Below are 571,484 nucleotides of genomic sequence, written 5' to 3' on the forward strand. Positions count from 1 at the left end.
AAATACATTTAATCTCAGTTTTTCACAATTCCTGACATTTAATCCTAGTAAAAATTCTCTGTCTTATGTCAGTTAGGATTACCGCTTTATTTTAAGAATGTGAAATGTCAGAATAATAGTAGAGAGAATGATTTATTTGTGCTTTTATTTCATTACATTCCCAGTGGGTCAGAAGTTTACATACACTCAATTAGTATTTGGTAGCATTGCTGTTAAATTGTTTAACTTGGGTCAAACTTTTCGGGAAGCCTTCCACAAGCTTCCCAAAATAGGTTGGGTGAATTTTGGCGCATTTCTCCTGACAGAGCTGGTATAACTGAGTCAGATTTGTAAGCCTCCTTGCTCGCACAGACTTTTTCAGTTCTGCCCACACATTTTCTATAGGATTGAGGTCAAAGCTTTGTGAAGGCCACTCCAATATCTTGACTTTGTTGTCCTTAAGCCATTTTGCCACAACTTTGGAAGTCTGCTTGGGGTCATTGTCCGTTTGGAAGACCCATTTGCGACCAAGCTTTAACTTCCTGACTGATGTCTTGAGATGTTGCTTCAATATATCCACATAATTTTCCTTTCTCATGATTCCATCTATTTTGTGAAATGCACCAGTCCCTCCTGCAGCAAAGCACCCCCACAACATGATGCTGCCACCCCCGTGCTTCACGGTTGGAATGGTGTTCTTCGGCTTGCAAGCCTCCCCCTTTTTCCTCCAAACATAATGATGGTCATTATGGCCAAACAGTTCTATTTTTGTTTCATCAGACCAGAGGACATTTTTCCAAAAAGTGCGATCTTTGTTCTCATGTGCAGTTGCAAACCGTAGTCTGGCTTTTTTATGGCGGTTTTGGAGCAGTGGCTTCTTCCTTGCTGAGCAGCCTTTCACGTATGTCGATATAGGACTCGTTTTACTGTGGATATACATACTTTTGTACCTGTTTCCTCCAGCATCTTCACAAGGTCCTTTGCTGTTGTTCTGGGATTCATTTGCACTTTTCGCACCAAAGTACGTTCATCTCTAGGAGACAGAACGCGTCTCCTTCCTGAGCGGTATGACGGCTGCGTGATCCCATGGTGTTTATACTTGCGTACTATTGTTTCTACAGATGAACGTGGTACCTTCAGGCGTTTGGAGATTGCTCCCAAGGATGAACCAGACTTGTGGAGGTCTACCATTTTTTTCTGAGGTCTTGGCTGATTTCTTTTGGTTTTCCCATGATGTCAAGCAAAGAGGCACTGAGTTTGAAGGTAGGCCTTGAAATACATCCTCAGGTACACCTCCAATTGACTCAAATGATGTCAATTAGCCTATCAGAAGCTTCTAAAGCCATGACATCATTTTCTGGAATTTTCCAAGCTGTTTAAAGGCACAGTCAACTTAGTGTATGTAAACTTCTGACCCACTGGAATTGTGATAGAGTGTATAAGTGAAATAATCTGTAAACAACTGTTGGAAAAATTACTTATGTCATGCACAAAGGAGATGTCCTAACTGACTTTCCAAAACTATAGTTTGTTAACAAGAATTTGTGGAGTGGTTGAAAAACGACTTTTAATGACTCCAACCTAAGTGTATGTAAACTACCGACTTCAACTGTAGGTATAATACAGGAAGGCACAATTTATCGTCCAATATTTACATGTGTTTTGGGGAAGGACACGAAGAGTGCAGATCTTTCAGGGATGCTCTTCAGCCACTTGCTGAGTGGTTAATTTTGACCAAACCAAATGAACCAGTGAAACTTATTGTAACAAACTCAGGTAGTAGGCAAGGTGATAAATCATATTCTGTGTGATGAAGCTTTTCGAGAGACAATTATTTTCCATTTGAAATAACTGCTATGGATATGATTGACATTTTTGGGGAGAGAATTGTGACAGCTACCATATTTCCTGCATAATTGGAATCAAAGATTACTCTTGAAATCATTAAATTAAAGATAGCCTAGTCTTTTTTCTAATTTGGGATTGTGTCATACTAAACATTAATTATGAATTGTTCATGTTGTGATGTTTTTCCCATTGTATGAAGCAATTAGAATCCTAATATGACAGCCCTTTGAGTGGATCTCAGGTAATCTGAGACCAATTGATTTATAAACTGCCACAATGGATGTAACTGCTGCAATGCACATGTTAGGGCCAGGAGACACATTATATTGTCCTGACTGGTTAATTATGCCTGACAGTTGCACATTTCAATGACAGTGACACAGTAATGCCAACCAATTTGGAAAGAACAACGGGTGCGTATGCAAAGCATATGAATCATGGATAGATATACACTACATGAAGTATGTGGACACCTGCTTGTCAAACATCTCATTCCAATATCATGGGCATTGATATGGAGTTGGTCACCCCTTGCTGCTATAACAGCCACCACTCTTCTGGGAAGGCTTTCCACTAGATGTCGGAACATTGTTGCCGGGACTTGCTTCCATTCAGACACTGATGTTGGGCTATTCGGCCTGGCTTGCAGTCGGAGTTCCAATTCATCCTAAAGGTGTTCGATGGGGTTGAGTTCAGGGCTCTGTGCAGGCCAGTCAAGTTCTTCCACACCAATCTAGACAAACCATTTCTGTATGGACTTCGCTTTGAGCATGAAGGCATTGTCATGCTGAAACAGGAAAGGGCCTTCCCCAAACACTTGCACAGAATAGTCTAGAACGTAATTGTATGCTGTAGCATTAAGATTTCCGATCACTGGAACTAAAGGTCCCTAACCATAAAAAACAGCCCCAGACCATTATTCCTTATCCACCGAACTTTACAGTTGGCACTATGCATTGGGGCAGGCAGCATTCTCCTGGCATCTGCCAAACCCATATTCGTCCATTGGACTGCCAGATGGTGAAGCCTGATTCATCACACCAGAGAACGTGTTTCCACTGCTTGTGTGCGGCTGCTCGGCCAGTTCTTGTGCTGACGTTGCTTCCAGAGGCAGTTTGGAACTCGGGAGTGAGTGTTGCAATGGAGAACAGACTATTTTTATGTGCTACGTGCTTCAGTACTCAGTGGTCCCATTCTGTGAGCTTGTGTGTCCTACCACCTTGCGGCTGAGCCGTTGTTTCTCCTAGATGTTTCCACTTCACAATAACAGCACTTTCAGTTGACCGGGGCAGCTCTAGCAGGGCAGAAATTGGACGAACTGACTTGTTGGAAAGGTGACATCCTATGATGGTGCCACGTTGAAAGTCACTGAGCTCTTCACTAAGGCCATTCTACTGCCAAATTTTGTCTATGGAGATTGCATGACCTGTGCTCGATTTTATACACCTATCAGCAACGGGTGTGGTTGAAATAGCCAAATCCACTAATTTGAATGAGTGTCCTCATACTTTTGCATATATAGTGTAGTTCTGTCCATATGTATGCCAGTGAGAAAAGGGAAATGTTCTGGGAAAATTGGCAATTTTATTAATTCAGAACATGCATCTTGAATTTCATTAAAAGATTAGGTTGAAACTAAATAAAATAAAATCACCACCAACATATGCATTGCACATTCAATAGACTCGGAAATGTGCAGGGCAGGTGCCACTGCTACCCTTTGGGTTAGATACTGGTTAATAACAGATTTATTACCAAGGTGTGACTTGGCTCCACAATACTTTTCACGGCTGCTCACTTGGATTACGGGTCTTGTAGTTTTTTGTTCAAAGTGAACTTGTTATTGTAAAGATGCGTTTTCAGAACCCATCCACTCGGACTACAACGCCAACAACCCCCCCTCGCGCGCGCCTGCGTAAACCAATCGAGGGAGCTGTTCGTATCATATAGTGCTGGTCTGTTTTCATTGATCGCTGCTCTTGTGTACTGTGTGAGGAGCGTTTTATAGAAGACACGATGGATGAAGAATTAAAATGCCCCGTTTGCGGCTCTCTTTTCAAGGATCCTATTCTTTTACCCTGCTCACACAATGTGTGTTTGGCGTGCGCCCGAAATATCATTGTACAGACCCCAGAAGGCGAAACACCTCCGCAAAGCCGTGCCTCCGGGAACTCGGACTACGATTATTTGGATATGGACAAAATGAGCATGTATAGTGAAACGGACAGCGGCTATGGATCATACACGCCGTGCCTCAAGTCTCCAAATGGGATACGGGTGTTTCCTCCGACTCTGGTGCACCGCCACTGCTCCATAACGTGTCCTCTCTGTCACCGTAGTGTCTCTCTGGATGAGCGGGGACTGAGGGGCTTCCCACGTAACCGGCTACTGGAGGCGATCGTGTCTCGTTATCAGCAGAGCCGCTCTGCCAACGTGAAATGTCAGCTGTGTGACCGCAACCCTGTCGATGCCACTGTGATGTGCGAACAGTGCGACGTGTTTTACTGCACACCATGCCAGCAGCGATGCCACCCTTCCCGTGGACCGCTGGCCAAACATCGATTACTGCCACCGACCCAATCGCCCGCGGCTGGAAGCCAGCAGATGCCCGCCGGCACCATACGCAAACAGGGAACGTGTGCAGACCATGACATGGAGAACTTTAGCATGTACTGCGTCAACTGCAAGACTCCACTGTGTATGAAGTGTCTTGAGGGTGGCAAGCACGGGAGTCATGATTTAAAACCTTTAGCTGCCATGTGGAAACAGCACAAGGTAAGGATGAAGGCGGTGGGGATGGCCTTGGCCAGCATCATAATAAGCTGCTCTGCAGCATCACATCATCACATGTCATCAAATCACTCCAACTGAGTGCATTGGGAGCCTTTACTTACAGTAATCAGGCAGCAACACTGTATGGCCTAATCACAGAGAAAGAATAAAAAGCAGCCCAGTAGCCTGACTCACCAGTGTCAGGTCACTGTTCTCCAGTTTCTATCCCAGATTGTTCCTGCCAACAGCTCTGGGTTTGCCATTTGAATTTGTGAATAGGTCACCGGCACTGTGTAACAGTGCCCCATGGTTTCCTCAGTGCCCACTACATGGTGAAGAGGAGTAGGAGGCATAGGATGCCTATAGGCAGACTGACACTATGATAGATAGTAGAGATGCACATTGAGCTATCACACCCAAATTCACCAATTAAATTGAAAGCCGAACTGGGTCACAAATCGTACATTTTGTGTGATTTGGAGAGTCCTGCGGTATTCTTCACATCAAACAGCGTGCCTCCTTCCCAGGCACTGACAAGGGTTGTTATGAGCACAGTTCCCCTTTATCACACTAGCCTACTGTCCCACAAATGGACCATGGAAATCACATACAGTAAGTGTGAAGCTGTGTTTATAAGTGACGAGCCCTATAAATACAAGATGCAGAAGTGCTTAGCTAATATATTTCCTGGAGTTGAGTGAGATCGAAACACTCCAGCATGCTGTCCATTTTGTGCTGTATTTTATGGCCAACAGTCTGTATTGACAAGAATGGGATGGTCAAGTGAGCTCTGCTCAGGTTGGAGGGAGTGTGTGTGGGTGTGTGTGTGTGTGTGTGTGTGTGTGTGTGTGTGTGTGTGTGTGTGTGTGTGTGTGTGTGTGTGTGTGTGTGTGTGTGAGAGAGAGAGAGGGGGAGAGGGAGAGGGAGAAAGAGAGGGAGGAAGAGATGGAGGGAGACATTAGGTGATGAAAAGGACATGAATGTATTGGCCTACTATTATGGCAAATTATCTCTGAGTCCTCTTGAAGCTACACTATCCCTCTTCACTGTAGATATTGGGTTGGGTCTACTCTGCATGCCTCCCCTTGAATGATTCCACTGCACCAGGCAGCTATCTATGCCACTGTCACTTGGATGGGATTTTGTTGTGACACTGGGGACTAATACAAACCTATTACTCACATTCCTTCCCATCCGCAGCTCCAGATCCACCCTCAAGCTCTGACATGCTTTCCTATCAACTGTCCTCTTCTAGGAGCTGACAGAAAACTCAGTTGAACAGATTCAACAAGCAGTCTGTTAGTTAGGGTAGGAGGGCTTGGAGATTGCAGTGTTGAAAGGAGACAGAGAGAGAGAGAGAGAACGGCTACTCCTCCGAGGATTGTTTTATGACCACAGATAGATTGTGTCTCAGAGGCAGTTGTCATCCTCCATGCTGCAGAGATCCTGATAATGGTACTGATAATGGAGACGCCTGTGTGGGCTGACCCACGTCCACTGGGAATGAGAGCCCCCATTCGTGTTTTGCTGGAACTTCAGTAGTCAATCTTATACTCCTCCTTGGGGGATGCTTTTACAAACATGATTTGAAAGTAAAGTCAAGTTGTGTTTATGTTATTTACAGTATGTCAAATGGAACAAACGGAAAACAAGGGACTGCCTTAGGGTATCAATGACATTTGTCTCCCCTTTAACAGTGACAGTGTGAGTGAGTGACAAAAATGCTTGCTGGGAATACATCATGAATATGTATTTACTAGCAGATAAGGGATTGGATGAAAAGTCACGGTAGTGAACTTTCCTATGGATGTCCTGTGGGCAGCCAAGCAGAAACACCCAGATTCAGTGTTTAGTATATTTAAAGCCCCCACACACGCACTACACACTGGTACCAAACTCTGCACATGCGTACACTAGGCCAGGGCATTGCTCACCAGGCTGCAGCAGGCATAAGCAATTGGGCCCTGCCAAGTCCAGTGAAGGGCAGCTCGCCGGCACGATGAAAAATCAAGTCGTCAAATGGAGTGTTACAACCGACTAGTACTGAGCAATTAACCGAAATGTCAGTGTTTAAAAAAAAAATGTTTTAACTTATTGACCGACATCAGAAAAGAGACATAAGATGATTGAGAGTGATAGAGAGCAGTCGCTTCGCGAGCTGCGGTATCGCTACCTGAAAATACATATGTGATTGATAGTTGGTATTCAGCAGTCATAAAAGTATGCCTTATTTACTTTGAATAACTACTAAAATAGTGACTTTATCAGACAGCACAGGCAGCAGCTCTATAGAGATGAGATGATGACTTGGAATGAAAACATAGTCACCAAATAAATCAAATGTAATATACACAACATCTGAAATATTTTATTAAAGTGAATAAATTATGTGATAAGCAGTAATGGGCAGTCTCTACCATCATGGGATTGGATTCATTGTTTTATTCCGTGTTGTTACAGCATTCAACCCACGTAATGCATAGTGCATTTAATGTAAAAAAAATTAGTATTGAATCCGAAATTGAAAAAACATTATTATTTTTTTTATTATAAAACCGAAACCGAACTGACCTCAAAAAGCACTAATCACTCAGCACTACAACTGACTCAGGTCCTTTAGTTTTGTCCTGAATTCCCAAATACCGCACATTATACATGACCACAAATAACCTTTTAGGAGATAAAAGAAACCATGGTTCCTCTCTTTTCAATTCCACATTTTGTTAAATGGGGTTGTTATCCTGTCATTAAGAGAAAGGATGACATATTGGGAAGGCCTACATTTCAACTACATCAACCTATTTATGGACCAATGTCATAGTCATGGATCGAATCTGATCAACGCATTTGTAGAGTCCTATTGGATAATGGTGGATGGGGCTACATTCCAGTGTGGTTATGTGGATAAGAATAGATACAGAAGTCTGTGGTTTTGACCATTGAAAGAGATTCACATAGGAGAGGATGCCCCCAGCTTGTGCAGTACAGTACAGTACAGTACAGTACAGGAAGGCGCTAGCCAAGTTAGAGCACAGAGTCTGGCCGGGTCAGCTGGCTGGCTGGCTAGCCTAGATTCAGATGGTACTGTAGCTAATGACAGGTTGTTCTGCTACCTCAGGCATACAGAGCCCCTCTCCCAGACCCTGCAACGGCATTGGCTCCAGAATGTAGGTTAAGTACAGCGCAGTATCTCCCATCCCATTGAATATCTGTGCTGTGCCATACTCTAGCTGCATAGTACCCAGTGCACTAGACTTGGTCCATGTTGTGTCGAATAAGCATTTGGTGATGGGGTAGCCAGGCATAAAGGATGAGTATACTGTATGTGTGCAACTACTGTAACCAAAGGCATAGGAACAGGAGAATCATTTGGAGCTATTTTTAGAGGCAAGAATGAGTGCTTGGACAAGACCTTTGTGTTGTGCGGTGTGCGCATACCTCAAGGGTTACCATGGATACATGGAGGCAAGTTACCAGACGGTTGCTGAAAATGAGGCCTAATGGATAACATGACTCTACCTTTTGAAATGTATGTAACGAGCTTCACAATATGTGATATCTCAAATAGATGTTATACATTGCGTTTATCAATGATTGTAACACTGTCACTTAGTATGAAAAAAGAAAGAGTGAATTATTCCTTGCAAATGTCATTTGTACTGGTTTTTAATATCATGAAATGTGTCCATATTCTGCATATTCATACACACAATATATTCATGTAGCAAATCCTATCAATATTTGATCAATTGTTAAGGCAATATTACTTTTACTACATTTTCGATTGAATCATCCTCTGGAGATTTTCCTAAACTGGTAAATATTGTGTGTGCTCTGATTTCATGCCTTATTTGGGTTGTTCCTAATTTGCCTGGCAGCATGTGCGCTCTCTCTGATGCTATGCTTCAAATGAAACAAGAGGCTTGGTGTAGCAGGGCTGTGCTGGCGGTGCTGTGCTGGTCTGTGTTGGGGCTGTGCTGGCCATGCTGGGCTGTGATGTCTATGTTGTAAAATATCAGTGGTGGAGTAGTGTGCCACACGGCCAGAGGATTTGTGTGAGGCTGAGCAGGGGAGGGAGATTGGTTCTGCTCTCATCCAGATGTGGAGCGCTAATGACACAGCTGCTGAGTGAGGGAGGAGAGGAACGGAGGAGATGGAGGAAAAAGAGGGGAAAGAGAAAGAGGTGGAGGCAGTGGGGCTTCCTGAATCTGACCCAGTCCTCCTGGCGTGTACCTGAGGACCTATTTGGAATCAAGGTCAACGCCGCAGATCAACACTGCAGCTATGTATTGTCTTACTCCGATCCCCAAACACTGGGTTAGAAATTGATAACACACCTTCTCCGCTACTTGAAACCCTCTGCTCTTGAATGTCACGCACATTACTGAAGTGTTCTCTCACTGATGCCATTACTGGGGCTCCTTCAGAGGAAGAATGCTGCTGACAGGAAAAATAATTCCTCTTCCTTTTTTTTCTGGAGGAAACACATTTACAATGAAGGGTACTTATTTAAAATGAGTCATTTAAATAGAGCCTCACCTTGCATCTTAGGACCCTTCCCACTGAGCACACACTGGTTGAATCAGCGCCGTTGTTCACGACATTTTAACGAAGTTACGCTGAACCAATGTGGAATAGACGTTGAATTGACGACTGTGCCCAGTGGGATACTACTCTAACAGGTTTCTCCTGCTATAACTGACCTGTCATCCTTAGTGACAGTGAAGGGGTTTGTAGGTCTACCGCTGGGGCTGTGTTCCACCACCACTAATGAGGTCACTGCCAGTTCTGAGTCACACGAGGGCAGCATCCCGATCCTAATTACACTCTGAAGTTTAATATTAGCTCATAAAGAATAACTACATCTTACAAGGGGGGCTCATGGCAAGACTGATAAAACCTTGACGATATGGGTCCCTTGATGATGTTTTCATGTTAAGCAGTAGCGTCCTTCTGGGCCATATCGAATCAAACTCTCACATTATACACTGTTAGGATAAACGAGCACAACCCAGTGAAAAGACATGAATTGGTGATATGCAGGAGGTGGTCAAGTGACAGGCTCCCACCAGCCCCCTCCCCCTAACCCCTGGAGGTCACCCTGACACAGTGTCACTGAGAGAAAAAGGGCTGAGCCGATAAACACTGGGCTGGCACTGCCCCCTTGTCTTGTCTGGAGCTGTGGCTGGGGCCCTGGTGGAAAGAAACCACACAGGGGAGCGGAATCACTCATCCCCTTGTTAGCGGCGCGGACAGACAGCTTGCTGGGCCAGATGGCACATTAATGAACCGTGGAGGGCTGGCTTGATTTGTGTCCCTCCTGAACCCGACGCACGCGGCCCACAGAGGCCCAGCCCCAGAGAAGCCCTGACTGAGACTGATAGAGAAGCCCAGAGGAATAGGGGCAGGTGGGAGGAGCGGGAGGGAGGTGGGAGGAGGGAGGTGGGAGGAGGGGGGTGTGGATCCGGGCCAGATTGATCACAGCAGGGTTGGTGTACACCATGATTACCCTTCACTCATGGTCCATGAGCCTCAGCTCAGAGCAGATCTGCGGAAAGGTTTGACCTCTAAACATGGTTTTGAGGCCCTCGTTTGAATTTGTAATCTCCTTGATTACTATGACCTCAGAGGTCGTTGCTGTGTGATTGGGTTTAAGTATGGGGTTAATTAGTTTAAATTACTGCCCATACTGTATATTTCTGGGACAATTGGCTTTAATCATAACATGTTAGAGAAGTGACATGGAGAGTGTTTTGATTCGTTTTGGATTAATACGTTTTTCATTCACAGTGTCAACTCTCCCAAGCTTTGAATGGTGTGTCGGATAAAGCCAAGGATGCCAAGGAATTCCTGATGCAGTTGAAGAACATGCTTCAGCAGATACAGGTAACATTCTCTTTTTGATTACGTGTCTTGTAGAGCAAATGAGAATATCAACATGTAGCGAAATATCAATTTAACCTGTATTCCCCATAGCCTACTTACCTGTGCCTGTCAGCTTTAGCAAATACTGAAAAGAAAGAGGAAGGAGGCTCCAGAATCATACAATGTCACTTTCTGGACTCTTTTTATTCTGCAACGAACACTGGCGCTACATCTAAAGCGCTTCTTATCGCCCGGTGGGAACAAAAGTATCTTTTTGTGACCACGCTAAGAGTTAAAGTAGGAAAGGGCTGCTGTCCACACGGACTGCCACCGCCTATCACAGCTTTTATACACTTACTGCACTGCCATGTCTTATCAGTCGCAGCAATGCTGTGTATTAAGACTCTTATTCTGGGGTTGAGGGGATTGTATTTGAGTAAAATCCCAGCTCTGCTCAGCTCAGTAGAGTTAGAGTCTCTAACCATTTTCCTCATCCTTGGACCGAGGTGCAGAGTGTAGCTAGAATAGAATTCACTATCTCATCTGCGCCTAGGTAGATTATTGATATGCAGTGGTGATGATGGAAGATTGAGCAGCAATCACTGTGGTGTTATCATATGTAATCCGCTAGTGTCCTTGCCCCGCCCCCTCCCTCCGTCCCCGTCCCCCCGTGCCCCGTCCCCCATCCCCTCTGTGCCTGGCCCTAGCACCCTGTACCTTCCTGTACCTCCTGTTCTTTTATTGAGCGATGTGTTGTGTTGTGTCCCTCGCAGGAGAACGGGGTGGAGTTCGAGGCCTGCTTGGTGGCTCAGTGTGACGCCCTGATTGAGGCTCTGACGAGGCAGAAAGCCAAGCTCCTCACCAAGGTCACCAAGGAGAGGGAGTACAAGCTCAAGGTGGGTCAGAAGGATGGACGCTGCGATGGCTGATGGATAACGACATCATGTTGACTGCCCCAGACACTTCTTCACAAGCTCAGATTGTATGTACACCGTTATCCTGGGGACAAGGTCATGTTGACCGTAACATACAGGTGGCAGGATTTAGATGGGCGGACAAACACAGCAGGACCATGGTTTATTGTTAACAATAATCACAGTACTCTCTCTGCATCAGATATGTTAACCATACTTTGCATACTTAACACAGATGATCAATAGATGCATATTATTCATATTACAACCCTAAGTAGTGATAGACTGCCTCTTTAACCTCAGCTGGCAGCTCTTTCATGACACAAAGGGCATCCAAGGTTGTGAACTTGTCTAGGCCCAGGTCGAGGTGCATCTGGACGCAGATGTCTGTCCTCTCCGCCTCCCTGTCCTCTCTTCTCCCCCTGAAGCCTCAGCTGAGGGCCTGGGTCTGAAGGCTGGCTGGTGTTAAGTTCTTAGTGAGTCACATGGATCCAAGCCCAGGCTCAATGTGCAGGCTGGGGGATTGGGGCTCCAGAGGACAGCTGTTGTGTTTAGCAGGGCTGAAGCTGAAGAGCAGCTAGGACTGTTGGAGCATCACACAGCAGAAAAAAAAGGTCTCTTCATTTCACTATGACGAAGGCTGTCAAACTGATGTGTCCTTTTCAGAAGATTACAGTGGGAAAATAAGAGCTTTATGGAGTTTAGTACACAACCATATGGTAACACCAGTAAAGAGCAATTGTCGTGACAGCATTCTGTATCAATAGCATCTTATCTCCCACAGTATGGTGGAGATAGATGGTTGGTGATTAACTTGGATTTATGACATTTTTTAGGATCACCATTAGCCAATGCCAATGGCGACAGCTAGTCATACCGGGGTCCGACGCAAAATAAAAATACATTACAGACAAAATCCAACTCACATACATTTAAGAACATGAACATGTAGTGTGTGTGTGTGTATCTATCAGTTACACATACATGTCAGTACATACACACAAACAGTAGGTCACATGGGGAAAGGCGTTGTGAGGTGTTGCTATATTTGTTTTTTTAAACCAGGTTTGCTGTTCACTAGCGCTATATGAGATGGAAGGGTGTTACATGCAATCACGGCTCTGTATAATACTGTACGTTTCCTTGAATTTCTTCAGGACCTGGGGACTGTGAAAAGACGTCTGGTGGCATGTCTGGTGGCATGTGTGTCAGTGCTGTGTGTAAATTGACTATGCAAATAATTTGGAATTTCCAACACATTATTGTTTCTTAGAAAAAAAGAAGCGGTGCAGACTGTCTTTCCTCAACTCTCAGCCAAGAGAGCCTGGATTGTTAGCTTTGTTTGATGAAGTCCTTTTTTTAGGAACAGTCGTGACGGTAATCTGTTGAGAATAACTACTTTATGTAATCTACAGGACAATGTTTTTTTTGTATCATGCAATCCCAACTGGAGGGCATTTGTTTCCCCCTGTTCAATAGTCTGGAGTGTTGTGTTTGTGTGCCGGTGAACGTCATTTTCTACTCTAATTCATTTCATCCGAGCCATTAATCTGTCAGCAGTATTTTTATCAGTGGTCTCTTTCGCCACACTACACATTCCCAGCGAGAGAGTCATTTTTGTGACTCGTGACAGTCTAGTCCAGGCATAATCCATAGACCGCTGGAGTGGCATTGTTTTAATGTTGCGTGATGTGAGGATTATATAGTAAATTCAATCTGAGTTCAAATCAAATCAAATCAAATGAATTTATATAGCCCTTCGTACATCAGCTGATATCTCAAAGTGCTGTACAGAAACCCAGCCTAAAACCCCAAACAGCAAGCAATGCATGTGAAAGAAGCACGGTGGCTAGGAAAAACTCCCTAGGAAAAACTCCCTAGAAAGGCCAAAAACCTAGGAAGAAACCTAGAGAGGAACCAGGCTATGAGGGGTGGCCAGTCCTCTTCTGGCTGTGCAGGGTGGATATTATAACAGAACATGGTCAAGATGTTAAAATGTTCATAAATGACCAGCATGGTCAAATAATAATAATCATAGTAGTTGTCGAGGGTGCAACAAGCACGTCCGGTGAACAGGTCAGGGTTCCATAGCCGCAGGCAGAACAGTTGAAACTGGAGCAGCAGCACGGCCAGGTGGACTGGGGACAGCAAGGAGTCATCATACCAGGTAGTCCTGAGGCATGGTCCTAGGGCTCAGGTCCTCCGAGAGAAAGACAGAAAGAGAGAATTAGAGAGAGCATATTTAAATTCACACAGGACACCGGATAAGACAAGAGAAATACTCCAGATATAACAGACTGACCCTAGCCCCCCGACACATAAACTACTGCAGCATAAATACTGGAGGCTGAGACAGGAGGGATCAGAAGACACTGTGGCCCCATCCGATGATACCCCCGGACAGGGCCAAACAGGCAGGATATAACCCCCCCCACTTTGCCAAAGCACAGCCCCCACACCACTAGAGGGATGTCTCCAACCACCAACTTACCGTCCTAAGACAAGGCCGAGTATAGCCCACAACGATCTCCGCCATGGCACAACCCAAGGGGTGCGCCAACCCAGACAGGAAGACCACGTCAGTGACTCAACCCACTCAAGTGACGCACCCCTCCCATGGACGGCATGGAAGAACACCAGTAAGCCAGTGACTCAGCCCCTGTAATAGGGTTAGAGGCAGAGAATCCCAGTGGAAAGAGGGGAACCGGCCAGGCACAGACAGCAAGGGCGGTTCGTTGCTCCAGCCTTTCCGTTCACCTTCACACTCCTGGGCCAGACTATACTTAATCATAGGACCTACTGAAGAGATAAGTCTTCAGTAAAGACTTAAAGGTTGAGACTGAGTCTGCGTCTCTCACATGGGTAGGCAGACCATTCCATAAAAATGGAGCTCTATAGGAGAAAGCCCTACCTCCAGCCGTTTGCTTAGAAATTCTAGGGACAATTAGGAGGCCTGCGTCTTGTGACCGTAGCGTACGTGTAGGTATGTACGGCAGGACCAAATCGGAAAGATAGGTAGGAGCAAGCCCATGTAATGCTTTGTAGGTTAGCAGTAAAACCTTGAAATCAGCCCTTGCCTTAACAGGAAGCCAGTGTAGGGAGGCTACCACTGGAGTAATATGATCACATTTTTTGGTTCTAGTCAGGATTCTAGCAGCCGTATTTAGCACTAACTGAAGTTTGTTTAGTGCTTTATCCGGGTAGCCGGAAAGTAGAGCATTGCAGTAGTCCAGCCTAGAAGTAACAAAAGCATGGATACATTTTTCTGCGTTATTTTTGGACAGAAAGTTTCAGATTTTTGCAATGTTACGTAGATGGAAAAAAGCTGTCCTTGAAACAGTCTTGATATGTTCTTCAAAAGAGAGATCAGGGTCCAGAGTAACGCCGAGGTCCTTCACAGTTTTATTTGAGACGACTGTACAACCATCCAGATTAATTGTCAGATTCAACAGAAGATCTCTTTGTTTCTTGGGACCTAGAACAAGCATCTCTGTTTTGTCCGAGTTTAAAAGTAGAAAGTTTGCAGCCATCCACTTCTTTATGTCTGAAACACAGGCTTCTAGCGAGGGCAATTTTGGGGCTTCACCATGTTTCATTGAAATGTACAGCTGTGTGTCGTCCGCATAGCAGTGAAATTTAACATTATGTTTTCGAATGACATCCCCAAGAGGTAAAATATATAGTGAAAACAATAGTGGTCCTAAAACGGAACCTTGAGGAACACCGAAATTTACAATTGATTTGTCAGAGGACAAACCATTCACAGAGACAAACTGATATCTTTCCGACAGATAAGATCTAAACCAGGCCAGAACTTGTCCATGTAGACCAATTTGGGTTTCCAATCTCTCCAAAAGAATGTGGTGATCGATGGTATCAAAAGCGGCACTAAGATCTAGGAGCACGAGGACAGATGCAGAGCCTCGGTCTGACGTCATTAAAAGGTCATTTACCACCTTCACCAGTGCAGTCTCAGTGCTATGATGGGGTCTAAAACCAGACTGAAGCGTTTCGTATACATTGTTTGTCTTCAGGAAGGCAGTGAGTTGCTGTGCAACAGCTTTTTCAAATTTTTTTGAGAGGAATGGAAGATTCGATATAGGCCGATAGTTTTTTATAATTTCTGGATCAAGATTCGGCTTTTTCAAGAGAGGCTTTATTACTGCCACTTTTAGTGAGCTTGGTACACATCCGGTGGATAGAGAGCCGTTTATTATGTTCAACATAGGAGGGCCAAGCACAGGAAGCAGCTCTTTCAGTAGTTTAGTTGGAATAGGGTCCAGTATGCAGCTTGAGGGTTTGGAGGCCATGATTATTTGTTGTTATATATCATTTGATTTACCTAGATGTATATTAATTATGATTTGATTGACATGACTGTTCCAGACTGTCCTCTGGTCTGTTTATATTTTGGGGTTATTTTATTCCGTCTACTATTCAGGAATGCTCATTCTATGCTTATTTCATTTGTAATATTTTTCATGGATTTATTTAAATAATGAAACCGGTTGACAGGTGAATCATTTATGAACATTTAATTCATGATAGGCTAATGGCCTGAATGTGTCAGTGGCTTAATCTAATTATTTCTTACATTAGTTTTGAATTCTAAGGCTTCATTTGATTAAATACCTTCCAATTAATCAACCTTTTCTGACCTTTCCATTTATAATCTTATAAACACAAATATCCATACTTTTTCACAAAATGCAAAGGTAAGTTAAAAACACATGAGCAAGTATAAGTGGTCTACCCAAACAAAGGCTCATAAAATGTTGACAGTCCACTGAATTTCAATTAGCTGTGAATGAATGGCTTTGACACCCGCCCAAATCCATTTTCCCCAGTGCTTTGTGTTTAGCCAGAAGGAAAAACGCGCGTGTGTGTGTGTGTGTGTGTGTGTGTGTGTGTGTGTGTACGTGTGCATGTGTGTGTGTCTGTATGTGTGTGTGAAATGCCTGCCCAGTGTAAATATTACATTAAAGGGTGCCCGTCTGTGTCCTCCTGGCTTCTTCTGTGTTCAGGTGGTGCGTGACCAGATCACACACTGCACTATGAAGCTGCGTCAGACCACGGGCATGATGGAGTATTGTCTGGAGGTGATCAAAGAGAATGACCCCAGTGGCTTCCTGCAGGTACAGTAGTGATGTATGGATGAATGGGGCTGGAGCTCTGCTCGTAGGCTGTATCATGTTTGAAGGTAAGGCCCAGGCAGGACGGCAGGCAGGCTCAGGGTCAGGCAGAGGTCGGTCATCCAGAGTAGTGGGGCAAAGGTACAGGAGGGCAGGCAGACTCAGGGTCAGGGCAGGCAGAAAGGACAAAACTGGGAAAACTGGAAAACAGGAATATAGACAAGGCAGGAGCAAGGGGAAAACCGCTGGTAGGTTAGAGGAACAAAACGGGCGACACCTGGAGGAGGGTGGAGACAATCACAAAGAGAGGTGAAACAGATTAGGGCGTCACAGGCTGTGGATGAGGCTAGCCTGCCTGCCTCTCACACAAATGAGACTTCCCTCACATTCCCCTCAGATGTCCTTGTTTCCTACTGCTAAAGGCTAAGGCCAACAACTATTTTTCCCAAACATTTTTCCTAAAACGGGTTGAAAACAAATCATTTAAAGATCATTAGAAAACTCTAGCCATAAAAATTCTTAACATCAAGACTTCTATATTTTACTATGCTAATAAATATTGATTCAGAGTGCATACGATAAGCTTGTAGCAAGATGTTGATTAAAATGTGTTGTTGGCTAAATGTGAATGAAGATATTGATACTTAATAGGCAATAAAAAGGTTAACCTGATAATGATTAACATTGGTACGTGACACCCTCATCGAGTTAAACGTTGATGTGTTATATTTAGTTCCTCTCACCATTAGCTGGAAGCCTTTGATTCTCCTCTTTTCTTTAAAAGAACGGTCTGAATAAGACGAAATAGAGATGAAAGACTCTCTTCTGTAAATTGGTGCTTCCCTCCCCCCTTGAAATGTTTATGATGTATTGATTGTACAGTTTCTTCTAACCCCTGAACAAAATCTGTGCTCTGTATCATAAAAGCTTATATAAATCCTTACAAAAGCTGGTAACCTACAGGGTTGGCTATTCCTTAATGCAGCACATTTCCAGCTGGCATTTTTCCAGAAGCACAAAGCCTCAGAGAAACCATAAAAGTCCATTAAAACCATGTTGCACTTTGTAATAGTATATTACACTGTAGCTGAATCTTTTAGTGGAGTTGTAGCTGGTTTGAAGCGGTTCTCCCCTACTGTGTGTCTCTATGTAGATCTCAGATGCGCTGATCAAACGTGTGACGTCGTCTCAGGACCAGTGGGTCAAAGGGGCTTTGGAGCCCAAGGTGGGCCCCGAGTTTGACCTGACCCTGAACACAGACCCCCTGCTGCAGACCATACTACAGCTGGACTTTGTCCAGAGCAAAGGTAACCAATATGTGTTCATTTCTAAGTCATATTCATATACTTGCTACTGTTTGCGTAGTGTGAGTCTATTCATACACATTTTCATACAGTATATTGTTACATTGTTAGATAGTCTTGCAGTGGACTCATCTTTCAAGTGTGTCTGTAATGTATTTTTTGTATGGCTGTTCAGCAGTTAAGTAGACGCACTTGTCTCTTGTGAAATGCATCACCTGTACTCATTCTGTGCTTTATAGCTTGTTGAAGTGGTAGAAATGCTTTAGCAAAACTGACCAAAAAGGTCTCCATGCTTCACACTCCAAATGCTTAGTTGATGTGAGCAAGTTCAATATTCTGAGTATCTGATTAAGACATACTATGTGTCCACAGCAATTTTTTCATGAGTCTATTTAAATATTGTGCTTGACTAAACCTGAGGAAGATTTGTAGTGTACAGTATACCCCCTGGCAATGTCCTAGAATACCAGGATATATTTTTCATATAAATACGATGTATTTCAATTCGCTCCAACACGTTTCCATATCTGTCTACTGAAGCAGACAAGATTTTCCCATACACAGTTACCAACTTAGTCTGTTCCAAATACAACGTCATATAAAACCAAATGAGATTTGAAACCATGGGAAATGTAACCAGCATTCCCCTGAGAAAGCACAGTAGTTGATCAGTTCCACTATGTTGCAAACTAAGTCGAGCACCACACATCAACCCATGTCCAATATCATGTTTCAGATATTCAGGAGACTCCATTATTGAAACAAATGCATGCATGTGGATTGAAAGAGACGGAGAGCGCAGGAGGTATTTCAGAGTTGCTATATGATCATCCAAATCCCCTTTTCCTCCTTGAGACCTGCCAGCCCACACCAGCCCACCACGTTAAGAGGATAGAGTGCTCTCCTCCCATGCATGTTTTACCGTACTCTTCCCTTACAATATTCTCACCTGCCTGACAACAACAACTATCAACCACAACCTATCCATGCAGAGATAGCTGTTAACTCCTCTGTGGTGTTCCTGCCATCCGTTTCTATTCAAGTGGAGTCTGCCACGGTGCCCCCGGCCCCTCTGCTACAGCTGGAGAAGTGCTGCACCCGCAACAACAGTGCCACCCTGGCCTGGAGGGTCACTGTGCCCCCTAGCAACCCCATCGAAGGCTACATCCTGGAGCTGGACGACGGCAACGGGGGTCAATACAGGGTCAGATAATCCTTCACTTCACACATTAGAGAACGTGTCATCATGTCCGACGCTCCATGTAGTCTGACACTAGGATGGAGCACTTCACGCTCGGGTGTTTTAGCAGTAGATTAAGTCAAAGAATGTAAACGTTTGATGCTCATTATGCAATGAAAGGTTTGCATGAGCTGTCTTTTATTTAGCCAGGCTCATTTCAATATGCGTAATACAGTTCCACTGTAATTGTATGTGCAGCAGGGTGTCCTACCCGTTTCCTATAGATTACAGTTGTCGCCTCTGCAACGTATTTTATTATTCATAGTGCACATGCTGCAGTCAGAGCTCTAACTAACGCCAGATGGTCCTGTGCTGTACTGTATGTCTCTGTGTCCCAGGAGGTGTATGTAGGGAAGGAGACCGTGTGCACTGTGGACGGCCTCCACTTCAACAGCTCCTACAACGCCAGAGTCAAGGCCTACAACTCCACCGGGGTGGGGCCCTATAGCAAGACTGTGGTGCTGAAGACATCTGATGGTGGGTGTTCTGTATTCTCTCACTTTGTGTTGACCTAACTGTAGACATGAAAGGGAAGGAAGAGAACCCCCCGCCCCACCCAACTGGGGACCGACAAAGCCTCGCCCTCCCATCAACGCTCTTGTTTGTGTCCTTAACTACGGAGTTCTAATCCACAGAAATGGTATCCCAGATCCCACTTTAATGGAAGGCGACTGGTGCAATCTGTCACTGTCCTGGCTGGGTGTGGTGGTACTAGTCAGCTCTGGGTCCCCAGAAACCTCCAGGTTTAGAGCAGTAAACACCATGCCAGAGCCAGAGCTGAAGGAGCTCCACTAAAGAAATGTCCAGTCCAGATATAGGGCTGACAGACAGTGGAAGTGGTCTCGCAGTTTAGCAAAGTATCACAGCGAGAGCATGCCAGACTGTGATTACTCTAGCCTGCCAGCTGTCAGCGCATTGCCGTGCTCTCCCCATCCATCCCTCCACTCCCCATCCTAGCCTTACACTCAATCAATGGCATCAACTGCCTATCCTCTCTCCCTCTCCTCCCTCTCCCTGTCCTCCCATTACTGGGATGGGGAGTGGAGGGATGGACAGGGAGCGGGAGAGAGGATAGGCTGTTGATGCCATTGATTGCGCTGACAGAGCAGCAGGACAAGGAGAGAGTTTAGACTGAGCAGAGAACAGGCGGCTCCAACTCTGCCTCTGCCAGCTGCAATAACAATGGATCTCTGCGTGTGGAGGCCTTAGTGAGTGCCTGTCGTGTGCCAGTTAACTGTTTATTCTAACATAGCAGTGCCTCTTTGAGGAATGGGGCTAATTAAGGCAATACACTGCAATGGTTTGATACAGCAGTGCCTTATGGGCAAGGAGCTACTGAATTAAAATTAATCCAGTGCTTGACTTTTAAATGAGAAGTAGAATTTTTCATTGTGGTGCTTTGTGAATATTTCATGTGCCATCTCACAGTATGCAGCCCAGCATGGGGTCCTAGCTGACTGTGCCATTCTATAATGGCATCATGTTTCATGCTTTCATGGGGCTCCATCCTCCAATGAGGTTCACTCAGACAGCCATGGCCTAGAGACCTGGAAATGCTCTTATCTTGCTCTGACTCCTCCTACTGCTCTACTTTGTCTCTCCTGCAGTGGCCTGGTTCACCTTCGACCCCACCTCGGCTCACAGGGACATCATATTGACCAATGAGAACCGGACAGTGAGCTGCAACAGCTACGATGATCGTGTGGTCCTGGGGACAGCCGCCTTCTCCAAGGGGGTCCATTACTGGGAGCTCAGGGTGGATCGCTATGACAACCACCCGGACCCTGCGTTCGGGGTGGCGAGGATCAATACGATGAAGGACATGATGCTGGGGAAGGATGATAAGGCCTGGGCCATGTACGTGGACAACAACCGCAGCTGGTTCATGCACAACAACTCCCACACCAACAGGTAGGTGACACATCTCTGGGGAGGAAGGCTGACTCCTGCTCCTCCACAGCTTCAGAGTTTAGAAATAGCCATCATGTGCTTTGTGTGTCATACTGTCAGGACTAAAACACGTATGCACTTACAATACTTGGCAGGCAGTATCAGACCTCAGGATAAGACCCAGTTGCAGACCGTTTGAAGTAACAAAAGTGTATTACAAAAACAGGGGGGGGCAGGCAAATGACAGGTCAAGGACAGGCAGAGGTCAGTAATCCAGAGCAGAGTCCGAAAGGTACAGAACGACAGGCAGGTTCAGGGCAGGCAGAATGGTCAAAACCAGGAAAACTAGAAAACAGGGACTAGAGCGAAAACAGGAGTACAGGAAAAACCGCTGGTAGGCTTGACGAGACAAGACGAACTGGCAACAGACAAACAGAGAACACAGGTATACATACACAGGGGATAATGGGGCAAATGGGCGACACCTGGAGGGGGGTGGAGACAAGCACAAAGACAGGTGAAACAGATCAGGGTGTGACAGGCAGTTAGTTGGAAATGGAAGAGATTATTCTCAGGGCAGTGCTCTTGTGTTTTGTGAATATCCGTTTTGATTAAATTTGACACAGGGTAACATAGAGTAATATTACACATAGATTCAAAGACAAAGAGGCCACAGGCTTAGCAACCTACAGTAGCCCCAGGGACATGAATATCCAGAGCAGAATCCTCCTTCCTCGTTAAACCAATAATACAGTAGTAGTTACTATTTTCAGTCGCTGATTAAAGAGTTTCCCTGTTTTTGTCTTTCATAGCACATCATCTTTTTGTTTCTCCAACCTCATTATTTATCTTCCTGCCAGCTGTTAAGTTGGAGCCTATCAACCAAAATGACTCACTCATTTCCCTCATTAAAGTGCCAACGATACATGTACTGTATGTCAGGTAATCATCAAAGGCTGATCGTGCCGCAATCCTGCTTGTTTGTTTCTTTAGCCTAGCGGATTTCTCTGGAACCCCCTGTTAGCTTTGTGACATAGCTGTTTGACTGGGGGCACACTTTCACACTTCCACCATTTTGTTGTTTGAGCTGCTCACTCTCAAAAACAAAAACACTGCTGGCTTTTGGGGTTTCCAATGAGTTGACTGGTTTGAGTGTAACTATTTACATACGGCTTTGCACTGCCAAAGTGTTTCAGATGTTTGGATATGGATGCATTTATTGACTTAGTGCCTAAGGTTGTTTTCTTTATCCTATTGGAAGGGAGAAAAGATATACACCCTGAAGGAGAAGCTTGGGAATGTTTTCATATATTTGTTAGACTACAAGTATTCCAAATATATTAGGGATTTACTGTACATCAATTCACACATAACCTACATACAAACACGAAAGATTTAGCAATTAGGTCAAATCTAATGTCTTGAATAGAGGAAACGATTATCCGCTCAAAGCCATTTGCTCCGAACTGTATTTGGACTTATTGGGATCCCTCTACCCATCTCAGATCCCAGACCACTCTCAAAGGGCCTGTGTGATCTGTTTTGATAGAGTACATTAAGCCTAGACTCTGTGTGTGTGTGTGTGCGTGTGTGTGTGTGTGTGTGTGTGTGTGTGTGTGTGTGTGTGTGTGTGTGTGTGTGTGTGTGTGTGTGTGTGTGTGTGTGTGTGTGTGTGTGTGTGTGTGTGTGTGTGTGTTCTGCAGGGCCGAGGGGGGCATCTCCAAGGGTGCCACTGTGGGCATCCTGCTGGACCTGAACAAGTACACTCTAACGTTCTTCATCAACAAAGAGCAGCATGGCCCCGTGGCCTTTGAGAACCTGGAGGGAGTCTTCATGCCTGCTGTCAGCATCAACAGAAATGTCCAGGTGAGCACTGATAGTCAGAGAGCTGATTAGATTTCAGAAAATCATTCAGATAGTTTTGTCTCGAAATTCAAGGATTATTTTATCAATGAAATGAATCTCCAGATTAAGGATATGCTAAACTGCATAGGCTGTACACACATATATATATATATTTCAATTGTTACTAACCAGCAAATATACATCATGCTGAGTTAATGAGCTCTGTGGTTCAAATCCTGGACCTCGAGTCAGCAGTTTAATCTGTCATGATCTCATTTGGAACTGTTTGTCCTTCGCAGGTCACCCTACTAACAGGAATGGAGGTGCCAAAGAATATTAAGCAGCAGTAGCCTCCCAAGGTGTCTAGGCACAGTCCCACCAATGTCAACATGGATTCCTCCTGCGCCCCCCCTTAGTACTACTGTATATCTTATGCTGTTCAATGCCTATGATCAAATATCACCCTTAGAGGGAATCTTATATACAAGGGACTTTTGTACATCAATTATATTGTTTTTTAAAATAATTTTCAAAGTCTTAATTTCATCTCAATCCTTACAATCAGATTCTGTGTTTACAGTCAAAATGCCACCGGGTGCTTTAATGAAGTGCATCTCTGGAACAAAATCCCATACTAGGGTAGAGTCATGAGATGCCCTACAGTACAATGTCTCTACTGTATTCATCTTCTTCTCTCAGGTTAGTTCATAGAGAGTTTGTATACTCCTATTTCTTTAGAGGAAACTGAACGTCAGCCTATCTAACTCATAAGTAGAGATTAATAGAGCTTTTCTCAGACATATTATTGGTGATATACTGTACTGTCTTTACAAAGCCTTGCCAGAGTTGGAGTAAATACAATTTCAATTCTGGTCAATTGAAAATTACGTGTTGGGGGTTTTATACCCTATAAATTCCATTTCATGAAATTGAAATGGATTTCACCCCAGCCTCGCTTTCAATAAGAGAGTAAAGGTGGTCAGATCAGTATAAAGGACAAATCAGTATAAGGGACAAATCAGAGGACAAACTGTATCTTATCAAACACAAAATTCTGTCGCTAGAGGACAAATCTTGGTTCGAAGTGAAGCCAAACCACTGTGACATTGAGATGTAACATTGCCATGTATATTTTGTCAAACTATCTACATACAGTAGATAGTATCTTCTTTCAAAGTATTTATTGTTTAATGCATTGACTTTTACTACACTATTGAAATATTTATTAAGAGGGTGTATGCTCATGTGATGTTTGAATGAACAGGTATTGTTAAAGGTATTTTAAATCAGTTAAAAGTATTGTATTGACAGACCACCAGAGGGTCAAGTTTGCATGATATGTAAGGAAACTGTAAATACGACTATCTCCCAAGCATGTATTCTAAGCTAACTAGTTTACTTAAAACTCTATCTGTATATAGTAAAACAATGCACAACAGTGCTATGCGGAAGCTTTTCAGACGACCTATTACAGTACAATAACAGTTTGCCCCCTAGAGTTTGAGTTAGCATTACACATTCATTTCACCACAGTATATCTTTTACCTTTATGTGACAAGTTAAATCATTTTATGGGGCTAAAGCATATTAACATGCCATGGCAGATGACAAAATGAATGAAGAGGGTTAAGCAGTGCATTTGTGATTTGTCAGAAGGAATCTTTATGGAATTGTAGATACTACGCAGGTTTATTATCCCACATTTACATTTGACCATGTCCTCATTATGTTTGAGTTCACGTACTGGTATATCATTAATCTGCATTAGATGGAGTTAGGAGTTTTGTATTATATTCTTTAATTATAATTTTGTGAACATCCTGATCTCTTTCTGCTAGTTAAAGTGTTGCTTCAAAGTAATGTGCCCTTAATCCAAAATGGTAATATGTTGTTGGATTAAGGATACCAAAGCTATTGCCATTAGAAGAAGATTCTGCTCAGAGTCTGTGTTGAAGCACTGTGGTACACTATTGGTGAAAATGATTTGTACTGCTCTTGTAATATTTTCTCTTTGTAAAAACACCAAATATAGTACTGGCATTTTTTAATAGTCTTTAAATCTAATATGGGGGTTATTTAGCTGTGTTAATGGTGTTTTCTGAACAGAACCATTGCCTTGTACATTAAACATGTTGATATGATGTAGAGCAGACTGTCTGATGGAACTAAAGTATGTCCAAAGCTAAAATGTGGAGGTGACCATTCCTGGGGTAAATAGAATGGATGGGAAATGTACATGAAATGTTGACAGCTGTTAGGCTGGACTGATAATTGGCTAGAGCCATTTTGTATAGAGAAAAGCCAATGCATCAGGTTCCAGCGTGTATTGAGTTATTAAATGTCTCCAAGTGAATGTTCTCAATTACAGAACCATCCCTTTTATGAAGACATTCGTATAAAACGGAATTAGTGCTTGTGACGGCAACTACAGTATAGGGAAGTGTGAGGTGTAACAGACCCCAAAGGCAAACAAAATGGGGTCCATGTAGCCTCTCAGCAATCACTATGGAAATGGCACAAAAAAACACTGCAGGTGCAGACCATAATATCAAAAGAACCTTAGTAGTAAATGCAGATAGTAGTTTATCCTCTCTAAGTGTTGTATATTAGTGTGTTTGGCATGGATTTCCCTTCCCCAACATGGTAGCCTGCTTCTGAATGTGAACCCCCAAAAAAGAACCAAAAAATTGTGCTAGAAAGTCACTACTGTCAGATTACGTTTGCATTTGAATCTTTTTATTTTTCCCATGTTTACTGTTCCCACCCTGACTATGGCATGTGGGGGGAGGAGATGTTGCAGTGTCTGTGGGGCATCTCTCTCTTCTAAAGGCAGGCACGCATCTCATGCCCTGTGGTGCCTGTTGCCCTCACTGCCACACTACCAGAGAACTAGGCCGGGTGCAACACCAAACCTCATGGGGAATGTCAACTGGTCCTTTAGGACACTGTGGCATCTATGTCCACAGTATGTGTCCACAAAAAGCTGTGCTTCTTTTTCTAGAATTCTGTTCATGTGTATGTATGTTCTTTAGTTCTCATCTCTCCTACAATGTAAACGTTTTGTACTTCTAAGTGGTTTGTATATGAAATGCGTTGTACTTGGCATTGTTTTCATATTATACAGTGTAAAAGAAAAGCAAAAAGCAATGTATTTTTTTTCCTTTTTTAAAATTAATAAATTAGTAACTGTGATGAAATATGAATGGGCTCGTCAGTATCTTTTTCTGTAGTCTTCCTGGGGTTATGTTGATTGAGGCTTGGACATCAATTGTCCAATCTGTATCTTCATGCAAAACTCCTAGAAATGCAGCAAAAATGCAACTCTTCATCACTGTTTTCATTTCTTCACATTGGAGGGTTTTATTTATCCAATCGATCAGAGCAAAACACCAGTCTCAACGTCAAAAGCGAAGAGGCGACTCTGGGATGGTGGCCTTCTAGGCAGAGTTGCAAAGAAAAAGCCATGCCGCAGACTGGCCAATAAAAAGAAAAGATTAAGATGGGCAAAAAACACAGACACTGGACAGAGGAACTCTGCCTAGAAGACCCTGCCTAGAAGGTCGCCTCTTCACTGTTGACGTTGAGACTGGTGTTTTGCGGATACTATTTAATGAAGCTGCCAGTTGAGGACTTGTGAGGCGTGTGTTTCTCAAACGAGACACTCTAATATACTTGTCCTCTTGCTCAGTTGTGCACCGGGGCCTCCCACTCCTCTTTCTATTCTGGTTAGAGACAGTTTACGCTGTTCTGTGAAGGGAGTAGTACACAGCGTTGTACGAGATCTTCAGTTTCTTGGAATTTCTCGCATGGAACACGGGGAGTTTGGTGGAGTCAGGTTTGGGACCTGAGCCAAATCCTAGTGCTTACCGTAGGGAGCGTGTGACCAGTCAGGTACCGTGTTATGCGGTGATGCGCACTGTATCTCCAGTGCGCATTCATAGCCCGGTGTGCACTGTGCCTGCGCCCTGCATTTGGCAGGCTAAAGTGAGCATTCAGCCAGGACGGGTTGTGCCGGCTCAGTGGTCCTGGTCTCCGGTGCGTCTCCTCGGTCCAGGATATCCTGCACCAGCTTTACGCACTGTGTCGCCAGTGCGCCTTCACAGCCCAGTGCGTCCTGTGCCAGCGCCCCGCACTTGCCGGGCTAAAGTGAGCATTCAGCCAGGACGGGTTGTGCCAGCTCTACGCTCCAGACCTCCAGTGCGCCTTCACGGTCCAGTATATCCTGCACCGGTTCTACGCACCAGGTCTCCAGTGCGCCTCCACAGCCCAGTACGTCCTGTGCCTGCTCCCCGCACTTTCCCTGAAGTGTGTATTTCCAGTCAGGTATGTCCTGTGCCTCCTCCTCGCACTCTCCCTGAAGTGCGTGTCCTCAGTCCAGTGTGTCCTGTGTCTGCTCCTCGCACTCGCCCTGAAGTGCGTGTCACCAGTCTGGTGCCACCTGTCCCGGCTCAACGCACTAGGCCTCCAGTGCGCCTGCCCAGTCCGGTGTGTCCTGTGCCTGCTCTCTGCACTTGCCCTGAGGTGCGTGTTACCAGTCTGGCGCCACCTGTGCCAGCCCCACGCATCAGGCCTCCAGTGCACCTTCCCGTTCCAGAGCTTCCGGCGACAGTTCCCAGTCCAGAGCTTCCGGCGACAGTTCACAGTCCGGAACCTCCTGAGACGGCCCACAGTCCGGAACCTCCTGAGATGGCCCATAGTCCGGAACCTCCTGAGACGGCCCACAGTCCGGAACCTCCTGAGACGGCCCACAGCCTGGAGCCTCCTGAGAGGGCCCACAGCCCGGAGCCTCCTGTGACGGTCTGCGGTCCAGAGTCTCCAGCGACGGTCTGCGGTCCAGAGCCTCCGGTGATGCTGGCGGGTTCGCAGGATGAGAGGGTTCTTCGTCCTGCACCAGAGCCGCCTCCTATGAGGCCACCAACATTAGACACCCCCCCTAACCCTCCCTTTTGGTTTCAGGTTTTGCAGCCGGAGTCCGCACCTTTGGGGGGAGGGGGGGGGGGGGGGGGGGGGTACTGTCACTTCCTGACCATAGAGAGCTTGTATTTTTCTATGGTAGAGTAGGTCAGGGCGTGACTGGGGGGTTTTGTCTAGTTTATTTATTTCTATGTTTGTTCTAGTTTCTTTTTTCTATGTTGGGTTTTTAGAATGATTCCCAATTAGAGGTCATCATTGTCTCTAATTGGGGATCATATTTAAGTTGTTGTTTTCCCACTAGTGTTTGTGGGAGATTATTTTGAGTTAGTGTATGTTGCACCTCTTCGTCACGGTTTGTTGTTTTTTTGTTTATTAGTTTATTGTATGTCTTGCATAGTTTCACAGATAAATAAAGATGTGGAACGATACACACGCTGCGCCTTGGTCTCATTCATACGATGGCCGTGACACCTATGTAGATATTCCATTAAAAATCATCCGTTTCCAGCTACAATAGTAATTTACAACCTTAACAATATCTATACTGTATTTCTGATCAATTTTATGTTCTTTTATTGGACAAAAAAATTGCTTTCCTTTCAAAAACAAGGACATTTCTAAGTGACCACAAACTTTTGAACGGTAGTGTGTGTGTATATATATATATATATATATATATATATTATTCATAGCAATTTAGAAATAGCCCAGCAACCCGTGACCAATACTTGTTCACCCAGGATATCTTTCTCAAAGTATCCCAATTTAACTGAAAAACTACGAACATGGCAACACTTTGCTACTGGACTGGCGAACACTGGACTGGCCAATGGTAGGCATTTTGTTAGTTCATCCATCATCCATCATTCCAGTGAAAGTGACCAATCGAAGGTTTCTAGACACCCATCCACAGTAAACCCACCCTCCATCAGCCTGAAATCCAAACCCAAAGGTGCCAAGACTTGAGAGAGCAATTTGATCAATTGAGAAAGTTGTATTTTTGATCTGTGACAATGAAGCGCTTAAGTTTAATGTGCGCTCTTGACTGACCTGTACACTCGCTGGACCCGTCTGCTCGCGTGCCCATTTTCTTCTCTCGATTGTGTTTGCTCGCAGAATGATGTTTCATCTTGCTCGCGCGCGCAATCTAGTGCTCGTTCAACTCTTGGATCGGATTTGAGAACATATTTAGCTGCCATTGTGTTTTTAACGTTACAGCAAAGGGAACCGATGCTAAAAAAGAGAGATAACTATGAAGACATTTTGGAAGAGAGGAGGAACTCCAGCGACTTGAAATATGCATTCGGGTGCTATTCACGGGTTCTTTACAAGGGACTCACTCCCTGCAATGCAAACATGCTCAAGAATATCGTCTATTCTGATCAGCTACGCTATGTGATTAATCAGGTAGGTAATTCATACCATTGGCCACATGTGCAAAGGTTGTCATGGTTGTTATAGGTTGTGAAGTGTTAAAATCTCAGTGTTTCTATTGAGCCTCACACCACAGTGACATCTCGACCCCTCTGATCCACAATTTTAGTCAACATGAGTAGATGACAAAATGTGTTGATCAAAGTGTGCAGGAATGTAACTTTGTATTGCTTTGCATGCAGGGTCATACTTGACCTTATCACTCAAGGGTTAATTCCATCCCTTCAGTGTTTAAACCAGTTTGACCACCAATGACTAATGTCTTGACAACTTTCTCTGAAACTGTCTTTGGGGTTAGGCAATGCATGTATTATCCATAACTCCTGTCTTCTGGTTGATGATCATGCCCAGGTGTCACAAGAGTCTGGCGAAGCCCATGACATCATCCAGGAAGAGCCCTGTGTCATTCTGGAGGAGATGGCCTACCGGCTCCAGATCAGCATCGTCCACTTCTTTGCCTTCACCCTCAGCAAGGTCTTCAAAACGCTCTTACAACATGTCTGTATTAATGCAACTATTCTAAGTCTGAGGTCTGTTATGAATGTAATGCAAAGTAGTACATTAAGGATTATGGGGCATGTGGGATATTAACTATTTTCCCTGTTAATAAAGTTAATTCATATCCACACATTCTTCATTTCTTCAGCTCCAACAGGCCATCCAGGAGCATCCTGTGGTGTTGCTCCCCAGTCACTGTAGTTACATGGACTTCCTGTTGATGTCCTACATTCTGTACACCTATGACCTTGCCCTGCCTGTCATCATAGCCGCGGGAAGTATGGGTGCTGAGGGTGCTGCAGCACCCCCTGAAAAATCTGAATAGAAAAGGAAATATATACAGTACCAGTCAAAAGCTTGGACATAACTACTCATTCAAGGGTTGTTCTTAATTTTTTATTATTTTCCACAGTGTAGAATAATAGTGAAGACATCAAAACTATGTAACCAAAAAAGTGTTACACAAATAAAATATACTTTTCATTATTCAAAGAAGCCATCCTTTACCTTGATGACAGCTTTGCACACTGTTGGCATTCTCTCAACCAGCTTCACCTGGAATGCTTTCCAACAGTCTTGAAGGAGTTCCTACATATGCTGAGCACTTGGTGGCTGCTTTTCATTCACTCCGCGGTCCAACTAATCTCAAACCATCTCAATTGGGTTGAGCTCAGGTGATTGTGGAGGCCAGGCCATATGATGCAGCACTCCATCACTCTCCTTCTTGGTCAAATAGCCCTTACACAGCCTGGAGGTGTGTTGGGTCATTGTCTTGTTGACAAAACAAATTATAGTCCCACTAAGCGCAAACCAGATGGGATGGCGTATCGCTGCAGAATGATGCGGTAGCCATGTTGGTTAAGTGTGCCTTGAATTCTAAATAAATCACTGACAGTGTCACCAGCAAAGCACCCCCACAACATCACACCTCCTCCATGCTTCACGGTGGGAACCACACATGCGGAGATCATCCTCTCACCTACTCTGCATCTCACAAAGACACGGCGGTTGGAACCAAATATCTAACATTTGGACTCATCAGACCAAAGGACAGATTTCCACCGGTCTAATGTCCATTGCTCATGTTTCTTGGCCTAAGCAAGTCTTTTCTTCTTATTGGTGACCTTTAGTAGTGGTTTCTATGCAGCAATTTGACTATGAAGGCCTGACTCACGCAGTCTCCTCTAAACAGTTGATGTTGAGATGTGTCTGTTCCTTGAACTCTGTGAAGCATTTATTTGGGCTGTAATCTAAGGTGCAGTTAACTCTAATGAACTTATCCTCTGCAGCAGAGGTAACTCTGTGTCATGTCGTGTGTGTAGGTGGCAGGGAAGTCAGGCGCAGGAGAATCAAACTTGGTATAAATGGAGTAGTTTAATAAAGTAAAACAAAAACTCCAAAACCAAAGTACATAATAAAATAAACGTGGGTACAAGAACCCGTCGCGCACCGATCCATAAACACGAGCATAACAACAAACAATCTCTGACAAGGACATGAGGGGAAACAGAGGGTTAAATACACAACATGTAATGAATGGGATTGGAACCAGGTGTGTAGGAAGACAAGACAAAACCAACGGAAAATTAAAAATGGATCAATGATGGCTAGAAGACCGGTGACGTCGCCGCCGAGCACCGCCCGAACAAGGAGGGGCATCGACTTCGGTAGAAGTCGTGACACTCTGGGTCTTCCTTTCCTGTGGTGGTCCACGTGAGAGCCAGTTTCATCATAGCGCTTGATGGTTTTTGCGACTGTACTTGAAGAAACGTTCAAAGTTCTTGAAGTGTTCCGTATTGACTGACCTTCATGTCTCAAAGTAATGATGGACTGTCGTTTCTCTTTGCGTATTTGAGCTGTTCTTAGTCTTTTACCAAATAGGGCTATCTTCTGAATACCACCACTACCATGTCACAACACAACTGATTGGCTCAAACACATTAAGAAGGAAAGAAATTCCACAAATTAACTTTTAACAAGGCACACCTGTTAATTTAAATGCATTTCAGGTGACTACCTCATGAATCTGATTGAGATAATGCCAAGAGTGTGCAAAGCTGTCATCAAGGCAAAGGGTGGTGTCACGTCCTGACCAGCAGATGGAGCTGGTGTAGTAGTTTGGGGGTCAGGACGTCGCAGTCTTGTGTGTGTCTTGTGACTCCTGATCAGGAACAGCTGGGAATCGTTGTTCCTGATTGGGAGTCATATATGTAGGAGTTGTTTGTCATTGGGGTTTGTGGGTGGTTGTTTTGCACTGCGTTTTTTTAATTTTTTTATTTTTTAAGCCTGCAAACTGTTGCTGCTGTCACGTTTATTGTTTCCTGTGGATGCTTTACTCCTTTTGTTGGGTAATTAAAAAATGAGTATTCACATACCTGCTGCGCCTTGGTTCATTTCAGAAGACAGCCGTTACAGGTGGCTACTTTGAAGAATCACAACTATAAAATATAAATATACAACTTTATTTGTTTAACACTTTTTTGGATACTACATGATCCCATATGTGTTATTTCATAGTTTTGATGTCTTCACTATTATTCTATAATGTGGAAAATAGTAAAAATAAAGAAACCCGTGAATGAGTAGGTCAAATCAAATGTATTTATATAGCCCTTCTTACATCAGCTGATATCTCAAAGTGCTGTACAGAAACCCAGCCTAAAACCCCAAACAGCAAGCAATGCAGGTGTAGAAGCACGGTGGCTAGGAAAAACTCCCTAGAAAGGCCGAAACCTAGAGAGGAACCAGGCTATGAGGGGTGGCCAGTCCTCTTCTGGCTGTGCCGGGTGGAGATTATAACAGCACATGGCCAATATGTTCATAAATGACCAGCATGGTCAAATAATAATCAGTAGTTGTCGAGGGTGCAACAAGTCAGCACCTCAAGAGTAAATGTCAGTTGGCTTTTCATAGCCGATCATTGAGAGAATCTCTACCGCTCCTGCTGTCTCTAGAGAGTTGAAAACAGCAGGTCTGGGACAGGTAGCACGTCCGGTGAACAGGTCAGGGTTCCATAGCCACAGGCAAAACAGTCTGAACTGGAGCAGCAGCACGGCCAGGTGGACTGGGGACAGCAAGGAGTCATCAAGCCAGGTAGTCCTGAGGCATGGTCCTCCGAGAGAGAGAAAGAGAGAGCATATTTAAAATCACACAGGACACCGGAAAAGACAAGAGAAATACTCCAGATGTGACAGACTGACACCAGCCCCCCGACACATAAACTACTGCAGCATAAATACTGGAGGCTGAGACAGGAGGGGTCAGGAGAAACTGTGGCCCCATACGATGAAACCGCCGGACAGGGCCAAACAGGTAGGATATAACCCCACCCACTTTGCCAAAGCACAGCCCCCACACCACTAGAGGGATACCTCCAACCAACTTATCATCCCGAGACAAGGCCGAGTATAGCCCACAAAGATCTCTGCCACGGCACAACCCAAGGGGGGGCGCCAACCCAGACAGGAAGACCACGTCAGTGACTCAACCCACTCAAGTGACGCACCCCTCCCAGGGACGGCATGGAAGAACACCAGTAAGCCAGTGACTCAGCCCCTGTAATAGGGTTAGAGGCAGAGAATTCCAGTGGAGAGAGGGGAACCGGCCAGGCAGAGACAGCAAGGGCGGTTCGTTGCTCCAGCCTTTCCGTTCACCTTCACACCCCTGGGCCAGACTACACTTAATCATAGGACCTACTGAAGAGATGAGTCTTCAGTAAAGACTTAAAGGTTGAGACTGAGTCTGCGTCTCTCACATGGGTAGGCAGACTATTCCATAAAAATGGATCTCTATAGGAGAAAGCCCCGCCTCCAGCTGTTTGCTTAGAAATTCTAGGGACAATTAGGAGGCCCGCGTCTTGTGACCGTAGCGTACATGTAGGTATGTACGGCAGGACCAAATCGGAAAGATAGGTAGGAGCAAGCCCATGTAATGCTTTGTAGGTTAGCAGTAAAACCTTGAAATCAGCCCTTGCCTTAACAGGAAGCCAGTGTAGGGAGGCTAGCACTGGAGTAATATGATCATATTTTATTTTTTATTTTATTTTATTTAATTTTAGTATTATTTTTTTCAAATTTTTTGGTTCTAGTCAGGATTCTAGCAGCCGTATTTAGCACTAACTGAAGTTTATTTAGTGCTTTATCCGGGTAGCCGGAAAGTAGAGCATTGCAGTAGTCCAACCTAGAAGTAACAAAGGCATGGATACATTTTTCTGCGTCATTTTTGGACAGAAAGTTTCTGATTTTTGCAATGTTACGTAGATGGAAAAAAGCTGTCCTTGAAACAGTCTTGATATGTTCTTCAAAAGAGAGATCAGGATCCAGAGTAACGCCGAGGTCCTTCACAGTTTTATTTGAGACGACTGTACAACCATCCAGATTAATTGTCAGATTCAACAGAAGATCTCGTTGTTTCTTGGGACCTAGAACAAGCATCTCTGTTTTGTCCGAGTTTAAAGGTAGAAAGGTGTGTCCACACTTTTGACTGTGACTGTATATTTTGTAAAAATATATATATTTCACAAAAGTAGTGCACTGAGCCTTTAATAGACCTGTATTAGCGGACCCATATCACGGACTATGTCGGACAAACCTTACACTCATAACTTTCGATAACTGATAACTCTCCACTAACACTTAAGTGTATTTTTCTCTCAGTTTTTGTAATTTTTTGTTGTTGAATTGAGACCCTGTTTAATTTGAGTTGGTTTGTCATGTTCTTCAGTAATCACTGGTCCTCCTAACTGAGTCCTATCCTGTTACAGACACATCCCTATAAAGCCCTTGGAGGAGACCCAGTAGTTTGTGAACGACACGGCCTACAGGATAGTGCGTCTGCAGGAGGACAACATGGTGCTGAAGCCCTGTGTCCTGATGGCCCTCTCCTCCTGCAGAACCTGGCCCTGTCCTATGGTGCCTTCCTGGACTGGCCTGGTAGGATCCACACCCAGCCAAAGGCAATACACATTGATCCCAGTGTAACTGTTCCTTTTAACGCTAACTCAATCTTAACTCCACATTTATTGTGCTTCTGCCTTTAACTCACCAGTTGACCTCTAATGATACAGTAATAGTAGTTGCTGTTGCTTAGTGTTTTGTCATTGATGTAGCCTCAGCACAACTTAACCTAAATATAAATGCAGCACATCTGGTGCCACTCCAGGCAACAAGTGAATGTCATACACATTGTTTTAGAATATAATCAAAGGCAATGTAATTATCTTTTTTTAAAAACTGCCCCATAAAAACCCAAGATATGTAATCAGAGGATTGATCGCAATATGGTCGTATTGGAATTTAGCCAGGGAATGAATCTTAATTTCCTTGCCGAATGTCACGATCGTCGTAAGAACATTCAGACCAAAGCGCAGCATGAAATCGGTTCAACATTTTATTTGAAGTGAACCGCACAAAAAACAAATAAAGAACAAACGAAACGTGACGTTCTGGAGTGCTCACAGGCAACTACACAAAAACAAAACAAGATCCCACAAAACACATTGGGGAAATGGCTGCCAAAATATGATCCCCAATCAGAGACGGCTGCCTCTGATTGGGAACCATACCAGGCCAACATAGAAATAAAACAACCTAGTCACACCTTGACCTAACCAACATAGAGAATAAAAGGCTCTCTATGGTCAGAGCGTGACACCAAAGTCTTTCTCAGACAAAAGTGTTTCATGAGTCTTCTGAATGTTCAGAATCTCAGTTCACTCATTGACTTTGATTGGACTCATATTATTTATTACACCCATTGCTCCTGATGCAATATGATGTTTGATATCCAGTTCCCTTTGATGTCAAAATATAGAATTAGCTCAGTGTGAACCTCTCGGTTTGCTAACCAGAGCAAGTGCTCTGGTGCTCTCATGGCCCTTCAAGGCCTCAGATGAGTCCCTTGTCATTGCTTTGGAGATGTCACCTGCCATCCTTAATGAGTCACTGGTGTTGTGACAGGATGTTGTGTCTGAAGGATCGTCTCAGTTAGACACCCTATGCGTGCCCGTCCAGACGGAGCTCACTGCTGGGCCTCATGTCACCTTGTTACTTTGTCTGACTCCCTTTTCTGTTGTCTATCTGTCTCTCGTTGTCTCTGTCTTTGTCTTTTCTCTCTCTCCTCCAGACCATGCTCCCACAACTAAGGTGGTGTTGTCCTGCCTGGCTCTTCATAGGAGCTTGGTGTGTCTCAGGGGGCCTGGATACTCTGGTGGTGGGGGAGCCCCAGGGCCCAGTGACCCCAGAGGAGGCTCTCTTTAACTGGGCCGTCAGCGTGCTCTCCTGTGCCTCCTACAGGAACCAGGTCTCCCACGTGTTCCTCCGGCCCACCATGCTGGCTGTGGCCATGCACACCGCAGCCTCCTTCAAGAAGGGTGAGTACCTGGCTGTTGCTCTCATTTTTAATAATACACAGGTTTTATATAGTGCTTTTCATGGACCCGAAGAAACTTACTAGAAATATTTTATTAGGGTTGAAATCAAATGTATAGTCCCAGTTTGTTTCCACTCAATATACCTGCTTTGATGTCGTCCCAATAGGGTGCATGGCTGAGGTTCTGAATGTGTGTTTTTCACACGGTCTCTTTCATCCTCTGTCCTGTGGACACTGTCCAGGAAATACTTAGATGCAGAGTGATGATTTTTGTTATTAATATATGGTGGCTGGAAGGCGTGCGTTACGATTCTGAACGGTCAGATAGCTAGCAACAATGATAAGAAGCTGCCATGTGGGGAATCATAGGTGTCTCGTTTCAGCTCATTCTATCTTGTTATTATTGACGCATGTCTTGTTTTGAGGTGATGACTGATGTCATGTCTATGCTAATTTGCTAGCTAGCTAACCAACAACTGTAACGATGTATTTGAGAGAAGACAAGTGCTCATTGCGCCAATGTAATTATCTTTTCAAGTATAGTTTACATGTTGTCAACAGCCTATGGAAATATCCCTGCAGGACTTTGAGGTGCCGGGTTACCTGCTGGTGAAGACTGGTGCTGTTCAGATGCTGCAGCAGGACATAGTGATGACAGACAGAGGTCAGCCCCTACTTACCTTCTTCAATGGCTTGCTGGAACCATTCCTTTAACTCTACCAGGTACGCCGGCCCTCTGTCTAGCACTAATGTAATGTTTCTATCTGAGCATGATACTTTGTAATAGCTTTATAACATTTTTCTTACATTTCACTCAAAGTGCTCAAGAGACTTGTAGTGACCTGATGATTGAGCAGTATTGTGGACATTGATAGAGGTAAGAAAAGCTTCAAATGCATTTCACAGTGGCAAACTGTCTTGCCTATATTGTGAAATATGAACTTGTTTCATGCTCAGTCTCCAGTAGAGGGAGCTCTATAACCAGAGCATTGTCATATTATAGTGTTACTACTGGGTGTCTACAAAGCAGCACTCCACTTACACATTCCTCTGGATAGTGCCACTCTGTGTTTTTCAGAGGCTGTGTGTGAGTTAACTGTGGTGTTGAATTCCTGTGTGTGTGTGTCCTCTGTAGGTGGTATGTCAGTACCTCTGTGAGGAGGCCAGTGAGGGCCTTACAGAGAAGCAGTACATCCCTGCTGTCCGCAGCTTCGCTGTATAACTCATCCAAGCAGGTACCTTCAATTCACTCTCTGAAAAGTTTTGAGTGTGGTCTGGGTTCAGTCAGCTGGACGACGACTCTAGTTTACAACAAACCTGAACGTTACTTTATTTGGATTGTCCTAAATTAATAGTTTGAAGATGTTCAGTAGATGTTCATCTGTCAACATCATTTTAACTTACTATCCATTAACCCTAGCCCTAACCCTGACCTTAGCTTTATGTCCACATCCTGGGTCAGCCCTAACCCTAATCCTAGCTTCATGTCTACACCCTAGCTGAACCCTTACCTTAGCCATAGCTATAACCCTTACCTTGGCTTCATGTCTACACTCTTGCTCTTGGTTTATATGACACAATGAAAACTGCCGTCTAGTGGCTAGCGAGGTAGAGAGTGGGGTGGGGAATAGGAGAAAGAGAGGGGATGAACGTGGAGTAAGGGAGAGGTAGAGGTTAGGATGGGGGACGGAGAGATGGTGGAGAGGAGGGTCAATGATGGGATGGGGGTACCTACTAAATGTATCAAATCATACTACATAGCTGAAATGCATTAGAAGTGTTGGCACAGTTTCTGTTAAGTTGGAACGTCATGGCAGTCTTGCCTGTAAGTGGTGGCACATTCCCTTTTAATGCATCTGACCAAGGCCTGCACAGTGTAAACAGTATAAACAGAGTTGTTTTTACCCAGTGTCCTCTTCAGGTTTGAGACTGAAGCTCAGTTGGTTCTCAACAGGCTGCTTGCCAGGTCACTAAGCTCTCTGTGTCCCCTGAGCTCTGAGAGATGAAGAGAGAGGGAGAGAGACAGACAAACTGACAGACAGACTGAGAGGGAAGAAAGAGAGAGAGAGAGACAGACAGAGTGAGAGAGAGAAGAAGAAATGCAGGGTTTTGAGTGAAACACGTGTAGCGTGACTAAATAATACCAGTAGTTGTCTTGCAAATAACTTAGGACCTTAACAGTGTCCTTTGGGGCACTCTTTTTAGAACATTGACATACTGCATTTTAAACAATATTAACACTGGATGGCGCTGAAGGGGATTGCCGACCGTTTTACGGGCTCCTGACTAATTGTGCTATTTAGTGTTTTTTTGCATTGATTTGATCGTATCCTGTACATAATGTTTCCAGCATCGTTTCCTATGACTTAAAAATACTTCTGTACATTAGAACAGCGAGTACTCACCTCGATCTGGACAACGATTTTTTCTTCACTGAGTCGGAAGCGAAGGACATACTGCTCTTCCTGGACCAGGCCGAAGTCCCCGTTATTTTTTAAAAGAGGGCTGCGAGCGGGATACCTGACGAGTGGATAACCCGCCTTTACCCTCCATTCTGCTGGCAAACGTGCAATCACTGGAGAATATACTGGATGAGCTCCATTTTAGACTATCGTATAAACAGGACATTCAAAACTGTAATATCCTATGTTTCACTGAATTGTGGCTGAACAAGAACATGGATACTATATAGTTAGCTGGGCTTTTCCGTGCATCGGCAAGACAGAATAACAGCCTCAGGGAAGGTGGGGTGTGTCTCTTTGTCAACAGCAGCTGGTGCGCAATCTCTAATATTAAGGAAGTCTCGAGGTTTTGCTCGCCTGAGATAGAGTATCTCATGATAAACTGTAGACCACACTATTTACCTAGAGAGTTTTCATCGATATGTTTGGTAGCTGTCTATTTACCACCACAAACCGATGCTGGCACTAAGACTGCACTCAACAAGCTGTATACGGCCATAAGCAAACAAGAAAATGCTCCTAGTGGCTGGGGATTTTAATACAGGAAAACTGAAATCTCTTTTATCTAATTTCTACAAGTGTGCAACTACAGGAAAAAAATCTCTAGTTCGCCTTTACATAGAGACTCATACAAAGCTTATAAGAAATCCTGCTAAACCCTCTGACTAACCATCTACCAGGCAAAGCATCAATACAGGACTAAGATCAAATCCGACTACACTGGCTCTGTTGCTCGTTGGATGTAGTAGGGCTTGCAAACTATCACTGATTACAAAGGGATATCCAGTTGCAAACTGCCCAGTGTCGCGAGACAACCAAACGTGTTAAATTCCTTCTATGTTCGCTTCAAGGCAAGTAACACTGCACCAGCTGTTCCGGACGATTGTGTGATCACGCTGTAGCTGATGTGGGTAAAACAGGTTAACATTCACAAGGCTGCAGGGCTAAATGGATTAACAGGACGCGTACTCAGAGCATGCGCTGACCAGCTGGCAAGTGTCTTCACTGACATTTTCAACCTCTCCCTGACCCAGTCATTAATACCTATATGTTTCAAGCAGACCACCAAAGTCCCTGTGCTCAAGAACACCAAGGTAACCTGCCTAAATGCATATCGTCCCATAGCACTCACACCTGTAGCCATGAAATACTTTCAAAGTCTGGTCATGGATCACATCAACACCATCAACCCAGAAATCCTGGACCACTCCTATTCACATACCGCCTCAACAGATCCACAGATGATGCAATCTTTGTTGCACTCCACAGTACCCTTTCCCACCTGGGCAATTGAACACCTACGTGAGAATGCTGTTCATTGACTACAGCTCAGCATTCAATACCATAGTGCCCTTCAAGCTCATCACTAAGCTAAGGACCCTGGGACTGAACACCTCGCTCTGCAATTGGATCCTGGACTTCCTGACGGGTCACCCCCAGGTGGCAAGGGTAGGCAACAACACATCTGCCATGCTGACCTCAACACGGAGGACCCTCAGGGGTGCGTGCTTAGTCCCTTCCTGTACATGCCATTGGTTGAGTGTAACTCTGTAACTAACATGCCATTGGTTGGGTGTAACTCTGTGACTAAACATGCCAATGGTTGGATGTAACTCTGTAACTTGACATGTCCTTGTAGTGAAGATGCGGTACATGTGATTGATGTCATGTTCTGAGTTGTTGGAGGTGGAACCTCTGTGAATTACAGTGTGTGTGTGTGTGTGTGTGTGTTTGTTTGTTTGTGTATAAGGCGTATGAGTAAGCTATGTTAGCTACCTGTCTAGGCTGGTCGGGAAGGCAGGGATGGCTGTTTTAAAGTCTGAACAATCTTTGTAGCTCCTAGGTCAAATTAGTTTTACTTTGTGAAAATCAGTTATTTTACTGCACTTGCTTACCTTTTTTCCCATATTGTTTCCTCCTTCACAGACTCTATGAAATGATGACCTCTGCCTAAGTATTTTGCCACATGATTCATTTTGTGTATGGTTCCCTAGGAAAAAGGGGTGGCTCAACTTACCCCACTCTCCCCTACTGACTGAATAAGTTGTTCTTTAACCTCTCTTGGGCAGGTGGGACGCTAGGTTCACACTATTCAACAGCCAGTGAAAAATCAGAGCGCCAAATTCAAATCAACAAAATGTCATAATTCAAAGTTCTCAAACATATGAATATTTTACACCATTTTAAATGTAATCCTTAATGTAGCCACAGTGTCCGATTTCAAAAAGGCTTTACGGGGAAAGCATAAAGTTAGATTATGTTACGATAGGTACAAGACAAGAAAAACCACACAGCCATTTTCCAAGCAGGAGAGGGGTCACAAATACCAGAAATTCAGCTAATATTAATGTCACGTCCTGACCAGTTAAGGGTTAAGGGTTATGTGTTGTTGTAGTTTGGTCAGGATGTGGCAGAGGGTATTTGTTTTATATGGTTAGGGGTGGTGGTGTAGGTAGTAGGTTGTTTTATTTATGCATTCCGGGGGTTTTGGGCACTGCTCTGTGTTTATTTATTTCTAGGTTTAGTTAGTTAGTTGTGGGTATAGGTTCTAGGTTTGTTGTTCTATGTATTGTTAATTGGGGTGGACTTCCAATTGAAGGCAGGTGTGTGGTGTTGCCTTTGATTGGGAGTCCTATATTAGTTGGGTGTGTTTGTGGGGAATTGTGTTTGCACTGCGTTTTTGTATGGCCTGCAAAACTGTTGCACTGTCGTTGTTTCTTGTTTTGTATAGTGTTCACATCATTGATTAATTCAATTCAAAGATGAACACGACCTCTGCTGCGTATTGGTCTACTTTGTCAGATGAGGACTTTTCTATTTCTTCTGAAGACGAAGACAGCTGTGACAATTAAGCACTAACCTTTGACGATCTTCATCAGATGACACTCCTAGGACTCAATGTTAGATAATACATGTATGTTTTGTTCGATAAAGTTCATATTTATATCCAAAAACAGCATTTTACATTGGCGCGTGATGTTCAGAAAATATTTTGCCTCCAATACTGCCAGTGAATCAGCACAACAATTTACAAAAATACTCATCATAAACGTTGATAAAATATTGAACTGTTATTCAAAGAATTTTAGATGAACCACTCCTTTATGCAACCGCTGTGACAGATTTCAAAAAAGCTTCACGGGGAAAGCGCACTTTGCAATAATCTTAGTACGTGCGCAGAAACATACACTAGGCAATACAGATACCCGCCATTTTAGATTCATCTAAAATCATAAATAGCATTATAAATATTCACTTACCTTTGATCTTCATCAGAAGGCACTTCCAGGAATCCCAGGTCCACAATAAATGTTGTTTTGTTCAATAAAGTCCATAATTTATGTCCAAATACCTCGTAGTTGTTTGCGCATTCAGTAAGCTACCCCAAATGTAGGAAGCGCGCCCACAATTTCACAACAAAAAGTAAAAAAAAAGTTATATTTACGTTCGTTGAAACATGTCAAACGTTGTATAGCATCAATCTTTAGGGCCTTTTTAACAGAACTTCAATAATATTCCAACCGGACGATTCCAATGTCTTGAAAAACGTTTTGGAACACAGCTACCTCATTACGTGAATGCGCGCCAATGAACTCATGTCCTTCCCTGAGTCACCAACTCCCCGGCCTTCTTGTTCGCTCTCTGTTCACTGCAAAAGCCTGAAACTAGGTTCTAAAGACTGTTGACATCTAGTGGAAGCCTTAGGAAGTGCAAAATGAACCCTAAGTCACTGTGTGTTGGATAGGCAATGACTTGAAAAGACTACAAGCTCCAGATTTCCCACTTCCTGGTTAGATTTTTCTCAGGTTTTTGCCTGCCGTATGAGTTCTGTTATACTCACAGACATCATTCAAACAGTTTTAGAAACTTCAGAGTGTTTTCTATCCAAATCTACTAATAATATGCATATTCTAGTTCCTGGGCCCGAGTACTAGGCCGTTTAATTTGGGTACGTTTTTCATCCGGCCGTGAAAATACTGCCCCCTACCCAATTAACAAGTTGTTCTTTAACTTCAGAGCTGATCAAGTCACTCTCAAAGTGAACAAGATGGCTGTGAACTCTTTAGAAGATACACTGGGTAAGAGTGGAATTATCAGTCATATCAATCAGAGTCAGATCAGTCTCCTGCTTATTACTGTAGTCGAAGAGATGTATAGAGATGGGTTGACAGGAAGTTAGATAAGATGATGGTATACAGTATTTCATGCTATTTGGGTCACATAGGCTTGTTAAGTGCTGTTTCATTTCAAATGGCTGCATATGTTTCTCCTCAGAAGACATTATGATAATACTGAGGGCTGGCCTGCTTATACTTTTTGTTACATAAATTTTTATGACCCACTTTGGATGATGTGGCACTGGCACATGCATGACAGCTAACCTATAGTGTGTTTCCATTACACAACACAAGTGTATGAGTCCTGATGGTATTTTTTTTTCTCTCTGTTCAGGAGAAAATGTCCCACTCAGAAAGCTGTCCATGCTCGACTGTAATTCATTCACTTCGTGGGCCAATGAAAACTCTGGAGAGTAAACTCTGCCTTCATTACCATAATGCCACATTTTCCAGGAGAGCAAAGCTTAGCCAACTACAAAGGCTGTTTGTCATCGTTTTTTAAAAGGGACTTCACAGGGCTACCATCTGGGACACTTTTCATACACACAAGCTCTTCGAATTTTGTATATGACAACGCTTGAATAATTTCTGGAGGTTGCCAACCAAATTGCCAACCAAAATGTTTGCCTGCACTACAGATGGTTATATCGGGCCGCTAATACAGGACTAGTAAAGGCCCAGTGCACTACTTTAGGGGGGAAAAATATATATTTGTTTTATTCAGATTTTTCAGGGGGTGCTGCAGAACCCTCAGAACCCCTACTCTCGTGGCTATGGGTGGTGTGGACCTCTCCCTTTCTCCTCCACTGGGATCATTGCCTTTGTATGTGTTTATCGGGGAAACCGTTGTTCCAAAAGTTGGTCGGATCATGTTGTTTATGGACCCAATTGAGGATACCAGCCTATTAAGATAAAGTAAACACTGGCTAGATAAGAAATTGTATTTACTATTTTATTATTTTAGAAAAACAGATTTGGAATAAGTGACACCCCCTCTTGTGATCAAAGCCAAAAGGTTTGTGATGATTTCATCAGATATGCTGAGGGGAAATATCCAAACATGTTCCATGAGAGCCATATGTTGTTTACATCTGTTTTATACACATAGGCAGCATTACATATCCAACTGCTATGGTTCTGTAGCATCATTGTTACATCATTGTTACTCTGATATATGACGACTATTGTGTAATACTCAATTACAATTTAGGACCTAAGATCACACAGGTAACCCGACCACTGAGGATTTGTCATATTCTCTACTGCCTGTTTCTAAACTGTTTTGATATGACTGTGTTTAAACTGCAGATTTGACAAAAACAGGAAGAATATTACCATGGTCTCTGTTACAAATATCTTTGTTACCAAGTCCAGCAGATGCATGGACTCCTGGTTTCCTGCCAAAGTATATATTTACATGTTACAGTGTGGTGCAATGTGTATGTGTGTTTTTGAAGTGGAATTAATGTTGTTCTAACATTAGTGACTGCTGTTGCTGTACAGTAACATTTAACTATATGATGCTGTTAAAAAAAACGTGATCAATGATGCCTTTTGAAGTAGATCTACAGGCCAAAAATGTCACATTTAAAAAATAAGATTAGAAATCTAATGTTAGATGGTCTGACAGTTCTGTGTAATTTTTTACAATTTATTTTTAATCCATTTTTTAAAATTGAACCTTTATTTAACTAGGCAAGTCAGTTAAGAACAAATTCTTATTTACAATGATGGCCTACCCCGGGCGACGCTGGGCCAAATGTGCACCTCCCTATGGGACTCCCAATCATGGCCGGTTGTGATACAGCCTGGAATCAAACCAGGGTGTCTGTAGTGACGCCTCAAGCACTGAGATGCAGTGCCTTAGACCACTGCACCAGTGTTGTGGTTATCTATAGGCAGAAATGTATTTATGACCTGCCCATAGATGGCAGGCTTGCTTCTCTTTCTATGAAATACTGTTGGCGATTTCCAGGGAAGTAATGTGGACGGACGTGTCATATCAGGGAAGTATTTTTCATCATATTGTTTTGTGGTCATGCCGCTGAGTAAGAAAATATGGTCAGCCAATCCCCCAGCTTCCATCCATTTCTCTCTGACAAACTGTTGGGTTCTCTAAAGTCACCACACTCCTCAAACACACTATTTTACCTTCTCAATCCAGCCCTCTGAGCTCTTTTAACAGCTACAGTATATCAGCACTTTATTTCTTTCTCATGACATACTTTATTTAAGGGCCTTGAACCAGATTAATGATGTTCAACTGGGGTGCTGCTGCTCTGTGTAGAACAGATTAGGCCAGGTGTGCTGTCCAGCTACATCTATGGTGTTTATTGTTTTAAACACCAATCTTTGCTTTTCCTATTAGGCCATTCTTCCGACCCACCTCTTAATTTGGTCTGTACTGGGTTTGTGGTAGTGTGCTCCTGGGAGTTGTGGCCTCATCATTAATGTGAGATATTCACTGAAACACTCCCCAGGGGTCGTTGCCTTGTAGTTAACCTTGGCCAGTCTCTGACTGATTTCATTCATTTCCTTGAGTACTTCCTGCATAAATATGAACACTGTAAGCCTTGGCAATTTTCATAGGTAACCTTGCACCGTAATATCCACCTGAGCATGTATGACAGTGATGTAATGCTTTGCGGTTGAGAAAAATAATAGATTCAACCTTTCTATGCTGTCTCACACCATGGTTGTAACAGCAGGGAGTAGCTTGAAGACTCAAAAGACTCAAATGTTGTTGCATGAAACAGTCAGTGAAAGCATTGCATTAGGAGAGAGTTGTTGATATGGCAGAGAGTAGGGGAAAACTGGGACCAGATATAGCCTCGGAAATGTAAAGTGTACCAGCCCAGCGGATAGTGGCATGGCACTGTTTGCTGTTGTACTCCCTTAGTTTAGCCTGTAGGTCTGTCAATAGCAGGCGTAATAACAAGACAGTAAATTGAATTCTCATCACAGGTAGACTAATTTCTGTCATATTTGTCCATTTTAGAAACCATTCACTCAATTGAGTCCACATTGAGTCTAAAACTGAGTCTCTAATGCACTCTGGTCAAAGAGTGATGATAGGCACAGAAGCCCAGTCTAGGAGTTTAATGATGAAACAGAGTATACATGTGGTCTGTATACAGAGGGAAACAGGATCAAATAAATAGAGAATTACTACAATGTAAATCCAATAAACAATATGACATTAATCAGTAATGTCAGCTATCTCTGTACACAATTTACAATAAGAGAAAAATAACACACCATAATTCCTTAAAAAAAACATTACATTACAGTTACACCAACTGGTAGGCTAATCACATAATTGTACAAAATGGTAAGAGAAGTGGTGAAGAAAGTTTCCCCTCTACACACTAATTTCTTGTATTTACATATAACAATAGCAACAGGAATATTATAAAAGTGAAGTAAGTATTTGTTCTGACTTACATTTGTTCAAAAACAAACACATATAATGAAAATCTCCACGAAAGCCAACCGAACTGAGAAAATTTCATTTTTATACTAACATGTGGTTGCCATGGTGAGTAATCCAATAATAATTGGTAGGTCACATGAAAGGAAACGTCAAAGAGTTTACCAGAATCTCTAAATGAAAATACTGGTAGATCAATAACGTGTCCTTGTGGATATAATTCAATTCAGAGGATTCTAAATTAAAATCTAAGGGGCTTTTATACAGAGTCATATCTCAAAATAGTCAGCATTTTCATCCAAATTCCTTGGAAGACTGTCCTACCTTATAAGGTCAGCAGGTGGCGCAGCAGTGCAGTTTTCTCTGCAACCCTGTCAATAACCCCATCACTGTCTAGGGCCAGGAGTATCTTTTTCTCTGTAGCCATCAACATGAACACCGGCCAAAGTGGTCTTGGGACATGGTGCTTCTCAGTCTGTTCTTTACAAACTTCAGAGTAGACAAACTCCTTTCACATGCCACTTGAGCGACAGACAGAGTGAGGAGGAATATTTAAGTGTGATATTTATTGTCCGATCTATGCTGCTGCATCTGTTCTCATTGGCCCTGTTGTACTCCACCCTGCCACAGGCACACCATCTTTGGGCTGACTGATTTGGGAACAAGAAGCATCTCCCTAGCAATCCCTATTGGCAGCAGCCAGCCTAGGCCTATGGAACATGTCTGGTCGGTCCGTTATCTTGTTGCGCTTGGCAGCATCTGCCTCCCGAGACCGTTGCCTTTCTCTCTTAATTTCTCCGCACCACCTTTTCTTTTCCTCTCCATTATGACAACACAAGGCTACTCAGAATAGTTCTTTGCAAAACATGCGGAAGCCTGAACGAATACAAAAATGTACTTTGCTTAGGCTATTGACCAATCCCGTTCTGCAAGTTCAATTATGGAGGGTTCACTCCTTCCCCCTTAAATATTGCAATATCAATATCGGTCCATCCAAGAGAGGCCGTTGTGTGTGTGTGTGCGTGTGTGTGTGTGTGGGAGAGAGAAAGAGAGAGAGAGAGTTTAAAAAAAGGCCAGTCGAGGAGCGCCGCCCACGCGGCTCAAACCGCCTACCGGGAATAGACCCGCTCTTCCCGACGGTCAGTCCACCCCTGGCAGAGAGCCACTCCAAGATATCTTCCAAGTGAGAATGTCCCACGTTGTTGAACACATTGTATTAAATTACACCAGGGAGTGTATCCATTAGCAGTAATTTCTTACACCGGCCTCTAATCCTCTCCCTTCTCAGAGCAGCGTGTCAGCTATGAGGGATTTCTGGAGATGCCAGTTTGACAGGAAAATAAATAATAATCCTCGGATGGCGACCGCAATGAAGTGAGCCCGGAGACGATTTAATAAAATTCAATACAATCTAATTTAAGTGGTGAGTTTGGTTAACTATTTAACTAACACCTCAATTAGTTATTTCCTTTCCAATACTGAGACATGAGGATCACAGAAGTCTGTTCAGCTCTGAAGGTACAATGAAGGTACAGAATGGGTAGAGATAATGTGAAATCTATTTATTGTAAAGGCACCTGCATTTTGCTCTTAAACTCATACCTCCCATTGTAATAAATACACTATATTCATTCTACCCTATGGAGTAATATGCTCCCAGTATAAGAAAAAAAATGTCATGAAACTATTTCCTGCTTTGGTTATTCAAGGGAAAATGCAGATTGCTGGGCACAATGGGGAGTTGTATATGTTAAGTGCATAAGCCACAGAGAACAAATTACATCTAATGATCTTTTGTATTCACTATGGCTCAGGAGGAGAGGAAGCCATTTCTTATACTGAAATTAGCTCATAGATTTTCATTTGGTGGGTATTGCTCAGATTGTTTCAGGGGTGCAACTTTCTGAAATAGCATTTTTGTCCCCCTCGGTTTTATCATTGGAATGTGATACAAAGCGAGGCAACAGGGGTGCTTTAGGACCATGCAGACGACTCCGATTAAAATATCCCCCCCCCCTCCCCCCTCCACTTCTAAAACCAAAGTTGCGCCTCTGGATTGTTTAATTATATACACATCCTCTCTCCTAGCCTGCCCAATGATTGTAGGCTACATGCAGCACATTCCTGGAGTTAACTTTTGCTAGATTTCCTCCTCCCACCTCCTGTATACCAGCGCTATATTTAATCAGTCTGTTGATGATGCATTGCCTAGCCGTACCCTCAGGCAACAGAACTGCATTTCTGGAAATGTAATTATGAAATTACAAAGCAGCAGGTTGATCAGCACAATTCAAATTAGTGGGTACACAGCATTAGGCTCGCTGGCTGTGGCCTTTCAATTAGCATGACGAAATGAGTTCCATTGGGTCTCAATGAGCCTTTTCATTAAGTGAATAGCAAACCTTAGTTAATTAAAATTAGTGGATAGGTAAACTTCCCCTCTCGTTTTATGAGTGCACTCAGCTGCCAAAATAGTTTTCATAATTACAATGACATTGATCCTCTTTTTTTCGGTCTCCAGAGGCGTGAGTATATGGGGAGGAGAATATCAGTCTGAAGTTGTGGAGTGATTATATATAAAATATGGAAATAAGCCTTCCCGAGCTGTACTGTCATAATGGTTTGCTCAACTTTCATTTGAAACATTCTAGGACAGGGGGGGTCAGTCATGCCAATGATCCTTTAGCTATTTGATTTAGATTTCTAAGACACTTTGAATAATAAAAAATAAAAAAATGAATTTGGCCTTGCTGCTATTAGCCCATACATACGCATTGAATAACATATTCACTACATGGAACAAAATACAATCTAAAATAGGTTTGTTCTTAAGTGTCTGTCCTATATCTGAGACATATTGTCGTTGATTCTAAGCAATGTTGTGCTGCTATTTATATTGACTTGGCCAAAGCTTTTGATACGGTAGACCTTTCCATTCTTGTGGGCCGGCTAAGGAGTATTGGTGTCTCTGAGGGGTCTTTGGCCTGGTTTACTAACTACCTATCTCAAAGAGTGCAATGTATAAGTCAGAACATCTGCTGTCTCAGCCATTGCCCGTCACCAAAGGAATACACTAGGCTTGATCCTAGGCCCCATGCTCTTCTCAATTTACATCAACAACATAGCTCAGGCAGTAGGAAGCTCTCTCATCCATTTATATGCAGATGATATAGTCTTATACTCAGCTGGCCCCTCCCCGGATTCTGGTTTAAACGCTCTACAACAAAGCTTTCTTAGTGTCCAACAAGCTTTCTCTGCCCTTAACCTTGTTCTGAACACCTCCAAATCAAAAGTCATGTGTTTTGGGAAGAAGAACACCCCTCTTCCCACCGGTGTGATTACTACCTCTGAGGGTTTAAATCTTGAGGTAGTCACCTCATACAAGTACTTTTATTTAACCTTTATTTAACTAGGCAAGTCAGTTAAAAAACAATTCTTATTTACAATGATGGCCTACCCCGGCCAAACTTTCCCCTAACCCGGACAACGCTGGGCCAATTTTGCAGCCCTATGGGACCCCGATCACAGCGGGTAGCGATACAGCCCAGGATCAAACCCGGGTCTGTAGTGATGCTTCTAGCACTGCGATGCAGTGCCTTAGACTCCTGTACCACTCAGGATCCCCTACTTGGGAGTATGGCTTGACGGTACACTGTCCTTCTCTCAGCAAATATCAAAGCTGCAGGCTAAGGTTAAATCTAGACTTGGTTTCCTCTATCGTAATCGCTCCTCTTTCACTCCAGCTGCCAAACTAACCCTGATTCAGATGACCATCCTACCCATGCTAGATTACGGAGACATCATTTATAGATCAGCAGGTAAGGGTGCTCTCGAGCGGCTAGATGTTCTTTACCATTTGGCCATCAGATTTGCCACCAATGCTCCTTATACAGTAGGACACATCACTGCACTCTATACTCCTCTGTAAACTGGTTATCTCTGTATACCCGTTGCAAGACCCACTGGTTGATTCTCATTTATAAAACCTTCTTAGGCCTCACTCCCCCCTATCTGAGATATCTACTGCAGCCCTCATCCTCCCCATACAACACCTGTTCTGCCAGTCACATTGTGTTAAGTGTCCCCAAAGCACACACATCCCTGGGTCGCTCCTCTTTTCATTTCGCTGAAGCTAGCGACTGGAACGAGCTGCAAAAAACACTCAAATTGGACAGTTTTATTTCCATCTCTTCATTCAAAGACTCAGTCATTACTGACAGTTGTGGCTGCTTCACCTGATGTATTGTTGTCTCTACCTTCTTACCTTTGTGCTGTTGTCTGCCCAATAATGTTTGTACCATGTTTTGTGCTGCTACCATGTTGTCCTGCTACCATGTTGTTGTCATGTGTTGTTTCTACCATGCTGCATTGGCATGTGTTGCTGCCATGCTATGTTGTTGTCATAGGTCTCTCTTTATGTAGTGTTGTGGTGTCTCTCTTGTTGTGATGTGTGTTTTGTCCTATATTTTTATTTATAATTCCAGCCCCCGTCCCCGCAGGAGGCCTTTTGCCTTTTGGTAGGCCGTCATTGTAAATTAGATTTTGTTCTTAACTGACTTTCCTAGTTAAATAAATGTGACATTAAAATAAATAAATAAGAAAGATAAGGAACCTTTTAGTTTTTTAAAAGTTTTTTTTACATGTATTTAACCCCTTTTTTTGGCCTCATAATGGACCTTAGGAATTCGCCACGAATTTCTGTGTATTCAAATTGCCATCGATAAAATGCAATTGTGTTCATTGTCCTAGTCTTATGCCTGCCCATACCATGACACCATCGCCACTATGGGGCACTCTGATCACAACGTCGACATCAGCAAACCGCTCGACCACACAATGCCATACATTTGGTCTGCGGTGGTCTGCTGTTAAGAGCGTTGGGCCAGTAAGTGATAAGGTGGCTGGTTCGAATCCCTGAGCGGACTAGGTGCGGAAGCTGGTTGGACGTATTGCCACAATCTCAAAAAATATGTTGGAGGTGGCTTATGGTAGAGAAATGAACATAAAATTCTCTGGCAACAGCTCTAGTGGACATTCCTGCAGTCAGCATGTCAATTGTACGCTCCCTCAAAACTTGAGACATCTGTGGCATTGTGTTGTGTGACAAAACTGCATATTTTAGAGTGGTCTTTTATTGTCCCCAGCACAAGGTGCACCTGTGTAAGGATCATGCTGTTAAATCAGCTTCTTGATATGCCAAGAAGCTATTTGTGTGTGTGGAACATTTCTGGGATCTTTCATTTCAGCCCATGAAACATGGGACCAACACTTTCCATTTTTTCAACTGGTACCAGGGGACCTTCAGACGAGTCTTGTGAGGCCTGTGGGTGTCCTAGAGAAAAACAACCAACATGAGTATGTTGCCCAAACTGTTCAGACGCTTTAAGTTGGCAGATTGGCTGTACAGAAGTTGGCAGATTGGCTGTACCGACTTCAGATGAGTCCCAAGACACTTGTCGGGGTTGTAGAGCACCATCGTGTTTGTGAGAGTCTCATCTTTCCATAGAGGGGTCATAATAGTTTGTTGGCCAACTGCTAAACTGCCTATGCATCTAGGTAGTTTAGCCTACTGAGACACCCGGCTCAAACAGAGAGGGTTGTTATGTTAGCTAGCTGGCTATGGCTATCCAACACTGGAACTCTTCCTAGTCAAGGTAAGCGTTTGGTTTTATTAATTTATTGCCCCCGGGGCCCACCGGTGTAAATGCTAAACTGCTTTCTGACTGTACACTGTACTGCGTGATTGTAGTGGGTTTTCTAACGTGTTAGTTCTAGTAGTTCTAGTTGACTATGACGTGACAACGATGTAGCTGTGTGTAGTGGTTAGGGAAAGGGAAAGGGGGATAACTAGTCTGTTGTACAACTGAATGCATTCAACTGAAATGTGTCTTCCGCATTTAACCCAACCACTCTGAATCCGAGAGGTGCGGAGGGCTGCCTTAATTGACGTCCATGTCCTCGGTGCCCGGGGAAGTTATTGGTCATGATATGAGGGTTTGGCTTGGAAAGTTTTTTTCGCCTGGTCGCAGACAGCTGATATGTTGTGCAATGAAGTCCAAAAGCGAAAGGAAAAGGTGAGAGGAGGAGAGCACGTAGATAGTTGCGAGAAGGAATTATATATACAATGAGTAAAGTGATCATGCTGTTCTTATGCGGCTGCTATGAAAGTTAACTGTTTTCGTGTGATCAGGGGTGTATTCATTCTTCCAATTCTGTTGAAAACGTTTCTTAAACGGAAGCAAGTGGAAGGAAACAGGGATAAACATACCTGAATTTGTCCAGTAGAAAGTCTATTTTGCAAATGTTGGACTAATGATTACACCCTAGATCAGCTAGATGCAGGCAAGAATGTGCAAGGCGGTATTGAATGTGTCACTGTCTGTCCACCTGTGCACCTACATTGTAAACTTGAATTCATATGCTAGGTTATAGCTTCAATGCCATACAACTCTCCTTCCGTGGCCTCCAACTGCTCTTAAATACAAGTAAAACTAAATGCATGCTATTCAACCGATCGCTGCCTGCACCTGCCCGTCCGTCCAGCGTCACTACTCTGGACGGATCTGACTTAGAATATGTGGACAACTACAAATACCTAGGTGTATTTGTAGACTCACATCAAACATCTCCAATCCAAAGTTAAATCTAGAATTGGCTATTTCGCAACAAAGCATCCTTCACTCATGCTGCCAAACATACCCTCGTAAAACTGACCATCCTCCCTATTCTCGACTTGGGCGATTTCATTTACAAAATAGCCTCCAATACCCTACTCAATAAACTGGATGCAGTCTATCACAGTGCCATCCGTTTTGTCACCAAAGCCCCATATACTACCCACCAGTGCGACCTGTACACTCTCGTTGGCTGGCCCTCGCTTCATACTCGTCGCCAAACCCACTGGCTCCAGGTCATCTACAAGACCCTGCTAGGTAAAGTCCCCCATTATCTCCGCTCACTGGTCACCATAGCAGCACCCACCTGTAGCACGCGCTCCAGCAGGTATATCTCTCTGGTCACCCCCAAAGCCAATTCCTCCTTTGGCCGTCTCTCCTTCCAGTTCTCTGCTGCCAATGACTGGAACGACCTACAAAAATCTCTGAAACTGGAAACACTTATCTCCCTCACTAGCTTTAAGCACCAGCTGTCAGAGCAGCTCACAGATCACTGCACCTGTACATAGCCCATCTATAATTTAGCCCATACAACTACCTCTTCCCCTACTGTATTTATTTATTTATTTTGCTCCTTTGCACCCCATTATTTCTATTTCTACTTTGCACTTTCTTCCACTACAAATCTACCATTCGTGTTTTACTTGCTATATTGTATTTACTTTGCCACCATGGCCTTTTTTGCCTTTACCTCCCTTATCTCACCTCATTTGCTCACATTGTATATAGACTTATTTTTCTACTGTATTATTGACTGTATGTTTGTTTTACTCCATGTGTAACTCTGTGTTGTTGTATGTGTCAAACTGCTTTGCTTTATCTTGGCCAGGTCGCAATTGTAAATGAGAACTTGTTCTCAACTTGCCTACCTGGTTAAATAAAGGCGAAATAAATAAATAGCAACCTCATGATGAGTACAGGGAAAATTAGAGTATCATGTAGTAGCCTAAACCTATCGATGCTACATTGAGCTGGGTGAATGGAATATGAATTACAGTCATCCAAAATGCTGTAATATAAATAAGGTCATGCTCATAAAATAATTATCATCCTCCCTCATCTTAAACGGCATCGACCGTCACTAATTGAGACGCATCCAATGCAAAAACCCCAGCTATCTCTTGCTTAAACTGATGGATCTTTGTGGGGATTTGTTATTATGCGCGGGCATGTAAATCAACTCTAGGGGGTTCAATTGGATCAGTTGAAGAAATTGTAATCAGTTTTAAATATGGTTCTGACAAGAGACATGATAGGTTGGGTGATGTTTGAATTGTTTGATTGAATAGGGTCTGCAGGATAGCATGTCTATCCTTGTTTGTACAGTTAGTACATACATCCACTAACAACCTCTGGCTGTTTTAATTGACTTTGTACTCCCCTTGCCAGAAAAAACACAGGTCCTATAGCCTCTCTATGTCAGCTCCAGTGACTACAGGCTAAACAGATGCCACAGTGATGCATTCTGGTAGTAGACTGGGGTAGATAGTGAAGTCTTCTCACTGCAGACAATTCACCTTCTACTATTCTCCCATTCCAACTTGACGTTGCATCCTGTATGCTGAGGAATATGAGTTTGTCATCATCAATGTTCAGATGGCCTGATGGGGAGTGACTCGCATGGACTCTATTCTTCCTCCCGGACAATGTCTGGGAATGTATGTGGGAGAGAGAGGAAGCCAGCTAAAAGTAGGTCCCTGATTGATATCGCTTTGTGCTCCCACTGGATATCTCCATCCGTAAATATGACTTCTTTTCAATCCAAAGAGACATTTACACACACATTTGAATATGAAGCTATATATGTTTGTTAAATTCAATGCTTGTTTTAGTGTAATGTAATTTATGATGCACACATTTTTCACAAGTAAATATTTTAATGTTATTCCACAAGGGTAGTAGTTTGATGAGAAAGGAGGCAGTTCATTTCGGTTCTTCTCTCTCCATAGCTCCATTCTTTATCAGCTTCATCTGAGGGAAACGTGGATAAAAATGACAAAAAAAATAATCATAAAAAAGGAATTGGAACAACCCAGAAATGATGAGTAAGGCAATTTTACAAGTAGTTTATTTGAACACCCCGGGCAAGCAACCCGATACATCACTCTTTCCTCCACGACTGATTTGCTGTTCTCATGGAAGGATGGGGCGCCCAGAAGATGAAGTGCTGCTCTGCAATGTGACAAAGAGTGCCTCGTGCACACACTTAGCAGACACTCTTATCCAGAGCGACTTACAGGCGCAACATCAACATATTTTTCACCTAGTCAGCTCAGGTATTCGAACCAGCAAACTACCTGCTGCCCACGCACAGACACATGCGCACAGGCTTGGCGCACACATGCAAGCACACATACACACAATATATTTTTTACTATCCTTGTGGGGACCTTATATTTATATCCATTAAAAATCCTATTCACACACATACACACATGCGCACACACACCCTCTTCCTCTACCTTTGAGAGTGTTCCCGTCACACACAGTGACAGGGTCTTTGCAGTTGCTAATGTGCGCCTGTGATCTGTGGGCTGGAACAAAACGAGCGCGCCGGCGCATCAGCAGACGTTGTCAAATGGGTTAATACTGGCACGGTTCAGGTCCCTCTTAAAGATGTCAGATCAAACCACCAGATTGTCTGTGGTGGATTTGAAGCGTGCACCCAGGAGAGCTTGGGAAATTGCATTTGCTGCTGCTACAAGATTCCGATAAGAGGAGATTTGTTCTAAGAATGCAATGACAGGGCAAGGTTATCTGAATGCTGCAGTGAAGCAGTGCGCTGTGTGCCTCACCTCCCCAAGAGGTCAGCCTCTGTCATCAGTGAAGTGAGGGGCAGCAGTAGAAAGACAGGCTGCTGAGGTGGTGTGGGGAGTACAGGGACACTACTGGAGGGGGCCGAGTCCCTGAGCTCAGTCTCATGTAGTAAAACCATGAGCAGATGGCTAGAGGGTCACAGCTGCACTCTCGATCCCTGTCCTCAAACTTCACGTAATGCTATTAATGCTATTATTGTATGACTCCAAGGCCAATAGGTTAATAACTTCATGGTTAATAGTACAGCATGAGCCTGTATGTATACTCAGTGTTCCAAGAAGTGGTATCTGCTGGCTTCTCTGTGTTGTCATATTTTTTTGCCTTGACAGTTCAATCCACTTGGTTCCATGAAGATGGGCATCTGTTACAGTTGTACTAGCTTATTTACAGTTACTACATTTTTATTGATTTATTTTATTTAACCTTTATTTAACTAGGAAAGTCAGTTAAGAACAAATTCTTATTTACAACGACGGCCTACACCGGCCAAACCCGGGCGAATTGTGCGCCGCCCTATGGGACTCCCAATCATGGCCAGTTGTGATACAGCTTGGATTCGAACCAGGGTGTCCTGTAGTGACACCTCTAGCACTGAGATGGAGTGCCTTAGACCGCTGCGCCACTCGAGAACCGAAGCGCATGTCACAAGAACACATTTGAATCAATCCATGAATATAAAGACGCTTGTAGGTGTTCATAAATGTTCAAGTTTGGAAGTTTGTCAGTATAAGAAGTTCTCCACTCTAGAAAATCTTTCCTAATCTGTACCCCTGACACAGAATGGAACTCAGAGTTTCACCCGACAGGGAATTCCTCAAAAGCAGCACGCAAACAAGATCATTGTCTCACTCCACTAAAGTTTTTGGCCTTGTTGAACGCTGTCGTCTGGTGGTGTGATGGTTCCCAGGTAATGGTGCTCCCAGGGGAGGGAAAAGCGACATCTGTCAGCGCTGTCAGCGCCCTCAGCTCAGAAGTGACAGTTAGAAAGGGTTGTGTCTGACAGTGTGTCCCTCCAACAGGGTGTGTCTCCTCACTGTTCATCCAGGTTAGACGAACCATGAAATATTAATCAAAGGAGGGTTGAGAGGTAGCTTACAGGAGATAGGGAAGACCGGGGTTGGTTGTCACACTTTTTACTCCCATGTGTATTTTCAGCACCAGTATATCTTCAGCACCAGTATATCTTAAAAGACCAAGGTCTTGGGTGAAATGGGAACCCTTTTAATCCTCATATCTTATTCCAACATGGAATTATAAACTGTCAAAAACATTCTGTCCACTTGTGACAACCAGCCCCATCGCAGAGCTGGATGTCACAGAGTGTGGGGTTGGTTGTGTGCTAGTAGCTTATTCCTTTTGTAACAGGAAATTAAGCAATATTGCACGCAGTCTTAGAAATAGCCTTTCTTTGATCGAATGATATTCCTAACAAAATTCTGCATTTTATGCCGTGAGAATAACATATGACATTTTGAGTAAATGTGTGTGTGCTTGCATGTGTTTGCAGATGCGTGTGTGGGTGAGTGACAGAAAAAGGCAACGAAGGGAGTTGATAGTGACAACCAACTCCACATTCCATGTGACAACCATCCCCAAGCACCATTACGACGCTCGTTACCACATGACCCAGGAACTCAGAAATAGGTTTGAAATGTAGCTCTCCCCTTCCTTTTTCAACAAACATAATTGTTCATGGATAACAATTCAAACATTTACAAAGAAAATACCAATATATAAAAATATTTATTTCACCTACAGTGCCTTCAGAAAGTATTGATACCCTTTGACTTATTCCACATTTCATTTACAACCTGAATTCAAAATGGATTAAGTATATTTTTTTATCACCCATTTACACACAATACCCCATAACGACAAAGTGAAAACATGTTTTCCGAACATTTAGCAAATTCATAAAAAATGAAATACAGAAATATCTAATTTACTACATAAGTATTCACACCCCCTGAGTCAATACTTTGTAGAAGCACCTTTGGCAGCAATCGGATTACAGCTTTGAGTCTTTCTGTGTATGTCTCTAAGACCTTTCCACACCTGGATTGTGCAACATTTGCCCATCGTTCTTTTTAAAATTCTTCAAGGTCTGTCAAATTGGTTGTTAATCATTACTTTAACTTGGCCATTCAGTAACATTCACTGTCTTCTTGATAAGCAACTCCGGTATAGATTTGGCCTTGTGTTTTAGGTTATTGTCTTCCTGAAAGGTGAACTTGTCTCCCAGTGTCTGGTGGAAAGCAGACTGAACCAGGTTTTATTCTAGAATTTTGCCTTCTTTTTTATCCTGAAAAACTCCCCAGTCCCTAACGATTACAAGCAAACCCATAACATGATGCAGCCACCACCATGCTTGAAAATATAGAGAGTGGTACTCAGTAATGTGTTGTATTGGATTTGCCCCAAACATAACACTTTGTATTCAGGACAAAAATGTAATTGCTTTGCCACATTTTATGCAGTATTATTTTAGTGCCTTACTTCTGAATTTATTTAGGATTGCCATAACAAAGGGGTTGAATACTTATTGACTCAAGACATTTCAGCTTTTCATTTTTTATTAATCCCCAAAAAATCTAAAAACATAATTCCACTTTGACATTATGGGGTTATTTAGGCCAGTTATGTAGGCCAGGGACAAAACACCTCAATTTAATCCATTTTAAATTCAGGCTGTAACACAACAACATTTGGAAAAAGTCAATGGTATTGAATACTTTCTGAAGGCACTGTATGAAAAATACATAAATTCCCCTCACCTCAATGTTTTGTGATGCTGACATGAATTGACCGGGTGGATGAGTTCTCTCAGAGAATTCACACATTCAATTTTTGTTGTTGTTGTATTTTACCCTCTTTTTCTCCGCAATTTCATGATATCCAGTTGCATGACCCGCCAAAAAACATGACCCGCCAAAACGTGCTTCTTAACACCCGGCCGCTTAGCCCGGATGCCAGTTGCACCAATGTGTCGGAGGAAACACTGTTTGTTTAACTGACCACGGAAGTCAGCCTGCAGGCGCCCGGCTCGCCACAAGGAGTCGCTAGAGCACGATGAGCCAAGTAAAGCCCCCCCAGCCAAACCCTCCCCTAATCTGGACAACGCTGGGCCAATTGTGCGCCACCCTATGGGACTCCCGGTCACGGCCGGTTGTGACACAGCCTGGGATCGAACCCGGGTCTGTAGTCTCTGAAGCTGAAAAAATCTCTGAAGCTGGGGACTCATATCTCCCTCAATAGCTTTAAGCACCAGCTGTCAGAGCAGCTCACAGATCACTGCACCTGTACATAGCCCATCTGTAAACAGCCCATCTATCTACCCCCCTCATCCCCATACTGTATTTATTTATTTATCTTGCTCCTTTGCACCCCAGTATCTCTACTTGCACATTCATCTTCTGCACATCTACAATTCCAGTGTTTAATTGCTATATTGTAATTACTTTGCCACCATGGCCTATTTATTGCCTTAACTTACCTCATTTGCACTCACTGTATATAGACTTTTTGTTTTCTTTTGTTCTACTGTATTTTTGACTGTATGTTTTGTTTATTCCATGTGTAACTCTGTGTTGCTGTATGTGTCGAATTGCTACGCTTTATCTTGGCCAGGTCGCAGTTGCAAATGAGAACTTGTTCTCAACTAGCCTACCTGGTTAAATAAAGGTGAAATAAAAATGTAAAAAAAAATAAAAGTAGTGACGCCTCAAGCACTGCCATGCAGTGCCTTAGACTGCTGCACCACTCGGGAGGCCCAAATTCACACACCATTTAGATTGGGAGTAATTAGCATTATGAAAACCAACCCTTGAGACAACCAAACCCAGTCTCCCCTACAGGGGAAGAAATACCTGGGCTTTACGGGTTGAGGGGTTGGTAAGAGTGATTAGCTGTTGGTGTGTGAATCACTGGTTGTCTGTATTTACAATGTTTGTTTTTTTTTGTACATTTTGTATTTATTAAGAGATATATTACAAATGGCTAGACTCCTCTGGGTGTCTTGAAGTTCATTCCGACAGTTGGCTGGGTGACCTGCAGTTTGGACAGACTGCCGAAGTCCAGTAGTTTGATCATCTCCTTGGTGTCAGTGTCCAGCTCTATGATTTCCTGGTCAAGAGCAGAAACCTCTGGGACGTAGTTGTCCCTCCTCTCCCTCTCCTCCTCCTGCAGCTTGATGGAGATGCCTCTGACGGGACCCCTCTGGATGCGCTTCATCAGATGGGTCACATACCCAGCGATCTTGTTACGCAGCTTCTTGCTGGGGATGATAGCGATCTCTTCACACACCCTCTTGTTGGTGTGGAAGTCATTTCCCAGCCGGGTGTAGTACTTCTCAATGATGACCCGGGCGGCTTTTTTCACCGTCTTGGTCCTGACTCGTCCCATGTTGAATCGGGCTGGTAGAAGAGCTGTATTTACAATGTTAACAGGTGGCGGTAGTTCAGGCTCATTTCAAAGGAGGTGTGTATCTTACTGCAGGTGATGGTACTATGTTTATTCTGCATGACTTCCCTTACATTGAAGGATGCCAGATGAGAGGCGAGGATAAACATCAGCTAATCGTTGGGGAAGCATGACTCACACTGAGAGTCATCCCTCTGGCTGCAATGATTTAGCAAAGAAATCTATACTCTCTAGGCCCACTAGACAGACGTCTTAATATGAATATCTATTGTTCTACACATGAGGAGCAGAATGAACACATTTGGTGCACACATGGTTCAGACATCTGCAGCCATGCAGTGAGCAGGTTGACTCGTATCGTTAATGTCAGGGTGTGTTTATTAGGATGAATCACTTCATGTGTCATTGCCATCAAGCTCCGCTCTATCCTGGCATGGCCCAGAGCCTCTCTATTAAACACTAGGATTAAAGGCCTCAGAAGTTCAATGCCTGCTGCTTAAATACTAATATAAATCTGTCTTGTTTGCATTGCAGGAGAAAGTAGCATTGTGCTAAATGTTTCACATCACTGATCCAGCTGCATACGCAATGCAGGTACTTTGATTTACTGCCTGGTAGAGTAAATTAAAACATTTCTCAAGGCCTCCCCACTCTGGCTTGTCCAATAAAAAGACCCATTGTCCAAGCAAGTCCTCCCCAAGCAAATCCTGCTTGGGAAGCAGATGAGCAACTTGTGGGGAAGAATATATACTATTCTACACAGAAGCCAAGGTGGTGGCTCATCCCTGGTATGAGAATATGCTCTGTCTAAGGCATGAAATGAGGCATGTAAGTCCCTGGACTTTGTAGTCAGAAGGAAAATACTACCTTTTTCCTTCAACTCCAGGATAACCAAGCAGAAATCCATTGATAGATGGAATCTTGTCATCCAACAAATCACCCACTTAATACACCTTGGGACCTATGTGAATACCAACAATTCCCTCAAGAGATCATAAGATAATACCTTTTTTAATTTAAACGTTTAATACTTTCACATGTATTGAATAACAGAAATACATACACTCAAGTGATTCATCTATAAAATAACCAGAACCTGCAAAGTGAATGAATCTGTTAAATCTGTTACAAGGAGTCCAGTATGTGTCTCTACACGGGAGGCTGTGTAGAGTTCAGGTAAAATGGATACTTCCCAGTTCAGGCTTTTGTGAGTGTGACCCTCCCCCCGTTATGTTACAGCCCCACTATTGCATGATTGATGGCATTAAATTGCATTTATCCAAGTTTTATCAGGATTTACAGGGCTCCCTTACCACAGGTTTCCACTCTCTCATTCCTCTGCAGGGCTGCGTCTGGTTACTGAAGATTGATGACCTGACCGGCACCGTGTGACAAAATCAACCGCACCCAACACACTGATGGACGAACATATGTACATTTTAAGTTTGTAATGGAAAATGCCAATCTTGGTCTTTGGGGCCAGGAAATTGTTTTTCTCATTATTGGGAAACGCCACTTCATTTCCCATATACAAGCCCTTGATTAATTTCAAAAGGAGACAGAAATGGGATACATCAAGTTTGTCAATTTTGTTTTTGTCTTTTCTGAGTGGTGAACAATTACGGTTTGAAAAAATGGTAGAGCTAAACTTTGACCTTTCAGTATGGAGAGGCTTGGTCCCATGTCGGCCCTGGCTAGTTAATTTAGTGAGGCTCTCGTTACAGAAACAGTCACAGCACCGTACTGACTTGGCCTCAATCAGGACAGGGAGGAGAGGAAAGGCGACGCGACATAGATAAATAATCAGAATTAGATACACCAACACCAGCCTGGCTGTCAAAAAGGGATAATCCAAACAAATTACTCTTAAATTGAATGTTGAGGCATAACAATGAACCCTCTCCAGTGGATGGCTGAGCCACATATACCCTGGGGCTTAATAGTATCAGATACAATCTTCACACAAATTTCTCTGTGATGACAACCTGATTCTTTCAATTTGAATACTGATTAATTTTCTGTTGCCTTCTCTCCTCAGTGGACGGCCGTAGACAAACAGTATGGTAGATATTCTATGTTTTGTTGCTTAGTGTATGATAAACCTCAAGGCCTGGTGTTGAATGTAAATAATCTAGAAGGAGTTGCTAATACTAAAGCTATTATAGCTGGAGGGTTGATTGGGAATATATATCTCATCACCTGAGAGATGGTGAATGGGTTGAAAAAACATTTAACACTGACATCAATGTTCCATAGTTAAACCCAATGGTCATGTCATTCCTACCCTGAAAGCAACACCTGTTAGCCAAGGAGTAATGGATTTTATTTATCTTACCTCTTGGTTATCGGCAGAGCTGTTCTTTTCTTTTTTCTGTATTAGTTTTGACACCATCATTGCATTTACTGAACCCATGTAGGCATACTTGAGATTCTGATAGCAACAGCTACAGCTACAGTGCCGTCAGAAAGTATTCTCACCCCATCACCTCTTCCACATTTTGCTGTGTGACAGACTACATCTAAAATGGATTAAATGTAGATTTTGTGTAACGGATCTACAAACAATACCCCATAATGTCAAAGTGGAGTTATTTTTTTAGAAATGTTTACAAATTAATACGAAATTGAGTCGATAAATATTCAATCCCTTTGTTAAGGCAAACCTAAATAACTTCAGGAGTAAACATTTGCTTAACAAGTCAGATAATAAGTTGCATGGACGAACTCTGTGTGCAATAATGCTATTTTGAATTACCTCATCTCTGTACCCAACACATACAATTATCTGTTAGGTCCCTCAGTCGAACAGTGAATTTCAAGGACAGATTCAACCACAAAGACCAATGGGGTTTTCTAATGCCTCGCAACGAAGGACACCTATTGGTAGATGGGTAAAAAAAGCAGGCATTGAATATCTCTTTGAGCATGGTGAAGTTATTAATTATACTTCGGATGGTGCATCAATACAACCAGCTACTACAAAGATACAGGCATCCTTCCTAACTCAGTTGACGGTGAGGAAGGAAACCGCTCAGGGGTTTCACCATGAGGCCAATTGTGATTTTAAACCAGTTAAATGGCTGTTATAGCAGAAAACTGAGGACGGATCAACAACATTGTAGTTACTCTACAATAATAACCTAAATGACAGAGTGAAAAGTAGGAAGCCTGTACTGAATAAAAATATTCCAAAACATGCATCCTGTTTCCAATAGGGCACTAAAGTAAAACTGCAAAAAATGTGGAGACACATCCACCTTTCAGCAGGACAATAACCTAAAACGCAAAGCCAGTTAGACACTGGAGTTACTTACCAAGTAGACATTGAATGTTCCTGAGTGGCCTAGTTACAGCTTTGACTTAAATCGGCTTGAAAATCTACTTCAAGACTTAAGAATGTCTGTCTAGCAATGATCAACAACCAACTTGAAAGAGCTTGAAGAATTAAAAAAAGAGTCATGTGCTAATACAAAACATGAGCTGGTGCACACCCAGAGAATATTATTTAGTGTAGAGGTGCTGACTAACGGCGCATAAACTGTAAACTATAAAAAACTATTTTTTGTAGATTGTTGACAAAAAAATGACAATCCTATCAATTTTAATCCCACTTTGTAACATAAAGAAAAAGTCAAGGGATGTGAATACTTTCTGAAGGCACTGTATATATCTACTGTATAGAAGTAATTACGTTTATAGCTACTGTATAGGAGCCTGAACTTGTCCTCATTTTATTAACTTTAATATTCACAGTAATCCTGGTTGACTGAATCACATGTTCATTTCAGGGAGGACTGTCCCAGTTGATCTAGGTTATCGTCAGTTAATCACAAAGACATAGTAAGCTCCTAGGTTAGAGTATACAGTACAAAGTATTCTGACCCCTTGACTTTTTCCACATTCTGATTACAGCGTTATTCTAAAATGGATTAAATTGTTTTTTCCCTCATAAATCTCCACACAATACCCCATAATGACAAAGCAAAAACAAGTTTTTAGACATTTTTGCAAATGTATACAAATTAAATTAACAACCCCACAGCATGATGCTGCCACCACCATGCTTCACCGTAGGGATGACGTCAGTTTTCCTCCAGATGTGAGGTTTGACATTCAGTACAAAAAATGCATGAAATAAAGGGGGGCCAGTACAAAAAATGCATGAAATGAAATGTATGCATTCACTACTGTAAGTCGCTCTGGATAAGAGCGTCTGTTAAGTGAGCGTCTGCTAAATGACTAAAATGTAAAAAATGTAAAATGTAATTCAGGCCAAAGAGTTCAATCTTGGTTTCATCAGACCAGAGAATCTTGTTTCTCATAGTCAGAGTCTTTAGGTGCCTTTTGGCAAACTCCAAGCGGGATGGCATGTGCCTTTCACTGTAGAGTGGGTTCCATCTGGCCGCTCTACCATTAAGGCCTGATTGGGGGAGTACTGCATAGATGGTTGTCCTTCTGGAAGGTTCTCCCATCTCCACAGAGGAACTCTGGAGCTCTGTCAGAGTGACCATCGGATTCTTGGTCACCTCCCTGACAAAGGCCCTTCTCCCCTGACTGCTCAGTTTGGCCGGGCGGCCAGCTCTAGGAAGAGTCTTGGTGGTTCCAAATGTCTTCCATTTAAGAATGATAGAGGCCACTGTGTTCTTGGGGACCTTCAATGTGCTGCAGAAATGTTTTGGTACCCCTCCCCAGATCTGTGCCTCAACACAATCCTGTCTCGGAGCTCTAAGGACAATTCTTTCTTTGGTTTTTGCTCTGACATGCACTGTCAACTGTGGGACCTTATATAGACAGGTGTGTGCCTTTCCAAATCATGTCCAATGAATTTAATTTACCACAGGTGGACTCCAATCAAGTTGTAGAAACATCTCAAGGATGATCAATGGAAACAAGATGCACCTGAGCTCAATTTCTAGTCTCATAGCAAAGGGTCTGAATACTTATGTAAATAAGGTATTTCTGTTTTGTAGTTTTAATACATTTGGAAACATTTCTAAAAACCTGTTTTCGCTTTGTCATTATGGGGTATTGTATGTAGATTGATGAGGAAAACCTAGGAGCTTACTATTTAATACATTTTAGAATAAGGCTGTAATGTAACAAAATGTGGAAAAAGTAAAGTGGTCTGAATACTTTCTGAATGCACCGTATGAGAAAGCAACATAATGCAGATGGGTATAAAGATATAATGGATTTGTCCAATGGATCTAACGTTTGGGCTAATAAATCCAGGTGTTTTGTGCATACACATGATATATGCAGTGTTTGACTGGAAATTGAACCATTAATTCATATATACAGTACCAGTCAAAAGTTTGGACAAACTTATTCCAGGGGTTTTCTTTATTTTTACTATTTTCTACATTGTAAAAATAATAGTGACGACATCAAAACTATGAAATAACACATATGGAATTATGTGTTAAACAAATCAAAACATGTTTTATATTTGAGATTCTTCAAAGTAACCACCCTTTGCCTTGATGACAGCTTTGCACACTCTTTGCATTCTCTCAACCAGCTTCATGAGGTAGTCACCTGGAATACATTTCAATTAACAGGTGTGCCTTGTTAAAAGTTAATTTGTGGAATTTTGTTCCTTCTTAATGAGTTTGGTATACAGAAGATAGCCCTATTTGGTAAAAGACCAAGTCCATGTTATGGCAAAAACAGCTCAAATAAGCAAAGAGAAGACATGAAGGTCAGTCAGTGCAGAACATTTCAAGAACTTTGAAAGTTTCTTCAAGTGCAGACGCAAAAACCATCAAGCGCTATGATGAAACTGGCTCTCATGAGGACCACCACAGGATAGGAAGACCCAGAGTTACCTCTGCTGCAGAGGATAGGTTCATTAGCGTTACCAGCCTCAGATTGCAGCCCAAATAAATGCTTCACAGAGTTCATGTAACAGACACATCTTAACATCAACAGTTCAGAGGAGACTGTGTGAATCAGGCCTTCATGGTCGAATTGCTGGAAAGAAACCACTACTAAAGGACACAAATAAGAAGAAAAGACTTGCTTGGGGCAAGAAACACGAGCAATGGACATTAGACCGTTTGAAATCTGTCGGTCTGATGAGTCAAAATTTTTGATTTTTGGCACTAACCGCTGTGTCTTTGTGAGACGCAGAGTAGGTGAACGGACTATCTCCGCATCTGTGGTTCCAACCATGAAACAAGGAGGAGGAGGTGTGATGGTGTGGGGTTGCTTTGATGGTGACACTGTCAGTGATTTATTTAGAATTCAAGGCACACTTAACCGGCATGGCTACCACATCATTCTGCAGCGATACGCCATCCCATCTGGTTTGAGCTTAGTGGGACTATCATTTGTTTTTCAACAAGACAATGACCCAAAACACACCTCCAGGCTGTGTAAGGGCTATTTGATCAAGAAAAAGAGTGATGGAGTGCTGCATCAGATAACCTGGCCTCCAATATCACCCAACCTCAACCCAATTGAGATGGTTTGGAATGATATGGACCGCGGAATGAAGGAAAAGTAGACAAGAAGTGGACAGTATATGTGGGTACTCTTCAAGACTGTTGGAAAAGCATTCCTCATGAAGCTGGTTGAGAAAATGCCAAGAGTGTGCAAAGCTGTCATCGAGGCAAAGGGTGGCTACTTTGAAGAATCTGAAATCTAAATATATTTTGATTAATTTAACACTTTTTTGGTTACTACATGAATCCATATGTGTTATTTCATAGTTTTGATGTCTTCACTATTATTGTACAATGTAGAAAATAGTAAAATAAAGAAAAACCCTTGAATGAGTCGGTGTGTCCAAACCTTTGACTGGCACTGTATATATCAGTGGCGATCAGTGCCGTTTAAGATTAGGCAGGATTAATTTTTTTTTTATGATCATGGCCTTATTTCGTATTCCATGTTCCATTCACCCAGCTCGATGTAACATCGATAGGTTTAGGCTACTACATGACACTCAAATTTTCCCTATACCCATCATGAGGTGGCGACAACCTAGCCTACGAATGAAAGTTTATAATGTAGGCGCATAGGTTGAGAGACAAATTGGAGTAATCAAGATGACAGACACATTCATTACCACCTTGCACACTCTTGCATGTATCTAGCTGATCTGAAGTGTAATCGTTAGTCCAAACAGTTGCCAACCAGAGTTTCTATTGGACAAATTCAGGTAGGTTTATCTCTGTTTCGTTCTGTTTGCTTCCGTTTAAGAAATATTTTTCAACAGAATCCAACAGAATACACCCCTGATCACCCGCAAACACAGTTCACTTTCCTAGCAGCCACATACAAACAGCATCATCACTTTGCTCGTTCTATAATTCCTTTGCGCCTCTACGCCGATCTCCTCTCACCTTTTCCCTACACTTGTGGACTTCAGTGCACAACACAACAACTGTCTGTGACTAGGCGAAAAAAAAACTTTTGAAGGCAAACCTTCATACCATAACCGCTAACCACTACACACAGCCTACATCATTGTCAATGTCACCATATCGACATGTTGACAGAACATATGCTGTTGGTGACAACCCTCCATGCATAGGAAAACCGGTGACTGGCTGCCACCAGTAGCAGTGCATGGGTAAAATCCCTGGGGAAGCCAAGCACCCCTTGCGACCGTGATATATAGGCCTAAAGGCCGAGACAATAAGAAAACAGTGGCAGAATAAATTTAACCACACCTTTGTTTTATCGCAAAACCGGATAGAAACCTCTGTCCAGCGAAGTCCACAAAACATATTGCAAGTTAATGTTTCCGCCATTTTTGGACCACTAAACAGCTATTGATTTAGTGCAAGGGGTGCGTACTGGCGGCAGAGAAGTCAGGCGCAGGAGAGCAAAACTGTGTTTCTAACGGCGCAGTTTAATAATAAAAAACACCGGAAAACAGAACAATCAATAAATGGGTACAAAACCCGACGCACACCAGACATAACGTGCACAAGCACTTACAATAAACAATTCCGGACAAGGACATGGGGGGAACAGAGGGTTAAATACACAACATGTAATGATGGAATTGAAACCAGGTGTGTGGGAAGACAAGACAAAACAAATGGAAAATGAAAGGTGGATCGGCGATGGCTAGAAGACCGGTGACGTCGACCGCTGAACGCCGCCCGAACAAGGAGAGGGACCGACTTCGGCGGAAGTCGTGACAGTACCCCCCCTTGACGCACGGCTCCAGCAGCGCGCCAACACCGGCCTCGGGGACGACCCGGAGGGCGAGGCGCAGGGCGATCCGGACGAAGACGGTGGAACTCCTGCAGCATTGAAGGGTCCAACACGTCCTCGACCGGAACCCAGCACATTTCCTCCGGACCGTACCCCTCCCACTCCAAGAGATACTGAAGGCCCCTCGCCCGACGCCTCGAATCCAGTATGGAGCGAACAGAGTACACCAGGGCCCCCTCGATGTCCAGAGGGGGCGGAGGAACCTCCCGCACCTCAGACTCCTGGAGCGGGCCAGCCACCACCGGCCTGAGGAGAGACACATGGAACGAGGGGTTAATACGGTAATCGGGGAGAAGCTGTAACCTATAACAAACCTCGTTCACTCTCCTCAGGACTTTAAATGGCCCCACAAACCGCGGACCCCGCTTCCGGCAGGGCAGGCAGAGGGGCAGGTTTCAGGTCGAGAGCCAGACCCGGTCCCCCGGTGCGAACACCGGGGCCTCACTGCGGTGGCTGTCTGCGTTCTCTTTTTGGCACAGCATGGCCCGCTGAAGGTGAACACGGACAGCTTCCTCTGTGCGCCTGAACCAGTCTACCGCAGGAGCCTCGGTCTGACTCTGATGCCAAGGCGCCAGAACCGGCTGGTACCCCAGTACGCACTGGAAGGGAGCGAGGTTAGTGGAGGAGTGGCGAAGCGAGTTCTGCGCTATCTCGGCCCAGGGCACGAACGCCGCCCACTCTCCTGGCCGGTCCTGGCAATAGGACTGCAGAAACCTGCCCACATCCTGGTTTACTCACTCCACCTGCCCATTACTCTCGGGTGAAACCCTGAAGTAAGGCTGCTCAAGACCCCCAGATGTTCCATGAACACCTTCCAGACCCTAGACGTGAACTGGGGACCTCGATCAGACACTATATCCTCAGGCACCCCGTAGTGCCGGAAGACGTGCGTAAACAAGGCCTCCGCAGTCAGTAGGGCCGTAGGGAGACCGGGCAGAGGAAGGAGACGACAGGACTTAGAGAACCGATCCACAAAGACCAGGATCGCGGTGTTACCCTGTGAGGGGGGAAGATCGGTAAGGAAATCCACCGACAGGTGCGACTAAGGCCGTTGTGGAATGGGTAAGGGGTGTAGCTTCCCTCTGGGCAGGTGCCTAGGAGCCTTACACTGGGCGCACACCGAGCAGGAGGAAACAAACCCTCACGTCCTTAGCCAAGCTAGGCCACCAGTACCTCCCGCTCAAACAGCGCACTGTCCGACCGATCCCAGGATGACCAGAGGAGGGTGACGTGTGGGCCCAATAGATCAACCGGTCACGAACAGCAGACGGGACGTACAGACGCCCAGCGGGACACTGGAGTAGAGCGGGCTCTGCACGTAACGCCTGCTCAATGTCCGTGTCCAGCTCCCACACTACCGGCGCCACCAGGCAGGAGGCGGGGAGTATGGGAGTGGGATCCATGGGCCGCTCCTCTGTGTCATACAGCCGGGACAATGTGTCTGCCTTCACGTTCTGGGAGCCTGGTCTGTAGGAAAGGGTGAACACAAAACGTGTGAAAAACATGGCCCACATTCCCTGGCGAGGGTTCAGTCTCCTCGCTGCCAAGATGTACTCCAGATTGCGATGGTCAGTCCAGATGAGAAAAGGGTGTTTAGCCCCCTCAAGCCAATGTCTCCACGCCTTCAATGCCTTGACGACAGCCAACAGCTCCCGGTCCCCCACATCATAGTTTTGCTCCGCCGGGCTGAGCTTCTTCGAGAAGAAGGCACAGGGGCGGAGCTTCGGTGGCGTACCCGAGCGCTGAGAGAGCACAGCTCCTATCCCAGCCTCGGATGTGTTCACCTCCATTATGAACGCCAAAGAGGGATCCGGATGGGCCAGCACGGGAGCCGAGGTAAACAGAGCCCTCAGGTGACTAAAAGCCCTGTCCACCTCAGCTGACCACTGCAAACGTACCGGGGCCCCCTTCAGCAGTGAGGTAATGGGAGCCGCTACCTGACCAAAACCCCAGATAAACCTCTGGTAGTAGTTGGCAAACCCTAAGAACCGCTGCACCTCTACCGTGGTGTCAGCCAATTACGCACGGCTGAAATGCGATCACTTTCCATCTCCACCCCTGAGGTGGGAATGCGATACCCTAGGAAGGAGACGGACTGCTGGAAGAACAGGCATTTCTCAGCCTTGACATACAGGTCATGCTCCAACAGGCGAGCAAGCACCCTGCGCCCAGGGACACATGCTCGGCGCGTGTAGCGGAGTATATCAGAATGTCTTCGATATACACCACTATACCCTGCCCGTTCAGGTCCCTGAAAATCTCATCTACAAAGGCTTGGAAGACTGATGGAGTATTCATCAACCCCAACCCGTACGGCATGACGAGGTACTCATAGTGCCCTGAGGTGGTACTGAAAGCCGTCTTCCACTCGTCTCCCTCCCGGATACGCTCCAGGTTGTAAGCGCTCCTAAGATGTAGTTTGGTGAAGAAGCGCATTGACTCAATCGCTGTGGCTATGAGCGGTAGAGGGTAACTATACCTCATAGTGATCTGGTTAATACCCCGATAGTCAGTACTCGGGCGCATACCTCCCTCCTTCTTCACAAAAAAGAAAACTCGAGGAGGCGGGTGAAGTGGAGGACCGAATGTACCCCTGACGCAGGGTTTCGGAGACATATGTTTCCATAGCCTCCGTCTCCAACTGTGAGAGGGGATACACGTGACTCCTGGGAAGTGCAGCATCTACCAAGAGATTTATCGCACAATCGCCCCGTCGATGAGGTGGTAATTGAGTCTCCTTCTTTTTGGAGAAGGCATGAGCCAAATCGGCATATTCCGGGGGAATGCGCATGGTGGAGACCTGGTCTGGACTTTCCACCGTAGTAGCACCAACGGAAACCCCTAAAGACCTCCCCGAGCACTCTTGCGACCAACCCGTGAGAGCCCTCTGTGGACAAGAAACAGTGGGGTCATGACAAGCTAACCAGGGTAGGCCTAGCACCACGGGAAATGCAGGAGAGTCAGTAAGGAAGAGACTAATTCTCTCCTCGTGACCCCCCTGCGTCACCATGCCCAGAGGAGCGGTGGCCTCCCTAATCAACCCTGACCCTAATGGTCGACTATCTAAGACGTGAACGGGGAAGGGCATAGCCATGGGAACAATGGGGATCCCTAACCTATGGGCGAACGATCTATCTATAAAATTCCCAGCCACGCCTGAATTGACGAGCGCCTTATGCGGGGAAAACTCAGGAATAGTGACATACACAAACATATGTGCAACAGAGGGCTCTGGGTGAGAATGGTGCCGGCTCACCTGGGGTGACGCCAGAGCGCCCTGCCTGCTGCCTCGATATCCAGAGGAACCAATCCGGCACCGACCGGCAGTGTGACCTCTGCGGCCACAGATGGTGCACGAGCTGAAACCCCCTCCGGTCTCCCTGCGCACCGCCCCTCCCAGCTCCATGGGTATCGGAGAGGGGGTGCGGGGGGATGTAACCACCAGACCCCGATCTGAACGTCCGTGGGTAGCCAGCAGGTTGTCCACCAGCTGGTCGAAGGTGAGGGTGGTGTCTCTGCAGGTCAACTCCCGACGGACGTCCTCGCGCAGACTGCAGCGATAATGGTCGATCAGCGCCCTGTCGTTCCATCCCGCGCTGGCAGCCTGGTTCCGAAACTCCAGGGCGAACTCCTGGGCGCTCCTCGTCCCCTGCCTAAGATGGAAGAGGCGTTCAACTCCTCAAACTGGTCCAACGCCGCTTCTCCCTCTCTCCACACGGCGTTGGCCCACTCCAGGCCTTTCCTGGTGAGGCACGAGATGAGGGCGGACACCCTCTCACGGCCCAAAGGAGCCGGGTGGACGGTTGCCAGGTATAAGTCCAGCTGTAACAGGAACCCCTGGCAGTTCGCAGCCGTCCCATCGTATTCCTGGGGAAGGGAGAGACGAATCCCACTGGGACCAGGAGAAGGAGGGGCGCGTAGTGACCCCAGTTGTGCTGGTGGAGGCACTGGGAGAACTCCCTGTCTCTCCCAGCGGTCCATTGTCTGGACAATGCGGTCTATGGCGGTGCCAAGATGGTGGAGCATTGCTGCGTGCTCCTGGACGCGCTGCTCCACCCCTGTACCCGGGGTACCTGCTCCTGCTGACTCCATCTCTTTGATCCGGAATTCTGTAAGGGGTGCGTACTGGCGGCAGAGAAGTCAGGCGCAGGAGAGCAAAACTGTGTTTCCAACGGCGCAGTTTAATAATAAAAACCACCGGAAAACAGAACAATCAATAAATGGTTACAAAACCCGACGCACACCAGACATAACGTGCACAAGCACTTACAATAAACAATTCCGGACAAGGACATGTGGGGAACAGAGGGTTAAATACACAACATGTAATGATGGAATTGAAACAGGTGTGTGGGAAGACAAGACAAAACAAATGGAAAATGAAAGGTGGATCGGCGATGGCTAGAAGGCCGGTGACATCGACCGCCGAACGCCGCCCGAACAAGGAGAGGGACCGACTTCGGCGGAAGTCGTGACATTTAGAACCACAGAGAGTAACCACAAGTCGCAAAGAAAACAGGAGCTGCCTCCACTATTCCAGCAACATTTCAACTTCAACATCATTAAATCACCTCTGCTTAATCTAATACAGTGACAACTAAAAGATAACAAACTATTTAGTCCAATCAACGTAAGCTAAATATGTGGCTGTCCACGGTTCTGATTTCTATGTGTGTGTGTGCACGCGTCCGAGCAAGTAGAAAAACATGACTCACCCTACTTGTAGAGAAACGGCAATGCTATACTCTCTTTCATGTTGACGAAAGTCTATCACTGTCATACAGTACACACTTTTATTTTTTGTTGTCCTAGGCTATCTGGCTAAAATGGTTGCTTGCTAGCCTAACTTCCATTCATGGTCAACGTTAGCTAGTTAACAATAGCCTTCTACATCTAGCTACATATTGAACTTCCATACTCTCAGGCCAGGGGCACAACAATGTATGAATTAATGGTTGGATCAGAATTGCTGTTATAATCATTGGCTAGTATGGAGAATTAAGTAAAACCGCAAGTCTAAATCCCCATCTCCATCCATGGCTAATTTAGGAAAGGGAGAATTTTAGCAAGCTGAGTAGCTAGCCACCAGAGGACAACAACACAACGATATGCAACAATTCAATTTTTTCTGTCAATGATGTATGTTCTCAATGGGATTTGACAGGAGTGACGGCAAAATCCAAGCTGGCTTCCCTTGACACTTTTTTTGTTGGTGCGCCAGGACCATTCAAAGTTGAGGTCACTCACTTCAGCTCAACACTGTTTGGCATATTTTTATACTTTTTTTTAATCAAGGGAGGCCAAATGCTTGCTGGCTTCCCTTACCTTCAATGCTACGGGCGGCAACAATGTAATACTCATTTGGACCAGACAGCATCAGATAGATGGCCAACACGTAGAGAAACAGAGGCCTGCTGTTTCACTCGCTCGGATGCTTTCTCCTGTGAAATACATTCAGCCTATTGCGAATTGAAGGAAAATTATAAAACACAGAGAGACGAAAGATAAATTATGTCGTTTTTTTCAATAATTTTTGGTCCATTTTTTGGGAAGTCTGGCTTCCCTTGGCATCCATGAATACACGCCACTGGCTGCCACTTGTGGGAAAAAGTTCTCATACAGTAAAAACAGAGGTCTGTCTAATTGTAATCTCCTCATTCATCATTCAAGTATGACTCAAACATGGCAGGACATCAGACAGAACCTACGATGAAACGAATACTTCTGGGCTTGTGTGGAGACCTGCGCTTGTTTAACAGTCAGTAAGGGTATCTCCCTGTTACACACACAACTCAGCAATTTAACAGACACTCTCCCCTGACATAAAGACTATATCTTACAATATTTTCTCATAAACCTGATAAAATGGCAGTATCTAGCTGGTAATAATAGCTCCTTCTGCCATCTGTCAACAACGAGACAAATAAACTGTGTGCAGACCCATAACAGGAAATCACAGGAGGTTGGTGGCACCTTAATTGGGGAGGACGGGCGAGTGGTAATAGCTGCAGCGGAATAAATGGAATGGTTTCAGATACATAAACATGGTTTCCATGTGTTTGATGCCATTCCACTAACTCCGTTCCAGCCATTATTATGAGCCGCCCTCCCCTCAGCAACCTCCACTGCAGGAAATTAATTTGAGAAAAAAAACATGTGTGTTTCAATTTTGCCACAGTCCTTTTCTTTCTCACCTCACCTCATTTTCTCCAGAAGGAGAACAGAGAGAGAGAAAGGGTTTGTGATTTTCGGTCCCTGAAGCATTATCCTACTGGGCAAAAACTGGTTGAATCACGTTGTTTCCACGCCATTTCAACCCCCGATATCTATGTGATGATGTTGAATCAATGTGGAAAACTGATTGTTAGTTTCACGTTGAATAGTTGTAAATCTGATGTAAATCAAAACTAGACGTTGAACTGCCATTAGTGCCCAGTGGGGTATTACTCCTAGGATATCAATAAGATAATTGGATATCACTAGGAGTTTGGTATAAAACAGAGTTATACTTTACATCATCGTTCCCGCCAATAAAAAACGTACCGATAAGCTAGTTAAAAAGCTAAGATTTAAAGTGGGCTTCTTTTAAAATAATAGCAGGAAGCAGATTGTACAGTCCCCTTTCCTGCCAGTTCTTGACTATGGTGACACAATTTACCGGAATGCAGCAGCCACTACTCTTAAACCTTAGGGTGCCGTCTACCATAGCGCCCTTTGCTTTATCACAGGGGACAGTTTTAATATTCCTCACTGCATCCTGTATCAAAATGTTGGCTGGTCCTCATTAAAGTCCCATAGATCACTTCACTATTCCCTTTTTGTTTACAAAGCTCTACTACATAATCTTCCGAATCACCTAACTTTGGGTTGGTTAACTCGAGGTTCCTCGGGTCTCCACCGAATTAGGCAAATCCACCTCACTGCTGGAAAAATGTGTTTTTCATAAATGTTGTGTTTTGTATTGATTGCTGTTTTGTTTGACATTGTTTTGGTTGTTGTATTGTTGTGATCAGGGCACCCTTGGGAATGAGACCATGATCTCAATGGATTTTTCTTGAATAAACAAAGAACAATAGCATGTACACTATTTACATCAAGAAGAATATTACTAGAGTCACAAGAACCTATATTCATTGAAACCCATGCTAACATCTTGATTCAAAATGCATACCTCATCCTGAACATCAAATGTTAGCTTGGCCTCAGAGCCATACAAAACATACTTTACGTGAAAAAAAAGAAACGTCCTCTCACTGTCAACTGTGTTTATTTTCAGCAAACTTAACATGTGTAAATATTTGTATGAACATATCAAGATTCAACAACAGACATAAACTGAACAAGTTCCACAGAAATGTGACTAACAGAAATGGAATAATGTGTCCCTGAACAAAGGGGGGGTCAAAATCAAAAGTAACAGTCAGTATCTGGTGTGGCCACCAGCTGCATTAAGTACTGCAGTGCATCTCCTCCTCATGGACTGCACCAGATTTTCCAGTTCTTGCTATGAGATGTTACCCCACTCTTCCACCAAGGCACCTGCAAGTTCCCAGACATTTCTGGGGGGAATGGCCCTAGCCCTCACCCAATAGGTCCCAGACGTGCTCAATGGGATTGAGATCCGGGCTCTTCTCTGGCCATGGCAGAACACTGACATTCCTGTCTTGCAGGAAATCACACACAGAACAAGCAGTATGGCTGGTGGCATTGTCATGCTGGAGGGTCATGTCAGGATGAGCCTGCAGGATGGGTACCACATGAGGGAGGAGGATGTCTTCCCTGTAACGCACAGCGTTGAGATTGCCTGCAATGACAACAAGCTTAGTCTGATGATGCTGTGACACACCGCCCCAGATCATGACGGACCCTCCACCTCCAAATTGATCCCGCTCCAGAGTACAGGCCTCGGAGTAACGCTCATTCCTTTGACGATAAACGTGAATCCGACCATCACCCCTGGTGAGACAAAACCGCGACTCGTCAGTAAAGAGCACTTTTTTCCAATCCTGTCTGGTCCAGCGACGGTGGGTTTGTGCCCATCAGTCAAGCCTCTCTCACGCAGATGAGAAGGGACCCTGGGCATCTTTCTTTTGGTGTTATCAGAGTCAGTAGAAAGTCCTCTAGTGTCCTAAGTTTCCATAACTGTGACCTTAATTGCCTACCGTCTGTAAGCTATTAGTGTCTTAACGACCGCTCCACAGGTGCATGTTCATTAATTGTTTATGGTTCATTGAACAAGCATGGGAAACAGTGTTTAAACCCTTTACAATGAAGATCTGTGAAGTTATTTGGATTTTTATGAATTATCTATGAAAGACAGGGTCATGAAAAAGGGACGTTTCTTTTTTTGCTGTGTTTATTTCTAAGCATTTCCAAGACATATGATACCTACTAATGGTCTAGTTACTTTAGACAGAAACTAAAGTTGTGTGGTTGGTCGGGGAAGATGGGTCGGCGTAATCCACAACCATCTATGTTCAAGTCGCTTCGGGGACAACTGTAGCATTTTTGCTAACCATTCCCACGATTCTCCTTTGTTGATAGAACACAAGCAACCTGGTTTCAGAGAAAGACGTATAGTACCATACTTGCTGCAAGACGTATGATAACATCCTCTAATTCGTATGATATTATACGACCGCTATTCCATTCATAATGTAATGTAACATATTATACTAAATACAAATGCAACAGTCCTGCTATAGTCAATAAATGAATATACATACTACGCAGTTTTAAATACCTTTCTTTGTTCATATTGTAAATGGTTCTTGTCACCCCCATTTTCATCTCACTTTACTTTGAGTCCAGTCACATGGAGGGAAGACCATGCCCTCTCTAATGTTATTGGACTGGATGATGTTTGCTAAGAGATGTACGACTGAGGAACATGATGCCAGAGCTGTACAGCATATAGAACAGAATGATAGGAACATCATAACACCAAACAGCCTGATATAAACCTAGTTGGAATCTTCAAGATATGAAGTTTTAATTCAACAGCCTCCCTCCCTCCCTCATCACTCATTCAGATCACAGGACGGCCCTCCTGTTTAATTTGCGGTCCAGAGAGCTCCTCTGTTGACCTTTTGCCTGGAACATTTTTTAATATGGCCCTGCACACTCTCTCTCCCTCAGCAGAAAGTGGGGGTAAACACAGGAGAGCTAATTACAGGACCACTCGGAGGACATCGGGCGCCGCCGAGCAGAAAATGTCCGAGGGCATCTCACGCACGCGTCTCCGACACAAGGCACAGGACTGGTGGCAGCCAGCTAGGGCCCCTGCAGTGAGGCAGCAAACGCATGAAACAGATCTACAGATCTACAGATGCAGAAAATTGGCAAGATAGTATGGGGTGAGAGATGGGAGCAGAGATTTTGCTGGAATTTAGGAAAAAAACAGTGGTCCCTGGAGTGAGTCTGGAATATTCTCCAGCACTTCGATTTCTGCAGAGCGATAAAAGTATGCACTCAGTGTCTGTGACTCAATTCCAATTCATAGGTTCAGGTAGAGCAACAGAGGCCTCTCATCCCACAGCATGAAAGGCAGACATAGGGCATACATGCTAATGCTGGAATGGCTGTCTTTTCCCATTACATTTGCAAGAAATCACTGCATTTCTTTTCATGATGTGAAGCCATGACTTGTCTATTTTATATGTAATTAATACTTTTGACCTTGGAATGCTTTTGATGTCTTTGACAGTTGAAAGTTGTCTACACTGCACGTAAGAAAAGGCTGTCCTGCTCCTCTACTCTCTACCTAACTTCCCCTCACAGTCCCTTCAGTTTCCTATAAGTCCCATTAGTTTGGCTGCTCAGCCCACCACCTTAGTTATCCCTCACCCATCATAGCCCTGCCATTCCAACCAATCAGATCGCTTGGAAATGAGCATCTGGACACTGAATCCGCCCAGTCAGGTCAGCGTTATCATCGTCTGAGGGAGAAGGCATGTTTCTGAGAACTTTTTTCATTGTCGACAGTAACACGAATGTCTGAATGTTGCATCGAAATAACCACAACAATAAGATTGCAAGTAATTCGGATTACCACAGTCATACAAACATCTTCAAATGGAAACAGTTGTGTGTGTTTGTGATGGACCTCAACATCATGTTCTAACTGGACAGCACTATAGTGGGCAGAACCAACCAATCAGTTATAAGTATATAGCAGGTGAGGGTATTCACAGCCGGCCGCTCAGACAACTGAGGGCATACCTGCCAACCATTTTTACATTGTCCTTCTAGCCAGATTTAGTGACCAACAATTTTTTACATGGTCATTCATTTCTACAGATTTAGCGACCAATAGTTTTTACATTGCATTTATAGCCTTAAGATATTTATATATATGTATGCGAGAAATTGCCAAGAAACTGAAGATCTCATACAACGCTGTGTACTACTCCCTTCACAGAACAGCACAAACTGGCTCTAACCAGAATAGAAAGAGGAGTGGGAGGCCCCGGTGCCCCAGTTTCTTGGCAATTTCTTGCATGGAATAGAATTAATTTCTCAGAACAAGAATAGACTGACGAGTTAAAGAAGAAAGTCCTTTGTTTCTGGCCATTTTGAGCCTGTAATCGAACCCACAAATGCTGATGCTCCAGATACTCAACTAGTCTAAATGCCAGTTTTATTGCTTCTTTAAATCAGTACAACAGTTTTAAGCTGTGCTAACATAATTGCAAAAGGGTTTTCTAATGATCAATTAGCCTTTTAAAATGATAAACTTGGATTAGCTAACACAATGTGCCATTGGAACACAGGAGTGATGGTTGCTGATAATGAGCCTCTGTACGCCTATGTAGATACTCCATAAAAAATCTGCCATTTCCAGCTACAATAGTCATTTACAACATTAACAATGTCTACGCTGTATTTCTGATCAATTTGGTGTTATTTTAAGACCAAAAAATGTGTTTTTCTTTCAAAAACAAGGACATTTCTAAGTGACCCCAAACTTTTGAACAATAGTGTATAGTTTTTTTAAACATTCAACTATAGGTTACTTTTGAACCACATGCTAAAATGACAAAGATGCCCTGAGCATTTCAAAGTTGACAATGGGAATTCAAAATAGATTGAGAATGTTGTTTTTTCATGCTCTTAATGGAAATTTCACAATGTCGTGGACTGTTCGTCTGAATACGTTCCTCAATGGTATCTGTGTGCTCTAACAAAATAAATGTCACATTACCATTGAAAGCACTGATTGGAAACACCAGTCTCACATGCGGTGTGCTTAGGACCATTAGTATCAGAGTGGAGAGGTAATTCTGTCGTCTTTTTTTCATTTACCACAATCACACCTCACTGAGAGGCAAAGAAATTGCAACGTGTAGATAATTTCACGACTCCCACCTCCTCCTTCTTGGTCCTGCACGCAACGCACCGCACACACACACGCACTCGCACACACGCACTCGCGCACACACACACACACACACACACACACACACGTTTCAGGTTGTTTGTTTATTTTTTGTATATGAGAATTCTATTTCCTTTCCAGATCTAATTTTCTCCAAGTTAGATCTGGGGGGAATAGCAGGAAGGCTGCCACAAAGCCCATGGTCAGTTGCTCAGTAATGAATACTTGTTTTCATTTCAGTGAGACGAAGCAAGGAGGAGGTAGGATACTGGCAGTCCTGACCTTAGCAGAATAGCTTAGCTCACCCAGTGAGCAAGGACTGCTACTGAGTAGTCTGTGGCAGTAGCAGGCCAGAGGGGACAATGGAAATGTATTCATCTGTGTGCTTTGTTTGTTGTACCCATCTTGTTGAGACTGAATCCTACATATTACACTTTAATCACAGAAAATCAGGATAGAGAATTCAATTGTTTTTTTACAGGAGTATATATTTTAATTTAAAACATAATTCTAGTATAGCTTCATGGTACTGTATTGATGCCCATGTTAATGAAATACATGAGACCAGAATCAACCTTTTTTTTCAAGTTTCCAGGGTTTTTCCTTTTTGACAATTAATGTATAATGAACAAAATGATAAACGCAACATGTAAATGCCAATTGCACACTCCCTCAAAACTTGTGGCATTGTGTTGTGTGACAAAACCGCACATTTTAGAGTGGCCTTTTATTGTCCCCCAGCACAAGGTGCACCTGTGTAATGATCATGCTGCTTAATCAGCTTCTTGATATGCCACACCTGTCAGGTGGATGGATTATCTTGGCAAAGGAGAAATGCTCACTAACAGGGAAGTTTACAAATTTGTCCACAAAAGTTGAGAAATAAGCTTTTTGTGCATGTGGAAAAATTGTGTGGGATCTGTTATTTCAACTCATTAAACATGGGACCAACACTTTACATTGCGTTTATATTTTTGTTCAGTGTAGATTGAATTGCTGTGTACATGATTTTCACTGAAAGTTGTGAGCCCCAGCAGGCAGGTTTGATTCAGTGTCCCAGGGAACAGCCAGCCAGAGGAGGGCTTTATTAAGCGATTGAGGGACCTGGAGATGGCAAATGGCAACTTCTCTCTGGAGAAGTAATTCTGTCCTATGAATCACCATTTTGGCATGTCAGACCTTGGCTACACCCAATTCACTCATATCAAGCTCCGACAGAGTATAAGGTGCATCGGAGGAGGGCATCCACATATCACCAGGAAGAATAGCTGACAAAACACTGCACCCTAGACTGAAATATCAGAGGAATAGACTTCAGACACAGCATCGCCTGTCAAAGCCTGGACTATCACCACATCAGCACTCTCTCAGTCATAATACCCTCCTGGTAAAGTGATTGCGTCTAGGATCTCTCTCAAGAGACATGGTGCTATCAAATCCTCAAAGTGATGATGCTCTCCACCCACCCACTGATGAGGAAAAAGTGCTTAAAGTAAAAATTATTTTCAGTCTCAGTCACAATCAATGTGAGGAGTGTCCGTCTTGGCTTCGGTGGATGATGGTGTTTCTCTGGGCTACGGACGGAGCCGGTCTGCTGCAGCCTACAACAGGGCTATAGCAGAGAGTAGAATTAGGCTGTTGGCCTCCCCATCCCTGATGTCCATTACAGAACAGCCATCCCTGCAGTCCCAATCTGACAAATGTAAAGAGACAGGCCATGATGAGTAATATTGTGGGACTCCAATAAGAAGAAATAGAGGTATAATGGCTTTTTATAACACAATTACAGCAGAGGAGCCATATCGCATCTCCCCTGCTACAGAATCAGCTCCAAACTTACCATAACTAATATCTGGGGAGGAAGAAGAAGTATTTGTGCTCTACTTGCAATCATAACTCAATTTGGGCTGTGTGGATTTCCATGGTCCTTCCCCCCTGTCACCACAGCAATTTGGTGAGCCCCTCAGTCTCCAGTGAGGGACAGAAAATGATCAATTTGACGCCATGGAAACTGTTGACGTTTCAGAAAACAAACAGTTTTATCAAAATGGAATTATAATTCAAGTTCCATGAATCTCAGCAGTTTTTCTAAATATTATTTATGCAGTTATTTGCCGTGTTGGTTCACAACCAGAGCACCATTTCAAAAAGGATGAATATTTACACTTTTTGAAATTATAATCAACATGCAAGCAGTGATGTAAAAAGTAGCCAATTTTCATATTTGGGTAAAAGTAAAGATACCTTCATAGAAAATGACTCAAGTAAAAGTGGGTCACGCAGTAAAACTGTACTTGAGTTAAAGTCTAAAAGTATTTGGTTTTAAATATACTTAAGTATCAAAAGTAAAAGTATAAATCATAAAAAATTCCTTATATTAAGCAAATCAGACGGCACCATTTTTTTATTCATTTTTTACTTACGGATAAGCCAGGGGAACGCTCCAACACTCAGACATAATTTACAAACGAAGCATGTGCTTAGTGAGTCCACCAGATCAGAGGCAATAGGGATGACCAGGGACGATCTCTTGATAAGTGTGTGAATTAGACAATGGTCCTGTCCTGCTTGCCATTCAACATGTAAATCAGTACTTTTGGGTGTCAGGGAAAATGTATTGGGTAAAAAAGGACATAATTTTCTTTAGGAATGTAGTGAAGTAAAAGTAAGTTTAAAAAAATATAAATGGTGAAGAAAAGTACAGATACCCCCAAAAATGACTTAAGTAGTACTTTGAAGTATTTTTACTTAAGTACTTTACAGCACTGCATAGAAGTAAAGATGAACAGTTTGGTGCAGCTAGACAAACAGGCCGCCAGCTAACCATATTGACATAAAGATACAATGAGCACCAAAAGTACTGTAACAGTGACCAATTTGTTGTTGTTTTGGCTCTGTACTCCAGCGCTTTGGATTTGATATGATACAATGACTATGAGGTTAAAGTGAGCACTATCAGCTTTAATGAGGGTATTTTCATCCATTCATCCAGCACACAATGACATCAAGCTTGTGATTCTACAAACTAGTTGGATGCATTTGCAGTTTGTTTTGGATGTGTTTCAATGTAGTGTCATTTTGAATTCACTTTAATTTGTGAATAAGAATAGAATATTTTATACTCCTAAATTAATGTGGACGCTACCATGGTTACGGATAATCCTGAATGAATCCGGAATAATGATGAGTAGGAAAGTTGGGGGTATGATATGTATTCCACACCTGCATTGCTTGCTGTTTGGGGTTTTAGGCTGTGTTTCTGTACAGCACTTTTGTGACATCAGCTGATGTAAGAAGGGCTCTATAAATACATTTGATTGGTTGATTGATATTCCTCTAAGACGTGCTAATCTGTTATTGTAATGGTGAGAGGTAGCGTCCAATCATGGTAGAGTCCACATTAATGTAGAAGTGTTTAGAAACAAAACCAAAAAACTAACTGCAAATGCATCCAACATGTTTGTAGAGTCACAAACTTGATGTAGTCATATCATGCTAGGAATATGGGACCAAATACGAAACGTTTGGCTACTTTAATAAACATAAGTGAATTTGTACCAATACTTTTGGTCCCATAAAATGGGGGGACTATGCACAAAGGGTGCTGTAATTTCTAAACGGTTTACCCGATATGGAGGAAAATACCCTCAAAACAAAGCTGTCAGTCTGCACTTTAACCCCATAATCATGGTATAATTTCAAATCCAAAGTGCTTGAGTACAGATACAAAACAATACCTTTGGAGCTCACTGTAGATAGAAATATTTATAGACAGATGGATTAACCATCAGCATTCTCTCCTCTCCACAGTGTAGCTGTAATAGGTGTCCAGAGTCATGACTGACCCGTGTCTGTCTGACACCAGTGCTGCAGGAACACAGACTCACATACCGTACTCCATAACGATGCCACGGCCTTTCCTCTCTCACCTCCTGGACTGTCTATGGATGTACGTGTGTGTGTGTGAGAGAGAGAGAGAGACAGAGTGTGAAACAGAGAGAGAAAAAGAGAAATGAGTGCGATATAAACAGAGAAAAAAGAGAGGGAGAGAGAAAAGGAATGAGAAATAGAGACCGAGAGAGAAAGAGAGAAAGACAGAGAGACAGAGAAAGACAGAGCACTTCCAGTTATTTTCCATTTACACCTATTCAATTAGTTTACTTTACTCTATGGCTGAGCCCCAGGGAGACACGCACAGACATATAACAATGGCCATGATGATGCAACACTCTCTGGAGAAATGGTCCACGGCTGAGCCATCCTCAACGTGAGCTTGGACCATCACAGAGAGAAAAGCTTTTGGTTCACACAATGAGTCTCCAGGCACAGACCTTGATAAAACCCCATCTGCGACGGTAATGGGGCTCTGGAGAGGGTTTCTCAGGGCCCATAAAGGAGACGTCACTGCATGCACACCTATGTGCCGAAACACATCTAGGGCTTAGACTGCCCGTTATGAGGCGAGGGAATGTCAGCTGCTGTCTGCTTGTCCTCTCATTTGATGTGTGGAGAATTGGGTCTTTATTTTTTATGTCTGGGTGCTCCGGTGTGGCATGCGCTGTGCAGATATGTCACAAAGGGCTTTGCTGCCATACCGCCCTGAGATGGGATGGCTTGATGTCTACAGTCATTGGCTTTTTTTCTCCTCTCCTGACAACTCCTCGGCTCCAAGCCTGGTGGTATTTGAAGCTCCCTGACCTCACACCCAGCCAAGCTGGAGATAACAGCTATACATCAACTTTGGGGAGACCAGCGAAGGGTAGCTAGGCCTCTGAAGATAGCAGACACCTGACAGGAAATGTCACGCTACTTTTACTCAACAAAGTAACACAAACAAATTGTAAACATGGGTCGTTCCACGAAAATAAGTGCATTTTTCTATTTTAGTAATTGTGCACCAATATAACATTTTTATAGACAGTTTATTCAATCAAATTTGAATATGAAAAAAGGTTTGCTAATGTCAACCCTGTGTCACTTCTAGGAAAATGAACTAACTTTTAACGCCAACATTTCTTCAAGTTTTACCATCATTGTAAAGGCCTAGTAATTTTGTTGCTTTGACAGTCATTTCTGAAGATTATTATGTATTCCATGTGATTCATTTACATCTGTCCCTCATTTTGAGGTCAACCCTGTTACGTGAACTGAGCTCTCATTTTAATACGGTGAAAGTATTCCCTTTTAAACAATTGCCACTCCCTGTTGTACACAACAAGCTTCCATTCCTCCGTCACAAGGGGATTTGTGGCTGATTAAAGAAGAAATCAACCCTGGTACAGTCAACTCTGTTACTATATTTGAAACTTAATAGGCAATTAACTTAACTTATTTTTTGTGTTTTTTTTTATTAAGTTGAACATGTGCTCTGTTTGATAGAATGTGAAACCTAAAAATAATTGACCAAGTTACACTTCTCAAAAGGCACCGAATTGGTGGAACGACCCACATGGTGTTCGACTGGCAGAAAGCGCTAAAACAAGAATAAGTGCAAACCTACTACTATTTCAATATTAAGGCAGTAGAATATGAATGTATAGCACTGAGTGTGTATGACACCAAGCCTGCACTAACGCCTAAATTAGAAGTATGCAGTCACATTTGTATTCATTGTGAATCAACTACTTTGCAGGGCGGACAAGTTCATTTCAGAGATATCAAATAAGAGTTTGGAATTGTAAATGCTGTTCTTGTATGTCGTCACATATACTAAACCATCTCGACTGGCACAGTAATGAATGAGAAAAGGGAATCTAATAAAAAGCAAGCTGCATGATAGTCGAACGTGCTAAATGTGTCAGAGCTAATTCAGGCCATTATAACCAATACACTCAGAATAGCCCCTCGACGACAGAACATTGACATTTTCATAGACACAGAAATAGATTCATGAACACAGACATTAGCCCTGCTCTTCCTCTAAAAAAACCAAATAAAGGCTGGCTCTCCATTTGGATCAATGTGGATCAATGGCAGTCTCATTCTGTGTCCTCATTCCTATTCCCCCAGGCACTACAGGCAGAATGACTGGTAGTATGTATCAGTATCCTTCCTACACCACCACCTCTTCTCTCCTCTCGTTCTTCATCTCTCCTGTGTTACCTCTGAACAGAGCAGACGCCTTCAAAAATACTATCAAATGTTCTTTCCCTCCCTTATGGGGGTGAGAGAGATCAATACATCTATTCTAAATCTATCCATTCGTATTCAGAATGGACTCGACTCGGTGTAAAATAGCCTTGTCTGGGTCCCACTTGAGAGAGAGGCACTCGTAGGAGACAGGTCCCTCAGAAGCTGTATTGAATAAGTTCTGGGGGAGCGTCGACATTATCATGCATCATCGTGAGAAGGCAAGCGAGAGATATCCCCTTGGCCAAACTGAAACAAAAACACTCTTGCCTGCCTGCCATTAGGCTCCTCATTAAATCATTGGTTGTTTATGTGCTGGGCAGAGCATGGTGTCGAGACCAAAGTGTAAAACCCATTACCTTCAGAAAGAAATCCCTGGTTGCAAAGGTAAGCTCATGTCAGTGTTATTCAAAATCAAGTTTACTTCATTACTGTTTTACTAAGTTGGGTTGGTAGGTTGGGTTGGTAGGTTGGGTTGGTTGGGTTGGTAGGTTGGGTTGGTAGGTTGGTAGGTTGGGTTGGTAGGTTGGGTTGGTAGGTTGGGTTGGTTGGGTTGGTAGGTTGGGTTGGTAGGTTGGTAGGTTGGGTTGGTAGGTTGGGTTGGTAGGTTGGGTTGGTTGGGTTGGTAGGTTGGTAGGTTGGGTTGGTAGGTTGGGTTGGTAGGTTGGGTTGGGTTGGTAGGTTGGTAGGTTGGGTTGGTAGGTTGGGTTGGTAGGTTGGGTTGGTTGGGTTGGTAGGTTGGTAGGTTGGGTTGGTAGGTTGGGTTGGGTTGGTAGGTTGGTAGGTTGGGTTGGTAGGTTGGGTTGGTAGGTTGGGTTGGTAGGTTGGGTTGGTAGGTTGGGTTGGTTGGGTTGGTTGGGTTGGTAGGTTGGGTTGGTAGGTTGGGTTGGGTTGGTTGGTAGGTTGGGTTGGTAGGTTGGGTTGGTAGGTTGGGTTGGGTTGGTTGGTAGGTTGGGTTGGTTGGTTGGGTTGGTAGGTTGGGTTGGTTCTCTGGAGGGACATGGCGAAAGATGCTTCAAACCTCGAACAGAAATCAAAGACGCCTGTCAGTAGCATCCCCACGCCTACCTCCGTGGCTAAGCACCATCTACCTAGTATCCAATGTCTACCTAGTAAATCCAGCAGCGGATGCAGAAACCCACACTCTGTTTATAGCTAGGCAGGGTCACAGTGAGTGGCATGTCTCCAGCATTTAGACTGACAACCTGGAGGAGAACAGCAAACAGATGTAGAGAATCAGGATGGTGTCCTGAGGTGGTCTTTGATGGGAAGAGTTGTTTGTTCAACTTTTGCATATTTAACATTTCACCAAGGCGGAAGAACATGGGAGTTATTCCTTCTAAACAGGTTGTATACCGCCATCATCGCTGAAACAGAGAAAATAAATACAATAGGCTGTATACATTTCAGCATATTTTATCAGATTAGCTTTTTTGGCAATTTAAAGCTCATAGGAGAACGAAGCAACCAAAAAAAAAAAAAAAAATCGAACAATTCCAAATTGAAAGCCCAATAAGCCCCAGAAATGAATAATGGAAAGCAACATATACAATGTTAGAGAAAAACTTTATAGATCTCATGGAGGACAAACACAATGCACTGTGTTCATTTTTGTTTAAGATCACACTGCCACAGAAAATATCTGAAACCAAACAGGAGTGCACATTGCAGGCTTTTGTGACCTGACTTCCTGGTTCCTCTGTCAGAGAAGGAATTGACAACGACAATCTGTCTGATGTTGAAGCGTGTGAAAAGTCACAATATTATTTTTTTTGACAACAACGACGACAACATCGACACAGTCCAACTCACTGACATGGAAGATGAATCATCTTCAATAGCCAAGATCATTACCTCTGGGTAACAGTCCTGGTGTTGCATATTTCATAATAAATTACTCTGTAGAGATTTCACATATGGTTCGGACAGTCTGACTGACTGAACAGGCTGGTCAAAAAAGGCAGTTCTTTTCACTTGCAGCTGGGAAGGAGATTTGGCCCAAACCCACACCACTCAAGTTTCTTCTGTGTGTATGAGTTTGTGTGTGTTGGGTTCACAGCCTCTCGATGTCCCTGTACTTCTTCCTCAGAATGGAGACCTGGTCCTTGAACAGCACAGGGTCCAGTCTCATCTGGGAGTGCAGCAGGGGCATGAACCCAAACCAGCTGCTGAACGAGTTCATACACGTCTGTCTCTGGGCAAAGTGGTCCGGGTCGGCCCACCGGGACGTCTTAGAACCCTGTGGACAGACACACAGACAGAGGAGGTACGTCAGTTCAGCACACCAACCCCACACAGGTCACGGTACGAACTGACTCTGCATCAGTTTAAAAGTAGAAGCATGTACTGTGTGGAGGATGGTACATTAGAGCTGTGTCGTCTGATGTAAACTGTTTCCCCTCCAAAGACGGCCTGGAAATACATAAAAAGGTTGCTGAATGGAGTGGAACCCAGGGCATTAGGAGAACAGCTCATATTTACTGTATACATACACACAAATAAAACTACATGTAAGAAAGGTTATATTTTGTTGCCTTTTAACTCCCATTCAACTGATAAAGTGCCGGCCAAAATCTCCATAAGTCTCCAGCAAACGTCCCCGTGTTTCTGATTAACTTTCCTGTGTGATCTTGAAGCAGGGCATCAAATGTTACAGCACCGATGACTGCAGTGGAAAAATATGCCTGGAAAGGGTCTGAAGATACTATGTGTTGAGAGAGATGGGAGAAAATCCACCACTGGTACGCTGCTGCCTACACAATTAAGACATTAATCACAGAGCCGATAGAGGCGAGTCATCGGGCTGCCCCGAGCTGGGCCATCAATCAGGCCTGACGTGGGCCGGCCCCGGCTCAGCCCGTGCACACCAACCGGACGGGGAATCACACAGGGAGACTGTTGGTGCGCTGCAGCCGCCTCCACCTCTCTCTGGAGGCTCCTGAGTGAACCGGTCTGGAATACTGCAGTCCCTCCTCTCTCATATCCCACCTCACAGCACGGATCACAGGCCAGTGTCTGGCTGCTCCTCTGGCTGCAATTTCAGGCTCCTTTCAGACTAGCAGGCACATTGAGATCAGTGGAGGCTCCTCAGAGGAAAAATGGGAGAACCATCCTACTCAGTGAATTTCATAAAAATAAAAGTAGTGAAACATAAAAATAATATATTAATGTCACCAAATAACTGATTAAAGCACACAGTTTTGCAATGGAGGTCTACAGTAGCCTCAACAGCACCCTCCAGGGTAGCACCATGGTGTAGCCACAGGACAGCTATTTTCAGTCCTCTGGGTACATTGACAATACAAAACCCAGGAGAAACACAGTAATTATGAATACTTCCAGAGGACGTTCTCCAACCTATCAGAGCTTTTGCAGTATGTACTGACAAGTTGTCCATCCAATCAAAGGATCATTCTTCTTAGTTTACCTTTCACTTACTTAGCTAATGCAGCTAATTTGTTCTACTCAACCTGACTCAAACAGAGAGGAATGCCATTTATGTTAGCTAACCGGCTAAGGTTATCCAACACCGCAACTCTTAAGTCAAGGTAAAAAAAATAATGTTTTCCAGAGTAACTGCTAAACTGCTTGCTGTACACTGTACTGCATGAATGTACACATGGATTGGATTGTGGGTTTACTAACGCGTTAGTTCTAGTTGATTGACTAGAATGTTAATATGGTGACAACGACGTAGGCTATGTAGCGGTTTGCGGTTATGGTATGAAGGTTTCGATGGAGAGGTTTTTTCGGCTGGTCAGAGACAGCTGTTCAGTTGTGCACTGAAGTCCAAGGTGGAAAAGGTGAGAGGAGGAAAGCGTGTAGATGGGAAAAGGAATTGTAAAACTAGCAAAGTGATGATACTGTAGGTGGCTGCTATGAAAATGAACTGTGTGCGGGTGATCACGGTTGTATTCATTCCACCTGGTTATGTTGCAAAACATTTCTTAAACGGAAAGAAATGGGGATGGACCTATCTGAATTTGTCCAATAGAAAGTCTTGTTTTAGTTGCAAAACAACTTTTTGGACTAATGATTACACCTCAGATCAACTACATGCAGGCAAGAGCGTGCAAGGCGGTATTAAATGTGTCAGTGTCTGACACCTTGATTACTCAAATTTGTCTCATGACCTGTGTGCACCTACGCCTTAAACTTTCAATTGTAGGCTCGGTTGTGGCTACCTCATGATGTGCATAGGGCAAATTCTAGCATCATGTCGTAGCCTAAACCTATCGATGTTACATTGAGCTGGATAAATGGAATATGAATGACAGTCTTCCAATCTGATGTAATCGAAATATTCCATGCTCATGGTACGATATCGGAAATCTTACTCCTGAATCTTAAATTGCACCGACCGCCAATGCTTGAGATTGTGCCCTGACCCAAGCACTGGATACCTGATATCTATTGAAATTGGCCGTTGGTTAATGATGTATGCTGGGTAAACACAGGGTTTCACGGATGGCATCTTCAACGAGCTAGGATTGTCAGGTCAAACGCGCATGCTCAGGCACACACACGTACGCACAAACGCATGCAAGCACACACTGTTACCACAAAGACCTACTGTACCTGCTGCATCATTGTCTCCTTGTACTGCTTCTTCTGGGTGACTTTGATTGGTGGGAGCTTAGTGACAGCAGACACCAGGAAGTTCATCAGGATATCCTCACAGTTGGCCATCTGGTCCACCATGGTGAGAAGGCTGGCTGGCAAGTAGTGAGTGTACAAGTAGTGATAATACCTAGAAACACAGAGAGAAAGAGGGATGGATACATTCATAAAAGGACACCACATTGATATACTGCATAGTGCAATATTGCAAATGGAAACAGCAGTGACTACACAGGAAATCAAATCTCCTTAATTCCATTCTCAGTGCCATTTCCCGAAGGTTCACCATTTCTCTGGATAATGTCCCTTGTTGTTTTCTATTCACTGAGAGTCACAGAATATGGATGGTAATCTGTCTGGTGGAGCCATCCGGCAGAATGAGGGGAGCCAGCCCAGAGAAGAGCCACCCTCCCTTGCGGCCTCATCCACCCGCCTGACGACACCCAGAGACGGATGTTTTAATTTCTCAGTGAGACACTTCGCCCCTCTCTTTCTGGCAGCCCTGATTGTACCATGTCTCATTTCCCGTCTGTTTATTATGTTGAGGGCCCTGGCTGTATGGCTGACAAAGGCAGGCGCATCATTTCCTGTACGTCTGTGCTAAGGGATGGGCGTCAGTCAGTCAGTCAGTCAGTCAGTGTGTGGCACTCTATTTAGATCCAGAGGCAGTCTGACTCATGCCTTATCTCTCCTCCTCCTTTTTGGTAGCTCCGCTGGGCTCTTGGCCTCTACAGCATCAGCTCAGCTATTACTGTCAGCCTCGTGAAGGTGAGGCGTCACAGCCAAGGTCTGCCGTCAGCACCATATGTCGGTCTCATCCGCGCAGGGAAGATGAGCACAAGGACTTTCCATGGAGACAAACTCTGTGGCTTTCTCTCTGCGAAGCTATTGATCTATGTGGTGTTGTAAGTTATCTTGTCAACGTTGTCATTTTCCAGATCTGAATATCACACTCTGCCTGATATCTTTGTTCATGTTAATATCTTTGGATGGGAAATGTACACTGAGCAAAAATATAAATGCAACATGTAAACATGTTCGTCCCATGTTTCACGAGCTGAAATAAAAAGATCCAAGAAATGTTCCACATGCACAAAAAGCTTATTTCTCTCTACTTTTGTGCACAAATGTGTTTACATCCCTGTTAGTGAGCATTTCTCCTTTGCCAAGATAATCCATCTACCTGACAGGTGTGGCATATTAAGAAGCTGATTAAACAGCATGATCATTACACAGGTACACCTTGTGCTGGGGACAATAAATGGCCAGCCTAAAATGTACAGTTTTGTAAACAACACAATGCCACAGATGTCTCACGTTTTCAGGGAGAGTGCAATTGGCATGCTGACTGCAGGAATGTCCCCCAGAGCTATGGCCAGAGAATTGAACGTCTATTTTTCTACCATAAATCACCTCCAACGTCGTTTTAGAAAATTTGGCAGTATGTCCAACCGGCCTCACAACCACAGACCACGACCCGCGGGATTGTCTGACTGATTTACTTTTATGAACTGTAACTCAGTCAAATCTTTGAAATTGTTGCATTTTGCGTTTATATTTTTCATCAGAATAGCCATCTAATTAATGACACAAATTTGTTAATTGCGCTCATCTGATAGGATTGTTTTTAACACTTGCTACTGGTGACAATATGGTAGAAACACTTGCCACTTGACTATTATCACAATGCCTCAGTAGACAGACCCTTGAGAGCCTTGAGAGCTGAATAATAGAGGCATTTTGAAACCACACAATAGATTACAACAATGACATGTTCTATGAGAGTAGTTTATCTGCAACTGCCCGATAAGACATGACTTCAAATCTCTCATGAGAGGAAAATACTTCTCAATTCAATTTGCTGCATGGCTTAATAGTTTGTATTCATTGTGTTGAGGCATTGCATTTACAATCAAATATTTTATGGAGAAAGGAAAGAAAAAAACTGACGTTATTTCCTTTTCTATTATGCTGCTTATATACAAAAACTGTCAGTGGTGTGAGGAATTCGGGTTAGTTTTGTAAATGGCACTTACTGTACTGAAAGAAGTAGACTACTCCAGCAGTCTCTTTTTCAGGACCCGGTCTTTCAAAGATAATTCGTAAAAATCCAAATAACTTCACAGATAACTTCTTCATTGCAAAGGGTAATAGATAATAACTTCTTCATTGCAAAGGGTTTAAACACTTTGTTCAATGAACCACAAACAATGAATGAACATGCACCTGTGGAACGGTCATTAAGACACTAACAGATTACAGACGGTAGGCAATTAAGGTCACAGTTATGAAAACTTAGGACACTAAAGAGGCCTTTCTACTGACAATGAAAAACACCAAAAGAAAGATGCCCAGTGTCCCTGCTCATCTGCGTGAACATGCCTTAGGCATGCTGCAAGGAGGAATGAGGACTGCAGATGTGGCCAGGGCAATAAATTGCAATGTCCGTACTGTGAGACGCCTAAGACGGCGCTACAGGGAGACAGGACGGACAGCTGATCGTCCTCGCAGTGGCAGACCACGTGTAACAACACCTGCACAGGATCGGTACATCCGAACATCACACCTGCGGGACAGGTACAGGATGGCAACAACAACTGCTCGAGTTACACCAGGAACGCACAATCCCTCCATCAGTGCTCAGACTGTCCGCAATAGGCTGAGAGAGGCTGGACTGAGGGCTTGTAGGCTGTTGTAAGGCAGGTCATCAGACATCTCCGGCAACAACGTCACCTATGGGCACAAACCCACCATCGCTGGACCAGACAGGACTGGCAAAAAGTGCTCTTCACTGACAAGTTGCAGTTTTGTCTCACCAGGGGTGATGGTTGGATTTGCGTTTATCGTAGAAGGAATGAGCATTACACCGAGGCCTGTACACTGGAGCGGGATCGATTTGGAGGTGGAGGGTCCGTCATGGTCTGGGGCAGTGTGTCACAGCAACATCGGACTGAGCTTGTTGTCATTGCAGGCAATCTCAACGCTGTGCATTACAGGGAAGACATCCTCCTCCCTCATTTGGTAACCTTCCTGCAGGCTCATCCTGACATGACCCTCCAGCATGACAATGCCACCAGCCATACTGCTCGTTCTGTGTGTGATTTCATGCAAGACAGGAATGTCAGTGTTCTGCCATGGCCAGCGAAGAGCCCGGATCTCAATCCCATTGAGCACGCCTGGGACCTGTTGGATCGGAGGGTGAGGGCTAGGGCCATTCCCCCCAGAAATGTCTGGGAACTTGCAGGTGCCTTGGTGGAAGAGTGGGGTAACATCTCATAGCAAGAACTGGCAAATCTGGTGCAGTCCATGAGGAAAAGATGCACTGCAGTACTTAATGCAGCTGGTGGCCACACCAGATACTGACTGTTACTTTTTGACCCACCTTTGTTCTGTGACACATTATTCCATTTCTGTTAGTCACATGTCTGTGGAACTTGTTCAGTTTATGTCTCAGTTGTTGAATCTTATGTTCATACAAATATTTACACGTTAAGTTTGCTGAAAATAAACGCAGTTGACAGTGAGAGGACGTTTCTTTATTTGCTGAGTTTATGAACCAGTGTGTGTCTGTGGCAACATGTGATGCTGGTACAGAACAATAAAAACCTGATCACACCCCTCCGTGGTAAGAGTAAGTTACAAGTGCAGGAGAGTTTCTGCTATACAGTGGGAGAATGTTAACAGGTCTCGATATGTATTAGGGATTTTTATAACCACCATGCGTGCCTGCCTGCCTGTATGTGCTCAAAGTAATTGGTATGTGTTACCGCATTCCCCTCCTTGAGCTATTATCATGGCCCCTACACCCCTCACAGATGTGCAGGGGTTCTGAATGTACAGTGCCTTCAGAAAGTAACATTTTGTTGTGTTACAGCCTTATTCGAAAATGTATCAAATAAAACAAAATCCTCAGCAATCTACACACATTACCCCATAATGACAAAGCGAAAAGTTTTTTTTTTAATTCAGATCCTTTGCCCCCGAGACTCGAAACTGAGCGCAGGTGCATTCTGTTTCCATTGATCATCATTGAGATGTTTCTACAACTTAATTGGACATGATTTGGAAAGGCACACACCTGTCTTTATAATGTCCAAGAAGACAGTGGCCTCTATCATTCATAAATGGAAGAAGTTTGGAACCACAACGACTCTTCTTAGAACTGGCCCCCGGGCCAAACTGAGGATTCGGGGGAGAAGGGCCTTGGTCATGGAGGTGACCAAGAACCCGATGGTCACTGACAGACCTCCAGAGTTCCTCTGTGGAGATGGGAGAACCTGCAGCACTCCACCAATCAGGCCTTTTTGGTAGTGGCCAGGAGGAAGCCACTCCTCAGTAAAAGGAACATGACAGCCCGCTGGGAGTTTGCCAAAAGGCACCTAAAGACTTTCAGACTACGAGAAACAAGATTTTCTGGTCTTGAAACCAAGTTTGAACTCTTTGGCTTGAATGCAAAGCATCACGTTTGGAGAAAACCTTGCACCATTCCTACGGTGAAGCATGGTGGTGGCAGCATCATGCTGTGGGGATGTTTTTCAGCGGCAGGGACTGGGAGACAAATCAGAATCGAGGAAAAGAGGAACAGAGCAAAGTCCAGAGAGATCCTTGATGAAAACCTGCTCCAGAGAGCACAGGACCTCAGACTGGGGCGAAAGTTCAACTTCCAACAGGACAATGATCCTAAGCACAGAGCAGAGACAACACAGGAGTGGCTTCGGGACAACTCTCTGAATGTCCTTGAGTAGCCTAGCCAGAGCCCGGACTTGAACCTGATCGAACATCTCTGAAGAGACCTGAATATAGCTGTGCAGCAACGCTCCCCATCCAACCTGACAGAGCATGAGATGATCAGCAGAGAAGAATGGGAAGAAAACTCCCCAAATACAGGTGTGCCAAGCTTGTAGCGTCATACCCAAGAAGACTTGAGGATGTAATCGCTGCCAAAGGTGCTTCAACAAAGTAAATGTGATATTTCAGTTTTTAATTTGTAATACATTTGCAAAAAAATCTAAAAACCTGTTTTTGCTTTGTCATTTTGGGGTATTGTGTGTAGATTGACAAGGAAAATAAAATGTCATCTGCCCCTGTGATAGAACCCAGCCCCTGTGAGCACCATGTTACTGTACCTGTGATAGAACGCAGCCCCTGTGAGCACCATGGAGTACTGGTTAGTCCACTTGGAGGTGTAGCCCCATCTTGATTTGCTGCTGTCCCAGTAATGGCTGCGTGCTGGGTAGCCCACGATCCTGTCTGGGAAACTGTGCCAGACGATGAAGGCAAAGTCAACCTGTGGTTCAGATGAAAAGACAACATCTTTCAAAATCGCTAATAGACAGATTTACTTCTGCATTAAATCAGCTATGTCAACTACAGTACAATGTAGCAAAAGAGTAGGTTTGAATTCCAAAGGTCTTCTTCTCAGGAACACCAAATGTCAAAAGACAGTCGCTCAAGTCCGGAGAATATGAAGAATACCACATAGTAGAATACACTCACTGACTTCTGTTGGCAGAGTGGCACCGAATTCATTTCCAAAACGCAAGAGAGTACAGAGCCCAAAAAACAGAAGGTCCCTTAAAACAATCACACACCTCTTAGCTGTGTCATGATGCATGTGTGCGCAATTATGAAGAAATGAGACCACAAACCTGGGAAAAAGGTTGAAAACATCTTTCTTAATGTAGCATTTGATTAATCGCCGAGTTAGCCATTACCTCAGTGCAGGATTTATGATACCATGCAAATAATTTTGCCTTTTGGAATTACGCCCTTATAATGCCCTGATTGTGCCTCGCATCCTTTGTGACAGACTGATTTGGCACATTCACAATGTGTCTTAGTTAATTATGGATTGGAAATAGGGACGGAGATTAATGACATACGCAGAGGGGAAATGCTATCCCTTGCAGAAAGGCTTTCCAAGGGCAATATACATTAATCCCATTTAATACATAAGATGGTTTCTGAATATGGGTTGCTAAGAGTCTACATCACAAATCTCTACCGGCATATAAATTACCTTTGGCATTTGATGTGATATGTTATTAAATAATAGAAAAGTACACTCTTAGAAAAGGGTTCCAAAAGGGTTCTACGGCTGTCCCCGTTGGAGTACCCTTTTTGGTTCCACATAGAACCACTTTGGGTTCCATGTCGAACCCTCTGTGGAAAGGGTCCTACCTGGAACAAAAAAAGGTTTCCTCAAAGGGTTCTCCTATGGGGACAGCTGAATAACCCTTAGGTTCTTGACAGCACCTTTTTTGTCTAAGAGTGTATAGTCATATAGGAAAGAAAGACATGCAGCATTTGGTTTCCAGCATATTCACTAGTATTGAGTTCTCATGATCGGAAGGAAAGTAAACTTGTGACATTAGATCTTGTTAAATGACCAAGATCATGTCGTTGTGTTCCATTCATTCATATCAACAGTTGATATATTCCACTGGATCCCTGGAGAACATTTGACAGGCTGACTGTTTTACTGTTATCTGTGCCCTGCTCCCCCATGGGCAGCCAGACAGTGTCATGATAGGAACATTCATATTCCACACCGTATCCTCTCTTAAAGCATAATCATGTGATTAATGAGTTGAAGCAATGCAATTATGAATTCTGTCCTGTCACTGTTCTATGTAGTTATTGTAATATGAAAAGTCCCATTAAAAATGCTCTACTCGCTCACATTTCAGTTATTTTCAATTAAGACGCTTTCAATGTTTAAAGGGCAATTACTGAGACAGATTATTAAGCAGAAGAGGGATTTGCATCTGACTGGTTCTTGGCTTTTCGACAGACATCTATAGGATTTGTCTTTTTTCTAAAATAACCTCATAAAACTTTTGTAACATCCGTTCTGTAATCTTACACCGCTATACAATTTAAATGGATCCTCTTGGAAGGTGAAGATTGACATCTCAAATAGATAAATGATATTTTGCAGGTCTCTTATACGCTGATAAGACTCACAATTCACTAAGGATTAGGTCTTTACTCACCGAAATCTTATGGGAGCTTCAAATTTGGATAGCTGCGGTCTGAAAGGTGTTTATTGGCAAAACCCTTCCCTTTCACCAGCATGAAACATCTTCATTAAAGCCTTGTTGGGGCTCGAGCCTCATGGTTGCAGATGGTCTCATTCTTAATGCAGGTATTGGATGGGGTGAAATAGACCAGAAAGAGAAACATTGCCTTCTGTGTCTGTCTGTCTGTCTGTCTGTCTGTCTGTCTGTCTGTCTGTCTGTCTGTCTGTCTGTCTGTCTGTCTGTCTGTCTGTCTGTCTGTCTGTCTGTCTGTCTGTCTGTCTGTCTGTCTGTCTGTCTGTCTGTCTGTCTGTCTGTCAGTCAGTCATGTGTCCAAAAGGTATGACGGAAATACATGTGGAACGTAATCATTACACCGACATGTTGGTCAGTTTAGAAATGTGACATTTCCCAAAGCAGAACCTTTTCTTAATTAGATTCACAGCAGAAATGTGTATTGATACGCACCGAAACAATACAACATGTGCTTAGAATGGAAAGCAGCAGGTGCAGGAAACTATTATCACTCAACCACCAAGACTCCAATTTGATGCAGAAAACAATGGATTTCCTAACGAGCTTGATTTAACAAGTTCAATATTTGGAACACAATAAAACACCGCAAATCCAACTTGTACATTGCGTCACACACAAACAACGTCGACATTTCCAAGGGCTCAGCCAAAAGAACTCTGCAAATGTTTGAAACTTTTGATTAAAAAAAAAAGAAAGAGAGAACATAATCTTCACACTGAGAGGCAACTGCTGCTTTGGTTCATTTAGTGATTTTTTTTTACAACTGCCAGCAAAATGAGCCACTCTCGCCCTTTTTCCCTTCCAAAGACGTGAAGCTTAATCAAACTGGGACTTCATGGTTTGACAGTCTAATGATCATCGCAGAGACTAGCATGCCGGAGAGGTAATAGGTTTCACAAACCTCCTGATTGCTTGAAACAACTTGGGCTTTCATTATTTTCTCATTCCAGGCCAGATGGTGAATACATGTTTTTTGAATTGGCACCATGGTCACCGAATTTGCATTTCACAGCATGGGAAGATCCTTTAGCTAACTGCATCCAGATAATGAAATCATCAGGAGAAAAATACCCTCGTTCAAGATGTTGCTAGTCAGTGACTCAATAACAGGAATCTTAAATACAGCAAATTTCCTTTAGAGGGGGCAATCAATCCGTCCCGACCCCGAGAGATGAATTAGTTATTACGCTATGCTTGAGAAATTAACTCCATTGCAGGGATTTCTCTCATGGACAAGATGTGTTGAAATGACCTCATCAATATTAACATGCAATATAAAATCAATAGGGCGAGAGAAACTTGGAGACAAGATACCAGACCATTTCACTGATACTGTTTCATGGAGAAACACAGGGGTGGAATTTAACAGATAAGGCAAGACAGGTTGTTGGCACCTTAATTGGGGAGGACGGGCTGGAACGGTATCAAATACATCAAACACATGGTTTCCATGTGTTTGAACCCATTCCATTTGCTCACTTCCAGACATTATTATAAGCCGTCCTCCCCTCAACAGCCTCCTATGAGGCAAGACATCCCCGTGGCTCAAAAGGCTGAGATGTATTAGTTAGAGAGGATGAATTACACTTTACCGTGAATGGCTAGTGTGATGGGGTGGGCATCCACCTGGACCACAGACTTGATCTACTAATATAACCTGTCACCACGTTTCACCTCCCTCTGTCTTGTTTCCTCTACAGTAGGTCATGATACCAGCGTTGACTTTCTCTGTAGAGTGCAGCCCAGGCCCCAGTGCCAGTCTGAACATTAGGCCAGAGCAGTTACTCTGAAAGAGCCAACTTTGAGTCTGAGATACTCCATTAGGCCATGTTCTAACGGAGTAATATTAATTCCTGATCAAATTATATGGGAACAAGCAATTAAATAGAGCTTTAGCGCTTTGCTGATTCTGCAATGTGCAAATATTATACAGAGCCTAATTGAATATCAGAAATGAGATTTAACAGGAACAAAATGCAGGCACAGAGACAGAGCATAGCAACAAGCAGAGCGAAACGCGCTCTGCATAACAACAGACTACAAACAAAACAAGGAGTTGCTTTGAAGATGAAGGAAGTCAGTTGGTGTACATCTCCACACCCCTGGGATAGGGACTACTTCCAAGAAACTGTCTGGAAGTTCTGTTACTTCTTCAGATGCTGCTCGATCTCACCAGTTGGTGTTGTTGTGGGTGTCAATGTCAGATAAGAGACAGGAAACACTGAAGCTGATCATACAATGTTAATTGTTGGCTAATTTTCACACACAGGCTTGGGACTCAAGCCCGCCTAGCTTTTTTCCCCCATTATCAAACGAAATCAGAGAATGTTTTTGGGTACTATAAAATTCTACTTGTAGACTCCCCTCACAGTTACCTTCCAGTTCTCACAATAAGAAGAGTGCATGGGTAAGATACTGCATAACATTGCTAGATGAGGATTGATTGAATCTGGTCTTTGGACGTTAAAGCCCCAGGCAGAATAGGGAGACAGAGGGGGAATAATAAGTCATCCTCCTACCTCATTGGTCGACAAGACGGAGTCCTCGTCCAGACTGAGGACAGCATCTGTGAGGATGACGTCATGGGGGGAAAAGCGACTGCTCATTGTCTGGGGGGGGGGGGGGGAAGAGGGAGAGATGTGGTCAATTGCTGCAGTCGCAAACTCCAAGAATCCATCCACTGGCTCGGATGTCAGCACCTCTGACTGTGTGGGGACCTATTCAATCACAAGTTGAAGTATTTCAGGTGCAGTATGTTTGAATGGGGTTGGCTAGAAATTGTTGGAGTGGAGTCACTTTTTCATGCTGGGTGAAAAGAAGAACAAACCGTTTAATCAATTCATCCTGACGCACCCAGAGAGTAACCTTAACCTTCTTCTCTGTTTGAAACATAATTGCATTTCTTTAGCTCTCCGTAACAGCTCATCCATAGAAGGCCAGTCTTTGCTATTTCGGGCCTCACATTCCACTCCTCTGTAGGCTACTTCTGGAAAGATTCTATTATTGAAGGACTATTCATTTTAAGGAGGAAATATTTCTCTGATTATTGGATGAAAAACCTTGTTCTGTCGAGTATGTGGGTGAAGGCCAATGAGACATTAAAAACACCACAATTGCCTGGCAGTATCTTCTGCCCCAAAAAACACTTCACAATAACACTTGTCCTACTAACAAATACAGTGCAATTACAGTGTAGGTACACAATGGAAAAATGTATTTGCAATTATATGACATACTATGAATAAAATGCCTCCACTATATATCCTGTTATTGACGCTGTTTCTATTTGAAACGACTGATGGCTGTTTCTCTCTCTGCGGCCAGCGTTATTGGTAGATTGCCTGCTGCAAAGTATGTCCTATAATATTAGGGAACACACACATCGCAGAAGTGAACTGTCAGCAGTGGCCTCCTGAGAGGGATCTCAGGGTAATCCTCTTCACTGTCTCTCTCTCTCTCTGGGAGGCTGCCAGCCAGAGTGTGTGGTGTGATGCATCTTCACTAAAACTCCCCCTGCCTGCCTGCCTGCCTGCCTGCAATGCTCTTGACACCAAGCTTAAGGGGTTAATACTGCCCTCTCTCTCCCTCCTGAACTTCACTGGCTGCTGCCTCATTCATCAAATCAGAAAGTTATTGATAGGAACCTGTTGACTTGGAGATTAGCCTCGCCTCGGGTCGGCTGCTCAAGAGCAAGTGGGCCTGGCCGCGCTTTCGACAGGGCCTCTCGTCATTATTTTGCAGCGGATGACTCGAGGTGCTGTGGACTCACATCACCGCGGCTTAATGGGCCCTTTCCAATGCAACATTATTTCCTATTCGCTTTAACTATCCCTGCCTGGTGTGTCATAGCAGGATAATAGTGACAGCGTATCGCTGGCATGGCCGCACATCACGGAGCCGAGCCTCCGGGCTCAGGAGAGCCCTTCATGGGGCCTTTTGAAAAATCATTTAGCAGCTGATTAAACGAGGAGCATTTGGTTACTTTAAGAGTCGTTTAGGAGTCGTGTGGTAAAAAGCTCTCGTAGGAACATATTGAGAGAGACAGAGTGGCAAAGTACAGGCTTTCAGTATAACTATTATACACTCAGTAATCAGCCATTTATCAGCTGTGGAGGGCCCTTGGGATGAATGACAGCAATCAGACCTGACTCTCAATGACAACGATACACAATCAAGTAACAAGACAACGTTCCTGAGAAAGAAGGGTGTGGAGGGGGGTTGCTTCTTCTGATAGGTAGCTACACTATATAGGTTAGCTCCTAAAAGGTTATACCTGTGCATAGAATCGTTTTGGTATTCATAAGAGTGCTCAGAAGAATCGCGAGTGAGGCTAGTTTTTCCTGAAGAGGCAGAGGAAGCCGTTGATCTTGTTCTCCGGGATTTGCCAACGTGATTCTTTATCTTATGTTTTCAGACTGTCATGTTAAATATGAATGATGTATATTTATCCTATCTGTCTTCTGTGCTTGGGGGCTTGATTGAATAAAACCAGTTTAATAAAATACTTGAGCTGCAGCGTTAACCCTCATGGGACTGCAAATCCATTTTACATGAGGAATGCATATTTCTATGCTAATTCTCCAACCACAGGTCTGCAGGATCACCGTGTTCTGTAGGAGCTATCGATCTGCAGACCAGGCTAATACGACGTGGATGCCCTAATCCATTACACTAAACACAGGCTTCACAGAGATGGCTGTAATACTGCTATTGACTCATAATTAGAGGATTTTTATTATTTAAGTGTATTTCTATAAACGAGGAAATAAGGGGACTCCAGCTTTAATAGCTCCACGTTCAGAGACTGAAAGTACTCTCGCAAAATCCTAATGAATCCATCGCTATTACGAGCTAATTAGATTCCCTCTGTGGAAAACAGGAACTCGGATATCCAAGGGCAAATATATATTTGGTCAAAATAGAAATTAATAGAAAATATCACAATGTGAAATGAGTATGCCTCTTTAGTTGAGAATCATTTCATCAATTGAACAGGGCCAAATTTGAAAAGATTCTACGTGACATGGATTCCTTTAATGTCAATAAGTTTACAGTTTGTCTATCAGCATGCCAGTAATACCGTATGGATTTCACGGCGTTTTTCAGAGTAAAGCCTGGAGGACACCTACTAAAGCATTCTCAAACAAAACTCCCTCAGTAATTAGAGGTCAAAATGATCAACATACTATTCACAACAGTGGCATTCATTTAGTTCTGCATTGACAATTACCATACTCAGTATAATGTACTTATTGCTCTAATTTCCCCATCCCCATGTTGTGATGATTACACACTGCTCTGGATGTCAGGCCAGCTGTTGTTGTTGTAATATCGCTCACCCCTCTGTTTCACCCACAGCTCTGCCTTCAGATCTCTATATAGTCTGGAACTCCGATTCCAATACACATCTTCAGGGACTGTTTGTCCTCCACTCTGCCCATCTCTCTCTCTCCCTCTCATCCCCCGTGTCTGTCCCTCTCCGCCTCCTCTGTCCTAGGGCCCACCGTCCTTCGTCCTTGCCCCAGGGCTGCTTTAACTGGTCCCACTGAGACAGAGGCACAGGGTTCTGAGCTCGCTCTCTCTCCTTAACTTTCCTCTCCTTAACTTTCCTCTCCTCTCCTTTCCTCTCCTCTCCTTTCCTCTCCTCTCCTTTCCTCTCCTCTCCTCTCCCCTTTCCTTTCCTTTCTCTCCTCTCCCCTTTCCTTTTCCCTTTCCTTTCCTCTCCTCTCCTTTCCTTTCTCCTCTCCTCTCCTTTCCCCTCTCCTTTCCCCTCTCCTCTCCTTTCCCCTCCCTCCTCATTTCCTCTCATTTCCTCTCCTTTCCTCTCCTCTCCCTCCCTCCTTTCCTCTCTCTCCTCACCTTTCCTCTCCTCGCTCTCCTCTCCCCTTTCCTTTCCTCTCCTCGCTCTCCTCTTTCCTTTCCCCTTTCCTTTCCTCTCTGCTCTCCTATCCTCTCTCTCTCCTCTCCTATCCTTTCCCCTCTCCTCTCATTTCCTCTCTCTCCTCTCATTTCCTCTCTCTCTCCATCTCCTCTCTTTCCCCATCTCCTCTCTCTCTCTCCATCTCCTCCCTCCTCTCCTCTCTCCTCTCCTTTCTCTCCTCTCCCCTTTCCTTTCCTTTCTCTCCTCTCCTCTCCCCTTTCCTTTCTCTCCTCTGCCCTTTCCTTTCCTCTCCTCTCCCCTTTCCTTTCCTTTCCTTTCTCCTCTCCTTTCCTTTCTCCTCTCCTCTCCTTTCCCCTCTCCTCTCCTTTCCCCTCTCCTCTCCTCTCCTTTCCCCTCCCTCCTCATTTCCTCTCATTTCCTCTCTCTCCTCTCCTCTCCTCTCTCTCCTTTCCTCTCTTTCCTCACCTTTCCTCTCCTCGCTCTCCTCTCCCCTTTCCTTTCCTTTCCTCTCCTCGCTCTCCTCTTTCCTTTCCTCTCCTTTCCTCTCCCCTTTCCTCTCTGCTCTCCTTTCCTCTCTGCTCTCCTATCCTCTCTCTCCTCTCCTATTCTTTCTCCTCTCCTATCCTTTCCCCTCTCATTTCCTCTCTCTCCTCTCATTTCCTCTCATCTCCTTTCCTCTCCTCTCCTTTCCTCTCTCTCCTTTCCTCTCTCTCCTCACCTTTCCTCTCCTCGCTCTCCTCGCTCTCCTCTTTCCTTTCCTCTCCCCTTTCCTTTCCTCTCTGCTCTCCTTTCCTCTCTGCTCTCCTATCCTCTCTCTCCTCTCCTATTCTTTCTCCTCTCCTATCCTTTCTCCTCTCCTATCCTTTCTCCTCTCCTATCCTTTCCCCTCTCATTTCCTCTCTCTCCTCTCATTTCCTCTCTCTCTCCCCATCTCCTCTCTCTCTCTCCCCATCTCCTCTCTCTCTCTCCCCATCTCCTCTCTCTCTCTCCCCCATCTCCTCTCTCTCTCTCCCCCATCTCCTCTCTCTCTCTCCCCTCCCATCTCCTCTCTCTCTCTCTCCATCTCCTCTCTCTCTCTCCCCATCTCCTCCCTCTCTCTCCCCATCTCCTCCCTCTCTCTCTCCCCATCTCCTCTCTCTCTCTCCCCATCTCCTCTCTCTCTCTCTCGCCATCTCCTCTCTCTCTCTCGCCATCTCCTCTCTCTCTCCCCCCATCTCCTCTCTCTCCCCCCCTCTCGTCTCTCTCTCCATCTCCTCTCTCTCCATCTCCTCTCTCTCCATCTCCTCTCTCTCCATCTCCTCTCTCTCCATCTCCTCTCTCTCTGGTCTGTGTCAATGGATTTTCCCCCTAGGCAGATATACAGTGATGTATCTCTGAGTCACCTGGTGAAGATGTGGCATCATTCTCATCTCCATTGACTCCTGCTACTTCAAGGCCAATCTTTAGAGGCTTTTCAATTATTTTCGTTATGGGTTAATCCGATTTGATGCCTGGTACACTCATAGTCAAATTTCGAAGCTCAGCAGAGAAAAGTATTTCAATGGCTCAAGTATCATTTCTGAGATTCATTTTTGTCATAGCCCATCTCTTTATAAAATGTACTTCAAGTGCTGTCATAGTGGGGTAAAGATACATTTAAAAAAAATAATAATCTGAGATTAAATATGCATCGCATTATTGTAAACTAAAATTTCATTATGTTTTATAAAAATCCCAAATAAACAATTTTGAAGTTATGGCTAAATATAAAGCCACAAATCAAGTGTCTTTGTCATCTGTTTTCTAGTGGCCCTTGGTCCTTAGTCTGACCAGTCTCTCTCACCCTGTGTATAGCCTGCCTGGGAGACTGTGTGTTCTGGCCTCCTCTGACCTCAATGCATTATGGATCATTAGCCACCCACCTCATGGGCCACGGGGGCCAGAGACACCACCATAGAGTACCGACCAGGGATAACCTCAACCTGACCCAGAAACCCTAACAGGTCCACAGAAACCCATCTCCTTCACCACTGCTGTTTACACAGGCTGTGATTGGAGTTTAAGGGGAAGTGTAGTGAGATAGTTCAGCTTATTTGTACCATGTAGGCATGCTTTTCTGCAATAGAAATAGATTTCCTCCACTTTCAGGATACTTAAAAAACAGACAAATTTGCATTCAAAGTGCAATCAAGTGCCATCATTCCTCAAACGTAACCTACAGCTTGATTTGATTGCATGGTTAGGTGATAAGGATATTGTGAATTTGTAAAATGTGAACATAAGAAATATTGATGAGTAATGAGAAGCCTAATGACGCAATTCAGTAAATTCTGAATTTTCCCTTCCGACATTTAACACAAATATAAATGAATGGACTGAATTGATTCTGAGGATCAAGTTTTAGTTGAAGAGAAACTGGCAGTGTTCAAAAGCATTGGACTCCAACGCAACGATTCAACGCTTTGCAGTAGATCTAACACTTGGAAGTTCCACCTAATTTCTTTATCTGTTCTTATTAACCACGTTCCCTTCTGATGAGACATCTTGTGATCCAGGCTGTATATGAATTTAGCAGGTGATGAAAATAGCTATCTGACGAGGATGGGGAGATGGAGAGGTGCTAATGAGACAGTGAGCCCTTCTTGAGGCGTCACATTGCAGGAGAGGAGCACACTCAGCCAGCCACCCACACACAGCTGTGGAGATGCTACTGTGGAGATCTCACGCACCCCCCCCCCCCCCCCCCCCCCCCAACACACACACACACACGTCAGTGAAGGGCTTAACTCCAAGCCGTCAGGCCCTGGGAGTGAGTGGCAGGTCTACAGAGAGTAAGGATTGTGATTTAATGTCAGCTGGATATAATGTGATCCATGGCACGGATGCGGGTCAACTTAATTAGCCTTCAAATTGAAACCCACTTGAAGGAAAAAGATGAGGGGACCTATTGTTAGACGTGTTACTTTCCTGAGGATAGAAACACGGAGGAAAAATCGATAATATAATAGGTTGGATTTAATTGAATGGTGCCGGTGACCTCTACTCACGGCTGATTAGCGTGTACTACGGAGCCGCAGTCTCTCCATTGAAATGAAAGAATGATGGAGAGGAGGAGAAAAAAAAAGATAAAAGAGAATGATAGATTACGACGGAGAGGAGAGGGCCTGTGGTTCATCAAGGCCCTTTCACAGCAGCCTGTGTTTTCCCTTGTCTATCACACAATGCATTCATGCAGTAGCATGAAAATGATTCCCCTGCTTTTCACACTACAGATGTAGGATCTTAATTTGAGCCAGTTTGCTACAGCAGAAGTTTTTTCCTGAATTACAGGAAATGTGAATTATTATGTGGATTATAAATAATGGACATTTTTCGTAAGGGAAAAATCAAGCCTGAAATTTCTAAATTGAAATTACAAACTTCAGAAGACTTTATAAACCTCAAATACACTACACGTTTAACATTTCCTGCATTGCAAGAAAGCTTTCTTGCGACATTGATCAAATTAAGATCCTACATCGGTAGCTTGCTAAAAATGAAAACAGTGCGAACACAATGGTGAGTACAGGACCGAAAACACAATAAATGGTTACTGCGTAATAACTCATGGGCCTGTAGTCCTCATGCTAAATAAATAGGTGACATGCATTTAGGAAAACACAGCCTAATTGTTTAAAGAGTATGCCGGCCTTGATGAGATGTAAACCATTAAGGACACACCAGATAATAAAAGCCTCTAGATACACAGCCGCCCTGACTAACATACAATTACTTTGTTCCATTGAACACGCCATACAAAGGCATTTTAATTTATTTTTGATACAATTACTTTCCTTTATTTCGCAGATTACATGAGGGACAAGAAAAGTTGCACAACAGCAGTACATGGAACACATCTGCCGTTGGCTATTACTCTGTCTCCAGGCAGCACTCTGATTCAGTGTGATGTGAACGTTTCAACACAGCAAAGCTTTTATTGTTTGGGGATAGAGCTGCAGAGAATTACTACTCTGGAACAGCTGTCTTGTTAGGCTAGAATACTCAGAGTGAGTAATTAGGGGCCCATAGCTGCCTTTTAGAAAAGCTGTTTATTGTTATAGTGGAAACACATTTTTCTCCATTGCTGTGTTTACTACATGGGAATAAACAGAATCAATTAAGGGAGCTGCCATAGGGTTTTAGGGTCCTGCTCCTGCCTCTATGGGGCAGAATGGAGAGGGCTGCAGTCAGCACTACTCGTGTGTTAGGACAAGAGCTGGGCTGCTGCTTGGGTATGAAACAACTGAGGAGGGTGTGCGTGTGTGTATTTGTGTGTGAGACGGAGACGCACACACAGAGAGAGAGAGAGAGAGAGAGAGAGCGAGCGAGAGAGATTTGACTGGAGAGAGAGAGAGAGATTTGACTGAAGAAAGAGAGAGATTTGACTAAAGAGAGAGAGAGAGAGAGAGAGAGAGAGAGAGAGAGAGAGAGAGAGAGAGAGAGAGATTTGACTGGAGAGAGAGAGATTTGACTGGAGAGAGAGATTTGACTAGAGAGAGAGAGAGAGAGATTTGACTGGAGAGAGAGAGAGAGATTTGACTGAAGAAAGAGAGAGATTTGACTGGAGAGAGAGAGAGATTTGACTGGAGAGAGAGAGAGAGAGAGATTTGACTGAAGAAAGAGAGAGATTTGACTAGAGAGAGAGAGAGAGAGAGAGAGAGAGAGAGAGAGAGAGAGAGAGAGAGAGAGAGAGATTTGACTGGAGAGAGAGAGATTTGACTGAAGAAAGAGAGATTTGACTAGAGAGAGAAAGAGAGAGATTTGACTGAAGAAAGAGAGAGATTTGACTGGAGAGAGAGAGAGATTTGACTGGAGAGAGAGAGAGAGATTTGACTGAAGAAAGAGAGAGATTTGACTAAAGAGAGAGAGAGGGAGAGAGAGAGAGAGAGAGAGAGAGAGAGAGAAAGAGCAAGAGAGCGAGCAAGAGATTTTGTGGAATTCTGTGGTACGCAGCAAGCATGACACTGCTGATTGGAATTCCACTTTGTCTTCAAGTAATATTTATTTTGTAAATGGAATGCTCCAAATAACACAATCTGAGTGATTATTTGGACTCAATGAACGGTTGGAAGAATCGTACTGTATACATTTTTTATGAAAATTGTTAGATTGAAACCAAATCAAATCAAACATTATTTGTGACATGCACCAAATACAACAAGCCCTTAACCAACAGTGCAGTTCAAGAAAGAGTTAAGAAAATGTTTACCAAATAAACTAAAAGTAAATAATAATAAAAAGTTATATACATGGGGTACCGATACCGAGTCAGTGTGCAGGGGTACAGGTTAGTCCAGGTCATTTGTACATGTAGGTAGGGGTGAAATGACTATGCATAGATAATAAACAGCGAGTATCAGCAGTGTACAAAACAAATGGATGGGGGGTGTCAATGGAAATAGTCCGGTGGCCATTTGATTAATTGTTCAGCAGTCTAATGGCTTGGGTGTAGAAGCTGTTAAGGAGCCTTATGGTCCTAGACTTGGCGCTCCGGTACCGCTTGCCGTGCGGTAGCAGAGAAAACAGTTTATGACTTGGGTGACTGGAGTCTGACAATTTTTGGAGCTTTCCTCTGACACCGGCTATTATATAGGTCCTGGATGGCAGGAAGCTTGGCCCCAGTGATGTACTGGGCCGTTCGCACTACCCTCTGTAGCGCCTTGCGGTCAGATGCCGAGCAGTTGCCAGTGATGCAACCGGTCAGGATGCTCTAGATGGTGCAGCAGTAGAACTTTGAGAGGATCTGGGGACCCATGCCAAATCTTTTCAGTCTCCTGATGGGGAATAGGTGTTGTCGTGCCCTCTTCACGACTGTCTTGGTGTGTTTGGACCATGATAGTTCGTTGGTGATGTGGACACCAAGGAACTTGAAACTCTCGACCCGCTCCACTACAGCCCGGTTGATGTTAATGGGGGCCTGTTCGGCCCGCCTTTTCCTGTAGTCCACGATCAGGGGACACATTGAGGGACAGGTTGTTGTCCTGGCACCACACTGCCAGGTCTCTGACCTCCTCCCTATAGGCTGTCTCATCGTTGTCGGTGATCAGGCCTATCACTGTTGTGTCGAAGCAAATTTAATGATGGTGTTTGAGTCTTGTTTGGCCACGCAGTCGTAGGTGAACAGGGAGTACAGGAGGGGACTAAGTACACACCCCGGAGGGGCCCCAGTGTTGCGGATCAGCGTGGCAGACGTGTTGTTGCCTACTCGTACCACCAGGGGGCGGCCTGTCAGGAAGTCCAGGATCCAGTTACAGAGGGAGGTGTTTAGATCCAGGGTCCTTTAGTGTGTTATAAAATGCTTGCATTCAGTAAGAGCATTTGTCCTCTTTGGAAGTATGATGTCTGGTGTACTTACTCCTATTGTTTTCAAAGCTCATAAGAACACCGCAAAGGTGTACCTTACTATAGCATTACTAAAACGATTCAGCTGAGGCTTGGCACAGTAATGGCCCTTTGTGTGTTTCAACTAGAGACCTCCTGGAACGCTCCTGGAAGCAGCCTCATGCTGTGTCATGGCTCAACAGTCAGGGTAAGCTTAGCTCAGATCCCAGGAGGCAGCCACACTCAGTCATGGCCAATTCCAAAAAGTAGAAATGAACGAAAAGCTTGAATGGATTTTATGAGGCATTTACGACTGCATTTTATCTCCCCTGACTTTAACGACCCCGCTCATTCCCGCTGAATGATCAAGACTCAATAAAACACATTAGAATCGATAGCGAAACATGTCGTCTCAACGCCGGCATAACTAGGAAAACTCGTACCTTTCTCTCTCCCTCAATGACAGTGATAGGCACGGTGGTGGAGGGCCACTTGCTCTTCGGAGGTAAAGGCTTGTCACAATTCCACAGCACAATGATCTGCGAATAAAACAAGAAAGTGGAATCTCAATTCAAAGAGCATTGACCCCACTGTACATGTAGCCATTGGTTTGTAGCAGCGGATACACAGCCGAGTTGAGTCGGTCTTTCCTTGCAAACTTTGATCATATCTAGTTCAATATAACACGCGGCGGCATGCCATGACTACAGTATAGTTGTAAAGCTTTATCCTACATCAACTGAATTCTGTTCTTTCATACATTAATTACAGTATAAAAAGCAATGGTCTCCATCCCTGCAGTTCCGCCTCAGCTCCCGGGTCTGCGCTCCATAGAATTAGCAATTAGATACTAATTTCATTTAATAGGCTCTCTATGCTGAGCTCTCACCTGTGCACAGAACTTCGATTTGGCAACTGCGATGATGAGCTTGACTACGGGCTGCAGCTGAGACTGGAGAGGAGTCACAGCCTGGATAACAGCAGTGAACTCCTGGGACGGGCTCTTCCCTGCAACCACACAGAGAGACACACACCTTAACACAAACCTTCAGAGACACACTTCAACACATTCACCTTTTGACCCACAGCTTCAGAATAGACTGAGACCGGACTCTCCAGTCCATCTACCTCCTCACGCCTAAATGGGCACCTAGTGCACTTACAGCATCCCAATCAATCTCTCTGACACGGGGCTGTGGGTCTCTCCGGCCTCTAGTGTACAGGCCTCCATTTATGGATCTACTCCTGTTAATGGGGGTGGAGGCTGTGTGGTCACACAAGGATGCCCCCTTGACGTGGGATGTGATAGCTTACTTGTGCTGACCGTTCGGATGTCTCTATTTTTGGAGCAGAACATTTGCCTGAATAGGAGGATTGCCCTTTGCAGACATTGTTGAATGAGCAAAGAAAGCTGTAGAACATATCTGTGAAAATCTTCAGAGGGATTCTGTACTGCATTAGGACCTTGTTCTCATCCTGTCATCGAAAGCCTTGATAAAGTGTTTAACTCTGGCAACGCTTGTGTAGAAGAAATGTTTCCTTCGGGAAACCCCACAGTCATTTCTGGTAGCCATTTTAAGTTCAAACAAACGTTCGAATCAAACATTAAACTGCAAATATACCAAGCAGAACAGGCTCAATAATATTTCAAATGACTTTCATTGAAAGAACTGTGATCAAAGTTGCTTGAAAAGTTTCCCAAACTGTTGTTAAGATGGGGGGAAAATATTTAACATTCCAACAAGGTATGCTCTTGCATTGATCCAATATTTATTGCCACTCCACTGGCTTAAATGCTCGATAATTATATAACACACCTTAAACAACTGCAGCAGAGTACGCTCTTACATTCACATTTGTGAAAAAGGAGCCTCATTTCGTGGTCCCATCTTATCTTGAGTGACTGCCCTTTGCAGGTTACCCTACTACTGTAAGCCTAGTGGAGGTGTGTGTCGCTGGATTGGTTATGCAGGTTACTGGCCTTTACGCTGGTTACTGGCCTTTACGCTGGTTACTGGCCTTTACGCTGGTTACTGGCCTTTACGCTGGTTACTGGCCTTTACGCTGGTTACTGGCCTTTACGCTGGTTACTGGCCTTAGCGAAGGAGCTCTAGAAATGTTAATCAGAAAGGTTCAACGTGGTATGGAACGTGCTCAGAAAGTAGACCCTAATATTGACAGAACGAAGTCAAACTGTACTATGGTAATGGGGGGGGGGGGGGGGGAAATCACACTCATCGCAATGGACCGGAACAATCATGCTCAGCAAACGAGGCAATTTTGAGGGTTTTCCGGACCATAAAAGAAAGCCAGGTTGGCTCAAATCAGACACAGACCTTGCAGACCCTGTGGCATAATTAACACTACCTCACAAGGAGCAGTGGTATGACTGCAGAGGAGAAAGCTGTTAGGGGTTTCTGAACCTCGCTGAGATCTAGCTGCTGTAGTCGTCGTCGTGGTAACCTTGAAAATAATTAGTAGTGCCGGGGAAGTGAGGAGGTGTGGTGACGTGGGCAAGTGTTACCGCCTTTTCACACAAAGTGGTGGTGGACATGTATGATGACTGTGTTGCTGACTGTTTATCTAACAGCAATAACTTGCAGTTTCTTCGAGCAGCTTCCTGGAACTAGTCCTTCTCCACGATGCCGACTTGGCACAATGCAATGAGAGAAGACTGTGTGGAACCGCATATGCAGCAGTCAGATTAATTCACATTGTTTTTGATGCACTGCCAATCTAATCCAAAGATTTAGACAAGATATATTTTCCCCCTCATGTGAAAGGCTATAATGAAGCTTCCGATTGAGATTGATTGACAGCTCATTAGTGTCACTGTTTGCTGGATAGCTTGCAGAGAAAAGAAAGATAGATTGACAACAATTCCTGCTAATAATAAAGAGTGCTTCAACATGGTCCTGCTGATCATTTTCACTCAAAATATTTGAGTTCAAACAAAATTCAGTTGAGACATTACATCTCATGAGTAAAAATTTGAACTCAAATGGCGATGAGAATTGGTTTTGATGACTGCGGATAACAAGCAGAGTTTCTACAGCGAACATTCAAACAGTTTTTTTGCAGTGAATGGGCCTATCTTTTCTCATCCACTGCTTTGGCATGTCTTCATACATTCCCAGTAGCTTTAAACACGGTTAAAAGAGAATTGTGAAGCAAACAGCCTGTGAAGTACATGATAGGAGGTGCCAAAGCATCTGGACTCTCTACTTAACAAGTTGGAAATCCAATTTGTGATTTTGAGGCGGTATACCCAGTCATCAAGACCCCCAGAGATGGAGCCCAACATCGCCTTCTTTTCTACTTCTCAGAGAAAATATATTCGGCACAGATGCTGTCCTAATAGCAAAATATTGTAACATCAACTTTAAATTCCACAGAGACAAATAAAAGCTTTAAAAACAGTACATTTACAGAATTTACATAGGCCTAAACCGCAGATGTGAACTTTTGAACTACGTAGAAAAGTTTTGAACCCCTTCGCCATTCAGAATTACGGAAAGAGAGACTAATAACGCCTGTGTATTACCGGCATTGACGACAAGATATTCCTCCAGAACTGGCAAAAACTTCATTTACCGCGGTAGCATAAAGCAAACTGCACATTCCTCCTGTCCTTAACACCTTAGAGAAAGACAAGCATCTATCTGAGTTATGGCTTCATCCCAGTTCTCCTCGCAGAACCGCGGCAGCAGCACAGTTCATAGTGCACAGCTCCAAGGCGCTCCATGCAGGAGGGAATGCACAAGACACTGACTGCTCTGCTACAGCCCTGTTCCATCTCAGTGATGCCTGGCTGACTGACTCTAGGAAGGACTTGACCCTCGCCCATTAATGGCACTGCAGATAGAATATGGGATACTATACACCAGTTCCCAAAGGTTAAATCCATTACACTTTCAGCTGTAAAGTGCATTGGTCGGTCCCCAAACATGAACTTCAGTTAATGTACAATGTGTCTATGGTTGGTTAGCATGAGCAACAATTTCATGGAATGTAGCATTTGGGGGAAATAGAAAACAGGATGGGGGAAGAGGTGACGAGCGCACATTGACGTTAGTGCCTCCGCAATGAACTGGCTGTGAATGAAGACCTAAAGGACCGAGCAAAGGTCTGATCCTTTTGTGATTGTGTTTCAACAGCTCCCATGCGTATAGAAGAGGAGTCTGTTATACAGACACATAATACCAGGTCATTAATAGGCTCCAACTCACCCAGTGAGGAGTAATAGAAGGGGAACACGGCAGCGTCGGTGGAGAACTGAGGCAGAACGTACAGTCCACCAGGCAACGAATTCCACATCAACTTGTTCCTGGATATGTGTGAATTTATTCTGTCTTGGATTAGCTACAGAAAAAGAAACAACACAGAGAGAAGGAGAGAGGAGAAGAGAGAGAGAGAGAGAGAGGATTAGTGTTTAGAAGCTGCTCGCTCTGCAGGAGGCTGGGTCTGATGGACGTGGCCATGTTGTCGAGCAGCGTCTCTGACGCAGAATACGCCTCATACCCTCAGCTGGGACTGACTCCCACTCACCCAGGTACAACTGTTACCCTGCATGTTGACTGTGGAGATTGGACCTGTATCTCCTCCCATGTCGCAATATATGATAAGTATGATGACTGTGCTGCTGACAGTTTATCTGACAGCAACAACTTGCACCGTTTCTTAGTCTGTAAGGAGTTATTTGCATGCAGTGGTCATGCTTTACATAAAGATCAGCCATGGGTCCCGATACTAGTTGTGTCAATGGAGACAAAATACAGCGTTAATCAAAGTCATTAACATTAACAGTTATTTCATATCAGCCATATTCTTTTGATTGCTCTTTCCAATGGACCCCTGACTCACTGCCTGTCCTGATATAGAAAGGCTACAGCTCCACTGCCAGAGACCATATGTCTCCTCTCCTGCCTCTCAGAGCCTGGTCCTTTCCAGGCTGCTTCCACCGTTTCTACTGTGGTTTCCTAATGAGGTTGTGAGATAGGCCTTAATAAGCACCCCCTGAGTTAAAGGAGGCGAGGGGTCGACCCCTCACTGCTGTTTACTCACTGCTAGGTGATGATCTTCATTTCTGTTGCTAAAGATACCTCCGTAGTACAAAGGCACCTTCTCTTCCAGTTGCTACAGTTTCCTCTGTCTGGTTTACACTTTCTCAAAATGTATCTGAAAACTCCATTGACAGATTCAGGTCTAATAAACCTGGCTGAGGGAAGAGTAACGTCTGGCTGTTTGTAATGCGGCCTCCTCGGGGTGATTTGCATAACAGTTTACAGTCCATGTGGCCGTCTAGTACCAGGAACACTGACATGACAGATGCCTTTTGATCTATATGGAGAGTTAGCTGGCACTTCCTGCAAGCCTCACAACAGCACTGTGTATGCCTGGGGATATTTAGGATGCCTCATTTCCCCCATTTTGTCAGTCGGCATGTAGCCCGAGCATTTAGAACTTCTGCACAATGGTAAATATGCATGGAGACGGGCCTAATTTTGTCCCTGTTGGATTTGGACTAGGCACCTGGTGGTGACGTTCGCCCGGCAACACATAAAACCAACACTCGGCCCTAATCCCAAACCCAATTCATCACAAAGTGCTGCTGTGGCTCCCTTTGAAGAACCATGACGGAATGCCTAAAATATACCCGACTCACTTCCTCTTTTCCCCCTCCTTCTGTCATTGTTTCCTTTGATATGAAGTGGTGAATTGTAGGTATAGTACAAGGAATGGAGTAAAGACAGAGACTGGGGAAATGAAACACTGACACCCTCCAGAAGAGAAGAATAAACAACAGGGACAAAGACATATAGGTGACAGGTTGGAGTGTCTGTTGAGTGAGTTCTAAATTAGGGCTTCCACCACTATTCTAACTTACAAGAGTAGTTTCTGAATGTGTAAGTGATACAGTCAATTGTGTAAGTAGGTTCATACACTGAGTGTACAAAACATTAGGTGCACCTTCCTAATATTGAGTTGCACCCCCTTTCCCCTCAGAACTGCCTCAAATCATCAGGGCATGGACTCCACAAGGTGTCGAACATGTTCCACAGGGATGTTGGCCCATGTTGACTCCAATGCTTCCCACAGTTGTGTCAAGTTGGCTGGATGTCATTTTGGTGGTGGACCATTCTTGACACAGACAGGAAACTGTTGAGCATGAAAAACCCAGCAGCGTTGCAGTTCTTGAGACACTCAAACCGGTGAACCTGGCACCTACTACCATACCGTTCAAAGGCACTTCAATCTTTTGTCTTGCCAATTCACCCTCTGAATGGCACACATACACAATCCATGTCTCAATTGTCTCAAGGCTTAAAAATCCTTCTTAACCTGTCTCCTCCCCTTCACCTACACTGATTGAAGTGGATTTAACAAGTGACATCAATAAGGGATCATAGCTTTCACCTGGATTCACCTGGTCACTGTATGTCATGGAAAGAACAGGTGTTCCTAATGTTTGGTACACTAAGTGTATAAAAATGAATTGAAAAAAATCAGACCAAAGTAAAACCGTTCTCCCCAGAAGAAAAAGACAAAAGCTAAACAGTTGAATGAGACAGAGGGGTGCACAGAGAGCCTATGAAAATGTTCAGATGTTACCCTGCTCTGAACTGTACCTCTCATACCTGCAGGCCAAAACACTTCACAGCTGGGCTTCCTCTCCACACATCTTACCATCAAACAAAAAATGGGATTTCAGATTTTTCTAGGGGAAACATGATCATTATTTAAACTTTGTTCTGAGGGGACACTATATTTGAGGGTGTGACAACAATAACTGGTAGCAGGATAACAGAAGGGGACGTTTTTTTAAGTAACCCCAGCTACCCGTCTACGTACTGTAGTCCCCAGACATTTAAGTTGCCAGAGGAAACTGTTACACTGCAGTCTCTTTTGATCATGGCAGGTTCTGACTAACTGTCTGTTCTGGGGAAGAGCCTGATGAAAGCCTTTTGTGTCGGTTTCCCCCCAGAGACTGAGACAGAAGAGAGAGTATAGTGAAAACACTCCTAAAGTAAGAGCCAGACTGTCAGGAGGAGTAAGAAAAAAAACAAACAGGGGAAATTAAGAACTTGGTTGGGGAACGCTGTTGTACAGTCACCATCAATTCATCCTGGCCACTTGTGCACATTATAGAAAAGGCTATCCGTTATCCTGGCTGCTGGCTGTCTGGCCTTGCAATCCTCCCAACCTGCTCCCACCCACTCCCAATTCACATCAACAGTTCTAGAAACGGGAGAGCTTACCTCTAACGTAGTTAATACTATTTTTGCTACCGAAGAAAAATAAGCATCCCAGAGGAACTGAGTCTGCTGCCTGAGCGCCAATATTTTGTCATGGTCCACAGATCTGGTAATTGAAGAAACCTGGGGAAAAAAGGACAGAGTAAAACATTTAATGAGTGTGAGGGAGTGGGGGAACATGGGTTATTCTCTGGACAGATGTGATTAGGTGAAATCCTCCTTCCCGAGGGAGGCCCATGGACACACTGACTCCTCCCCTGGGAGCCATAGCAACACTCTCTGTAGGATTCTAACCTCCCTTTAGTGGCTACTACTTGAGGGACCAATGACATCGTTAACGATGGTACTCAACGGTCAAATTACACTGTCATTTGTGTGTCAGAGGACTAATGGAATTTGCTGTCATATCGTTCCAATTGAGGACTATCCTCTCCAGTGGTATCTCCAAGCACAGGCCATACTGCTAGAGAGAAACAGAGGTGTTGGTATGTACTGGTAAACCAGCCTTGTGTGAGAGAGGGTGAGCCCCTCAGTTAGGGATCATGTCACTCCTGTGGCAAACACACAACGCTATCAAACCCTGCTAACTAACAGACAGCACTGCATCACTGTTCTGTCCTGTCACTTCTCATCTCTGAGTCTCCTCATCAATTATACAAACATCGAAACATACAATTGACAATGTGACACGTGGCAGGAGAGGGGGCAAGAGAGACAAATCAGCGTTGTCACAATGAACGTCACATTTCTTACCCCCAAATCACAAAGACAACCCCCCTCCACCTGAAGCCTGAAAACAATGTTTGTTTGAGCTGATGTTTGGCAGTGACAGTATTTCTAGTTTTAATACAGTCAGAGGCAGGATATAAATAACGGCAATCGAATCACACCCCCTCTCTCCATTAGTGTTTATGTGTCTCCACTGTGGGGGAATATGCTACTCCACATGTTGTGCTGAGTTGTTGCATGTCATTCTTCAACATAATTGAACGCAATGAGATTCCATTTTCACAGCAGGTGCAGCAACTTGATTGTCGTGTAAAACCAAAACAGTGGATTGACTTAAAAACTCTCCTTCACTCTCATTATGTCCCAACACACACCACACAGCCACAGCAGTATGGTGTGGGAGCCATTTACAAACTCTGGGTACAAAGACGGATGTACAGTGGGGTCCGGAATTACTTGGTTCCTTGTTAAAGATGAGTAAAAAACACTGTATAAAATAAAAAATTAAAATACTGAGCTATATTTTATGATCCAAAACATGGAAAGAATATATTATTTTATACTAATACAATTGCTCAGAGAAAGAGATTCTGTTTTAACAAGTAATTAAACAAATCTCAAAAAGCTAAGGGTCAAAATTATTGGATCCCTTGTTTTCGATAGTCCAGCACCCTCCCTTTGCGAGGATAACTACAATGAGCCTATTTCTAAAATGTTTTATGAGATTGGAGAACACATTGGGAGGGATCTTAGACCATTCCTACAGAATCTTTCCAGATCCTTGATATCCTTCGTCTGTGCTTATGGACTGTCCTCATCAATTCAAATTACAGGTTTTCAACAGGGTTCAAGACCAGAGACTAAGAGGGCCACTGCAAAATGTTGATTCTGTGGTAAATTAACCATTTCTTTGTGCTTGAGGTTATTGTCTTGCTGGAAGATCCAAGTTTCAGCCTCCTGGCAGAGTCAACCAGGTTTTTGGCTAAAATAAGTTCATGATGCCGTTGACCTTAACAAGGGCCTCAGGACCAGTGGAAGCAAAATAGCCCCAGAACATCAAAGATCCACCACCATATTTTACAGTAGGGATGAGGTATTTTCTGCACATGCACTGTTCTTTCAAAGGCGAAACCCACCATTGGTGTGCGTGGCCAAAGAGCTCTATTTTCATGTCATCTGATCACCTGGATTTTACTAAACGGCATTGGATTGGCACCGGTGCTATGGTGATCATGACATGAAAATAGAGTTCTTTAGCCACGCACAAGAACATAATGCAGAACACATCTCATTCCCATGATATCAAGTATCTGGAAAGATTATATACGGAGGAATGATCTAACATACCTCCAAATGTGTTCTCCAATCTCAAAACATTATAGAAAAAGGCTCAGTGTCGTTATCCTCGCAAGGAGAGGGTGCTGGAGTATGGGAAACACAGAATCCAATCATTTTGACCCCTAACTTTTAGAGATTTTTTGTATTACTTGTTAAACAAACTCTCTTGCTATGTATTAGTATAAAAGAATATAATTCTTCAATTATTTTGAGCATACAATATACTGTAGCTCAGTATTTGTTATATTTATTTTATATAGTATTTTTTGCCCATCTTTAGCACGTGATCCAATAATTCCGGACCCACTTTAAGTTATTATCTTGACAATAATAACCATGTTAATATCTCTGTTTGTACATAGGAGTTTATCTTACATGCATATAAAGAGCACAATGGCTTATCTTACTTACAATGAAGTAAGAAGATAATCGATACATGTAAACAATCTCAATAGCCATTTATTTGTAATTTTTGGAGTGTATAAAAGTTGCAGTGCCGTCACAAATGTTTCTGATTTGTTTTTAATCAAACACAGTTAGCTGGTTCTTTTCCATAAACAACTCATGCAAATCTTCATCATAAGCAAGTTGGGTTTTAATAGGAAATTAGATTTAAATGGAAAATACATTTTCTCAGAGAAAACCACTGACATTTACATGGAACAATCTAAACACAAAATGGAACTACAAATCAGAAGTGTTTTAACCCTTCTAACTTCGACAACGTTCCTCACCTTTTAGCATCCTTTTGTATCTAACTCCCACTCTGAATGCCTGAGGGCTCCATGGCTTTTCTTCTGACGCCAGTGTGAATGCAGTTCTACACAACTTGTAAGGAAATCATTTAATTACATGGAACAATTATTTGTGCTTTTAATGCACAAATACTGTCATGATTACTGTCATTGTGTTTTTTAATTTTCTTCTGAAGACAAAATGTCCCTAAGTGCCTCATATCCCGTCACAGCATATCATACACTACATGACCAAATGAATGTGGACACCTGCTCGTCGAACATCTCACTCCAAACTCATGGGCATTAATATGGAGTTGGTCCCCCCCCCCCTTGCTGCACTCTTCTAGATGTTGGAACCAGGGCCGTAATTATAATATATATTGGGGGGGGACACATCCCCCCAATATTCAAATATGCTCAAAATGTCCCACCCAATATACTGATATATAAAAATAAAAAAACAATTGCTATGCTATGACAGGCAACCACACACCGCCGCCCGAAATAATCATTAGCAAATGTAATCAAAATCATAACTAAACTTAACAAATTGCCATTATTATTACTAACAGTTCTAGTATTACAGGATAGGGCCTTCCCAACATCTGTTATATCTGTCCCAACATCTGTCCCAACATCTGTCCCAACTGTTGCCACAAAATTGGAAGCACAGAATCGTCTACAATATAATTGTATGCTCTAGCCCGAACCATGAAAAACAGCCCCAGACAATTCTTCCTCGTCCACCAAACTTAACAGTTGGCACTATGCATTGGGGAAGGTAGCATTCTGCTGGCATCCGCCAAACCCAGATTCATCCGCCGGACTGCCAGACTGGTGAAGCATGATTCATCACTCCAGAGAACGCGTTTCCACTTGTCCAATGGCGGTGAGCTTTACACCACTCCAGCTGACGCTTGGCATTGCGCATGGTGATTTTAGACTTGTGTGCGGCTGCTCGGCCATGGAAACCCATTTCATAAAGCTCCCATAAACGGTTCTTGTGCTGATGTTGCTTCCAGAGGCTGTTTGGAACTCAGTAGTGAGTGTTGCAACCAAGGACAGACAATTTTCACGCGGTCCCGTTCTGTGAGCTTGTGTGGCCTACCACTTCGTGGCTGAGCAGATGTTGCTCCTAGACGTTTCCACTTCACAATAACATCACGTACAGTTGACTGGGACAGCTCTAGCAGGGCAGAAATTTGACGAACTGGCTTGTTGGAAAGGTGGCGTCCTATGACGGTGCCACGTAGAAAGTCACTGAGCTCTTCAGTATGGCCATTCTACTGCCAATGTTTAGCTATGGAGATTGCATGGCTGTCAGTGGCGTGTATTCATGAATTCCAAGAGAAGCCAGGCTTCCCCAAAAAATAGAGAAATAAAAAAATGTAAATCTATCTTTCGTCTCTCTGTGTTTCATAATCTTCCTTCAATTAGGGCGGCGCACAATTGGCCCAGCATTGTCCGGGTTTGGCCGGGATAGACCGTCATTGTAAATAAGAATTTGTTTTTATCGGACTTACCTAGTTAAATAAAGGTAGACATTTTTGCAAGATAGCATTCGGGCTTTCGAAAAAAGCACCCCTCTGTCTCTCTACGTGTTGGCCATCTATCTGATACTGTCTGGTCCAAACGAGTATGACATTGTTGCCGCCCGTAGCATTGAAGGCAAGGAAAGCCAGCAAGCATCTGGCCTCCTTTGACAAAAACATTTTTGAAAATGTTTTGCCAATCAGCGTTGAGCTAAACTGTGAATGGTCCTGGCACACCCCCAAAAAAGTGCCAATGGAAGCCAGCTTGGATTTGGCGTCACTCCTATCAAATCCCATTGAGAGCATACACCATTGACAGAAAAACTAGAATTCGTTGTGCATCTCGTTGTGTTGTTGTCCTCTGATGGCTAGCTACTCAGCTAGCTAAAATTGTCCCTTTCCTAAATTAGCCATGGATGGAGATGGGGATTTGGACTTGTGGTTTTACTTAATTCTTTGTACTGGCCAATGATTATAACAGCAATTCTGATCCAACCATTAATTCATTAATTGTTGTGTCCCTGGCCTGAGAGAATGGAAGTTCAATATGTAGCTAGATGTAGAAGGTTAATGTTAACTAGCTAACATTGCCCATTAATGAAAGTTAGGCTAGCGAGCAAGCATTTTAGCCAGGTAGTCTAGGACAACCACAAATAAAAGTGTGTACTGTATGACAGAGTGATACCATCAACATGAAAGAGAGGAGGATGAGATTGGCGTTTCTCTACGAGTAGGGTGAGTCAACATGTTTTTCTACTTGCACGAACGCACACACACAAATTGATTGGACTAAATTGTTTTTGGTATCTTATAGGTATAGTTGAAATGTTGAAGTTGAAATGTTGCTGGAATAGTGGAGGCAGCTCCTGTTTTCTGTTTGACTTGCAGTAACTCTGTGGCTCTAAATCAATAGTTGTTCAGTGGTCTGAAAATGTCGGAAACATTCACTTGCTTGACCATACTGTAGGTCTGTTACATGCAATATGCTTTGTGGACTTCACTGGACAGGGGTTGCTATCCGGTTTTGTGATAAAACAAAGGTGTTGTTGAATTGATTCTGCTACGGTTTTCTTATTGTCTGGGCCTTTAGGCCTATATATCACGGTCGCAAGGCATATGAATTAACAGGTTATAGCGCAAACAAAGCAATAAATCACAACAAGTCGTAATACGGCTTTTTCTGGGGGGGTGGGGGGCTTCCCCAGTGATTTTACCCACGCTCCGCTACTGATGGCTGTGCGCTCGATTTTATACACCTGTCAGCAACGGGTGTGGCTGAAGCAGCCGAATCCACTGATTTGAAGAGGTGTCCACATACTTTTGTATATATAGTGTATCTGACAACAATTAGCATGCTTTTAGGACGGGGACTTTTAACGAGAGGGTGGAGAGGGAGAGAAAAAAACATTTGCTTCTCTGAATGTTTTTCATTCAACAGCGTATAGTCACAAATAATTACAGGACTTGCATTATAAAAAAATGTATGACTTTTAACAGGCTGCTTTTTCCATTGTGTGGTCTCAATAGTGCAATTGATTGTAAATCTAATTCAAATCCAATCTTTGTGTGAATCAGTAGTATGACAAATATGTGTCAAGTTTCTATAATGTGTCAGTGCAGCTCCTTTACGGCAACGGGCTAATTAATTGTGCTGATTTCATAAGTGGGGGTAGAGCTGACAAGAAGTGGAATGGCACCTTCAAGCTAAATCCTGTCATTATATCTCGGCACACATCCTTTCCTCATTCTCTTCACTTTCATGTCCACATGACATTTTGGCTGTCGTATTTCAAACCCGTCTCTTTTTCACCACATTAATAACCGGCAAGCTCAGAGTCATGAAAGGGCAGATAGGTAGCAGCTACTAATAAACGCAGTAATGAAATAATCTAAATATCATACACCTTGCATGACATAATTAATGGGAGAGTTTATTGATACAGGGACCTGGCTACGGGAGACAGGCAGGGGTGCGGTGGATTAATATGTGCAGGTACACTGGCATTTCATTACACCCCTCTGCAAACAAGCGCCTCTGAAACCGTGGGTGTGGCTGGCAAGATGAGGAATCACTTCCTCTAAGGACGGCTAGTCAATGAGGCTAACAAAGGTTAACTGTAGGAATGCCTGACTAATGCGGAGTGATACAAGAGAGTAGCTTGAGGTAACACAATTTCACAGTGCTGTGATAGGACAAAATGTTGACACCCCCCAAAAAAAGTTACTATAGCGCATTTGCAAAGAATTAGGAATATATTCACTTGGAGAGAGAGGTAAACATTATCCACCACAGTGGTCCTTACTAAAAGCACAAAGTGAGTTGTGAGGCCCTTGTGTTCTAGCCTAAGGGGCAGTATAAGAGCAGTGAAAAGAGAGAGAGATCAGCGTCATAGGGAGGAGGTCTCCATCAGTAGCTACCTGCAGTAGGAGCCTCTCGTCCCCGATGACAGCCGCTTTGCTCCAGTCGATGATCTCAGAGAAAGGCAGCTCCCAGCCGTTGCTCAGTATGACAGGTATACAGGCAGCCTGGGGGAAGAGGAGGTGGAGGACGGGGGGTAGCCCAGGCAGAGGAGGCACAGAAAGGGTCAGGGGTAATAGGATATACACAGACACCTTTATTATGGTTACCACTCTACACTTCTACTGGACTGTTAAGAAATAGGTGAGGTTATCCAAGAGCTAGTCTTACTTTACACACTCCTCTGGTATTTTGTGGGATTTCTCTCTGGGAAAGTGAAATATCAGATTCTTCTGCAGTCATGTCTACAAACAGGTTAATCTGAATGCCTTTCACGCAGAGTAAAAGGTGGACTATTAGTCACACAACGGTAGGGCGTACTGTATAAAGTTTCTTAGTTGAAGCCATTGGTTCTTATCAATAGTGCAGAGAATGAGTCACTAGCAACACAAACAAATACGCAAACAATTACACAATATTATTTTGAGTTTTGTTTTCTTTGTTTGTTGAACATACAACGTCAAGCCTGTTTTAATATTCAGAAATACATGTGGTTTTCCTCAAAGCAGCACCTTTATAATGAAATGGAAATGAGAAATAGTTTAATCTGTAAACTTCTTTACACAATTCAATTACAAGAAATACCATAGCAACACATAAACCAGTTAATCACTTAAAGCCAGGCTTTTACAGGGATCACATTCTCTACAGAGCTAAATTTACAAAGGATTCACTATTAACGGATGTTCAAAGGTGAGAAAAGCGAAGTGGCAACCATGTTTAGGGGGAATCAACTGGGTGCGCTAGCACTAATGGATAAATGAATATTGCCTACTTCATTAGAATCCTTTTTAATTTCCTATACAGTGGCACTGCATTAGTGGGATCTAATTTGGTGTGGGTTGTAGTCATCAACCATGCATGCAGACTTATAAAATAATAAAACCAAGGCTGCGTACTGAATTGTACAGAACCATGAATTTTCAACTAAGACTTGGATCTCCATCATTAAAAGTTGACACTCATTTGGGGCTTAAGGAGACTCTGAGAAATGCCAAGTCCATGATTGGAGGCCTGTCTGTCTGTTTAAATCCCTTTTACTCTTTAGTGATTTGCCTGGCCTGGCTCAGTGTCATGGCCTCGTCCATCCCCTCCCCTCCTTTCTCCTCTCCCCTCCCCCTTTCCTCTCTTATCCTCCTTCTCCTCCTCTTCTCTCCTGTGTTGTTGGAGGGAAACACGTTGTCTGCAGCCAAACCAATCTCTGTCTTTCCCTTCCACCATCTACATAACAGCCCTCCTTTGAGCCTCGCTGACAGATAGAGATGACAAATAGGAGAGAGCTCCCTCACACAATATGAAAGCTCAATCTGTGTCATGTCTAAAACCTGTTTGATGTTCCTGTTTCAAAGTGTCCCCTCTGAAATCTGGGTGCGGAATGCAACTGCCTCACACTTAAAAGGCAGCACAGAACGCACCATTTGGGGACCGCAATTCCGACTAGCTCTCAGTCGGCACTCTGTGAGATGATTATTTCCACATTTGAATTGTTACCTACAGTGTGTCTGCCTAACTGCTGCACTGACCCCTTGTAGAGAGTGGGGTAGAAATGACTAGGCGGTTTCCTTCATTCTTTACTTTTTACCCAGGCCTCAGTGTATCTGGATGTGATAACACTATACTTTCTTATTAGATTCCACATTGAGTATACAGTACACAATATTAAGGACACCTTCCTAATATTCCAAGTTGGCTGGATGTCCGTTGGGTGGTGGACCATTCTTGACACACAAGGGAAACTGTTGAGCATGAAAAACCCAGCAGTGTTGCAGTTCTTGATACAAACTGGTGCGCTTGGTATTTACTATCATACCCCGTTCACAGGCACTTACATATTTTGTCTTGCCCATTCACCATCTGAAAGGCACACTTACACAATCCATGTCTCAATTGTCTCAAGGCTTCAAAATCCTTATTTAACCTGTCTCCTCCCCTTCACCTACACTGATTGAAGTGGATTTAACAAGTGACATCAATAAGGGATCATAGCTTTCACCTGGATTCACCTGGCCAGTCTATGTCATGGAAAGAGCAGGTTTACCTCATGTTTTGTATACTCAGCGTATATAGACACATGCATATCCATAATGGGATGGTTCCAAGTCATAAACAATCCTAAAATACTTCTATAGAGGCTTCTGTCAGTCCAAATAAACATGCCGGAGATGAGAAGACCAGGTGTTAATGGAAGTGGGAGGTGTTGGAAGATATAAAAATAGGGCTACTCTTATCTACAGCACAGAAATCGTCTGCGGCTGTTTTTGAAAAGATGACAGGTTGTCAATACCAATAATCCAAGCATCAGGCCTGGCAGCCTGCAGGACCTGCACAACTCCCAGGCTCCAATCCCGGCAGCTGTGCCGATGACTAGCATCTGTTACCAAGGAAACCACTTGGAGCTTCGGAGGGACAGGGTTTTGACGGGGAAACGACAAACTACATACCTGGAGGGCCTCAAGAAAGCGAAAGGAACCCAGCCTGCGACCGCGGGGCACCAGGCAGAAGCTGGAGTTGTGGAGCAGCTCCTGGTAGTCAAACCTGGAGACAGACAGAAATAAACTTTGTCAGACTCATGGAGACATCACACGAGCTAAAATGTACTCCTTTGAGGTCCAAAGAACGAATATTTTCAAAAACCCTGTCAGTGAGTTTTGTGGAACAAGTACAGAGAAATTGTACAGCAGAAAGAGACAGATTAGTTTACAGTAAATGTATCCTTAGATGAAACGGATGCAAACAACAATTACAGCATTAAAAACGTTGGTGTGTCTCTTTGTTAACAGCTGCTGGTGCGCGATCTGTAATATTAAGGAAGTCTCGGGGTTCTGCTCGCCTGAGTTAGAATACCTCATGACAAGCTGTAGACTATACTACACTGCTCAAAAAATAAAGGGAACACTTAAACAACACAATGTAACTCCAAGTCAATCACACTTCTGTGAAATCAAACTGTCCACTTAGGAAGCAACACTGATTGACAATAAATTTCCCATGCTGTTGTGCAAATGGTATAGACAACAGGTGGAAATTATAGGCAATTAGCAAGACACCCCCAATAAAGGAGTGGTTCTGCAGGTGGGGACCACAGACCACTTCTCAGTTCCTATGCTTCCTGGCTGATGTTTTGGTCACTTTTGAATGCTGGCGGTGCTTTCACTCTAGTGGTCGCATGAGACGGAGTCTACAACCCACACAAGTGGCTCAGGTAGTGCAGCTCATCCAGGATGGCACATCAATGCGAGCTGTGGCAAGAAGGTTTGCTGTGTCTGTCAGCGTAGTGTCCAGAGCATGGAGGCGCTACCAGGAGACAGGCCAGTACATCAGGAGACATGGAGGAGGCCGTAGGAGGGCAACAACTCAGCAGCAGGACCGCTACCTCCGCCTTTGTGCAAGGAGGAGCAGGAGGAGCACTGCCAGAGCCCTGCAAAATGACCTCCAGCAGGCCACAAATGTGCATGTGTCTGCTCAGTCACAAACAGACGTCCACAGGTGGGTGTTGTGCTTACAGCCCAACACCGTGCAGGACGTTTGGTATTTGCCAGAGAACACCAAGATTGGCAAATTCGCCACTGGCGCCCTGTGCTCTTCACAGATGAAAGCAGGTTCACACTGAGCACATGTGACAGACGTGACAGAGTCTGGAGATGCCGTGGAGAACATTCTGCTGCCTGCAACATCCTCCAGCATGACCGGTTTGGCGGTGGGTCAGTCATGGTGTGGGGTGGCATTTCTTTGGGGGGCCGCACAGCCCTCCATGTGCTCGCCAGAGGTAGCCTGATTGCCAGAAGGTACCGAGAGGGGATCCTCAGACCCCTTGTGAGACCATATGCTGGTGTGGTTGGCCCTGGGTTCCTCCTAATGCAAGACAATGCTAGACCTCATGTGGTTGGAGTGTGTCAGCAGTTCCTGCAAGAGGAAGGCATTGATGCTATGGACTGGCCCGCCCGTTCCCCAGACCTGAATCCAATTGAGCACATCTGGGACATCATGTCTCGCTCCATCCACCAACGCCACGTTGCACCACAGACTGTCCAGGAGTTGGCGGATGCTTTAGTCCAGGTCTGGGAGGAGATCCCTCAGGAGACCATCCGCCACCTCATCAGGAGCATGCCCAGGCGTTGTAGGGAGGTCATACAGGCACGTGGAGGCCACACACACACTACTGAGCCTCATTTTGACTTGTTTTAAGGACATTACATCAAAGTTGGATCAGCCTGTAGTGTGGTTTTCCACTTTAATTTTGAGTGTGACTCCAAATCCAGACCTCCATGGGTTGATAAATTGGATTTCCATTGATTATTTTTGTGTGATTTTTTCGTCAGCACATTCATCTATGTAAAGAAAAAAGTATTTAATAAGATTATTTCATTCATTCAGATCTAGGATGTGTTATTTTAGTGTTCCCTTTATTTTTTTGAGCAGTGTATTTATCTGTATTTTTTGAAGCTGTTTTTTTACCACCACAAACCGATGCTGGCACTAAGACTGCACTCAATGAGCTGTATAGGCCCACAAGCAAACAAGAAAATGCTCATCCAGAGGTGGCGCTCCTAGTGGCTGGTGATTTTAATGCAGGGAAACTGAAATCTGTTTTACCTCATTTCTACTGGCATGTCACCTGTGCAACTAGAGGCGAAAAAATTCTAGATCACCTTTACTCCACACATACAAAGCTCTTCCTTGCCCTCCATTTGGCAGATCTGACCATAACGCTATCCTCCGGATTCCTGCTTACAACCAAAAACTCAAATACGGAAGTGGTCTGATGAAGCGGATGCTAAGCTACAGGACTATTTCGCTAGCGCAGACTGGAATTGTTCCGTGATTCATCCGATGACATCAAGGAGTTAAACACATCAGTCACCAGCTTCATAAATAAGTGCATCGACGACATCCCCCCCACAGTAACCATACGTACATATCCCAACCAGAAGAAATGGATTACAGGCAACAGCCACACTGAGCTAAATGCTTGAGCTGCCGTTTTCAAGGAGCGGGCCACTAATCCAGACGCTCAGCCGAGTCCAAGCTCTTCTCTGTACTGGCACACCCTAATGGTGGAACCATCTGGGGTGAGCTGTTGTAACTTCAAGGGATATGTTCTGTGTTGGACCGTGATGTTATGCTTTTCATAGACTCCTGATATGTCTGCACCCTAACACAAGGCCATTCTGTTCCGGAACGGTTGCTTGTATAAAATAACGGCTGTGTAAACAATGTGATTGTATTATCACCTCCCACTACATAAGGGACATGTAATCGTTCATGTAACCACACCATTCATGTAACCATTCACTCCGAGTTCTTTCCTCTGAAATCTGAGGTAGATCTCCCCTGCAGCTGATTGCTATTGATAATGCATCCACCCAGGTAAGTCTTGTTTGGGCACATATTTTTTACAGTTTATTTGTCAGAACACCATTATAGCGTTCTATAAGTCCAGACCTTTCCGGGTGAAGCAGTACATGTAAATTCCTCTTAACGTGCAGCATGTCACACAGTTCTTTCATTATCATCGATGTGAAATACGTGACTCGTTTCAGGAAACTAGGCGTATGTCGCACCTCACTAGTTCACAGGAGCGGCATTGGAATGTGAACATTTGTTTTTGATCAAAATGCGTTATTTGGCAGAAATTCTTTCTGGAACATGTGAGCTTTCATGTGCCTTAATAACAAACTTGTATTCCATCAATAAATATGAATAAAATTGTTAAATTACGAGACTAGTTGGTTTAGCCGTGGAAAAAGCCATGAACCTTCCCGCTAGCCATGATTGGCTGAGATAATGGATGGGCTGGACATGCCGGGAGATGAGTTTGGATTGGTCTGCCATGTAGCTTGCTTCTGTCTATAATGTGAGCTTTTCAGGATGTGTTGACAGTCCTTTCTACTGCGTCATTTTTTAAAGATATAACGTAAGCCCTCGAGAACTACAAAAGTTTTGAATTTAGCAGGAGCTATCGACAGATCAGTTGCAAAAGGTGATGGGCTACTTTCTGCACACGCCACGGTCATTGTGAACTGGAGTAACTTGACACAAAGCTGACCAAACAAAATGAAGTTAAATGGTTCAGGTCTGCCGTGAAGCGTTCATCCATGTATACTGGTAAGAGTCTAGCTACATTTTCAGATATACGTTTCTAATTTTGTCAGAATGTAGTTTTTATTGGAAGCTAAAGCATACTGTTAGTTAGCAAATGTTAGCTTGCTGGCTCGCTAGCTAATGTTACATGTATGATCTATTATTCGAATCATAAATTTGCATTTGCATTGCTAGTTATAGCCTTAAGGTTAGCTAGCTACCGTTGAACAAAGTTTGTTAGCATTAGCTACCTGCAGATTCATTCTACAGCTATGACAATGTTTGTATTGGCAGTAGTATGAGTTGGGATTATGACGGTTCATTGTTTAGCTAGATAGCTATGTCTAAACAAAAGATTCCACTTCGGCCGGATTGTTACATGACCCATCAAATTTGACAGGTGTGTCTGGGGGTGATTTTGGCCATCTATTGTATTTCATGAACATGTGTACATGTCTAGACAAAGTTTGTTAGCATTAGACAGGTGTGTCTGGGGGTGTTTTTCACATCTAGCTAAGTGACCCATCCACTTAGCTAGATGTGGCTTAGGGGTGGTTATAGCATTTCCTTCACATGACTCATCAATTTAGACAAGTGTCAGGTAAGCGTTATCTAATAATGATAAAAGATTTAAAGATTTTTATCTGGACACTTTCTGTTTTTGATATTGCTACTATGCAAGTAACCAAACTGCACTGTTTACACCTTCTGTATCCTGTGCATGTGACAAATAAACATGGCCTCATGTGAATCCTTAAAGAGATGGGTAGGGCTAATGCTTTAGATGATGTGAATGATGCTGAATGGGTGTAGACAAAGAAGAGCTCTCCAGTAGGTGTACCAAAACATTCAAGGGCCATTTTCTCAAAGGTTACAAGTTTATCAACTTTCAAAGCAGAATTACTTTCCCATTGTTCCACAACTTCAGTGTATGATTTACCATTTTCTAGCTCTGAGTCTCTACTTTTATCCAATGTAAAAAACACAATTTCAAATTTTGCTACATTATTCAGAATCGAGGCGGTCGGTCACCCTTAACGCCATCTAAACTTTGTGGTACATCGAATCATGGAACAATGTCTTGTAACAGGCACTTACCCCCAGTCTTTGCATCCTCATTTGATGTGGGGAAGGCTTCAACCCATTTGGAGTAACTGTCAACCATTACCAACATATCTTTTTTCATTTTACAGACAGGTGAACAAAATCAATTTGCATATTAAAGGGCCCCAGGGGACTGGTAGGCTTGACAAAGAGGTCGGTACTTGCTTCCCTGCGTTGTATTCTTGACAAATTAGACATTGGGCACAGATTTGGGTGTGTACCATTCTTTTCTACAATGATTTACCATTCTCCCTTCGGACACATGACTCACACCTTGATTCATGTGTCCCCTCCCCCCCCAAAAAACACTGCCGGTTAAATAAAAATAAAGAACACCAATTTTCGGGATGTCTCATGGTCTGACAAACACTGCTGTAGCTCGGCCACTTTCCACCGCAGATGCGGAAGGCCCACATAGGCGGATGCTGCGGATTGAGACACAGACCATGCAAAAAATGGGGATTTTTATAAATGATGTTCCTTATACTGAACAAAATATGTATAGTGTTGGTCCCATGTTTCATAAGCTGAAATAAAAGATCCCAGAAATGTTCTATGCGCACAAAAAGCTTTTTATTCCCACTTTTGTGCACACATTTGTTTACATCCCTGTTAGTGAGCATTTCTCCTTTGCCAAGATAATCCATCCACCTGACAGGTGTGGCATATCAAGAACCTGATTAAACAGCATGCTCATTACACAGGTGCACCTTGTGCTGGGGACAATACAAGGCCACTCTAAAATGCGCAGTTTTGTCACACAACACAATGCCAAAGATGTGTCACATTTTGAGGGAGTGTGCAATGGGCATGCTGGCTGCAGGAATGACCACCAGAGCTGTTGCCGGAGTATTCAATGTTCATTTCTCTACCATAAGCCACCTCCAACGTCGTTTTAAAGAATTTGACAGTACGTCCAACAGGCCTCTGCACCTAGTCAGCTCAGGGATTCAAACCAGTGACCTTTCGATTACTGGCCCAACACTCTTGCCCGCAGACCACGTGTATTGTGTCGTGTGGGCGAGCGGTTTGCTGATGTTAATGTTGTGAACACAGTGCCTGCCCCATGGTGGCGGTGGAGTTATGGTATGGGCAGGCATAAGCTATGGACAACGAACACAATTGCAAGTTTTGAAGGAGCGTGCAATTGGAAAGCTGACTTTAATGTTAATTTATTTTCCATAAACCGCCTCTAACTTTGTTTTAGAGCATTTGGCAGTATGTCCAACTGGCCTCAGAACCGTAGACCACGTGTAACCATGCCAGCCCAGGACCTCCACATCTGGCTGCTTCACCTGTGGGATCGTCTGAGACCAGCCAGCCAGACTGCTGATGAAACTGAAGAGTATTTCTGTCTGTAATAAAGCCCTTTTGTGAGGAAAAACTTTCTGATTGGCTGGGCCTGGCTTCCCAGTGGGTGGGCTTGGCTCCCAAGTGGGTGGGCCTATGCCCTCCCAGGCCCACCAATGGCTGCACCCCTGCCCAGTCATGTGAAATACATAGATTAGGGCCTAATTAATTCCAATTGACTGATTTACTTATATGGACTGTAACTCAGTAAAGTCGTTGAAAGTGTTGCACGTTACATTTATATTTTTGTTCAGTATAGATTGACACACGGGTGCATCAATAGACTTAAGGATTAAACAGGTTAACAGTCACAAGGCCGCAGAGCCAGACAGATTACCAGGATACGTACTCAGAGCATGCGCTGACCAGCTAGCAAGTGTCTTCACTGACATTTTCAACCTCTCCCTGTCCGAGTCTTTAATACCTACATGTTTCAAGCAGACCACCATAGTCCCTGTTCCCAAGCACGTCAAGGTAACCTGTCTAAATTACTATCTGTAGCCATGAAATGCTTTGAAAGACTGGTCATGGCTCACATCAACACCATCATCCCAGACACCCTGGACCCACTCCAATTTAAATACCACCCCAACAGATCCACAGATGACACAAACTCTATTGCACTCCACACTGCCCTCTACCACCTGGAAAAGATGAAAACCTGGCAGTGTGGCCTGGCAGTGTGATTCCAGGACAACAACCTCTCCCTCAACGTCAGCAAGACAAAGGAGCTGATCGTGGACTACAGGAAACGGAGGACCGAGTACGCCCCCCATTCCCATCGTTGGGGCTGGAGTGGAGCGGTTCGAGAGCTTCAAGTTCCTCTGTGTCCACATCACTAAGGATCTATCATGGTCCGGGCACAACAACGCCTCTTCTCCCTCAGGAGGCTGAAATAAATGTGGCAGTAGCCCTCAGATCCTCAACAAATTCTATAGCTGCACGTTGCGAGCATCTTGAGTGGCTGCATCACCACTTGGTATGTCAACTGCTTAGCATCAGACCGCAAGGCGCTAAAGGGTAATGCGTACGGCCCAGTACATCACCGGGGCCGAGCTCCCTGCCATCCAGGTGGTCACAGAGGAAGGCCCTAAAGACTCCAGCCACCAGAGTCATAGACTGTTCTCTCTGCTACCGCAGAAACCTGAACGACCCTGAACAGCTTCTAACCCCAAGCCATAAGACTGCTATATAGTTAGTCCAGGTAGCTATTTGGTTAACTATTTAACTATCTGCATTGACCCTTTCTGCACAAACTCTTTTGACTCATTACATACGCTGCTGCTACTGTTTATTATCTGTCACTTTATACCTAGTTATATGTACATATCTACCTCAATTACCTCGTACCCCAGCACATCAACTTGGTACTGGTACCCCATCTATATAGCCAAGTTATTGTTAATCATTGTGTATTTATTATTATGTTTTACCTTTTTATTATTTCTCTGTTTTCTCTCTCTGCATTGTTGGGAAGGGCCCATAATTAAGCATTTCACTGTTAGTCTACACCTGCTGTTTACGAAGGATGTGACGAATACAATTTGCTTTGAATAAGTCATTGTCTCGCTCAAAAACAAGACAATCACAAACAAAGCGATGTCTCAGTAGCTGGAACAGATATGGGAAATCGAGGAAAAGCATTCCGTAACCCACACATTCTGAGAAATTAGGCAAACTTCAAAACGCTTGTCAACTACACGTTTCAAGACTTATAATCACAACAATGAGACCGCACTATACACAAAGAAAGGTTTAGTCTAGAACGAGGTCCTCCACTCCACTCCGACCTACAGTATGATCAATGTTACACCACGAGCGTATTACAAAGGGAGACGTTCTGAGATTGATCTCCTTAAGCACTCCCAGTCTTTCCCAGTGAGCCAAGCCAGGGGATCGTCAGCCCATCTCTATAGCAGGCAGCACATCCCTTCTCCCCCACTTCCCACACTGCAGGCCAATAGAGAGAGAGAGAGAGGTAATTTATGCCCCTGCTCCCCACCACCGTCTCATCCCAAGGCCCATCCAATAATGATGAGGAGCAGCTGTTTTATCTGACACTAAATCACATGAAATAATAGGAGAGCTTTTAAGCTACATAAATCAATCCCAGAACACACCAGCCTGTCGCTACCTGTGAAGCCCTGCAATCTATAACCAATTCTGTCTATGATCCTCATAACCCATATTGTATGACAAATATCAGGCAGGGAATTCTTAAAAAGAGGCTAAGGATGATTCATGGCACTTCAACGGAAACATACATAAAACTTTCTTTGTCATTAAACAAGACAGGGATATTTTCAAGAGGGTTAATTCTCAACAGAGACCAGGCTGTCTCTGGAATCTGTGTTTCTGTGATCAACCGGCTAGCCTGGAATCATGACTGCGGTTGATCATTTCGTTAATGAGACGATAATTGCATATGTTTCATCCAGTGTTAGGCTACGCCACGATGTCATACATAAATATAGCAGTATTTTACAGTAGTGTATGTCTATGTTCTCCCTCTCACAGTGGGTTGTTAGAATCCCCATAGGGCTGTCTCTGTCTCCAGCCATCCTTCAACCACCCTGAGGAGAGCCCAGAGGTGCTGATTGAGCCCTGGCCCACAGAGACATCTGATTACAGCTTAATCTGTCTGGGGATCAACTGCTTCCACAGCCTCGGGCGGGACCAACCATCTGTATATGTGTGCTGAAAAGGTGATGCACGTGACAGTCATCCCTTTTTTTCTTGTTAAAAAAACAACTACTAGGTGTCATTGTATGACATCAGACTGGAGCACAAGGTCAACCACAGCAACCTATAGAAAATGGATACAGTAATGTGGCAAGAATGTTGAGGTTCAATCATAGAGAACACACAGCTTGTTATTCTGCCCTATTAGGATTCTGCTCAGACAGCTACATAACAACATCGTCGGTCTCAAAAGGCGGACTCCAGTCGATCACGGCATGTGATGTTTCAATTCCATGCCAGCCAGGTTAATCATAGATGAGCTAAAACACACATTTTCAAGAATACAAAAGCATATTTTTTACTAAATACAAAATATGCTCGGCCATTTTTTATTCACTCATCGTGGTAGCATGATTCAACATCCCATCCAACTCTGCCCACACACAGCCACTCAGTCAGACCATTGCTGGTGTGCATATTGCTGCCACTAGGGGGACTCATGCAATACCTTAGACACCTGTCAACAACTGAAAACTACAGCTACAGGTTGGGAGAGAGTTGATATGCATAGTGATAATCAGAAATGTCTGCATATTTCAAAAACAATGGCCGTACACTAACAAAACAGCTGTCAAACAAACGTCAAATTGTTCAGTCTTCAGGTTATATGCGTTAGAAATGGGCGTCGGAGGCTACTGTAGCAATCGAGGCAGGGAAAAAGGGAGAGGGGCTTGAACCCTGCTGGCTTGTACTGGCCCTTTAATTACCTGGCTAGTGCACACCTGTGACATAAAGGTCTGGACCTGTAGCCAGAGGCCATAATACGCTCACAGTAAGGCTACAGTTAATGGTTATTTTAGTCTGGAGGCCTGACTCGGTGCCCGCAGCTGCCTCTCATCAGATCGGATAGATACCGGACCTGATTATTGTGCGGATAGATATGAAGCTCCAGGCCAAGGCTCTCTTGCTGTGACTGACTAGCCTGGGTCCAGAGGGGAACTAACTGTCTGTCTAACAGCCCTGCTAGATCCCTGACCTACCGCTCAGGACTACAGCCATTACTGAGAGATTCAGCCAAAGGTTGTAGGTGTACTGAAGGCCTATGCCCTACGGATTGTATAGGAGCAGCAATATAGAATTTAATAACAGGTGGTACTGTTCTGTACAAGTGTACTGATTGTATTGTCTGTAACCTGCCTACTCCAAGAGCAGGCAAACAGTGAGCAGTGCATTCATTATCTTTACATTATCTTTCTAAAGGTCATTTGTTAATTGGTATCCTTCACAGCCAGTCACATCACATTGTGCAATACGCATATTCATCTATGAATCAATGTCCTCATTGCAAACCCTGCTGAATAGAGAGAGGCTACCTCCTAGCAACAGTTGCTGCATAAGAAATCAGAGGCAGTGATATTACTTTAATTTCATTATGGATTATATGGCAGAAATAAATGAGGGTTCACCCTTTACTGTAGTCAGAGCTCACATCATGACATGTGAAATACATCCAGAGGGGAATCAATAGGTCCTGTCAAGATGATAGCCCCGACAAATGTCAAAATCCAATTACACTGGGATGGCGGCACTAAAGAAAGAAATTAGTAGCAGACACTTCTAAAATACAAGCGTCACAATAAATTGAACATGTGTAGACATGCTTTGTATTTAAGTTGCACTGAATAATTATAAAACCAAACTTAAACAGTACCTAAGGTATTTTATTTTATTTTTCACCTTTATTTTGACAAGAAGTCTTGTAAGATGAGCCTTTTACAGATGAGCCTTGTAATTACAAAAATATAATCACAACTATACGCATCAATACACTATGAAAAGCAAAACAGAGATAAAAAACAAATCATAGAAAACAAAACACATTCTTCAATAAAAAATATCCTCAATCAGCTGTCTCAAAACCACTTCCAGAGTGGCGCAGCGGTCTAAGGCACTGCATCTCAGTGCTAGAGGCGTCAATACAGACCCTGGTTCGATTCCAGGCCGTGATTGGGAGTCCCATAGGGCGGCGCACAGCGTTGTCCGGGTTAGGGTTGGACGGGTAGGCCGTGATTGTAAATAAGAATTTGTTCTTAACTGACTTGCCTAATTAAATACAAAATGAATATAAATTGTCCTAGAGGTACCAAATCATCTAGTTTTAGAGATTATTCCTCAAGGTGCAATAAAACTAAAAGCAGATTTACCTAACTCAGTGGAGATCGACGGGATCTCCAGAGTTAGCCATCCCTGAGACCGAGTCTGGTAGCTCCTAAGTCTGTAGGTTAACAATGAAGTAAGGTGCGGCGGTAGTTTGTGCACGGGGGATTTATAAACAAAAAGAGTGCAATGCATCGATCTACGAGAAGTCAAAGAGGGACAGCCTACGTTCTGATACAGAGCGCAGTAATGCATACCGAACCTTTCGCCCGTAATAAAGCAGAGTGCACGATGATAAACTGCTTCCATGCAGTTGCAGAGCTGCATTCATATAGATGATATCGCCATAACCTATAAACGGTATGAATGCCGACTGAATGATATCTTTTCTGCTATTTAACTAAAGGCATGACTTATTCCTATAAAGGAAGCCCATTTTAATTCTTAACTCATCAACATGATTTTTGAAAGATATCTTTCGTCATATTGTGCAGTGTCCGGACTTCAGTTAGTTACCGCGTTCGGGCTCCCTCTGTGCGCGCATGTGAATATACGTGTGTATACGTGTGTGGCACCTGTTTGAGCAACTGCCCTACCGGGTAGCACCTCCACCCCACCCTTTCCCTCAGATAAAATTCCTCCCATCAGTTTCATTCATAAAAGCCCTAATCCCAGGGTGCATTTCATCACTCCATTCTGACTGGCCTCAGGCGTTTCAAGTCAATAACCAAATGGCTCTTAATTTCACAAAACGTCAACTAGAGAACAGCCGTCCAACAGTATACAGACATTCACCCTGAAATATAGTGCTGTGGTGTCATTTTGATATTTCAGATCAGGAGGGAGGAACATTCTGAACACATGCAAGCCAAAGCTACTGTATGTGATACTACAGTATAATGTTACATTATTATTTCATTAACAGAATGCTGAGGTCAAATATACAGTAGTGAAGCACTCAGCCCTCTTCATAGCAGTGTAGCATCTGTAAACACAACGATACGATCATTAAATATTTCTAGTCATTATGCCTTTTTTACTTTCTGAAGTACTTTCTGAATGAGCTAGTCTTTACTCAGTACCCATTTTCCCATTTCATATGACAAATCAGATACGGGCCTGAATTAAACACTAAGACAGAGAGAGAAAATGAGAAAAGAGCAAGGGATATCTTCTTCCTTTATTTGCTTTGACCCTCTCATCTTCTCCTCATTGTTCTCACTCTACTCATCTCTAATCCCGTTCAAAGCCCACATTTTCCAATCTAATTATTTCAGCATTATTTGAGGCCAACCACCTGCCTTTCATTCTGCTTCACGGAGGAATGAAGGAGTTGTCAGGTGAATAAATCTAAGCGATTACTGGGAGAGAAGACATGCAGAAGTAATGAAAAAAAAAAAAAAAAAAGTTGATCGGGAGCCACTGGAAATCCTTCCCCCGAATTGATGACGACCCACGACGGGCTGCTGTCACACAATGGCTCAGGCGTGGTCAATAGAATCTATTTTATCCATACATTACAAGACTGACCTATAGGGAGTTACTCTACCAGTCTCCACAGAGGATCATATACTCTCTGAAAATGCACTTTTTACACGGCGTATTTTCATCAAGAGGTTGAAACAAAAGGAGCTGAGCTACTGTATATGATACACACACTCATACTAACACCATAATACCAACATCATATCAATCTACAACAATGACTTGAAATGAAACAAATGCAACACAGCTAAATAATCTGCTGAAATAATTACAATCTTCATTGAATTATAGAAGACTGTAGACTACATAACTCAATGGATTGATGTTTAGATGGGTATGATAAAGAACATGGTTGATGCACTGAACAAGATTAAATTGTTCAACTGTTTTAAATACAGAAATACACTATACACACAAAAGTATGTGGACACCACTTCAAATTACTGGGTTCGGCTATTTCAGCCACACCCCTTGCCCGAAAGGTGTATAAAATCGGGACCGCCAAGTGCTGAAGTGTGTAAAAATCGTCTGTCCTCAGTTGCAACACTCACTACCGAGTTCCAAACTGCCTCTGGAAGCAACGTCAGAACAATAACTGTTCTTCGGGAGCTTCATGAAATGGGTTTCCATGGCCGAGCAGCCGCACACAAGCCTAAGGTCACCATGCACAATGTCAAGTGTCGGCTGGAGTGGTGTAAAGCTCGCCACCATTGGACTATGGAGCAGTGGAAATGCATTCTCTGGAGTGATGAATCACACCTCACCATCTGGCAGTCCGACAGATGAATTTGGGTTTGGCAGATGCCAGGAGAACGCGTCCTGCCCCAATGTACAGTCGTGGCCAAAAGTTTTGAGAATGACACAAATATTAATTTCCACAAAGTTTGCTGCTTCAGTGTCTTTAGATATTTTTGTCAGATGTTACTATGGAATACTGAAGTATAATTACAAGCATTTCATAAGTGTCAAAGGCCTTTATTGACAATTACATGAAGTTGATGCAAAGAGTCAATATTTGCAGTGTTGACCCTTCTTTTTCAAGACCTCTGCAATCCACCCTGGCATGCTGTCAATTAACTTCTGGGCCACATCCTGACTGATGGCAGCCCATTCTTGCATAATCAATGCTTGAAGTTTGTCAGAATTTGTGGGGTTTTGTTTGTCCACCCGCCTCTTGAGGATTGACCACAAGTTCTCAATGGGATTAAGGTCTGGGGAGTTTCCTGGCCATGGACCCAAAATATCAATGTTTTGATCCCCGTGCCACTTAGTTGTCACTTTTGCCTTATGGCAAGGTGCTCCATCATGCTGGAAAAGGCATTGTTCGTCACCAAACTGTTCCTGGATGGTTGGGAGAAGTTGATCTCAGAGGATGTGTTGGTACAATTCTTTATTCATGGCTGTGTTCTTAGGCAAAATTGTGAGTGAGCCCACTCCCTTGGCTGAGAAGCAACCCCACACATGAATGGTCTCAGGATGCTTTACTGTTGGCATGACACAGGACTGATGGTAGCGCTCACCATGTCTTCTCCGGACAAGCTTTTTTCCGGATGCCCCAAACAATCGGAAAGGGGATTCATCAGAGAAAATGACTTTACCCCAGTCCTCAGCAGTCCAATCCCTGTACCTTTTGCAGAATATCAGTCTGTCGCTGATGTTTTTCCGGGAAAAAAGTGGCTTCTTTGCTGCCCTTCTTGACACCAGGCCATCCTCCAAAAGTCTTCGCCTCACAGTGTGTGCAGATGCACTCACACCTGCCTGCTGCCATTCCTGAGCAAGCGCTGAACTGGTGGTACTCCGATCCCGCAGCTGAATCAACTTTAGGAGACGGTCCTGGCGCTTGCTGGACTTTCTTGGGCGCCCTGAAGCCTTCTTCACAACAATTGAACCGCTCTCCTTGAAGTTCTTGATGATCCGATAAATGGTTGATTTAGGTGCAATCTTACTGGCAGCAATATCCTTGCCTGTGAAGCCCTTTTTGTGCAAAGCAATGATGACGGCACGTGCTTCCTAGCAGGTAGCCATGGTTGACAGAGGAAGAACAATGATTCCAAGCACCACCCTCCTTTTGAAGCTTCCAGTCTGTTATTCGAAGTCAATCAGCATGTCAGAGTGATCTCCAGCCTTGTCCTCGTCAACACTCACACCTGTGTAACCGAGAGAATCACTGACATGATGTCAGCTGGTCCTTTTGTGGCAGGGCTGAAATGCAGTGGAAGTGTTTTTTGGGGGGATTCAGTTCATTTGCATGGCAAAGAGGGACTTTGCAATTAATTGCAATTCATCTGATCACTCTTCATAACATTCTGGAGTATATGAAAATTGCCATCATACAAACTGAGGCAGCAGACTTTGTGAAAATTAATATGTGTAATTTTCAAAACATTTGGCCACGACTGTATAGTGCCAACTGTAACGTTTGGTGGAGGAGAAACAATGGTCTGGGGCTGTTTTTCATGGTTCGGGCTTAACGCTACAGCATACAATGACATTCTAGACGATTCTGTGCTTCCAACTTTGTGGCAACAGTTTGGGGAAGGCCCTTTCCTGTTTCAGCAGGACAATGCCCCCTTGCGCAAAGCGAGGTCCATACAGAAATGGTTGGTCGAGATCGGTGTGGAAGAACTTGACTAGCCTGCACAGAGCCCTGATCTCAGCCCCATCGAACACCTTTGGGATGAATTGGAACGCCGACTGCGAGCCAGGCCTAATCGCCCAACATCAGTGCCCGACACTAATGCTCTTGTGGCTGAATGGAAGCAGGTCCCTCCAGCAACGTTCCAACATCTAGTGGAAAGCCTTCCCAGAAGAATGGAGACTGTTATAGCAGAAAAGGGGGGACCAACTCCATATGTTCAACAAGCAGGTGTCCACATACCTTTGGTCATGTAGTGTATGGACACTGAACGAAAATACAAACGCAACATGTAAAGTGTTGTTCCCATGTTTCATGAGCTGAAATAAAAGATCCCAGAAATATTCCATATGCACAAGAAGCTTGTGCACAAATTTGTTTACATCCCTGTTAGTTAACATTTTATGCTTTGTCAAGATAACCCATCCACCTGACAGGTGTGGCATGTCAAGAATCTGATTAAACGGCATGCTCTTTACACAGGTGTACCTTGTGCTGGGGACAATAAAAGGCCACTAAAATGTGCAGTTTTGTCCTCCCACCACACAATACCACAGATGTCTCACGTTTTGAAGGAACGTGCAATTTGCATGCTGACTGCAGGAATGTCCACCAGAGCTGTTGCCAGATAATTGAATGCTCATTTCTCTACCATAAGATGCCTCCAACGTTATTTGAGAGAATTTGGCAGTACGTCCAATCGGCCTCACGGGGGAGTGCAGAAGAGTATTTCTGTAATAAAGCCCTATTGTGCGGAAAAACTCATTCTGATTGGCTGGACCTGGCTCCCCAGTGGGCCGATGCCCTCCCCAGCCCACCCATGGCTGTGCCCCTGCCGAGTCATGTGAAAACCATAGATTAAGGCCTTTGAATTTATTTCAATTGACTGATTTCCTTATATGAACTGTAACTCGTCAAAGCTTTGAAATTGCAGTATCACTTACAATATTTCCCATTGTGAAAAGACAAGTAGCTGAAAAGGCTTCAGCAGGGATTCTCTTCGGTGCTTTTTGGAGAGGGACGCAAGTTATATTAAAATACTAGAGAACTGTTTGGCAGTCAAAGCACCAACACAAAATGTGCTAAACTAAAGCCCTGCAAGTGAGACACATTGCTCCTTATTCAGATGATTATACACCACACACATTCAAGAGAGCACTAAAATGTCACAGTGAAGGTCTACAGAGAATGACAAAAGGCACCAACTTTTGTGCTCGAGGCTCACAACCTTTTCTGATATACTTTCTTACAGTTGTTCAAAACAATAGGAAAAACCCCTCCAACCTGCTCAATGCTGTCACTGGGAAAGAATAATTACTATTCACTGAGATTGCTCCTGCCAACCAATGTATTATAGTACCAATTCACAGGACATTGGCCAAGACTTCTGGAAAATAGGTGACATTAATGTGTATTGTGGGTTGATGCCTCGCATTGTGAAACCGTTAGCCTGCCATTTTCGTTCGAGAAGAAAAATAAATAAATATGGACAGGTTGAGGCATAAAAGCTTTGAAAATACTTTAGAAATGGATGTTGATTCACAAATGTAACCATACTAAAGAAATGGGCATGTTGTATCCTTATAAATACACTGTATAATAGTACCAGACATATCCAATGTCTATACAATCAACTAATGAGTCATATACTCAACATAAATCAGCACAATATGACATAATGTGTATTGCTATGAACAGTAAATAAAACATAATTACCCTATCTATGTACGCTACTGAAAACAACAGAAGTGAAACGCTTTGAAAAGCACAGACAGAGACAAATAACCCTTTGTGTAATTGGGTTATGTCTATAGCGTAGTTCACCTTGATTACAGTGCACAACAACATTTACAGAAGACCTTGTGTGAGAAGAATAAACACATTCAAAATGAAAGGGGAAAATCTAGTCAGTTGTACAACTAAATGCCTCCCTCTGAAATGTGCCTTCCGCATTTAACCCAACCCCTCTGAAGCTTGAAATAGTCAAATGAAATAGTCAAAGAAAAACGGAAAATACTTTGGATTTTAATTAGACAAAAAGCAACCCACTTTTATTATCCACTAATTGGCCTATTATTTGGGTGATTATTTCGGTGAATCACAACAGCAACCTAATGAAACGGAATAAAGCCATGACAGAGAACATGTGGATGTATAATAATATGGACCAGACTTTCCCACAGCAAACTGTCCAGTTTTCCCTGCTGACATCCCAGTGTTATGGACCTATAGTGGGAAGCCCCGAGACACATCGCCTCTGAGGCTGCTGTTTCAACAACTCTCAAAGCAGTGTTTCCTTAACAGAAGAAAATAGCAGGTGATTGGGTGAAAATGAGACCACAGTTCTATTTCTCGTTCTCTTTGTGACGTGCGACATAAAGGGCAAATGTTAACAAACAAAAGCAGGGCGCGGGACAGATGCAACATCTGTGCGAGCGAAGCTATGAATTTTTTATAAGACATTAATCCATTCCTTGTATAAATCTATATAAATCAAATTACCAGACCACAACGCTGTCAGTTACTATAGTAATTAGATGGGGGTTCTCTTCCCAGGGCCAGGGTGACCTATAGGTAGCAAGCGTGAACGATCACAACGGATTTGTACCTGCGTATTATTTACTGCCGTGAAGGATGCCTCCTACTAGACTATCCACACTTTCCCCTGAAAGGGGTCAGATGAATTTGTTTCTAAATGGGAATCACTAGAAAAGACGTTTCACCAAGGCTGGGCTCAAGCATCTGTTATTTGTTAGATCAGCCTGGGCTCCCGAGTGACGCAGCGCTCTAAGGCACTGCATCTCAGTGCTAGAGGTGTCACTACAGACCCTGGTTTGATTCCAGGCTGTATCACAACCGGCCGTGATTGGGAGTCCCATAGGGGGGTGCACAATTGGCCCAGCGTCCTCCGGGTTAGGGTTTGGCCGGGGTAGGCTGTCATTGTAAATAAGAATTTGTTCTTAACTGACTTGTCTAGTTAAATAAAGGTGTAATAATAAAGTCTGCTCTGTTCCAGGCTGGGGACATAACAGTAGTAGGCCTGGTGGCACAGACTGTGGAAACCAGAGGAGCGCTTTCACATGAGCATTTTCTCTGGGTGCATCACTTCAAATCCACTTTGGTGCTGGAGCTGTGCCAAATATGGTTATGTAGTTAAAGGGATACTTCGGGATGCTAGCAGATACCCATAGACTTCCAGGCATTGCTCGAACACTAGTTAGCATTTGCTCACAAAACGACCTAGAACTTCCTTCATACTGGACACAGAGACATAAAATGGTAACTTCAAATTAATCTGACTCTGGGGAAGTAGATTAAGGGCCTCATCTCCCAAACCCCAACGTTTCCCTTTAAGCTTTGATCTGGTGACCTATGAGCTTTACTGTCAGCTGTTAGAGGGGTTACATACTCTTTATATATCACTGCACCATTAAGCAAATGAGAAACAATACTTAAATCTTGTGACTGACTCTTGTAGATTAGCTCTCTGTAATAGAGTGTTTGTTGGACCACAACAGACCCCTAGACACTGAGTGTTCAAAACATCAGGAACTCTTTCTCCATGACAGACTGACCAGGTGAATCCAGGTGAAAGCTATGATCCCTTATTGTTGTCACCTGGTAAAATCCACTTCAAATCAGTGTAGATGAAGGGGAGGAGACAAGTTAAAGGATGTTTAAGCCTTGAGACAATTGAGAGATTGTGTATGTGTGCCATTCAGAGGGTGAATGGGCAAGACCAAATATTGAAGTGCCTTTGAACAGGGTATGTTAGTAGGTGCCAGGTTCACCGGTTTGAGTGTGTCAAAAACTGCAATGCTGCTGTGTTTCTCTTGTGTATCAAGAATGGTCCACCACCCAAAGGACATCCAGCCAACTTGACAACTGTGTGAAGCATTGGAGTCAACATGGGTCAGCATCCCTGTGGAACGCTTTCGACACCTTGTTGAGTCCATGCCAAATGGACTCCACACTTGCCTAGTTAAATAAAGGTTAAATAAATAAAATAAATAATAAATGCCCCAATGAATTGAGGCTGTTCTGAGGTGCAACTCAATATTAGGAAGGCGTTCTTAATGTTTTCTACACTCAGTGTACAACAACATTGTGTCTGAGGTTAAAGAACTGGTAGTTAAATGATTTCAACAAGTTGAGCCTCTTCACCGTTCTATAATGTAAAAAAACAGTATGAGGGTCTGCGCTCAGGCTACAATTAAAGGTGGCCAGTGTGGAAGAGAAAAAGCATCTATAGAGTTCAATGTGCTCTCGCGCTCAGAGCATGAAAAGGAAAAAAATACAAGGAGGATGAGATGCTAAAATGTACTTAATTTAATCCATCCTCGAAAAAATACAAAAGGTAAAAAGTGAAGATTTTTTTTTTGTATGCTCCTTTTTTTGGGGGCACTTTCCACTTTCACCTATGCATTATTTCAAGCATGGATTAAATGAAGTATATTTTAGCATCTCGGCCTCCTTGGCCGCACTGAAACCTTTTTTTTTTATATATAATGAAAAGAACAGAGAGTGTTTGTGATACAACCATTTGAAGTCAGTGTTGACATTGATATTGAGAGAGAAAACTCTTCAGTCAGCATCAAAGCCCTAGGCATAACTGGCTTTGACAGGACTCTACTCATGTGATAGCAATTGCATTGCCTTTGTTATTGACACAACGGCAGTACTGTTCCAGACGATGAAAGGTAAAAAGTAGTCACTAGGAAGATGGCATAGATTGGGGTGGAAGGAGGGAGGGGAGGGAGGGAGAGTTTCCACGTTTGTAATTTTCTTAAAAGCTCCTGAGGAGAATATTGTCATTACAAGGTCATCAAGGTTCACAGTAGCAGCCTGTCAGCTCCCACAATGTCTGGTGCTAGGACTTCAGATGCCTGAGCAAAACAACACCTCAGCCAAAACAAGCCTAGTGTCTGCTTTCCAGCTGAGTTGAAACAGAAGTCTCTTCTTATTAATGCTTCATTTGCAGAGCCATCCACTGAATATTTATACCTGGGCTCAGCCCTGCTCTAAGAGCCATTGATTACCTATGGGTAGGTAGGCTCCACAACTGCTCTATTCAGACACTTTGCTAGCCCTTTACACTCGTACCCGCAGGGCCAGGCAGATTACCAGGATGCGGACTCAGCTGGCAAGTGTCATCACTGACATTTTCAACCTTTCCCTGACCCAGTCTGTAATACCTACATGTTTCAAGCAGACCACCACAGTCCCTGTGCCTAAGAATGCCAAGGTAACCTGTCTAAATGACTATCGCCCCATAGCACTCACATCTGTAGCCCTGAAATGCTTTGAAAGGCTGGTCATGGCTCACAACAACACCATCATCCCAGACACCCTGGACCCACTACAATTCGCACACCGCCCCAACAGATCCACAGATTAAGCAATCTACAGTATATTGCCCTTCACACTGCCCTTTCCCAACTGGACAAGAGGAACACCTATGCGAGAATGCTGTTCATTGACTACAGCTCAGCATTCAACACCATAGTGCCCTCCAAGCTCATCACTAAGCAAAGGACCCTGGGACTGAACACTTCCCTCTGCAACTGGATCCTGGACTTCCTGACGGGCCGCACCCAGGTGGTGAGGGTAGGAAACAACTCATCTGCCACGCTGACCCTCAACACGGGGGCCCATCAGGCAGTGGTGTAGTGGTGCCTGGAGATGTGCGTATATTCTAATTTGGCTAAAAAACATCCCAAACGGCCCTCCTGGCGAAGGAAACCCACTGGGCCCATTTTTTCAATAATGGGCCCGTATTTCAATGAAATTACGAATCAACGTGGAATAAACGTTGAATTGACATCTGTGCCCAGTGGGAAGTCCCAAAGTAAACCTTTTATGTTTTCCTATCGTTTTTCTTTTTCTTTCCGGTTTTCACTCAAAATCACTTTTTTTTTTGTGAAAAACGACAAATGTAATATTCTAAGTCCACAACAATGCTTAAACCACACCAGGAGATCCTTTTTGAGGTCTAGGAAAAATATATTTTTGGGAGGGTGTAGTTGTCAATTGAGCACATTGCAAGAGACGTTTGGCTAGCTTTGTTTCTGTACTGTAGTCTACAATGTAGGCCTACAGTGTACATGTGATGGCAGAACTTGCATAACCGATTGATAGAAATCATATGATATCATTCTGCCAAGAAGGCCTACTTTGCAGTCATAATTTAATTGGGAAGGTTATTTTGTGAAAGCCTTCAGAAATGTTTCATTCAGCACAATGACTGAACTGCGCATTGCAGAGATTCAACAAAGACTTCGGGACAAAACTTTTTCAATACCTGGTTTGCAGACCCATTGATGCCTTAGTTAGCATTTACTGGTAGATATAAGTTGAAACGTTTTTCTTCTCTAGTATATTCCGTTGAAACTAGGCTGTGTGTTCTACAGCTGCACCATTGAGAGCATCTTGACTAGCTGCATCACCGCTTGGTATGGTAACTGCTTGGCATCAGACCGCAAGGCACTACAGAGGGCAGTGCGTACAGCCCAGTACATCACTGGGGCTGAGCTTCCTGCCATCCAGGACCTCTAACCCAGGCGGTGTCAGAGGAAGGCCCTAAAAATTGTGAAAGACTCCAACCACCCAAGTCATAGACGCACCAAGCGGTACCGATGCACCAAGTCTAGAACCAACAGGACCCTGAACAGCTTCTAACCCCAAGCCATAAGACTGCTAAATAGTTAACCAAATAGCTACCTGGACTATCTGCATTGACCCTTTCTGCACAAACTCTTTTGACTCATTACATACGCTGCTGCTACTGTTTATTATCTGTACATATCTACGTCAATTACCTACTACCCCTGCCGGTACCCCATGTATATAGCCAAGTTATAATTACTCATTGTGTATTTATTTGTATTATTCCATGTTATACTTTTCTATTATTTCTCTATTTTCTTTCTCTCTGCATTGTCGGGACGGACCCGTAAGTAAGCATTTCACTGTTAGTCTACACCTGTTGTTTATGACGGATGTGACGAATACAATTGGATTGGATAATGCAGTCATGACTCCATTCTATGTGCATCAAAATAAACTGCTTCTCTGAATTGCATTGTGAAAGCCTAACACTGTAAGATCCTATTTAAAAGTGAATTGCATTGTGAAAGCCTAACACTGTAAGATCCTATTTAAAAGTGAATTGCATTGTGAAAGCCTAACACTGTAAGATCCTATTTAAAAGTGAATTGCATTGTGAAAGCCTAAACACTGTAAGATCCTATTTAAAAGTGAATTGCATTGTGAAAGCCTAACACTGTAAGATCCTATTTAAAAGTGGAGCTAGTAATGTTGGCAAAAGAACAAGCTTCCAAATTATGCCCACCTGACCCAGATTGCGATTTATAAATGGACCATTTTTGGATTGCATAAACAACAGTAATTGTGTAATTGCGGGGATGCAGTGCTGTGTTACAATCAGAACAACTACAAGTGTACTCGCTCTAGTTCCTCAACGACACTGCTACAGTAGGAGAGCTCAAATAAGCACCTTATAGTTGAAGACTACTCTTTGAGTCATAAAAGTACATTGAAATGACTTAGGAACTGTGCAAACTTTAGAGAGGTGTGTGGCCACATGGAAACACCAGTTAGACCTCTCACTCAAACCCTTGTCATTTTGTCTTATGTTGCACCTGCCCCCAATTTTCCAAGGATATTCTTAGTTAGTTACTGGATGGATGTATCCAGAGTGTTATCAACAAATGTGGCGAAAAGTACAGTAAAAGTCAAATGCACAGAAAATCAACAGTGTAATATTTGGATTCAGTCTTGTGTCAGGTGAACTTTTGTGTCCTCACCTTTAGTCTAATAATGGTCCCATCATCTCCAAACTGTTCCTTTTTAATTGCTACCATGGTTATGCATATGCTTAACATATTTCTTCTGTAAGAAACATTTTAAAGTAGCCCTATCTATATAGGCCAATTCCCACGATCGTAAAAGGGTTAAAATGGCTGGGATAAAAAGGAAATAAAACATTCATTCAAACTTGGGAGTGAAGTGTCTGGAAGAAGATAGGTAAATGGACTATCAGTATTGTTTTCCTTCTCCCAGGCAGCTGCAACAATGATTCAGGGGGAGAAAATGGATTTACACACCAAAACTATAAGTATGCTCAATTTCCACATGCATAATTCATCATATCAATTACTGGAATATGTAATAGTTGTAGTATAAATCGTTTTTTGCTAATAGAGCCAGACAAAAGAGTTGGATTCAGTGACAAATTGAAAGTTTAAGGTCAAGTGTAAGGTTGAGGAATAGGCTACACGCCACAGACAAATCTATATGTGGAAACATGGTTTCCGTGGAATCTTGAGTTGATAGAACACCAACATCACTGCTTCCAACACAATGATACACAAATGGGAACAATAAAGCAAAACCTTTGTCTTAGGGTGTTTGTGATGCCTGTCCAATAATGACAACAGCACAGATGAACCCCCTCCCTATGCCTAATCACTGCAAAATACGCAACAAAACCCCCCTCCCCACAAAAAACACACTAAAGCCTGATTCCAGGAAATCAAACTATAAAACACAACAGAACACACATCAGAGACAAAAAGCCAGACCAAATTGTTTTATTTTTCTTGGTGAAGGCTGTCTAAGCCCAGTCAACATAGCGTCACTGAGTCACAGCCTGCGATTAATATCAGATGTCGCCCAGATCCACCAAATGAGCCACAGGCTTCTGAAGTGAAGGAGTCTGGGAGATGCAGCCAGCCACACAGTAAACACATTATCAACTCAACTTTTCCGTTTTCATAGGAAACAGCCTTTTTTTCCCCTCCAAGGTGACTCTGACGCCACGGTAAGGCAACCTGCTCTTCCTGGGGGTGGCGGGGCTAGACGTGACTGAGCCACCACGGTAGGTCGCTGGCTCTAGTCTAAACCCCATCAGTGGCAGGCAGGTCTCGGCTGCCCCCTATTCCCCCAGGAGACCCTAGTCCCCATTCCACTGGCTAATCCATTACGGTCTGCTCGGATCACAGTCACCAGGGCAACGGGGGGGAAGAGCGCATGCTTCACATTTAGATAACTCGCACAGGATGATGATTGTCAATGATTGACAGGGCATGTAGCATCACGGTGTGAGATTGCCGGCCACATTGAATCAAAAGCGGGAAGGGGTGTGAGGGTTGTGTGACTGTTTGACATTGTGTGTGTGTGGTGGGTGTGGAGACAGGAGGTGGCGGGTGGACAAGGCTTCACACATTCTATTCACTGGAGGCCCAGACAGGCAGAAATGAACAGGTTTTGTGAAGATACCATGCCTGGTAAGGGGAGTTGATCGATATGAAGAGATGGTGTGGGGGAGATAAATGTTTGATCAGCTTGCCACCATCCAATCCCCCCCCAAGATGAAAAAAAGAAATAAAAAAATAAAGGCTTTCCCAGGCAGTCTGGTCCGGGTGTCAGAGTTCTGCCTGATCACTGGTGCATGTCTGATAATGAAACAGCGCCCTGGTTAGGCTCTGACTGGCAGAATTAAACTCTCAGAGCTGTTTAAGCCAAGACTTAGCTGCCTTCAGAGTAATCCGTGTAGACATGATATATGGGATCTTCATATCCATGACTGCGCTGGCGGTTGAAGTGGAGTTAAGGGATGTGTTTCATTGAGAGGCTGCCACGCTGACGGCTTAGCTCTGCAGCGGAGCACTGACATCACTGGGCACAGGATGGATCTGCCGTTGAGCTAATCCCAATCATCCATTCCCCACTGTACCTTCAGGTCGCCTTCAACACGGAAAACCTGGTCGGGTACATATGATAACAGGCTACAGAAGCACATCAGAAGAGTCTCCTTTACATGGCTAGCGCCGGGGTTAATGCACGCAACTCAACTAATCTAATATATTCGTAAGGTTAGCAAATTATGAACTCAACTGTTTTTATTTTAATACTGACAAGGAAAGACTTAAAACACAAAACAACACACAAGGACACTGGTGTGCTTAGAGAGAACCCTGTAGCTTGTATGCCATGTAGTCAGCATGAAGCACTCATCACCACCACCAGCTTTCACCCAGGACGAGAGACACACACACACACACACACACACACACACACACACACACACACACACACACACACACACACACACACACACACACACACACACACACACACACACACACACACACACACACACACACACACACAGAGAGCTGCTGTGGAGTGTTGACACTCCGTCTCTATGTGGCGACCTCGTATTCCAATGCAAAACAGGCATGCAGAGAATAGACTGGGTCTAATGGTTCAGGCCTGCCTGTGTCGGTACAGCAGAAGTAGTCATTACGGATAGAAAGATTACATTTGGCTTCAGTAACAGAATGTCCTAGATGTGCATCTCTGTTCTGCTCCACCTCATCCGTTTTCACCAGAGCTGTTATCAGTGTAGGCCTTTCCTCTCCCCCGCAAACTTCATCTTAAAACACAGGAAGTGCATCTAAACACGGACTGTGCTACACATACACTGAGTGTATAAAACATTAGGAACACCTTCCTAATATTGAGTTGCCCTCCCTTTTGCCCTCAGAACAGACTCAATTTGTCGGGGCATGGACTCTAAAAGGTGAAGAAAGTGTTCAATAGGGATGTTGGCCTATGTTGACTCCAATACTTCCCACCGTTGTGTCAAGTTGGCTGGATGTCCTTTGGGTGGTGGACCATTCGTGATACACAGGGGAAACTGTTGAGCATGAAAAACCAAGCAGCGTTGCAGTTCTTGACACACTCAAACTGACGCGCCTGGCACCGACTACCATATCCCGTTCAAAGGCACTACGATCTTTTGTCTTGCCCATTCACCCTCTGAATAGCACACCCACAATCCATGTCGCAATTGTATCAAGGGTTAAAAATCCTTCTTAACCTGTCTCCTCCCCTTCATCTACACTGATTGAAGTGGATTTAACAAGTGACATCAATAAGGGATCATAGCTTTCACCTGGCCAGTCTATGTCATGGAAAGAGCAGGTGTTCCTAATGTTTTGTGCACTCAGTGTACATGCAAATGTTTCTGATTTATGTGTTAGTGTTAGATCCTTCAGAGAGCATTTGTGTAGTAGAGGCAACTTCCACCCACCAAAACAGGCCCACGTCAGTAAACAAGGCAGCAATCACCACGTAGACATTCTCTCTGAATGAGGAGATAAATGGTTTTCTGTTGCTAACAAAGCAACCGTGACCTTTAGGGTCTTCAGCTCTGCCAGCAAATGGTGATAAATGCAGAAAAACAAATCCAAACCACAGCATGTGTACAATATCTGTGAAACAATCAGCAGGCAGACATTTGACATTTCCATTCAGAGCAGGTAAGCAATTATTGCATATGCTATCAGTACAATGGGGAACATTAGTGACATTATGTTTGAAACCTTCACATCAGCATTTTTGCTATTTTTTTTGTTATGGCATATTTAAAAGATGAACTACAGGCCAAACGCAGAGGGAATATCAGGACATGTAGGTTATTGAATGTTGATGAAATGCATACAGTTTTTTTCTCTCAAATTGATATGAACATCCACATTTTTTATTTTCCCTTTCAGTACATCAATGTTCCATGATAAATTACCAATTTTGGAGCCTCACTAAAAGGGAAAGAACAAAGCTTTAAAAGATAAAACGGAGTGGATACAAGTACAAAGAGAGACCATAAGAAAATGATTAACAATATTTTTGAGTGTTCTTAGTTCTGAGACTATGTTAGGTTCAATGCTCATACTAATGTAATTAAGAGTGTTTTCTGTCAGCTGAAAGCTTCATGGCACTTCAATAGTTTGAATTAATTATTCTTACAAAATCCTTTGAATAGCAGCACACACAAACAAACAAACACACACACACACACACACACACACACACACACACACGGTTCTCACAGCCCTGCACATGTACAGTAAAAGCTCCTTGTGATCTCCCCTGAAGAAATGCTTTAGAAACATCTTGACTCACATTGCTCTCAGCATTGCCCCTCCAACACAAACCCACAACAACCAACACATTACATACACCTGGCTGCCAGATCAAATAATGTACTCTCAGAAACAACGTCAAAGTGTTTCAGAGTTGATTTTTTCATGATACAACTTCTGCCCCTGAACAGAACATGCACGTGCCACACACACACACACACACACACACACACACACACACACACACACACACACACACACACACACACACACACACACACACACACACACACACACACACACACACACGCTAAGAGGAAAGGTCAAGGGCGCATGACCAGGGTTCATGAGAAGGCAATCACACAGCAGACATTGATACAGCTCAACTACGTCCCAGAAATGTTGCCATGGCATCAGGTGGCAGGGTGCAATGTTTTTTAATGGTCATATACACAACAATATATGCTTTTTAGTCTCTAACTAGGAAGATAATTGAAATATAGTTCAATTTTTGAGTATGTGGACTGTTTTATTTTCTTAAGCAGAGCTGTGTCAGAAGTGGTGCTGTTAGTCCTCTTGTTTGGGAGTCAGGCACTGCATGAGTCATCAGGCTATATAAGGCACTGCATGTCACAGAACCTGCCTGAGTCATCAGGCTATATAAGGCACTGCATGTCACAGAACCTGCATGAGTCATCAGGCTATATAAGGCACTGCATGTCACAGAACCTGCATGGGTCATCTGGCTATATAAGACACTGCATGTCACAGAACCTGCATGAGTCATCAGGCTAGGAAGTTATGCACTGCGTGGCACATAGCCTGCATGAGACCCCAGGCTAGGAAGTTAGGCACTGCGTGGCACAGACCCTGCCTGAGTCACCAGGCTATATAAGGCACTGCATGGCACAGACACTGCATGAGACACCAGGCTATCTATATAATGCACTGCATGGCACAGACCCTGCCTGAGTCACCAGGCTATATAAGGCACTGCATGGCACAGACACTGCATGAGACACCAGGCTATCTATATAAGGCACTGCATGGCACAGACACTGCATGAGTCACCAAGCTATGTCTCATTGGCATTACACTCTTATAAAAAAGGGTTCCAAAAGGGTCCTTTGGCTGTCCCCATAGGAGAACCCTTTTTTGTTCCGTGTAGAACTCTTTTGGTTCAATGTGGAACCCCCTGTGGAAAAGGTGCTACAATAAGGGTTCTTCAAAGGGTTCTCCTATGGGGACAGCCAAAGAACCCTGTTAGGTTCTAGATAGCACCTCTTTTTCTAGTAGTGTAGTGGGCCAGGGGTACCCAACTCTCTCTTTGATAGAACAATTGACTCGGTTATCGGGGCTCTCGAGTGGCGCAGTGGACCAAGGCACTGGATTTCAGTGCTAGAGGCGTCACTACAGACACCCTGGTTCGAATCCAGGCTGTATCACAACCGGCCGTGATTGAGGAGTCCCATAGGACTCAATTGGCTGTGATTGGGAGTCCCATAGCACACAATTGGCCCAGCCTCGTCCGGGTTTGGCCGGTGTAGGCCATCATTGTAAATAATAATTTGTTCTTAACTGACTTGCCTAGTTAAATAAAGGTTAAATAAAAATGTATAAAAGTTACAAATCGTAAACCACCTGATAGGAAATCATGCACACTTTCCACTGAGTGTACAAAACATTTCCACGACATATACTGACTAGGTGAAATCTATGATCTCTTACTGACGTCACTTGTTAAATCCACTTCAAACAGTGTAGATGAAGGGGAAGAGACCGGTTAAAGAAGGATTTTTAAGCTGGACTTCTGAACTTCTTTTTAACTTTGCAGGAACAGCTATTCAGTTAAGTCTGAGTATCAAAGGCTTTTAGACTGGCCTTTTGGGCTGAATAGCCTTCAATACACTCGCCATTATGGTTACCTGCCCCTGCAATTATAAAGCAGAGAAAATGTTTAGATCATTTGTGCAAGATCTTAAATAGTGCAGAACTGACTGTCCCCCTTATTTGGTTAACGAGCATAACATAACTCACATTAATGTACATTTCATGAGAGATAAAAACAGTTCCATTTTGTAGATGAATATCATCCTCAAAATACCTCTGAAGCGTGAGTGAAGGCCTTAATTTAACTAAGACATTGTCAAGGAAACGCTACGCCTTTGTGTTCTTTTGATATGTCCTTCTCAGATGCGTTGGCAGTAAATTATGTGAACGGAAACTAACATCACAAACGGATCATGAGTGGCACAATAAAATAATTCAATACATTGTAAGCGTGAGCTAAGACGGCAGCGCTTATGGAAGTTAAGAGAAAGAGAGAAAGAAAGAAAGAAAGAAAGAAAGAAAGAAAGAAAGAAAGAAAGAAAGAAAGAAAGAAAGAAAGAAAGAAAGAAAGAAAGAAAGAAAGAAAGAGAACGCGAGAGAGACCGAGAAGGCTAAATGAGTGGGCCTGGGAGACAGAGCTGTGAGAATAGAAATATTCTCAGATCTGCGCAGCACTGTACTGTACTGTACTGTACGTCTCCCACTGACTCGCCTTTAGCGAGACAGCTGCTTATGGGGAGCAAGGGATCCCTAAGGCCTTGTTTGCTGTTTGCACTAATTTCCTCCCATTTATCCCACACTAGGCATCCTCTCTGACTTCACACACTCTGCTTCCTCTGATACAGCCCTCTGGCAGCTCCCAGAAACCTCTGGGCAACCAGGAATACTGCTTGCCTCCTCCCTTCTCTCCGTGAACGGATATTTGGCCCCCTCTGGGTAGCTTTGTAAGACAGTACAGATTGAGTGTAAGCATAAACTTCTCACTGAGCCTAAAGAGAAAAAACAGAGCAGAAGTGTTGGATTAGGAAGTGCAGGCGACATCTCAAAGGAGTTGCCAGGACCCTCAGATGATTAGCTGCTGCTTATTGTCCTCTGTCCTCTGGCGGGCTAACCACAATATCCCCCCCTAGCTGGCCACATCACATCCTCCCATGCCTGCCCCCCCCTGCATGTGGGCACAGACAGAGCCCCCCGCTGAGAGACAGACCACCAGAGAATTCCCTCGCACAAAAAGGCGGATAGACATCCTCCCTGGCTCCCAGTGATTTGTCAGTGCTGCTGGCTGGCCCACATTATCCCCTGTCAGTAATGCCCCTGAACACACATTCCAACAGATGACAAGACAGCCTGCTGTTTGCAGCATGCCCATTCAAGCTGGTGTGGCCTTTTCCAAATCTCTGGGAGACAACATGTAATCAAGCATTGAATCCCTTGTATTTTCTACAGTAATGACACAAACTGCATGACAGACAGATGGACGCTGCCCTCAGATACTTCAACAAAGCCAATCCCCTTATTCTAATCCGATGAGATTTACATCCTATACAAGAGGTGCTACAATACCCTCAGGATCTGTCTCTCTATACACGTAGAAAATATGCATTTAAAGTACCTCAGGGACAGTTTCCAGGACAGTCTGGATGATATAAGCCAGTGGTAATTGTTTCAGTGGAATGAGATGTTCAGCTGATGAAAACAGAGAGACACATGTCTACCTTTGCAGAAGCTACCTACAGACCACAGGTCAAAGCATCCCAAGTACCAGGATGAGCAAATCCTGAATATAAGAACATGACTGCATATTTGTCACTTTGTCAAAAATCTCTGGAAGAAGCCTTGACGTTTAGCAACACATTTGTATGACAAAGATTGACCAAATAAGAAAACCCAACGCATAGCAATCATCACAAGACATTCAATGTATTCTTATGAAGAATAGAAAGATATTAAAGTGCCATGTCTGGGCTCATCACATCCTTATACTATGTATAGATAGTTGTCCAGACAGCCCCCAGAGGGAGGTAGACATGTAGCGATGCCCCAGTGGGAGACGGTATGATGTCCCAGCCAGGCCATTAACACCCTGCCTCCAGCTGCCCCAGCCCCTGTGGGTCCACGGAGGAGGAGGAAGAGTAATCAGCCAGGCCTGTGAGGTGTGAAGGGACCGCTGAGGGGCTTCACACAGCCGCCCCATAACCCCCCTGGGGTTCCCCTGTCCAGGCCCCTCATTCTGAATGGCTGGGCCCAGTGGGTGGTGTTGGATTGTAGGTGGCGGGCTTCCTCTCTTAGCTACCCTCCACATCAAGTCAGAGCAGAAACACCTTGATTCAAATAAAAAACCTTTTTGAGATAATATATATGTTTGAGTTATTTTAAGGCCCAGAAATGGAAAAACATGACATTTTTCTAACCTAGCGTCACGGCAACGAGAGCACACGGCTGGCTACTTTGTTTATACGACGCGCAATAAGGCAGCCTTGCCGAAATAACCCTCTCTATCTCCCCATGACAAACATGTACTGTGTGAGAGGGGGAGCACTTGGTTAAAAGGGAAAAAAAGTGAAAGAAAGAAGCGGGGGAGATGACGTTCTACAGGAGAACAGTGTGCAGTCAGCAGTCATCTCATTGTCTCAGCACATGGGTTTTTATCATGACTCCACAATACCTGCTAGACCTGAACCTACCAGAGAGAGAATCTTTAAATGGAATGCTCTGTCTGAAGTGCACGAACAGAACACTCCATGCTTAAATAAAAAAGGTGCATAAAAGCTCAATGGACCTCAGAGTATATCATTATGATTTCACCAGGCATAGTCAATGCTAAGTCCTAACATCATAGCGGAGACTATTCATTAAATGTGCCATTTACTTTTCGTTCAAGTGTTTTGAAAGAATTCATCCAATTGCACTGGCATTAGACAAGTTCACAAAGGGATATCAAAGTTGGGATTAAACTTCAAAGTTGACTTCAAGTCACCTGTCAATGTACCAGATCTGCTTGTTTTTAAAGATTGGCATGCAACCAAACTTTTAATGGTATTCCCTAAAGTCTCTAATATCCTGACACTTCTCCCCCCACCAACTACTGAAACACAGTCCTCCACGTGGTGACGCTCAAGTGGACGTGAGCGGGCTAAAAGCATTTTCAGGACAAACCCGGCCTTGTTTGACTGGGCAGTCACCTCAGACGGATCTTGATCCGGTCACAGTGAATATGCACGTTAGTGGGGATCGGGACAGAACACAGTAATGAGAAGGAGATGGGCTTGTTGTGCGAGCAGCCAGGGTTCACTCTCCGGTCAGGGTCTGCTCCTCCAGACCCCTGGCACATTAAATATGTCCCCCTAAATGGTGCTGGTTGTGAAAATGAATTCTTGGCATCTGGCGACTTTTTGAGACTGACGGATATGTACGGCGGGCCCATACTCAAGAGGTTACTTTCAGTGCAGGCTGCTGAAAATCAATAGGGCTGTGAATACGCACCACTTAACGCTTTCGTAGTCGCTGACGCTGTGCTATTCCTCCTAGCTCTCGTCGTAGAAACAGTGCATTAACAAGAGCACTGGGAAATCAAACACATAGTTTCCTTCCCTAATTATTACTGGTTTGGTATTTGGAGGTCTAACATCAGTTTACCCTTTTTTTAAACATTGCTATTGCCACATTTTCTGTCATTCGTCTCTCTCTCTTTCTCTCTCAGCCTCTCTCTCTCTCTCTCTATGCAACCTGGACTGAGAGGAAAATGTAATATATGTTACTAAAATCCTTGCCACTCCATTTAGTATGATATGTTACATTACCTTGGCCTACCAATGAAAAAGCGGTCTTACAATATATGAATTGTCGGACGTATAGTACATTACGATTTACAATTTGTATAAGTTACGAATTCCAATTTGCATGATATGTTACGAATTGCAATTAGTATGATATATCAGACTGTAAACTCTCCTTCACATTAAGCATCTCCAATCCAAAATGAAATCTAGAATCGGCTTCCTATTTCGCAACAAAGCATCCTTCACTCATGCTGCCAGACATACCCTCGTAAAACTGACCATCTTACCGATCCTCGACTTCGGTGATGTCATTTACAAAATAGCCTCCAACACGCTACTCAACAAATTGGATGCAGTCTATCACAGTGCCATCCGTTTTGTCACCAAAGCCCCATATACTACCCACCACTGCGACCTGTACGCTCTCGTTGGCTGGCCCTTGCTTCATACCCGTCGCCAAACCCACTGGCTCCAGGTCATCTACAAGTATTTGCTAGGTAAAGCCCCGCCTTATCTCAGCTCACTGGTCACCATAGCAGCACCCACCCGTAGCACGTGCTCCAGCAGGTATATCTCACTGGTCACCCCCAAAGCCAAAACCTCCTTTGGCCGCCTCTCCTTCCAGTTCTCTACTGCCAATGACTGGAATGAACTGCAAAAATCACTGAAGCTGGAGACTCATATCTCCCTCACTAGCTTTAACCTGTTGGGTCTAGGGGGCAGCATTTGCACGTCTGGATAAAAAAAATGTACCCGATTTAATCTGGTTACTAATCCTACCCAGTAACTAGAATATGCATATACTTATTATATATGGATAGAAAACACTCTAAAGTTTCCAAAACTGTTTGAATGGTGTCTGTGAGTATAACAGAACTCATTTGGCAGGCAAAACCCTGAGACATTTTCTGACAGGAAGTGGATACCTGATGTGTTGTATTGACTTTAAAGCTATCCCATTGAAAGACACAGGGGTTTAGGAATATTTTGGCACTTCCTATTGCTTCCACTAGATGTCACCAGCCTTTACAAAGTGTTTTGAGTCTTCTGGAGGGAGATCTGACCGAACAAGAGCCATGGAACGGTGATGTCCCATTAGACACCTGGCGCGCTACTTCATGTTGGGTACCCTCGTTCCAATACGTTATAAAAGGCTATGCATTCGTCCACCTTGAATATTATTCATGTTCTGGTTAAAAAAGGCCCTAATGATTTATGCTATACAACGTTTGACATGTTTGAACGAACGGAAATATATTTTTTCCCCTCGTTCATGACGAGAAGTCCGGCTGGCTTACATCATGTGCTAACGAGACGGAGATTTTTGGACATAAATGATGAGCTTTTTTGAACAAAACTACATTCGTTATGGACCTGTGATACCTGGAAGTGACATCTGATGAAGAGAATCAAAGGTAATGGATTATTTACATAGTATTTTCGATTTTAGATCTCCCCAACATGACGTCTAGTCTGTATCGCAACGCGTATTTTTCTGGGCACAGTGCTCAGATTATTGCAAAGTGTGATTTCCCAGTAAGGTTATTTTTAAATCTGGCAAGTTGATTGCGTTCAAAAGATGTAAATCTATAATTCTTTAAATGACAATATAATATTTTAACAATGTTTTCTAATTTTAATTATTTAATTTCTGACGCTGACTTGACTGCCGGTTATTGGAGGGAAACGATTTCCTCAACATCAATGCCATAGTAAAACGCTGTTTTTGTATATAAATATGAACTTGATAGAACTAAAAATGCATGCATTGTCTAACATAATGTCCTAGGAGTGTCATCTGATGGAGATTGTAAAAGGTTAGTGTATCATTTTAGCTGGTTTTATGGTTTTGGTGACCCTGTCTTTGACTTGACAAAACATTACACACAACTCTTGTAAATGTACTGTCCTAACATACTCTAAATTTATGCTTTCGCCGTAAAACCTTTTTGAAATCGTAAAACGTGGTTAGATTAAGGAGATGTTTATCTTTCAAATGGTGTAACATAGTTGTATTTTTGAAAAATTTGAATTTTGACATTTATTTGGATTCAAATTTGCCGCTCTTGAAATGCACCTGCTGTTGATGGAGTGCACCACAGGTGGCACGCTAGCGTCCCACCTAGCCCCAAGAGGTTAAGCACCAGCTGTCAGAGCAGCTCACAGATCACTGCACCTGTACATAGCCCATCCAACTACCTCATCCCCATACTGTATTTATTTATTTATTTATCTTGCTCCTTTGCACCCCAGTATCTCTACTTGCACATTCATCTTCTGCACATCAATCACTCCAGTGTTTAATTGGTATATTGTAATTACTTCGCCACCATGGCCTATTTATTGCCTTACCTCATCTGCACACACTGTATATAGACTTTTTCTACTGTATGTTTGTTTATTCCATGTGTAACTCTGTGTTGTTGTATGTGTCAAACTGCTTTGCTTTATCTTGGCCAGGTCGCAGTTGTAAATGAGAACTTGTTCTCAACTAGCCTACCTGGTTAAATAAAGGTGAAATAATATATATTTTTTAAATTACAAATTTGCAATATGTATGATATGTTACACATTTTTGCTAACATTTGCATGGATTTTAGTAACATATAATACACTTTGCTCTAAGACCAGGCTGCACTATAAGGACAGTGACCCATGAAAGCAGGCTGCGCTTGACTAAGGAGTCAACAATAGAGCATGAGCACATCTCTCTGGTGTTTATGGGAAAGGAGAGAGTCAAGAGAGAAAGGAAGAGAGAGAGGAGAGAGAGAGAAGAAGAGAGAGAGAAGAAGAGAGAGAAGGAGAGAGAAGAAGAGAGACTGTGTGGGAAGGTGTCGGAGGACATGCTGAGCGATGCCATATTTAGAATAGTTTCACCACACACACACACACACACACACACACACACACACACACACACACACACACACACACACACACACACACACACACACACACACACACACACACACACACACACACACACACACACACACACACACACACACACAGAGTGCCTGGTGGTGTTACTGGCTCCCTATTTACTGGTATGAGATAAAGATACAGGCATTGTCTTCCTTCCTCTCGCTCGCCACATCAAAACCCCAGAGAGAGCAGGTGCAATGCAGGGAACCTGAGATCTGACAGTGCTGTTCCTGCTGATAAATTATTGAATGGTACAACGGCAGCGCTTTTCAATGGAAAATCACAATACTCCTGGTCTAGGAGAAACCTGCCGCAGATGGAATTCCAGACAAGTCTCCAGATGAGTCAGATAATAAATGTTCCTATTTCTCCCCGGTGACAGTAGCTGACAGAGAGACTAGAGGCTATCAGTGTGCCGGGCCCAGGCGTGGCCATACTTTGGGCTTGCATTCCGTTTGCCTCCACCTACAGTAATGATCAGTGTTTGTTTATTCTGTATGGTGTTTAGCTCTAGTTTACATCCCTGTAAAATGGATATCTTCCATACAGGGTTCTAGCCCGATGCGCCCAGAACAGTATACCACCACTACAGAGTCACTATAAGTCAATACTTGTAAAAAAGAAAAAGAAAATCCATTCTTTAATGCTTTCCTTGTACCTATTTTTGTCCTGTATAACTGTGTGCTGTTCTTTGGGTGCTGAAATCTGTAGTTCTTAATGAAAACGTCTGTCAAAATGCACCCACTGTTTTCCAATGGAGTAGAAAGTCACGACTTCAAGCGTGCACTACCACTCTATAAATATCCATTATTTAATGCTTACTGTGTACCTGTGCTCGTACTGACTGTTATAGAGCTGACAGTTAGATTTGGAATCCATAGCTCTTCATAATACATTGCATTCTATGTGCCCCCTGCCCAAAAAACAAACCAAAGACGGGTGCAAAGGCGGGCTGCTTCTTCTCCGTTAACAAACAATGGCTCCCTGGGCAGAGGTCGGGTAAAACGCTACTTTTATCAAAACCGATGGATTTCAGCACCCAAGGAAAAGCTTGCAGTCACACAGGACAAACATAGGTACAAGGAAAGCCTTAGAAGAATGTCATTATCGACTGATAGCGATTCCATGTAGTCTGTGGTACACGCCGCCGACACCCATCGCAACTCAACTCCGTTGGATGGAGTTGAGTTGACTAAGCTATATGATGCTGGTCAACGTTTCATGCATTTCAATCAAATGATGTCAAAGGAGAAGAGTAGAGCTACTCACCTGTTTAAAGTAGGTCAATGAAGAGAACAGCAAAACAGCAGCAGGCCATGGAAAAGAGAGAGAGAGAGGTTACTTTATTAATACAGCTCTCATGACACATTTTCAATCTAATGGTGTACGGTACATGTTCCTTCAGTAGAGTATGTTCAGAATCGGCTCAGTTATCTGAATCCCAGTGGAGGCTGCTGAGGGGAGAACGCCTCATAATAATGGCTGGAACGGAGTCAATGGAATGACATCATGGACACCATGTGTTGGAGTATGTAATACCGTTCCAACTATTCCGCTCCAGCCATTACTACGAGCCCATCCTCCCCAATTAAGATGCCACCAACCTCTAGTGATTTTCTTTTTGATTCAGCACAAACAGTTTAACCCAAAGTGACCGAAGAGTGTAGGCATTTCCCTGTGATCCTGCATGTCATTGTAACACTAGCACATCAGGAAATATTGATGACATTCCCTCACCAACATCTGGTTTCCTCACTGGTTAGCCTGCTCGCTGGTGATTCTTGCAATTATACCCGGAATCATTACTCATTATCGATGAATGAAGGCAGGACGTGGAATCAACGTTTAGGATCCAACAGAAAATTTGGGTTTGGCTATCATCCGTTTCATATAGATTTTTCTGTTCAAATGGTTAATTGAAGTTGTTGGGATATATATATATATATATATATATATATATATATATATATATATATATATATATATATATATATATATGTTTTTGTCTGTGTTATTTTAATGGTAGTCCTTCGGCCATGTTTCATTGATGGGCTCAAGATGGAATTGGAGCTCTGATGGAAAAACTTCATTTTGAACAATTCAGAGGGCCAGAGTAACAGGCTGATCATCACCAATGTTAAAATCAGATTTCCAAAACCACTTTCTAAAAAAAAATCTCTGATATAATCTATCCACACACACGTCTTCGTCATTATTCCCATGATTCCCTTTCTGGATTATTGTTGTAATTCATCAGATTACTTTAAAATACCGTGATTTAAAATTAAATGGGATTATAATGACAGGGTGATAATCCAGAGGTACTGTAGATAGTAATTAGGCCCACCCAGAGAGCATACACTACAGTCATGGCCAAAAGTTTTGAGAATGACACAAATATACATTTTCACAAAGTATGCTGCCTCAGTTTGTATGATGGCAATTTGCATATACTCCAGAATGTTATGAAGAGTGATCAGATTAATTAACTGCAAAGTCCCTCTTTGCCATGCAAATGAACTGAATCCCCAAAAAACATTTCCACTGCATTTCAGCCCTGCCACAAAAGGACCAGCTGACATCATGTCAGTGATTCTCTTGTTAACACAGGTGTGAGTGTTGACGAGGACAAGGCTGGAGATCACTCTGTCATGCTGATTGAGTTCAAATAACAGACTGGAAGCTTCAAAAGGAGGGTGGTGCTTGGAATCATTGTTCTTCCTCTGTCAACCATGGTTACCTGCAAGGAAACACATGCCGTCATCATTGCTTTGCACAAAAAGGGCTTCACAGGCAAGGATATTGCTGCCAGTAAGATTGCACCTAAATCAACCATTTATCGGATCATCAAGAACTTCAAGAAGAGCGGTTCCATTGTTGTGAAGAAGGCTTCAGGGTGCCCAAGAAAGTCCAGCAAGTGCCAGGACCGTCTCCTAAAGTTGATTCAGCTGCGGGATCGGGGCACCACCAGTACAGAGCTTGCTCAGGAATGGCAGCAGGCAGGTGTGAGTGCATCTGCACGCACAGTGAGGCGAAGACTTTTGGAGGATGGCCTGGTGTCAAGAAAGGCAGCAAAAAAGCCACTTCTCTCCAGGAAAAACATCAGGGACAGACTGATATTCTGCAAAGGTACAGGGATTGGACTGCTGAGGACTGGGGTAAAGTCATTTTCTCTGATGAATCCCCTTTCCGATTGTTTGGGGCATCCGGAAAAAAGCTTGTCCGGAGAAGACAAGGTGAGTGCTACCATCAGTCCTGTATCATGCCAACACTAAAGCATCCTGAGACCATTCATGTGTGGGGCTGCTTCTCAGCCAAGGGAGTGGGCTCACTCACAATTGTTTCTAAGAACACAGCCATGAATAAAGAATGGCACCAACACATCCTCCGAGAGCAACTTCTCCAAACCATCCAGGAACAGTTTGGTGACGAACCATGCCTTTTCCAGCATGATGGAGCACCTTGCCATAAGGCAAAAGTGATAAATAAGTGGCTCGGGGAACAAAACATCGATATTTTGGGTCCATGGCCAGGAAACTCCCCAGACCTTAATTCCATTGAGGACTTGTGGTCAATCCTCAAGAGGCGGGTGGACAAACAAACCCCACAAATTCTGACAAACTCCAAGCATTGATTATGCAAAAATGGGCTGCCATCAGTCTGGATGTGGCCCAGAAGTTAATTGACAGCATGCCAGGGCGGATTGCAGAGGTCTTGAAAAAGAAGGGTCAACACTGCAAATATTGACTCTTTGCATCAACTTCATGTAATTGTCAATAAAAGCCTTTGACACTTATGAAATGCTTGTAATTATACTTCAGTATTCCATAGTAACATCTGACAAAAATATCTAAAGACACTGAAGCAGCATACTTTATGGAAATGAATATTTGTGTCATTCTCAAAACTTTTGGCCACGACTGTACACTACACCAGGGTGAGGAGGGTGAGGAGAGGACCACCACTTTGGCACAGTGTGCTCGGGCCAAGATTAATTGCTCTCCGTGTTAATTTTGAGCTCGCCCCCTACACAGCATGTCTCCATTGATTAAAATTAGCTTAATTTTGTGCTTTTCTTTGTTCATTTAGCTGGGTAATTGATGGGGATCGTTGGCTCGTTTTAGGATAGTGCTGGATACACACTGCCGGCCCAGCCACTCCTCGCATCTCTGGCTACTAAATCATTCTGTTTGCAAGTTGTCCCCCAGGGCACTTTAATGAGGGGAGGGCACCACACAGTAGCTCCTACTATGGTCCTCTCTTCTCCTCTCTCACTTCAACCATGTCTGACACCTGCCTGCCTGCGCTCCCTCATCCATCCATACTTACACAACTACATCTGCCACAGACTCTGACTCAAGTCCTTTTGCGGGCAACTTTTTTCTGTTCCCTTTTTTTATCTTTTAATGCCCTCTTTTCTTTTGAAATGGAATTCCATCTAAACTTTTTATTCACAAAAAATGCTCCTCATTGTGACATTTCGTAATGTATTTTTAGGGCTCGAGGTGTCAAATAAATAGCTACAATGCCTCACATTGGGTCTGCTGCTTGTTCCTTTTATTGTATTTACTCAAGCCCCAATCTATAAAGAAGTCACACAGAGATGAAAGCAAGCACCATGGACAAACTCTTAAAACACCACATGACCATTTCACCATGCTATTTCTTCATCGCAGGGATAGAGTGGAGTGCGTTCTAATGCCCAATAATAAAGCTGAAAATAATAAATTCTGAATTATTCAGACGTGTTCTAATAAATCTTATAGTTGCTGTAATGAATCAAAATTACACATTAATGGTGCCAATTAAGATGACAGTTACAGACGTATTGCATCAGATGGAAAGTACTGCAGGATTATTACATACGTAGATGTACAGGTCTGCTAAGAAGCAGTTTAAATGAGGAAGTCGATCTAGAGCACACAAGCAGTAATTGCCTTCCTATGTGCCCCGCAGTAATGGAGTCACTGGCCACTTCTCATTGAGCCACTTGAATGCATGTCCTGTGTTTGATGGTGTGACTGCTCGAATGACGCAGGACTATTTCAGGAGAGTGGCCCTCTGTGGGCTGGACCCACTTTAGACCCCAGGGGATCCAGTCTCCTGCAGGATGAAGACTAGTAGTCTGGTAGACCTCTAAACCAAAGAGCTGCTACTCTTAACGATTGAGTACCCATGTAGCACTTCCTATCCCTCTTTATTTGTAGATACCCCAACTTCTTTCCCTGGTCAATACCCTAATACACTCTGACCCATACAGGCATGGCCATATTGAATCAATACAGAACCCACCGGGCACAGACGTCAATTCCACATTGGCTCAACGTAATCTCATTGAAATGACGAGGAAACCACAGTAATTCAACCAGTGTGTGCCCAGCGGGAAGTCTTTCCTTTATTCCCATTCACTCTCCTTATGCTCTTGGCTGTTAACCTTTCCTATGGAGGGTTTGTATTGTGTACTGTAGAGTACAGTAAAAGTGCACAGCCCCTCTGAGGGCTAGCCTATCTTCCCTGTTCCTTTGTTACATCAGACAACTGGTCTGCAGCATTATTAATAAGCAAAGACTCTGGTTTAAATAATACAGCCAGGCCTGACAGTGTAGACACTGATTCACAATGAGTTCCCCCTTCCCCTACTAGATCTGTTATTCCTGATGGGTACATGACAAGCGACGCACAGGTGGCTACATTAAAAGATTAACTGCCTTCAGAATTAATAAACTCACAGAGTGAAGGCAGTCATGTCGCGTGTCTATTTTTACTTCTGTGTCATTACAGCTGTTTATTTGAAACTATCAGATTACTTCCACTGAGTAGAAGAAAAACAACATTAAACACGTTTCAGTAGAGAAATATGTGAGTGTGAAGAGTAATTGGCAATAAGCGTCGAAAATATTCAAGCGTCTGAGAATGTTCTTCAAATTGGGATCCTCTCACAACCATCACTTGGTAGGGATACTGCCTAGGATCAAACAGTCTCCTACAACATAATTTCCCAATTATATATATATATTTTTCCTCATCATATATATATATATTTTTTTATCTCTAGTCAATTCCCACAATGTCGCCCACCCTGAGGGGTTTCTCTCTGTTCCCCTCTCAATTCAACCTCTGGATCTGACACAAAACAACAACCACACAAGCCATTCGCAGATCTCACAGACACAGGTTCATACAGTCACCAGCAACATATGGAGATCATTTCAGTAACGCCAGTGTACCTGTAATCCAGATCACATTTCAGTAATGAAAACTTGGAAGGAAAGCAATGATTTCATCAAGAAACTTTTAGGGGGATGATTAAATTAATAATTTTAACAAATCAAATTGAGCTGTCGCCCCGGTGCCCAATCTGCCAAATCTGCATTGTTGGCAATCTCTCATGAGTAGCTTTCAATTTATGCAAATGTCAGCAGAATAAATCTGGCAGAGGCCCGTCAAGGCAGGATCAGATAGTCATAGATGTTTAGTGGCCTTTTCAGCGTTATAAAACACAGAGGCCTGCTCATTAGGATGCTGTCAGGGAAGCTGGCCCTGTGCGACAGAGGATGTGCTCAGGGGAAGTTGGAGCCACAGCATTAATCAGACATTCAACATGCCGCTGTTCTGCAGACGTATGGGCTGAGGAGACACACATCAACCAAGAACGAAGTGTCATCGCCTGGCCCTGTGCAACACAGCACACCGGCCATGACTGAAGGCTACGACGGGTTGAGCACTGCCAGGAAAATCTATTTTTCTTTCTTTGAACCTATTCTCTGTGCAACAAGGCACCTGCAAGGCATATGAGCATGCTATCTGGCTAGCTACTTGTTAGCATTCAGTAAGGTGGTCATGATGAGATGTCATTTGAGGAGACAGTACAGTACGGAGGTAGTGACAGAGATATGATACCTGCTATTTATGCTGCACTGCATGCTAATATAACATGACATGCATTTTTACATAGGTTGTGGAATGCTACTTCTTTCCAAGATGTCACTTATTAGAGAATATAAGGATAGATTCACTGGCCTCAAGCCCTACAGTATAAACTGTCCTATTCCCTGTCCTATTCCCCTTCTGTCCTCTACTCTGAACCCCCGTATCCACTATCTATTCTGAATGTTAAGAGCGTCAACATGCTGAAATGTTAAACATTCATTGAGTACAGAGTAGGGATTGGCATAGTATTCGATTACTTGAGTGAGTGTTAATTTTTGGAGAAAAACAATAGGACTATTTTAATAATGAAAAAGCTGTCTAAATTAAATTTGAATTATCCTTGTGACATTGTTACCTACAAGCATATACCATGACATGTGTAATTCTTAATTGAATAAAACAACAAACTTTTGAATGTTTTTATAATGGTGCTGGGCAGTACTTCATTGGTATACTATTTTCCCCACTTCAAAAAGCAATTACAGGAACCCACCTAAAAGAGTTTCCACAAGACCTGACACAGATCAATGCAAAACACTCACCAGACAACCTTTTGCATCAGAATCAATAACATTATGGTGAAATTCTCTTTCACTGTTGCTGTCAGTCAAAACCAGCAGAGAAAAGCAGCCTGTTCACTGTTTACCTCTGCTATGTGCATTTGCGTCATATTGATTGGTCAAGAGAGTCAAGAGCAATTGTTCCATTTCATTTTTTAACATTCTATCTGGATATTTAAATGATATTATTTAAATAGTAAAATCATTTCAAATGCCCCGTCCCTAGTTCAGAGAGTTTACTCGGGGATGGCAGAGTACCCAATGACTAGGCCGCGGAGATTTGGGCAGTAGCCACAGTAGCTAGCCTGGTATACCCTGAAGGGGTTAGAGTGGCTAGATAGTGTAAATGCTAGATAGTAGCGCCCCGGAGGTGCTGGGGATATGCTCCAGGGTACAAGCCTTTGATTTCACTGCCATCCCAGGGTGGCCTCTCAATACGAAACTGCTCGCTCAGATAGAAAAGGGACCCCTACAGTGGAGACGGGGCTGGAATCAGAGCTCTGCTTGTCAACATGGCCTTGATCTCCTACCCTGAGCCTCATCCACTGTGTCAGGTAAACACTGCACTGTACCACACAAAACAAAGCAGAAGCAAATGAGAAACACAAACTTGAGTTAACCGTTGGAGCCTGAGCTGTGTGTTTTCTGTGTTGAGTTGAGTGGCGGTAGCCTCAGATGTTTAGCCGCGGCTCTGTGTGTTGCTGGCAGGAGGACATCCACGTTAACTAAATCGGATATAAACATTTCAATATAGCAGGGAGTTGACGTGTTTATTTTTTCACTCAGTTATTTCAAATGAGCCACTGGTTGTGTTTTGTTTTCTCAGAGGATTCGCAGAAAAACTGCTGTGGAAAGCACTTTCAGACGATACTTTCAGTACACGGAATCAGCGCACTCCGTTCCGACACTTAATGGCCAAATTGCTATGAAGCAGTGACATAGACACTCATATCACTCAAAGCCTCTGTGGTCATCTCCAACTAAAGGAGCACACTTTGTCATAATCACATACTTCTTGTCATCACAGAACAGAAAACTGAATAATTTACTTGAAACTCTTCCGTACGTAGTACAAAACGATTATGGATAAATTGAAGACTCGCTTCTCTAAGAATGTTTAACCTACATTCAAGTTTTTTTTATATTGAGGAAACTGGGCTGTTTTTTTCTTTTCATGGTGCTCCGAGTGAGGGTTGACATTACCTAATGAGCAGAGTATTTTGTTCTTCCAACCATGTTGGATTAGACATGAATCTCTTTTTAAAACCGGTTGACTAGCAGAGATAACCATTGGGAGAGCGCAGCTCAGTGAGTGGGTTCTCAATTACTGCAGGGCCCATACGTCTGCCTGCCGCGGTTCAACGTAAGCGGTCTCGGAACGCACAATCCTGAGATACAGTGTTCGTCGAGGGAGGACGTCAAAATCTGTGTTTATTTGAGAGAATGCTACTGTGGAAAGAAGTGCTCGGTGCGTGACTGACTGTGTCTCTGTTAGAGGGCACGGCGCATGGAGGATCAATCTAGTTGGTCCATGGTGCTGCTGGCCCGATACAGGCTGATGACATGGCCAGTAGAGCAGAACCACCCAGACTAACACACAGGTGCTCACCAGATGAGACCCCACGTGACCAGCCAGCGCCCATTGTGTTGAGGTGCGACTAGCGTTAGCGCACAGTCCTGTCCAGAGCTCACAGAAACACAGCGGTTTTAGACTGGGAAATGGAGGGAGGGTATAACCTCTGTTGTTGACATGCGTCCCTGATTTGAGGAGAACAGGTTTGTTTATAGGCCTATGGAGATGTCGTCAAGCAGTCTGATACTTTGATTTGTTTAACACTTTTTGGGTTACTACATGATTCCATATCTGTTATTTGATCGTTTTGATGTCTTCACTATTATTCTACAAATGCAGAAAATAGTACAAATAAAAGAAAAACCCCAAAAGTTCAAACTTTTGACTGGTACTGTATATTTGTATGTAAGCCAAAAGTTAGTCTTTTTCCATGTCTGGAGCTAGCTTGAGATGCAGACAGGTTATTTGAGCGGCGGTGCTAATATTTTTTTGCCACATACCCAGAGGGTAGTATATTTGCAAACATCACGAGGAGCGTGGTATTTTACATCAACCCTCCAGGGGAGCCATCTCTGGTGCCAAAAATAACCCCCTTGAAGTTTAGGTCTGGTCCACTTTCTTCCCCTTCAAACTATTCGACATTGTAATATATTTCCAGCTCTGGAGTCAAAGTCTTTTGTGGATATGGGTGCAGCAGTTGCTTTGAGAAACTTCCCTTCCTTCAAGAAACTTCCCATCTTTCGAGAAACTTCCCATCCTTATTCTAAACACAGCACTTCATAGAGCAGTGGCAAATATTACAAATATTACAACAAGTTTCCCTGCTGAAGTAACTTGTCATGCAAGAAGCTCTCCTCTGTAACCAGAAGTGAGGTTACAATACTGTCTGCCTTTGTGAGAAACAACGGAAGACAATGCACAGCAGAGGCAATTAATGCTACTGAAAAAAAGCAAACCATTCAGTAAATGAAAGTGTAAAGCATTCTGCAGTGGCTTAACACAGCCCATTATAATGTGGCTTATACAGGACCATGCCCTATTCCATATGGCCCGATGCCGGGGAAACGGTTCACTAGGCGGGAATAAACAAAACAGCTCACAATAAGCCAGGGACTTGTGGCACAGTCAACTGTCACTCTCAATTGTGGAGTCACTCAGATGTCTCCTTATCCTCTCAGAAAAAGCAGGCCTCTTATTTCACACCGAGTGCTTCCCCTAATTACCACTGTAATGTGAACAATGCCAATTTACATAGCCAATCCTATCTGGAATAGCAGCCCCTCTATAGGCCTGGCACACTGGCATTCTCTGAGCAGCCCTCGGCGGCAGGCGTGGGGCTCAGGCGGACCCGCTGAGCCTCATCCTCCCCTTCCTTCCTCTTCCCCACTGTAATGATGCAGATAATAGGCTGCTTCACACTCCACTGTAGCAAAACTGAAATCCAAACACAGTTTATTTAAAAATCTAAAGCATATACCTCTGGGTTTTCCCTCCTCTCCTCTGAAGTTGACGATGTGGCATGGGTGTGCTGCTGCCTGAACAGTGAATTCTCAGCTAAACAGATGCCGGTTTGGAAATGCATTGCTTTTGAATCTGTCTGTCTGTCTGTGTGTATATATATATATATAATTTCTTTCACTTGATGATGTAGTTTGGAGGTTTGACTTTGATACGGTCCTTTCAGGCTGACTAAAGAAATAATTCTACCTGATCCAACAGAACAAAGAGACTCTGGGAAATTATACAGTTTAACATTGTCCTTTTGTTCAGTCTATATAAAGTGCAAAAGGATTCACTTCTTTTTGACTAATCCCCCATTTCAGAAAGTAAAAAAAAAAAAAAATAGCAAGGGAGTTTTAATTACATGCACGTTGGCCTTCCTTAAACACGCTAGGAAATAAGCTTAGGATTTCCAGGCGTGACTAATGACTGTTCTCTATGGTCATTATACTGATTCATATTGATGAGGCTGACGTATGATGTATTCTGATGGGTGGTCACAAGAAATCCTCTCACTCCGTACTGAACATCGGAACCAAAAGCACATAATGACTTCAGATGATAGATGGCGAGAGTCAACAGCGCTTCAAGTCACAGGACGATGCTAAGCGAGGTATGACTAGCTGCCGTCTGCTATATCAACATACGTACACATCTGTCTCCACCAGATTGTTATATGTTCGGCTCTGTAGAGGGGAATTTCTCCGTCTGATATATGTGAAGTCAGTCTCAGATGATGGAGGATCTCTGGGCTGGCCTGACTTCAGTTATCTTCTTCATGGTCTGTCAGGAAGCTGATGAGGGCGTCAGAGACAGTAGATCCCATTCCTCTTGACCAATCAGTGATCTGATCGAGCTAAACTCTGACTCAAACACAGATTCAGAAGAACATGACGTTAGCCTGTCATCTCGGCACGGCCCAGACAATTCCACCTTCCATATCATCCTTATAACACACTCAGAATATCCTGCACCTTCAGTTCCAACCCAGCCAGGAGAGCAGTGGCTTCAGTGACTGTAATTCAAATGAACGGTTGCCCATCATCATCATCATCATCATCATCACACAGTCTTCCACCACAACCAGGCTGTTGCTCACCCCTCTATCGTAGGAAGTGACGATATGATTAATTCTGCTGTTCATGCAAGTTCACACGTCTGATGTAATACAGCAAGAACCAGAGTCCTAGTTTGGGTTCCTAAACCATAGGGGAGCATGGAGGCCTGGCCCACAAGGTTAGGTTTGTTCTAGTGTGTGATCAAGTGAAGAACCGATCTCTCTGTCTAAAAGTGTCACCCGAGTTGGGATGTGAGAGCTTGTGTTTAAGCTGGTTCTAGAAGAACGGATGTCTTTTGACAAATGGTTATTTTAAACTCCAGAGAAATATGCATTTCTAAATAATCAGAACACTGTGGAAAACATCCAAAGAAAATTCAGGAGTGGAGTAATGAACCATTCTAAGGTGCAAGCTGTTAAAATACACACGTTTTTTTTACTCATAACACGTGCCATTTTGGATTCTGATGCTGGCACTACAGATACTCAAGACGACTCAGAGTATGACAAAAATATGTGTCGGGACTTGAGAATTAATATAGTGCAATTTCTGTTTTAAAAAGCAACTACAGAGCACATACAGTGCCTTCAGAAAGTACTCACACCCCTTGGCTTTTTCCACATTTTGTTGTGTTACAGCCTGAATTCAAAATGGATTAAATTGAGATTTTGTGTCACTGGCCTACACACAATACCACACGCAATATGTTGAAATGGAATTAATAAAACATTTACTCAACCCATTTGTTATGGCAAGCCTAAATAGGAATAACATTGTTATCAACAAGTCACATAATAAGCTGCATGAACTATGGGTGCAATAATAGTGTTTAACATGATTTTTGAATGACTACCTCATCTCTGTACCGCACACATGCAATTATCTGTAAGGTCCCTCAGTTGAGCAGTGAATTTCAAACACAGATTCAACCACAAAGATCAAGGAGGTTTTCTAATGCCTCGCAAAGAAGGGCACCTATTGGTAAAAAATAAAGCAGACTTTGAATAAACCTTTGAGCATGGTGATGTTATTAACTACACTTTGGATGGTGTATCAATACACCCAGCCACTATAAGGATACAGGTGTCCTTCCTAACTCAGTTGCTGGAGAGGAAGGAAATCGCTTAGGGATTTAACCATTAGGCCAACGGTGACTTTAAAACAGTTAAAGTTTAATGGCTTCGATAGGAGAAAACTGAAGATGGATCAACAACGTTGTAGTTACTCCACAACACTCACCTAAATGACAGAGTGAAAAGAAGAAAGCCTGTACAGAATACAACTATTCCAAAACATCCATCCTGTTTGCAATAAGGCACTAAAATAAAACTGCAAAAAAATGTGGCAAAGAAATGTACTTTATGTCCTGAATACAAGGCGTTATGTTAGGTGCAAATCCAACATCACTGAGTACCACTCTTCATATTTTCAAGCATGGTGGTGGCTGCATCATGTCATCGGCAAGGACTAGGATAAAAATAAACAGAATAGGGCTAAGCATAGGCCAAAAGCATAGGCCAAAGAGGAAAACCTGGTTCAGTCTGCTTTCCAACAGACACAGAGACAAATTCACCTTTCAGCAGGACAAGATCTTACAACAAATATATAACAAATATAGACTGTGTACAAAACATTAGGAGCACCTCCTCTTTCCATGACAGACTGACTAGGTGAATCCAGGTGAAAGCTATGATCCCTTACTGATGTCACCTGGTAAATCCACTTCAATCAGTGTAGATGAAGGGGAGGAGACAGGCTAAAGAATGTTGAAGCCTTGAGACAATTGAGACATGAATTGTGTATGTTTGCCATTCAGAGGGTGAATGAGCAAGACAAAAGATGAACAAGGTACCGTAGTGGGTGCCAGGCGCACTGGTTTGAGTGTGTCAAGAACTTCTACGCTGCTGGGATTTTCACCATCAACAGTTTTGTGTATCAAGAATGGTCCACCACCAAAAGGACATCCACCCAACTTGACACAACTGTGGGAAGTAAACCAAAAGCCCTGTGGAATGCTTTCGACACCTTTAAGAGTCCATGCCCCAACAAATTGAGGCTGTTCGGAGGGCAAAAGGGGGTGCAACTCAATATTAGGAAGGTGTTCTTAATGTTTTCTACATTCAATGTACACTAGAGTTGCTTACCAAGACGACATTGAATGTTCCTGAGTGGCCTAGTACAGTTTTGACTTAAATCGGCTTGAAAATCTATGGCAAGACTTGAAAATAATGGGCAAATATTGTCCAACCAGGTGTACAAAGCTCTTAGAGACTTAAATCAAATCAAAATCAACCATAATGGCGCTGCCAGATATGACAGCTCTGTTCCTAGCTCCTAGACTTACCCAGAAAGGTGATTTTCACATGTATTGACTCAGGGGTGTGAATACTTATGTCAATTTGAGATTTCATTTTCAAATAAATGTACAAAGACTTCAAAAACATGCTTTCCCTTAGTCATTATTGGGTATTGTATGTAGATGGGTGAGAGGAAAATAGATATTTCATTCTGAATTCAGGCTGTAATAAAATGTGGAATAAGTCAACACGTATACATACTTTCTGAAGGCACTGTACACGCATAACAGCAAATAAAGTGTACCTATTCAATTAGTTCACTAATGAAAATCCGACGGTAGCACCTTGAAATATGGCTCACAGTAGGTGCATGTTAATAAAGAAAGCATTTCATCCGATACAACAGGTCTAATTCACACACGGCGTCTGCTGGCGTGCTTCGGAGGCGGCGCCAATAATCGGCGTGTGTATTATCGGCGTGTGTATCACTGACTTGGTGTCTGTCGGCTGCTATCAGACACATCACTGACACCTCCCATCTCATCAGAAGGCACATCTGTTGTCTCTAGAAAAGAAATAGAGCCGGAACACTTGTGAGCTCCACCACGTACCTTCACAAACAAACAACCGCTTCAATCCGGCAAGGATCTTCGTCAGCTCATTTCGACCTTCAACCATCTGTCGTCTCTGCCATCTCTCCTCTATTAAATCGATGTGCTTTTTCATCCCTATAAAAGCAACTCCATTATCGCAATACATTATCCTCCTACAGGTCTCTTTGTCAGTGTCACTGATGATTTGGTTGCAACAAGTGTTACACACAATATTTGAAATAATTATTTCACAAAAAGTGAAATAAGGTATATTAGCGAACAGATCAGATGACTGATTTGGGATCAGGTCAATGGTACTGTTACCCAATAGTATTGCATGAAGGCACATGAATGACTATGATGCTGCAAGCCTGCAACAATTATGGACAGAGACATTTACTTGACTGCTAAAGTGGAAATGGAGGTCGACCAAAGGAACTTATTGTCCTCCATTCTCACCTTGTAGTTTTAGAGGCAAAATGTGCAGAAAGCTGATGCAATACCTGACAACCTGCTGTGGAGTATGTACAGAGAGTACAGTATACTGTGGATGATATGGCGCCTCATATCAAAGGCCTCAGAGAAGAAGAGACCTTCAGGGGCTATGGAGAAGATCTGATATCCCGCTCACTCCATGTCATTTACATCAAATGGGAAAATATTTCAGATTTAAATGGATAAAGCAAAAAATAATAATAATAATTAAATAAATAATAAAAATCGGCCTTGAAAGCTTGAGCTACACCACTAGCCGTCAGCAGCTAGACCCAACAGGAGTCGTTTTTAAAGCCTTTGATCAAGAACATACCAGCAATTTCCTCCTGAACATCAAATTGAATGGAGAGGTCAGATATTTAAGCCCGACGTGGTCTTCACTAGAATCCCTGGATTCTGCTTCACATCGTCCTCAAACGAGACCCCCAAACAAGACATAGTTATAATGCTACAGCTAGCAAACGGCTACACAAAGGGTAACACCATATTTCAATTCAGTACCATTGTGTCCCGCTGTACAGCCACTCACCTCAGGTACATCAATCCCCTGTTCCTACTCCACCAGGGATTAAGCTTTAGCTGGAGAAGCAGGCAAACAATTGCTTTCAAGGGGGGGGATTAGAATAGAGCTGAGTTTCAATGATTCATTATTCAATGACTGCCGTGCTTCATGAAACATGCTTTTTTTTTTTTTAAACACGGCACAGGCAAGGGGACTGCTACATTAATAATGAACACTTTGACTATAATGTTATAGGCTGCCAGGAGAGAGGTGCTCCATTCTTGTGTGAGATAAGCGGTTACTTAAAAGCATATTTTCTGAGAAGAAAAAAAAAAATATATATGCAAAAATGATGTGTTCATTCATTGTACTCTATTCCTTCAATTATTTCGGCTTTGACATGACACCTCTGGCTGTTTTAGAGTGCAAACATACTGTATTTATTATACACTGAGAGTACAAAACATTAGGAACACCTGTTCTTTCCATGACAGGTGAAAGCTATGATCCCTTATTGATGTCACTTGTTAAATCCACTTCAAATCAGTGTAGATGAAGGGGAGGAGACAGGTTAAAGAGGATTTTTAAGACTTGACACATGGATTGTGTATGTGTGCCATTCAGAGGGTGAATGGCACACAACTGTATTTTGTATTTATTATGGATCCCCATTAGCTGCTGCCAAGGGGGTCTGGCAAAATTAAGGCAGATGCGCTTTCGACACATTGTAGAGTCCCTGCGCCGACGAATTGAGGCTGTTCTGAAAGCAAAAGGGAGTGCAACTCAATATTAGGAAGGTGTTCCTTATGTTTTGTACACTCAGTGTATATACCTTTCATACTCAGACCAAAATCTCACTATTTTACCATGCTTGCTTTTTTTTTTGTACATCTGAAAGGGGTAGAGGTAAAAAAAAAAAAAACCTGGGTTTATTAAAACCCACCTTAAGACCTAGTCAAGATTCCTGCATTTTCACAGAGCTTGTAAACACTTCCATAAAAAAGGGGATACCTGCAAGAAAGTGGTAAATAAGGGGCTGTTTGAAAGGGGGTCCTATAAGCAGGGCCTTATATTATATTACAGACAATATACCACATCTTTCTGATATGGGTATATGAAAGGGATAACATAGAACAGCAGAGTTTATTCCATACCATTATCATCAGTGTGTTTTATTCACTGATCAACAGTAAAGTTGGTCATTTGCAGTATGTACAGTATGTCTAACGAATGAGAAAATCCCATACTGTGTAATATTTAAATACAAGGTAAACATTCTCAGATTATCATCTCTCTGTGGTGATGAAAACAGACCACAATATGGTCAGCAGGGTATTACAGCCCAGTTTAAAGCCTTGTTGCCAGGTTGGGCCCATATTGTCCCAGAGAGCTATGCTGAGTGTCCGATGGGGGATCAATTAGAGCAGTCTTTGGGTTGGAATTCTCCATGCTGGCTCTTTTTCACACTGACCACCTGTGAGGCACTTGAAGCTTGCATAATGCATACAGACTCCGGGATAGTGTCGTAGGAGACGTCGTGTAAACAGCCTGGGAGCTGTTTGGGATGCAGTCATCAGGGAGCCATGTTATCGCTGTGAAATGAACACACAACAGCCAAGGCACGCTCCTCAGAACAGACAAAACCAGGTTCTCAATAACCATGTTTCAATCCACAGTGTTTATGAGTTTTCATACCTTATATTTAAAAAAAAATCACGACAGCTGTGATGGAAACAGGAAGTTTCCGTATAATTGTATAACTAAGATAATTTGTTCGTTCGACACGGTGAGATCTTTTTCTGTCTGTAAAATGAATTATGCGAGAAATAACCATCATACCGAAGTAAACTTGGAGTCATGTGGTGATATGATGTGTGGTCCTCCGACTACGACTCTGGAAACCATGCAGTCTATTAGGCTACAGATGAAATGAATAATGCTGAACTTCACCCGTGGTGAAAGGGCACAGGTATCTCGATGCACCTTTAATAAATATTGAGGGTCATATTCTGGTGACACGGGGATCGATGCTTGAATGCCATTTGACAAATAAAAATAGTCTCGCTCTTATCCATGCATCAGTGAGCTGCTGGCTGGAGCGCGCGTTCCAAGACCAGAGTTGGCACACTTGCCATTTAACGCAACAGTTTTTGTGACAAAACTAGAGATGTTAGATTTCGATTTTTTTTCAGTACATGAAAGATTAAGCGAAAAAGTACATTTTGTTTGCACTATGTCATCACGCACTAACTTCGATGATGGGATAATGTGCATATTTTCTTTATGCGTATTTTAGAAGAGTCACATGTAAATCTGTCGCCAATTGGACAGAAACCCAGCTATAGATGGAGACTGATGGGGGGGGGGGAAAAGGAGTCAAAGTCCCTGTCTCAAATGATAGCCTTCCTCATTTCCTATAATGAAATACTTTTGGTCAGAGCCCTATAAGTACTGCATTATTAGCTATATAGGAACTAGGGTGTCATTTGGTTGCCTAGCTCTCTCGTGTGGCCTTGCTTTCTCCTGAGTTGGCTGTTCTGCAGCCTGAGTTTACTGAGCAAGCACATATGGGTTTACACCAGGATCCTTCTCAAGCACATAAACCTCCACCTTTGCCACTTGTTGGAGCCGTATGCTTGATGCAAGCAGAAGGGGCAAAGCACAAAGCCTTAAATCCAAACTCATTTGTCAGCACATCAGCCACTCTCCTGGATGAAAACTGACTTCAATAACGGACAGGGTCCTCCATTTTCCCTCAAAGTAAAAAACAATATAATAACATACACAATAAATAAAATATCTGTATAGAGAGACAATCTGGCCCTTTTCCAGGATTGTCAAGTTGAATGCATCTGAATGCACACACAGGATGAGACAACATTATTTCAATAACTGACATGAGCGTTTCATGCATTTATCTCAGAAATAAACAATTTGATGTATAGAACTAGAAAGACTAAAACAAGGAAGGTATAACATTCCTATACGTGTTCAAGGTCTCAGGTATGCACTGACATGTTCGAGACGAGTCCGAATAAAACTGCTGTGGACTCCACCACCACAGTGCTGCGAGACCTCAGAGAGCAGCGAGGGTACCTGTCCCTGACAGCCTGGGCAGACCTGACACGGAGGGGGGAGTCTGGAGCTTAAGGTCCTTACCTACATCCATCCCTCAGCACCTCTAGCTGCACTGGGCTATTCATGGCCCAGGGACCATTGTTATGAGAGTAGGTTAGAGGAGGTTCGATAAGGAGGAGCACAGTGCAGAGCGATGCAGCTAGACCAGCCACGACACACTGCCCATACTCATTTAGTCATAGCCGTCACTGGAACAGGGGCTCTGCCACTGACAGGAGATAAGACAGCGTGTAATCTTAGAAAATGGCATGGGTTTGTCCATCTTCCTTAAGTTTCTTTACTGAAAGGTTCAGTCGACCACTCTCACTTCCCATAAAAACGACAATCACGAGGGTCTAATCACTCCAATAGCTTAGTTTGATGCAGTTTGTGCAACATTTGTGATGAACTGACATGAGCATTACATCACAATGGGGTTTAAACTTGCTCTCTGAATGAACCAATGAACAAAACACTACATTAGTTTCCATAGCTACTGTAGTAGTGTATACTGCCATCCATTTCTCTAGCTGACTAAACTCCACGGTGAAGGAAACTTCTGATGAACTCCAATGGAGTGGAGCAGAAACACGGCTTTGTGGAATTCAGCTCCGACTACATCAATTCGCCCAGGGTCAATACAATTCTTCTTTTTTTTTTTTATGTAATTATGAAATTCTAACTATGTACCCATGTTTGTCCTCTGTAGTTACCTGCCTTTGTTTGCTGAAACCCATACTTCTTCAAAAATGTATCAAATACAACCACCAACAGTTTCCTTGTTGAGATTCAATTGGCACATGCGCATTTGCTCTGAGTTGCCATCTTAGAGCAACAGCAATGAGCAAACAGTCGGCGGTTGTATCTGACCAACGTTTACTGAGAAAGTTCCTCATAAACTTCCTTCACCATGGAGGGGTGTGGTATTGCCAATGAAACAAGAACACATACTCCAAACAACCTGCCAAGCACCCCACTTAATAGCACTACAGCTCCTGATTTCCACCGAACGGAATTCCTTTTCAACAGTTGACATTCAGAGAGGACCGGGCGGGCGGGCACACTACAAGCAGAGCCAAGATGCAGTCGCTCACTCCAAAACCCACAATGGCGAGGGCTGGAGGTGAAATGATTTCATCATTCAAAGTGGCAGGCTCTAATGACAAGAGATCCACTAATAAATCATTACAACGTGCAGCGGCCTATCTGAACAGTCCTGTGTTCGCCTGCCTGGGCCTCACCAGCACCAACACCCTTCTGTCCTGACCATTTGACAAAAACCTTTAACCTGCCTATTATGTTTCCAGGGAGTTTTACTCAGCGGCCCCCAACCAAACTACAGGAAGCATGAGAGTCTTTTCTGGGTCAGATTTGATGAGCACATCTGCTCGAAAAAGCAGACATTCATTAAAAAGACTAAGGTTAAAATCCCTGAACTTCGTCTCAAGTACTGTTTTTGCGGGGAGAAAGTCTACTCCAGTGAAATAAGGCAGACAAACGAAAGACAACACACAAACTGTAGTGCCTATGTGATATAAACCTCTTTGCCCACAGGTGGACCAAAACAGACTAAAAGCTCCAATGGCAGCTGCTTCCCTTTGTCATCTCTGAAAACGGATTTGTCATTAATCCTGATGTAGGGTGTGCAGAGGGACTCCCACTCCCATCTGCAATGAATACATCAGGTGCTGGTGCCACATGGAGCCCTGATATGCTGATTGGTATTCAGTGTAATGAAGCTGTTTTTGCTGTCAGAAGACATGTTTAATAAAAAGGCAGTGATTTCTAGCCGCTAGCCCCGCACCCAGCCACTAACCTTCTGCTGCCAAACGATGGGCTCTATGGACAACAGCTGGGTGTCAGCAGCTGGACAGGATTACTATATTTACATACCGAATTGGCCCCCGAGCCTCTTCTGTTCTGGGGCAACTGAATAAAGCATTGTATGTGGATGGGGATGGGAAGGCTACAATGGAAGCGTGTTTGTACATTTCCAAGAGAAAGAGAACGCATATGGCTCTGTTATTTAGGATTGCGTGACACCTCTTCCCATGGGGGACAGACAAAATGATGCCAAAGAGCGGCAACAATGCAAATAATGGAACATAATTTGCCAGACAATTTGTTGTCTGAAATTGCATTCTATTCTCCCATCATAAAGATGAGGAATGTACTTATGTAAACATAGAGGCTATTAAGCTAGGAACATAAAAATGCAAGCTACTATAAACCAAGACATTTCATTGGGTTACCCTCAACCTGACCAGTGTGCCCTTTCTTATACCCAACCCAATACAGAGGTCTAATGTGAGTAGTGGGAAAACAGACCGCTCGTCTATGAAGGACATTTGGAAAACGCAAAGTGCAACAGGATTATGTGAAAATGCGTCACATGGTCATTTCCCTCCATATTCCCCCACAGAAATGGACTGATTGTTTTGGTTCAAACTTTACTTGCTAAATATCCTATGATATTGCTAGTCCAATCAAACATTCTGCTTTATATATTGAGTGGGCACAACTCATAGAATTTACAGTACCTTCAGAAAGTATTCACACCAGTTAGGAAGGACGTACCTTTGTAGTGACTGGGTGTATTGATACACAATCCAAAGTGTAACTTCACCATGCTCAAAGTCATATAATGGTTTTTATTTTTACCCGTCTACCAATAGCTGCCCTTCTTTGTGAGGCATTGGAAAACCTTGCTGGTTTTTGAGGTTGGATCTGTATCTGAAATTCACTGCTCGACCTTAGGGACCTTACAGATAACTGCATGTGTGAGGTATATAGATGAGGTAGTCATAAAAAAAATCATGTTAAACACTATTATTGCACCCATAGTTCATGCAACTTACTGTGCGACTTGTTAAGTCAAGTTTTACTCCTGAACTTATTTAGGCTGGCCATAACAAATGGTTTTGAATACTCATTGACCCATTCCCATGCTAGTGATATGAGGAACAAGAAATCTTGAACATGGAAAAGTATTGCTCAAGTCCAACAAAGTGGAATACAACATTCTGGATAAAGAGCGGAATGACCCAATTTAATGTGTGCAACATCTAAAGGCCTGCGTTGCTATACTGAGAGGGTTGCCGTTCCTATAAGGACGTATTTGGGAAGTTTTGTGGCAGACGTATAATTATTCCTGAAAGAGACGGAAACAACTCCAGCATCGTTTCCAGAGTGGTTGTTGTGGAGGTGAGCAGTGTCGCAAAGGTGGCTCACCTTGTGGACGCTTTGTTTGGCTTGTGACATTAGGCTGCATTTTCTCCATATAATTGGACAACAAGAGCAAGCAAACAAAGGAGTTAAATGATCAGCGTTGGATCATTACTAATTTACACATTTGTTTCCCTACACCCTACCTTGTGTATTATACAACACAACATGCATGAAGTGAATATGGTTTTGGAGGGTTAACCACTTAAACATGGATCATTGACACTTAATGAAACGTTAAATCGCCATTCGTTCATTTCAATTGCAACCAATACCTCTCTCCTTCATTCTGTAAGGTTCAGGCATGGAATTGCCCTAAATACCTCATACATTTTCCATCGGCTATGGACATTTGGCTTTACTCTAAATGCTACATTCTCTTTTACCATCTACGGGATCAAGTGAGAAAATGAGTCCACATACACAATACTCGGCATACTAATGATAATGTGTATGGCCCAGACATATAGCTTCTTTACAAACGAGAGACTCAGAGTAACGCTAACCCTTGTACACATTCTGCATTACAACAGTGGGTTTGCATTGAGCCATACAGTAAAACACTGCTATCCCAACCTTCCGATCCTAGCACATTAATATTAAAATCACACCAAATAGTAGAGCAAGTACAATATCCAAAGGTCTATACTCTGGTGTCTATTAACATGATTTGGAACATTCTGGTCATCCGTTTTGTTATTGTGAGACCTTTAGATTTCAAGCTGAAAGGGGAAATTCTAGTCATGGCTGGAAGTTGAACCTCTTCGCTCTCGAAATCAATGAGGATGCGTGGTTTGTAAAAAGAGTGATGCATTTACTCAGACATAACCACTTATCTATTTCCATGCCTACCTACCTGACAGGCTCTCTCTCTCTCTCCATTAACAATGCAATACATCAGAAAACAGTCATTAAATTAATCACTACTAATCACAACCCTTAAAAAAGTATTTAATAGGTTTCTATTTTCCTGTTGTAACAAAGCAATGTCCACTACAGTAAGTACTATGATGACAGAAAGCACAATTTATTCCTGTCCTGTGTGTATAAATAAATATGCTTAAAATAACACATTGGTACCACTCAATTAAAGTCTAACCATAAAGCAACATGGGAATCCAATAGAAACTATTATTTCTTCCCGTCTCTGAGCCATCTAGAACTCTGAAATGGAAGCCAGTGGCTGGAACGTCAAGTCACATTTTCTACCCGGTGTGGAGCGGAAGGGAGGCAGAGGTGGGAGGAGGGAGGGGAGAGAGAGGGCCATGGGGCCTTTGGTAAACAGAATGCAGCCAGCGGAGCATGCCCCTTGAGAGAGAAAGCAAATACGTCCGAAAAAATGACATTTCATGGGGCCAGATTTAATTAATTCAAATCTAATCATTTATGGATTCAGGGGAAAGAGCAGTGCTGCACAGAAATAAAAACGAATAGCAGAAATGAATAGGAATACAAATGAATACAAACATAGAAAGGGGAAAGAAAAACAAGAAAACCATAGCTTACTGGAAATGATTGCGGTGATAAGGTACTTGACATGATATTAGCATTCATTATGTGTGTGTCGAAAGACCACATTATGTGTCGACTGTCGATACACGGCAGGTCCCAGATTGGCTGTCGAGAGGATCAGTGGGAGAGATGGAGAGCACAGGGGATAATAAATAGAACTATTGGCTCCAGTGAAGAGAGTTAGTTAACCACACTCTGTTTTCAACAGACAGACATCACATTCAGCTGTAGTGTGCATCTCTCCTCACATTGTTCCATCATATCTCCCTGTAACCCACTCAGTCTCCATCGGTAGAGGAGCAGGAGATGTATAGCCACAGGGGGCTTGATGTTAAATCAATCCTTCACCCACAACGTCTGGAGATCAGGCGATACACTTCTGATGCTGCTGTGTTGACGCCTTTGAAAAAGGAGCCTGAATCCACACCGGGAGTCTAATACTCATCACTCGGAATCCCCAGCCCATGACAAATGGATTGAGGCATATAATCAAAGAACCCTCTTCTTCCCCAGTAACTTTAAAACACAAATAATGACACAGTAATTACATCATGAACCAATTTTCCAGGGCAGTTCGCTGGACAAGTGAAGCTTGAAGGACACACTAAAGGTCTGTAAACTGTTGATAACAAATGATCTGTAAATGTCACTGGTAATTGGCCTAATGATGGAATGCCTTCTCTGGTTAAACTGGTCATCAATTGCCACTTCGAGAGAGACGGCAGAGAAAAACATTTTATCACTACGCCTACTATTACATAGAGAATATAGATTTGAGGGAGAAATCCTGCCGCGATTTAGGGTATGCAGTCGTTAAAGCTAATCAATAGACCTCATTTGAAAATAAACAATGATTCAATGACATTAACTTTGCTTATGAAAAACCTCAATGAAAGCACAGCTATGACGAAAAGGAAAAACGATCTAAAGTCATTAAAACCAACAGTAAATATACACCTCATTAACTGCAAAAAATACAGAATTTGTTTCATTTCAAAGGGGGAATCATTTTACAGGATCTATTTGTCCTAAGGCCTTTCTTTCCTCAGAGCAGTCATCTTGAAATGTGTTAACTTCAGGAGGCAGAGCAGAGGGACAAAACGGCGTTAACACAAATGAGGCACGGTGTTTCCCTTAAAAGCGTTCTCAGGTGGCTTCTGCATGACGTCAGCTGGTTGGAGGTGGAAGGAGTCTCCCTCCCCCCCTTCTCTCTCTAGCTACAGTCACGGGGCATGAGTAAGAGGATCTTCTCTGGCTGGGTGATGTGCGAGTAAATATTATCAGTAATTGATGCGAGGTTGGCTGGTTAAAGCAAGGGGGTGACAGGCCTTGACCGCTGGCTCTACAGGAGAGGGAGGGTACGATTTACAGTCGCTCTCCTCAGGGATTTATGACCTCCATGTAAATCAGCATTACCGATATGCTCACTGCGTCTGACATGAGCTGGCATGGGTGGACACTTTAGCTGTTATGAGGTACAGACACCGCATACTAATCCAGATGCCCTGTCCATCAGAGCTACTGTAAGAAAACCCTGGTTGTGGAGGACATACTGTAGGTCCAGCAGGGTTTTACAACCAAGCAACACACCTGACTCAACTCATCACCTCACCGACTTAGCCAATGACTGGTGTTGATGAATTAAAAGGTAAAATCAGCTTACCTGCTCGCCCAAGTTAAAAGGTAGTGTAGCAACTATTTCTCAATGCCAGAAATGTATATAATAGTAACTTAGAGTACTCCAAGAAAACATAAATGGTCTGCCGAGTGCGGGCTAAACTGAAATGCGACAGGTCGGCAATGGATTCGATCGCGGATCGGGTGGCATTTCGGAGAAGCCCCGGAGCCATGCTTTCTTTGGAGGGGTGGATTGTGGTCCACGGGAATGTTTATTTTTGGATCTTAGGATCAAAGTGATCACATTTGCTTCTTGTTGAAGAGGCAGCAGATATACAGTTGAAGTCGGAAGTTTACATACACCTTAGCCAAATACATTTCAACTCAGTTTTTCACAATTCCTGACATTTAATCCTAGTGAAAATTCCCTGTCTTAGGTCAGTTAGGATCACCACTTTATTTTAAGAATGTGAAATGTCAGAATAATAGTAAGAATGATTTCAGCTTTTATTTCTTTCATTACATTCCCAGTGGGTCAGAAGTTTACGTACACTCAATTAGTATTTGGTAGCATTGCCTTTAAATTGTTTAACTTGGGTCAAAGGTTTCGGGTAGCCTACCACAAGCTTCCCACAATAAGTTGGGTGAATTTTGGCCCATTCGTCCTGACAGAGCTGGTGTAACTGAGTCAGGTTTGTAGGCCTCCTTGCTCGCTCACGCTTTTTCAGTTCTGCCCACAAATGTTCTATACGATTGAGGTCAGGGCTTTGTGATGGACACTCCAATACCTTGACTTTGTTGTCCTTAAGCCATTTTGCCACAACATTGGAAGTATGCTTGGGGTCATTGTCCATTTGGAAGACCCATTTGCGACCAAGCTTTAACTTCCTGACTGATGTCTTGAGATGGTCCTTCAAAAAATCCACATAATTTTCCTTCTCATGATGCCAACAATTTTTTTGAAGTGCACCAGTCCCTCCTGTAGCAAAGCACCTCCACAATATGATGCTGCCACCCCTGTGCTTCACGGTTGGGATGGTGTTCTTCGGCTTGCAAGCCTCCCCCTTTTTCCTCCAAACATAACGATGATCATTATGGCCAAACAGTTCTATTTCTGTTTCATCAGACCAGAGGACATTTCTCCAAAAAGTACGATCTTTGCTCCCATGTGCAGTTGCAAACCGTAGTCTGGCTTTTTTTTTATAGCAGTTTTGGAGCAGTGGCGTCTTCCTTGCTGAGCGGCCTTTCAGGTTATGTCGATATAGGACTCGTTTTACTGTAGATATAGATACTTTTGTACCGGTTTCCTTTAGCATCTTCACAAGGTCCTTTGCTCTTGTTCTGGGATTGATGTGCACTTTTTGCACCAAAGTATGTTCATCTCTAGGAGACAGAACGTGTCTCGTTCCTGAGCGGTATGATGGCTGTGTGGCCCCATGGTGTTTATACTTGCGTACTATTGTTTGTACAGATGAATGTGGTACCTTCAGGCATTTGGAAATTGCTCCCAAGGATGAACCAGACTTGTGGAGGTCTACAATTTTTTCTGAGGTCTTGGCTGATTTCTTTTGATTTTCCCATGATGTCAAGCAAAGAGGCACTGAGTTTGAAGGTAGGCCTTGAAATACATCCACAGGTACACCTCCAATTGACTCAAATGATGTCAATTAGCCTATCAGAAGCTTCTAAAGCCATGACATCATTTTCTGTAATTTTCCAAGCTGTTTAAAGGCACAGTCAACTTAGTGTATGTAAACTTTTGACCCACTGGAATTGTGATACAGTGAATTATAAGTGAAATAATCTGTCTAAACAATTGTTGGAAAAGTTAATTGTGTCATGCACAAAGTAAATGTCCTAACTGACTTGCCAAAACTATAGTTTGTTAACAAGAAATTTGTGGAGTGGTTGAAAAACGAGTTTGAATGATTCCAACCTAAGTGTATGTAAACTTCCGACTTCAACTGTAGCTAGTTATAAACCTCTTCCTCCATTTCTGAATGAATTTGTGGCTATTTCTTTCTAGCTGGCAAAATAAATGAGTTAGATTTAGTTTGTGTACTGCCATATGTCGATAACATAGCTAAGTTGTCATTGGTATGGGATGGTAAATATTCTAAACCTAGCCAGTTAGACAGTGATAGCTGCAAGTTAAAACCGTGGAGAGAGGGAGGAGAGAATTCACTTTCTGTTTCATCTGCTGCTGGCTTGCTAATGTTCACTCAAATAAGTTTTTCCACATGCAATCACTGAAATTAGATTTTTATCCTATAAAAAGATTGTAATTGTGTCGATATGTTGTGAATATATGTTGAAAGAACATCTGTTTTCATATTAAAAAGTGAGGTGGCATTTAATGCGCACCAGCTTACCATGTACAGTAGGCTACAGGTTTTTCCAGCGTGTTTGGTGCTTTCCGGCGGTCTCCGTGGTTTTTATATGCAGGGAGCATAAATTGTACAATTGTATACTAACAGTTCATATACAGCACCAACAACAACAAAAACATATGTTGTCCATTATCTGCTACCTGGACTTTGAAGGTGAAAAAAGGTCAGACAAAACCTGAAGAACCTAGGTCAGTCCAGGACCAGGGTCGCCTGACTGATTTCCATTATATTCAGTAGCAGTCAAGCCTTTCAATCCCGAGTCATACAAACACAGCCTCCTACTGTGTATATTTACATGTATTTTATCTACGAAACACTATTAGGCGATCGTCTATATGAAAAGTGTTCAGCTGTGATTCTGTGGACGTGATGGTTACTTCACCAACCCCTGAGAGTAATTAAACGCATGGATGAGACATGCTTGATGCCCCTGTCGTCTTGGGCGTTTTAGGTAATGAATCTTGAAATCTCCTAGGAGAGTTATTCCACCATTTTGCGCATCACTTTCCATCCAAGCCTAAATTCTTTGTTTTGTTTCCTCTCCCACTAACATCTGGCATTCTCCACCACTCCCTCCCACTTTCTCTTTGCTTGTCCTTCAGTCCGAGCTGTTACGGAGGAGAGCAGGAGAGTGGAGGAGAGGAGAGAGAGGCAGATGCCGAAGGCTGAGATGAAAACTTCGTCTTGGCATTATGGAGTTGGAAGGGAGCCAGACTCAGAGAAGCGGGCTCAAAGCAGCATGGGAAATATCAAACCCCTCATTAGGTGAAGTAATAGCACTCACACGCACACTCTTCCTCAAGGATTTGAAAACTAGTTTATATACCAATAAGCATCGAAATGTTAATTAAATTCTTCTGTTCCCTGTCATTTTCTCACTTTGGAGAAAACAGGGCATACTGAAATGACATGAGAGGTGCCACAAGCAAAAATGTTTATGGGAAATTCTGATGCAGGCCTACATCATTGTGTCTAGATGACTAGCCTACCTCTTCACAAAACAAGACACTCATACATATCTCTCAGTATGAAAGTATATGATTGATTGCTGGAACTTATGAAGAAACAGTAACCTAATGAAATAACTGAATAAACAGTCTTGTACTGAAGACATTCTACTGCAAGTCAGCAAGGATCTATAAGATTTAGCAATAGCACCTTTGACTTTGAGTAAAGTTAGGTTTGCTGGACAAAACAACATACAGTTAACTGCCAAGTAAACACCAACAACCCATAAGTGTTTAATTGGGTTGAGCTCTGGTGACTGAGACAAGCATAAATGCACGCACACACAATTTAAAACTCCCTATGCTCCTTTGAGACCCCTCTTTCAAAGTTACTGAGATCTCTTTTTCTAGCCATTGTAGTAAAGATAATGGACAACTGGACAAATCTAAAAACCTGTTTTTGGATGTATATATATGTATATATATGTAAATATTAATAACAGAAACACCTTATTTACATAAGTATTCAGACCCTTTGCTATGAGAGTTGAAATTGAGGTCCGGTGCATCCTGTTTCCATTGATCATCCTTGAGATGTTTCTACAACTTAGAGTCCCCCTGTAGTATATTCAATTGATTGGACATGATTTGGAAAAGCACGCACCTGTCTATATAAGGTCCCACAGCTGACAGTGCATGTCAGATCCAAAACCAAGCCATGGGGTTGAAGGAATTATCCGTAGAGCTCCGAGACATGATTGTGTCGAGGCACAGGTCTGGGGAAGGGTACCAAAAAAATGTCTGCAACATTGAAGGTCCCCAAGAACACAGTGGCCTCCATAATTCTTAAATGGAAGAAGTTTGGAACCACCAAGACTCTTCCTAAAAATGGCCGCCCGGCCAAACTGAACAATCGGGAGAGAAGGGCCTTGGTCTGGGAGGTGACCAAGAAACTGATGGCCACTCTGACAGAGCTCCAGAGTTCCTCTGTGGAGATGGGAGAACCTTCCAGAAGGACAAACATCAGCACTCCACCAATCAGGCCTTTATGGTAGAGAGGCCAGACGGTAGCCACTCCTCAGTAAAAGGCACATGACAGCGCGCTTGGTTTGCCAAAAGGTACCTAAAGGACTCTCAGACCATGAGAAACAAGATTCTCTGGTCTGACGAAACTCTATAGCCTGAATGCCAAGCATCACATCTGGAGGAAACCTGGCATCATCCCTACGGTGAAGCATGGTGGTGGCAGCAGAATGCTGTGGGGATGATTTTCAGCGGCAGGGACTGGGCGACTAGTCAGGATCAAGGCAAAGATGAACAGAGAAAAGTACAGCGAGATCCTTGATGAAAACCTGCTCCAGAGTGCTCAGGATCTCAGACTGGGGCGAAGGTTCACCTTCCAAAAGGACAACGACCCTAAGCACACAGCCAAGACAACGTAGGAGTGGCTTCAGGACAAGTCTCTGAATGTCGTTGAGTGGCCCAGCCAGAGCCCGGACTTGAACCCAATCGAAAATCTCTGGAGAGACCTGAAAATAGCTGTGCAGCGACGCATCCCATCTAACCTGGCAGAGCATGAGAGGATCTGCTGAGAAGAATGGGCGAAACTCCCCAAATACAGGTGTGCCAAGCTTGTAGCATCATACCAAAGAAGTCTCAAGGCTGTAATCGCTGAGTAAAGGGTCTGAATGCTTACGTAAACATGATATTTCAGTTTTGTATTTTTATTACAGTCGCAAAAACATTTTTTTTGCTTTGTCATTATGGGGTATTGTGTGCAGATTGATGAGGGGAAAAAACAATTTCATCCATTTTAGAATAAGGCTGTAAAGTAACAAAATGTGGGAAAGAAATCAAGGGGTCTGAATACTTTCCAAATGCACAGTACACACAGTACCAGTCAAAAGTTTGGACACACCTACTCATTCAAGGGCTTTTCTTTATTTGTACTATTTTCTACATTGTAGAATAATAACAGTTTAGCACACTCTTGGCATTCTCTCAACGAGCTTCATGAAGTAGTCACCTGGAATGCATTTCAATTAACACGTGTGCCTTGTTAAAAGTCATTTGTGGAATTTCTTTCCTACTTAATGCGTTTCAGCCAATCAGTTGTGTTGTGACAAAGTAGGGGTGGTAAACAGAAGATAGCCCTATTTGGTAAAAGACCAAGTCCATATTATGGCAAGAACAGCTCAAATAATAAAAAGAAAAATGACAGTTTCTTCAAGTGCAGTCGCAAAAACCATCAAGCACTATGATGAAACTGGCTCTCATGAGGACCGCCACAGGAAAGGAAGTCCCAGAGTTACCTCTGCGGCAGAGGATAAGTTCATTAGAGTTAACTGCACCTCAGAAATTGCCGGCCAAATAAATGCTTCAGAGTTCAAGTAACAGACACATCTCAACATCAACTGTTCAGAGGAGACTACAGTAAATGAATCAGGCCTTCATGGTCAAATTGCTGCAAAGAAACCACTACTAAAGGACACCAATAAGAAGAAGAGACTTGTTTGGGCCAAGAAACATGAGCAATGGACATTAGACCGGTGGAAATCTGTCCTTTGGTCTAGAGTCCAAATTGGAGATTTTTGGTTCCAACCGCCATGTCTTTGTGAGATGCAGAGTAGGTGAACGGTTTCCACCGTGAAGCATGGAGGAGGTGGTGTGATGGTGTGGGGTTGCTTTGATGGTGACACTGTCAGTGATTTATTTAGAATTCAAGGCACACTTAACCAGCATGGCTACCACAGCATTCTGAAGTGATACGCCATCCCATCTGGTTTGTGCTTAGTGGTTCTATCATTTGTTTTTCAACAGCACAATGACCCAAAACACACCTCCAGGCTGTGTAAGAGCTATTTGACCAAGGAGAGTGAAGGAGTGCTGCATCAGATGACCTGGCCTCCACAAATCACCCGACCTCAACCGAATTGAGATTGTTTGGGATCAGTTGGACCGCAGAGTGAAGTAAATGCTGCCAACAAGTGCTCAGCATATGTGACCGACCGGATCAAATCAGTCTTATGTAGCAGAATTTGAAATTGTGTTTTTTACATTGGATAAAAGTAGAGACTCAGAGCTACAAAATGGTATATCATACACTGCATTTCAGGAACATTGGGAAAGTAATTCTGCTTTGAATATCGATAAACTTGTTAACTCACTTTTGAGAAAATGCCCTATGAATGTTTTGGTACCTACTGGAGAGCTCTCCTTTGTCTACACCCATTCAGCATTGTTCACACCCTCTTAAGCCAGCCCCACCCATCTCTTTAAGGATTCACATGTGAGGTCATGTGCTAAACAGTGATTAGTGTAGTAAAGATGAAGTAGTAGCCTACAATAAGGAAAAATTCCAGGTAAACAGAAAGTGTCCAGATAAAAATATTAGATGACGCTTACCAAGACACACTTGTCTAAATTGATGGGTCATGTTAAAGAAATGCTGTAACCCCCAGCCACATCTTGCTAAGTGGATGGGACTCTGCAGAAGGTGTAAACGGTACAGCCAAATGGTTACTTGCATAGTAACAAAATAAGAAATAGGTAGTGTCAATACAAAGAAAATAATATACAGTATGTACAAGAACAATATTCAAAACAATATCAGTGATAGATGAGGTAGTTATGCATACAATCAGGGGTAAAAATTAAAATAGTAGCAGCAACGTACAGTATGGCGTGTGTGTTAGGAGAGAGTCATTTGAATAGAAGCACTGCAGATAGTCCGTCCGAACAAGGGAATATTTATTAGGAGAGCCTGTTTCTGTCCTGCCTGTGACTTTGGTGCAGGACATGTTATGTCCATAGCCTCTTCGTTGCAAAACTCCCTGATCTTCTCAAAAATATACGTTTTTCTGGCTGTGTTCAGTCCAGGTGGTGCTTGTACAGGCAGACCATCTATGTGAGGAAGGATGTCAAAGTTGCGCAGCAGCTGAAACCTGGTCCCTACTGAGTCTGAACGCTCCTTGGCGACAACAACACCAGGCTCCAGAGCATTGAAGCTGTAAAACAGGAAATAACAAAAAATGTAAGACATTACAACCTTCCACAACATCAATTCACCTCCCAAGTTTAGATAAGAAAAAGAACCTCATACAATGAAAATGATATTCCCCTTAAGTGCTGGTACTGCTTGATCTGTGGCAGCAGACTGAAGTACGGAGTCAGGTGTTGTTGCCAGCCATAGCTTTTCACCAGCACCGTACCATCCTCCAGTCCAACCAGCTGTGGGATGTTGACTCCTGTCAAAGTGCTGTCCTTCACAACACCAGCAATCTCAGACAAAGTGTTCACTCTGGTCTTTCTGAAGCGCTGCTTGATGAGGCCGAAGCACCAGTCGGGGGGGAAAACTTGGTGTGGCCTGTGATCAGGTCCAGATTCTGGTGGAGTTGTGCGTGGTCCGCCAGGCACAATACCAGAGCACAAACTTGTTCTCGTTTTGGCCACTGCAGTTATCACAATTCAGGTCCACACGTGTTTCCCCAACTCCGTAGCTGGTGAAGAAATGGTGCATGTAGTTGACGGTGCTGCTGCCTTTGCTGGATGACATGCCTTCATCCAATCAAGTAGTTGACTTGTTGTGGTATTCCCTCACAGCAGACACCAAACAAGCCACACTTGCGAGGAGTTAAAAAGTAGATGGGACCTGGTTGCATAGGGTCAGAAGGATAGCGCACCTGCAAACAACAAAAGAACATTAAGATAAGTTAATGAAAAGAAAATGTAACATAAAACGTAATATCATTTTTTAATGCATCCTTATCATGTAAGTTTGACTTACCTACAAATGTGCAGAGCAGCAGCACTGCATACAGAAACATGATCTTGGAAACTGGAAGTTAAAATGATAACACACAGCCTGACTACACGTACCTCTGGAAAATACAGAAATAATGTGAGATCAATAAAAGTAGTGCCAATCATGTTGGAGGTCAATTAAATAATCAAAACGTGTTGTTTATGCTTTACATACCAAGTGTTGTCATCGATTCTTGTAGATGCGGCACACTGCTGCTTTTGTCACATGGGATGGCAGCAGCTTTCCACAAAAGTGTTTGTGTCCTGGGTGGCGTCCTGGTAATATTATTGCATTATCCTCTGCATAGTTGTTGATGAAGTTCACCACTCGCTGCAAGCTAGCTAGCTAGCTAACAGTACGCTTTAACTTGCAATGAAAACAACTTTGAAAAAATGTGAAACTTATAATATCTGAAACTGTTGCTTGACTCTTACCCTTATACGGTTAACTAACCCCATTCTGTACAAATTTGCGCAACCTGGAAGTATTATGTTTTCTGGTTGCTAAAATAAGGTAAATTGTATGTTACAGCGCAATGTACAAAAGTGCCTTAGTTAACTATACATGGACGAACTCACAGCAGACAGCAAATAAGGGGTTGCTGTCCGTTTTGTTTGTACAGCTTGCTTGGCCAGTTGTTGTGTCAAGTCACTCTGGTTCACACTGGCCGTGTGCAATGCCATAAGAATCATTTTAAGCTTTAACCCCCAGCCATTTTACTCGCCCTAGCAGAGCTGGTTAAACTGTGTTCATGTTATCCAGAGTGTTGGTGACTAACTGCGCTCCTAGCAACAATTGAATTACGCTTTTTTCCCGACGTTTACTGACACCGGCCATATTCAACCGGTGTAGAGTGTTCGTAAACTCATCAGTTATTCTGCACTCTGGCACACTCAGAGGAGAGTGCTCTCAAATAGTTGTTGTAGTGACGTTCTATTGAAATGGATACTGAATAGTTGAGTTGACGTTAAGTTTTACTACACGATACATACAAAAAAAAACAGAGTTAGACAGGATTACCTACACAAACTGACCATCTCAAATAGACAGAAGCGTGATATATGGCAGACCAATCCAAACTCATCTCCCGGCATGTCCAGTCCACTCATTATCTCAGCCAATAATGGGTAGCGAGAAGGTTGCTGTCTTTTTATGTGGCTTAACCAACTAGGCTTGTAATTTAACAATTTTATTCGTATTTACAGATAGCATACAAGTTTGTTATTAAGGCACCTGAAAGTTCACATGTTCGAGTTGGCATTTCTGCCCCCCCCCAAAAAACATTTTGATAAAAAAGTTTACGTTCAAACAACTCTCCTGTGAAGTAGTGGCCAGCGATATACACCTAGTCTCCTGAAACGGGTCACATATGTGGGAACTCCAGGTGAAGCTGGTTGAGAGAATGCCAAGAGTGTGCAAAGCTGTCATCAAGGCAAAGAGTGGCTACTTTTAAGAATCTAAAATATATTTTGATTTGTTTAACCTGTTATGGCTAGGGGGCAGTATTTTCACGGCTGGATAAAAAACATACCCGATTTAATCTGGTTACCACTCCTACCCAGTAACTAGAATATGCATATACTTATTACATATGGATAGAAAACACCCTAAAGTTTCTAAAACTGTTTGAATGGTGTCTGTGAGTATAACAGAACTCATTTGGCAGGCAAAAAACTGGATCGTGGCTTTGCAGGCTCTGGCTGAAAAAAAGTAGCGCGTTTGGGTAGTGGCTGGTTACAGTACTGTGAGACTCAGGCTCGTGCCCGCGTCGACCGAAAGCTTTGTTTACTTTCCTCTGTTTAGCTAAATGGACATTCCCGGTCGGAATATTATCGCTTTTTTACGAGAAAAATGGCATAAAAATGGATTTTAAACAGCGGTTGACATGCTTCGAAGTACGGTAATGGAATATTTAGAATTTCTTTGTCACGAATTGCGCCATGCGCACGACCCTTATTTACCCTTTCAGATAGTGTCTGGAACGCACGAACAAAACGCCGCAATTTGGATATAACGATGGATTATTTTGGACCAAACCAACATTTGTTATTGAAGTAGCAGTCCTGGGAGTGCATTCTGACGAAAACAACAAAAGGTAATCAAACTTTTATAATAGTAAATCTGATATTGGTGAGTGCTAAACTTGCCGGGTGTCTAAATAGCTAGCCCTGTGATGCCGGGCTATGTACTTAGAATATTGCAAAATGTGCTTTCACCAAAAAGCTATTTTAAAATCGGACATATCGAGTGCATAGAGGAGTTCTGTATCTATAATTCTTAAAATAATTGTTTTGCTTTTTGTGAATGTTTATCGTGAGTAATTTAGTAAATTGTTAGCAAATTCCTCCGGAAGTTTGCGGGGGGTATGCTAGTTCTGAACGTCACATGCTAATGTAAAAAGCTGTTTTTTGATATAAATATGAACTTGATTGAACAAAACATGCATGTATTGTATAACATAATGTCCTAGGTGTGTCATCTGATGAAGATCATCAAAGGTTAGTGCTGCATTTAGCTGTCTTCTGGGTTTTTGTGACATTATATGCTAGCTTGAAAAATGGGTGTCTGATTATTTCTGGCTTGGTACTCTGCTGACATAATCTAATGTTTTGCTTTCGCTGTAAAGCCTTTTTGAAATCGGACAGTGTGGTTAGATAAAGGAGAGTCTTGTCTTTAAAATGCTGTGAAATAGTCATATGTTTGAAAAATTGAAGTTTTTGTATTTTTGAGGAATTTGTAATTCGCGCCACGCCTATCATTGGATATTGGAGCAGGTGTTCCGCTAGCGGAACGTCTAGATGTAAGAGGTTAACACTTTTTTGGTTACTACATGATTCCATATGTGCCATTTCATAGTTTTGATGTCTTCACTTATTCTACAATATAGAAAATAGTAAAAATAAAGAAAAACACTTGAATGAGTAGGTGTGTCCAAACTTTTGACTGGTACTGTATATATTAAACTTATTAGCTTTGGTTATCAGTCTGTCTCCACTACATCCTCTACACATCCCCACCCTCTATTTACTTATAACTCTGAATAATTCAATGACTGCACTTGTGGATGTTCTGCATCCGGTGCGTGTTTTATCTGCAGAACATTAAGTGGTATTTACAGTTTATAATAAAAGGCTCTTTACCCTGGAACAGCCCCCAGCATCGGCTCCATACAGCATATTTGATTGCATTAAGTCAGAGAAGACAAATTATCCCTCAAACCTGATCATTATCTCATTACCATTCATAACTCAATTACCCAGCACTCTCTCTGCTCGGAGCTGGTGGGGCGGGCTGTGGGAGGGGAGCGGGGCGGGTATGGGGTGCCATCTCAACCCCCCTGCTAGGATGTGACTGCGTCTGCCTCAAACTCCTGACGTTCTCTATCAATCACTGCATTCATTCCTCCAGGGATTTAGAAAATGTCTTTCCCTTTGTCAGGCAGCATAACAAATATTTGCTGTTATATCTCCCATAAAGCTCTATGAGGTAAAAGTAAAGCATCATCAACATTTGAAACATGTAAAGCCCATGACATTCCAGTCAAATAGCAGGAATCATTACTTCATTCAAATGTTATATAAAAACGTGTGGTCTGTGTACTGTTTTATTACAAGAGACAGAACACAAGAGAGAAGTCTCCTTTGATAAGTGCCAGTAGATATCTCTATGCATGGCACAATCTAAGTAAGTGTGGCATCACAGAACGGACCAGCCATGCAAAATTCATTGAAAATACAAGGACGCTAAATCACCACACGCAGGCCCTGTTTCAGAACTTCTATGAGACTTCATGAGTTGTTTGCCTATTGTGATGTGCTTGAGGAATGAGGCTTGTGCTCCAGACTGTCTTGACTGTTTTCCTGTGGACCCGTCAGCTTGCCGAACCTGTTCATTCCACACAGAACTATAATACATTGTGGCATGTGGCTCACCAAAGTCAATAACACTGTAAGTGATGTGTAAACTCAAAAGGTGTCACCTGACAGACCAGTATTCTGACACTCAGCTGTGCTCTACTGTAAAGTGGCAGCAGTAAGACAAAGCAATTTTAATTTTTAATTTTACCTTTATTTAACTAGGCAAGTCAGTTAAGAACAAATTCTTATTTACAATGACAGCCTAGTAACAGTGGGTTAACTGCCTTGTTCAGGGGCAGAACGACAGATTTTTACCTTGTCAGCTCAGGGATTCGATCTAGCAACCTTTCGGTTACTGGCCCAACGCTCTAACCACTAGGCTACCTGCCGCCCCAGCAGCACATCCACACAGACAGACATGGAGGCAGAAGTAGCATGCACCCGTGAAGAGACAATAGGGAATCTATTACCAGAGGGTGCTCGCTTCCCGACTTCAACACGTCTACTCACTCTTGTTTTAAAACGGGTTAATGACACCTACTAAAAGCTCATGATCAAAGTGAGAGACGCAAAGAAGTAAACATGAGAGGGATTTTGGGTCTCTGAATAAATTGGACTGGCTTTAGGGCAAGATAGCAGAAACCCCCACACACCAACACAGCTCTATACTTGTCAGATATCACCTCATTTAACTAAAACAAACAGACAGACGTGGTTTGCCAGACAGTGTGTATCGTAAACGTACTGAAATCTAAAATTGACCTAAGGTTGGTGGAAGGGAGACAGGTCGCCAGTGTCATTTGTACCAGTTGTTTACTCAGGGCTATTAATGGCCGTATACAAATCTTCCCCAGGCGATGTCTGTTGAATAATGGAGAAGGCATGACACTGGATCAAACAGCAGCTCTGCTCTGCTAGCCCCTGGGCTCCATCCCACACCGCCAGCCCCAGAGAGCTCCTCCAAGGTTAAACATGGGCGGAGTGCGAAACAGGATCCCTGTCGATATGTTATAGAAACGGGACTGGGGATCACCATCCCCTTACCCACCTTTTAAGATGAGAGGAACTGTTTGAAGTCCTTTAATCGTCACTGGGAGCAGCCCATCAAAATGATTAAATGAGTGATCAATATTGGTCACTTCAAGTGGATTTTAAATGACTATTCCAATACCAAGTAAATATAGGTCAATTTGAATCTTTGTGTTATTATGATTGTTTGTTTGCTAAATCTGGTGACCTTTCCCACTCAGCTAAACATTGAGGCCCCCTGTTCCTCGGTCTAGTCCCTGGTCCTCTATTATTCATGAGATTAGAAAGTGAAAGTTGTGACCGTGGCCCTCAGTGTTAGAAGTTTCACTTACAACACTACAATTCCAAGTGGTTGTCATGATCACCTGCTCTTCCTAGAGGTGGATAATACATATAGTAAGCTAATAACAACAGTGAAATATACCTATAGTCTATAGCCAATCAAAAAAAAAGTCAGGAAATGTAGCTGAAGAGGCAGGAAAGAAAGAAGTTGGGTGATTTGAGTGTTTTGCAGCCCAGGTGTTTGAACTCTGTGGCAGCCATGACAAATGGCTGTAGACACAGACGGAGGGAGCACATTTGTTTTTAATTGACTCCCTCTGTGTGACTTCACTTCCTTAAAGAATTACTAGAGCTCTTCCTACAAACATATTTGTCTGAAACCCAGAGAGCAGAACCTATAGTGAATTTTGTAAACGTTCGCTTTTCCTGTTTGGTTTTATTCAATTTGGTTATTGCAGAGTTTGTAAGGTGTCTGGGGGAGTAATTCCATTGCAAAATGTACAAACTGGCCCAGATCTCTGACATTTAAACATACAAAACATATTTATATTAATGGGGAAATAAATGTCAAATGTATCATGGCCTTAAATATGCACTATGTAGAAATCACTCTGCCATTTCCTGGTTGCTAAAATTAATAGTTTGCCTAATTTCAGTTTATGTGACAAAACAAGCAAGTATAGTGTAGAGAATCATTGTACCATCTATACTGCTGTGAAATATATTTTCTATAACCAAAAATATTGCATTTCCAGTTGTTTGAAGTTGGTGTACAAAAGCGAAAGTAAAAGAAGCAAAAATGTAACTTAAGAACGGGAATCATAGATATAACGCACATAGAACATATCTACCGGTTTTTAGACTCTCTTTCAATAAGAAAGAAATATGTCATAGATATGTATATCAATGTGAATTTGGTCGGGTCACCCAAAAAGTTACATATTGCAGATGTAAATGAATTAATCTCTATACTTCTGTATATTCCCCTTTGTTTAGAGTTTCCTTGTATATCAAAAACCTGCATGTTGAAAGTGAGAGAGAGATAGAGGGAGGGAGTGAGAGAGGGAAAGCGGAAGAGAGAGAGGAATGCATGTATAGGAAGATGGGAGAAGGATGCTGGCTGAGATGGAGGCAGCATCAAATCATTACTCTCGACACGGGTTGCCATTCCAGCTGGGTGAGAATGGTGCCCTGTGCTGCTGACTCCCGTGTGGGGCTCCTGGTCAAATAGGCAGTGTTAAATTTACTGATCAATAACCTGGATGTCACACAAATCCCCCCTGAAGATGGCTGACGGCGAAAACCATCCCAGAAGCAATTACTGTACCTCTGCAGGAATCTTCAGACGATGTCTCGAAGGGCAGAGCCGCTCTGATAAAAACAAAACATTGAAGCCATGCCAGGTCACTATCCCGGCCTTGCGCTGCTATCAAGACCGATGGGCTTCATAAATGTGACTTGTACCGATGGATTGCTGAGTTGTGACGACAATTTTTGTCCTTCCTTCTCAATCGAGCAGCCTGTTAATTTTCCAGAGACCAGGCTATATTAGTGAACAGAGAGGCTTAGACTACACTAAAAACACAATCAATCTGGCTGTAAGTGCTGTAAGCCAGGACATGCATCTCCACTCAGCGGGGGCCATCGTTACTGTGGACATGTCAGTTCAGACGGACAGGTGGGTCTGGTCACAACATTCATTAGCAGCCCAGGGCTAACAGATTGCTAAATGAAAGATCCAAACGGGTGAGAGGGCAGGGAAGCAAGGGAGCGCTGGAGAAAGCAGTCAACCATAAGGGACAGGAGCCAGAAACATGCTGTGTTAGGATATGAAGTAACATTTTACTGGTATACCATCCCATGTTTAACTATTACAGTATATAGTATACATATATACTTGTAATACCCTGTTAAAACCATGTATTAGAAACACTACGTTGTACTACAGCCTTTGCTGTTGAGCCTGTTATTTTGCATTGCATCAATCAAACACGTGTTAACTTTCATGTGCAAACGTCAAAAGACGCAACATGTCAATCATTTGAGAGTCACTGTTGGTTGAATTCTGTAATATGCCATCCATTTACTTATTTTGAGGTTATATGTTTATTTGAAGTAAAGTAATCTGGTTTGGTTTTGCCAATTAGAAGCCTAGTTTTTGGTCCAATCGTGTGACATTTTGAGTTTGCTTAAAAATACTTGATTAAAGGGATACACCAGGTTTTTGGCAATGAAGCCCTTTATCTACATCCCCAGAGTTTGAGATGAACTTGTAGATACCATTTTTACGCAAGCCAATGCTAACTATCGTTAGCACAATGACTGGAAGTCGATGGGTATCTGCTGGCATGCTATCTATTATAGAGATGTCATTTTGCTAGATGTTTTCTACCTCCCGTGTTTTTGTCATTTGAGTTTGCAAAGTTAAAAGTGCCAAATGTTTTTTTCTCTCTCACACAGGAAACAGCAAGGAGGAGAGTAATATAAAACCGTAACTACCACTCATTGACTTTTCTCTTTCCCTTCCCTCTACCACCTCTTCACACTGGGCTTGTTTCGTTCTGTCCACTTCCTCCCCTGGAAGGAAAGGCAGTCTGTAATTAGCACACATGATGAGACCTCCTCCAACTCTTCAAGCTCACACAAATACAACCCCCGTCGAGCAAATCCATCAAATAATTAGTTCAAAAAGAGGGGTTTGATTTTCCTACCCTGGCATGACTGTGTTTCATAATACCTCAGCATGGGCCCAATTTGGAGCTGTGTAGCCGGGCCAAGGCCCCTCTCTGGGCCACATGCTGCCCGTGGGGCTGACAAAGAGGGAGACTCGAAAGGTTCTGCACAACCTCCTGGTGGTTATATCATTGTACGTCCACATAATGATCCTCACTCAACCCCAACATAATTAGGAGGGTCTTTTTTGTTGTTGTTGCCAACATCAGAACCCACGCAGACAACATGATTTCCAGAATGCTCCTGCTTATTGCTACCAACAACAACAACAAAAATTGGAATAATATTCTGTAGTCTGTGCCCAAAATGGTCTGAAGATGACAGCTAGTCTGTCATATTCAATAGGACCATAGGTTTACAAGCCAGTACATCCTTGGTGGTTATTGACTGTTATGTTCTAACCTTCAGTGAGCTCAGAAGCAGCAGCAGGAGCTCAGCCGTGTATCCCACATTAATGAGAAGTTACACTGTACGGTTACCACAGAGTATGTCAATAGAGAACAAATAATCAGTATCTTACCACAACCATGAAAGGTTCCAGCCTCAATAAGAGTAGCAACATCAAAAGACCAACTCTAGTGGTTGGATTTTCAAGATGTCAGAGAATTAAATGAAGTAATCCCACCTTTAGAGCTCCGGAGAAAATTTAGATCAGAGAAAGAAAGAGATGAACATTTTTGATCACCTGTCTTTCTGAGGACAAACAGGGAATGAAAGACAGTGCCTTCTGCGAGACATGAATCTCAGCAGCATTGTGTCAGCTAACCACAGAAACACCAAATACAACGGCCCCATGTGCGAGTCGGGCCTGTCGGACTCGATTTCAGACTCCTCAGCAGTTGGTGAGCTGATCACTTTACATGGGGTTTCACTGGATAGGCCCAAAGATTTCTGCCCATCATAAAGTTATTGATTTCCTTTCTTGTCCATCAGGAAGTCTTGTCAACAGAGCCTGCCGCACATCAGAAATTGAATAATACATGAGCAGAGCCTGCCAGGTTTTTGTACACAAATACTTAAGTAATATTGGCCCCTTAAACCACAGCTGTTAGGGTTGGTACAATAGGGCTCTGTGTGTAAATGAGGACTTGGGAGAGAGAGCGAGTGAGAGCGATAAGACAGAGATGTTTGCATCTCTTGCTCTGTAGAGGGCAGCACTCTAACCTCAGGGAGCCTCTGCCGAGCCTTGCCACAATCCCTCTCGTGTTATCTTCATTCAGACCAAGATATTATCTCCAAGACCCAAAACAAAATCTCTCTCCCACTACTCTCTCTTCGGGAGAAATAGATGCCCCTTTGCCCGGGCTGCTGCAGAACATTTATAATTAACTCACACACCCAGGCGCAAGGAGCTTAATGTTAAGATATTCCTCCTAGAACTATCCGCTACTGAATAAACAAATTTTCCTCATTAGCTGGGTATAATGTCCTTGTTTGAGTAAAATGACACTAGGATAGAATTGACTCTGCCTGTCTCTGTAATTGTCGATATTGTACCAGCCCCCTATTAGGCAGTGCATCTGAAAAGGTCAATTGCTGCGCCTGGTGTCTCTTTCAGTCTGTATCCCCTCTACTGTACCACAACTCTATTTTAACATCGGAGACCAATCAGGGAGAATGAAGACACATTGAGACCAAAGTAACACAGGTGCTAGAGGAACAGTGTGCCTCAAAGCATCTTCTAAGCTAGACCTCCACACATTTTCTACACATTTTGAGCCAATACTACGTTCTGCTTTAACACTCCTGCCTTTCATGCTGTATCAATCAGATAGACGGATCCATCTAATGAGCTATGACATCTTCCATTGTTATTTGGGATTTATTTTAACAGGGAGTCCCACTGAGAACAAGGTCTGTTTTGCACTGGAGCCCTGCATCGTACAATTACACAACAAATTACACATAGGAAATACACCAGAAAATGTAAATACAAAAGAGAATACTATTTAAAAAAAAATCTAAAATCTCATTTCTCTAGTGCATTCTTCACAATCACACAGTAAACACCAATGCAACGACACAGCGAAGCTAGTCTTACTCTGCAAGAGGGTGGTTTGAATTAGGCTGCATTCCCATATCAGAGCAGACTAATAGAACAGCTAATCCTAGTGTGCCACTGACCAGTGCTTCCCCTGGACAGGCAGGCCCAGGTATGCATCTGGCACCGCATTGCCTACCTCTCCTCTCTTCTCCTCTGGCATCATCCACACAGATTAATTACACTCCTGATTCATTATACATGAGGCCCTCCCAGACGGTTCTGGCTCGACCTCAGTGGTTGACACGGCAGAAGGCATGACACTCATTAGGAATTTACAATGCAAAGGAACTACAATATTTATAAAGGGCAGAAAACACTGAAATCTGAATTATGTTTAATCATCCAGGAGGGGGAGAGAGAGCGGGAAAGAGCGGGAGAGGAGAGAGCGAGAGCAAAAGAGAGAGTGCTACAATGTTGTGGTATTCCTCATTATCAGAAATGTAATTGGTTGCTAGAAGACCACAGGAAGGTAAAATATAGGGAAGTAGGTAGGTAGCCCACTCCATGTGTGCTTGGCAGGAGCTGCTGAGAAGACAGTATATGTAGGAGAGGACTTCATTAACTGTGTGCTGATCACTGCCTAGAAAAGAAATGCTGAGGTCAGTGCTGTCAGAACAGAGCACATTCAGTATAATTTCATCAAGTTCAGAAGAAACAGTTGTTATAAATAAACTCATACAGTGCCTTCAGAAAGTAATCACACCCCTTGACTTTTCCCACGTTTTGTTGTGTTACAGCCTGAATTTAAAATGGAATAAAACTGAGATTTTTTTGTCACTGATCTACACACAATACCCCATAATGTCAAAGCGGAATTTTGTTTTTAGAAATGTCAACAAATTAATAAAAAATGAAGCTGAAATGTACTGAGTCAATAGGTATTCAACCCCTTTGTTATGGCAAGCCTAAATAAGTTAAAGTCCTTCCTAACTCAGTTGCTGGTGAGGAAGGACACCGGTCAGGGATTTCACCTTGAGGCCAATGGTGACTTTAAAACAGTTTAATGTCTGTGATAGGAGAAAACTGAGGGTGACATTACAGGTTGAAAAGAAGGAAACCAGTACAGAATACAAATATTCCAAAACATGCATGCTGTGTGCACTCAAGTTATACTGCAAAAAATGTGGCAAAGATATACACTTTTTGTCCTCAATACAAAGCGTTATGTTTGGGGCAGATCCAACACAACACATCACTGAGTACCACACCGCATATTTCCAAGCATGGTGGTGGCTGCATTATGTTATAGGTATGCTTGTCATCGATAAGGACTTTGTCAGGATAAAAATAAATTGAATAGAGCTAAGCACAGGCAAAATCCTAGAGAACAACCTGGTTCAGTCTGCTTTCCACAAGACACTGGGAGATGCATTCACCTTTCAGCAGGAAAATAACCTTAAACACAAGGCCAATTATACACTTGAGTTGCTTACCAAGACGACATTGAATGTTTCTGAGTGGCCTAGTTACAGTTTTTACTTAAAATCGTCTTGAAAATCTATGGCAAGACTTGAAAATGGATGTCTAGCAATGATCAACAACCAACTTGACTAAGTTTTAAGAGTTTAAAAAAATAATATAATTGGCAAATATTGTACAATCAGGTGTGCAAACTCCCAAAAAGACTCACAGCTGTAATCACTGCCAAACGTGGTTCTAACATCTATTGAATTTTTCTTTAATACAAAAGTTAGAAGTTTTGTTCCACTTTGACAGAGTATTTTGTGTAGACTGCTGACAGAAAAATGACAATTAAATCCATTTTAATCCCACTTTGTAAAAACAAAATATGAAAAAGGTCAAGGGGGTTTAATATTTTCTGAAGGCAGTGTATCTACTGTATATATTTTTGGATCATCCATGCTAGAGAATAAACACACGCACGCACACACCCCAACCCACCCCACACACACACACTCCAACCCCAATTCCTAAACACACATGGCCACCAGCAGAGTAGAGCAAGGTGAATATACCATATCAGAGTTATGGCAATCCATCTTGTTGGGGATTAGCCTGCTCTTACCTACAGCAGGCAGCTTGCACTCTGGCGTCCCAAATAACAGCAGAGGCTTCAAATCCCTCCTGTCCAAAATGAATTGGCTGCCTGCTTGGGGACTTAGTGCCAGATTGCTTTCCAACTCTACTCCTGCGTCTGTCAGGAAATCAAAAAACAAGCCTATCTTGATCCAACCACTGCCACCCAACGACAGAGTCCCTGCTCAGGGGCTGAATTATCTTAACTCTCATCGGTATAAGAGAAACCTTTATGGACTCTGACTTTGATACAATCAGAGTGTCAACAGGCTGAACGGTATTAATTTCAATATTTTCTTTACCAATGACGAACCATTATACATTGTTGTAAATGTACTTTATACTTACACTATTGCAACCTGTTTCAAAGACATTTGCAATATATTCCACTTCAGTAAAGCGCTTTGGTTAGGTACTAGTGCAGCCAAGAGTATCATTTTCCCAGGTAAAGGGAGGTAGAAATGGACGAGATGCCTCTCACAGGTTGATTAGATTAAATCTAATCCTGAGGAGGAGGATGAGGAGAGTAGTGGGAGGACGTCAGTCTGCCATGTGTCCCTGATCTCCAGGAGGCCTTGTGTTCCTGACATACTTCAGGTTCTTCACAGGACATCCAGCAGGGTGCTATAAACATGCCAACAGCCAATCAACAATAGCGGCACAGAAGCCACCGCGCCACACACCCAAACGCAAGCAGACACACACAAAACAGTCACAATACACCAATTTGGCTTCATGGCTGACAAACAGGCTCGTCGCAAAAATCACACACGTACCCTGCTGCACTTCATTGTGTACCAACATTAAAGAGGACTTTTCAGATGGCAATGTCGGTGCAGTCTTAACACAACAGTCTACCTCATTACCTACCTGCAGTACGTCTAGAACAGCCTGCTACATTGGGCATCAATATTGTTCCTGTTGGACTAAACTGTAGGGCGGTGCTGCCGACTCCAATTAACCACTGATTTGATTACTCATCCATCATTCCAGCAGTTTAGCAGCCCAGAGCCAGGGAAGGAGGCTGGCTAAATGCAAAACGTGACTAGTGGAAAAAGACACACATTTGTCTCATTTCAGAGGTGGCTGCTGTGGGAGCTCTCCGGCCATCCAGCTAAAAACCCAACGAAAGAAAGAAAGAGAAAAAAGAAGAGAGAAAAGAATGGTAGCCAGGCCATGTGGTGAGATCAATCTTTTTTGTGCAGCCAAGAAATAGAGGGAGGAGAAAAGGAATGAAAGAGTGAGAAAAAAAAAGAGTGGGTGAGAGAAAGATTCAGGAGGAGTAGTCTCCTGAAGCCAAATGAGAATCAGGTGACTGGCTGGACGCGCTCCAACTCTGCATGGATTTGGCCTGAGGAGCTATTGCAGTTCTGTGGAATAATTCCTTACAGACACAGTTTAAGACTTCGCATGAATTATAATGATAGGCCACACTGGAAAAAAGTGGAACGAGATTAGTATAAGCAGAAGATAAATTGTTACTCAGAGAGAATGCATTATTAATCCCAACCCTTATATTTCCATCTCAAACAAGCAAAAAAACAACTTAATTGATACCTTCCCTTTTTTGAAAACCTACATATTTCCATCATACCAAAAATAACATACCTCACTCCTTTCTAAAGACAGAGCAGCCTGGATTTGTCCTTGTGCACTATTTCTGAATCCTGATTTTGAGAGTCCCTCTTAAAATGTTAAGGAAGCCATATATCATTGAGCATGTGTGCATGCATCTCTACCTCCTGCGTGTGGCCATGCTTATGTGAGGGCAAAGTTCATCCTCGGTCCTTTAGTTTTAGCATGTTCATCATCACAAACGTGTGCACTGTGTTTTTGCAGCACAGCGCCATAACAGCTGTAGCCATAAACGTATGCGCTCCCACATCTACAGGTACACCGCCCGTATCGGCACTTTGATTCCACAGGGTAATGGAGATAATGGGACTTGTTCTAATTCTATTCAAATCAATTATTCCCAGGTTCCTCTTGTAATGGTATCTAAGGACATTTCTGGATCCTCTCCTCAACCCTCACCCTGAGTCAGAGGGTTTGGGTTAAATACGGAAGACACATTTGGGTTGAATACATTCAGTCGTGCAACTGACTAGGTATCCCCGATCCCTTCCCTGGGACTGGCCCTGTCAGAGCGGCCTACCTCCCCCAGAGAAAACACCCAGCACTGAACATGCAGGAAACATAGGCAATTCATGAGCCATCGATGTCATACTCCATCTTATATGAACGCAATTACTCTTGACGTTAATGCTTTTCAAGGGAATGGAATAGACTTGATCACTATAAAGGCACCCCCTGTGCTGTGCTGTGTGTGGCTCTCTCTCTCTTCAGGTCTTGGGCATTGGCTGTGAATAGGGAATGAGACCGTCGGCGGTTACAGCGTCATATGAATCCTTAGGTGGAGGAAGAATACTTCTCTTGCCTGCACTTTGTCACCAAGGAGATGCATGTTTAGCCCTGGAAACAAAGGCGGGTAGAGCGAAATGGAGCCTCAAATAGGCCTGCCAGGAGAGAAAAAAGGAGCGCGTTTGCGTCTGAGCCACAATACATCAGGTTCTGATGAGCGCACAACTTTCCATTACAAGCTGGTGTCATCTTGTATTGATCAGCTGGCGCAGCCCGGCCGAGGATTAGTCATCCCAAAACGCTGGGCTCTTTTATCATGAGAACCTGGGAACCTAAGGTGTTTCCAAGAGAAACAAAAAGAGGAGGAAACGCAAATCAAATGGTTGTTGAGCCTCTAGGCATGGGCCCCGACGCCAGCGACAGCTCCAAGACTGATAACGTGAGGTCACAGAGGGGAGCAGGAGACAGCACGAGGATAAACAACAAAAACTCTTGCAGTAGACTAGCAAATGCAGAGTCGTTCCACTGACCCAATCTGCCCGGAAGTGCTCGAGGAACAAAGGCAAGTGTATGCATGTGGCTCCCTTCCCTATGAGGCATACTGGAGAATTGAGCCACTTCATCAACGAGACAGTCCCATCGGAATAAGTCAGACGGACTCGTGGCAAAATAAGCACCTCATTCACAATGACGCAGACCCTTTTACTGGCAAGCCCCAGGAAGAGAAAGCGAGAGAAAGATTTTTTTTTTAAAGATAGAGAGAGAGAGAGAGAGAGAGAGAGAGAGAGAGAGAGAGAGAGAGAGAGAGAGAGAAAGAGGCTGGTGTCGTTGGCTCATGTTGCCGTCAGAGCAGATGAACTGCGGTGAACCTAGACATTCATGGGCCGTAGGTAAACAGCACCCACTAATGGATTTATGCCCCTCAATTCCCCTCTCCTCTCTCTATCCCTGTCTCCGTCTGTCTCCTCCGCTACAAGGACATTTACTTCCTCTATATACCAGCACCTTAAAAACCTCCTTGTTTTATTTCTCCCCTCTGCAGAGCAGATGCAGGATATTAACAAATAATGACCCTGTGCTCCCTGCCAATGGAGGACGTAACCTTTACAGCAACATGCAAAATCAGCTCCTAACTCTCAGAGCGATAGTTGCGGCAGGGTTTGGAAATAATATACATATTAATCTGTATAACCGTGCTATCAATTATTATGAGCTTTACATCTATCATGTGCCGTTTAGGTCAGTTCTGCCATAATGACATGATGACATATTCATTATTGAAGTTGACCGACATGCAGGCAACTTTGGCCATTAGTATTGTCTGAGTTGTACAGCAGCACATCAGAAAGGCTAGAGAGGAATACATGAATATTAAAGTTGTATGATCAATCAATCAACTACTTGTACTTAGTTGCGGTCGTCCAGCCTCAATACCTAAAGATGGTATCCCTAAGTGTCATGGAAAAAACAAGATATCTAAGAGTTATGAAGGCAACCTTTAAGGGGAGTGCAACTGTGCAGAGAACAACGCCAGGCTTGTGTGGGGAACAACTAAAGCCACGCCTCATTATGCATGAAGCGCATTAAAGCACATCGGTGTTTAGAAAACAGAGAGAGGCCCGGAAATGATTTGTCACAATAAAGGTAGTTAAGACTCAGCGCCCAGCTCAAACCTCATAAATCCCCACATACTGTGGTAGTGTACTGTAGAGGAGAGGCCAGACCAGTACGGTCCTCCACTGAGGTCAACAAAAGAAATACTCATCAACTTCAGACATAAAGAGGACTAGCTGGGAGAAACAACAGCCTGTGTCTGCACATCTGGTTTAGATTTCTCTCTCTCTCTGTGTGTGTGTGAGTGTGTGTGTGTGTGTGTGTGCGTATGCAACAGTGTGTGCATGTTTGTGTGCGCGAGCCTGTGATTAGGAATCAATTTAGTACGGTAAACTCAGAAATGCTTATGTGCCTTAAATAAATAGCAAGCTGAGAATGTCTGGAGAGACAGTAATTACAGCTGCCCATGGTTGTATAGCATGCTGGAGTGTGTAATGGTCTCAATCAACAGATAATCAGAGAGAATATAAAGTACTGCAACTCTGGAGAAAAATCTATCTTCCTCCGCTAGCAACACTGAGCAGAAGGTCCTACTGGTTCAGAAGAAGCAGGTCTTTGACTACTTCATGTATGGCATGGGCCTTTACTGGTACAGTACAGGAATGTTTATAGAACCTCAGTGTCACCTCATCTCTACTGCAGCAGAGTACGTACATTCGTACATATGAGAATGACACAATGAACGAATGAAGGTTAGTGAAACGCAAGACCGAACTAAGAAAAACATCCTGATGTGACAAAATGTTCCTGGAAACATCCGAGTGTCAGAAAGACTTTGCTATAAAAGGTCAGGACGCTTAGTGTAATATCATGTGACGTCATTGTAGATTACCATCAGCACATTCAAAGATAATAGCCACAGGGTTTTATAACGCAAAAGCAGAGGATCACGTTGTGTTATTTATATTATGGTAAATATGCATGACCATGGGATTCATTTAAAGTAATCTTAATCTAAATGAGTTTGAGAGACACTGCTTCAAATACAAGTCAGTAGTCTGTGGGCCCAGTGGTGGTTGCCAATGCCATCAGTACTGAGCAGCGCAGCAACAGGAAGAAGCAACAGAGACAGTGAATAGGAGCGGAGCAGTGGGGTGTACTGTATAAAGGAAGAATGATGAGAATAGATATGAAAAAATAAAAACAGCCGGAAGCTGTTTGACCTTCAGAAATTCAATTTTGGAAAGAAAAACACAAGCTGCTCACATTTGACACAGAGAACTGCGAACGTTCGTCCATACGAACGTGCTAGTCATTCAGCTCGGCCGATATTAGTTATGTAGGTGCCACACGCAGGCCTCTGCTACTAATAACGAGGTTCATGTGTGCCAGTGGGGTGGTTCATCATTAGCAGTGTGCTACTCACCTCCGCACAGTGGCAGACGGCATCTTCAACAGTACCATATTAACCACCGTGCTCAGTGTCCTGGAATCAATAAACTCCTCAGCTGAGCCGGATTGCAACCCTGTGACAAAACACGTATACTGCTAATGCTAAACGCTAAAAGATTCAACACAATGCTATAACACTGGAATGATAGGTTCAAATCTATACACTAGGCCCTAGAACGATATTTCACCATCAGGCTTCACTGTACGCCAATTAATAACATGGTACAATAAAATCATAAACAACCATATTGCCAATATGCATGACTACGCAGGTTGATACCATGTTTCCTGGCTGGATTCTGCATGACCGAGTCCCCATCATTAATAAGAGTGTTGTTTACAGTGCCACCAGGCAGCCCAGCTATCACTGATCCTGTACCATTGGAGCTCTCAGGTGTTCACTGTTTACAGCCCTAACCTTGTCCTTCCTCTGGGACCCACCGCCAACAGATGTTGTTTTCTTCAAACATTTGTTCTCATCTAAGGGGAAAAAACACTGTTTTTTAAAAACGTATTTCATCAATTAGGTAATGTTAGGGCTGGTTATTTGCTTTAATCCATCTCAATTTAACTGTTCCCTGTTTAATTTATAGACTTGCACTTGGATTTGACGGACTTTGTAAGATAGGAACCAGGAATGTATTTTCAATGTGGATGAATAGTGCATTAGAGGATATTAGTGACCCTAAGTGTTCCTACATTACGTCTTTAAATAGATGGAAGTAATAGACTACATTCTTTAAAAAAACATGTTTATTTATGCAACTCATTGAAACAGCTCGTCATATTTAATGGACGCATACATTAGGCTTCCTGTGGCATCTCAAAGAAGTGCTTTACAAAGCTACTTTGATTCGCTCATCCTTTGCAAAAGAAAATGGGTTAGCTGACATGTAATCACATTAAAAACCCGGCCTTGTCTAACATAAAATATGTAACTACATAACATACATATTACAACAATTCTTTCTTTGAAGAGATTCAAACACAGTAAATATTTTAGAGTAGTTTTGAACTCTCTCAACTAAGAAAGCAAGCACATAAATGGTGATATTCCAGAAACTCAATAGATGCTGGCAGAAGTGCATGTGGAAGTCAGCAGTGACGTATTGGGCCCCAAAACGCCCACCTAATCCAAACGCACCCAGAAACACACTCCATCACACTTCAATACTTGGCACAGAACCCTAGCCTCTTCAGCCACCCAGAGAAGAGAGAAGTTGGCAGCTTTATGGGCATCTCTTTAATAGTCTATTCAAATGTTGCCACTTTCAATTTTTAAAGACAATTCCAAAGTTGTTTAATCTCACCTCTTTAGCCCATTCAACAGTCAGTGTGTGATGGCTTGATGTAGCCCCTGGCAGACATGGAGACACCTTTCTATTACTACCGGCTGCCGAAAGCCTTCTATAAGGCAATAAGGGTCAAAATAAAAACGTGTTATTTTATAACAGAGAAGGATTATGGAGTCGGTTGATTAAGGCTCACTTTGCAGCTGTTGACGTTATCTGCATCCTCATAGAGAATGATGGATATAAATCCAGAGACGTTATTGTTCTTATTTTTCACGAAGCAGCCAGCTGTCCGTGTTCTGTAGAAACACAACACAAGATGCCTATCAGACAGGCCAATAACGGTCATTCAGCCGTGAAGTCCAAGTCTTCATATTTTCCCATGGCCTTTACTTAGACCTCAAATACTCCCTAATAAATGGAGGAATTCAGACTACAATGGTGATACTGGAATGGGACTGAGTTTTGTAGCAACAGATTATGCTGAGCAATTTCAAATAATTGACCCTACGTATTTCAATTTTAAAACGTTCCACTAATGTACAGTATTGAATCAATATACCCTAATTTCAATTTGCTTTTTTAGCCAACTGCTTTGTTTGATTGGAAAGAATGTTGTTATTCCCATTAGAATGTTTTAAGTGAGCAAGACTGATGTTAAAAGAGTAAAAAAACATGAAAACCCTCTGAGGATGGACACATTAACCTTCCAGTTATCTTTAAATGTCATGTGTGCATTTACTGTATGCATACCGGATGTAATTCAATAGAGGGACCTGTTCCAACTGAATAAAATCTATCAAATTATGCAGTCAAAGATGACGGATTGCCTAGCTAACATTTGTAGCAATTATATTCAATTAACCAATTAAGAAACATCTTGGGATACAGACTGGCCTTTTCAATTATTCAAAAATCCTTTCCCAAAGATTGTAGGCAAGAGGAAACTCTTTTCACAATGCAAAAATGCATTTTTTTGGTAGGTAAGGGAGGGTGTGTACCTGTGCTGCTCAAATACAAAAAGTAAATCGCTACAGAGTGCCACCTGGCAGTTCAATCCCTCATTAGCTCTCTCTGGTGAAACTGTTCTGGGACAATGGAGCCATTTCTGGCACCGTCAGCAGAGCAACCAACTGGCCCACCAGATGGACACCGGACCTGGGGACATGTCCTGTCCAAAGTCCACACCGACTCTGCACATTCAGGAGTAAAGACCTGGGCCCTCCTCTGACCCAACCAAGGACCAGACGCCAAGACCTGGGCCAAGCCAACAACACATGGGATCTAATAGGAGGCAAGAATCCAACTTTAAACTCATATCCAGGTTTGTAAAGATATAATTCACTTACACAAGCAGTGGGGACCCGTCATTCAGGGCAGGTGGGGAAGAGCCCTCCTGTTTTGAGAACCAACTTTTTTTTTTGCCTATTTTGCATGTTATTTTAACATTAATACGTGTCAAAATGTATAATTTTTTGTTGAGTTAATAAAGCCGCATACAAACAGTCTCTTTTTTGCTATCTTGAGTAAGGCAGCATCCAAAAAGGCTCAAGGTCATTGGCCACAGATTAAATTACATCAAATCACGTTATATCTACAGTAGCTTTGATTGGACTGATCATGTAAACATCATACTTTCAAAATCTTAGCTAGCAAGCTAGCAGTCATCATCATGAATCAAGTAGACAATCTACTGTAAAATAATTTTTAGTCCTTATCATATGAAGAGAAATAATGAAAATAAATTATAGATGAAACGTATCGGTGCACAACAAGTTGGAAATCGCAAATTCAACAACCCAAGTCTGGGTTTAAGGGTCTCTTTTCCAAGAAAATACGTTTTGAACGGTCATTGCAAGTTGGGAACTCGGAATTGCAAGTTGGGAACTCGGGCCTCTTTTTCTAGAGCTCCGACCTGAAGATCACTGACGTCATCATGATTCAACCTTGTTCAACCGCCGCACCACCTTCCTGTTTAAGTGATCACAGCACAAGAAGGTGAGTAGAAAAAATGTCTTTCATGCTGCTGCATAAATGATGTTATATGCTAGGGAGATATGTATACTGTAGCTAAGAAAGTAACGACTAAGTGTATGTTATGTAGTAAGCTGTTAGTAGCCTATGTGTCTCACCTTAATAATTTGGTCCCTTTTCCCCCCTCTTAATTTCACAAACTGTTCTGTTTTAGAGAAATGTCATCATCGGATATTGTAAGAGCTTTCATTGTCTGCTTATATGCCACCTTTATTTATCCTGCGGTTCTGACTTGGTGTACAGGGAGAATACTGTAAGAACGGACCATGTTCTGAATTCTGTCGCTGTACATTTCAAAAGTGCTGAACAAATAGTTATATTGACTACGTCCGTCCTAGCTCGCTCATTAATGTCTTAATCGAAATAACGGATCGCCTCTTATCCGCTCGTCGTCCCATTATGCCATAGCTTGTACATCTCAATTGTCAGTAGAAACCACATTTGTTTAAGCAAGTCAGCCATATCGGCTATGTTTTTTTAAAGGCAGAAAATGAGGCTGAATGAACTGTTTTGCTGCCAGACAAGACTCTGCTGATAGCCAGGTGTAGCAGTGGTAAGGTGTTGGGACTGCCGTTGGGACTCTACTGTTGGGACAGCTTTATGTAGGCCCTAAATATTTGAAGGCACCGTTTTCTCACCGTTATAGTGCAAATATTTGTATTGTGTTGTGGCTTTACTGGCATGCAAAACAACAACAAAAATTTGCCCCACCAAGATTTACATGCTAAAATCGCTACTGTACACAAGGTATAGTGAGTAACATGTTGGGTAACATACATTATTTCCTGACCATGTTAAAAGACCAGGATCAACTCCTGGACCTTGGTATGCGGTATATGTAATGCCCACAAATAGGGCAGCAGATGTTAGGGGTAGAACAGAGTAAATGGTGGGAGAGTAGTTCTGGCTCAGCGGTAGCCTCACTGCTCTGGAGATGCTGCCTTATCAGCAGGAGGAATTTGATCAGAAACAATACAAAGCCATTTTCAGAGTACCAACCAAGGTCAGGGAGTTAGACAACAGTACTGCTCAGCATTCCTTAAGTGATCATACAGTAAATATGAGAACAGTGCACTGAACAGGCCTCTGACTGCGATTACTCACCACGGACTAGCAGAATCCTCTTTTTCCTTTCACGACTCTGACGAGCCTGACGCAAAGGATACACTGCTTCCTCGGGAACAGGCCCGACCCCCGTGATCTGCGAGAAGAGGCGGAGAAAGAGGGGGAGGAGGTCGGGCTGCCTCCTGAGAATTCGTAGGCGATCGAATAAACCCCCACTTCCTTCAATTCTACTACCAAACGTGCAATCTTTGGACAATAAAATCGACGAGTTATGAAGAAGAGTGAACTACCAACGGGACATTAAAAACGGTAACATCTTATGCTTCACGGAGTCATGGCTGAACGACGACATCAACATACAGTTGGCTGGTTATACGATGTACCGTCAGGATAGAACAGCAGTGTCTGGTTCGGAAAAGAAAATGTATGAAATGTATGCATTCACTACTGTAAGTCGCTCTGGATAAGAGCGTCTGCTAAATGACTAAAATGTAAAATGTAAATGGTAAGACAAGGGGCGGCGGTCTATGTGTTTTTGTAAACAACAGTTGGTGCACGATATCAAAGGAAGTCTCGAGCTATTGCTTTGTAGCTGTTTACATACCACTACAGTCAGAGGCTGGCACTAAGACAGCATTGAATGAGCTGTATTCCGCCATAAGCAAACAAGATAACGCTCACCCAGAGGCAGCGCTCCTAGTAGCCGGGGACTTTAATTCAGGGAAACTTAAATCCGTTTGACCAAATTTCTAACAGCATGTTAAATGTGCAACCAGAGGAAAAATAACTCTGGACCACCTTTACTCCACACACAGAGACACATACAAAGCTCTCCCTCGCCATCCATTTGGCAAATCTGACCATAATTCTATCCTCCTGATTCCAGCAAAAATTAAAGCAGGAAGCACCAGTGACTAGATCAATAAATAAAGTGGTCAGAGGAAGCAAATGCTAAGCTACAGGACTGTTTTGCTAGCACAGACTGGAATTTGTTCCGGGATTCCTCTGATGGCATTGAGGAGTACACCACATCAGTCACTGGTTTCATCAACACGTGCATTGATGACGTCATCCCCACAGTGACTGTACGAACATACCCCAACCAGAAGCCATGAACTACAGGCAGCATCCGCAATGAGCTAGATCTGCCGCTTTCAAGGAGCGGGACTCTAACCCGGAAGCTTATAAGAAATCCCACTATGCCCTCCAACGAACCATCAAACAGTCAAAGCATCAATAAAGGGCTAAGATTGAATCATACTACACTAGCTCTGACACTCGTCGGATGTGGCAGGGCTTGCAAACCATTACAGACTACAAAGGGAAGCACAGCTGAGAGCTGCCCAGTGACACAAGCCTACCAGATGAGCTAAACTACTTCTATGCTCACTTCGAGGCAAATAACACTGAAACATGCATGAGAGCACCAGCTGTTCCAGACGACTGTGTGATCATGCTCTCCCCAACCGATGTGAGTAAGACCTTTAAACATGTCATCATACACAAGGCCGCAGGGCCAGACGGATTACCAGGATGTGTACTGCGAGCATGTGCTGACCAACTGGAAAGTGTCTTCACTGACATTTTCAACCTCTCCCTGTCCGAGTCTGTAAAACCAATATGTTTCAAGCAGACCACCATAGTCCCTGTGCCCAAGAACACTAAGGTAACCTGTCTAAATGACTACTGACCCATAGCACTCACGTCTGTAGCCATGAAGTGCCTTGAAAGCCTGGTCATGGCTCACATCAACACCATCATCCCAGAAACCCTAGACCCACTCCAATTTGCATACCGCACCAACAGATCCACAGATGATGTAATCTCCCTTGCACTCCACACTGCCCTTTCCCACCTGAACAAAAGGAACACCAATGTGAGAATGCTATTCACTGACTTCAGCTCAGCGTTCAACACCATAGTGCCCTCAAAGCTCATCAATAAGCTAAGGTCCCTGGGACACCTCCCTCTGCAACTGGATCCTGGACTTCCTGACGGGCCGCCCCCAGGTGGTAAGGGTAGGTAACAATACATCCGCCACGCTGATTCTCAACACAGGGGCCCCTAAGGGGTGCGTGCTCAGTCTCCTCCTGTACTCCCTGTTCACTCATAACTGCACGGCCAGGCACGACTCCAACACCATCATTAAATTTGCCGATGACACAACAGTGGTAGGCCTGGTCACCGACAACGACGATACAGCCTATAGGGAGGTCAGAGACCTGGCCGTGTGGTGCCAGGACAACCTCTCCCTCAACGTGATCGAGACAAAGGAGATGATTGTGGACTACAGGAAAAAGAGGACCGAGCACGCCCCCATTAACATCGACGGGGCTGCAGTGGAGCAGGTTGAGAGCTTCAAGTTCCTTGGTGTCCACAACACCAACAAACTAACATGGTCCAAGCACACCAAGACAGTCATGAAGAGGGAGCGACAAAACCTATTCCCCCTTAGGAGACTGAAAAGATTTGGCATGGGTCCTCAGATCCTCAAGGTTCTACAGCTGCACCATTGAGAGCATCCTGACTGGTTGCATCACTGCCTGGTATGGCAATTGCTCGGCCTCCGACCGCAAGGCACTACAGAGGGTAGGGCGAACGGCCCAGTACATCACTGGGGCCAAGCTTCCTGCCATCCAGGACCTCTATACCAGGCGGTGTCAGAGGAAGGCCCTAAAAATTGTCAAAGACTCCAGCCATCCTAGTCATAGACTGTTCTCTCTGCTACCGCACGGCAAGCGGTACCGGAGCACCAAGTCTAGGTCCAAGAAGCTTCTAAACAGCTTCTACCCCCAAGCCAGAAGACTCCTGACTAGATGTTCAAATGGCTACCCAAACTATTTGCAGTGCCCACCCCCCCACCCCCCCGCCCCCCTTTATGCCACTGCTACTCTGTTGTCATCTATGCATAGTCACTTTAATAAAACTCTACCTACGTGTACATACTACCTCAAATAACCAGTGCCATCGCACATTGACTCTGTATCGGTACCACCCTGTATATAGTCTTGTTATTGTTATTTTACTGCTGCTCTTCAATTACTCGATACTTTTATCTCATCTGTATTTATTTTAAACAGCATTGTTGGTTAGGGGCTCGTAAGTAAACATTTCACTGTAAGGTCTACACCTGTTGTATTAGGCGCATGTGACTAATACAATTTGATTTGTACATTGTAGCTATAACACTACTGTAGTTTCTCCCCATACAACATCCTCATCACGTTCACTGTGGTGGCTCGATGCTAATGCTGAGTCCTGCTAATTTCAGAACTGCAGCAAACAAGCTGTCGATACACACAGTACCACTGATCCCACTCACCCCAGCCTAACAAACACATGTAGAAAACAGACTGAAACCAGAAGGAACCGGATCCTGTCACTCCTCAGCAGAATCAATAGGACCTCAATTAGGACGGTGGTGGTAGTGGTGTAGGGAATGTATCTTGAGAGAGAAGTGTGTGTGGAAACATTCCCTTATCTAGGGGGCGACGTTGCCGTTCCTGAGCCATCTTTAGTGAGCTGTACTGTGTGTTTACAGAGAGAGCTGGAGCAGAGCGTTGTGGTGGCACTGAGCCAACGTCAGCAGGTCCACCGTCCACAGGAAAGAGACCCTCTCTGGGAGCCGTCAGCACAGAGCAGACGGATAGATAACAGCCTCAGTCCTCTCTCCAACTCTCTGCATGTGTCTCTCTCTCTGATATATTCGGAAATGATTCAGACCCCTTGACTTTTTCCACATTTTGTTATGTTACAGCCTTATTCTAAAATGGATTAAATTGTTTTTTGCTTGATCAAGCTACACACAATACCCCATAATGACAAAGCAAAAACTGACTGACATTTTTGCAAATGTATTAAAAATGAAAAACTGAAAATCACATTTACATAAGTATTCAGACCCTTTACTCAGTACTTTGTTGAAGCACCTTTGGCAGCGATTACAGCCTCGAGTCATCTTGGGTATGATGCTATAAGCTTGGCACACTTGCATTTGGGGAGTTTCTTCCATTCTTGTCTGCAGATCCTCTCAAGCTCTGGCAGGTTGGATGGGGAGCGTAGCTGCACAGCTATTTTCAGGTCTCAAGAGATGTTCAATCAGGTTCGTCCGGACTCCGACTGGGCCATTCTAAGACATTCAAAGACTTATCCTGAAGCCACTCCTGTGTTGTCTAGGCTGTGCGCTTAGGGTCAATGTTCTGTTGGAAGGTGAACCTACACCCCAGTCTGAGGTCCTGAGCACTCTGGAGCAGGTTTTCATCAAGGATCACTCTGTACTTTGCTCTGTTCACCTTTCCCTCGATCCTGACTAGTCACCCAGTCCCTGCCGATGAAAAACATCCTCACAGCATGATGCTGCCACCACCATGCCTCATTGTATGGACGGTGCCAGGTTTCTTCCAGACATGATGCTTGGCATTTGGGTCAAAGAGTTCAATCTTAGTTTCATCAGAACAGCGAATCTTGTTTCTCATGGTCTGAGTCCTTTAAGTGCCTTTTGGAAAACTCCCAGCGGGATGCCATGTGCCTTTTACTGAGGAGTGGCTCCTGTCTGGCCACGATACCATAAAGACCTGATTGGTGGAGTGCTGCAGAGATGGTTGTTCTTCTGCAAGGTTCTCCCATCTCAGCAGAGGAACGCTGGAGCTCAGTCAGAGTGACCATCACCAAGGCCTTTCTCCCCTGATTGCTCAGTTTGGCTGGGCGGCCAGCTCTAGGAAAAGTCTTGGCGATTCCAAACTTCATCCATTTCAGAATGATGGAGGCCGCTGTCTTCTTGGGGACCAATGCTGCTGACATGTTTTGGTACCCTTCCCCAGATCTGTGCCTTGACACAATCCTGTCTCGGAGCTCTACGGACAATTCCTTTGACCTCATGGCTTGGTGTTTGCGCTGACATGCACTGTCAACTGTGGGACCTTATATAGACAGGTGTGTGCCTTTCCAAATCAAGTCCAATCAAATGAATTTACCACAGCGGGACTCCAATTGTAGAAACATTTCAAGGATGATCAATGGAAACAGGATGCACCTGAGCTCAATATTTGAGTCTCATGGCAAAGCGTCTGAATATTAACATAAATAAGGTTAAAAAAAATATATTCTCATTTTTTATCCTTGTTTTCGCTTCGTCATTACGGGCTATTTTGTGTAGATTGATAAGGAAAAAAGTTATTTAAAACATTTTAGAATAAGGCTGTAACGTAACAAAATGTGGAAAAAGTCAAGGGATCGGAATACTTTCCGAAGGCACTGTGTGTGTGTATATCAAGGGTGAAGACATATTCATTCAAATAGTGAAGACATCTACACTATGAAATAACACATATGGAATCATGTAGTAACCCAATTGTTAAACAAATCAAAATATATTTTAGATTCTTCAGAGCAATCACCCTTTGATGACAGCTCTGCACACTATGCATTCTCTCAACCAGCTTCACCTGGAATGCTTTTCCAACAGTCTTGAAGGAGTTCCCACATGTGCTAAGCACTTGTTGGCTGCTTTTGCTTCACTCTGTGGTCCAACTCATCCCAAATTGGGTTGAGGTCAGGTGATTGGGGAGGCCAGGTCATCTGATGAAGCACTCCATCAATCTCCTTATTGCTCAAATAGCCCATACACAGCCTGAAGGTGTTTTGGGTCATTGTCCATTCTGCTCCAGAATGCTGTGGTAGCCATGCTGGTTAAGTGTGCCTTGAATTCTAAATAAAATCAGACAGTGCCACCAGCAAAGCACCAGCACACCTCCTCCATTCTTCATGGCGGGAACTACACATGCAGAGATCCTCCGCTCACCAACTCTGCAACACGGCGGATGGTACCAAAAATCTCAAATTTGGACTCATTAGACCAAAGGACAGATTTCCACCGGTCTAATGTCCATTGCTTGTGTTTCTTGGCCCAAGGAAGCCTCTTCTTCTTATTGGTGTCCTTTAGTAGTGGTTTCTTTGCAGAAATTCAACCATGAAGGCCTGATTCACACAGTCTCCTCTGAACAGTTGACGTTGAGATGTGTCTGTTACTTGAACTCTGTGAAGCATTTATTTAGTCTGTAATCTGAGGTACAGATATTCTAATGAACGTATCCTCTGCAGCAGAGGTAACTCTGGGTCTTCCTTTTCTGTGGAGGTCCTCATGAGAGCCAGTTTAATCATAGTGTTTGATGGTTCTTGCGACTGCACTTGAAGAAACTTTCAAAGTACTTAATTTCCCGAATAGACTGACCTTCATGTGTTAAAATAATGATGGACTGTCATTTCTGTTAGCAGAGACAAAATTGAGTCGCAATTCAACGGCTCAGACATGAGACGTATGTGGCAGGGTCTACAGACAATCCCGAACTATAAAGGGAAAACCAGCCGACGTCTTCCTTCCGGACAAGCTAAACACCTTCTTCGCCCGCTTTGAGGATAACACAGTGCCACCGACGCGACCCGCTACCAAGGACTGTGGGCTCTCCATCTCCGTGGCCGACGTGAGTAAGACATTTAAATGTGTTAACCCTCGCAAGGCTGCCGGCCCAGACGGCATCCCTAGCTGCGTCCTCAGAGCATGCGCTGACCAGCTGGCTGGTGTGTTTAAAGACATAATCAATCCCTATCCCAGTCTGCTGTCACCACATGCTTCAAGATGTCCACCATTGTTCCTGTACCCAAGAAATCAAAGGTAACTCTCATTTCGGTCATCATGAAGTGCTTTGAGAGACTAGTCCAGGATCATATCACCTCTACCTTACCTGACACCCTAGACCCACTTCAATTTTCTTACCGCCTTGATAGATCCAGAGACGATGCAATCGCCATCGCACTGCCCTATCCCATCTGGACAAGAGGAATACCTATGTAAGAACGCTGTTCATTGACTAAAGCTCAGCATTCAATGCCATAGTACCCTCCAAGCTCATCATTAAGCTTGAGGTCCTGATGGAGGAGCTGATCGTAGACTTCAGGAAACAGCAGAGGGAGCACCCCCTATCCACATCGACGGGGCCGCAGTGGAGAAGGTGGAAAGTTTTAATTTTCTTCTGCGTACACATCACTGACAAACTGAAATGGTCCACCCACACAGACAGTGTGGTGAAGAAAGCGCAACAGCACCTCTTCAACCTCAAGAAAATTAAGAAATTTGGCTTGGCCCCTAAGACCCTCAAACTTTTACAGATGCACAATTGAGAGCGTCCTGTCGGGCTGTACGGCAACTGTGCCGCCTGCAACCGCAGGGCACACCAGAGGGTGGTGCAGAAGGCCTGTCTGCCCTCCAGGACACCTACAGCTCCCATGGTCACAGGAAGGCCAAAAAGATAATCAAGGACAACAACCACCCGAGCCACTGACTGTTCACCCCGCTATCATCCAGAAGGCGAGGTCAGTACAGGTGAATCAAAGCTGGGACCGAGAGACTGAAAAACAGCTTCTATCTCAAGGCCATCAGACTGTTAAACAGCCATCACTAGCACATTCGAGGCTGGTGCCCTATATAAATAGACTTGAAATCACTGGCCACATTAATAATGGAACACTAGTGACTAACAATGTTTACATATTTTGCATTACTCATCTCATAAGTATATAGTGTTTTCTATCCTACTGTATCTTAGTCTATGGTACTCTGACATTGCTCATCGAAATATTTATATATTCTTAATTCCATTCCTTTACTTTAGATGTGTGTATTGTTGTGAAATTGTTAGATATTACTGCACTGTTGGAGCTAGAAAAACAAGCATTTCGCTACACCTGCAATAACATCTGCTAAACACGTGTATGTGATCAATAAAACTTGATTTGAGCCATGAAATGGACTTGGTCTTTTACCAAATAGGGCTATCTTCTGTACACCACCCATACCTTGTCACAACACAACTGAAATGGCTCAAAAGCATTAACAAGGAAAGAAATTCCACAAATGTACTTTTAACAAGGCACACCTGTTAATTGAAATGCATTCCTGGTGACTACCTCATGATGGTGTTTGATTCAATGCCAATAGTGTGCAAAGCTGTCATCAAGACAAAGGGTGGCTACTAAATATATTTTGAATTTGTATAACCCTTTTTTTGGTTACCACATGATTCTATATGTGCCATTTCATAGTTTTGATGTCTTCACTATTATTCTACAAAGTAGAAAATAGTAAAAATAAAAACCCTTGAATGAGTAGGTCTAAAACTTATGACCGGTAGCATATGTATGTACAGTAGAAGTCAGAAGTTTACATACACATTAGCCAAATACATTTAAACTCAGTTTTTCACAATTCTTGACATTTAATCCTGGTAAAAATTACCTGTTTTAGGTCAGTTAGGATCACCACTTTATTTTTAGAATGTGAAAAGTCAGAATAATAGTAGAGAGAATTATTTATTTCAGCTTTTATTTCTTTCATCACATTCCCAGTGGGTCAGAAGTTTACATACACTCAATTAGTATTCGGTAGCATTGCCTTCAAATTGTTTAACTTGGGTAAAACGTTTCAGGTAGCCTTCCACAAGCTTCCCACAATATGTTGGGTGAATTTTGGCCCATTCCTCCTGACAGACCTGGTGTAACTGAGTCAGGTTTGTAGGCCTCCTTTCTTGCACACACATTTTCAGTTGTGCCCACAAATTTTCTATAGGATTGAGGTTAGGGCTTTGTGATGGCCACTCCAATACCTTGCCTTTGTTGTCCATTTTGCCACAACTTTGGAAGTATGCTTGGGGTCATTGTCCATTTGGAAGACCCATTTGCGACCAAGCTTTAACTTGCTGACTGATGTCTTGAGATGTTGCTTCAATATATCCACATAATTTTCCTGCCTCATGATGCCATCTATTATGTTACGTGCACCAGTCCCTCCTGCAGCAAAGCACCCCCACAACATGATGCTGCCACCACCGTGCTTCATGGTCGGGATGGTGTTCTTCAGCTTGCAAGCATCCCCCTTTTTCCTCCAAACATAATGATGGTCATTATGGCCAAACAGTCCTATTTTCCAAACAGACATTTCTCCAAAAAGTACAATCTTTGTCCCCATGTGCAGTTGCAAACCGTAGTCTGGCTTTTTTAATGCCGGTTTTGGAGCAGTGGCTTCTTCCTTGCTGAGCGGCCTTTCAGGTTATGTCAATATCGGACTCGTTTTACTGTGGATATAGATACTTTTGTACCGGTTTCCTCCAGCATTTTCACAAGGTCATTTGCTGTTGTTCTGGGATGGATTTGCACTTTTCGCACCAAAGTACGTTCATCTCTAGGAGACAGAATGTGTCTCCTTATTGAGCGGTATGATGGCTGCGTGGTCCCATGGTGTTTATACTTGCTCACTTTTGTTTGTACAGATGAATGTGGTACCTTCAGGTGTTTGGAAATTGCTCCCAAGGATGAACCAGACTTGTGGAGGTCTAGGCTGATTTTTTTTGATTTTCCTATGATGTCAAGCAAAGAGGCACTGAGTTTGAAGGTAGGCCTTGAAATACATCCACAGGTACACCTCCAATTGACTCAAATGATGTCAATTAGCCTATCAGAAGCTTCTAAAGCCATGACATCATTTTATGCAATTTTCAAGCTGTTTAAAGGCACAGTCAACTTAGTGTATGCAAACTTCTGACCCACTGGAACAGTGAATGATAAGTGAAATAATCTGTCTGTAAACAATTGTTGGAAAAATGACTTGTGTGTCATGCAAAGTAGATGTCCTAACCGACTTGCCCAAACCATAGCTTGTTAACAAGAAATTAATGACGCCAACCTAAGTGTATGTAAAACAAGTTTTAATGACGCCAACCTAAGTGTATGTAAACTTCCGACTTCAACTGTATGTATGTATGTATGTATGTATGTATGTATGTATGTATGTATGTATGTATGTATGTATGTATGTATGTATGTATGTATGTATGTATGTATGTATGTATCTCGCTCTCCACCCTCGTCTCCCTTCCCGTCTCTCTTCCCATCACTCTCCCTTTCTCTCTCTCCCCGTCTCTCATTTCCCTTGTCCTATACTCACAATATGTTCCAAACAATGAACTGTGCACACAATAAATTGTTTTTCTATGCTTGAGTAAAGGCAGAGAGGGTTGGACATTTGAGTCCATATGTGCTCTGTGTTTTGTCGACTGATCAGCTTCCGACTGGGAACCGATGTGCCACGGTAATAATGGCTTCATTGATTTTCCTGACATTGTGGCTCAATCTAACTGATCACTAACGTGCCTAATGATAGGCTGTCCCGATGATATGAAAACAGCATCTGTGTCAGCTATGGCGCCGTTTCACAAACGCTTAGAAAACTTTTCATCACCTCATAAATCATTCCAAAAAAAATTTATACACAGACAGCATGAAATACAATGCAACATTAACCCTTTCATTACTAAAAAAACAACACTGGCACTTTTTCCAGGAAATGTATTCCTACAGAATTTATATTTTATATAAGTGGTGCGTCAAGCCACACATGACATCAGAACATAGTATGATTTTGTTTGTGATCCATGCTGTGACAGGGAGGAGGTGCTTGTCAATTTGTGTGAGGTGGCAGCAGTAGGCTTAGACAGGAAGGGACAACGCAGTTCTCCATGCCAACAGCTATCACAGTCAGAACCGGTCTGAGGTGCTGAGGTGACGTGTGAATGGAACGTTGGTCCATCTTAACCTATTGGACACAGTACTGTCTTTCTGTTTTGGAGGGTGGTCACATTCCATTGGCTTGTTACAGATGACTAGAGTACAGTTAATGGTGCCAAAGAACATACAGTAGCACTAAATGAGATGCATCTCTCATTCTACAGATCTGAAACAGTGCAACAGTGTGTAGCTCAAACACAACTGCATGTTCACTCTGTTGTAACAGCGATGGTGGTCACACTCCAGTGTTTTCAATCCCAGAGGTAAATACGCACAGACATTTATAGCATCCAGATTCACCACCTGCTAATGACAATAATCTGGAACTAATTACAGTGATATTAATTACTTAAAGCCATGTGTTTACCTCTACCATTTCTTCACAGAACAGGTTGGGGCTGGCATAGGTTGCACTGAGAACCACCATGTGTGAACATACATATGAATACGTACTTGCATACAAATGACTGTGATCGTTTTGTTCGCACATGAACCAAATGAATGGACTACTGTAGCTTTGATATTTTATATTGATCTGTGGTTAATGTTCTGTCGTCACTGCTTCTGGTTGATTTTTTTGTGTAGTGTTCAACTGTCATCTATGACTACTTCACTCCAGTCTCACCCTGTTGCCCCCTGCCTTAACCTGTTGCCCTATAGGCCCATGAAGGAGGTAGTGCGTACGGCCCAGTACATCACTGGGGCCAAGTTTCCTGTCATCCAGGACCTCTACACCAGGCGGTGTCAGAGGAAGGCACTAACAATTGTCAAAGACCCCAGCCACCCCAGTCATAGACTGTTCTCTCTACTACCGCATGGCAAGCGGTACCGGAGCACCAAGTCTAGGACCAAAAGGCTTCTCAACAGTTTTTACCCCCAAGCCATAAGACTCCTGAACAGGTAATCGAATGGCTACTCGGACTATTTGCATTGTCCCCCCCCCCCCCCCCCCCCCAAACCCCTCTTTTACGCCGCTGGTACTCTCTGTTTATCATATATGCATAGTCACTCTAACTATACATTCATGTACATACTACCTCAATTAGCTTGACTAACCGGTACCACCGCACATTGGCTACCCAGACAATCTGCATTGTGTCCCGCCACCCACCAACTCCTCTTTTACGCTACTGCTACACTCTATCATATATGCATCGTCACTTTAACCATACCTACACGTACATACTACCTCAATAAGCCCGACTAACCGGTGCCTGTATATAGCCTCTCTACTGTTATATAGCCTCGCTACTGTTATATAGCCTCGCTACTGTTATATAGCCTCGCTACTGTATATAGCCTCGCTACTGTTATATAGCCTCGCTACTGTTATATAGCCTCGCTACTGTTATTATTCATTGTCTTTTTACTATTGTTTTTTATTTCCTTACTTACCTATCGTTCCCCTAATACCTATTTTTTACTTAAAAATTGCACTGTTGGTTAGGGCCTGTAAGTAAGCATTTCACTGTAAGGTCTACACCTGTTGTATTTGGCGCACATGACAAAAACACTGATTTGATTTGAACCCTGGAGCTGTAAATTACAGTACCTCCTTCTGAGGATGAAGAAGGTCCCCCCAGCATTACCCAAAAAGCAATGTCACGCCTCAGGCTTTTAAACTAAAAATCTTTCAATATTCAAGCATCCAAAATCCCTTGTCACCGAGACATAGAATGAGTGTTTATTTTCCATTGGTGCATGACGTATAAGGCATTCCAATCTTTTCGAAGTGTATTCAAATGAGAACTGTGGGAGGAATATTATGTGCTGTGAATGTCATCTACAATGAAAATTAACATACAAAATGTTTGATATTTCAAGGACAGATGATATCTTACTTAAAAATATCGCGCCACTTGTAGGCCTTTTCTGTGCTTGGAATAAACAAAACACACACACACACATTTTTACATTTTAGTCATTTAGCAGACACCCTTATCCAGAGCGACTTACAGTAGTGAATGCATACATTTCATTTTTTTTTTTTTCTTCCATACTGGTCCCCCGTGGGAATCAAACCCACAACCCTGGCGTTGCTTACACCATGCTCTACCAACTGAGCCACACACACACACACACACACACACACACACACACACACACTACAAGACTGATGGTCACAATAAATGGCTGGTTTTTAATAATTTGCAAAGTGTGGGAAACCCGAGAAGCAGAGCATCTGAAACAAATCCCAAATCGAGTTCCTCTTTCAAAGCACGTAAAGGCCTGATTTTATTCCCAGCTTGGGTTTAATATTATATATTTGTTTTTCTTCCCTGTGTTTTCACCAAGAGGCTGCATGAATGTCTAGGACCAATCAAACCCTCAAATGTAATAAAACTCCGATCACAAGCCCCTGACATCCAGATGTCTGCAAGCTACAACGATGGGAGGAAAGTGTCAGCTCAGCAAGTTGTAGTGGTCTCCCGGCGCCCCAGGGGCTAACAAATAAGATCTGGCACACTTGTGTTCCTTATTAAGAGCATTTGCATGGGACCAAGAGAGCTCACGTTCAGCAGACTACAGCAGTTCCCTGGTAACAAAGCTACGAGCTGTGCCACACCTTTTCGGGTTGGGGAAAGGGGACCATTTCCCTAATACCTGGGGCTTTGCACATCCCCGCAGGTCATTTAGTTTTTTCCCCCCATTTGCTGATTATTGTAAAAAAGTGCTCCAGGACATTGTCAGAGGTAAAGGGATTATGCTCTGTGTGTATGAATGTGAATCTACCTGTATCGGTCTGCCTGTCACCAGTCACTACCTTAGCATAGTCTGTTCTCTGAGGGGGTTTGGTTAACCTTTTCACTCGTGTCCCCACTTTCTGTTGTTGTCGAGAGCCCGTTGTCACTGACTAGCACTTTAAAGGTCTGATTTGCTGTGGAAATAAGAGGAATTAAATCATGTGTGGAAGCACCGAAGCAAAATAGATTAATAGAGCAACATTAGTTAAATGATGTATGAAATGCGTTTCTTAGCCGGCAGCCTAAAACCCTTAAAATATTGGGTATTGTGCTTAATGAACTTTACTCTGTACTCAATTACCAGTGGCCATTGTGACCTTGCAGCCTTTTAAGGTGAAAAAGAGCGGGGCTAAGGGATTGAGGATTTCTATTTAAATTCATAATGGAAGTTCAGAGCCACCAGCCACAACCACTGTCAGCATTAACCAGATGCCTGAATGTGCAACTATTTACATTGTGGATGGATGGATGGATGGATGGACGGATGAAGTCAAACTGGAATGGGGTATCATTCATAAAACCAGTTGTTATTCCAAAAGAGATCAAGTAAACGCAAGTCAATAAAGCAAGAGAATGTATATAATTAACTAATCAGTGATTTTGAATACAATACTTGTTTCCTGACTGAGACACCTGTAGAAAACCAAACAAAGGCACGCTGGAGAGCAGACCAGAAATAACACAGAAGCGTCAGGGGACTGACAGTAGGTTTTGAGACATATTGTCACTTCAGGCGCTTCTATTTTGCAGCCCTCTGAGATGGTCCCAACTGTGACAGATGCTTTTAGAGGCAGACTGACTGTCCCAGAAAGGTGGGCGATGACCTATAGATGACCTATTCTTCCCTATGTACATAGTCATAAAACCCTGGTCACTTTAAGAATGTTTACATACTGTTTTACCACTTTATATGTATATACTGTATTCTAGTCAAAGCTCTACTGCTGTACACACCTTTTCTGTGCATTCTACAAAGATACAGGCGTCCTTCCTAACTCAGTTGCCGGAGAAGAAGGAAACAGCTCAGGGATTTCACTATGAGGCCAATGGTGACTTTGAAACAGTTAGAGTTTAATGGCTGTTACAGCAGAAAAGTGAGGATGGATCAACAACATTGTAGTTACTCCAAAACACTAACCTAATTGACAGAGCAAAAAGAAGGAAGACTGTACAGAATAAAATATTCCAAAACATGGACCATGTTTGCAATAAGGCACTAAAATAAAACTGACGAAAATGTGGCAAAGAAATCTATTTTATGTCTTGAATACAAAGTGCTATGTTTTTGGCAAATCCAACACGTCACTGAGTACCACTCTACCTACACTATATGGCCAAAAGTAGGTAACACCCCTTCAAATTAGTTTATTTGGTTATTTCAGCCATACCCGTACACCACAGTGGTGTAAAGCTCGCTGGTAATGGACTCTGGAGCAGGGGAAACACATTATCTGGAGTGATGCATCACGCTTTACCATCTGGCAATCCAACGGACGAATCTGGGTTTGCCGGATGCCAGGAGAATGCTACCTGCCCCAATACATAGTGCCAACTGTAAAGTTTGGTGGAGAAGGAATAATGGTCTGGGGCTGTTTTTCCATGGTTCCGGGCTAGGCCCTTTAGTTCCAGTGAAGAGAAATCTTAATACAACAACATACAACATACATTCTAGACAGTTCTGTGCTTCCAACTTTGTGGCAACAGTTTGGGGAAGGCCCTTTCCTGTTTCAGCATGATAATGCCCACGTGCACAAAGCGAGGTCCATACAGAAATGGTTTGTCGAGATCGGAGTAGAAGAACTTGACTGGCCTGCACAGAGCCCTGACAACACCATTGAACACCTTTGGGATGAATTGGAATGCCGACTGTGAGCCAGGCCTACATCGCCCATCATCAGTGCCCGACCTCAATAATGCTCGTGGCTGAATGGAAGCAAGTCCCCGCAGCAATGACCCAGCATCTAGTGGAAAAGCCTTCCCAGAAGAGTGGAAGCTGTTATAGCAGTAAAGGGGGGGGGGGGGGGGCAACTCCATATTAAATGGCCATGCTTTTGGAATGAGATGTTCGACGAGCAGGTATCCATATACATTTGGCCTGTAGTGTATTTTCAAGCATGCTGGTGGGAGCATCATGTAATGGGTATGCTTGTAATTGACAAAGACCAGGGAGTATTTTAGTAGGAACGGATTAGAGCTAAGCACAGGCAAAATCCTAGAGGAAAACCAGACACAAGGATACAAATTCACCTTTCAGCAGGACCAATAACCGAAAACCACAAGGCCAAATGTACACTGGAGTTGCTTACCAATACGACATTGAATGTTCCTGAGCGGCCTAGTTACAGTTGACTTAAATCGGCTTATAAAAATATATGACAAGAATTGAAAATAGCTGGCTAGCAATGATCAACAACCAACTTCACAGAGCTTTTAAGAATACTGTACAAATATTGGACAATCCAGGTGTCCAAAGCTTTTTGAGACTTACCCAGAAAGACTCACAGCTGTAATCACTGCCAAAGGTGATTCTGTCCTGTATTGACTCAGGGGTGTGAATACGTCTAAAAACATATTTTCCCTTTGTCATTATGGGGTAGTGTGTGTAGATTGGTGAGAAAAAAATCTATTTAATCAATTTTGAATTCAGGCTGTAACACATAATAAGTCAAGTGGTATGAATACTTTCTGAAGGCGCATCTCTCTCCAGAATGCACTCGGCACTCCAGAATGCGCTCAGCTGTCTTCCCACCAATTCTTGCTGCATTAATTGTCTCATTGAGTGAATGGTTTGACCTTTGATTGTTAATTTGTATCAATTCCCCATTACATATGTCAACAGTAGTAAATTTACCGTTAATCCCAGTCATTTGCTTAGGCCTTCATTCATTTATATGAATGCATGTATTAATCAGTCATTTACCGTTCTCATTCTCGGAGTGGAAACGTTGTTTGCAGAGTTCACAACCTGCTAAACTTGTGAGAACCATGTTTTGGATTATTTAATAAAGCCCTACGAGCTTTGTCAATTTCAGTGTCTTTTGTTTGGAGCGCTCCATGTGAGCATGTGTCTGGAATCTGGTTTATTTCTCTGTCCTGTTAATGTGTACACGCCTGAGCAAGCATAAAGTAGGCTACCTGGCCTGCTGCGCGCAAAGTAGGTAAGCGCCAAGGGATGCCTGATTTCTGACCAACACTAACAATAAGCTGAGCTTCTCAGTAATGTTTCTTCACCTATACAGTAAGTGAACAAAGTGTTTTTTGAACATCCATTGCGAGTGATAGGCTAATAGCGCCTCACAGTATTTGAAAAATCTTTCCAACACTCTCTCCCTCGATAATCACCAGACCTCGGTGTGAAAGCAAAATGTCATGCTCTGAGCATCCAATATATCCAGTGGAAATGTCATAAATTGCCTGAACTCTTTTCCCTTGAGTAAAAACAGCTGTCTGTCCCGAGCTCACTGGCGGGAAACTCTGAGGGCCCCGAATAGTTGATTGAGGGCCCAGAATAGTAGCACTTCACCAGCGATAGCTCAAGTCAAGGCAGATAGAAAGGGAGGCAGACAGGCGGAGTAGAGAGATGAATGTGATTGAAATAACCTGAATGTATTTTCTACTTTATTAGTCGGCTTTATGTATTTTTTTTAACTTAGTTTACAATGGAAGTTATAGGCCTACTGCTGCCTTGGCTCATGCACTCATTTATTTAGCTGCCAACGGCTCACGGTGTAGGCCTAGCAATGTGTCCATATGGCAGAGGCTGGTGCTCTCGCATTAGTTGAATTTGTGATAAGTTTCAGGAAATTAGGCTTATGTCGCACGTCACTACTTCACAGGAGCGGCATTTGAACGTAAACATCGATATTTTTTATCTTTTTGGCAGAAATGCCTTCTGGAACATGTGCCTTAATTTTATTTAACCTTTATTTAACTAGGCAAGTCAGTTAAGAACAAATTCTTATTTTCAATGACGGCCTATGAACAGTGGGTTAACTGCCTTGTCAGCTCGGCAATTTGATCTTGCAACCTTTCGTTACTAGTGTCGTGTCTTTGGGCACCATTAACTGAAGACATGTTTATCAAAATAACTCCCTGTAATTATTATCATGCAATTAAACTGATTAATCGTTTAACTGTAATTAACTAGGAGATCGGGGCACCAAGGAAAATATTCAGATTACAAAGTTATAATTTTCCTAATATAACTTTCCTATATTATAACATTATATATTATATTATAGGCCGATTATCTTCTGGTTTAAATGGTGTATTTTACCTCGCGTCCGTCTCATTTCAAACGTCGTAAATTGTTGCATCTGCACGAACCCAGTCTTTACTAAATCATCCATACATCAACTGTCTTAAAATCATTTATTTACTAAACAAAGTCATTCACATAAAGCATACAAACAGTAGTTATCGTCACAAAGAATTGGTAGAGTAATGTGCCCTAGTGGGCTAAACCGGCATGGCGGCTTGTTAAACCAACAAGGGGGGGTCAGCTGAGAAGACCCTACAGAGTTGATAAATATTAACAATTGATATGCTAATCATTTGCACATGAACGCTCACTCATTCGGGAACAATTGCAATCAATATATATTTACGCTCAGTGTGTTGTCGGGATCCTTTTGTCCTGTTGGAGAGTTTTTTTCGCGTTCTCTCTCTCTCTCGGTTAGAATGGATCTTTCAAAGTGACATTCATTAATGTCGTTATAGAATGGATGTGTCGTCGGTCTTCGCATTCGATGATACCGAATTCTAGCTGCAGACTAGTACTTAATATCAAAGACTTGTTCTTATTCTGTATCGATAGTTTAACCACGTGGTATGGTTAAAGTTCAGTTGAGGAATACATGGTCAAACCTATTGGCCAACTCGTAATGGAGTGGAGGCCTGGTCTGAAGAAAGTAAATCAGGGTGGGGGTTTTATACTTTAACATAGAACAGCCTGTCACATGACGCCAGGTCCTGTCTGTGTCCCTGGGGGCGTGCCGATGACTGAGTTAAGCTTTTGAACAGAAATACAATTTTCTCCCATTAACATCAGTACATAGCGTCTCAACATATTCCAAATAGCTTTATCCTTATTAATACATTTGATACAACCATTTAGATGTAAGTCCCATAGCTGAGGCTATTATATTAACATTATTATGGTAATATGGCAATATTGTTTCTAATGAGCCTCACAAAATTGTACCAAGCGGACCAGTTCGTAGCTGGATTCTTCACCAATCTTTTATACCTTCTCCAGAACATAAATGTCGTTCGGTTCTCCAATCCTGTGAGGTGGAAGAATCCTTTGTTCTCTATACAAAACCCACTCTGTCTCAAGACTGTGGCCTGTTAGGCAGGACATTTCCTTTGGAATTTACGACCGCCTTCACAGGGCCTGGGTAGGGAGAGGTAGGTAGGGGGATGGTGCAAGGGGGAGGGGGTCAACTGTGCTCCCTGTACTCAAAGAGGGTAACGTTATGACACTAGTCCAATGCTCTAACCACTAGGATAGGCTGCCGCCCCGACAAACTTGTATACCATCTATAAATACGAATAAAAATTGTTAAAAATACAACTGTAATTGGTTTAGCCATGGAAAAAGTGTGGAACCTTCCCGCTAGCCATATCTTTCATAAAAAGCTACCACACCATTTTTGAAAGATATAACGTTAGCCATCGAGAACTACAAAAGTTTTGCTATGTTTCTCAACAGCATTGATGTCCTGAATTTAGCAGGCACTATCGATCAATCAGTTGGAAAAAGTGATGGGCTACTTTCTGCACACGCCACGGTCAGTGTGAACCGTAGTGACTTGACACAACGCCGGCCAAACAAGTTAAATGGTTGCAGTCTGCAGTGAAGCGTTCATCTATGTACTATATAACAGTCCAGCTACATTTTCAGATATACGTTTCTAATTTCGTCAGAATGTCATTTTTATTGCAAGCTAAAACGTACTGTTAGTTAGCTAACAAACGTTAGCATGCTGGCTCGCTAGCTAACGTTACGTGTATGATCTGTGTAGTAATATTACTCAAATCAGAAACCCATGTGCATTGCTAGTTATAGCCTAATGTTAGCTAGCTAACATTGAACCTAGTTCGTTAGTTTTAACTACCAGTAGATTCATACTAGAGCTATGACAATTTTTGTATTGGTTGTAGTATAAATTGGGATTATGACAGTTCATTGTTTATCTAGCTAGCTAGCTACATGCTAGCAACATGTCTAGCTACATGTCTAAACCACTTACCCAGATGATTACATTACCCATCAAATTAGCCATTTGTGTCTGGGGGTGATTACGCCCAACTATTGTATTTCATGAACATGTGTACATGTCTAGACAATAGTGATCCATCCACTTAGTTAGATGTGGCTGGGAGGGGGTGGTAATAGAATTTCCTTCACATGATCCATACATTTAGACAAGTGTGTCAGGTAAGCATCATCTAATAATGATAAGATATTTATTAAAGATTTGCATCTGGACACTTTCTGTTTTTGATATTGCTACTATGCAAGTAACCACTTCATTGTACTGTTTACACCTTCTGTATCCTGTGCATGTGACAAATAAACACGGCCTCACGTGAATCCTTAAAGATATGGGTGGGCTAAGGCTTAAGAGGGTGTGAGCGATGCTGAATGGGTGTAGACAAAGAAGGGCTCTTCTGTAGGTGTACCAAAACATTGAAGTGCCATTTTCTCAAAAATAGGGTTACAAGTTTATCAACTTTCAAAGCAGAATTACTTTCCCATTGTTCCTCAACTGCAGTGTATGATACACCATTTTCTAGCTCTGAGTCTTTGCTTTTATCCATGTAAAAAACACAATTTAAGACCGAATCGAGGCGGTCGGTCACATTTTAACTTTTAGATATTTATAATTTTAATTCTGATTTGTATTGTAGCGAACGGAGGGAGCGGGAAGCGAACTTGGGTCTCCGGCGTGAAAAGCAAAAGACCCTACGCATCGCCCCAATAGGGTTAACCCACTTGGTGAGAATTCTTATGTGGTTCATATAGCACAGCCCCCTCCGAACAAGAAGGCAAGTCCCTGTGCTTCGACTTTCTTTCAAGCCCCTTCACACGTCCACCCATGCGTTCCGATGGCCTCACAGCGCCATACCAATTCTGACACCAATGTAGTGAACGGGAAACGATCCCTTGTCTCCGGCGTAAACCCCTACGCATTGCGCCAATAGACATGGCAAATACAGTTGGAGTCAGAAGTTTACATACACTTAGGTTGGAGTCATTAGAACTAGTTTTAAACCACTCCACTAATTTCTTGTTAACAAACTATAGTTTTGGCAAGTCGGTTAGGACAGATTATTTCACTTATCATTCACTGTATCACAATTCCAGTGGATCAGAAGTTTACATACACTAAGTTGACTGTGCCTTTAAACGGCGTGGAAAATTCCAGAAAATGTTGTCATGGCGTTAGAGGATTCTGATAGGCTAATTGACATTATTTGAGTCAATTGGAGGTGTACCTGTGGATGTATTTCAAGGCCTACCTTCAAACTCAGTGCCTCTTTGCTTGACATCATGGGAAAATCAAAAGAAATCAGCCAAGACCTCAGAAAAAAATTGTAGACCTCCACAAGTCTGGTTCATCCTTGGGAGCAATCTCCAAACGCCTGAAGGTACCACGTTCATCTGTACAAACAATAGTATGCAAGTATAAACACCATGGGACCACACAGCTGTCATACCGCTCAGGAAGGAGACGTGCTCTGTCTCCTAGAGATGAACGTACTTTGGTGCAAAAAGTGCAAATCAATCCCAGAAACAGCAAAGGACCTAATGAAAATGCTGGAGAAAACCGGTACAAAAGTATCTATATCCACAGTAAAACGAGTCCTATATCGACACAACCTGAAAGGCCGCTCAGCAAGGAAGAAGCCATTGCTCCAAAACCGCCATAAAAAAGCCAGACTACGGTTTGCAACTGCACATGAGGACAAAGATCGTACTTTTTGGAGAAATGTCCTCTGGTCTGATGAAACAAAAATAGAACTGTTTGGCCATAATGACCATCGTAATGTTTGGAGGAAAAAGGGGGAGGCTTTCAAGCCGAAGAACACCATCCCGACCGTGAAGCACGGGGGTGGCAGCATCATGTCTTGGGGGTGCTTTGCTGCAGGAGGGACTGGTGCACTTCACAAAATAGATGGCATCATGAGGCAGGAAAATTATGTGGATATATTGAAGCAACATCTCAAGACATCAGTCAGGAAGTTAAAGCTTGGTCGCAAATGGGTCTTCCAAATGGACAATGACCCCCAAGCATACTTCCAAAGTTGTGGCAAAATGGCTTAAGGACAACAAAGTCAAGGTATTGGAGTGGCCATCACAAAGCCCTGACCTCAATCCTATAGAAAATATGTGGGCAGAAGTGAAAAAGTGTGTGCGAGCAAGGAGACCTTCAAACCTGACTCAGTTACACCAGCTCTGTCAGGAGGAATGGGCCAAAATTCACCCAACTTATTGTGGGAAGCTTGTGGAAGGCTACCCAAAACGTTTGACCCAAGTTAAACAATTTAAAGGCAATGCTACCAAATACTAATTGAGTGTATGTAAACTTCTGACCCACTGGGAATATGATGAAATAAATAAAAGCTGAAATAAATAATTCTCTACTATTTTTCTGACATTTCACATTCTTTAAATAAAGTGGTGATCCTACCTGACCTAAGACAGGGAATTTTTACTAGGATTAAGTGTCAGGAATTGTGACATTATGGGGTATGGTGTGTAGGCCAGTGGCAAGAAATCTCATCTTAATATATTATAAATTCAGGCTGTATTATTATTTCAAAAATATTCTCTCTGCATTGTTGGGAAGGGCCCGTCAGTAAGCATTTCACTGTTAGTTTACACCTAACAGTGAAATGTGACATACAATTCAATTTGGAGGTGCGTCTTGGTCAGTTTTGCTTGGAAAATGCCGCCCTCTAGGCGGCTGACTAATCCAACCTAATGGGCGGGCCGGCCCTGCGCAGTGCACACCTGTTTCCGCCCACCGCCTGCACAGCTACACCCAATTTCTCCCCAGAGGAATTTCAGCTATGCGCAGCAACAAAGGGACATCACCACGGATCTGGCTTTGAGCAGAATCGAAGCCTCCGTAAACCAAGGAAACACAACAAAGACCATCACAAAAGTTGAGACAAACACAGCAAAATGACAGCTTGTACTTTCTTAAAGCATGGTTGCAATCAGATACAGTATGATGACAGAGTGAGGTAAAACAAAAAGGAATGCTGCAAAAAGAGAGAGGAGCATTGTGATTTCCCATCTGACTGAGAAACGTGAAATTAATTTGACAGCAGATATTTAACATGGTGACAGGGTTCTTTGGACAGGTTGGTTGCACACCACTGAATAAGAACACATTCCTACAGGACTGTACTAGTGTAACTACAAGGCAGCTAAAAAGGTCAGGTACTGTGTTTCATTGTCACGTTAAACATGTCCTTTCCATATGCACTTCGCCGTGTACAGCAGGTCTACTCTATGCTCCTACAACAATGCCCGTGTATGATTGATTTACTGCCACTAGAGAACACCTGATTTCAGTCAAAACTGAAGGAGGGTTTCTTCATTCTTCATTACCCAGTATTTCAAATGTCCAACAGAGTGGCTAGCAGGCAGGCGGCAACCTCTCTCCACTGCCACTCTGACAGTTATGAAAACAGAAAAGCCACCGCTTTGGAGGGCTTTCTGGTTGAAAGCCTTTTCAATAAAGTGATATAACTTAAGCTTGGCCGCTTTCAGCTTATTTTCTTTCCATCACCTTCAATGCCGACAAAAAACATTTTTTGAAGTGAAAAGCATCTTACCGTATTATTTGTCTTTTGATGCATGACGTCAAAGTACTTTGGATCAAATGTGGGCAACCAGTAGTGTTTTATCTCCCAATCCAGTCATCGGAAAGAGGAAGTAATAAGATGCCCATTAAATAAAACTGTCTGACCCTCCCGACACCCAACACAGCTGGCGATTCCGGAGCAAAGCCGGATATCCTGGATAACAAGCTGTGAAATTATGATAGAATATGCTGCTAAAATTACAATAATTACCCCCAAAACTGCAGTCGTGTGTATTACCTAAGGTACGGTGTGGAAATATAATCCCTCAAATATCCTGCTAGCAGAATGACTCTGGAAACGAGGAATGACTAATTAAATGTATTTGAATACTGCATCTCAGTGTACTGATGACTCTCGTCTTGAAGTTGAACACCAGTTTTCTTCATTTGATTGGGTAATCTTGCAAGTACAACAGGAAACGATAGCACCCAGATGGATTTTTATCATAAGGTGATGAACACTGAGAACACCACCAAATAGCAAGCATGTGACTGGCATCCCTGAGGTCAATGAAATTACAATGGGGACTGGTCGGAAACAGGCGAGAACTAGAGTGTGCTCAGTTTGATTGCGATACAGTCAGAGTTGAAAACACTCTAAGCAGTTCCATTTGCACAAAATGGATGAGAAAGAAATAACATAATATTCTCCACATGTTAATTCAAGTGCAGCTGTCTGAGTCGGTGAGGAGGAACCACCACCATTAGACCTGTAAATGCAGACAGACACTCGGTTCAGGTTGGTGCTTCTCTAACTTCCACTTTCATTAGACGTACAAGACGGACAGAACAAGATTACACAGATCTTAGAAACCTATGCTCTTCAGAACTATATCTTTGAGACAGTCAGGGGAAATATTTCCCCTCTAAATGGGAGAGTATATAGTACGCGGTTCAGAAACAACACACATACTGTACCACCGAAGTACTTATACCACCGACTTATCTCCACGGAGACGTTTACAAATCTTCCTTTATGTTTCGGTTACATAGACATACCAGCTGTAACCTTGCCACTCTGTATACAGACACAGCTTCCGCATTTTGCCCCCAGTAAGAGCTACCCACTTAGCCCTCAAAGCTACCCCGACCTGGTGTGTGATCCCGCATGTCCTCTGTCTCCCTCTGCCCCTGCCCCTGGACACTCTGGCAGGGGGATAGTCACGTCACTCAAATGCATCACTGAGGTTAACAGCTCGCACAAACCATTTAGAGAGGGCCCTTTCCCTACACAAATGTTAGCAAGGTAATTTACTGCTTGGTGAAACACAGTCAGATTCCATCTGTACATGCAGTCCAAGCTAGCCGCTCTGGGCCCCTGGGGCGCTGCCAGACACTGTAATGGATGTAGATAGCAGCTAGGCAGACAATAAGAGCAGTGATTTACAGAGCTCTACACCTGTACTGTGACCTCTCCCTTTATTTATTTATCTACGGCTACGCCAGGCGAGGCGAAACAAAGCAGGGCTCTTCTGCCGTGATACCAGGGCCAGCCAGGGTCTTCCAGGGAGCTAGTCACAAGAGCTCTATTTGTGGAAATGTTTTATGAGGCGTATCTTAAGAGAAACCTGTTGAAATCATCATCGACACAGAGACAGAGAGAGACAGAGAGAGAGACACAGAGAGAGACACAGAGAGAGACACAGAGAGAGACAGACACACAGAGACACAGAGCGACAGAGAGAGAGCGAGAGAGACACAGAGAGAGAGCGAGAGAGACACAGAGAGAGAGCGAGAGAGACACAGAGAGAGAGCGAGAGACACACAGAGAGAGAGAGCGAGAGACACACAGAGAGAGAGCGAGAGAGACACAGAGAGAGAGCGAGACAGCCAGACAGCCAGACAGACAGACAGACAGACAGACAGACAGACAGACAGACAGAGAGAGACAGAGAGAGACAGAGAAAGAGAGACAGCTAAAAGCAAGCGAGTGCTGCAGCCATCCAAAACCACACTAATAGCTCTACAGTGGGTTTACATTGGCTGGGAGGGCGAGTTCGTTTTATAATAACTGACGATAAGACTGCTAACTAAGACCTTCTGATGTAACTACCCAAAATGATTTCAGCTTCAGTCTGTTTCTAGAGTATGGGTGTAAAGTGGAAGTATTTTATGTGTTTGAGCAAAACCAGCATGACCTCGATGTAGAATAGACTATTGCTGAAATAACTAATCGTTCTATCGTCAGCTATTATCAAATGAAATAACTCATTAAAAGAAATGGAGCCGTTTGTTAGCGCCTGCTCTGTAGTGAACATTAACCATGTCTTTGAGCTAGGCCTACTGCATGTCTGAGAATACAACATTATTAATCAAGTCCTTGGAGACACACGGTTAACTGATCCGCAGTGTTTCATCTATGCCTAATGACGATGCCACAATCATTTAAAACCAGCCAGTAGTTCATGTGTTTTGATGTAGTATTTCTCAAGATCAATTTGCAACTGAAACGGCGAAAGTGAGCACTAGCATTTTGATACTGCACCCTAAGCCTCTCTTGAAGGTGTGTGTGTGTGTGCCATACAAATGTACACAGTCTCCCTAAATCACTCCCTTACAGAGTATCTGAAATCAAAGCCTTCCCATGTCCTATGAGCTGAAGACTCAGAAGGGACTGCCCTCCTGGAGGTAGCTATTAGATGGGGGACGCTGGATGTGTCCTCACGCTGACATGAAGAAGAGTAGCTGAAGTGTCAGATGCAGGATGGAGACGTGCTTAGCCAAGTCGACCGCAAGCCCACCTGGCACTGCTGGGCTAAGACGGCTGACTTCCGGGGCAAATGTGTTTGTTTTCCAAACACAAAAGAGGAAAAGAGTCGTTTGGCAGCCATGTTCACAGAGTAATCCTATCATCTGGCCAGCACAAACCCAAAATGACAGATGAGGGCTTCTTGAGGATTATGCTTTTTCCCCCTCTCCCTCTCTCTTATTTACGGCTTTCTCACCAAATCCATCGGCGCCCTCTGAGCCTGGGCTCAACACTCCAATGTCAACCCAAGCCAGGTTTTTTTTATTTTTTATAAATAGAATTGACTCGCAATTTCATTACCGTTGGGGCAGAAATTGATAATCAAACCGACAGCAATACGGTGCATATCTTTTGGAAAATAAGAATGGTATCTGAACCTTTTTGATGGGGTTGATGTCAACAAAGACGCAGGTAATGAGGACAGATGGTCACCACAGTCTCCTGTGAAAAATGAAAGTGGCCAAACAACATAACAGTACATGTACAGTGGGTGTTTTATCAGAAAGAGCCAAAGAGTTTAATCAGAAACACAATAACATAAAAACAGTCTGTTTTAACAAGTCTCATGGTTCATGTGGCTTTGTGTGATTGCAGCTGATGGTGTTCTGTACGATAATGAGGCTCCCTGCTGTCACCTAGTTTCTTTCTAGCCTCCCAAGGACTCTTGGGAGCTTTTCCTCAGTATTCCTCAGAGGCGTGTGTAGAGGTTAGCAGGCCATGAGTTCCGTTATAATGTTGTGCACTACCACCTACTGAGCCTGTTGAGCCTAGTCCCTTAGCCACCCTCGTGTGTGTGTGTGTGTGTGTGTGTGTGTGTGTGTGTGTGTGTGTGTGTGTGTGTGTGTGTGTGTGTGTGTGTGTGTGTGTGTGTGTGTACGGCACGTGACAACGGTGGAGTGTGTGCTTGCTTCCTTTTGCACCATCTGCTCTTGGTAACTTTTCTCTGTTTAAATACCTGATATTAAGGACAACACAGTGGAACACTTGGTAATGATTCCATGACAAAGCCCACATTTAAAGCATTGGTTAGTGTGAGCCACTAAAACAGTGTGAGGCACTAAAACAATACAGCACTGAAACTAAACACTGGTGACACACAGGTTGCGGTTAAGCATGGAGAAGTTAAAATAAAAACCTAGCACATTCATGTGGGGGAGTTATTTTTATACGAGGGTATTATAATTTAACATGAGACTCATAGGAGTTGAGTCATAAACACATTGGCGCTGTATGAGTTGGTGAGTCGGTGCCTCGTAGCTGTTAAAGTGCAATTAGGTAATTAGTGGTCTCTGGTCACTTGTCTCAACCAGAGAGACTGTGGTGAGACTAATGTGTCAGTGATGGAGAGCTGGCTGTCTCTCCAACCCAGGCCTTTACAGTAACAGTATGTCAACTCAGGTCATACTGTAGGTCCCGTACAGCTTCACCAAAGTCTGGTTTACTGCCCGTCACTATTTCACAGGAAGTGCACAATTCAAATGACGAGACGAGATAATGTGAAATAAAGGCGGAAGGTAAGCTGAAGTTCTTTTCGGTCTGTTACAACAGTGAAGGCAGAGCGATGATGAGTGCTTGCAGAGGAAACAAAGTGCAAAACAGAATAATCTAATTTAGTGAGGAATTTCAAGGTAAGACATCCTTGGCCATGTTGGGAAATAACAAGGTATAGTGGTGTACATAAGAGTGGTGTGTGATGTTTCTGTTTTCATGTGGATAAAGAGAGACATACAGTACATCTGGAGAGACAGACCCACTGCCAGACAGACAGGGAAATAGATAGATTGTTAACTCCCTTGTGGCAGGTAAGGACACACAGCTGCCTCTTCAATTCAGCAGGCAGCTGTAGAGCCAGATTTAGACAAACGTCATGGCAGCAGGACAAATTAGCCAGTAGACAAGTGAACTGAACCTGCCTTGAAAATATGTTGTTGTACACACTCTCTCTCACACACACACACACACACACACACACACACACACACACACACACACACACACACACACACACACACACACACACACACACACACACACACACACACACACACACACACACACACACACACAGATTACACAGATTCACTCAATTAAACTGTCATTGTCACCTCTTCGCAGCAGTGAATTTCCTGACTATAGTGCATTCAGTCTCCTGACACGAGTGGGGACGTTCTCATTGTGTGTCCTACAATGGTATTCGGTGCAGGCTTTTCTGCTCGCACAGGAGGAGGAGAAAGGCACAGGGTCTTAGCAGGGATTGCCAGCGCTCGGTCTGTCACGCCTTTGTTAATGGGACATGGAGGATCGCGGCAGAGAATCGCTAAAGCCTCTGCGCTCCTCCACTGATTGATTTCTGCTGGGGGGATCAGTGGGGGTTTGGGCCTGTTTTCCCTGCCAAACACACAGATACATAAACGGATGAGCATTAGTCACATATGCTGTATATTGGGAGGGTGAGGTTGCTGGCTGAAACAAGGCTTTCTTTCTGAATAATTTCATCCTGCTTTAACCCCAGTCCTGTGAGTCGCTCTGTGTGTGTGTGTGTGTGTGTGTGTGTGTGTGTGTGTGTGTGTGTGTGTGTGTGTGTGTGTGTGTGTGTGTGTGTGTGTGTGTGTGTGTGTGTGTGTGTGTAACAGGGCTGGCTGAGTCACAGGCTACATAGTGTGCGTTGTATTGGGCTGAGGTGTGGCTGATTCCTCGGTTAGACTGTGTCATCCTGCTTGGGGCCACAGGGATGCTCTGGTGTTTCTCTGCTGAATCGACGTCTTGATAGAATGGTCTGACAATGCTTCAAATTCCCCACTCTGGTGTAATATATTGGTGCTTGACCCTTAGCAAATTTAAGTAGGGAGACCATGGGAATGCCACTTTTATTCACACTTTATACAAGACTTTTCACAGAAGGGGGTCTTTTTGATATCCTGGGGTAGACAACAGAGTATGAGTTCAACAACAGCACTGTATGTTAACATAAACCTTTTCAACCAATGTAAGAAAACCACCGAGGAGAAACCCAATGGTTTGATTGACTTTGAGGGTGTTTCCGCCTAAACAAGCCCTGTTCTCCCCAGTGAGCTGAGGGGTTGGGGTTGTACGGAGCCTGCTGAGAGACGGGTCACTGTCCCACACCTCTCACAGGAAACCATGAATAGGTACGGCAGAGAAACTCCTTGGTGTCCCCCCCCCCCCCCAAAAAAACAAATATGGGCCCTGCTGGTCTACTGTACCTGGTTTAGCGCTCATCCAGTGCCTTAGATCCGAGAGAGGTGCCTCCTCAAAACACCTCACCTGCAAATCCTATTAAGGGCCTCAGTGTTATAATAATGTATTTCACCCAGGAATCTCTCTCAGCATACCCATAAAGAGAGCCTTGGCTGGGCCACAGAGACAGTATGAAGGGGGATCTCAGTCTTTGTAACCCAGTCATAGGGTCGTGCGTACAGCCCAGTACATCACTGGGGCCAAGCTTCCTGCCATCCAGGACCTATATACTAGGCGGTGTCAGAGGAAAGCCCAAAAAATTGTCAAAGACTCCAGTCACCCAAGTCATAAACAGTTTTTTCTGCTAACGCACGGCAAGCGGTACCGGAGCGCCAAGTCTAGGACCATAAGGCTCCTTAACAGCTTCTACACCCAAGCCATAAGACTGCTGAACAATTAATCAACTGGCATATATTTACATTGACCCCCCCCCCCCCCATTTGTTTTGTACACTGCTGATACTCGCTGTTTATTATCTATGCATAGTCATTTCACCCCTACCTACATGTACAAATGATCTGGACTAACCTGTACCCCTGCACACTGACTCGGTACCGGTACCCCCTGTATATAGCCTAGTTATTGTTATTTTGTGTTACTTTTAATTTTGTAAATATTTTATTAACCCTTTCTTGAACTGCACTGTAGGTAACCTTTTAGGGACAGACGTTCTGCTAGCGGAATGCCTCACCAATATCCAATGGTAGAGCGTGGCGCGAAATACAAATACCTCAAAAAAGCTATAACTTCAATTTCTCAATTTCTTCAATTTCATTTTAAAGACAAGACTCTCGTTAATCTAACCACATTGTCCGATTTCAAAAAGGCTTTACAGCGAAAGCAAAACATTAGATTATGTCAGGAGAGTACCCTGCCAAAAATAATCACACAGCCATTTTCAAAGCAAGCATACATGTCACAAAAACCAAAACCACAGCTAAATGCAGCACTAACCTTTGATGATCTTTGTCAGATGACACTCCTAGGACATTATGTTATACAATACATGCATGTTTTGTTCAATCAAGTTCATATTTATATCAAAAAACAGCTTTTTACATTAGCATGTGATGTTCAGAACTAGCATACCCACCGCAAACTCCAGGTGAATTTACTAAATTACTCACGATAAACGTTCACAAAAAACATAAATTAATTTAAGAATTATAGATACAGAACTCCTTTATGCAATCGCGGTGTCAGATTTTAAAATAGCTTTTCGGCGAAAGCACATTTTGCAATATTCTGAGTAGATAGCTCAGCCATCACAGGCTAGCTAATTTGACACCCACCAAGTTTGGTGCTCACTAAACTCAGAATTACTATAAGAAAAATGGGATTACCTTTGCTGTTCTTCATCAGAATGCACTCCCAGGACTTCTACTTCAACAACAAATGTTGTTTTGGTTCCAAATAATCCATAGTTATATTCAAATAGCTCCGTTTTGTTCGTGCGTTCAGGTCACTATCCGAAGGGTGACGCGCGAGCGTTATTTCGTGACAAAAAAATTCTAAATATTCCATTACCGTACTTCGAAGCATGTCAAACGCTGTTTAAAATCTATTTTTATGCTATTTTTCTCGTAAAATAGCGATAATATTCCAACCGGGCGACGTTGTATTCATTCAAAGGCTGAAAGAAAAAAATTGAGAATTCTCGTGAACGCGCCTCTCAGTCTCACTGTTCCCAGGCTGACCACTAACAAATTCTCCTGCTGTTTTTCGCCCAGAGACAGCAGACACCCCATTACACTTTCTGGCGCCTTCTGAGAGCCAATGGAAGCCTTAGAAAATGTCACGTTACAGCACAGATGCTGTATTTTCGATAGAGATGCAACAGAAGGACAACAAATGGTCAGACAGGGCACTTCCTGTATGGAATCTTCTCAGGTTTTGACCTGCCATATGAGTTCTGTTATACTCACAGACACCATTCAAACAGTTTTAGAAACTTTAGAGTGTTTTATATCCAAATCTATCCAAATCATTTTTTATCCGGCCGTGAAAATACTACCCCCTATCCCAAACAGGTTTTAAGGGCTTGTATGTAAGCATGTCACAGTAAGGTCTACACATGCTGTATTCGTTGCATGTGACAAATAAAGTTTAATTTGATAGAAGGCCTCCACCCTATCCCACTCAACTTCCACTGTCATTTCTCCACGGACTAATACCTGCAGTATGTGACCGTGCATTAGCCAGATGTCGTCAACTTGAGGTCTGTGACACTGTAATGGTTCAAAGAGCTGACCTCACACTGGAAAACGAGTCAGAAAGGGTTTACTTGGCTGCCAGAAATGTCCGCACCATGACGCCGTGGCGGCCGCGCTCCAGGCCTGTCAGAACTACACGTAGTGCTGGGGGCTAACGCAGCTGGACAAACTGTCCAAATAAACGATGTCACAACAAAGAAACTCAGAAATACAAAAGAGAAATGGACTAAATGGCCATGGTGAACTCGCTGCCCAATCCTCTGTGGTGATTGGTCTATTAAAAGTCCAATGCAGCCATTTTTACCTCAATATCAAATCATTTCTGAGTAACAAGTACCTTACTGTGATTGAGTTCAATTAAAAGGGTCAAAAACATATAAAAATAGCTTCTTAAAAAAGAAAAACTACTCCCTTCACAGAACAGCGCAAACAGGCTCTAACCGGAATAGAGTGGGAGGCACCGGTGCACAACTGAGCACGAGGACAAGTACATTAGAGTGCCTAGTTTGAGAAACAGATGCCTCACAAGTCCTCAACTGGCAGCTTCATTAAATAGTACCCGCAAAACACCAGTCTCAACGTCAACAGTAAAGAGGCGACTACGGATGCTGGCCTTCTAGGCAGAGTTGCAAAGAAAAAGCCATATCTCAGACTGGCCAACAAAAACAAAAGATTAAGATGGGCAAAAGAACACTGGACAGTGGAACTTTGCCACGAAGGCCAGCATCCCAGAGTCGCCTCTTCACTGTTGATGTTGAGACTGGTGTTTTGCAGATACTATTTAATGAAGCTGCCAGTTGAGGACTTGTGAGGCGTCTGTTTCTCAAACTAGACACTCTAATGTACTTGTCCTCTTGCTCAGTTGTGCACCGGGGCCTCCCACTCCTCTTTCTATTCTGGTTAAAGCCAGTTTGCACTGTTCTGTGAAGGGAGTAGTACACAGCGTTGTACGAGATCTTCAGTTTCTTGGCATTTTCTCACATGGACTAGCCTTAATTTCTCAGAACAAGAATAGACTAACGAGTTTCAGAAGAAAGTGCTTTGTTTTTGGCCATTTTGAGCCTGTAATCGAACCCACAAATGCTGATCCTCCAGATACTCAACTAGTCTAAAGAAGGCCAGTTTTATTGATTCTTTAAATCAGAACAACAGTTCTCAGCTGTGTTAACATAATTGCAAAAGGGTTTCCTAATGAACAATTAGCCTTTTAAAATTATAAACTTGGATTGGCTAACAACGTGCCATTGGAACACAGGAGGGATGGTTGCTGATAATGGACCTCTGTACGCCTATGTAGATATTCCATTAACAATCAGCTGTTTCTAGCTACAGTAGTCATTTACAACATTAACAATGTCTACACTGTATTTCTGATCAATGTGATGTTATTTTAAATGGACCAAAAAAATATGCTTTTCTTTCAAAAACAAGGACATTTCTAAGTGACCCCAAACTTTTGAACGGTAGTGTATATAAAACACAAGAAAATTCCGTTTTTGTATGCACTGGGCCTTTAAGAGTGTTGTTCGGCCAATGCCTGCTTACTGTATGATCCAAAATTATATGACTATACACTGAGTGTGCAAAGCATTATGAACACCTGCTCTTTCCATGACACACTGACTAAGTGAATCCACTTGAAAGCTATGATCCCTTATTGATGTCACTTGTTAAATCCACTTCAAATCAGTGTAGATGAAGAGGAGACAGGTTAAAGAAGGATTTTTAAGCCTTGAGACAATTGAGACGTGGATTGTGTATGTGTGCTATTCAGAGGGTGAATGGGCAAGACAAAAGATTGAAGTGCCTTTGAACGGGGTATGATAGTAGGTGCCAGGCGCACCGGTTTGTGCCAAGAACTGCAACACTGCTGGGTTTTTTACGCTCAATAGTTTGTCAAGAATGGTCCACCCCCCAAAGGACATCCAGCCTACTTTACACAGCTGTGGAAAGCATTGGAATCAACACGGGCCAGTATCCCTGTGGAATGCGTTTGACACCTTGTAGAGTCCATGCCCCGACGAATTGAGGCTGTTCTGAGGGCAACACAATATTAGGAAGGTGTCCTTAATGTTTTGTACACTCGGTGTATGTTAAAACGGCTTTCCATACATTACAGTTGCCTGCTGGGAGAGAGGGGGTGGGGAATGGAAAATCAAACTCTAAGAACTTCTGAAGGCCAAAAAAGTGGCCCTAAGTGGCCAAGTACAGTGGAGTTATCAGCAAATGGAAAAATGACTTCATTGCTGTTAGCGGCCATGGCTCTCATTCCAAGAAAATATATGTACTGTAGCGTCGCTGGTGGATTTAAGAGAGACTCATTCATATTTTCACTTCAAAATAACAAATAATCACTCGACATCAATCACACTCCCATTTTAGGAATGTTTTCTGTCTTTTCTCTGCTGAAATCCATAAAACCTCAAATTGTGACATTTACAAAGGTCATGCCAGGAAAACTAAAACACAGTTTCTCAACAGATAACAATACTTGCTGCTCTCTCCTATATTGAACACTATGTAATGATGTTTACAGGGTGACTGTGTGCGTGGGCAGAAAACCACACTTAAAACAGATAATGAAGTACAGTTTATAAAAAAAGTATGTTTATATAAAAATTATACTCCTTGAATACTGGTGTAATACCTGTAGGAGTATTCAAAACCGAACTAAGGAATTCAAAATGTCATTCTTACTGCAGGGGGTATATAAAGTCAAATACATTGAGAAGCGGTATTTAGGAAATTAAATGGCTGCCTGGCTGTCTGTTGACCATTAAGCGCCCCGACTCCCCTGTAGCCCGAGCACCTGCCCCCTTGCCCTCCCACTCGCCAAGTGCCCTTTTGGGTGGTGGTATACAGTGCCTTCAGAAAGAATTCACACCCCTTGACTTTCCACATTTTGTTGTGTTGCAGCCTGAATTTAAAAATGGATTAAATTGAGATGTCATAATAAGATCCTAAATGAAAAGAAGGTAGCCTGTACAGAATAAAAAAAGATCCTAAACATGCATCCTGTTTGCAATAAGGCACTAAAGTAAAACTGCAAAAAATGTGGCAAAGAAATGTACTTTATGTCCTGAATACAAACATATGTTGTTTCGGGCAATCCAACAGAACATCAGAGTACCGCTCGTCTTATTTTCAAGCATGTTGGTGGCTGCATCAAGTTTTGGGTATACTTGTCATTGGCAAGGGCTGTTGCAGTGATCGTATTACCACCACACCGGCGGTCACGAGTCATGAAGGCAGTCAAATTCCATGTGACCGTTTAGTCACGGTAATTACGCTTCTCCAAGCTCGAATGCTGCCGATGGTCATTAGTAGCCTACCAAACGTGCTAACTGCCTGGTACTCAGCACTCTATTGTCCGTATAATCACTCTAACATCAATGCAAATGTCATCGGAAATCTAATCAAACACTTCATGAGAGCCCATGAGCTCATGTTGCGCAACACGTCTATAAGCCATGCAATTGCAAGAGAAAACAGAGTGATGGCCTCTATTAAAAAAAGGAGGATCTCATCAGCTTTCTATAGGCTAGGCCTACTATATTTATTTCTCAACTTTCCTAATATTACGCACATTACTTATCTTTACAACAGGAGTACAGCCTACCTGGCTGGCATGAAAATAAACCACGGGGAAAAGCATCCTCCATTCGCTATTTAGGTTCATAGATGACGTGTATTTTTTCCTCTGCTCCTCTTTTCGAGACAGGTGCATGAAAATGGTCTATTCTAAATCAAAACAGATTTCACACATATATTATTTAGTATATGTAAAGAATATTAAATCAAGAATAGTCTGATGAGTGACAATATTAGCCTATCACTTGTGAATTATATATTACCACTTCTGAATGATGCCCAGCATAAGGCAAGAAATAATGCCTTTTTTTTGTGACTTATTCGAATCATAGTCACACACTTCATGTAGCCTAGCCCATAGGCCTATATGTTTTGATAAGGTTTGTATCACAACTAAAGTGGCCAAATAACCTCTTAAAAAATGAAGCACATTAATCTGCTTTACAAGGGGTATAGAGCCTAACTGGCATACATAAGCAGAGTGTGAGTTTCAAGTTTGGGGAAGATAATTTTCACCATAAAATACACCTTTATAATAAAAGCATTACATGCATAATCCCATTTGCGGTCACTTTTGATAATGGTGTTTTCCCGCTAATGAAACAATCGCGCTTATAGCCTACTGCCGTGTGTGCATTGTTGCGCTTATAATGTGAAGAAATAGCCTAATAGTTTATCAACATTTTAAGCTAAACGTTCTGATCTGTTGCGTCAGCCTCATTGTGTAAAATGCTAGTGATTCTATTAATTTGGGATCTATCGCAACCCACAACTGTCCCAGAATATTTATTTCTTGCACAGAATAGGTCAATTTTTGTACTACGGGAGATAGTAAATCAACATAGTGTCACGTCCTGACCAGTAAAGGGGTTATTTCTTCTTGTAGTTTGGTCAGGACGTGGCAGGGGGTATTTGTTTTATGTGGTTCAGGGTGTGTTTGTGTATGTGTTCATGTAGAGGGGGTATTTGATTTATATGGTTCGGGGTGGTTATGTATGTAGAGGGGTATTTGATTTATTAGTCCAGGGTTTTGGTAATCGTTCTATGTTAGTTTATTTCTATGTTCTGTCTAGGTGTTTGTATTTCTATGTTTTGGTAATGGGGATTGGGGCCTTCAATTGGAGGCAGCTGTCTATCGTTGCCTCTGATTGAAGGTCCTATATTTAGGAGGGTGTTTGTCAGGGGATTTTGTGGGAGATTGTTGCTGTGTATAGCTTTGTGCCTTACCGGCCTGTTCTTTGTCGTCGTGTTTTTTGTATACGTGTTTGTTTTGGTTTTCCTTCTTTGTCCTTTAATAAAAGAAGATGAGTATACATTTTCCCGCTGCGTCTTGGTCTAAACCCTACGACACCCGTGACACATAGACTAGTGCTTTTGCTGTTTGTTAGACCTACTCATCTTGTTGGCTGACGAAAAGTAAATGTGGACAGTTCTTACAATATCTTCAATATGCACCTCAGAATTGGATAAGGATGCAAGCAGTTACATCCCCGAAGTGTCAGTCTTCACTTGTAGCCTGTGAGAAAGACCCAATCACGTGATGGAGAGCCATGTGAGTGAGAGGTGCTTCAGAGCAGCAGCACTCAGGGAGAAGGGAACAACAGCCACTGGCCGCAAAAGGCAGGTGCATTACGACCACACAATAGGGATGCCACCGGGAAATTCAAGGCATTATCAAGTGTTTGTCAAATTGTGAATGAGAGACTGACAAAGTGTGCATATATAGCCTGCGCAGAAAACAAAGCTCATGCCTTTCAAGCCACTTTTTTCAAATCATCATTAGTGTCGCATCATGAAGCCTTACAATGGATTAAAAATCAAAACACATAGCCCAACGTTTGTAAAACAACTAAAGTTAAACTAAATTAAGCATATACAGTTCAAGTCGGAAGTTTCCATACACCTCAGCCAATTACATTTAAACTCAGTTTTTCACAATTCTTGACATTTATTCATAGTAAAAATTCCCTGTCTTAGGTCAGTTAGGATCACCACTTTATTTTAAGAATGTGAAATGTCAGAATAATATTAGAGAGAATGATTTATTTCAGATTTCATTTTTTTCATCACATTCCCAGTGGGTCAGAATTTGACATGCACTCAATTAATATTTGGTAGCATTGCCTTTTAAATTGTTTAACTTGGGTCAAATGTTTCAGGTAGCCTTCCACAAGCTTCCCACAATAAGCTGGGTGAATTTTGTCCCATTCCTCCTGACAGAGCTGGTGTAACGGAGTCAGGTTTGTAGGCCTCCTTGCTCGCACACGCTTTTTCAGTTCTGCCCACAAATATTCTATAGGCTTGAGGTCAGGGCTTTGTGATGGACACTCCAATACCTTGACTTTGTTGTCCTTAAGCCATTTTGCCACAAATTTGGAAGTATGCTTGGGGTCATTGTCCATTTGGAAGACCCATTTGCGACCAAGCCCTAACTTCCTGACTGATGTCTTGAGCTTCAATATATCCACATAATTTTCCTTTCTCATGATGCCATCTATTTTGTGAAGCGCACCAGTCCCTCTTGCAGCAAAGCACCCCCACAACATGATGTGCTCACCCCCGTGCTTCACGGTTGGGATGGTGTTCTTCGGCTTGCAAGCCTCTCCCTTTTTCCTACAAACATATCGCTGGTCATTATGGACAAACAGTTCTATTTTTGTTTCATCAGACCAGAGCACATTTCTCCAAAAAGTACAATCTTTGTCCCCATGTGCAATTGTAAACCATAGCCTGGATTTTTTTATGGCAGTTTTGGAGCAGTGGCTTCTTCCTTGCTGAGCGGCCTTTCAGGTTACGTCGATACAGGACTCGTTTTACTGTGGATATAGATACTTTTGTACCGGTTTCCTCCAGCATCTTCACAAGGTCCTTTGCTGTTGTTCTGGGAGTGATTTGCACTTTTCGCACCAAAGTACATTCATATCTAGGAGACAGAGCACGTCTCCTTCCTGAGCGGTGTGACAGCTGCGTGGTCCCATGGTGTTTATACTTGCGGACTATTGTTTGTACAGATGAACGTGGTACCTTCAGGCGTTTGGAAATTGCTCACAAGGTCTTGGATGATTTCTTTTGATTTTCCCATGATGTCAAGCAAAGAGGCACTAAGTTTGAAGGTAGGCCTTGAAATACATCCACAGGTACACCTCCAATTGACTCTAATGATGTCAATTAGCCTATCAGAAGCTTCTAAGCCATGACATAATTTTCTGGAATTTTCCAAGCTGTTTAAAGGCACAGTCAACTTAGTGCATGTAAACCTCTGACCCACTGGAATTGTGATACATGAATTATAAGTGAAATAATCTGTCTGTAAACAATTGTTGGAAAAATCACTTGTGTCATGCACAAAGTAGATGTCCTACCCGACTTGCCATAACTATAGTTTGTTAACAAGAAATATGTGGAGTGGTTGAAAAACAAGTTTTAATGACTCCAACCTAAGTGTATGTAACTTCCGACTTCATCTGTAGGAATACCTGTTTCTTTGTTAACCGCTCAACACAGAATAGCTGCATGTGTGCTGTCATGACGTGGCCCTCTTTGGATATAGCGTGCCTTCCCCCTCTTTCTCGCCTACACCCAGGCTGCTGCTTTCTCAGGTCGTAAATTCCTGGAAGAGACTCTCTTCCTCATCGCCAGACAGTATAGAGAGAGAAAAGGTTTCACAGGAGAACCTCTTCTCCAGCATAGAACTTGAGAACGGAACAATGTACATGTTTTGGAGGTGTACACCGTCGGGGAAGAATCCAGCTATGACCGTTCCATTTCGTTTAATGTTTGTGAAACTCATGAGAGACAATACAGCCACATTACCATCACCATGTTTATACAAGACACTCAGTTGTGAGGCTCGCATCTAATTGTTGTATAAAATGAATGAGTAAAGATGAAACTATTTGTGAAATTAAGTCATGTGACTTTAAACTGTTTAATGAAGGAAACTCCAATTCCCTTTGGAGTTTAACGCAATCATTGGCCCGCCCCATATGCACAGACAGTGATCTGGCATCATGGGACAGCCCCTTTCTGCTCTTCCGAATATAATCCCCACCTTGGGAATTTATCTTCAGACCATGCTTCTCTCAATTACGAGGGCTAAGGTTTGAGTAGAGACCAGCTTACCTCGATAACCTCGAGGGCTAAGGTTTGAGTAGATTGCTGAAATCTTAACCATACCACATGGTTAAACTCTGAGACTATCTATACCGACAGAATAAGAACAAATCTTTGATACTAATTGCTAGTCTGCAGCTAGGAATTATGTACCCGTGAACGCGAAGGCCGACAACCGCCGAAGCATCTATTCTATAACAACATTGCTGAATGTTACTCTGAACTATCCATTCTAACCATGGCAGAGAGAGAGAGGGTGGACAAACTCTCCAACAGAAACAAATTTTCCAACAGAGATCATGACGACACACTGAGCGTAAATATATATATATATATATATATATTGATTGCAATTATTCCCAAATGAGTGAGCGTTCATGTGCAAAGGATTAGCATTTCAATTGTTATAATTATCATCTTTGCAGCGTCTCTTATCTTTTGTGCCCTTCAGTCCCTTTTGTCTACCAAGCCGCCATGCCGGTTTAGCCCACTAGAGCAGATCCGCTATCATTTCCTTGTAACTATATCTATTGTTTGTTTGTGCATTTCTGCGATTATTTAGTTAGTAAATAAATGATTTAAGACAATTGATGTATGGATGATTCATAGTGAAGACTGGGTTTGTACAGATAACCAACAATTTACGACGTTTGGAATGAGACTAACGTGAGGTAAAGAATAATTCATTAATTAGAAGACTAATTGATCAGATATTAAAATACCTGAAAGTTATATTAGGAAAATTATAACTTTGTAATCTGAATATTTTCCTTGGTGCCCAGACTACGTAGTTAATTACAGTTACATGATTAAGTTAATTTAATCACGTAATAATAATTACAGAGAATTTATTTGATAAAAATAGGTCTTTAGTTTAATGATGCCAAAGACACGACAGTGCACTCCCTCAAATCATTAAGAAAATATAATTTATATTTTATTCAGCTTTGTTCAATTGTGTTCTACATACTATAAAATAATATAAAATAATGCCACAGAATTCTAACCAAATCCGGTGTGCTAAATTAACTAGTGTAGCCCACAGCCATATGGCATAGTCAGATCAGGACCTAACATAAGGACAACTCCGAGTATGCTATTCTGAAATATAAAACATTTTCATATCATGTTTCTTTAGACCTGTCTAAAATAATGGCTTTATTGTGAAGGTGTAGGCTATATTACATGGATTTATTACTTTCTAAAATGTAGATGTTCCAAAGGTCTGCTGCATCAGTGGCTTGTAGGCTGTGTGTAGACGCCGGGAGATGCTAAATGTGTTTATGTTAATTACCGGGAGACCGACAGTTATTCGCTTGACAATCACCAGCTGACAAAATGTTGTGACTGCCACAGCCCTAGTAAGGACTAGGGAGTTTAAGGTTAAAAAGAGACAGAATAGATACACACAGGCAAAATCCTAGAGGAAAACCTGATTTAGGCTGCTTTCCAGCAGACATTGGGACACAAATTCCCCTTTCAGCAGGACTCCAGAGCGGCGCAGCGGTCTAATACCCTGACTACACCGCTCGCGTCGCGTGCACGAGCATTGCAAAAATACATTTAGGAATCTATGTTATTCAATTATTGCACACACACTGCTCGAGCACGTCAATGAGCGTCTGCGTTGCCAAGGGATAAAATAGAAGTCCTTTCTATTTCTGACTCAGATCGTGCTGCAGGTCCTGCCTCTCCCATCTCCTCATTGGTTTATAGAAGCAGGTACCCACGTGCCATCTCCTCATTGGTTATACCCACGTGGGTGATTGAAAGACGAACTGTTGCCGGTTGTCGTGGTAATACTATGAAAGTTTAGATGCCATTCACCAGATAAGTTAAAAGATTAAAAGGCCTGGAAGGAGGAGAGATGATAAGAAACGATTCGGTTGACCATTTTTATGTGTGGATTAATTGTCGGAGTAGAGGACCTTGAGCATTTCAGGTAAAATAACAACCTAATGTTTGTCATGACGTTGGCCTCTTTGAGTACAGGGAGGACAGTTGACCCACTCCCCCCCTTTGCACCATCCCCCAACCTACCTTCCCCCACCCAGTCCCTGTGTGAAGGAGTGGTAAAATTCCAGGAGAGTCTCTGGCCACATGGCCCATAGAGAGACACAGGAAATTCTTCCAACTCACAGAATTGGGGAGCCAAGCGACATTTGTGTTCTGGAGAAGGTATGGAAGACTGGTGAAGAATCCAGCTACGAACTGGTCCGCTTGGTACAATTTTGTGATACTCAGAAGAGACAATATAGCCATATTACCATAAAACGGTTTATATAATAGCCTCAGCCTTGAGACTTGCATTCACATGGTTGTATAGAATGTATTAATAAGGATAAAGCTATTTGTAATACATTGAGATGCTATGTACTGATGTTAATGTGATAGAATTATATTTCTGTACCAAGCTTAACTCAGTCATCGGCACGCCCCCAGGGACACAGACAGGACCAGGCGTCATGTGACATGTTCACTATAAAACTATACCCTGATTTACATTTCTCCAGACCCGGCCTCCACTCCATTGCGAGTTGGCCAATAGGTTTGACCATCCAAGTACTCTACTGAAAGTGAACTATACCACGTGGTTAATTTTAGACTATTGATACCGACAGAATAAGAACATGTCTTTGATATTAATTATTAGTCTGCAGCTAAGTAAATTATATCATTGAACGCGAAGACCAACGAAACATCCATTCTATGACGACATTAATGAATGTCGCTTTGAAAGATCCATTCTAACCGAGAGAGAGAGAGAGAGAGAACTCTCCAACCGAACGACGCTTCAACAAGGATCCCGACGACACACTGAGCGTAAATATATATTGATTGCAATTGTTCTCAAATGAGTGAGCGTTCATGTGCAAAGGATTAGCATGTCAATTGTTAATATTAATGAACTGTGTACCTCCTCAGCTGAACATTTTATGACCCATTGTTCTACAAGACACCAGCCACACCTGTTTAGACCACTAGGGCACATTACTCTACCAATTCTTTGTGATGATAATTACTGTTTGTATACTTTATGTGAATTACTTAGTTTAGTAAATAAATGATTTTAAGACAATTGATGTATGGATGACTCTTAGTAAAGACTGGGTTCGTGCAGATACAACAATTTACGATGTTTGGAATGAGACTGGACGCGAGGTAAAATACACCATTTAAACCAGAAGATAATCGGCCTATACTATAATAGAATATAATATATAATGTTATAATATAGGAAAGTTATATTAGGAAAATTATAACTTTGTAATCTGAATATTTTCCTTGGTGCCCCGATCTCCTAGTTAATTACAATTAAACGATGAATCAGTTTGATCGCGTGATAATAATTACAGGGAGTTAATTGATAAACATGTCTTCAGTTTAATGGTACCCCAAAGACACGACATGTTTATATCCCAGGTCAATTTAGCTAGCAACAGCAAGCTAGCTACATAGGACAAATTAGCTGGCAAGTGCAAGCTAACTAGCTAAACTACCATAAATGTTTAATGCTTTTCGACCTGTCCCCAAATTAATGTAATTGGTTCAGAGTTTGTTTTGATATTTTAACCTGCGTGTTGTGATCGTGTTTGGTGTAGGGGGACAAAATACATTTATGCACAATGGCGCACGCACACAGCCGGTTGGGTTCCATGTAATGCACTGCATCTCAGTGTTAGAGGCGTCACTACAGAACCTGGTTCAATTCCAGGCTGTATCACAACCGGCTGTGATTGGTCCCATAGGGTGGCACACAATTGGCCCAGCGTCGTCTGGATTAGGGTTTGGCCGGGGTAGGCCGTCATTGTAAATAAGAATTTGTTCTTAACTGACTTGCCTAGTTAAATAAAGGCTAAATAAAAAATATAAAAAACACCAAGGCCAAATATAAACTGGAGTTGCTTACCTTAGACGACATTGAATGTTCCTGTGTGGCCTAGTACAGTTTTTGACTTAAATTGGCTTGAAAATCTATTGCAAGACTTGAAAATGGCTGTCTAGCAATGATCAACCCACCAAAAACAATAATTTGCAAATATTATACAATCCAGGTATGCAAAGCTCTTAAAGACTTACCCAGAAAGACTCACGGCTGTAGTTGCTGCCAAAGGTGATTCTAACATGTATTGACTCAGGGATGTGAATACCTTTGTAAATTAGGTACTTGTATAATAATACAAATAAAACTTTGTAATTATGGTGCAGTGTAATTATATTGTATTTATTATTTATCCTGGGGGTCAGCAAAATTAAGGCAGTTATACCATTTTTAAAACAGAACACTTTCACAACACAGTGTGCCCTCAGGCCCCTACTTTACCACTACCACATACGTGATCTAACTCAGGAAACTAGACGTATGTTGCAAGTCCCGACTTCACAGGAGAGCTGTTTGAATGTAAAACATTTTTTTCATCAAAATGCGTTTTTGGACAGAAATGCCTTCTCGAACATGTGAACTTTCATGTGCCTTAATATCAAACTTGTATGCCATCTGTAAATACGAATAAAATTGTTACATTACGAGCCTAGTTGGTTTAGCCACAGAAAAAGGTCGCAACCTTCCCGCTAGCCATGATTGGCTGAGGTAATGAGTGGGCTGGATATGCAGAGAGATAAGTTTGGATTGGTCTACCATATAGCACGCGTCTGTCTATTGAAGCTGGTCAGTATGTTTAAGTGATCGTGTCAAATGTGGCTTTTAAATTTTTTTTATTGCGTAGTAAAACTGAATAAACCTAATGTCAAGTTAGTGTACTGTTAGCTAGCTAACGTTAGCTGGCTGGCTCGCTAGAACCGAGTTTTGAAATCAGTAGAATCTGAGTATGATAGCTAAGGAGATGGAGAAAACACTAGTCTGGATTACATCTTAAAACTAAGGCAACCATGCATGGCATCAGACAGGAGACACGTCCAACCACGATGTATACTGGTAAGATTTTCAGATATTACACATTTCTAATTTTGACAGAAAGTGGTTTCATTTCAAATGTACTGTTAGCTAGCTAACATTAGCTGGCTGGGTCGCTAGCTAAAGTTGTGCATGATCTTATTCTTCGTATCTCAAACACATTTGCTTGACTAGTTAAAGCCATAGAACCTGGTTGGTTACAACCTGCAGATTCATGCAAGGTAGTAACATCCTAAGTTGTGATCATGGTCCATTGTTTAGCTAGCTAGCTACATGTCTTAAAAGACTCTACTCTAATTTTGACAAATTATTTTAATTTCAAGTTAGCTAGCTAACGTTACATCATGCGTTGGGATTCATTGTTCACCTAGCAAGCCATCTAGCTAAATTTCTCGTCTTAGTGTGCCAGAGCGCAGAATAACTGATGCATTTATGAACGCTCAACACCTGTTGAATATGTCCAGTGTCAGTAAACATCAGCAACAAAGCGTAATTCAAATTGTTGCCAGCAGCACAGTTACAGTCACCAACGCGCAGGATAACATGAAAAAAGTCTAACCAGCTCTGCTAGGGCGAGTAAAATGGTCAGAGTGGGGTGTTCTCTCATTATGTGTCTGGAAGCAGCTAGCCAATGTTAGCCAGTTAGCTTGGGTGCTTGACTGTAGTTGTGAGGTCAGAGCTTTCGGAACAACCCTACTTATTGGCCATAGCATCCAGTGTGCGCTTTGAACGCGAAACCACAGAGCGATAGGGCAAATAATGTTCAGTGAGCTGATCTCTCCCTCAGATGTCTGGAAGTAGCTGGCAATTTCATACAGAACGGTTGGATCAACCCTTAAAGAGACAGTTTACAACACAGGGTTACTCCAAGCAGTTTAGTCACCTCAACTTGCTCAATTTCCACATTATTTATTACAAGATTTAGTTGAGGTTTAGGGTTGAGTGAATGATTTGTCCCAAACATTTGTCCCATACAATACTTTTAGTTTTAGAAATATTTAGGACTAACTTATTCCTTGCACCCACTCTGAAATGAACTGCAGCTCTTCGTTAAGTGTTGCAGTCATTTCAGTCGCTGTAGTAGCCGATGTGTATAGTGTTTAGTCATCCACATACATTGACACACTGGCTTTACTCAAAACCAGTGGCATGTCTTTAGTAAAGATTGAAAAAAGTAAAAGGGGCCTAGACAGCTGCCCTGGGGAATTCTTGATCCTACTTGGATTATGTTAGAGAGTCTTCCATTAACCTCTTGGGGCTAGGTGGGACGCTAGCGTGCCACCCGTGGTGCACTCCATCAACAGCAGGTGCATTTCAAGAGCGGCAAATTTGAATCCAAATAAATGTCAAAATTCAAATTTTTCAAAAATACAACTATGTTACACCATTTGAAAGATAAATATCTCCTTAATCTAACCACGTTTTACGATTTCAAAAAGGTTTTACGGCGAAAGCATAAATTTAGAGTATGTTAGGACAGTACATTTACAAGAGTTGTGTGTAATGTTTTGTCAAGTCAAAGACAGGGTCACCAAAACCATAAAACCAGCTAAAATGATGCACTAACCTTTTACAATCTCCATCAGATGACACTCCTAGGACATTATGTTAGACAATGCATGCATTTTTAGTTCTATCAAGTTCATATTTATATACAAAAACAGCGTTTTACTATGGCATTGATGTTGAGGAAATCGTTTCCCTCCAATAACCGGCAGTCAAGTCAGCGTCAGAAATTAAATAATTAAAATTAGAAAACATTGGTAAAATATTATATTGTCATTTAAAGAATTATAGATTTACATCTCTTGAACGCAATCAACTTGCCAGATTTAAAAATAACCTTACTGGGAAATCACACTTTGCAATAATCTGAGCACTGCGCCCAGAAAAATACGCGTTGCGATACAGACTAGACGTCATGTTGGGGAGATCTAAAATCGAAAATACTATGTAAATAATCCATTACCTTTGATTCTCTTCATCAGATGTCACTTCCAGGTATCACAGGTCCATAACGAATGTAGTTTTGTTCAAAAAAGCTCATCATTTATGTCCAAAAATCTCCGTCTCGTTAGCACATGATGTAAGCCAGCCGGACTTCTCGTCATGAACGAGGGGAAAAAATATATTTCCGTTCGTTCAAACATGTCAAACGTTGTATAGCATAAATCATTAGGGCCTTTTTTAACCAGAACATGAATAATATTCAAGGTGGACGAATGCATACTCTTTTATAACGTATTGGAACGAGGGTACCCAACATGAAGTAGCGCGCCAGGTGTCTAATGGGACATCACCGTTCCATGGCTCTTGTTCGGTCAGATCTCCCTCCAGAAGACTCAAAACACTTTGTAAAGGCTGGTGACATCTAGTGGAAGCAATAGGAAGTGCCAAAATATTCCTAAACCCCTGTGTTTTTCAATGGGATAGGTTTAAAGTCAATACAACACATCAGGTATCCACTTCCTGTCAGAAAATGTCTCAGGGTTTTGCCTGCCAAATGAGTTCTGTTATACTCACAGACACCATTCAAACAGTTTTGGAAACTTTAGAGTGTTTTCTATCCATATATAATAAGTATATGCATATTCTAGTTACTGGGTAGGATTAGTAACCAGATTAAATCGGGTACATTTTTTTTATCCAGACGTGCAAATGCTGCCCCCTAGACCCAACAGGTTAAAGTACACCCTCTGTGTTCTGTTAGATAGGTAACTCTTTATCCACAAAACAGCAGGTGTAAAGTCATAACACATACGTTTTTCCAGCAGCAGACTATGATCGATAATGTCAAAAGCCGCACTGAAGTCTAACAGGACAGCCCCCCCAATCTTTTTATCATCAATTTCTCTCAGTCAATCAGTAATTTGTTTAACTACTGTGCTTAATGAATGTCCTTCCCTATAAGCGTACTGAAAGTCTTTTCCATCCAAGTCTGACAACTACTGAGGATAATAGCGGACGATATTGCCACTCGTATTTGCCGTATTTTCAATTTAAGCCTACTAGAAAGTGTGTGCCCACAGGCCTTGGGGGAAGCAAAAGTAATTATATTACCTAAGAATAGTAATGCCCCATTTACTGGCTCAAATAGACAACCAATCATCCTGTTACCAACTCTGTGGAGATGGGACAACCTTCCAGAAGGACAACCATCTCTGCAGCACTCCACCAATCAGGCCTTTTAGGTAGAGCGACCAGACAGAAGCCACTCATCAGTAAAAGACACATGACAGCCCACTTGGAGTTTGCCAAAAGGCACCTAAAGGACTCTCAGACCATGTGAAATAAAATTCTCTGGTCTGATGAATCCAAGTTTGAACTCTTTGGCAGAAATGCCAAGCGTCACGTCTAGAGGAAACCTGGCACCATCCCTACGGTGAAGCATGGTTGTGGCAACATCATGCTGTGGGGATGTTTTTCAGCGGCAAGGACTGGGAGACTAGTCAGGACCAAGGGAAAGATGAACGGGGCAAAGGACAGAGAGATCCTTGATGAAAACCAGAGTGCTCAGGACCTCAGAATGTGGCGAAGGTTCACCTTCCAACAGGACAACAACATTAAGCACACAGCCAAGACAACGCAGGAGTGGCTTCGGGACAAGGCCCAGCCAGAGCCCAGACTTGAACCCGATCAACATCTCTGGAGAGACCTGAAAATAGCTGTGCAGCGATGCTACCCATCCAACCTGACAGAGCTTGAGAGGATCTGCAGAGAATAAATCTGAGAATCTCCCCAAATACAGATGTGCCAAGCTTGTTGCGTCATACCCAAGAAAACTCGAGGCTGAAATACTGCCAAAGGTGCTTTAACAAAGTACTGAGTAAAAGGTTTGGATACTTATATAAATGTGACATATGCATTTTATTCTTGCAAAAATGTCAAAACACCTGTTTTTGCTTAATTATGGGGCACTGTGTGTAGATTGATGAGGGGGAAAAAACGATTTAATCAATTTTAGAATATGGCTGTAACGTAAAAAGGTCAAGGGGTCTAAATACTTGCCGAATTAACTGTACATTAACGTGGGCTATTTTCAGCACTTTTCTTCTGGGATGCTCACTTGTTTTCATTGCTTTACTGGGAAAGATGGATGAGATTAAAAATAAATACATTTATATTTAATAGATGTTGAATTCAGGCTGTAACACAAAATGTGGGATAAGTCATAGGGTATGAATACTTTCTGAAGGCACTGTATAATCTTGTATACATTTTGTTATTGTTGTCCTGAACCCACTTCCACAAAGTTGTCATGACACTGTCAAGTTCGCCACCCTCCCACCCCTACCCTGTCCATTGGTCTGCCCTGTATGGAGAATGCGCACGCCCGGTATCCAAACAAGCATTGCTTGAGATGCGCCCACTGGTTGAGTGTGTGTAGCAAGCTACCTAAATCAAAATATCAACAGTACTGCCACAACACTTGATAACACTTGATTTACATCATCATCAATATTCGGTACTGTTGGTTGACATGCAGCAAAGAGAGGCAGAAAGACAGAGAGGAGCGGCTGCATCAACGGCCCTTGCTCCGACCAAACTCCCTCAGTTGACAGCAGCAACACAGGTAGTGACACAGGTAACAACACAGGCACCATTTAGTAAAATATCGACACAAGCCACTAGTCAGCCAGCAATATATCTTGAGTTGGTAATATAAGATTCATAATCTTCTAAGTTATTATTTAAGAGTATTGAAGATAAATCACAAAATCAGCACAAAAATGTAATAATAATCGAGCTAGCTAACTCCAATAGCAAATTTACATCAATCATCAACGATCAGCCGATAGCCCACCCTCTTTTCCTGATGTCAATCATGTCTTTAGGAGGCACTGTAACAAGCTTGCTTACAATGTGATGAGTGTGTTATTTCAGAGATAAATAGGCCTACGCTCCAAAAGGTTTACATTTTGGTATGTTATGAATTTTGAGATATGAGTTCTGAAAGTATTTGAATTATGGAAGAGTGTTTCCCAAACAAGCACGTAGAGTGAACCTGTAACAGCGATAGCTAACATCGTTGTTTGGGGCATGTTCGGTATTTCACATGATCCCGTTGGGGGAGCTGTCCAGTTCCCTGGTGCGGAAATCGATGCGGCTTGCATCATAAGCAAACACGACTAATAGCCCACATTTAATGTGAAATGTAGGCCTGACGAAGGCTCTGTGAAGCGCCTTGGCTACTAAAGATCCATCATAAGATAGTTCTAACAATCTCAACGCTAGAAAAGCTCGGGGAAACGAGGCCCAGGTCTTTAAGAAGCACAGGGTGTCTTATCCACCAGGGATCCCTGGACTTCCATATAGCCCAGCAAGGGGCCTACTCACCCAGACCCAGCATGTTGTCTGTGAAGATCCATGAACCACATATGAGGAGCACTGGGGAGCACCAGGAAGCCCATTCTAACCCTGCACTCTCTCTCTCAGAGATGCCTTAATTTCTACCATTCCCCCAGCTATGCTAATAAAACATCCAACAGCAAGGGCTCTCTCTCTCTCTCTGGCCCTGCCTAGCTCCGGAAGGCACAGAGACACGCAGCCAGCCAGCCCAGGGATATGAAATGGAAAAGTAAGATCAGCTTTAAAAGATTTGAACTGTGCTAATGACTCCACTCCCTGTGGGCAGCGGGCCAGAGATCAGTGGAGCCAATACAAGCAGACCGCCTCATGGTTCCAGGAAATGTTCCTTCCCTTCAGCTGTAGGAACAAAGGGGACTCAACTGCTTAAATCACATTCCATCTCGGTGTCTGTGAGTCACTTAAAAGATGACATGGTCTATAGGTTTTAGGAGTGGGACTTGGTGGTTTTAGGAGTGGGACTTGGTGATTTTAGGAGTGGGACTAGTGAAGGCGTGGAACTCACAACAGTTTTAGTCCATAACTTGTTTTTGCGTGAGGCTCATAATGGTGTCCACTGATGGAATCCGATTCAACTCAAGCCACAACAAACTTAACTGTGATCACTGATAATGCATTTGCTACTTCTTTCTTTTCATTCATCTTATTAAACTGGCTCTTGAACAGGTTCTGTAATGACAAATAATACTTTAATGCACAACAGGGACCGGAATAGATCTGAAAACAGTCCAGGAATGATTTCATTATGGTTTCAAATGAATAATTTCAATTAACTTGCATGCTGGCGGGAAGTATGGATACTTTTTCAAAAGTGCAAAAAAGAAAATCAGTTCTCTCCCTACTGCAGTGTGGAGAATTGGGAGAACAAAAAGGTATTCTCAGTGCCACATGATATAACTGCAGGGCTGTATCATTTCATGCCACTAATACGAGCAGCGATGTCGTAAGGAGAAGATTAGTGAGAGCGCCTGCTGATTCCATTCAGTAAGAAATGACTCATTTCAGCCCAAAGTGAGTTTTTTTTCTGTGAAGAATCAACCAGGTCCTTAATAAACAATACAGATAAAAAAAGACACATTTGTCAAGCCCTCCTTGCTCTGAAATCCAAAAGTGGTCAATGTTCTGCAATCAAGAGGAAGCGAAATAGAAGCAAACGCTCTGAAGCACCATGAATCAGTTGGCTCGCTCTCCTCCATAATCTGTCAAGAGAGGGGGTTCTAGAAGACATTCTTCATGGTGAGAAATGCATTCACAACATATACATCCACGTGCACACGGCTTTACAGGGGCAGCGTTTATAGTCGTGTTACTTTCTAACACCAAGACTCGCTGATTGAAGTGGTACAGCAAACATTTGAGGCATTTTTCTTCCAGCGAATGATTTTGTATTCTTGCAAATCAGCAGCATTAATTGTAATTTACTGAGCATGAAGATAAACAGCAATACAATATCAAAGCTGTCACAGATATCTTGGAGATATCCTTTCTTTGTCAGTTGAAGAATGGGAGTGAGAAGAAGAAGAAGAAAAAAAAAAATCGATCATAATTGCTTTGTCAATGGAGTTTTGTCACTACAAAATTACGAACACATCTCCGTAGTTTCTAAAATAACTCAGGAAGCACACACTTAATGACCACCCTGAACAAGGGCTGCTAATGAGGCCTCTTTTCATGGCTGCTAACTGAATACAAAACCTACCTAAGAGAGGATGCTACGTAGCCCTGATTAGCTGGCAATCTATGCACTGATTTATTGTTGCATGTAGCTAAGGTCTCCTCAAAGACAATCTTCAGTGTACTAAGCGAACCCACCATATTCAGTGCCTTCACATAGTATTCACCCCCTGATTTCTTCCACATTTTGTTGTGTTACAATCTGAATTCTAAATGTATTCAATTATTTTTTTCCCTCACCCATCTACACACAATACACCATAATTACAAAGTGAAAACATGTTTTTAGAAATGTTTCCAAAATGTATTGAAAATGAAATGCAGAAATGTCTCATTTACATAAGGATTCACACGCCTTTGTTTATCCTTCTGGAAGATTCTCCCATCTCCACAGAGGAACTCTGGAGCTCAGTCAGTGACCATCGGGTTCTTGGTCACCTCCCTGACCAAGGCCCTCCTGCCCTGATTGCTCAGTTTGGCCGGGCGGCCAGCTCTAGGGAGAGTCTTGGTGGTTCCAAACGTCTTCCACTTAAGAATGATGGTAGACTCCAATCAAGTTGTAAAACATCAACATCAATGGAAACAAGATGCACTTGATCTCAATTTCGAGTCTCATAGCAAAAGACCTGAATACTTATGTAAATAAAGTATCTGTTAATTTGTAATTCATTTGCAAAAATGTCTAAAAACCTGTTTTCACATCGTTATTATGGGGTATTGTGTGTAACGTAACAAAATGTGGAAAAAGTCAAGGGGTCTGAATACTTTCCGGATGCACTGTACACCTAGATAGAACACTGCCTATACAACGCATACAAATGTAGAGTATTTACGTTTTAGGCCTTTTGTCAGGTCGATATTTGACTGGGCGGTGGGAGGGTAGATCTTGTTTTTTTCCCTGGTGTGAACTGGGTGAGATGTGCTTTAATTAGTGTTCTGTCTGCAGACTGGAGCTGGGCGGGGCAGGCGGGCACAAAATAACTGTAAAGGTTAATGAGGGGGGGACCCGCTATGTCTTGTACTCCAGCAGACTGGCTAAGGACAGGCTTCCCTTTAAATTTAATGATGTGAGACACAAGTTGCTGGTCCCCACCCACCCAGCCCGGTACAACGATTACTTGTACTCTATGTAGTGGAAGGTAGCACAGCTCCGACACAGGGATGATGGGGCTGGTACAGACAGGCAGGGGATGCATGAGGCCAGAGACTGGCGTTCTCAACACACAGTCTAATTACGCTAATGGAGTGGACGAGAAGTACACCGTCATGGCATCCATAATGACTCACTGAAAGGGAAAGTTATCAAAGATTTATGAGGAAGAGGACCATCATATTTATCCATTGTATCAAAAATCACAGTAATGTATGGCTTCTCTTGCTGGAAAATAAGTATCCTTAATTCAACGAATTCCAAAGAAATGTTCAGTTATTGATTCAAAGAAACATTTTATAAAACGCTAACAAGGGAGGGAGAAAACCAAAGCAGGAGCAGTTTCATGCCTGGCTCAGTATTTCCTGGGACTGGTTTGTGAGTACAGCCAGGTAATGATATAAGGGTATGAGCAGTAAAACTGCTACAGCATTAAATTCTTTAAAAAAATGTAATCCCTAAACGCCTGCAGTGTGATCACTGCTAATACAGTGGAGGAAAGGAGCTGCTGGCACTAAAATATCAGGCCACTTTTCACCAAAGACGGTCCAAGTGGAAGATCTACTTTGTCAAGTCTATTTCTTACTCCATGGTTACACTTTTTATTCAAGGGTCTTTATGAGAAGTACATAAAAAGAATGGTAAATAATCCTTACTTTACATTGAATACGTCGAACCATTGAATCGTTCATGTCTATTTTTGCGCAAGAAACAGAAATAGATTAGTAAAAAAAAATAAAAAGAGAATCTAATAGCTTTCGACAAAATCAACAAACTGTAGCCAAACTGACAGAGTACGGGAATCGCTGCAGTTCATCATCTATTGGTGGATGTGAAGGTATCGGGCTGCCAGGCAGTGAGAGGGTTAAAATACCAGACTCAGGTTTAATTTACATTGGCCTTTACGGTAAAGCACCATGAAAAGCATCAGACTCAGGTTTAATTCACACTGGCCTTTACGGTAAAGCACCATGAAGAGCATTAGTAAATGGCATGGAGCGTCTGGAAGATTGATTATAGCCAGATAGAGGATTGCCATAGGACGGCAGCAGCAGCTAGTATCTCTGGGTATAGATGGGTTGTAACTGAACCCACAATTAAAAATGGCCCATTTTGGGAAAAGTATATACCATTAAATATGCATATTTCGAGGCAAGGTGACGTATAATCTGCCTTTATATCACATGGTGTGGCAATCCCATTTATCATGCAGTGGCTGGGGTGAATGAGAGGCTAGTAAACATCTTAATGGGGACAGAAGAATTAAAGAAGCAAAATGGGTCATTGTTAGATGTCGAATTCAGTAAAGCAGTAAGATTTGTCTGAGATATCTTTGTCACAACAAGTTAATTGCTCTCACGTATTGCACATAGAGGCATGCATTCTAAGGAGAGAATGGCAGTGATCTTGCTAGCAAAACTTTGCCTGTGCACCATCAGATCTTAGACATCCTCACCACCAAGACTATTGTTTACATACATCAACCCGATGATACCAATTATACTTCATCCCCCATACAGCAATCTGCACAGCACAAAGTTAATTAAACTAAATCTGTTGTTTCTAAACCATTACATCAGACGTCATCACATTGGCAGAGATACCTATAATTTCACTCTCTGCACATCATCCAATATAAAAGTAAACAGCTGAGCAGAAGTCTTTATAAAAGCCCAGAAACCCTAGCGTCAGCATATCACCAACCTCTTATTTTATTTCCTGGTAGTCAGAGTTGTTGTGTGAGTCTGTCTTCACATACAAACAAAGCACAAGGTACAAAGCTGGAGTACCGAAGGTTTGGGTGACAAGGGTGTGGCATCTTGCTTATTTTTCCAGATTTCTTTAAGCGGATTGCGTATGGGGGAGGACTTTTTCAGGAATGTCTTCTGGGAACGGTGCTTTAACTCTGTGCCACTTGGGACCAGGCAGCAACTGCGTAGGAGTGTCATCTCAGTCAACATGTTCCTCCATCTCCAGTCTCTCTTCTGTTGTGAGGATCACAGATACACTGCTCACTGCCCTCATTTAAAAAAACAGGCTGGGATGTGTTCTGTCTCACCTGCTGCTCACAGTCCCCTTCACACTATAGAACTATATTCCTACATATACTGTACAGAGTGTATAAAACATTAGGAACATGCCAGATTGACCAGGTGACAGCTATGATCCCTTATTGATGTCATGTGTTAAATCCACTTCAAATCAGTGTAGGGGAGGAGACAGGTTAAAGAAGGATTTTTAAGCCTTGAGACAATTAAGACATGGATTGTGTATGTGTGCCATTCAACAGTTTCCCGTGCGTATCACGAATGGTCCACCACCCAAAGGACATTCAGTCAACTAGACACAATTGTGGGAAGCATTGGAGTCAACATTGGTCAGCATCCCTATGGAACACTTTTGACACCTTGTAGAGTCCATACCCTGACGAATTGAGGCTGTTCTGATGGCAAAAGGAGGTGCAACTCAATATTAGGAAGGTGTTCCTAATGTTTTGTAAACTCAGTGCATTGTGCAAATTACATCAGCCTTTGGAATACAATCTTGTTTATTTTTGTTCCCATTTATCTAAAGTAGCCTATGTAAAGGGGGAAATATTTGTACTGAAAAAAATGTGGCCTGTCTACGATTCAGATAATCCCATTCAAAGGGATGATGATTTTTTTAAAATAATTATATTGAAGAAAGCTACATTCTGCATCCAGCCTAATTCCAATTTCCTTGAAAAATGGAAACCATGTTTCCTCACAAGCCATAGAATGACAAAATAGCGCATAGGATTTGATTCTAGTGGTATGTTTTGGAAGGGAAGCTTCACAGACAGCCTTGGACTTGAAGAATGTCCATTGGCTGTCCTCCTGCGCTACGGCTAAACTTAAAGCCAGAGGGGATTCTTGAGAGGAGGGCGCACTGAGCTGAGAGAGTATGTATGGGATTTATAACAGAGACAAGGAGAAGCCCAGAAGACATGTAAGAATGAGGCCTGAGGAGATATGCCTGGGGCTAGTGTCTGCCTTCTACAGGACAACCTCTAACACCTGTCCATCTTCAAAGGAGAGGGTAAGAGAGCTGGTCCATCCTCTGCCTGCATACTGAACTTTTCATCCAGCTCCGAGGCTCACACCTAAACCACATACTGCAGATATCTTAGAAAAGTTCTAAGGTAAGCCATGTCTGAACCATTTCAACAACTTCAAGTGAGACGACTGGGATTTCGGATTTGTGAGTGTCTGAGGACGGAGAGACCGTTTTCGGTGGGTTAAAGATTGTTATGATGCAGCACCACCACGCAGATGAAGACGTGATAAATATGGAGACGGTTGCCTAGACTACGCCGGAGGTCTCTGATGAGCCAGAGTCTTGCTCCTGTAATGTTGTAGGTGCTGCCATAATGAAGTCAGATAGGGATCTGTGGTTGAACGCACGCTGAATGGGCTGTATCCAGGGGGGGGGGGGGGGGGCGCAACGGCTGTGCTGCTGAGAGGAAGTGAGCTCGCTCTCTCGCTATCCTGCAGGTTATCGTTTACGCATGGCGGCTCAGCCAGAGGCCCCTTAATTGTGTAAGGTCTACATTAGGAAATCAGCAATTTGCCTGAAATAGAACTACAGGTGGAATATTAATGACGGCCGTGTTGACAACGACGCAGTGGCATGAATCACTGTGGAAACGGTTGTGAATGTCTGAGGAGAGAGGACTAATTTATGGCATTTTGTAGAATACACATCCTTGGATGATGGTATGCACTAAGCCTGGTAAATAAACCTGAAAAATCCAGACTTGGCTACCTGTTGTTTGCATGGGGGGGGGAGTAGATTGCGTAGCCATGTAGTGTAGACGTTTGCCTCATTCCAAAGGTTCCTGCAAAGGATACATCCTGGAGTGTAACAGGCAGGCCTTGAAGAGGTGCCCAATCTGCCAGGGCACAAAGGCCATCTGTTAGGGAACTAAGGCCATTAACCAAAACAGCCAATTAAATTGATTTGAAAACTGAATATCTAGTGTTGTTTTGGTTAAGAAAAACTAAGTGTAGGACTATGTACATAAGTATTTAGCCAACATGTAAAGTGTAGGTGATAGTCAATGCGTATTGTCTACAGTTTGTCATGTCCAGACCGATGCTGACATTGGGGCCACACTTTTAATTCATATACTGAACAAAAATAAACAACAATTTCAAAGCTTTTACTGAGTTACAGTTCATAAGGAAATCAGTCAATTTAAATAAATGTATTAGGCCTTAATCTATGGACGTCACGACTGGGAATACGGATACGCATCTGTGGATCAGAAAACCAGTCAGTATTTGGTGTGACCACCATTTGCCTCATCTAGCACGACAAATCTCCTTTGCATAGAGTTGATAAGGCTGTTGATTGTGGCCTGTGGAATGTTATCCCACTCCTCTTCAAATGGTTGTGGGAAGTTACTGGATTTTAGCGGGAACTGGAACATGCTGTCGTACACGTCAATTCAGAGCATCCCAAACATGCTCAATAGGTGACATGTCCGGTGAGTATGCAGGCCATGGAATAACTGGGACATTTCCAGCTTCCAGGAATTGTGTACAGATCCTTGCGACATGGGGCCGTGCATTATCATGCAGAAACATGAGGTTGATGGCGGCGGATCAATGGCACAACAATGGGCCTCAGGATCTTGTCATGGTATCTTTCTGCATTCGAATTGCCTTCGATAAAATGCAATTGTGTTTGTTGTCCGTAGCTTCTTCCTGCCTGCCCATACCATAACCCCACCATGGGGCACTCTGTTCACAACGTTGACATCAGCAAACTGCCCACGAAAATAATCTAAAACAACTTGAGGCGGCTTACGGTAGAGAATTTAACAATCAATTCTCTGGCCATAGCTCTGGTGGACATTATTGCAGTCATTATCCCAATTGCACACTCCCTCAAAACTTGAGACATCTGTGGCATTGTGTTGTGTGACAAAACTACATATTTTAGAGTGGTCTTTTGTCCCCAGCACAAGGTGCACCTGTGTAATGATCATGCTGTTTAAATCAGCTTCTTGATATACCACACCTGTCAGGTGGATGGATAATCTTAGCAAACGAGAAATGCTCTCCAACAGGGACGTAAACAAATTTGTGCACCAAATTTGTGAGAAATAAGCTTTTTGTCCGTATCGAAAATTACTGGGATCTTTTATTTCAGCCCAACACTTTACATGTTGCATTTATATTTTTGTTCAGTGTATATACAGTGCATTCGGAAAGTATCCAGAAAGTATTGTCCACATTTTGTTACGTTACAGCCTTATTCTAAAATGGATTCAATTATTTTTTCCCCCCTAAATCTACACACAATACCCCATAAAGACAAAGCGAAAAACAGGTTTAGACATTTTTGCAAATGTATTACAAATTAAAAAAACTGAAATAACTCATTTACATAAGTATTCAGACCCTTTGCTATGAGACTTGAAATTGAGCTCAGGTACATCCTGTTTCCATTGATCATCCGTGAGATGTTTCTACAACTTGATTGGAGTCCACCTGTGGTGGAATAAATTGATTGGACATAATTTGAATGATTGGCTATGAAAAGCCAACTGACATTTACTCCTGAGGTTCTGACCTGTTGCACCCTCGACAACCACTGTGATTATTATTATTTGACCCTGCTGGTCATCTATGAACATTTGAACATCTTGGCCATGTGCTGTTATAATCTCCACCCGGCACAGCCAGAAGAGGACTAGCCAGCCCTCATAGCCTGGTTCCTCTAGGTTTCTTCCTAGGTTCTGGCCTTTCTAGGGAGTTTTTCCTAGCCACTGTGCTTCTACACCTGCATTGCTTGCTGTTTGGGGCTTTAGGCTGGGTTTCTGTACAGCACTTTGTGACATCAGCTGATGTAAGAAGGGCTTTATAAATACATTTGAATTTGATTGATTTGGAAAGGCACACACCTGTCTATATAAGGTCCCACAGTTGACAGCGCATGTCAGAGCAAAAACCAAGCCATGAGGTTGAAGGATTTGTCAGTAGAGCTTAGAGACAGGATTGTGTTGAGGCACAGATCTGGGGAAGGGTAAAAAATTATTAAACAGCATTGAAGGTCCCCAGGAACACAGTGGCCTCCATCATTCTTAAATGGAAGAAGTTTGGAACCAAGACTCTTCCTAGAGCTGCCCGCTTGGCCAAACTGAGCGATCAGTGAGAAGGGCCTTGGTCAGAGAGGTGACAAAGTACCTGAGGACAAACATCTCCACCAATCAGGCCTTTTTGGTAGAGTGGCCAGACAGAAGCCACTCCTCAGTAAAAGGCACATGACAGCCCACTTGGAGTTTGCTTGGAGTTTGCCAAAAGTCACCTAAATGACTATTAGACCATGAGAAACAAGATTCTCTGGTCTGATGAAACCAAGATTGAACTCTTTGACCTGAATGCCAAGCGCCACGTTTGGAGGGTACCTTGCACCATGCTGTGGGGATGTTTTTTTTGAGACAGGGAATGGGAGACTAGTCAGGATAGAGGGAAAGATGAACGGATCAAATTACAGACAACGACCACAGGACAACGACCCTAAGCACACAGTCAAGACAATGCAGGAGTGGCTTTGGGATAAGTCTCAATATCCTTGAATGGCCCAGCCAGAGCCCTGACTTGAACCTGATCGAACATCTCTCGAGATAACTGAAAATAGCTGTGCAGCGACACACCCAATCCAACCTGACAGAGCTTGAGAGGATCTGCAGAGAATAAATGGGAGAAACTCCCCAAATACAGGTGTGCCAAGCTTGTAGCGTCATACCCAAGAAGACTAGAGGTTGTAATCGCTGCCAAAGGCGCCTCAACAAAGTACTGAGTAAAGGGTCTGAATACTTATGTAAATGTAATATTTCAGTTTATTTGTAAAAATGTCTAAAAACCTGTTTTCGCTTTGTCATATGGGGTATTGTGTGTAGATTGGTGAGAAAAAGAAAGAAAAAAAAACTTAGATCCAATTTAGAATAAGGCTGTAACGTAACAAAATGTGGAAAAAGTCAAGGGGTCTGAATACTTTCCGAATGCACCGTATAGGCTAAAGACCAGTCATGTTTGACCAATATAATATAGGATCATTATTAATGAAGGCTTGATTCTGTCGACATACTTGAGGGACTGTTCGTTCAGATAGGAGAGAACTGCCTGTTGAGCACCGCAACACCCCCCACCTTGCAATCTGAGTGGAAGTGGCCTATTTAACTATTTAACCATAAACGGAATTGTTTAAAACCTGGAAGCTTTGTCATTTTATGAGGCATGTTTTACAGTGTTGAGACCACAGATATATTAAGCGGATTATTTTAAACACTTTCTCATATGCGATTGAAACCAGTATTTCTCCTATGTTCGACTTTCTTTCATTGTCCAGCAGCCAAAGACACAATCGTAGTTATATTAACAACCCATGCTAGTTGATGCGTCTTTAGATATTCCCTCTTTCTACATTTCTGAAGGATATTTTAATCTCTGTCACATGAAAACACTCGCATTTGCGGTGAACTTTTCCCGCTAATTGCATTTTGGAACATTCACACTTATAGCCTACTGCCGTGTGCGCATTTCTGCGCTTATAATGTGAAGAAATAGCCTTATAGTTTAACATTTTAAGCTTAAAAAAGGTTCTGATCTGTTGCATCAGGCTCATTGCTTTTAAAATGTTTATTTTTTTATGTACAGTGGTTGTATTCATTTGGAATCTATCGCGTCCCAGAACTGGCCCAGAGTATGTTTTGAATATTTTTTGTTTTGTTGCTTTTGTACTATGGGATTGACATAGGCTAGTGGTTTTGCCGTTCGTTACTTATCTTGTTGGCTGACGAAAAGTAAATGTGTTCTTCTAACATCTTCAATTCATCCCAGATGTGTCCGTCTTCACTTGTAGCCTACATTGGAGCTGATATGCCTGTGAGAAGGACCAGATCACGTGACTGGCATAGATATCTTATAGAGCCATGTGAGTGAGAGATGCTTCGGAGGATGGCGATTGGCAGCTGGGAGAAGTTAATTATAATTATTATATTCAGCCCAAGGGCACAACGGACACTTTGGCCGCAAGACACGGATTTTTGAAGGCAGCATTACGTCCACACAAGGGGGCATTGACACCCGATGTTGCCCGGGAAATTCAAGGCCTGGTAACAGGTGTCCAATTGGCTTCGGGTCTTTGACTCAACAAAAACATAATAAAAACATTTTTTACGATGCCATCGCTACACCGTGCTCTCAAGGAGCTTGGCCTTAAATGGACTGGACTCTGGTCAACTGACCATGCATCTCTCACCCACAATGAAAGGGGTCTTTACAGGGCACTAGAGTTTAACACTCTGTTTCACATGCCACTTAGCACCCGGCCCGCACTGGAGGACAGACTGCCTTTCCTGGGGAGCACAGTGGTACACAGTGGTACACAGCAGCCCAGCACTCCTCTGACCATAGGCAAATGCATGTACTCACTGCTGTCTACTGGCATAGGATAAGTACTCTAAGCTTTGTAGTGGCTAATGAGTACAGTTATTTGTTCCCACTCTGCTTTTTACAATGTTTTAGTGTAAGCATGGCATACCTCTTCTAAATGTTGATTTTCAGTTTCGATGCCATACAGCTATATGACAAATTACAGCATTTTAAATCACTACTGTATTCTGAAAAATGTCCTGACAACCAACAGTATGTATGTAATCAAGCCATTTGTCCCTCCATAGATAGAGCAATGGCAGTCCCAACATGTGTAAAGCTCTTCTTCTTAGAGCATCTTCCACTGCCAACAATCAGTTGTGTTGACAGTAATACATCAAGGAGTGATTTTTAAAAGAGGCTTTCTCTACGGTCACCCATAGTCAGATAAAGCCCGGCTGCTGCCCCCCAAACGTCAGGTCCTATGAGCATCATATTTCATGGTATTACGCCGCCCTAAAAGAAACTTGCGGCTGTCCTGCGTATTTTATAAGCCCATAAAAATGATAAAGCCTCTCGTGGAACCCCGAGCGAGGGAAAAGCCACACTCAATACATTAGTGGCACCAGCTGTTGAGGGGAAGAGAGACACTGTGACACGACGCCGAGTGTCTCAGCGCCTCGACCCCACAATCTCATCAGATGGACTGGCTGGCTGTAACACACTTGGCTGCAACTCCACGACATCAACAGCGACTCCGCTCTCTGCTCCAACGGTAGAGCCCAGCGACGACCCACCTGACAAGATACAGGTTTGGTTTGAGGACATTTAGAATGAGAACAATCCTAATAACCAGTTGCCGAGCATAGTAGTACGTTTCAGTGGACTGAGGTTCTCCATTTAAATACATTGGGATGAGGGGTGGTTCACTGGGATAAGGAGTTATATTGGAACAAATGATATAATCTCTGAAGACAAACATGTAGCAATCATTAAAGCACTTCATGACGCCATTTTAGTCGTAGAGGACATAAAACAATTACGGTGGACTATATAATGTTATCTGTAAAGCACAGTAGGGGATGTCAGGAGGCAAAGTGCCTCAGTGGCTTACTTTTTCAATTACATAAAAAGGGTCAACAGTGATCTTTCACCTCTGTTGTTAATCATATTCTCTGATGGACATTTTCAGACCATAAACTCAAAGAAAGGGTTGATTACAGCAGCATGATACAATGAATACAGTCTCTTTATATATGAACTGTGTTTGTGGCAGTGCAAGACCACCTTCTAATCTAGATTGTCCCTGTAGGTTCTAATCTAAACAATTACATCACACCATAATCAGAGATTCAAAATGTTTCCTTTTTTTTGTACCACAGGTGGACAAACTGGCCAAGTTCTGCTTAGCTTTGCCTAATGATGAATTTTCTGCAGTATAGCAGTCGGAAGAGTTAAGAGGGTGGCAGAGGAAGAAAAATTGTCAAATGTCAAAGTCTGCCATTTGTCAGGGATGAAAAACAGCTCACCCTGGATTTCCCCTGATGCCAGCCTCTGGGCGTCTCCAATGATACAAGGTACCAGTCCTTATCAGGGCAGCAGCTAGCAGCCAGCTGGGGAGATTGAGAGAGAGCAGGGGAGCAAGCTGCCTCCACTTAGCCCAGGACGTCTAATCCATCACAACCCTGCCTGTAGTCTGCCCTTGGACTTCTCTCAACTGGTTCATTAGAGAAGCGAGTGCCATTATCACCGGGGTTCAGCGGGATTCCCATCACCTACTGATAGAGGCGTCACCAAAACTGAAGTTATCTGAGGCAAAGTGTGAATTATGGAGGGCAGACACTTAAGAATTACCGATAGTGTAGCTCGGCCGGCCCTGGGCTCTCAGGGAGCAGTGAGTCTTCATGTAATATTGAACAAGATCCACACTGCTTTGCTCACAAAAATGGGCCCAGTTCTCTCTTTTAGTCCCTTCTTTTGATTCGTTTTTTTGGGTAGGGGCGGTTTTGAAAATAGAACAATGTTTAGCCTAACATTCCAATAATGCTTATGTTGCCTTGCTGCCATTGCAATTCGTGGCAGTGAAATCCAATGCCTTTAAAACTCAAATGAAAACAGACAACGAAACCCAGGTCCCATCCAAGCCATTTTTACATCTGAGTGCAGTTGAAATCCTCTAATGGCAGCATATTGTCAATGACTGTGGTTATAGGTCTGTCCCTTTGTTGCCAGGTGAGTACTGTCCCACTGTCAGGCTCCCATGGAGAGAGTGTGTGTGTGTGCTGCCCAGCATTCCCTTCACCCACCAACTCTCAGGCCTGGCATCACGATGTGCGTTGGAACACACTGCTAAGTGCTGACACACGACTCAAGCACACACACACACACACAAGCAACCCTGCACACACCAGTGTCTTCCATCTCAGTGTCCAGACATCCTGAGCACTGCCATGGTGACGCTCCAAAATCACACAGATGACCGACAAGATATCATCAAATACAATCAATAGTACCCTCACAATCAGTGGTACCCTCACAAATCAGTGGTACCCTCACAAATCAGTGGTACCCTCACAAATCAGTGGTACCCTCACAAATCAGTGGTACCCTCACAAATCAGTGGTACCCTCACAAATCAGTGGTACCCTCACAATCAGTGGTACCCTCACAATCAGTGGTACCCTCACAATCAGTGGTACCCTCACAATCAGTGGTACCCTCACGATCAACAGTGTGGAGTGGTGATCTTTGGCTTCTAGCACAAAGGCAAAGCTTTGGGGTTTGTACAAGAGCAGATACTGAACTGAAAGTCTGAATTTGGAGGATTGTTTTGTAACTCTCCCCATTGGCGATGTCGACCCATGTGCATGCCAGGAACTAGTGGGAAATTATGGAGAGAGAGAAAACCCAAGCTTGGGTGAACTGGCAAGCAGAAAAGCTTTCTCACAGCAAGACAATACCAACCACAATACACAACAAACAGGCTAATATGGGTAAACAAATGACGGGAACCATCATGCGGTTTTTGTCCTGTTGTAGTACTAATGTGGGGTCATTAACTCATGAGGTTAGATTAGAATACCAGGTTAGAGCCAACTCAGACATGCATTACCACCCTTATAAGGACATTCTCTCATTACTGAAATTATTCAGATTGTGCATGTAAGGAGCAAGGACACACACACACACACAAAACAGGGGGTGAGGTTGGGTGAGTGCAGAGAGCAGCAGGCGGTGTGTACGAGAGGCGCGAGCACCAGCGAGCCTCTATAATCCTGAACACCTCTTCTGCCAGGAGGGCTGGCTCTAACAAGGACAGGCCGCTCCCTCGCCCCTCATCCTGTTCTCCTCTCATCCTTTCCCTCCAAACAGAGCACTACTGTCAAAACATAGGCCCGGGCCTGCGCTTGGGCTGCACCCTCTACAGAGACAGATCGAGCTGACACGCAGCTCAGTTTGATGGTTGGAGTGTCCAACACGACATATCAGCGCATGCTCAACCTGTACAGTACAGCTAATTAATGCTCTGGATGGGTCTGCTAAACATTTGTTAAATCAGCTGGCTCCCATGGCAGAGTAATGGACGGATGGCGTGTTTGTGAAGGGGTCTTACACCACCGCCGCTACATTAATAAGCAGAGATCACAGCTCGCCGGTCTTCACACTTCTTCTTCCTCCTCCTCCTCCTCCTGTCGCTGCTCGCCACTGTTCAAGCAGGCAGCTATGCCCGTCCGTCAAGAGAACAGCTCACAGATGGCAGGGTAACCTGGGAAGAGAGAGGGGGGTCTGTTTTCTCAACGCTTCTCTCCCCCTGGTGAATTGATTGGTGGATGTGGAGGAAGTTAGGCGCTTGCGAAGAGTCGCCCCAATTAAAGTTAATGGAGTGGCAGGTACTTAAAAGCTTAAAATGAAGTAATGCCACTGACCACACAGAGCGAACACTTACTCTGAGGTGGATGAGCCCCCTGCTTGATTTCTACTCGTGCTATTCCTACAGTAAATGCTATTTACTACTACACAACAAAAATAAGACTAATAATACATTCACACTGGTACCACAGTCAACAACCGCAAAGGAGGAAAGCAATTGCAAAGATAAAGTCTCTAATCCTAAGAGATTTGCTTCTCAGTTGATACGCAAGTGATTTTTCAAAAAAGATGCTGAAAGCTACTTCTTTGAGCTACAAAGCTGTTGCTGGCAAGTACGTTTCAGATAAACCTTTACATTGGCATGCCTGACGACGCACTGCCAATTCCAAACAGGTGTTTATTCCCACAAACCAAGGCTTCTCAGCAATTGGAAGTGTCTCAATGTTCCATCATGGTAACAGTCATATCTGCAAGGCCATCTCCAAGAAGAGGATTGTGGGTATGTACGACTAATTGCCAGCACTAAAGAGGTCTGCAGATGCTTCATGCCATCCTTCTCTCAGCCTGTTAAGCCAGCTTTGTAAGATAAAACCTGGTGGGGGAAGATAGAGATACTGTGGTTCATAAAGAAAGAGGAGACCTCCACATAACGTCACTCGACGTTCAGTGAAATCTCCACAATTCTTATTTCCTGAACACTCCAAAAAGGAAATGACAACTTTTAAGAAACATAAACTATCTGTTATACTATATAAAAATAAAACGCGGTGTGAAGCTAGTGGTAAAGTAAAGGAGATACATGGCTGATGTAATGGGAAAATGTATGCATTAGCTGATCCAGAATGACTCTCCTACTTTATTGTTAAAGGAATGATGCAAAACGTGTTATAACGGCTGCATTTCTGGTCAACAGCTCAGATGCACGTGAAAACATGAAATGACCCCGGGAATCGATGCACAAAAACAATATAAAACGTTCAAAATGGGTGAATCTTTCCTCTAACCGATGAGCTACATGGGGAATTAACCTACATACATCACAGATCATTTCAAAACAGATTAAATCTGATGGGTCTGGAATATTGTGGTAGTCTAAGCATAATACAGGAATAAGGAAGTAGTGGAAGCACTCTCTCCAGTCGCCTGGGATTCTAAAGGTTAGTCTAAGGTCAGTTTGTGGGGACATTAAGGCTTTCCCTAAACTCTTGCTTGTCAGGACCAATAGTGATCCAAAGATTTGGAGTCCTTGGATATAACACAGGCTGATATTGCCTTATATGGACTTCTGGGTGGAGGTGCTATCAAGACAGAAACAGACTGTTTGAAATGCAAGTTCTATTCAGTTTACATTCTAGAAAAGTCTAGCCAAGTATAGAAAATGCACTTCATGCACACAATATTTCAAACCTTTTGGCTATAGAATTATGACATATTGACAACCCAAAGACCTTGACGAAGACTGTGAAACTTGCTGCCTCAAATAACGAAAAGGTAGAGAAACAACTTTGCAAGAGGAAAATCTGCTCCAAGCCCCAAACTTTCTCCTCTCCTAGTCTCCCTGCTAGGAGTGTCCAACGATCAGTGCGTCCGCACCAAGCCACACAGGCTTGGTGCGGGGGGACAGGTGCTGAGGGGACAGGCCTCCCATGTCCTGATATGTGTTGCTATCAGAGCCTCATGAATACTGAACACTGGCCATGTATCGCCACGTTCACATAATGACTTTCCCATTGACATCTGCTAACTAACAGTCCCACGCATTGATTTCCTGTTACGCTCTTCAGCCTAGAGAAATCTACATCAGGCAATTACCCCCTCATTTATATTGTTTAGAGGAGAGGAGGTATGGAACAGGTTTAATATTTAGTACAACAAATGGGACCGGTGGCTGTAGTGAATGGACAGAGTCATTCAGCAAGTAGCTCAATTGGAAAAACATAAAACGATGTGGGTTCTTGCAAGATAGTGATAGTGTCGGTTTGAAAATATTTTCTTTAGATGCTAAGTTATGGCTACTACTCAGATGTTCATCTTGGACCTTTCTCCTTCGTGAGATCTGAGCCTATGTAATCTTCTCTAGTACTATAATAAACCTCAGATCTTACTTGTAAGATCTCACTTTTACAAGTTGAGAGGCAATCTCTTTTCATAGATCACAGTCCACCAGGCCTCCCGTCTGCCTCTTCTCCTTGGCAACACTCATCACGCCGACACAAAATATAATACATCTGTGAAAGTAGCACACAGCTAATGTGAAGTCATCCACCGTGATCAACATGTCATGACTCTCTCCGTCTTTGACAGAAGCATTATCCCGTGCTGCCTGGAGTCGTGAAAGAGAGGCTGAGAGTGAGTTGGCCTCTCCGGTAGGAGCACAGACAAGACAGAGGATGACACGTCCAGTCAGTAGGCGAGACCGTTTAATCACAGAATCAACAAGGGGAGAAGTTGGTGGGAGGAGCAGGAGAGTAATGGAGAGGTCAGAGGTTACCTGGCTGCAGATGAATGGCTCTTTAGTCTCTAATGACTTCCACCTTGAACTGTGACAACCCAGCCTCTCTCTCCCGCAAAGGGTTTCAATGTAAAAAATGGATCACAACAACCCTGCAAGTGCTCTTTCCTGTGTATAACAAAGGAGATAAATGCTAATGCCTTGAAGGCCTTGAACAGACCTTTTTCAAAATAACTCATATCCAGGTAAACATTTTTATTTCACAGGAAAATCTATACATTTCTCCGAAAAGTTATGACTATGTAATAAACTTGTATTATAAAATTATCAGACATATCCTGACTATAGAATAACATCCAAAAAGCTCTCTATAAAAATTCCAGTATTTCTCCCTCTATTATTACAACTGAGTGAACCCAGCAGCAGAAATGCATTGATAGACCTTTACTAAACTGCATGACAGAGAGCATATGGGGGGAGAGATAAACATATCAATACATTTACCAAGCCTCCATTAGGGAGAGTCTACTTTTCCAGCTTGGCCTTTTCAGGGGTTTGATTCATTTCAGCCGCGAAGCGCAACCATTTCGATTAGCTATGCGGCCCTCCTTCTGTACAGCCCGGGAACAATCAATACCCCACACACACACACACACACAATCAATACCTGGCATGCTCACCATGACAACTATTTATTGTTTCAAATATGCTAAACTACTGCACTTCATCAAACAGGCCTGGATAGGACTGCCTATAACGACTCTCACATATTGTGCTCTTACAGTGTAAATGTTCAGGGAATTCTGTTGGAAAGGTAGAGATAGGACTACAACAGGAAAGGGTAACGTTCCTCTTGAAGATGTTCGAAAAAGGCTTATCCTGCAAGGAGGATGTGATCCGAGTTCCTTCTCCCGTGTCAAAGATTTAACATCCAATTACTCATGTCATCACCCCGACCATTCCGCCACTATATTGCTTTAACAGGCATGATAATGGTTCTAGATTGAGAATTCTTCTTCCTGGCTATAGATTTACAGTGGAACCATCAGTCCATTGGGTCCCTACATTTGCCATGACATTGAAAATGAATACGCAAAAACACAAGCAGATCCAGCTTTTAAAAACATCAATCAAATTTGTGTTCCCGGAAATAGGTGGTGATGGTATGAGACGAGATATGGTTGTCAACAGGTAAATTGAGCCACACAAAGCACAAACCAAAAGGTCAAGGACAATCACAGACCACAGAGATGCATAACGGGGTATGGTATTTCCAGTCATTATTATGAAAAACAGTCGCACTGGGATTTGAATATTCAATACAGTCATCAGCTGAATTGAGTAATCTGTGCTGCGGGCATTAACCAGCTAAGGTAATGCAGGACACAGGATTTAGTGAGAATCTGACATTGCATTAACTACAAGAACGTAGGTAATAACAGGAGAAGAAAAAAAATGTTCCTCCACTGAATGCTCATGAATCTGTCGGCCTGGGAATCTGTAAGACGCTCGTTTCTTCTGTTCATTCTGAGGTTCTGTCAGTGCACTGCCTGCACGGGATTGATGTTCTCTCAGAGCATGTCTTAGAAGGCTGATTTCAGTTCACACAACTGTCTTGGGATGAGAAGAAATTAATCTCAGAAAGAGCGAGGCCCATCTGGCCTGCTGTACTAGGGGCCACGCGCTCCTGGAAGGGGAATCTGCCACTTCACAAAGGGTCCTACTCTCCACCTCACACTTTGATACAGCACAGCTTCAGTTTTCGCATTACAGCAAAGGGGCTGCTGTCAGGAGTGGAGCGAAACAGCAGGGTTGCACTGCCAGAGATACAGAGGGAGAATCAAGAAGAGAACCTCCTGCCTGTCAGATTGTCTCATTACACAGCTGCCTTCACCTCCATAGGCCTGACAGTTCAAAAAGCAACAAATGGAGTCAGATAAAAGTACCCCTGGATCCAAACCCTCTCTCTCGCGCTCCATCCCTCTCCCTCTCATTTTCACACAATTAGTTATTTATCAGTCTCTCCTCCTCCTAATTCTCACTCACCCTTGAACAGCTGCTGTGCTGTAGAAGTAGTGCAAGCTTTAACGAACACAAGTACATGTTATGAAAAGTGAGCCAGCCGGCTGTAAAGATGAAGGATAAGCTAACAAGGGTCAGGTAGAGGTGCTTTGTGGGTAATTGTGTCTGACGTGCTGTGGTGAGACAGCAGAGGGATGTAGGCTGAGTATTCCATGATCTCTCAGCTAGACTGTATTGTGCTTAGATTTCATTCAAACTGTCAGACAGCTACACGTACAGTAATCCTCAAGAGCCCAATTCATTGTCTACCATGTAAGCTTCAAACAAGCAACAAAATGTAAGATGACAAAATTCAGCACTGTTATTTTGGATTTTCAACCCTTCCATCTGAAATGTTTTGACACCCCCATCACGTTAAACAAACCCCGTATCAAGCGTTTTCCTAAGAGGTGGATGGCAAAGAGTTTGAAGAGTAAAGTATTGTGGACCTCTAACACACTGGGCATGGGAGCTGGAGTCCTCCTCTGCTATGACCGAATGCACGTTAACATTCCTTCATTAACTTCTACCGAGGTAGTGGCGCGGCACTAACAGTGACAGTGGTAAAGGCTGGCTCACTGTTAAAGGTCCACTGAACACACCTAGCATAGATAAGTGACAGTGGATCAGAGCTTCGCTCTCTCACACACACACACCGCTCTTCCGCCGTCTTTATCCCTCCCGCTGAGGCTGCAATTAATCATTAGAATTTTGAATTGCCATTAAATTGGCCATGGTGCTAAATAAACTTGTGGTAGCTGAAATTACTCAGCGCCTTAAGAGACAGAACAAAGCTATATTCTCCCGTTACAGTGTAATTTCATTACCAAGTGCGATCAAAGGATGACAAAATGTTTTCCCTAATGCTTGGATTTATGTCACCCAACATAATTAGGGTTCATCTGCTCGTCACATATTTCAGAGACGAGTCACCTACCTACAGCACAGCTAGACACTGCTTCAAACTGTGATGGCGCGTCATGCATGTTTTAAAGACAAGCCTCCGTGCAATTTAGGCCATCCACACAGCCGTATGAATGTTTTACCATCGTCAATCCCCTGAGCACCTCTGGAAAATTAAACGTAGCATCTCAAGAATTTATCCTGGAGCACAAGGTTTAAATAACTAAATACCCGACCTCTTTTAATGTGCATTTGTTATGCACTCCCTCTGATATCATCTCCAATAATCCCTTTCACAGCTGATTTGACTCTGGAGAGATACACCAGAGTTCACAGGTGCATTCACTCACTGACTTCTGTCTTAATCTGATCTCCACCCCTTTGTGATTATTTTATTGTGAACAACATAAACACGGGCCGTGTCATCGGAGAGCAATAGGAAAAAAAACAACTAATTAGCTCTCGCTCTCAAGTTTTTTTTCCCTGAGTAATACATTCCCACCTTGTTAAAATGACTTGTTGACCCATCTGCTTGCTATATCTGGTGTAATCAGCTCGGGGTGTTGGCAGAGAGAAATAGACAACAGAGAGAGGGAGGGTATGAATAGAGGGGGAGGGGGAGGAGGGAAAGAGAGCCTAAGATACTGCAGTTGAGAAAGAGAGGAGAGAGAGACATGAGATCGGGGGAATAGAGTCAGAGAGAGAGAGAGAGAAAGAAGAGGGAGAGAGAAGCGAGAAAGACAATGAGAGGAGAGGGGCCCTGAGTGAGCAGTGTGTAGTGTGGTGGCAGCTGGGTAGCCTGTCATCAGCAGACAGCAGATCCACAGAGCAGATGGAGGAAGAGCTCTCTCTTATTATGAGCCTCCCCTATCCAAAACCTGTTCAAAACTAGGGCTGCTACGTTCACCGTATTACCGCCATATCAGCGGACACGAGTCATGACCGAAGTCAAATTCCACGTTACCATTTAGTCACGGTCATTAGGATTCTCCAAGCTCTGATGCTGCTGATGGTCATTAGTAGCCTACCAAACTTTCTAACTGCCTGGTACTCAGCACTCTATTGTCCCTCTAATCAATACAAATGTAATCTAAAATGTATTCATTTGGGATCTATCGCATCCCACAACTGTCCCAGACTATGTTTGGAATATTTATTTCTGGCACAGAATAGGTCAACTTTTGTACTATGGGGGATAGTAGATTGACATAGGCTAGTGCTTTTGCTGTTCATTAGGCCTACTCATCTTATTGGCTGATGAAAAGTAAATGTGGACAGTTTTCCAATATCTTCAACACGCGCCTCGGAATTCGATAAGGACATGCGCAGTTGCGTCCCCGATGTGGCTGTCTTCACTTGTAGCCTGTGAGAAAGACCCGATCACGTGACGGGCATTGGCTAATAATAATTGAGCTATCTGAGAGAGTTATGCGAGTGAGAGGTGCTTCGGAGCACGCATCCGGCAGAAGGGAATTATAATTATTATACTTATTTCAAATCATCATTAGTCGCATTGTCACATCCTGACCAGTAAAGGGCTTATTTGTTATTGTAGTTTGGTCAGGACGTGGCAGAGGGTATTTGTTTAGAGTGTTTAGGGGTTTGTTATATTATGTGTTTATGTAGAAGGGGTATTTGTTTAGAGTGTTTCGGGGTTTTTTGGGCTGTGTGTTTATGTAGAGAGGTGTTGTTTAGTGTACCGGGGTTTTAGGTTTAGGTTCTAGGTTAGTGTATTCTATGTTAGTTCTAGGTTGTTTACGTCTATGTTCAGTTTATTGATTTGACCTTCAATTGGAGGCAGCTGTTTCTCGTTGCCTCTGATTGAAGGTCCTATGTATAGGGGTTGTTTTGTATGGGGTATTGTGGGTAGTTGTAGTTGCATAGCTTTGTGTTTAGCCTGCATCCTGTTCGTTCGTACGTTTTCTTGTTTTCGTGTTCAATAAAGCAAATATGAGCACTCAACCCGCTGCGCCTTGGTCCAATACCTACGAAAGATGTGACACGCATCATGCAGCCTTAGAATGTATTAAAAATCTAAACATATAGCCCATTGTTTGTATTACAACTAAAGTTACATAAATAACTCTAAATTAGGTACATAGGAGTACCTATTTCTTTGTTAACCACTTGACACAGAACAGCCGCATGTGCACACTCCCTCAAATCTTAGAGAAAATATGTTTTCTATTTTATTCAGCTTGGTTCAATTGTATTCTTTATACTATAAAATATTATAAAACAATGCCATGGAATTCTAAGCAAATATGTTCTGCTAAATGAACTAGCGTAGCCCACAGCCATATGGCATAGCCAGATCAGGACCTGCTACATGAACTAGTGTAGCCCACAGCCATATGGCATAGCCAGATCAGGACCTGCTACATGAACTAGTGTAGCCCACAGCCATATGGCATAGCCACATCAGGACCTGCTACATGAACTAGTGTAGCCCACAGCCATATGGCATAGCCAGATCAGGACCTGCAACATGAACTAGTGTAGCCCACAGCCATATGGCATAGCCAGATCAGGACCTGCTACATGAACTAGTGTAGCCCACAGCCATATGGCATAGCCACATCAGGACCTGCTACATGAACTAGTGTAGCCCACAGCCATATGGCATAGCCAGATCAGGACCTGCTACATGAACTAGTGTAGCCCACAGCCATATGGCATAGCCAGATCAGGACCTGCTACATGAACTAGTGTAGCCCACAGCCATATGGCATAGCCAGATCAGGACCTGCTACATGAACTAGTGTAGCCCACAGCCATATGGCATAGCCAGATCAGGGCCTAACATAAAGACAACTCAGAGTATGCTATTCTGTTCCTCTGAAATAGACTACAGTTTCTTCATATCATGTTTCTTTAGACCTGTCTAAAATAAATACATGGATTTATTGTGATAGTGTGGGCTATATTACATGGATTTACTAGACTTTTTAAAATGTACATGTTCCAAAAGGTCTGCATCAGTGGCTTGTAGGCTGTGTGTGGAAGACAGGAGATGCTAAATGCTAATTGTTAATTAACGGTCAATTACCGTGAGACCGCCATTTATTTGCTTGACAATCACTGGCTCACGACCGCCACAGCCCTATTCACAACCACTCACCAACCACTCACCAACCACTCACCAACCACTCACCAGCGCCTCCCGGCAGGCCAAGGCACGCCAACTGTTTAGACACCATACATCAATCTATCCTGGGGGTATGAAGTTTATACAGCTGCAGGTCAAAGGTGACAGGGAACCACTACGCTGCCGGTCCCCATCTGACTGGGTACCATAAATATCCCATGACGGCCATATCTAGTTTTAAAAACACAACCAAAGCTCAGGTCTGTACTATCGCTTTATTCATTGCTTCGACATCATTCCTGAAGATTAAACCCTGCCAGTGAGCCATGGCTTGCTTCCTCGACAACGTGCAGAATATCATCAACATTCCTGAGTTAAATCTAGAGAGAAAAGGTGCAATATTAATGCAATCCATTATTATCAACTCTTGGGACTTTTAGCGGGCGGGGGAGGGGGGGGACGCAGAGGGATCATGTTAATGTCTCTATGTGTGTCGAGCAGCAACAAAGACTGAGCAATAACTCCCCAGGATTAGGAGCACCATGGAAGCAAGGCTGCTGGTTGAATGGCTCCTTGTGATTCAAGATGCATAGCAACTCAGCTGGAGAAGCGCACTTGGTCCGTCTCTAGTTTAAAATGAAACGTCAGTCACATGTATCATAGCATCATCGGCTGCTCACTCAATTTACACCAGATTGGTGTCAATCAATGTGCAAATAAAATCGTCGCAGCAGATAGCGCAGTATAAGAAGGTGCAAATGGAACATCATACCACACCCAAAATGGGCCTGAGGTCAGAGAATACTTACATTATTTATATAAAAAAAAGTTATAATCTTTAAAAATGGACCAGCTACTACTGTACATTACAGAGGGACGTTCCATTTCCACACAACATATCTAGAGTACGAATGAGCACAAGTATTTACAGCCATATATGAGTACATGCCCAACATAAAAGGCCACTAGACATTGTTATGGTAATACATTGTTATGGTATATGCTAGCAACGCCCACCTACACTGATATACTCCTACCACAAATAACAAAGGTCCGTGTGCCTCTCACAAACAACATGCAGGACATAAATCATTCACTGCCTCTTACAGTCAGTCCATGTGTCTCAAACAGTAGAACGCCAGCCCAGATACAGTACACAGTGCTAAACACACGTCAGTGCATCGTTAAAACAACGTGGTCTCCAACACCGTTAGACCTGGCTCTCCATCCAGGGGAACCGCCCCCCCCCCCCCCCCCCCAACCAACCATACCCTGTTCAGAACTTCTCTCTCTCTCTAAGTTTGAGAATGAGCGCTGAGCATCTCTACCCCTCGCCATCAGCTGGGCAAATGAACTGGACATGAAAGAATCTGTAAATAAATGACCCGAGTAGCTGCAGACGTTTTGTTGATGCTGTTCAATTACAGCAGAATCAATGGCCTTGCCACGCCACCCTGACAGGCCGCCGCGCCACCAATTGGGGAGCGGAACAAGAAGAGGTCAAGACTATTCATCACTGGGCTGCCTGGGAGGCAGTGGGAGCCCTGCCTGGTCGGGTTGCGCTGGAACAAGGATTCACAAGCCATTTGAGAGACATTTAAGATGCTCCTAATGGCATGCAGGATTACCTTACCTGGCTGAGCTGCAGGTCGGTGGCATGCTGTAGAAAAACAGCAGAGGTAAATAAATCAATTCAAGGTTACGGCCTTCTGCGTCGCCGACACACTCAACAGCTCGACGACGACGCTATAACGAGGAGGAAAAGTGGGGAAACGTTTAATGTGGCTGTTTTGGTTCTTTTCCATTGTCTGGTCTGACACTGGTCGCACGCTCGCTCTGTGGGAGGGGAGAGCTGTTACACCATGACAGCGTGAAACTGCGGTCATTGGTGATTTTAAAAACAGCTACAGATGCCTGTGATGGGAGAAAACTGAGGATGGATCAACAACATTGTGGTGACTCCACAATAATGACCTAGATACTCAATTCCAAAACATGCATCTTATATGCAACAAGGCACCTCTGACATATAGAATAATAAAATCACTATTTGGTTTTGTTCTGAAGGCTCCGGGCACTAGGTCTGGTGTCTCACATACATTTAGATGTATGGAACAACAAAACACAGCAAAACGAATACACGTTCTGGCTTAAATGCTAAGCCTTATGTTAGGGGCAAATCCAACAACACGTCACTGAGTAACTGCCTCCTTGTTTCCTCGACAACGTGGTTGCATCATGTTATGGGTATGCATGGCAAGACTTGAAAATGTCTGTCTAGCCATGATCCCCAACATCTTGACAGAGCTTGAAGAATTATGAAAATAATAAAATGGGAAAATATTGCTCAATTCTAGATTTACCCAAGAAGACTCACAGCTGTAATCGACACCAAAAAGGTGTTTCTTACATGTATTGACCCAGGGAGCGGAATACTTATGAAACGACTATATTTTAGTTATTACATTTTTATAAAATCTGTAAAACACTATTCACTTTGACAGTATTTTGTGTACATTGTTCACAAAACATGAAAATTAAATCAATTTTAATCCCACTTTGTAACACAATAAAATGTGATGAAATCCAAGGGGTCTGAATACTTTTGCAAGGCACCATATTTCCCTCATTCCACACACCACACGTGTGCATGTCTATAGGTGTGTGTGGTGTGTGTGCGCGTGCGTGCGTGCGTGACAGTGAGAGGGGAGTGGAGAAGGGGAATGACACATTTAAAATGCATCTCCAGCTGCACAGGAGAAAATGGAACTAGCTATCATTTGTAGAAGAATCTCAAGGACATTTCAGTCATTAGTTCTGCATAAAGATCACAAAATGCCACAGTGAGGAATCTTAACCCTTCCCTACATCTGCTTGTCTCAGCACACTGCTGTAGTGCAATCCAATCCCATCCCACAACGCTAGCTTGTTAACCATAAATCCTAATCCAGCCAAACTGCTGACAGTTCATCTCTCTTCATTTGTTTTTTTAGGCCTTTTTATTTTTCCCTCTTCCATATCTGCTGCATCGTTTTATTAGATGAGCTGACAAGCGCCAACTAATAGAATAACAAACCAGTAAAAACCCACTAATAGAATAACAAACCAATAAAAACCCAGAAAACAGAGTCACCCGTCAACAAAGATGCAAGAAAAAAAACGATGAAAAAGCCACGTGGTAGTTTAATCCGTTTCTATATATTAAGGGGCTGGTTTCCCAGGCCCAGATTGAGTCTACTCCCTGATTGAAAGGCATTTCTTGTAACACTATACTCTTTTGGCCTACCTGTGCTGTATCAATATAATTACTCAATATAACATGCTAATACAAACATTGTATTAGCATGTTCCAGTTTATGCTACCGTGTACATTACTGCTACTGCAGCACAATGAACAATGCTTAGCTTGACAGTTAAAAACATATGACCTGTTGACATACATCGAGTATACAAAACATTAAGGACACCTGCTCTTTCCATGAAAAACTGACCAGGTGAATCCAGGTGAAAGCAATGATTCATTATTGATGTCACTTGTTAAATCCACTTCAAACAGCGTAGATGAAGGGGACGAGACAGGTTAAAGAAGGATTTTTAAGTCTTGAGGCATAGATTGTGTATGTGTGACATTCAGAGGGTGAATGGACAAGACAAAATATACTGCTCAAAAAAATAAAGGGAACACTTAAACAACACATCCTAGATCTGAATGAAAGAAATCATCTTATTAAATACTTTTTTCTTTACATAGTTGAATGTGCTGACAACAAAATCACAAAAATAATCAATGGAAATCCAATTTATCAACCCATGGAGGTCTGGAATTGGAGTCCCACTCAAAATTAAAGTGGAAAACCACACTACAGGCTGATCCAACTTTGATGTAATGTCCTTAAAACAAGTCAAAATGAGGCTCAGTAGTGTGTGTGGCCTCCACGTGCCTGTATGACCTCCCTACAACGCCTGGGCATGCTCCTGATGAGGTGGCGGATGGTCTCCTGAGGGATCTCCTCACAGACCTGGACTAAAGCATCCGCCAACTCCTGGACAGTCTGTGGTGCAACGTGGCGTTGGTGGATGGAGCGAGACATGATGTCCCAGATGTGCTCAATTGGATTCAGGTCTGGGGAACAAGCGGGCCAGTCCATAGCATCAATGCCTTCCTCTTGCAGGAACTGCTGACACACTCCAGCCACATGAGGTCTAGCCTTGTCTTGCATTAGGAGGAACCCAGGGCCAACCGCACCAGCATATGGTCTCACAAGGGGTCTGAGGATCTCATCTCGGTACCTAATGGCAGTCAGGCTACCTCTGGCGAGCACATGCAGGGCTGTGCGGCCCCCCAAAGAAATGCCACCCCACACCATGACTGACCCACCGCCAAACCGGTCATGCTGGAGGATGTTGCAGGCAGCAGAACGTTCTCCACGGCGTCTCCAGACTCTGTCACGTCTATCACGTGCTCAGTGTGAACCTGCTTTCATCTGTGAAGAGCACAGGGCGCCAGTGGCGAATTTGCCAATCTTGGTGTTCTCTGGCAAATGCCAAACGTCCTGCACGGTGTTGGGCTGTAAGCACAACCCCCACCTGTGGACGTCGGGCCCTCATACCACCCTCATGGAGTCTGTTTCTGACCGTTTGAGCAGACACATGCACATTTGTGGCCTGCTGGAGGTCATTTTGCAGGGCTCTGGCAGTGCTTCTCCTGCTCCTCCTTGCACAAAGGCGGAGGTAGCGGTCCTGCTGCTGGGTTGTTGCCCTCCTACGGCCTCCTCCACATCTCCTGATGTACTGGCTTGTCTCCTGGTAGCGCCTCCATGCTCTGGACACTACGCTGACAGACACAGCAAACCTTCTTGCCACAGCCCGCATTTGATGTGCCATCCTGGATGAGCTGCACTACCTGAGCCACTTGTGTGGGTTGTAGACTCCGTCTCATGCTACCACTAGAGTGAAAGCACCGGCAGCATTCAAAAGTGACCAAAACATCAGCTAGGAAGCATAGGAACTGAGAAGTGGTCTGTGGTCCCCACCTGCAGAACCACTCCTTTATTGGGGGTGTCTTGCTTATTGCCTATAATTTCCACATGTTGTCTATTCCATTTGCACAACAGCATGTGAAATTTATTGTCAATCAGTGTTGCTTCCTAAGTGGACAGTTTGATTTCACATAAGTGTGATTGACTTGGAGTTACATTGTGTTGTTTAAGTGTTCCCTTTATTTTTATGAGCAGTGTATTTAAGTGCCTTTGAACAGGGTATGGTAGTAGGTAGAGGTTGACCGATTAATCGGAATGGCCGATTAATTAGGGCCGATTTCAAGTTTTCATAACAATCGTAAATCGGTATTTTTGGACGCCGATTTGGCAGAATGTTTTTTTTTTATATATATTTTTTTTTAGACCTTTATTTAACTAGGCAAGTCAGTTAAGAACACATTCTTATTTTCAATGACGGCCTAGGAAAAAAAGTATGAGAGCGTCTGCTAAATGACTCAAATGTAAAATGTAATGTAAATGTTCAGGGGCAGAATGACAGATTTTTACCTTGTCAGCTCGGGGATTCAATCTTTACATTGCACTCCACGAGGAGCCTGCCTGTTATGCGAATGCAGTAAGAAGCCAAGGTAAGTTGCTAGCTAGCATTAAACTTATCTTATAAAAAACAATCAATCAATCATAATCACTAGTTAACTACACATGGTTGATGATATTACTAGTTTATCTAGCCTGTCCTGCGTTACATATAATCGCTTAGGTACACGTTGCTCCAACCATAAACATCAATGCCTTTCTTAAAATCAATACACAAGTATATATTTTTAAACCTGCATATTTAGTTAATATTGCCTGCTAACATGAATTTATTTTAACTAGGGAAAATGTGTCACTTCTCTTGCAACAGAGTCAGGGTATATGCAGCAGTTTGGGCCGCCTGGCTCGTTGCGAACTGTGAAGACTATTTCTTCCTAACAAAGACAGCCGACTTCGCCAAACGGGGGATGATTAAACAAAAGCGCATTTGCGAAAAAAGCACAATCGTTGCGCGACTGTACCTAACCATAAACATCAATGCCTTTCTTAAAATCAATACACAGAAGTATATATTTTTAAACCTGCATATTTAGCTAAAAGAAATCCAGGTTAGCAGGCAATATTAACCAGGTGAAATTGTGTCATTTCTCTTGCGTTCATTGCACACAGAGTCAGGGTATATGCAACAGTTTGGGCCGCCTGGCTCATTGCGAACTAATTTGCCAGAATTTTACGTAATTATGACATAACATTGAAGGTTGTGCAATGTAACAGGAATATTTAGACTTAGGGATGCCATATTTATGTGTGTTATGTTATAATTAAGTCTATTTGATAGAGCAGTCTGACTGAGAGGTGGTAGGCAGCAGTAGGGTCGTAAGCATTCATTCAAACAGCACTTTCGTGCGTTTTGCCAGCAGCTCTTCGCTGTGCTTCAAGCATTGCGCTGTTTATGACTTCAAGCCTATCAACTCCCAAGATTAGGCTGGTGTAACCGATGTGAAATGGCTAGCTAGTTAGCGGGTGCGCGCTAATAGTGTTTCAAACGTCACTCGCTCTGAGACTTGGAGTAGTTGTTCCCCTTGCTCTGCATGGGTAACGCTGCTTCGAGGGTGGCTGTTGTCGATGTGTTCCTGGTTCGAGCCCAGGTAGGAGCGAGGAGAGGGACGGAAGCTATACTGTTACACCGGCAATACTAAAGTGCCTATAAGAACATCCAATAGTCAAAAGGTATATGAAATACAAATCGTATAGAGAGAAATAGTCCAGTAATTCCTATAATAACTACAACCTAAAACTTCTTACCTGGGAATATTGAAGACTCATGTTAAAAGGAACCACCAGCTTTCATATGTTCTCATGTTCTGAGCAAGGAACTTAAATGTTAGCTTTCTTACATGGCACATATTGCACTTTTACTTTCTTCTCCAACACTTTGTTTTTGCATTATTTAAACCAAATTGAACATGTTTCATTATTTATTTGAGGCTAAATTGATTTTATTGATGTATTATATTAAGTTAAAATAAGTGTTCATTCAGTATTGTTGTAATTGTCATTATTACAAATAAATAAATAAAAAGCGTCCGATTAATCGGTATCGGCTTGTTTTTGGTCCTCCAATAATCGGTATCAGCGTTGAAAAATCATAATTGGTTGACCTCTAGTAGTAGGTGCCAGGCGCACTGGTTTGTGTCAAGAACTGCAACGCTGCTGGGTCTTTCATACTCAACAGTTTCTCGTGTGTATCAAGAATGTTCCACCACCCAAAGAACATCCAGCCAACCCGTCACAACTGTGGGAAGCATTGTAGCCAACATGGGCCAGCATCCCTGTGGAACGCTTTCAAAACCTTGTAGAGTCCATGCTCTGACGAATTGAGGCTGTTTGGAGGGCAAAATTAAGCGGAACTCAACATTAGGAAGGTGTTCTTAATGTTTTGTACATTCAGCGTACGGTATGTTCAGCTCCATAGGCAAATAATGCAAGAGCTCTCAAGCAACACACTCCCTAACATGCTCACAAATGTGGAACAGCACACTTACACAGTCCTGATGAGCATGGATGATGACAAGCTCATCCACCGTCTCTCTATTGGTCTCCATCTCTGTTGAGACACTTCTGAGTACACCGTTTCAGGCAAAATTATATATTAACAGTGTACTAACAGTGTGTGTGTGTGTGTGATACGAGTGTGTCAGCACCGTGCTCGGGAGGAGGAAACACTATCCAGTCTCTCTCATCTTCAGGTTTGAATTGGAATATGTGTGATACGGTAGCGGAGCGCGGCCCAGGCAGCCGGGGACAGATGTGTGGGTGAGCTCCTCTCTGATACATACCTGGACGCTCCCCACCCTGACGATTAGAAGAGGGAGAATCAGTCCATTGAGAAGGAGGAGCAGGTGGAGGAGGGAGGAGGAGAAGAAGAAAGGAGGAGGTGGTGGAGCTGGAGAAGGAGGTGGAGGACCAGGAAGAGGGAGGAGGAGGAGCAGGAAGAGGGCAGATGAGTAGGAAGGAGGTGGTGGAGAAGGAGGATCAGGAGGACGGAGGCAGAAGAGGATGGAGGAGCAGGATGAGGGAGGAGGAGGAGGGCAGAAAAGGAGGGAGAAGGAGCTGGAGACACAGGGCCTGAAGAATGTGAAGCCGCAGACTGACTCACTGTTGTATCCTCAAACCTGGGTGTCTGCTCTGGCCTTCCATTTCCACAATGCACACTTGCCCTGATAAAAGACACTATAGCAATGGGGGCTACAGCCATATGAGAGCTACAGTTGAAGTCGGAAGTTTACATACACCTTAGCCAAATACATTTAAACTCAGTTTTTCACAATTCCTGACATTTAATCTTAGTAAAAATTATCTTAGGTCAGTTAGGATCACCAGTTTATTTTTAGAATGTGAAATGTCAGAATAATACTAGAGAGAATGATTTATTTCAGCTTTTATTACTTTCATCACATTCCCAGTGGGTCAGAAGTTTACATACACTCAATTAGTATTTGGTAGCATTGCCTTCAAATTGTTTAACTTGGGTAAAACATTTCAGGTAGCCTTCCACAAGCTTCCCATAATAAGTTGGGTGAATTTTGGCCCATTCCTCCTGACAGAGCTGGTGTAACTGAGTCAGGTTTGTAGGCCTCCTTGCTCACACACGCTTTTTCAGTTCTGCCCACAAATGTTCTATACGATTGAGGTCAGGGCTTTGTGATGGCCACTCCAATACCTTGACTTTGTTGTCCTTGAGCCATTTTGCCACAACTTTGAAAGTATGCTTGGGGTCATTGTCCATTTGGTAGATCCATTTGCGACCAAGCTTTAACTTCCTGACTGATGTCTTGAGATGTTGCTTCAATATATCCACATAATTTTCCTGCCTCATGATGCCATCTATTTTGTGAAGTGCACCAGTCCCTCCTGCAGCAAAGCACCCCCAAGACATGATGCTACCACCCCCGTGCTTCACGGTCGGGGTGGTGTTCTCCGGCTTGCAAGCCTCCCCCTTTTTCCTCCAAACATAACGATGATCATTATGGCCAAACAGTTCTATTTCTGTTTCATCAGACCAAAGGACATTTCTCCAAAAGGTACGATCTTTGTCCCCATGTGCAGTTGCAAACCGTAGTCTGGCTTTTTGATGGCGGTTTTGGAGCAGTGGCTTCTTCGTTGCTGAGCGGCCTTTCAGGTTAATGTTGATATAGGACTCGTTTTACTGTGGATATAGATACTTTTGTACCTGTTTCCTCCAGCATCTTCACAAGGTCCTTTGCTGTTGTTCTGGGATTGATTTGCACTTTTCGCACCAAAGTATGTTCATCTGTAGGAGACAGAACACGTCTCCTTCCTGAGCGGTATGATGGCTGCGTGGTCCTATGGTGTTTATACTTGCATACTATTGATTGTACAGATGAACTGGTACGTTCAGGCATTTGGAAATTGCTCCCATGGATGAACCAGACTTGTGGATGTCTACAATTTTTTTCTGAGGTCTTGGCTGATTTCTTTTGATTTTCCCATGAGGTCAAGCAAAGAGGCACTGAGTTTGAAGGTAGGCTTTGAAATACATCCACAGATACCTCCAATTGACTCAAATGATGTCAATTAGCCTATCAGAAGCTTCTAAAGCCATGACATTTTCTGGAATTTTCCAAGCCGTTTAAAGGCAGTCAACTTAGTGTATGTAAACTTCTGACCCACTGGAATTGTGATACAGTGAATTATAAGTGAAATAATCTGTCTGTAAACAATTGTTGGGAAAATGAATTGTGTCATGCACAAAGTAGATTTCCTAACCGACTTGCCAAAACTATAGTTTGTTAACAAGAAATTTGTGGAGTGGTTGAAAAATGAGTTTTAATGACTCCAACCTAATTGTATGTAAACTTCCCACTTCAACTGTACCTGAATGCTTACTGAATGGCTGTCAATGTGCCACAAAGGTTTGTTCAAAATGACTGCTATAGAAGGAAGCAGTGGTGGAAGGACAGAACCATTAGCATCACTAATATCGCTCTTAAGTGCCTCCTAATGACCCGTATATACCATCTACATCTCTGATAGAATGCTTAAAGGCCTTTAAGCCATGATGTATTTTTCAATCTCTTTCCTCACACATCTACATAAACTAACGTTACAAGCCATTTTCACCCCTCCTCGCCTACGGCGAGACCTTGGGGTTTTACAATCTCCAAGTAAAAAGAAAGAAATAGGGCCTTTAAATCTCTTCATCCGTCCCCTTTTATCAGACAGCCCGAGCAGCCAGGCCCACAGGCAGAGGGGATTTGCTTAAGTTGTGATTGAGGCTGCCAAGGGGTTATCCCTGTGATGCGTGAAATGTGACGAGCTGTGATGAACACAAGTCAGAGCTGTCAGGGTCCATCTGCCTCCCTGAGACAGACGAGGACTACAGCGTTTAGTGGAGCAACACAGGCCAGCACGGAGGAAGGCAATAAGAATGGAGATTGGACTTTCAGATTAAACGCTCCTCTCTCCTCATTCTCTCTCCAGGTGAGCTGCAGAACTGTGGAGAATTTAGTTACAGCGTTACGTTTTTCAGTTTACAAAAGAAAAGCGTGTCAAAAGGTGGTGCTTTTTTTTGTTGCACTAAGTGAAATGTGTTCGGTTTTCTAGACTAGCATTGACTTTCAGGGAAATGCACATCTCTTCTTTTGGAGGGAAAATTGGATCTTCGGAGAGGCGCGATGTGATAATGGGCAATAAACAACAACAAAGGAGCTGTCATCCTAACTGACATGTTCACAAAGGACAGAACCAGTCACATTGGAGCAGCTGACTGACAAGCAGCTGGCATATGTACATTTCAGTGATGAGATGCAGGTATGACAGGGATTGGATGGTGCGGCGTATATATGAACAGATTGTAGATGGGGGTATTCCTTGCATCTCTCCGCGCCTCCCTGTCATCTTTGGCTAATAAAATATTTGTCTCACCCCGCTTTCCCCACAGGGAACCTGGGTTGGTAAAAAAGCTTCTGTGCACACTATTTGGCAGCTCCAGAGTGGGAATATTATTATGAAGATAAATATTGAATGAATTCATAAATAAATCAGGGAACGCCACACTGGTAAAAAGGAGAAAAAAAACCTCTTAATTACTTCCCCAGCTAATGAAAGGGAGCTGCTCTGATACGTGCTTCTTACTTTGGTGTACAAATCAGCTATACCATAGAGAGGCATCTCGTTAAGAGTAAACTGTGGTTTACAACTCCTTTGTAGTTCATTCTCTTCTTTTAATGAGGTTACACTAGTTTTACTGGGCCTCAAGAGAAACAGTCCAACTGACCAACCAAGCGCCATATCTTCCCAACGGACCCAAATAACATAGGGTAGCATGGGGACTTTCTGGAGAGGGGGAGGAGAGAGAGAGATGGACAGAACATGAGAGATTAGGGCTCATATCTCCATTTTTTTGTAAGGTTTTCTATTTAAAAAAAAATCTATATCAAATCAGATTTTATTTGTCACATGCGCCGAATAGAACAGGTGTAGATGTTAGTAAAACTTACTTACGAGCCCCTAACCAACAGTGCCGTTTCAAAAAAATACAGCTAAGAATAAGAGAAAAGTAACAAGTAATTAAATAGCAGCAGTAAAAAAATAACAATATATACAGGGGGGGGGGGGGGGTGCCGGTACAGAGTCAATGTGCGGGGGCACCGGTTAGTTGAGATAGTATGTACATGTAGGTAGAGTTCATTAAAGGGACTACGCATAGATGACAACAGAGAGTGGCAGTGGTGTGTGTGGGGGGGGGGGGGGGGGGGGCAATGGACAGTACACCTCATTTCAAAGTCAGGAATAATCTAATGAATTCAGGGCTTGTAAAATTATACCTAGGCTAAATATAAGCCTTCCACAAACATAAAACTCACTAACAATGACATTATTTAATCTTTTTTTTTTTTTTTTTTTACAATAAACACTGGCTGTGATGTCTATGAAAATGGCATTTTTGGTACAAATTTAAGCAGAACCATGCACATCCACTAATAATGACCAACTTCTGGTAGCAGGCATTATAGAAAATTAACACGGGTGACATAAACAATCTCTCAAGCACAAGTCCATGTGCTAGTGAATAGCCAGCTAATCTTTATATACTGCTGAAAAAAATAAAGGGAACACTAAAATAACACATCCTAGATCTGAATGAATGAAATAATCTTATTAAATACTTTTTTCTTTACATAGTTGAATGTGCTGACAACAAAATCACACAAAAATAATCAATGGAAATCCAATTTATCAACACATGGAGGTCTGGATTTGGAGTCACACTCAAAATTAAAGTGGAAAACCACACTACAGGCTGATCCAACTTTGATGTAATGTCCTTAAAACAAGTCAAAACGAGGCTCAGTAGTGTGTGTGGCCTCCACGTGCCTGTATGACCTCCCTACAACGCCTGGGCATGCTCCTGATGAGGTGGCGGATGGTCTCCTGAGGGATCTCCTCCCAGACCTGGACTAAAGCATCCGCCAACTCCTGGACAGTCTGTGGTGCAACGTGGCGTTGGTGGATGGAGCGAGACATGATGTCCCAGATGTGCTCAATTGGATTCAGGTCTGGCGAACGGGCGGGCCAGTCCATAGCATCAATGCCTTCCTCTTGCAGGAACTGCTGACACACTCCAGCCACATGAGGTCTAGCATTGTCTTGCATTAGGAGGAACCCAGGGCCAACCGCACCAGCATATGGTCTCACAAGGGGTCTGAGGATCTCATCTCGGTACCTAATGGCAGTCAGGCTACCTCTGGCGAGCACATGGAGGGCTGTGCGGCCCCCCAAAGAAATGCCACCCCACACCATGACTGACCCACCGCCAAACCGGTCATGCTGGAGGATGTTGCAGGCAGCAGAACGTTCTCCACGGCGTCTCCAGACTCTGTCACGTCTGTCACATGTGCTCAGTGTGAACCTGCTTTCATCTGTGAAGAGCACAGGGCGCCAGTGGCGATTTTGCCAATCTTGATGTTCTCTGGCAAATGCCAAACGTCCTGCACGGTGTTGGGCTGTAAGCACAACCCCACCTGTGGACGTCGGGCCCTCATACATCCCTCATGGAGTCTGTTTGTGACCGTTTGAGCAGACACATGCACATTTGTGGCCTGCTGGAGGTCATTTTGCAGGGCTCTGGCAGTGCTCCTCCTGCTCCTCCTTGCACAAAGGCGGAGGTAGCGGTCCTGCTGCTGGGTTGTTGCCCTCCTACGGCCTCCTCCACGTCTCCTGATGTACTGGCCTGTCTCCTGGTAGCGCCTCCATGCTCTGGACACTACGCTGACAGACACAGCAAACCTTCTTGCCACAGCTCGCATTGATGTGCCATCCTGGATGAGCTGCACTACCTGAGCCACTTGTGTGGGTTGTAGACTCCGTCTCGTGCTACCACTAGAGTGAAAGCACCGCCAGCATTCAAAAGTGACCAAAACATCAGCCAGGAAGCATAGGAACTGAGAAGTGGTCTGTGGTCCCCACCTGCAGAACCACTCCTTTATTGGGGGTGTCTTGCTAATTGCCTATAATTTCCACCTGTTGTCTATTCCATTTGCACAACAGCATGTGAAATGTATTGTCAATCAGTGTTGCTTCCTAAGTGGACAGTTTGATTTCACAGAAGTGTGATTGACTTGGAGTTACATTGTGTTGTTTAAGTGTTCCCTTTATTTTTTTGAGCAGTGTATTTAAAAAGTCTAACCAACATGGATCAATATTTATTGAGACAGAACAGTTGAACTGTTATGAACACACCCTCCTGTCCGTCTCCAACTGTTTCAACAACATGGCCTGTTCACTTTGTTAGACGTTGAAATCAAGTGGCCTACCTGGATAAGAAGACGCTTTTTATCTCAGAATGAGAACAAGTTGCCAATTCCTTATATAAAATGTGCATTTTTATGCTCATTGCACATGAATAAAAACACAGACTAGACAGCTAACACATAACAGTGCCTTCGGAAAGTATTCAGACCCCTTGACCTTTTCCACATTTTGTTACCTTATAGCCTTATTCTAAAAGTGATTAAATACATGTATTTCCTTAGCAATTTACACACAATACTCCATAATGACAAAGCGAAAACAGGTTTGTAGAAATTTTGCACATTATAAAAAATCACTCTGACAAAGCTCTACAGTTCCTCTTTGAAGATGGGAGAACCTTCCAGAAGGACAACCATTTCTGCAGCACTCCACCAATTAGGTCTTTATGGTAGTGGCCAGACAGAAGCCACTCCTCAGTAAAAGGCACATGACAGCCTGCTTGGAGTTTGTCAAAAGGCACCTAAAGACTCTCAGACCATGAGAAACAAGATTCTCTGGTCTGATGAAACCAAGATAGCCTGAATGCCAAGCGTCACATCTGGAGGAAACCTGACACCATCCCTATGGTGAAGCATGGTGGTAGCAGCCAGGATCGAGTCAAAGGTGAACGGAGCAAAGTACATAGAGATCTTTGATGAAAAGCTGCTCCAGAGCCGTCAGAACCTCAGACTAGGGCGAAGGTTCACCTTCCAACAGGACAACGACCCTAAGCACACAGTCAAGACAACGCCGGAGTGGCTTCGGGACAAGTTTCTGAATGTCCTTGAGTGGCCCAGCCAGAGCCCGGACTTGAACCCAATCGAACATCTCTGGAGAGACATGAGAATATCTGTGCAGCAATGCTCTTCATCCAACCTGACAGAGCTTGAGAGGATCTGCAGAGAATAATGGGAGAAACTTCCTAAATACTGATGTGCCAAGCTTGTAGCGTTATACCCAAGAAGACTAGAGGTTGTAATCTCTGCCAAAGGTGCTTCAACAAAGTTCTGAGTAAAGGGTCTGAATACATATGTGAATGTGTTTTTATTTTTATGAAATCAGGAACATTTTCTAAAAACCTGTTTTTGCTTTGTCATTAAGGGATATTGTGCGTAGATTGAAGAAAATAAAAGATTGAATACATTTTTGAAAAGGGCTGTAACGTATCAAACTGTGGAGAAAGTCAAGGGGTCTGAATACTTTCCGAAGGCACTGCAACAGTCTGTGGCTAAAATGCTGCTACCGCAATGCCACGCACAACTGACACTGAGCATTCATTTTCCACAACCATGTTAATTGATACTCCCGTTTCAGTAGGGTCTGCTCTGTTCAAACTTTTGGGAGTTGACACAAAGGGTATTGTTAGAAAGATTACAGTCAAATAATGTTTCAATTTGTTTCAGTGTCCATATACTGATTCTGTTGAACAAACATCAAATGCAAATATTGAGTTGAAACTGCTTTTTGTCAGAGAGAAAGTGATCTTTAGTCTAAAATGGCGCCGGAAGAAATGGCAGCAGTTTTACAGGCGCCAAACCAATTGTGCTATTATGGTTTTTTTTCTCGCATTATTTGTAACTTATTTTGTACATAATGTTTCTACAACCGTATCTTACGGCAAAAAATAACCTCTGGATATCAGGACAGCGATCACTCAACTCGGATTAGACTAAGATATTTTCTACAAAAGGAGGACGCACAGGACATTCTCCAAACACCCCACAGGGCCGACATCCCCGTTATTTGCAAGAGGAAGCGACGCAGGTACAAAGGACAAAGAGCCGGATGCCTTGTCAGTACCCGGAGAAGGCGAGTGGGAAAGCTGCTGTTACCGTCAATACTACTCGCCAACGTGCAATCATTGGACAATAAATTAGACCAGGTACGATCACGAATATCCTACCAACGGGACATCAAAAACTGTAATATCCTCTGTTTCACGGAATCGTGGCTGAATGACGACATGGATATTCAGCTAGCGGGATATACGCTGCACCGGCAAGAATTAACAGCACACTCCGGTAAGATGAGGGGGGGTGGTCTGTGCATGTTTGTAAACAACAGATGGTAAACGAAATCTAAGAAAGTCTCTGGATTTTGCTCACCTGAAGTAGAGTATATTGTGATAAATTGCAGGCCACACTACTTGCCTAGGGAGTTTTCAGCTATACTTTTCGTGGCTGTTTATTTACCACCACAGACAGATGCTGGCACTAAGACCACACTCAGTCAGCTGTATAAGGAAATAAGCAAACAGGAAACCACTCACCCAAAGGCGGCGCCCCTAGTGGCCAGAGACTTTAATGCAGGGAAACTGAAATCAGTTCACCAAATTTCAATCAACATGTTAAATGTGCAACCAGAGGGAAACAAATTCTAGATCACCTGTACTCCGCGTACAAAGCTCTCCCTCGTCCTCCATTTGGTAAACCCGACCACAACTCTATCCTCCCGATTCCTGCTTACAAGCAGGGGAAAAAAACAGTGACTCGGTCTATTAAAAAAAAAAAAAGAGGTCAGATGAAGCAGATGCTAAACTACAGGACTGTTTTGCTATCACAGACTGGAATATGTTCTGGGATTCCTCCGATGGCATTGAGGAGGACACCACATCAGTCACTGGCTTTATCAATAAGTGCATCGAGGACGTCGCCCCCACAGTGACTGTACCTACATACCCCAACCAGAAGCCATGGATTACAGGCAACATTCGCACTGAGCTAAAGGGTAGAGCTGATGTAGTAGGATTCTATCTTAGCCCTGTATTGACGCTTTGCCTGTTTGATGGTTCGTCGCAGGATTTCTTGTAAGCTTCCGGGTTAGAGTTCAAGGTGCGGGACTCTAACCCGGAAGCTTACAAGAAATCCTGCGATGAACCATCAAACAGGCAAAGCGTCAATACAGGGCTAAGATAGAATCCTACTACACCGGCTCCGACGCTTGTCTTATGTGGCAGGGCTTACAAACTATTACAGACTACAAAGGGAAGCACAGCCGTGAGCTGCCCAGTGACACGAGCCTACGAGATGAGCTAAATCACTTCTATGCTCACTTCGAGGCAAGAAACACTGAGGCATGCATGAGAGCATCAGCTGTTCTGGACGACTGTGTGATCACGCTCTCCGTAACCAACGTGAGTAAGACCTTTAAACAGGTCAACATACACAAGGCTGCGGAGCCAGACGGATTACCAGTACGTGTGCACCGGGCATGTGCTGACCAACTGGCAGGTGTCTTCACTGACATCTTCAACATGTCCCTGATTGAGTCTGTAATACCAACATGTTTCAAGCAGACCACCATAGTCCCTGTCCCAAGAACACAAAGGAAACCTGCCTAAATGACAACAGACCCGTAGAACTCATGTCCGTAGCCATGAAGTGCTTTGAAAGGTTGGTTATGGCTCACATAAACACCATTATCCCAGAAACCCTAGACCCACTCCAATTTGCATACCGCCCAAACAGATCCACAGATGATACAATCTCCCTTGCACTCCACACCGCCCTTTCCCACCTGGACAAAAGGAACACCTACGTGAGAATGCTATTCATTGACTACAGCTCAGCGTTCAACACCATAGTACCCTCAAAGCTCATCACTAAGCTAAGGATCCTGGGACTAAACACCTCCCTCTGCATCATTAAGTTTGCAGACGACACAACAGTGGTAGGCCTGATCACCGACAACGACGAGACAGCCTATAGGGAGGTGGTCAGAGACCTGGCCGGGTGGTGCCAGAATAACAACCTATCCCTCAACGTAACCAAGACTAAGGAGATGATTGTGGACTACAGGAAAAGGAGCACCGAGCACGCCCCCATTCTCATCGACGGGGCTGTAGTGAAGCAGGTTGAGAGCTTCAAGTTCCTTGGTGTCCACATCAACAACAAACTAGAATGGTCCAAACACACCAAGACAGTCGTGAAGAGGGCACGACAAAGCCTATTCCCCCTCAGAAAACGAAAAAGATTGCGATCCTAAAAAGGTTCTACAGCTGCAACATCAAGAGCATCCTGACCGGTTGCATCACTGCCTGGTACGGCAATTGCTCGGCCTCTGACCGCAAGGCACTACAGAGGGTAGTGCGTACGGCCCAGTACATCACTGGGGCTAAGCCGCCTGCCATCCAGGACCTCTACACCAGGTGGTGTCAGAGGAAGGCCCTAAAAATTGTCAAAGACCCCAGCCACCCCAGTCATAGACTGTTCTCTCTATTACCGCACGGCAAGCGGTACCGGAGTGCCAAGTCTAGGACAAAAAGGCTTCTCGACAGTTTTTATCCCTAAGCCATAAGACTCCTAAACAGGTAATCAAATGGCTACCCGGACTATTTGCATTGTCCTCCCCCAAACCCCTCTTTTACGGCACTGCTGTTTATCATATATGCATAGTCACTTTAACTACACATTCATGTACATACTACCTCAATTGGGCCGACCAACCAGTGCTCCCGCACATTGGCTAACCGGGCTATGTGCATTGTGTCCCGCCACCCACCAACCCCTCTTTTACGGTACTGCTACTCTCTGTTCATCATATATGCATAGTCACTTTAACCATATCTACATAATACCTCAATCAGCCTGACTAACCGGTGTCTGTATGTAGCCTCGCTACTTTTATAGTTTCGCTACTGTATATAGCCGCTACTGTTATAGCCTGTCTTTTCACTGTTGTTTTATTTCTTTACTTACCCATTGTTCACCTAATACCTTTTTTGCACTATTGGTTAGAGCCTGTAAGTAAGCATTTCACTGTTGTATTCGGCGCACGTGACAAACTTTGATTTGATTTGAGTGGCTGGGTGAGGTGCTTGGTGTCTGTGTGCGAAGTTAGACAGTGCACACAGCACAGAAGGAGCGAAGGAGAGACAAAATGACAAACAAAATAAAAACTGAAGAAATGTCAGCCTTGATTCTTGCCATACAGGCATTTCGAACATTGCGCAAAAACATACATTTGAATTTATAAAACTAATTCTATAGAAATCGCCCAGTCCTAAGGGAGATCGACAGAACATGAGAGAGAGACAGATAACAGGACAGAGAGTTAAAGAAAGAGAGGGCTATGTAGGAAGCAGCATGAAACGGCTGCACAGTGACAGATGCTGGATGACATGCCAGAGGGATGCGGAACAACAGCTGTGTACATAAAACACAACGGTATAAAACGCCATTACAAGCGATTAGATTAGAGAGGAACCGGCAATGCCATATGCTGGGCCGTATAGAGCCATATTCAGTTTGACAAAGCCTGGGTAAAAATTCAGCAACACAAGTCGTTGAGCAGTTCATTCCAATCAGCATGAAACCACAGTCAGGAAGAGAGAACTCAAGACAAGATAATGATTGTCTTCATAACACAACCTATGTAGTTCAAACAAAACCTTCCCGGAATGCACTGGGGGTCATACAGAGGTCAACTTTAAACCTGGTCACCTCTTCACCTGTCAGTCTCCCTTTGTTGGCTAGTTTGAAGAGCGGCCCCTCAAACATACTACCAGAACCACACAGTGTTTCCCTCTGTGTAGACGCCAGGTCTGAGGCCTCTGACTGAGGCATCCAACTTCAGCAAACACAATCTGGGCTTCTCTCTACAGTACAATCATGGCTGGGACTTCACACCAGCAGCAGCCTTTAGGTATGGGATTCACTTGTTAAGAATGCATGGCTGACTGAGTCTGGATAGCCAGATCACTGTGCCTTACTCTCAAGAGAGAGAAATTTGGAAAATCCAAGGAGAAACAGATGACTTTTCAAGCGCTGTGCCAGTTGGCAACAAGAACCAGGCTTAAGTTTGGCCTTAAAATTCTTTCTCCTGAGAGAGCTGTAAGAGGTGATTCGTTTGGGGATGAAAGTAATAAAAACCCATGAACAAACCTGTCCATTGTCCTGGTGTGTGTTCAGCCTACAGAAAAAGGTAAATCATCTATCTGGAAGTGGAAAAAGTGTTACAGTAGGCCTGAGTAATATGTGTTAGAACCAGTGGTGTAAAAACCCTGGATTAATGATGCTATGTATTGGCCAATGAGGGGCTTTGAAGCCACCTGCCGCCATATTGGTGGTACTCAGAAGGAGCAGTGCTCCATAGGAATTAATGGAATTCTACAGTATTTCAATTAAGGGCGCGTTCATAAATTCACTCTGGCTTTCTACTCCGATTTCAGAACTCTCGTCTAAGTGTGCCAGAACACAGAATAACTGATGAATTTACAAAACGCTCAACACCAGTTGAATATGACCGGTGTCTGTAAACGTTGGCAAAAAAAACATTATTCAATTGCTGCCAGCATCACAGTGACAGTCACCAACACTCTAGATAACATGAAAACAACCTAACCAGCTCGGCTAGGGCTAGTAAAATGGTCAGAGTGAGATGTTCTCTCATTGTGTCTGGATGTAGCTAGCAAGCTAGCCAACGTTAACCAGTTAGCTTGGGTGCTTGACTGCCGTTGTGAGGTCAGAATGCTCGGATCAACCCTACTTTTCACCCAGAGCCTCCAGAGTGCGCTCTGAACGCTCCGAGAGCAAAACTCTCTTAATTTACATACACTCAGAGCGCATTCTGGCACCCCAGATTGAATTTACAAACAGACCCTAAATGTTTCATGACAAAACTACATGTATTTAAGTACCTATTTGTTTTAGTGGGGACAGTAACATTAGTACTCTGACAAAAACATTATTTCAAGGAATATGTTTTCATATTTCTATAGATTCCAAAATATTTTTACAATGGAGGAATACCAAAATGGCTGCTCGGCGGCTTCAAAACAGCACCCCCTGTCAGTCATCTAGGGTTAATACACATTGTTTAGAACTGAGAAGTAGTAAATAAGTAAATATGTTCTAGCGCCAGGACGATGCCACCATACTAACGAATATCGCGTTAAGGAAAAAAAACTATGCGGATTTAACTTCTCTAGGAAAACATGCCTAATGTTGGAGACAAACATTGTGTTGTTATCCAGAGTCGCATCGATTTCTTTTCAAAGCTACAGCTGACAATATTTTACATACAACAGGTTTTTAAAAAGGACCAAAGAGTTTGGTCTGCTTCATGTTTTCATTTTTGCCATGGAAAAATTATTGCGATACTGGTATCATCACAGCCCTGTTAGGACTGAACAGTAATCTCCCTGTGTTCAGCTCCCTGTCACTCCATCACTGTCTACTTTCTCTACCATCTTCCCATCCTCTACAGGCTAGCCCTGGCAGCGTCACTCACAGCTCCTATACATCCTCTACAGCTTGTCACCCCCCCCCCCCCCCCCCCCCGTTACATTACGTACAGTAAGCACCTCTGGGTACTGTACAAGATTTACAGGCTTCACCTTCAGTCAGAGCTTTCTGTCTTTGATGTGGCTAAATAGGGAGATATGTCTCTGTAAGAGAGGCAATTGAGTCTTTGCGGGATGTTAAAAGAGATAGGAAAGCTCCAATGGCAGCCACTGCCTTTGTTCTGTGATCACGGAGACTCAGTGAGCCTCACAGAGCAGTTGTGTCTTTTAGATCACTGATTACCAGGATGACTTGTAACGTTTAAAGACATCTGCTTATGCTAACAATGTAATCCCCCCCCCCCTCTCTTATAAGTCCAACCCCTCCCCAGATGATGCGGACAAGATGCGGTGTCATCACATTCCTCAAAGCACTGAGATCCATACACTTGTGAGGCTCTTGTGTAGAATGTTATGCTTTGAGATTTATACTGAACTGTACTTTACCGTAGATACAAATGGTCACACCAGTTGATTCTCTCCCTCTGTCTCTCATTTGTACAACCTTTTAGGCAATAGGATTTGCAATAATATAACGCAAACTACACAATATAAGTACAGCCATGTGCATTAATATTTGCCAACATTAATACCATCCACACTTAAAGGAATACATAAAAATCTCTATTGCATAAATTACATGCAGTGGTTGACTGTAAACACAAGTGCCAGAGAAACTCATTCATATTTTACAACTCCTTCAGGCCTGGTCCTCAGCCTCACACATCATGTGTGTAGAATCTACAAGGTAAACTCTCAATACACAATGCAGACCATGATGCCTCAGCAATCAACAGAGAGAATGAATTAATCATACCTATATTCCTATTCGCCACAAGCTTCTCCCATATCTGTTACTTGCTACCTGCCATCATTTCTGTGACATGCTGTGAGGCTGGCAGAGACTGCTGGCTGGATCATTATCTCAGGCTACTGAACAAGCTCTTAACCTGAAATAATCTCACACATGCAACATACATTATTGCACTTCGGAATGTCCTGGAGACATTTGGCACAATGATGGATTTAACATCAGAGTAAATTCTGGCTACTCCGACCCATTAGAAGGCCGGTGCCGGCACCAGAATCAAATCAAACAGCCTGTAAAACCGCCTCAGCACAGTGCCAACGGAGAGAAGAAATCTCACAGTGCATTTCATATTCCTGTTGTATCCACTGTCTGTCTAATTTACTGTTTCTCTGTGTCCTGGCATTGATCCGACAGGTTAGGATGCACATAGCTTTGTAGACATTGGCACGTTCCTGAGCTCAGACAGACAGAACTGACCTGGTAACAAACAATCTCTTTTTAACTGGCAAGGCTGAACGTTGCCCTCTTGCTCTCCGGAGCCTCATCTGCCATCCGAGAGACATGGAGAGGAGAGACCACAACACTGTAGTAAAGCCTGTCTGTTAATGTACAGGAAGAGAAGGATACACATTACAAAACGGGTATACGTAACCTCCACTTATAATGGATAAGGTCATTTCAATGACACGCATGCACTCACTCTCATCCACACAGACACACCGTGTGCTAAGCAATTCACAAATCAATATCTGTCATGTCATTGTATACTCGTTGCAGTGTGAAGTAAAGCTTGTAGATGAGACTACAGGAATGTACATCTGCCTGCACTCCAACCTCTTATCTTGTGGCATCTGAGCTCACAGCTATATTTTCCTCCCAATCTTAACTACAATTGTGATCAATTTCGGTGCACTTTCAGTTCTTGAATTCAGAGTGGACAATTGATTGAAACATGGTCTAATACAGAGACTGTCAGCCTCAAATTGCAGAGAACAGACTAGAGGTTGAATTATATACCAGCAGGCTGGCGCTGTGCTACTGGCTCCAATTTGTGCATCATCTCACTCTGAACTTCTGTGCGGCGGCTCTGTCAGAGTACATCACGGTGTTCTCCCACGGAAGGCAGGTACACCGGCGTGTTTTTGAAATGAACGTTGTAAAAAAGGGGTAAGAGAGCCCCAAAAATCTGAAGAGAACACAATGTATTTTGGCATGATCTACTGAGATGTCTCCCAATTCCAAGGTGAACAACTTGATCAGTACGTTTTTAACATTTCAGGATAATATCTGCACAGAAATGCCAATTTGTTTCATAAATTATGTTATGAGGTAGTCTAGATAGAGACATCTTTCTTCTAATGAGACAGAATTATAATTATTCTAATCAACCCAAAGAATGTACACTGAGTATATAAAAACCATTAAGAATACCTGCTCTTTCCATATTGATGTCACTTAAATCCACTTCAATTCAGTGTAGATACAGGGATTGTGTATGTGTGCCTTTCAGAGGGTGAATGGACAAGACAAAATATTTAAGTGCCTTTGAACAGGGAATGGTAGTAGGTTCCAGGCACACCGGTTTGTGTCAAGAACTAAAAACACTGCTCAACAGTTTCCTGTGTGTATCATGAATGGTCCACCCCCCAAAGGCCATCCAGCAAACTTGACAACTATGGGAAGCAATGGAGTCAACATGGGCAAGCATCTCTGTGGAACGCGTTCGTCCCCTTGTAGAGTTCATGCCCCGACAAATTGAGGCTGGAAGAGGGCCATTGACATTCAAAGAATACCTTAGTCATTAGGAGGAAAAGGTACAGTACTTAGCATTTCCATAATCAAACCCTCAGGCTATCCCCTGGCACCTTCACTCCTCTGGAAGTTTCTTTCTAACCCACCTAGAAAAAAGGTTAGCCCTCTCTCCTCGCCTTGGGCACTTTAGGCTCCGAGCATGCTCCAGTGAACTGACAGGTGTCATGTGGAGATGGCAAAGAGCCTTAGCATCACACCCCCATCCGCTGGTCAGACCACAACCTTCAGATGACCTCAAACCAAATCACGCTGTGGGCTGCCACAGTAACTCACACATGCAGAGGTATGTGTGAGGGGTCAATGAAACAGGAGGTTTTCAAATGACTGAATTTTGGCAGGAATCAATCTTTTTTTCAGGTTCAACATGGTGTCAGCGGCTCTGAGGGGACGCTCCCGTCTCCATCATAGTGATTGGTCGGCCCAGGGAAACGTGTGAAAACCTTCCACCTGAGAGAACTGTCATGCTTAACTGTACAGGAAGCTCTCCTGTGATGTAGCATAATTACTAAGGGTCTATGACAGGGGTGGGCAAACTTTTTGGCTCGAGAGGCCACATCGGGATTTTGAAATTCAAACGGAGGGACGCATTTTTTGGAGGACCAATTATTTGTTAAAATCAATTTGCGGAGGCCTCCCGAATGGCGCTGCGGTCTAAGGCACTGCATCGCAGTGCTTGAGGTGTCACTACAGACCCAGGTTCGATCCCAGGCTGTGTCACAGCTGGCTGTGACTGGAAGACCCATGAGGCGGTGCACAATTGGCCCAGCGTCATCCGGGTTAGGAGAGGGGTAGGCAGGCCGAGATTTCCTTGTCCCATCGCGCTCTAGCAACTCCTGTGGCGGGTCGGGCGCATGCACACTAACACGGTCGCCAGGTGTATTGTGTTTTCTCCGACACATTGGTGTGGCTGGCTTCTGGGTTAAGCGGGCATTGTGTCAAGATGCAGTGCGGCTTGGCTAGGTTGTGTTTCGGAGGACGCACGGCTCTCGACCTTCGCCTCACCCGAGTCCATACAGGACTTGCAGCGATGGGACAAGACTAACTACCGGATTTCTCCCGCAGGCTCTGGACATTTACACCTGGATCTTGCAGCTAGCTAGCTGCTACCCGAGTGACTATTGGCTAACGTCGGTCCCGGTCAATTATTCCCGGAGCTAGCCAGCTGAAGAGTTCTATCAGCCACTCCTGGGCTACAATCACCTATCCGGACCCGTTTTACTGCCGATGCGGAGCCCCATCGGGACTGGACTACTGACGTTATCTGCCTGAGGGAGTTATCCAACTGGCCCCTCCGTCGCGACGTAACCTGAACGCCCATCTGCGGCCCGCTAATCGTTAGCTGTCTTATCGGCTGCTATCTTAATAGGTCTATCGGACAATTTTCTTGGGCCACTAACTATTTTGCCAATTGGACTGGTCCCCCCTACCACACGGAACCCCACTAATCTACAGACGGAAACGCACGAGGTGACTAAAAATAGACCTCCCTCCATCTTCTGCCAGCTTGCTACCTATGGCCCTGCTATCTGTCTGAATCTCACTTGGACATTTATGATCACTCGGCTAAGCATGCCTCTCCTTAATGTCAATATGCCTTGTCCATTGCTCTTCTGGTTAGTGTTTATTGGCTTATTTCACTGTAGAGCCTCTATCCCTGCTCATTATACCTTATCCATCCTTTCAGGTCCACCACCCACACATGCTATGACATCTTCTGGTTTCAATGATGCTTCTAGAGACAATATCTCTCTCATCATCACTCAATGCCTAGGTTTACCTCCACTGTACTCACATCCTACCATACCTTTGTCTGTACATTATACCTTGAAGCTATTTTATCCCCAGAAACCTGCTCCTTTTACTCTCTATTCAGGATGTCATAAACGGCCAATTCTCATAGCTTTTAGCCGTACCCTTATCCTACTCCTCCTCTGTTCCTCTGGTGATATAGAGGTGAATCTAGGCCCTGCAGTCCCTAGCTCCACTCCTATTCCCCTGGCGCTCTCTTTTGATGACTTCTGTAACCGTAATAGCCTTGGATTCATGCAAGTTAACATTACAAGCCTCCTCCCTAAGTTTGTTTTATTCACTGCTTTAGCACACTCTACCAACCCGTATGTCCTAGCCGTGTCTGAATCCTGGCTTAGGAAGTCCACCAAAAACTCTGAAATCTTCATCCCTAACTACAACATTTTCAAACAAGATAGAACGGCCAAAGGGGGCGGTGTTGCAATCTACTGCAGAGATAGCCTGCAGAGTTCTGTCCTACTATCCAGGTCTGTACCCAAACAATTTGAAATTCTACTTTTAAAAATCCATCTCTCTAAAAACAAGTCTCTCACCGTTGCCGCCTGCTATAGACCACCCTCTGCCCCCAGCTGTGCTCTGGACACCATATGTGAACTGATTGCCCTCCATCTATCTTCAGAGCTCGTGCTGCTAGGTGACCTAAACTGGGACATGCTTAACACCCCAGCCATCCTACAATCTAAGCTTGATGCCCACAATCTTACACAAATGATCAATGAACCTACCAGGTACCACCCCAAAGCCGTAAACACGGGCACCCTCATAGATATCATCCTAACCAACTTGCCCTCTAAATACATCGCTGCAGTTTTCAACCAAGATCTCAGCGATCACTGCCTCATTGCCTGCATCCGTAATGGGTCAGCGGTCAAACGACCTCCACTCATCACTGTCAAACGCTCCCTGAAACATTTCAGTGAGCAAGCCTTTCTAATCGACCTGGCCCGGGTATCCTGGAAGGATATTGACCTCATCCCGTCAGTAGAGGATGCCTGGTTATTTTTTTTAAATGCCTTCCTCACCATCTTAAATAAGCATGCCCCATTCAAGAAATTTAGAACCAGGAACAGATATAGCCCTTGGTTCTCTCCAGACCTGACTGCCCTTAACCAACACAAAAACATCCTGTGGCGTTCTGCATTAGCATCGAACAGCCCCTGTGATATGCAACTTTTCAGGGAAGTTAGAAACCAATATACACAGGCGGTTAGAAAAGCCAAGCCTAGCTTTTTCAAGCAGAAATTTGCTTCCTGCAACACAAACTCAAAAAAGTTCTGGGACACTAAAGTCCATGGAGAATAAGAACACCTCCTCCCAGCTGCCCACTGCACTGAGGATAGGAAACTCTGTCACCTCCGATAAATCCACTATAATTGAGAATTTCAAATAAGCATTTTTCTACGGTTGGCCATGCTTTCCACCTGGCTATCCATACCGCGGTCAACAGCATTGCACCCCCCACAGCTACTCGCCCAAGCCTTCCCCATTTCTCCTTCTCCCAAATCCAGTCAGCTGATGTTCTGAAAGAGCTGTAAAACCTGGACCCCTACAAATCATTCGGGCTAGACAATCTGGACCCTTTCTTTCTAAAATTATCTGCCGAAATTGTTGCAACCCCTATTACTAGCCTGTTCAATCTCTCTTTTGTGTCGTCTGAGATTACAAAAGATTGGAAAGCAGCTGCTGTCATCCCCCTCTTCAAAGGAGGGGACACTCTTGACCCAAACTGCTACAGACCTATATCTATCCTACCCTGCCTTTCTAAGTCTTCGAAAGCCAAGTCAACAAACAGATTACCGACCATTTCGAATCCCACCGCACCTTCTCCGCTATGCAATCTGGTTTCAGAGATGGTCATGGGTGCACCTCAGCCACGCTCAAGGTCCTAAACGATATCGTAACCGCCATCGATAAGAAACAATACTGTGCTGCCATATTCATTGACCTGGCCAAGGCTTTCGACTCTGTCAATCACCACATCTTCATCGGCAGACTCAATAGCCTTGGTTTCTCAAATGATTGCCTCGCCTGGTTCACCAACTACTTCTCTGATAGAGTTCAATGTGTCAAATCGGATGGCCTGTTGTCCGGGCCTCTGGTAGTCTCTATGGGGGTGCCACAGGGTTCAATTCTTGGGCCAACTCTTTTCTCTGTTTACATCAATGATGTCGCTCTTGCTGCTGGTGAGTCTCTGATCCACCTCTACGCAGACGACACCATTCTGTATACTTCTGGCCCTTCTTTGGACACTGTGTTAACAACCCTCTAGACGAGCTTCAATGCCATACAACTCTCCTTCCATGGCCTCCAACTGCTCTTAAATACAAGTAAAACTAAATGCATGCTCTTCAACCGATCGCTGCCTGCACCTGCCCACCCGTCCAGCATCACTACTCTGGACGGTTCTGACTTAGAATATGTGGACAACTACAAATACCTAGCTGTCTGGTTAGACTGTAAGCTCTCCTTCCAGACTCACATCAAACATCTCCAATCCAAAGTTAAATCTAGAATTGGCTTCCTCTTTCGCAACAAAGCATCCTTCACTCATGCTGCCAAACATACCCTCGTAAAACTGACCCTACTACCGATCCTCGACTTCGGCGATGTCATTTACAAAATAGCCTCCAATACCCGACTCAATAAACTGGATGCAGTCTATCACAGTGCCATCCGTTTTGTCACCAAAGCCCCATATACTACCCACCACTGCGACCTGTATGCTCTCGTTGGCTGGCCCTTGCTTCATACTCGTCGCCAAACCCACTAGTTCCAGGTCATCTACAAGACCCTGCTAGGTAAAGTCCCCCCTTATCTCCGCTCACCATAGCAGCACCCACCTGTAGCACACGCAGGTAAATCTCTCTGGTCATCCCCAAAGCCATTTCCTCCTTTGGCCATCTCTCCTTCCAGTTCTCTGCTGCCAATGACTGGAACGACCTACAAAAATCTCTGAAACTGGAAACACTTATCTCCCTCACTAGCTTTAAGCACCAGCTGTCAGAGCAGCTCACAGATCACTGCACCTGTACATAGCCCATCTATAATTTAGCCCATACAACTACCTCTTCCCCTACTGTATTTATTTATTTTGCACCTCATTATTTCTATTTCTACTTTGCACTTTCTTCCACTGCAAATCTACCATTCCAGTGTTTTACTTGCAATATTGTATTTACTTTGCCACCATGGCCTTTTTTTGCCTTTACCTCCCTTATCTCACCTTATTTGCTCACATTGTATATAGACTTATTTTTCTACTGTATTATTGACTGTATGTTTGTTTTACTCCATGTGTAACTCTGTGTTGTTGTATGTGTCGAACTGCTTTGCTTTATCTTGGCCAGGTCGCAATTGTAAATGAGAACTTGTTCTCAACTTGCCTACCTGGTTAAATAAAGGTGAAATAAAATAAATAAAATATTGTGGGAAGCTTGTGAAAGCTAACTGACACATTTGACCCAAGTTAAACAATTTAAAGGCAACGCTACCAAATATAAGTATATGTAAACTTCTGACCCACTGGGAATGTGATGAAAGAAATAAAATAAATCATTCTCTCTACTATTATTCTGACATTTCACATTCTTAAAATAAAAGTGGTGATCCTAACTGACCTAAAACAGGGATTTTTTTACTAGGATTAAATGTCAGGAATTGTGAAAAACTGAGTTTAAATGTATTTGGTTAAGGTGTATGTAAACTTCCGACTTCAACTGTATGCAATATCCTCCTTTGCATATTTGGGTATTATTCTACACACTAGCTATTATTTTAATGAGCTCTGCCCCCAAACAAGACCAGATTTGGTTGTTCCAGACCAGACCATATCTGAACCAATCATAGACATCTATGTTTCACAAGTTTAGACATCAAAGTACTGCTCAGTAGAGTACAGTAGAGATCAGTAGAGTACAGCACAGTAGAGATCAGTAGAGTATAGCACAACAGTACATTAGTGTGCTCTAGTGTGTACTGTACTCTACCTTTCTTTACAGTACTCTACTGTGCTGTACTGTCCAAACTTGTCACAAACCACAGGTTCACTACTATGATTTCCCATTGTAGCAAATTAAAATTACAGAAACTCTTACCGATTTTTCAGAAATTACGTTACCGATTTGGTAACGGAATTTCGGGTTTTAATCACTTAATTCATAAACAAAATTGATATCACTAAAATGACTAACTACCTTTACTTGTTACTTCAGTGAACTTTCATTATCCTCCCTCATGAGGGAGAGAAATAAAAAAAAATCTTAAAGATGTGGGTTTTTGGAATTTCAAGGCACAAGGCAAAGTCTCTTCAACTTACAGAAGGCAAATATATTTAGATTTGGTGAAATATAAAATGTTGATATTAGTTGGCAGGTGCCTTTACTTCAACATTATTGTGTTTTAAAGTATTTCTAACACGTTTCCAGTAGGTGTTATCTAAGACCCCTTTTCCATCGGTTTGACCAGAAATCAAAGCCTTTGCTTATTCCACATTTTTACATAGAAAATGTTTGAAAAATGTATATATGCCTTAATTTCTCACAAATATAGACTTCACGTTCATTCACATGGGTCCTTTCACATGGAAATTACCAATAATAATAACAATAATAACTGATTGCATTTATATTGCGCTTTTCTGCCTACAGTAAGTCTTCAAACTCCCCACTTCCACCCCCAATGTGTAGCACCCACTTGGGTGATGCACGGCAACCATTTTGCGTCACCTCTTCACACACCTGAGACTGAGGCAAGTCAAAGTTGGGAGAAAGAAGAGGAAGAGAAAAGGAGAGAAAGAGTAGAGCATTGCTCCTTTTGTGGTTGGAGGTGGGATGAGTTCCTGTGAAGGATGTCTGTCACCTCCCTGCCCCCTGTGAGCCACTTTAATAAAGCCTGATCCCACAGAGGGGAGGCAGGTCAGATCTGTGGGTTGAACAATGGCATTTTCACATCCCATCACAAGGATGAAGGCACCCTCTGCAACAACTCCACTGCTCCACGATACCACTGTTAACTTGTGCACACAGTAGGCTACACTGGTGACATGAACATTGTCTGTTAACTTCTGCACCTCATGTGGTTTCGTATGACACATGCGTGTCCATCGGGGGTGAATATTGGATTGCCTGAGTTGCTATTTATGGGAACGGGAATATGTAGTTGTGATCGTGTAGCAGTTCATTGGGAGGCAGCAGGCAACACATATCCCTGGGATCTAGAGACAGAGTTCTCTGCTCTGCTGTTGAATGTGCCAATACACGATAAGCTTTATTTGTCACTGGTGAAAATGGATGAGAGGTAATCTACACTGATGACACACTCAAAGAGCATTTACACAAACCTGTTTTCTGCTCTGCAGAGCTTTCCTGTCCGTGCATACTTTATGACAGACTATGACCTAACAGAGTATCAGAAACAGCCAGATGGGGGGAAAAAAATATGGAACCTTGTATGTGTATAATTATAGAGATAGTTAGAGGCAATTTCAGTACTTACATCCTATAATAGAGCCTTGGAGAGGTCTGCTCATAATCTGACCAACGAGGGTATTCAGGGAACATTTAGATAATTCTGCTCTCAAATGATCCATACAATGCATACTGCGAGAGGACAATAGGGATTAGGAAACATGGAGTCAAAAACATGACACTGTAAATGGATAATAGTAGGCCGAGGGTAGTTGAGGATATTACTTTTTTTTTTATAATAAAGGGTCAACGCGCAATAAATCCGTTCCGACTAAGTTATGGTCTTAGTACGGCTCATCACCTTATATTGAAAACATAAAGCAAGCGCTCTGTGACACGACAGCATTAGTGGAACAATGAAAGTTTCTGAATCCATGCCAAAACAGCAGCTTGATGTTTTATGGCTCCACTTTATGACCAACACGTTTCAATTATGCAAAACTTACATTGCCACAAGGTTTTCAGATCATACCAAAATTAGAAGCTGCAGATTTTTTACGACAACCATTGATTATTTTGTTTATTCAGCATCTTTCCTGGATATGTTTGTCATCAATAATTCCATTGCTGTTTAGACCATGTATATACAGTGCCTTCGGACAGGATTCAGACCCTTTGACTTTTTCCACATTGTGTTACATTACAGCCTTATTCTAAAATGTATTACATTGTTTTTTTTCCTTCCTCAATCTGCACAAAATACCCCATAATGACAAAGCAAAATCAGGTTTAGAATTTAAAAAAAACTGAAGTATCACATTTACACAAGTATTCAGACCCTTTAAATCAGTACTTTGTTAAAGCATTTTTGGCAGCAACAACAGCATCAAGTCTTCTTGGGTATGATGCTACAAGCTTGGCACACCTGTATTTGGGGAGTTTCTCCCATTCTCTGCAGATCGTGTCAAGCTCTGTCAGATTGGATGGGGAGCATTGCTGCACAGATATTTTCAGGTCTCTCCAGAGATGTTCAAATCAGGTTCAAGTCTGGGCTCTGGCTGGGCCACTCAAGGACATTCAGAGACTTGTCCCGAAGCCACACCTGCGTTGTCTTGGCTATGTGCTTAGGGTCGTTGTCCTCTTGGAAGGTGAACCTTTGCCCCAGTCTGAGGTCCTGAGCAGGTTTTCGTCAAGGGTCTTTCTGTTCTTTGCTCCGTTCATCTTTGCCTCGATCCTGACTAGTCTCCCAGTCCCTGCCGCTGAAAAACATCCCCACAGCATGATGCTGCCACCACCATACTTCACAGAAGTGATGATGCCAGGTTTCCTCCAGACGTGACGCTTGGCATTTAGGCCAAAGAGTTCCATCTTAGTTTCATCAGACCAGAGAATCTTGTTTCTCATGGTCTGAGAGTATTTAGGTGCCTTTTGGCAAACTCCAAGCAGGCTGTCATGTACCTTTTACTGAGGAGTGGCTTCTGTCTGGCTACTCTATTCATAAAGGCCTGAATGGTGGAGTGCTGCAGAGATGGTTGTCCTTCTGGAAGGTTCACCCATCTCCACAGAGGAACTCTGGAGCTCTGTCAGAGTGACCATTGGGTTCTTGGTCACCTCCCTGACCAAGGCCCTTACCCCCCGATTGCTCAGTTTGGCCGGGTGGCCAGCTCTAGGAAGAGTCTTGGCGGTTGCAAACTTCTTCCATTTAAGAATGATGGCGGTTACTGAGTTCTTGGGGACCTTAAATGCTGCAGACCTTTTGGGTACCCTTCCCCAGATCTGTGCCTCAACACAATCCTGTCTCGGAGCTCCACAGACATTTCCTTCGACCTCATGGCTTGGTGTTTGCTCTGACATGCACTGTCAACTGTGGGACCTTATTTAGACAGGTGTGTGCCTTTACAAATCATGTCAAATCAATTGAATTTACTACAGGTGGACTACAATCAAGTTGTAGAAACTGAGCTCAATTTCAAGTCCCATAGCAAAGGGTCTGAATACTTATGTAAATAAGGTATTTCAGTTCATTTTTAATACATTTGCTAAATTTTCTAAAAACCTGTTTCCACTTTGTCATTTTGGGGTATTGTGTGTACAGTAGATTGATGAAAATCAATTTTAGGAGAAGGCTGTAACGTAACAAAATGTAGAAAAAGTCAAGGGGGCTAAATACTTTCCAAATGTTTTTTAAAGTAATTCATATTTAGCAGTAAAAACAATTAATGTGAATGTGCTGCAAATGTTTCACTCCACTGCCTTCATCTTCAGGGGAAAATAAGGGAAGGGCTGTTTGGTTTCTCTTGTATGAAATGTTAGATAGGTTCGATAAATTTGAATTGACAGGAGGAATTAAGCCAGAGTTTATTCCTTGAGGTGTCACTCTTCATAAAGCAGCTGTAAAGATGATTGACCTAGCAGCCTTGGTAAAATATGGAGAGGCTGGCATGTTTACTCAGTGCTCAAACCATGGCTGGTTATAGATAGAGATTCACCTTGCCAGCACCTGAAGGCCTCTCAGGACCGACTGACTGACTGCTGCCCTCCTGTCCTCCTTACACATCTCATTCATTGGTTTACTGTGCTGTACCTGGTCCAGCAAGGACCCCTGAGAACAAGGCCTTTTTAATGCCTCTGGAGAGATGTTGACACACAGAGGGAATACTACTTCCGCAGGTTTGCTAAGTACAACAATTCCAGTATGACACGCTCAAGGGTTGTTTTAATGAGCCAGGTGATTCTGTATAGCTCTCACCTCGTCCACACTGAGAGCTGTTGAGGAGCTAGAAGTAGCCCCCCCCCCCCCAGCATACAGAGCAGAGCTGCACTCTGCCTCCAGTATGGGTGAGTCTGACTCTCACACACAAATAAAATGTATTTGTATTTGTCACATGCTTCATAAAACAACAGGTGTAAACTAACAGTGAAATGCTTACTTGCGGGCCCTCCCCGCCAACGCAGAGAGAAATAAAATAAAGAAATAGAAAAGTAATAACACACAATGAGAAACGAAAACTGGCACTATACACTGGGTAACAGTATGGAGTCAATGTGTGTACGAGGTAATTGAGATAGATATGTATATAAACTCAGTAAAAAAAAGAAATGTCCCTTTTTCAGGACCCTGTCTTTCAAAGATAATTCGTCAAAATCCAAATAACTTCACAGATCTTCATTGTAAAGGGTTTAAACACTGTTTCCCATGCTTGTTCAATGAACCATAAACAATTAATGAACATGCACCTGTGGAACGGTAGTTAAGACACTAACAGCGTATAGACAGTTGGCAATTAAGGTCACAGTTATGAAAACTTAGGACACTAAAGAGGCCTTCCTACTGACTCTGAAAAACACCAAAAGAAAGATGCCCAGGGTCCCTGCTCATCTGCGTGAACGTGCCTTAGGCATGCTGAATGGAGGCATGAGGACTGCAGATGTAGCCAGGGCAATAAATTGCAATGTCTGTACTGTGAGACGCCTAAGACAGCGCTACAGGGAGACAGGACGGACAGCTGATTGTCCTCACAGTGGCAGACCACTTGTAACAACACTTGCACAGGATCAGTACATCCGAATATCACACCTGCGGGACAGGTACAAGATGGCAACATCTGCCCGAGTTACACCAGGAACGCACAATCCCTCCATCAGTGCTCAGACTGTCCGCAATAGGCTGAGAGAGGCTGGACTGAGGGCTTGTAGGCCTGTTGTAAGGCAGGTCCTCACCAGACATCACCGACAAAAACATTGCCTATGGGCACAAACCGACCATCACTGGACCAGACAGGACTGGCAAAAAGTGCTTTTCACTTGACGAGTCGCGGTTTTGTCTCACCAGGGGTGATGGTCGGATTCACCCCTGGTGAGATGCACTGCAGTACTTAATGCAGCTGGTGGCCACACCAGATACTGACTGTTACTTTTGATTTTGACCCCCCCCTTTGTTCTGGGACACATTATTCCATTTCTGTTAGTCACATGTCTGTTCAACTTGTTCAGTTTATGTCTCAGTTGTTGAATCTTATGTTCATACAAATATTTACACGTCATGTTTGCTGAAAATAAACGCAGTTGACAGTTTCTTTTTTTGCTGAGTTTATAACTAAAGAATAAAGTGACTAGGCTACAGGATAAATAATAAAAAGTAACAGCAGTCAAAAAGTCAGGGCCAAAAGCATCAATGCAGATAGTTAAGAAGTTAACGAAATAGCTACTTGGATTAACTATTTAGCAGTCTTATTGCTAAAATAAAAATCATTTTTTGTGCTCATTTTTGCACGCAGAAATATGTAGGTTATTGTGTTTGTTTAGGAAGTATTGAAAATGACTTCAGTAATGCAATATGTGACTGTGATGTGGTTGTCTTACCGGTCTTCGTTAAATGCACTGACTGTAGGCCAAGTCACTCTGGATAATGACCTAAATGTAGATTGATTAAGCGGGAGGATGATGAGACCTACACAATAGTTTTTTTTATGAAATGCTCCACACATATTTCCCGCCCCCCAAAAACACTGTTTATAACTATTCTTGCACTCCCCGTTCCTGTGGACTGTTGATCCGGTCCCGAACTTGACTCTAGAACTTCACTCCCATTCCTGACAGAATCCTGCGGGACACGCAGGAGGACTGTTCCCATGCCAACCTCTATCCTGGATGGCAGGGATCTCAGCACCAGTGATGCACTAGGCCGTACACACTACAGTCTGTAGCGCCTTGCGGTCGGATGCCAAGTTGCCGCCATACCAAGCAGTGACGCAGCCATTCAAGATGCTCTCAAATGGTGCAGTTGTGGAACTTTTAAAGGCTCTGAGGGCCCATGCAAAATCTGTTCAGCCTCCTGAGGAGGAAGAGGCATTGTCATCCCCTCTTCATGACTGTGTTGGTGTGTGTGGACCATGATAAATCCTTAGTGATGTGGACACTGAGAAACCTCAAGCTCTCGACCCACTCCACTACAGTCAATGTGATGTGTGGATGGGGACGTGCTCGGCCCTTCGTTTCCTGTGGTTCACAATCAGCTCCTTCGTCTTGCTGATGACGAGGGAGAGGTTTTTGTCCTGGCATCATACTGCCAGGTCTCTGACATCCCTATAGGCCGTCTCATCGTCATTGGTGATCAGGCCTACCACCGTCGTGTTGTCAGCAATCTTAATGATGGTGTTGGAGTTGCGGCCACTCAGTTGTGGGTGAACAGGGAGTACAGGAGGGGACTAAGCACACAACTCTGAGAGGCCCCCATAAGTGTGTTGTTGCCTACCCTCACCACCTAAGGGGCGGCCCGTCAGGAATTCCAGGATCCAGTTACAAAGGGAGGTGTACAGTGTCATGGTCCTTAGCTTAGTGATGAGCTTGGAGGGCACTATGGTATAGAACGCTGAGCTATAGGCAATGAACAGCATTCTCACATAGGTGTTCTCTTGTCCAGGTGGGAGAGGGCAGTGTGGAGTGCAAGAGAGATTGCGTCATCTGTAGATCTGTTGGGGCGGTATGTGAATTGGAGTGGGTCCATGGTGTCTGGGATGATGGTCATGAGCCATAACCAGGCTTTTAAAACATTTCATGATGCTATGGGGTGATTGTCATTTAGACAGGTTACATTGGCGTTCTTAGGCACAGGGACTATGATGGTCTGCTTGAAACATGTAGGTATTACAGACAGGGTTAGGGAGAGGTTGAAAATGTCAGTGAAGCCACTTGCCAGCTGGTCAGCGCATGCTCTGAGTACGCGTCCTGGTAAACCGTCTGGCCCTTCGGACTTGTGAATGTTAACCTAAAAGGTGTTACTCACATTGGCTACAGAGAGCATGATCATACATTTGCCCGGAACAGCTGGCACTCATGTATGGTTCAATGTTGCTTGCCTTGAAGCAAGCATAGAAGGCATTTAGATCGTCTGGTAGGCTCGCGTCACTGGGCAGCTCGCGGCTGGGTTCCTCTTAATAATGCGTGATAGTTATCAAGCCCTGCCACATCCAACGATCGTCAGAGCCGACGTAGTAGGATTTGATCTCAGTCCTGTATTGACACTTTGATGATGGCTCATCGAAGGTCGTAGCGGGATTTCTCATTAGCGTACAGATTACTGTCCCGCTTCTTGAAAGCAGCAACTCTAGCCTTTTAGTTGTGTGCGGGTCAGCCATTTATTCACCCGCACCCATCCGCAATTGGTAATAACCCATCCGCACGACTATATGTGATAATATACTATAAGTGAAAATCTGACGCACCCGGACCTAACCCGCTAATATAGAGAATGTGCTCTAGGCTACAGTCAGACAGCATAACAATTTTGTTGTCTCTACCTTCTTGCTGTTGTCTGTGCCCAATAATGTTTGTACCATGTTTTGTGCTGCTACCACGTTAGGTTTCTACCATGCTGTGTTGCTACCATGCCTTGTTGTTGTCTTAGGTCTCTCTTTGTGTTGTGTTGTCTCTCTTGTCATGATGTGTGTTTTGTCCTATATTTTTATTTCATTTATTTTTAATCCCAGCCCCCATCCCTGCAGGAGGCCTTTTGGTAGGCCGCCATTGTAAATAATATTTTGTTCTTAACTGACTTGCCTAGTTAAAAAAAAAGGTTAAATAAAAAAAGATAAGCAGAACCTCGAGACTTCCTTAATATCAGAGCTCACGCCCCAGCTGATGTTAACAAAGAGACACACACCAAGCGCATGTGCACACACACACACACTTCACGGTAAGCTCGACACCTGTTGTATTCGGCAAATTACATTTTATTTGACACATTTGTTTTACTATACTTGTGGAGACAATTGATTTATATTTAAAAATCCTACTTTCCCTAACCCCTATGCCTAATATAGCCTTTTTCTTGTGTGGACCGACGAATTGTCCCCACTTGTTCGAATTGTTCTTGTTTTACTATCCTTGTGAGGAATTCTGATCCCCACAAGGACAGTAAAACCCAAAAAACACTCACTCACATATTCGCAGGTCCAAACCTCTTGATCCTTAAATGTAATCAGCTCACCTTAACTGCAGTGAGTGGCACATGATGCTTTGCCTCTTTAGACCCACTTTATTTTGACATGAAAGCATACATGCACTAATTGTTGGAGCCAATTTGTGTGCCTTGATGAAGTAGTTTAGGATCAAAGTATCCCGCTTGTTTGCTTTTCTCAACATTTATAAAATGGCTCTAAAATTACACTCGATAGTGCATTTTGCATTTTATCAACATAAAAGGTTGGCAAATGTTAATTGGATAGTGCTTCAGAATGCCAAAAGTAAGAATTGGAATTACAGTATGTTATTATTTTGCATTGAATTGCATAAAGCATATGGTATTGACAGTTCTCTAAATTATACAAACTTGCCTAAGTAATTCACCAATCACAACATAGAAATAAAAAATATAAAAAAGCCTGGCACTTGGCTGTCCAGATGGGAAAGAGCGAGAAAAAAAAAACCCGTGATTGAGTCAAGTCCCATTCCTCTATTACTTATTTGGAGTCAAGTCGAGGTTAGGGCTGGGCGACACAGTATATCGAATTCATTTGATTAATTCTAACTCATGTTTTAGAACGACATTCAAATGCCTTTGTTGCAAGAATCAAGACCCCTTACAACAAAGATCACTTCCTCTCTGACTACAAGCAGTTTCAATTCACTATTTTCATTTGAGGTTTGGTCCAGAGTCAGTCATATGGACGCCGAAACATTATTTTACTGTAATGAATAACTTTTTAACGACACCTTTTTTGTCTCTAACGATACCCTTTTTTTTGGCCACAGACTTATGTGCTGTCTGTCTAGTAGTTTGCGTTTTATACATTTTCAAGAGCATAAAAAGACGCATTTATGTAAGTAATTGGCAACTCGTTCTCATTCTGAAAGGCTGGGTTGTTCAAACAGTTGGAGACAGAGGAGGGTGTATTCCTAACAGTTCAATTTGTTAGCAAGCAAATAGAGCCAAGTTGGCTAGACTTTATATACACTGAACAAAAATATAAAATGCAACATGTAAAGTGTTGGTCCCATGTTTCATGAGCAGAAATAAAAAAAGATCCCCAAAAATGTTCAATAAGCACAAAAAGCTTTTTTCTCTCAAATGTTGTGCACAAATGTGTTTACATCCCTGTTAAAATGAACATTTCTCCTTTGCCAAGATAATCCATACACCTGACAGTTGTGGCGTATCAAGAATCTGATTAAACAGCATGATCACTACACAGGTGCTCCTTGTGCTGGGGACAATAATAGGCCACTCTAAAACGTGCAGTTTTGTTATACAACACAATGAAAACAGATGTCTCAAGTTGAGAGAGCGTGCAATTGGCATGCAGACTGCAGGAATATCCACCATTGCTTTTGCCAGAGAATTTAATGTTAATTTCTCTCTGCCTCCAACGTTGTTTTAGAGAATTTGGCAGTACTTCCAACCGGCCAGCCCAGGACCTCCACATCCGGCTTCTTCACCTGTGGGATCGTCAGACCACCACCTGGACAGCTGATGAAACTGTGGGTTTGCACAACCGAAGAATTTCTGCACAAAATGTCAGAAACCGTCTCAGGGAAGCTCATCTGCGTGCTTGTCGTCCTCACTAGGGTCTTGACCTGACTGCAGTTCGGCGTCGTAACCGACATCAGTAAGCAAATGCTCACCTTGGCCACTGGCACGCTGTAATTCTGTGCTCTTCATGGATGAATCCCGGTTTCAACTGTACGAGGCAGATGGCATGTATGGAGTCGTGTGGGCGAGCAGTTTGCTGATGTCAATGTTGTGAACAGAGTGCCCCATGGTGGCGGTGGGGTTATGGTATGGGCAGGCGTAAGTTACAGACAACAAACACATATTAACACTTTCAAAATCCAGTTAAAATTGCTACACTATAATTTTTGGAGATTATGGAGTTAGTCGAGATGGCATCATATCCACTTGACAGAAAACGCAATTACAAATTTTACAGTACAAAGCAATCCAGGTCTTTTCATGCACTCCTTGGTTTTTGTTGATCAAGTATTGATCTTGACGCTGATATTCTCAACTAAAAAAGGTAGAAGGTGATTGTCAATCACTCAATAATAATCATCTTGCTACCTTCAAGGTGTTGAGTCAGTACATTAGTCTCATTAAGTACATAGGACTTGCATGAGGAAGCACCAAAATAAGTCTTTCCAAAATTTCTCAAATCATATTCGTACCCCAGTCAGTGTGGACGTCTCCTAAGCCAATAAGCCTTTGCAGCTTGTAGTTTGTCTTTAAAGACCCTGTAATGAACCCACATACTGATAAAGGGGCAATTCCACAATAATGTAATTATGCTTTTATGTATGCCAAACAAAAAAAACACTGATTTCAATGTTTAACAAACCATATAACTATGCACAAGGACTACTTTTAACAATTTCCACTGAACATTTTACAAAAATGAATTTAGTGGAAAAACTGTGCAGATGCAGACTTTGGTAACAGAACTACAATAAAATATCTCTCAAGTTATGCGACCACGTTTTCCATAAAACGCTTAAGGACATTTAAAAAATGTTCTACTTCATAATCTCCAGCACCACCCCAACATGTGAAAATGGCACGTTTCCATGTCCGGTAGTAAAAAAGATTAAGAATCATAAGTGTTTCCAATGACATCAACCAATTAGTAAGCAATACCTACTCAAAATTGGCTAAAATCACATGCTGCACACCAGTGATGTCATTGGAAACACTTATCTTTCTCTATCTTTTTTACTACAAAACATAGAAATGAACCATTTTCACATTTGTTGATGTTGGGGTGGTGCTGGAGATGATGAATATGAAGTTGAAAAATTGAGAAGTTTCCCTTTAAAGATGCGCTCCGAATTAGGATTCAAAGATCTCTGCAGAAAAAACGGGGTGTCAGCTATGACATGACACCTTGAGTTTGAAAAAAAATCTATTTTGGTTACTGAAATACAGTAAGGAATTACGGTAATGAAATTACGGTAATGGAATGACATCATGGGTCCCTGATCTGTTCTACACAGAAATGCATAATTATGGATATGAATGTCATTCTCCTCATGTTTCATAAGTTGACATCACAGTGCAGCACAGTAGAGTACAGTACAGCAGAACAGAGTTCAGTAAAGTAAATTCAAGTATAGTTCAGTACAGTACACTGTACTCTACTCACTGTGTTTTACTGTACTGTCCGACTGTATTGTAGAGTGTACTGTAGTGTGCTACACTCAGTCCTGTACTGCGCTATCCAAACTTGTGAAACATACAGTGCCTTCATAAAGTAGCCATACCCCCTGACTTCTTCCACATTCTGTTGTGTTACAGCCTCAACTCAAAATGGATATATTTTTTTAAATGTATATTAAAAATAATCTCGCCCATCTACACAATACCCCATAATGATGAAGTAAAAACATGCCTTTAGACATTTTTGCACATTTATTGAATAAAAAAAATATATAGGTTTCACACCCTGAGTCAATACGTGTTAGAATCACATTTGGCAGCGATTACAGCTGTGAGTCTTTCTGGAGCTTTGCACACCTGGATAGTACAATATTTTCCCATTATTAAGTTCAGAATTCTTCAAGCTCAAATTGATTGTTGATCATTGCTAGACAACAATATACTTTCCAGCAGATTTAAGTGAAAACTGTCCACTCAGGAACATTCACTGTCTATTTGGTAAACAACTCCAGTGTAGATTTGTTCCTTGTGTTTTAGGTTATTGTCCTGCTGAAAGGTCCCAGTGTCTGTTGTAAAGCAGACTGAACCAGGTTTTCCTCTAGTATTTTGAATGTGCTTAGCTCTATTCCGTTTCTTTTTTTGTCCTAATAAACTCCCCAGTCCTTAACGATTACAAGCATACTCATAACATGAAAGCATACCCAGAGCATGAAAATATGGAGAGTGGTACTCAGTAATGTGTTGTATTGGATTTGCCCCAAACATAACACTTTGTATTCTGGACAAAAACTGAGAATTGCTTTGCAACATTTTTTACAGTATTACTTTAGTGCCTTGATGCAAACAGGATGCAGGTTTTGAATTTTTTTTATTCTGTACAGGTTTCCTTCTTTTCACTCTTTCAATTAGGTTAGGATTGTGGAGTAACTACAATGTTGATGATCCATCCTCAGGTTTCTCCCATCACAGCCATTAAACACAAATGCTCATTAAACTGTTTTAAATGTCACCATTGGCCTCATGGTGAAATCCCTGAGCAGTTTCCTTCCTCTCTGGCAACTGAGTTAGGAAAGACGCCTGTATCTTTTGTAGTAACTGGGTGTATTGATACACCATCTAAAGTGTCATTAATAACTTCACCATGCTTAAAAGGATATTCAGTGTCTGCACCAATAGCCACCCTTTTTTGAGAGGCATTGGAAAACCTCCCTGGTCTTTGTGGTTGAATCGGTGTTTGAAATTCAATGCTTGCTGCTGAGGGACCTTACAGATAATTGTATGTGTGGGGTAGAGAGATGGGATAGTGTTTAACAGGTTTTTTGAATGACTATTATTGCACACAGAGTGAGTCTATACAACTTATGTGACTTGGTAAGCAATTGTTTACTCATGAACTTATTTAGGCTTGCCATAACTAAGGGGTTAAATACTTACTGATTCAAGACATTTCAGCTTTTGATTTTTTACAAAATGTATACACATTTCTAAAACCATATTTCCACTTTGACATTATAGGGTATTGTGTGTAGACCAGTGACACACATTCTCAATGTAATCCATTTTAAATTGAGGCTGTAACAACAAATGTGGAAAAGGTCAAGGGGTGTGAATACTTTCTGAAGGCACTGTATTTATTTAATGCCCAAAATGTTGCGTCTATTTCTGCAGAATAGAAGATTCTCCGTTTTTCTTTCAGCTGTCAACTTACGTCTCAAAGATCTGCATCTTTGGCTAAAATATTAAGATTTACTGTGTCAGATATATGCACAAAACAAAAATATAGAGCACTGAATGTGTAGTCTGCAGTTGTCCATTGAATGTAAGCCAATTTTAGTGCAGGCGTCGACTCCAGTTGTCCGGGGGAAAAAAAACTTGTTATGAAAGGGAATTGAGCATCCCTGCTTGGTCTTTAAGTTGCCTTTCTCAGGATAAACCAGACAGAAAGTTAATCACTGCACATCTAGTACACCTCTGCAATCGGGTTAGAACTGGACCTCAGACAAAACTAGACCACAGGAAATATCATTGTTCTGCTATATCAAATTGAGATGTTAGTTCAACAGCATGAAAGACAGTTGGAAATAGAGACATGACCAAAAAAATGTATAAAAAAATGTCTTAATGTTTAAACTGCAAATTTTTTTTTTCATCGGTTTCCTGCTAAAACTAAGAAAAATTCAGATAATTTCACGTGAATTCACAATGCTAAATATGGTCCTACTGTGACCTACTGCATAGGATTGCTAGTGGGCAATGAAGTTCTATCTTCCGGACAATGGCGCTCACCTTACTGCTGTCCCCCACCCACTCTGCTAGGTGCCACTCCATGTTTTCAGTGGTCAGTACATGGGACTTTATGTCCAACTTCTCATCAATACGATGGCTCGTTGCAGTGACGTATGACAGCATGTTCATAGACGTCCAACAACCTGATGTTAACGCCGTGTATGTTTTTTTTTGAGAGATCGCGCTTTGTACTTGCAGAGAAATCATTGTACAATTTGGTCACCCGGGCCATCACAGTTTCCCGACATGGCACGTTGTAGTCTGTTTCTAGACATGCCATCAGGGCATTGAAGACGACATGCTCAACCTTTGACAACGGCTGCATACCAACCGATTCTGTAATGAGCGCTGTGATTTTCTAACTCTGTCCCTTATCGCACTTCTTTTGTGTGAAGCCGTCTGTCTGTTGTTGCTGCCAGAAACAGGTTTGGGTCTCACGGTGCGTCCGTTTCCGATGGTTAAGCATTGCACCTGTACTACCATTACCGTACCTCAATTTCAACTCGCAAAGTTTGCATTTCACCACCTTCTCATTTAACTTCTCAAGGATTTGGCATACAGGACTTCGCTGCTGTCTCTTGCCATACTCTGCCCTTTTTCCACCGACGATGACGTGCAGAGCGCTTTATGTCCGTGGCAAATAAATTGAAAGATGCACATCTCCTCCTATTTTCCCCTTTATGATGATGATCGGGACCTGATAGTGGTAGTTTTGATTTTGTTAAGAATTTCTTTTATTTTTTATTTTTTTTGATTTTTGTTTATGGATTTGTTTCTTAACGTTCCCAATTTTGTTTAAATGTCTATAGTCTTTCCAAGGCCTCTTACAATCCATTCAAACAGGTTTGTCATGTAACATGTGTTTACAGTAATAGCAGGAACTAGTCTAGACCTTTTCACTGCTAGCAAGGCTGGGGAACAACATGTTAAATTGTAGTCTGTAATTAAAACACTGTCGGAGGACCGTTACTTGCATGGCTGGTGATGGATCTGCAGAAAGCACCCAACAGTGAGAAACTAATTTAGAGCCTATCTATACATCTTATCAGCAGGGTCTCTCTAGCCTAAGGCTGAAAAGAACAAGGACCAGACAAATAAATCTGACTGGCTTCTGAGACGCACAAGCTTTGATGACTTCTTCCACACCATTTTGATAATGAAATAAGTGTCATGATGTAAATCTTCCATGTTAAATAGGAACGTTGCGTCCTCATATCTAAACTGTGACTGAGACACGTGGGCCTGTCGTGTGGGGTTCTTGGGGATGTTATCGCAGTATAGTGAAATCATCTGACTTCAATCCATGGCTGCCCAGCACAGGGTGGGATCGTCCTCGATTCCTCAGCCTTGGTTTAATTCAATTGGTAGCCAATTATTGACTCTTCTGACTGAGGCTTTGAAATCCCCTTCAATTTTATTCACACAGTGAGTATTTTCAAGTGGGTACCTTGTGTTGCCCACAATGTATCTGTATTGATATACAAAATATTGTGGAATGTTTTGTAACTGTCAGAGTGTTATTTGATATCTTTGGTTATCAATCTTTTGGATTTCTACTGTAGGCCACATCTGTTTCTCTTCAAACAGTGCTATTCAATCTTTCTCTTTGTGAGCTTGAAGATATTTTTAAGATGGAGGCAATCTGATGTTTAATATTACCGATTTCCAGATGAGCCCAGCTGTCAAAATCAAACAAAGTTTTGTGATATGATTTGGCACAGAGCCTGAACTGTAATAAAACCCCCCTAAAAGATCTAACAGGATGTGTTCCACACTTCAACTATCTGACCATTCTAAAAACACCTGTGGGACATTCATTCATACTAATAACCAATGAGGGCGAGCCAGGCAGTGAAATAACAGTGAGGGCTGGAATGTAAGTTAAAAATGTACGTAAGACTGAGCATTACCAGTGATAACATTGTCTTCACTGCACAAACATGCCCGTCCTGCAACAATGGCAAGCGGGGAAAAACCCAGCCATACAAAACAAATCAGGAGAGCCTGATACAATGGGAGTCAGTGCTTCCCATGTCGATCCAGGTTAAATGAGGCAAGTTTAAACAGTCACATGGTTTCGTTTTGGGGAATTTAATAGCTTATTGACAGCACCCCCCGTTGATTTGAATGAAACCATCCATACATATTTGCCCACTGAAGGAGTGCTCAGAAATTTACTTTTTGGACCGGAATGCCAAAACATTCCAGAGATAAAGGTGCTTAAAATTGACCCATTTTGAAAACCCCACCATACCTATAGACATGCATGTTGTTTTCATCACTGGAAAAGATAAACGGTTGAGCTTGATATAATTTAAAAGCTTACAGTGCTGTCAAACTATTGTATTATTTCTTGAAAATAATGTTTTGTAATAGAAACTGTCATATTTAAACCTTTAATGTCAATCATCTTAAAACACATATACTTATTTTTTTCCCTATTTGCATATGTTGTAGTTTAGACCGTATTTCACATAATCTGAGGTTTTTGTGCCCGCCATCGGTTAAATCAACATGCTCTTGAATACAGGGTGGGTGTCATGTTTTGGCTGATAAATGTTCTAAAAATGGGAATAAAATTGAAATTTCAAACTTTCAAAATGGTACCACAAAGATGGTTGGATGTCCACACATCAGATAACGTTGACTTGAATGGGAATATCTGTTGTTTTAAATGATACTGTCAATCCTCCATAGGAAACCTATTGAAATGTAGATAGAAAACGCATTACCATTCAAGTTGCCATTTGAGGCTCGTCTTTGTGGTGGCAATTAGATGTTTCAATACAACAAAAATGTCAAATGGTGTACCAGCTAAATTGCAGTGCTCTAAATGGATAGGTCCATTCCATAAATGATTTCCATGATTGAAGTGACACCCACCCTGTATTCAAGAGCACGCCGTGTCTGAACTGATGGCGGGCACAACACAAAAACCTCAGATGATGTGAAATACGGTCTAAGCTACAACATATGAGAGTATGATTATTTTTTTTAAACATGTTTTTAGATACATGCCGATAAAAAAAATAAGAGTGTGTAAAACTGTCAAGGCAAAGGGTGGCTACTTTGAAGAATGTCAAACATCAAACATTTTGATTTGTTTAACACTTTTTTGGTTACTACATGATTCCATATGCGTTATTTCATAGTTTTGATGTCTTCACTATTATTCTACAATGTAGAAAATAGTCAAAATAAAGAAAAACCCTTGAACGAGTAGGTGTGTCCAAACTTTTGACTGGTACTGTACATTCCTGTCATCCTGAACTCCTCTACCCGGCCCATAACGTTTTGCTCAACTGCTTACAAACTCCTTTCATTTGTCTGCTGTTGATGCCGAGTTGTTATGCAGCGAGGGTTTTTTTGTACACAGATCTCTCAAGTGTGTTGCACTGTGCTTTTACTCAGGCTGCAGAGCAAAATAATATAGTTTGACTCTATAGCAGACTAGCAGTACTCTCATGGGTATTCTAAAGTATTTTTCTTATTTTAAAACAGCATCACACCCAACCTGTAACAAACAAACCTGCTTTAAAATAATGGTAGATACTGTAAACTGTAGAAAGATATGAAAGTAAAACTGGATGCAAACATTGAGAGGAAAAACAACGTGTCAGGATAATCCAACTAACATGGATGAGCAACTGTACTTTGATAATATCCACAGCGCTGCTAGGAATGTGTCATCCAGAAATAGGGATTAACCCCTTGATATGTTGTGTCAGACTGTCAGTCTACATCTCGTGCTGTAGAGTGAGAAACATACCATTTTGAAATACGTGAAACCAGCGAAAGGACATACAAGAGGGGAACTTACTTGGAGTATTCTTCATTGTCCCGGTCGCATCTTGCATCCTTATGCTTTTCCCAGTCCTTCCCATGCTTGCAGGTGGTCAGTAGAATGATATCTTCCCCATTGTGAATATGATATAAAGCATTTCTGGTTTCTGAACCGATACCAGTCAGATACCTCTTCCCTTTGAAAACCAGTAAATATTTCCTTGATGGAGGGACATTTTTGAGTGTCAAATAACCCTTGTCCCCTCCTTTTTGGGAATGGTCTTTTGAAAACAAAGGAATGGACACATCAAAGTATGGCCTAAAATTATCCATATCAATGCTGGCTTTGGCCAAAATGGCCTGGCCAATATCAAAGCCCAGCTCCTCCGTGTAATATGGCCAGGTGCCAGAGTAGAGGTTGAAAATGAGGTGGTTCCTCCCGTCATTCCACGTTGGGAGGCTCTGTACTTTAGCCTTGACATTGTGAATGTACTGGCTGGACAGCTGGTCCCGGTCCAGAGTGTCAATGCCCAGCACATACAGACAGGCCTCGTTGACGTCTGTGGTGTGGAAGCGGGAATCCTCGACAGCTGTCAGGATCTTCTGGTAGCTCTCAGACACCGTCTCCCCCTTCAGCAGGGGGTAGACGTACACCTTGAACCCCCTCTGGCAGCGGCTGAAGTCGAAGCATGTGTCCATGCGGCATCTCCTGCTCTTGTAGATGTTGTTGCGGATCTCCCGCCTCTCCCTGGGAGAGGTGTGCTGGTGGTGGAGCAGAGGGCTGTCTGCCTCCTGCTCTCCGTCCTCCAGGTAGGTGTTGAGCGGGTGGGTCCACTCAGGCCAACGCTGTCTGAGCAGGCTGAGGCCGGGGCTCTGGGCGACTCTGAAGAGGTACTGGTGGTGGTTTTGATGATGGAACTCCCCAATCTGAAGTCCCCACAGGTAGGCAACCAGAAGAAGACAGGCCCCTAGAGACACGACCAGGTACCTCTTCTTGGCCTGCATGTGGACAGTAGGGCTGAAGATGATGGGAACCGAGGCAGGAGAAGGAGCAGGGAGGACGTGGGGGTCCACACTCAACCCACGGGGCTCACTCTTATCCACAGGTAAGCATGCTGCTGGTCTGAGTCACTGTGTGCACAAGATAGAACAGAAAGCGTGAAAATCACGTTATAACTGGACTCCGTTTCAGATAATCAGAGATTACCATTATGATGGATTGCAGAGACAAGAGATGCATTTGGTATCACTGACAGTGTTTGCTTCTTGTTTTACAGCACATTTGAGACAAATCAATATTCATATTGTCTGATGATTAGAATCAATGGTTCCACACTAGCTACAGATTGGTCATATCACATTATCTGGTGTAACAAAGATTGTTGGTATCCATTATTGGCCATTAAAGGTTTGCCTATACAAAATCTCACCACATATTTTTCAACTACCCTTGTATTTGCAATACTATCTTCATTCTCGATTCAGCCAAAAATGTCAGTGTCCAGTTGCAGATGGTGCGTTTGAATTTAGAAAATGCTGTTCAAATAAATAAATGTTGTGCTTCATGAAGTAGTCCAATGTGTATGCCACCATCTTGTCTATTTCAAATCTTCTCTCATTGACTGAGACAGGTGACCATCATCGAGACATGCAGCCCTTTGGGGTGGACCCACCTGTCTCAATCAATGAGATTTGAAATAGACAAGATGGAGGTGTACACATTGTCGGATTACTTCATGGAGCAAAAATAATAATAATAATACATTTTTTTAAATAATGGAGCATTTTCTAAATTCAAAACGCACCACCTGCAACTGGACAGGACATTTTAGAAGATACATGTTTGCCCGACTCAAGAACGAATCGCCAATAACTGGTTAGTTGAACAATCTCTGGCAATGTTTTGTATAGGCAAACCTGTAACACCCAGTTATGGATCACAAAAATGTTTCCTTCTAACACATTATCTGATGTAACAATCTGTAGCTAGTGCCACACCAAAGCAATATTGTTCAGACACTTCCACCCATGCGCAATTAGCCTGCGGGGACGAGGCTAACGCCAAAGCAATTCGACAAAAGTCTAATAATGAATTATTTCAGGTCACTCATTATCAATTTCATTCAACTTCGAAGGAAAACCAAATGTTTGGTGAATTAAGTAATGTATCAGTGAAAACATGTGCCCTACCTTTTGTAACAAACACCTGCGATACTGTTGGTTTTCGAAGCTTCCAGCGTTGATTGATGCCCTCTCACCCGGATGAACACGATGTAAACACAGCATCCTAAATGATCCGAATAGCTTTGGGGCCACTTAACTAACAGAAATCATTATTCGTGTGGATAAAAGCCAAAGTTGGAGAGGCATTGGAAGCCATCCGATGAAGGGTCACTTTTTTCCTTACCTAGAAAGTAGAATGTGGTACTTTTACATCATATCCCAGAGAAATCATGCAAAATACTGTTATTTAATTCTCAAGGGCCTCTGAGTCGCACTTCTTGATGAACATGTCATCACTTGCGATAAAGGTCACCTTCCCATATGGGAGACTCATTCCATGCTCATTACATTTACCGCTAAAAGGTATTGTTTTTATCATAAGCAATTGATCGAGTGTATTTCCATAAGCAAGCCCCCATATGATTTACTTAGAAACCTATATTTTCTGTGTTCATGCAATTTTATAGTGGTGTTTACAGCGGTTTGCTGTCATCTTTGTGTGCGTCGGACTCCGGCATAAAAGTTTCCGAGCAAAACACTAGTTTCCAAAGTGCGCTCTTAACGCGTGAATCCGAACCAGTGAATCTAGACCCGTCTCTCCATACTTCTCCGGCCCGCGTAGACTGGCTATGTCAATTCCAATCGCTACGATTGTGGATCATACAATGCATTGGCACATTCTTCGTCTGATGACAGTCCATGATTATGTCTATCCAACTGAGTCAGATTCACAAAGCGTGCATGAATTTCTACTGAGATTTATTTATGGGGTTATTTTCTCAATCTCTATAAATGCACGCAGAAATAATGAGTGACAGTTCAATAAATCCACATGATCGTCATTTTAGGGATCCCATGTAGACTACATCCACTTGCTCCCGATTAGATCGTAGATAAATGATACACAGTCCGTAAAGTTAACCGTGTGTGTGTCACCTGAACGACACGCGCCTCAACAGTCGGCAGTCGAGCACAGAATCTTGCAACGATCACGCGTCAAATCTACTCCAAAGTAATGTAGTGCGTCAAGCTGCAATCTCTCCGTCTTTCATTCACCGGGCTGTGAACCACTACGAATACAACCACAGTTCGCAGATAGGGGCTCATTCTACATATTCCACGGGTCCTGTGGAGTTTACGAATCCTTCTGCATCCCCCTCCACTCTCATTCAGAGCTGAGGACCATGCGATGAACCTCCCACAACGAGAGGCTGCGCCTCCGACCGCGGTTATTGGTAGAGGATGCGCGGTGAGCAATGGAAATGGATGGTGGAAGCGTCGATCATTTCAAGAGGCGTTGGCAGCAACTATAGCTATTCGATAAGAAAGCATGCTATCAGAAGTTGGTGGTGTATGGTAGTCTACTCATGACGTGCCCAGAGCCCCTTTTTGTATCAGTCGCCCATATTAACTATTTAGGGGTGTGCTTGAAATATTGCAGATGCACACCTGCACATGCGTTTTTCTATCTCAACCTTAACAACATATTCTATGATGTCTTCCTGTAGCTATAGCCTATTTGAGTGAATCCGGAATGCACAGACTGAGAACTAGATGTTGAGTAGATGATTCAATGGCTGATTCATAATGATGATGATAATGCATAGAAATGTGTGATAATAATGTAATAACTCTGTAATATGGTCCAGTATGTCATCGTTGTAGTTCGCTATGACTTTAGCAACACCCCATGCTAGAGATTTACTTGTAAATGTGTCACAAGCTTGACAGCTTGTAGTATGTGCTCCAAGCTTTCAGGGAGGTTATAATGCATTTCCAAATCTTTTAAGCCACGAGACATTCAGCGGGATTCATTGCAAGTCTATTAAATAAACCATAAGGAGATCTGGGAATGCCACATGTATAACATAGTGAAAGTTAAACGTTTTTATTTAGCATATTATTGACACTTAAAGGATGACTAAAGAGATGCTGACCTTTGCTTGATGCCATGTTATGCTCGCTGGATATTGTTCTATAATTTTTATTGGATTTCAATATTGTTTTTTGATTTATTGGTAAGTGTACTTTAACAGTTCAACTTGTTACAGCTGGCTTCATTAGATACACAACGTGTTTATACAGGAAGTTGCTAATGTTGATTCAAATAAAGATTGTTAGATTAATTGATTGCTCATGATGCATGGTACTTTTGAAGAAACTATTCAAAATTGTCATTCTGAATTATAATTCTGAAATATAATTAGAACAGTTCATTTAAGCTCTATCAATTAGTGATAGAGGTGCTAAGAGTACGTTTCACGTATCAGCTCAAATGCAATAAATGATGCCATCTTGTGGCCTGAGATGTAGCAAAAAAAAATCTATGCATAATTCAAAAAGCCTTGGATCACTGTCCTCGTGAGTGTAACTGTTGGTAAGCGAGATCAACAGGTGGTAAATTAATTATTGTCTATTTTTATTTATGTTCAAAGGTAATGTATGGCAGAATCAAATGTACATGCATTGAAATCTGTACAAGCGGACTTGAACATCTGTTCACAACATGTAATAACACTCAGTTGAAATCGATCCACATAAAATAACACTGACTTGCAAATTATTTTTGCATGAAATGTGGTAACTTGAGAGTTCTATTTAGTGCCTGAATGATACATTTTATAATATTCTGTGTGCTCAAGTGAAAATCCCATTTTACTTTTGCATTCTGCCCCACGTATGGGTTCATTGGGCTTATCAAGCCATGACCACAGGCACAAGGGTAGGCCATGCACCACCGCTATGATGCTATGAGGGAGCATTTTGTCAACACTTACAGAAAGAAGCTGAATCATCTCCGTTCTGCTCTACTGAGAGGAATACTCACTACTGCCTTTGGGTCTAAACAACCACCACTGTTGTGAATGTTCCCCTGTAGTGTTGCATTGGAAGGCTGTTTATGCTCACACTGTTTCCTCAACCTGTCCATTATGTGTGGCCAGCAGGATTTCCTCATTGGTCAAAGGTCTCAGCTGTGGCTGCTAGCTGACCCTTAACTACCCCATCTCCCTCCAATGGGATGATAGCATCAGCCGTGCCTCAGAGCTCTCAGGAACTGGTGCTAAGTGACCATCAGCTGACCTGAAGATATATATTGTGGCAGGTAAACTATAGTACAGAGGTTGGCCCCAAGGGTTATACAGTATATGCTGGCCGTCTGGGGTGCATGTTATACGCCCTGATGGCAGAGCAGTGGCCCAGGGACAGTAGGGATCAGCCCACATGGGAGCTCACCATCCTCAGGGCAACAGAGAGCTCAGTGGAGCATCTCAGCTCTATCAGTAACAGCTACAGGTCAGCGGAACCGCAAGTGGGTTTCAAGACAAATCAGGTGCTATCAAATAACAAATACCCACAGTATTTGTGCACAATTACAGTACTTGCTGTTTGTCCAAGTGAGTTGATTCCATTGATCTAGATCACAACTGTGAATGAAAATAATATCCAACAAGACGGAATTGTCTTGGTTAAGAGCAATTAACTATTCACGTCAGGCATAATGTCTCCATAAGTCTTTTAATTCAGAGGAATAAATATTGTATACATACATCAAGAATGCAAACACAGCAACAGGGTATTGGAGTGACGAATGAAAGTCTGTCCCAGAGCCATATACATTAGTGTATTCAGTATAAGGCAGTGTGAAAGCCTGCCAGCCGTCAGGTGCTGTTTAGGAGCTGATCGAAAAATATTCAGTGCATTGTTTTTGGGTGGTTTATTACACAGAGGCCATACATCATTGTCATCTTGGTGTCCGTGTTGGACCTGCATGTTTAGACAAGCTCTGTGTGTCAATCTGTAGAGCAGTGTCCATTCACCAACATGTTATAAGTTCAGCTCAGTGCTACTCATTCTTTCTGCTTTAGAATGCTCTGTGAACAATTTTTTCATTTTTGAGATTTTACTGCAGGAATGCACTACCTACCTGACTGAAAATCCTTTAGTTATTATTGTGTAATTCTTATGCAACTGTCTAGGATATTAAACCACACCATTAGCAATTCACATATTTGGCTCATTCTATAATATATACATCTGTTTCCACAGCCGCTGTATCCTTTCTGGCAAATATAGTCCTCTATCATCTGGTGAGGAAATCATGTGATAAAGCCTGTACCAGCTTCCTCCTGGTGCTTCTCAGCAACCCCTGGTGACAGTTGAAGGTTTCAGGTTTTAATACTGTCCTGAGAACAAGCATTGACACCCTCTAGGTTCAGAGGTACTGTATGTGATGGACATCACCCGGAGCTCGGTTCATAAGAAAATTATTATTCTACCCCACTGTGCCCGTGTCTTCCAGCCATACTGATAAGGATGTCCTAGGGGGTGACCATTAAAACATACCTAATGAGAATGTATCTGTAAGGCAGGATTTGGATCCACTTTGGGATTATTTTTTTTTTGTATCACCCAAGCACAGTGCACATTCAGTACTGCTGCCGGATGAGAGAGCCTTGTGAAGCTTCCTCTCACCTGTGACAAAGTGCCCACATTCATCCCTCCTTCACTCTACACGAATAGGGCTTTGAACGTGTCCCCCATGAACGGTAATGCTGGGAAGGTCCTGTTTAATCAGGTCATGGGAGGCTGTAAGCGAGGCAGATTGCCAGTGAGATTCCCATAGGTGCAGGGACACTAGCCTGTGGTCTACCTGCGGTTGATTCTGGATTGCTAACTATATACTCTGTGGGACAGTGAGAACAATTTTCCCTGCAAACAGTCCTGCTGGCCTAAAACCTGACCTTGTTGCTCTGATACAATCCGGTGAAATTGTGTTTACCTTCAAGATAAGCAGGACTGGGTCTTGTAAGAATTTTGAAAGGGATTTACACACAAAGTTTTAGATAGGCCTAAACTTAGAATATATATTTGAATGGTTATGGAATGTGCTGCAAGGCACATGATATTGAAGTCAAGAAAAAAATACAGTGCAGCATGATCTCACAAACCCACTGCTCGAGTCTTGGTTTTTTACAGTCTTGAAAAAAATGTCAAGCAAACAATAATGGATAAATTGAGAATGATGCTGTCTTGTCTCGCACAGTATTACAGTGCAATACCCATATTTAATGGAGGGGCAAAAGACTAGACTGTTTTGGAAACTGTAAAGCAAGACAAAGTACTGATGTTTTAAACTGAATTACATATGGATTGAGGGGCCTTTTATCAATGCGGTTGTTCTGTTGAGATTCCTCTGGCAGTCTCCTGGGTTAACAGATTATTAAAAACAAAGTAGCGATTTGGGTCCTGTGTGTCTGCCTCAGTCTTGACAAAATAAATATCCCTCATGAAATATTGATCCACCTTCCCAACTCCTTTCCCATTAGCTGTATAAATAATTTCTGAAACACAAAGTTATCAGAGTACACATACGATTTGAGAGAGAGCAGACAGAATGTTGATGAGATGTTCCAAGAAAACATGTCTTTGATTCATTAAGGCCTCCTGGAGTCAGGTGAGGATGAACCACTTCAAACTCCATACAAAGATTGAATTCATCAAAACAACACTGGTTGACTCACTAATGCACTATGTTCATTTCATCTCTTGCCGGCTACTTGTTACATCTGCTCCTGCCACGCCCTCTACTGCTCATCCTGTGTCTCCTTGACCTGCCGTCACTCCCCCAGTTCTCTCTTCCTCTCCCTCTCTCTGTGTGTGTGATTTGTGTGGGCGGAGACAGGTGTGCTGGAGTCAGAGCAGATCCCCACCAGCTGCAACCTGGTCCATAATCAAGAACTCTACAAATACTCAGTCTTGTCACTTCCACACTGCCAGATTGTAATCTCTGCTCAGTCAGTCCACGTTTGTAGCTGTTTGTTACTATCTAGATCCTGTTGTGCCTGTTTTCCTTGCCTGACACAGTTTTCCTCTCTGCTACAGTTCTGCCCGCTCTGACTCTGGTCCCTGTCTCCAGTCCCACATCTCCTCATCCTGCTACTCTGCCCTGGATTCCCCACTCTACTGCTCCCATGGATTCCCGTCCAGACCTGCTTACCCTGTCCCAACCCCTCTCGCTCCAGCCTCAGCCTCCGCACCTGGATTCCTGCAACCCGCCCCTTGCTTCCCCTGGCCTGCACTCCATCTCCCCCGTGTTTCAATAAACACCTCGGTTACTTCATCCCAGTCTCCTTGTCTGAGTCTGCTCTTGGGTTTCCTTGTTCCACTCCGCGTAACACTACTTTTTGTTAAAAATCACATTCGACCAGATGAGTTCATGACACCAACATGATTGGACTTTTTCATTTGATAATGGTGCCTTAGGATGTAAGGTATCCCATTTTAAATGTATCTGGCATGTCATTTACACTGACTGTGACAAGTATCTGACTGGTCAAAAGTAGTATTGCTACTGCCCCTATTTTCCTCTGCATTAAGAGGTGTGATATTGTCCTCTGAAAGGGATCAACTCATACACCTGTCATGTTATTTGGTGCATTGTAAAAAAGATCCACATAGTTTTGGGATTCTTGATATACTGATAGGAATAGTTTTCACTCTCAGAAAAGAATTTGACTTGCAAGAATTCTATTTGAAATAGTGATGTAAAATCCAAAGACGTTAACTGAATCAAAAATCGAATAATGTAGCACATATGTCTAATCTGATGTTCCAACCTGTTGAATTCAGGTAGAACATTTTCTCAGTTATGTTTATTTGTTTCAATGACACATCCAGCCAGTCAGCCACACATCATAAAATGAGAAAATATCCAACAGCCATCTGTGGCCACTTCGGTAGTTTCTTTTGTTTGGATACTTGATTAATGGTTTTTGAGCGTAAACATCAGTGAAATAATGTGCTGTTTTGTTTGACGGCCATCTGCTTGTACTCAAAGTTGTGATATTCCCCATAATTAAGCTCAACAACATCTAGGCTAAACCCACTTGATCCAGAGAGTCTTCCAACAAACAGTAGGGTGGAACAGGTAGCAGAACATCCTATCGGGCAAAGGATGAATTCATACTCAGACATACCGCTTGCTGAAGTGGGGACACACCCAGCGATAGTCTGTCCTATCTGTGACTGGAGTGCAGATTACATGAACAGAGTGGTTTGAAGACATACAGTACATGCAGAATTGACAAGCTGGTTGTAATGCCACACTGTCATTTCTCTAGTGCTCTACTTTAATTGACCTTCATAGTTCAAACCCCAGAATGTACTCTAAAAGATTGGAATGCATTAGTACACCCTGCCGGCTAATTTAGCACTTTAAAGACTGATGTTTGATAGCACTAAAAACAACACATCTTTGTCGTAACCACATGGATGCCATCAGAAATGGAAGAACAAGCAAAGCAAGTAAACTATATTATGCTGAAAGTAAGGTAAAAGTGACAGAAAATGTGATGTGTTGCATTTGTCACTGAAAACCTTGCAAAATTGGATTTGAGGGAGTTGGGTTATATAACTGATTTATATTATTTACACTGAATAAAACCACCACAAGCATAAACAATACATCCTCTATTATTTTCCAATGATAAACTATTCTGGTGCTAAAAATGCATGCCTCTTCTCAGGGTAGCTTTACTGCATTATGAGGACTTGGAGAGTGTATGGATGCACTGAAGCTGTGAGGTTACTGCATTACATGGAGGATCAGGGTACTTCTCGCCTCTGTTGCGCAAAGGGGCCTGCTGCATTTCAGCCATGGTGTAAATTGATTTCTCGTGTTGCCACCGCTGGTGCCATTGGGGGAGAAGAAGCGCCATGTCGAGGAACTCACAACATATTTGGGTCAATCAATAAAAAGAGCAGAACCAGCTCTGAATACTGTCCCTCGAGTGGTGTCCTTTAGCTCTCCCAAGAAAATGTCAGAGTACACCAGGGCGCGTTCCTCGGTCGAGGAAGTCTCAGCTGGTGCAGTGAAATATCAACCATCAAGACATTTCAATGCCTGATGACTCCGAAAGGTCGCTAGTTTGAATCCAGGGTCCAGGGTCGCTGTTGTAATGGCTGACCCTGGCCGTGACCCCACTCTCCGAGGGTGTCTCAGGGGGAGTTGGGAAATGCAAAAAAACACATGCATATAATACACACTTGTACAAATATGACATAAGCACCCAGTAAATTATTATTATTCAAGGTCCAGCTACATTTAAACTAGACATGATTTTGGCAATAACCTAAGATTTGAAAATGGATGTGATTTTAATCAATATGAAATGGACAACCACCAAATCAATCAATAACAATGTCTGTATAAAGTATATAGTGAGTGTAAATGTCACAAATGCTCTTGCACTTTTCATAAGTCTATGAATTTATTCTGAGTAGTGGCAGCACTTCAGTAATTGTACTGAACGCCTACTGAAGATGTTATCTTACTTTTTAAAACCAGTGTGGTGTGTCATTGAGTTCATCTTTGCACAGACACGCATTCTGTCAAAATGAAAAAGTGGCTCTGGAAAAACAAAGCGCCTTCAGACACATTTAATTGTCACTAATTTCTTTTGTTTTATGTGGTGCAGATAAATTATACGCTGCAGGTGTTCGGATAACAGAACCTTAGTTATTTCTACTAACTACCCTAGCATGATTATCTTTTACCGTTGATTTGGAGAGTAAATCATCTGCGGTCCCTCTGATAATAATGTAAAAAGTAATAGGCAATTATAGTTGTAGTAATCTCCCCAATATAATATAGAGACATAGGCCAGTCTAAAGAGTCATTCTAAATTTAAAAGAACAATTCATATGACATGATCGGTGCAGATCTGGGTTATAAAAGAGCTGGTCTGGTCATCCTGGTTGTTCAGATGAGAGATGCTACTGTATGTTTGATCATCTTTAGGGAACTACCATGTTAGAACATATTCTGTGTGTGAATACAAATGTCATCTCAAGGAGACATTTTCCAAATCAAATCAAACTTTATTTTCCACGTGCAAATACAACAAGTGTAGACTTTACCTTGAAATGCTTACTTACAAGCCCTTAACCAACAGTGCAGTTCAAGAAGAAGAAAATATTTACCAAGTAGGCTAAAATAAAAAGTAATAATAAAAAGTAACACAATAAGAATAACAATAACGAGGCTATATACAGGGGGCACCGGTACCAAGTCAGTATGCAGGGGTACAGGCTAGTTGAGGTAATCTGTACATGTAGGTGGGGGCGAAGTGACTATGCATAGGTAACAAACATCGAGTAGCAGCAGTGTATAAGAGAGGGGGGTGTCAATGTAAATTGTCCGGTGGCAATTTTTATGAATTGTTCAGCAGTCTAATGGCTTGGGGGTAGAAGCTGTTGAGGAGCCTTTTGGTCCTAGACTTGGCGCTCCGGTACCGCTTGCCGTGCAGTAGCAGAGAAAACAGTCTATTTCTTGGGTGACTGGAGTCTCTGACAATTTTATGGGCTTTCCTCTGACACCACCTATTATATAGGTCTTGGATGGCAGGAAGCTTGGCCCCAGTGATGTACTGGGCCGTTCGCACTACCCTCTGTAGCGCCTTATGGTCAGATGCCAAGCAGTTTCATACCAGGCGATGATGCAACCGGCCAGGATACTCTCGATGGTGCAGCTGTAGAACCTTTTGAGGATCTGGGGACCCATGCCAAATCTTTTCAGTCTCCTGAGGGGGAAAAGGTTTTTGTCGTGCCCTCTTCACAACTGTCTTGGTATGTTTGGACCATGATAGTTCGTTGGTGATGTGGACACCAAGGAACTTGAAACTCTCGACCCGCCCCACTACAACCCCGTCGATGTTAATGGGGGCCTGTTCGGCCCGCCTTTTCCTGTAGTCCACGATCAGCTCCTTTGTCTTGATCACATTGAGGGAGAGGTTATTGTCCTGGCACCACACTGCCAGTTCTCTGACCCCTCCCTATAGGCCGTCTTATTGTTGTCGGTGATCAGGCCTACCACTGTTGTGTCGTCAGCAAACTTAATGATGGTGTTAGAGTCGTGTTTGGCCACGCAGTCGTGGGTGAACAGGGAATACAGGAGGGGACTATGTACATACCCCTGAGGGGCCCCAGTGTTAAGGATCAGTGTCGCAGACGTGTTGTTGCCTTCTCTTACCACCTGGGGGCGGCCCATCAAGACGTCCAGGATCCAGTTGCAGAGGGAGGTGTTTAGTCCCAGAGTCCTTAGCTTAGTGATGAGCTTTGTGGGCACTATGGTGTTGAACGCTGAGCTGTAGTCGATGAACAGCATTCTCACATATAGGTGTTCCTTTTGTCCAGGTGAGAAAGGGCGGTGTGGAGTGCGATTGAAATTGCGTCATCTGTGGATCTGTTGGGGCTTTATGCGAATTGGAGTTGGTCTAGGGTGTCTGGGAGGATGCTGTTGATGTGAGCCATGGCCAGCCTTTCAAAGCACTTCATGGCTACTGATGTGAGTGCCACGGGGCGGTAATCATTTAGGCAGGTTAGCTTCGCTTCCTTGGGCACAGGGACTATGGTGGTGTGCTTGAAACATGTAGGTATTACAGACTTGGTCAGGGAGAGGTTGAAAATGTCAAGACACTTGACAGTTGGTCCGCGCATGCTTTGAGTACACGTCCTGGTAATCCATCTGGCCCAGCGGCTTTGTGAATGTTGACCTGTTTAAAGGTTTTGTTCACATCGGCTACCGAGAGCATTATCACACAGTCATCCAGAACAGCTGGTGCTCTCGTGCATGCTTCAGTGTTGCTTGCCTCAAAGCGAGCATAAAAGGCATTTAGCTCGTCTGGTAGGCTCGCATCACTGGGCAGCTCGCGTCTGGGTTTCCCTTTGTAGTCCGTAATAGTTTTCAAGCCCTGCCACATCTGACGAGCGTCAGAGCCGGTGTAGTAGGATTCAATCTTAATCCTGTATTGACGCTTTGCTTGTTTCATGGTTCGTCTGAGGGCATAGCGGGATTTCTTATAAGTGTCCGGATTTGTCTCCCGCTCCTTGAAAGCGGCAGCTCTAGCCTTTAGCTCGATGCGGATGTTGCCTGTACTCCATGGCTTCTGGCTGGGATATGTACGTACAGTCACTGTGGGGACGACGTCATCGATGCACTTATTGATGAAGTCGATGACTGAGGTGGGTTATTCCTCAATGTCATTGGATGAATCCCGGAACATATTCCAATCTGTGCTAGCAAAAGAGTCCTGTAGCGTAGCATCTGCGTCATCTGACCACTTCCGTATTGAGCGAGTCACTGGTACTTCCTGCTTTAGTTTTTGCTTGTAAGCAGGAATCAGGAGGATAGAATTGTGGTCAGATTTGCCAAATGGAGGGCCGGGGAGAGCTTTGTATGCATCTCTGTGTGTGGAGTAAAGGTGGTCTAGGATTTCTTTCCTTCCTGTTTGCACATGTGACATGCTGGTAAAAATTTGGTAAAACTGATTTAAGTTTGCCTGCATTAAAGTCTCCGGCCACTAGGAGCGCCGCTTCTGGGTGAGCATTTTCTTCTTTGCTTATGGCCTTATAGAGTTGGTTGAGAGCGGTCTTAGTGCCAGCTTCGCTTTGTGGTGGTAAATAGATGGCTACGAATAATACAGATGAGAACTCTCTTGGTAGATATTGTGGTCGACATCTTATCATAAGGTAATCTACCTCAGGCGAGCAATACCTCGAGACTTTAATATTAGACATCGTGCACCAGCTGTATTTGACAAAAAGACTCACACCCCCATCCCTCGTCTGACCAGAGGTAACGTCTCTGTTCTGCCGGTACAAGGAAAATCCCGCCAGCTCTATATTGTCCGTTTCTTCGTTCAGCCACGTCTCGGTGAAACATAAAATGTTACAGTTTTTAATGTCCCGTTGGTAGGATAATCTTAATAGTAGGTCATCAATTTTATTTTCTAACAATTGAACGTTAGCAAGGAGAATGGAAGGCATTGGGAGTTTACTCGCTCGCCTCTGGCTTCTCAGAAGGATCCCCGATCTGCGTCCCCTTTTCCGGCGTATTTTCTTCACGCAAAAGGCATGGATCTGGGCCTGTTCCAGTGAAAGCAGGATATCCTTCTCGTCGGACTCGTTAAAGTTTCTTCCGGTCCGTGGTGAGTAATCACTTTTCTGATGTCCAGAAGTTATTTTCGGCCATAAGAGACGGTAGCAGCAACATTACGTACACAATAAGTTAAAAAATAAGTTACACAAAATGCAAAAAAACTAAACAATTCCATATGTGGAATGAAGATATACTGTAGATATATAGTTTCAATGCTGGATGTCAATTTGAATTATGAAAACCATGCAGCCTACCATGCAGCTCTTTGCACACTACAAGTATGTATGGTTGCCCAGGAGCATAGGAAGATGAAATCTGAAGCCAGACCATCTGGCCCCTCCAGACAAGGCCACAGCACGCGTCTCTCTCCTTCCCAGTGAAAAGCACCGGGGCCAGCAAAGACGCCAGCGGTACCCCTGGCCAACACCCGTGATCTAGACACCCCTCTCTCACACTCACTGGGAGAGCCTGTACAGCTCTGTGGGGTCCACTCCCAGACCAGCACCAGAACAGCTACAAACACCTGGTCAAACTGCATGTACTCTCAGCAGGGAGCCTCAGACAGGATTTCCTGAAATTGAGATATTTATTCTGTGTTAGAAAAAGATTGTCTTGAAATGTTTCACAGCATTGAGTACAGGCCTGTGCTGATGATCTGTGCTTCAGTGTTGTCATTGCTTAGGAGTGGGGAGCCAAATTGATGTCTTTGCTCATGGGCTACTTGTACACTGTGTATCACACAAAATAATCACAATGGAGGCTTGTAACCACTGGCAAAAACATACATACATATTGTAGGACGGTATTTATTACGGATGAACCAATAGCCATTTCTCCCCTGCAAACATCTGACAGCGCTCTGACAAAATAGTGGAAGGGACTACAAACTCAGGTCAGGACAAACGTGAACTTAACATATATATAATTGTTATATTTACTCTATGAGGCTAATAGTGGCTGCATATACCAAACATTGCCATCTGGATGCTATTGAATGAAGACATTTTGAGAGGAAAATAAGGGTGAGGCAGTGAACCAAAGATAGAGCTAACTATTCATTCTTCATGTTTTAAAAGCCAGGGAAAGTCTTACATTCCGAGAATGGATAATGTTTTTCATAACAAAGGCATTTTGTTTTACAGTGAGAGCTGTGGATGCTAGCATAGCCCCTCATATCATAACTGGAGGATAGAAAGTGCTTTGTGTTGGGGTGGACTCCCAATGTTTGGTGCTGTGACACTTTATATTTTTGCAGAGGACTGACGGGACATCAACAAGGTAGTTAGAGTCAGGCTGTTTTTACCTGTGGAGATGTCTTCTTACAATTGTATCCTGACTTGAATGTGCTGCACTATAGTAAATGTTGGTTGAAACCCAGTTTCAAATGCCTTAGAATGTATTACTTCTCTGTGTGTGGTCACTGCTTGATATGGACACTTATCAGTGGAAATGCTCTCATACTCTTGCCTGGCTACCCAGACTCCTTGCTCCGGCCTAACTCTACACCATGCCCACGGACGCTAGTTTCTTCTCCGCAATGAGTCTGGATCTGAATTACTCCCTGATGATTTCTAGAACGCAAACACATTCTAACAGTTTTGATTAGTCCCAGAAACTGATGCGTAGGGCCAGAGCCAGAACACGTGGGTAATGCGGCGTTTTTAAAATGTGTCACTGGCTTATATACTCTTATTGGTACAACTTTCTTTTGTACAACAGCCCTTGTTTTGACATCCCCAAACGACTTCAACGATGGTAGTCTCAGACTGACGTATGTAGCGAACATAGAGCAGCGTAACAATTCAGTTTACTCATGAAAAGCCATGAAAATAAAGACTTAAGAATTCAGACTTCACTTGGTTTTATTCACAGCATGAATCCAAGTAAAACATTTGGACACTTGACCTAAAACAGATGACCACCACATCTTGTGTTTTCTTAATTTCATTTTAACCAGACACTCGGTCAAAGGGATTACGTAATTAACAGAAATGAGAGATCCTGATCTCACATATCCCCTCAGAGCTCCAGTGGGATGATCACAGGAATTTCCAACAGGATATGTAAGATTATACTGGTATTATTACAGTCCGTTCACTAGGGTGATGTGAGCAGGAGAATTTAATCCATGTTTTGTATTCAATAAAGTACAACTCTCTCTCTCTCACTCACTCACTCACTCACTCATTCATTCGCGCTCTCTCTCTCTCTTTCTCTAGTGTGCAATCCCTCTTCACCAGTCGTGAATATTTATCTTCATTCTGACAGCTCAGCTTGAATTAAACTCACCCATTCTCATTAGCATGCCCACTTTTGACAGGGACATTAAGTGCTATATCCCATGTATGACAGGTCTTGAAGCTTGATTTGTATGCCCTGTGAAGGCAGTATCTCTTTCACATCAGACAAGAGATGATTCTAAAGTTTAATTTTCAATAACAAGAGGTACTGGGAGAAGATCATGTCTCAGACTGACAGAATCTGTCAATGCTGTCAAGAAGCTGATGGGAATGAAATTTTAATTCTCCCAAACACAAGAACACTCAAAAACTCAAAACAGAAACTGGATGCAAACATATAATTTGAGAACTATGACTATTCAGACTATTTTTGTATCATCATTCAACAAGATATAGCATTTTCTAAACATCTCCATAAAGATATTTGCCACTAAGGACTAGACCTGATATACTAACTGTAAAATAATTAGAAAATGAAGCACCCATATCAGAGCACCAATTACCTCCAACACTTTACAACGTGTCTCCCTGCCACCATACATTTTTCAAACCCTCCTTTCCCCCTTGAGCTTCATGTGCAAAATGTATTGCATATGATGTGCTTCACTGACCAACCGCTGTAAAATGTTTATGCAATGCCATATGAATGGCATATTCATACATTTGAAATTAGTTTGGAAACAAGAATAATTGAGGAGATATCCATATTAGGCATTCATTCATATTAGGCATTCATTCATATTAGGCATTCATTCATATTAGGCATTCAAGTTGCCGAAAATATTATAGCCAAACATGCGTATGATGGTAAAGATCGATGATAACACTTGATAGCGGAATATCTATACATCCTTTAAAAATAAGCCCCCAAAAAAACGATGTCCATGTTGCTCAGCTTTGTAACATGTTGTATAGCCATTATTTTATTAGATAGACTTTTATAAGATTTTGCCAAATATATACAGCATCTTGACCAGAGGCATTCCTTTCTTCTTTATATAGACAGGACATGCCAAGCCAATGAAAAGGGAAGATTTCTCTATCAGAACTTTTGCAAGGCTTTGCAACTATAAATTACAACAACCAAATGAGCCAAGGCAGTTCTGCCCTGAAACCCTTTCTCCAACAAGCCACCTGTAGATGCTCTCGCACAATCAGTTTGAATACACCAAAGATAAATTATCTGCCAAAGGTCCATTGATGTTAGGCAACTAAATTGCCCTTGCCTGTGTTTTGAGAGAACTAGTTTTCCTCACCCCGGGAATAAACTACATGGTAGTTTGGCCTTGCTAGAAGCCTGCCCATCAGACCCAGAGCTGTGTACCTCATTTGTCTTGACAAATGGACATATTCAATAACAGGCTGTGCTCTTTAACCTGGAGTTAGTGTGCAGACTGCTTCTAGGTGTACTCTATGCTAATAAAAGTACCAATGTCTTGTTTGATTGCTTCCTTCAATCATAAATTCTTTCCCCCTCTCCTTTCCTCTCACCTGGAGTGAAGGTTTGAGTGAATGCATGGATGACTTGCAAATTACGCCACATTAATCACAGAGAACCCATCGAACCAATGTCTTATGAGGATATGGAGGCCATTCAGAATGTCTGCTGGAGTAACTTGATTTGCTCCCCACAGAAATTCAATCGCCAAGCAGCCTTGCAGCAGGAATCCAATAAGAATTTCAAGAATCCTAATAAACATCAGAACAAGGAACAAGTTAATGTAGCTTTTTCTGCCCTACTGCCAAATACTTTCCAAAGATTTTATGGGTTTTACTTTAAAAACGGTTTAATAACCATTAATGTCAGTCAAAATTAAGTATGCCACCTTAAAGCTAGAGTCCTTAATTGAAACAATAGCAAAGCGGTGACCCCCCAGTTTTGTTAAAAAGCTGAGGAATGGGCCTAGAGAAATGTAAGCACTCAAATTCACAGAAAAAGCTATGAATGCAAGGACTGACCATTCATGATATCAAAATTGTAGTTTTAACCAAAATTGTAGTTTTAACCGTAGTTTTAACCATAACCAGTGTTTGTTAACATTTACATTCCCACTGGGCACAGACGTAATTTCAATGTCTAGTTTTGATTTACATTTGGTTGAGTTGTGAACTAACGTGAAATCAACCAAAAATGTGACCCTGCCATTGGATTTAGGTTAGATGTTGAGTGGAAAAAAAGAAATTCCCTTATGTTGATGACTTTTTGCAAATCCAATCAGTTTTCCACGTTGATTCAACATCATCACTTTTTTAGTTATTGTTGAAATGACTTGGGTGCGTACAAACATTGAAGTAAAACCAGCTTATTTTTGGGGTTCTGATGGGGTATGATAGTTGAACTAAGCTCTTGAGGCATTTTATTTTCTTCAAGAATCAATGGGTATACAGTATATAATTAACGGATGTAACAAAAATGGATTTAAGAACTAAGGATTCAAGATTTCCATTCTTCAAGCTTTATCTCAACCTAGCTTAATCTAACAATTAATGGGATGAAACCCAGAAAGGATGTCATCGATACAGACGCCATACATCATTTTCATTTATGTTCCAATTCCGATATTTTCAAACTATTTGTCATGTTAGCAATAGCAAGGGAGGTCATTTCCATAGCTTTCCTTTTTATAGGATATTTAGGGCCAAATGAATAAACTGCAAGGTGTAAATTGTCTGTAGGCATACGGATGCACCGACCTCCATGCTTTATTTTTCCTATGCAGTAGATCATACATACATATACTTTCATATGCATCTCTCATGTGGAGGACAGCAAACGTATAGAAGCATGTAGGGGATATGAGAGGATATTTGTTACTTTTCACAAATAAATTAATTTACAGTCTAATTCTACAGTTTACCAGCCCCCAGGCCTCAGTGAACACAGCTTGATTTCATAAGCAGGTACACTCAGAGAAAATCGAATAAATATGATTTCCTATCTTGTTGCTTCAGAGTGACAGTTTGGGTGCAGTACAACGTGTTATGGTGGTTCATTCTGTTATAACGTCACTGTCTGCCTGCACTCTAAACCTACATGTTAATGTAGCTTCTCTCTCTGTATGTTAACACACACACACACACACACACACACACACACACACACACACACACACACACACACACACACACACACACACACACACACACACACACACACACACACACACACACACACACACACACACACACACACACACACACACACTAGGGCATGCACACATACATTTCCTCCATGGAACATTTGAAAATAATTTCACTTGGGTTCTATGGTTTGCCTTGTGGGTGTATGGAGTGACTAACACATTGGTCACCAACGTCAGAGTTATCTCTTTGGCATAAAACACATCAGCAGGGAACAGGTTAAATCTGCTCACTCCACTTTAGGGGGCCAAAATAAAGCAGCTTCCTGGCATGGCCTCTTCAACCTCAATATCACTTCAACTGTTTATTCTCTCTAATCCAAAGATGGATGCATCTCATGCCCTGCCACTAACTCATTTCTCTGTCAGAATGTATTGATTCTTTTTCTTGCAGTTGCAGCTATGAATAAATTACAAGACAGTGACAAACAGTCTGCAGTAGCATCAGATGGATGTACTGCTGGCTAGCTGACTTGGGGGTGATAGGGATGGGATGCACTGCCATTTCTACAATGCGAACACAGCAAACAGGGAGCGGAGGGAAAAATACAGGGTTATGATGAAAAACAACGACATTCAGCCCCTTACTGGCAGCAAATGATTTAATTGCTGAGAGAAATGTCACTACTTTGTCCAGCAACAGTGTTTTTTCCTCCCACTTTCAAAGACAAGGGGACTAATTGGTTCATTATTCTGAAAAGAGCCCTGTCATCCTTTTCCCAATCTAAAGTCTCCCCAACCCCTGGCTGCCTGTCTGTGTGACCGATAGGCATCAGTAGTGTCATTAGAGTAAAAGCAATGTCTGTCAGGCTGAGATTTAAGGCCCATCTCCTCTGAACCTCCCCAGGTATCCCATTAGAAACACGTCTCTATGGCGATGTGCTGACCCAATGCAGTCATGATCAACATGCACAAAGATCTGTAATGGCATTCCTCTGATGTTCTGTCTGTCTCAGTGTGGCTGAGGATAATCTGTGAGTCGTCTGCTCTGCCGTGCAGCCCCGCTACATCGGGCTGCACGGCAGACTGAATTAAGATTGGAACCTGACCAATAAGATCATGGCATGAAGTTGAGACAGGAAATAAATATCTTTGTAGCTGCATAATGAAGAATGAGTAACGTATAACCTTTAATTGACTCCTGGTTCAAGTAATTTTGTAAACATCTTGTTAATGTTCAACTAAAATGAGAATCTGAAGGTCATGTTAAAAGTTCAACAAACCCTTAATAATTAAGTAGATGCTACAAAGCTTCCCGTTTTATTTGCTGCCTGCATTAAATATTGATCCAGTGGTGCAGACAATGAACTGTTTATGCATTATCTCTTAGTAGAGGGAAGTATAGGTTTTAGTCAGGCCTTTGCAGAGACTCTACATCAACAAAGCCCTGATGGCATTCTTGAACTGAAATTTGAGTCCAAAATAAACAAGACCAGTACTGTAGGTTACAGAAATGATTGGAACATTATGTTGGTCAGGAAACTTCAGTCTAACTACAGTAAGACTGTTACTACCGAGTCTGTACACTGAGCTCCAACAGTATTGGGATAATGACAATTTTGTTGTTGTTTTGGCTCTGTACTCGAGCACTTTGGTTTTGTATTTAGTCCCATATTCCTAGCACACAATAATTGCATCAAGCTTGTGACTCTACAAACTTGTTGGATGCATTTGCAGTTTGTTTTGGTTGTGTTTCAGATTATTTTGTAGCCAATATAAATGAATGGTAAATAATGTATTGTATAATTTTGGAGTCACTTTTATTGTAAATAATAATATAATATGTTTCTAAACCCTTCTACATTAATGTGGATGCTACCATGATTAATAATGTGTGAGAAAGTTAGATGCACAAACATCATCCCAAGACATGCTAACCTCTAACCATTACAATAACAGGGGAGGTTAGCATTTATCTGTAATCATGGTAGCTCATATACAGTACCAGTCAAAAGTTTGGACACACCTACTCATTCCAGGGTTTATTTTACTATTTTCTACATTCTAGAATAATAGTGAAGACATCAAAACTATGAAATAACACATATGGAATCATGTAGTAACCAAAAAAGTGTTAAACAAATCAAAATGACAGCTTTGCACACTCTTGGCATTCTCTCAACCAGCTTCAACCAGTCTTGAAGGAGTTCCCACATATGCTGAGCACTTGTTGGCTGCTATTCCTTCACTCTGTGGTCCAACTCATCCCAAAACATCTCAATTGGGTTGAGGTTAGGTGATTGTGGAGGCCAGGTCATCTGATGCAGCACTCCATCACTCTCCTTGGTCAAATAGCCCTTACACAGCCTGGAGGTGTGTTTTGGGTCATTGTCCTGTTGAAAAACAAATGATAGACCCACTAAGCACAAACCAGATGGGATGGCATATCACTGCAGAATGCTGTTGTAGCCATGCTGGTTAAGTGTGCCTTTAATTGTAAATAAATCCCTGACAGTGTCACCAGCAAAGCACCCCCACCCCATTTTTTTTTATTTTTTTTATTTCACCTTTATTTAACCAGGTAGGCAAGTTGAGAACAAGTTCTCATTTACAATTGCGACCTGGCCAAGATAAAGCAAAGCAGTTCGACAACATACAAAAACACAGAGTTACACATGGAGTAAAACAACATACAATCAATGATGCAGTAGAATAAAAAAAAAAAAAAAAAAAAAAATAAGACTATATACAATGTGAGCAAATGATGTGAGATAAGGGAGGTAAAGGCAAAAAAATGCCATGGTAGCAAAGTAAATAAAGTATAGCAAGAAAAACACTGGAATGGTAGATTTGTAGTTTGAAGAAAGTTCAAAGATAAAATATAAATAATATGGTGCAAAGGAGCAAAATAAATAAAATAAATAAATACAGTAGGGGAAGAGGTAGTAGTTTGGGCTAAATTATAGATGGGCTATGTACAGGTGCAGTGATCTGTGAGCTGCTCTGACAGCTGGTGCTTAAAGCTAGTGAGGGAGATAAGTGTTTCCAGTTTCAGAGATTTTTGTAGTTCGTTCCAGTCATTGGCAGCAGAGAACTGGAAGGAGAGACGACCAAAGGAGGAGTTGGCTTTAGGGGTGACCAGAGAGATATACCTGCTGGAGCGCGTGCTACAGGTAGGTGCTGCTATGGTGACCAGTGAGCGGAGATAAGGCGGGACTTTACCTAGCAGAGTCTTGTAGATGACCTGGAGCCAATGTGTTTGGCGACGATTATGAAGCGAAGGCCAGCCAACGAGAGCGTACAGGTCACAGTGGTGGGTAGTATATGGGGCTTTGGTGACAAAACGGATGGCACTGTGATAGACTGCATCCAGCTTGTTGAGTAGGGTATTGGAAGCTATTTTGTAAATGACATCGCCGAAGTCGAGGATTGGTAGGATGGTCAGTTTTACGAGGGTATGTTTGGCAGCATGAGTGAAGGATGCTTTGTTGCGAAATAGGAAGCCAATTCGAGATTTCACTTTGGATTGGAGATGATTGATGTGAGTCTGGAAGGAGAGTTTACAGTCTAACCAGACACCTAGGTATTTGTAGTTGTCCACAAATTCTAAGTTAGAACCGTCCAGAGAAGTGATGCTGGACAGGCGGGCAGGTGCAGGCAGCGATCGGTTGAAGAGCATGCATTTAGTTTTATTTGTGTTTAGGAGCAGTTGGAGACCACGGAAGGAGAGTTGAATGGCATTGAAGCTCGTCTGGAGGGTTGTTAACACAGTGTCCAAAGAAGGGCCAGAAGTGTACAGAATGGTGTCGTCTGCGTAGAGGTGGATCAGAGATTCACCAGCAGCAAGAGCGACATCATTTATGTATACAGAGAAAAGAGTTGGCCCAAGAATTGAACCCTGTGGTACCCCCATAGAGACTGCCAGAGGTCCAGACAGTAGGCCCTCCGATTTGACACACTGAACTCTGTCAGAGAAGTAGTTGGTGAACCAGGTGACGCAATCGTTTGAGAAACCAAGGCTACTGAGTCTGCCGATGAGGATGTGGTGATTAACAGAGTCAAAAGCTTTGGCCAGGTCAATGAATACGGCAGCACAGTAATGTTTCTTATCGATGGCGGTTACGATGTCGTTTAGGACCTTGAGCGTGGCTGAGGTGCACCCATGACCAGCTCTGAAACCAGATTGCATAGCGGAGAGGGTGCGGTGGGATTCGAAATGGTCGGTAATCTGTTTGTTGACTTGGCTTTCGAAGACCTTAGAAAGGCAGGGTAGGATGGATATAGGTCTGTAGCAATTTGGGTCAAGAGTGTCACCTCCTTTGAAGAGGGGGATGACAGCAGCTGCTTTCCAATCTATGGGAATCTCAGACGACACGAAAGAGAGGTTGAACAGGCTAGTAATAGGGGTTGCAATAATTTCGGCAGATAATTTTAGAAAGAAAGGGTCCAGATTGTCAAGCCCAGCTGATTTGTAGGGGTCCAGATTTTGCAGCTCTTTCAGAACATCAGCTGAATGGATTTGGGAGAAGGAGAAATGGGGGAGGCTTGGGCGAGTTGCTGTGGGGGGTGCAGTGCTGTTGAATGCAGTAGGGGTAGTTAGGTGGAAAGCATGGCCAGCCGTAGAAAAATGCTTATTGAAATTCTCAATTATAGTGGGCTTATCGGTGGTGACAGAGTTTCCTATCCTCAGTGCAGTGGGCAGTTGGGAGGAGGTGTTCTTATTCTCCATGGACTTTACAATGTCCCAGAACTTTTTAGAGTTGGAGTTGCACGAAGCGAATTTCTGTTTGAAAAAGCTAGCCTTGGCGTTTCTAACTGCCTGTGTGTATTGGTTTCTAACTTCCCTAAAAAGTTGCATATCGCGGGGGCAGTTCGATGCTAATGCAGAACGCCACAGGATATTTTTGTGTTGGTTAAGGGCAGTCAGGTCTGGGGAGAACCAAGGGCTATATCTGTTCCTGGTTCTAAATTTCTTGAAAGGGGCATGCTTATTTAAGATGGTGAGGAAGGCATTTTAAAAAAATAACCAGGCATCCTCTACTGACGGGATGAGGTCAATATCCTTCCAGGATACCAGGGCCAGGTCGATTAGAAAGGCTTGCTCGTTGAAATGTTTCAGGGAGCGTTTGACAGTGATGAGTGGAGGTCGTTTGACCGCTGACCCATTACGGGTGCAGGCAATGAGGCAGTGATCGCTGAGATCTTGGTTGAAAACAGCAGAGGTGTATTTAGAGGGCACGTTGGTTAGGATGATATCTATGAGGGTGCCAGTGTTTGCGGCTTTGGGGTTGTACCTGGTGGGTTCATTAATAATTTGTGTGAGATTGAGGGCATCAAGCTTGGATTGTAGGATGGCTGGGGTGTTAAGCATGTCCCAGTTTAGGTCACCTAGTAGCACGAGCTCTGAAGATAGATGGGGGGCAATCAGTTCACATATGGTGTCCAGAGCACAACTAGGGGCCGAGGGGGGTCTATAGCAGGCGGCAACGGTGAGAGACTTGTTTTTGGAGAGGTGGATTTTTAAAATTAGAAGTTCAAATTGTTTGGGTACAGACCTGGATAGCAGGACAGAACTCTGCAGGCTATCTCTGCAGTAGATTGCAACACCGCCCCCTTTGGTCGTTCTATCTTGTCTGAAAACGTTGTAGTTAGGGATGAAGATTTCAGAGTTTTTGGTGGACTTCCTAAGCCAAGATTCAGACACAGCTAGGACATCCGGGTTGGCGGAGTGTGCTAAAGCAGTGAATAAAACAAACTTAGGGAGGAGGCTTCTAATGTTAACATGCATGAAACCAAGGTTATTACGGTTACATCACCCATCACACCTACTCCTCCATGCTTCACGGTGGGACCACACATGCGGAGATCATCTGTTGACCTACCCTGCGTCTCACAAAGACACGCTGGTTGGAACCAAAAATCTCAAATTTGGACTCATCAGACCAAAGGACAGGTTTCCACCGGTCTAATGTCCATTGCTTGTGTTTCTTGGCCAAAGCAAGTGCTGCCATAGAGTTACATTGGAAGTGCCCATCCAAGAAGGCTCAAGGCACAGACATTTCAGCACAGGGTGGATGACGTGGGAGGTGGCATCGTGGTAGGCACACCTTGTTCCATGAATTAATCACAAAAATAGAGGATTAGCTGATAACTACGAAACAAACATTCTGGATAATATAGAGATTCTGGAAGTATTTATTGATCAGCATTTTGATATGCTCGAAAAAGAAACGGATACATCGAAGCGAATGAGAGGATCTTTCCTCGAGTTCTGTGAGCGAAACGGGAGGAAAGCCGCAGTCTAAAATTCTAAACTTAACATTGGAGGGGAGCGTTTTTATAACTATCTCTCCAGAAGATGGAGCATTGCTTACAAGCATGAGCAAGCAGTTCAAAAAACTGGAGCTGTTGCCTGGGCTACTGGGGGAGGTTGAGGCCTTAAAAACAGGAATGGATTACAGTAATAAATGATGGAAATAATACGAGCGTAAAATAAGATATTGAAAACTACCGTGGACTCCCTAAAAGACACTACAGAGAGGCTACGGTATGACAATAAAACAATGAAAGCCCAAATACTTGATCTAAAGTGTAGAAGTATGAGAAATAATATGGGAATAATGGGAATAAATAATGGAATAAAGGAGGATGAAAAGTATCAGTCAATGGAGGAAAAAGGTGTTCATGAAATGTAATCTCAAGATGACGGACAAACAGGTGGTAACAATTGATTTTTAAAGAGCTCACCGTTTCGGTGGCAGAGCAGAGAGAAGGCCCCGTCCGATCGTAGCTATGCTAACCCACTACAAAATGAAAATTGCCTTGTTACAACAGGGTAGGAAATTGAAGAACACCCCATTCTCTATTTATTCACTGTTAATTAACAATTTCCTCATGAAATAGTGGCGAGGCGACGTGCCCTGTACCCCACTTTCATAAGGCTCCGAGCCGAGAAGCAGAATGTTTGTCTCGTGGTTGATATATTATACGTAAATAATCAAATGTTCAAGGACTCAAAGATTACAACGTGGCTGTGAGTGATCGCTACCTCCTGTTGAAGTAGTCCCCGATACATATTTGCACCGCATTACACAGTACAAATATGGATTCATTGTTTTTTTACAAAAACTCTTTTTTTGCATGAAGTACTTTTTGTTTTGTTTTAAATGTATGCATTATGGAACCGTGGACTATGTGGACTTAAAATAAGGTTGGATTTGTGGTAATGCAGAATGGGTATGATGAACTTTTTCTATCTAGGCAATATGGAACTTTGGACTATATGGATGTAATATCAGGTTTTGATTTAGGGGAAGGTGAGGATGGGTATGGCTGACCTTCTCTTTCTTCATGATTTTTTATGTATTTAATTTGAAGATTGTACATCAGAAATACCAAGGTACTTTTTTTAGTTTAATATAATATGTCCTAATTGAAGAGGTCGGGTATATTATGACTTAAAAGATGTTATATAGTGCGGCCCTTGTTCGCCAATGTGAATCGGAATGATTAGCTTTTAAGATAAAACCTAATAAATATGTATAGATGTATTATAAGGCTAGGATAAATGATTATATAATTTAAAACCTGCCTAGGTTCTCTATTGGAATAGGCTTATACGATCCTAAAATAATTGCTATTACCCTTTTACATTTAAAAAATACATCTCAATATAAAAAATGAAAAGGATGATTATTCTTCCGATGCACACCGGCAAATGGATGGATTAGGTATTGTCAACAGGGTTGTTGTCTCTAGTGTGTGTGGGCTGGTTAACACTGGGATAAACTGATTAAAGTTAAAGGTAGAACTAATACAATAATTGGCTTATGGAAGCACTTCTCTAAGCGAGAGAAAGGTATAGTATATATTCTATATAAGCTATTTATGCTACCTGTTATATTCCTGATCCTAATGATATCGGCCCAGGTGTAAAACAGCTGAGGTGACGGAGCAACGACCCTGGAATAAAAAACTATGTGTAGGGTGGAGAGAGGGTTGGTTTTACAGGTTTACTTGCTCTGGGTTGTCAGTACTACATGTGTTCTTGGCTGTCGTGCCATGGCTGTGTCGGAATCGATTGTGAGTTGAACTTGAGTATGCCTTCCCATAAGGGAGTGCCCGGGGTTGGCTTGCGGTCGGCTCTGGCACAGCCATGGCACGATACCACAGGACAATGATATAATGTGATGCCTAAGACAAATTTTTTACTTGCGGCCGTTAGAATCTATGGTCCTTTCACCTTCTTCCTTTTTTGGTCGGAATACAACAGGATATAATGAGTACTACATGAAATATGTCTTGCATGTAATGGACCTAAAAAAAAAGGGGGACTGGTCTTGCGATATATTTATGTTGTTTTCTCTTTTTTTTTTTTTTACATTTACAAACAATTGAATCCAATGAAGTGAGCAGGCTGGGCTGACATGCTTATAGCCTTGCTAGGACTTCTAAATATGAGCATGCATGTTTAAGATTGTGCTGTTATTATTTATATTAATATGATATATTATTGTTACTATTTATTTTTTTCCTGACTGTTTTCCATGTTATTTGGTTAGTTCTCATAAGCACCCTCATAGATAATTATGTTATCATGGGACTGCCCATATTTCCCTCTGGCCAACGCCATTTGGCGGCCAAGGGGTTGCTTTAGGACGCAAAAGTGCGTCATGAGTCAGGGAGATGGTCTGGTGGTCTTAGTGACAACAGACCTAGATATGGGGGGAGGTTTTAGGCATTTTTTTTTTCATATTTTTTTTTCTTCAATTTGTATATACTCCAGAATGTTATGAAGAGTGATTAGATGAATTGCAAAGTCCCTCTTTGCCATGCAAATAAACTGAATCCCAAAAAAACACTTCCACTGCATTTCAGCCCTGCCACAAAAGGACCAGCTGACATCATGTCAGTGATTCTCTCGTTAACACAGCTGTGAGTGTTGACGAGGACAAGGCTGGAGATCACTCTGTCATGCTGATTGAGTTCGAATAACAGACTGGAAGCTTCAAAAGGAGGGTGGTGCTTGGAATCATTGTTCTTCCTCTGTCAATCATGGTTACCTGCAGTCATCATTGCTTTGCACAAAAAGGGCTTCACAGGCAAGGATATTGCTGCCAGTAAGATTGCATCTAAATCAACCATTTATCGTATCATCAAGAACTTCAAGGAGAGCGGTTCAATTGTTGTGAAGAAGGCTTCAGGGCGCCCAAGAAAGTCCAGCAAGCGCCAGGACCGTCTCCTAAAGTTGATTCAGCTGCGGGATCGGGGCACCACCAGTACAGAGCTTGCTCAGGAATCGCAGCATGCAGGTGTGAGTGCATCTGCACGCACTGTGAGGCGAAGACTTTTAGAGGATGGCCTGGTGTCAACAAGGGCAGCAAAGAAGCCACTTCTCTCCAGGAAAAACATCAGGGACAGACTGATATTCTGCAAAAGGTACAGGGATTGGACTGCTGAGGACTGGGGTAAAGTCATTTTCTCTGATGAATCCCCTTTCCGATTGTTTGGGGCATCCGGAAAAAAGCTTGTCTGGAGAAGACAAGGCGAGCGCTACCATCAGTCCTGTGTCATGCCAACAGTAAAGCATCCTGAGACCATTCATGTGTAGGGTTTCTTCTCAGCCAAGGGAGTGGGCTCACTCACAATTTTGCCTAAGAACACAGCCATGAATAAAGAATGGTACCAACACATCCTCCGAGAGCAACTTCTCCCAACCATCCAGGAACAGTTTGGTGACGAACAATGCCTTTTCCAGCATGATGGAGCACCTTGCCATAAGGCAAAAGGGATAACTAAGTGGCTTGGGGAACAAAACATCGATACTTTGGGTCCATGGCCAGGAAACTCCCCAGACCTTAATCCCATTGAGAACTTGTGGTCAATCCTCAAGAGGCAGGTGAACAAACAAAAACCCACAAATTCTGACAAACTCCAAGCATTGATTATGCAAGAATGGGCTGCCATCAGTCAGGATGTGGCCCAGAAGTTAATTGACAGCATGCCAGGGCGGATCGCAGAGGTCTTGAAAAATGAAGGGTCAACCCTGCAAATATTGACTCTTTGCATCAACTTCATGTAATTGTCAATAAAAGCCTTTGACACTTATGAAATGCTTGTAATTATACTTCAGTATTCAATAGTAACATCTGACAAAAATATCTAAAGACACTGAAGCAGCATACTTTGTGAAAATTATTATTTGTGTCATTCTCAAAACTTTTGGCCACGACTGTACATGATTCCATATGTGTTATTTCATAGTTGTAATGTATTGACTATTATTCTACAATGTAGAAAATACAAAAAAAAAAAAAAAAAATGGAATGAGTAGGTGTGTCCAAACTTTTGACTGGTACTGTAAGTGAATGTGTCCCAATACTCTAGGTCCCTTAAAATGAGTGGACTACGTACAAAAAGTGCTGTAATTTCTCAACGGTTAATCCGATATGGATGAAAATACCCTCAAATTAAGGTCTGCTCTTTAACCTCATTGTATCATTTCAAATCCAAAGTGCTGGAGTACGGACCCAAAACAACAGAACATTTTGTTTTTCAACCCCTCATTTGTTGCATGCCAAACAATACACAGCCCAGTTCCATATTTTTTGTTTAATTTCTTTGGGTCGACGGCACGATTTGCTAACCTTTGGAATATTCGGCCAGCCCTCCTTCTGTCAGCTATGATTTAGTATCTCTCCCCGAGGTATATTTACATTTAATGTGAGTCAGCGCTTTCCTGATGCACCACTGCCCTGAATGGAAGAAATCAAATGCCATGCATCTCTGAGGGATATTAATCAGCCCATCTAATTTGGTGTACCCCCCACTGGGACCCTAGAGCCACAGGCTCAGCACTTGCTAATGTCCATGGAAGGTGAGGAAATGTAAACACTCCTTTTATGGGGCACATCAGATTCAGCACGTCAGGGCTGGGCTACACTTTTCAGGGGCTGGATTACTGAACAAAGAAAAACAAATCTGAAATTCCCGTAGAGGTGTTACTTTCACTGAACAACATGTTGTTGCTTACATTCAGCTGTCCTCAATTTTTTTGGTCTGCCCTTCAGAATAACGAGGAGATTGCAAGTTTGGGTTGTCTGACAAGTTTGTGGGGAAGTGGAAAGATGTATTGTGAGTCATGTAATAAAGACAAATGGACAGTGTGTCTAGGGCAACAGTATCTCTCTCAAGATTTAGGCCACTGGCTGATTCTACATATTGATTTTTAGATAATTATCAGCGGAGACAATTATTTCAAACAAACAAGGATCAGACTTGGTCTTCATTAGATAATAAGGTGTTAAGTCAGATTCCTCCACTAAATTGAGCTCACAAATGCCATACCTTGTTTCTTTCCTGAGTTCAAGGCTGGATATAGCAAATGGATGTCTTCCTGTTTTTGAAAATACTACACTATAATACAGGTATAGTGGTTTAGAGTTGGATTGCATTGTAAAATACACTAAGGTATGAGCTTCAGATTTGACAGTCCTGCAGTTTTTCATGTGCATATACTGTCTAGTGAAATGTGGAGAACCTTAGGGATACACCAAAATACTTCAAGCTGGAGCAAACAAATGTTATCATTATACTATGGGCAGAACATTTAAGTCTGGGGAGGGATTGCTCTGAGCAAGAAGGATTTGAAAGAAACAGACTTAGTATTTGCAAACGTCGCACTTTTATTTGCTCAACTTGAAAACATCCTTAATGTGCCAAACCAGTATCTCTATGCACTTTAAACTAGCACATGTAATACACACATGATAACACAACGGACTGTTACAGTAATATGAATATGATTCGGCACCAAATAAAAAGAGGAAATCTCTGCCTATACGTACATCTCTGTCTGGACGGTTTCTATATATAATTGTGTTCCATTCCAAGATGTGTCAGTGATTGCATTGTATGTGATCGACAGAAAAGCACAGCCGACATCTTACAAGCGAGCATGAGGTTCGGAGCAACAAAAGACAAATAAAGATGACGACACCAATTTCAGTCAGAAGACACAACATCTTTGCTCCAACATCGAACTTATAAGCAAATACATTAGACATTTTGTCTCTGCCGGAAACCTCCCATTAAATGATCCCCCATTACCTTCCCTGTGAAAGACCTAATAGCTTGGAGCAGCATTTGGGATGTTATTTAAATTATGGCCATGTGTCCCTACATTTAACTCAAGACTAATTTACTTACTCTCACTTCTAATTCACACTGGGTCTCCTGGGAGTAATATAACAGGCCATTAGATAGCCAAATCAGCGCTGAGTAAGGGAAGGCAACATTTAGTCCAGATGAGGGATGCACTGTATCCCCTGTTCAATGAGGAATTATATTCTCCCTCTGTAATAACTGCCACATAGTGTATTGAGTATTGTGAAAAAATAAGATTGCAAGAGCAGCACAGAGCGAGAGGCAAGGACTTGATTCACAGAAGTGTCCATGAAAATACCACTGTGCCAAAACCAATCTGGCCTTTTTTCTTCAGGTCAATGATTCCTGAAAGCAAATGCTTTTGTCTTCTCAAGACCTCCACATAGTAGATGGGGAACATAAGAATATCAGAGACATCTTCTCCTAGTCATGAAGAGAAACACTCAAAAGAGAAAGCGATAAAGAAACCTTTGGTTAAAAAACATTTTAAATGCAAGCATACCCCACTGTGAACAAAAACCCTGGTGAACGTATTTCATCTATAGTATTGAACTTGAACTTGTTTTATGTATCCACGCCAAATAACGTAACTTGTTCTGTCTTTTCTTTTCAGTTCTGTTGAATAATCCATCAGAGGCTTTCTCTTCTCTTTCGATGTCAATCTATTCTTGGCAGGAGATATGTATCTCTAAGCTAACCCTCTTGATGAAATACATGTCTGTCAATCATGTTGGCTGATGATGGAACCTTGTATGGCTCTCTCACAGTATTTGCACTGTGAGTTTATATGAGCCAACTGATATAGGCTACAAATGAATTTTTTTATGCAATCTAAGAGGACACAGTAGATGTCTGTCCCTTCATGATACAGTTTTAGACATACAGTAGTTACTTCTTCATCAAAGAAGACGTCGTGGATATAGGCTACAACTGAATTCCTGATACAGTTTAAAGGGATAGTTCGTCATTCTGGCAATCAAACCCTTTTTTCGACTTACTCAGAGTCAGATGAAATCATGCTAGCTGCTCCAGTAGAGGACCAGTCAATGCGCTAACGCTAGTTAGCAATGTATCCAGAAACGACCTTCAACTTCCTTCAAACTGCACTCAGACATAAAAATGGTAGAGTGGAGTAAGTAGAGTCATTTTTTTACATTCAGCATCACTCCATCAACAGAAATATAGTATTCTTTCTAACAAAGACACTGTATCTATATATATTTCAGGTTGTGGTGTATCCCTGGAAATAATCAGAATTCATGTAAACATTACAGTTTTGAAAACATAGCTTGTCCAAAAAAAGTGGTCTCTTGGCACAACTTACGGGTTAAGTTGAGCCACGGGATAGGTTAAGTTAAGCCACCTACAAACTTCTGTACTGAATGAAATGTTACCACCACCTTTTTAAAACCATGTCTATCATTACTTCCCCCAAACACAATTTAACACAATCACAATCATTTTTTTGTCTTTTAATAATTTTAAGCATCATTTAAAACAGGCTTAACAACTACCAAACCCTTTGTACTTAACAAAAAAATAATGTTTAATATAGGCTAGGCCCTGTTGGTACCTCATATCCCAGCGATAATGCCTTGTATTATGCCTGGGAAGAAAACACTTCCATTTTCTAAACTTGCCATTGGCACAACCATTGGCTCAACTTACCCCAAGGAAAACATTTTGACTATAATCCCACACAGCTACAAGGATGCACTTTCATGCTAGGTTTAGGACCTCATATTGAAGCTTATAGAGACCCCAACTGATGCATAGAAGATCTTAAAATGATCTACTTTGGTTTAGATAAAAAGCATCATGAAACATCGAACACAATAAATTAATTTGACTTGTTGAAAATCAGTTTTTTGGACCTAACTTGCTTACCAATTTTTCCATGTGATTTCTTCCTTTAGACTCCAATGAAATGATGACCTCTTCCTACATTTTGGTCAAATTATTACTTTTGTGTATGGTTTCCTAGAATCAAGGATGGCTCAACTTAACCCTTTTGACTCAACTTACCCCACTCTCCCTTATCCAGGAGTTCATTTGACTCTGGGTAAGATTACAAAATGGCTTAACTGCCTACATGTCTAACTATCTCTTTAAGAGGAGACTCACCAGAGAAGATGTTGTTGAGGTTCTCCAGTTCCTCCTGGACCCTGAGGCGAAGATGGTCCAGTAGGATGTTCTGAAGATGCTCCCCCTTCACCCCCATCCTCTCCAACTGGTGCTCACCCATCATCAGTAGAGCTCGGCCTGGGGAGGGGCAGAGCAAGGAGGCAAGAGAGGTGGTGAGGGGAGGCTACTAGAGTTGGGGGCAAAATTATGCCTGTCAATTCAGGCTGGTTGCATGGATTTGAAATTGAACATTGGCTGAATTGCATGATATACTTTATTGGTGCCAAACATGTCAAATTAAATTCCTAAATTGACTTCAATTCAAATGCATTTGACCCCAACTCAGGAAACCACGGTGGACAATCCACAGTCCCAGACCCAAGCCTTAGGACACAAGGTTTTATTTGTCATGCAACAGTTGTTTTTACTGCATGTTTTTGGTCAGCACCTCTGAAGGATTTGCTGATGAAACATTAAAACAGTATTGACACTGTGAATGAGCTCTGTCTTCGGTATGATTAACAGTAATTGGGGAAATCATTGGAGGCAGTTAATGTTCCATGTCATTTTGTGGTGAACTGTCTGCAGGGCATCCGATGCATACAGTACAGGGCTGGAGTAGGCCAGGGATAAAATATCACGTATATTCACCATTTTTGTAAGATCAAAGCAGTGTATTAATTATGACTGATAAACATGACCATAGGTTGTTTTGTTCTAAGACAAGATTTGGTAAGTAGAGAAGCTACTGAAGATAGCTACCGGATATGTCATGCTTCACAATGGCCAGTTGGAGGACACTCTTTTGGTAGGGGTGCTTCTCCTTGACCCAGTCAAACACATCCACCATGGTCCAGAGGGAGACCCTTTTAGGGAGGCTCATTGTGGATTTCAAGCATGGGCTGCACTGTATATGCCAGGTGAGGAATAAACAGCATAAGAAACTAGTATAAATCTGAGATTAGCATCACACAATGGATCCTTGGATACATTCCTCAAAAAGTGGCAACCCACTTTCAGTAGATCACTGCATTCTATACCAGAAAGTAGGCTGGTCCTCTTTGAAGTCATGTACAGTAGGTCGATTCATTGTGGTCTTTTCATGTATAAAGCTCTCTTACAAAAACCTCCGTCTTTAGACGTACAAATTACCATACCCGGTGTTAGGGATGGCTAACTCTGGAGATTCCTTTGGTCTCCACAGAGTTAGGTAAATCTGCTTTTAGTTTGTTCCATACATGGGGCGCAAACAATCTACAGAGTTCCCTACAACTCGATGTACTGGTGCCTCTCAGGCAGCTCAAAATGTTGATTGGGGCCATCTTTGCTGAGGAATGTGAATGTTTCTCTTGAGTGTGTTTTGAAATGGTGTATATTTGTATTATGTTGGACTAGTGAACTGTGTATATGCAGGGCTCCCTTGTAAAAGAGACCTTGGTCTCAATGGGACTCCCTGCTAAAACAAAGGTAAGAAAATAAATGAATACTGCATTCGCAAATGTTATGACAGTGAGATTGTTGCTTTCGTAAATCATCTTCATTATAGCACTATTTCCTCAGGCATATCACCTAGGGTTCAACCAGTCATTTTTATAGAGCTAAAACTACATCAATACTTATTTGGCCTTTACATTCTGTGGGGCATAGTATTGTTTTTGTGATGTTGGATATATAGGAATGTAATTTTCTGATTTAACAAAGAGACTGATCTATGATGGAATGAGCTCCCATATGAGTAATTACTGGACAGCCAGACCAGACAGTGAGAACCTCTCTCCTTGTACAGATGTAATTTGATCGCCGTGTTGCAGGGTCTAAAACGTGTAGTGTATTGAAGGTTTAAAAAGGCTTCTGAAGTTTGTAATTTCCATTTCACACTCGATTTTCCCTTATGAAAAATGTATCAACCCCTACAAAAGTGTCCATTAATTATAATCCACATGATTAATATTTCCTGTTACTGCAGGATTATTTTCCTGCTGTAGCAAACTGGCTCAAATTAAGATCCACATCTGTATAGTATGTATCGGCAGGAGTTCTTCCTGCCCACATAAAGAAAGCTCTAAACACTGTTCAATGTTGCAGTAAGATCTTCTCTCCGGAGCTAGGGGCAGTGGGATGAGACTTTGACATCTGTCCACAAACCTCACGACAACCTGTATGAAACAGTCTGAGCAGAGAAGCACCTTTCTTTATCGGACTTGCTGCTTTCCAGAAGGATTACATTACCATCTTCCTGATCTGACCGGAATTAAACCACATAATCTGACCCAGTGCATTTCTGACTGGTGTGTAATTCGTTGTTTTGTGTGATTCAAAGTCTACAGTATTTCATTTCTTACAATACACCCAGGTTAATCACATGATAGTGGAGAGATAGGATCTAAGTAGTGAAAAAGACATCCTGTGCATATTGACCATTACTCCCAACCCCAAATCTCCCCTTGGGCAGTTCCCTTCTGTTTGTTTTCACAAACTCTTGGAGAGTAGACCACGGACCAGATGGAGTATGAGGCAAGGTTTGGAGTCAATTTCGCTTAAGACTGACCTAATCAAATACTATATATCAATTTTAGAGTAAAGCTCTGCGGGCCTGGAATGTTATAGGAAAAAGGTTCAATAAACATTATATGGGTTGGTGGAATAAAGACACAGAGAGACCGTAAGAGGAGAAGGAGGGAAAATGAGAGCGGGAGATGATACAGTACGTTTCTATGTGAGGAGGTGCATACAGTAGGTTCACCTTGCTCAGCTAATTAATCAAACTTGCCAAGTAATTGAACATACCTTAAACAGCTGTTTAATGTTTTGAAGGACCTGGGTATACAAGAAGTATATACACTGCTCAAAAAAATAAAGGGAACACTTAAACAACACAATGTAACTCCAAGTCAATCACACTTCTGTGAAATCAAACTGTCCACTTAGGAAGCAACACTGATTGACAATACATTTCACATGCTGTTGTGCAAATGGAATAGACAACAGGTGGAAATTATAGGCAATTAGCAAGACACCCCCAATAAAGGAGTGGTTCAGCAGGTGGTGACCACAGACCACTTCTCAGTTCTTATGCTTCCTGGCTGATGTTTTGGTCACTTTTGAATGCTGGCGGTGCTTTCACTCTAGTGGTAGCACGAGACGGAGTCTACAACCCACACAAGTGGCTCAGGTAGTGCAGCTCATCCAGGATGGACATCAATGCGAGCTGTGGCAAGAAGGTTTGCTGTGTCTGTCAGCGTAGTGTCCAGAGCATGGAGGCGCTACCAGGAGACAGGCCAGTACATCAGGAGACGTGGAGGAGGCCGTAGGAGGGCAACAACCCAGCAGCAGGACCGCTACCTCCGCCTTTGTGCAAGGAGGAGCAGGAGAAGCACTGCCAGAGCCCTGCAAAATGACCTCCAGCAGGCCACAAATGTGCATGTGTCTGCTCAAACGGTCAGAAACAGACTCCATGAGGGTGGTATGAGGGCCCGACGTCCACAGGTGGGGGTTGTGCTTACAGCCCAACACCGTGCAGGACATTTGGCATTTGCCAGAGAACACCAAGATTGGCAAATTCGCCACTGGCGCCCTGTGCTCTTCACAGATGAAGCAGGTTCACACTGAGCACATGTGACAGAGTCTGGAGACGCCGTGGAGAACGTTCTGCTGCCTGCAACATCCTCCAGCATGACCGGTTTGGCGGTGGGTCAGTCATGGTGTGGGGTGGCATTTCTTTGGGGGGCCGCACAGCCCTCCATGTGCTCACCAGAGGTAGCCTGACTGCCATTAGGTACCGAGATGAGACCCTCAGACCCCTTGTGAGACCATATGCTGGTGCGGTTGGCCCTGGGTTCCTCCTAATGCAAGACAATGCTAGACCTCATGTGGCTGGAGTGTGTCAGCAGTTCCTGCAAGAGGAAGGCATTGATGCTATGGACTGGCCCGCCCGTTCCCCAGACCTGAATCCAATTGAGCACATCTGGGACATCATGTCTCGCTCCATCCACCAACGCCACGTTGCACCACAGACCGCCACCTCATCAGGAGCATGCCCAGGCGTTGTAGGGAGGTCATACAGGCACGTGGAGGCCACACACACTACTGAGCCTCATTTTGACTTGTTTTAAGGACATTACATCAAAGTTGGCTCAGCCTGTAGTGTGGTTTTCCACTTTCATTTTGAGTGTGACTCCAAATCCAGACCTCCATGGGTTGATAAATTGGATTTCCATTGATTATTTTTGTGTGATTTTGTTGTCAGCACATTCAACTATGTAAAGAAAAAAGTATTTAATAAGATGATTTCTTTCATTCAGATCTAGGATGTGTTGTTTAAGTGTTCCCTTTATTTTTTTGAGCAGTATATATTACGGACAGTCTTTTGCCAACAGAACTCCCAGTGGGTTTTTACTGAACAACATTGGGCTCAATGTGAGAAATACACCACCTAGTGGTGATATGCAATATCACAGAACATTCACCTCCCAAATTCTAGTACTGACGGTCATTCATTAACGTTATATTGTACGTTCAAGCGCTACACAGCTATACATGGAATTAAGCTTTTATTGCAGTGGGCTAAATCAGGGTCACACAGAGTGATTATTGGTAGTCTTAAACAAATCTACTTTGTAACAAAAGTATACACCTCACACACATGGTTATGGGTTTAAAAGAAGACACCTGTACCATGTCAGATATAGAGTTTAAATGTATTCCCATAAAATGGGGGGGGGGACTATGTACAAAAAGTGCTGTCATTTCTAAACGGTTCACCCGATATGGATGAAAATACCCTCAAATTAAAGCTGCACTTTAACCTCGTAGTCATTGTATCATTTCAAAAAAGTGCTGGAGTGCAGTGCCAAAACAACAACAAAATATGTCACTGTCCCAATACTTTTGGAGCTCGGTGTAAACATGGTTTTAAAAAGGTAACCTTAGTGGTAATATTTCATTCAATACAGGCAAACTTTGTGGTTAAACTGTAATGTAATGTAAACTGTAAATTCATATAAACTGTAATGTTTATATGAATTCTGAATATTTTCAGGGATACACAACACCCTGAAATATATGTAGACATCATTGTTTGGAAGAATACTATGGAGTACTACTCCTTGATGGAGTGACGTTGAACGTAAAAAGGGCTCAACTTAACGTTACCCCACTCCCTCTACAGTAATGGTAGCCTACAGTATGCCATTCACAGTAATGGTAGCCTACAGTATGCCATTCACACTAATGTATTGAACTGCACTAAAGACCGACAAAGGTCTAAAAAGGGTGACACCAAATCGGTAGTCTTTGTTTACTAGTGCCACTAGTATACAATCTACTGTAAATCCTACCACGTCGTATTTGTAAAGTTAACCTGGGTCTGGTAAGGCAGACTTGAGTAGACTAGTCCTTGTCGATGTCCTGCTTTCACTATCACTATTCACTATCTACTAGGCTAGAAATTCATAACAGTTAAAGTAAAAGTTGTTGTAGAGTTTAATCAAGTACAGTTCATCGTTTTATCGGCAGTCATATCTTACCTGCCCAACCCTTCCTGTGACGCCCGCGTCCTGCAGTGGGTGCTTGTGCAGGTCCGTGCACACCTGGTTGGAGGAAGAACCGATACTCGAGGGCGGCCTCTTGTGGAAGGAACTCTAACTAAAACGTGATCTTGGACCACAGCCATATTCATCCAAATAAAAATCACATTTCACGCAGAGGCAATAAAGGCTATTTTATAACAGACATGCTTTAATATGGGCTATTTATATACTGGGCCTACAGAGTCATGTTAACAAAATAAGCCTAAAGACAGAAATTAACATTAGTCTATTCTAATATTTTTGCAGACGAATTACTTTCGATTAAGAATAGTTTATTTTCCTCTGACGATATTGAACTATCTATAATGTATGCATCTTATGAACAATTAGGATGGTAGTCTTTGTATAGGATCTGTAGAGATACAGTGCGCCTTTTCTGTAGGCCTGACGTGCCATGCTTAAATGTCCAGAGGAGGGCGCATTTGTTCAGAAATGTGTAAAAAAGTTTTACTGCGGTACATAATTTATACTGGACCCTGCCCCGGGCGCATGAATTGAGAAACTAGATACTATATAGAATGAGATACGAACACATCTAATCAGAGTTGTCCAGGAAGCGGTATTCGTCACATCGTAGTCTCCATGCCTCCACTGCAATTTTTAAACAGGGATTAATTCACCCAAGCATCACAGACTGGCTTGTTGCACGGATCTCCACCCTGCGTTTATCTGCTGAGAGACTTCAGTGAATTGTCTTATGTTGAGAGGAAACATTTATTGAGATGTCAGTTCATTGGCAAAACATGCACCCTTTTTAGATAACATTTTGAGATTTGCATCTGTAATACTTTTTAGTCAGAACATTGACAAGGTGAGTGACCAACTTTTCAAAATGTTGCATTAATGTCTGTAGAGTAATTGTGACACCTGTTCTGTGTGTTATTTGAAACCATCAACAGAGTGGAACTGAAATGCCTTTTAACCCTGCAGACCTTCTTACGTTCATGTATGTCCATAGATACATTATTTTCAGTATTTTTTGCATCATGACTTGAAATGGCAAAAAAGAAAACGAGACAATTCACCTGTAGCCTCTTCATAATGACATCTGAATGAAATCATTGCATGGCCAGGTTATTTTACACCTGTGCTCTGGTATCCCAAAAATAAGGGGTCTGTGTTCCTCGTTGACTTCATGCCAAGAAAATGCACATCCAAAACCATTGAACGTTTTTTTGTTTTATATTTCTCCACTCATGGGTGAAGTGTCCGCGCGTTTAATTAACTGGGAAATGGGTTAATTCCCCACGGACGGATGGTCATGTCTCTATAAAAGTTTCCGCTGATGTGAGACCTCTGAGACCACACGTACTGCTGACCCCGTGCACTCTGCAGAGAGACGCCACTCAGCTGTGAAGGGCACCCGGGGACATTGGACATTTTAATTGTTTTCTCTCCTTTAGATTCCATCACTATCCATGTATGCTGGTTTTCAGTGCGTCTAGTCTATTCAGACCTACCTGGCTGGCAGAGAGAAGGCAAATATAAAGCCCACAGTGTGGCTTTTTTGTCACAATGATGGATGGAGAGCTCTATCTTCTCCCTTTGCCTATAGGGACTTTCTTTTTCATGATACATAATGACCTCATGGAGATTGGGCATGCTCAAGGGTTTGTTTCTGTATTTGAGGAGACATCACAAGGCTCACTCATTGCCAGGTAGAGCAATACCATGGAGGAGTTGTACTGTAGCTTCCGATCGCAAAGGAAATATACCATGGTGGTAACCTATATCAGTGCCCTGCCCCTGGGGAAAAACACACAGAGATGTGAATGAAGGCAGGATGGAAGGGATGTACATTCTCATAGTCCTGCATGGGGTGACCATGATCAGTGATGGTGTTAGCATACTGTACAGGTTTCCTAGCAGCCTGGTTCGGTAATGGCAACTGACAACTGACACTCCCTCTGAGTAATGAAAAAGGCCAGTGGCTTTGTTCAACAGTCCCACATCCGTCTCTGTATTCACTATCTATTCTCTACTACGGCGTTATTAATGATCTACTCCCCACCCACTAAAGTCCAAACGGCACTGTTTTCTCAGCCATAGCATACTGTACATGTACATGCACCTTTCTCCTAAATCTAGTGGATTATTATAATATTTTATGAGGTTCTGGTTTATTTCATGCTGCTACTTGTTCATAGGGGGAGGAGTCCATAGGTCGGCCTCTGCTGTGGCCCAGGAATGTGGGGGAGCTTCTCTCTCTCACAGCTGTTCATATGGGAATGTTTGCCCCTCCTCTCTCTCTCTCTCTCTCTCTCTCTCTCTCTCTCTCTCCTCTCTCTCTCTCTCTCTCTCTCTCTCTCTCTCTCTCTCTCTCTCTCTCTCTCTCTCTGACTACAGTCTGATTTATGGCACTAGATGGCAGCACAGGAGGCTTTGAACCCTCTACATTCTTGTCATTGATTATTATAATTCAACCCATGCCACTTGCTTTATGTTTTAGATTCTCTGCTGTTTGCTTTAGAGACAAAAGTTATGACCTTGGTTTTGTATTCCATGCTAAAAAGATAAGGTAATAGATTGGTAAGGATACTTGTAATAATATGTAGCAGTCTGAGAGACAGAGGTGCAGTGCTCGACCGACAGCCCTACATCCACACTTCAACTTCAACTTAATAACGAACGCTTTGACACTGACAGCCAGCCACATTAGTGGTCTGGTGATGATTTAAAACTTGAGATTTTTAATTGACACTCAGCCATGGCGTATAAGAGACAGATCACTCAGATCAATGTTAGAAACAAGAGTGGGGCGAAATAGAGCTTGATAGAATGTAATAAGTCAGCTTTCTCCTGCCAAAAGTTTTACTGGAACATTTCATCTATTCATGCAATCTGGAGTGCATTCATTGCAAGTATTTTTTCTCTCCCCTAAAGCAAAGACAGTGACTTCATCCAAGTAGTTCATAATCAGAACAACAGGCAAAGGGGGGGAGGGGCATGGCAGTGGCACACTAAATCTAAAATAGGCCAGTAGAATAGAGCGGTGGTCTGGTCTCTTTAGTGCTCCTGAGCTGCTATGGACTGCCAGCCCATTACAGCCTGATTGTAATAGCTGTTATTACACTGGAAGGTGGTGTGGTTAGTCTGGTGTCTGCTATTGTATGCCAAAGACAAGCATTTCTGAAGGAGATACATCATCTTGTCCAGGGGGGTTAGAATCAGCATGTCAAGATGATGAAGCTCACGTGCTTTACATTACATTTCGGCTGTAATTGTCTGTTCCATGAATAACTATGAAAGTACATGCATTTCAGAGAGCTTTTTATTGTTCTCTTGCATATTGCTTTGATTGCATGGAAATCATCTGTTTTGTCCACCCTACAGTTCCTGAATGGAGAATAAGGCCATGTACCTGAGTACATACGAAGAGAGGGAGAACGGATCCTTCTATGAGGAGGGCTACGATGGCAGGAACCTATCAAAGCTGAACCTGTGTGAAAACGGTAAAGAAGCAGTTTCCCTTCTGTCCCATATAAATCCTTGCCCCTTGACCTTTCACACATGGGCCTATAATCACAGCATATTAGAATCCTCTTTGAATTCTGCCATTGATGTAAGAATTAATTTAGTGCCTCCATATGTGATGTGCTCATATTTCAGCTTATGAAGGGATGCATGCAGAGTTGCTTTGACCCGACTTAGTCATTACCTTTTTAGAGGATATGCTTGTAACTGCAAAGATAAATATGAGAAATCTGACTCCTGTCCCTCCTGGGGACTGAAGAGTTCTCTCACCCAGCGAGCGGTGAAAAAACACTAAGTGCTGATAGTATGTTGTGTGTGTTAATGTGTGAGGGTTTCGGGCATGGACAGTTGTAGCGGAGAAAATCTACTTTAGTGTTCTCAAGTTATGACCTCCGGCATTCCATGCTGGTGGGAAAGGCTTAACGAGCGTTACCAGTGAAATTGTTAAAATTCTGTTGGCCTCTTCTTGCCCAAGTCAACTAGTTTGTCCCTAAACTTGCCAAGCATACTCACTGTAAACACTGAAGGATATTGTTGCCATCACACCCCCTTTTAAAAAAGTTAGGCTGTACATGCAGCCACGTACTGCCGTTTTAACTTGTGGTCTTTGGTGTTGTGTCTAAACGTATTACAATTTCTGTGTTAATTTTGCAGGGATTTTTTGAAAGTCGAAGCTGTTCTGCTCCACTTCCTCTATAAATATTCAGTCTCGCTGCCTGATGTCAGCTTGTGTTTAGACCTTATTGACCCCTATGAATGTCTAAGATAAGTAAATATTGTAATGTACAGTATATGTGGTAAATACTCGGGGTGTATGGTAGGATATATTATACACATGATGCCATGAAGTAAACACTTTAAAGCACCAGTGTTTTTCTGTGTTTCTCCTCCACAGAAAAACTACTGTATTTAGCAGGCAAATTTAGTTAGCAGGCAAATTTTACTGATAAATGTAAAACGAGTCACCCTTTACATGAACAGCATACATACCTTCTAAAATGGAAATGTATTTTAAGTCTTGCACTTTTATGTTTTCACACTAACATTCAAAAAGGCACATTTCAACAAACAAATGCTTAGTATTTGTATCATTGAGGTCCACGTTTGCACAGCTCAAATATGCAAAGGCCTCTAAATTTCTATACATTCCATATATTTGACTCGCTTAAACAGCTGTGTTTTTTATTTCGCCTTAAGAAAAGGCACTTTATCATGGAGCTCAGCCTAGTGGGATGTGATGTGAAGTGGCTCTTCTGCAAGGTTATTGTTCACACAGAATCCCAGCAGCCACAGCATGTGTGCAGCACAGATCCACTGCCTGTCTCCACTGACATGACATCACCAGTCTTAGTACAATTGAAACCGGGCTGCAGAGCAGGCACAAGACTGTTTATGGAAAATAGGCTGAGGGCCTTGTCTTCTAAAGCAGGCTCCTCTGTGACTTCAGAGCTATATGTTCCACAGAGAGGAAGAGAAAGACCAAAGGCACATAGAAGAACCATGTTTCAGCCTGTTTCTAAAAACAAGTCATTTTTTGTCTTGTGGCTGGAATGAGTTGCCAGGAGAACATAAAATCAAAGTGTGTAATACTTTCCCCTTGGTCTCTCTCTCAGGGCTTATGTCGCCTTGAAATAAGACAATGTGCTTCATGGCCTAATAGCATAATACACTCTGGAATTGATACCAAATTCCTATTGACTGAAATATTCTTAACATGACTAATGATGTCTTCTGTCACCATTTTTTGGGCCTATTTGACCAGCACTGAATGTTCCCTTTTTTATTTATTTATTTATTTTTATTTCATTTATTTCACCTTTATTTAACCAGGTAGGCTAGTTGAAAACAAGTTCTCATTTGCAACTGCGACCTGGCCAAGATAAAGCATAGCAATTCGACACATACAACAACACAGAGTTACACATGGAATAAACAAAACATACAGTCAATAATACAGTAGAACAAAAGAAAACAAAAGGTCTATATACAGTGAGTGCAAATGAGGTAAGTTAAGACAATAAATAGGCCATGGTGGCGAAGTAATTACAATATAGCAATTAAACACTGGAATGGTAGATGTGCAGAAGATGAATGTGCAAGTAGAGATACTGGGGTGCAAAGGAGCAAGATAAATAAATACAGTATGGGGATGAGGTAGGTAGATAGATGGGCTGTTTACAGATGGGCTATGTACAGGTGCAGTGATCTGTGAGCTGCTCTGACAGCTGGTGCTTAAAGCTAGTGAGAGAGATATGAGTCTCCAGCTTCAGAGATTTTTGCCGTTCGTTCCAGTCATTGGCAGCAGAGAACTGGAAGGAAAGACGACCAAAGGAGGAATTGGCTTTGGGGGTGACCAGAGAGATATACCTGCTGGAGCGCGTGCTACAGGTGGGTGCTGCTATGGTGACCAGTGAGCTGAGATAAGGCGGGGCTTTACCTAGCAGAGACTTGTAGATAACCTGTAGCCAGTGGGTTTGGCGACGAGTATGAAGCGAGGGCCAACCAACGAGAGCGTACATGTCGCAGTGGTGGGTAGTATATGGGGCTTTGGTGACAAAACGGATGGCACTGTGATAGACTGCATCCAGTTTGTTGAGTAGAGTGTTGGAGGCTATTTTATAGATGACATCACCGAAGTCGAGGATCGGTAGGATGGTCAGTTTTACGAGGGTGTGTTTGGCAGCATGAGTGAAGGATGCTTTGTTGCGATATAGGAAGCTGATTCTAGATTTAATTTTGGATTGGAGATGCTTAATGTGAGTCTGGAAGGAGAGTTTACAGTCTAACCAGACACCCAGTTATTTGTAGTTGTCCACGTATTCTAAGTCAGAGCCGTCCAGAGTAGTGATGCTGGACGGGTGAGCAGGTGTGGGCAGTGATCGATTGAATAGAATGCATTTAGTTTTACTTGCGTTTAAGTGCAGTTGGAGGCCATGGAAGGAGAGTTGTATGGCATTGAAGCTCGTCTGGAGGTTAGTTAACACAGTGTCCAAAGAAGGGCCAGAGGTATACAGAATGGTGTCGTCTGCGTAGAGGTGGATCAGAGAATCACCAGCAGCAAGAGCAACATCATTGATGTATACAGAGAAGAGAGTCAGTCCGAGAATTGAACCCTGTGGCACACCCATAGAGACTGCCAGAGGTCCGGACAGCAGGCCCTCCGATTTGACACACTGAACTCTATCAGAGAAGTAGTTGGTAAACCAGGCGAGGCAATCATTTGAGAAACCAAGGCTGTCGAGTCTTGGCTTCTCAGTAATCCTTGCTTGCTCACACACACAACACACACACTTCCAACTGGAATGTCACGATGACAGTTTTATCTAAATGAATTCCACTGAATCCGTTTGACCTGGACAGTGCAATAAGTGTTTAATGAATGTATATATTGCTCTGTATCTGTGTGGCAGCACTGTGATGTATGGTGGTGCAACAGGGGCCAATAGGCCAAATGCCAGACTTGCAGACTTTGTTTTGACTCTCATGCTCACTACAATATCAGCCCAGTGGAGAATCAAGGCCTCCAACTCGCTACGTCAGTACTAATAGAGCAATAACACAATCATTTGGGGGGATTTTTTTGCACTCATAAAGTTGTCCTATGGTATGAGAGAAGCTCATATTGTATCTGACAGCAGCAATGCAATAAGTAATTCAGTCTACGGTCAGGCATGCATTTTCATGTAGGAAATTTTTATTACCTCATGACATGTTATCCTAATTTCATCCAACGTCTTTTATCCTCTACTTCAGACCTCACCTAAGAGCCTTTATATCCATCTTTGTCGTCCATTTCTAAAGAGATGTTTTCTTTTTCAGCCGGCTCTGCCAAGAGGAGAAGAAAGTCAGACAATTGCTGCAGCCACCTGAACTCCCTGTCTGCCATCAAGTATGCTATCATGTCTCTATACATCCTGGTACTCCTCTGTATCCTTGGCCTCTGTTTAGCAGGTAAGTCCATCACTTGAGTTACAAAACATGTTGTTGCTAAACTGGCTCTTTGTGAGTTTAAATAAACAACCACATCGACCCTATCTGGGTAGTTAAAATAAGATAAAAGACTATATTGGACACTGTCGATGTTATTCTAGTTCCCAAGAGGTGAATGGTGGATGTTACAATAATATCCTTGACACTTTTCCTTGTGGGATCAAATGTGATTGAAATCAATGATGTACACTGTCTGAAGCGGGTATTCTGGTTGACTTGTGTTCAGATGTGTTCAGTTCTCAAGTTCTTCAAGTGAAATTCCAAATTGTTAGTCCATCTGACTTCACTTGAGAACTCTGGTCTTCAGCCTTTTGCAACCAATGACATCAGTGATCCCACAAGATTAAAAATGAATTGGTAAATGTATGGGTACTGCGACATTAAAACAGTTAGTCTGTCTTAGGTAATACATAAGGATTGTGCTTTGCAATTGTAGCCCACTTTAAATTTAAGTAACTGTCTCATTTAGTATATGTAATAATGTAATTTGACACAGGCCTTTCCAACTCCTTCCATCAGGACCATAATTACTGAAGCTCTTTAGGTTGAAACAGGCAACATTTCCGTGCCCTGAATAATTCAGGCTGTTTTGGAGGCAAAGGGGGGTCTGTCCCAGTACTACATGTACCTAATAAACTGGCCCCTGGGTGTATATATATTGATTATGCAAATCCTATAAATTAAAAGGGCCAATTTTGGTTCAATCAATTAGCTTAATTTGTCAGATCAAATTAAATTTCAACAAAATGATGTTGCAGGAATGCTAATCTTATCTTTTTCGAAAAACGGAAACAATTTCAGAACAATTTGAGATGGTGGGTGTCATGGCTTGATGAAATGATATGGAACGACTCTCCTGACAAGCCGTGCCCAGAGCCTCTCCCCTCCTCCAGGCCTGAGTCTGCGTGTGTCTGTGGAAGGATGTCTATAACGTGACTTGTCAGGGTTAGAACCAATACCCTGGTGACCTGTAATGCTGATATATCAGACGTGGGCAACACCTTGGTGCTTTATTTAGACAAGAGCAGCAGGACTAACAGAAAGGGGCTTGAACAGGGGAGTGATGTGAAGTCATTGTTTTGACAGGTCTTTCAAAACTAATGACCACTCTGGTGGGATGAATGCAAAACTGTGGAAAGTTTGAAGTTGGATTTATGTGAATGTGTTTTGTTGTCGTTTACACCGATTTTGAATTGATTTACACTAGCTGTGACCCCACTCTCCGAGGGTGTCTCAGGAAGAGTGGGATCTGCAAAAAACACATTTCCAATTCCAACATGCGAATGAATTACACGCTTGAACATGTGTGAAATAGGACAAACATAAGCACCATTTTTGTTTTAGCTTTTTTGATTGATTTGGAAAAATCCAAAGCATCTGTAAAGAATGAGGCTCTTGGTAGCCATGGCTGACAAATGAATAATGTTTCACTGGTCGATACTAGGTCTGTAGCCCAGTGAAACCCTGCAGTGTTTCCCTGTAAATCACACCTCTGCATTATTAGTAAAGAGGGAAAGTTCCCGGACACAGACTTAAGCGTTTGGGTTGGTGAACAGCGGGAATCTGGATGGATAAACTCTGTGTAATCTCTATGTAATTTGATGCAGGCCTTTCCAACTCCTTTCATCAGGACCATAATAACTGCAGTTCTATAGGTTGATACAGGCAAAGGCATTATTGGGACCGACATGCAATACCAGTGACATCATTTGAAAAGGAGCCTGAAAATTGTATGAGACAAACACTGTCATGGAGGTATTTAGTCATTTGTGGTTTAGATTTAAGCTAATTTAAAAAGTAATCAAACAGAGCTTTCAGATAGTCCCTATAAAATGACATGTGGATCATTAGAGGCTGAATGAGATTAACATAATATGAGGACCGCTGTGGAGGGGGAAATTACATAGGGACCCTGCCAAGTTTCCAGTGTGAACACGAACAACACCCAGTCCACTTTTTAATACACATTTGCTTTCATTCATATATATACTTTGCGTTCATATGTGAATATTTATGAGGTCTCCCTATATGACCTGGGCTTCAATCTCCTAGCCAGCACAAATATGCAGACCTGACATCTGAACCTTTAATCTATGCTTTTAGATAGATACTGTAAGAGAGAGGGGTCATATCACTCCATATTTCAGATGTACTCGTTGACCCATGCTGAGAGATTACATCTCTGTAAGGTCGGAGAAGGCACAGCGTGAATACAGAACTGAACCCTGTGGACTGTATCAGAGGATGCTCACACACTTTCCATAAACAACCTCTGTTGCTATACCTCTGGCCACTGCACACTGGCTCAGAATGACTGTTGCAGCTGTTAAAAAGTTGAACAGCTTACATACAGTACAATCAAAGAAATGTGCTACTTAGTAGGATTAGTATAACTACACATTACTCTGACAATCACAGTAACTATCACCCTCCTCCTCAGGAATTGAGATTTAATGGAAGTGCCAAGGACAGTAAGGAGGGACATATGGAGAGAATAGAGAATTGGGATACTGTATAACAGTCTAAATTCTCAGAGTTCAGCTTAGCAGAGCAGTGAAGTAAAACTGAAGCACTCCATGTTCTATGGCTACTTGACCTTAGCACATGATGTTGAGAGTATATGAGAAGCGAGTGACCCTGCCTGAAAGTGTTCCAGTGAGTTAGCAACCTTTAGGATCCTTACTGTCTCTCATAGTTTTGATCATGTTTATGAGTAAAAGTAATGGACTTGTTTGACCAGTGTTTTTAGATGGGAAGGAACCGGTGCAGTCAAGAGGAAAAAGGCTGCAAAAAAATAAATGAAATGTCAACCCAAAAACTGTATGTAGGATAAATTTGAAGGAGGATGTCACAGAGAGTTCATGCTTTTCTACTATCAACAAGTGAGCGTGAAGAGAGGCAGCTTCCTATTCCAGGTACATAACTAATGTGTCATGTTAGAGTTGTCCTATTTCAATAGCTAAACAAATTGCAGCTGCTTTAAAAAATGTTTTTAACTTGGCTACATTAGTCTGTATAAATGGCCCCTATGAATCATAATCAAGTGCCTAGTTAAGCTTCAGGCATTGGGAGCCATTACCCCCTTACAGTGGGTTCATGTTTCAAAGCGTGAAAACACCAGGATTTGCTGGTAATAACCGCTCCCCAAACCTTTTCCTGCATAGTCCTGTTCCAAATGCCTACAGGTCATCTGGACAGTCTCTCTACATATGAAATAAACCAGATCGACCTGTTCAGATCATCTGTTGTTTTGAAGGCCGACTAGTTGCCTATTCCTTGATACGGTCATAACCCACTGCGCACAGGCGTCAGTTCAATGTGTACTTTTGATTTACATTTGGTTGAGTTTTCAACTAGTGTGAATTCAACGTGAAATCAATAAAAAATGTCACCATGTTATTAGATTTAGGTTAAAAGACGAAATGCACTTAAGTTGATGACTTTTTGCAAATCCAAGCAGTTTTCCACATTGATTCAATGTCATCACATTGATTGAAGTGGTTAAAGTCCTCTTTATGTTTTGTTTACCTCATTTCTTTCTGACATGACATATGTTATGTTCTCGAATTTGGCCAAACTACGTCGGTATTTTACCTCTCGTATTTCTTACACGCTTAATTCAATTAAATAAGGACTTTTTTTACTTACCTCATTTAGCCAGCAAATCCCTGGTTTGAGAGCAACAGATTTTTTTGAAGCTGTAGGACAACATTTTCCATAGGCCTGTCTGGCATACATTTGAAATATAAGAGATTTAAAAGAGCGTTGTTGGGCGTGTTTCAATTTTGTGCAAGCCCAGTTCCATGAACTAAACCTCATCCATCTGTGTAAATAGTTAAACAGAAAAGCACTGCTGAGAGAGAACATTCAACAGGAAAACCTTTCTGCTCTGTCATGAGTCATGACGGCCTCACCGTCACTTCTCCCCAGATGGTTATTAGTTGGAACGATGGTGACTTGATTTAGTTCTACAGGCTCAGCACCAGGTTAACATGCTCAGAGGCTACTTTATAAGGAATGCAGTCAGACCTGAGATGATATTGGTTTTTATGTCGAAGCAGTTTCGAGAGATCAAGATCAAGGCACCACTCACTGTCCATGTTTTTATTGTCTTGGTAAAAAACATATTGGTCTGTTCACTGATACCAGTGTCTAGTTATTTGCTTTTCTGAATCAGAGTTTTGCTATATTTAGGGATCCCTATTCTTGGACCTCCTCTCCGCTAAGCTGTCTGGATGGAGACTTACATCCTTCTGTTGAGATGAAATGATCTTTTATAGATACAGGCATCTACAATATTTTACTGTAGACATACTGTAGACTTGGGCTATTGCTAATCGTTGGCGTCCACAAACAATGTTTAGAAATACCCTCCAACCCCTGTGTATTAATAAATGTTATGTGGCATGATTCTCTACCACAGGAACCATTTCCTGTATGCCTCTGTTTACCCTATACATTTGAGTAATGTTTTCCATTTGAATGTACTGTATGTAACCAGTCAAATTTGTGCACATTTTTACTTATGGCTTTTTCCCGAAGTGGATCGTTGGAAAAGTTGAGGGCTGCTGATTTTCCTGACAAGTTGCTGATTAGCATAAATTACCATAATACTGTAGGTTTCTGCTATGAAAAATCAGACCACTGATTTTGTTTTCGAATTAACTTGTTTTTTTTCTGACATGCCATTCCTTAGATGTTTTCCTTTTGGGGTGGACCTCGACTCTGCATGGATGGTCAATTGAGCCGCTCCTCATAGCTCAAAGAGAACATCAATAGCACTACCACACCCAACTCTATGGTGCAAAATCTTTCTAGGGTTTAATTTTTCATTCGTTTTATATGTGATTGTGAAGTCATATGATTGTAAAGACCCGTCCACTATTGAACTTCTCCTGCCTTGCCGAAGTCAATTTGGACCAATGAAACCATCTTCCTTGTCTTCGGTATGATGTTTGTAGGATATGATCTGGTCTTGGCACTGGGGCTTTCTTGGCCCAGTTTGTGTAAAGCAGTAAAGCTTAGTCTCAAACCTCTCTGCTTACTCTCAACCACACTGCTGGCCAACATAACCACAAACTGACAGATTAAAGGAAGGTCTGTGGTCTGATGCCAACCTTGTGGCGTTTTCATTATCTGTGACCAACTAGAAAGGCACTACTCAGCCAAATTATTAGAAGTATAGGACTTGGGCGAGGCAGGAGACATTCAAATCCAGTCTGAGTTTTTGGGAAAATAATGAGAAGTTGAGCTTAGCATAACCACAGACAAGTTTTTTACGATGTCTGAAGTTATTTATGACCATATTTACATATTTCATATAACATGATACAAGATAAAAAGCATGAATCTATAACACATGTCATGCCCAGTTCATCCATAGAATAACTTTCTTCTCATAGCTGAAAGAGAACATCAATAGAACTGCCACTCCCAACTCTGAGAAACTATTGGGTTTCCGTGCACATTTGCAAGTTATTTCTTATTTTTATGTGTTTACGCTTGATATTAGTGAGAAGTGAACTTTTATATGGGCTTCATAAGCATTCTGAAGAAGACAAAGATTTTCCGCAAACACGTGTAGCTTGGCAACAGAGTTAAAGCCCTGGCTGGAACCCTCTCTAGTTTCCAAGTGCCCCTTTTTGCCCCAGTTTCCGTCCATTCTTCTTTGGAAAAGCCCCTCTAATGAACTTCTGAGCTGACGTTCAGGCTCCTTTGTGCCGAACTCATTACAGACAAGGATGAACCCTTGGGTTCCCGTTGGATAAGTCCTGCTCCCTATAGGCTTACTAAGAAGTCATGAATGCTAAAAACATGCCCATTCAGACAGAGAGCTAAACAGCGTGTCAATTAACATTGTAGCCATAATTGGTCTGGCCCGTTGCTGGACTGTGCACTTTGCATTTCCTGACTGTTATAATGAGTTGTCCCCATGTGCTGAGTTCATTCCACGCAGAGAGCTTTGTCAGCTGTTCTATTAAAAATAGTCAGGGGTTAGTGACGAAAGGGCTGATTAGCTCTGACACCATATCTGGACTGGATGTTAATAATATCTTTTCATTAAAAAGTTATGTTGGGAATTGTTGATTTGAATCTTAGTTTTTCGTTGGCGGTCCGTGGTCCCTCCTAACCGAGCGGGACAAATCCCCTTCATGTCAAGAGGTTAATAGGATATAAACTATTCCACTTTCAAGGACCTCAAGTAGTTCACAACAGACAAGTTTTAGAAAAATAACACCGGGAAAACAAAGCTCTGCCCGTCCAATAAACCAGCAGTGTCATTGATACAACTTTTCACAAATGACTACAGTGATTCTAGAAGTCTGCAGGAGAGGACTATAAATGTATTTCACACTCAAAGGTCGCAGCAGGGTACAAAATTAAACCTCTAAATGTTTCTCTGTTTTACAAAGAGGTAATTAAGCACAAGAGATTCCGAGGCCTCATGCTGGGCTGTGTTTGTGTCTTGGCCGCCATAGGGTTTCCAGCCTCAGTGATTATACTGCTGGGAAAACACACAATGCATGATGGCTGCCATCAGGGGTTTGCATAGTTGTTACTTTCAAACAGTGTATGGGGAGTTGATTAGATGGCAAAGACAAATTAAACAAACGATTGGAGAGCAAAAACCGAAGGGATTGTTTGTCTCATGTCCAAGCCCTAGGTTATAAATAGTAGTTTCATGAACTTGATATCTGTTTGTGTTGACTCTACAGTAAACCTCTGAGATCAACATCATTACCTTCTATTGTGGCTGTAAAAGTTGTTTTGTGGCATTCTTATAAAAATAGTGTTTAGTCTAGGGAAACAATAGTTCGAAGAGGGAAATTTCATCTGCCTCATTACTTGGTTTACTAGTGGTTCAAAGTTGTTTGCCTCAATGCTTCTTCAAGGCACAGTATCTCATAAAACTGTAGTGTTGACAAACCTACAGGCAATGATGTAGATAATGCCCTCCCTCCCTGAATGTCAGAAGTAGTAATGAATAGATGCAGAGATAAGCTCAGATGAATTGAGAGAGAATACTCTAATTTAAGTTTCCTTAGGCACAAGACATTTTCAATTTCCATAGTGAAAGCCCTCGGGAGAGAGCGAGAACAGGTGCTTTCTACCTCAGGGGCTTCAGGGAAAAGCTCCCCCTGTGGTCCCAGAATGCATTCCTTCAACCAGCCAACCCCCCTTTCAGCAGGACTTGGCTTTGATCCCTCTCACACCAGAGAAAGTGATGCAGAATCAAACAAAAGCCTGGGTTCTATATTCCAGCAGCTAGGTTTCAGATAGCCGGTTGAAATTCCATTCCACACATCCCGAGCTAGCTACAGCCTGCTGGTCAGGTATGACCTTCTCATTGTCCAGCAGACAGTCCCTTCATAGCCACTCCTGGATCACATTGTCCAGATAGAGTTGGTAACTCCCTGTCTGGGACACTGACTGATCTATGTAATCCACAGCAGTTTAGCGCACATACCGTCCAAACGAACCTACACTCCTCAATTACGCATTCAATCCCATAGGCTTACGGGTAAGAAAGGTTGTTCCAGGAACAGGACTAAGTCGAGCCTTTGTCTTGTCCAGACAGTATGAATAATGGCTTTCACCGATGTGAAACAAAACAGATTTAACCTCCCATAATTGTATTATTCCACCTGGAAAATGTCAAGGTCTCTCTATAGTTCTCAAACGGCTCTAGTTGCTCGGACAGTTCAGTAGTGTGCACAGATGAGATTTCTCCCTTCGTAGCAGACGTCCACTGGAGTACCTGACTCTCTGTTTGGGGTATTACATTCGGAGGTTGCCATCACAACATGGAACTACTTGATGTGTATCCACCACAAACAGAACTCACACCGTGGGGATAGATGGCATACTGGAAGCACAGGCAGCTGTTTTTGATCTGCTCACTCATCCTCCCCCACAAACAGCTCAAATGCACATCAATTTGGCTGGTGGATATAACAAATAGCTAGTAGACAGTATCAGAGTCAACATTCAAGTGACACACTGGCTTTTAGCATAGTTGGTGAAGGCCAATGTAAACCAAGCATGGGCCATGTTTTTAGACTCTGAAGAGCACTTGGGCACACAGAGGAACTTTTATCATTAATTAAAGCTCCAGGGTGGGGAAGGGTTTAATGGCATCGAACACTGCGATTAGAGAAGGTTTATTGTTAGATATTAAAGTTGGACGAAGGATTTTTGTCCTGGGAGAGGTTGGTAATTTCAACAGGAACGCTTAGTCAAACGTCAATATGATAACGGTTGACCCAAAAAGGATCTCTCCAGTTGTAATAACGGAACTGAGAGTCGGGAAGCAAGTGCAGGTGAAACATTTAATAAAACAAAACCAGTAACGAGCAAATTACATAAGGCTACACGTCGGTACACAAGAACAATACCAACTGGTGAGAAAACTTAAGGGAGTGACATAAAGGGGAGGTAATGATGAAGGTAATTGTCACATGCATCATTATAGGTAGTGGACCAAACTGTAGCGGGTATAGTGAACATCTTCTTTTATTGAAGGAAACCAAAACACTTACACAAAACAAACGACGAAACAGTCCCGTAAGGTGCATAGTCTAAACAGGAATCAACTACCCACAAAACCCATGAAGAAAAACCCCTACTTAAATATGATCTCTAATCAGAGGCAACGAGGATCAGCTGCCTCCAATTAGAGATCAACCCAAACATACACAACATAGAAATAGAAGAACTAGAAAGGAAAACATAGAAATAGATAACATAGATCAAACCCAAAATCCCCAAACACCCAAAACAAACACCCCCCTGCCACGCCCTGACCATACTATAATAACAAAATAACCTCTTTACTGGTCAGGACGTGACAGTAATGAAGTCCAGGTGTGAATCATAATGATTAACAGGTGCGCATAATGATGAGTGCCAGGTGTGCGTAATGATGAATCCCAGGACGGGTGGTTAGTATTCTGGCAACGTCGTACGCGGGAGGGGAGGAGCAGGAGAAGATGTGACACCAGTGGGATATTCATCTTGACTCAGGCGTCCAATATCGTTGTTTGTTGGGGAAAGACAGTCCAAAATAAATTACGCTTGTATACATTTCCATGGCCACCTCAGCAAATTCAGCAGGCCCTTTTAATAACCTTATTGAAAACCCTGAGAGGCCTAGACAGCCAGCTTAGCATCTATGGCTACAGGGTCAGGTCTGTACATGCACTGTGCAGTATACAGAGTAAATCCGATGAGACTCTTTTTCCTGACCTCCCCACCACTTTTACTGCAGCCTGAGTACAAGTTAATGCCCTGTTTAATGTGCGCGTGACTCCGAGAGCAGAACACAAACTGAAATGTGTTCCAGATGACAGTCATGTCACAGCCTACACACTCTGATGTGCTAAAAAAAAGAGTGACTTGGCACCCTGTGACAGCGCTCAGTGCTGCTCTCTTGTCTCAGCGCCGAGAGGAGCACTCAGCAACACTGACGAGGCCCTGACACGCATTCCCAGAACGAAATGATGCCACTGACTCACTGCTTTCAAAATTGGCTCTCGGAGGAATGCGGCTCTAATAGTCCTCTCCGTGCATCTTCTTGACAGTGGCACTGTGAAGTGGACGCAGATGGAGCCAGCCCAGCGAGCCACCCTGTAAATGTCATGTCAGTTTGTGCGTCCCATGGCTCACATTAAGTTGTTCAACTGTAAGAGCCTGGTTGTATCAGTATGTTTTCTCTCAAAGCCCTTTAACAATCTGAGATCCCTTTGATTTGAGAGTGGGCTGCTTCTTGGCCAGTCTGTGACACTGTGGATGAAAGAGCCGAGCTGGTCTGAGCAGGATCTAGGATGGACGTCTCTCTGGCCTCCTCTCCCAGAGACAATGGTCCTATTATGGGGTGGGTGCTGGCTGAGCCCTAGGGCTGGGTGTGCCACCATGGATCCAGCATGGGAGTGCAGGCCTGGGTGCTAACGTAGTGGTACAGGTTTCTACTGGGCTCTGGCCTGGTGTCTACTCAAACATTCTGTGACACTGTGTCCTCCTCAGAAAACAAGAGCGCTGTTGTAGGCCTATTGTGTCCCTGCCAAGACATGGCCAGACCAGAGCTCCAGAGCATTGCTGGGTGGACGAGGTTGTTGATTCTCCCCAGAGAGCCCTTTAGTGATGTCTAAAACACCCAGACCTGTGCATGAGATTGTAACTAAGCTCCATCGTTGTCTGTCACTGGGAGAGAAAACTTTCTCATATGCAATGAGCGATGATGGAGAAAGAATTTGTAATGATTTAATCAGGTGCAAGATCATCTGTAAATCAGCTTATTGGTAGCTAGACACTGTCAGAAGTATACTCATATTCCAGTTCTTTCAGTAAATGACTCATATAGGATAAATTATGTTGAATCTATCTGAATGTGATATATAATTTGTTTTGTTAATGACAGAGCCTATGCAGAACCCAGAACCAGTCAGAGACATAACAGATAAATGTGAGGACAGGGAGCCATAACTGTCAGGGCTGATAGATGGGCCTTTAAACTTCCCTAGATTCAGGTTAACCTGCTCTGTCCAGATGCACTGTTTGTCTGTCTGTCTGGAGCATGAACACTGTCAGCACCTGCCCTGTCCTGCCCTGCACAGTGTCTTTCTCTATCAGGGTGATTCACTTAAATGCATGCCTCTAAGCCCTAACCCTTCTTCTGAAGGGCCCTTGACCTTGGGTCAGAGGAGGAGAATGGTAACAGATAAGACCGAGAAACAGCTGGTGGGGTTGCTTTGATGTGGGTAATTGAATGTTTATTGATAAAGACTCTACATATGGATGTACAGTGGAACATAGACTCACCGGCCAGCTTATTAGGTACACCGTCCGTTTATGAAAATGGTTAACTCCTACAGACATTGAGTCACGTGGCCATGGCTTGCTATATAAAGCAGGCAGAGAGGCATCAAGGCATTCAGTTACTGTTTAATTGAACGTTAGACTGGGCAAAACGAGTGACCTAAGCAACTTTGAGTGTGGTATGATCGTGGTGCCAGGCACGCCGGATCCAGGTACTCAGAAACACCTGCCCTCCTGGGCTTTTCACGCATGACAGTGTCTAGGGTTTATCGAGAATGGGGAAACAAACCAAAACAATCTAGTCAGCGGCAGTCCTGTGGGCTAAAACAGCTTGTTGATGAGAGAGGTCGAAGGAGAAGGGCAAGAATCGTGCAAGCTAACAAACGGGCCACAAACAGACAAAAAATTACGCAGTACAACTGTGGTGTGCAGAACGACATCTCGAAACGCACACCTCGTTGATCCTTGTCACGGTTGGGCTATTGGGTTCCACTTCTATCAGCTAAAAACAAGAAGGAGCCGCTCCAGTGGGCACAGTGGGCACGTGATCACCAACACTGGTGTGGAATGAGTGGAAAAACATTGCCTGGTCTGACAAATCCCAGTTCCTGTTGTGTCATGCTGATGGCAGAGTCAGGTTTTGGTGTAAGCAACATGAGTCCATTGACCCATCCTTCCTGGTGTCAACGGTACAGGCTGATGCCATCTTGTATGCATGGACCAACATTCCTGTGGAACGTTTCAAACTTGTAGAAGCCATGTGTTTACCTTATATTCACATTGAACTGTAGGCTGTATATTTTGAAGTGTTAGATTCATGCTGTAATATGATGGAGATATTTGACCTGGTCATAGGTTAAGGTTCCCTTTAACTTATTAAATTATATATTCTGTGATGGATACCTTCATATATTTGCGTCCTTCCACTAGGCACGTTCAGATAGAGATGAGAAAAACCTCCTTGACTGCATTACTACTTGTACACTGAGTATACCAAACATTAGGAACACAGCTTCAGTTTGTCGGGGATAGACTCTACAAGGTGTCGAAAGCGTTCCACAGGGATGCTGGCCCATGTTGACTCCAATGCTTCCCACAGTTGTGTCAAGTTGGCTGGATGTCCTTGGGTGGTGGCCAATTCTTGATACACACGGGAAACTGTTGAGCGTGAAAAACCCAGCAATGTTGCAGTTCTTGGCACAAACCAGTGCACCTACTACCATACCCCATTCAAAGGCACTTTAATCCTTTGTCTTGCCCATTCACCCTCTGACGGCACACACACACAATCCATGTCTCAATCGTCTCCACCCATTCATCTACATCGATTGAAGTAGATTTAACAAGTCACATCAATAAGGGATCATAGTTTTTATCTGGATTCACCTGATCAGTCTATGTCATGGAAAGAGCAGGTGTTCTTAATGTTTTGTATACTCAGTGTATTTTGTAATGGTTGTCATGCATGTCTGTATGTGGTACCCACTGAGAAAGATCCCACTATGAATGAATATCACACGTCCTCAGGGTATTTCTTATAAAAGGCTGATTGACAGAGACAGTAGAGGAATGCATTGCAAATTATAATATTGGCAGTTTAATGGTTCAATGAAATGTACTTAATCCATGAGAAGATTCCAGCAGCAGGAATGTAAGCAGTTGTCCAGTGACACAGAACTCAACATCACACTACCAGTCGGTACTCAAACTACACCTTAGACACTGCTGCCCAACAGTATGTACATAGTCATTGAACACTGGTCACTATAATAGTGTTTACATGCTGTTTACCCACTTCATATGTATATACTGTTTTCTAGTCAAGGCTCATCCTATATAACTACTGCTGAACACACCTTTTCTATTCATATACTGTCCATAATGTCTATACACAACATCATATACTGTATATATATATTTATATTCTGGACTCTGACATTGCTCATTCTAATATTTCTATATTTCTTATTTTCTTAACATTTTTGGGGATTTGAGTGTATTGTTAGGTATTACCGCACTGTTGGAGCTAGGAACATAAGCATTTCTCTACACCCACAATAACATCTGCTAAATATGTGTACACGACAAATAAAATGGGATTTGATTTGATAACACAATGAAGCAATGTATCACTCGTCCTTGTGAACAAGATCTTGTAGGATATAGCTTAACTTGTCTAACTTGAACGTCTGACTTGAACTTTAGATAAGTGTGTTATGATCTTGATGTATTGTTGATAGAGTGCGGTCTAACATTAACTGGCACACTCTCTAAATTGGATGTTTGACATATTTTAACTCTTAAAATACCGAATATCAGTGACACGTTTTGTTTAACTTTTGATTTTCACCCGAACACCCAAGGCCAAAAAGAGAGACATGAGCCACATCAGACAGTACTGTTAGAATATTGTGACATAACATATTTAGAGTTTTAGACACTGTTGTAATCTATCCCTTCAACTAAGGCCCATTCAGGGAGAGATTCAGTGATCCTCTGAGAGCTAGATAGAGAGACTAGTCGGCCAAGCCGCTCAGTTTGAGGCTGCATTCGCTCTGTTCCAGGACAAATGAGTCACAGCAGGCTGTGGCGATCGCCTTCCTCACACTTGGTATGTGTAGTCCATTAGGTCGGTTCCAGACCAGCTCTGGGTGTGGGGCCCCAACCTCAGCCCCCTTTGGTCATTTGAGCCTCTGAGCGCACACAGGTGCTATGAGCCTGGCAAACTGTCAAACTGCCACTACTCCTTTTCGAAAACCTGTATATTGTTTGGACTTTTCTCAGAGACAGGAATGAGGACCATGCTTAAAGCAGGTTGTCCATGGATAGTTAGCAATGCAAGTACCCCCTTCTCCCTCTACTAACCCTCCTCAGGAGTTGAAGCCCTAGTCGCCCAGACTCATGGTCCTCCAGGGACCAGTCAACTTTATCTGTCCAATCATAGTGGTTATGTTATTGTTAGTTCCAGGTCATTTGGTTATAGAACCCATAACGAGCTATGGTGGGTATGTTTTGGTTTTATATTTACAGTACATCCACTGGTAGAGGAGGTGTGTAGCTGAAAAAAACATATGGTTGTTTATTGAGGTATTAATGTTATTATTTTACAAGAGGATGTCAGTTCTTACTGACAATAACACACTTCCACGAGGTCAAAAGTCCCCTGCATACTGAACTCCTGGGACACAGAACATGTATGAGGCTACTATTTTTTTGAAGAGGCTTGTTAAGAGGCAACAGTGGATAAACAGGAACATGGGTGTGGGGATTTGAAATCCAAAAACAGGAAAAGGAGAGCAGCGTGGCCTGTATGTTTCAGACTCCTGTTTTTTTTTAAACTAGTTTGAGAGTAAACAGCTGACTAGCACCTGGTCCTAGAGATGGTGTTGCACGGTAAGATCCTGTAAAACTCCATGATGCACCAGAACAGTGAGGACTCTGGGAATAACAGGTCGGCCACCACACTCTCACAGGGGATGTTTTACACATTGACTCTCCATATCTTTTACAGATTCCGCAGTCCTCATGGTAGGTAGTCTAGTGGAGGATTGGGGTTGTTGACCTCACCTGCTGGCTGTTTCCGATGTTGAAATGTATACATTAGATCTCCTCCAGAGCATTGCTTGAAACTTAATTGGGCTCCCAGATTCTTGGAACTGAAATACCTGAATAGGAGCAATAGAAAAATAGGAGTCTTTGTGCATTTTGGAGCATTTCAAGGAATGTCTGTTTTCTTGTGTGAGTTCTTGCAACTGGCCTTCGGTAGAGCAGGTCACGCCAAGAGCCTCAATGTGTTACCAGAGACTTCGGTGTCACCAAGGATGAGTGATTGAATGCTAAATGAGTGCAGACCTTCACCTACTCTATATTCATCTGAGTCTAGTTAAGGAACCCACATCTTTCTCCTCTTAATTTATCCTGCTGGGAAACAAATCCATCTGTTTTGGTTTTGTGGTTTTTGCCACATTAGAACCGAAGTCAGTGAATTCCTGATGAATAACAATTAGGCTTATCTTCGTGTGGAAATAACATACTGTACGATAGACTATCATTTTGGAAATGTGCTCAACATAAAATGAGAAGGAATATAAAGTCCCTTTTGTGCAGCCATGTAGGCAACATGTCCTTCGTATTGAAATAATTCATTTAGTTCTGGCCCACAACACACACATAGGCAACAATGTTATAATAGCTGTGGACAGGGATGAGAGATGTTCTGAGCATCTGTGCTGGGAATTAGCCATTTCCATCCATTTTTCCAACATTCTCTTTTTCTCTCATTGAGCAACATTACATTACATTGAAAGTATAAGAGAGGATGTTGTCATTGCAGAGCTGAGAGGATTTGGTTTCAACATACTGTATCTATCTGGCTGATTGCACTGTTACCAAGAAACTTCCCTCCAACAGAACCTAAACTTTAAAGGCCCAATGCAGCTGTTTTTATATCAATGTCAAATCATTTCTGTGTAACAATTAAGATCCTTACTGTAATAGTTTTCCATTAAAATGGTAAAAAATAAGAAACACAATGGCTTTTATGGGAAGGGGAGGGCACCTGAAAACTGAAAACTAGCTGTAATTGGCAGATAGGTTTGGAACTCTCTTTGTTATTGGTCTATTAACTTATTTAGGCAAGCCGAAACTCCACCCATTCAAACCCTGCTGATTAGAAGATCATGTAGATTGTATGTTCAACCAGCAAATGTCAGGAAATAACATTGATCCAATTTTTTCACACTTTTACTGTAGTAAGCATTGTTCATCTTTAGCGTTTTCTATGTAAGCGTAAAATCCCCTCTCTCTCCTCTCTCCATGTGTCCTCCTCAGTGTCCAGGTCTCAGATGTCCTCAGAGAAGCAGGAGGCACTGATGGAGAACATGACCCGTATGGGGGACCGCTCCCGGGAGCTCCAGCAGTCCCTGGGCGACATCTCCTCTCAGGCAAACCTTCTGGAGAAAATCTGGAAGCTGGAGAACCTGTTCCAGAACCACAGCGAGTCCTTACAGCAGCTGGGCCGGGCATTTCACAGCCTGGAGAGGGACATCAGGAATCTGCAGGGCCAGTTCCAGTCGACAGACAGTGCAGTGGAGCAGCTGGGGGACCGTGTCTCTACCCTGAACCAATCGTCCCAGAGGAACGTGAGTGGGCTGAGCAACCAGCTGGCCCAGGCCGCTGTCTCGCTGCGCGACCACAACCTACTGCTGAAGAGCGCAGCGGATCAGGTGGACCAGCTCAAGGAGAGGCTCGAGGAGGTGGGCTGGATGGTGGACGCGGTCAACCACACATTCACGAGTGACATCAGCATCCATCACCTGAAGATCCAGGACCTGCAGGTGCAGATCAGCAACGTGAGCCAGGACACACGGTACATGAGGGAGACACAGGTGCAAATGGAGGAGACACTGAAGAACGAGGTGGAGATCCTCAGCACCATCACAGAGGACCTGAGGCTCAAGGACTGGGAGCACTCCAATATCCTCAAGAACATCACCTTCCTAGAAGGTAATAACGGCCCCAACAGTAATCACTGGCTAGAAGTTCATGTCATTATTATCCCCCTAGAGTCTATTGGCACACCGGTGCATCAATCTAAGTTACATAACACAAAAATCCCCAGCAGAATCTGTGAGTTTAAGCTAGAGATACAGTATGTGTTACTGTATATCTCACACTTCCACAGTGAAAGGGTGGCAGAGCTAGAGCAGTGTTTCTCAGACCATGACACATCCCGAAAATCAGTCTTCTCACATAAACGTCTGTAGCATCCGAACGATTTGACCTACAAACTATTATGGCCACTCTATGGAAAGGGGAAGATGTCAAAAACATGATGGTGTTCTCCGTCTTGCTCTACGACCCCCACAGTACCAGTTTTTAAAAAACGAACGGAAGTATGATGGTAGTTTTGTACCTACCCCAAAAAAGGGGTTAAATCTGTATCTCCTAGATTTAGGACAGACACTTCCAAATCTTGTTTTTATGATACATTTTTTGACTGTCCTTTTTGCCGTTTATGAATTTGCTATTCAATGGCCAAATTCAATATTTTATCAAAAGAAAACATAAAAAATTAAAAATGTATACCTAAAGGCATCCTAAAATTCAGAATCAAATCGCTAAATTATCCATAGTATGACCATTTTTAAACATTTCCTTATGTCATCTTAGCACGTCCACCTCCATGTTGATAGGAGTTGAGTGATGTTAATCTTTGCATAATAAGACTTTAAACCAGTATCTGATGTATACTGTTTGTAGGTGGGACAGTGGTTTATCTAGGCTGGAAACAATTGTGGGTTACATTTAGAAGCCTCCAAAACCAAGGAACTCAGCCCTGTCATTAGTTCCCCCTCACATCACATTTGTTTGTCATTAAGTGTGGGTTTAGCCAGGAAAGCTGCACCTCGCCATGGTACTTGGTGTTTCTGGCCTGATGCCTCCTCTCCCTCCCTCCATCCCAATGCCTTTTGCTTATGTTTCATGCCTACCTTCCAATTTGGCAGCGGTGGACAAATGAGAAGGGAAAAAAACATATTGCAAAAACACACATTTTTGCAAAGTTGAGAGGTGGATTAAGAAACTGTGATGTGTTGGTCTGAGGAGAGCGTTAGCATGGAAACATTTATAATCATCACACAGCCACTTGATTAACAGTAATGGCCTCAGGAGTGACCTGTTTGCTGTTTTAGTGAAGTGTCTTCAGGCTGGGAGGAGCAGTGTGTCTATTGACTTAATTCTCATGGAAATGTAATTTTCATTACATAACATTGATCTAGCGCTGTTTTCATTATTCACAAATGGTGAAACAAAATAAGGAAAATGTTCTTTTAGATAATTTGATAAATGGACATCCTGGTGTAAAACAATATCAGTCTCCTAAAATAGCCTAAACTTTTTTTTTTAAAGCAGTCTAATGTTTTTAAATAATCGATCTATCAGCTTGATATTAAACGTGTCAAAACTGATTGCATTGCAGACATTTTCCCTTGACATGCAATTAGCCCATTACTAACATATGGATTCTGCTCAGCCAAATCAGATTTGTTGATCCATTATATGTTAAACATTCTCAATTTAATTAATAGAAGACTCTAAATAAGAAGTGATGAGTGATACCGTTGATCCCACTAAAACAAACCAGTCACCACTCAATTCAATTCAGTGTTTTCTCCTTCAGGCCCCCCAGGGTGATATGACTTCCAAGTCAACCTGACTTCTCACTAGTTACTATTTCACTCCGATAGATTAAGATTTTCCCAGTAAAGTTTCAGGCCAGGCCAGGGGATGTGGAAGTGGCTCAAAGCATGGCCAGGACATTATCTTCGGATAGACAGATGTAGGATCTTAGTTTGATCACCCTGTTGCAGGAGAAATTTCCTGCAATGCAGGAAATGTAAAACTTGTCGTGTATTTGAGGTTTAAAAAGTCTTCTGACGTTTTTTAATTTCCACTTTAAAACGTCAGACTTGATTTTCCCTTAAGGAAAATATGTCAACCCCTACAAAAATGTAAATTCATTATAATCCACATAATAATTCACATTATCTTCCTGCTGTAGCAAACTGTCTCAAATTAAGATCCTACATCTGTGAGGATCAGATCACACCATTATGTGAAAGGTTACTTTGGAACATGTCAGTTGGACAAACAAGACAAATGTCTAACTATTCCATTGTGGTTCCATTGTGGTGTACCTTGTGTAACATGTGCTTTCCATCAAGGCCAAGCTAATTCTACAAACAAGTCTGAAGTCAGTCAACTGGTTCCAAGTACAACAAACCATTGAACGATGTCCCTTAACCATGTTTGAGACTCAGATTTTGCCTTAAGCTCCTCTGCTTTAGTCAGAGGGTGTGGTGAAACAAGAATGACATACCAAAAGGAAACCAGTGATTTATGGGATTACACAACTTCAATAATCATATTGTTTTCATATTACAGTATATTAATCTGTTTATATTATCTTGTGATCAACTTAATGCTTTAATTACGTTGTTTTCAACAGGGCCTCCAGGACCAAAGGGTGAGAAGGGCGATATTGGGCCACTTGGGTCACCTGGTATGGCAGGCCTCACAGGGATGAGAGGTTCGTACACTGTACAGTACTGTCATTTGTCCTATTCTAGCTTTCAACATACAATACTTTCTTCAACCATTTTTTAAACCAATTTTTTCTAAACTTATCTTACTGTAATTGGCCCGGGTCACAATTGTGAATTATGTAAACCCTCATAGACCCTCAAAGACTTATTTCCAAGAAGAATGCTGAAAGCAAGCCTCCCTTTAGGAACATGGGACATTTGTTATAGCCACCCAAAACACTCCTCCTACCACATTCAAAATCTCAGTTGTTCCTCTTTCCTACTCATTAAAGAGTTGGGTACTCCAGTACATTACCTTGTGAGCAATGCAGTGACAATATCTTCAATACCTAGTGAACAGGACTACTGGTGGTTCCAAACCCATAAATCCACTCTATTTGCTAACAACCTAATAACAGCCCCTCAAACTGGGCACAAAGCATCCTGGGAAAGGGAGTTAGGGCATTCCCTTTGATAGTCTTTCATGACATAATGAAATGATGAATAAAGAAAGAGAACATTGGAAAATGTTATTATGGCATGCAATGGGCCCATTGTACTCAAATATCCCGATAAGATAGGTTGTTTTCATTCTTCGAAATGCATGCCAGATATCCTGTTTGAAAAGTCTTGGGAAAATGCCTTTATCTATATCTTCCCGGCAGGTTTTACAGGAGAAAAAGGCATCCAGGGTCCAAGGGGACTAAAAGGCCCGAGCGGCCCCGACGGCCTACAGGGAGAGAAAGGGGATATGGGACCCGAAGGGCCCAAAGGTATGTCTGATATTATTCCTGTCTGACAGCTGTAGAATCATTAGTTAAACTATCATCTGTACCTACCTGTCTCTTTGAACCTTAAAGGGGTGCTCTCACCGATTGTGCCACAGTGCTCTCTCTTCGGCTCAGGCTCCAGAGAAGGTAATCCAAGGCAGATGGATGGAGGATCAGGGTCAATTCCGTCTGATTTGTTGTGTCTCATTGACAACTATATCTGCAGGCCTTCTGCCTTTCCATCCTAACCCATAGCAGACCTACCTTATCAGCTGATGTGCTGAGCCAACCTAAAACCTTGAAGATAGAAATGCACTTCATGACCAAAAGTATGTGGACACATGTATAATTTCAAAATCTTGGTCATTAATATGGAGTTGCCTACACCTTTGCTGGAACATTGCTAGGGGGACTTGCTTCCATTCAGCCAATTCAGTTTGAATTTTCCACGCTACGCACTTCACCACTCGGCGGTCCCATTCTGTGAGCTTGCGTGGCCTATCACTTTGCGGCTGAGCCGTTGTTGCTCCTAGACATTTCCACTTCACAATAACAGCACTTACAGTTGACCGTGGCAGCTCTAGCAAGGCAGAAATTTTACGAACTGACTTGTATGAAAGGTGGCATCCTATGACGGTGCCACGTTGAAAGTCACTGAGCTCTTCAGGGGTCACTTAGAAATGTCCTTGTTATTGAAAGAAAAGCACATTTTTGTCCATTAAATTAAAAAAATTATCAGAAATACAGTGTAGGCATGGTAAATGTTGTAAATGACTATTGTAGCTGGAAACGGCTGATTTTTTATGGAATATCTACATAGGCGTACAGAGGCCTATTATCTGCAACCATCGCTCCTGTGTTCCAATGACACGTTGTGTTAGCTAATCCAAGATTATCATTTTAAAAGGCAAATTGATCATTAGAAAACCATTTTGCAATTATGTTAGCACAGCTGAAAACTGTTATACTGTTTAAATCTGGAGCATCAGCATTTGTGGGTTCGATTACAGGCTCAAAATGACCAGAAACAAAGATCTTTCTACTGAAACTTGTCAGTCTATTCTTGTTCTGAGATATGAAGGCAATTTCATGTGAGAAATTGCCAAGAAACTGAAGATCTTGTACAACGCTGTGTACTACTCTCTTCACAGAACAGAGCAAACTGGCTCTAACCAGAATATAAAGAGGAGTGGGAGGCCCCGGTGCACAACTGAGCAAGAGGACAAGTACATTAGATTGTCTAGTTTGAGAAACAGACGGATCACAAGTCCTCAACTGGCAGCTTCATTAAATAGTACCCTCAAAACACCAGTCTCAACGTCAACAGTGTAGAGGCGACTCCGGGATGCTGGCCTTCTAGGCAGAGTTCCTCTGTCCAGTGTCTGTGTTCTTTTGCCCATCTTAATCTTTTATTTTTATTGGCCAGTCTGAGATATGGCTTTTTCTTTGCAACTCTGCCTAGAAGGCCAGCATCCCCGAGTCGCCTCTTCACTGTTGACATTGAGACTGGTGTTTTGCGGGTACTATTTAATGACGCTGCCTGTTTCTCAAACTTCTCAAATGATCAATTAGCCTTTTAAAATTATAACCCTGGATTAGCTAACACATCGTGCCATTGGAACACAGGGGTGATGGTTGCTGATATTGGGCCTCTTTACGACTACGTAGATATTCCATAAAAAATCAGCCGTTTCCAGCTACAATAGTCATTTACAACATTAACAATGTCTACACTGTATTTCTGATCAATTTTATGTTATTTTAAAGGACAAAAAATGTGCTTTTCTTTCAAAAACAAAGACATTTCTAAGTGACCCCAAACTTTTTAAACGGTAGTGTATATAGTGTATGTCTTGCTCTTACCATACTAATAGAGGAAAGCCAGGTCCGGGCTTTAATTGGTCCAACCTTAGCCCTGAGAACTGGCTGTAGACTCCTATGGTGCCTCGACACCATAGGAGTCTATAGCCATGTCTCAAAGCCTTCTAGAAAGTAATTTCCCCTTTTGTCACCTTGTGTGTTGGAAAGCAGCACTTGTTTTGAAAGATATGTGTGAGAGATACTCCTCTCACACACATGATTCGAGACACAGCACCTTATCGTATTGGTCATAGATTTGACTCTCCACAATGGGCCTATTCTATTTCTCCATGCTAACCAAACAGCTGTTCTGGATCAGTTTAGTTTGGGTGAACTGTCCGGTGCTGGAGGCTCAAACCTCTGTGAGCCAACAACATTAAGATCGGATGTGGATGCCCTGTGCTGTCTATCTGCCCTGGCCTCCCAGGCCTAGCTCTATTAGACTGACTCACTGAGACGTCAACACGCAATTAACAGGGTTAGATAAATATCAGTGATGCTTGCAAAAGGATCCTTGTGGAAAAGGCAGAGGTGTTTTGGGGCTTGTTAAAGCAGGCCTATGAATAGCCAGGCGGTTTCATTATGTCTGTTTTTCTGTGAGGTAGAGTGGTGTTTGCAGTAGGTGTTTGAACCAGAGTGAGTGTCAAAAATTTCTCAACCTACGATGAGGATGTGGTCAGTACAGAGCACTACCCGACACTTGGTGGTTCGGTTTGGGCGCCACTGCAATTGGTCCCTTTCCTGTGATTTTAAATATGATAATTCAGGAAGTAAACGTGGGATAATGGTCACTTTATAATCATTGTGTAATGTTACTTTATTACAGTAACAGCTCATAACCACGCCTTGGGGTTTTAGACTTGTAATTACAGAGAAATGTTCCCACAGAACTGAGCGGTAGGACTCAATCAAAGGCATATCTTTAGTTTGTTATTTTTATGAATATTCTACTAAATAGTACAATAATGTTCCTTTTTGCCTTATTGCATGGTGTCCTCTATTATCATGGACATACTTCTGGTATTACACATTAAAATACAACAAATCTGAAGATTTTATTGAGTGGAATTAAAGATTGAAATGGAATGATTACTTCATTTTCTACAGCCTCTCTCAAGTCCAGACAGTAAATTGCATGTATGGTGCTGGCATCTGAAATCAAGAATTTCAGTTGAAATTGCAAGGCTCCAGAATGTCCACACTCCGATCCTCATCAGATCAACATCAGATGCCCTCATTCAGGACACAAATGTCTTCAAGGAGGATCTACTTTCAATCGCATTTATAAGACTATTAACTGGCCTCAAGTAGTGAGGCTTTTCTATGTCTGTAAAGCATATGACGTCATCGGACAAGCCAGAAAGATGCCATAACGATTCTCTCCGTTCACTCTGAAAGAGGAGATGCAGGACAACTGTGCTTTCAGCCTCTCAATCCCAGTCATTTTGTTAATTATATCCTTTAATCGTTAAATTGATGTTGTCTTTTGCCCTGACCCCTTTTTGTCTTTCAAGATTTGGCATACAATCCACAGACAGCTGAGTTGCCTCAGATGTTGCGAGCGAAGCAACAAACAAAACAATGGCCCACAACAATGGACGTCAGATCACAGAGAATCAAGGACATATGGGTTCATGTTGATTTTTGGGGAAACATACACCCTGAACATATTTGCTATTTGTACTGTTTCTAGTCCGCTGCACTGGCTAGGAAAACCAAAAGCCGAAGAGACTGTAGTCCACAAGGGGGTTGTCCTATAATTTGTATGTCTAATAACAAGGTGATTACATTTCGTTTGTGAGGCTTCAATTCAGGTTAACAAGATAATAAGGTATCCAAAGGGAAATTGAGCTGAGGGATAATGTTTAATATCAGACCTGAGGTTGGTATATCTGGTGTTCTTCTCAGGGTGAGGGGGGCTATTTTAGAGCTACTTTATGTTCCCCCAACCAAGTGCAAAAAGACCCTCTCATGTCTCCCAAGTATTCCAGTAAGGCAATTTGGAAACCTCAAACCATAGCCTATCTTTAGGCCTAATCTCTGCCCACCCACATAAAGTCAACAATGACAGAGTCAACCATGACAGACGGAGAGGGCACCGCTCAGAGGAGAAGTAGCATGCTAGAAGGTTCTCTAGGGACATACACGTAAAACTGTTCTTCTTCAAGTGGATCACTTGTGTTCAGTTTCATTCTGTACTTACATGATGTTATTTATTAATCTGTGTTACTCCTTATTTCTGCCACTGAGCGTAACACAATATTTTGTTGTCTGTCTTTCGTTTCCAAGGTGACAAAGGAGACAGAGGACTGAAGGGCGAGAAGGGAGATCGAGGTGACCGTGGTGAAAAAACAGGTGAGACCAGTGAGCAGTGAAGAGTTATGGGATTGCTGATTCCTCCTCATCCTCCAAATGATCTTGGTCGATGATGTTGTCCATTGTTATCGGCATACATATCGCTAACACTGCTGCATCGTAAAATGGGTTATTGGAATAGGTTGTTATAAAACCCAGGTAGGCTATAGAATTTAACCCTAACTGACCTCCCAATCAACTTTCACTACCTCTGCACTACTTCAGGGGGTGAAGGAGTGCAGAGGGTCTTTTGAGGCCTTTTCCCTCTCTGTTTTGCTTTGGAATGCTGTTTACTCCATCACAACACATTCCAAAACTCAGCACCAGAGCTGAAGTCACATGCTGGTCTCAGTTTAGTGAGTTCATTACTCATTTACATCAGTAGCTGGAGGCTCTCACCTGGCAGACCCCACTTGTAAACAGGGATGCCAGTAGATCAAACAGAAAAATAAACTATTTTTATGGACCGAGCCACAACAGGCATAAATCTCTGCTCTACTTGTACATGGAAAGGTCACCTCATATGTTGAAGCAGTTATTAGTGTGACGTTTTACAGGTTTCTTCCTGTATCCAAACCACTCAATATGGCTTACCTCACCAAATAATAAGTATCAAAACATTTATTCACAGTGTTTGAAGCATGGGCAAACTGTTTAGTAGGCCTGGTCGTACTGAGTGGGCCTGTCGTATCGTTGTACGGTATATGCCCGCACACCCCCACTGACAGGTAATTTCAATAAAACCACAATGTGTTTTCAAGCAGGGAAAGAAAACAAACCCGCAAACCTCAATTTCTTCCCCCACACAGGAAATATTATTCTTTCTCTATGACATCATTAAACCCATTTTGGTGTGATGAGAGCTGGAACGGTGTTCTTCTTAAAGTGACAGCTACAAACATCTGAAATACATTTCTCTTCATTAGCTACAACCAGGAAAAGATCAGAACTCCACATTCAAAGCCATGTGATTTAAGAGGTTTTCTTCTGCTACTTGGTCTGGATTTGTTTCCATAATTGTCAAGCGCTCATGCTTGTGGTTGATGGAAAGCAGTTGTGTCACACAAAGTATAGGTCCTCGTAGTGAGAGGAAGGTCTGTCACAGCTCAGACACCGTGGGGCTCTCCCCCAGTCCCCTTGTTCATTTATCTTCTTTACCTCGCTTTACTTTTAGAATGTCATAACTGACAACCATGCTTCTCCTAGAAGGCTGAGAGCCGGGGCTTACCTCAGGCTGAGGGTTAGGGCTGAGAGTTGGGGCTGAGAGTTGGGGGTGCAGTTGAACCTAAAGCCCCATATACCGTAACTAGCGTGACAAGCTGTAAAATGTCAGGTGCTTTAAAGCTTACTTGGTAATTGTTGCCATAGCGTTGCCTTTCACCCTAACATCTACATCCCTCTCAGGGTGGGGGTACCGAACTTTGATACGATATCCCAAGAGTCCAACAGAAACTGAAGTCAGCTTGGATTGGAAAGATTATTTTTACAGGACAGGCACAAGCTCCATTCTCCACATTTGAAGTGTCAACCTGGTGCTGAGTTACTGACTGAGACTTTACTCATATACACATGCATGAGTGGTCACATTTACACATGAACAACCTGAAGTTGTGAACATAACACACACTCACGCGTGCACTCAGAACTGCACACACACACGCCCCAAAATGTACAGCATTGTCTTAGTCCATTAGTCCAGAAATGTTGTTGCAAAGGGCCGAACATCGGTTCCCTGCCAGATGTTGTAAGCTGCTACGCTAAGATTCAGATTCACTCCCTTCCTCTTCCCTAAGAGTAGAGAGGAAGGTATAAAGTTTGGTTGACTGACAGTTTCATAAGTCAGTGTAGCCATTTTTGTTCTTTAATCGGTTATTGTTTATGACCTTATTATGTTGCTCATACATGCCAAAATCAAGTCAGATATCATTTTCCCCAGTGTATTTGTAATGAGTATGAGGGGAGACAGAGTGCTTGTTACAAGCGCAGGGCACAGCAGGTGTTTATTGTAAAGGACCACAGGAGGAGGCAGGTAGCTGGGTCCAGGGGCAGGGACAGGCAGAAGGTCATACACAGGGACTCCAAAAAGGTAACAGTACAGGCAGGGATAAAGGCTAATAACGTAGTCTGGAAGATCAGGCAAGAGGTTGATGACAGGAAATCTGATAGGCAAAAGTACAGGCAGGAAAGAGGGGAAAAAAAATTGTTAGTGAGGCTGGCCAAGAACTATGATACACAGGAGGACTAATATGGAACTAAACAGCTCTCCAACTAGACCATGGACAAAAACAAACAATACTTCACAATGATGGGATGCAATGAACTGAACTAAATAGTGTGTGTAAATGACATACAGGTGTGTGAACAGGTGATCAGAATTCAGGTGATTGGGATCTGGAGAGTGAGCTGCGTTCAGGGGATCTATGTGTTTGAGAGTGTGAGCTGGAGAGTGCGCTGTGTTCAGGGGATCTATGTGTTTGAGAGTGTGAGTTGGAAGCAGACGTTACAATATTTTAATAATGAAAAGACCTAGTTAAAATTGGATTTTCAATTATGTAAGTATAGCAAAGTGGGCCAGTGCTCCAATCGCCAAATGCACAGTTGGAAACGTGCCTGCTTTTATAAGGTATTGAGAGCACTGTTTTTAGTGTTTTCTCCCATAAGACTAAACGGCTCTTTTTCTAGAACAAATACTTCTGTTGTGAAACTACAGAGAGATGTCATGAATGTATTCTTGTTGGCAGTGTTTATTATGATTTTGTGGAAAAGCAGAAGGGAGGATGATGTCTAATCCAAAAAATAGTAATTATACAGATGATTAACAAAACACGAACACAACCGTATTCATACTTTGGTTTTTATGGTAAATGTGATTGAAAAAACTTTTGATTGTGGTTTTCATACACATACCTTGTCCATAATGTAGAGGCCTATGTGATTTTCATTGAAGAGGTAAGGGAGGAGGATGGTACATGTGATCTGCATAACATACCAATACTAACGGACATACAGTACCAGTCAAAAGTTTGGACACACCTACTCATTCAAGGGTTTTACTTTACAAAACTATGAAATAACACATATGGAATCATGTAGTAACCAAAAAAGTGTTAAACAAATCAAAATATATTTTATATTTAAGATTCTTCAAAGTAGCTACCCTTTGCATTTGTCACACCCTGATCTGTTTCACCTGTCTTTGTGCTTGTCTCCACCCCCCTCCAAGTGTCGCCCATCTTCCCCATTATCCCCAGTGTATTTGTACCTGGGTTCTCTGTTTGTCTGTTGCCAGTTAGTTTTGTTTGTCAAGCGTATCAGCGGTTTTCCCCTTGCTCCTGTCTTTTTCTTGTTTTCCCGGTTTTGACCATTCTGCCTGCCCTGAGCCTGTCTGCCGTTCTGTACCTTGTCACACCACCCTGGATTATTGACCTCTGACTGCCCTGACCCTGAGACTGCCTGCTGAACTGTACCTTATAGACTCTGATCTGGATTACTGACCTCTGCCTGCCCTTGACATGTCGTTTTTCCTGCCCCCTGTTCTAGTAATAAACTTTTGTTACTTTGACACTGTCTGCATCTGGTTCTTCTCCTGAAACGTGATAGCTTTGCACATTCTTGGCATTCTCTCAACCAGCTTCATGAGCTAGTCACCTGGAATGCATTTCAATTGACAGGTGTGCCTTGTTAAAAGTACATTTGTGGAATTTCTTTCCTTCTTAATGCGTTTGAGCCAATCAGTTGTGTTGTGACAAGGTAGGGGAGGTATACAGAAGATAGCTCTTTTTGGTAAAAGACCAAGTCCATATCATGGCAAGAACTGCTCAAATAAGCAAAGAGAAACAATAGTCCATCATTACTTTAAGACATGAAGGTCAGTCAATCCGGAACATTTCAAGAACTTTGAACGTTTCTTCAAGTGCAGTCGCAAAAACCATCAGGCGCTATAATGAAACTGGCTCTCATGAGGACCGCCACAGGAAAGGAAGAGCCAGAGTTAGAAGAGACTTGTTTGGGCCAAGAAATACGAGCAATGGACATTAGACCGGTGGAAATCTGTCCTTTGGTCTGATGAGTCCAAATTTACGATTTTTGGTTTCCAACCACTGTGTCTTTGTGAGACGCGGAGTAGGTGAATGGATGAGCTCCGTATGTGTGATTCCCACCGTGAAGCATGGAGGAGGAGGTGTGATGGTGTGGAGTTGCTTTGCTGGTGACACTGTATGATTTATTTAGAACTCAAGGCACACTTAATACATCTAGACGTTCCGCTAGCGGAACACCACTCCAATATCCAATGATAAGGCGTGGCGCGAAATACAAACTCCTCGAAAATCCGAAAAATTCCATTTTTCAAACATATGACTATTTTACACCATTTTAAAGACAAGACTTTATCTAACCACACTGTCCGATTTCAAAAAGGCTTTACAACGAAAGCAAAACAGATTATGTCAGCAGAGTACCCAGCCAGAAATAATCAGACACCCATTTTTCAAGCTAGCATATAATGTCACAAAAACCAAAACCACAGCTAAATGCAGCACTAACCTTTGATGATCTTCATCAGATGACACTCCTAGGACATTATGTTATACAATACATGCATGTTTTGTTCAATCAAGTTCATATTTATATCAAAAACCAGCTTTTTACATTAGCATGTGACGTTCAGAACTAGCATACCCCCCGCAAACTTCCGGGGAATTCGCTAACATTTTACTAAATTACTCACGATAAACGTTCACAAAAAGCATAACAATTATTTTAAGAATTATAGATACAGACCTCCGAATATGCACTCGATATGTCCGATTTTAAAATAGCTTTTTGGTGAAAGCACATTTTGCAATATTCTAAGTACATAGCCCAGGCATCACGGGCTAGCTATTTAGACACCCGGCAAGTTTAGCACTCACCATAATCATATTTACTATTATAAAAGTTTGATTAGCTTTTGTTGTCTTCATCAGAATGCACTCCCAGGACTGCTACTTCAATAACAAATGTTGGTTTGGTCCAAAATAATCCATCGTTATATCCGAATAGCGGCGTTTTGTTCGTGCGTTCCAGACACTATCCGAAATGGTAAAGAAGGGTCGCGTGCATGGTGCAATTCGTGACAAAACAATTCTAAATATTCCATTACCGTACTTCGAAGCATGTCAACCGCTGTTTAAAATCAATTTTTACGCCATTTTTCTCGTAGAAAAGCGATAATATTCCGACAGGGAATCTCCTTTTCGGCAAACAGAGGAAAAAATCACAAAGGCGGGGGCGGTCGGGTCACGCGCCTAAGCCCAGAGTCCCTTGATCGGCCACTTGAGAAAGGCGATAATGTGTTTCAGCCTGGGGCTGGGATGACGACATTCAGGTTTTTCCCGGGCTCTGAGCGCCTATGGACGACGTAGGAAGTGTCACGTTAGCCTGTTTAGGATAGGGGGCAGTATTGACACGGCTGGATAAAAAACATACCCGATTTAATCTGGTTACCACTCCTACCCAGTAACTAGAATATGCATATACTTATTACATATGGATAGAAAACACCCTAAATTTTCTAAAACTGTTTGAATGGTGTCTGTGAGTATAACAGAACTCAAATGGCAGGTCAAAACCTGAGAGATTCCTTTACAGGAAGTGGCCTGTCTGACCATTTCTTGAACTTCTTTTCCATCTCTATCATTTGCTGTATGGAGGAGATGGCCTCAGCACAGTTACGATATCACATAGACTGTCCCTGTGATGGCCATCTCTGGGAGAGGAGGTCTTGCATATGAAACTCCCCTAGGGACCGTGAGCAGGGGCACCTACAGTCCAGGGTAGAACACTGATTGTGTTTGCCTAACCAAAGTACTAACAAACACATTTTGTCAATGAAAGCCAGAGAGATGTAGTGGTGTTTGTATTCAGACGTACAGATATCAAGCAGAGATACATTATAGAGTAAATGCCTGTACAAGTAGACAAACTCAACATGGGAGATTGTTTGTTATATTGTCCTTGTTCTGCAGTAGGCTACAGCTAGACAGTTTATCTTGACAAGCGATAATCATTGCACTTGATGATATGGCTAATATCCTGTCCCTGCATCTCTATTTCTTGTGACAGCATTCTCGGACCTAATTCCACTAACGGATAGGGAAGGCTTTCCTTCTACTGCAGCACATAGTCATAAATGTCTCTCTGTAACAGTGTAACATGGCCCTCTAAAGTGCACTCAATTCTATTTCTCATTTCCCATTTCCCCAAAGGAAGTATTTCATGATTCACTTACAGCTGTATGACTGTTAAGTTTTAGTGATACTACAGTAAGTATGTGTATCTCTAATTTGGCTCTGTAGGCTAAATCAATCACATAGTGCCAGTCAAGTAGACCTATGCATCATTGTGCTGAATTAGGCATTTATAAGAGCGTGGGCTTCTCCATGTCGGTTCTGCTACCTACTGCACACAGATCCTCATCCACTGTGCCATGTTATTTACCCTGTTAATACCACCATGGCTCTGGCCTAGCCCCATCAAACCCCTATCAGAGATAGCCTGGGTCTGCGTCTCACTGGACAGATTGAAGTTTCCTGAGCCATTACCAGAGTAAAGTTATGCCTACATATCTGCAGCAGACACATGGTTTCAGTCTGCCAGATTGGCTGCATGTCTCAGGCTAAGAGTAGAGCGGAGGTCAGGCTGCAGAATCTGCAACACATTAACAAGATGTTCCTGTGCTCTTCTCGAGTCTATCCTCCAGATTCATGTTCAGCCATTGGAGCCCCAGGCTATTCATCTCCTAAAAAGGTCAATAAAGGCTAGTTGAGTCAGAGTTAATCTTCCAATGGGAGGTGCATTTACACATGAACAACCTGAAGTTGTGAACATATGCACACTCACACGTGCACTTAGACCTGCACACACACACGCCCCAAAATGCACAGCATTGTCTTAGTCCATTAGTCCAGAAATGTTGTTGCAAAGGGTCCAGATGTTGTAAGCTGTTGCACTAAGATTCAGATTCACTCTCTTACTCTCCCCTAAGAGTAGAGAGGAAGGTATAAAGTTTGGTTGACTGACAGTTTCATAGGTCAGTGTAGCCATTTTTGTTCTTTAATCGGTTATTGTTTTTGTCCTTATTATGTTGCTCATACAGTACATGCTAAATTCAAGTCAGATATCATTTTTCCCCCAGTGTATTTTAATAATGAAAAGACCTAGATCAAATTGTAGTTTTGATTATGTAAATTCTAGCAAAGTGGGCCAGTGCTCCAATCGTCAAAGGCACATTTGGAAACGTGCCTACTTTTATAAGGTATTGACAGCACTGTTTTTAGTGTTTTCTCCCATAAGACTAAACAACTCTTTTTCTAGAACAAATACTTCAGTTGTGAAACTACAGAGAGATGTCATGAGTGTGGTGGTAGAAATGGGAAGTACTGGTTTTCATCTTATCAATTAGCTGGACTTTAATAGGCCCTGTATTATTACTGTGCATGAGTTTCTCTCAGGAGAAGTCTGCTAAGAGGTTTTCTGTTGGATGTGTGATTAACTTAAGTTTCTGTCTGAACTTCTAAAATTATTTGAACAAACCAAGCCTCATGCTGGCCTGAAGGTAGGTCCATACCTGGCTGCAACATGTTTTTCATTAGGTATTTTGTTGCAGGATTACAGGACTAGGCTTCGTTACAGGACTAGGCTTCATGTGCAGGGGAGCTGTAATATGACATCCTGGCTATTTTCTCTCCTTCCTATTCTTACTAAATCTTCCCAAACATGATGGTGGATGGGATGTCCCTCGGATCAGCCTCCCATGGTGTGTGCTGGGGGAAAGAGACGCCTGCTGTCTTGTGGGGCGCACACACACACACACACACACACACACACACACACACACACACACACACACACACCACACACACACACACACACACACACACACACACACACACACACACACACACACACACACACACACAAGGATAATGACAATACCCACCCAGTACCCTCTTTAAACAAGGCAGTCTAGCATCAACACACACAGCGGAGGTGACCTGAGATCGAGAAGATGGTCTCAGCACAGATACGATAGCATAAAGACTGGTCCCTGTGATGGCCATCTCTGGGAGGTGAGGTCTTGCATATGAAACAGGGGCACATACAGTCCAGGGTAGAACACTGATTGCGTATGCCTAACCAAAAAGATCAATTAAAGTTTATTTTGACAAACTGTAATAATTTCACTTGATGATATGGCTAATATCCTGTCCCTGCATCTCTATTTCTTGCGACAACATTCTCTGACCTAATTCCTGATCTTGTTCCAGTGCTCTTCTCGAGTCTGTCCTCCAGATTCATGTACAAACTAACAAACTAATCCAAAAAGTATGACTTCACTAACCCAAGACATGCTGGTAAACCAAGCTGGTTGGGAAATCAACAGCAAATCAACTTGCCAGTGTCCTCTGAATATTACTGTAATTTAGATGACTTTACAGAAATGCACTCTATGATCCATCTTTGAGGTTAATACACTGAGTCCAGCCACCTCAACCTGATCAGTGGTCTGTGGCTAGGGGTTTTGTTTGGCCCATGACCAGCTTCCCCTTTCGAACCACCATCCATGTCTCTCTCCCCTGCTGTGTGTGTGTGTGTGTGTGTGTGTGTGTGTGTGTGTGTGTGTGTGTGTGTGTGTGTGTGTGTGTGTGTGTGTGTGTGTGTGTGTGTGTGTGTGTGTGTGTGTGTGTGTGTGTGTGTGTGTGTGTGTGTGTGTGTGTGTGTGTGTGCGTGTGTGCGTGCGTGCGATTCAGTGGATGAGACACTGGTGAGGCTGGTGAATGGATCAGGCCCTCACGAGGGGAGAGTGGAGGTGTTCCACGAGAGACGCTGGGGAACGGTGTGTGATGACGTCTGGGACAAGAAGGACGGCGACGTGGTCTGCAGGATGCTTGGCTACAAAGGAGCCTTCGAGATCCATAAAACAGGCCGGTTTGGACAAGGTAAGCCTTTTGGCTGTTTTCATCTCTATCGAGATTTGAGCTAACTACAGTGCAGACTGTGATAAACTTGTGGAGGCGGATTAGGATTTGTACCATTTGTTTTTGTAATTGTACTTTTTTACGGTGGGTATTAGTGCACAAAGCATTTGAAAACTATTGAGATTCATATACGTTTATAGGGAACATCATAGGAGCCAGATGCCATCAAAAATGTGCCAGTGGTAATATCCATCTGTTTCCTCTCTTATGACCTATTTTCCACAACCATCATTACATCATGCATACACACACATCTATGTTTGGTCCAATCAAAATATTATGGTGTATTAATATTATCTAGTTCAAATTAATCTGAAAAAAAAAAATATATATCTAATTCCAAGAACCATTCTTTAAAATTAACAATAATTTACATTTACTTTTGAGGATTAATTAAACAGTTGTAAATGTGTCTTTCATAGACCCCATTTGCGAAGCAAAATGTTGTTCCTTTATTCTTGACCTCATCCTGACCCATATTTGTATCTATAATTATGTTAGACATGACATTGTACATGGTCAATACAATAAATTATTCTCAAAATAAGTGTTGAGATGCTGGGTAAACCAGTTTAGGAGGCATGTCTAGTTAAAATAAACCCAACAGTGATATATTAGGCCCAGTCCAAACATCTGCGGTGAATGTATACTATACTATACTGGTCCTGGCCAAGTTTCCTTTTCAAGTTCATGCTGCACTCAAGATGTTTCAGTTATTCAATGTTATGTAGTTGGTGGAGCTCAAACTTGGAGTCTTCTCTCATCGTGCTAAATGTGGTAGAATGACCTTAAAGCAGAAACTCTGATCATACAGAGTGTGTTTGCCAACATTCTGAGGGAAAATATTGCTCACACTCAAAGTTCAAAATGTTTCTGTGAACAAACGGATAGAGTAGATAGACGGTAGGCCTACTAGGTCCTGGTCCCTTCTCAACATTACTGCTGTTCATAAAGTATATGGAAAACAATATGGAACGATATTTCCATACACACATAGGGCCTCCTTTGAGCATTAGTGATACTACTACATTTGAGGGAAGACACACAAATACATCAAATAAAATAACTGAAATGGAGACATCAGTTCCTAACTACACACATAGCTCTCACTCTAGACGTATATTTATACGATATATCAGACAAGCCCTGGCATTAAAACGGTTGATGGTCTAGTCTGCGGCCTCCAGCCAGTGTAGAATATATTTGGCCTCTTATCTTTCATCAAATCTGTCGATGAATCCCCTTACCAGTACACAGCCCCTGATAGGCCCATGGGAATGAGGCCCACATGCACATCTGTAAACTGTCATCTTAGAGTGAAAGAAATGAATGTCTGATTCAGGATATAAAAAGCATATTGTGCTTTTTGTGCTCGTTATGTTGCCAGCATTCGAATATAACCTTGAAGCAAACGAAGACCAGGAATTATAACGTGAAATCTGATTCAAATGTGGGATAAGACAGACATGCTTATGCTAATGTTAACTTTGTGGGAACCTTTTGTGGGGAGAGTGATATCCTTATGACATGTTGCATTTAAAACATATATTATTCTGGATTGGTTTGATAAACTGTATACAGTGAGCATAAAAAACATTAAGAACACCTTCCTAATATTGAGTTGCACCCCCTTTTGCCCTCAGAACAGCCTCAATTCGTCTGGGCATGGACTCTACAAGGTGTCAGGGTTGCTGGCCCATGTTGGCTGGATGTCCTTTGGATGGTGGACCGTTCTTGATACACACGGGAAACTGTTGAGCGAGAAAAACCCATCAGCGTTGCAGTTGTTGACACAAACCAATGTGCCTGGCACCCACTATCAAAGCCCGTTCAAAGGAACTTACATTTTTTGTCTTGCCTAATCACCCACTCAATGGCACACATACCCAATCCATGTCTCCAAGACTTGTAAATCATTCTTTAACCTGTTTCCTCCCCTTCATCTACACTGATTGAAGTGGATTTAACAAGTGACATCAATAAAGGATCATAGCTTTCACCTGGATTCACTGTGGTTTTCCTGCATGTATATTATCCCTTGTTGTTATAAATCAAACAAAGTTGTAGTTATGTTAGGCATACAGTGCATTCGGAAAGTATTTAGACCCCTTGACTTTTTCCACATTTTGTTACAGCCTTACTCTAAAATTGATAAAAAAATGTAAATCAATCTACAGACAATACCCTATAATGACAAAGCGAAAACATGTTTTTTAGACATTTTGGAAAATGTATTAAAAATAAAAAAAACAGAAATACCTTATTTACATAAGTATTCAGCCCCTTTGCTATGAGCCTCAAAATTGAGCTCAGGTGCATCCTGTTTGCATTGATCATTCTTGAGATGTGTGGCGGATGAATCAGAATTAGTTGGGTAACATAGATAATTAAGATGTTTTATTTGCATAATATGCATATGTGAGATACTTGTCATTAGAATGTATCACTTTGGACTATGGTGTTGGCAGTTGCACGTCTTCCCTTAGCTAGGGCTCAGTCACTTGGGGCCCAGAGAGGGGAGAGGTCAGGCTTGTCTTTTACATGTCCCTGGTGCTATGCAGAATATCAGAAAGGGAAGAGGACAGAATGGAACATTGTCTTCATATGTGAATGTGTCTTTACCTATTCTTAAACCATGTGAAGGGATGGCATGATTAATGGGAAACCAATTACTTGTCTCCACAATGTCTGTGCGCAAGTCACTCCCTCCTGTGGCATTGGGGGAAGGTGTATGGTAGTGTCTGGAACCATTGTATGTCCCCTCTGATGTTGCACTTATCTTGGGATAGTGTATGACCTAGAGGCTCACTCCCCTCAGTGAGCTTGTCCAGGAGTGGAGTCAAGAGGGGGTTTACTTGAGATGGGAGTATCTAGAGTTGTAAATTGATTTATGCCATTGGATAAGATGGTGTTTTTGTGCTATACCGTACCAGGAACAGGATTAGAACCTCGTCATAGGGACCAAACTGAACGATAATTTATAGTGAATGCTATCTGGCTAAGGGATACTCCTTTCTCAATTATAAAGTCCCTTTGTGAACTGTTTCTAACATCTGTGGTTCGTCATGTAGGTTGAGAGGGGTGTATCTTGGCTATAAAAGATCTTTGTACTTTTGTGTTGACACTTTTCAATGGTTCATTAGAGATAGCTCATCATTGAAAGTCAAAGTGATTTGGAAAGCTCTTATTATTAAAGATGTAGTTTAAGTATAACTCTGACTGGTGTGTGAAGTTTGTAACTCTCCTCATTTGGTAATGCAGAAATTAGCCACCACAGATGTTTCTACAAATTGATTGGAGTCCACCTGGGATAAATTCAATTGATTGGACATGATTTGGAAAGGCACACACCTGTCTATGTATGGTCCCACAGTTAACAGTGCATGTCAGAGCAAAAACCAAGCCATGAGGTCAACGGAATTGTCCGTAGAGCTCAGAGACAGGATTGTGTCAAGGCACACATCTGGGGAAGGGTACCAAAAAATGTCTGCAGCATTGAAGGTCCCCAAGAACACAGTGGCCTCCATCATTCTTAAATGGAAGAAGTTTGGAACCACCAAGACTCTTCCTAGAGATGGCCGCCCGGCCAAACTGAGCAATCAGGGGAGAAGGGCCTTGGTCAGGGAGGTGACCAAGAATCCAATGGTCATTCTGACAGAACTCCAGAGTTCCTCTGTGGAGATGGGAGAACCTTCCAGAAGGACTGCCATCTCTGCAGCACTCCACCAATCATGGTAGGGTGGCCAGACGGACGCCACTCCTCAGTAAAAGGCACATGACAGCCCACTTGGAGTTTGCCAAAGGGCACCTAAAGGACTATCAGACCATGAGAAACAAGATTCTCTGGTCTGATGAAACCAAGATTGAACTATTTGGCCTGAATGCCAAGTCTCACGTCTGGAGGAAACCTGGCAACATCCCTACGGTGAAGCATTGTGGTGGCAGCATAATGCTGTGGTGATGTTTTTCAGCGGAAGGAACTGGGAGACTAGTCAGGATTGAGGGAAAGATGAACGGAGCAAAGGACAGAGAGATCCTTGATGAAAAACTGCTCCAGAGGGCTCAGGACCTCAGACTGGGGTGAAGGTTCACCTTCCAACAGGACTTTGACCTCTCTGGAGAGACCTGAAAATAGCTGTGAAGCGATGCTCCCCATCCAACCTGACAGAGCTTGAGAGGATCTGCAGAGAAGAATGGGAGAAACTCCCCAAATACAGGTGTGTCAAGCTTGTATCATCATACCCAAGAAGACTCGTTGCTGTAATCGCTGCCAAAGGTGCTTCAACAAAGTACTGAGTAAAGGGTTTGAATACTTATGTAAATGTGATATTTCAGTTTTTTTATATTTATACATTAGCAAAATGTTTCCAAAATCTGTTTCTGCTTTGTCATTATGGGCTATTGTGTGCAGATTGATAAGGAAAAACACTATTTAATACATTTTAGAATAAGGCTGTAACGTAGCAAAATGTGGAAAAAGTCAAGGGGTCTGAATACTTTCCGAATGCACTGTATATTTAAGGTCCTATGTCTTTCTCAAACCTGCTTATTTGGCAAGTAGGTAAATTAGATTGGACACAGTGTATTTTACGTTAGTTATCTTTTGTTTGTTTTGAATCCAATCCTTCAATTACCCTCAACCCCTCCCATCTATCTCTGAAGACCATGCAGTTTTGTTTTCTATTTGCCGTATATTTTTAACTGTGCTGTTTCACAAATGTTCTGAAACCTATACATAACGATTGAAAGTGAATTTTTTTCTCAAACCCAATGATGAATTCAGTGTCCCACGTCTACCATTGTAAGTCACAACTCATTATCATGAACAATGGAGTTCCTAAGTTTGTGTTCATACGTTGGACATTCATTTTGCACATCATTCTTCAGACAGCAATTATTATTTAAGCCATCGAGAGATTTAGACTGGGTCTTGAAATTATTTTAATTTGGACCGAGAAACAGGCACTGGAGGGGGCTGTCTCGTATGTTTGTCGGCCTCTCAGTTCTGTCTTCAATGTAATTGATACCACAATAAACCCAATTTCAGACAGAGATTCCATGCCAGTGGTCCCCTCTGGTGGCTCTTGGCTACCCTGCCTGGTGCCTGTGGACAGGGGAGAGGAGAGAGGAGAGGCTTGCGCCAGTCTCCAGAGTCTCTGTGTTTGTGGAGCCATGACATGCTCTCATCCCTCTGCCAGATATCTGCCTCACATTAACGCTTCCAAGGGCTCTCAGAGGAGAGTGGTGTGATGAATAAGAGGATCCTGAGTATGACCAGACCAGACTCTGCTATCACACTCTCTTTCATTCAGATAAAGGCTGTGATTTAAGAAGAAAAACAATAGAATAGCAGAGCCTGATACTTGGCCGCCCCTATATTCCCTCCCTGTATATCCCTCCTTTATCATCTTAGCTGTAAACCATACTTTTCTGTAAGTCCTGAATACTGGAGTCGATCTGGAAGTTTTTTTTATTAATAACAGTGGGAGGCTGAGAGGACATATGTGCACTGCTAGGTTAATCTTGACTAAAGAATTTCTGTCCTCTCCATTTCTCTCGCTCTCTCTCTCTCTCACACTTTCTTTCTTTCTTTCTTTCTTTCTTTCTTCTTTCTTTCTTTCTTTCTTTCTTTCTTTCTTTCTTTCTTTCTTTCTTTCTTTCTTTCTTTCTTTCTTTCTTTCTTTCTTTCTTTCTTTCTTTCTTTCTTTCTTTCTTTCTCTCTCTCACTTTCTTTCTTTCTCTCTCTCACTTTCTTTCTTTCCTTCTTTCTGTGTCTCTCTCTCCCTCTCCCTCTCTCTCTCTCTCTCTCTCTCTCTCTCTCTCTCTCTCTCTCTCTCTCTCTCTATCTCTATCTCTACAGGTACTGGGCTCATCTGGATGGATGATGTGGCCTGCGTTGGGAACGAGGACACCATTCACCAGTGCAAGTTCTCAGGCTGGGGTAAGACAAACTGTGGGCACGTGGAGGATGCGGGGGTGACATGCAACACCTAACACCCACCACTTGAACCCCCACCGAGTTCAGTTACAAACTGCTGAGATTAGTTGCAGTTGACAGGCAGCGTGAGGTAGAGCAGAGGAGCTGTATCCTGCTGTCCTACACCCACCCACCGCTGTGGGCAACTGATTTGACAGTTATGTGCAAACATGCTTTGATTTCAGACCCCTTAGGGCCTCTTGGATGGCTATTGTTCATGTAAAGTAGGTTTATCAATAGCAGATACTTCTTAGCTGAACTAGATTCAGTGCCAAAAATGGACCAACTTAAAAAATGGTCAGTCACAAATGTTTGTCAAATTTTTGATAGATAAAGCGATTACAAAGAAAAGAAAGGGGAAGAGATGCCATTTTAAATGGATGTATGACTTGGCCCTAGTATGATTTATTGGTTTGTGTCTGACAATTTTACTATTTCTGCCTGTAGAGCCAAGCATTGTTTTTATCATCATGAATGAGAGTCTCTCTCTCTCTCTCGTTTTTGCTTCTCCCTCCAACAGTTTTTTATTGTTAGAGCGCAGCCAAAAATGTCACCCTCTTCATCGATAATTGCATGGGCGGTTTGAAGATTGACGCTTGGTTTATGTATGGAAACCATGACTCTAACGATAAGTAAGACAAATTACAGCCTAAGAGGGCAAGTTACAGTTTGGGGAAAATAAAGTGAAATGGTAAAACATGCACAATGAATTGAGGTTTCTCACAGGAAATGAAACAGGGAAATATGTATTATTGTGTGAAATAAACAAAACCAAGCCCTGATGTAAGATACTTTCACATGTAAATCACGTGTTGACATGATATGATGGCTGTAAGAAAAATATTTCTGTAGATGATCCCTTGCCAAATATTGATTTGGGATAAACAATGAAATGTGCTGAGGTCCTGAGGACTAGGTTTGATCCACTCTCAGACTCTCAGAATCTGGACTACCTCAGTATTTCATCTGGAGCAGTGGAACAGCTCCCCTCAGAAATGATCCTCACTTTTATCAACTTAGGTTCACGCGCAGACAAGCGCCATAGAGGTGTTGCAATGCACTCATTTTCTAAGCCAACAGCCAAGGAGACTACCTTACAATCTCTATATATTTTCACTCAGACTGATCATGCTTCCCTCTTGGGAAAGGTCCTTCAACAGAAAAGAAAGGAGAACAATTTAAAATATTTTCATACAAAACATCTATTCTGGTTTTGTAGAGATATATATTCCTACAGTACGTGATCATCTCTATTATAATCCTGTCTCAAATATTCAACCAGGGTGCAGTTAGTCTGTGAACATAGCAGAGGTTATTATTGCATGGATCTTCAACTGTGCTGGAAATGAATCACTGTCATGCAATGCTTTTTCGCATACATTTAAGGGAGCAGACTGCACACATTTGCTTTGTATAATAGGGACCACAAACCCAGGTTCCCACTTTAGGAACATACTATCAAATGCCAGGATAGTATGATTGGTATGTGAAGTCGAGATTGGTTGATTTGTTATACTATGGTTATACTTGGTTGTACTGTGGCCCTAATCACCACTTTTATTGGACAAAGGGACTGCTGAGGAATGTAAATGTCTGCTTATCGATTGTTCTGGTCATAACACCCAGACAACAATACCTGAAGTAGTATGAAATAGATAAATAAATACAGTGAATATGTGACAAGAATATTTCATATGTCCATTAGACAATACTTTTTACTAGATTTTTCCGATTTTTAAATTGTTCATGTACCATGGAAATAATAAAATATACATTTGTTTATACATGTGGACTTGATTATTTTCTGATGAAGATGAAAATGGTTGAGGCAGTTCAGTAGAAAGCTAAGTAATCCTAGCCCATACCCTAGATACAGTACATCAAGAGAACAGGTGAGGAGAGATAGAGGAAGTTGGGTATGTCATCTCTGGTTTGACAAATGAGAAGCAATTACCTTAAAAGTGGTTCCACATGAAGGACGAAAATAGAAATGATTGCTGGAGAATCACCTGATCACCTCAGCATATGGTGAGCCCAGGGAGAACAAAGACCCTGAATTACGGCTGAGGGAAAGATGCTTGAATCAATGTTTGAACTTTTATTGGAGGAAACATTTCTTTGGAAGGTAATAGAACATATTTCATTTTGGTTTGTGAAATGTTTGGGTTAATCTGTTTCATACACTCCCATTGTGAAAAGTCCTTAGCATCTGGAACGGTCTCAAATTATTTTCTACCCTCAGTTTTATGTCAAACGCAGACAAACAACAAGTATTTTATTTGAGGACAATTTTTTTGAAGCAATAATTCAGGGGAAGTCACAGATGGACACAGGAAACGTTGGACTCCATTATCCTCTATAGTTCCGAGAGGACCTCTCTCTGGCATTAACATCCATGACTGTCACATTGAGTCAGCTCTGTAAGAGGGGTTTGAAATAACAGTGCAACCATGTATAGAGATTTTGTGCAAGGGGTAGTGGGCTCAATAACTATACCTCTTCAGTCCATTTATAGAAAGAAACTACATTGTTCAGAGCAGTTTAGCACGAGCACGTCACAGAACTCAGCGGGAGAAAGAGCAGTTCCAGTAATCAGCACTGCTAGAAGTGTAAGCTACCCCAGAGCCCTCCTGAACTCCCCCATGTGCCCATGTGTATTCTGGACAGGATAAGTTCTATAAGAAAGAGTCCTCCCTTGAGATTCGACAAAGGCTGTTTGCTATTGTAAACTAGAGAGAGTTATCGGTGGCTGTTGGCCTGGATTTCCTGAACAATCTTCCGTCTCCTGTGTCTGGGAGGATGAATGATTGAATGTTCAGATGAAGATGCTGCTGAGAGCTGTGTTGGAACACACATTCTGTCAACATGTCCATATAGCTACAGAATTGATGAATATACAGTACCAGTCAAAAGTTTGGACACCTACTCATTCAAGGGTTTTACTTTATTTTTTACTATTTTCTACATTGTAGAACGATAGTGAAGACATCAAACTATGAAATAACACATATGGAATCATGTGGTAAGCCAAAAATATTTTAGATTCTTCAAAGTAGCCACCCTTTGCCTTGATGACAGCTTTGCACACTCTTGGCATTCTCTCAACCAGCTTCACGAGGAATGCTTTTCCAAGTCTTGAAGGAGTTCCCACATATGTTGAGCACTTGTTTGCTGCTTTTCCTTCACTCTGTGGTCCAACTCGTCCCAAACCATCTCAATTGGGTTGAGGTCGGGTGTTTTGGAGGTTCAGGTCATCTGATGCAGCACTCCTTCTTGGTCAAATAGACCTTACACAGCCTAGAGGTGTGTTGGGTCATTGTCCTGTTGAAAAACAAATGATAGTACCACTAAGCGCAAACCAGATAGATGGCGTATCACTGCAGAATGCCGTTGTAGCCATGCTGGTTAAGTGTGCCTTGAAATCTAAATAAATCACTAACAGTGTCACCAGCAAACCACCATCACACCTCCTCCTCCATGCTTCATGGTGGGAATCACACATGCAGAGATTATCCATTCACCTACTCTGTGTCTCACAAAGACACAGCGGTTAGAACCAAAAATCTCAAATTTGGACTCATCAGACCAAAGGACAGATTTCCACCGGTCTAATGTCCATTGCTCGTGTTTCTTGGTCAAAGCAAGTCTCTTCTTGTTATTGGTGTCCTTTAGTAGTGGTTTCTTTGCAGCAATCCGACCATGAAGGCCTGATCCAAGCAGTCTCCTTTGAACAGTTGATGTTGTGATGTGTCTGTTACTTGAACTGCAATTTCTGAGGCTGTTAACTCTAATGAACTTATCCTCTGCAGCAGAGGTAACTCTGGGTCTGCCTTTCCTGTGGCGGTCCTCATAAGAGCCAGTTTCATTATAGTGCCTGATGATTTTTGCGACTGCACTTGAAGAAACTTTCAAAGTTCTTGAAATGTTCTGTAGTGACTGACCTTCATGTCTTAAAGTAATGATGGACTGTCGTTTCTCTTTGCTTATTTGAGCAGTTCTTGCCATAATATGGACTTGGTCTTTTACCATAAAGGGCTATCTTCTGTATACCACCCCTACCTTGTCACAACACAACTGATTGGCTCAAATGCATTAAGAAGGAAAGAAATTCCACAAATGTACTTTTGACAAGGCACACCTGTTAATTGAAATGCATTCCAGGTGACTAGCTCATGAAGCTGGTTGAGAGAATGCCAAGAATGTGCAAGCTGTCATCAAGGCAAATGGTGGCTATTTTGAAGAATCTCAAATATATTTGGATTTGTTTAACACTTTTTTGGTTACTACATGATTCCATGTGTTATTTCATAGTTTTGATGTCTTCACTATTATTCTACAATGTAGAAAATAGTACAAATAATGAAAAACCCTTGAATGAGTAGGTGTGTCCAAACCTTTGACTGGTACTGTATGTACACTGGATATGATCCAAAATACTGTAAAGCTAAACAATAAGCCATACATGGTCAAAATGCAGTTGATTATTCAAGTAAAACAATGGACAAATAAATCATGTCTACAGAACAATGTTTGACATTGAAAACATGCATAAAATTATTAAATTGTGGATTTCCCCAAGTCTACCTAATTTGAGCAGAGCTGGGGACAGCTCCTTCTCCCCAACCAGAGCCCATGCTGAGGTTTGACCAAGGAACACACTCTACTTTTCTATAAAACCAACCACAACATGTAGCAAGCACAGAAAAATTTGCTAATTTCCCTCTGAGGTTTATTTGAACATTTGTTTTCTAACCAAGGTACTGTGTTCTTCATTTTACACTATGTTTCTGCTATATCAGGTTGAAGGAAAGAGAGGAAACTACATGTAGCCTGGCGGGTAGGAGAGTTGTGCCAGTAACAGAAAGGTTGCTGGATCGAATCCCTGAGCTGACAAGGTAAACATCTGTTGCTCGGAGAAAGGCAGTGAACCCACTGTTCCCTGGATGCTGATGACGTAGATGTTGATTAAGGCACCACTCTGAAATGTAGAAGACATTTAGAAGTGTCTTGTAGAAGTGAAATGTAGAAGACATTTCAGTTAAATGCATTCAGTTGTACAATTTATTAGGTATGTCCCAATTGATATCTGTTTTTACCAAGGATTAAACATCATGCGGTACCACCTGGAAGTGCAATATGGCTTGGGCATGGTCTGCCCATCGCTATGTGGAGAAATGTGGCGAGACACAATCAATGGGCCCCAACTGTGCTTGGGATGATTTTAGACACACATGCAGGCTGCAGCAGACATCTGCTCAAATGTGGCTGGATAAATAACAAATGAAACACGGAATTTGTTCCTGGATCTGCAGAATATCTGAAATTATGGATATCTGTAAACTACTGGAATCCAGGATTCAGCCCCAAAGATAAAAATGTAAGAAAAAGGACGTTTCATTGTAGCGCTTGATGGTTTTTGCGACTGCACTTGAAGAAACTTTCAAAGTTCTTGAAATGTTCCGTAGTGAAGATGTTCTTAATGTTTTGTACACTCAGTATAGACGTGTCCACAGTCCACATACAACTTTCCTCTCTATTTAGCGCCTAAGTCTGCTCTCTGGTGGTGTAATCAACGTATTTTACTTTACAAATATTTTCTACAAGCATAAACAGAGTTTTAATCAAACCAGAAACACCATTAGCTACATCAGTACTTAATATTATACACCAAACAATGTGTTTATGCCCCTGAACTGTATTTCAGATAGTTTGGAGGCTACATATTTTAGAAACGCTTTTTTTCAGTAATTTTGACAGATTGCAGTTTGTCCTTCTAAGGCGCCTGTATTTGACGTACGAAAACATTTTGGATTTTTAAAAGTTGGGCGCCTTTTCTACTGCTTCTTTTGTGATCAAGACATACAAGACATAAATATTGGTAAGAATAATCACTGAATCTGTTCATAAACCTTTATCACATTATGCTGAAACGTTAGTTACGTGAAATTATAATAATCGCACTTGAATAAATTAGGTCGTTGATCGCTAACTTTGGGTCCTTGCGATAGATCACTGACTGTTATTGAAGTTAGCTGCCAGCTTTGCAAGCATTGAGGTACTTTGATTCTGTCTTATGTGTTCACAGATCGATTAAAGAATGGACTCTTCTATTGCCAGTGACGTGAATGCATTTAAGACGCCCTGCAAACCAGACAAGATTAAAAGCCCGCTCTCTGATGGGGCACCCAGTCCTAGAACCCCCATAACCATCCCTGCCTCCCCTTTCATGAAGAAACTGGGATGTGGAACTGGGGTGAATGTTTATCTCATGAACAGGTTTGTTTTGTGGGATAACCTTTATGTAATTTATCCTTAATCCCAGCCAACTATAGACATATTTCCATATGTTAAATACACATCATTAGTATATCTTTCCTATACATCTCTTTACAGTATATTCTGTCATTTAGCTTCTCAATATTACCTATGGTGTTGGTATGTCATGTTCCTATGTGCTCTTTTGCAGACTTGGTACATTTAACCAGTCTCCATGGGCTGTCAAAAAGATCAACAGCAAATGTGCCTTAAAACAGGTGGGTGTATACCAGAGAAGACTCAGTGACGAGGCAAAGATCCTGAAAGACCTGCACCACCCAAACATTGTTGGATTCCGTGCCTTCACCACTGCCAAGGATGGCTCCAAGTGCCTGGCCATGGAGTATGGTGGGGAGCAGTCCCTGAACGATCTGATCGAGAGGAGGAGAGAGGAGGGCCTGAAGGCTTTTCCAGCCGCCACCATTGACAAAGTGGCCTTACATGTGGCGCGTGGCCTACAGGTAACATCCTACTCATCTTTTGAATCCAGTTTTCACCTGGTATTGATCTGGATTGGGTTACAGGGGGAGGAATGGAGATATTGCTTGTAACATAAAGCTGTAATACCAGGAGTACTGTAGTGTAGACTGGATGTGATCATCCAGCTCATCGATATGGATTGGCTCTATTCTCATGCTTTGGGGCAGAGAGGTCATGTAAACAAATGTAATTCAAGATTGCAGTTATACATTTCCCCTACTCAATCATCTGACGTGAATAATACGTGGTGATGAAGGGTATTTGAGTTTCTCCTCCATTAGTGTCATTACATCAACCATTTCAGGTTTAGGATTTCAAATGTTCTGTAATCCCCTGAGGGGGTGTTGCTTTATGCAGCAGTTTTTAAACAGCATCATTGCTGAGTGTAGGAATATTTGATTCATGGCCTAGCTATGACCAAATAAACTGAAAAAACACCATGAAACGCCCCTCTTAAATGGAAATGATTTTCCTGTTTTCTCTTTCACTGTCATTTACCAGATGCTTCATGTTATTAAATGTTTTAATGTGAATCAAACGCATATGACTGTGTACAATTGGTATAAAAAATATATTAAGGAAACGCTTGAAATGTATATTTGTTTCACCTTCAGTACCTTCACAACGCGAAGAAGCTACTACATGGCGACATGAAGTCTTGCAATGTTGTCATCAAGGGAAACTTTGAGACTGTCAAAATCTGTGATGTGGGAGTCTCCTTGCAGTTGGATGAGAATATGAAAGGTAGATATCACCATCTGAGCTCAATACAATAAAATAGGCAGAACTTGGTATTTTGGTCTCTTTTCTCCATCTGTTGCTGCTGTTAGACAACCTGTCTTTGTCTCTGTTTAGAAAGTGTGAACCTGAGAAATTAGCTGGATATAAACACTGATTAGGACCTGAACAAAATGCATTCCTAGCCCTCTTTAGTTTAGATCTTGGGGTGTAATGCCAAACATCTGTTGTTCTTGCGACATAGCTGTTGATGATTTTCACAGTGTTGCGCGCACTCATGCCATGAGCCTAATGGAACACATGTCCAGTGTTTACATCATGCTCATGCTTTCTCGGAAACACAGCGTTTCAATTCATAGTAGGGATGCTGTAGGGAAGGGTATAGAGTAACAAACAATGTGCAGGTGGTTTGCTATGTAAACAATCTATTTTATTCATCAAATTGTATTTGTCACATGCACCGAATACAACCTTACCGTGAAAAGTTTACTTACAAGCCCTTAACCAACAATGCAGTTCAAGAAATAGTTAAGAAAATATTTACTAAATAAACTAAAGTTTAAAAAAAATCAATAAAAAGTAAAACAATAACAATAACGAGACTATATACAGGGGGTACCTGTACAGAGTCAATGTGCAGGGGTACCCGTTAGTCGAGGTCATTAGTACATGTGCAGTAGGTAGGGGTAAAGTGACTATGCATAGATAATAAACAGTGAGTAGCAGCAGTGTTAAAAGAAAGGGGAGGGGGTGTCAATGTAAATAGTCCGGGTGGCCATTTTATTAATTGTTCAGCAGTCTTATGGCTTGGGGTTAGAAGCTGTTAAGGAGCCTTTTGGACCTAGACTTGGCGCTCCGGTACTGCTTGCCGTGCGGTAGCAGAGAGAACAGTCTGACTTGGCTGACTTGAGTCTGAACATTTTTTGGGCCTTCCTCTGACACCGCCTGGTATATACAGTGCATTCGGAGAGTATTCAGACTCCTTGACTTTTTCCACATTTTGTTACGTTACAGCCTTATTCTAAAATTGATTACTTAACTTTTCTTCCTCATCAATCGACATACAATACACCATAATGACAACCATAAAACAGTTTTTTAGAAATGTTTGCAAATGTATTAAACATAAAAAACTGAAATGCCTTATTTACATAAGTAGTCAGACCCTTTGCTATGAGACTCGAAATTGAGCTCAGGTGCATCCTGTTTCCATTGATCATCCTTGAGATCTTTCTACAACTTGATTGGAGTCTACCTTGGGTAAATTCAAATGATTGGACATAATTTGGAAAGGCACACACCTATATAAGGTCCCACAGTTGACAGTGCATGTCAGAGCAAAACCCAAGTCATGAGGTCGAAGGAATTGTCTGTAGAGCTCCGAGACAGGATTGTGTCGAGGCACACATCTGGGGAAGAGTACCAAAACGTTTCTGCAGCATTGAAGGTCCCCAGGAACACAGTGGCCTCATCATTCTTAAATGGAAGAAGTTTGGAACCACCAAGACTCTTCCTAGAGCTGGCCGCTCAGCCAAACTGAGCAATCAAGGGAGAAGGGCCTTGGTCAGGGAGGTGACAGAGAACCCGATGGTCACTCTGAAAGAGCTCCAGAATTCCTCGGTGGAGATGGGAGAACCTCCCAGAAGGACAACCATCTCTGCAGCACTCCACCAATCAGGCCTTTATGGTAGAGTGGCCAGATGGAAACTACTCCTCAGTAAAAGGCACATGACAGCCCACTTAGAGTTTGCCAAAAGGCACCTAAAGACTGACCATGAGAAACAAGATTCTCTGGTCTGATGAAACCACAATTGAACTCTGGCCTGAATACCAAGTCTCACGTCTGGAGGAAACCTGGCAACAGCCCTACTTTGAAGCATGGTGGTGGTTGCAGCATGCTGTGGGGATGTTTTTCAGCTGCAGGATCAAGGGAAAGATGAAAGGAGCAAAGTACAGAGAGATCCTTGATGAAACCTGCTCCAGAGCGCTCAGGACCTCCGACTGGGGCGAAGGTTCACCTTCCAACAGGACAACGATCCTAAGCACACAGCAAAGACAACGCCGGAGTGGCTTCGGGACAAGTCTCTGAATGTCCTTGAGTTGCCCAGCCAGGGCCCGGACTTGAACCCGATCAAACATCTCTGGACAGACATGAAAATAGCTGTGCAACGATGCTCCCCATCCAACCTGGCAGAGCTTGAGAGGATCTGCGGAGAAGAATGGGAGAAACTCCACAAATACTGGTGTGCCAAGCTTGTAGCATTATACCCAAGAAGACTCAAGGCTATAATCACTGCCAAAGGTGCTTCAACAAAGTAATGAGTAAAGGGTCTGAATACTTATGTAAATGTAATACATTTTTTTTTTATACATTTGCAAAGATTTCTAAAATCCTGTTTTTGCTTTGTCATTATGGGGTATTGTGTGTAGATTGATGAGGGGGGAAAAAAACATGTAATCTATTTTATAATAAGGAAAGGGGGATACCTAGTCAGTTGTACAACTGAATGCCTTCAACTGAAATGTCTTCTGCATTTAACCAAACCGCTCTGAATCAGAGGCTATAATGTAACAAAATGTGGAAAAAGTCAAGAGTTCTGAATACTTTCCGAATCCGCTGTAGGTTCTGGATGGCAGGAAGCTTGGCCCCAGTGATGTACTGGGTCGTACGCACTACCCTCTGTAGTGCCTTAGTCGGATGCCGAGCAGTTGCCGTAATAGGCGGTGATGGAACAGGTCAGGATGCTCTCGATGGTGCAGAGGTAGAACTTTGTGAGAATCTGGGGACCCATGCCAAATCTTTTCAGTCTCCTGTGGGGGAAAAGGTGTTGTCATGCTCTCTTCACGACTGTCTTGGTGTGTTCGTTTGTTGGTGATGTTGACACCAAGGAATGGGGGCGTGTTCGTCCCGCATTTTCCTGTAATCCACAATCAGCTCCTTTGTCTTGCTCACGTTGAGGGAGAGGTTGTTGTCCTGGCACCACAATGCCAGGTCTCTGACCTCCTCCCCATAGGCAGTCTCATATTTGTCTGTGATCAGGCCTACTACCATTGTCTTCAGCAAAATTAATGATGGTGTTGGAGTCGTGCTTGGCCACACAGTCGTGGGTGAACAGGGAGTACAGGAGAGGACTAAGCACGCACCCCTGAGGGGCCCCCATGTTGAGGATCAGCGTAGCAGATGTGGGCGGCCCGTCAGGAAGTCCAAGATCCAGTTGCAGAGGGAGGTGTTTAGTCCCAGGGTCCTTAGCTTAGTGATGAGCTTTGTGGGCACCATGGTGTTGAACACTGAGCTGTAGTCCATGAACAGCATTCTCACATAAGTGTTCCTCTTGTCCATGAGGTTGAACCTCTCAAAGAAAAAGGCAGGACAATACAAGTCTATATATTCTTGTATTTCAGAAATAGGCTGTAGGCCTATACATATGTCAAGACACAATAGTGAATCATTTGAACTGTCAAGTGAAATGCAATAAGAGTTTTGTTAACCTCAAACCAAATGCAGAAAAGCTTTGTTTGCATATTGATACTTGTATTTAGAGTAAAATTGCTAATAGTTTCGATCCTATCATGGTAACTTTAATGCTTTTTTTTTGGTAAATATTTTGAGCAATGTGTGTGTGATTAATTATAGTTATAAACATTAACATGGGCAGGAACAAAAAGGGTTTAAAAAAAGTTTACAATACCTCAATGTATTATATAATTGGGCTTTTAAGCACATCAATTCCTCATCTGGAGAGCACCTCCTCCCAGCTGCCCACTACATTGAGGCTAGGAAACACTGTCCACGATAAATCCACTATAATTGAGAATTTCAATAAGCATTTTTTCTACGGCTGGCCATGCTTTCCACCTGGCTACCCCTACCCCGGTCAACAGCCCTGCACCCCCCATAGCAACTCGCCCAAGCCTCCCCCATTTCTCCTTCATCCAAATCCAGATAGCTGATGTTTTGAAAGAGCGGCAAAATCTGGACCCCTACAAATCAGCTGGGCTAGACAATCTGGACCCTCTCTTTCTAAAATGATCTGCTGAAATTGTTGCAACCCCTATTACTAGCCTGTTCAACCTCTCTTTCGTATCGTCTGAGATTCCCAAAGATTGGAAAGCTGCCGCGGTCATCCCCCTCTTCAAAGGGGGAGACACTCTAGACCCAAACTGCTACAGACCTATATCTATCCTACCCTGCTTTTCTAAGGTCTTCGAAAGCCAAGTTAACAAACAGATTACCGACCATTTCGAATCCCACCGTACCTTCTCCGCTATGCAGTCTGGTTTCAGAGCTGGTCATGGGTGCACCTCAGCCACGCTCAAGGTCCTAAACGATATCATAACTGCCATCGATAAGAGACATTAATGTGCAGCCGTATTCATCGACCTGGCCAAGGCTTTTGACTCTGTCAATCACTACATTCTTATCGGCAGACTCAACAGCCTTGGTTTCTCAAATGATTGCCTCGCCTGGTTCACCAACTACTTCTCTGATAGAGTTTAGTGTGTCAAATCGGAGGGCCTGTTGTCCGGACCTCTGGCAGTCTCTATGGGGGTGCCACAGGGTTCAATTCTCGGGCCGACTCTTCTCTGTATACATCAATGATGTCGCTCTTGCTGCTGGTGATTCTCTGATCTACCTCTACGCAGACGACACCATTCTGTATACCTCTGGCCCTTCTTTGGACACTGTGTTAACTAACCTCCAGACGAGCTTCAATGCCATACAACTCTCCTTCCGTGGCCTCCAACTACTCTTAAATGCAAGTAAAACTAAATGCATGCTCTTCAACCGATCGTTGCCCGCACGTCCAGCATCACTACTCTGGACGGTTCTGACTTAGAATATGTGGATAACTACAAATACCTTGGTGTCTGGTTAGACTGTAAACTCTCCTTCCAGACTCACATTAAGCATCTCCAATCCAAAATTAAATCTAGAATCGGCTTCCTATTTCACAACAAAGCATCCTTCACTCATGCTGCCAAACATACCCTCGTAAAACTGACCATCCTACCGATCCTCGACTTCGGCGATGTCATTTACAAAATAGCCTCCAACACTCTACTCTGCAAATTGGATGCAGTCTATCACAGTGCCATCCGTTTTGTCACCAAAGCCCCATAAACTACCCACCACTGCGACCTGTACGCTCTCGTTGGCTGGCCCTCGCTTCATACTCGTCGCCACACCCACTGGCTCCATGTCATCTACAAGTCTTTGCTAGGTAAAGCCCTGTCTTATCTCAGCTCACTGGTCACCATAGCAGCACCCACCCGTAGCACGCGCTCCAGCAGGTATATCTCACTGGTCACCCCCAAAGCCAATTCCTCTTTGGCCGCCTTTCCTTCTAGTTCTCTGCTGCCAATGACTGGAACGAACTGCAAAAATCACTGAAGCTGGAGACTCATATCTCCCTCAGTAGCTTTAAGCACCAGCTGTCAGATCACTGCACCTGTACATAGCCCATCTAACTACCTCATCCCCATACTGTATTTATTTACCTTGCTCCTTTGCACCTCAGTATCTCTACTTGTACATTCATCTTCTGCACATCTACCATTCCAGCGTTTTAATTGCTATATTGTAATTACTTCACCACCATGGCCTATTTATTGCCTTACCTCCCTTATCCTACCTCATTTGTATATAGACTTTTTCTACTGTATGTTTGTCTATTCCATGTGTAACTGTGTTGTTGTATGTGTCGAACTGCTTCGCTTTATCTTGGCCAGGTCGCAGTTGTAAATGAGAACTTGTTCAACTGGCCTACCTGGTTAAATAAAGGTGAAATAAATAATACATTTAAATAAATATTTTCTTAGTGTTTCTTACATATGTTCCCAACTTTCAGATCTTTAAATTCTACTTTTGGATTTTCTGAGAACCACCAATACTCAAATATACCCATGCTTTAATCACTGTATGACATGTTTAAACCCCTTCCTGTTTCTGCTCCTCTCTCAGTGAGTAACCCCAAAGCAGAGTATGTTGGCACTGAGCCCTGGATGCCCAAGGAAGCTCTGGAGGGAGGAGTGATCACAGACAAGGCAGACATCTTTGCCTACGGACTGACCCTGTGGGAGATGATGACTCTGGCCATGCCTCACCTGGAGATTTTGGACAGTGAGGAGGAGGAGGAGGGGGGTAAGGAGAGTTCTATATGTCTAGAGCTCATTTAAAAGGCAATTTCACTTGTTTTGGATTTATGTAAGACTTCTGTCCCATACAAGAATTAGCTCAATAATGGTTTTAAATAATTGTGCAAACATTATATTCTCAGATGATTCAATGGAGGACGACTTTGATGAGGATGCCTACTATGAGAAGTTGGGCACCCGGCCAGTGCTGGACTCTAACAGTCTTGGGGGAGCCTACCAGAGAATGGTGGAGCTTTTCTGGCTCTGCACGGAGGAGAATCCACAGAAACGCCCCTCAGCTACCCAAATAGTTCAGGTTCTGGAGTCCAACATGCAGACGGACAACAAAAATAGCGAGGTAATTGTCATAGACTGACCAGTCATCAAGCCATACTGTAATGACTAGACCAGTGTCTGGAAACCTTGACCTTTGTTGTATTATTCTGTCCTGTACTCTTCTCTAGGCCTGTACTCCTTTGTCAGGTGAAACTTGTAAATAAAATGATTTGTATTTCAGTATGCTGCTATGAAAACAGAAGGAATTCAAAGAAGCAGGTTCTCTTCCGGTTATTTAAACTAGAGTTGACTGATACTTGAGCATTTTAGTAGCGTCCTGTGGGCATACATGGTTTGTGCTGCATAATCTGAAATGGAATGTGTAGTGTAGATTCATTCTATGCTGGAACATTAAGGCTGTAAAGTGTCATGAATGCCAATCATGTGATTAAACAAATTGCTCAGATGCTCTGCCATACTCATCTTTATTTTAACTGTTTATATTTAGCTCCCACTGCATTTCTGTGAAAAGCAGTGGGACAACTGTTATTAAACTACTAGTGAAATGGGTGTATTTTGGGGAGAAAAAAACCCATTTAGTGTTGATGGACCATGATGTATTTTGTCAAGAAGTTGGGCTTTGAAGTGTGAGTAAAATTTTATTTAAACTATACAAGCTGTAGAAGAGAATATACTTGAGTTCAACACTAACGGAACGTGACTGCAACAGCCATAACTTGCATGTTCAACAAACCTTCAACTTTCTGACTTAAATTAAACTTCTCAAAAAAGGGGAAAACATTGATCAAACTCAAAGCATAAAAATAAAATCTGAACTTGTGCTTTAAGTTAACCAATGAAATTGTAGACCATAAATGCAGGCTTCTCGCAGTACTTTGTGGCGAACAGTTTGCCATCTGGGGTGGGGTCAGAGAAGGCTATTTCCTCCTTGGTCAGGTGGCCCCCATACATGAAGGAGTTTCTGAAAATGACAAATACATTCGATTAAAAAAGTATATATATATATAAAAAAAAAAAGCCATACATGACATCTTCCATTTAGCTATACATCCCTGATATTGGCCCTCAAACCAGTATGCCTGTTTGGCTGATTTTAATTGTTGTGCTCCTCACTTCTCGGTTTAACAAATCAAAAGTAAGTTTGCACTACCTAAGCTGTAATAATTTCCTAACCTGACTGTGTCGAGCATGCGTGTGGCAATGCCCTTCCTCCGGGCCAGGCTGAACACCCAGATGCGGCTGACCCCACAGATGGCCTTTTCTGGCGTGGTAGAGCAGCACCAGGCTCTGTGGTGCTCCATGAAGTCCTCCCTGGTCATGTCCTTGGTCTGCTCTGGCTGCTCCAGCACTCTGAAGCCCTGGAAACAAAGGGCAAGATAGACTAATCACTCAGTCACTCCGCTAAATACCCCTGTAAGATAGCAATTCACTCGTTAACTACACCCAGTGTTTACAAAGATCTGACAGTCACCTCCGGTGTGCAACCTTTCTACCTCTGAAGGAGACCCTTGGTAGTTACATGTTGTACACGCTCTGTGATGACCACCCCGTCACTGGCCGCAAAAGCTAACGTCCGATTAATCATATTTGACTGAGCGTATATTTGTTAATGTCCTGACCAAGCAGACAATCTTTCACGTGCACACCACCAAAAAAAAAAAGTACATTATCACAGGCCTTTACATCAGCATATTGTGGTAAGACTCCTGATCCATTCCTGAAAAACCCACCATTTGTTTGGCGCGTTACACATCGGAGCAGAGTGCAAAGGATTAGCAGCACAGGAGGAGAGAGAAGTTACCTGTCGTATGTGCTCGGCAATGAGGCAGCCGACCACCATTCTGTCACTGTTCACATACAGGTAGGTTTTAACTTGGCTGGGGCAGCGGAGGGACACTTGTTGGAAGCCCAACTCGTTGTCAGCAAGTCGCCTCACATCTTCTGCCTGATAAAAAAAAAAAACATTAAGCATGAGCAAGTGCGTTCACGATTCCATTCACACAAAATGCATAAACACACCCTATGGGCCTAAAGTAGTGCACTATGAAAGGAATAGGGTGCTATTTCAGACCCAGGCACTGATATGATTGATAAACCTTTTTGACAGCGTATTTTGGATCATCAGGTAGAACCAGAATGATTTTTCCATCCCAGAACTCTGCTACCACCCGCTCTTTCTTCCAGCCCTGGGGACGAGAAGGAAACCCTGATTAAGCAACCGTCAGAAATCAGGAGTGAGTGGTCAGTTGAACTTTTTTCGCTAAACCACGTCAACGGTTTTGGCTAAGCTTTTGTGGGGGAAAAAAAAAAATAAGGAGCCACTCTAAAAGCAACATGCTTAGGGCAACTTGTACGCGTCGGTGAGAGGGAGGAAATGCCTAGGCATACGTACCACAAACTTAATTCCGTCCAGAAAACTCTGGTGAAACTGTGTGTGCTGGAAGTTGTCTTCCAGGCTGTCTGCACTGTAGATCATGCCACAGGACCCACACACGGTGGCACCAAACTGCTTCTGGCCAGCATCCTGAGGTAAACAGAACAAAGAGCATTAGCAAAGCTCACAGATGACAGTGAGAGGCAGTCAACGGTCATCAGTGTTTCCATCCATCATCTTCCAGAGGATTTACTTACGATGATGAGTTGATCATCAGCCTCAGCCTGTTTGTTAGTCTCCCTCTTCTTCCTGGCAGCAGAGGGAAGGGGGTGACTAAGGGCCGAGGGGGTGCTGCAGTTCACTGGAGAGTCCAGAGCTGCCTTCCTCTGGGGCCTAAAGGCAGAAAAGAGACAGTGATAAATGCATATACACATCTGTTGACAGTGTGTGGAGTTACTACTATTTGTCCATATGCAAGACCGAAAATAATACCATCCCTGGAGGGCAGTAAACCATTCTAGCTATATAAAAATTTTTACGGAAGTGTTATTGCCTACCTCTTTGATCCAGATCCAAAGATTGGATACACAGCATCGGCTGAGGATTCCATAAAGGGGAGAGAGAAACCATGAATGAAAATTAAGACATTAAGTAAAAACATTTATGCTAATTGACCAACAATAAACAACCAACCTTTGACTGGACTGGTGATGCTGTTTAATGGGCTAATATCACTGAGATCAAACACTGCATCAGAACCTGTATCTGTGATAAAGTCCCCCTACAAACAGAAAGAACAATATCCTAAATGTAGTACAGAGACACTATGCTTACAGACAGTGAGAAAAACGCTAAACGCTATTCCAGTGACACACAGCTCACCTGAGTGTTTATTTCTGGGGATGCTGGACATGCGGGAGACGGAGATCGGCTTAACACAATCCTGACTTCCTTGGTCATGCCGTATTTCTCTGCTATAGCGCTGGGTGACAGGGCCTCGAGTGACTCTGGACTCTTTGGTACATCCTGCACACTGGGCGTTAACTCTGGCTCTTCCTTCAGTGTCTTCACTACAACAGCACATCGCTGTAGAAAGGGGGCTTGTACTTTTTCTTGCTTTCCCTCTGAGGCAGGAACCATTGCCTTTGTTTTCGCAAATCTCAAAGCTGGCTTGGTAGATTTTGGGGCAGACCTTTTGTACATGGAGGAAGGTTTTTTCCCTGTGCTGAAAAAGGCAGCCCCAATGAAGATTTTAGGCTTAGGCTTTAAACCGCCAAAGGTCAAGGTGATGCCTTTTTTCAGCTCCACTTGCTCTGTGCTGGTGGGTGCTTTAGGCTTTGAGGAATTGATCAGGCTTGACTTGGAGTTGGCGTTTCCTGTTACGCCAGTCTTCATTCCGTGTACAGTGGCCACCTTTTTGGCCTTGGTACTTTTAATCTTCATCCTCTTCTTCTCAGCAGCGGTCGGCATTCCATAAGGATCCACACTGGTCAGCCTTGGGGGGGATTTGGTCTCATTCAGCATCTTCCTCTCCAGGGGTGTCAGGTACAAAGGTTTGCGTTTACCATAGAAGGACCCTGTTACCACAGCAGCCTTGAACGGAGAGGCTCTCTTCAGAGCAATCTTTAGGGGAGATGGAGCTGGGGATCTCTGGGGAGATGGGCAGTTCTCCTTCTCCTGGTGTTTGACTGACATCTTTAGTGGAGACTGGGGCAACCGAGATGACTTCCTTTTTAGGGGAGATCCTCCATCTGTAACAGGCCTTTTGGTTGAGTTACTAAAAATGTTGGAGAATTATAAGGATGTTAAGCCCTACTCAATGTTATATGCATGAATGATTGATTAGTAACTGATTTAAACACATGACTTACTAATACACATATTTTCACTCACCTGTCAGAATCAACTGAAGAGTGCTTCCTCTTCCTTGTAGTATTGGGCATCATGTTTGTAACTTCACTGGAAGAATAAATAGAAGTATTAAATGTTAACTAGCTAGGCCCCGCATTGGATAATCAATAGATAGTTAAATTAACCACGCATAATCAGCTAGCTAGCATATCTAGCTATAATAATAGATACTTGCAATGCAAACGTAATGGTAACATTTCAACATGAAAAGGTTAAGATCTTGAAAATAAATGTATTATGTAGACAGCCAGCTGGCAAAGACTGCGCTAACGTTAGTTGAGTGTCTGAGTGAATAATTATTGGCGGGATGGATCTGACACAAATACACTGTGTGGCATACAAAGTTAACGAAACGTTTGTGGGAATGTCCTTTGTGTGAAAACTTGCCGGCAACTTTTCACTAAACAAGTTACTAATTTAAAAATTAACTTTAGCTAAGTTGTTATTATTGTGGTTGAAATGATTATTGGCTTGTTAGCTAGCTAACTATTTTAGCTTGCAACGTTCTGGTGCAAACAAACAGCTGACAGGAAAAACAAAATGTAAAATACCATCTAAACAGTTAGCTAACTTTGTTCAAATAAATCGTTCTTCACAAATGCATACCAAATCCGAAGTGATCCAATATGTAGCAAAGTTCTGGAATGTGGCTTGTTTTCCCCGCGGTTCCTGTGCAGACTGTTTTTGAACAGCGCGCCCAATGACTATATGAGCGCGTCCCACTTTGAAAAAAAAGATGAGCAGCATGACCTAAGCGGAAACAGTTGGTTTGTGACCGCCGCCAACTTCCGGGTCAACTTTCCATGCGAAATTGACTGTCAGCACAGTTATCATCTCGTTATGAGGAAAATTTAGTTATTTGGCAAGTGTGTAAAGTACTCCATTCATATTTTGTTTCTAAAGTTTAAAACAGTTTCTTCGATTTATGCAAGATGGTGTTTTACTTCACGAGTGCCGGTGAGTAAGTGAGCTTTTCTTTAGCTTGCTATCCCGCCCATAGTTAGCAGCTGAACTAGCTAGCCTAGAGAATCTTCTTGAATCATTTTGTTAGATAGCTACGTTTGATTTCTAGCTAGAAGGTTTTCTTGACAAATATAATCACGAGTTGTCATTCGTCATATTCAGGTCAGCAGATGAAGCTAGGCATTTAATTAGGAATAATTATCATGTGGAGTGGATGATGGCAGAGTTATTGTCCTGTTCTGAGAATGGAGTTATGTGTAGCTAGGCAAATTATCATATTATTCGTGTTTATTTAGCCCCAAAGCCTTGTTGATATAGCTAACTAAAACTATTAACCTTTGCTTTGTTTTGTTTTTTATTGTACAGTTGTTACACCTCCCTACACTATCTACATGGGGAAAGACAAATATGAAAGTAGGTAGCTGGTCATTTAAAGTGTTGTTTTCTAACAAACCATGATTCATGTTGTTAGCGGCAGTAAAGATGCCTACCCAGCTAACTGTCTGCTTCTTTCTCACAATTAGATGAAGATCTCATCAAATATGGATGGCCTGAAGACATTTGGTGAGAAACTCATATCTCTCTCTGCTTATAACTGAAACCATGAGCCTCTTATTGGGATTTGACCATTGAGTCTGAACATTTGTCTGATACATTACTCTATGCAGTACTGAAAAATATCCACATGGTGGCACCTAGAGCTAAGCAAAGGTACAGTAGTCCTATATCAGCTAATAGGGCTGTGGTAGTATGTACAGTACCAGTGAAACGTTTGGACCCATCTACTCATTCTAGGGTTTTTATTTATTTTTTACTATTTTCTACATTGTAGAATAATAGTGAAGACAAACTATGAAATAACACACAAGGAATCATGTAGTAACCAAAAAAGTAGCCACCCTTTTCCTTGATGACCGCTTTGCACACTTTTGGCATTCTCTCAACCAGCTTCACCTGGAATGATTTTCCATCCAACAGTCTTGAAGGAGTTCCCACATGCTGAGCACTTGTTGGCTGCTTTTCCTTCACGCTACGGTCCAACTCATCCCAAACCATCTCAATTAGGTTGAGGTCGGGGGATTGTGTTGGGTTATTGTCCATTCTGCTCCAGAATGCTGTGGTAGCCATGCTGGTTAAGTGTGCCTTGAATTCTAAGTAAATCACTGACATGTCACCAGCAAAGCACCATCACACCTCCTCCTCCATGCTTCACGGTGGGAACCACACATGTGGCGATCATCCGTTCACCTAATCTGCGTCTCACAAAGACATGGCGGTTGGAACCAAAAATCTCAAATTTGGACTCATCAGACCAAAATACAAATTTCCACAGGTCTAATGTCCATTGCTTGTGTTTCTTGGCTCAAGCAAGTCTCTTCTTATTATTGGTGTCCTTTAGTAGTGGTTTCTTTGCAGCAATTTGACCATGAAGGCCTGATTCACACAGTCTCCTCTGAACAGTTGATGTTGAGATGTGCTGTTACTTGAACTCTGTGAAGCATTTATTTGGGTTGCAATTACTGAGGCTGGTAACTCGAATGAACTTATCCTCTGCAGCAGAGGTAACTTTGGGTCTGCCTTTCCTGTGGCGGTCCTCATGAGAGCCAGTTTCATCATAGCGATTGATGGTTTTTGCGACTGCACTTGAAGAAACATTCAAAGTTCTTGAAATGTTCCTCATTGACTGACCTTCATGTCTTAAAGTAATGATGGACTGTCATTTCTCTATGCTTATTTGAGCAGTTCTTGCCATGATATGGACTTGGTATTTTACCAAATAGGGCTATCTTCTGTATTCCACCCCTACCTTGTCACAACACAACTGATTGGCTCAGACGCATTAAGAAGGAAAGAAATTCCACAAATGTACTTTTAACATGGCACACTTGTTAATTGAAATGCATTCCAGATGACTACCTCACGAAGCTGGTTGAGTGAATGCCAAGAGAGTGCAAAGCTCTTGGGGTGGCTATTTTGAAGAATTTCAAATATAAGATTTTTTATTATTTGTTTCACACTTTTTTTGGTTACTACATGATTCCATATGTGTTATTTCATAGTTTTGATGTCGTCACTATTATTCTACAATGTAGAAAATAGTAAAAATAAAGAAATTCTTGAATGAGTAGGTGTGTCCAAACATTTGACGGGTACTGTATGGCATTGATTATATTAGTATGTGTGCCTTAAAGCTGTTATAATAATTATATCATAATTGTGTCCACAGGTTTCATGTGGATAAACTCTCTTCTGCCCATGTGTACCTGCGAATGCCTAAGGGACTGACAATAGAGGATATTCCCAAGGAAGTCTTGATTGACTGTGCACAGCTTGTGAAAAACAACAGCATCCAAGGTAATACATTGAGTTTCCTGGTGAGTTTGATACAAATAATAGAGTAGTTAATACAATATCACAAGCATTTCCAGGAAACTTGGTGATAGCCTTTTAACTCTTAATTACTCTTTAACAGGTTGTAAAATGAACAACATCAATGTTGTCTACACACCATGGGCTAACCTAAAGAAAACAGGAGACATGGATGTAGGCCAAATAGGTTTCCATCGACACAAGGAGGTCAGTGATCTCTCTCTGGCATAATGAATCTGTGTTACTTTCAGATTTGTCACTTTTATACGTGTCTCATCTTTTATTGTTCATATGTTCTTTGTTTCTATAGGTTGTTATCAATAAAATGTCACAATAAGGTGCAGAGCGTTCGATTTGCCTGCTGGGTTGCAAGGAGAACCCCAGCTCTGCTAAAACCATTGACAACTGCGTGTCGTTTTCAAGGGATTGTTAAATAAATGTGAACTATTTGGTTATAATATCATCACCTCTTGAAGAGCATAGTCAGAACTACAAATGTCCAATTATTCCACATTTAGCTCTGTCATCAGAGTTATACAGCAAGTAACTGCATGATTTCATGTTCAGTAAACATCAATTGATCATGTAATTTCAGATACCTGAGGGTAGACTCACGATATCTCTCAATATTGTCCTCCATTAATTGGATTAAAGTGAACTATACCTGACAAGTATGTGTGGTTTAGGTTAATTTGTGTGCTCTGCCTGTGAAGCAGCAGAACACATACAAATTATTCTCTTCAACATTGTTTTTAAGAGTGTTTAGCCTATTATAGCCTATCATGACAGACATGATAGGCTACATTGATTGATGGACCATGTCAAATTGGCTAGCTAGCTAGTAACAGATCACGTCAATATGGCTAGTTAACGAGCTAACTTTCAGTGGTGATGACAGTAGTCCGACTGAGAACTTTACCAGGACGAGGATTTGCCGATGTCGAGCTCTTTCCAAAAGCCTAATCTCTGATGAAGCAAGCTAAATGACACATGTTGTAGCTAGCTACATGCCAAATGGATAGACTACCCTGAAATATCTGAAAATATATTGTCAATTGATGTTTACTGATCATGAAAGGCATGCAGTTACATGCTGTATAAGTCTAATTATAGAGCTAAATGTGGAATAATTGGACATGTGTAGTTCTGACTATGCTCTTCAAGAGGTGATGACATTAAAACCAAATGGTTATAACATTTATTTAACAATCCTTTGAAAACGGCACATAGTTGTCAATGGTTTTAGCAGAGCTGGGGGTCTCCTTGCCCCCCAGCAGCCAAATCCAACACTGCACCGTATTGTGATGTTTTGGTCATTTCTATGAAACGATAATTTAGACCTGTTTTGTCAACTGTTTTGTAGGTGAAGGTTGTGGCAGTAGAGAAAAAGGTCAATGAGATAGTGAACAGGGTGGAGAAAACAAAGGACGAGCGATACCCTGATCTAGCAGCAGAGAAAGAGTCGAGAGACAGGGAGGAGAGAAACGAGAAGAAGGCCCAGATACAAGATCTGAAAAAGAAAGAGAAAGATGACATAAAAAAGAAAAGAGAGCTGGAGGAGCTCAAGTAAGTTATCTCCCTAGCTACATCATCTATGTTCGACTGGCATCCCAAAACACCATGTGAATAGTCACTTATGTGAATGATATGAACTTACACAGTAATTGTTCCTAAACAGAAGTTATTCTTCGCTGATGACGAGTGACAATATGACAACAAATGAGGTGAGTTGATTAACAAAATCCGAACAGAGTTATTAATCTGTTTCTTTCAGAAATAGACTGGCCTGTTAATTGGTTATATGACTTGTTGTTGCAATACGACCATTCATTATGTCAGAAATGGATAATGGAGTCTTTTTCAGGACGGAAATGATTCAGATGACTTCATGTAAAAGGAGAATATGGGACATCGGAGAGACACCATCCCCTGAAATGTAACGTTGTTGGATTGCACTGTTATACACACTGTTATACCGGACAGTGCTTTGACATTGTGTGTATAGATCGATAAACTTGCTACTGTATTTTTGGAACAGTACTCGTGCCAATTATGCACAATTTCAGGACCATAGTGAACTGCTTGTTTTCCCTACGCTTCTTGAATTTCAAAGGAAAAATTCAAACATCATTGGTATCTTGTACTTTACATCCTCTGCTTGACTGACGAGGGTAACGGCAATTCCAGATTCCTCAGACAAGTGCTGTCAAGGATTTAGTCTTGGGACTGCTATTCCTTACACGCTCTATGATCTAATTCAGTATTGGTGCATGTTGACCTAATGATATGAATGAATATATGATCTCCTGACCAGTATGTCTAGCTATGGGTGAAATGAATATGTACTTTACATCTATTATAATTTACCTGGCTGATGGTGCAGACTTTGTCCTGTCCAGAGACTGGAGCCTAGTAATTGTGTCCCCATGAGGCCATGCAAAATAAGTTTTATCTTCAATGTTTCTTTGTAATAGCCGAAAGAGAGCTGACGTTATTAATAAAAACTCCCCTTGTTTATCCAAGCAAAGTTCCATTTTGTTTTAAATTGAACTGCCCAGAAGGTAGAGTAGTTGCCCAGGTCATTATTTAGAAAACATGTTGACATAGCTTTGCTAATGAAGAGTGAGACATTTGAATGGTTTGAGTTACTTGGTCCTTTGTTAGTCATATGGGTACCATTCTCTCCCCTACCTATTCCAAGTGCTTTTTGTCAGGGTAACGGATCAGGTTTCTCTTTCCTGGGTCATGATCAGAGCTAGGATTTAACATGCTGGATTTTCAGTACAAAGCGTGACATCTCTTCATTTCTCAATGCTGTGTATGTATGAATGGAAAGCAGCTGTGGCTGACCTCTGGTCCACATCACACAGACTGAAACGCGTGGAGCAGGTTAAGGTATGAGGAGCGCGTCCAAATTAATTCTTCTCCAAGAAGACTTGCATTTCATTTCACATCTGCATAAACAATTTCACTCCAAACAACCGTGAAAAGCAGAAGAAAAGGCCTTTGTTTCACTCTGCATGTGATTTGCTCCACACTACATGAATAAAAGTGGGTTATTCTCATTGACAGGATGGCATACAGTTGAAGTCGGAAGTTTACATACACTTAGGCTGGAGTCATTAAAACTTGTTTTTCAACCATTCCACAAATTTCTTGTTAACAAACTATAGTTTTGGCAAGTCGGTTAGATCTACTTTGTGCATGACAATTTTTCCAACAATTGTTTACAGACAGATTATTTCACTTATAATTCACTGTATCACAATTCCAGTGGGTCAGAAGTTTACATACACTAAGTTGACTGCCTTTAAACGGCTTGGAAAATTCCAGAAAATGTCATGGCTTTAGAAGCTTCTGATAGGCTAATTGACATCATTTGAGTCATTTGGAGGTATCTGTGGATGTATTTCAAGGCCTACCTTCAAACTCCATGCCTCTGCTTGACATCATGGGAAAATCAAAAGAAATCAGCCGACCTAATAATTGTAGACCACAAGTCTGGTTCATCCATGGGAGCAATTTCCGAATGCCTGAAGGTACCACGTTCATCTGTAGAAATAATAGAACGCAAGTATAAACACCATGGGACCACGCAGCCATCATACCGCTCAGGAACAAGATGCGTTCTGTCTCCTAGAGATGAACATACTTTGGTGTGAAAAGTGCAAATCAATCCCAGAACAACAGCAAAGGTCCTTGTGAAGATGCTGGAGGAAACGGGTACAAAAGTATCTATATCCACAGGAAAACGAGTCCTATATCGACATAACCTGAAAGGCCGCTCAGAAAGGAAGAAGCCACTGCTCCAAAACCGGCATAAAAAAGCCAGACTACGGTTTGCAACTGCACATGGGGACGAAGATCGTACTTTTTGGAGAAATGTCCTCTGGTCTGATGAAACAAAAATAGAACGGTTTGGCCATAATGATCATCGTTATATTTGGAGGAAAAAGGGGGAGGCTTGCAAGCCGAAGAACACCATCCCAACCGTGAAGCACGGGGGTGGCAGCATCATATTGTTTGGGTGCTTTGCTGCAGGAGGGACTGGTGCACTTCACAGAATAGATGGCATCATGAGAAGGACAATTATGTGGATATATTGAAGCAACATCTCAAGACATCAGTCAGGAAGTTAAAGCTTGGTCGCAAATGGGTCTTCCAAATGGACAATGACCCTAAGCATACTTCCAAAGTTGTGGCAAAATGGCTTAAGGGCAACAAAGTCAAGGTATTGGAGTGGCCATCACAAAGCCCTGACCTCAATCCTATAGAAAATATGTGGGCAGAACTGAAAAAGTGTGTGCGAGCAAGGAGGCCAACAAACCTGACTCAGTTACACCAGCTCTGTCAGGCGTAATGGGCCAAAATTCACCCAACGTATTGTGGGAAGCTTGTGGAAGACTACCTGCAAGGTTTTACCCAAGTTAAACAATTTAAAGGCAATGCTACCAAATACTAACTGAGTGTATGTAAACTTCTGACCTACTGGGAATGTGATGAAAGAAATAAGAGCTGAAATAAATCATTCTCTCTAATATTATTCTGACATTTCACATTCTTAAAATAAAGTGGTGATCCTAACTGACCTAAGACAGGGAATTTTTACTCTGATTAAATGTCAAGAATTGTGAAAAACGGAGTTTAAATGTATTTGGCTAAGGTGTATAAACTTCTGACTTCAACAACTAACTGTGAATATGCATATTTGTCACATGCAAGTATGATTTCAAGCTGACTGGAATATTGCGTACACCTTCAATAATTGTTTTTATGAAAGTTGTTTCATGGTTGAGGCATTTATTTAAAACATTTTCAAGACATGAACTGCTGGACAAAGGCATGATATTGAAGTTATAGCTGATCTGACAGTTGGTTGTGTGTTTAAATTGCTCTTATCACGACAGGCCTACATGGGAATCAAATAAAATTTTATTTGTCACATACACATAGTTAGCAGATGTTAATGCGAGTGTAGCGAAATGCTTGTGCTTCTAGTTCCGACCATGCAGCAATATCTAACAAGTAATCTAACAATTTCACATAAAAATATATGGATGAGCGATGGCCGAACGGCATAGGCAAGATGCAGTAGATGGTATAGAGTACAGTATATACATATGAGATGAGTAATGTAGGGTATGTAAACATTATATAAAGTGGCATTGTTTAAAGTGGCTAGTGATCAATTTATTACATCCAATTATTAAGGTGGCTAGAGATTTCCTTTGAATCTGTCATGTTTCAGTGCTGACTAGAAGTAGCCTGCATTGTATTGTTCTAAAGAGATGTACTTCTTGAGTGGTACCACTCTATAGTATTGTGGCAGTTCAGTTATTCCTTTGCAAGGGAGTCATTAAGAGTTCAGCCAGAATTTGTAATTCTTGTCTCGTTTTATTAGTCCTGTTGTATGAGTCAGTTCCAGAACTGAGAAGACGTCCCAGTTCTTTTTATAATGAGATCTACATAAATTTACAGCTATGAGTGCAGAGTCAAGAACTTATGCTACACCCATTGTAACAACATGTACTTTGTACTAAGTCTGAAAAATATTTACTGTTGCTTTATTTCACATTTTGAGAATCCATTTTCTTTAGGACCACTAGATGGCAGGTTATTGCTTTATTTCCTGAGGTGCACATTTACTCAATATCACGCCAGAGTTGGTCACTGACATGGTAAATGGTGCAATTTGTCATTCATTGATTGATTTGATCAATAATCAAACTTGATGTCGACTACAGATTTGTTTCTTTCGAAGTGTCTCTTCAATATGATCTCACAGAGACAAAGCTATAGGCCTATGTTTTCCTCATATACTGCAAGTCAGCGTCTCTATTTTTACACCTTTGTCTTGTTTTGTCATAAATTAATATGTTGTGTTAATTGGGACAGGAAGATGAAAGCAAATTGGTGCCATTTTTTAAAATATATTTTTAACTTAAAAAAAAATAATTGTGGGGGGGGGTTTGACAAAACCTGGAATTTGGTGTCAGGAGCCTGTATTTGTGGAAGAATAAAAAAATTGGTGGGCCATATGTAATTTGCAGCGGGAGGCAACGGTTACCCAAATCACACAAAATAATAGTTTGGCAGTGACATTCCAAAAGTAAAGCACTTAACCAGGACAAATACGGACAGGCCTCTACTAGGGATCATTTCCAGCTCTGTCACAATAGTTTAATTTCATATTTACGAGTGAATATCCTGCCAAAAAGCCCTATGTTTCCCATAACTTTGAACTCAGTGCTCAGAACTTTTGCTTCAGAGACCTGAAGGTAGCCCCGTTTAATCCCTTACAAAGCTTTTACAGCTCTGAATTGACTGTTTCTCCCACAGTACATTAAAGAGGGTACATTTCAGAAGAGCTGGTCTACACAACATAGAGATGGCACACACAGTAATGGAAGCCTGAGAAAGGAGTTATTCTGCAGAGGAGGGCGTCAGCCATGCTGGCAGGACGTAAGGTCCTGTGGAAAGAATGACCTCTTAATGCTGCCACCTCTGATGGTCCTCTTCTCTCCATGTGGAGAAGGCAGGTTTATGTGTTTATTGGAAATATGCAGTCATCTCCTCCAGAAGCCCATGACCCTGCCAGAGCTTCAGCTTCATCCCAGCCCAATTCTCACAGAACCCAAGCACAGTGCAGCAGTGGGGTGGAGAGTGGAAATGACTAGAGAGAGCGTGGGAGCAAATTGTTGTTCATTTGCTTCGGTGCAGTACACTATTGAGGCAGATGCTTACATGCTTTATGGCTGAGATTTAGGGCTGGTGGTTTCCCGGACCCAGATTAACCCTGTTCATGAACAGAAATAGTATTTTCAATGGGGATTCTCTTATTCTGGGTCCAGGAAACCAGCCCATTCAGGGTGGCAGGTAGCCTAGTGGTTAAGAGCGTTAGGCCAGTAACCAAAAGATGGTTGGAATCCCAGAGACAGTTAGGTGGGAAAAATCTGCCGTTCTGCCCTTGAGCAAGGCAGTTACAACTAGGTATCCCCCTTTCCCTGCAGTACAACATGTATCAGATACTGCTTTACCACAGTGGGGTACCACCTAGTCTAACGATGGTGCCCCCAACTTGTGGCCCATTGTACCCAAAACATTTCTGCTATATGGATGTATTGTCATCTATAGCTAGGCAGTCCTGTAATTTCCTGTTTAGAGAGAGAGGAGGAAAGTTTCCCTAACTGTGGCTTCTTTCAGCTATGCTTTACCCCTGTGCTGGTTATAATAACATCTGCCTGTGGCTGACATAGGCAGGAGGACCACACACCGCCACGTATGGAGGGTCTGGCTCTGGAGGGCAGACTGAGCAGTAGTGCCGACCCACCGACCAACAGACCCACCTGCTCTGCTGTGGTCCCCGTGTCCAGCCTGACCAGCTGAAGCCTCCAACAAAAGCAAACAAGGTCGGAAAATGCAGAGTCGGGGTGCTGTCCTTGGAAAGGCCTCCTTCTGATGTAAGGAAATATGGCTTGCACATGGGGGTGATAGAGAGCACCCCCCACAACAAAATGGACTGTGCTTCTCTTTTTTTATATATCGTTTCTTTCTTTATTCAGACGAGATAAAAAGAAACAAACAAGATACACACACAGACATATGCAGCCTAACATCAACAAGACTATTTACATTCTCACCCACCCCATCCCCTCCAGAGGTAGGCAGGCCTACAATTAAGGGAGACAATTTCATGAATCGTCAGTTCATAATCTGGTCTAAAGTATTTTATGAATCTGCCAATAGATCTACTGAATGATGAAGGTGCATACATCAGCAACACAACAGGGAAAAAAACTATAGAAAAAAACTATGCATGGGAGATGCGCCTAGAATTTTTACAGGTCATTCTTTCAAAATAAATGTTAAGATGGTCATCATATACATATGGACCATCATCCTCTGCCCCAAGTAAATAAATAAATAATAATCACATATTCATTATTATACATTGGACAATATACACTACCGTTCAAAAGTTTGGGGTCACTTAGAAATGTCCTTGTTTTTGAAAGAAAAGCTCATTTTTTTGTCCATTAAAATAACATAAAATTGATCAGAAATAGAGTGTAGACATTGCTAATGTTGTAAACGACTATTGTAGCTGGAAACAACTTATTTTATGTGGAATATCTACATAGGTGTACAGAGGCCCTTTATCAGCAACCATCACTCTCCTGTGTTCCAATGGCACGTTGTGTTAGCTAATCCAAGTTTATCATTTTAAAAGGCTAATTGATCATTAGAAAACTTTTGCAATTATGTTAGCACAGCTGAAAACTGTTGTTCTGATTAAAGAAGCAATAAAACTGGCCTTCTTTAGACTAGTTGAGCATCTGGAACATCAGCATTTGTGGGTTTGATTACAGGCTCAAAATGTCCAGAAACAATGAACTTTCTTCTGAAACTCATCAGTCTATTCTTGTTCTGAGAAATGAAGACGATTCTATGTGAGAAATTGCCAAAAAACTGAAGATCTCGTACAACTCTATGTACTACTCCCTTCACAGAACAGCGCAAACTGGCTCTAACCAGAATAGAAAGAGTAGTGGGAGGCCCTGGTGCACAACTGAGCAAGAGGACAAGTACATTATAGTGTTTAGTTTTAGAAACAGATACCTCACAAGTCCTCAACTGGCAGCTTCCTTAAATAGTACCCGCAAAACACCAGTCTCAACGTCAACAGTGAAGAGGCGACTCCGGGATGCTGACTGATGAGTTTCAGAACAAAGTCATTCGTTTCTGGCCATTTTGAGCCTGTAATTGAACCCACAAATGCTGATCATGAAGCATTATGACCATCCTGTGTCACTTTACTTGGACTAAGAAAATGAATTTTATGACACTGTCAAGAAGCATTATGACCATCATAATCATATAAGCCAGATAAGCCTATCACGTACATGCCCTTATGTCAGTAATCAGTCAAAAAGAGGGTATCTTGTCCTGCTCCTGAAATCTGCTCCTGCATTCATTCCAGTCATCAGCAACAGAGAATTGGGGTATGTGCATGCCTGACATCAATTTGTGCGCAATTAAAATGATAATTTAATGGAATCTTTTGCCTTGTGTGGTAGGTTTTGTGGGTTTTGACACTCTTATGTAGGTGTCTTAATCAGCCATAAAATAATGCAATATATGTCACAACAGGTCTAAATATACAGTTGCTTGCGAAAGTATTCACCCCCCTTGGCATTTTTCTTATTTTGTTGCCTTACAACCTGGAATTAAAATAGATTTTTGGGGGGTTTGTATCATTTGATTTGCACAACATGCTTACCACTTTGAAGATGCAAAACATTTTTTCTTGTGAAACCAACAAGAAATAAGACAAAAAACTGAAAACTTGAGCATGCATAACTATTCACCCCCCCCCCAAAGTCAATACTTTGTAGAGCCACCTTTTGCAGCAATTACAGCTGCAAGTCTCTTGGGGTATGTCTCTATACACTTGGTACATCTAGTCACTGGGATTTTTGCCCATTCTTCAAGGCAAAACTGCTCCAGCTCCTTCAAGTTGGATGGGTTCCGCTGGTGTACAGCAATCTTTAAGTTATACCACAGATTCTGAACTGGATTGAGGTCTGGGCTTTGACTAGGCCATTCCAAGACATTTAAATGTTTTTCCATAAATCACTTGAGTGTTGCTTTAGCAGTATGCTTAGGGTCATTGTCCTGCTGGAAGGTGCACCTCCGTCCCAGTCTCAAATCTCTGGAAGACTGAAACAGGTTTCCCTCTGGAATTTCCCTGTATTTAGCGCCATCCGTCATTCCTTCAATTCTGACTAGTTTCCTAGTCCCTGCCGACGAAAAACATCCCCACAGCATGATGCTGCCACCACCATGCTTCACTGTGGGGATGGTTTTCTCGGGGTGATGAGAGGTGTTGGGTTTGCGCCAGACATTTTCCTTGATGGCCAAAAAGCTCAATTTTAGTCTCATCTGACCAGAGTACCTTCTTCCATATGTTTGGGGAGTCTCCCACATGCCTTTTGGCGAACACCAAACGTGTTTGCTTATTTTTTATTTAAGCAATGGCTTTTTTCTGGCCACTCTTCTGTAAAGCCCAGCTCTGTGGAGTGTACGGCTTAAAGTGGTTCTATGGACAGATACTCCAATCTCCACTGTGGAGCTTTGCAGCTCCTTCAGGGTTATCTTTGGTCTCTTTGTTGCCTCTCTGATTAATGCCCTCCTTGCCTGGTTCGTGAGTTTTGGTGGGCAGCCCTCTCTTGGCAGGTTTGTTGTGGTGGCATATTCTTTCCATTTTTTAATAATGGATTTAACGGTGCTCCGTAGGATGTTAAAAGTTTAGGATATTTTTTTTTTAACCCAACCCTGATCTTCTTCACAATTTTGTCCCCTGACCTGTTAGGAGAGCTCCTTGGTCGTCATGGTGCCGCTTGCTTGGTGGTGCCCCTTGCTTAGTGGTGTTGCAGACTCTGGGGCCTTTCAGACCAGGTATATATATACTGAGATCATGTGACAGATCATGTGACACTTAGATTGCACACAGGTGGACTTTATTTAACTAATTATGTGACTTCTGAAGGTAATTGGTTGCACCAGATCTTATTTATAGGCTTCATAGTAGAGGGGGTGAATGCATATGCACGCACCACTTTTCCGTTTTATTTTATTTATTTAGAATTTTTTGAAACAACTGTTTTTTAAATTTCACTTCACCAATTTGGACTATTTTGTGTATGTCCATTACATGAAATCCAAATAAAAATAAAAATGTAGCATGTAAATCTTGGTGGGGCAAACCATTTTTTTGATGCATGCCAGCAAAGCCACAACACAACACAACACTAAACAATACATTCTTTGCACTATAACGGTGACAAATGATGCCCACAAACTGTTAGTGCCTACATAAAGCTGTCCCAACAGCAGAGCTTTCTTTTCAGCACCATGGAGTGAATTCTTACCACCTCTACACCTGGCTGTCAGCGGAGCCTTGTCTGGCAGCGAAACAGTTAATTTAGCCCCATTTACTGCCTTTTTTAAAAAACATAGCTGATATGGCTACTTTCTTATACAAATGTGGTTTCTACTGACAATTGAGATGTACAAACTATGGCATAAGTGTAACATGGGTCGTATAAAGGGGACCAAGGCGCAGCGTGTAGAGTGCTCATATTTACTTTAATGAATATACTTAAACAAAACAACAAAACGACAAAACGACCGACAACAGTTCCGTCAGGTGACATACACTAAACAGAAATCAACTACCCACAAAACTCAGGAAGAAAAACCCCTACTTAAATCTGATCTCCAATCTGAGGCAACGAGGATCAGCTGCCTCCAATTGGAGATCAACCCAAACAACCCCAACATAGAAATAGAAAAACTAGAACTTAAACATAGAAATAGAAAACATAGAACAACCCAAAACACCCCCTGTCACGCCCTGACCTACTCTACTACAGAAAATGATCTTCTTACTAGGGTCAGGACGTGACAATAAGGGAACAGCGAGCAGATAAGAGGCAATCCGTAAGTTCGATTAAGCCATTAATGAGCGAGCTAGGTTTGACGTAGTCAATATAATTATTTGTTCAGCACTTTTGAAATGTACAGCGACAGAACTCAGAACATGGGCCGTTCTTACAGTATTCTCCCTGTACACCAAGTCAGAACTGCAGGATAAATAAAGGGGGCATATAAGCAGATAATGAAAGCTCTTACAATATTCAATGATTACATTTCTCTAAAACAGGCTACAGGCTACATGTGCACCACCAAGTCGGCTAAGTTCTGAGGGGGAAAGGGACCAAATTATTAGGGTGAGACACATGGGCTACTAACAGCTTACTACACTAGACTTACTTGGCTTTATTAACTAAAAGATTATATATATATATATATATATATATATATATATTTTTTTTTTTACATTGCTTGAAAACAGATATGTGACACGTATTAATGACAAAATAACATGCAACGAAAACGAAAAAATATATATACAGTACAAGTCAAAAGTTTGGACACACCTACTCATTCAAGGGTTTTTCTTTATTTTTCTATTTTCTACATTGTAGAATAATAGTGAAGACATCAAAATGAACTGTTTCGCTGCCAGACGAGGCTCCGCTGATAGCCAGTTGTAGCGGTGGTAAGAATTCACTCCATGGTGCTGAAAAGAAAGCTCTGCTGTTGGGACAGCTTTATGTAGGCCCTAACAGTTTGTGGGCACCGTTTGTCACCGTTATAGTGCAATGAATGTATTGTTTAGTGTTGTGTTGTGTTGTGGCTTTGCTGGCATGCATCAAAAAAATGGTTTGCCCCACCAAGATTTACATGGTAAAATTGCCACTGTCATCATGAAGCTTTGAAGCACTATAACGGTGACAAACAGTGCCCACAAAGATTTACATGCTAATATCGCCACTGAACTGGGACACCTATCAACTTTCCCCTCACTACAATGAATCTGCTCCCTGGGTCACATATCACTTTTGTGTCAGTGAAGTTAGGATATTTATTGACCAGGATCACTAAACCTCTGCTCTTAGATGTGCCAGCGCTTGAGTATATTTTACCAAACCATGATTCTTTTTGGTTTATCTGCCTTATAGGACTTTAGATATGATAGGACTTTTTAAAATCTTAATTAAGGGTTCACAGCACAGCTGTGAAACCTGTTTCAATTGTTTTCCCTCTGAACCTCGTCAAATAACTGAAGCATAGATCGGTAACTTTTTTCTAATTTGGCACACAGAAACTCGAGGCCATGAGTAACTTGGTTGAAAAATTGAGCCGATTGGCCTATAGCTGGCGCTGTTATAAGCAGTTTCACTTAAACCCCTTAAATCTGCCCCATTTGACCTAGAAACTTGAAACTTTCTAAGCTAAGGGATTGGTGATCAATCGGTTATTGATAAATCAGGAAATCAGATTTTATGTGTCCTTTATAAATCCACTCCACAATGCCCTATCAATTTGAATCTTGTTAGGGTCATCAAAGACCTTACCATGATGAACCATGTTAAGTTTGACATTGATATCTTAAGAAATAAACTATTAACAAATCATTTTTTTGACTATGTAATGCTAATCCTGAAAATAATCATAAAAAAATCTTCTTCTCATGGACTAAATGTCAGATTCCCTCCAAATGTGCTCTTTGGACTCATCACAATAGTCCCTAAAGAGTTTGAGAAAATAACATTGATGCATTAGCACTTACGTTAATATGCTAAAAGTACTTCCAAAATCTTTTCATGAACCATATGACCAAATGACACCACATTTGGAATGTAGGCCCATGGTGCCTGTTTTTACTTAATTTGAGAAAAGCTAAGGGCTGTGTAAAAAAAGGAAACTATTAAATATGTAACGCTAATGCTCAAAATCATCTTCTAATGAACCATACATCATATCCAGATTTTGTATTTAGACTTATTACATAAGTTTTTAATGGTTTTGAGATATTAAAAAAGACTGCATTCAAATATGGCTGTTAGCACATATGCTAATGCTAAAAATACTTAATATCTTCTTCTCATGAACTATAAGTCAGATTGACTCCAGATTTGGTATGTAGACTCAACGAATTAGCCTCTAATTAATTGAGAATGATTACCTGCATTCAAAGATAACCAACCTACAGCACTAAACTTAACTTCACTTGCGTCATCCTTGTGGTATTGACAGATAAACATGGTAATGCTTTCACTTACTGCACATAAAGATAGTTCCTACATGATATTGTGTTTGACTTGTTATCCATACATTGCAAAATATTTTGCCTGCACAGCTGCTATCAAACAGAACCCACTTCATAATTGAACACCCATGATTCTCTCAAAGGGTTACATCTCATTGTACTGTATCTAGGCATCAGGTTTCATAACATTAGTCATCCCTGAAAGGGCCCAGAGTTCCCTGTGGATTTACCTTCAGCATATTTCACCCCGCTGAGTCACCCAGACCCAGCAGGAGAACACAGACGTCCTTAATCTGTGCACCAGCAGGACGGGCCTCTGCCCAACCTGCTCCACTCACAGGACAACAACAAGGATTCCTCCAGCTCCTCTGACCCATCCAATAGGCTTTTCTGAGCCAAGAGTGAAATTATCCTCAGTAAAACACAATTATGGCACTGGAGACAAAGGCATTTATGTTTTCCATCCTCCTTCAATAAATACTTGGATCTGCCTGGCTTCTTATGAGACACTCTGTTAGTGTCATCTCTCAGACTTTGTCTGGAACATTGTCTTTCTGGATCAAATGAGCTCATAAACTCACGTCAGCGCATGGTTCGTAAGTAGATGCATTCATTCACACATTTGCACATTTTGGGACAATACTAATCGCTCTCCCACCGGGCCAGAATAATGAGATCTGATGCTGTGCAACAACCCCCAGGATCCTGTCTGATTATGCATGAGTGCATATTGGAATAATGACTGTTTAGTTTGGATGGCGCGGGTGCTCATCTGGGTTAGGAGTGAGTCCCGGCCACAGGAATCCACAATAGATTCCAGCCATGTGATGCCCTTCTTCTATCCAAGATCACTTGGCTCATCCACAATCTCCTGCCTTTCACCCTGACATCCTTTTGGCAGGGCTGCTCTGCATCTGTGGATTGGTGTGGAGCCAGAGGGAATAGTTGGAAACAACCGGACTGTTTTACAAGTTATAAAACACTTTTTTTGCACAACTGAATGCTCATTTACCACATGGAGCATGTGAAATTGTGAAAATGAGGATAATGCCCTTGTAGTGTAAGAGCGGTTTAAAAATACCACATGAAATTTCAGCCTGTTTTGGTGGGATGGAGTTTTGGCCTCCGGTAAATTAGTTAATAGACCAATAAGAAAGTGAATTCCAAATCTCTCTGCCAATAGCGGATATTTTTCGGTTTTCCCCTCCCCACTCAGACCACTCCCAGACATTCCTAGCAAAATTGTTGCTTGAGAAATTGCATTTTTCTTTATTTTAGACCATTTTGATTGAAAACAATCACAGTAAGGTACTTTACCCAGAAAGGATTTGACATTAAGATAAAAATGCCTGCATTGGGCCTTTAAGTTAATGAGTTGGGACCCACATACTGCATACTAAAGATCATCTACATGCCAAAGGAAAGCAAACTCTAAACTGGCTGTGTTTGCATGTTTTACCCAATGACATTATAAATAAATCACAATTAAGTGAAATGCCTGGGGACCCTAGACTCCAAGAAAGTCACAGCTGCGCAGCTATCATTGTGGTGAAACTGTCTGTCATATTTAGAGGCGCTTCGTTATAATCGTTTCTCCCTGGAAACAATTATCTTTGTGGAAGAGAGCTTATTTATTTGTAACTATTATCATTTGTGTCATGTCATAACTTTTCTTGGTGGCCTGAAGTTGAAATACTTTTACACTAAATTGTCTAGGGATTTGTGTTCTGGCATCATTCTCAGGTTAATGTCATGGTTTTCACTCTTGATCCTCCCCCTAATCCCTCACTATTACGGTGTTAAAAATGCTGCACAAGGTACAGTATATACTGTAGTTCTATCTCTGTGAAGTGTTTGTTAAATAACAAAATATTTATTCATCTTATTGTTGATGATGTATTTATGATTTTTTTAATGTAGGAGAATTTAACACATTAGATCTGGTAAAATATAATACAAACAAAAAACATGCGTTTTCATTTTTTTTTTTATGCAAGAGAATGACCAAAATATAATATTGCAGTTTAGGTGCAATTTAGTGTGTAAAGTTTCAACTTGATCTAGTGAAGCATTGCAATACTGGACAATATTTTGTATCAATTCGGCACATTAGGGCAGACTTGATACAAAATATTGTCCAGTATTGCAATATGTGTATCTTATCAAACAAAACTATGCTACATTTTATCTCTGGGACCCTCAGGATGACAAATCAGCAAGATTACTGAATGTAAGTACATGATTTACCTTCAGAGGTGAATGTATCAAACCAGTTGCTGTGATACTTTTTTGTTGTTGTTGTTCACTCTCCTCAAACAATAGCATGGTCTTTTTTCCTCTGTAATAGCTACTGTAAATTGGACAGTGCCGTTAGATTAACAAGAATTTAAGCTTTCTGCCCATATAAGACATGTCTATGTCCTGGAAAGTTTGCTGTTACTAACAACTGTCATGCTAATCACATTAGCGCACGTTAGCTCAACCGTCCGGGTATAGGGACACCGATTCCGTAGAGGTTAAAATGTTTTGCAACAACTTTACAAATGGAATCGTAAGTGCTTAGTCTAGAGCAGGCTGGTGAGAGGAGCAATAGGAGGATGGGCTCATTGTAAAGGCTGGATTGGAATCAATGGAATGGTACCGAACACATCAAACACATGGAAACAAAATGTTTCACTCTGTTCCATTGATTCCATCCCAGCCATTACAATGAGCCCGTCCTCCTATAACTCCTCCCACCAACCTCCTCCGGCCCAGTCATTCCCCCTTTGTCTCTGCTGACTGGCTCCTATGATAATATGGTGTTTCCACCATCCATAATAGTCCAGAGAAACAGGCAGCTGTCTTAACAACTCCTGACCCCCTTCCTGCTGCTGTGGCTCCATCTGGATGGCGTTAGCCTGCCTTGCCAGTCATGTCCTGGCCCTCCCCGAAGGCTCTAAACAGGCAACCACAGATGATGAATTTAGCAGAAAATGCCTGGGAGGAGGGGGGAGAGGCCCATACCCCAATGCTCCATCCCACACTTCCATTCTTCCTAAATTGCTGTGAGGAGGACGCCTCGCCGATTAGGGTTCCTATAGTTGTAGTGTGTATAGTATTGAAAATCTACCAACCAAATCTCTAGGATCAGGAATGGCACAAAGACAAGCAGATATCACAAAGCACTAACTGCTAGTTAACATCAGATTACCACTTCCTCTGTGGTGGTGTTATGTTCATCTAATTGTCTGATTCTTGTTACGTAACCTGCAGGGGTTGTTTATATAATTGCTAACATCCCCCTTTGATTGAGTTGCCATATTGAATCAAGGTGCCACTGCTTCACTGTAAAACAGGGAGTTGTCTGTCTAAGAAGCTGAGCTGGACTTTGTAAGGTTTGCTGGAAAGACATTGTTATTCTTAAGACAAGGAAATGAAAAAGCAATTTACAGTACTCCTCCCATGAACTCTGGTTGGTTTTGGTGGATTCAGAACCATTTTGAGAGCTGGGGGAAAATGTGAATCATTCTTTGTTTAACTTTTACTGTCCTCACATGATACTTTGATATTGTTTCGCAATATACCACATTGTTGGACAGTAATGCATATTATAGTTCCACGTCTCACTCTCATTTGCCCCCCTTCTATTGTGGAATTCTGTGCATCCTCTGTGAATACATTTGTTATTGAAAGGAAGGGAACTTGGAAACTATAGCATTTAAGAATGGGTAAGGTTAGAATGGTTCAAAGTCAATGTTTTGTAGCTGAATTGTGGAGTATGGTCATCAATATGACCTGACCAAGGGAAGACACTTCCAAGATGTCTCCCAGATTGCAGAGCACCTGTTAGCCATGTGGATCCAGATCAAAGCGGATAACTAGAGACCCCTTAAGACCACCTGTTTAGCTGAAAACATGTTACTGCAAAATTACAATGAAAATAGGTTAATTCAGAATTTCTTGTTGAGGATGAGTGGGTGCCTTAGCACACAGATCATAACAACGTATACTACCGTTCAAGAGTTTGTGGTCACTTAGAAATGTCCTTGTTTTTGAAAGAAAAAGTTTTTTTTTGTCAATTAAAATACAATCAAATTGATCAGAAATACAGTGTAGACATTGTTAATGTTGTAAACGACTATTGTAGCTGGAAATGGCAGATTTTTTATGGAATATCTACATAGGCGTACAGAGGCCCATTTTCAGCAACCATCACTCCTATGTTCCAATGGCACGTTGTGTTAGCTAATCCAAGTTTATCATTTTAAAAGGCTAATTGATCATTAGAAAACCCTTTTGCAATTATGTTAGAACAGCTGAAAACTGTTGTTCTGATTAAAGAAAACAATAAAACTGGCCTTCTTTAGACTAGTTGAGTATTTGGATCATCAGCATTTGTGGGTTCGATTACAGGCTCAAAATGGCCAGAAACAAATCTAACATAACTGCAAAAGTTTTCCAACACTTATTTTGCAGAGCATTAATCTCCATTACATCCTAATTAATAATGTTTGACACATTGCTTATTAGAATGTACTTAATTAAAATAAGCATTGAAATTGAAACACTCTATATAAATCCCTGGTGCCAAATTGGAATTTTGAAAAAATTTCCCAAAAATACACAGGGAGAAAAAGAATTGTCAGCATACGTACAGTATAGCACTGCCAAAGACAAAATGGATCAGCCTTATTTGGCCTATAGACCTCTCTCCAAACATATTGTTTTAATAACTAGGGACCTATATTGTTCTCTCTGTCATGGAAAGCAAATAAATAGATAATACTTGAATTTAGTTCTCCATTTATATATTTCATTACAGATTGAAAAAACAAGACTGAAGAGCACATTAGAATCTCTGTGGACATTCTGCGGCCGTAGCTTTTTCTACAGCTTGGAGAAATAGTATTGGACACTGCAATCAGAGTCGATCCTCGTGAAAATTCTTGAGGGATTGTTTCCCTCCCCCATGAAGTTACTTCCAATAAGAACATCTAAACCATATATTATAGACTACAATAGTGGTCCCATTGCACTTACAAAAACTCACCATACAGTAGAATTATGTTCTCAACCTCTGTAATGTCTTTACCATACTGTAATTTTACCACAATGTACAGACTTTCTAAAAGTGTTGACTCACTATACTCTACATAGAAAGGCAGGTGCAAGTGCAACCACTGTTTACATAGCTGAATATACAATAATAATAATTTGGTCACCTTTAATGCAGGTCTCAGAACAGTCTATTTATACAGCTGCAACTGTAATGGGTTTCCATTGGTGTGGACAGATTCCAAGTTAGGTAATGTCTCCTGATGTCTCTGTCACCTACCTCAATGGTCAGACTGGATATGACATTATGGAGGGAGTCAATCCCTGGAGTCTCTATGACAAAAGACAATAATAGCATCAGGTGCGAATTGTATGTACTCTAATAGAGAGATAGGAGAGAAAAATACATAGAGAGAGAGATAATCAGAGAGAGAGATGAGAAGGCATGGACAGAGTACAAAAATAAGCTCCCCATGGACAATCCAGAGACACCTTTTGCTGACTGCTACAAAAATGGGAACGTAAGCAACTTCATCTTCCACACAGACCATCCCCTGGCAGGGCGCAGTGCTATATTAACACACTACCCCCCCCCCCCCCCCCCCCCCCTCCACCCCCCATAAGCGAGTTAGACCACAGATTGTACTCCATATGGACTCATACGGGAAATACATACAAGAAGATTTACTTTTCCCCAAACACACAGTGGCTAAACTCTGGTGTCCCAACACTCAGCGCGTCCTAGATCTGCTGTCTGAGGACCCTATAGGGTCACACATAATAGTTCACGCAAAACCTGAAAATGGTTGTCTAGCAATGATCAACAACCAATTTGACAGAGCTTGAGGAATTAAAAAAATAATAATTGGCAAATGTTGCACAATCCAGGATTGAAAACTCTTGGAGACTTACCCAGAAAGGTTGGTTGAATACCAACCTTTCTGGGTAAGGGGATTCTATATCTAAGCAAGATATATTAGTGTTTTATTTTTCATTATTGTATTTACAAATGTTCAAATTTTTCTTCCACCTTGACATTATAGAGTATTCTGTGTAGATCTTCAGCACAAAAACGACAATTACATTAGTTTTAATTCCACTTTTTAACACAACTAAATGTGAAAAAAGTCAATTGGTGTGAATATTTTCTGAAGGCACTGTATAACCCACCTATAATATCCCCATACTTGAATGAACGCAGTTTCTCCATCCTAGAGGGGGAGTTTAACCATTTCCAGGCCCAGGGACATGTACTAAGCTGTGGTGACCTAAACGTCAGAACTAGACAAGAAGCTGACACTTTCAGCACACAGGGGGGCAAACACCTACCTGGATGTGACAGCATTCCCTCCCCCATATACACCCTAGACACAACTACGACAACATAACCAACAAAAACGGGTCACAACTTCTGCAGCTTTGTCGCATGCTGGGTCTGTACATAGTCAATGGTAAGCTTTGAGGGGACTCCTAAGGTAGGTAATCCTACAGCTCATCCCTTGGCAGCAGTAATGTTGACTAATTTATCACAGACCTCAACCTAGAGTCTTTCAGAGCATTCACAGTCAGTCCACTGACACCCCTATCAGATCGCAGAAAAATCACAGCCTACTTGAACAGAGCAATGCTCAACCATGAGGCATCAAAGCCCAAAAAACTGCATGCTATTAGGATATACTATAGATGGAAGGAAGATAGTGTAAAAACCTACCAAAGAACAATTGGCCAAATACAAATCCAATCCCTCCTCGACAACTTCCTGGACAAAATGGTTCCCTGCAATAGTGAAAGTGTAAACTTAGCAGTAGAAAGCCTGAACAGTATATTTGACATATCAGCTAACATATGAAATTAAAAACATTCAAGCAAAAGACCTAAGAAAATGAACTGCAATGAAAAATGGTTTGATGAAGAGTGCAAAAACCTAAGAAAGAAATTGAGAAACGTGTCCAACCAAAACCCAGAAAACCAGAACATATGCTTTCACTACGGGAAAACACTAAAACAGTACAGAAATACACTCAGAAAAAAGAAGCAACAACCCGTCAGAAAACAGCTCAATGTTACTGAAGAATCCATAGAATCAAGTCACTTCAGGGAAAACTGGAAAACACTGAACAAACAACAGTACGAAGAGCTAGCTATCCAAAATGGAGATGTATGGATAAACCACTTCTCCAACCTTTTTGGCAATAAAACAAAGCACCAACAGCAAAAACATATACAGTACATGACAATTTCAGATTCTCCAATTACAATGAATGAAATGCAGGACAAAATACACCCTTCCAACCCAAAAAGGCCTGAGGTGTTGATGGTATCCTAAATGAAATTATAATATATACAGACCACAAATTCAAGTTGGCTACACTCAAAATGTTCAATATTATCTTCAGCTCTGGCATCTTCCCTAATGTTTGGAACTAAGGTCTAATCACCCCAATCCACAAAAGTGGAGATAAATTTCACCCCAATAATTACTGCGGAATCTGTGTTAACAGTTACCTCTGGAAAATCCTCTGCAGTGTCATAAACAGCAGACTCCAACATTTCCTCAGTGAAAACAATGTCCTGACCAAATGTCAAATTGGCTTCTTACCAAAATACAGTATGACAGACCACATATACACCCTGCACACAGGACCACGAACATTAATTCTATCTTGACACCCTTGCCCTAGAACACACAAAGAATTACACATACTTCGGCATAATCATCAGCACCACAGGTAACTTCCATAAGGCTGTGAACGATCTGAGAGCCTTCTACGCCATCAAAAGAACATACAATTTCACATCCCAATTAGGATCTGGCAAAAAATACTCCAATCAGATTGTGAGGTCTGGAGTCCACTCACCAACCAAGAATTCAGAAAAAGGAGCAAACACCCAATTGATACTGCATGCAGAATTCTGCAAAAATATCCTCAGAGTACAACACAAAACCTCTGACACGCCTAGTATATAGGTCCTGGATGGCAGGAAGCTTGACCCCAGTGATGTACTGGGCAGATGCCATACCAGGCGGTGATGAAACCGGTCAGGATGCTCTCGATGGTGCAGCTGTAGAACTTTTTAAGGATTTGAGGACCCATGCCAAATCTTTTCAGTCTCCTGGGGGGGAAAAGGTGTTGTCATGCCCTCTTCATGACCGTCTTGGTGTTTTTGGACCATGATAGTTTGTTGGTGATGTGGACACCAAGGAACTTGAAACTCTCGACCCGCTCCACTACAGCCCCGTCAATGTTAATTGGGGCATGTTTGGCCCTTCTTTTTCTGTAGTCCACGATCAGCTCCTTTGTCTTGCTCATGTTGAGGGAGAGGTTGTTGGCCTGGTACCACACTGCCAGGTCTCTCACCTCCTCCCTATAGGCTGTCTCATCATTGTCGGTGATCAGGCTTATCACTGTTGTGTCGTCAGCAAACTTAATGATGGTGTTGGAGTCTGAGGGGCCCCTGTGTTGAGGATCAGCATTGCAGATGTGTTGTTGCTACCCTTACCACCTGGGGAAGGCCCGTCAGGAAGTCCAGGATCCAGTTGCATAGGGAGGTGTTTCGTCCCAGGGTCCTTAGCTTAGTGATGAACTTTGTGGGCACTATGTAGTTGAAGTCAATGAACAGCATTCTCACATAGGTGTTCCTTTTGTCCAGGTGGGAAAGGGCAGTGTGGGGTGCGATTGAGATTGCGTCATCTGTGGATCTGTTGGGGAGGTATGTGAATTGGAGTGGGTCTAGGGTTTCCGGGATGCTGTTGATGTGAGACATGACCAGCCTTTCAAAGCACTTCATGGGTACCGACGAGAGTGCTGGGGCGGTAGTCATTTAGGCAGGTTACATTCACTTTCTTGTGCACAGGGACTATGGTGGTCTGCTTGAAACATGTAGGTATTACAGACCCGGCAAGGAGCGGTTGAAAATATCAGTGAAGACACTTGCCAGTTGGTCCGCGCATGCTCTGAGTACATGTCCTGGTAATCAGTCTGGCTCCGCGGCCTTGTGAATGTTGACCTGTTGAAAGGGCTTACTCACATCGGTTACAGACAGCGTGATTACACTGTTGTCCGGAAGAGCTGGTGCGCTCATGCATGCTTCAGTGTTGCTTGCCTCAAAGCGAGCATGAAAGGCATTTAGTTCGTCTGGTTGGCTTGTGTTACTGGGCAGCTCGCAGCTGGGTTTTCCTTTGTAGTCCATAATAGTTTGCAAGCCCTGCCACATCTGATGAGCGTCAGAACTGGTTTAGTAGGATTCAATCTTAGTCCTGTATTGATGCTTTTGTAACGATTGTGTGTAGGAACGGACCAAGGCGCAGCGTGAATATCCTTCCACATATTTTATTATAATGTGAAACTATGCAAGACATACAATAAACCATAAACAAAACAACAAACCGTGACGAAGAGGTGCTACAAGCACTAACTCATAATAATCTCCCACAAACACTAGTGGGAAAAACAACAACTTAAATATGATCCCCAATTAGAAAAAATAACCTAGTACACAACATAGAACATTTAAACTAGACAAAAACCCCAACATAGGAAAAAAGAAACTAGAACCAAACATAGAAATAAATAAACTAGACAAAACCCCCAGTCACGCCCTGACCTACTCTACCATAGAAAAATACAAGCTCTCTATGGTCAGGACGTGACAGCTTTGCATGTTTGATGGTTCGTCTAAGGGCATAGCAGGATTTCTTATAAGTGTCTGGATTAGTGTCCCGCTCCTTGAAAGCGGCAGCTCTAGCCATTAGCTCCCTGCGGTTGTTGCCTGTCATCCATGGCTTCTGGTTGGGATATGTACGCACGGACACTCTAAGGACGACGTCGTCAATGTACTTATTGATGAAGCCGGTGACTGAGGTGGTCTACTCCTCAATGCCATTGGATGAATCCCGGGAACATATTCCAATCTGTGCTAGCAAAAGAGTCCTGTAGCGTAGCATCTGCGTCATCTGACCACTTCCGTATTGAGCGAGTCACTGGTACTTCCTGCTTTAGTTTTTGCTTGTAAGCAGGAATCAGGAGGATAGAATGATGGTCAGATTTGCCAAATGGAGGGTGAGGGAGAGCTTTGTATGCGTCTCTGTGTGTGGAGTAAGAGTTTTTTCCCCCTGTGGTTGCACATGTGACATGCTGGTAGAAATGAGGTAAAACGGATTTAAGTTTGCCTGCGTTAAAGTCTCCGGCCACGAGGAGGCTGCTTCTGGATGAGCATTTTCTTGTTTGCTTATCATCAAATCAAATTAAATGTATTTTTTAAAGCCCTTCTTACATCAGCTGATGTCTCAAAGTGCTGTACAGAAACCCAGCCTAAAACCCCAAACAGCAAGCAATGCAGGTGTAGAAGCACGGTGGCTAGGAAAACCTCCCTGGAAAGGCCAGAACCTAGGAAGAAACCTAGAGAGGAACCAGGCTATGATGGGTGACCAGTCCTCTTTTGCCTGTGCCGGGTGGAGATTATAACAGAACATGGCCAAGATGTTCAAATGTTCATAGATGACCAGCAGGGTCAAATAATAATAATCACAGTGGTTGTCAAGGGTGCAACAGGTCAGCACCTCAGGAGTAAATGTCAGTTGGCTTTTCATAGCTGATCATTCACAGTATCTCTACCGCTCCTGCTTTCTCTCTAGAGTTGAAAACAGCAGGTCTGGGACAGGTAGCACGTCCGGTGAACAGGTCAGGGTTCCATAGCCGCAGGCAGAACAGTTGAAACTGGAGCAGCAGCACGGCCAGGTGGACTGGGGACAGCAAGGAGTCATCAGGCCAGGTAGTCCTGAGGCATGGTCCTAGGGCTCAGGTCCTCCGAGAGAAAGAAAGAAAGAAAGAAAGAAAGAAAGAAAGAAAGAAAGAAGAGAGAGAAAATTAGAGAGAGCATGGCCTTATACAGCTCGTTGAGTGCCGTTTTAGTGCCAGCATTGATTTGTGGTGGTAAATAGACGGCTTCGAATACTATAGATGAAAACTATCTTGGTAGATAGTGTGGTCTACAGCTTATCATGAGGTACTCTACCTCAGGCGAGTACTACCTCGAGATTTCTGTAATATTAGAGATCGCGCACCAGCTGTTATTGACAAATAGACACACACCACCACCCCTCGTCTTAGCAGACGTAGCTGTTCTGTCCTGCCGATGCACGGAAAACCCAGCCAGCTCTATATTATCCGTTTTGTCGTTCAGCCATGACTTGGTGAAACATAAGATATTAGTTTTTAATGTCCCGTTGGTAGGATAGTCTCGAACTGAGATCATCCAGTTTATTTTCCAGTGATTGCACGTTGGCCAAGAGAACGGATGGTAGAGGCAGGTTACCCACTCACTGACAAATTCTCACAAGGCACCCCGATCTCCGCCCCTTGTATTTCCATCTTTTCTTCACGCGAATGATGGGGATTTGGGCCTGGTCTCGGAGGAGCAGTATATCCTTTGCGTTGGACTCATTAAAGAAAAAATATTTGTCCAATTCGAGGTGAATAGTCGCTGTTCTGATATCCAGAAGCTCTTTTCGGTCATAAGAGACGGTAGCAGCAACATTATGTACAAAATAAGTTACAAGTAATGTGAAAAAATTAACAAAATAGCACAGTTGGTTAGGAGCCTGTAAAACAGTAGCCATCCCCTCCGACGCTACTTTCATTAATGAGGTGGAAACCAGTGGCGGTCAGTGCCGTTTAAGATGAGGGAGTACAATTAATTTTCGTGAGCATGGCCTTATTTCTATTACAGCATATTGGATTACTCTCATTCATATTCCATTCACCAAGTTCAACGTAACAGCGATAGGTTTAGGCTACTACATGATCCTCAAATTTTCCCTATACCCATCATGAGGTTGCTACAACCTAGCCTATGAATGAAAGTTTACAACATAGGTGCACACAGGTTGAGAGACACATTTGAGGTGACAGACAGTGACACATGGACAGACAATGACATTCAATACTGCCTTGCATACTCTTGCCTGCATCTAGCTGACAGTTGCAAACGAGAGTTTCTATTGGACAAATTCAGGTATGTTTATTGACCGTTTTGTTCCATTTGCTTCCGTTTAAGAGATGTTTTTCAACAGAATCAGTGGGAATGAATACACCCCTGGTCACGTGTTCAATCTCATAACAACAACTTTGTTCTCTTCCCTTCACTTGTGGACTTCAATGCACAACACGTGTGTGTGACCAAGCCAAAAAACTTTTCCAAGCCAAACCATGTCATAACCGGAACACAGCCCACATCATGGTCCCCATATTATCTAAAGTAACTTCATAGTCAACATAGCTAATAGAACTAATGCGTTAGTAAACCTGCTACAATCATGCAGTAATGTTACAGTGTATAATCAGTTAGCAGTTACGGGCCCCGGTGGCAATAAATTAGTAAAACCAAAAGCTTACCTTGATTTGGAAGAGCTCCAGTATTGTGTTTGATAGTCATAGCCAGCTAGCTAACATAGCATCCCTTTATTTGAGCCAGGTGTTTGAGTAACTAAACTAGCCAGCTGCATTTGCTAGCTAAGTAAGTGAAACTGAAAGTAACAAAGATAATGACAAAATCTCTCTCTCTCTCTCTTGCTTCTCCTTCATTTTTGAAGAAATTAATTTGTTCAAAACTGTTAAAGTATTGTCTTTCTCTCTATTTGAGTCAACTACTCACCACATGTTATGCACTGCAGTGCTAGCTAGGTGTAGCTTAAGCTTCCAGGACTAGATTAATTCTCTGATCCTTTGATTGAGGGGACAACATGTTAGTTCATGCTGCAAGAGCTCTGATAGGTTGGAGGACGTCCTCCGGAAGTTGTTATAATTACTATCCAAGTCTATGGAAGGGGGTAAAAACCAAGAGCCTCCTAGGTTTTGTATTGAAGTCAATGTACAAAGAGGAGGACGGAAGCTTGCTGTCCTCCGGCTACACCATAGTGCTACCCTACAGAATGCTGTTGAGGCTACTGTAGACCTTTATTTCAAAACAGTGTGTTTTAATCAATTATTTGGTAACCTGAATCTATTTAGTATAGTTTTATCTAAAAAGGATAACTTTTCAGTGTTTTACAATTTTAATGTTTTTGCAATTCACTGTGGATGGTCCTCCCCTTCCTCCTCTGAGGAGCCTCCACTGGTGAAAACAGAGATGCACGTTCTAACCTCCTACCAAACGTATGACCACATAAGAGACATATTTCCCTCAAATAACACAAACCCACAAAGAATTCGAACACCTATCAAATTTTGACTAACTTCCGTGTCTGTTAGGCAAAATTCTGCAGTGTGCAATCCCAGCAGCAAAAATGTATGACCTGCTTCTGCAAGAAAAGGTTAACCAGTGGGTTAGAAACACTAATGTAAATATAATCTATATTTATCTGTCTAATTATCCCCCTGTCATGGCAATGTTTTCCGATCTCTCATCCCCCATGTACTGTAGTGTGAGAAGGGAAACTTTGATATGCTGTGAAACATTGCATTGGAAATGGTCACTAACCCGGATTCCATCCAACCTTTTTATGTGAGTAAAGTACCTGTCAGATAAGAAATGTCATGACAGGCCTGATGGAAACAGCACATTTGTCTGTAAACATTCCAAATGATACTATATATTGTATGGTCCTCCCGTACGACTTGGGAAGGAATGCAGTTTATTAGGCTACAGATTCATTAAGTTATGATGAACTTCACTGGGTTGTGAAAGTGCAAGTGGTGATTGATGGTCCTTTTCAATACATTTTATTTATTTTATTTTATTTCACCTTTATTTAACCAGGTAGGCAAGTTGAGAACAAGTTCTCATTTACAACTGCGACCTGGCCAAGATAAAGCAAAGCAGTTCGACAACATACAACAACACAGAGTTACACATGGAGTAAAACAAACATAATCAATAATACAGTAGAAAAATAAGTCTATATACAATGTGAGCAAATGAGGTGAGATAAGGGAGGTCAAGGCAATAAATAGGCCATGGTGGCGAAGTAAATACAATATAGCAAGTAAAACACTGGAATGGTAGATATGCAGTGAATGAATGTGCAAAGTAGAAATACTGGGGTGCAAAGGAGCAAAATAAATAAATACAGTAGGGGAAGAGGTAGTTGTTTGGGCTAGTTATAGATGGGCTATGTACAGGTGCAGTAATCTGTGAGCTGCTCTGACAGATGGTGCTTAAAGTTAGAGAGGGAGATAAGTGTTTTCAGTTTCAGAGATTTTTGTAGTTCGTTCCAGTCATTGGCAGCAGAGAACTTGAAGGAGAGGCGGCCAAAGGAGGAATTGGCTTTGAGGGTGACCAGTGAGATATACGTCCTGGAGCGCGTGCTACGGGTGGGTGCTGCTATGGTGACCAGCGAGCTGAGATAAAGGGGGACTTTACCTAGCAGGGTCTTGTAGATGCCCTGGAGCCAGTGGGTTTGGCGACGAGTATGAAGCGAGGGCCAGCCAACGAGAGCGTACAGGTCGCAGTGATGGGTAGTATATGGGGCTTTGGTGACAAAACGGATGGCACTGTGATAGACTGCATCCAATTTCATCCAAATATCGAGGGTCTTATTCTTAAGACATGATGATCGATGCTTGGCTTCCTTTTGACAAATAATCTGTCCATAACAATCTCATTATGTAGGATATCCTACCCACACTGTATCTGCAAGCTGTTGGCTAGAGCGCACATGCCAAAACCAGAGTGGGCACATTGCAATACAACGCAATACATTGTTTTACAAAACCATCATTAGAGTTGAAAATGCGATGGAAACCCATTTAACTTGTATTCTTTATTCGGTACATGGGAATTTACCACCAAAACTTTTTTTTATATGCACTACTTCATCAGGCACAGCCTTTTATCCGCAATAGGTCATTTTGATGGAAACACATCACTGGTGAGAAAATGCGCATATTGTTTGTATGCTGATTTTAGAATATTCACATGAAAATCTGCTGCCAATTGGATGGAAACCTAGCTATTGTCTCTCAGCATCAATGGATGAATCACTTTTTGTCAATAAAATTAATTATATTTCAAATTTTGGTGTACCGCCCCTTTAAACGGCAGTCGTTATTTCCACATAAATATGACAAAATTCATATTTACTTAAAAATTCAAAAAAAAAAAAATCATACTACAATCAAATTATGGTAAATAAGATTGTTTGTACTAATGTGGATTGTACTTCGGAAAAAAGCTGCATGTTATTTAAGGGAACATTTTTGTTGCTAAAATAACAGTGTTCTGGAAAAAAAAAAAAAAAGAATTCTGATAACATTATTTACATGTCTGAGCATGTTTTATCAAGGATTAAGTTGGTATTTTGCTATGATTGTTGCTCTTTCCAATAGTTTATTCTTGGGGTCAAAATTACCCTAGTTGGTAATCAATCCATGTATGTAAAATATGTTGGTAGTATGAGGGTTAAAATCCAGCTCTTTTTTAGTCAACAATCACCTGGCAGCTGACAGCTCAGACCAACACATGGCTGTGGTGCATCACATGAGCTCCATGTTTACATTTATAGACGTACACATTATCTAATCTTCCATCACTAGTACTAGTCCTTTTTCTCACTAACTTTTCATTGTGGACTTTTACTTTTGCCTCCATGTGGGCTCAGAGTGTTTTGCATGGCTGGTGATCGTATCCATGGAGCGTCATGTGTCTGTATGTCTGGGTTTGGAGGGGGAGTCCGGTCTAGTTGTCAGCCAGGACAGCAGCGTGACATGGTGTGTTGGTGGTGATGGCGGTGGTGGCATGGACCTGCTGCAGGCTACAGGCCTGTCTGCCAGCTGTAGACACCCAGACTAGGGGCCTTTTTTTCACCATGCAGTTAGCACACACTGAAGGTAAAGGAGGGCAACAGCCATGAGCTCATAAAGAGGCCAAACAATCCCCACGCCTGTTTTCCCAGCCAACAGCGGCCACATAACGACACCCAGACAACCAAACACAAGTTTCACTTAGTCATTACTCATTAGTGAATGCTGTCGTGTATTTTGGTGAAAAATAAGGCAATAGATGATGGTAATTGAGGTGGCTTGAGTACAAAGGTGTAGGATCTCTTTTTTTCTCCATCATTTGAATCTGCGGGTTTAGAGTTATGTATATTCAATGGAGCAAAATAGCAGTTTTGTGCAACTCTTACAGTACAAGGGAAACTGCAACCAGGGATATTGGGCTCAAAAGACATGTTGACCTCCGGCCACTAATCTTCCCTCATATATTTTGGGGTATATTCTTGAAGAACAGAGTACATCTGGTGTTCAGTGGTATAGATGTGTCTTTGCTGTGAAATATGAGTGCGTCAGCAACAGACAGCATCTGTGACCCCAACAATATGCCTGGCGCCAATACAATAGATATTATATGGAGCAGGTATTCTCCGCAGACTTCATCATTTACTGTGCTTCACATTAAAATGGATCTACAGTGTATGTCATTGGAGTATACAGTACACTCAGTGTAACCATCTAATAACAAGTGTCATTACATGTTCGAGTGTATGTTTGCTCAACGCGCAATGTGTTTAATTTACAGTAGCAGTTAGTTATTGCAGCAATAACAATGGAAAACGTCATTTTTTGTTATTGTAAAACTACAACGATAATGCTGGCTCCACATTGACTGTCAATAACACTGTTTCTGCCTAAATGTGCCATTTGTAATAATGCATCAAGCCAAAATATCTCCCTACACACGAGCTGTGAGTGATTTATGGTTGCACATGTGGTAATGTTTTTTTGGAAAGCTGCTGGAGGTCAGATATCTTGCGGCGGCTTGCACACCACATGTGAAGGAGAAGCTCAGGCCATTTTAACAGAGTATCTTTAAACAGCCAGCCACTGAAATCAGACACACCTTCTCAAATTTAAACACTGCAGTCTTTTCCTTCTTTTGAAGAATAATTTGATAGTGTATCTTCAGTCTGAAAGCCATTTAATTTTACAATCTGTTTTCCTCTGTAATATTGCTTAGGTGAAAATATAAAGTGGTCGAATCCCTCCACACATTGCAAATCCATATGACCAAAAAAATATGGGATTTGAGTGGATTTTAGGGGAAGTTTTTGTTAGAGTTCGTGTCCCTCAGATCTCATGAGACTGCATGATATCAGCACGTAATTTGAAGCCATAATATCCACAGCTAATATTCTATGTGGAATATAGCTGAAACATCTAAGGCATGAGTTGTATTAAAAAACAATTGAGTAACACAGGAAATTAAAGACTGTTTGAGTCACTAAATCCTAAGATACTTTATTGGAGGGAGAAAACTGCATGTTCTTAATTAATGAGCAAAACCACTCCTTTTTCCGTTCAGGGTTTTGGACTGAGTAGAACTCTGATTGACTCTCCCGGCAGCTACATCCAAGCATTCTACCAGACACAAACGGGAGTTCAAAATAGGTTCAGATATGTGAAGAATAGCAGAACTTGTGAATATGTGATGTCAATACACTTTGGTGAAGTAGAATGGTAGCATTTATTGAACATCTATTCAAGCCAGTCAAATGTTTATAAGAATGACACAGGTTTACAAAAATACCCACTGGGCACAGACGTCAATTCAACGTCTATACAACGTTGATTCAACTAGTGTGTGCCCGGTACGCAGCGTCTGTCTCTTATCATTACACCTTTTTTTTTAACATGTTCTATTTACTGTTAAAATACACATATCATCACACAACTCTGATTATGTGCAGAGATTCATATGAATAGTCACAATGTAAACAAGAACACACAACAAACATGATGTATATTATATACACTTTAAAATCTGAAAACACTGAATGTAACTTAGCAAAATATTGGCATAAAACCCCAAATATGTCTTGTAAAAAGATATTTATTCAAAAACCATACATTTTAAGTATTTCAGGAAATGTTCAATTGCTGACTAAAACACAATACATCCAGAGTTGCGCTACCCAAGCAGATTCCTTTGGTTATTCAGCAATTTCATTCATCCCTTACCATTATGACTATGACCTGTTTAATCATCTCAACTTCAGTCAGTATTCAGAGAACCTGCTCCGAAACATAAAAGATGCAAAAGCAAACACATAAAAACAGACTGTAGTTTCTATACTTTATAAAACCAGTCAAGTGCCATCAAACAGAACTTCACGTGTCAATGTTTCACAAATGTGTGTACAAAATAATCGCTATTTAAGTGTACCCTCATGAAACTGCATGGCAATGTAAACCTAGATCTTTATGAAGCCCCCATGAGGGTTTTGTGGTTCCTTCAAGCATACATTCAGCTGTATATAATACTGAAAACTTACAATGCATTTTTTTAACTCATACTTTTGCAGTCTTTATGTTATCTTCAATTTTGCAGTCTCCTCTTCACCCTTCATACCTGAACATGCATTTAGGGCTATGTGTACTGTACAGTATATGCTCAAGAGCATGGGTTGTCCATTGAGTGTCCAATGAAAACAATGGACTAACATGAAGCAGAAAGTTTGAGAATGAGCTTTCCCATGCTCCATCCATCCATTCCATCCTCTTCAATTACACTCCACCCCTTTGTCAGGCTGCCAGTACATCACTACAGTACATCTAATCCTGCCCTTGTAGTGATCAGACCTTATGGGCCCCTCAAGACACTGTGGCTGGGTAAGCTGGTAGGCCTGGTGGGCCAGGGGCTCCGTGTGGACCAACAGGCCCAGGCTTTCCTCTTGGACCGGGTAGCCCATGCACCCCTGGGAGCCCTGCTTGGCCCTGTATTCCCATTGGCCCTTTGGGGCCTGGCAGTCCATCCTTACCAACAGTACCTATATCTCCCTTCTCTCCTCTTTCTCCACGGGGGCCAGGCTGGCCCACAGAACCATTCGCCCCTTTGATCCCCACTCCGCCTCTGGCTCCTATTGGTCCTGGCTCCCCCTGAGCTCCTTCTGGCCCGATGAAGCCCTTCTCTCCCAGAGGGCCACGGTTCCCTGCTGGGCCTTTGTCTCCTTTGTTTCCTGTCAGGCCAACTGGACCTTTGGCCCCTCCTTCCCCTCTGTTGCCCTTTGGACCTGGTGGGCCAGGTGCACCTGTGAAGAGAAGAGTAGTGTGAGTGAGCACAGGTGATAGTAGCAATATTAGCAAGTATAAACAGTAATAGAAGTGCATTTGGGGAAGAGAAGAGTCAAGTGAGCACTAATGAAACCAGCCAACAGCAACACCGCTAAATGAAGATCTCGTAAACAAAAGTGCCTTTGGCGAAAACATCAAGAACATCTCTTGCTGTACCTTTCAGAATGGTGAAGTTCTGGATGACATGGGTGTGGTGAGTGTCTACTAGCTTCATCTCCTCCATGACCATGAACAGATTCCTGACGTCCACGTCTAGACGGACGCTCAGCAGCATGTACTGCTGCCTCAGAGTGTCAGCCAGGTGCATCAGCAGTAGCACCGTTGTGTTCAGGTTGTGCAGGTCCTCCGTGTGGCCACCAAGCCGCGTCTGGCACGAAGTGCTCTCGATGTTGATGTACTTGTACATGCTCTGCACGTGGCTCACTGTGGCATTGATGCTGGACGAGATGGTGTCGATCTCCATCTCGATGGAGTTCATGCGGGCGTCCATGGTGATGAACCTCTCGCCCGTCCGGTTCTCGTAGTACTTGGAGTGGTAGTGGAGGTCGTGCATGTTCTCCTCGTGCTCGTCCATGAAGGAGGTGACGTTGTCTAGCTGCATCTGCAGGTTCATCACCTGCAGGGTAAGGTCGTGCACTATCTCCGAGCTCATGCTGATCCTCTGGTGCGTGGCCGAGATGCCGCTCTGGATGCTCCTCACCATCTGAGTGGTGGTGCTGGAGTTAGACTTCAGACCGCTCAACACCCGGCTGTAGTTCTGCCAGTCAGCGGTCATCTTCTGCAGGACCAGCGTCTCCTCGTCGGTCTTTCTCTGCAGGGCGTCCATCCACAAGGAGCTGAGGGCCACCGAGGTGTTGACCTGATTCACCGTGGCCTTGAGGTCATACTGATCCTGAGACAGAGTCTTCATGCTCTCGTCCGTCTCGGTGATGACCACCTTCCATCCGTCCACCTGGTGTACGTAACGCTCCAGGGACTGGTTGATGAGCCTGATGGACAGGGAGTAGTTCTGCATGTCTCGGGTCATCCTGCTGCTGGTTGACTTCAGGGTCTGCTGGGTCTGGGAGGCCTGGTCCAGGACCTGCTCCTGACCCAGGATCATCTTCTGGAGGTCCTCAAACTCCCCCTTCAGCCTACTGATCTCCTCGCTGAAGTGGGCCACATTGAAGCAGTCCGAGCAGTTGCTGACAGTGCTAAGATCTGTGAAAGAATAGACAACAATATTATGGTGATCTGTTTATGTATCATTTAATCATGATCAGAGTTCCCATTTGTAAATTGTAGTCGACTGACGGATGCAGTGCTTTCATAAATGGGCCAATGGAGGCAGTTGTCGTAGACTCTGCAAATTATGTCTCTTCAGGGAGTTGACACCCCAGAAGAGGCAGGCCATGAAGCTTGAAGAGTGGATCCTCACTGGCCCAGACTTCATACTCAGTCACCCATGCAGTTACACTCAATGGGTGACCTATTTTAAACAGAGGGGTCCTCTTTCGACAAAATACATTTTGGAAATCTGCAGAAATGTCCAGTATGCTCTACTAGTCATTGTTTACTTCTTGACTTCTCTGTCAGCAGCCACATTGGGAGGCTCTGCTTGCATAGCACATTTTGTCACGTGATTAATCATACTCTCTCACCTTGTATACTTTCCTGGACCTTGGTAATCTTCTTATGATAAAAGGATTCCTTTTCTGATAAGTTGTCGACCTTCCTAAATACTGATGAGACAATTATGATGAGACAATTAGATAATTATGTAAATTAGACTTTCAGAATAACGGGAATGGAGGTTCCTCTATAGAGATTGAAACAGACATGATACATGTGTTGAGAAACTGGGATGCAAATGAAGTTATAGAGTAACAACAACAGTTCTTTGACAATACACATCAGTGAACAGAATTAAGTTGCCGCCTTGAACCTTCTTGTACGATAACAACAAGACAGTTTCTTTCTATTACAAAGTACTGCACAAAAAATGCTATTGGTTTGTACAGCTGGTTACTTCCCAGTTGTTTATGTTCCCCAGTAGAAGAACAACAGTGCTTAAAGCACACTTTTAAGGACTTATACTTGCATATAATTTCCTAATCCTTGATTCTGGGGATTAATAACTGGCTCACCATAGTATATTTGCACTCACTAACGATGTCATTTACATACCACCAGTTATGCTGCATTGGGTCTCAGGGATGTTGATTCTACACAGCTTCTCAACATTCATTTACATTATCATGGTGTACTGGTGGACATTAACTACTGATATTGTTCTAATCATGTCAGCTAGCTACACAGAGGTTGGTTAGGTTCTAATATGATGTTTTTCCCCCACCAGAATGCCTGTTATATAACACTAATTATTGGGGACTCTGAACAATGTAAAACAGATGTGCTGCATGATATGGACATTTCTATATTTATGACTTCATGTTTTAGTTCTCGCTCGACGTTTGGGGAGTTTTAGCCAAACAACATTTCAGACATTTCACGATATAAGGTTTACAGTGCTTTGCTCTTGTTTCGCCTCATTATTGCTGTGCTCTGCGTTGACTTAAACTCAAGCAGACCCCGCCAATAAAATGCAGTGCCACTGCAGTGTTGGAATCCCAACCCTCTGTATCAGCGCTCTTGGAATTACACAATGGCCCTCCGGGAGCTCTGAGCTGCTGTGAAAATGAGATTTATCTTTTTGAATCGCAATAATATTTTTGCCTAAATGCAAGTAACATCTGTAAGCACTGAAAAAGTTGTCAGTCAGGTAAGACCTGGCAAATCGGTTTGAAGTCGTATGTTCAATCGATCCTTGTCGGAAATTAAAGGTCCCTTATTTTTTACAACAGAAACCCTGTAGGCTTGAACCAGATCTCCCTCTCATCTGTTATTGTACAGTGTGGAGCACATTGTTAAGTCAAGCATGACAAAAGAGAGGAGGTCCTGATTGGGGAAGAATGCCTGCTGTTGTGAAGCTTGAGGTCTGTGCACACACGATACCTGCAGAAACACCAAGTCCCAGACTTTAATCTACTCATACAATAATCTGGATTTAATACGGCTTTATGAGTTTAGTTATTATATATCATCAAACCCAACCAAAGTGGTGGTGTAAAAGTGGGCCTAACAGCTCAAAATCCCCTGAGACACCAACAGAGAGTGGGGTCACAACCAGGGTCAGCCATTATCAACAGCAACGCTGGAGAAATTATGACCCTGGCTGTGACCCCACTCTCTGTGTGTAGCTAGCTGACATGATTAGAACAATATCAGAAGTTAAGAGCACATTGAAAGTTTTTACACCTCGTCGGCTCGGGGATTCAAACTAGTGACTTTTCAGTTACTGGCTCAACACTCTAACCGCTAGGCTACCTGCTGCCTGCCGCCAGATTTGGTATAATATCATTGTTACTCACCAAGTGATGCCAGCACTGCCACTGCTATGATGAGGAAGGCAAAGAAACTGTACAGCACTTTAACGGCCAGCTGCAGAGAACGTGTCTGCTGGCATTTCACACAGCCACCTCTGGTTCTTCCTGCAATCAGAAGCATGGGGCTTTAGTCTCTCTACCATAACATCAGGTGGTTAGAGAACAGATAGGAGGGGAAATACCTGTCTTAACCCTGACACTGTGTGGACTGTGCATGACTAACTACCAGACTAGTGGCTGGCTTTGGTCAGCAGAGGCTGTGTAGAGTGAGCATGGTGGTCAGACGGAGGAAAGAGAAGGATTAAGGAGGGATATCTGAAACAGATGTACAATGCACGCACACAAACAAAACAATGATGGCAGATGTATGCAGACACACGCAGGCCCTCACGCACACAAACACTGTACACACGTAGCCCAAATGTGTACACAATACGCCCTTGATGGATATTCTGATGCTATTTTTCAAAGGGTTATTGTATTGTTGGGTTCTTCGTCTGAGAGATTCATGACCGACATATCAAAACAATATCAAAACGAAGGACACGTCATAGAACCTGCTTGTCTATCCACATAACAAGCAAAATTAACAAAAGTGGACAGCAAGAAAGAAAGCCTGTGGGTTGTAGATTTGGAACCATGTTTCTCACCTCTAAAGGAAGTCATCTCTTCCTCCTCCCCACTAAGATCCTCCTCTGAAAGGCGGCAAAGAAAAATGTGTCACTGTTATGGAAACATCTGATAGCACACAGAAGTTCAGGTCATGCCAGCATTCATTGACTTTTTACTTAAACTCAGCTTCCCATTAGGCACCTTAACCCTGTCCTTAATCTGACTACTCCCACCATGCAAGCGTGCAATAGTAGGCCTACTAGATTTGACAAAGCCAGGACAGCAACAAACAGATTTGTCACACCATTCTGTCCAAGAACCAGAGGATAATTTAGAAAACCAACACGCATGTTTGTCCTCACCTTTAAAGAGCTGGTTCTCGTATCCGCAATAGATTTCTGAAAAACAGATGGAGAGACTTGAAATGCGTGTTCACAGATGAAGGTCAATAGTATGAAACTTGAAGGAACAACTCACACGTTTTATTAAAGTGGTCATAAATCACAAAGTACGAGGTGAAATGCAATAAGCCCCTTCAGCCACCTTCAGCCACAGAAACACAATTACGCAAATTGGAAACGGGATTGTTTTCCTAGTGTTTAATCTGTGTCTCTGACCAATATATCATTCACTTCTCTAAGTATGGTGGGCTGGAATGAAAATGTATGTGCTGTCAGATAAAGGGCCCCATTGCAGCCTAATATGAAACACTATAGTAAGGCGGATTGTGTGTGATGCTAGCTGGGCTGGCTGTGGTTCCAGCTCTATGTGGTAGAGGGGCCAGGGGGACATGGTACACTGATGGTAAAGAGAAGCAGCTTCAAGCCAAGACCTGAATTTGGATTCAACTTGGGTTTAAATGGCTTATTGCTGGGCACAAATGAAAGGGAAAGGGGGATACCTAGTCAGTTGTACAACTGAATGCATTCAACTGAAATGTGTCTTCCGCATTTAAACCAACCCCTCTGAAACAGAGAGGTACGTGGGCTGCCTTAAATCGACATCCACGTCTTCGGCGCCCGGGGAACAGTGGGTTAACTGCCTTGCTCAGGGGCAGAATGACAGATTTTTACCTTGTCAGCTTGGGGATTCGATCCAGCAACCTTTTGTTTACTGGCCCAACGCTCTAACTACTAAATTAACTAGTAATGCTTACCTAATAGAGCTATAACTTATAATCTATGTGATTTAATCAAACCAAATCAACTATATTTTTCCGAATATGCCGAATACAACAGGTGTAGACATTACCGTGAAAAGCTTACTTTACTGTACCATTGTGATGCAATAGAGATGTACACAGGCCTTTCAACTGATTAATGGCATATGCAATTTTAGGCTACAAACCTCAGTATTTCTTGTGAGGTAATCCTTCAGAATCTCATCTGAGTTATGTCAACAACTCTCTTACTAAGGTACAACATCCACAAAAGTAAAGAACAGTCTCTGTTGAGTTTTTTCCTTCACTGTCTTTTCCCCTTTATATTACTTTCAGGCAGCCCTGGTGTTTTCACCTCTGCTGGGCTGGGCTGTGCTTTTTGTGCACGGGGAGAGGAACTCTGAGGTGAGGGTGTTTATGTGAAGTCAGCCTGTTGGAGCAGCTGAAGTCAGACTGTTGAAGGCCAAGGCTCTGACTGAAATGCTGAGATGTGCAGACCAGTGGAAGAGAGAGAGAGAGGGAAGGGGTCTGGAATGGGCCCAGCTGCCTGCTGCAGATCTTAGACTTTACATTATCCAGTCAGCCATACCGGTGGCTGTAAGCTAAACCCGGGCCTGCCCTCCACTGCTCTCCCGGCTCTGCCAACGGAGGAAAGAAGTGGTCTGCCCTGCCTTCCCTGTATAAAACATGCCTCTTACGTCAACCAGGAACTTCATCAGCACCTCACATCAATCAGGGGCACTTCACCAGCATAATCACTAGACATGTTTTTAAGATAGAATCAGGCACTCAGGTGAGGCCTCTATTGGTCAGTGGTCTTTAGAATGTAAGATATTTAAATGTGGTGGGTGTTTGAAGTAGAACCAGTGTTCCGTGTGCATTTGGAGGAAACGGAAGAAAAAAACTTCTGCAAATTCTAATGGACAAAACTAACATTTATATTTCATCAAACACTTCATGAATCGAGTGTCCACTCCAAAAATCTTTAAATATTTAGATAACTTTGTAATCCAATAACGTATATGCCAGCAGGGGAGTGAAATGTCTATATGGTATATCCAGCAGGTACTGTATGTCCAGCAGATTTCCTTGATTAGAGGGTGTGTCATTCTTGCATTGCTAAAGAGTCTAATGTGCCTGGTAAAAACATAAATGTTATTGCACTGAAAACAGAATAACCCCTACCTATCATTAGTTTTTATAATAGATTATTTGGAATGTGAATTTGATGATATGTTTTCTGTTTTAACAGTGTATAAGGCAACAACCATGTAGACCTCTGTCCACTATAGAACTTGCCAAAAATACCTCTCAGGTACTGTCATAATGTGTTAAAACTTTTCAATTCCTGATAGTAATGAAAATAATCTTTGTTGTTCATCCAAATACTTCTGTCATGACTCATCTAAAGCTATGGAGATGATTGCATTTCAACAGTTGACAAACATGTACGTGGTGAGAAAAGATTGATACAGTGATGGTACTGTATGGAGAGGATTCAAGATGAAAAACATTGACAATGTTTCAGTTCTAGGGTATGAAAGAAGAGCTTTGACTCTCCGAAGCAATACAGTTCATTTGTCTCTTGGCCAGATGTCTTACAGTACGCAGCCACATATGAAAACACACCTTGAGCTCTGTTAAAACATCTCAGCAAGAACATTAGAGGTAGCAATTGCGTTACATAGTACTCTTTGGTGCTACTCTAAACATAGTTGATTATTTGTAACCACATCCATATGAATACCTATGTAGGTATGAGGGTAAGTTTGACAAGTTGGCTAATAATCTAGCTATCGCACATTAGGCTAAATAGAATAATTATTTAATTCTGTAACCTATTACATAAGAAAGGGCCATCATTGGGCTGGAAGAAAGGTCCATACAGAACTGCTGATAGGGCAAGGACATTGTTGACTGCCAATAGTGGCCAAATGACGACACCCTAGGGAGAGAAACTGGAGTCAGTAAAAAAGGTTCCTTTCTGTTTCCACAAAAGGACAGCCACCTAGTAAGCGGACCCATTTCTAATGATGGCATTGCTGTGTAATGCCCTGGGCATGAAGCCTTCCCTTAGGAGACTAATCTAGGAGATAACTCTAGGAGACTACTCTAGGAGACTACTCTAGGAGACTACTCTGACCTAACACCTACATCAAGGCGGTGACCCGATCCTGTAGGTTCATGCTCTACAACATTCGTAGAGTACGACCCTGCCTCACACAGGAAGCGGCGCAGGTCCTAATCCAGGCACTTGTCATCTCCCGTCTGGATTACTGCAACTCGTTGTTGGCTGGGCTCCCTGCTTGTGCCATTAAACCCCAACAACTCATCCAGAACGCCGCAGCCCGTCTGGTGTTCAACCTTCCCAAGTTCTCTCACGTCACCCCGCTCCTCCGCTCTCTCCACTGGCTTCCAGTCGAAGTTCGCATCCGCTACAAGACCATGGTGCTTGCCTACGGAGCTGTGAGGGGAACGGCACCTCCGTACCTTCAGGCTCTGATCAGGCCCTACACCCAAACAAGGGCACTGCGTTCATCCACCTCTGGCCTGCTCGCCTCCCTACCTCTGAGGAAGCACAGTTCCCGCTCAGCCCAGTCAAAACTGTTCGCTGCTCTGGCACCCCAATGGTGGAACAAGCTCCCTCACGACGCCAGGACAGCGGAGTCAATCACCACCTTCCGGAGACACCTGAAACCCCACCTCTTTAAGGAATACCTGGGATAGGATAAAGTAATCCTTCTAACCCCCCCTTAAAAGATTTAGATGCACTATTGTAAAGTGGTTGTTCCACTGGATATTATAAGGTGAATGCACCAATTTGTAAGTCGCTCTGGATAAGAGCGTCTGCTAAATGACTTAAATGTAAATGTAAATCAACAACCCAGTGTTTCTATTCACATTGCATTTGTTTCAAGTATCAAACAATCGCCAATATGCATGTACAACACACAGTGAACAAAGAGAATGTTAGTGGTCTCTCATTGGCAACATGAAGTCTAAGTCCTCCCACCCTCATTGTTATTGTGAACTTTGGGCCACACTGAGCAAGAACATGACACCAGTCAACTCCCTTCATGTCCACAAACCTCATGATTTGTCAATGCTTGTGGTTACCCTATTGTGTTCCTTTTTGATTTACACTTGGCAGAGGATTTTCAAATGTTAAACTTAATCTCTCCCTATCAACCTACAAAAGCTGATGAATATGTAAACCACTGTTTGGATTTCACACACATTCAAATGTGGAGCAGGGAATATCCAGTTATGTTTGACTATTGAACTATAGTATAAGCTTTGGGTCAAGAGGTTATGTTTTCTTGTCTTATAACAGAAGCAACTGGCAATCCATTCTCCAAACCAAACAAATACCAAGACTGACAACCAACTATACTGTACTGTTTGAAATGTCCACCTGATTGGTGTTGACTTAAAGCTTTTAACATGGATACCTGAATCTCCAATTTGAAAACAGAGACAAGATTTCTCTAACAACAAAGGGCCCCAACTGCAACTGATAAAGACTAGTGTCTCCCCAAGCCCCTGTTGACAACCAACTGTTTTAGATGCACTTAAAAGGGAATGTGTAGTTGCTTTCAAAGCAGTGAAATGCCTGGAATGTGTTGATCCAAATGGTCTTGCTCCAAAGGATCTCAAGCAGCTCTTCTTGGTGGAGTGAGAGAGTCTAGACTTGAAATCAAATGTTACCCTAAACATGCCCTCGTTTTCTCCAGGAAAACACTTTGCACATCTCGTGATAGAAATAGCCTGGCATGTCTGGCAATACTAGCAAGGGTCTTGTTCTGTAATCTCACAAACTTCTCTCTTGCAATCCCAGTAGTTTTGTATAATTACAACCTTTCAATTTAATCTGATAACTGTCACGTGCCAAAGATTTATGATTGAATGCCTGTCGAAGGAATGCATTTGTCTTTCCAAAGAAGAGAACTGTGTTGAACAGTTATTCAAGTTCTTGTAAGGCAGTCTGTCTCCAGTCAGAGTTCTCTCTACTGTACTGTATGTGCCAATCACACACCTGCTGCTTCCCCTACTGAGGTGCCTCTTTCCTGTTTCACATTAGGAATGTGTTAGTCTACATGTTTAGTAGCCCGGCTTCAATGGAGCACACTCCAAACAAGAGATGAGGAGACCTCCTGCCTGTGTGTTCCCCTGTAAATACCACAACACTTTATAACACCTTCCAAAGCTAAAGCCACATGTCGCTACTCAATTCCTCCTCCAAGAGGACTCCTCAGATTTCGAAAGCCTCTTCAGAGTCTCTGAAGACTTATACATCATGCAAAGTTGACAAAAGTTAGTCTTTAAATGTTATCCTTTCAATAGGGCTCATATAAGATCCTTAAAGTAAGCCAAAAAGCAAACGTGTGGCTTCTGAAAACAGCATGCTTTTGAAATACGGATCTTTCAAAGCAAAAGGGGTGGATGTCCCACATCCAAGATCAACAAACCAACGTTTTCTCTGGACGCTGTGAGGTACTGGTCTTAAAAGTGAGCTGTCTGCACATTTGTGTGCCACCGGTGCACTTTCACGTCTCCTACATAATATATTATATTCCTGCACAGTAAGCAGTAGAATTTGAATACAGCATCAACAGAGAGTCATCAACAGTCGTCTAACCTTTCATGGTGATTCTTCAAGGCAGCTCTGGTGACGATGTGAAGAACTTGTCTGGACAAAAGCCTCTGACTGTCCCAGTCCTCTTCTCTGCAGTACAGTCTCCTACAGCAGAAGTGACAGAAAAACAGTGTCTAATTTACAATGTATACACTCATCCATAGGCAACAGGTCCCTCTTGTAAATGGTTCAGGGTGTCCAGAGCACTGAGCAGGAGACAGGACTTACTTGTTAATTTACGAATGCTGTATATCCAGCCAGACTTTTCTCCAAACAACTACAGTAGGAATTCTTCAGGCAGCCCATGGGCTCTCTCTCGCTCACCAGCAACTGAACTGCAGCTCACATACATAAAACAGTCTAGGTCTATTAGTGTGTGAAGAACAAATTCCTGGCTACATGCTACAGTTAGTCTGCGAAAGGCTGCTGCTCCTCTCCCTCAGAGCCAGAGGAAACTTATACCTTGGACAGTAACCATGTGCAGCATGGGGAAACATGACTGGGCGAGCGGGAGAGAGGGAGAGAGAGAGAGAGAGAGAGAGAGAGAGAGAGAGAGATGGGAGGGGGACTAAGAGATGGAAAGAAGAGGGAGGGACGGAGGGTGCATATGTTGTAGAATGTCCGGTCTGCGGCTCGGGCTAATTACTAACAAATGTTTGAAAATGGATCAAATGGGCACCTTTACTATCTATGGACTTCCTCCACTTTTCAAAAGGAAATACTTTCCTCCATGTATGATATATCAGGGCTAATTCAATAGGCATACCTAAAGTCATTTCAGAAAACATGTAGTTAGATGGTTATAGACCACTTTAAAAGACAAACATCAGCTTAATTAACAATTTATCACAATCAATTTGCAACGCGGTCTCAGGGCAATTCGGATTATTCTGTTCGTAAATCTGTGACAATTTTAGTATGATATACTACGTTATGTTAGGTTACATTATGAATGGAATATTGGTCCTACAATATCATATGAATTATAGGACGCATAGTATCATATGTCTTACCCGGTCCTACAATAGCCTATGAACATCACTTATCATACATCTTGGAGGATGTATGCTATTATACATCTTTCTCTGAGACCAGGTTGCTTGTTGCACCATAATAACAAAGGAGAATTACGAGGAGAATTTATGTTGGCGCTTAGGGGAACTAACAAAAAAGGTTAGGATAATTTAAGTAAAAGGTTAGGAGAACTAAAATGACAAAGGTTAGGTGAATTTACATAGCAGGTTAGGTGAATTGAGTTATGTGTAGAATATGGGTTAGGGGAAGGGTTAGCTAAAATGCTATAGTTGTCCCCAACGTGACTTGAACACGCAACCTTTGGATTGCTAGAGGGTCGCGGATTAGGCCCACATGTAGTTTCCTAATTTATAAGAAAAATTAACAGTTGTACAGAAAGACTCATGTGAAGGCCAAATTACAGAGGTGGAACTTATTGATGCAATTAAAGCCTTTTAACCTAAAACTCCAGGGCTGAATGACATACCAGTGGAGGTACACCAAACCTTTTTTGATATACTCAGAGGACAGTTATTAGCATGTTTTAACCACTCCTATAAAAATGGTAGATTATCCGATACTCAACAAGAAGGTCTGATTTCATTATTATTGAAACAGGATCCAAGTGGAAAATGTTAAGATCAAGTCCATTTAAAATAATTGGAGGCCCCTTCTACTTTAGAGTTGTGATACAAATATTCTAGCAAAATGCATGGCACATAGAATTAAAAAGGTATTGTCGGTTATTATTCATCCTAATCAGACAGGTTTTTTTACATGGATGATACATTGAAGATAATATAAGTACTGGAAACAATAAGACACTATCAACAATTTGGGACACCCGGCCTGGTATTCATAGCTGACTTTGAAAATACTTTTGATAAGGTACGACTGGAATTTATATATAAATGCCTGGAATATTTCACTTTTGGAGAATCTCTTATAAAATAGTTTAAAGTTATGTATAGTAACCCTAGGCGTAAAATAGTAAATAATGGCTACTTCTCAGAAAGTATTAAACTGTCAAGAGGAGTAAAACAAGGTTGTCCACTATCGGCATTTCTATTTATTATGGCCATCGAAATGTTAGCTATTGAAATCAAATCCAACAGTATTATCAAGGGGTTAGAAATGCAGGGCTTAAAAACAAAGGTGTCATTGTATGTTGATGATTCATGTTTTCATTTAAATCCACAATTGGGATCCCGCCACAGCCTTATAGAGAATCTAGATACGTTTTCTAACCTCTCTGGATTACAATCAATTAAGTGTACTATATTACATGTTGGATCACTAAAAATACAACTTTTACATTACCGTGTAGTTTACCAATAAAATGGTCTGACGGTGATGTGGACATACTCGGTATACATATCCCAAAAGAAAGAAATGAACTCACTGCAATACATTTTAATAGTGTGGAAAGCAAAAATAGATAAGATCTTGATACCATGGAAAGGAAAATACCTGTCTACTTGTGGAAAAATACCCTGTTTAACTCTTTAGTCGTATCTCAGTTTACCTATTTGCTTATGGTCTTGCCTACACCTAGCGACCTGTTTTTTAAATTATATGAGCAAAGATTATTCAGTTTTATTTGGAAGCGAGACAAAATTTTACGGGCCTATTTATATAATGAATATGAATTAAAAGGGCAGAAATGATTAAATATTAAAGAATTAGACCTCTCACTAAAAAAGTCAGTCATACAAAAGTTATACTTAAGTCCAAACTGGTTCTCTGGCAGATTAGTAAGAATGTCTCCCCCCATGTTTAACCTGTTAGGGCTAGGGGGCAGTATTGACATGGCCGGATAAAAAATGTACCCGATTTAATCTGGTTGCTACTCCTGCCCAGTAACTAGAATATGCATATAATTATTGGCTTTGGATAGAAAACACCCTAAAGTTTCTAAAACTGTTTGAATGGTGTCTGTGAGTATAACAGAACTCATATGGCAGGCAAAAACCTGAGAAGATTCTGAACAGGAAGTGGCCTGTCTGACAAGTTGTTGTTCATCTTGGCTCTTTTTATTGAAGACTGAGGATCTTTGCTGTAACGTGACACTTCCTACGGCTCCCATAGGCTCTCAGAGCCCGGGAAAAAGCTGAATGATATCGAGGCAGCCTCTGGCTGAAACACATTATCGCGTTTGGCAAGTGGCCAATCAGAGGACAATGGGCTTAGGCGCGTGCACGAGTCGACCCCGTGCTTTATTTTCTTTCCTCTTTTTACCTAAACGCAGATTCCCGGTCGGAATATTATCGCTTTTTTACGAGAAAAATGGCATAAAAATTGATTTTAAACAGCGGTTGACATGCTTCGAAGTACGGTAATGGAATATTTAGAAATTCTTTGTCACGAAATGCGCCATGCTCGTCACCCTTATTTACCCTTTCGGATAGTGTCTTGAACGCATGAACAAAACGCCGCTATTTGGATATAACAATTTATTATTTGGGACCAAACCAACATTTGTTATTGAAGTAGAAGTCCTGGGAGTGCATTCTGACGAAGAACAGCAAAGGTAATAACATTTTTCTTATAGTAAATCTGACTTTGGTGAGTGCTAAACTTGCTGGGTGTCTAAATAGCTAGCCCTGTGATGCCGGGCTATCTACTGAGAATATTGCAAAATGTGCTTTCACCGAAAATATATTTTAAAATCGGACATATCGAGTGCATAGAGGAGTTCTGTATCTATAATTCTTAAAATAATTGTTATGTTTTTTGTGAACGTTTATCGTGAGTAATTTAGTAAATTCACCGGCAGTGTTCGGTGGGAATGCTAGTCACATGCTAGTCACATGCTAATGTAAAAAGCTGGTTTTTGATATAAATATGAACTTGATTGAACAAAACATGCATGTATTGTATAACATAATGTCCTAGGGTTGTCATCTGATGAAGATCATCAAAGGTTAGTGCTGCATTTATCTGTGGTTTGGGTTTATGTGACATTATATGCTAGCTTGAAAAATGGGTGTCTGATTATTTCTGGCTGGGTACTCTGCTGACATAATCTAATGTTTTGCTTTCGTTGTAAAGCCTTTTTGAAATCGGACAGTGTGGTTAGATTAACGAGAGTCTTGTCTTTAAAATGCTGTAAAATAGTCATATGTTTGAAAAATTGAAGTTTTTGCATTTTTGAGGTATTTGAATATCGCGCCACGGGATTACACTGACTGTTGAGTAGGTGGGACGCAAGCGTCCCACCTAACCCATAGAGGTTAAGAATGGCCTTTTCCCCTTTATTCAGATTACAACCTCTCACTAGCGGTTATTTTAAGATGAAATCATCTCCAAAATATTGCTATTTTTAAAACAAGCCATAAAAAGTTGGTTGCAATTTCAGTTTAATCCACCAGAAAAGACAGAACAAATAATACAACAAATATTGCGGTTAAACTCAACTACACTAATTGATAAAAAACTGTTATTTTACAACAACAAAAAATGTAAAACGGTATGTTTGTAAATTATATCATAAATAGGACTGGGGGAATTATGTCACACATGCAGCTAACAAAAGCATGTGCTCTACCCAAAATTAAAACCAACTAATTGCAGCATTACCGCAAAAAAAGAAGAGGTAAGTGGAAGGGGGAAAAAGTAAGGAACTTGTCTGTCAGCCCTGCATTCAAGACCAAAATTGGTAAAAGAAAATTGTGATAAATAAAAAAGTGTACCAGTTTAATTGAAGGACCAAAAAAATGCCAGCTGTGCCATATAGATTGCAAAATAGTTGGGATTAGATTTTCGATATACCAATTCCATGACACATGGTTTATGAACTGTTACGCAAAATGATGCCAGATTCAAAACTTTGAATTTTTCAATTTAAATTATTATACAAAATTCTTGCAACCAATAGAATGCTGTATATATATATATATACTGCTCAAAAAAATAAAGGGAACACTTAAACAACACATCCTAGATCTGAATGAAAGAAATAATCTTATTAAATACTTTTTTCTTTACATAGTTGAATGTGCTGACAACAAAATCACACAAAAATAATCAATGGAAATCCAATTTATCAACCCATGGAGGTCTGGATTTGGAGTCACACTCAAAATTAAAGTGGAAAACCACACTACAGGCTGATCCAACTTTGATGTAATGTCCTTAAAACAAGTCAAAATGAGGCTCAGTAGTGTGTGTGGCCTCCACGTGCCTGTATGACCTCCCTGCAACGCCTGGGCATGCTCCTGATGAGGTGGTGGGTGGTCTCCTGAGGGATCTCCTCCCAGACCTGGACTAAAGCATCCGCCAACTCCTGGACAGTCTGTGGTGCAATGTGGCATTGGTGGATGGAGCGAGACATGATGTCCCAGATGTGCTCAATTGGATTCAGGTCTGGGGAACGGGCGGGCCAGTCCATAGCATCAATGCCTTCCTCTTGCAGGAACTGCTGACACACTCCAGCCACATGAGGTCTAGCATTGTCTTGCATTAGGAGGAACCCAGGGCCAACCGCACCAGCATATGGTCTCACAAGGGGTCTGAGGAGCTCATCTTGGTACCTAATGGCAGTTAGGCTACCTCTGGCGAGCACATGGAGGGCTGTGCGGCCCCCCAAAGAAATGCCACCCCACACCATGACTGACCCACCGCCAAACCGGTCATGCTGGAGGATGTTGCAGGCAGCAGAACGTTCTCCACGGCATCTCCAGACTCTGTCACGTCTGTCATGTGCTCAGTGTGAACCTGCTTTCATCTGTGAAGAGCACAGGGCGCCAGTGGCGAATTTGCCAATCTTGGTGTTCTCTGGCAAATGCCAAACGTCCTGCACGGTGTTGGGCTGTAAGCACAACCCCCACCTGTGGACGTCGGGCCCTCATACCACCCTCATGGAGTCTGTTTCTGACCGTTTGAGCAGACACATGCACATTTGTGGCCGGCTGGAGGTCATTATGCAGGGCTCTGGCAGTGCTCCTCCTGCTCCTCCTTGCACAAAGGTGGAGGTAGCGGTCCTGCTGCTGGGTTGTTGCCCTCCTACGGCCTCCTCCACGTCTCCTGATGTACTGGCCTGTCTCCTGGTAGCGCCTCCATGCTCTGGACACTACGCTGACAGACACAGCAAACCTTCTTGCCACAGCTCGCATTGATGTGCCATCCTGGATGAGCTGCACTACCTGAGCCACTTGTGTGGGTTGTAGACTCCGTCTCATGCTACCACTAGAGTGAAAGCACCGCCAGCATTCAAAAGTGACCAAAACATCAGCCAGGAAGCATAGGAACTGAGAAGTGGTCACCACCTGCCGAACCACTCCTTTATTGGGGGTGTCTTGCTAATTGCCTATAATTTCCACCTGTTGTCTATTCCATTTGCACAACAGCATGTGAAATGTATTGTCAATCAGTGTTGCTTCCTAAGTGGACAGTTTGATTTCACAGAAGTGTGATTGACTTGGAGTTACATTGTGTTGTTTAAGTGTTCCCTTTATTTTTTTGAGCAGTGTATCTATATGGAGATACAACCATCCCAGCTCTGCAGATTTTGCTGTGAAGAGACAGAATAATTAGATCATTTGTTTTGGTACTGTCCATATGTAGCTTGTGTTTGGTCGGAGGTCCAGGAATGGCAGAAGAATTGCAACGTTTACCTGGAGCTAAGTCATAGACAATCAATCAATAATATAATAATACTTTTGGCAAAAATGTTTCTCTTTAATTCATAATCTGTAGAAACTATGAGAATAGAAAGGTTCAGAATGTTTGTGAAATATCACAGCACAGTTGAAAAATATATGGCAAATAGAAATCAAATATGGAGGGTGTTAATTAAGAGATAGATGGGAGGGGTTGAGGGTAGCGGTATTACATTTTCCTCATCAATCTTCACACATTACCCCATAATGACAAAGCAAAAACAGATTTTTTAAATAATTTGTACATTTACTTAAGTATTCAGACCCTTTACTCAGTACTTTGTTGAAGAACCTTTGACAGCAATTACAGCCTAGTCTTCTTGGGTATGATGCCACAAGCTTGGCAAACCTGTATTAGTGGAGTTTATCCCATTCTTCTCTGCATATCCTCTCATGCTCTGTCAGGTTGGATGGGGAGGATCGTTCCACAGGTATTTTCAGGTCTCTCCGGAGATGTTTGATCGGGTTCAAGTCCGGGTTCTGGCAGGCCACTCAAGGACATTCAGAGACATGTCCCGAAGTCACTCCTGCATTGTCTTGGCTGTGTGCTTAGGGTTGTTGTCCTGTTGGAAGTTAACCTTCGACCCATTCTGAGGTCCTCAGCACTCTGGAGCAAGATTTCTTTAAGGATATCTCTGTACTTTGCTCTGTTTATCTTTGCCTCGTTCCTGACTAGTCTTCAAGTCCCTGCCGCTGAAAAATGTCCCCACAGCATGATGCTGCCACCACCATGATTCACCGCAGGGGTGGTGCAAGGTTTCTTCCAGACGTGACTCTTGGCATAAATCTTGGTTTATTCAGACCAGAGAATCTTGTTTCTCATGGTGTGTGAGTCCTTTAGTTACCTTTTGACAAACTTCACGCGGGCTGTCATGTGCCTTTTACTGAGGAGTGGCTTCCGTCTGGCCACCTTACCATAAAGGCCTGATTGGTGGAGTGCTGCATAGATGGTTGTCCTTCTGGAAGGTACTCTCATCTCTATAGAGGAACTCTGGAGCTCTGTCAGAGTGACCATCGGGTTCTTGGTCAACTCCCTGACCAAGACTCTTCTCCCCTAATTGCTCAGTTTGGCTGGGTGGCCAGCTCTAGGAAAAGTTTTAGTGGTTCCAAACTTCTTCCATTTAAGAATGATGGAGGCCACTGTGTTCTTGGGGACCTTCAATGCTGCAGACATTTTTTGGTACCCTTCCCCAGATCTGTGCCTCGACACAATCCTGTCTCAGAGCTCTACGGACAATTCCTTTAACCTCATAGCTTGGTTTTTGCTCTGATATGCACTGTCAGCTGTGGGACCTTATATAGACAGGTGTGTGCCTTTCCAAATCATGTCCAATCAAGTTGTAGAAACATCTCAAGGATGATCAATGAAAACAGGATGCACCTGAGCTCAATTTTGAGTCTCATCGCAAAGGGTCTGAACACTTATGTAAATAAGGTATTTCTGTTTTTTACTTTTAATACAGCTGCAAAAATGTCTAAAAACCTGTTTTTGCTTAGTCATTATGAGGTATTGTGTGTAGATTGATGAGGAAAAATAACAATTTAACTCTTAACAATCCGCCTTTTCTTCAATTTTCGCCTAAAATGACATACCCAAATCTAACTGCCTGTAGCTCAGGCTGTGAAGCAAGGATATGCATATTCTTGGCATCATTTGAAAGGAAACACTTTGAAGTTTATGGAAATGTGAAATGAAGGGTAGGAGAATATAACACAATAGATCTGGTAAAATATATTACAAAGCAAAAACCAACAGTTCTTTTGTATTTTTTTATACCATCATCTTTGAAATGCAAGAGAAAAGCCATAATGTATTATTCCAGCGCAGCTGCAATTTAGATGTTGGCAATTAGATGGCAGAAGTGTATGTGCAAAGTTTTAGACTGATGCAATGAACCATTGTATTTCTGTTAAAAAATTTGTGTCAAGACTGTCCAAATGTGCCTAATTAGTTTATTAATAACTTTTCATGTTCAAAATTGTGCACTCTCCTCAAACAATAGCATGGTATTCTTTCACTGTAATAGCTACTGTAAATTGGACATGCAGTTAGATTAACAAGAATTTAAGCTTTCTGCCAATATCAGATATGTCTATGTCCTGGGAAATTGTTTCTTGTTATTTACAACCTCATGCTAATCGTATTAGCCTACATTAGCTCAACCTGTCACGTCCTGACCAATATTTAGGTATTATTTCTATTATATTTGGTCAGGACGTGGCAGAGGTATATTTGTTTTGTATTATGGGGTTTTGTGTGTGGTGTAGTGGGGTGTATTAGTTTGGTATAGGTTCTAGGTTTGTTTTTCTATGTGTAGTTTTGGGTGCTGGACTCTCAATTGGAGGCAGGTGTTTCTAGTTGCCTCTGATTGGGAGTCCCATAAGTAGGTGTGTGTTTGTTTGGTTTTCGTGGGTAGTTGTTTTTGCACTGCGTGTTGTGTGCCTGCAAAACTGTTCCTGTCGTGTATATTGTTTTCCAGTGGATGCGTTACTCCTTTTTTGAATTAAAACATGAGCATCCATATTCCCGCTGCAGTTTGGTCTATTCAACACGGCTCTTTTTGTGATAGAACTACCCAACACCAAAGGACCAAGCAGCGGAGAAGAGGACAGAGGCAAGTGAGGGAGGAATGTTGGAGGCAGCCCCAAGAATTTTTTAGGGGGGGGCACAAGGGCTATTTGGCGGGGCGAGATTACAGCCCCAGGCCAGCTCCCCGTACCCTTGTAGGGCAGACTGGACAGGTCCCGTGCTTTGGGGTTGGGGCTGTGGTGAGGCCTGGGATTTTCAGGCCGGTAGGCAAGGTACCAGCGCCCCGCATGTGCCAGGGCGAAGTAGGCATCGAGCCGGAAGGGGTGATGCCAACCCTGTGCTCAAGACCGCCAGTGCGCCCTTTCGGTCCGGTGTTTCCCGCCAGACGCACTAGCATGGAGGTGCGTGTCTCCAGGCTGGCACGTCCTAAACCAGCCCCACGCATCAGGAGTCTAGTGTGTCAACCCAGCCTCGCCAGTCAACAGTCACCAGAGCTGCCCGCCAGTCAACAGTCGTCAGTGCTGCCCGCCAGTCAACAGTCGTCAGAGCTGCCCGCCAGTCAACAGTCGTCAGAGCTGCCCGCCAGTCAACAGTCGTCAGAGCTGCCCGCCAGTCAACAGTCGTCAGAGCTGCCCGCCAGTCAACAGTCGTCAGAGCTGCCCGCAAGTCAACAGTCGTCAGAGCTGCCCGCCAGTCAACAGTCGTCAGAGCTGCCCGCCAGTCAACAGTCGTCAGAGCTGCCCGCCAGTCAACAGTCGTCAGAGAGGTCAGACTGCCCTGAACTGCCGGAGAGGCCAGACTGCCCTGAACTGCCGGAGTGGCCAGACTGCCCTGAACTGCCGGAGTGGCCAGACTGCCCTGAACTGCCGGAGTGGCCAGACTGCCCTGAACTGCCAGAGTGGCCAGACTGCCCTGAACTGCCAGAGTGGCCAGACTGCCCTGAACTGCCAGAGTGGCCAGACTGCCCTGAACTGCCAGAGTGGCCAGACTGCCCGGTTCTGCCAGAGTGGCCAGACTGCCCGATTCTGCCAGAGTGGCCAGACTGCCCGGTTCTGCCAGAGTGGCCAGACTGCCCGGTTCTGCCAGAGTGGCCAGACTGCCCGGTTCTGCCAGAGGTGCCCGCCTGCCCAGATCTGCCAGGGTGCCCCTCCTGTCCTCCGGCCCGGCCCGAGTGGCCCTCCTGTCCTCCGGCCCGGCCCGAGTGGCCCTCCTGCCCTCCGGCCCGGCCCGAGGGGCCCTCCTGCCCTCCGGCCCGGCCCGAGGGGCCCTCCTGCCCTCCGGCCCGGCCCGAGGGGCCCTCCTGCCCTCCGGCCCGGCCCGAGGGGCCCTCCTGCCCTCCGGCCCGGCCCGAGGGGCCCTCCTGCTCTCCGGCCCGGCCCGAGGGGCCCTCCTGCTCTCCGGCACGGCCCGAGGGGCCCTCCTGTCCCCCGGCCCGGCCCGAGGGGCCCTCCTGTCCCCCGGCCCGGCCCGAGGGGCCCTCCTGTCCCCCGGCCCGGCCCGAGGGGCCCTCCTGTTCCCCGGCCCGGCCCGAGGGGCCCTCCTGTTGCCCGGCCCGAGGGGCCCTCCTGTCCCCCGGCCCGGCCCGAGGGGCCCTCCTGTCCCCCGGCCCGGCCCGAGGGGCCCTCCTGTCCCCCGGCCCGGCCCGAGGGGCCCTCCTGTCCCCCGGCCCGGCCCGAGGGGCCCTCCTGTCCTCCGGCCCGGCCCGAGGGGTCCGTCTGCCTGGCGCAGCTATCGGCTCCACCGAAGTGGGCGACGCCGAGGGTGGAGCAGGGTCCACGTCCTGCACCGGAGCCACCTCCAGGATAGGTGGGTTGGGGAGGGAGGGTGTAGCACAGTGCCGTCGTTGACGGCAGCCACCCTCCCTTCCCTCCCTTATTGTTTAGGGGGTATTGCTTTTTGGTTTTGTTGGGGTAATGGGGATTTTTTGTGTTTTCTTTTAAGGTGCATTCCGGGGTCTGCACCTTTAGGGGGGGGTAATGTCACGTCCTGACCAATATTTAGGTATTATTTCTATTATATTTGGTCAGGACGTGGCAGAGGTATATTTGTTTTGTATTATGGGGTTTTGTGTGTGGTGTAGTGGGGTGTATTAGTTTGGTATAGGTTCTAGGTTTGTTTTTCTATGTGTAGTTTTGGGTGCTGGACTCTCAATTGGAGGCAGGTGTTTCTAGTTGCCTCTGATTGGGAGTCCCATAAGTAGGTGTGTGTTTGTTTGGTTTTCGTGGGTAGTTGTTTTTGCACTGCGTGTTGTGTGCCTGCAAAACTGTTCCTGTCGTGTATATTGTTTTCCAGTGGATGCGTTACTCCTTTTTTGAATTAAAACATGAGCATCCATATTCCCGCTGCAGTTTGGTCTATTCAACACGGCTCTTTTTGTGACACAATCGTCCCGTGGAAGGGACACTGATCCCGAAGAAGTAGAATAAGGCTGTAAAGTAACAAAATGTGGAAAAAGTAAAGGGTTCTGAATACTTTCCGAATAGACTGTATATGTATTTTATGTATATGTATGTATGTCTGTATGCACAGTACCCGTCAAAAGTTTGGACACACCCACTCATTCATGGGTTTTTCTTCATTTTTACTATTTTCTGTATGATATAATAGTAGTGAATACACCAAAACAAAAAAATAACACATATGGAATTATTTAGTAACCAAAAAAGTGTAAACAAATCAAAATTTAAAAAAATCGCACCCTTTGCCTTGATGACAGCTTTGCACACTCTTGGCATTATCTCAACCAGCTTCATAAGGTAGTCACCTGGAATGCATTTCAATTAACAGGTGTGCCTTGTTAAAAGTTAATTTGTGGAATTTCTTTCCTTCTTAATCCTTTTGAGCCAATCAGTTGTGTTGTGACAAGGTATGGGGTGGTATACAGAAGAGAGCACTACTTGGTAAAAGACTAAGTCCATATTATGGCAAGAACAGCTCAAATAAGCAAAGAGAAATGACAGTCCATCATTACTTTAAGACATGAAGTTCAGTCATTACGGAACATTTCAAAAACGTTTAAAGTTTCTTCATCTGCAGTTGCAAAACCCTCAATGATGATGAAACTTGCTGTCATGAGGACCGCCACAGGAAAGGAAGACCGGCAGAGGATAAGTTCATTAGAGTTACCAGCCTCAGAAATTGTAGCTCAAATTAATGCTTCATAGAGTTCAAGTAACAGACACATCTCAACATCAACTTTTCTGAGGAGACTGCGTGAATCAGGCCTTCATGGTCGAATTGCTGCAAAGAAACCACTACTAAACGACACCAATAAGAAGAAGAGACTTGTTTGGGCCAAAAAACACAAGCAATGGACATTAGACCGGTGGAAATCTGTCCTTTGGTCTGATCAGTCCAAATTTGAGATTTTTGGTTCCAGCCGCCGTGTCTTTGTGAGACGCAGAGTAGGTGAACGGATAATCTCCGCATTTGTGGTTCCCACCGTGAAACATGTAGGAGGTGGTGTGATGGTGTGGGGGTGTTTTCCTGGTGACACTGTCAGTTATTTATTTAGAAATTAAGTCACACTTAACCAGCATGGCTACCACAGCATTCTGCAGTGATACGCCATCCCATCTGGATTGTGCTTATTGGGACTATCATTTGTTTTTCAACAGGACAATGACCCAACACACCTCCAGGCTGTGTAAGGGCTATTTGACCAAGAAGGAGAGTGATGGAGTGCTGCATCAGATGACCTGGCCTCCACAATCACCTGACCTCAACCCATTTGAGATGGTTTGGGATGAGTTGGACCGCAGAGTGAATGGAAAAGCAACCAACAAGTGCTCAGCATTTGTGGAAACTCCTTCAAGACTGTTGGAAAAACATTCCAAGTGAAGCTGGTTGAAAGGATGCCAAGAATGTGCAAAGCTGTCATCGAGGCAATGGGTGGCTACTTTCAAGAATCTAAAATCTAAAATATATTTTGATTTGTTTAACATTTTTTTGGTTACTACATGATTCCATGTGTTATTTCATAGTTTTGATGTTTTCACTATTATTCTACAATGTGGAAAATAGTAAAAATAAAGAAACACACTTGAATGAGTAGGTTTGTCAAAAATGTTGACTGGCACTGTATATATATAAATACATTTACAGTACCAGTCAAAAAAAAATAAAAAAAATAACAAATATAAAAATAAATAAACAAACAAACAAACAAAAAATAAACAATATATATATATATATATACCAAAAAATATATGGGGATTGGAATTGATGCAGAGAATTACAGTGATGGAAGCTACAATCTATCTGCAATTTAAATGATGTGCTTTAGTATAATATGATATGCTACGTTAGGGTTAAGAGTTAGGGTTGCTAATTAGATAAAATACTACAGTGGTCGAACACAGACAGGGAAGGGTTAGCTAACATGCTAAGTAGTTGCAAAGTACTAAGTAGTTGCTAATTTATGCTAAAGTAGCATTTTAGCTAATTAGCTAACTATGCCCCATCTTGGAGGAAGTATAGTAATATACGTATTTTTCTGAGACCAGGTTTCTTGTTGTGCTATAAGAACAGAGGATAATTATGGTGAGAATTTATGTTGGTGCGATTTTTGTAAAATATAATGTGTTTGCTCTGAGACCAGGCTGTCTAATTACCTTCCATATGGCTGTGTTGATCATGCAATGCCAACTATGATATCAATTGCTCCCAACAATAATATCAAGATGCTATAACGTTAGCACACTGAAGAAAGGGCAGATGCTTCTCTGTGAACTATATGGGCACTAGTCACATCAACAGTCACCAAGATATGGATGACTGAGGATGTACATGGAGGATCTGGACAGGGTCACTGGTGTAGAGAGGAGTAGGCAGGAGGCAGTCGCAGGTTTAGAACTACTGAGTTTATTAAAGCATCATAGATCGAAATTGGAACGAAACCCAAACACTGTTGTGCTCAAAAAATATCTTCATGAACAAAAAGGCACAGGGCAAACCCAAAGTGCAAAATATAAGGTACTCAGGAAATAGTAGGAGAGATTCCTCTCTAACATTTGCAATGACCAACAAAGACAAATGGCAGAGGGAGTATATATACAGTGATAGAGTGGGGATTGGAACCAGGTGTGTGGAATGATGACGAGACTTGATGAGTGAAGGGTGTTTGCCAGCAGTAGGTTCGGCAGCAGCTAGAATGCCGGCGACGCCGAATGCCTGAGCTGGACAGGAGGCGGAGCGAAGGCTGGTGTGACAGACAGGGCAGCTGGATCCTGGACTTCCTGACAGGCCACCCCCAGGTGTTAATGGTAGGTAACAACACATCTGCCACGCTGATCCTCAACACAGGGGCCCCCCAGGTGTGCGTGCTCAGTCCCCTCCTGTACTCCCTGTTCACCTGACTGACCATGACTGCATGGCCAAGCACGACTCCAACAGCATCATTAAGTTTTCTGACGACACAACAGTGGTAGGCCTGATCACCGACAACGATGAGACAGCCTATAGGGAGGAGGTCAGAGACCTGGCAGTGTGGTGCCAGGATAACAACCTCTCCCCCAACGTAATCAAGACAAAGGAGATGATCGTTGACTACAGGTTAAGAAGGGCCGAGCACGCTCCCATTCTCATCGACGGGGCTGTAGTCGAGCAGGTTGAGAGCTTCAAGTTCCTTGGTGTCCACATCACCAACAAACTATCATTGTCCAAACACACCAAGACAACAATGCCTATTCCCCCTCAGGAGACTGAAAAGATTTGTCATGGGCCCTCAGATCCTCAAAAAGTTCTACAGCTGCACCATCGAGATGCATCCTGACTGGTTGCATCACCGCCTGGTATGGCAACTGCTGGGCCTCCGACTGCAAGGCACTACAGAAGGTATTGCGTACGTTCCAGTACAGTACATCACTGGGGCCAAGCTTCCTGCCATCCAGGACCTCTATACCAGGTGATGTCAGAGGAAGCCCCTAAAAATTGCCAAAGACTCCAGCCACCCAAGTCATCGACTGTTCTCTCTGCCGCATGGCAAGCGGTACAGGAGCATCAAGTCTACGTCCAAAAGGCTTGTTAACAGCTTCTACCCCCAAGCCATAAGACTCAAATGGCTACCCGGCTACCCCCCACCCCAATTTTTATGCTGCTCATGCTCTCTGTTTATTATCTATGCATAGTCACTTTACCTCTACCTACATGTACATATTACCTAAATTACCTCGACTAACCTGTGCCCCCGCACACCACTAAGCTAAGGAACCTGGGACTAAACACCTCCCTCTGCACCTGGATCCTGGACTTCCTGACGGGCCGCCCCCAGGTGGGGAGGGTAGGTAGCAACACATCTGCCACGCTGATCCTCAACACTGGAGCTCCCCAGGGGTGCGTGCTCAGTCCCCTCCTTTACTCCCTGTTCACCCATGACTGCATGGCCATGCATGACTCCAACACCATCATTAAGTTTGCAGACGACACAACAGTGGTAGGCCTGATCACAGACAACGACAAGACAGCCTATAGGGAGGTGGTCAGAGACCTGGCCGGGTGGTGCCAGAATAACAACCTGTCCCTTAACGTAACCAAGACTAAGGAAATGATTGTTGACTACAGGAAAAGGAGCACCGAGCACGCCCCCATTCTCATCGACGGGGCTGTAGTGGAGCAGGTTGAGAGCTTCAAGTTCCTTGGTGTCCACATCAACAACAAACTAGAATGGTCCAAACACACCAAGACAGTCGTGAAGAGGGCACGACAAAGCCTATTCCCTTTCAGGAGACTAAAAAGATTTGGCATGGGTCCTGAGATCCTGAAAAGGTTCTACAGCTGCAACATCGAGAGCATCCTGACCGGTTGCATCACTGCCTGGTACGGCAATTGCTCAGCCTCTGACCGCAAGGCACTTCAGAGGGTAGTGCGTACGGCCCAGTACATCACTGGGGCAAAGCTGCCTGCCATCTAGGACCTCTACACCAGGCGGTGTCAGAGGAAGGCCCTAAAAATTGTCAAAGACCCCAGCCACCCCAGTCATAGACTGTTCTCTCTACTACCTCATGGCAAGCGGTACCGGAGTGCCAAGTCTACGACAAAAAGGCTTCTCAACAGTTTTTACCGGCGCACGTGACAAATAAACTTTGATTTGATTTGATTCACTCCATACCGGTACCCCCTATATATAGCCTCGCTACTGTTATTTTATTGTTGCTCTTCAATTATTTGTTTTTCTTCTATTTTATTTTTTCCATTTTTTTTCATTTTATTTTTTACTTCAGTTTATTTTAGGAAATACTTTCGTAACACTTATTCTTCTTAAAACTACATTGTGGTTAAGGGCTTGTAAATAACCATTTCACTGTAAGGTCCGCACCTGTTGTATTCGGCGCATGTGACAAATAAAATTGGATTAGATTTGATTTGATTTTCTCTGACTTCTGAGTGAACCTTTTGCCTGGCTCCTTCTCTCCTTGTACCTCAAGGCCCATACAGAGTAAATGATCCAGCTGCTCTATGGTTCCAACAGAAACCTCTTAATTGCTTCGGTCCACTTTGGTCTATTATCATCCTATCTTAGTGATTGTCTAAGTGTTATTCTGCTCCACTGATGTTTTCTAATATGCAGCGAATGCACAAAATGTTGTGATCTTGGATGGGATCCTAATAGCCAGTAAATCAATGGATGGATAAACTATAATCCTTTGTTTGGAAAAGGTTCTGACAGCAGTTTGTTACTTAAGAAATGGGTTCCACTTCCAGCTTGACTTGATAAAGCTCCATCTTTAGAAAATGTAGTTGAAAAAGATCTCAGAAAGAGAGAGCGTGTGAGAGCGACAGAGACAAACATCTGTTTTTGATTCAATCCATAATCACAAGGTAAGAAGTTGTCTCTACCCGCTGTGAAATGGCCTTTTGTCTTGGCGAGTGGACATAATATTATTGATCTAACCATATGATTAGAATATTACAATATGTGGACAACTACAAATACCTAGGTGACTGGTTAGACTGAACTCTCCTTCAAGACTCACATCAAACATCTCCGATCCAAAGTGAAATCTAGAATTTGCTTCCTATTTCGCAACAAAGCATCCTTCACTCATGCTGCCAAACATACCCTTGTAAAACTGACCATCCTACCGATCCTCGACTTCGGTGATGTAATTTACAAAATAGCCTCCAACACCCTACTCAACAAATTGGATGCAGTCTATCACAGTGCCATCCGTTTTGTCACCAAAGCCCCATATACTACCCACCACTGCGACATGTACGCTCTCGTTGGCTGGCCCTCGCTTCATACTCGTCGCCAAACCCACTGGTTCCAGGTCATCTACAAGACCCTGCAAGGTAAAGTCCCGCCTTATCTCAGCTGGCTGGTCACCATAGCAGCACCCACCCGTAGCATGTGCTCCAGCAGGTATATCTCACTGGTCACCCCCAGGGCCAATTCCTCCTTTGGCCGCCTCTCCTTCCAGTTCTCTGCTGCCAATGACTGGAACGAACTACAAAAATCTCTGAAACTGGAAACACTTATCTCCCTCACCAGCTTTAAGCACCAGCTATCAGAGCAGCTCACAGATCACTGCACCTCTACATAGCCCATCTATAAATAGCCCAAACAATTACCTCATCCCCTACTGTATTTATTTATTTATTTAGCTCTCTTGCACACCAGTATTTCTTCTTTCTACTTTGCACATTCACCTACTGCAAATCTACAATTCCAGTGTTTTTAATTGCTATATTGTATTTACTTCACCACCGTGGCCTTTTTATTGCCTTTACCTCCCTTATCTCACCTCATTTGCTCACATTGTATATAGACTTGTTTTTGTACTGTATTATTGACTGTATGTTTGCTTTACTCCATGTGTAACTCTGTGTTGTTGTATGTGTCGAACTGCTTTGCTTTATCTTGGCCAGGTCGCAGTTGTAAATGAGAACGTGTTCTCAACTTGCCTACCTGGTTAAACAAAGTTAAAATCAAAATAAATAAAAAATGATGTCAGCTCCTATGGAGACAGCGTCTGTTAGTTGCAATGTGAGCCTCTACTGCACACATTTTGGTTTTTCATTTGTTTTAAATATTCCATTCTATTTTTGGGGAAGATTTAGGCTTTCTGATAATTTAGCAATAACAAAAACATTTACTTTACCCCCCACACCCAGAATTGTTATTGTTGCCTCAGGGCAATGCTGCGCCATAAGGGTAATAAAACACCAAGGAAAATGTGATATTTTCAGAACATTTATTAAGTGAAACATAGTAGAAACAAGCACTATTTTTTATAAGAAATTACAAATTGGGCATAAACTAGTATTTCACTGCCTCTCAAACCTGATTCTAGGGTCCATTTTTCCTCGCTGTGACTGTCCTCAAGCTCACTTTCCTCACTATCAGAGGAAATGATCCCAACTGCTCAAAAAAAAAGTAACCTTTATTTATCTAGGCAAGTCAGTTAAGAACTTAAGAACAAATTCTTATTTTCAATGACGGCCTAGGAACAGTAGGTTAACTGGCTTGTTCAGGGGAAGAACGACAGATTTTAACCTTGTCAGCTCAGGGATTCGATTTTGCAACCTTTCGGTTACTAGTCCAACGCTCTAACCAATTAGGCTCCTTTCGCCCATAGAATGTCTCTGTGTCCATTGCCTGTGAATGTCAGTGGATATGTTGGAAAAACATTGACCAAGGCTATCATTTTACATTAAATTATATGTCTTTCATTGAGCATGATATTGGCCTGAAAAGTAACCTAACTGCACATCGTTGCCCTGAGGCAACAAAAAGAGAACTACATTTTTTGAATATATCTAAAAGAAAAATATGTTCATAACCTATCAAATATGCTTCTTAAGATGTTCCTACACAAGTGCATATGTTTTTATTGTCAAGTTCTTTATTTAAACCTGCAAAACAATCAAATGTATCTTACCCTTTGCTCACACCATGCGGTCATGTCGCTCCGTGATTGATACATCACATTAACTTTTGCACCTCATTGGATTGTGTACAGACATGTCATCATATATTGTTTAAGCCATACTATACAATCTTTGATTGAGCTTTACAACAATGTTACTGGCGGCCATCTTGTAATAACCTAAATTCCAATCCAGTTTCATGACTTTATAAACAGGGGCCATTTTGTTTCAATCCATAGCAGTTTTATGTTGATATAATTTGTTATCAAATAAATAACCCGGCCACTGATTAATGGGAAGATCATGACTGCTTTGGTTTTTCAGTGATGCAGAGAGATGCCATCTTGGCTCTAGTTTAGAGGCCACTATTTTTTTAACACTTTCAGTGTTTACATCCATACAGATGTTGATGCCTGCATGTTTCTAATAGCGGCTGTAATTCAGCTGTTTGTAGAGAGATCTTTTAATGATGTGTCTAAAGGTCAAAATGCAATCACCCCTGAGGTTCAAGAGCAATTACTGAAGTTGTCATATAAACTATGTAAATAGGACATTGACTTCCAGTTATGTAATGTTATGCAGTAGTATTGTAGGCTACATCAAAAAAGTGGTAGCTGGTAACACAATATTGAGCTAAACTGAGGGCATGTGGTTCTAAAGATTGAGAGTGAATATCAAGTTAGGATGTTGAGTCTTCCATTAGCAGATTAAGAAGCCCCAACAGCATTCAATTTGTGGAGTTGTGACTTGGGATAGACTATAATGACTTCAAAGAGATTTTGATCTCGATGCCAAACTTCAGAGACAGTGAAAAAAATTGCCCATGCAGTCATAAGGGACTAGGCTACAACCCAGAATGGTTTAAATGACTTGGAAGATAAAACAGAACAATGACGAAACAATGAAAACATTGAGAACATTGCTTTACTGAAAGCACTGAAGATTACATTTTTGACAAATTTTGGAGCATCTCTAACGTTTTGTATCTGGACTGCATCTATTTATCACACTGCAAAGATAATTGATCTACGTTTTGACACACCCAACATGTCCAGTCCTTCGTTTATAGCAGCAGCTACTGAGAACATAAACATCTCAGCATTTCTTACGTCAGATCTACTGCCACCCAGTGGACACTATGTAAAATTACTAGGAACCTTCTTGATTAATACTGCAGGAGGATACATTATGACGCCGAGAATCAACAGAAAATATAGATTACTGTCATTTTTCATTGTCCTAAAATATTTTTTTGCCTTACTGTACATAGACCCTGATACTGATGGAAAACATCCTTGCCAAAGGCACTTGTATCACATAGACACCAGCCATCATAATAATCTTACATCCATCGAGCTTAAAGGCATTCTAAACCCACTGCTGTGGTCAGCAAATGTATAACAAGGCATGAACAATTAAAGTGATACAAATCAATAGCATGATTTGCAATCAGTGTTATTTTGAGAGTAATGCAATAGAACATTTCTCAGAGGGAGCAGCTGTTGTCATTCCCAGCAGCAGTTTATCACTGTGGGAGAGTTTCTACTGCATGTCTCAAGAGATCCCTGTAGTCACACGTCTGCCTCTGACTGTGTCTCAGTCTGTGAATGACCTTGACTGGTCACATGCACTTGGAAGGAAGGGAGGAGAGGAGGAGAAGGATGGAGGATGAAAGATGAGAGGAGGGAGGAGAGAAGGGAAGAATGGAAAGGGGAGAAGGGGATGGAAATGGAAGAGGTAGGAGGATGCAGGCCCAGGCACGTCTTGCTCTGCCCTGGTCTGGGCCTGCTGGAGGTCTGCCCATAGAGGGGGAGAGAGGAGGAGTGTCTGCCTGACTAAACACAACAACAGCATCTCTCACAAGGGCCAGACACCATCACAAATCAACCCTGAGCTCGTCTGGATGTGGATGACAAATCATGTCTGTGGACTTGAGCGTAGACACTAAACTTGGCTGAGTCCTTTTCTATTCTTCACAAAACCGAACATCAAGCCATGAGGACTGATGCCAAGGGCATTATTCAAGTTTGTTTATATATGATCTCATTTATATCCTTCAAACTGGTGTGTCAAGTTCGTACCCACATTCAAAATCAAAATCTGTCTTTGCATGAGAATAACACAAATATGAGAGAATTAATATAAAACTGGACCAACTGAGGTCTTGTTGCTAGGACGCTCCAGCTGTAATGTCCTGCACAAATGAACTTTCACCTTTCCTCTTATTTGAAACCACAAATCAGCCCCTAAAGACTGCTGACACAGTGCCAAGGTATGAGTGTGTGCACACAGTAAATATCACCCAAGCAGACATTCAACATTAGGGCCCAGAACTTGTTATTCTCTGTGTGTTTTAGGTGGAGTGTAGTCAGGAATCTAGCTTTTCCATTTCCTCCTTTTATCTAGTTTTATTTCTGAATGAGTTTATGTAATGATCTTGCGTCACAGGAAAAAATAAAGTATACTCCTAACTGGAGACATCTGGCCACTGGCCTGGCTGTAGAGCTCAGCTTGGCAACAGGATGATGAGAGCATAAAGTAAGAGGTTTACATTTGCAGGGCTCATTAAAGAACCCTTTTATAACCTGTTGGATTCAGCAGCAACACATCATCAACATTCCTGTACCTGTGCTTGGTCATGAATTTGTGTGAAGCTGGAGCCTGGGACAGTTGTGTTTGAGCCAAGTGTGGAGTTTAGGGATATGTTTTGAATTAGAGCTACAAGGTGTTACCATTATAACTTGAATTTGACTCCTTTTGGATGATCCATGTGTGTGCTTGTAATGATGCGTAGATGCACTGAGTCATGGAGATGTGTGATAATATAAGGATCGATCATCTTGAAAGCCCCTTCCTCCATGTGCCCAGACCATGTTCACTGACCCACAAAAATGACACAATCCTCCCTCTAGTTACATTGTCTCCCAGGAGCCAGAGAGTAGCCAGAGGGAGCTTAGTGACACACGGTGCGACAGTGCCCACTCCTGGCTGCTCCAGGAACTGAGCTGTGACTGGGAATTACACAACTTCTGGAAAAGTCCAAAGCCACAGGGCGTGAGTCACAGTGTCAACATCACCGCTAGGTTCTGTATAAATACCTAGCGGAAGACAGCCTCACTGCAATTCATCCGCTCTGAAGAGGCAAGATCAACAGGGAGGTGAGTGGTCCTCTTCTGCCTGGCAGCCCGGCTGGCTGGGAGGAAAATGCATATTGTGTGTCTTCAGGGTATCAGCCCTGTGCACAGCTGCCTTCTGCTACGCTAGACAGAACTGCAGTAGGAGTATCCTTGAAATGCTTGATTTGTCTTTAGAATTGTACCTGGGGGTGATGCTACTATTTTTTTGCCATGTTGTTTATTATGATAAATATTGTTTCTATTTGATTCTGCAGAAATTCTGCACAGTGATGATACTGTTATTCCTCATTCTTACTCATGGGTGACCTCTGTTCAAAACTGCTGCTGCCTCTGCCTGTGAATGACCCAGATATGTACTGCGTATATCGCAACATTTTAAGGCTGCAAGCTTTATCCAATGCATTTGCTATAAAGACTACACAATTGGATAATTCAATTCAACATCCTCAAAGGCACAAAGTCTCTCTGAGTTAGAGTGCTGTTATTGTGTTGATATTGTAGCTGCACAGGGCATGTTTGAGTGAGATGGACAGAGCAGAGAGCAATTAAGTCTGGACACTGCAGTTCTCAAGCCCCATTTTTTCCCCCTTGTAGGAGTATATTAGAATGTGAAAATCCCTTCTAATACAGAGCTCTGTCCATCTGCTTGATTGAGCAGAAATGTGGGTTCTACTTCTGGGTTCTATTAATGGTGTTCTACTTTTTCCTGCAAGTCATACAAGTGCTATTGGACCTTATTTATGAGTAAGACATTGTTTGAACTTGTAATTGACTTCTTTTTCTCCCATTATTATTTTCCCTTATATCCACCCAGACCTGTAAAATATGTAAGGCTAGTCCTGTGTCTGAAAATGTCAGCATTATGACGGTATCTTGCCATTTCCCTTAATGGCAAGATATTTCCTTCAATGGTGACATTTCAACTGAATATCTGGTACCACAATTGGAAGGATGTGTAATGGTTTCCAAATCTAAACATTGGGCTTTATTTTTTTCCCAACAATTCAGTGTTTTCTGGGAAGTTGCACAGTGAGCGTGTTGAATACACAAGGGATTATAGGGCTTCCTGGAATAATCACAGAGATTAGTGGAGAAGAATTTGTGTTTGTTTCGGTTCTATTCCAACAGGGATATCTATCAGATAAACGCCCACTAGGGGTGGATTCAATCTCTAGCGCCGAAGATCAGCGTTGTAGCGTGATTTAAATTTATAGGCAATGTTTCTGTGTTTGAGGAGACTGCATTCACAGTAAACGCTGCATATGTTGACTCAATCGAAAATGACCTTTACATTTCAACCGCGCTACAACGCTGCTCTTCGGCGCTAAGGGTTGAATCCAGCCCCTAATCTCCGCATTGTATCTGTGTCACAGGGCTTATCTTGAGCCTAATGTCAATACTTATATCAAATTTAAAAAGTATACAATAGGAGAAATGTCTATGATGTAATGCAGTATAATCCCACTTTATCGTTTGGAACAAATCAGCAAATGTCAGCATTAAAGGAAAAGGTTTCAAATGATGCTGTGTCACAGTATTGTCTTTGTTATATAGGCAACATTACCCTCTAGTGGGTAATATCAACATCACAACAACACCAAGGTCAGACGTGGACTATACAGGTATTCCCAAACTGGGGTAATACAGGTATTCTCAAACGCGCAATTCCGTCGGTGGTACGCCAAATAAAAATGTGATTCACATCTATTTTACACATTTTGAAACAGTCTATTTATATTTTCCAACGGGGCTATACATTTGGGTGTTTTTTTTCTCGCCTGAGTAGCCTCCTTTCACTTCCAAAAATAAAATGAAACCATCTAGTGTTCAGCGAAATAACAACACAATGTCAAATACAGGTAGCCTAGTCAAATAATTAACATCCAATCACATTAACCGTTACTCTCTCGGGGGAATTCCACTAACGGTCCGTATGTAGCCAAACGTAGCTGCTGCTCATTCCGTTTACTCGAAAAAGGATACATGGTTAAAGAAAAGTAAGGCCCGCGTCCATAGAGACACATACCAGCTCTACTGGTAACGTTAGCACCTGTCGACGACACAAGTTGTTCTGTTCCACGAGCACATCCAATGCTAGCATCAGTAATTCTACATTTGTTGTTAGCCCAGCTAGCATGGACACTGACAGTTGTGAATCCGATGCAGCCGAAAAGCTACTGCCCCCTTACCCGGGAAAGCACCGAACAACAGACAGGGACGTTGGACCATCGAAGAGGCGCAAATATGATGAGAAATATATTGATTTGGGGTTCACTTATATTGGGAGTAGTGCCTTTCCTCAGCCACAGTGTGTTATATGTGCAAAAGTACTATCTCACAACTCGATGAAACCTTCACTCTTGCGCAGACATTTAGAAACAAAACATGCCAATTTGAAAAATAAGCCATGGGAGTTTTTTGAGCAAGAATTAAGACGACTTTCGAGTAGTAAGACATGTATAAAAGCAACAGATACCATTCAAATGAGCTAGAAGAGTCATATGGTGAGCCCCATACTATTGTGGAGGACTTAATTCTCCCTGCTGCCGCGGATATGGCTGGGACAAAGCTGGAGGAAAAGGCCAAAAAAACGATACAGACAATGCCTTTATCAAACAACACTGTTTCACGACGCATCAGTGACATGGCAGGAGATGTTTTGAAACAATTACTGCTTCGCATACAATCCAGTGAATTCTATGGATTACAGCTGGATGAGTCAATACACATGGCGGGCCTGGCACAGCTCCTGTTATATGTCCATTACGTTTATGGGGGGTCAATTAAGGAAGACATCCTCTTCCGCAAACCACTGGAAACCAGGCCAACAGGAGAGGATATTTTTCAAGTACTGGCCAGCTTTGTGATATCAAATGGACTTTGGTGGTCAAGATGTGTTGGTATCTGTACTGACGGCGTAAAAGCCATGATAGGGAGACATAGTGGACTGGTAACGCGGGTGCAAGCAGTTGGTCCCGACGCCACTTGGGTACACTGCAGCATCCACCGAGAGGCTCTTGCTGCCAAGGGAATGCCTGACAACTTGAAAGACGTTTTGGACACTACAGTGAAAATGGTTAACTTTGTTAAAGCAAGGCCCCTGAACTCTTGCGCATTTTCTGCACTATGCAATGGTATGGGCAGCGACCATGTAACACTTTTACAACATACAAGACATGGACATGGACGTGGGCTGGTTATCAAGGGGCAAAGTATTGACACGTTTTTGTTTTTTTTTAATTAAGAGACGAGCTTCAAGTTTTCTTTACTGACCATAATTGACACTCATTCTTATGTTTAATAAATGTATCGTATAGTGTGTGTGTGGCAGGCTTACAATGATGGCAAAAAAACAACATTTGAGAGTGCGCTGACCCTGGTGCTAGAGGGGGTACACAGCTGAAGGTTAAATGTTTGAAGGGGTACGAGACTATAAAAAGTTTGGGAACCACTGGACTATGAGGTCATTTTGTAGTGCTTTTCATAAGAGGCGTTATGATTACATCCGAAATACCCTAAGCCCCAAGTAGCTACCATAGACGTTTTCCCCCATAAATGTTTTAAATCTCGGTTTTGCCAGATATTGTATCATGTCTGTTTTTCAGGTGTGTACTGCATCAGTCGCTTGGTATCTAAGAAACAGTAATGATGAGAGTCTTTGGGTCACTAGTGGGCCTTGCTTTGCTTCTGGTATCTACTGAGTGTCTGCTGCCTCCATCCAAGGAGGATCTAAGCCGTAAGCCATCATATAACTAAATATCTTCAAATTGTTCAGAATAGCGGTATACTGTATAATGCTGGATATTTTTAAGTCGCTGTGGAGATTTATTTTGAGCGATTGTTCTCTGCAGAGATTTCTCTCCTGGGGGTGAAGTACCTGGACAAGCAGATAGAGAATGCCATCAGTGGGGTGAAGGAGATGAAGACAGTGATGGAGAGGTCTGGAGATGATCACAATAAGTTCCTGAGTGCCCTGGAGAAAACTAAACAGCAAAAAGAGGTGCAGTGCATTTGAGCAACGCACTGTACCATGAGCTTTCATCACTGTTTTGGACAAAAATAAGTTAAAGATCACACTACATTTTGTGTTCAATTCATCAGCTATAGTCACCTAGTTCTTTTTAACCACTGACTCAGTTGCTGTGTTTGTTTCCCAGGATGCTCTGAAGGCAGCTCAGGAGATGGAGACTAAACTGAGTGAGGAGCAGGAGGTGTGCAACGGCACCATGCAGTCTCTGTGGGAGGAGTGCAAGCCCTGTCTGAAGAACACCTGTATCAAATACTACTCCAGGACCTGCAGCAGTGGCGCCGGACTGATCGGCAGACAGGTACCGCCTCAACTACACAGAACTATCATCAATCAATCTCCACATTGGTTTGCAATTGTAGTTCAAATATGTTGTGTGAGCTAGACGTACACAGAGACATGCAGGACAGCTGATCAATGTGTTTAAGCTATTGTTATACAATCCTTCCAAATAAAATAGGTTACTGTTGGTCTAGCTGCTTTCTCCTGTTTCTCTCTCAGCTGGAGGAGGTTCTGAACAGGACCTCTCCAATCTCCATCTGGATCAACGGGGAGAACATGGATGTTCTGGAGAGGGAGGACCAGGAGCAGAGCCAGAGGTTCCAGAACCTGGAGGAGCGTTACTCCGACGTGGCCGATGGGGTGGACAGTATCTTCATGGACAGCTTGAGGGTGTTTGACCACATGCGTTCCCTCAACCCTCCCATGTTCTCCAGCCCCTTCCACATGCCCAGTATCTGGGGTCAGAGTGAGAGGGCCAATGAGAGAGCAGAGATGGCAGAGGCGGGCGAGGTGCGCTCCCGTATGGTCAGGTCCGCTTTGCAGGACCCAGACTTCCATGGGTTCCACAACATGTTCTCTCCTATGATGGACATGGCCCGGAATATCTTCAGCTCCATGGGGCCTGTCATGGACGCAGACGCTAACTTTGACATCAACCCCTCAGAGGGTATACCTCAGTCCTAATTAGACAACTGTTATTATACAATAACATGGTGTTAACGTTTACATAAATGATCTTGGGCTTCTTTTTTCCACAGAGGGGAGTGTGAATGAGGATGTTGTTGTGACAAAGCCTTCCGGTATGACCTGCAGAGAGATACGTCGCAATTCTGCTGGCTGCATTAAACTGCGAGGAGAGTGTGAAAAATGCGTAGCGATCCAGGATATTGGTAAAGCTCATCAGATTTGTTGGTATTTTCTCTTTCGCACAATTCTGCAACATTCATATAACCCAGGTGATTCATAACTCAGAGGTCAGAACAGGTCTGAACAAAAACATGTAAAATTATCATTGGCACATCATAGGGAGTAGCATTCATCATGCAACAAGCACTGGCTTGTACACCTACACTTTCAAGTGTCTACGATACCACAAAGTCATGCCTTGGCTGAGTCAGGTATTTTTTTAATTTAACCTTCATTTAGCTAGGCAAGTCAGTTAAGAACCAATTCTTATTTACAATGACGGCCTACCAAAAGGCAAAAGGCCTCCTGCGAGGACAGGGATGGGATTAAAAATAAAAATATAGGACAAACACACATCATGACAGTAGAGACACCACAACACTACATAAAGAGAGACCTAAGACAACAACATAGCATGGCAGCAACACATGACAACACAGCATGGAAGAAACAACACATGAAAACACAGCATGGTAGCAACACAAAACGTGTTGATGACGTTGTATTGATTGTGACGACTGCTGTTCATCTAATTATTAACTGTTTATAATTACGTGATTCAATTAATCAGGTAATCATTAACTCAGTGACCTGGGGCACCATGGGAAAAGTTTGTTTTTATTGAGTTTCCGTTTCCCAAATTAACTCAAAGAATATCAGAATATAGATTTTACAGCAGTCGCTAATTAATTAATTTCCTCTACAGTCTCATCCTGAACGTCGCATAATTCGTAAATCTGCACAAACCCGAGTCTCACTAAATGATTCCGTACGACACCAATTGAGTTTATAATGTATTTACTAACATGCTAAAGGATAACATAAGATACACATACACAAACACACAGTCTAGCCTATTGATTAAAAATGTGTACAATGAAACAGGTTCCCATTTCACATGTTACACAAAATGGGGATTTTAGAAAGAGAGAGAAAGAGAGTGCACGAGAGAAAAGCACACTTGGATACATTTGTAAACTATGCTTAGTTTAGCCCTAACACCTTGCCCCGAACTGCTGCTCTTATGGGTCAGAATATAATAATCTCTTCTCTGATGGCGGCACTTATTTCGTTACTGGGTGTAAGTCTCTGATTGTCCACACGATGTCAGTGTCCTTTCTCTTAGTTGTCTGTTTCCTTGCCCTCGTTCTGAAAAAGGGTCTTCTCTTCTCTTCTCTTACTATTTCCCCCCTCTGGTGGGTGTGAGAGATATCTCTGTAGGACTGTGTTCTATGGTAACCTGACCCGAACAGGACAGTCATGACACATGGTACAAACGTTATTGGGCACAGACAACAGCACAAAGGCAAGAAGGTAGAGACAACAATACACATGTGAAGCAGCCACAACTGTCAGTAAGAGTGTCCATGATTGAGTCTTTGAATGAAGAGATGGAGATAAAACTGTCCAGTTTGAGTGGTTTTTGCAGCTCGTTCCAGTTACGAACTGAAAAGAGAAGTGACCCAGGGATGTGTGTGCTTTGGGGACCTTCAACAGAATATGACTGGCAGAACAGGTGTTGTATGTGGAGGATGAGGGTATCTCAGATAGGGGAGAATGAGGCCTATAAATAAGCATCAACCAATGGGTCTTGCGATGGGTATACAGAGATTACCAGTTTACGGAAGAGTATAGAGTGCGGTGATGTGTCCTATGAGGAGCATTGGTGGCAAATCTGATGGCCGAATGGTAAAGGACATCTAGCCGCTCGAGAGCACCCTTACCTGCCGATCTATAAATTAGGTCTTCGTAATCTAGCATGGGTAGGATGGTAATCTGAATCAGGGTTAGTTTGGCAGCTGGAGTGATAGAGGAAACCAAGTCTAGATTTAACCTTAGCCTGCAGCTTTGATATTTTCTGAGCGAAGGACAGTGTACCGTCTAGCCATACTCCCAAGTACTTGTATGAGGTGACTAAGTCTACTTCTAAAGCCTCAGAGGTAGTAATCAAACCGGTGGAGAGAGGGGCATTCTTCTTACCAAACCACATTATTTTTGTTTTGGAGCTGTTCAGCACAAGTTTAAGGGCAGAGAAAGCTTGTTGGACACTAAGAAGTCTTTGTTGTAGAGCGTTTAACAATCAGAGTATGACTGTATCATCTGCATATAAATGGATGAGAGAGCTTACTGCCGAGCTATGTTGTTAATGTAAATTGAGAAGAGTGTGGGGCCTAGGATCGAGCCCTTGGTGACAAGCAGTGGCTGAGACAGTAGATGTTCTGACTTTATACACTGCACTCTCTGAGAGAGGTAGTTAGCAAACCAGGCCAAAGACCTCTCAGAAACACCAATACTCCTTAGCTGGCCCACAAGTATGGAATGGTCTACCGTATCAAAAGCTTTGGACAAGTCAAAATAATAGCAACACAACATTGCTTAGAATCAAGGGCAATGGTGACATAATTTAGGACCTTTAAGGTTGCAGTGACACATCCATATCCAGGGTGGAAACCAGATTGCATGTCAGAGAGAATACTATAAACATCAAAAAAGCCAGTCAGTTGATTATTGACAACTTTTTTCCAACACTTGAACGCAGAACGAGGGGGAGCTCAGTATTGTTGTTTTTAAAAGTTTGTTGTTTTGAAAGTGTATTAGTAGCTAGCTACCTTTTTTAGTTTGGATCCCGCAACGCAGTTGGCATCAGTTGCTGGGACTGCTAGTCTCTGTCCAGTGATCCTGCCGACCAAGGACTGGTCTGAGGAGCTATTTGGCATAGCAGCTAGCCTATTCATATGAAATGGCGCCGACAGAAAGGGCTGCCGTGCTTCTAGCTTCTAGGAAACTTCGCAGTATTTTGTTTTTTTATGTATTATTTGTTACATTATTAACCCAGAAAATGTTTTGTGTTATTACATACAGCCGGGAAGAACTATTGGATATCAGTGGCGGTAACTTACCAGCACTACCAGCATTACGACCAGGAATACGACTTTCCCGAACCGGATCCTTTGTTCGCACCCCCCAGGGCAATTGGACTGATTCCAGAGGCCGACCCAAAACATTGCCGGCGGAGGAGAGGTACTCGGAGTGGTCTTCTAGTCCGACTTAGTAGGCGCGCACAGCACCCACCGCTTCGGAGTATATTACTCGCTAATGTTCGGTCTCTGGATGATAATATTGACGAGCTCAGGGCGAGGGTTTCTTTCCAGACAGACATCAGGGATTGTAACATACTCTGTTTCAAGGAAACATAGCTCTCTCGGGATATACAGTCTGAGTCGGTCCAGCCAGTTGGGTTTTCAGTTCATCGCACAGACAGGAATAAATATCTCTCTGGGAAGAAGAAGGGCGGGGTTGTATGTTTCATGATCAATGACTCATGGTGTGATTGTGATAACATACAGGAACTCAAGTCCTTTTGTTCCCCCGACCTAGAATACCTCACAATCAAATGCAGACCATATTATCTCCCAAGGTAATTATTTTCGGTTATAGTCACAGCCGTGTATATACCCCCTCAAGCCGATACCACGACAGCCCTCAAAGAACTTCACTGGACTTTATGCAAACTGGAAAAAACATCCAAGGCTGCATTTATTGTATCTGGGGATTTTAACAAAGCAAATTTGAGAAAAAGGCTGCCGAAGTTCTATCGACACATCGACTGTAGTACTCGCACTACTAAAACACTCGACCACTGCTACTCCAACTTCCGGGGATGACCACAAGGCCCTCCCCCGCCCTCCTTTCGGCAAATCTGACCACACCTTCAGTTTGCTCCTCCCTTCCTATAGGCAGAAACTCAAACAGGAAGTAGCCGTGCTAAGGACTGTTCAATGCTGGTCAATCGGAATCCACGCTTCAAGATTGTTTTGATCAGGCGGACTGGAATATGTTCGGGGTAGCTTCCGAGAATAATATTGATGAATATACTGATACAGTGACTGAGTTTATCAGGAAGTGTATAGGAGATGTTGTACCCACTGTGACTATTAAAACCTACCCTAACTAGAAACCGTGAATAGATGTCAGCATTCACGCAAAACTGAAGCATGAACCACAGCATTTAACCATGGCAAGGTGACTAGGAATATGGCAGAATACAAACAATGTAGCTATTCCCTCTGCAAGCCAATCAAACAGGCAAAACGTAAGTATAGAGACAAAGTGGAGTTGCAATTCAACGGCTCAGATACGAGAAGTATGTGGCAGGGTCTACAGACAATCACGGACTACAAAAGGAAAACTAGCCATGTTGAGGACACCAATGTCTTGCTTCTGGCCAAGCTAACCACCTTCTTCGCCCGCTTTGAGGATAACACAGTGCCACTGACGCGGCCTGCTACCAAAGACTGTGAGCTCTCTTTCTCCGTGGCCAATGTGAGTAAGACATTTAAGCGTGTTAACCCTCGCAAGGCTGCCGGCCCAGACGGTATCTCCAGCCGCGTCCTCAGTGCATGTGCAGACCAGCTGGCTGGTGTGTTTACGGACATTTTCAATCTCTCCCTATGCCAGTCTGCTGTCCCCACATGCTTCAAGATGGCCACCATTGTTCCTGTACCCAAGAAAGCAAAGGTCACTGAACTAAATGACTATCACCCCGTAGCACTCACTTCTGTCATCATTAAGTGCTTTGAGAGACTAGTCAAGGATCATATCACCTTTACCTTACCTGTCACCCTAGACCCTCTTCAATTTGCTTACTACCCCAACAGATCCAGAGACGATGCAATCGCCATCGCCCTGCACACTGCTCTATCCCATCTGGACAAGAGGAATACCTAAGTAAGAATGCTGTTCATTGACTATAGCTCAGCATTCAACACCATAGTACCCTCCAAGCACATCATTAAGCTCATGGCCCTGGGTCTGAACCCCGCCCTGTGCAACTTGGTCCTTGACTTCCTGATGGGCCGCCCCCAGGTGGTGAAGGTAGGAAACAACACCTCCACTTCACTGATCCTCAACACTGGGGCCCCACAAGGGTGCATGCTCAGCCCCCTCCTGTACTTCCTGTTCACCCATGACTGTGTGGCCAAGCACGCCTATAACTCAGTTATCAAGTTAGCAGACGACACAACTGTAGTAGGCTTGATTACCAACAATGACGTGACAGCATACAGGGAGGAGGTGAGGGTTCTGGAAGTGTGGTGCCAGGAAAATAAATTCGTACTCAACGTCAACAAAACCAAGGAGATGAATCGTGGACTTCTGGAAACAGCAGAGGGAGCACCCCTCAATACACATTGACGGGACCGCAGTGGAGAAGGTGGAAATCTTCAAGTTCCTCGGCGTACACATCACTGACAAACTGAAATAGTCTACCCACACAGACAGTGTGGTGAAGAAGGCACAACAGCGCCTCTTCAACCTCAGGAGGCTGAAGAAATTTGGCTTGGCACCTAAAACCCTCACAAACTTTTACAGATGCACAATTGAGAGCATCCTGTCGGGCTGTATCACCGCCAGGAACAGTAACTGCACCGCCCGCAATCGCAGGGCTCTCCAGAGTGTGGTACAGTCTGCCCAACGCATCACCAGGGGCAAGCTACCTGCCCTCCAGGACACCTACAACACCTAATGTCACAGGAAGGCCAAAAAAATAATCAAGGACAACAACCACCCGAACCACTGCCCGTTCACACCGCTATCACCCAGAAGGCAAGGTCAGTACAGGTTCATCAAAGCTGGGACTGAGAGACTGAAAAACAGCTTCTATCTCAAGGCCATCAGACTGTTAAATAGCTGAAATATATCATTCTCTCTACTATTATTCTGACATTTCACATTCTTAAAATAAAGTGGTGATCCTAACTGGCCTAAAACAGGGAATTTTTACTCGGATTAAATGTCAGGAATTGTGAAAAACTGAGTTTAAATGTATTTGGCTAAGGTGTATGTAAACTTCCGACTTCAACTGTAGTTAAGCTGCAGCTGGCTCAGAACAGAGCGGCATGTCTTGCTCTTCATTGTAATCAGAGGGCTGATATAAATACTATGCATGCCAGTCTCTCTTGGCTAAGAGTTGAGGAAAGACTGACTGCATCACTTCTTTTTTATAAGAAACATTAATGTGTTGAAAATCCCAAATTGTTTGCATAGTCAATTTACACACAGCTCTGACACACACACTTACCCCACCAGAAACGCCACCAGCGGTCTTTTCACAGTCCCCAAATTCAAGAAACCGTACAGTATTATATAGAGCCATTATTGCATGGATCTCCGTTCCATCTCTTATTGCTCAAATAAACAGCAAACCTGGTTTTAAAAAACAGATAAAGCAACACCTCACGGCACGCCTTTCCCCTATTTGACCTAGATAGTTTGTGTGCATGTATTGACATGTAGGGTACGTGTGCCTATCAATGTAGTTCTGTCCTTGCGCTGTTCTGTCTATTCATGTTCTGTATTATGTCATGTTTCATATTTTGTGTGGACCGCAGGAAGAGTAGCTGCTGCTTTTGCAACAGCTAATGGGGATCCTCATAAAACACCAAAAATACTTCTGATGAACAGGGAAAAATAGAAATTGGCCTATAAAAGTTAGGATCAGCTTGATCGCCGCCTTTAAATAAAGGACGCACCGTGGCTGCCTTCCAAGCAACGGGAACCTCCCCAAAGAGGAGACAGGTTAAAAAGGTCAGAGATAGGCTTGACGATAATAGGGGCTGGAACCTTAAAGAAGAAAGGATCTAAACCATCTGACTCTGTTTTTTTGGGGTCAAGTTTAAGGAGCTCCTTTAGCACCTTAGACTCAGCGACAGCCTGCAAGGAGAAACTTTGCAGCGGGGCAGGGGAAAAAGAGGAGCATCGGGTCTAGTCGCATTAGAAGGGGTGGGAGATGAGGAAATGTTGTACAGGCAATGAGGCATGGCTGAGTCAAATAGGAATCCTGACTTATTGAAGTGGTGATTAAAGAGCTCAGCCATGGGCTCCTTGTCAGTAACAACCACATCAACATTAAGGGACATTGGCAGCTATGAGGAGGGTTTATTCTTCAGGTCTTTAACAGTTTTCCAGACCTTCTTGGGGTTAGACCCACAGAAAGAGAACTGCTCCTTAAACTAACTTTGGCCTTCCGAATAGGTATAACAAGTTGCTATTACATCACACCAAAAGTTGCTGACATAGGGCTAAAGGGACACCAGTGACCTGTTGACTAGAGTTGTGTATTACATGAAATGCGGTTCTCTCCTCCAGACTGCTCAGGGAAGAAGCCTCTGGCTGGTCCTCTGAAGAAGGACCTGGAGCAGGCCCTGGCCATGGCAGAGAAGTTCACTCAGGAGTACAGCAAGCAGCTGAGGAAGTTTGAGGAGCAGATGTCCAACACCTCCAGCCTGCTGGACCTTTTCAGCAAGCAGTTTGGCTGGGTGTCTGCCCTGGCCAACAACACCAACAACAAGGATGGAATCTTCAAGATCGAAACGGTGAGACTCCATAGTCTGCAATGCGTTGTATCCCATTTCTTTGTAACATGGTCTTATGAATAGACTTACGTCTTGAATTCCTCCAAGGTCATGTCCAAGGACACAGAGGACCCTGAGAAGCCAGGGGACACCAATGTGTCTGTCCAGTTGTTTGACAACCCTGCCATGACCTTCAGTGTGCCTGGAGACATCCCCTGGAATGACCCCAAGTTCTCTGAGGTGGTGGCACAGCAGGCCCTAGACCTCTACAAACAGACCACTGTGTGAGTGCTTCTGTGTCATTGGACCAATAATAATCGTACTAATCACACCAGGCTTCATAGCAAGTACATTTTAAAGTGAGATAGGAGACAAATGTCCTGAAGTGGGTTTAGATTTTTAATTGACCTTTTCCTTTCCAGAGTGGTGAAGTAGAAATCGGAGGACACCCCACCGTGCACGACTACACAAAGCAGAATGTTCAGGATGACTTCACACGGTCAACTAGAAATAGAAGTGAAACCTATCATCATCATCATCATCGAGCATATTATTACAAGTAATTGTATATTCTGTGTAACTAGAGCTCGTCCTGCTGTAAGAACCAAACAATAAATAAACACACCAAGTCCTGTTGTCTTGAGAAAGAATATAGTACTGCTGTTGCCCTTGAGTAAAACCTGCTCACGGCTTTTCACTTCATGTTAATTGCTACTGTTCCTTTTGTAGTTTTGTGCTCTTCTGCACAGCAACGTGCAATATAAATAAATGAGACCTGACAAAAACACCACCACTGTATCTCTGATTATTTGCTTGCCTAAGTTCTATGAAAAATGTTACATCAGCTGATGAAGGATCTTATCAGACTGGAATGCATAATTTTTTACAATCAAGAGTTAAAATGTATCAATACAAGGTATTCCTTGGGACTGCTTGAGTCAGTCACATCAACAATAACATTTGAACCAGAAAAAGGTGGTTAAAATATTGTCATTTTATTTTGTGTATAAATCACACAGCTGCTAGTTCATTCTGCAGAGATATATCCATGCAGTTAAACATCATCCCACAGCCATAATAAGCAATTAAATAGAATATTTGCTGTTAGTCAGCAATTAATGCAAATGTACATATGAGATCAAAAGGTGTGTATCATATACAATATACAACATAACCCTTTTACAGTACATCAACTTGAACAGCAGGGAAAAGAAGGTTCACCTAGGTTCAATACAGGGAGAATAGATTAAAGTGGAAACCTGAACACCAGGAGTAAGGTATTTGAGGACAGGTTAAGAAAAAAAACAGGAAGTTCCAGGAAAACAAAGACAGTTATACAATGTTTAGGTACCACCACAATGTCATACTAGGTAAGATATACAGGTAGAAATCAAGTGGTTTATTTTTAAGCGCAGTCTTCATACTAGATAAGAACATGAACAACATGCAGGTAAAAATACAAATGGTGTCAGAGGGGAAACAAAAATAAAAAACGGAGGGGGGGGGGGGGGGGGGCAGTCTTTTCAGTCAGGTCTCACTTCCATAGTTGGTTATCATATCTCACAAGGACCTCTCTCACAGGCAGCGTCAGCATGAGCAACTACAGAGCCAGGAGCGAAAACTAAAAGGTGTTCCGTAATCTGGGGTTCGATCACTTCACAAGGTAATACAGCTCACTGTGTTAAGGATCAAATGGCAGAAGACTAGTGAAAAAAACTAAAAGAACACATACACTTGTTGCATTGTGCAGTTTGTAACCGTTGCCTGCCCACATACATCCACACACAGTAATAAACTGGAACATTAATAAATTCCTGTCACATGATCAGTCCAAGGTGCTCCAGGATAGAGCATCATCTCCCATAGACTCCTCCCCTCTCCTCACCCAATACCCTCGCTGGTATGATTATCTGTCCTTGACAGGGCCCGGGCGGCCAGGCCCACACACAGTACAGACAGACCACAATGTGCTCCTCTCATTCAGTGAACTGGGCACTTGTCATCATGGGGAAGAATGGGGAGGGAACTTGGCCTTCAGTACCCCATGACTCAAGTTCCAGTTCTATACCTGCCTGGCTGGCCTCGGGGGCCTGTCCATACCTGTTATAAGGGATTGACGTCTACAATAATCTTTATTTCTTTGATAAATAAAAGTGCCAATATCTGTGACATTCCCATCCCAGCCGCTCTGGTAAGACTGTACTCTGTCTGATGAGGGCGACTCAGGGTGTGTTGTTGTAGTCAGTCAGTCGGTGACAGAGTCCGTTTCCCACAGTAGAGACAGCAGAACACAGAGGGAGTGGACATCGGGAGAACAACATGTGCATCTCTCCTATCTGCTCTCATGGACTTGTCCTCCTCACACAAACAGGTTACAAATGGGAAAATGGTCTAAGCTGTTCCAGTTGAACCTCCAAAGATATCCTCTCTTCTAGCAAGTCCTATGAATGAAAAACAACAGGATAAACCAACTAAAATTAGGATTGAAGTTCAACCTTTTTAAAGGCTTTGATTTTTTTTTATGCCAAAATGTTCAAAATCAAGCCTCAGGTTCAGTTCACTAACAGATTGCTTAGTATGCATGTACTGTGTTCAAACACTCCCCTACCTTTAGCTGTTGCTGTAATTCACTATTGAGCCTGGCCAAGACTGTGTTGGTCTCCTTGTTTCTTCTGATAGAGGCTTGAATTGCTTTTTTATCTTTCCCAACCGACCTGCAATTTTTATTTTTTATTTAAAACTTAACATTTCTTCATTTCAATGCCAATTAAGTGATCTAAGATATATAAAATCAACAATGAAAGACCAGTCACTATTCATATTCTTATGGAGCCCCTGTTCCTACCTGGGAATGGATGGCTGTGCAGCTAGAACAGTGGCTATGACGTTAGACTTCAGGGGGAGGGCCTCTTCCTGGAGTTCATCCTCAGACTTCAGTCTCCGGCGGACAGGCTTAGGTGGGGGGGCCATGATGGACCCTTTGGCCTGACAGGGAAAAAAATAAAACACACCGTATAAATCTGAAATTAACCATTTGCAGGAAAGGAGGACATTGAGGCCCCCAGTATTGGCATGAAATCAAAATGTTATTTGTCTAACGTGGTAAATACAAGTGCAGATTTTACCATGAAATGCTTACTTACAAGCCCTTTCCCAACAATACAGTTAAAAGAAAATGAACAAATAGATACAAATTAAAACAGTAACAAAATAACAAGTGCCTATCAAAAGTAGTCACCCCCTTGGCGTTTTCCCTATTTTGTTTCATTACAACCTGTAATTTAAATGTATTTTATTTGGATTTCATGTAATGGACATACACAAAATAGTCCAAATTGGTGAAGTGAAGAAAAAAAATAACTTGTTTCAAATTAATTTTTTTTTAAACCCGGAAAAGTGGTGCGTGTATACAGTTGAAGTCAGAAGTTTACATACACTTAGGTTGGAGTCATTAAAACTTGTTTTTCAACAACTCCACAAATGTATTGTTAACAAACAACATTTTGGCAAGTCGGTTACGACATCTACTTTGTGCCTGACACAAGTCATTTTTCCAACAATTGTTTACAGACAGATTATTTCACTATCACAATTCCAGTGGGTCAGAAGTTTACATACACTAAGTTGAGTGTGCCTTTAAACAGCTTGGAAATATCCAGAAAATTATGTCATGGATTTAGAAGCTTCTGATAGGCTAATTGACATCCTTTGAGGTGTACCTGTGGATATATTTCAAGGCCTACCTTCAAAATCAGTGCCTCTGCCTACCATCATGGGAAAATCAAAAGAAATCAGCCAAGACAACAGAAAATGTTTTTGTAGATCTCCACAGTCTGGCTCATCTTTGGGAGCAATTTCCAAACGCCTGAAGGTACCATGTTCATCTGTACAAACAATAGTACACAAGTATTAACACCATGGGACCACGCAGCCGTCAATACCGCTCAGGAAGGAGACGCGTTCTGTCTCCTAGAGATGAATGTACTTTGGTGCAAAAAGTGCAAATCAATCACAGAACAGCAGCAAAGGACCTTGTGAAGATGCTGGAGGAAACAAAAGTATATCCACAGTAAAACGAGTCCTATAGGGGGAGGCTTGCAAGCCAAAGAACACCATCCCAACCGTGAAGCACCGTGAAGCATACTTCCAAAGTTGTGGCAAAATGGCCTAAGGACAACAAAGTCAAGGTACTGAGTGGCCATCACAAAGCCCTGACCTCAATTCTATAGAAAATATGTGGGCAGAACTGAAAAAGTGTGTGCGAGCAAGGAGGCCTACAAACCTGACTCAGTTACACCAGCTCTGTCATGAGGAATGGGCCAAAATTCACCCAACTTATTGTGGGAAGCTTGTGGAAGGCTACCCAAAACGTTTGAACCAAGTTAAACAATTTAAAGCCAATGCTACCAAATACTAATTGACTGCATGTAAACTTCTGACCCACTGGGAATGTGATGAAATAAATAAATCAGTCTACTATTATTCTGACATTTCACACTTAAAATAAAGTGGTGATCCTAACTGGCCTAAGACAGGGAATTAAATGTCAGGAATTGTGAAAAACTGAGTTTAAATGCATTTCGCTAAGGTGTATGTAAACTTCTGATTTCAACTGTATGTATTCACCCCCTTTGCTATGAAGCCCCTAAATAAGATCTGGTGCAACCAATTACCTTCAGAAGTCAAATAAATAGTTAAATAAAGTCCACCTGTGTGCAATCTAAGTGTCACATGATCTCAGTATATATTAATATTTAGCCGTTCAGAAAGGCCCCAGAGTCTGCAATACCACTAAGCAAGTGGCACCATGAAGACCATGGAGCTCTTATAACCCAAAAGATCAGGGTTGGGTTATAAAAAATATCTGAAAAGTTGAACATCCCATGGAGCACCATTAAATCCATTAAATAAATTGAAATATGGCACCACAACAAATCTGCCAAGAGAGGGTCGCACACCAAAGCTCACGCACCAGGCAAGGAGGGCATTAATCAGAGAGGCAACAAAGAGACCAAAGATAACCCTGAAGGAGCTGCAAAGCTCCACAGCAGAGATCGGAGTATCTGTCCATAGGACCACTTTAAGTCGTACACTCCACAGAGCTGGGCTTTACTGAAGAGTGGCCAGGAAAAAAAATAAGCAAACACGTTTGGTGTTCGCCAAAAGGCATGTGAGAGACTCCCCAAAGATATGGAAAAAGGTACTCTGGTCAGAAGAGACTAAAATTGAGCTTTTTGGCCATCAAGGAAAACACTGTCTGGAGCAAACCCAACACCTCTCATCACCCCGAGAACACCATGATGCTGCCACCACCATGCTGTGGGGATGTTTTTCATCAGCAGAGACTGGGAAACTGGTCAGAATTGAAGGAATGATGGATGGAGCTAAATACAGGGAAATTCTTGAGGGAAACCTGTTTTAATCTTAAAGAGATTTGAGACTGGGACGGAGGTTCACGTTCCAGCAGGACAATGACCCTAAGCATACTGCTAAAGCAACACTCGAGTAGTTTAAGGGGAAACATTTAAATGTCTTAGAATTATCTAGTCAAATCCCAGACCACAATCCAGTTCAGAATCTGTGGTATAACTTAATCTTACATCTAGACGTTCCGCTTGCGAAACACCTGCTCCAATATCCAATGATAGGCGTGGCGCGAATTACAAATAAAAAAAATAAAAAAAAACTTCAATTTTTCAAACATATGACTATTTTACACCATTTTAAAAGACAAGAAACTCCTTTATCTAACCACACTGTCCGATTTCAAAACGGCTTTACAGCGAAAGCAAAACATTAGATTATGTCAGCAGAGTACCCAGCCAGAAATAATCAGAAACCCATTTTTCAAGCTAGCATAGAATGTCACATAAACCCAAATCACAGCTTAATGCAACCTTTGATGATCTTCATCAGATGACAATCTTAGGACATTATGTTATACAATACATGCATGTTTTGTTCAATCAAGTTCATATTTATATCCAAAAACCAGCTTTTTACATTAGCATGTGATGTTCAGAACTAGCATACCCCCCGCAAACCTCCGGTGAATTTACTAAATTACTCATGATAAACGTTGACAAAATAAAATAATTTATGTAAGAATTATAGATACAGAACTCCTTTGTGCAATCGAGGTGTCCGATTTTAAAATAGCTTCTCGGTGAAAGCACATTTTGCAATATTCTGAGTAGATAGCCCAGCCATCACGGCTAGCTATTTTGACACCCACCAAGTTTAGCCCTGACCAAACTCCGATTTACTATTAGAAAAGTTTGATTACCTTTGGTGTTCTTCGTCTGAATGCACTCCCAGGACTGCTACTTCAATAACAAATGTTGGTTTGGTTCAAAGTAATCCATAGTTATATCCAAATAGCGGCGTTTTGTTCGTGCGTTCAAGACACTATCCAAGGGTGACGAAGGGTTACGCGCCCGACCTGTTTCGTGACAAAAAAATTCTAAATATTCCATTACCGTACTTCGAAGCATGTCAACCGCTCTTTAAAATACATTTTTATGCCATTTTTCTCGTAAAAAAGCGATAATATTCCGACCGGGAGTGGTGGTTTTCGTTCAAAGAGAGAGAAAGTAAACATAGAGTCGACTTGTGCACGAGCCTCAGTCTCATAGTACTCTGACCGGCCACTATCCAAACGCGCTAATGTTTTTCAGCCAGGGCCTGCAAAGCCACGATTCAGCTTTTTGCCGCCTTCTGAGAGCACATGGGAGCCGTAGGAAGTGTCACGTAACAGCAGAGATCCACTGTTTTGGATAGAGATAATCAAGAAGGCCAAGAAATGGTCAGACAGGGTACTTCCTGTACAGAATCTTCTCAGGTTTTGGCCTGCCAAATGAGTTCTGTTATACTCAGACACCATTCAAACAGTTTTAGAAACTTTGGAGTGTTTTCTATCCAAAGCTAATAATTATATGCATATTCTAGTTTCTGGGCAGGAGTAATAATCAGATTAAATCGGGTACGTTTTTTTCAGGCCGTGAAAATACTGCCCCCTATCCATAACAGGTTAAAGATTGCTGTTCACCAGCGGAACCCATCCAACTTGAAGGAGCTGGAGCAGTTTTGCCTTGAAGAATGGGCAAAAAAGATATGCACGCTCAAGTTCTGTTTTTGTCTTATTTCTTGTGTGTTTCACAAAAAAATGTTTTTTTAATTCCAGGTTGTAAGGCAACAAAATAGGAAAAATGCCAAGGGGGGGTGAATATTTTCGCAAGCCAGTGAACAGGTACCGAGTCAGTGTACTGAGGTACGAGGTAGTTGGGGTGATTGATTGAGGTGCATCATGGTCTAAATAAGTCAATTACTTACAGAGTTCACAGTAGCTGCAGCTCGCTCTTCCTGGTTATCACTCTTCACAGTTCTCAAAGGCCCAGCACCTTCTGAAGACTTCTCTACCTGTGAACGGAGAATGAACAGTCTGTCTTATTATAACAGGAGTACAGATGATATAACCGGGTTAGGTTCACCAACTGCAAGGTGGTTCTGTATTTTACTGTGTTTGACTTACCGGCAGACTCTCTGGGTGCTTCTCCCCATCATCGCTGGGCTGATCTGAGGCAGCAAACGCCTGGAACTGACTGAAGTCAGCAAAGTTGGGCTGCTCCGGGATCTGCTGGGGCGAGGTAGTGGAATGAGCTGCCAGGCCCTCATCTGAGCGATGCCCACTATGGGGACCCGAGGTCTGGGGACAAAGGGGATAAACACAGGGTTCAGACTTAACACTGCATATTGAAAAACAGAACACAACCTTGAATTGGAGATTACTTAGTCAATGACTTAGGGGTGGATTGAAATTTACTGAATAGGTACCTGGAGAAAAATGGGGGAGGGTCATGGTTTTTCAATTTCACTCAAGGGGAGTGTTTAGTATTTTTTTTAAAGTTAATTAGTGGAATTTCTTTCCTTCTTAATGTGTTTGAGCCAATCAGTTGTGTTGTGACAAGGTAGGGGTGGTATACAGAAGACAGCCCTATTTGGTAAAAGACCAAGTCCATATTATGGCAAGAACAGCTGAAATAAGCAAAGAGAAACGACAGTCCATTACTACTTTGAGACATGAAGGTTAGTCAATACGGAAAATCAAGAACTTGGAACGTTTTTTCAAGCGCAGTCGCAAAAAACATCAAGCACTATGATGAAACTGTCTCATGAGAACCGACACAGGAAAGGAAGACCCAGAGTTACCATCAACTGTTCAGAGGAGACTGTGTGAATCAGGCTTTCATGGCTGAATTGCTGCAAAGAAACCACTACTAAAAGGACACCAATAATAAGAAGAAACTTGCTTGGGCCCAGAAACACGAGCAATGGACATTAGACCAGTGGAAATTTGTCCTTTGGTTTGATGTCCAAATTTGAGATTTTTGGTTCCAACCACCATGTCTTTGTGAGACGCAGAGTAGGTTAACGGATGATCGCCGCATGTGTGGTTCCCACCGTGAAGGATGGAGGTGGTGGTGTGATGGTGCTTTGCTTGTGACAATGTCCGTGATTTATTTAGAATTCAAGGCATACTTAACCAGCATGGCTACCACAGCATCTGCAGCGATACACCATCCCATCTGGTTTGAGCTTATCATTTGTTTTTCAACAAGACAATGACCCAAGACACGCCTCCAAGCTGTGTAAGTGTTATTTGGCCAATAAGGAGAGTGATGAGTGCTGCATCAGATGACCAGGCCTCCACAATCACCCGACCTCAACCCAATTGAGATGGTTTGGGATGAGTTGGACCGCAGAGTGAAGGAAAAGCAGCCAACAAGTACTCAGCATATGTGGGAACTCCTTTAAGACTGTTGGAAAAGTATTCCTCATGAAGCTGGTTGAGAGAATGCCAAGAGTGTGCAAAGCTGTCAAGGCAAACTGTGGCTACTTTGAAGAATAAAATATATTTTGTTTAACACTTTTTTCATTACTACATGATTCCATATTTGTTATTTCATAGTTTTGAGGTCTTCACTACTATTCTACAATGTAGAAAATAGTAAAAATAAAGAAAAACCCTTGAATGAGTAGATCTGTCCAAACTTTTGACTGGTACGGTGTGTGTATATATGCGCCTGATGCTGCCCCTCATCGCTGATTCTCCGCCTGGCATGCAATATCAAGTGCGCCTACAGGCTGTTTAGTGTAGTCTCAATCAAATTATCCATAGCTTATAGGCTACGAAGTGCATGGTCGGAGAAGCACAGATCAAAGTTATATTACAAAGATAGCTGCTGGGATGGTATAAATAAAACTAGGCTGCATTACACACTGCAATGGATATTCCAATCCTGAGCCCCGGGCTGCTCTGCTCTTGCTGATCAAAACCTTTTTTGTGTGAAGTCTCACCAATGCTGTGCAGGCCTACAGTGGCGGCAGTTCAGGAGGTGAGTCAAAGGCTTCTTCCAAAAATTACTTCTGATTAGGCCTAGTCCAAAAATGCAATATCTTGTGCGCGGACTAGCCTATAACCCATGTTCCGTTCTGTTTTTTTTTTTCTTTCTTGCCCATGATGTTTTCAGAGTTATTGATTTGAGTAACATTGTGGTGCTGAAACTTGAAGTAGCAGCACAACCAACGGACAGTAGGCATTATTAATATAAAGTTTTAATTCGACTTTTGTACCAACAAGAGGACTGTGTTGGAGCCTATTTCTTCCTATTTAAGAAAGAGTTGGGCCTACCTGTTTGACAGACAAAATTAGGCTATTAGGCAAAGTTAGGCTGCTATATCCATAGATTTGCCATAGGCCTACCTTTTATTAAAGAAAATGGCAAAAAGCACAGGCCTACACATTGTTATCTTAAGATTTAGAGAGGGAAAAAATTACAGATCCCATTATATAAAGTCAACTATAACAGTGCTTTGGTCCGTGACGCTTTATGATAGAAACAAGTGGTAAAATACCCGGGATATCATTGAGTTTCTACAGCAGATACAAAAATGTACTTTGCTTGGGAAGTAATCAAATTCTGTCACTATCAATTGATTAAGGTATTCACTTTCTGTACAATAGAAGATATTTAAACCCAGACAGCTTTTAGGGAAACACTTGTGACCTTCTCTCGTTGGGTTAAGCCACAGAAGAAGAGTAGCCAGTAGTTAAAGCTTACATTTCAATGCATCGGTAGGGCTACTCTGTTTGGGGTGGAAAGGTAGGCTTCACTTTTGAAAGTACCATGCTCAGATTCCTAATGATTATTTGCAAACATGAACAGTTTTGTTGCAAACAAAACACACTGATTTGGTATTGGAGAAATGTGACAAGATGAACACACATCTGTCCATTCTTAGCCTGTAATTTCAGTAATTTATGTGGTATTAAAAAAGATTCTGCTAATATGTAAAATGATGTAGAATTGCATGAAATGTTTCTAAAATGCAATTTCTCTCTCTGACCTGCAAATATGATAGATTTTACTATAAAGGAGATCTGTCCACAGTTGTCTCTGAACTCACAACCTTCTGGCCTGCAGCCCTGTGCCAAAAAATAAATCAATCCTGCGTTGCCATGTAATGCTTACAGAAGAACAGTTTCTAAAACTGCATATCTAAGGCTATGGTGTGTCCAAAAAGTGAGGGTAAACAGTAGACGTGTTCTCTGCTATCCACTTCGTTTTAATTATTATTTTGGGTGTGTGTATATCACTTTTTCCAAGGGAAGGCTATCCATTTTCATTTCAGAGGTTCGATTTTCTCCATGTAACCCTTATTATAAATAACGTTCACTCCCTTAGTAGTAGTAGTAGTAGTAGTAGTAATAATAATAAGTCTGTGTAGAGTGAATAGAACAAAAAGGAGATTTCAGCATTTAAATATGTACATTTCCTATTAAAGACTACACAGAGGCGGCAACATTTTGATAAGTCTTCAGCTCTGTGCTGATAGTTCTACCTGTGTGGGTAGTGGTCTAGGAGGCACGGCTGGAGGGTAGGCCACGACTCCAGCCAACTGTGGCCCGGTGGGGACAGCCGCAAAGCTTCTGTTCATGTCTAGAGAGGAGGAGCGGGAGTGGGAGGCGTGTGGTCTGGGGGGTGGCGGTGGGGGGGCAGCCACCACCTTCAGTCCTTCAGGAGACGTCCCAGAATGAGACCTACAACACAGCTAGTGAGCTTACCATTCAAAAACTCTTCAATAAACAAAGCATGTATTTTGACATCGAATATCTCTAGATTTTGAGACCAACTTACCTTTGTCTTGTTACAACACTTGTAATTGGGTCTTGATCTGAAGTATAGGAATCTGAACTGCTATAACCATCACCTTCAGGAGAGAAATTAGTATTGTATCTTTAACCATGCCTCAAGGAAATGCAATATAATTATGGTCACAGATCTATTGTAGGAAATATGGCCTACCTAAAAATTGCAACTGTCCTAAATTCTTTATGATAATGGCACATCCCTTGAGACACTTACCAGAGTTAGCAGTTACAAACTTCATAGAGGTGGCAAGCTTGGTTTCTTCAGAGAGGTCAGGTGGTTTAGCCATCAGGGGACTCGTAGGATGTGTGTGGTCTTCAGGAATGAAAAAGACGGTCAATTCCCTTAACAGTATTTAGAAAGAGGTACAACGCATCCCTTCACTACTTCTCAGTAAAATTCTTGAGAGTTGCTAGTCTCTCCAGTCTCCACTGCTTTAGAAGACAGAGCTCGGTCTTCTGATATGTTTACGTGCTCTTATCATATGGGGAAAGTATCTTACCACTTCCGGTTCTCTTCAGCTCCATCTCTTGCATATGGATCTTGCTTGGGGTCATCCGGATGGGGACAGGGTGGACAATGGCTGTATCCTGTAAGGACAGAGGTGTCTTAGTTTGACCATTAGCCCGTATACTGCCATTAGGATTGAAATCTTTCATAGTGTCAAAACAGTTTGTAAAAGGCTAGAAAAGGTTTCCATTCATGGCAATTATGCAGATTGAGAAAACTGAAGATCTACAGTACCAGTCAAAAGTTTGGACACCTACTCATTCAAGGGTATTTATTTATTTTTCAAAAAAAGTGTTAAACAAGTCAAAATATATTTAACATTTGAGATTCTTCAAAGTAGCCACCCTTTGCCTTGATGACAGCTATGCACACTCTTGGCATTCTCTCAACCGGCTTCACCTGGAATGCTTTTCCAAAAGTCTTGAAGGAGTTCCCACAAATGCTGAGCACTTGTTGGCTGCTTTTCCTTCACGCTGCGGTCCAACTCATCTCAATTGGGTTTAGGTCGGGTGATTGTGGAGGCCAGCTCATCTGATGCAGCACTCCATCACTCTCCATCTTAGTCAAATAGCCCATACACAGCCCGGAGGTGTGTTGGGTCATTGTCCTTTTGAAAAACAAATGATCGTCCCATTAAGCGCAAACCAGATGGGACGGCGTATCGCTGCAGAATGCTGTGGTAGCCATGCTGGTTAAGTGTGCCTTGAATTCTAAATAAATCACGGACATTGTCACTAGCAAAGCACCCCCACATCACACCTCCTCGCTTCATGGTTGGAACCACACACGCGAAGATCCGTTCACCTACTCTGCGTCTCAAAAAGACATGCCAGATTTCCACCGGTCTAATGTGCATTGCTCGTGTTTCTTGGCCCAAGCAAGTCTCTTCTTATTGGTGTCCTTTAGTAGTGGTTTCTTTGCGGCAATTCGACCATGAAGGCCTGATTCATGCAGTCTCCTCTGAACAGTTGATGTTGAGATGTGTCTATTACTTGAACTCTGTGAAGCATTTATTTGGGCTGCAATCTGCAATCTAACGAACGAATCCTATGCAGCAGAGGTAACTCTGGGTCTTCCTTTCCTGTGGCAGTCCTCATGAGAGCCAGTTTCATCATAGCACTTGATGGTTTTTGCAACATTACTTAAAAACTTTTAAAGTTCTTGAAATGTTATGGATTGACTGACCTTCATGTCTTAAAGTAATGGACTGTCATTTCTCTTTGCTTATTTGAGCTGTTCTTGCCATAATACGGACTTGGTCTTTACCAAATAGGGCCATCTTCTGTTTACCACCCCTACTTTGTCACAACACAACTGATTGGCTCAAATGCATAAAGAAGGAAAGAAATTCCACAAATGACTTTTAACAAGGCACACCTGTTAATTGAAATGCATTCCAGGTGATTACCTCATGAAGCTGGTTGAGAAAATGCCAAGCGTGTGCAAAGCTGTCATCAAGGCAAAGGGTGGTTACTTTGATTTGTTTACCACTTTTTTGGTTACTACATGATTCCATGTGTTATTTCATAGTTTTGATGTCTCCACTATTATTCTACAATGTAGAAAAGAGTAAAAAAAATGAAGAAAGACATTCAATTTTGCTAACATTTAAAATATCCCAGGACCTTGTAGGGCCCACAATGTCATATTCTTAATCATAGTATGGGACAAAAAAAAGCTAAGCAAGCAAAAATCACATGGGCACTGCAGTTGCGGTGGATTCAGTAGCACTAAGTACATGCAGTCAGAGCGAGATCTCAATTAGCCCTTGGGTTAATTTCATCATTTATACTAAAACAGGCATACTAAGTGATGGACTTACAGGGTCAGCTGGTGCAATGTTAGAATCAAATTGGGTCAGAGTTTGTGAGCTGGAGGAGCGTTCACTAAAAGTCTCCCACTGCTAGAGAGACAGAGCAGAAACACATCAGCACACAGGATACAAACCCCACTGCCAGTTACAAACCCCACTGCTCTCACACAGGAGGGGTGAGGAACTGCATTTACTATCACTTATCCATTCATTATAGTGAGGAAGGGATGGATATTGACTGGAACCATGATAACTAGCTTAACAGAAATGGAGCAAACTGACTGATTGAGAATATCAACAATTGTAGCTTTCTGTAAGTACTAATCTGTGTTTCTCAAAAATGGATTAGAAAGATACTGAATTAAGAAATTACTGCAAGCGGACAGCTACTAAAACCGGGCAATGGAAAGATCCTTATCGATCACTTAATTGAGAAGTAATTTGCAAAATGCTGGAATGGCAAAAGTTCAACGATGTCCTATTTTACAGTGACAACATGTGGTGGTTCGGTGTCCAACCTCATTGCCCTGGTTGAGATCAGGCCAGGTCTGGTTGAGTGAGGGCATGGAGGGGGACTTGTTGGGTGTCACCTCCACGGGGGAGCCCGAGTAGCCCACGTCAGGGGCCTGGTCTGGAATCTCTGGAACATGGAACATTTATATCATCAGGATGACGGTTCCATTTCTCTCAGTGTTTCATAAATTAACTGTCTGCAGCAGACGGTCCCAAGGCCAGGTTTGGACAGATTATATAGCAGGAGAGCACCAGCTTTTACCTGCCGAGTCATCCAAGTCAATAAGCTTTGGCATAAGACTCTCCGGCAGCTTTTCGGGAAGATCATAGCTGTTTTTCCTAGCAACAACCAGATGAAATGCAGCACAGAACTCATCCAGTGTCAACGCCCCGTCTTTATCGAAATCTGACAGCTCCCTGTAATACAAAAAATGTGAGTCAGCAAAAAAGACTAAACACACTCGTGAATTTTAAACTGCTCGAATCCCTTGTGAATTCAATCACTGGACAAGAGGTATCCAAATTCATTAACTGAAGTTATGTTTTCCATTCTTTGGTATTTCTTCCTGGATTAAGAATAAAGCAGGTGGTTCATAATATAATTCCATCATAACATATGAGGAGCATCTCAACTAAAGCCAATAGCCCTCTTTCTAATAACTTACCAAATGTGGGACAGTTCAAGAATAGGTAGCTTTGATTTTGTGAAAAATTCTTTTGCGGCAGAACCTGAAATGTAGACGAAGGGAAAAACTGTTTGTGCAGGGTCAATCACTGTAGCATAACAGCCAGTCCCTGTAACATTTAAAGGGCCAATCCTTAATTGAAACAATAAAGTGGTTCCCCGCCTCTGTTTTGGTAAAAAGCTGAGGCATAGGCCTGGAGAAATGTAACCACTAAAATTGAATGGGCAGAGCAATGGATACAAGGACTGACCAGCCAATATATTAAAGATAGTTTGTAACATGTTGAGAGGCTATAAACATGTTTGTTTACAACCATTGGTGTAAAACAAACATATTTTGGGTTCTGATGGAGTATGACAGTTTAACTTAACTTATTAGGCATTTCTAATGTATATACCCTTTGATTCTTGAATAACATTAATTTATTAGTCCAAAAATGGATGAAGCAACTGCAGATTGAAGGTGAATATGTGTAAAAGGTGGTTTCACACAAAGCTCACTACTCACCAGGAATGAAACCGTTGAGGTCTGGTTGGATGGTCTTGAACTGATTTATGTAATACTGTCTCTGCTCGTCTGTGATTTTCCAGGGGTCGTCATAACCACCACTGGACTGTCTTTGGGTTTCATTGGTTGTTGTCGCAGATGCAACCGTTCGTATCGAAGAGTTCTCCTAAAGCCAGTCATGTGAAACATTTAGAGAGAAAACAACAGTTCCTGACTTATCGCAGTAGTTACAGCGCATTCAGACCCCTTGATTTTTTCAAAATTTTTGTTACGTTACAGCTTTATTCTAAAAAGGATTCAATATTTTGTCCTCATCAATCTACACACAAAACCCTTAATGACAAAGCGAACAAGTTTACACATTTTTGCAAATGTATTAAAAAATAAAACAGAAATACCGTATTTACATAAGTATTCAGACCCTTTGATATGAGACTCGAAATTGAGCTCAGGTGCATCCTGTTTGCATTGATCATCCTTGAGATGTTTCTAGTTGTGGTAAATTCAATTGATTGGACATGGAAAGGCACACACACCTGCCTATATAAGGTCCCACAGTTGACAGTGCATGTCAGAGTAAAAACCAAGCCATTAGGTTGAAGGAATTGTCAAGCTCCAAGACAAGATTGTGTCGAGGCACAGATCTGGGGAAGGTTACCAAAACATTTCTGCAGCACTGAAGGTCCCCAAGAACACAGTGGCCTCCATCATTCTTAAATGGAAGTAGTTCAGAACCACGATGACACTTCCTAGAGCTAGCCGCTCAGCCAAACTGAGCAATCGGTGGAGAAGGGCCTTGGTCAGGGAGGTGACCAAGAACCTGATGGTCACTCTGAAAGAGCTCCAGAGTTCCTCTATGGAGATGGGAGAACCTCCCAGAAAGACAACCATCTCTGCATCACTCCACCAATCAGGCCTTTATGGTAAAGTGGGCAGACGGAAGCCACTCCCCAGTAAAACGCACATGACAGCCCACTTGGAGATTTCCAAAAGACACCTAAAGGACTCTCAGATCATGAAAAACAAGATTCTCTGGTCTGATGAAACCAAGATTGAACTCTTTGGCTTGAATGCCTAGGGTCTCGTCTGGAGGAAACCTGGTACCATCCCTACAGTGAAGCATGGTGGTGGCAGCATCATGTTGTGGGGATGTTTTTCAGCGGAAGTCTCTGGGAGACTAGTCAGGGCTGAGGGAAAGATGAACGGAGCAAAGTACAAAGAAGTCCTTGATGAAGACTTGCTACAGAGCGCTCAGGACCTCAGACTGGGGAGAAAGCTCACCCTCCAACAGGACAACGACTGTAAGCACACAGCCAAGGCAATGCAGGAATGGCTTTGGGACAAGTCTCTGAATGTCCTTAACTGGCCCTGCCAGAGCCTGGACTTGAACATCTCTGGAGAGACCTGAAAATAGCTGTGCAGCGATGCTCCCCATCCAACCTGACAGAGCTTGAGAGGATCTGCAGAGAAGAATGGGAGAAACTCCCCAAATACAGGTGTGCCAAGCTTGTAGCGTCATACCTAAGATTTGAGGCTGTAATAGCTGCCAAAGGTGCTTCAACAAAGTACTGAGTAAAGTGTCTGAATACTTATGTAAATGTGATAGTCTTTATTTTTATAAATGTGCAAACATTTCTAAAAAACAGTTTTCATTTTGTCATTATGGGGTAATGTGTGTAGATTGAGGGGGAAAAACACAATTTAATACATTTTAGAATAAGGCTGTAACGTAACAAAATGTAGAAAAAGTCAAGGGGTCTGAATACTTTCCGAATGCACTGTATGTAGTTTTATGAGGGGGAAACATTAGCCAATGAAATAGAGCATCTAGTGAAATAAGCCATCTCCATCTCTATGCCTTTAAGCCATTACGAGAAATATGACAGGTCCATAGAAGCATTTGCTGCACTACCTGGACCGGTGAGGAATGTATTGCTGGGAGTGTGCTGGATGAGGGGGGATGAGCATCTTTCAAACTGACCCAGCTTTCCTGAACAGGGGGAGGAGAGTTGGCAGACCACATCCCATCACCTGACACCACAGGTCCTGTAGAGAGGAGAGTTACACAGCCTCAGGACAGGGCAATTAGATTACACAGAGCTCCTTCTAGCTGATGCAGTGAGCATACTCAAGCATTGAGTGAGTGGACTAGAGACACTTATGTCATCAATATTCCTATTACCAATAATCATGTTCTGTTTATTGGCTGAACCTCACTTACCTAGCAAGCTATGTAATAGTTGTATGACTGGCGAAAGCCAAAACGATGCATGACAACTGTGTACAGATGTTAATACACATCTACATCTGAAACTGTAAACCTTGTCAGACTAACATTCACAGAGGATACAGGTTGTTGTGTGGAGTGTGTACCTGCTTGTGCCTCTCTGAAAGGTGTCCAGACAGCACCTGCCACAACCACAGGTTGTCTCTCTACGTTCCCCCCGCTGGCCTGACGTTTGTGCTTTCTCCAGTGGGGCGAGGTGGGAGGGGACTGGTGAGGAGACACCACAGGGGACGTGGTGTCAGGCTGCAGCTTCAAAGAGTGGTAAATAACATCAGATTAAAACCCAAATGTCTATCAAAGTTTGAATTGTAATTCTGACAGATCAATCTGTCAAGAAACTAGATCATTCAAATAGTTTATCATATATATTTCTCCACTAGAGATCTCTTAATAAGAGAAACGCTCAGAGGGGCAATGACCTGTGGTTCTACTGTGGGCACGCAGGGCTGGATGACCTCATGGGCAGACAACTTCTTGACCTGCCCTCGGCCTGGGGGTCGTGGGATTACGCCCTGGTAAGACCCCTGGTTCTCAGAGTCTGGGTACATGGCTGTGTGTCTGGCCTCCTGTTCATTCTTGGCCACAACAAAGCGAGGCAGAGGCAAGTCCTTGACTGTAGATGAGAAACTGTTAGATTACAACACTGCCTCAAATTCCTTCTAGCTAGCTAGTTGTTTCAACTAGCAGGACTTGACTAGTCAGTTGCTGTCGTCTAGTATGGCCTATTACAACATGGCCTACAAAAGTGTTGAAAATGATAACCACATTTGTTTGCAGCTGCATCAACCACATCAGTTAAGTATTACCCAATTTACTTAAGTGATGTATCAAAAAGGTGCTTTACAAAGCCTAATGTTCAGGTTTTCAAGAAGTACTTTGAGTCTTTTCCTCCAATATCTCTGGCCCAGCTTCCTGTTTAGGCTGTGCAATTTCATGTTGAATTTGTTCTCTATTCTTTCTTCGCTTGTACACTACATTACCAAAAGTATGTGGACACCTGCTCATCGAACATCTCATTCAAAAATCATGGTCATTAATATGGAGTTGGTCCCCCTTTGCTACTATAAGAGCATCCACTCTTCTGGGAAGGCTTTCCACTAGATGTTGAAACATTGCTGCAGGGACTTGCCTCCATCAGCCACAAGATTATTAGCGATGTTGGGCGATTAGGCCTGGATTCGCAGTCAGCGGTCCAATTCATCCCAAAGGTGTTCGATGGGGTTGAGGTCAGAGCTCTGTGCAGGCAGTCAAGTTCTTCCACACTGATCTCGACAACCCATTTACGTATGGACCTCAACTTCTGCACAGGGGCACAGTCACGCTGAAACAGGAAAGGGCCTTCCTCAAACTGTTGCCACAAAGTTGGAAGCACAGAATTGTCTAGAATGTCATTGTATGCTGTAGCTTTAAGATTTCCCTTCACTGGAATTAAGAGGCCTAGCCCGAACCATGAATACAGCCCCAGACCATTATTCCTCCTCCATCAAACTTCCCAATTGGCATTATGCATTGAGGCAGGTAGCTTTCTCCTGGAATCCGCCAAACCCAGATTCGTCTGTCGTACTGCAAGATGGTAAAGCGTGATTCAACGCTCCAGTTTCCACTGCTCCAGAGTCCAAAGGCGGCAAGCTTTACACCACTCCAGCTGACGTTTGGCATAGCACATTGTGATCTTAGACTGGTGTGCGGCTGCTCTGCCAAGGAAACCCATTTCATGAAGCTCCCGACAAACAATTATTGTGCTGACGTTGCTTTCAGAAGCAGTTTGGAACTCGATAATGAGTGTTGCAACCAAGGACAGACGATTTTTACACGCTGCAGCACTTGGCGGTCCCGTTCTGAGAGCTTGTGTGGCCTACCACTTCGCGGCTGAGCCGTTGTTGCTCGTAGACGTTTCCACTTCACAATAACAACACTTAGTTGAGCAGGGCAGGTTTAGCAGGGCAGAAATTTGAAAATAAAAAAATAAGACTTGTTGGAAAGGTAGCATCCTATGACGGTGCCACATTGAAAGTCACTGAGCTCTTCAGTATGGCCATTCTACTGCCAATGTTTGTCTATGGAAATTGTATGGCTGTGTGCTCAATTTTATACACCTGTCAGCAATGGGTGTGGCTGAAGCAGCCGAATCCACTGATTTGAAGAGGTGTCCACATGCTTTTGTATATACAGTACCAGTCAAAAGTCTATACACATCTACTCATTCAAGGGTTTTTCTTTATTTGTACTATTTTCTACATTGTAGAATAATAGTGAAGACATCAAAACTATGAAATAACACAAGGAATCATGTAGTACCCCAAAAAAGTGATAAATAAATCCAAATATATTTTTAATTCTTCAAAGTAGCCACCCTTTGCCTTGATGACAACTTTGCACACTCTTGGCATTCTCTCAACCAGCTTCATGGAGGTAGTCACCTGGAATGCATTTCAATTAACAGGTGTGCCTTGTTAAAAGTTAATTTGTGGAATTTCAGTTGTGTTGTGACAAGGTAGGGTTGGTATACAGAAGATAGGGCTATTTGGTAAATGACCAAGTCCATATTTTGGCAAGAACAGCTCAAATAAGCAAAGAGAAATGACAGTCCATCATTACTTCAAGACGTGAAGGTAACAGTACATCAATATGGAAAAGGTAAAGAACTTTGAAACGTTTCTTCACTGTGCAGTCGCAAAAACCCATCAAGTGCAATGATGAAACTGGCTCTCATGAGGACCGCCACAGGAAAAGAAGACCCAAAGTTACCTCTGCTGCAGAGGATAAGTTCGTTAGAGTTACCAGCCTCAGTTTCCCCTCAAATGCTTCCCAGAGTAACAGACACATCAACATTAACTGTTCAGAGAAGACTGCGTCAACCAGGCCTTCATGGTTGAATTGCTGCAAAGAAACCACTACTAAAAAGGACACCAATAAGAAGAAGAAACTTGCTTAGGCCAAGAAACACGAGCAATGGACATTAGACCGGTGGAAATCTGCCATGTCTTTTTGAGACGCTGAGTAGGTGAACGGATGATCTCCACATGTGTGGTACCCACCGTGAAGCATGCGAGGTGGTGGTGTGATGGTGCTTTGCTGGTGACACTGCCTGGGATTTATTTAGAATTCAAGGCACACTTAACCAGCATGGCTACCACAGCATTCTGCAGTGATATGCCTTTCCATCTGGTTTGCGCTTAGACGGACTATCATTTTGCTTTTCAACAGGACAATGACCCCAAAAACACCTCTAGGCTATGTATGGGCTATTTGACCAAGAAGGAGAGTGATGGAGGGCTGCATCAGATGACCTGGCCTCCACAATCACCCGACCTCAACCTAATTGAGATGGTTTGGGATGAGTTGGACCGCAGAGTGAAGGAAAAGCAGCCAACAAGTGCTCAGCATATGTGGGAACTCATTCAAGACTGTTGGAAAAGCATTCCAGGTGACTACCTCATGAAGCTGGTTGAGAGTGTGCAAAGCTGTCATCAAGGCAAAGGGTGGCTACTTTGAAGAATCTCAAATATATATATTTTTTATTTGTTTAACACTTTTTTGGTTACTACATGATTCCATATGTGATGTTTTCACTATTATTCTACAATGTAGAAAATAGTAAAAAGAAAAAAAAACACCCTTGAATGAGTAGGTGTGTCCAAACTTTTGACTGGTACTGTATAGTGGTCTTCATTTCCTGTAAAATCACACTCCATCTCTGACCCATCCATATCTCTGCATCCTGTTACTTATTAATGGACTCAGATATGAAACTTGGGTGACATATCCTCTATGTTGACAGTATATGCATTTAAAAACAGCTCATCTCTAGGGAGCACACAGGGCATTCGGAAAGTATTCAGACCCCTTCCCTTTTTCCAGGTTTTTAAACATTTTGGGTAATGTATATAAAAACAGAAATACATTGACATAAGTATTCAGACCCTTTGCTCTGTGACTCAAAATTGAGCTCAGGTGCATCCTGTTTCCAATGATCATCCTTGAGAAGTTTATACATCTTGGAGTCCACCTGCAGTAAATTCAATTGATTGGACATGATTTGGAAAGGCACACGCCTGTCTATATAAAAAGGTCCCACAGTTGACAGTGCATGTAAGAGCAAGCACCAAGCCAAGAGGTTAAAGGAATTGTCCATAGAGCTCCAAGACAGGATTGTGTCGAGGCACAGATCTGGGGACGGGTACCAACAAATGTCTGCAGCAATGAAGATCCCCAAAAACACTATGGCCTCTATCATTCTTAAATGGAAAAAGTTTGGAACCATTAAGACTCTTCCTAGAGCGGGCCTTGGTCAGGGAGGTGACCAAGAACCCAATGGTCACTCTGACAGAGCTCTAGAGTTCCTCTGTGGAGATTTGAGAACCTTCCAGAAGGACAACCATCTCTGCAGGACTCTAGCAATCAGGCCTTTATGGTAGAGTGGCCAGACGGAAGCCACTCAGTAAAAGGCATGACAGGCACTAGGATCTCAGACTGGGGAGAAGGTTCACCTTCCAACAGGACAACGACCGTAAGCACACAGCCAAGACAACACAGGAGTGGCTTCGGGACAAGTCTCTTAATGTCCTTGATTGGCCCAGCCAGAGCCCGGACTTGAACCCAATCGAACATCTCTGGAGAGACCTTTAAATAGATGTGCAGCGACACTCCCCATCCAACCTGACAGAGCTTGAGAGGATCTGCAAAGAAGAATGGGAGAAACTCCCCAAATACAAGTGTGCCAAGCTTGTAACGTCATACCCAAGAAGACCCGTGGCTGTATTCGCTGCCAAAGGTGCTTCAACAAAGTACTGACTAAAGGGTCTAAATGAATACATAAGTAAATGTAATCAGTTGTTTTTTTGTTTTTTTTAACTGCTTTTGCTTTGTCATTATGGTTGGGGGTAGATTGATGAGGGAAACCCACAATTGAATTTATTTTACAATACGGCTGTAACGTAACAAAATGTGGAAAAAGTCAAGGGGTCTAAATACTTTCCGAATGCACTGTATTCAGTTTTTTTTAAAGTCAAATTAGTGCCATTGTGAAAAACACATGACTATGCTACTCTCTCTTCAATATAGGTGACTGAATTTAACTGAAACTGCACCAAAGGCAAACATAAAAATATATAAACATTGTCCGGTGTGCCCCCAGGTGCTAATACCCTCTCTCATACATTAGTGGTTAATTCCTAATAGATGGAGCATTCCAGACATGTTTACTAACCAGAATTGAGGCTCTCTACTCGGAGAGGCAGTCCGGACTGGGCTACAGCGATGAGTTTCAGTGCAATGTAAAACTGGCTCCTTCCAAAATGGCCCAGGCGAGTGGCTCCACAGAGCTCTGTGATCTGAGACAACAAACTTACATTTCAGTCTTTTTGAGGGGGATTATTTAAGATACTCTTTGAAGAGGTAGGGTTTCAGGCGCTTTCAGAAGATGGGCAGGGACTCTGCTGTCCTAGCTTCAGGGGGAAGCTGGTTCCATCCTTGGGATACAAGGACAGAGAAGCGCTTGGACTGGGTTGAGTAGGAGCTGCCGTCTCGTAAGGGCCAAGAGACCAGAGGTGGCAGAACGGAGTGCTCGGGTTGGGGTGTAGGGTTTGAGCATAGCCTGAAGGTAGGGAGGGGCAGTTCATCTTATTATCAACATACTGTAGGTCTGTAGAGTGATATAAACTCACTATTGTGTTCACACCAAATAGTTGATAATGGAAGGGAATGTTGCAGTCTCTCACAGAGAGAATTCCAAGGACATTGCTTCCAAACTAACGCAGGAAGACAGATGTTGCTTCGTGTGCTCACTGAGCAATGTGACTTGTGTCGTCATAAAAGAAAATGGTCTGACATTTCTACAAGGATGCATCTGAATTAGATGTATATGGCAAGTTGAATACCTATTCCCTGAGACTTTGCCATTGCGGTGCTATAGGGTTGGACCAACGTTGGTAAGAAATATAACTACCAGCCAAGGCCTAATGAGTCTGCATCATTTCAATGGGAAATAGACCACAGACAGACCCAGGCAACATTTCACATCTCAGATTTATGGATCATGGATTAGGCCTATTCTTCAGAATAATGAACAACCATAACAGAAACCTTTAGTCCTGCATTAGGGAGGAAATAAAAGCATACATCATGGCCCACAAAAGAGCACAGTAACTGTTGAAACAAAAGTCTGAGTCACACCCCTTCCTATCACATGAATTCTATAGCCTACACCAGGACAAGTGGCCTAGGAATTAGACTGAGCAGGTCAATAAATGACACTTTGAATGAAAGACAGCCCAGCAAACCTTCAACCGTAACAGAAATGTTGGCGTCAGCCCACAAATTGATAACAGCACGAATATACTAAAAAAATAGCTGAACATGACTATGTTCAAGTAACACAGTCGTTGCTACAATGCACATTCTACTGGCTTCACATATTGGATTGGATTAATGTTAATCAGTCAAATGAGCACTATGACCTTCGAATAGTATCGAGGTGATACAAATAAGAGTGTGTCTATACTGTACATTTTGTATCCAGTCCAGCAAGCAACAAAGTATTAAATACACAAGAGAGGAAGTGGGCTGTCGACTTAAACTGGTTAGCTACAAAAACAAGTTGGGATAATTAAGATAGTTTATGATTCAAATTGCAAGAATATCAAGCAGAAAGACAGCAAGAAAAACATTGAAAAAAATAGCTGTGGTGTTGAGAAAACATGTGGCTATGTATAAAATGTAACGCTAGCTACTTAACTATATTCTTGGTAGCATGCTTTGCTAGTTAGCCTGATGCAGCAAAGACCTTTTCACTTCGCTAACTGGCAAGTATAAGGTGTGTCGTCACGTTAACCACTGTCAACATGAACGCCACATACATGACAAACACACCTCTATCACATTTGACAGATTGATACGTTTAGCTGGCTAGTTAATTTAGGTAGCCCACCTGCAGGACAACCTCGCTGGGTAGCTGGGCCGCCCGGAAAAGGTCAAGAACTCTGCCATTGGAAGCCACTTTCTTTGTGTTGTCCGTATCGCAATAAACGAACAAATCAGAGTAATACTTCTGCTCTCCATCAGTTAATGTTAAACTTTCCATTATGGCATAAAAGGTACCCGTTTAGCGAACTAGCTGTTTCGTTATCCTTACTTGCCTGAACTGGACCCAAAAAGTGCGAAAGAGCGATGTTGCTGGTTAGCTTTGCTAAATAGCTTAGCTAAATGCTGGTTATGGCAAGAAGGGGTCTTGGATGTCCCCAGAAACTAGCCCTGTCGCAATATTACGTACCGACTGGTTAGAACAATTGACTATTTCGGATAATTACTTTGCTATTTATCAATGGATAAAGTTAGACTATCTGGCCTCGCTACTAACGTTACAAGCTGTTAGCAGCTAGCTAACGTAGCTGGCTAGCCAGGTAGAAAACCAGCCTCAAGTCAGCAATAGTCAACTTCCGAGACTGGGTGTCAGTATTCAACGGTAAATGAAACGGAGTTCTTCCGGTTCTATTCGGTTGCCGTATGCTTCAATCAAGTCTGAATAATTCAAAATGATGTTAGACGTAAAGTTTCAGGGTCTTCTGGCTCTTTTCTCCATCAGTCAGAGCCACCAGTCCTATGCCCCGTGATGTCATCGTACAGACGTTGCGAGTGAGCGGCGCCCGGATCATAAAAAATGCCATAGTTAATGTATAATATTTCTTTGTAATATCTGATGCACTATCACCACTAGAATGTCATGGCTGTGATTGACCAGGCATGGGAGGTTCATTGCGGAAGGCGCAGCCTTTATAAACTGCTGTTGTTTCCCTCGCGTATGATGAGGAGACAACGAGAACCTAGCCTTACAGGAGACATTGATACAGGGACTTCACAGAAAGCATTCATACCCCTTGATTTGTTCCACATTTTGTTGTGTTACAGCCCGAATTCAAAATGGATTAAACTGATATTTTTTCTCTCACCCATCTACACACAATACCCCATAATGACAAAGTGAAAACATATTTTTAGAAATGTTTGCAAATGTATTGGAAATTAAATACAGACACTCCAAATTCAGCTCAGGTGCATCCAATTTCCTTTGATCATCCTTGAGACGTTGATCAAATCAAATGTTATTTGTAACATGCGCCGAATATAACAGGTGTAGACCTTACAGTGAATTGCTTACTTACAAGCCCTTAACCAACAATGCAGTTTTAAGAAAAATAAGTATTAAGATAAACTGAAATTTAAAAAATTAATTAAAAAAGAAGAAAATACAAAATAACAAGTAATTAAAGAGCAACAATAAAATAACAGACGTGAGGCTATATACAGGGGGTACCAGTGCAGAATAAATGTGTGGGGGAACAGGTTAGTCAAGGTCGAGACAACTTGATTAGAGTCCACCTGTGGCCAATTCAATTGTTAGGACATGATTTAGAAAGAAACCCACCTGTCCCACAATGTCAGTCAGTTGAGAAGGCTTGGAACACTAATCGTAAAGAAGGTTGAGTTGGCTTCGTTCATTGTGTAAGTAATTCATAGTACAGGACAAACTAACTAAAAATCAAAGAAACTGGAAATCCTTGAGAAGGTGATTAAAAGGTTCTTGGATCTCCAGGACTTCACAGTCAGTATACTCAATTGAACTGTTGGCAGTTGCGCTCCAGTGGGTGGGGGACATTTAACCTGTCAGAATGATAGTATACTCAGATTCCCTGTCTGTATTGAATAGTTTATCATCTAGCAAATCTAATAAGAATGACTTACTATTGGAGGCATTAATGTTATGGTGAATTGAGAGACTGGGTGTACTGTAGTAGTGAGATTATGTTGGGTCCCAGCCCATTTGGGTGTGGAAGGGAATGGCCATCGTTTCTACAATTTTTAAACGGGCTTTAAAATGACTTGATCATTTCCCACTGGGTAGAGGTGAGGCCAAATGTAACATCAGAGCCATTTTGATAGATGTGTGGCAGAAGAGATGGGATGCTGAGCCCAAGGGCTGGCATTTATATGCCCTCAAAAGAAAAGGTTGGTGGACCAAGATTCAAAGGTCAGATTAAGGAGCAGGTGGTGTTTGTTTGATTGCACCTAGGAACATGTAAATTGAACTTGTCATTACATTTGGTTGGCAAGCATGTGTATGGTTGATGAAACGGTGGCGCATGTTGTTATATTGTTGTAAGTATAGTATGTTGAAGAGAGGGAAAGATATAAGTATAGGATCGTTGGGGGAGTTGGAAGGGATTTGGGCGAGGGTCTGTTAGTAGGGCTCTTTTATTTTCTCAGAAGTACTGAGTTAGGTAGAAGGATTTAGAAATGTGGAGAATGTTTTAAGCTGTGATTGACACACAGTCCAGCATAGTAAGTGGTGGTATGCACCTTTTAAATTTTTGTTTGCAGACTGCCATTATATAATTGGATTTCGCAGCTGAAACATTGCAGGGAATACTGTCTGAAGATGCTCCCCCTCTCAGGCCCCAGAGCCTGTGTGAGAGCTGAGTACATTTGACAAAGTGAAGGCGTATGTTTTTGTTTCTGTTTTGTGAAAATGCTAGCGCTCTGTTCAAATACCCATACTGTATACTATTAGTTCATTTTACTATACTGTTGATGAGTGGTGTCTTTCAGTTGCGTGTACTAGCGCTTTGCCTGTGTACCGGAAGTTGATGCTATGCAATCTCTTGTTAGCATAACAAATGACTAGCTAGACTTGTGTTTGTAAATTCAATATGGAGTGCCAGAGTGAGCTCTGGGCGTTCATAAATTCAGGGTGTTGTCAGATTGTCCGTTCATGAATTCAAAGTGCTTTAGCTGAGGAGTAGCGTTGATCTGAGTGAGTCAGGTGTTCTGACTCTCAATGGCACTGTAAATAAGAATTTGTTTTTAACTGTCTTGCCTAGTAAATTCAAGCACTCAAGCTAACTTACTAGCTACTTCCAGACATAAATGAGAACCTCACTATTTTACTCGCCCTAGCAGAGCTGGTTAGGCTGTTTTCATGTTCTGAGAAAAGAAAGGCTATTCCATGTGAGAAAATGCCAAGAAATTGAAGATATTGTACAACGCTGTGTACTACTCCCTTCACAGAACAGCGTAAACTGGCTCTAACCAGAATAGAAAGAGGACTGGGAGGCCCTGGTGCATAACTGAGCAAGAGGACAAGTACATTAGAGTGCCTAGTTTGAGAAACAGACGCCTCACAAGTCCTCAACTGGCAGCTTCATTAAAATAGTACCCGCAAAACACCAGTCTCAACGTCAACAGTGAAGAGGCTACTCCGAGATGCTGGCCTTCTAGGCAGAGTTCCTCTGTCCAGTGTCTGTTCTTTTGCCCATCTTAATTTTTTTTATTAGCCAGTCTGCGATATGGCTTTTTCTTTGCAACTCGGCCTAGAAGGCCAGCATCCCGGAGTTTCCTCTTCACTGTTGACGTTGAGACTGGTGTTTTGCAGGTACTATTTTAATGAAGCTGAAGAGAGTCCTCACTGTCAATTGCGCAAACTTAACATGTGTAAATATTTGTATGAACATAAGATTCAGACATAAACTGAACAAGTTCCACAGACAACTAACAGAAATTGAACAATGTGTCCCTGAACAAAGGGGGGGTCAAAAGCAACATTCAGTATCTAGTGTGGCCACCAGCTGCATTAAGTACTGCAGTGCATCTCCTCCTCATGGACTGCACCAGATTTGCCAGTTCTTGCTGTGAGATGTTACCCCACTCTTCCACCAAGGCACCTGCAAGTTCCCGGACATTTCTGGGGGAGAATGGCCCTAGCCCTCAGCCTCCGAGCCAACAGGTTCCAGACGTGCTCAATGGGATTGAGATCCGGGCTCTTCGCTGGCCATGGCAGAAGACTGACATTCCTGTCTTGCAGGAAATCCCGCACAGAACGAGCGGTATGTCTGGTGGCATTGTCATGCTGGAGGGTCATGTCAGGATGAGCTTGCAGGATGAGTACCACATGAGGGAGGAGGATTGCTTGCAATGACGACAAGCTTAGTCCAAAGACGCTGTGACACATCGCCCCAGACCATGACGGACCCTCCACCTCCAAATCGTTCCAGAGTTCAGGCCTCGGTGTAACGCTCATTCCTTCGACGATAAAAATGAATCTGACCGTCAACCCTGGTGAGACAAAACCGCGACTCGTCAGTGAAGAGCACTTTTTGCCAGTCCTGTCTGGTCCAGCGACGGTGGGTTTGTGCCCATAGGTGACGTTGTTGCCGGTGATGTCTGGTGAGGACCTGCCTTACAACAGGCCTACAAGCCCACAGTCCAGCCTCTCTCAGCCTATTGCGGACAGTCTGAGCACTGATGGAGGGATTGTGCGTTCCTGGTGTAACTCGGGCAGTTGTTGTTGCCATCCTGTCCCGCAGGTGTGATGTTCGGATGTACTGATCCTGTGCAGGTGTTGTTACACGTGGTCTGCCACTGTGAGGACGATCAGCTGTCCGTCCTGTCTCCCTGTAGTGCTGTCTTAGGCGTCTCACAGTACAGACATTGCAATTTATTGCCCTGGCCACATCTGCAGTCCTCATGCCTCCTTGCAGCATGCCTAAGGCACGTTCATGCAGGGACCCTGGGCATCTTTCTTTTGGTGTTTTTCCAGAGTCTGTAGAAAGGCCTCTTTAGTGTCCTGAGTTTTCATAACTGTGACCTTAATTGCTTACCGTCTGTAAACTGTCAGTGTCTTAAGGACTGTTCCACAGGTGCATGTTCATTAATTGTTTGGTTCATTGAACAAGCATGGGAAACAGTGTTTTAAACTCTTTACAATGAAGATCTGTGAAGTTATTTGGATTTTTACAAATTATCTTTGAAAGACAACGGCCCTTTCAGGACCCTTTCTTTTTTTGCTGAGTTCTATTAAACAAAATTTTTTTAATTCTAGTGCAATTTGTATTCAGTCAGAAAATTCTCTGATTCAGGCAGATATTATTTTTGTTATTCACTAGGGATAATGTCTTAAATATTAATCAAATATTTGCAATTTTGGTATAGAATTCTGGAATTTGTCTTGTTTATCATTTAGATGGTCTTATTGCAATAGTAACATATCATTTGTCAACAACATGGGTGGTGTTCAAAAAGGTAAACAAGTTTCTGCAAGGTTTTTCCCAAAAATCTATCAGTCACATTCCTAGAACAAGTGAGTCAAACGTTCACTTTTTCGCAGATGTCATCAATATCTTATGTACAATCTTAAAGTGCACTTCCTTAAATGTGTTTGCTATACAATATTTGTAATGCATCAACCAGGATTTTTTCCAGGCAATGTCAGGAGTAAGCATGTTCCAGAAAAAATGTACCTCTATGCGTAAATTGGTTCCGGAACATTTTGCCTTATGTACGTATTACAACAAGATCTTTGAAGTAAGCCTATGCCTTCCAAACTGAGCTCTGTATAAACTCTGATCATCACCAAATCTAAAATTAGTTTAAGCTCCCCCTCCCTTTAGCCAGAGAAGGAGGGGTCATGACGTCAGCAATACTGCCTTTTATGGTACAGTTTTAATTTGCTTCGACCCTCTTCTCTTCCTGTTGAATTCTACTCAGGCATCGTGTTATATCTGGATATCGCTCTTACTCAGGTAAATACCGCAACATAATAACAATTCAATGTGAAATAGAACATGCGTATAGTCTGTTGGGTTATTAGTCTACATTTAAACTCTATCATCACTTTAGCCGGCATCCTCCCGCATTTCCTTCCATTGTCTGCCATAGCCGTGTTTATGTAGTCTATAATCAATTGATTATTTTTTTTAATGATCGAAATAGTCAAGTAATGGGTCTCGAAACGGATTCACCGTCTCTTTCAACGTAAATGATTCTAAATTCCATTAGGTAGTGATCGGTCGTCACTAGTTACCACAGCAACAAAGTCATAAACCTCGCCTATTTCTACAATTTTCGATTCTTAAAATGTGACTTTAACCCAAACCACACTGCTAATTTTCTGCTTAACCTTACATTTAGACAAAGGGTGTTTTTTGTCTTCATGAATTGTTACGTACAGCCCATTTTGATTTTGTGGCTGTGGTAAATAGGTTAAACCCTACTGATCCCAGCTAGCCTACTTCCGCATTGATAGTCTTAAAAAAAAAAAGTAAACCTTTATTTAACTAGGCAAGTCAGTTAAGAACAAGTTCTTATTTATAATGACGGCCTAGGAACAGTGTACAGTGACTTGTTCAGGGACAGAACGACAGATTTTTACCTTGGGGATTAGATCTAGCAACCGTTCAGTTACTGGCCCAACGCTCTAACCACTAGGCTACCTGCCACCCCACTTTTCATATGGAAGGCAATTTTGTTGCAATGTGAAACTGACTTGTTTCTGCTGCTGCGTAGGCTACATTTTTGCGACACGGCCTATCTTTATAATACTGTGGTGGTGTATCCTGTGTTAGTCAGCTGCCCTTTTATCCTATAATACATTACAAGGGATGTTATGACACAAATGTCTACATTATGACACCCCCTCTCCCTTGCTATTGTTTCTGGGAATGCCCATATAATATTGGCATGTGACACTATTACATTTTGTTACACTTCTAGTGGCAATGAACGTCCAACATGAAGTATCTCTGCTTGTTGGCGAGATCCAACGGCTTGGCAGTAAAAGTAAGTATATTCTTGTATTACAGTGTACTTTGCTTATAACAAATAACCAATGCTATCGGGGTTGCCCTATTGACCGGGGCAAGTGACCTGAGTTGTGTCATAAGTTGAGGTTGCTCCATTAGGCAGGTGATTATTATTTAGAATTTTTTTATTTTTTTCGACTTATAACCAAAATGCTAATAATTCCAGTAGTCTGGTCCTTCTAGTTCTGTATGTGAAGATGAAAATAGATACTTAATTCAGGCACGTGATCATAATCTTCAGGCGGCCTTTCAGCCCTTAATGTCAATCCCAAGAATGAAACCAACCGGGTGAAGTGCTTAATCAATGTACTTTGCAAGACAATATGTTTATAATAATCAAATCAGCAGGGATAGGTGGCGTGATTCCTGTAATAGAGGTTGTGCTGTAATCTGAAACTTCTACAATTCTCTCCAAATGGGGTGTGCAGACTTTTTTTTAAATTTATTTTTGTAATATTTTTATTTTTTTTCCAGCTAAATTCTAACTAGTGCTGAGCCATTAACCACATTTTCAGGGGGTTTTCGGTTATTAGACAACAAATTTCCAATGTCGGTTCAATTACTTGAATTCCATTTAGTTTCTCTAGAGAAATCAAATCATGAGAAATTAAGTCAAGAAGTACAGTATATGGGATGCTGGTCCTAAGGGAGTTGTAGTTTTCATTAAGCCACATTTCAACCTATACTGAACAAAAATATAAATGCAACAATTTAAAAGATTTTACTGAGTTACAGTTCATATACGGAAATCAGTCAATGGAAATAAATTCATTAGGCCCTGATCTATGGATTTCAGATGACTGGGCAGGGGTGGAGACAGGGTTGGGTCTGGGAGGGGATAGGCCCAGCCACTGGGGAGCCAGGCCCAGCCAATCAGAATTCGTTTTTTTGTTTGTTTTTTTCTTCCCACAAAAGGACATTATTACAGACAGAAATACTCCTCGGATTCATCAGCTGTCTGGGTGGCTTGTCTCAGACAATCTCGCAGTTGAAGAATCCGGATGTGGAGGTCCAGGGCTGGCATGGTTACAGGTGGTCTGTGGCTGTGAGGCCAGTTGGATGTAGTGCCAAATTCTCTAATGACATTGGCTTATGGTACAGAAATTAACATTGAAATTATCTGGAAACAGGTCTGGTGGATATTCCTGCAGTAAGCATGGCAATTGCATGCTCCCTCCACTTCAGACATTTGTGGCATTGTGACACAACTGCACATTTTAGTGGCCTTTTGTCCCCAGCACAAGATTATGCTGTTTAAACAGCTTCTTGATATACCACACCTGTCAGGTGGCTGGATTACCTTGGCAAAGGAGAAATGCTCATTAACAGAGTAGTGCACAAAATTTGAGCGAAATAAGCTTGTGCATATGGAGAATATCTGATATTTTATTTCAGCTCATGAAACATGGGACCAACACCTTACATGTGGTGTTTTATATTTTTGTTTAGTGCCGAAAAGTGGTAATTAACTGCAATAACCATAATCCATTGCACCTGTTCTTTACCGGCTCAGACACAGATGCAGTTGATAAACTACCTAATTGTCATACTTGAGTTAAAGTGAAGATGCCTTTAATTGAAAATGACTCAAGTGAAAGTCACCCAGTAAAATACTAGTGTCAAAGTATTTGGTTTAAATATACTTAAGTATCAAAAGGAAAAAGTATAAATAATTTCAAATTTGTATACCCAACACTCAGCCATAATTTACAAATGAAGCATGTATGTTTTGTGAGTCCACCAGATCAGAGGCTGTAGGGATGACCAGGGATGTTCGCTTGATAAGTGTGTGAATTGGACAATTTCTGTGAAAATGTAACGAGTACTTTTGGGTGTCATGAGTAAAAAGTACATTTTCTTTAGGAACGTGGTAAAGTAAAAGTTGTCAAATATAAATCGTAAAGTATAGATGCCCCAAAAACAACTTAAGTAGTATTTTTACTTAAGTACTTAACAGGCATAAAAGCAGTGGTGTATTGTTTAGATGCACACAGACCCTATACGCCACTGTATAAGAGACAACCCAAAGACAAGAGGAATAGAGTTCTTGAAAGTATGCCTGATCTACTTTGAAGAACTAGTCAAATTATTTCTTCAGAGAGCAGCATAATTAGGCAGGCTTACCTAGCTTAATGGGGTGACTAAAGACAGTAGCCTACAGTATGGGAAGAACAGATGTCTGGCTGCCTGAGATGATGACTTTAAGTAATGAAAAATTATAAAGCCATCAAGTAAAATAAGTAACATAAATCTTAAAATAGTTAATTACTATGTGGACCTGACTGAGACAATGGAATATTTTCAATGTTTTGGTAATTGCATGTTTTTGGCTTTGGCATTTCCATTAAAAAGCTTGAATCATTTTAATGTCAGTATTTCATAATGCAGTTTTAAAAAAAAATATCAAATCGAAATCCATGATTTTGTTTTCTAATATCCATAACTGAACCGACCTCAAAGCATTAATTGCTCAGCACTAGTTGCAACAAATGTTGCGTAGAGGCATGTTTGTTCTGTAACATTTCTATCCAAAATGTTGTCCTGCTGAATGCTCCCCTAGTTCAAGGGCTTGGTGGATAGTTGAGTTCATTAGCACTGGGGTGGAACCAAAGTCTACATACCATGTGGATCCCCAGCACCATCATGCAATTAATGAGATCCATAATTAATTGGTGCACTGAAAGTAAGCCTGTTTTGTCTTCATTTGGACACTAACTTTATCCTCCGGCAGTGGACTCATCTCAGACTTTTCCAAATAACCACCTCATATTAGCTCCACTACCTCATGCTCTCTCCTGCTGTTGAAAATCCCCTGGCTTTAATGTTTGTTTACAGAGCCATGCATCCCCCTTATTTGCTCCTCAGCTGCTGCAGCCTATTTGGGAATGGCTAGTTTCAGTGTCATCCCCTGCCAATACTGTGCAGTGCTAGAGGAAACACTAAACATATGGTACCAGTCAAAAGTTTGGACACACCTACTCATTCAAGGGGTTTTCTTTATTTTGACTTATCTACATTGTAGAATAATAGCGACGACATCAAAACTATGAAATAACATATGGAACCATGTAGTAACCAAAAAAGTGTTAAATCAAAATATATTTTAGATTGTTCAAAGTACCCACCCTTTGCCTTGATGACAGCTCTGCACACTTGGCATTCTCTCAACTAGATTCACCTGGAATGCTTTTCCAACAGCCTTGAAGGAGTTCCCACATATGCTGAGCACTTGTTGGCTGCTTTTCTTTCACGCTGCGGTCCAACTCATCCCAATTGGGTTGCAGTTGGGTCATCTGATGCAGCACTCCATCACTCTCCTTGGCCAAATTGCCCTTATATAGCCTGGAGGTGTGTTTTGGGTCATTGTCCTGTAGAAAAACAAATTATGGTTCCATTAAGCGCAAACCAGATGGGATGGCGTATCGCTGTGGTAGCCATGCTGGTTAACCTGTTAGGGCTAGGGGGCAGCATTTGCACGTCTGGATAAAAAAAATGTACCCGATTTAATCTGGTTACTAATCCTACCCAGTAACTAGAATATGCATATACTTATTATATATGGATAGAAAACACTCTAAAGTTTCTAAAACTGTTTGAATGGTGTCTGTGTATAACAGAACTCATTTGGCAGGCAAAACCCTGAGACATTTTCTGACAGGAAGTGGATACCTGATGTGTTGTATTACCTTTAAACCTATCCCATTGAAAAACACAGGGGCTGAGGAATATTTTGGCACTTCCTATTGCTTCCACTAGATGTCACCAGCCTTTACAAAGTGTTTTGAGTCTTCTGGAGGGAGATCTGACCGAACAAGAGCCATGGAACGATGATGGCCCATTAGACACCTGGCGCGCGAGTTCATGTTGGGTACCCTCGTTCCAATACGTTATAAAAGAGTATGCATTCGTCCACCTTGAATATTATTCATGTTCTGGTTAAAAAAGGCCCTAATGATTTATGCTATACAACGTTTGACATGTTTGAACGAACGGAAATATATTTTTTCCCCTCGTTCATGACGAAGTCCGGCTGGCTTAGATCATGTGCTAACAAGACGGAGATTTTTGGACATAAATGATGAGCTTTTTTGAACAAAACTACATTCGTTATGGACCTGTGATTCCTGGAAGTGACATCTGATGAAGAGAATCAAAGGTAATGGATTATTTACATAGTATTTTAGATCTCCCCAACATGACGTCTAGTCTGTATCGCAACGCGTATTTTTCTGGGCGCAGTGCTCAGATTATTGCAAAGTGTGATTTCCCAGTAAGGTTATTTTTAAATCTGGCAAGTTGATTGCGTTCAAGAGATGTAAATCTATAATTCTTTAAATGACAATATAATATTTTACCAATGTTTTCTAATTTTAATTATTTAATTTGTGGTGTTGACTTGACTGCCGGTTATTGGAGGGAAACGATTTCCTCAACATCAATGCCATAGTAAAACGCTGTTTTTGGATATAAATATGAACTTGATAGAACTAAAAATGCATGCATTGTCTAACATAATGTCCTAGGAGTGTCATCTGATGGAGATTGTAAAAGGTTAGTGCATCATTTTAGCTGGTTTTATGGTTTTGGTGACCCTGTCTTTGAATTGACAAAACATTACACACAACTCTTGTAAATGTACTGTCCTAACATACTCTAAATTTATGCTTTTGCCGTAAAACCTTTTTGAAATCGTAAAACGTGGTTAGATTAAGGAGATGTTTATCTTTCAAAGGGTGTAAAATAGTTGTATATTTGAATTTTGACATTTATTTGGATTCAAATTTGCCGCTCTTGAAATGCACCTGCTGTTGATGGAGTGCACCACGGGTGGGACGCTAGCGTCCCACCTAGCCCATAGAGGTTAACCTCTCTTGGGCGGGTGGGACGCTACCCACGGTTCACACTATTCAACAGCCAGTGAGAAATCAGGGCGCCAAATTCAAAACCACAAAATGTCATAATTCAAAGTTCTCAAACATACGACTATTCTACACCATTTTAAAGATGCACGTCTCCTTAATGTAACCACGTTGTCCGATTTCAAAAAGGCTTTATGGCGAAAGCATAAAGTTAGATTATGTTAGGATCGTTCCAACACAAGAAAAACCACACAGCCATTTTCCTAGCAAGGACAGGCGTCACAAATAACAGAAATTCAGCTAAAATTATGCACTAACCTCTGACGATCTTCATAGATGACACTCCTAGGACATCATGTTACACAATACATGCATTTTTTTGTTCGATCAAGTTGATATTTATATCCAAAAACAGCCTTTTACATTGGCGTGTGATGTTCAGAAAATATTTTGCCTTCAATACTGCCGGTGAATCAGCACAACAATTTACAAAAATACTAATCATAAACGTTGATAAAATATTAAACTGTTATTCAAAGAATTATAGATGAACATCTTTATGCAACCGCTGTGACAGATTTCAAAAAAGCTTCACGGGGAAGGCACACTTTGCAATCTAAATACTGCGCTCAGAAAAATACACTAGGCAATACAGAACTGCCATTTGAGTCATCTAAACTCATAAATGGCATTAGAAATATTCACTTACCTTTGCTCTTCATCAGAAGGCACTTCCAGGAATCCCAGGTCCACAATAAATGTTGTTTTGTTCGATAAAGTCCATAATTTATGTCCAAATAACTCCTTGTAAGCTACTTCAAGTGTAGGAAGCACGGCCAAAATGTCACGACGAAAAGTCAAAAGTTCTATTTACGTTCGTTCAAATATGTCAAATGTTGCATAGCATCAATATTTAGGGCCTTTTTAACTTAGAACTTCAATAATATTCCAACCGGACGATTCCAATGTCTTGAAAAACGTTTTGGAACACCGCTAACTCTCACGTGAATGCACGCCAATGAACTAATTTGCTTTCCTGAGTCAACAACTTCAAACTTCCTCTGTTCGCTCTCTGTTCATCATAGACGCCTCAAACAACTTTCTAAAGACTGTTGACATCTAGTGGAAGCCTTAGGAAGTGCAAAATGAACCCTAAGTCACTGTGTTCGATAGGCATTGACTTGAAAGGACTACACGCACCAGACATCCCACATCCTGGTTAGATTTTCTCAGGCTTTTGCCTGCCATATTAGTTCTGTTATACTCAGACACCAAACAGTTTTAGAAACTTCAGTGTTTTCTATCCAAATCTACTAATAATATGCATATTCTAGTTCCTGGGCCCGAGTAGTAGGCCGTTTAATTTGGGTACGTTTTTCATCCGGCCGTGAAAATACTGCCCCCTACCCTAGAGAAGTTAAGTGTTGAATTTTAGGTAAATCAGTGTCACCAGCAAACTACCATCACACTTCCTCCATGTTTCACGGTGGGAACCACACATGCGGAGGCCATCCGTTCACCTACTCTGTGTCTCACAAAGACATGGCGGTTGGAACCAAAAATCTCAAATTTGGACTCATCAGACCAAAGGACAGATTTCCACCGGTCTAATGTCCATTGCTCTTGTTTCTTGGCCCAAGCAAGTTTCTTCTTATTGGTGTCCTTTTGTGGTTTCTTTTCAGCAATTTGACCATGAAGGCCTGATTTGACCCTGTCTCCTCTGAACAGTTGATGTTTGTCTGTTACTTGAACTCTGAAGCATTTATTTGTGCTTCAATTTCTGAGGTGCAGTTAATTCTAATTAACTCATCCTCTGCAGCAGAGGTAACTCTTTCTGGATTGACTGAGCTTCATGTCTTCAAATAATGATGGACTGTGGTTTCTCTTGGCTTATTTGAGCTGCTCTTGCCATAATATGGACTTGGTATTTAACCAAATAGGGCCATCTTCTGTATTCCAACCCTACCTTTTCACAACAACTGATTGGCTCAAACGCATTAAGAAGGATATAAATTCCACAAATGAACTTTTAACAAGGCACACCTGTTAATTGAAATGTTTTCCAGGTGACTACCTCATGAAGCTGGTTGAGTGTGCAAAGGGTGGCTCCTTTTGAAGAATCTCAAATATAAAATATTTAGGGGGGGGGGGGGGTTACTACATGTTCCCATATGTTATTTCATAGTTTTGATGTCTTCGTCAATTGTATTCTACAATGTAAAGAAACCCTTGAATGAGTAGGTGTGTCCAAACATTTGACGTATTGTTTATGTGATAGACATTCACAGGCGTATCAGGAATGTTTTTTTATAAAAACATTTCTTATTGAAGGAATACAGGATTCTCTTTTAATACTACCTTGCCTTGTTTTACAGATGCAGATGGACAAACTTGTGTAAAATTTGGTGTCCTGTTCAATGACGATAGGTGCGCAAATATCTTTGAGGCTTTGGTTGGGACTCTGAGGGCTGCCAAGAGGAAGAAGATCATCGCATTTGAAGGGGAGCTGCTCCTGCAAGGTGTCCATGACAATGTTGACATCACACTCCTACAAGAATGAAGCTGATAGCTATCGTTATTCAGATGAAAAGTCAAGTTTCTTTGAGGCGTTACTATTACATCTACCAACCAGGGATCACAAATCAACATTTTGATACATTTTTAGGACTACAAATGTACAGGCTGAGAATGTAACATTTTGTATACCACATTAGGAGAATATTGTTCATAAGGAGTATATTCTAGGGGACGAAATACATCTAGATGTTTTAGGAAACAAATTACCTTACAGTAACAGGAATCACCAAATGGCAACTTCATTTATTGTTTACATGGTCATTTTGGTACCTCTTGTGGACCTCCTTAGAACAACTAAGATGGCAGTGCTTCAAGAGAGGCTTTTGCACATATAGATTTTTTTTATTCATGCTAATGTTAAGCATTTGAGTATGTAATATTCAAGCTTTTATGTTCGCAAGACTGTCTTTTCTCTATCGACCACTCGCAAACCTTTTGCCTTTGCTATAACCAAGGGGGATTAAGCCAATGGATTTTGTGTGTGATTCTTAGTAGTATTTAATTACAGGGTGATTTGTGCCAAATAAAAATTTGGTTTTGTAATGTTCCTCAGGACCAAATGTGTTAAACTGACCTTTGAAATTAGATTCGTTATTTAGAATACAAGTTTGCCTCATTCCAGATAGTGTTGTCTATTATGCAAGCATAGAATAGTCTTAAGAGACATATTGATAAAGTACTCATTGTTGATTATGTTGTAGATGGATAGAAACTGTAAGATGTTCTCTATTTTACAGGCTAGGGAGTTGTAGGACACATTTCTATATCTGCAACGTGTATGTTGTGGCTTACTTAATGTGCCCTATATCATGAATAAGATTCTGTCATCAAATTATTTGTGGGTCACCATGAACTCTGAATATAGGCTTATCATGCATGGTGTTAATGTTCAAAGAAGAAACACAATGCTTAGTATTGTGTCCTGGTAGGAAATACATTTGAAACTTGACATGGGAAGCAATAGTAACTCTTCAAAAAAAAAGTGGTTTAACAAGAAAAAATAAACAATTTACAAATTGAGCACAATACAATGCATATATGATCATCAAAGTGCAGTTCCTTTCCAAAGTCCAATAATTTTCTAATTATTGACAGTAATATATTCCAAAGAAAGCCTTCTGAGGATGAAATACTCAGTTAATAAAGACCAAACCTTCACTTTGCAGCCTGATTTTTTAATCTATAGGCTCCATACAACAGATGTATTGCATACAGAATGGTCGTGTATCTACATTTTTGTAACCTTATGCTGTGCTATATAACATCGCATTCTGACTATTGTATTAGTGAAGAACATTTTAATGTATTGTGAAAAGGACAGTAGGCTATACTACGACCAGCCTATTAAGTCTGCACTGATGACTGCACTTTTAGAAGTAATCATTAGATAGCTGACAATGCCATAGAAGAGTATGACTGCAATTGTTGCCACAGATAACCCAAAGAAAGCATTGACTTGAACCTGAGGAATTACTTGCGATTTCCCTTCCTACCAGGACCCTTTGCGTGGGACTCCCTTGTTAAATCGAATAAGAATGTACAGCAAGGTTCGGGGGGCGGAGCCGTGTTTCGTCATGGCGGCAGGAGGAAAACAGAACAGCGCCTGACGGATCTACATTCAGAGCAGGAATCAAAACAAGAAACGGACACGCCTTCTTCGTAGGTTACCTTTGCTGTCACAACTGCATAGACCTGGATGGAGATAATATATCTGTAAACAATACCACCTGCAATCAAGAAGAGAATCATTGCATCTCTCAAGTAGGATTCAAATGGAATCCGCAGAAATGTCAGCCAGCCGTTGATGGGTTGAAAGTATTAATATCTGGATCAGTAAAATGCCCAACCAGAAAAGCAACAAGGGGAAGAGAAATAAAAGGACTAATAGTAGTGGAGATGAACAAGAAAATGGAGCCAGTGCTGCCGCAACAGGAGGAGCACCAGGGGTAACAACAACATTATTAGGGGCTACAGCTGCACCGTTCAACGAGCATAGAACTGGTAAGAGTGAAATTGTGTCAAAACATGCGTGACCGAAGTTATTGCAATGGATTTTATTTTATTATTGCCTATGAGACAACGTACGCTTTACGGTGGTTCACATTTTGTTGTTATCGACTGTAGGCTTCATAACTCACGCGTTATAGTGTAATTGCCAACGAGCATTATGCATTGATCATTTAATAATGCGTCGACATGGAGCTCTATGCACTGTCATATCACGACGCACACATGTACAGTTTTAGTTGTGGCCTTGTTCATGGGTAGTGCTGGCACCTCACCGCTTGCCTGCTCAAGTTCAACTTAATTTGATACATTGTCGGTATTGGAACGTCTGTGTCCTGAGTCGGATAAAGTAACAAAAAAACGATATAAGTAGGCTGTGCATATAGGCTGCATATACATTATAGTTGGCATCAAAGTTATAACAGGCCTAACTTACTATCTGAATGAAACATATTTTGTCATGTAAAACATATTCTGGTCGGGTTTTTCTAAACAAAATTTGACCAATGAATAAAATGTGATGGGGTAGGCACATAGCTGAACAATGATGGAATTCATTGTACAGAGCCTCAGGTTTATGTTTGAATCACCCTGGCAGCCTGAAGTTGGTGACTCATAATCATGTTGCAGAGGCATAGACTAGTCCTGTTCTTCTTATTTCATTTTCTTCTTCACTGAACTGAGTTTTGATGCAGGTATAGCTAGGCACATTACAGTGTATGCATGGGATTGTTTCTGATACACTGTCTAGAAACCATGAGGGCTGAGAGATGACAATGAAGTACAGGAAATGAAAGGAGGAAACTCATCTACCATACCCACATGCACACAGACAGACAGACACAGACAGACACTGAGGGTTTCCCTGTCTGACGGGTATTCAGGCACCACTTCTCAGTGATCCATACTCAATAATACTCAATAATGATGGCTCTTATGTTGGAGGATAACACCGATCCCATTAGCCTTCTTATTATTATTGAATGTTCACACAGTCCATTACCGTTTAAAGTTCAATTCCAGACAGGCTGTGCATTGATGTTTGAGTCCTGAATCGTTCAGTAACAGCATGGAATATTGTCAACATTGCAGTCCAAGGAGCTAGTCCTGATAGCATGAACTAAAATCTATTCTGTTTAATATCGTTTTGTTGCTCTGTAATATGTCCAAAGTGAATGTTGTGCCTCAAAGCATGTTAGTTTTTATTTTCAAGTCATATTTTGTATGGAGATGTTATAATATGTTTATGAGTGATATAGTAACTCTGTTTTGTTTTGTGTGCTGCAGAGGCCCCCTGTGCTACCCCTCTTGTGTGCAGTCTGGCCAGAGACATTGACCTTGACAAGGATGACTATCAACGTGTGGTGTGTAACAGTGATAGCTGCCCTTATGGCAACTGGATGCACTTGCAGTGCTTCTACGAGTGGGAGAGCAGCATCCTGGTCCAGTTCAACTGCATTGGAAGGGCCCGCAGCTGGAATGAGAAGCAGTGCCGGCAGAACATGTGGACTAAGAAGGGATACGACCTGGCCTTCCGCTTCTGCTCCTGCCGCTGTGGCCAGGGCCACCTTAAGAAAGACACAGACTGGTACCAGGTGAAGCGCATGACAGAGGTGAAGAAGAAGGTGCCTCTGGAGAAGAGTCTAGGGAAGTTGAGCAGCTCAGCTGCAGCTGGAGGGGGTGCATGTGGAGGTGGGCTGGATCCCCCTGATGATCCTAAAAGGGGCAAGCTGCCTGGGGGCAGTAAGCTGGCTCACAGAGCATCCAGTCAGGAGCTGCCTCGCCGACAGTCAGTGGACCGGCAGAACTCTCAGGAGAGGGGTCACGGAGGCCTATTCTGTGGAAGCAGCCTGGGGCCCCGCTCACCCTGTGACTCCCCGGGTCAGTCCCCTCCGTCAGGCTTCTCCTTCTTCTCCCCGCCTGCATTCACAGGGCCCCGCAGCTCCCGGCACCTGGGGGAGTTCCTGAAGAATGCGGTGCACATGGAGAGTCACCGGAAGCACATGCTGGCAAGCGGCATGCTGGGTCGCGGAGGCCACCTCGATCACACCATCCTGCCCCTGCCCAGACTCACCCCAGGGGACAACCCAGTGCAGTTCTTGCGGAGGCTGGACCTCACAGAGCTGCTGACCCACATACCCAGACACAAGCTGAACACCTACCATGTCCGTATGGAGGATGACGCCCAGGCGGGCCAGGGAGAGGACCTGAGGAGGTTCATCCTGTCGGCTCTGAGCGCCAGCCACAGGAACATGGTCAACTGTGCCCTGTGCCACCGCACCCTGCCTGTCTTTGAGCAGTTCCCCCTGGTGGATGGGACCCTGTTCCTGAGCCCCTCCAGACACGATGAGATTGAATACGATGTGCCGTGCCATCTTCAAGGTAGGTCTTTGGAACAATGTCCATCTCTGAGAAACAGAATTTGAAACACTAAGGCTATCAAAACCAGCAGACTGCCGCAACCATTGCGCATGCATCATCTGTATGTTGTGACTGGGTATAAACTCAAATATTGCAAACTGGAAATTACATCATTCTTTTTTAATATTCTATGGACATATTTTCCCACAAACAATCTCAGTTGACCTGTAATTAAAACATGTAAAATGATTGTCTTGAACCTGAGTTTAAGAGAAAGATCATTTTATTGGTAAATTGCACACGTTCCATCTGAAGTGTGACTTTGAACCCAACCCTGCAGAAAAACACACATACATACAGGTTTTTTAGAGGTGCTGCCACACTGGGCCCCCAAGAGCTGTTGTTGTTGGGGGGTTAAGTTCCTTGCTCAAGGGCACAATGGAAGGCAATGTCATCTAGGATTTGGTACCGACAGCAACCCTCTGGTTGCCAGCTCACTTCCTAACAGATTTTTCCTCGTCGGACCTGGGATTCAAACGGACAACCCTCCGGTTGCTAGCTCTCCTCTTTAACCTCTAGGCTACCTGACACCAATATGCTGGTTCCTGTTGTGGTAGAACAAATGTGGACAGTGAAATGTTCAGGCTTACTGTTGACAGCTGATCAGGCCCCAGGAGTTACAGTATGTTGCTGCAAGCAAATGATTTGGACCACAGCTGTTTCCAGATATGCGTGTTTTAGTGTATTTCAGAATAACTCGTTTGGTTGTGAATTTTCATAATTGTTATTTTGGTCGGCAAGGGTGTTATCCCTTGCATATATTTGAGATAAGAACACACCATATTTAACCTGGCACAATAGAATTCATTACTTTCATGGAGAACTAAACAAAATTACTATGCCACATGAATGTGATCAAGCATGACATGCATATCAATCAAGTCAATCTATACTGTTTTCCACAAACAGGTTCTTAGTAGCTATTCACCACATGGATAAGAATTAAATCAGTGGATGAATGATGTTGCTTTGATCTTCAGGCTTTGTAATGCATGATTATTTTTCACGCTTTAGGGATTATTTGTGGAATCTATTAAACAACCCTATTGTCTCTCTTGTAAAGGGAGGCTGATGCATCTGTATGCAATATGTGTCGACTGTCTGGAGGGAGTCCACAAAATTGTCTGTATCAAGTGCAAGTCCAGGTGGGATGGGAGCTGGCACCAGTTGGGGACGATGTACACCTACGATATACTGGCCGCCACACCATGTTGTCAGGTGAGTAGGCTATTAGTATTTATCAATATATCTTTTTTTTTCTCATGATGAGTTTGAAAGTCATATTTGAGTTAGCATCCAGATGGTCCAGGGGTGTCATTTAAATATGGCAGGCTGCCATAAGGTAGCTTCATGGGCCAAAGTCAGTTAAAAAAAATCAGGTTTTGTGTTGTGGCTGGATCTCTTCCTATCAAATCGTCTCATTGACATTATGCATGGCAAAGTCAACTACTGCAGATCCTTAGCCATTTCCTCTATTTGTACCCTTAGGCCCGTCTGAACTGCAAGCACTGTGGCAAGCCAGTCATAGATGTCAGGGTGGGGATGCAGTACTTCTCAGAGTACAGCAACGTGCAGCAGTGCCCCCACTGTGGGAACCTCGACTACCACTTTGTCAAGCCATTCTCCTCCTTCAAAGTCTTGGAAGCTTATTGACAAATGTGCATGCATGCTAGTGCTGTTTCTCTTGTTTCTGTTTTTTATCTAGGCAACTTTATTTTTGGCCCTTAAATACTTTTTTCTGGGCTTTAGTTATTGTTTTATTTTTTATGTATAGAAAGAATATGACTCGACTAAAAATGTCCAAGACAGCATCTATATGATTTCAGAAAAAGTTATATTCATAAGACTTACAACGGTCGGAACTGTCTGGCACTTCAAAAGATGAAACACATATACTGTGACAACAAGTGAATGTATCTGTATGCCAAATTAGCTTTTTTACAAAAGGATGACAAATATATAATAAAGGAGAGAAAGAAATGTTGCATGCTCTTGTTCATCATAATTGCCTAACAGCAAAGAGTAGGCAGAAATGTGTCAATATAAATTACACTATGAATCTCATTGTTTTTTTTATTTCACCAGTTAAGTTGACTGAGAACACATTCTCATTTACAGCAACAACCTGGGGAATAGTTACAGGGGAGAGGAAGGGGGATAAATAAGCCAATTGTAAGCTGGGGATGATTAGGTGGCCATGATGGTATGAAGGCCAGATTGGGAATTTAGCCAGGACACCAGGGTTAACACCCCTGCTCTTACGATAAGTGCCATGGGATCTTTAGTGACCACAGAGAGTCAGGTCACCCATTTAACATCCCATCTGAGAGATGGCACACTACACAGGGCAATGTCCCCAATCACTGCCCTGGGGCATTGGGATATTTTATTAGACCAGAGGAAAGGGTGCCTCCTACTGGCCCTCCTCCAACACCACTTCCAGAAGCATCTGGTCTCCTATCCAGGGACTGACCAGGACCAACCCTGCTTAGCTTCAAAGCAGGCCAGCAGTGGGATGCGTTAAACATTTATGGGGTGCCGGACAACGTGACCAGGAAGATTTTAATTGACCAGACATTTCAGAAATGTACTGACCGTCCATATCCATTCACATCGGACTAAATGAGGGATATTGGCCAAAACTTTGTAGCCAATAATTTTTAATTTTTTTGGGCTGCTTTCCTAAAATAATAATTGTCCGCCTCACGATTCAGCTGTCGGAGATGTGAGCACTAAATGCATCAGGGCATTGCATGCATAGGCCTATAGGCTTAGGTGTCCACTGTATGATATTAATCTAAAAAAATATAGCCTATATAATGGAAGAGAAGGTTAGGCCTAGCCCCAGAAAGATAGAGATATGCCCGGCAGGATGCTAGGACACCAACATACATTTCTTTGAGTGATGGCTATAGAGATATAGATGTACAGAAGGAGGCTAATTCATTCATTTTTGATCAGAATATTTTTTATAAAGATAAGCGTTATAGTGTAAGATTATATGAGTAACTCTAATAGGCCTGAAACATTCTTGCTCATCTCAAGTTCAACTGTTGGAGTTGTTTGGAGCACCAGTGCACACTGCCTTCATATCATAGGCTTGCAGTAGCTAAAAATGAGTAATAGCCACAGCAAACCTTCACAAATGTTTCTAAACTTTTTTTAGGGTAATAGCAAAAGTAAGTCAAGCCATTGTTTATAGGAAAAATAAGAGCAGGCTATTATATTGCTGCAAACACAGCATTACAGTTTGATCGTTTTAATTTGTTTAACCCTTACTTAACTAGGCAAGTCAGTTAAGAACAAATTCATATTTACAATGATGACCTACCCTGGCCAAACCCTTACCTGGACGACACTGGGCCAATTGTGTGCCGCCCTATGGACATCCCAATCACAGTTCTTAAACGCTGTGTACTACTCCCTTCACAGAACAGTGCAAACTGTCTAACCAGAATAGAAAGAGGAGTGGGAGGCTCCGGTGCACATCGGTTGTGATACAGCCTGGAATCAAACCAGCGTCTGTAGTGACTCCTCTAGCACTGAGATGTAGTGCCTTAGAATACTGCACCACTCAGGAGATCATTAAATTTGGCCAAAGAAAATGGCTCAACAGAATGAAACAAAACACTTCCAAACTGGTTAAACCTTTTGAACAGGCTATATTGCAGCAATTTCCAACAAAGGCAGGTGCCTACCATACCCAACAAATTACAGAAATAGGCTAAAGGCTAATTATGTTAATTTTACAACAGACCTACCTATAACCTATCTAAAACTAAATACAGAGCACACAATTAAAAGACAGATCAAAGTTAATTTAGCCAATGAAAATGCCTCAAGAGTTAAACAAAACAGGTTTTGCATGTTTAAAGAACTGGTTTTGCATCTCAGTCTCTCATGGATCAAAGTGGAAGAGAGATTGACTTCCTCATTACTTGCTTTTGTAAGAGGTGTTGGCGAGCTGAAGGTACCGAGCTGTCTTTTTAAAATACTAGCACACAACTCGGGCACCCATGTATACCCCACAAGACATGCCACCAGAGGTCTCTTCACAGTCCCCAACTCCAGAACAGACTATGGGAGGCACACAGTACTACATAGAGCCATGACTACTACTCTATTCCACATCAGGTAACTGATGCAAGCAGTAGAATCAGATTTAAAAAGCAGGTAAAAATACACCTTATGGAACAGCGGGGACTGTGAAATAACACAAACATAGACACATGTACACATGGATTTTGTGTTGTAGATATGTGGTAGTGGAGTATGGGCCTGAGGGCACACACGTAGTGTGTTGTGAATTCTGTAAAGAATGTATTGTAATGTTCTTAAACGCTGTGTACTACTCCCTTCACAGAACAGTGCAAACTGTCTAACCAGAATAGAAAGAGGAGTGGGAGGCTCCGGTGCACAACTGAGCAAGAGGACAGTTTGCGCTGTTCCGACTCCGGGATGCTGGCCTTCTAGGCAGAGTTCCTCTGTCCAATGTCTGTGTTCTTTTGCCCATCTTAATCTTTTCTTTTTATTGGCCAGTCTGATATATGGCTTTTTCTTTGCAACTCTGCCTAGAAGGCCAGCATCCTGGTGTTTTGTGGGCACTATTTAATGAAGCTGCCAGTTGAGGACTTGTGAGGTGTCTGTTTCTCAAACTAGACACTCTAATGTACTTGTCCTCTTGCTCAGTTGTGCACCGAGGCCTCCCAGTCCTCTTTCTATTCTGGTTAGAGCCAGTTTGCGCTGTTCTGTGAAGGGAGTAGTACACAGCGTTGTACGAGAGTTTCTTGGCATTTTCTCGCATGGAATAGCCTTCATTTCTCAGAACAAGAATCGACTGATGAGTTTCAGAAGAAAGTTATTTGTTTCTCGCCATTTTGAGCCTGTAATCGAACCCACAAATGCTGATGTTCCAGATACTCAACTAGTCTAAAGAAGGCCAGTTTTATTGCTTCTTTAATCAGAACAATAGTTTTCAGCTGTGCTAACATAATTGCAAAAGGGTTTTCTAATGATCAATTAGCATTTTAAAATGATAAACTTGGATTAGCTAACACAACGTGCCATTGGAACACAGGAGTGATGGTTGCTGATAATGGGCCTCTGTACGCCTATGTAGATATTCCATAAAAAATCTGCCATTTCCAGCTAAAATAGTCATTTACAACATTAACAATGTATTTCTGATAAATTTTAATGGATGAAAAATTTGCTTTTCTTTCACAAACACTGACATTTCTAAGTGACCCCAAACTTTTGAACGGTAGTGTATATTACATTTCACTGTAGGCGTACTCTTTTTCATCTAACTTTTGTTTTACTTCAATGAAAAAGGACTCAATCTTCACAATCAACAGTAGCCTAGGCTAAGGCTCTTTGGTTGCTCTCTCTCTCCTCAGCTGCAAGCGCATTTGCACACAAGGTGTGAGAGAATGGTGCCGAAGACGAATTCAGGGTATAGGCTATGATAGACAGCATCTCCTGGACAACCTGGCTTGCTGCAATTTTATTTATTGGCTTTTTATTTTTTTTATCAGCCAATTGCCTGCAATTACCAGCTGAGGTAAACCCTGGACCATTTTCTCATCAGAGTTGTGTTTCCATCAAATTCAAAAGTTTGTGCGGTAAATACGTAGTGCACATAAAAAATACCTTTTGAGGTTAAATTCCCATGTACTGAATAAAAAAATACAAGTTAAATGCGTTTCCATCGCATTTTCAACTCTAAGCATAAAGATGGTTTTGTCACAGAAAGTGTTGCATAGCTATAGCGAATATGCCCACTCTGGTATTGGCACACATGCTCTAGCTAACAGCTTGCAGATACAGTCCAGGTATATTGTAGCCTACTACATGATGAGATTATTATGGACAAAAGTGCAAGATTATTTTTATTTGTCAAATAGCAGCCAAGCATCGATCATCATGTCACCAGAATAAGACCCTCAATATTTATTGAAAGGAGCATGAAATAAGTTATGATGAAATAAGTTATGATGACTTTCACAGGGTGGTGAAAGTGCACAGTGATGAGGTTCATCACCCTGCGCTTTCACCACCCTGTGAAGCTCATCATAACTTATTTAATCTGTAGCCTAATAAACTGCATGCTTTCCTATGATGGGGTGACATTAATTTATTTTACCCCCTTTTTCTCCCCAATTTTGCCATATCCAATTACGATCTTGTCTCATCGCTGCAATTCCCGAACGGGCTCGGGAGAGGCGGAGGTCGGGTCATGCATTCTTCGAAACATGACCCCACAATCCGCTCTCCTTAACACCCGCCCGCTTAACCCTGAAGCCAGCCAACACAACACCATTCAACTGACAACCGTTGAACCCTGGAATTATATTTTGGAGGAATGTGCGCATGCCTACAGGAGACTTTTGAAGTAGCCTAATCAGATTTAAACATTGTGACTGGTTGTGTTTATGCCACATGTTATGGTAATTCCTTTTAAAAAGTGAAATGATAAATATTTGGACTGTATTGAAGCGGTAGGTTCTAGGTGTCAAAGGAATAGCCGCTCAGATTGGAGAGGAGGCAGAGCATGTGTTAAGCTTTCCTGAATAACTGGGCCTGCGGGGAGTATGTGGTCACATTATTATAGGATGACTTGGGAGAGTGATGATCTGCAACAGACAGCGCATTCAGTATCAGAAGTAAAAATACAGCTAGACTGGAGTGCTACTGTGCCTTTCTAGACCTTATAAACTGAGAGTAGACCCACAGCTGATCCAAATCGAATGAAACATTCAAATCACAGGGCTTTTGCGCCGTTATTCAAATGACATTTTCACAGCAGAATTTTGTACTCATTATTCTTTGCAATTATTCATTGCATTGTGGTGTTGTAGGCTAGTCTATGTAGGATAATTATATTGCCCCTAAACAAGATCAATAAGGGAGATTTTTTGAGCTGTGTGCCTCATATCTTCACTGTTCTTTCATGTGCAATGATGCAACTGGCCTCTCCGCTGCCTATCAGCTATTTGTTCTTGAGATTCATATGAAAAATTGAGGCAGCTTTGAATATTT

At 42.7% G+C, this 571,484-nt stretch overlaps 11 protein-coding genes and 1 pseudogene across 19 annotated transcripts; 7 read left to right on the forward strand and 5 right to left on the reverse strand.

Annotated features, from left to right (window-relative positions):
• The first annotated feature begins 3,758 nt into the window (after window positions 1-3,758).
• Window positions 3,759-25,992, forward strand: trim67 (tripartite motif containing 67). The gene is made up of 10 exons (XM_014205170.2): window positions 3,759-4,602; window positions 10,390-10,485; window positions 11,238-11,360; window positions 16,403-16,513; window positions 17,664-17,817; window positions 18,858-19,018; window positions 19,393-19,531; window positions 20,662-20,965; window positions 22,648-22,810; window positions 23,089-25,992. Exons 1-10 carry the CDS (start codon window positions 3,844-3,846, stop codon window positions 23,137-23,139), a joined length of 2,061 nt encoding a protein of 686 aa, XP_014060645.1. The 5' UTR covers window positions 3,759-3,843; the 3' UTR covers window positions 23,140-25,992.
• Window positions 25,993-59,456: 33,464 nt separating this feature from the next.
• On the reverse strand, window positions 59,457-59,927 carry LOC106607915 (small ribosomal subunit protein eS17 pseudogene; annotated as a pseudogene).
• Window positions 59,928-87,062: 27,135 nt separating this feature from the next.
• Window positions 87,063-340,290, reverse strand: LOC106607809 (exostosin-1). Of its 2 annotated transcripts, XM_082976877.1 has the most exons (12): window positions 338,933-340,288; window positions 336,780-337,873; window positions 126,109-126,202; window positions 123,568-123,675; window positions 116,817-116,936; window positions 113,787-113,919; window positions 110,447-110,565; window positions 110,001-110,096; window positions 99,857-99,946; window positions 95,409-95,569; window positions 90,241-90,412; window positions 87,063-87,901 (listed from the first exon to the last, which is right to left on the reverse strand). In XM_082976877.1, the coding sequence occupies exons 2-12, from the start codon at window positions 337,745-337,747 to the stop codon at window positions 87,716-87,718; spliced, it is 2,247 nt and encodes a 748-aa protein (XP_082833003.1). In that variant the 5' UTR covers window positions 337,748-337,873; window positions 338,933-340,288; the 3' UTR covers window positions 87,063-87,715. The 2 variants fall into 2 exon arrangements, with proteins under 2 accessions (XP_082833003.1, XP_014060651.1); XM_014205176.3 differs by lacking the exon at window positions 99,857-99,946 and having other exon boundaries at window positions 338,933-340,290.
• Window positions 340,291-376,568: 36,278 nt separating this feature from the next.
• Window positions 376,569-424,229, forward strand: LOC106607810 (scavenger receptor class A member 5). 2 transcript variants are annotated; one of them, XM_014205178.3, is made up of 9 exons: window positions 376,569-376,911; window positions 379,434-379,552; window positions 383,394-383,525; window positions 399,210-399,884; window positions 402,388-402,468; window positions 403,129-403,236; window positions 407,383-407,448; window positions 416,241-416,429; window positions 418,112-419,681. In XM_014205178.3, the coding sequence occupies exons 2-9, from the start codon at window positions 379,441-379,443 to the stop codon at window positions 418,204-418,206; spliced, it is 1,458 nt and encodes a 485-aa protein (XP_014060653.1). In that variant the 5' UTR covers window positions 376,569-376,911; window positions 379,434-379,440; the 3' UTR covers window positions 418,207-419,681. The 2 variants fall into 2 exon arrangements, with proteins under 2 accessions (XP_014060653.1, XP_014060652.1); XM_014205177.3 differs by lacking the exon at window positions 418,112-419,681 and adding an exon at window positions 422,329-424,229 and having other exon boundaries at window positions 376,574-376,911.
• Window positions 424,230-428,222: 3,993 nt separating this feature from the next.
• LOC106607811 (lymphokine-activated killer T-cell-originated protein kinase homolog) lies at window positions 428,223-436,855 on the forward strand. The gene is made up of 7 exons (XM_082976878.1): window positions 428,223-428,323; window positions 428,531-428,721; window positions 428,912-429,221; window positions 429,855-429,984; window positions 435,941-436,120; window positions 436,257-436,471; window positions 436,631-436,855. The coding sequence occupies exons 2-7, from the start codon at window positions 428,543-428,545 to the stop codon at window positions 436,691-436,693; spliced, it is 1,077 nt and encodes a 358-aa protein (XP_082833004.1). The 5' UTR covers window positions 428,223-428,323; window positions 428,531-428,542; the 3' UTR covers window positions 436,694-436,855.
• A 180-nt stretch (window positions 436,856-437,035) lies between these two features.
• On the reverse strand, window positions 437,036-441,352 carry esco2 (establishment of sister chromatid cohesion N-acetyltransferase 2). The gene is made up of 11 exons (NM_001139969.1): window positions 441,302-441,352; window positions 440,678-440,743; window positions 439,667-440,561; window positions 439,478-439,565; window positions 439,342-439,381; window positions 439,042-439,177; window positions 438,803-438,934; window positions 438,507-438,596; window positions 438,212-438,355; window positions 437,584-437,768; window positions 437,036-437,371 (listed from the first exon to the last, which is right to left on the reverse strand). The coding sequence occupies exons 2-11, from the start codon at window positions 440,728-440,730 to the stop codon at window positions 437,239-437,241; spliced, it is 1,896 nt and encodes a 631-aa protein (NP_001133441.1). The 5' UTR covers window positions 440,731-440,743; window positions 441,302-441,352; the 3' UTR covers window positions 437,036-437,238.
• Window positions 441,353-441,476: 124 nt separating this feature from the next.
• On the forward strand, window positions 441,477-446,545 carry ccdc25 (coiled-coil domain containing 25). The gene is made up of 8 exons (XM_014205180.3): window positions 441,477-441,652; window positions 442,025-442,072; window positions 442,183-442,222; window positions 443,886-444,013; window positions 444,132-444,235; window positions 445,392-445,594; window positions 445,707-445,752; window positions 445,893-446,545. The coding sequence occupies exons 1-8, from the start codon at window positions 441,628-441,630 to the stop codon at window positions 445,920-445,922; spliced, it is 624 nt and encodes a 207-aa protein (XP_014060655.1). The 5' UTR covers window positions 441,477-441,627; the 3' UTR covers window positions 445,923-446,545.
• Window positions 446,546-475,191: 28,646 nt separating this feature from the next.
• LOC106607813 (scavenger receptor class A member 3-like) lies at window positions 475,192-487,141 on the reverse strand. Its single transcript, XM_014205181.3, has 8 exons — window positions 486,873-487,141; window positions 486,648-486,749; window positions 481,212-481,247; window positions 480,888-480,932; window positions 480,223-480,342; window positions 478,453-478,533; window positions 476,969-478,012; window positions 475,192-476,769 (listed from the first exon to the last, which is right to left on the reverse strand). The coding sequence occupies exons 2-8, from the start codon at window positions 486,652-486,654 to the stop codon at window positions 476,333-476,335; spliced, it is 1,770 nt and encodes a 589-aa protein (XP_014060656.1). The 5' UTR covers window positions 486,655-486,749; window positions 486,873-487,141; the 3' UTR covers window positions 475,192-476,332.
• A 21,582-nt stretch (window positions 487,142-508,723) lies between these two features.
• Window positions 508,724-522,212, forward strand: LOC106607816 (clusterin-like). The gene is made up of 9 exons (XM_014205188.3): window positions 508,724-508,876; window positions 512,461-512,591; window positions 512,707-512,855; window positions 513,013-513,183; window positions 513,384-513,831; window positions 513,923-514,054; window positions 521,217-521,443; window positions 521,531-521,706; window positions 521,845-522,212. The coding sequence occupies exons 2-9, from the start codon at window positions 512,501-512,503 to the stop codon at window positions 521,855-521,857; spliced, it is 1,407 nt and encodes a 468-aa protein (XP_014060663.1). The 5' UTR covers window positions 508,724-508,876; window positions 512,461-512,500; the 3' UTR covers window positions 521,858-522,212.
• Window positions 522,213-522,396: 184 nt separating this feature from the next.
• On the reverse strand, window positions 522,397-546,690 carry LOC106607814 (ralBP1-associated Eps domain-containing protein 1). Of its 6 annotated transcripts, none has more exons than XM_014205183.3 (19): window positions 545,877-546,690; window positions 544,158-544,281; window positions 539,368-539,561; window positions 539,035-539,191; window positions 538,574-538,707; window positions 536,662-536,827; window positions 536,134-536,197; window positions 535,731-535,885; window positions 535,474-535,595; window positions 534,965-535,045; window positions 533,135-533,222; window positions 532,849-532,947; window positions 532,621-532,693; window positions 532,325-532,523; window positions 528,954-529,127; window positions 528,755-528,841; window positions 524,268-524,407; window positions 524,031-524,136; window positions 522,397-523,863 (listed from the first exon to the last, which is right to left on the reverse strand). In XM_014205183.3, the coding sequence occupies exons 1-19, from the start codon at window positions 546,027-546,029 to the stop codon at window positions 523,795-523,797; spliced, it is 2,385 nt and encodes a 794-aa protein (XP_014060658.1). In that variant the 5' UTR covers window positions 546,030-546,690; the 3' UTR covers window positions 522,397-523,794. The 6 variants fall into 6 exon arrangements, with proteins under 6 accessions (XP_014060658.1, XP_014060657.1, XP_014060660.1 ...); XM_014205182.3 differs by having other exon boundaries at window positions 539,035-539,197; window positions 545,877-546,689; XM_014205185.3 differs by having other exon boundaries at window positions 539,035-539,197; window positions 546,081-546,685.
• A 734-nt stretch (window positions 546,691-547,424) lies between these two features.
• abracl (ABRA C-terminal like) lies at window positions 547,425-561,173 on the forward strand. 2 transcript variants are annotated; one of them, XM_014204735.3, is made up of 3 exons: window positions 547,425-547,447; window positions 552,491-552,556; window positions 559,814-561,173. In XM_014204735.3, exons 2-3 carry the CDS (start codon window positions 552,496-552,498, stop codon window positions 559,996-559,998), a joined length of 246 nt encoding a protein of 81 aa, XP_014060210.1. In that variant the 5' UTR covers window positions 547,425-547,447; window positions 552,491-552,495; the 3' UTR covers window positions 559,999-561,173.
• A 206-nt stretch (window positions 561,174-561,379) lies between these two features.
• heca (HECA ribonucleoprotein granule regulator) lies at window positions 561,380-566,507 on the forward strand. Its single transcript, XM_014205189.3, has 4 exons — window positions 561,380-562,016; window positions 563,310-564,404; window positions 565,507-565,661; window positions 565,932-566,507. The coding sequence occupies exons 1-4, from the start codon at window positions 561,854-561,856 to the stop codon at window positions 566,094-566,096; spliced, it is 1,578 nt and encodes a 525-aa protein (XP_014060664.1). The 5' UTR covers window positions 561,380-561,853; the 3' UTR covers window positions 566,097-566,507.
• The last annotated feature ends 4,977 nt before the right edge of the window (window positions 566,508-571,484 follow it).

Source organism: Salmo salar, chromosome 06 (genome assembly GCF_965601325.2).
Source record: "Salmo salar chromosome 06, fSalSal1, whole genome shotgun sequence".
In the NCBI taxonomy this organism is placed as follows: Eukaryota; Metazoa; Chordata; class Actinopteri; order Salmoniformes; family Salmonidae; genus Salmo; species Salmo salar.

Excerpts from the sequence above, each read along its gene's own strand:
- esco2 (NM_001139969.1), bottom strand. The coding sequence starts at position 440,730 with ATGATGCCCAATACTACAAGGAAGAGGAAGCACTCTTCAGTTGATTCT. Across the intron at positions 439,178-439,341 it reads TTTGGATCTGGATCAAAGAG|GCCCCAGAGGAAGGCAGCTC; the intron begins GTAGGCAATAAC and ends TTCTGCCTTTAG. Across the intron at positions 438,935-439,041 it reads CTGATGATCAACTCATCATC|GATGCTGGCCAGAAGCAGTT; the intron begins GTAAGTAAATCC and ends TGTTTACCTCAG.
- LOC106607813 (XM_014205181.3), bottom strand. Across the intron at positions 480,933-481,211 it reads CGAGAACCAGCTCTTTAAAG|AGGAGGATCTTAGTGGGGAG; the intron begins GTGAGGACAAAC and ends GCCGCCTTTCAG. Across the intron at positions 478,534-480,222 it reads GGCAGTGCTGGCATCACTTG|TATTTAGGAAGGTCGACAAC; the intron begins GTGAGTAACAAT and ends TTGTCTCATCAG.
- trim67 (XM_014205170.2), top strand. The coding sequence starts at position 3,844 with ATGGATGAAGAATTAAAATGCCCCGTTTGCGGCTCTCTTTTCAAGGAT. Across the intron at positions 16,514-17,663 it reads ACCCCAGTGGCTTCCTGCAG|ATCTCAGATGCGCTGATCAA; the intron begins GTACAGTAGTGA and ends GTCTCTATGTAG. Across the intron at positions 17,818-18,857 it reads GGACTTTGTCCAGAGCAAAG|TGGAGTCTGCCACGGTGCCC; the intron begins GTAACCAATATG and ends TTTCTATTCAAG.
- LOC106607811 (XM_082976878.1), top strand. The coding sequence starts at position 428,543 with ATGGACTCTTCTATTGCCAGTGACGTGAATGCATTTAAGACGCCCTGC. Across the intron at positions 429,222-429,854 it reads ATGTGGCGCGTGGCCTACAG|TACCTTCACAACGCGAAGAA; the intron begins GTAACATCCTAC and ends TTTCACCTTCAG. Across the intron at positions 436,472-436,630 it reads CGGACAACAAAAATAGCGAG|TATGCTGCTATGAAAACAGA; the intron begins GTAATTGTCATA and ends TTTGTATTTCAG.
- LOC106607810 (XM_014205177.3), top strand. The coding sequence starts at position 379,441 with ATGGAGAATAAGGCCATGTACCTGAGTACATACGAAGAGAGGGAGAAC. Across the intron at positions 402,469-403,128 it reads AGGCCTCACAGGGATGAGAG|GTTTTACAGGAGAAAAAGGC; the intron begins GTTCGTACACTG and ends TCTTCCCGGCAG. Across the intron at positions 403,237-407,382 it reads GGGACCCGAAGGGCCCAAAG|GTGACAAAGGAGACAGAGGA; the intron begins GTATGTCTGATA and ends TTCGTTTCCAAG.
- LOC106607814 (XM_014205182.3), bottom strand. The coding sequence starts at position 546,029 with ATGGAAAGTTTAACATTAACTGATGGAGAGCAGAAGTATTACTCTGAT. Across the intron at positions 539,562-544,157 it reads AGTAGAGAGCCTCAATTCTG|TCAAGGACTTGCCTCTGCCT; the intron begins GTTAGTAAACAT and ends TCTCATCTACAG. Across the intron at positions 532,524-532,620 it reads AGTGTTGTAACAAGACAAAG|GTCTCATTCTGGGACGTCTC; the intron begins GTAAGTTGGTCT and ends GCTGTGTTGTAG.
- LOC106607816 (XM_014205188.3), top strand. The coding sequence starts at position 512,501 with ATGATGAGAGTCTTTGGGTCACTAGTGGGCCTTGCTTTGCTTCTGGTA. Across the intron at positions 513,184-513,383 it reads CCGGACTGATCGGCAGACAG|CTGGAGGAGGTTCTGAACAG; the intron begins GTACCGCCTCAA and ends TTTCTCTCTCAG. Across the intron at positions 521,444-521,530 it reads GAATCTTCAAGATCGAAACG|GTCATGTCCAAGGACACAGA; the intron begins GTGAGACTCCAT and ends AATTCCTCCAAG.
- heca (XM_014205189.3), top strand. The coding sequence starts at position 561,854 with ATGCCCAACCAGAAAAGCAACAAGGGGAAGAGAAATAAAAGGACTAAT. Across the intron at positions 564,405-565,506 it reads TGTGCCGTGCCATCTTCAAG|GGAGGCTGATGCATCTGTAT; the intron begins GTAGGTCTTTGG and ends TCTCTTGTAAAG. Across the intron at positions 565,662-565,931 it reads CCGCCACACCATGTTGTCAG|GCCCGTCTGAACTGCAAGCA; the intron begins GTGAGTAGGCTA and ends TTGTACCCTTAG.
- LOC106607809 (XM_082976877.1), bottom strand. The coding sequence starts at position 337,747 with ATGCAGGCCAAGAAGAGGTACCTGGTCGTGTCTCTAGGGGCCTGTCTT. Across the intron at positions 110,097-110,446 it reads AATCGAAGTTCTGTGCACAG|ATCATTGTGCTGTGGAATTG; the intron begins GTGAGAGCTCAG and ends TTTTATTCGCAG. Across the intron at positions 90,413-95,408 it reads GGGGCTGCGTTCTATCACAG|GTATTATCACTACTTGTACA; the intron begins GTACAGTAACAT and ends CTGTGTTTCTAG.
- abracl (XM_014204735.3), top strand. The coding sequence starts at position 552,496 with ATGAACGTCCAACATGAAGTATCTCTGCTTGTTGGCGAGATCCAACGG. Across the intron at positions 552,557-559,813 it reads CCAACGGCTTGGCAGTAAAA|ATGCAGATGGACAAACTTGT; the intron begins GTAAGTATATTC and ends CTTGTTTTACAG.
- ccdc25 (XM_014205180.3), top strand. The coding sequence starts at position 441,628 with ATGGTGTTTTACTTCACGAGTGCCG. Across the intron at positions 441,653-442,024 it reads GTTTTACTTCACGAGTGCCG|TTGTTACACCTCCCTACACT; the intron begins GTGAGTAAGTGA and ends TTTATTGTACAG. Across the intron at positions 444,014-444,131 it reads GAAAAACAACAGCATCCAAG|GTTGTAAAATGAACAACATC; the intron begins GTAATACATTGA and ends ACTCTTTAACAG.